The sequence below is a fragment of the Notamacropus eugenii genome, chromosome 5 (genome assembly GCF_028372415.1).
Source record: "Notamacropus eugenii isolate mMacEug1 chromosome 5, mMacEug1.pri_v2, whole genome shotgun sequence".
NCBI lineage: Eukaryota > Metazoa > Chordata > Mammalia > Diprotodontia > Macropodidae > Notamacropus > Notamacropus eugenii.
This window is the reverse complement of record NC_092876.1, coordinates 276,553,941-277,005,398: the sequence shown is the minus strand read 5'-3', so window position 1 is coordinate 277,005,398 and position 451,458 is coordinate 276,553,941. Positions and strand designations below refer to the sequence as shown.

At 39.1% G+C, this 451,458-nt stretch overlaps 2 protein-coding genes, 2 long non-coding RNA genes and 1 pseudogene across 9 annotated transcripts; 2 read left to right on the top strand and 3 right to left on the bottom strand.

Annotated features, from left to right (window-relative positions):
- The first annotated feature begins 2,531 nt into the window (after positions 1-2,531).
- Positions 2,532-153,268, top strand: LOC140506119 (tubulin-specific chaperone cofactor E-like protein). Of its 4 annotated transcripts, XM_072612921.1 has the most exons (32): positions 3,028-3,681; positions 4,638-4,685; positions 5,180-21,934; positions 26,513-26,662; positions 28,595-28,734; positions 33,764-33,945; positions 35,155-35,411; positions 38,291-38,417; positions 39,872-39,988; positions 72,159-72,223; positions 76,014-76,147; positions 79,022-79,309; positions 83,582-83,719; positions 84,083-84,248; positions 90,534-90,946; positions 95,918-96,488; positions 99,348-99,940; positions 101,596-102,169; positions 108,259-108,860; positions 117,200-117,761; positions 127,163-127,362; positions 131,593-131,976; positions 134,603-134,889; positions 137,132-137,412; positions 141,014-141,124; positions 142,871-143,073; positions 144,083-144,246; positions 144,472-144,720; positions 149,602-149,764; positions 151,227-151,314; positions 151,879-151,995; positions 153,082-153,268. In XM_072612921.1, exons 4-32 carry the CDS (start codon positions 26,530-26,532, stop codon positions 153,180-153,182), a joined length of 7,410 nt encoding a protein of 2,469 aa, XP_072469022.1. In that variant the 5' UTR covers positions 3,028-3,681; positions 4,638-4,685; positions 5,180-21,934; positions 26,513-26,529; the 3' UTR covers positions 153,183-153,268. The 4 variants fall into 4 exon arrangements, with proteins under 4 accessions (XP_072469024.1, XP_072469022.1, XP_072469023.1 ...); XM_072612923.1 differs by lacking the exons at positions 3,028-3,681; positions 4,638-4,685; positions 5,180-21,934; ... (21 more) ...; positions 151,879-151,995; positions 153,082-153,268 and adding exons at positions 2,532-2,757; positions 51,607-55,541; XM_072612922.1 differs by lacking the exons at positions 3,028-3,681; positions 4,638-4,685; positions 72,159-72,223; ... (20 more) ...; positions 151,879-151,995; positions 153,082-153,268 and adding an exon at positions 51,607-55,541 and having other exon boundaries at positions 13,582-21,934.
- On the bottom strand, positions 139,631-141,421 carry LOC140506122 (uncharacterized). Its single transcript, XR_011967787.1, has 2 exons — positions 140,901-141,421; positions 139,631-139,745 (listed from the first exon to the last, which is right to left on the bottom strand). It is a non-coding gene; the product is annotated as an uncharacterized lncRNA (long non-coding RNA).
- On the bottom strand, positions 141,439-269,434 carry LOC140506121 (uncharacterized). Its single transcript, XR_011967786.1, has 7 exons — positions 269,302-269,434; positions 268,634-268,831; positions 216,412-216,525; positions 178,122-178,233; positions 149,659-149,754; positions 142,877-143,054; positions 141,439-142,008 (listed from the first exon to the last, which is right to left on the bottom strand). It is a non-coding gene; the product is annotated as an uncharacterized lncRNA (long non-coding RNA).
- SC5D (sterol-C5-desaturase) lies at positions 268,823-285,370 on the top strand. Of its 3 annotated transcripts, none has more exons than XM_072612927.1 (5): positions 268,823-268,922; positions 278,896-279,113; positions 280,415-280,547; positions 283,209-283,309; positions 283,788-285,370. In XM_072612927.1, the coding sequence occupies exons 2-5, from the start codon at positions 278,904-278,906 to the stop codon at positions 284,241-284,243; spliced, it is 900 nt and encodes a 299-aa protein (XP_072469028.1). In that variant the 5' UTR covers positions 268,823-268,922; positions 278,896-278,903; the 3' UTR covers positions 284,244-285,370. The 3 variants fall into 3 exon arrangements, with proteins under 3 accessions (XP_072469028.1, XP_072469026.1, XP_072469027.1); XM_072612925.1 differs by lacking the exon at positions 268,823-268,922 and adding an exon at positions 269,503-269,641; XM_072612926.1 differs by lacking the exon at positions 268,823-268,922 and adding an exon at positions 269,536-269,655.
- A 33,317-nt stretch (positions 285,371-318,687) lies between these two features.
- On the bottom strand, positions 318,688-319,339 carry LOC140509185 (eukaryotic translation initiation factor 1 pseudogene; annotated as a pseudogene).
- Positions 319,340-451,458: the final 132,119 nt, after the last annotated feature.

Here is a 451,458-nt window from a genome sequence, read left to right as displayed (position 1 = left end):
CAACAATGAATTAGTGAACTCTCCCACATTTTTATCATCTTCCTGTTTTGTCATGTTAGCCAATCTGATAGGTGTGATGTGGTATCTCAGAGTTGTTTTGATTTGCATCTTTCTAATCAATAGTGATTTAGAGCATTTTTTCATATGACTATAGATATTTTTAACTTCTTCCTCTAAAAACTGCTTGTTCATATCCTTTGACCATTTATCAATGGGGGAATGACTTGCATTCTTGCACATTTGATTCAGTTCTCTACATATTTTAGAAATGAGGCCTTTATCACAGACACTAGCTGCAAAAAAATCTTTCCCAGTTTTCTGCTTCCCTCCTAATCTTGGCTGCATTGGGTTTGATTGTGCAAAAACTTTTCAGTTTAATATAATCAAAATTATCCATTTTGCACTTCCCAATGCTTTCTATCTCTTCTTTCTTTCCTTCTCCATAAATTTGATAAATACATTATTCCTTGGCCCACTAATTTGTTTATCGCATCAATCTTTATACCTAGATCATATATACCTATTTGGACTTTATTCTTGTGTACAGTGTCAGGCATTGGTCTATGCCTAGTTTCCATCACATTGTTATCCAGTTTTCCCAGCAATTTTTGTCGAACAGTGAGTTCTTATCCCAGAAGCTGGGGCCCTTGGGCTTATCAAACTGTAGATTGCTATATTCATTGCCTACTGTGACTTGAGTACCTAGCCTATTACACTTGTCTACCCTTCTGTTTCTTAACCAGTACTAAGTGGTTTTAATAATTGCTGCTTCATAATACAATTTGAGATCCGGTAGAGTTAGGTCACCTTCCCTAGCATTTCTTTTCGTTGGAAGAAGGTATTCTTTAGAGGGAATAGAAATCTACTTTTCTGTGACCTGCACCCAATGTGCACATTTTTGTGATTTGAGCAATTCAAAGTCGATCTATTTTGGCTTCCATAAATGTATGTCCCTGGGCAAGTCACTTAATCTCTCCCAGACTGGGTTTCCCCATTTGTAAAATTTCAGGGTTGAACCAGAGTTGGTGGTACAATGGTTAGCGTGCTGAAACTAGAATAAGGAAGACGAGATTATAATCTCCCTTGAAAACTGATTTAACTGTAGGACCTAGTAACTGTTGCTGTTTCCCTCCCAGCCTGACATCTTTCTTTTTCTTTGCCTCATTAAAGGGGCCATGCCCTGGCTACTTCCTAAACAGGCCTATTCAATGAATGGGCATTACCTCACCCCAAATGAGTACCTGAAAAGACCTTGGCCAAGCTCCCAGTGTATCCTGGGTCATCTTCAGTCATCCTGATGAATATCCGGTCACTAGATTCAGATGACTGGAGAAGTGAGACTGGTCACCTTGCACAGCCCTCCCTGACTCAAAACAAAGTCAAGTGCAAGTCATGTCATCATTTCTCTGAATGCATGGTCTTTTCTGGCAATGAAGGACCAACACAACTGTAGAACCCAGGACAAGTCACTTAATCTTGGTGATAGAATATGAAGTACAGTTATCCTTTCTACATCGCAACCTTCCTCATCATGGTTTCAATATATTGTGAATTGACCTAAGAAATTAAATGGGAATTTTGGGGGGAGTTTTGTGGAAACTGCAAACCTTTATCTACTTGAGTTTCCTCACTTTTAAAATAGAGATAATAATAATACGTGCTTCCCAGGGTTGTTGTGAAGATAAAATAATATTTGAAGGCAAAAGCACTATATAATTGCTGGAGAATATTATTAAGATCCCTTCCAGTTTTAAATCTACGATCCTGTGACAGTCCTTCAATATTTAATTTAATTCTAATTATCATCTAATTGGGGGAGGGAGGCAAGCAGAGACCAAACAAGAAAACAGAAAGATAAAGTATAGTGACATAATACACAGCAAACACGTTCCAGAATATAGTGCGTATATATCTAATTCCAAACAGAAAATATAGATGTTGGGGAATGCCGCACTCTCTGTGAACCACAACCTGGGTTGTAGAGGCCCCCTGGGAGATCATCCAGGACAGTGCCTTCAATTCAATAAACACTTATTAAGCGCCCCCCTTTGTGCCAAGGACTGTGCTACACAATGAGGATATAGAAAAGCAGCCAAAGGTAGTCAGTCAGTCCCTGCTCTCAAGGAGCTTACGCTCTACGGAGCGGGTGGGGGTAGGGAAGGGGGAGACAACATGCCAATACATACATGTAAAGCAAAAGAGGGAAAGCACTGAATTCAGGGGGGCGGGGGAAGGCTTCCGGCAGAAGGGGGGATTTTCATTTGGGAGTCAGATAAAGGCGGGAGGTCGGGGGGGTGGGGGCAGACTTGCCCCAAGGTCACGACCCACGTTATCTAGACCCATCCCGAGCTGGGACCCCATGCCTGTGACTTTCCGGTCCTTTCCGATGGGAGAAGGCTCCGATTCTGCACCAACCTCCACCCACCCGACCACGCCCCCACGCCCAATCAGAGGCCCGGCTCGGGCGGAGACCAGGGCTGGGAAAGCTTCCCCGTCACCATGGCGACCGGGAGGCGGCTACGTCACGCTCCCTCAGCATTTCTCCGCACTCCTCCCTCCCTCCCGCCCCCTCCCGCTCTCCCACAACCACCCTCTCCCCTCATCCCCTTCTTCTCACTCCTTCTGCCCCCCGCCCGCCCCTGGCTCACGCAGCGGACGTGACACGTGAGTCAAGGTCACGTGTTGTTGTCGGTCGGCGGAAGCTGCTTCCGGGTCAATGCAGGACACTGGGCTCCGGCGGCCCGATTGGGGAACGAGGTGAAGCGGAGCCGCCGTGGGGCCCGGCAGGGACCGGGCAGGAGGCTGAGCCTTGGCCGGGAGGAGGGCGGAGGTGGGGGGGAGGAGGAGGAGCGGCAGGAGGAGGAGTGGCAGCACGAGCTCCTCCGCCTCCCGGGCTAAGGGGTGAGTGGAGGCCGGCGGGCCTGCAGGCAGACTTGGGCCCGGGGCGCCCCCCTCTGGGGCTGGGGGTGGGGGGAAGGGGGACTGTCGGGGACCGCGGGAGGGCCTGCCCTGGGGGCCTCTGGGAGATGGGGGGTTGGGGGCTGCCCGAAGAAGAAGTATCTGGATCTTGTGTTGGGACTGCCAGAAGAAACGGGACCAGAGCGTGAGGAGGGGGGAGGTGTCTGTACCAGGGGCTTCTGGGAAGTGGGGTTTCTGCCCCCACCCCCAGTACCACGGAGAGTGCGGGAAGAGGTGCTATTTGTGCTGGAGCGCTCCCTTTGGTGCCCTTACGTGGAGGGCAGCAGGGAGGAGAGGCTAGAGGGGAGTACGGGGCTCAGGGGTTAGAGCCTGTGAAAGAAGCTTCTACCGGGAAGGGGAAATCAGTTGTTTCGGGGTCCTCGATGCTGTCACCTTGTAGAAACGGTGGCTCCCTAGAAGCTTCCGTAAACAAAGTTGGGGAGAAGGGTGGTGCTGCGCGCTAGAAGGGAGTGAGTGCCTCGTAGTAAACATGGCCAGGTTGTTGGGAACGTGCTTGCCTTTCAGATGTGAATGGGAGAGGTTGGAGATCCCCACCGAGCTTGAACCCTGCCTGCCAAGTACCCACCTGTAGGACCCTGAGCAGGGCCCCTCACATCCCTGGGCCTCAGTTTCTTTATCTGTCAAAGAAGGGGCTGGCCCTCAATGGCCCTCCGCCTTTGAGTAAATGGGCTAGTGTTCTCTAAGGACATGTCCTCAGTTTCTGTAAGCATGTTATATGTTGTTTTTTTAATTGATTCCCTCCCCATATTGGATGGCGAAGATGAATTTTTAACTTAGCCAGAAAATTTGCTGGGATTAGTCCCTAAGGAAACTGAGTACCTTTTGTAGCATTTTAACTAAAAATCAAAGTAGGGTCGAACTTTAGACCTTTGTTAATAATTATCTCTTAAGGAAAAAGGGAGAAATGTAGTTGATTAAGTCTGTACAACACACACATTTATACCTTAAAAGTGATATAGATATGTTTGCATTGCCACCTAAATTTAAAGCCCACGTTCCTGATTTAGCTGGTTGGCCACAACCTTCTTTTCGCAAGATTTAGATAGCATTTTGTTGGAGAGGTAGCATGATAATAAAAGAGCAAGCCCCAGAACCTAGATTGGGTTTGAATTCCACTCCTCTGTGTGTGTGATTGTAAACAAGCACCCATTTTTGACTTCAGCTTCTTCATCCTTCAGATGGGGATATAACACCCCAGCCCCCTACCTCGCAGGATTGTTGTGAGAATCAAAGGAGATAATATGTGTAAAATACTTTGCAAATCTTCAAGGTTTATAAATGTGTGTTATCTCTTGATACCGTGTGATATCAAGTATTCTAGATGGTTTGTGATCTGCACCAGTGGAAGGTGATGGTGAATAGATCTATTGAATTATATTATTTGTGTTGGCCCCTTACTAAGAGTGTAAGTAAGCTCCTTAAGGGCAGGGACCCAGTTGTAGCTACCTAAGCACTGAACCTACATTTTAACCCTCAGGACTTAGCACAGTGCTGTATGTACAGAGTGGGTGTTTAATAAATGTTTGTTGTTTTTTGAGATCAATGGTACCATGCATTATGTTTAATGTTTCTAAAGAACATGCCTTTGTGTTTAATATTTCAGTTTGTGTTTAATATTTCAGTTGTTAACTTGGATTTTGTCTGTTGAAATTCTTTAGACTCATAAAAAGTTTGTGAATCTTTGGACTTGACCGTTTCTGAGAAACGTGAGTGACCTTGTTCTACTTAGTGCACTGATTGCTACATTGTAGTTTAAACAAGGTTTTTGCAATGGTGCAGTGTTGCAAGGATAGACTGATTTGTTTTTTCTACTGTTTAAAAAATCTCAAGAGAACTGGTAACCAAATTAATTTTTATTGCAGTAATTAATCACATGGCATATTTATAACCTGGGGATTAGGACAAGGATTGGATACTTATCACTTGTAACATATGTTATTTGATTGACCACTGAGTTAGTAGCACTTTGAGGAAGTCACTTAACATAATATTTTCTTCCTGAACATGGGTGGTACTACCTTTGTAAAGCTGGTCCTTACAGAGATGAAAGATATTTATTACTCTAAGGTATTATTATAAAATAGAATTATAATAAAAAGTTAATGAGCTTTGGCAAGCAAAGCAAAACTTCATTCATGTTGCAATGTTTAAAGAAATTTTAAAAAGAAATAATGCATCATATATGTGTTTATTGTCCCAGGAAGTTGCAGAGTCAAGTGACATTGCTGGATTTCAAAAATGAGGTATATTTATGGCTAATAATAGTAGTGCTGGTTTGTGTCGAGCTGTAGTATCCTCTTTGGGGGAATAGATTTGATAGTCCCAACAATTGGAAAGAATTTCACAAAATAAAAACAAAACTTTTACAATTTCAAAAACTTTTAGCTTGCGATTATAGCTTTTTTTTAGTCCTCAAAAATGTATGTCTGTAATCCTGAGTCCATCACTACTCTGTTAGGACATGAGTACATGCTTCATTATGGTTGGCCAGTGCTGTATTCAGAGTTCTTAAATCTTTTAAAGTTGTTGTTTTAAAAGTGTTGTTACTGTATAAAATGGTTCTCTTTGTTTTGCTCACTTCACTCTGTGCATCGGTATCATACAGGTGTTCCCAGGATTCTCTGAATTTGTCTCTTTCGTCATTTCTTACATCACAGTATTGTTACGTTCATATACCATAATTTGTCCAGCTATTACTCAGTTAACGAATACCTCCCCCGCTTAATTTCCAGTTCTTTGCTAGAACAAAGAATGCTATTGTAAATATTTTTGCACATGTGTGTCCTTTCTCCTTTATCTAAGCCTATTAATGGTATCACTGGATCAAGGAGCATGCACATTTTATTAACTGGTTATAGTTCCCATTTTCTTTTCAGAATAACTAATCAATTCATAGCTCCATAGCCTGCCTTTATATTCCATCCATCAAAAAATTAACTCAATTGGTAATTGAAAGTTTTATCAAATTTAAGTTAAAAGGTAATAGACTTAAAACTGAAAGAAACGTAAAGATCATTTAGTCCAGTCAGCTTATTTGACAGATAAGGAAAATGAAGCCCATAGAGGGAAATAACTTGTTCATTTGCTCAATCAGTGGCAAAGCTGGAATTGAAACTTAAGTCTTTGACTCCAAATTTAACATTTTTCTACTGTTTCATCCTGGTTCCATATGGTTTTGCTCTCCAGCTCTCTTGTAGGATGTTTTTATTACTCAGGCAGGTGAATATTTTTAATTTCAGAATCTAAAATGACACTTTCTCCATCCACCCCTCTGATGAGGTTAACATTGAACAATAATGAATTAAACCATTCCATCCAACATGTACAAGGCATTATACGTGGCCTCTAGCCAAAATATTCTCACCCTCTGTCCTATTCTACCTCTATACCTATGCCTAGCCCCTAGGGATGATTCTGTTCTGTGACCAACTCAGTGATTGGTAAGTACCTACCTGGATTCTCCATATATAATTATAATAATAATAATAATAATAATAATAATAATGATAGCTAGCATTTATATAGTGCCTACTATGTGCCAGGTACTATGATAAAAACTTTAGAATTACTCATTTGATCCTCATAGCACCCATGGGAGATGGTTTCTATTGTCACCCTCATTTTACAGTTGGGGAAACTGAGGTAAACAAATTAAGTAACTTGCCCAGAGTCACATGGCTAGTAAGGCTTTGAGGCTGAATTTGAACTCAGGCCTTCCTGAATTCAGGCCCAGTGCTCTATCCACTGCTTCCCCTGACCCCACCTATATATCCAGATCCTGAGAAGGCCCAGCCATGCTTCTCTCACTCTCTACTTCAGGTTCACTCTCCAGTCTGTTCCACCTTCAGTAGCTACTCTCCTCCTCCAACACCCCCTTTCCTGTTTGTTTTGTCTTTCACTATTGAAATGTTAGTTTTTTGGGAGTAGAGGCGGTCTCGTTGTCTTTGTATCTGCTGTGCTTAGCATAGTGCCTAACGAGTAGTAAGGGCTTAATAAATACTTTATCAGAGGATATAAAGCAATATCTACCAACATGGTGTTTATATTCTTTTGAAAGGATGCAACAGTGCTGATGCAAAGCAGTTTTAAGAGCGAATCAATGCTGACAACTGGGAGGATCAGTAAAGGCCTCCTTTAAGAGATGGTACCTTATCTGTTCTTTGAAGGAATTACAAACGGTTATGATGAAGAGAGAGTACATTTTTCACACTGAGGGAGTACAAACCCATGTGAAAAAGAATGTTGTGTATTCTTAATGTTAGGTTTAAAAGATATTACATTTTTTAAAACAGCTTTTTTTTAAAAGAATTTCTTCTTTCTCATCCTAAAAATTAATGTTAAAAACATTTTTCACATACTTATTAAGAATTTCTGAACTGTGATAAAGCTCTGGTTATTCAGAAACTCTCAGGAAATAAAATATTTGAATTAAAGTTTAAATAACTGACTTTTAAAGTCATTTTAAATGAAAGCCTTTCTAAAGCTATCTGCCTAACACATAGTAGATAGGGGATTCACTATTACTGCAGATCTTTAAAATTGGCCAAATTTCCACTTGTCAGGTATATTAACTACAAAAGAACTTCCTCTTGAACTATAGATTGAATTACATGATTTTAAGGTTCCTACTACCTATGAAATGCTGTGCTGCTGTTTTGGTCTGGTCCAAAATATCTAGACCAGCAGTTCCATTCAGCACTTCAGATTGGCAACCACACTACATTTTCTCATCTTTGAGATTGCATAAAGAACTCAGAGGTCAAGTAACTTGCTCAGGGTCATACAGACAACATGAACTCTGAGTCAAGTTAAAAGTAGTGCTTGGATCCAAAGGTTCCTGAAGTTGACAGCTATCTACTAAATTGAAGTTTCTCTGTAAATAGAATAATTTAACTTTTCTTTGATGACTGAGGGTCTGTTGTCAAAATAACAGTTCTAAGTATACCTTTTCCATGTTTATTGAGTTATCAATATCAAAGAGTTTTGAGATGAAATGGAAGCTTCTTGAATTACTGTTGCTGCCCCCATCAACTCCCCTAATATGTCTGGTCTCTCCTGATGTCAGATCTGATATTAAACAGGGATATAGATGTGGGGAAAGTCTTATCTTAACGGGTTTCTAGTACCAAGAACATGTGGATATATTATGGATAACATGGCTGCTTGACTAAAAATTCAAATACCGCAGAACCTCTGCTATTTAGTTAGAGTTTTATTGGATAAGATGCATGACATGCCATTTTTATTGGTGAAAATCAAATTCAACTAAGATTATACACTAAACTGTATAGTTATTTTATAATGCATTTTTGCTGGATTTGATTTCCATTTTGTTGACACACTTTTAGAGAAGACTCATTTAAAAGGGCAACATTCCCGAATAGTATAACATACACACATGGTGAAAAAGGCCCATTATTTAAAATGGAATTGCTTTTACAGTGCTATTTTTGCTGTGACTTTTAAAAAACAGTGCCTCTTTTCCATTTTGGCTTGTCCCTTTTTGGGAGACCAATTTTCATTCTCTTTTCTTTAGATGACTTTTGTCTTAGGAACTAACTAGAAGATACAGCCTAATGCTTATATTCAGAGTCTAATTGACCAAGTCATGTAAAAGATAAAGCTTTAAATGGACTTACTTCTTGACCTCTTTGAAATGTTTCATTGAAATTTTGTTTGCTAAAACTGTTGTAGGTCAAAAAAGGTTGATTGTTCAGTAGAAGAAAGTGATCCTGGGGGAAGTCATATTACATATTCTTGAATATTGGCTTGCTTTCTACCATTGTACACATTTTCAAGGGATAGTGTTCAAGTACGTTTACTTAGCTTTTTGTAGCTGTCAACATGCCAACATTTATTAAGTGTCTATTATGTGCCATCCATACATTGCTGGGCTCTAGGGAAACAAAGATAACCTGAAATTGGCCCTGCCCTCAAGGGGCTTAAACTCCACATGGAGACCACATGTACATAATATAAGTATATACAAAATATATACAAGGTAATTGAAGGGAAGGTACTAGTAGTTAGGGGAATCAGTAGATCATATGAAAGAATGTGTTGGAGTTGAGTTTTGAAGGAAGCTGGGAATTCTCACAGGTAGACAAGAGGAGAGAGTGCATTCCAGTCATAGGGGACAACCTAGGTAAAGGAATAGAAATGGGAGATGCTATGTGTGAGGGATAGCAGGCACACCAGTTTGACTATAGTGAAGAGTATGTGAAAGGGGCTAATGTATAATAAAGCTGGAAAGGTATGTTGGAGTTATTCAGTACTCAGTAAGCATTTATTAGACATGTACAGTACTAGGCAGTGTGCTATACTGAATATAAAAAGAACAGCAAAAGACAATCCTTGCCTCAAGTATTTCACAATCTACAGGATACAACATGCAACAAGATATCTACATAAGTTAGATTAAGTTAGCACCTTCTCTCAAAAGAGAGAAAGTACTAGTGTTAAGGGGGAATTAGGAAAGACTTTGTATAAGGTGGGATTTTAGCTGGAACTTGAATGGAGCCAAGGAAACCAGAAGGAGTTGAGGAGGAAAAGAAATCAAGGCATGGGAGACAGTGAAAATGCCCAAAGTTGAAACATGAGTATCTTGTTCATGGAAAAGCAAGTTTACCAGTGTCACTTGATTACACAGTACATGGAAGTGAGTAAATATGAAAAGACTGGAAAGGTAGTAAGGAGCCAGGATATGAAATACTTTAAAAGCCAGTTGGGAGATTTTATATTTGATCTTGGAGGTGAAAAGGAGTTTATTAAAGAGGAGTGGCATGGTCAGATCTGGGTTTTAGGAATATCAGTGTGATAACGGAAGAGATTATAAATCCCACAAAGGTAGGGAGACGAAACAGTAGGCTATTGACAGTTGTCTAGGCATGAGAAGGTGAGGGTCTGAGCCAAAGTGGTTGCAGTGTCAGAGGAGAGAAGTGCCATATATGAGAGATATACCAGAGACAGAAATGGTGAAACTGGATAGATACGCTGAGAAGAGAGGGATTAGTTCAGGATAATACCTTGGTTGGGAGCCTGGGTGACCAAGAGGATGATGGTATGCTTAACAGTAGTAGGTTAATTAGGAAGAGGGGAATGTTTTGGAGGAAAGGTAATGCATTCAGTTTTCAGCATGGTGAGTTTAATATGTCTGGGTCATGTAGTTTGAGATGTTTAGTAAGCATTGGGAGATAGGAGGTTAGGAGAGATGTTGGGACTGAATAAGCAGATGAAGGAAAAACAATGTAGAGATGATAATTGAATCCATGTAAGCCAATGAGATCATCAAAAGAAATATTATGGAAGAAGAGAATAGGGCCCAGGACAGAATCTTGAGGAATACTCATGGTTAGCAGATATGACTTAGACGAATATCCCACAAAGCAGACTGAGGAGTAAATCAGGTAGGAGAACCTGTATAGGGTGGTGTCACAGAAACCTAGAGAGAAAAAATATCAAGAAGAGCATGACTACCAGTGTCAGAGGCTATAGAGGGGTCAAGCAGGATGAAGATTGGGGAAAAAAAAAATAGTTGTCAATTTAAGAAATCACTGGAAACTAGAAAGGCTTCAGTTAAGTGTTGAGGTCAAAAGCCAGGCTATAGGAGTGCAGAAGAGAGTAAGAGGAAGGGAAGTAGATGTATTTATGGTCTTCTCAGAGAGTTCAGCCTTGAAAAAATGAAAGAGTGATAATGAGACAGTAGCCAGTGGAGATGGATGGATCATGTGAGGGTTTTTGAGGATGGGGGAGACAGGAGTGTTTGTTGGCAGTAAGGAATTTTGTTGTTCAGTTTCAGTTGTGTGTAACTTTATGATCCTATTTGGGGTTATCTTGACAAAGATGTTGGAATGGTTTGCCATTTTCTTCATTTTACAGTATAGGAGACTGAGACAAACAGAGTTAAGTGACTTGCCCAGGGGTTACACAGGTAGTAAGTGTGTGAGACTCGATTTGAATTCAGGAAGTTGAGTAGTCAATAGATTAAAGATAAAAAGAGAGTGGGGATGAGAAAGGAGGCAGTCTGTCGGAGAAAACTAGATGGAATGAGATCACTTGTGCGTGTAGAGGGATTAACCTTAGCAAAGAGGACTCTCTTCCCCTGAGACAAGTAATGGGAAGAGATAATGGCAAAAGCAATCTGAGTGATGTGAGATGAGATAAGAGGAAATTCATCAAAACCCCTCAACTCATTCAGTGAAATGTGAGGCAAGACTCAACTGAGAGGATGAGTGAAGGAGTAGTTATGGGAGACTCAAAGAGGGATTAAAATGTTTAGAGAAGTAACTGATGAATGGGACAACGAATCAGGATATGTAAAAGGTTGCTTTGCTATAGTGCTATTATTTAACTACTTCATAGTGAATCCAGTCAGGGTGATGTCATTTCTCCAGCTTTTTCATTACGTGGAATGAGAGTAGAAGCAAAAGCAGCAGAAGATGGGAGTAATCCAATGCTGAGGCTTGACAGCACAAGATCTGTGATAGCCCAATGAAGCAGAGGACTAGAGAGAAGAGGACAGTGATGTAGAGTTGTAAGTGGTTCACTATGGGGTCAGGATGGGCAGGGGAGGAAAGAGCAGCCAGTGCTTTAAACCAAGGGTTTAAGGGATTGGAGATCACAGTAAGGAAGAAAAACAGTTTTTAAGGTAAGGCAGAGAGGGAATGATGGAATGACAGCAGATTGTGATCAAATAAGGGAATTTCAGATTTTATGAGCATAGAAGTGGTTCTTTTGTGGATGATGGCCAGATAAGAATATGACCACCTTTGTGTATAGTTGAGGTAGGGTGGAATAAGTCATAGGAAAAGAGGAAGTTGAAGATCTTTAGGTTGTTTGAGGGAGTATCTATATGCATATTGAAGTCCTCTAGTATGAAGGCAGATATTGAGGAGGAAAGACTGTGAGCCAGGCATTGAACTTATTAGGAAAAAAGGAAAGTGACCTGGGAGGTTGATTGACAGCAGCTACCAGAATTTTGACTGGGTCAGAGATATGGATTGAGAGAGCCTTAGAGGAGGAGAAATGTTAGGCATATTAGAGAGTTGGCTTGAAAATGATCAGTGGGGAGCAAAGAATATTTCAATTCCCCCTATCTGAGTGGGGAATGAGTGAAAGTGTAGTACTGGAAAGAGTGACCAGGGAGGCTGTGTTATCAGGATGGAGCCAGGTCTCAGTGAGAGACAGAAGATGGAGGGAATGAGAAAGGAAAAGATTTAAGGTGAAAATAAGTTTGTTATCTATGAAACAGGCATTCCGGAGAGCATAGTGGCAGATGTGGGTAACTTTAGAGTAGGATGTGGGGAGAGGGAGGGTAAAGATTGTGTTGAGAGAGGGTTGGGAATAGTAATGAAGGATGGACAATGGAGTATGAATAATGACTGTGGGCATTCAGAATCCCAGGAATGAGGAGACTATAACTCAGTGGGAGTTAATCTTTGACAAGTGAGTTCTGGTGGGTTATCAATATCCTTTGGAATTGGGCCACTGGGTGGAGTCTTCTGAGGGTATTAGGCAACTCAGGGAGGGCACCAGTGGGTAGAGCCAGTGGAATGATAATTGTCTGCTTTCCCTGCTGGCAGGCCAGGCCTGATCAATGGAAGAGGTGTAACAATGTCATTTCTCTGCATCCAGGCTGGGAGGGAGATAGGAGGGAGCAGAGTAGAGTGGTGTTTTTCTCTGTCACCTGCAATCAGAAAGAAGCCAACCAAGGGAGCAAGCTGGTAAAATTAGGTCTCTGTTCCCTACAAGCAGGAAGAGGCCATCTGAAAGATTGGCATGCAATGGAATGATATCTCCCTCTATTCTCTGTAAGCAGGAAGGGTCCCCTACAAGCAGGAAGAGGGAGCCAGGTCATGATGAAATTTGTTTTTGATGCCAGAGAATTCAGAGTTACTGGAGTTTATTGAGCCTTGAAGTGACATTAAATGCGTATTTTGGGATATCACTTTTGACAGTTGAGTGAAGGATGATTTGGAAAGTGAAGAGACTTGAAGAGGAGAGATAACAAATAGGAGACTATTGCAGTAGTCCAGACAAGAAGTTATAGCCAGAATGAGGGTATTGGTTTCATGAAAAGAGAGAAGGGGACAGATATAAGAAAATTTTCCGAGAATGGAATTCATCAGACTTGGCAAAATATTAGATATGTGGCTAGAGGCAGAATGAGGAGTTAAAGATTACTGGTTTTAAACCTGGGCAAGTAGAAGGATGGTAATATCTTTGACAAAAATGAGGAAATTTTGGAGTTTTTTGTGCTTCAGATATTCTTCAGTCATGTCCAACTCTTAATGACCTGATTTGGGAATTTCTTGGCAAAGATAGCTAGAGTGGTTTGCCGCTTCCTTCTCCAGCTCATTTCACAGATGAGACAACTGAGGCAAACAGGCTTAAGAGACATGTCCAGGCTCACATAGCTAGTAAATATCTGAGGCTGGATTTAGGGAAATAAGGTTTTGCTGGAATACGGTTTAGGGAAAACAGTAGTTTTGGACACAGGTGAGTTTGAGATGCATGTGGGATATTTAGTTTGAAATGTTCAATAGACACTTGGTAATGAACTAAAGTGTGTGGGTGGGTGTGGGGGTGTGGGTGTGGGTGTGTGTACAGACAACTAGGAATCATCATGTGAATGATGATTCCTAGGTGTGTGTACAGACAACTAGGAATCATCATGTGAATGATGAGAGAATAATTGGACCCTTGGAAGCTAATGAGTTTGACAAGAGAAGAGAAGAGAGTTGAGGATCAAGCCAAAATCTAAATTGATTTGGCAGTTTAGAGATCTTTGTTAACTTTCTAGAAAGCAGTTTCCATTGATTGATGTTGTTGGAAGCTGGGTTACAAGGGACTAACTACATCAGTATGGGAAGAGGAAGTTAATGGCTGCAGAGAGGATTCTAGGGTTTTGGATGAGAAAGGCGGGAGAGTGGTGAAATAGTAGAATCAAGTGGTTTTCTTTTTCCCCCAAAAGATTAGGGACACCTGGACATGTTTATGGGGATATAGGTATAGAGTTATAAGAATTGGTGGCTTTTTTTCAGGAATATCTGTGTCAGAGGAACTTGCTAGTCAAGTACTTACATTTGATTATTGTAATTTTACAAATAAGTTCATAAGTGAGTTTACCCAGATTGGAAAGCTCCAAATTAAAATAGAGTGGGTGAGTTCTGAAAAGAATACTATCTGTCATGAAATTGATGATAAGCTTTGGCAGTATACTTCACTTGATCTATAGGCACATGTAACCCTAGAGTTATGTTTCCCAGTTTTATGGCCACTTCATTGACTGTTTGATGTTGGACAGATTTTGTTCAAATTTTCTAATGTTAGGCTTTCCTCTTTTATGTAGAGGGAGGAAAAGAACTTTTTATTTACTAGGTAGCTTCTGTCTCCATCTATAATATTTTAAGCAAGACATTTCAATCCTTTGGGCTTGTTCTTCATATATGTGGAGTTTGGGGGTGGAGGAGAGTGAGGAACCACATGATAACTAAATTAGTAGTTTCCAACTTTTATGAAATTCCTTCCTCTTTACTTAGAAAATACATGTCCCCACATAAACACTTTTCATTTAGCTTTTTATATGATTTTCTTAGATCTTATTCAAATTTTCATTTTTATTAAAATTATAACTACGCAAACATCTTAAGCATACAACAAAAACAATGTAAATAATCGTTGCTGTGCTCATTATCATAGGATCTATAATTTAGAGATGGAAGGGAGCTTTGGACTCATCTACCCAGACCCCCCTCATTTTGCAGTTGAAATAACTGAGACCTAGAGAGGTTAAGTGACTTTCCCAGGGTAAATGTTTTAGCTGTAATTTGAAGCCAGGTCTTTCTGACTTCAATCCAGCACTCTTTCCCTGGGCCCATGCTGCTTATTGGTTCATTGATAAAAGAAAGATAAGAAAAATCTTATACAAACCAAAATATAGTAGCACTTTTTGTAGTGACAAAGAACTGGAAACAAAAAAAGATCCTACTTTAGGAAGAATGCCTAAATAAATTGTAGAACCTATATGCTCTGAAATATTACTGTACACCTAAGAAACAGTGAATATAGAGAAACCTAGGAATAGTTATATGAACTGTTGCAAAACGAAGTAAGCAGAAAACACTGCACACTGATTATAATAGTGTAACTGGAAAGAGCATCAAAACATTGAAACTGCATGCTGAAAAATTTTAATAATCAAACTTGACTCCAACAAAGAGTGTAAGAATGAGGCTCCCTCCCTTTGAAGAGATAGAAGACAATAAGTATGGAAGATTATAGTTAGTCTTTTCCATGTTAATTTTCCTGAGCTTGTTGTTGTTAAGGGATGGCATTCTGAGAGGAACATGGATACATTCCGAAATGTAGGTGCTGTGAAGACTAAACTATTAACAAAAATTTCTATTTAAAAAAAGATAATTATTAATTTTGGAGTAGTTTCAGCTAAGTGATGAGACTTAGAAGCCACATTGTAATGAATTAAGAAATTAGTGAGAGAAAAAAAAGTGAAGGCAAGGAGTATAATCAGCATTCTCTAAGAAATTAGCTGAGAAGGGCTAAGATTTAACATTGACAGATTAAGGGAGTTTCAATTGATAGTTTCATAGGGCTTCTTCAAGGCTCAGTTCTTGATGAAACCTTCTCTGATAGCTACAATTGAAGGTATTTTCTTCCTCCTCAAGTTTTCTTAGAGAATTTTGTCTGAATCAGTCCTTTGCTTCTTTTGTGTTCATATATGTGTGTGTGTATATATGTGTATGTGTCTACATGCATACACGTACATCTATACATATGCACACGTACATACATATATACGCATATGTATATATACAAATTTGTCATTCCTAGACATAATAGCTTTTATTGTTTTACTATTGACATGTTTAAGATTTCCTCTTGAGAAAGTTATGGAATGAAAAGCAGCATGGCTTAGCAGACAGCAGCCTTGGGAGTTCAGAAAATGTGGGCTTCTCCCAGTACTCCAAGAAACTCTACAACTCTTAAATGGCAGAGTAGGTGGTAAATGGTTTGGATAGTGTGGATAGTGGGAGTTTCCTCCATGGGAGATCCCTTATTACAACAATAAAATCCTAAGTTGGCTTTTCCGTATACAAGAGAAATTGCAGGAGTTTCAAACTTATCCCTGAGTGTTTCACTATTTTAGCATGCCATACATTCAGCAGAGAGCTGCTTTTTATTCTATCCAGCCTCCAGTTTCTCAATATCTGCCACATAAAACAGCCTTCCTGAGGGTGTTTTGGCTCCTTGACCTCTGTTTTAGTGACACTAATCTTGCCCACCCACTCTTTAACTTCCCCCCACCATCGAATCTTTCTTATTTCTTCTAGAATTAAGTTCAGGGGTGCATCCATGTGGAGAATAACAGAAGGTTATCTCTAAACCACTAAGATTTCTCCAAAATGCTTAGTAGAGGTAATTCAACCTTTTCTGGTAAGAAAAGAAGTTCCTCACAACTCTTTTTGTAAACCTCAGCTATATACTCTCCCTTACTGATTATCTTCATTGTTTCCAGTAGACTGGTGGAGTAGCAAGAACGTAGGCCAGGGAGTTAGGAGACCTGAATTGTTTATCTTCCTGGCTCTGCCAATTGCCGTGTTATTCAGTTTCTCTGAATCTTACTCTCCCCACTTACAAAAATAAGGTGATTGGAGTTCTCATATCCCTTCTAGCCCAAATGTTCCACAATATTAGGTATTGTATAGAGATACAGTGAAGTGAAAAATGCTTTCATTGCTCATAAAAATTTTGTACTTTAGTTGTAGAATGCAAAAAAAGCAGAGGAAGCGGGGATAAAATATTCTCAGACAGCAAGAGAAGAGATGATTAATTGCCAAATGAGTGGTTTGGACAAATCTAAGATTGCAAAGGAGAGGGAGAACTGAAGACTAGAATGGTCTGGGAAACCTTGGTATACAGAGATAGACCTTGAGTTAGAGTAGGAAAGGAGCTGTAGGATTTGAATTGCTCAAGAGAAGATGGTTTAAAATCTTCCTAAGAAAGGAAATGGAATACTATTTATGCCACATGTTAGGCATCTTATTGTGTTACTGCCATGCTAATTAGCAGAGCCCAAAATCTTAAAGGAAAAGAAAATTGGACTGATGCAATTGTAACCTATTAGGAATTTCTGCTTAGGCCCACCTATATTCACAAATAACAAGGACATCATTGCTCTGACATAATTCAGGTTGGACAGGAGTGGTTTATGTATTTAGGAGCTAAGTACTTTTTAAAAACTAGTCTGTGTAACTGCTGTAGTTTTAAAATTCTGGCAATACTTGATTAACAAGAATAATTTGTAAACTGCTGGAGAGTGCTGCCGTACGTAGAATGATGGCTAGTTGTTTGTCTCTAATGAGGCTTCACTTTACATGGCAGCTTCTGGAGCTACTCCTGAACGGAGATAATAGAGGTAATCTGTTCTCCAGAGAGTTGAGTAATGACCTTAAACATGTATATTCACAGCAGAGAGAAAACATACCTGCAAAATGTTCTGATGAAGTCTGATACATCAGGTTGGGGGTAGGGGTGGGGACCTCCCTTTATGGACCAGCTGTTAAAGAACCTTTTACTCTATAGTTGAGATCGATACCTCTATTTGGAAAAGTTTATTTGTTCAATTACTTTGATTTGGCTGCAATGTTTTCCTGTCATTTTAGTAAATAATGTGTCAGTCACATACTGCTCACAAACAACTAACTGGAGACAGCAAATATTTCTTTAATAAAGGTAGCAGACTGGTGAGATAGAAGATGTATTTGGTTTCAGTATGTTGTTTGTACCACAGAAACCTAAGCAAATTACCTTAGTTTCATGTCCTATAAAATAGAGACAAGTTTTAGCTTTCCTCAGAGATTATTGTGGGGAATTACTAAGAAAAAAAATTATTTATCAGTATAAGCACGCTTTTGCTTGAGCTGTTGGTTCCAAGAGTAAATAATTACTTTCAGAACCCAAATAAGAAAAAGCTTAAATATTTGGAGCTTTCCTCAAAAGGATACTGGACAACTAGAAATGTAGGATAGATGTATATTCATTTGTGAAGAAGACCATCTATCTAACTACAGACTGGAAAAAAGTCTCATTGGAAACTTGGAAAAAAGGGTAGTACATATTTCATCTTGCTTTGTGTTTGAGGATGTATGGAAAGTAGCTTTGCTCTTTATTGCAAGATGAACTATTTATGGAAGTATTCATTTGGTTAAGTCCATTAATTAATTAGTAAAAATTATCAAGTTGAATGAATGTTTTGGGTAGGAAACCAGGACTTGAAGGCTGAGAAAGGAATGTTTACAAAACAATGTCAAGAGAGATGTTTCCACACATTTTTAAAAATTATACTTTCAGTCTAACTAAAACTACCTTCTCATTTTAATTATTGCAACTCTTATTTAACCTTCCTGTGAAAATTTTTAGAGATTCAGAAGTTTTGTATGACACAATTGAATTGGCAGATTAAAGTGATGTGTCATATTTTATAATAAAATGGCAGGCATGGAGTGAACCGAATTTCCTTATGATTTGATTCTTGATTTGAGTATTTTGTCCTGTTGAACTTTACATATGAAATGAGATCATTTTGAGGTTGCATTTCCTTTAAAATTTAGCTTTTGATTGTAAATGTTGTGACTTCAAAATAGTAAATTATTTAACATCTTCCTTTAGGTTGAAGTAGGAATGAAGGATCTGTTTTATAATACTGAAAAAACTTTGTGAATGGGTTTTGTTTTTGTTGTTTCCTTTAGGAAGCATGTTAATTGTGAAATTATGAATCTTTTCTTATTAAGAGAAATAAATGGAACATCTAGATTTCCATTTCATTTGACAGCTTTATTATTTGTATTCTGGTTAGAAAAATTGACATACCACACTTCCAGACTTGTGTACAGTGTTTTGTTGCTCAGTGATCTTGAAAAGTGAAAGTATTTTAAATAGGGTGGTATATATTAGACTGTGAAATCTTGGTGGCTGGTATGCTATGATAATTTATCAGCACCACTCAGTTTCATCAGTTGAAATGCTTTTAGTAAAAAACTAGTAAATTGGTTAACAGTTCTTAAGACAACCATAAACAGTTTTTTATAATTGGTTTATTTCTTCTACTCATCTTTCTCCAAAGTTGGCGACTTTTCTATGTATGTTATTTGAACAATGTTCATGAGATCAGAACAGAATTAGAATGACAAGTATCCTCAATACATGGAATAATAATTGTCATATTCTAGTCAACTATTGTTCCTTCTAGCCCAAGTTTCTGACTGAAAACAAGGGGATTCACAGAAACACAGTATAGTGTAGTGGAAAAACAACTAGAACAAAAAATTGGAGTTCAGTTCCTAACCCCCAAAAGTGATTTATTTCTCTTAGCCTTTGTTCCATCATCTCTGAAATAGGGACACTAATACTTGTACTAGCTACTTTACAGTGTGGTGGTGTATTCGTTGGTGAAGAAGACCATGCCATTAGAGAAATGACTTGCACTTGACTTTGTTTTTGAGTGAGGGAGGGCTGTACAGGTCACCAGCCTCACTTCTTCTCCAGAGCCATCTGAATCCAGTGACCAGATATTCATCAGGATGACTGGAGAGGACCCAGGATGAGGCAATTGGGGTTAAGTGACTTACCCAAGGTCACGCAGTTAAGGAGTGTCGAGTGTCTGAGGTGATATTCGAGCTCAGGTCCTGCTGACTCCTACATTGGTTCTCTATCCACTGCATCACCTAGCTGCCCCACAGCGTGGTGGTGATAGTGTAAGGGAAGCATTTCTTTTTTTATACAAAGAGCTTTCTTTGTAAATGTAACTTGCTGGCCTTAGTGGATATTCATACATCATTCAGGAATTTATCTTAATTTTTTCTTATACTTAGATATATTTTTAACTTCTCTTGAAGGAGATAAAATACCTTATAAACTCAGATTAAATTTGTGTTGAGTGTCTGCATGATCCAGCTTTCAGAATAAATGAATAAATCTTACATTGCTAACTACAAAGTCCAAGGGGCTCTCATAGAAAAGATACCATTTTCAGAAAATGGAAAAGATTTCTGAGGAATTAGAAAATCCATAAACTAAACTTAGGCAAACCCAAAAAATGATTTGAAGAGATCCTTACTAAGATTCTCTAAAACCACTGAGAATAAAAGAGTCTTTAAATATTTAAAGGGAAAGAAAAGATGACTGAGAAAACTAGTGGAACTGTTTGCTGTTCATGGTAGAAAGGGACTATTTGTTGTTTGTCCTTCATTCTTGAAGAGGACCATGACATCAGGAAGATGATGCCATGATTTCTAAGAGAATTGAACTACAGCAGGGGAGGGCCGTGCACATTCACCAGCTTCAGTTTTTCCTCCAGAGCTGTCTGGGTCCAGTGGCCAGATATAGATCAGAAAGACTGGAGATGATCCAGGATGCAGTGGAAGACCTTGGCATATTTAAGCTAAGGTCTTTTTGAGTTCTTATTTTGACTGAAGCAATGCCCATACTGACCAGAAAGGGGCTAGCAGAGAGTTTAAGTAAATGAATTGCTTCCTGGACATGAATTAATTGCTCTGTGAATAATTCTAGTCCCAGACTGTCTTTTGAAGGTGACAGATTATAGAAATAGAACAGTGGTAAGGGTATCAGAGTTCACTATATTTAATTAGATGAAGAAAAATTGGTTTATTTCTTGGGAAATGAATGACAACTGGCCAAGAATTTTGAAAAGTACTTAAGGAAATATGGTGGAGCCATCAACCTCTCATTAAAAATAGATAGCTAAAGAATTTATCCAGCGCTTACTATCTGCCAGGCACTGGAAATACAAATGCAAACAAGCATGATATTCCCTGCTCTTAAGGAGCTTACATTCTAATGATGGGAGAAAAACAGGAGAGCTGGGTGCACTGACAGAGACATGGTTAGGAAATACCTGAGAAATACTATGGATCCTTATAGGAGCAGAGTCCAAAGTTATGGTGTGAGAGGAGAGATGACAGTGCTAATTAGAGTGCTAGCATAAGCAGTATTTTCAAAGTGAATCTTGAAAACTACAAGGGATTCTCAACCTGGATGCCATTAACTTAATATTTTGATAACTGTATTTTGATGTTAGTTGTTTTTCTTTGTAATCGTGTATTTTAAATGTATTTTAAAACATTCTAGTAAAATATATTCTGAGATGGGGTCCATAAACTTCACCAGACTGCCAAAGGGGTCCCTGACACAAAAAAGCTCCTACTCTAGAACAATGAATGGTGATCCACCTCCCAAACCAGACAAGTTATGGGTAGGCATGACATTAAGCTAGGATCCTGGAAAATTTGAATAACAAGCAAAGAAGTTTGAATTTTATTCAGTAGGCAGTGAAAATCCATTGAAGAAATTTAGAGGGTCATGGTTGAGTAAGAAAATAACGGCTATTTTATGGCAAGTCCTCAATTTCTAGAAATTGCTGATTACCCCTTGCTGTTATAATGTTGGATTTTATCCCTTTATGACAATTCATGTGTTATGTATATTGAGGGCTATCTATTGGAAGTGATAACAAGAATTTGTATCGAATGTATCATACTATGCGATGTAACAGAATTACTTTATGAAGTCAAAATTAATCTTGCAACCTGGTCAGTTCAGGACTTGCCCTTTGGTTGCAGGGCACTAATTATAAGTAGCTTGTTATTGGGGTATAATTTATTTGAAAGGATGTGCTGTTTTGACATTATTTCTTTAACTGGCTGGTTTCCATGTTCTATACTAGCAAGTATTATATCATTTGTATTATGCACTGAGGAACTTGAGGCACAAAGGGCTTGTGATTTTCACAGGGATCACTCGATGATTTGGTAATGGAACCAAAGAATAGTACCCAGGATGTCTGACTCCATCAACCACTAGTTCAGAACAGCCTCTTACAGATGCATTAGCACTCTGCCAACATTAGATGCTGTCAAAGGTAATTTGATACCTGTTATTTCCAGAAAGTCATCAGGTTTTTAAAAAATCCTTTTAAAAGACCTCACTATAGGGTCTCTTACCATACTGTATTTGCTCATTTTTCAAGCTGTTTTAGGTATGAGCCATTTTTTCCCACTCCCTGTTCCTTCTTAAGCTGCTACAGCTGATTTTGAATAGATCTATGTTACTGATCCATTCTACAATCTTAATTCAGTTTAAAACCCCTGTATTAATGTGTATGCCATCTGCATTCCTGGAAAGCAATTCCAGCACTGAACACTGGAAAGTGACCAGTAACGAGACCTGGAATTGCTTTTCAAACAGGATGGGGTGTGGGTAGGGAGTAAGAGGCAGAATGGGACATGAGAACAAAAGATAATTTGGTGAAATTGCTAGATTCCTTGGTTCCCAGGTCTATCAAGAGTTTCAGATTGAATTCAACATTTAATCTCTGTGTCCCTGGCTTTGTCTCTTTCCAGAATGAGGGTAAGAATGTTGCCTCCAAATTGTAAGGTTTCACCAGTGTCTAGAGATTTCTGAAACCTCCAGACCAAAGAGGCCAACATAGACAAGATAGGAGTTGTCAGAGGCTGTTTTGGCAGCTTTTCCTCTTTCTCTCTTCTCAACTATCAGTCTTATGATAGGGGTCATGCCATCTTACCCCTTAAAAACAGCAGCAACTCCTCTGCTAAACTATTCAGTATCTGTAAGTGTATAACTTAATGAGGGGTCACTATCTAGATCTAGTTATAAAACTATTGTTTTACACTGTCTACTGCCAGTAGGTGCTAAGATATGGTGCCCTTTGACCCAACTACTCCCCAAAGCCCAGATGAACCAAACATAGATCAATCTTTATATATAATCAGATATGGAATAGAGGGCAGGAGTTGTGCAGAAAATATAAATTATCTTAGACTAAAGCAAGCCAGATCTTTGCTCTTGTAAGAATATACTGAACAGATGGTGGTTTCATCTTTTTTCTCTTTACTTATGCAAGATCCATTAATGTTATTCTCCATAATCTAACCTTTCATTGAAAATGAAATTGATTGTCAGTCAGCATGATACTCAAGTACCCACTGTTTAGAGACTTGGTAAAGTTAGAAAAAATAAAAAGAAGATATGGTCCCTAAATTCAAGTAGCATAGACTGAGGATTTAAAGAATCTTAGAATCATGGAATCATAAGAGGTGGAAAGGAATTAAAGGTTATTTAGTTCAGCACTTATTTTAGGGTTCTCCCTGATGCTGGTTTAAGATTTCATGCTTAGTTTTTTTAAATCTCTTCTTTTGATGCAACTTAACAGGGATGTTTCTGAAAGTCATTAAGTCATACCAGAGAATGTTTGTCAGCTCAATATTACCTACCACGTGTAGTATACTATACCAGAGTTATGAGTAGATATAAAAGAAATAGACTACATCACCCCATATTTCCCTTTTGATTTAATGGAAGAGACAGCCATCAAATCAGAAAAAGATCTCATGTAAAGTAAAACAAAATGCAGATGAGTACAACGATAAGGAAGTAGTCAATTGACCATGTATTAAGGGCTTAAATTTGTCATACCTAATATACATTATAAATAAAATGTCTGGTGTGAGCATACCTTTTACTTCCTGATTGTATCTTTACGTATTTTGAGATTGACTTGGTATAAATATTTGTGTAGGCCATGGGCAAAAATTACCAGATAGGTTTAGTTGTCTTATAGTAGAAAATGTTTTGGAGTGAGAACATGGGTTTGAATCTTGTCTTTGCTATTTGAAAGCTGTGTGACCTTGAGCAATTCAGTTCACCTAAAAATTCATGTAAAAATATTCCCCCTTCAAGAAACTTGCAAGCAACGTGTAAATAGATGAAGGAAGTGAAAGGGAGCCTTTGAAGTTTACTGATTTGCGGGGAGAGGTAACTTAGTCAGACTTCAACCAGCAGACTGCTCCAGAGGTCTAAGCACAAGGATAGGGCAGTGATAGGAGAGAAGGGGACATTTAATAGAGAAACTACAAAGAAAGAAGTGACAGATGTGGAAAACTGCTTTAATGTTTCATTATGACATGTTGATGATCCTGGATTATCAGTGGCTATGCCAGTCTCTTTTCCTGAGGAGCAGCCTAGCTAAGTTCAGAGTGGTTCACCACCATGTTGGCCCTAAGGTGATGATTTTTTTCAGTCACAGCAACTACTAAAGACTATAAATACTTAGACATAGAGATGTTGTGACTTGTATCCATGGAGGAAGTACTGACAAAATCACAGACACTTAAAGAATTATTATTCCTCTGCTTTGTGTTCAAAGGCTTCGTAGCTTGGTCCTTTCCCATCTTTCCAGTCTTTTTTTTTTTTTTTTTTTTTTTTTTTACCTCCATGTAATCTGTAATCAAGTGACTTTGGCCTTTTTCTTGTCCCTCACACAGGGTACTCCATCTCCTGAACTTTGGGTAATTTCACTGGCTGTTCCTCATGTCTGGGTTCTCAGGGATTCTGTCAAGTCTCAGATACAATCTCACCTTCTGCCAGAAGCCTTTCCTGGTCTTCCTTAATCTTAGTGCTTTCACTCTAAGATTATCTCCAATTTATCTTTTTTGGGCCTAGGTATTTGCCATGTTTTCTCCTCCATTAAACTGTGAGCTTGAGAGCAGAAACTTTCTTGTATTCTCAACACTTAGCAAGCATTTAATAAATGTTTGTTGACTTGGCTTCAGGATACATGAAGCAGGCTAGTTTGACTGGAATGTACAATTCATGGAAAAGAGAAGTGTTGAAGATGTCTGGGAAGAGGCTGGGAGTTGGCATGGAGAGGGCTGGAGTTGTTGCATCAGGAAATAACTGGCATAAAAATTAAATAAAAGATATCAGTAAAAAACAGTTTTGTTTTTTTTTTAAGATTGACAGAAGCCAGATTGTGAAAACTTCATTTAACTTCTCTAAGTCTTTGTTTCTTCCGTAAAAAGTGAAGATAATACTATCTGCACTGGGAATTCTTGTAATGACCACATAAGACAAAGGGTATAAATAAAGCCTTGTAATAGTAGTACAAATACTAGAAACTTGATCTCACACCCAGTGGGTAGGAATGAGGGGAATAAGCAATTAGTTGCTTATGTTTTGTGTTAAATATTGAACATTACCAACCCCTCTAACCAAGGTTTATTAATCAGCCAATGTCAAACGGCCTGTACAGCATTATCTGCTTCAACATACGCATAAATGTTGAGGGTTTTCTGTACTTACTGATGACTAGACTCTTTCGAGGTTATTTAGGGAAGGCCTTACCTAGGCTTCAAATGGAAAGGAACAGAGCACTTTTCAGTTAAACAGTAAGTCTGATTTCCCTTTGAAAAGATGTGTGTGTGTGTGTGTGTGTGTGTGTTTAATGAATATGCTTGTTTTTTAAAGTATCATAGTTCTTTAATTTTCTTTCTTTTTTTGTAATTAACTTAATAGATGCCCTCACAACTGATGAGGGAATGGATGGCCAAATAAAAACATCTTTTATGTTGTTCTTGTCTTTCCTGGAGAGTAGAAATTGTCAGAATTCAAACGAAGTTTGGTATTTCTGTTAATGACATCTCATTCCTCCCTGTCATCCTAGTTGAAATTGAAAGCTCATGGAATTCTGACCATTTTTGCTTCCATACTTCACACAGACACATGATTCTGTGAATTTTCCTCTCATAGTGTCTGTACATTGTCTCCGGATTGATCTTTCTAGAAAATTATTTTTGTATTATGTTAATTAACTGCTCAAAAACTTTCAGTGGTTTCTCATTGCCTTACAAGACATAGTTCAAACTGCAGGTCCTGGCAGTGAAGGCCCTTTATCTATAATGTGTATTCTTTTGTCTGATTTTCAAGTTTTATCCACCACAACCCTCTGCTTTAGCTGTAGTTTGCTCACCAAATCCCAAACAAACAGCACTGTTCTGCCAAGTTACACCTTTGTTTACATTGTTCCCACTACCTGAAATGCCTTCTTTGCTTATTGAAATACTACTCATCCCTCAAGCTTCAGTTCAGACGCTCCTTGTTGCATGTAAGTGACCCCCCAGCTGGAAATGATCTCTTCATCTTTTGAATTTTTTATGGTACTTACAGTCTATACCAGTGAGACACTGGTCAGAAATTGTCTTGGTTTGATATTGATGTTTATTTGTGTATATGGCTTTCTTCCTTCCCTAAAATCCTACTCTGATGTTTCATTATGGCATATAGATGATCCTGAATTATCAGTGACTATGCTAATCTGTTTTCCTGAGGACCAGCCTAGCTAAGTTTAGAGTGGTTCACCACCATGTTGGCCCTAAGGTGATGAATTTTTTTTTTTAGCCATAGCATCTTTTAAAGACTATAAATACTAAATAAACTAAAGACTGTAAATACTAAGATATAGAGATGTTGTGACCTGTATCCATGGAGCAGGTACCAACAAAATCACAGATACTTAAAGAATTTTTTTCCCACTAGTTAATAAACTCTGGAAATGTTAGGCATTGCCATATATATTTGTGTGCAATAGAAACACAGATATATGCTAAATTAATTAATTAGATGATTTTTCTATTGCTTATAGAATTTTAGGAAGGGAAAATGGACCAACCAAGTGGAAGAAGCTTCATGCAAGTTTTATGTGAAAAGTACAGTCCTGAGAATTTCCCCTATCGCCGTGGTCCTGGGATGGGAGTTCATGTTCCAGCCACCCCTCAGGGTTCTCCAATGAAAGGTAATTAGAAAACAGAACCAAAAGATTGCTTTATTTTTGCAAATACTTTCCTCTGTGCCCAGTCACCTGAGCAGGATGATCTTTTGGAATTGCCAGTGAGTTTCCCTTTTAATGTGTTTCCACTTCCCCTGTAGACCTGACGATATTTTCAAATGGAACATGAAATAAAATGGCCTGAAGGTGCTCATGAATTTATTGTTGCACAAGAATAACCCTTTGAGCCAAATTTTTCTCTTCCCCCTGCCTTCCTCCTTTTGGTCAATATTTACTCAGTGTTTACTAGTCAGGGCACTAGTAGAGATAAGTATAAGATACAGTCTCTGCCCACAAGGGCCCCTTTCTAGTCTAGGAGAGCAAACCTACTTGCATAAAATAATTAGAGTGGAAGGACTCCATTAAAATGTAAGCTCTCTGCAAATAGAGATTTTTTTTTCATTCTTTATACTTGACTCCCCAAAACCTAGTAGAGTGTCTGACATATAAGTACTTGTTAGTTGATTGATAATTGACCACACAAGAAAATATATGTTGATTGCCCAGTGAGTTGTGTAGACACTGAATACACCATAGGAGTTCAGAAGAAGGCTGGATGATTGAGCTGCTCAGAGAAGGCTTCACACTAAAGATAGGGGAGAATTCGAAAGAGTAGGGAGAAAAAAGAAAAAGTATGATGTGAGGAGAATGCCACAAAGAAGGTTATCAAGAGAGTACACACAAAACATATATTCCTTACAGTAAGTATAATAATAATTCCAAAAAAATATTTCTACCTCCCTGTTAATGAAGAACAGTTATTAGTAATGTTTTAAGTTCTCATGTCCAAATGTTTAGTGGGTGCTTGGCTATAAATAATTAGAAATATGGTTATTCTGTATTTCAGCCAACCCAGGGAGTAGTAAAAAACTTTATCTTGACCCCAGAAAAGGAATTTATACAAATTGCATGTTATCTCCTGGTAGGGAAATCTTAACCCTTTGTGATGTTTCTCATGACAGAAAAGGGTGGAACCTTCTAGTTAGGGATTTACCAGAGATCATGTGAACACATACCAATTATGGTATTTTCTCTCAGTTTCATAATTAAAAAGTACCAAATTTACAATCTCAAGTCTATATCTATACACTGTGGAGTGGAGTACAGTACTTTACCATACCCACATCTCTACCTTCAAAAAGGGGAAGAGCCAATTAAAGATGGGTAATGAATGACTGATGAACTTTGCAAATATACCAAAAAAAAATGCAGGAGTTTGAATGGATCCCTTTAATTCAGGTAGACTTCCATTTTTGATGAGAAGAAAGATGATTCAACTGATGGATTAATGGCCTAGGTATAAGAGATGGCATGGAAGACTCTCCAAAGGCAGGAATTAGAGAAGGTAAAAATGAGGTAGGGGAACCTAAACAAGATACTTAATTGCTGTTTGCCTGTTTCTTCAGTTGTAAAATGAGGATAGTAAGTGCCTACCTTGATTAAAGGAGATAATAATTGTAAAGTATTTAAAACGTGTGGCATGTAGTGGGAGCTTAGTGAATGTGTATTCCTTTCCACTTCTTTAAATTCTCTGCTTCCCCCATAAAAGAAAAGCTTAAAGCTCATGAGGAGTCTGTAGTAATCTGGATATTAATTGGTATATATTTGGCTCTAAATGTGAATTAGTCATGAGTTTTTTCTTATATTTGAAATTTAGGGTCTTTCCAGAGGGTATAGATCAAATAGCTTCTAAAATTGCTTCTGATCTTATAATTTCCTTCTGGGCCTGGCTCGTTCCCCTGGGGACCCAACACTTTTTTATCCGTTCACTTCTTGAACCTTCTAGTACTTGTGTTAATTTCATGCAGTCTGATTTTTATTTCTTGAGGTCTCAGGGATGGGCACATGCTGACAGGGGTTAGGTTGATGTCAAAGGTGGTTTTTTCCCCTGTTATTCAGATCGGCTCAATCTCCCAAGCGTACTGGTGTTGAACAGCTGTGGAATTACCTGTGCAGGAGATGAAAATGAAATCGCTGCCTTCTGTGCTCATGTGTCTGAATTAGATCTTTCTGACAATAAACTTGAAGACTGGCATGAGGTAAAGTTATATAGCTACATGTTGGTGAAATGCATCTCCTACCATATACTCATTCTTTACAGAATGTTTGTCATATTTCTTTTGGTGACTTCAAAAGAGGTAAATGTGTGTGTTTTATTGAATTCTTCTGAATTCTAATTTTCACTTGAGGTTTGTATTTATTATTTTGTGTCCATCAGGAAAAATAACCACAATGACTCAGACATATTCAAGTTTCATCTTTCTGGCTGTGGTGATTCTTGAATTTTCCTTGTTAGTACAACTATGTTTTCTTTTAGTGTACAATACACCGAGTTTGTTAAGAGGTTAACCAAACTCCCAAGGTTTGAAGTAGTACTAAAATACTGAGCAATGCTAAACATTAAAATATCCCGTACCTCAACAGTTTGTACGTCCTACATTCAATCTCTGCTGTCTCTTCAATACATATTACAGTAAATTGACATGATAGTTGATGAATCTTGAAACTGTGGTTATTAAAAAGAATTATCCATTTTATTCACTTAATCCCTCTGTACTTGTCTCCTCTTTTGTGAACCATGGATGGACTCACTGTCTGGAGTGCTTATTGGATTAACTGTGAAACACTCTACTAGATCTCAGATGTACCTTATAGATCATATAGCTTAACCCCCTATTTTATAAATGAGGAAACTGAGACATAGAGGTTATTTAGTGTTATTCGTATTCCAAGTCAGCCTTGGTAGGAGATTCATGGGAATCTATCATTCTGCTTTATTATTTCCTGCCTTTCCCTGTCTTGCAGTCTCATTTAATTAAGCTCATGGTCTTTAGTGTTATGTATGTCATTTTATTAAAACTCTTACGTTTTTAAAGTCCCACCCTAAACTTTTTGAGATCTGTGTTATCTGGTTTGCTTGTGGTCTTTGACCTGTTGCCATTTTGAGTGAGCTAACGAATATCCTCTACTTAAGAAACACGTTTTCATTTTTCACCCATGTGGTTAACCTTCTCTGCCAAGTGAATTATGTGCCTGACTCTACGTGTGCCCAAGGGTTTTTGTTACTTTAATGCTCATCCATACTGCAGAACTTCAACAGTAACCTAACAGTTTTTTGCACGCCTGTAGTCCTCCTAATAACCCTACTTACTTAATTCTAGGACTTTCCCTGTGTTATTTTGTATACCTCTTCTTTATATGTGGTTGTTAGCAGGCTCTCTCCCCCATTCAAGCTTCTTGAGCACAGGTACTGTTTTATCCTTTTTTTTGAATCCCCAGTACTTAGCACACCGTCTGGCACTTAGTGGGTGCTTAGTGAATGTTTATTGACTAACTCACTATTTTCTAAGTTTTGTGATTGAATAGACAGGTCCCATCAGCTTTCTTCTCTAGATCAGTTCATCTGTTATGTACATATTTTGTTGTTCCTGAATATTTTTTTATTGGGTAAGAGATTCCTAAATTTTGAGTTAGTTGTTTTTTTGCCATGCATTGGTAAAAGCTGATAGGTAATAGAAATAACCCTAGTGATGAAGACATCTCATATGGAAAGTGGGACAGATATCTCTAGTTCTATACGGCCATACTGAAAATGGTTTTTGCTTAGAACTATAAGGGGTTATATGAAGTAATTTGCCTTTTTCTTCCACTGAAGCAGTGTGGTCTGACTGAGATTTTCTGAAAGCCAAATCAAAATGTGAAATTGCAGTTTCACATATTGTGAATATAAGCTGTATCTTCCCCAAGTTCCGGCCTGTAGAAAGCCTAAGAGCAACCTATAATTAGTATTATGTTTAAGTAAAAGCTTATTTAATGGTGTAGCCTATATTTGTTCCAGTAGAGTTTCTAGTTAGCATCTTTTCAGTTTTCAAATGTAGATTTGTTACCGTTTGCCTTAAAGTTGTTGTTTTCTAGTTCTTTTTCCCCCCTTCATTTATTCTCTTTACTCACCTATTATCATTTGCTCAAACCTCTTGACCTATATAGTACATGTACTACTTTAGTAAGTAGGCTAATGTGGAAGAGGGAATATACAGAGCCAGAAAATGATGACATAAGTTGGTTAGAATTAATAGAATCCATTGCCAGGCTGTTGATGACCACTAGTTTACAGTTTCAAACCACCATAGTTCAGATTTTGTCATAGTAAGAAATCTCTGTATGCCAGAAATCTATAGCCAGAGCTATTCAATAATAAATTTATTTTAGAAAAGTATTCAATGACAAATGTATCTTAAAGATAATTTGCCATCTTACTGTACTAAGTAAATAGGGCCCTGACTTCAGGGTAATAAATTTGGGGTGGATTTAAATAAATAAAATCACCTTTTAAATTTAGTGTTCCTAACTGGTGACTGCTGGCTGTCTTGAGGGTTAAGAGAATATGGCAGTGAGAGGAATTGTGAAATCCTATGGAGATAGAAAGACTTCCAAGAACAACCCCAAAGACTAGGCATTGCAGCTTAAAGAAATGCGTATTCTTTAGTCTTCAACTAAAAGTTGTGGCCAAGTAGATTTTTGTCTGACCTTTCCCAAGGTATCTCCTTTTTTTCTCTTTATCACAACTATTTTATGAAAGAAATTAAACCAGACCATTAAGGTAAGGGTGCAATTAACCACTCAGTCTGGATGTGAATAGCTTGGGTATAAGTTACAGATATTATCTTATAAAGGTTTCTTCCCACTTTTCTTAAAACTATAGTTTCATTCTTTGTTGAAACCAGAGTGGAGAGTCCTTATTAAATCATAGAATCATTGAGTCCTTGAAAAATGTCCTGGCCACCGTATGTGACCATGTCTAAGTCATGCTAGGTAGAAAAGAGTCCTGTTTTTAAGATCCTAAAGTAGGGGTAGCCATGTAAAGTGCTGGGTATGTATGGTGTCTGAGAAGGGACTGCGTCAGAGAGTGGGAAGAGTTCCAGTGTTGTGGTCGGAGACTATGAGGTCCAGGCCAGGTTTTGCCTGTTACTAGATCTGTGACCTCTGAAATGTCATTTACCTTCTCAGAACCTCAGTCTCCACACCTCTGATGGCCTATGATTCTATGCCAAGCTATCAGGAAATTCTTATACTTTCAAGCCCATATTCATCAGTATGCTCAGGGAAAAATAGCATATCCTGAAATTTCTTGTTTACTAAAAATTTAATCAGAAAATCCTTTTTGCTTCAGCTTTTGTTGAGTTTTCCAGAATACATTAGTGTATGATATATAGTAAATGTAGTATTTTCCAAAATATATTAGTATTAGTAGAGTTTAGTAAATTCAGTTTAATATGATTTGAGTGTATTGCAGTACATCAGGCTTATCATTCCTTTATTCTCATTGTGCTTCAGCAATATAGTATAATGGAAAGTTGAGACTAAATTTGTCTGCCCTTAGGATACTGCCTAAAAGTTGCTTTTCAGAAAGCAAACCCCCAATGCAATCAAACTTCTTTATTGTTTGCATTTCTTACAAAATAGTATGTAGGAAAATATTTTTGTTAAGAGAGTTATTATTAATTTGGTTCTTATTCATTGATGTTTTACCATAGCTAACAACTATGTTGTTGTAGTTTAATCTCATTTCTTTAGCTATTCACAGCTGAGAGAGAAAGAGAGTACCATTGGTCCCTATTTTCTCTTTGAAAATCCTTTATATACTGAAGGACCATTATTACTCATTCGGTTAAAACTTGAGGCTCATGAAACTAAGAGCATAGGTTTGATTTGCCTGTGGACCAGTTTGCTTTGCTGAACTCCATAACCATGTACTGAACCAGCTTGTTCATGGGTGCATGCCGCACATCACAATGGGGACTGCAGAATGCTGCCTGACAGTACAGTCCTGCCCTCATAGATAAAACAATTTAAATCCACACATTCTTCGTTGGTGGTTTGTTAGTAGGGTCACGTTGAAATCTCCTTAGTTTTCTCTTTTCCAGTTCCAGTAATACCAATTTATTTGTGCTTTCCTGATGGCAGTCCCCTGCCTCAATCACTTAAACAGCTTCATGCTCTCCTCTAAAACGCTCTGAAGTAGTCCACAATTCTTGGGACAGGGTACCCATAACTGGATAATTCATTATACGTCAGGTCTGAGTGGGAAGTGAAGATGACCTAATTTCTGGTATCCTGTACTGTGTATGAGTGTGTACATGTTGTATATTTGTATGGGTGTGTATGTCTTTCTATATTTGTGTATGTCTGTATTTGTGAATATGCATGGATGTGTATGTCTGGATATATGAGTGTATATTGGTATGTGTACATGTGTGTGGATGTCTGTCTGTGTATGTGTGTGTGTGGGTGCCACACTTTGGCAATGCAAGTACTTCTCCTCATACTTTACCTTTCCTAAGCATCTTGTTCTGCAGTTGTTTTCATTGAGATGACTCCTTAACACTTCTCCGGTTTGCTTCAGCCATTTACATCCTACCCCCCCAAGTAGCTATTTAAATTGTTAGATTGGTGAGCATGCCTTCTATGTCATTGTCAAGTTATAGATGATTTTTTTTAAATGGGTTAGCATTTGGAACAATTTGAGACCCTTCCCTTTTTTTTTTAAAAAAATCTCTCCAGATGACACTGAGTTATAAATAATTCTGTTTTACCTGCCAGCCAGTTGAGATCTCACAAACAGATCTCACAAACAGAAACCCTCTAATAAGCTTTTAATTTTACATTTTGTTTTTAAATATACAAATAGAATTGTATTCACCTGCTTCTTGCCCTCTAGGAGTTTATGTAAATGTTCTAAATTAGAATGTTCCTTTTTGTTGATTATTATTTACTGTTGTTATTATTTTGTTGATATTAAACAGGAGAATAAAAATTTTTTCTAAAGGCAAAATAAATAATTCTCCTTGCTTCTCCTCGATGAGTTGTGTTATTCTATTATAGGAAGAGATTAGTACCTTTTTGTGGTATTTAACAAAACTATACTTGTCCCTTGTTAGGGACCAGAGTGAAATGAGCCTCAGTAGAGCAAATAGCCCTTGCTTGCTTGATAATATACTCCCAGAAGCTGACTTAAGTATTTACGGGTTTGATTACCATCTGATGTGCTTCTCCTTTTTTTCTCCCTAGGTCAGTAAAATTGTGTCAAACGTTCCTCACTTGGAGTTTCTAAATCTGAGTTCCAACCCTCTGAATTTGTCAGTTTTAGAGAGAACATGTGCTGGGTCCTTCTCTGGGGTTAGAAAACTCGTCCTCAACAACAGCAAAGCTTCTTGGGAAACAGTCCATATGCTACTGCAGGAATTACCAGAGTAAGCCAAGAGCCCACAGCATAGAGGAGAGGGAGGTGGAGGGACCTCTTGTCATCTTTGCTAGTGCTTCTGGCTTGTTGCTCTCCTAATTTCCACACTCCCATTACTGTTTCTTGCTCTCTAGTGTCCACATTACTTTTACTGCATTTTGAATGGGGAATGAGCTTAAAATAATGAATTTCTAAGATTTGTTGGTAGGGTTAAGATGATGTAGCAGTACTTCCTTTGGAATTCTGTGTGGTATTTGTTGGTGCCAGGACATGAGATGCCATCATTTGAATGGAATTTACCAGTACTTTTAAGAGGAGTGTTTTTCACTACTGGATCACCATTTTCCTTGCAGAGTGGGAGTTGGTTGGTGACGACAGGGACAGGGGAGGATCAAGGAGGGATCATAGTTCCTTTAAGGCATGTTAAGATTATCTGGTGTGATAAAAATCTTTTTGCTGTTTTTATTGGAGGTGATATTTTCATGGTTCAAAGATGAACTTATTGATGCTGTTTATCAAAATGTAGCTAGTTAGTAAACTGTACATGAAAAATGTGTATGTATAGCTGTTCAGTTTCAGTCTTTTTAAATGTTTATGAAACTATGGTGTTTAAATTGTTTAAACACATCAAAATTATCATATACTTGTAATGACCTCCCTGACGCCCTGCCACTTGCCAAATTTGATTTCCTACTCTCCATTTTAGTTTGATTTTTTTCTGTCCTTTGCATGAATTATTCCTTCATCTTTGATATTGCTCATGCTCTCCAGATAATAGCCTCCCTTCTTGCCATTCCCTCTCCAAATTCTATTTATTTCTGCAAGGCATAGCTCACCTTCCTGAATCTGCCCTTGACTACTGCTGTCCTCACTGACCTCATACTTTTCTAAACTGCTGTTGCACTAATAGTTTGCATTGTACAATTTACTTTTGAATTTCATGTTTTATTGTATTGTTTACATGTGTTTCACATGGGTTAGGCTTGTCCTTTCAGATAGATTATAAGATCTTAGGGTAGAGGGACCATGTCTTATACATCTTGTATCTTGTGTAACTCTTAACAAAGTTCCTTGCTTGGAGTAGGCACTCCATCAGTATTTGATATAAAATAAGTACATGTTTCCATTTACATTTTTGCCCTATCTTACCTATATATGGTTTATTAGACTTTTAAAAAAAAAATGTGAAATGAGAATGTCTTTGTTTCTTTCTCTGCAGGTTGGAGGAGCTCTTCCTGTGCCTTAATGACTATGAAACAGTGTCTTGTTCTTCTATTTGCTGTCAGTCTCTTAAGCTACTCCATATCACAGATAATAACCTTCAGGACTGGACTGAAATTCGAAAGTTAGGAGTTATGTTTCCTTCACTGGATACTCTCATCCTGGCCAACAATCATTTGAATGCCATTGAGGAGCCTGATGATTCCTTGGCAAGGTTGTTTCCCAATCTGCGTTCCATCAGCCTTCACAAGTCAGGTGGGGATTGAAGCCACAAAATTTTTTCCATTCTCCATGCAAATTGATCTAAGCTTATACATAAATGTAAAAGAAAGTGTGTGTTTTTCAGTCATATTCATCTTTTCTTTTGGCATTAATTTTCAGCTGTGATGACTCATTCTGTAATGACAAGCTAATGTATTTATATTTAATGCATTCTTTTCTTTTCCAGAAGAGCTTTGGTGTTATATAAATATTAATAAGTATAACAGTGTATAGATATTAATTTATATTTTATGTTTAGAGTGACCATGCTATGAAAATTCTCCATGAAAGACCTCTTTCTAATGCCTTATTGTGGCATCCAGGGGACCCTAGATTCTAGAAACTCTTCACAGACCCTCCTAGGATGGAAAAACTAAATACTTGTCATTTGTCTGTGAACAAACCTAAGTTCAGGAAGGCTTACCACCAAGCAACCATAATGTGATGAATTTTTCAGCCACAATTACTTTAAAAAGACCATCTGTGAACTTGCAGAGGGCTTGTTAACTGCATCAGTAGTGGGAGGACCCCCACTGATAAAATCACAGATGATTGAAGAAGCTATGAACATGGGGAAACAAATGAATGAACTAACTAACAAAAGACAGAGATTAGTTAGAGCATAAGGAAATATTAGCTGGAAAATCCTATTTGGATTTGAGTTTTAGAAACCTGCTGCTGACTTTCATACCTCCCTTTTCATTCCTGTGGTGTTTTTTTCCTAGTATACATTGCCATGTATTTAGCTTCTTCTTAATCCTACCCTTCACTGGGTTAAAAATTTTTAGCATATTTATTGAAACAACCTTCACCAAAGTTTTTATTCATGCCTCATTGTGGTGTGGAAATGCCCATGGATTCTCAGCAATTAGATCAGTGGAATATAAGATCTGGAAAAATCTTACCATGCTAGAAAGACCTTAATTCTGTCTGATGATAGATTGTATGCCTTGTATCTAAGAACCATCCAGTTGAACTAAGTTCAGAGATGCTTGTCATCAGGTACGTTTGCAGGGTGAAGATTTTGTTGATCACAGCAATTCAGAAGGAGTTATCTGCTAAGTCATAGGAGGAGTTGCAATCTGTATCCATGGAGGAGTACCACAAAAATGTAATTATAGGTCCTTCATGTACTGAAACAACTGTAAAACTAAAAATGGCTTTCATATAGAACTGAGAGTTAAGGATTTGATTTACATAACAGTAGAGTTATGGAAAGAGAGATAAATAAGAAAAAGAAGATAAATTAGAAAAGAAAGATAAGCTGATTATTTTTCAGATACACATTTTTTGAGTTATTTTCTTTTCAAAAATAGTTTTCTGTTGATTCCATTGTCTATATTTCCCCTTGTTTTCATCCCCACACTCCTGTCTCAGAGAGCTATCCCCTAAAATCAGTAACTTTTTTGAAATAGAAAAAGAGAAAAAAATATAGCAAATGTGATCAGTACATCGGAAAAAGCCTGTGTGCCAACTTATGGGTTTAATTTATGTAAAAGTTTGGAGGTTGATAGATGAATTATACATACATATGTGTGTGTGTATGTATGTATATACATTTCACCTTAAGAAAGTTGATTACTTTTCAAATTTGTATCCCTTGAGTTAACTGTTTTCTTCCTCCTCCTAGATACAAAGACCATTCTGGAGCCAGGAGGACAGTTATGATTGGGTGTATTTATGAAGTAAATTACTTCCCTACCCTTAACCTTCCTGAAGGTTGACAGAAGCAGGAAGGGACTGAGGTCTTTGTCACATGGACCCTTGAGTAGCTCTGTTATATTACAGGAATGCTTTTCTGGCCTGAGCCAAATATTGACCAGGATGGGATATTTGATCTTAACAAAAGGCAGGATTTCATCTTGGGACTGAAAAGTCTATTCTTTAAACTTGCTGCATTGTAGTTAGGCATTTCAATTTATATCTATCAGATCACTTATTTTGAAAATACCACATATCTTCTGTCCCCAAAGGTAATGGTTTTGTGGTGTTTATTGAAACTCTTTGATTTTTATTTTAATTTGTTTTTATCCTTCCCACCACAATAGCAACAATAAATTTCTCGTATGGGTAATAGGATATCTGGTGAATAAAGACTCAAATGATCCAAATTATTATCTTTCCAATAAATAAGAAAAGTAATCGGTTTTGGCTGCATTGATCTCCCCATATTTCAGAATTCATCACCTACAGCTAAGTGAAAAATTGAATATGACTCAACACTTTTCAAAAATTGTATCATATGGCTCTGTAGGTAAAGAGAGTCAGTGACGCTTACTCTAGAGTATAGCGGAGAAATGTCTTTCCTCCAAATTGCCAGTAGAAATCTAAGCAGTGTCAATGAAGAATCACTGGATAAATGAACATTGTAGAATGAGACTGCTTCTCCATCTCCTGACAGCTTGTGGGTCAAAGTATAACTGCTGTTATAATATAAGGAGACTAATATTGTGACTTACTGCATTCTCATGCCTCTGGATAGCTCGTATTTCTGCAACACTTTAAAGTTTACAAAGTACTTTCTCCACAGCATCCCAGTGAAAGAGGTAATACATATAAGATCATTCTCTAGCCAGAAACAGAAGCTCTGAGCTGTGACGTGAGTTTCCTCTGGTCACCAAACTCCTAAGTGTGTGAGTCAGGATTCAAACTCAAGTCTCCTGACCCCAAGGCCAAAGCTCTTTCCATTACACCATGCTGACTTTCCATCGTTTGCTAAAGAGATTTTTAGGCTCTATAGCTAGTGTACAGGCCTTTGTTTCTTTTTTAAAAATCACATTATTTTAATTAATTTAATCCATTTTTTATCTTTTAATCTCGTAAATTCATTGTATGCTGTTGTTTTTACTTAAAGAAAATTTTTCTCAAAGCAGGTCTGCATTCCTGGGAAGACATTGACAAACTCAATTCATTCCCCAAACTTGAAGAAGTAAGATTGCTAGGGATACCTCTTCTGCAGCCATATACCACTGAAGAGCGCAGGAAACTGGTGATAGCCAGGTCTGTTTTGGTTGATTCTTCTCTCCTATCGTGAATGTGACGAGGCTTTCCTTGAGGCACAAGGCTACTGTTTGGGCAGGATGATGGAAAGAAACATCCTAGTGAGTGTACCTGCAACAGTACCAGTATGCAGTAGCTACTTCTGGAAGAAGCTCCCTCTGGAGCGCTAAGATTTTGAATGAAGGGAAAAATAGTTGAGAAGAAAAAGCAAAAAATTGTCAGCCCAGTAAGAGCCACAGAGTCAAAAGAATTTATTGTCTTGGAGGTGGGAGGGGAGAGGAAGGAGGGGAATATATAGATGACACAGTGGATAGAGCCACTGGGTCTAGTCAGGGAGACCTGAGTTCAAATCCAGCCTTACATACTTAACTGGCTGTGTGACCTTGGGTAAGTCACTTCACCTCTTTTTGCCTTAGTTTCTCAAATGTAAAATAGAGATAGTAACAATATTTACCTCCAAGAAATGTTGTAAGGATCAAATGAGATAATAATTATAAAGTGTTTAGTACAGTGCCTGGCACATAGCACTACAAATATGTTATTATTATTTTACCTGTTAATAATTGGAACATTTGGAATATTATTTTGGGGCATGCAGGAAAGTGGAATTTATTGAGAATTCTTGTTTAAATCAACCATATTTTCCATGCCAGTATAAATGGTCACTTGGAATATATTAGAAACAGCTTTTTTTTTTCCTTAAATCATAAATTGGTTTAGAGATGCTTATATTCCCCAGCTTTCTCTTCCCAAGTTTCCTGCCTCCTCTGCCCTTGACAGATCCTAAAGTAACTCGTTGCCATGTAATATGTTTCTTTAGCTGAAGATGAGATTCTGGAAGAGTCATCAGGAAAACTGTGGCTTTGATTTTTTTAGTACTAAGTAAAACATGTAGTACATAGTTTTGGAAGGCTTTAGATACAATGTGTGTCCTAAAAGGAACAGCCTCTCTAACAGTGAATCGATCTGAACTAAAATAACTCAGCAGCCACTTTGCTTCTTTAAAATTAGATTAACTTGCATATAATAACTTATTAAAAGAATCAGTCTCTGTGTACTTTCAAAGGAAGCACTTATTCTCTGCAGGTCATTTGATTTACATAGTTCTTCTCCAAGCATTATTATTTTCTAATATCTGAACTCTCAAGCTTATAAGTATTTATTCCTTTTCATAACCATTTCCGCAGAAGGTAAAACATGACAACAAAGGAATTCCTGTGACTAGAAAGTCAGCTTCAGAATACCTTACTTTTGCTTTTCCTTTCCTATCACATTGTTTATGTCTTCTTCACATCTTCATTTCATGTCAGTGTTACTCTTATTAGGATGACAAAGGATTTACTTTATTTCAGAGACGTTAAGTCTCAATCCTAAACCAGAGCATCTTCCATTTGGCAGACTGAATTAATACTTTAAGTTTTTCAAAGGGTCTTTATTTTGACTTTAACTTACAGATTGCCATCAGTTTCCAAACTTAATGGCAGTGTTGTTACTGATGGAGAGCGAGAAGACTCTGAGCGGTTTTTCATCCGTTATTATGTGGATGTCCCCCAGGAGGAAGTACCATTCAGGTAAAAATTCCTGAACAGTTAATCAAGACTATTTAGAAAGTGATTTGATTAAAAAATACTTGTATTTTAGGTCAACAATTTTAGTGATTCAGACAACTTGCTTTCTTAGATTATTTAGCTTTTTCAAAGCCCAGTTGTGCCTTTGTTACTGGCTTTCTCTGTAGTTGTTGATATTGTCTCAAGTTCAAAGACGAGAAGATTCAAAAGGCTACTTGCATAGTGGACAAAGAAAATAGGTAATGGGAGAGAGACACAAGAGCCAGACATGAGATGTAACAAAGAGCGTGAGCATACACGCCAGCCTACTTTCCTCTGCTCTAGGACAATATATTTGCTCGAACTTGTCTTATGTGAGAACCAGCATGGTAGAGAGAACTGAACTTGAAGTTAGGCAACCTGGGTTTGCATCCCAATTCTGACCTGATAGCTTTGTGTGACCCCTGGCAAGTCACAAGTCTTTTGTCTATAAAACAAGGATAATAATTCTTCCCTACCTGCCTCAAGGCTATTGAGAGGAGAGTGCTTTGTAAGCCCTGAGTGGCCACTTCTGCGCTGCTCTTTCCCAAACTTATGCCACTGATTCTTTCTGATCCTCTTCTTCAGTAGGTCATTTCTTTTTACACATATTCCGCAAGTTAACCTATCATTTCATATTGTAGACTCTTCAGAAATATCCTGGGCTTCACCAACATAAGAGAGGTGTAAAATATGGAGAGATCTGAGAGAGGAACAATGAAAACGACAAAGGGGGTGGAAAATAGGTCTCTGAGGAGTTGTTTAAGTTGGCATTGTTGAGCTTTCATAGAAGGCCAGGGTGGACATGATGAACAATTTTGGTTTCTAACGAGTTGCTGTCAGGAAATTTTGAGGTTCCTTTGAAATTTCTCTGAAGCCTTAGAGTCTGAAAGTTTTAAACACTATATAGTTTAAAAATAAACCTTAAAACAATTAGGTTTTGTTCTTGAAGCTTGTTGTGCAAGAAACATAAGTTTTCAGGGAAGTGATTATCATTGCATCTTTTGGCATGACTCTATGGTATTTTCACAGGAGATGGCAAGATTCTGGCTTTGAACATGCCAGATGATAGAACTGTCATTCAGCAGACATTTATTAAACATTTCTTATGTGCCAGGCACTGTGCTGCAAGCACTGGGCATACCAAGAAAGACAAGAGATAGTAGCCCTGCCTTCAAGGAAAGCTTACAGTCTATTGAGGGAGAGATAAACAAAAGAGGGAAGGCACTAGAACAATGGGGATCAGGAAAGTCTTCCTGGAGAAGGTAGGATTTTAGCTGGAATTTGAAGGAAGCCAGAAGGCAGAGCTGAGGAGGGAGAAGATTCTAGGGAATGCGGGGAGGAGAGATGGGAGTGGCAATAACCAGATAAAATGCCCGGAGTTAGAAATGGAGTATCTTGCTGAAGAAACAGCCAGGAAGATGTTCACAGGGTACCTGGGGGCTGACTTCTTGTCAGTGGGATGATAAAAGAAGATCATTCTCTGTCCTCATGAAAGTGGGGACATCTGTTACACTCTAGACCTTTCATCATGGAATATTTTAGCAGTATTGGAGCTAGCTATAGTTTCACTTAAGTGGTAGACAAATTTGCCCTTTTGTTTTGGCATTAAAAAGAGTCATGAATAAAGGAATAGAAAAGTATAAGTACAGTAAGATGTACTTATTAGTTAGAATATAATAATATAATAATAATAATTAGTTAATTATTAGAAAGAGGGACGTGATAGCGTGGTGTCATTATTTTCTTTGCTTTCCATGGATCTCTTTTACCAACTCCTTACTCATTTCCTCTCTAAAACAAAAACATTGTTGAGTAGGAAAATCATGATAAATATCAGAGTAAACAGTATTAGGTGAAATTATGTCTCAGTAAGAAAATGTGTATTCAAGAATGACATTTGATTGTTAATACCTTGTACTTGTTGGTTTTAAGGCAGCATTGTGCCTTAAAGAATGCTGAATTTGGAATTAATTTAACCTGGGTGTTCAAATCCCAGTTTTGACACCTCACTCTCAATGGAACCTTTAGTAATATCCTCACCTGGATATCAGCTTCCTCATCTGTAAAATGAGGAATATAAGGCCCCTTCCAGCTCTTAAGTTTATAGTTCTGTATCTTTCTTCATCTAGCCATAGAATTTATCTTCTCTAGATCCCAAGGATGAAAAGCTGACCTAATTTACATGTCATCTCTTACTTGGCTTAAAGAGTGCTGCTTGTACTTCCCCTTTGCTGTTTGGTTCACTGTACTGTCCATCCCCTTTCATTCTTCTGACCTTCTGCAAAATGCAAAATGGGTCTTCCTATGTAAGGCGTAACTTTTTTTAATTGTAAAAAAAATAACAGTAACTGTTATTATATAGCACTTTAAAGTTTGCACTAAGCCTCCCAACAACCCTATGGAATAGATACTAAAGGTGCTATTAACCTCAATTTACAGATGAAGAAATAGACTCACAGATGGTAAGTAACTTGCTTATGGTTTTAAACATCAGGGACAAGATTTAAGCTCAGGTTTTCTTGACTCTAAGGCCAGCAGCTTATTCATTGTTATCTAGAGGGAATATACATGTTTTTGATTATTTGAATGTCCTTTATGATAGCAAAATTTCTTTATAAACAAGCTAGATTATTTAGTGACATCTGTTTTCAAATATAGAGTTACTTAGCAACATATGAATTTACAGGTGACCCAGAGATTTTCATATGCTGTTTTTTCTGACCAAGAAAGGTGTGCAGATTCTAGTTATCTGCAACCTCTGAATTCATATGATGGAGCAGCATGAAATTTTTGATGGGCTGAGGGGAAAATGAACCAGGCAGGGAGTTTTTGTAACTTCTTACAGGTGACCAGTTAACTTTTTTTTCCTACTCTTTACTGGTAGAGGGAATTGGAAGTTCAGCCTTTATAACATAGCCAGTTCTGGCAGTAATGATCTTACACTCATGGTTTCAGGATAACTAAGCAATCTACCATCTGTTTTGTGTTGTCTGTTTACTGTGTAAGGCGGGAGAGGATGAGAAATCTCTATTCTCTGTTTCTTGGCCTTTCAACACTGTGGAATCCACCTTCTCAATCAATGAGCTCTTTATTTAAATGCATTCAGCTGTGCACTGTCTCTTAGAGACGGGTGCAGCCATGAAAGTCTGTTTTTTCCAGTCCAGAGAACTGTTAATACTCTTTCAGAATATGTTCAGCCTGTGCTTGCAGGTGACTGGAAAGGTGCTGCCTTTGGTCATATTTCAGTTACTGACTCATATTTTTAGTAGGAGAGCTTTCAGGAAATGTTAACTTTAGGCTGTAGCTGAGGTTCCAAAGACAACTAACAGAACTGATATTCATGTTGGAAACATTTTTGAAGTCTGCCGACACAATCTGATAAGGAGGTGTAGGGGTCTGTGAGGCAGCAAAGAGAGCATCCTCCTGGTATAGACATCACTTCCTACCAGTTCATAGAAGCCATGCAAGGGATGGCCTTTGCAGGAGAGCTGTGAAGAATCCCATATGCCAAATACTCTCTTGTTTTCTTTCAGGATTACTCATGATCTGCTGTAGTACTCATGGTATTAAATTATTTAGGAGATATTGAAATATGGGGAGTCATTCAGTTCTTTAATTGCTTTCTATTTCCATTCTTTTTTTTTTCCATTTTTTTCCTACATCTCATGTTAAGAATGGCTAAGATCCACCATCTACCAGTATGTTTTTCAGTTAATTACAGTAAATTGCTTTGAAACAGTTCTTAAAACTTTGATATTTGCTCCCTCCAGAGGCGTAGATCACAGTTCACCCACAACTTCTTGTCCCGTGCAACTCTTGTCCATGTCCTCCCATATATTCTCTGCTGGGGGGCACTTCCTCTGGACCTCTTGAGTTGTTCTTCAGTTATTCCTCATAATCACTGCCTGACCAGTCTACCTTAGTCAGATCTTTAAAAAGAGGAATACAGTCCCTTTTCTTGATGATGTGGTTGGGAAGATAACCCAGTCAGTAGCTAAGATACAAGATTCATTTGTAAGCTTTTGGTAAATGTGGGAATGTAAGTGAGAAAGGGACTTAGTGTTCTAAAGCATTATTACAGAAAGAGATGCAAGGAGTCAGGCAGACGTTCAAGCCTGGCCTCTGAGATAGACTTTCTGTGAACCTCGGCAAGTCCCTTTACTGCTCAGATCCCATGCAGTTTTCTAATCCTGGAAGTTGCAAAGTACTTTGCCAGACTACATTGGTTAAAAGGAATTTACTAAATGAATCACAGAAACAGAGTAAAAAAATAGAACTTTTAAAATTCAGGAACTGAAACATCACAGAATTTGAAGTAAAGCAAGTTGTGAGGTTTTCCCTTTTGATTGGACAGAATACAACTTTTGGTCTCTAAGATTATGCAATTTCTTTTAAGGAAAAATGATTCTGGCATGTGTATATGTATCATCTCTGTGTTTATTATTTTGGTCCCCCTTCATCAGTTGTCTGTAACCTGGCCTACATCACGTTGCCTGAGGTGACTCATTTTTTGTTTTATTTTCTATTTTTCACCTCCCTTTATCCTTTGACACTTAATGAGTGTGCATAGCTCTCTTCTTTCATGCAATTAAAACTTGTTTTCCTTTGGGGAAGTAATGTATCATGTGTTGTGTATTTTATGGGCTGATAGGTTTATTGACTTAAGGAGTCTTTAAAAAATTTTCCCCATTTTGCATCCCAGCAGGAATAAATAAAACCAAAAAAGGTAGGAGACAGTTGACTGATAGGCAGAGGAGGAGAGGGACATCAGTGAGAGATGTAAGTGCCAGAACTAGGTTGCTTTGAAGGCTTTTCTTTGCTATTATACTCCCCTTGGCCCCTTGGTTTCTTTGTGCCCCTTTAAGAATTCTTTAGATCCTGACTTGGGAAATCCTTAGGCCTGAAATCAAAATAGGTCATGGTTTTTCAGACATGTTAATTTTAATTGTTGATGGTAAAACTCCTTTGCAAAATATGAAGAATATTTCTTCTCATAAAACTAATGGTTGTCCAAATAGACTTATTGTTTCTCATATTATTTTGAGAGTAGGGTAGTGGCCTTTCTTTGGCCCCTCCTCCCTGATAAAGGCGCATTTTGTCTAGGATGCTAGAAAAATCCTAGTTTACTCTGCCCTTTCCTCCTTCTCCTTACAGACAGAGGGCCTGCTGTTGTCCATTTGACATGAGTCTCCTGGGTTTCTCCGCATGGCCAGACTCTGTCATCCCCAGACAGGGGCAGTAACACAGCACTGCTCACATTAAGCTGTGAGCTGGATGAGAAACAAAAGGGGCATTCTCCAAAGTGTACAGTGGAGAGCTTCTGAAATGCTAGCTCTTCCCTGAAGCTTAGGGTCTTTGTCATTTCAATTACCTCGTGCTTTGTTTTGACTTCTTGCCACTTTCCCAGCCTAGCAAAAAATGTGCTACCTCCCCTCTCTTGATCGGAGATGTATACATATGTCTGTATGTGCTGGTGAGGAAATCTCCAAGAGGACCAACCCTCCAGAATCATGATCTTGGGGTAATTATCTTTTGTGTCTGAACTTTATAACTTGGAAATTTTGAAATGCATTGCTTTACTGCTCATCTGACTGATAGCACATATTCTACCATCTTTAATGGGAAAGAGAAAAAGAATCAGATATTTAGCCCCACAAGGAATATTTTCTGGCCTTTTAGCTAAAGAGCTAGGTATTCTTGATAACTATCTTGAGGGGAAAAAAGAGGAAAAAAATTTTACTCCTTTAAAAAGTCTTTATTAGTCCACAAGCTATTGTTCCCAAGTTCTTTGTCCAACTTTGGGTGTCAGTGGTGTTTGATGATTGTAACCATCCTGAAGAGACATTAATGCTGTAAGACATACTCTCAATTTTTCTTAAAATTACGGCTTTCTTAGTACAATTATTCTTTAAATTGATTACAAATCCTTGGCCTGTAGGTTTGTGCTGACTTTTATGTAGCTTGTGAGTAGGGATTGTTTTCATTCTTTGTTCTTTTGTCCCCAGTGTCAAACATAGTGTTTAGCACGTGGTAGGTACTTAATAAATACTTGTCTATTGATTGACTGACTTGTTTTTGTACTGATAGTTGTTGAGGAATTCTCTGGAACCTATTAAATAGAGTCTTTTGATATGAACCTATGATTTCCTTAGTGTGGTGAACTCCCAATGTGAAAAATCCCTACACTGATGCAGCTTAACAGCTAGTTATAGAGAAGTGCTTCAGGCCCTGAGAAAATTGGTGGCGTGCTCATAGTCATACAACCAGTACATATCAGAGGCAGGAGCTGAACCCGTGTCTTCTTGACTTTTAATGGTCCTTTGTCCATTACACCATGCCGCCTCTCAAGTTGAGAGTGTTATTATCAGTTTTACCAAGTAAAGAATCTTAGGCACCAAGAGACTGTGATTTGCCCAAGAGCAATGGAAGTCTTTGCCCAAACTAGAAATAAAAGTCCTATGTCCTAATTCCTAGTCTATAATTTTGTACTTGGATGTCAAGCCATTAGTTCAGTCTCAGATTGTCCAAAACTTAACACCTTCCACCTCTCTCACAGTTTACCTGCTTCTTTCAGTGGAATCACCATGTTTCTAATCATCCAGGTTGGAGGAAATTCCAGTCCCCTTTAGCTTTTCTAGTCAGTCACCAAATCCTATAAGTGTGTTTCCTATCTGTCCCTTTCCTTCCACATTACCACCTTAGTCCTGACTCTAATCACTTTTTTCCTGGATTATCTATTACAACAGCATCCTGTTTGATTCTAGTCCTGTCTATCCTCTCCCAATCCCTCCAGCTCTGCCCCACCCTCCCACATACATATTAATCCATTTTATTACTGCCAGATTAAGTTTTTCTTAACATTTCATGTCACTCCTCTATTAAGAAGTCTGTAATGATTCCCTGTTTCCTATTCCTTCAACATCTAAGTATCTTTGCCTGGTTTTGAAGGCTCTATATAATCTGGACCACTCTGCCTGTCTAGCCTGTTTCTCCAACACATACCTTCTTTTATAATAAGACTGCAAACCTTATTTTCCTGAACAAATCAAGCCTATTTCAGTCTCTGTGCTTTTGCTCATGATGACCTCGACCTGTCCAAAATCTATCCATCTTTTCAAAGCCAGCTTCAGTTTTTTCATAAAGCCTTCGCTGACTACATCTGCCTTTGCATCAATATCCCTTCCAGTCAATTCACTGGTAGGTGTATACTGGGTAACTGCTGTATGCAAGGTAACCACATGAGGTAAGCACTGAGTCGGGATACAAAAAAAAAAAACCAAAAAAAAACCAGTTGTGAGACAGAATTCCTGCCTTCAAGGAATATTCATTCTAGTTGGGAAAATAAGTCTATGTGCCATGAACACATGTACACAATAAGTACCACATTAGTGATATAGATGGAGAGTAAGTTTTATAGGTATTTAAGAGAAAGGAGAGTTTACTTTTGACCTGGGTTGTCTAGAAAGGCTTCTGAAAACATGTGAAATAAGAGCAAGGTCATTGCCTTCATGGAGAATTGTATGAATAGAGGTGGGAAAGATCAGGTGTGTTTAGACGGTAGTGAGCCGCAACATAAATGAAAGTCATGGTCACTTGCTTTAGAAACTAAAAGGCGATTTAAAATTGATGTTGTTCTTTGCCAGAGAATAAAGTACTTTCCAAGTTATTTTTCTTAAGAATTACAGAGCAGAAAGAGGCAGTTACAAATACAATGAAAAGGGCCTAGAAATGAGGCCTTTTTAGTCCCACCTCTTTGGGCTTCTGTTACCTTTTTGATAAAGATAAAGGATTATACTGGATGGTGGAAGAAATGGGCAAAGCTCTCTGGTTCGGGAGGACCTGGATTCAAATCCCACCTCTGACACTCTATATGAACTTGGTCAAGTCACAACCCCTCCCCTCCCAACCTCAGTTTCCTCACTTGTGTAATGAGGGAGTTAGTCTTAGATGCTCCAGCTCTAACGTTTTATGACTGAATTAACCTTTGCTTTCTATGTATATGTTTTATTCAAGATTCATTTTCAGATTAAAATGTATGAAAAGGGAGGCTAACATTTTCAGGTTCTATGCGAAAGCTTCATTCATTCAACATCCACATACTAAAAAGGCTTAAGTAAGTCCATTGGTGGAGAGTTAGTTAGATCTCTGATACATATGGTACAGATCTCGGTGTTTTATATACATATATATATATATATATATATATATATATATATATATATATATATATATATAAATGTACTGCTCAGGTAGGAGTTAGGTGAGATTCCTTTGTGATCTCTTCTAACCCTGAGATTCTGTGAGTGTTGGAAGTATGGAGTTGGACAGCCAAGGAAAGGAAGATTTCTGTAATGCTGACTGCTTTGCCTAACAATCATGGGATAAGGAAGATAAGAGGACAGAATTTCTCCTTGGCATAGCCTCACTCTTCATATCCCTCGTTGGGTAAGTCCCACCTTCAGACCTACTGTACTCGTTTACACATATTTCAGCTGCTTGTGATGAAAACATCTTGCAGAACTGATATAAACTTTCCCCCCAAGTCATTGTCTTTAATTAATTACTTCATTAAGTTTAAAAAGAAGCCTAACAGCCTGCTCCCAGGTGTGTTTTCTTCACAAGGTTGCATCTGGCTTTTGGTTCCCTTTACCAGTCTCTGTGCCTTTTTTGCTCCTGCAGACTTTAGAAGGGTAGGTAGCAGTGTTTTGTTTCCCACTCAATAAAGTCAGTTACTGTTAGAGAACCACAATGGAAAGGGACAGTAAATTCTTAGACCACATTGTTCTGAACTATGTACATCCATTGCTACATGATACTACCTGATGTTTACCAAAAAGGCTATTTTTAGTAGTTCATTCTCAGCGTTATCCTCCGAACTCCACTTGTGACATATCCCCCATTTTAGAAGTCAGACATTAGAGGTGCAGAGAGATTGACTGGATTGCTGCTTATGGTTAGGTAACAAAGTTAATGAGAAGGATAAAATGAGAATTTAAGTGACAAGTTTCTGAGTATTACTTTAGAGGACAGAATCATGTTATCCTTTCAGAGATATTGGGATTATTGATATGTGATTTTGGAGATAATTGCAGTTCCATTTGAATTTAACTTTAATTGAAAACAGAATATCTGAACTAAAAAACTAAGAGATTGATTCTGAAATTTTCTGTTTGTATTTCTGAATAGCCTAGAAGATTTTGATTTCATTTATGTAAAGGTATGTCCTTTTTAAGAGAATCCAGTATACAAATTGTTTAATTTGCAGAATAAATAAAATAATAGTAATTGTCACAAAATGTCTTTGCTATTTTTAAGTTCCCTCTAAAATAGTAATTGTTCATAAAGTGTTTATGTAACACTTTGCTCGCAAGAACCCTTTATGGCAGGCAATATAATACTCTTCGTCTCTTTCCCAGATGAGGATGCTAAAACTCAGGAGGTTAAGTAAGCACCTTGCCTACTTTCACACAACTAATAAGTACTGGAACCACAGTTTGAACCCAGGTCTCTTCGCTCTATATCCAGGCCTTTTTGTTTTATCACATTGCCTCTTATAATAGGTTTGTCTCTTGCATTTAAAGCCTTTTACAATATGGGTCCAGCCTACCTTTTCAGACTTAATACATGTTATTCTCTTTCATGCATTTGACAAGCTAGCCAAAGTGGCTTGTTTGATGTCCCTTATTTCTGGAATGAACTCCTTCCTCTTCCTCAGTCTCCCATTTAGATTACCTAGCTTCCTTTAAAATTCACCTTGGGAATTACCTTCTACACAAGGCATTCCTTTTTCTTCCTTACCCTTCCCCAATTACCAACACTGACCTCCACTCTGAAATTACCTTAATTCTTTATAAGTTTCATATCTTCTTTTATGTGTTCATGTTGCTTTTCCTGTTACAATGTAAGCTGCTCCAGGGCACAGACTATTTCTGTTTTTGTATCTCCTAAGCATGCCACAGTGCCTGATATAAAATAGATACTTAGTAAATGCTCATTCCTTGCTTGCTTGATTAATGAAATGAATATGACATTTGCATGCCGCTTTTCTTGGAACACATCTGTTGTAGAAATTGAGACACAACTTCTTTTTTGCTAAAAATATATAATGAAGAATCAACATTGGTTCTGCCCATAGGCAGAAACTAGCCCAAATGAAGAGACTGGATTGTCTTCCCTGTACACTAGAAGATGAGAAGCAAGCAGTACAGTGCCCTAGAAAGAGCTCTGGGCTCTAAACTGGACTCTGCCACTTAGGCAGGTGACTCAAACTACCTGAGCCTCAGTTCCCTCTTCTGTAAAATAGAGTCAGTAGATACCTTCCTTAATGAAACCATGTATGTGAAAGTGCTGTTTAAAGTGAGTATTATAAGCAATGCTATAAATAAAGGTAAATAAAAAGTCGCTTATATTTGCTACTTAGTCCAAAAAAAGTTTCATTTAGTTTATTACCATTGAAAAATTATTCTTTAAATGTTTCTCAAGTTTTTAAAGCAGTGAGGCTTGCCTTAGTAACTTCTAAGAAACTGTTTTTAAAAAGTCATTTGTTAGAGGATGATTATAATATTGGGGGGTGGGCTCCACCTTCATTCTTGGTTCAAACAAGTCCTGCGTACCAACTTGTTAGTGGTCAACTCCATTTATAAACAGAACCTTTCCTTCATGTTATTTATGACACCGTGTATAATTCTAAATGGTTAGTTTACATCAGTTAGTATGTTGGAGGGCCAATTGACCTCTCGATCTCGTAACCACACACTGTATCCTTACTTCTGCCAGGCATCTTGCAAATGCATTGTTCCCAAAGGCACCACAGTAAGAGAACATAGCTGAATTAGCCAATTCATCCTTTACCCTAGTCAAGTCAACAAATATTAAGTACCTACAATGTGTCCAACACTGTGCTAAATTTTCTTAAGAAAAAACTACTCAAGCTACTTAGTCCATTAGATAATGGACAACTCATACTTTTGTGGTAAGGAAGTGATACTAAGCTCTACATAATAGTTGTGTATGCCATTAGCCTCAGAGGCATGAGAACTTTTTGTGTCCCCCACACATGTTGATCCTTCCCTGGAAGCATTCAGAACAGCCAGAATAAGAAACTGGCATCCAGCTAGAGAGGTTGTGACTCTTTAGTCTCTTATGTAACTTTAAACTCCATTCCACACGTCAGGAGTTTATCCCCACTCTGATGCTCACACATTCAGCCATTTGGAAAGAGCACTGGACCAGGAGCTAAGAAACTTGCGTTATTGTCATAACCTTGTTACTAGTTGGCTGTGTGAATTTGTTTAAGCCCTTCTATCTTTCTGAGCTTTGTTTTCTTCATCTCTAAAAACTGAGAGACTAAAACTAAATTGACTCCAAGGACCCTTCCAGCCCCAACACTGATTCTGTTATTTGAATGACCACAACTATTTAGGGAAAATTGCTCTTGCATGCTTAGTACCTTTAAGAAGTCTTAGTATAAGATGCAAACTTGCAATCAGGTATTTTGAGTGAAAGAAGTATTGACTACAGCACTGTTGCACACCAGCAGATCCTAAGAGTTCTTTAGTTTTAGTGGTTTTAGTTTAAACTTTGTATGTCTTTTCTTCTAGGTATCATGAACTGATTACAAAGTATGGGAAGTTGGAGCCCTTGGCTGAAGTGGATCTAAGACCCCAGAGCAGTGCCAGGGTAGAAATCCATTTCAAAGATCAGGTGGAAGAAATGAGTATTCGTCTGGATCAAACAGTAGCAGAACTAAAGAAACAATTAAAAACTCTAGTACAATTACCAACAAGCAACATGCTTCTCTACCACTTTGACCATGAAGCTCCCTTTGGCCCAGAGGAAATGAAGTACAGCTCCCGAGCACTGCACTCCTTTGGCATTAGGGATGGAGACAAAATTTATGTGGAGTCCAAAACAAAATAGCCTCTGCTACCGTTGTACAGACAGATAGACACATGTGTGCATGCACAAACATACACACACACACAAGGACTTATTTTCCTTTGAGAAGGAAAGGCTTGATTTTTATTTTGTTTTGAGGATTGAGTTGTGTGTGTGTGTGTGTGTGCCTGTGCATGTGAGCGTGTGTGTGTGTGTGTGTGTGTGTGTGTGTGTGTGTGTGTGTGTATGAATGAGTGGGTGTTCCCCAGGACAGGTAGGGGGGACCATTTGGGGTTTTCTTTTGTACACAGGTATCTTTGGCTCAGACATCATAATTGGCCCTGATCTCTAGTTTATATGTCCTCATGGGATAAGTAATGAAGAGATCACTGGATTCCTTTTGTGTTCCTTAGAAGATATGTGACCACTATGTACCACCACCGCCATGCCAGTGTACTTGTGAGAATAGCTCAGAGGGTTCATTCTTATCCCCCTTTCCCCCTGCACTAAGGTTAAATCAGGAAATAAGGAGGCATGGCAGAAATGGACAGCAGCTTGTCTCCTTGTTCCCTTCCTCCCCTTTCTCTCTGCCTTCCCCACCCCCACTCCCCCTGTTTCCCTTTCATTTTTAATTCAGGTCAATGCATTGACTTAATTTAATTCTGATTCTATTTTGACTTGCCATTTCCTGACAAGTGATTTTCCTGGTTTTTAAAATAAATGAAAGGATTTTATTGCTCATTCTCACCTGATTTGGACCTCAGGTATTCCATAAGATTAGATGAGAGTATTTAAAACTCTACTAGCAACACATGCTGCTGCTACAGGTGTGCATGCAGTTTTTGAGGTAATCTGTTACCTGGAACCTCCTCATATGTTAATCTTCCCATTTCAGCCATTGAAAGTGCTCATTGTGGCGCTTTGCATAGATGGTGGGAAAAGTGATCCCATCCAGCAGCTTCACCAAGAACAAGCTGAAGGGCAATTCCTTTTATTTTACGTTTCAGTAAGTTAAGTTACCTTAGTGAGAATGGCAGTACAAATGACACTTCTACCTAATCTGGGTTTCTCTCTTTAGGTAGGAAAACTATTTAAAATTGTCATAAAGAAGATTCTTGTCTGAATATTTTTTCTAAGCATAAAATGCTCTTTTTTTAAAGCACTTTTCCTTCAAATCTTGGTTCTTCACTTACTTTGAAATCTTTTTTGTTTGTTCCCATCTTTCCCTTTTCCATCAAATGTTTTCCCTACATAATGCGCCTCTTTCCTTGTCCATCTTATTGACAGGTTGAAGACTTTAGAAATACTTAACTCTGGGATTAAAGGTGTTCACATGAAGTATTTTTCAAAGAATGTCATTAGGTATCTGGTTGTACCTGAACTTTTAACCTGTGATAGATGACTCCACGCCATCTCACAAATAACTTTTGTTTCTATGAAGCTTTTGGATGAGTCTTAGAATGTCTTTTGGCTGTCGGATTTATTTTTCTTCATCTTTCTGTTTTTTCTATGCCATAAAGATGGGAGTTTCTTCTCTTAATGCACTTCGGGTTCAGTATCTGTTAAGCTTTTGACTCAGATTTGCTGAACTTCCAGATTCCCTGAAACATTCAAGGTAGAAACCAAAGGGTTCAAGGAAGATGAATGAAGCTCATTCTCCTTCTGCTGTTGCTGCAGGCTTTATCTTCCCAAAATCGTAGAGGTGAAAATAGGTGATCCAGGCTTTAGATAGAGTAGAATAAGTATTTTACAATCATCTTTTCCTGCAGTTCTTTGGAAGTGGGGGGATAAAGCATGGCGTCATGAAGACTAAAACACATGGTGCTCTGTGTGTGTATGTGTGTGCGCATATCTGTGCATGTGCATGGAGGTGAGAGACAAGCAACAGAATTGAGAATGTTGTTTCTGTCATCCCTGGGAACAAATTTTTTCTCACCCTTGAGACTATAAGAAAATCCCTCAGTAGAAGGCAGAGCAAGCACTTAACACTTTAACTGTACATGGAGTGGTCACATTTAATTAGATATTTTACTGTAAGTCAAAATTTCATGAAGTACATTTTTAATATTAAATGGCAACCTGTTTTCTTTTATTGTAAAATGCCCCATTCATCAGCTACAAGTTTATTCATTTTGTTGTAAAATTGTAGATAAAGGGAAAATTTCTGGTTTACAGAAGAGAGATCACACTTTGGTATGGTGCTGGCATTATAACTAGTGGTATTAACAGTGCTGTTTGATTATTGACTACAACAGCTTGAACAACACAATTACAGGTCTTTTTAGAGTTGCAGAGCAGAAAGAAGCAAATGAAAAAAGACATGAGGACTCGTGCTTCTAGATTCGCTCAGGTTGCGGCTGTGTGATATGTTGGTTTTGAAACATGATTGATTGGTGTATTTAAAACACTTATATAAAAATTATTTTTATCCTAGTCCCCAAATGCAGAACACTAGTAGGAGACAGTGAGCTTTTAAACATACAAATTAGGCATTTTTGATTTGCTTACAGCTCTCTTGGATTACTTAGAAACTTGACTTCTTCCAGGTTTACTGGCAGCACATCCCAGACATTTGCAAGAGAGAGAGCTCTCTTAGAATTGCACACTTCAAGTGTAGTGGATAGAATATTTTTTTTTCTAAAAGAGAAATTCTATTAGAATTCTTTATAAGAGCTTAAAATTATTAAAAATCAAAATTTTGAGACAAAAGCCACACTATAAACCTGAGAGAAACATCTGTAAATGTACATGCATGAGATTGAGAGAGAAAGCAATTTTGAGTGTTTGAATGTGGTGACAGAGATTCAGAGCTGTGTATTTTATAAGACTTGTACTGGCTTTGGCACCTTCTGCATTCTCTTAACCAAGTGCTACTTCCATAAGGATTTGTTTGTTGTTATTGCCACTTAATGCCACCATCTGCCACAAGTGCTTAACATGGCAGTAGATGTTTTAACCACCTAGTTTCTTAATAGTTTTTGGTGGAAATTAAAACCAAAATGAAATAAACCTGTATGTAAAGAAGTTGAATGGTATAACATTATGCTTTTTAATTTTATGTATGTTTACTTCTTTAAAAAAATTTTTTTTCAAGACTAAACAGATGTTACAACTGTGTTGCTAAAACAGCAGTGTTACAAGCATAGAACAGTTGTTTCACAGGCAGGAGGAGGGATCATCACCTTTTGATTCACATTGATAACTTATTACAGTATGTAGAAGTTAATGTGCTTGCTACATGAGAAGTGTTGGGATGCACGGTATCTCAAATGTGGGTCTTGAATGCTAGACTGTGGTGAGCAAAGCCATTTCTTCTTGTAAATTAGATTCCCTCCCTGCCCCCCTTCCCCTTCATGTTGGATGGGAAATGCAAGCAAACGAGACTGAAAACATCCAAAAGCTGTTCATGTTCTCAGATTGTGTTGTGAACACTCTCCTGTTCTCCATGGGTGCTTCATCAGAATATGTCCATTGTTGTGATGGAGAGGGACTGGACTCTCTCAGGCTCTTGACTCTGCCAGCTGTCTCCTGCAGTTAATGGAAATATATATTTTATTTTAGAGTATAATTTAAACATGAAGGTCTATTCTTTGCACTTTTTATTAATATATATATAGAGATAATCTTTAAAAAAAATTAAAGACCCAAGTCCATTTTCTCTTTTGTGTCTTGATTCTTTCTGGGGTTCTGGAGTCAAAATTTTGCATGTGCTTCTTTCTGTTGCCAGTAACACAGGGATTCTGTTGCTAAATTCTGTGGGGATTTACCTGCATCAAGTTGGCAGTTGATATGACTGGCCATTGCAACAAACTTAGTTGAAATTGTGTCCCCCTGCATTCCTTGCCCTCCTGAAAAATAAAAAACATGTTACACTTAGGAGTTTTAGCAAAAGTCCAGTCTTCGTTTGACAAGCTCAGTTTGCTTTTGAGGTTTTCAGCATCTTTATTTGAATGAACTTGAAAGTTTCACCTTTGTGCATTTCTTATGCAAAGCTTACGCTTTTTCCTTGAAATACAGGTATCTGTCAGTCCTAGAATTAGTTTTGAGCCATGTAAATGTGCCAGTGATCTGCTGTATCACTCATTCACTTAGTGTCTTACTTTTTGTCATAAAAGTATCAGGATCCAGGAGCTGTACTTGATATTTACTAAAACTCCAGGGTTAGTGCATGGAGTCTTAAGTAAAACTGATGACTTTAACACCTGCCTTGACCCTTTAGAAATGCAAAGGCAAAATTGACCATTTCTTGTTTCAATTGAAAATTGCCTCCTGTTCAGCTTTGGAAGGAGTGATGTATTTTCTGTTTCTGTACCACAATTCTAACATTGTTTATCTTCATCTCTAAGCACTTGCAAGGCAGACATGCACTGAGACACCCGGTATTCAGATCTGTAGTAGGGAAGGACAGTACGGTGAATGGCACAAAACTAGTCATTAAGGTGAAGGAGAGAACAAGTTAAGGACTGGTATTTACTGTTATTCACTGTTTTGTCGTCTGGCCAATTCTTTTCTTTATATATTCACTAGCTCTAAGTTTAAGGTTTATTAGTCCTGTCTCATTTATATATCATTTGAATAAAAATAAGCAATTTATATGTGTTAAGAAATAAGCAGGCATCCAACATGATTTTAAATAAGCCATTAGAGGAAGTGTAGTTTTCAAGAGTTAATTCACAAGAGGATACGTAAGACACGTTAAATATTCTTTAAAATATAATGAACATCTTACGTTGCCATATCCTTAAACAGTAAAATTAGAAACAACCTTTAAAATTGTTTGGGGAGAACTCTCAGGGGCAGAGCCACGATGGCAGAGTTGAAAAAGCACTTAGCTGAGTTCTCCCAACGTTCCCCTCCAAACAACTTTAAAATAACACTTCAAATCAAATTTTGGAGTGGCAGAGCCAACAAAAGGGCAAAATGCAATAGTCTTCCAGCCCAAGACAACATAGGTGGAAAAGAGATCTATGATACAGGGGAGGAGGTTGGCCTGGAGCTCATATGGATGAAATAGCAGTGGTGAGGACAAGGTAGTGGTGAGAGAAGCAGTAGCAGCAGCAGGAATTCTCAAACCAGAGACAGGGGACCTGGAACCTGGTACCTGGTCAGAGATTGTAGGGGACCCTTGGGCTAGCACTGGATACAGAAGCAGATGCTGTTTGATCCACTTCTGCATCATAAGTCAAGGGCAGGGAGAAGCACTTTTGGGCAAGAGACTGAGGGAGACCTGAGAGGTTACTGTTTGGCAACTCCATTGCCTATACACACTATTAAGTCATAGTTCAAGTGCAGGGAGGAGCACTTTCAGTCAAGTTGGAAGAGTTGAAGGACAGTATCACTTCTAGGCCCAAGGAAGTGGGCCCTGAGGAGAAGTATCAGTTGCAATCACAAGGGATCAGGGTTCTTCCTGGGTAAAGACCAGAGTGCAAACTAGGAGAGGAGTGGACATACCACTCTCCACATCACACTACCTTGGAAGCACTAAAAGCTTCCAAATCCCCAGAACTAGCTCTGAAAACTAAGTCACTGTTGGTGCTGGAGTATATTGCCTTGGTAATACACTTATTCATACAATGGAAGCAGATAGCGGAATGAATTAGAAACCAGAACGCAACAATATGTGGTTTACAAGAAATACACTTAGAACACAGAGGACATACACAGAATTAAAATAAAGGGCAGGAGCAGAATCTATTATGCATCAGCTAAAGTGAAAGGCGGGGGTGGCAATCATATCAGACAAAGCAAAAGCAAAAATAGACCCAATTAAAAGGGATAAACAGAAGCTACATCTTGCTAAAAGTAATAAAGTAATATTAAAAAAATACACTAAATGTCATAGCACCCAAATTCTTAAAGGAAAAAAATGAATTATGGGAGGAAGTAGTAAAACTATATAGTGGGGTGCATCACATTTCCTGTGTCAGAGCTAGAACAATCTAACACTAAAGCAAATAAGAAAGAAGTCAAGGAGATGAATAAAAACTTAGAAAAATTAAGTACCCTAGACCTCTGGAGAAAACTGAATGGTAATAGTATACCTTTTTCTCAGCTGTATGTGGCACCTTCACAAGAAATTGACCATGTATTATGGCATGAAAACCTCACAATCAAATGCAGAAGTATTAAATGTACCCTTCTCAGACCCTAATGCAATAAAAATTACATTTAATAAAGGGCTATGGAAGCATTGATTAAAAGTTGAATGGAAACTAAATAATCCTAAAGAATGAACGGGTCAAAGAACAAATCATAACAATAGCTTCATTAAAGAGAATAACAATGAAATAGCATTCCAAAATTTGTAGAATGCAGCCAAAGGAGTACTTAGAAGAAATTTTATATCTCTGAATGTGTATATTAATTTAAAAAGGGAAGGAACAGATCAATGAATTGGACATGAAATTTTAAAAAAATTAAAAAAAAAAACAAATTAAAAATTCCAATTAAACACCAAAAATAGGAATCTTGAAAATCAGAGGAAAATAATAAAAATAAAAGTTAAAAAAATTGAACAATAAAACTAGGAGCTGGTTTATTGGGAGGGAGCACAAGGAACAAAAATAGATAAATCATTAGTTTATTTGATTTTTTTAAAAAAAAGACAGAGGGAAACCAAACTATTAGTGTCAAAAATAAAGTGACTGCAGCACCAATAAAGATGAAATTAAGGTAATTATTAGAAGTTATTTCTTCCAATTATATGTCATAAAACTGACAATCTAAGTGAATAAGTATTTACAAAACTACAAATGGCCCAAATTAGCAGAAGAGGAAATAGAATACTTAAATAACCCTTTCTTAGAAAAAAGAAATTGAATAAGCCATCTATGAGTTGCCTGGGAAAAATCCCCAGGGTCAGATGAACTCATAAGTGAATTCTACCAAACATCTAAGGAACAATTAATCCCAATAGTGTATAAGCTGTTTGAAAAAAAAATAGGTAAAGACTGAGTCCTGCCAAATTCCTTTTATGACACAAATATGCTTTTTGATACCTAAACCAGGGAGATCCAAAACAGAAAAAGAAAACTATAGGCCAGTTCAAAAATTTTAAATAAATTTCTAGCAAGGATATTACAGCAATATATTGCAAAGATCATACACTAGGTGGGATTTATTTATACCAGCAATTCAGGACTGGTTCAGTATTAGGAAAACTATCAGCATAATTTCCCCTATCAATAACAAAAAACAACATAAGTCAAATGATCGTATCAATAGATAAAAGAAAAGCCTCTGAGAAAACACAACACCCATTCCTATTAAAAAACACCAGAAAGTGTAAGAATCAATGGAGTCTTTCTAAAAATAAGTATTATCTATTTAAAACCAAAAGCAAATAGAGTACCAGCCCTGGAAACAGGAGGACCTGAGTTCAAATCCAGCCTCAGACACTAACTGTGTGACCCTGGACAACTCACTTAACCCCAATTGCCTCCAAAACAAAACAAAAACAAAAGCAAGTATTGTCTGTAATGGGGATAAACTAGAAGCCTTCACAATCCCATCAGGAGTGAAGCAAGAATCTATTTTGTGGTGATACTAAAAACAGCAACAAAATTCATCCGGAAGGACAAAAGATCAAGAATATCAAGTGAATCAATGAAAAAAAACATAGAGGTGGCCTAGCAGTACCACATCTCAAACTTTATTGTCCAAACAATTTGGTGGTGGCTAAGAAGTAAAGTGGGACATCAGTGGAAATGACCATTGTCATCTAGTGTTTGATAAACCCAAACATCCAAGCTTTGGGGATAAAATCTCAATGTTTGATAAAAATTCCTGGGAAAACTGGAAAGAAATTTGGCAGAAACTAGGATTAGCCAACATCTCATGCCATGTACCAAGATAAGGTCAAAATGGGAAAGTGATTTAGACCAGGGAGGTGAAACCTGCAGCCTCAAGGCCACATATGACTCTCTAGGTCCTCAAGTGCAGTCCTTTCACTGAATCCAAACTTCTCAGGACAAATATTTTTGTTCTGTTTTGTTTTGTGAAGGTCCATGATGGTTCTGTGAAGTCTGGATTCAGTCAAAGGACTATACTTGAGGACCTAGAGGGACACATGTGGCCTTGAGGCCACAGATTCCCCACTCCTGATTTAGACATAAAGGGTCTTATTATAAGTAAAGTAGGGGAGCACGGAAAAATGTACCTGTCAGATTTATGGATAAGGGAAGAGTTTATGACCGGACAAGAGATAAAGAAGATTATAAAATTTAAAAGAGATCACTTTGATTAGATAAAATTAAAAATATTTCATATAAACAAAACTAATATAGCCAAAATTAGAAGGAAAACAGGAAACTGGTGGGTGGGAGGAGCAGAACTTACAACCAGTTTCTCTGATAAAGGCCTCATTTCTCAAATATCTAAGGGACTGAGCCACCTTTATAAAAAATAAGAAACATTCCCCTCTTCATTAATGGCCAAAGGATTGAATAGGCAGTTTTCAGAAGAAGAAATCAAAGCTATCATAGTCACACAAAAAATGCTCTAAATCACTATTGATTAGAAAAATGCAGATTAAAACAGCTCTGAGATACCACCTCACACTTATAAGATTAGCTAATATGACAGAAGAGGAAAAATGACAAATGCTGGAGGGCATGTAAGAAAACTGGGACATTAATGCACTGTTTATGACCTAGTCCAACCATTTGGGAGAATAATTTGGAACTATGCCCAAAGAGCTACAAAACTCTTCATACCCTTTGATTCAGCAATTCCATTACTAGTCTGAATCCCAAAGAGATTTTTAAAAAAAGGGAAAAGGACCTACATGGACAAAAACACTTATAGCAGCTTTTTATGGTGGTACAAAATTGGAAATTGAGAGGATGCCCATCAATTGGAGAATAGCTGAACAAGTTTTGATATATGATTGTGATGGAATGCTATTATACTATAAGAATGAGGAACAGCTTGGTTTCAGAGAAACCTAAGAAGACTTCTATGAACTCAGCAAAGTGAAGTGAAGACAACAATGAGAACATTATACACAGTAACTGCAGTATTTTAATGATCAATTGTAGCAGAATTAGCTACTCTGATTAAGACAATGATCCAAGACAATTCCAAGGGACCCATGATGAAAAATGCTATCCACCTCCAGAGAGAGAACTGATGAACTCTGTATGAAGATTAAAGGATACTTCTTAAAAACTTTTTTATTTTATTGTTTTATTTTGTTTGTGTTTTCTTTCACACCATGGCTAATCTGGAAATGTTTTGTTTGCATGACTTCACATATATAATCAATATCAAATTTTTTGCATTCTTAAGTAGGGGAAAAGAACAGGAGGGAGATAATTTGCAACTCAAAAAAATGTTAAGCTACTGTTAACATTTTTACATGTAATTTAGAAATATTTAATGAAATAAATAAAATTAATTTTAAAAAATTATATGTGGAGTTTCCCCTCAAACATTGGGGTTGTTAATATGAACTGCATATTTTTGAGGAAGATGGTATCATCTCCTTGGCTCCTACCTTATGATGAGTCTTCCTGTACACATCCCCAACCCTATGTACAATACTGATATTCTATCAGTCATTTCTTATACAGTTTAATCAGCTGATTCAGATAGCCTCTTTAGATATCTTGACCCTTAAGCATTATTACAGAACACTTAGAAGCAGCTGAAATTAGTTACCTAGACAAATTACCCTAAAAGGTAAGACAAATTTATGTATCCTTGGGTCTTTTACCAATGGTATAATTCATTTGTTGAAATAATTGTTGCTTTTTTGTTTTTGCTTTTAGACCAGCAATACCAGCAGCACAGAAAGTAGAGAAATTTTTTTTTGAAGTTCTCTTGGGGCCCCTACTCTTTTCTAATTCATCCTGTTAATACAAAAACACTTCCTTTGTAGTATAAAGAACATTGTGATTAAAATCCTGACCTAATCTGTGTCTAAAAATAAGTTGACTTTCTAAGCCTAGTAAATACAGGATAAATCTAGATTTAAAGAAAAGGTTTGTGGTACCAAGGCAAGGAAAAGGTAAATGCATAGAATTGTTTGAGATTTTTGTTTTGCTTTGGTTTAAGAAACTTAAAGAGCAGAGCTGGAGTTCCTTAACAACCTGCTTGAAAATCTGTTTTGTAGCTTCCCTATTAAGAATATCCTTATCAAAATACTCATTATTTAGATAGGATAAGTACAACCATATAGGTGACCTCTTTGATTGTGAATGAAATTCTCAGTTCTCAGGCTACTCTTGGTCCCTTACATTCCCCCACTCATTGCAGCATTATCCCTGTCATGGTTAACAATCTATAACTGACACAGTAGAATGATTTTCTGATTGACAACAAACTCAATTGATTCCCTGTACTGGGGGGAAAGAACCACCTGGTGTGAGTCATGGCTTTGAGTCAAACATTGAGTAAACTGAGTTCATTCCCCAAACTCAAGTTAGAATTTCTCCTCTGTGCCAGGTCCAGAAGTGTGAAATTGGCTGGTTTGCCTGTTTGTTTTTCTTTTCCTGTTAGTTTTCTGAAATGACCAAATGGACGCTGATGTAGGATGCTATGTACAACTAAAAAACATGTGAGCTGATGCCAGAAACCTAATATCAGCATGGTTTTTAACTGTCTTTTGGAAGTCTTTTGGAAAACTTGGTTCTAATAGGTAGTCAAAAAAAGGAAGAATTTGCTTAGTTCTCACTTAGATTTTTTTGTTGTCGTCATTGTTGCTCTTTCTTTTAATTACAGGCACATCAGTATTCCAACCGAACTTAAAATTAGTTTTTGTAGAAAGGGGAAATAAGTTTATAATCCAATGCAGCTTCTATCAGAGGTTCTGTTATGGGAAGGAATGAGGCTGTCACTGATCTTGTTCCTTTTAAGAGTCTACAAGGAGTTTTGTGAAGAATAGAAATATTGCTTACAAAACAGAGGAGACAGGCTATCTATTATGGACTATAAGGTCTAAATCTGCCAAAAAATTACAATGTTATTTCAGTTTGTTGAGTCTTTCACAGACTCTGCATCCCTGAATGCTTTGGTGGTGCTGTAAGTAATACAATTATGGTATTAAATAGCAAACAATGGAATAAGGGGAGGAAGATGTTAATGAATACAGACTCAGGAGTAAAGGTTTACAGGAGGAAACCATAACTTTTGAATGCAGATGGCTTATGAAAATCTGTATACTTTGCCCTGCTGCTAAGGGTTCAACTTTTACAACTTGAATTAAGCTTGAAAACTCTGTATGACTTGTTTTTCAAATTGTTTACAATATAACATCCCCCCCTCTCCACACCCACCCACTTACCCCCAACCACTGTCACAGCTCTCCTCTTTACATTACTTTTCACCTTCTCTGTAAAGTAGAATATATGGGGTGTCCAAGAAGGACCAGTACCTCTGTTAGGGCTTGCTGAGCCCTTTTCAGGGCTGCTCATCCATCTCTGGTGTCCACCTGGCACTCAACTCTCACCTGTGGCTCCAAGAAACTGTAGCACATGGAGCAGCCACACTCGAGTAAAACCATCTCAGCATACTGGCTAACTCAGATTAGGGGTAACTAATCGTCCTCAAACCCATTGGTGAGTTTGGGAGGGTGTCTATCCCAAGCATACGAAGACTTTCCCTGGTGTAATGACTGGATGAGAACCATTTATTCCAACGACGAAGAAGACAACTGACACAGGTTCTGTGGAGTGCTGAGAGCTTGGTCAGACATTGAAGATGCCAAGGTCATGCACTACATCCCAGGTAATAGCCAGTCATTTTTTACTTTTGTTCTACCACTGGGCTTCAAAGTCTTTGGAAGAGAGAGTGAAGCAGACAGCTTTGTGCAATTCTCCTTCACTTAAATCCAAGTCACCCACAAATCAAGACCTTACCCCATGATGTCCTCTTCAAAAATGAAGGACAAGCGACAACAACTCTATGAAGTGAGAAGCTTAGAGATCTTGGATATGAAGTATTCCTCCTTTTTTTTTTTTTTAACAAAGTTGTGTTCTTTCCCAATTAGGTACACACAAATTTAGATACTCATCTGATTCAAAGTATTATAGGTTTGGTGAGTCAAACACGATTATATTTTATGAAGCATCTAGCCTGCCTCTATTTCCTGTAACGTTTAACCATCAGTCAATGAAATTTCATCTCTGCAGAAGAAGGCATATATTATTTTTCCCTAACAGTATACAAACTCTTGTTTCAACTTAGTACCCTTGAAAAGTGATGGATTAATGGTCCTAAAACCACTGTTTATTATATGGAGCAAATTTTAATCTTAGCTGACTCCTGCCTACGAATGAAGCTTCTTCTTGAAAAACTACTTGGAAGTACATAGACCCCAATTCATTTGGAGTTTTACTAGCAACATTTTTTGACTAGAATGTTAGATGTGGGGCAGTTGTGAGTCGTTTGTATGTCTCTTCCCATAGAACTGGCCAATCTAAGCTCCTTGGCTTAGTAACTTTCCAGTCAATAGTTTTCAAAAATTAAGGTCTTTGAAACCTTAAATCACCTTTTAGAGATGAAACCTTTTTCTTGTTATTGATCTCCTAGAGTTATTGAGTCTCCTGTGTTGATTAATAAGCACTTACATGGCATTTAATGTTCTTTTCAAGGAACTACTCAGTAATTTTTCTTACAGTTTATCCAAATAATACCAGTCCACAACTCTAAGTCTAAGAGAAAGTGGGGTCAATAATGCAAAAGAAATCTGAATAATGAGCAGATAATTTTACTTAGTGAAAATATATGCATCTTGTAGCTTTAGTTTTAAGGTTCTAGCTATTGGTGATTGCCTGCCCCACCCCGGTTACCAGTACATCCCTCCAATTACTTTATATAGTCCCATATTGAAAGGGACCTCAGAGGTCACTTTAAGTGAGACCCATGGAGATTGAGACTTCTGCTAGGTCATATAAGTAGTAAGTATCAGAGGACAGATTTGAACCTAGATCCTCTGACTCCAAAGCTAATGCTTGTCCTATTGTCTTATGATGTCCCTACACAGACCACTACCTCCTTCTCTTCCTATCCTCCTATCCCCCAAAGCATAAGCTCTTTTAAAAACTTAGATTGCAATATTGACCTGCTTGCCAGTTCTTTAAGCATGACCCTTCATCTCTAGACTCCATGTATTTTCACTAACTGTCCCCCATGCCTGGGTTGTTCTGGCCTCTTTCCTCTGCTTCTTCATTTCATTCCTTCAAAAATTTAGCTCAGTTTACACATATTCCAGGAGTCCTTTCCTATTCCTTTCCCCACCTCCAGCTGCTCCACTCACAGTGCCTCCCAACTACTTTGTATGGGATGTCCAAGAAGGACTAGCATCTCTGATGTGAGGGCTGCTCAATCACCTTTGGTGTCCACCTTCATCCAACTCTAACCTGTGGCTCCAAGAGTTGTCTTGGAACCTTGCATTGCTGAGAAGAACCAAGCCTATCAAAGTTAGTCATCATACCGTGTTGCTGTTACTGTGTGTAATGTTCTCCTGGTTCTGTTCGTTTCACTCAGCATCAGTTCATAGAAGTCTTTCCAGGTTTTTCTGAAGTTAGCTTGCTCATCGTTTCTCATAGAACAGTAGTATTCCATTATATTCATATACCACAGCTTGGGTATGCCTTCAATTTCCAATTCTTTGCCACCATAAAAAAGAGTAGTTATGAATATTTTTGTACACGTGGTCAAATCCAATTTACCAACAAGTCAAGACATTACCCTGTAACTTCATTGGTTCTCTACTAAAATGAAGGATGAACATGTCCTTAATTGCTTGCCTGTTGTCTCCCCAAATGGAAGGCAAACTTTTTGATGGCAGGAATCCCCTTGTATTTTTTTTAACTTTCTTTGTATCCTCAGTGCCTAGTACAGAGTAAGTGCTTAAAAAATACTTTTTGGCCTTGATTGATTATTAACACATGGTTAGCTCATCTGAAAATTCAGATTTAATCTTAGTAAGTACCTGCTACATACAAGACACTTGCTAAGTGCTGAAGAGACAAAAATTTAAAATAGTGTGTGATGGATTCTTTAAAAGTTTTGTAGGTTGAAATTTTTTTCTTCATTTTGATCAACCTGAAAGGCTACAGAACCTGAAAGTCAAGGCTATATTCATCCCCATTTTTCAGATGAACATTAAGGCATAAATTCTCCAGGTTACAGGGTTGATACTACTAGTAGACTTATGAATTAGGATCTCTTGGGAATCTTTTCTCTTGGCTGTCTCATATACTGGCATCCCTGTTCTGATTCTACTGTCCATCAGAATCCATGTTTCATGGAGTCACTTAGTACAGCAGCTAGGTAGTGCAGTGGAGAGAGGACTGGCTTTGGAATCAGCAAAACTCATCTTAATGAGTTCAAATCAGGCCTCAGACACTTACTAGCTGTGTGAGCCTGGGCAAGTCACTTAGCCCTGTTTGCCACAGTGTCCTTGTCTGTAAAATAATCTGGAGAAGGAAATGTCTAACCACTCCAGTATCTTTACCAAGAAAACCCTGAATGGAGTCACAAAGAGCTGGACACAACTAAACAGCAACATAAAGTAGTGTTTGTTGTTATTGAGTTGTTTTAGGAATGTCGAACTCTTCATGGAGCTTTTTGAACAGTTTCTCCTGGCACCATACGTAGTGCTTTCCCCCACACTGTGCTATTAAATGTGTCCCAAGACCCTTCTCGTTTTATGTGGTTTTAGACATAGCATTAGTAATCACCCTTTTAACCAGATTTGATAGTCAGGCTTACAACTTTAGCGTAGATGTGTGAAACTTAAGAAACCCCAATGTGGAAGGATGCTCACCTTTAGGGTACACTCCACCTACATTTAGAAAGCTTTATGTGTCTTCTTAAGAAACAGAACAAACCTATCTCATCTACATGCAGCACTAATCAATCAATGAACAAGAAGTTAGTAAGCATTTACCATATGGTAGCATTGTGGATAATTAAAAGCAAAAAATAGCCCCTGTTCTCCAAGAGGTCACATTCTAATCGTGGGAGACAACATATATGTAAATAGGTACATACCAGATTCAGAGAGGATGGAAGGTAAGAGGAAGGCTCCAGCAGCTCAGAGTAGAGTGAAAAACCCAGAAAACCTTCCTGCAGAAAGTTTTTAGCTGTCTCGAAGGAAGCCAGGAATTCTAAGAGGCAGAAATAATGATAATAGCTAGTGATCTGAAGGTTTGAAAATCGCTTTACATATTATGAGTTATCTCATTTGTTCCTCACAACAATCTCGTGAGGTAGAGTGAGGTAGTAGTATTACTATCCCCATTTTACAGATAAGGAAACTGAGGCTGAGAGATTAAGCAACTTGCCCCTGGTCTCACGACTACATATGAGATAAAATTCAAACTCAGGTCTTTCTGACTCCAAATCACATACTATCCACTATGCTACCTAGCTGTCTCTGGCAAGGTGAAATGGAAAAGCAATCCAGGCATGGCATTTGCTAGTGGAAAGGCATGGAGATGGGAGATGGGGTGTGTAAGAAACAGCAAGTAAGCCAGCATGGCTTAATTGTAGAGGCAACTGCAGAGGTGAGTACTGTGTAAGAATATTAGAAAGGCAGAAAGCAACCAAGTTGTGAGGAGCTTTAAATGCCCAACAAAACAGTTTATACTTCATTCTGCAGGTAGTAGGGAGCCACAGCAGTTTATCGAGAGGAATGAGTATGACACTGGTCAGTCCTTAGCTTTAGGAAAATAATTTCACATTCGTGTGACAGACTGGGGAGAGATTTGAGGCAGAAATTACTTAAAGAGTTATTACAGTAGTCCAGGTAAGTGATAAGGGTCTTTACTAAAGTAGGGGCTCTGAGTAGAAAGAAAAGGAAATATATGAGATGCGGAGATTGATGTGACGAGATTTGGCAGTTGATTAGATATCTAGGCAGACAGTATGGAGTCAAGGATGACACCAAGTATGTGACCTCGGTGATCATAGGGATGTTCAAGAGAAAGGTGGGTTTAAGGGGAAAAATAATGAGGACACTCATTGCACTTAAGCTGTCTAGAGGATATCAGGGTTAAAATGTCCAATAGGCAGCTCGTGCTGTGGGACTGGAGCTCAGGAGAGAGATGAGAGTTAGCTCTACGCCTGTGTTTCTGCCCCTCTTTTCCCCCCTTTAAGTGCTACCAGAAATCTGTGCTTATATCACATCACCATTCAAATAGGATGTTTCTTCATTCTAAAGAGAAGAGATTTTGTCAGTTACCCTGGGCAGACAGATGATTTTATCTGCACCAGGAATTACTGACAGTTTTTTTTTAAGTTTATGAGAAGTATGCTATTTTCACTTTTTTTTAAAATCTGTCTTCTTTGACAACATGACTAATATAGAAATATGTTTTGCGTGATTGCACATGTATAACCTGTATCAAATGACTTACCATCTTAGGGAGGGGAGGAGGTGTTGGATGGAGAGAGAAAATTTGGAACTTGAAATTTTTTTAAATGAATGTTAAAAAAATATTCTTTACATGTAATTGGGCAAAAGTAAAATATTATTTTAAATTTATTTTTAAAAAAGAAAACTTAAAAAAGAAAGTCTAGGAGATAGTATGTTAGATCAGCCTCTTTCCAAACTCACTGCTTATATTGATCCCTAAAGAAATTCTGATTTGAGATTTCCATCCAATTTATTTCTCTGTTAAGGATAATGACTCACATCTCCATGGCATTTTAAGGTTTTCCAAAGCATATTCCTCACAACTCTGAGAGGTAGATGGGATTCTCCCTATCATATTGATGAAGAAATTGAGACTCAGAAAGTTTGTTGGCTTTTCTCTGGTCTTAAGACCAGCAAGCGTCAATAACAAAATTTAAAGCTCTACTAGGGATGGGGAACCTGCAGCCTTGAGGCTACATGTGGCCCTCTAGGTCCTCAAGTGCTGCCCTTTGACTAAATCCAAACTTCAAAAAACAAATCCCCTTACTAAAAGGATTTGTTTTGTAAAACCTGGACTCAGTGAAGAGGCTGCATCCAAGGACCTAGAAGGTCACACGTGGCCTCAAGGCTGCAGGTTCCACACCCCTGTGTCTAGTTTCATGTGTCCAAGCGCAGGCATCTATCCACTAGACTAGATCATATCCTATTGTGCCCAGTGGCACAGTGTATAGAATGCTGGGCCTGGAGTCAGGTTATGAGTTCAAATCTGGCCTTAGACAACTTAGTAGCTGTGTGACCCTGGACAAGTCACTTAACTCTGTTTGCTTTAGTCTCCTTATCTGTAAAATGATCTGGAGAAGGAGATGGCAAATCACTCCAGTCTCTTTGCCAAGAAAATCCCAAATGGGGTCACGTAGAGTCAGACACAACTAAAAAGACTGAACTACAACAACAGTGAAGTTAAGCTTCCTAAAGGTCAAGAATGTTTAATCTACTTTGAAGAAATAAGACTGTAGCAATAATTAAGCTACTCAGTGTTGTTACTGCAACTGTCATTTTTAATGGAACTAATTATTTTGCAGCAAGATGCTTCTGTTAACTACAGCCCTGAAAACTAAAGGTGAGGTATGGAGGAGTCCAACTGAGTTCAAGATTTTGGTTCAACTAAAGCATGAAAAATAAAAAACAAAACCCAACCCTTTAGCATCTGTGTGGTATGTGAGACCTTAAGGAAATGTCACCTGGGATTCACAAGCACACCTTGAACATCCTCAGCATTAAAGAGAATTAAATGAATCTGCCTTGGTACCACAATGTCCAGATATTCTAGAAGGAAAACCTAAAGTAAACTGTCATTTACAATTGCCATTTTCCCATCAAATTAAGCAAAATGGCAGTTTGCACCAAAGTATTATCCTTACACAATTGAAATAGAAATCTGATCCATAGAAGGACTTGGAATTCATAGTAAAATTTGTATTGATTTACAAAATAGCTTTTTGATGTTGATAGCCTGGCTCTCATTTTAAATCATGGACATTCAGAATGAAGAAAGAGTTCCTCGTTGTAACTGTGTGTCTAAAGAGTAACTCATCCCTCAATGTCTGGTGAATGGATCCCTTTCTAAATTTGAGTCTGCACGTTATCACTTTGTTGGCAATGCCCGTACCCACATATGCTCATGTGTGTGCTAACTCTAAACGTGATTCTGACATTCATCCAATAAACATTCATTAACTACCTATTGTGTGGCTAGAATGTAAATGCTGCCGTGTGTCTTTAGTTAATGACAAAAAAGGTACATTTTTTGGATGTACAAACCACGCAGTTGGTGGCTACCCTCACTTCACCTTGCCTATAAACTGTTCCCTCTTAGCAGAGTTGGTGGATCAGAGAAAAGGTATGAAATCAAACCTAGAAAAGTATGGGAAAGAACCATATTGATTTCTTTAACTACTTTACATATACCTGTGAAAAACAGCATGTTCTATATGTGGCAATAGTTCAGAGAACCAGAAAAAAAAGCTCAAAAATCAACTTCTTTTAAATTTGGGGGGCAACAACTAAGTTTTGTGTTTTCCTCCCATGCTCGTTGATGCTAATTCTGTAACTCTATCTAGTTGCCTTTTTTTGGGTACAAAGGTCTAGGGGCTGGAGAGGGAGGGGGTCTTTTGTGTTTTCCAGTGCAAAGTGATTCTGATCAAAAAAAGGCCAAGGTTTCAGCTCCAAGTACCTGACATTTCCATCTGAATCTACTTTAAAAAAAAAAAGGTTTAGTTTTTCAGGAAAAGAACCCCTTTACGCAATCCTGAAACTGATCTTTAGATTTACTTTTCCTTAATCAATAGAAAAAAAAAACGTGATTGCAATTCAACACTTATCTGCCTGTAGCACAAGACAAACTGAATTTTTGGTTTCGTGAGCAAGTCAGAGATTCAGACATCATTTGGGTAATCAGAAATAATTGACATCAAATAGGGGAGAGCTGACATGAATTCCTGTTTTACCTAATTTTTTCCTGGTTTACCAAGATTTGGTTTAATATTTCTGACTCAATTCCTCCAGCCTCGACAGAACAGGTTAGTGCCATTTCTTCTGTCTTGTTAACAATTTTACTCAGAAATGTGACTACGAACATGAATTGCGAATGATATTCTCTAAGCCTATGCCTCATCTCCCTTTGTTTTCGGGCTTGTATGTGCTCTCTGCTCAAGTCCTGGTACCAGTCGCAGCCAAAGTGACTGTTTAAAATGTGCTTATATTAGGAGTGTATGTGTGCTTGGTAGCTTTGGGAAATAGACTATATATAGGACTCTTCTTGCAGATTGGACTCACTGCTTGCCCATGAACACTAGGCTGGACTGGTACTATGAACTGCATGCTATGATGCCTCAAAATCCTAGTTTTCTTGCCAGGTTGTTTTGAACAGATTCCACTACATATGCACGTACTTAAATTCTTATAGATGTGTATGCATACAACTAAGGCTGGGCATCTGTGCTGGCACCACAATGTAGTGCAAACTCCCATAAACTCAGTATATCCTCACTATAATATAGATGAAATTTCTTGGCATTAAATGAATAGGAGCAAAAGTGAACACAAATGAGTTTGCTTTCCATTGATTGTCCTTGGGATTCATTTAGTATTAATTCTATCACAATAAAATGAAGATTTAGATCAGACTCCACTTTTTATTATATGTTATAAGGCAAGGTTTCGATGGTCCCCTCCATATGCATCTTCCCCACCCCACCCCCCATATGCACACACACATTATCACTACACAACATTGATTTTTCAATAGAAAAGAAATAGACATAGGTGTGTACTGGGCAAAAATTCTAAATGAGGGTTTGATTCCATGCTGCAGAGGAATTAAATGATAAACATACAATCTTTCCACCCAGAGAAGCTCATCTCATTTTAATTGTCTTTTAGTCTATCACAATGGAAAACCATTCATTCTAAAAACGGTGCGCGTTACAGAGGATCAGCAAAGAGTTTTTATTCTTGGGATTAAAGAAGGATGTGGGTCTCTCTCATCAGGTGCTATTTATTAATAATTTATTTGCATTGAAGATTCCTTTTCTGCCTTTCTTGGAGCATTCGTTGATTCTATAACCTACTTGACAATTTACTCTTAGGACTAGAATGATCTTATTACACTTTCAAATTAGTTTCTTGTCATGGGGGAAAGGGAGAGTAATTCATTAGCAAAGTGTTGAACTTACAGGGACCTGCCACCTTTCCTGAAATTTTAGCCTGATTCATAATGGTAGATGTGGTTATGTGAAGCTTTTACATGGTGGTTTTGCTGTGCCTAGGGATTTGCCAGTAAGTGCATCTGGTACTCTATTTACTGGGGCCCGATGGGTATTTTTTTTCTTTTTCTTTTTAAAATTCCAGGATGAATTATTCATCATTACTTAGAATTTGGGTCTCTTTCATCTTCACACTTGTACAGCACCAAGGTGAGTACTCCTGACTTTCTTAGTACTTTTGATTTGCATACTCTTAGACTCATAATAATGAAGCTCTTGAAGGAACCATATGTTTAAAGGCAGGTGTATGATCATGTGCCTACAGATATAACAGAGAACACTGGCATTAATTCTGAAAAGTGTATCATGGTATAAATTCTTCTTGGTATACTCAACACCCAGCACAGTGCCTGACACATAGTAAGTGCTTGATAAATGCTTGTTGATTAGTTAGTTGATAAATGAATTAATAATCTTATTAATTTTCCACTTTTTAAAAAAGCTTCAACATAATACCAGGCCAGGTTTCCCTATCAGCATGTCATAGAATACAAATTTAAAATAATTCAAATGGAATTAGTAGATCCCCCTTCATTGAAGGTCTCTGAACTGTGCCTAGATGACAATTTATTGGAGTTGCTATGGAGGAGAGTCTGGTTTAGATGGATATTGGACTAAATGAATGCTTGGGTCTTCTGGTTTCTGAAATTCAATACTTTATTTTTCTAAGTATATACAGAGTAACTGCGTGTTGGTACAAAGTAACATATAATATTATAGATATTAGACCTCTTTCATCAAATTTCTGGCATAAGGAACTTGAAGGTTTTCCTTGTAATGACCCAAAGAGAATTTTAAAGTACTCTGAGAGTTTCATAAATTCCTGTTACAGTCCACAGATAGGAAATTCCAGGTAGAAAAGAAAAATCCTGCATCTTAATGATCCTCAGCTTTTCTGTTATAAAACTGTCCATTAGATGGAAAATCATATCTGTTTCTCCCTTTTGCTATGTACTCTGTGACATTTCTTTAAATTTTAAGCTCAAATTAGAGAAAATTCTGCAGAAATTTTAAAGTCAATTTTCTGTTTTTTTATCTTATACCTTGTCTATAAAACATGATTATAGTAGGCCCAAGTGTTTAAACAGACAGGACACCTCATCATTTTTCTTATGTTGTTTTGGAAACTTCAAGCAGCATTGATGCTGTGACCAAAAAAAAAAGGTGAAATTATATTCAAATGCAAGACCTCTCCCCATCTCTCTGTACCTTTTTCTTTAGGAAGAGAGGTCCTGGGGAAATATAATTTTTATAGTGAAATATTCAGTCTTAATATCAGGGACCTGATGGTAGCCCAGAGAATTCTCGGGCTGGCTCTTCCATTAACTTCAGTGTCACTGATTTGCAGTGCTGCAAATTCCAGGGGTTTTTTCCTTTTCATAACCTGAAGAGAAGACAGAGTTAATTTCACATCTCTGAGGTGGCAATGATTGTATTTTAAGCCTGACCCACTTTGGATCGCTATTCATTCAACAAGTACCCAGACCGTGGCTAACTTTTCCAGATGTTCTTGTTAGAATTGTTATTAGGTTTGACATTGATTGATTGTCCATATTACATGGACTATTTCCCTTGTCCTCGTGGCAGAAAGTTATTACTCATTAGGACCAAAAAATCTCTCCACATATGAAGGAAGAGAATATCAGCCGCCATAAGAGATAAGTATGACTATTGGGAGTGGAGATGGAGAAAATCTCCATGGTCACAGTCTGCTATTTTTTCCAAGCAGAGGTTAGAGACAGGATGGGGGATAACATCCACCCCCACCCCCACCCTCATATAATACCTGAGCACTTTGTACTGTCTGAGGCACTGATCTCCTACCTGACTATCAAAGTGTTCAGTTTCCATGTTAACTGAGCATGGGAACTTACTTTGGACTTGGTTCCCAAGGAGTTTACCTGAAAGGATAAAAACGCAAAATGGTTCTAAAGATTTATTTTGAAGAGCTCCTTTATCATTAGCAGAATTTTCCCATCTATAAAATGGGGGCAACACTGCTAATTGTGCCTATCTCACAAAGTTGTTACGAGGAAAGTGCTTTGTAAGCTGTAAAATACTATATAAATGGCATTTATTACTTATTCCACTTTTGGTGGGCATGCTGGGTACTATGGACAGATTGTACCCTGTTCTCCAGAAGACTTAGGGAATTACTTCATCTAATCATTGAGCTTCTTAAATACATTTAAAAGAAAAAACCATTGAGGGATTCAGTTGTCTCCCAAATGGTAGAAGCTGGGAAGTCTTTCCATATTCAAGTATGTTAGCCCCATACTCCTATATTTGAACATTAGACTGAGCCTCCCAAAGTTTATAATGCTGGTTAACGTAGCAGAAATACCTAAGGTCAGAGAAATGGTGAATATAGTCTGTTGGTCGTGCTAGCTTTCCCTTTTTAACCACTGTCAGCCCATTGAAAGAGATTAGTCAAGTGTCTAGTCAGTTCCAGAACAGGGAAAGCTGGGAGTTTCCCAAGCTGCAGACCATTTACTTTCTGGCCTTTCCACGAGGCTCTTTTATGTGAACTCTTGTTCTTCTCAGCTAGAAGGTTCCTAAAGGAGCCAAGATAGTTCTGGCCAAATGTGACCGAACCTATCAGCACCCTCGGTGGGGAGCCAGGGACCTTTCCCAAGAAGGGGGGAACGGCATAAGAATGGGTTGTCAGCTTCAACAGCATGCCCAGGAAGTATCTCAAGAGCAGTGGCTAGAAGCCCAAAATAGGTTTGGACTCTAAAATGAAAAAGTGTGGGAGAAGATAATTTATTGTCAGAATTTAAGGGAAACAAGGATAAATGCTAAAGCAGGCAGAAGCTAAGGAGATGACTTCAAAGGAACATACTGTTCAGGTTTGGTGTTGGTAATCCATTAGTATTCCCCCAAGGGAAATGGTCTCATTTCCCCAGGTAAACAGGGCCACACCTGGCCAGAATTTAGATGGGAGACTTCCAGGAGAGATGCCAGATTGTCATAAAAGGTGCTATTACGGTTTCAGTAGGGGTGACTTTTTTGTAATGACTCTCACCTCTTGGCCAGAGAGATGCGCAGAGGCTCAATGCCACAGCCTCCTTTCCAGTGAATTCTAAAGTGAGTGACCAACATCCCTTGACCTCTGCAGAATTCTGTGTCTGCCTGCTGAAAGAGATGGGCAGAGAGCCCTCTTTTAGTATTAATTCTCAATCAGCGTCACTCACATTCCAGGTACTACTACAAACCTTCCACTCTCCTGCTGCTCCTGCTTAGGTTCCAGTTGACATTTATTTCTTGCTATGAACTGCTGCCTGATCCTTTTATGAAGGAAGTGAAAGTCCTCTCTCTAAAACACTTACATAATCATACGTACTCTTGGTTTAGAAGTGCCTTGCAAACCTAGAGGTCATGATATCCAGTCTCTAGCCTCCACGCTACTGGCTCTTAAACCGTCCTAGACAGACAATGTGTCAGGTACTGTCCTAGGTGCTGAGGAAATAGCACTTACCCTTAAGGACATACTCTTTCCTCGAGGAAAACAACATATATATATAGACAAATAAGTAGAAAGCATATCCAGTAGAAAACAAATCCAAAGTAATATTGAGGCGAGACAGAAGAGAAATGCCTTTCTTATCCTCAAAGATCTCTAAAAATATATAATTTCACAATGATCTATCAGTTAACACCTGTATTCCCAAGTCATATTGACCATCTGGGAAACATATGCCTTTTCCCTTGGAAGCTGACATCCCAAGGAGAAAAGATCGCTCTCACCCTCCATTCCCCAAGACTAGAAACCAGAGAGATGTGGGTTATTTTGGCTGGGATAGTTAGGAAAAGCAGTCTGATTTCTGTTGAGTAAACAAGACTTCCTGGAAGAGGAGGACTTTGGCAGACGAGAGGGGGTATCTTCTGTCAGATGTGCAAAGGGAGGTATCATCTATCTAACTACCGTCTCTTTTGACAGTACAACCCAGGGAACTCATGTACCCATTTTGGCAGAATGACACCAAGACCCCCAAAGTAGATGACGGAAGCTCATCGGAGATTAAGTTGACCATCCCAGTTTTCTTCTTTGGCGTTCCTTATCGGACTGTCTATGTAAGTGGAGAAACAACTCAGTTATTACACCGCTCCTCTTCTGCTCCATCACTGTGACATTAAGAAGAGTAGTTTAAACATACTCTTCCAATGCTCCAGGACCAGAGGATTTAGTAGCAGCCAGATGACAAGTTCTGAGATTTCATGAGCTGATAGGTTTTATGATTAAGAAAGTCAAAGGTATATTTAATGGCTAATGTTCATAGTGGAGGAGTATACAGGGCAATAAATTGCTTTTGTGGGTGATTAAACGCAGAAGGGAAGCAGCAGCCCCAATGCTGTGAGCATTATTTCTGCTACATGACAGGGGGGGATGATACAGTAAACCACAACAGGATTAATATCACTTTTCCTATTCTTCTGGGTGTGGGAAAACTCTGGGCAGCTGCTGTCTTGGACTTTCTTACTCTTTGGGGAGACACTGCTGTGGTGGGGTTTGTAACTGTAGAAACACAGACCACGGGGCTGCTCTGATTATACTTACAGAGAAGCCTAGGGAGCATACCTTCCAAACCTAGATGTTTGCACAGGCAAATGATGCCATTTATTATGAAGGGACCTCTGGACACCTGCTTTCCAGGTTATTTGCTTAGTATGAAAGCTTTTGGGTTAATGGGGTTGCTGCTTTCAGACAGAATGGTGTGATATATGATGAGGTGAGTACAGGTCAAAGAAATCCTATTTCTGCACCATCACAGCCCAGTGGCATTAGCCTTCTTGGCTTTAGCATGAGGCCTAGGCAAATCATATCATACCTTTGTACCCCTCCCTCCTTACCACCATTTAGAGAGAGTGGAGTGATTGGAAGGGGAGAAGCAGCTTAGAATCAAAATATGGAGTAAGACATTTACCTAGATGTGTGAGGCAGACCTCCGTCTGCCTGCATTTCCTCAACTGTGCAATGGGGATAACAATAGCACCTACCTACCAGTGTTGTTGGGAGAAATAATATTTGTAAAGTTCTTAGCATATTGCCTGGCATTTGGTAGTCACTTAATAAATGTTTGTTTCCTTCCTCCTTAAAGATTATCAAGGATCCCAAAGAGATTTTGTTTATATGAGTTATTTTTATTGATGTGCACCATAGTAGAAATTAAAACTAGTAAAACTTTAAAATTAATTCATTTAAAAAAACAATAGTATACCTTGTACATGTTAAATCAATTTTTAATTAAAAATAAGAATATTTTTCAAAACGAAAATGTCAGAGAGAAGAGTGACAGTGTTTTAAATATTTTTGCAAATCTCTGTAACATCTGGCTTACTAGAAGACAGATTCTCACATCTACTTCCATATTAGATCTGCTACTATTTATTGTTTTGGTTGATGTCTGTGAAGAAAATCCATCCTCACACAGATGTGAAAAAAAGAAGAGTATTTTCTAGGCAAATAACATCTTAAAATTGTTATGAAAATAGTTTTGGCCCCTCAAACCCCCTGAAAGGATCTCGGGCCACCCGTAGGGGTCAATGGACCACAATTTGAGAACTGCTGGATTAGATGATCTCTAAAGTCTAAATCTAGGGTCCTGTGATTTTTAGAACTTATTTTCATTGCCTATAAAATAAAGACATTTAACTAGATGACTTCTAAGGCCCATTCCAAATTTATTCAAATTTGTTAGTCTTGTTACTTCTAAGCACTCAGTGACTTTTTTATCTAAAGAAGATATGCACCCCTTCCCCCCAATCCAAATGAGTTTAGCGCATACTTGGCCTAGTTCTTTAGTAATTGCTATTAGAATCTTTCCCATTGTTCATGCCAATATGACAATGAATAAGAAACATTCAGTCAATCAACATGTACTTATCACGTGCCCACTGTGTGTCAAGCCCTATGTTAGGCAGGAAGATGCAAGGACAAAGTATTAACAACAATCCTTATTTGTAAGGAGTTTATATAATAGTGATTGGTTGATTGATAATAAGGGAGTAGGAAGGCAGTTCTCTACGTTTTCCCAAATGAGGACTCTCCACAAGTTCCTAGAACAAGACATCTCTCTAAGTAAAATTATACAAGCCACATGGTAACCATAAGGCTTTCCCCTATAAACATTTATATTAACAAATGCATGAGAAGATTGAGCTGTTTATGGGTGCTATGTAAACTGAATTTACTTATTGTCTTGTGCATTTGCAACAAGGCTTGGTAATGTAATAAATTGCCCATTTGCAAATCATGAAGAAATCACTGTAGAAAGTCATTTACATACCCTGCATAAACTGTTCATGGCTCAACATTTATGTTGTGACTGTAGAAAGGAGTCATCAGAACGCAAGAGCGATTCTAGAATCAGGCAACTGTAGGTTTCACCTTTGCCCTCAGTCTGAGTTCAGGACTCATTTTTGACATCAATAGGAGATACCTAAATGACTCATTTACAATGGGAGCTCATTCTGGGGTTGAGGTTTTGACAAGAGCAGGCATATCTGATTTATCTTTGACTGACAGTACTCTCTTGTGGCAAAATGAGAATCCAGTCTTACAGAGAGCTTCTCACTTTTTCCTCTCATTTTTTCCCTTTCCTTTGGCTTCTCTATTTTTGTCTCTGTTTGTCTCTCTCTTATGCACATACACAAGCTCAGTGATGTATGACGAGTTTAAACAAAGATGGGAAAGGGAACATAAAAATGAAACTGATTATTAATGAGAAATGAAATTGACTATAAATTGAAAGTGAAATGGAGCCATTGGAATTGCCTGAAAGTAAACAGACCGCCTGACATGAATGGTGGGAATTGGTGTTTTAGGGTGCCAAGTCTGTGATTTGAAAGCTACCTTGCATTCAATGACTAAGGAGATGTCTATCATAATGAGTGACTGCAATTGTCGGTTTTAGTTCCTTCACAGGAAACTCTTCTTCTCTTTTGTAGGTCAATAATAATGGGGTGGTTTCCTTCAATGTGCTGGTGAGCCAGTTTACTCCAGAGTCCTTTCCTCTCACGGATGGCCGGGCCTTCATTGCCCCATTTTGGGCAGATGTTCATAATGGAATTCGAGGAGAAATCTATTACAGAGAGACCATGGACCCTGTGATCCTGAGAAGAGCCACCAAAGATATCAGGAAATACTTCAAAGACATGGCCACCTTCTCTGCCATTTGGGTGTTCATTGTGACATGGGAGGAGGTCACATTTTATGGCGGGAGCAGCACCACTCCTGTAATAATCCAAAGTCTCCTTTTTGTTTTTTCATTCATATTCCAACAGTCAATCCATGCCATTTTAACAACAGTCAAAGAGAGTTTTATTGCTAGAGCACAGAAACTCAGTAAGGAGCTCAGATTACTTGTACAATAATGATTATCTTGCTATGCTCCCATTTTCTGGAGCAGAGACAGAAATACCACACTTAGTCAGTCCAGCTTGCTGCAATATTTAAGAAGATGTGTCATCCCAGACTCAAAATACTATGAAAGTCTAAATTAAGTCTTTCAATTGTCTTCTCTTAGATAGTATGTCCATTTTGCAGAAGAATATACTGAGACCCAGAGAACTATCTCAGGTCACATATTGATGAGTGATCAATCTAGAAACCTCAGAGTCTCTTCCTTTTATAGTTAAGGTACAAGTACCTCTTTCTAATTCTAAAACTAATCTTTTTAATTTCTTGCTTTCACAAAACCTAATAAGAGGTTGAGAAGAGACTGCTGGGTATGGAACACAAATAACCTAATTCATTTTCTGTCATGCCTTTTTACTTTTTATTGTGACCAAGACAGAAATTACTCCTATTTGATGTTAATTTGAGTGGGCAGGTAGAGTGTTTCAAGAATAAAGGTTGAACATCTGCTCCAAAATCCCAAATGAGCAGTTAGATAAAAGTTTGAATAAAATAGGTTATCTCCAGCATTATCTCAGAGATAATCAACTTTACCCATGAAGAAATGATGAAGCATAGTTTGTTAGGAGGGCCTGATGCTTATTTGGTTGTGTTGGAAATGGGTATGTTTGAAGGATCAGAAGAACTGTTAGGTTTGCCGTAAATCATCTGATGAGCAAAGGAACTCAAGAAAGCCCTTGCTTTCCTAGGAATATTTCCAACTCCATCTGTGTTCCAATTCCCTTAGCACTGCATTCCATTGGTTGGGGGTGAGGAATGGTAACCAGTGAGTTCGATACTGGGGTGACAAACTATGGGGCTTGCAAGTCACACCTACAATATAGTAAGCACACTGCATTTTAGCACCTTCCATTCTGAGTATCAAGAAGCACTTTATTGCTAAGAGGTTCTGTAGAACAGAAAGATACAAGTTTAAGAGAGGGATGCACTGGCTGGAAATAAGTTCTAAAGAAGTATACATTTCCCTCTGTCAGGTTATGGATTGCTAATGATTCTGTGGGTGATGTTTTATGCCTTTTATGTCTCATACCTTACAGCGTTAGGCTCCTGGATGCCAGGAATCGATAAATTTTAGTGTCAGTAGCAGAAAAAAAATGCCCATCAAATGCTGACCACTGTTTTTAAAAAAAAAAAAAAAACTTCCTTCAGCAATAAAAAAATGGCAATATAATTTAGATCCTTTCTCTTTTGTGCTTTGGAGTAAATTTCTAGACTAGGAAAAAACTCTTTCTAAAAGGATGAATGAGGTAATATTCCAAGTGCTTTAAGCTCCTTGGAGAAAAAGCCTAGCAAAATCTTCGATTCTGCAAAAAAAGGTTCATCAGTACCAAAAATCTTTAAGCCAGTCCCACCCAAATTAACTGATGATCCCTTTCCTTTTCCTACTGAGAGAGTTTTCCTCCTACAGTACCTCTCTCTACTTTAAGGAAACAACAAAGATCTTTGCTCAAGACATAAAAGCTCAGAGCTCTGCAGAAAGAGAATGTCCTGGAGCAACAATGGTAAAGAATGGTCTGAGTTTTCTGAATCTTCTTCTAGGCTCTGGACAAATGTGCAGACTTGTTTTCCCCAGAGGACTCTCTTGAAGATTAAAGAGGCTTATATGAACTTAATCCTCTTTTCTTTCCCAGATACTGAGGTAGTCTAGGGGGAGAGGAGGATTATCCCTTCTCTGTGCTGGGAGGAGAAAGTATATGCATTGTTGTTGAGTCATTTCAGTCATGTCCAAGTCATCATAACCCCATTTGGGGTTTTCTTGGCAAAGAGACTGGAGTGGTTTGTCATTTCCTTCTCCAACTTATTTTACAGGTGAGAAAACTGAGGCAAACAGGGTTAAGTGGCTTGCCCAGGGTCACATAGCTATTAAGTGCCTGAGGTCTTCAGTGACTCGGGTCTTCCTAACTCTGGTCAGATTCTCTATCAACTGTACCATCTAGCTGGCCCAAGTTTGTATATTTGAGATTATCTTTTGAAGTAAACATTCCTTTTGTAAAAGGTCTAGGGCTACAAAAATAAAATTGAATTTATAAAAAGAGGACCTTGGAGGAACTGAAACCATAGTTTAAAGGAACATATTCAAACTGCTGTGAACATGTCCACTCCCTTCAATTACCCCTCTAGTCAGTGTGGACCTGGCTGCATCTGTCCTTTACCGACTTCAGAAAAATAAAATAAAGTTAATAGGTTTGTTGATCACCCTCAGGAGCATTGATGGTAAATTAGCCCAAGCAGGTTGATTTTGAGCTGTCTCCTGTGATCAGCAATGAATCATTCTTGCAATATACTTTGGCAAAATATGTAATTAGACTTGGTTTTAAAGGAAGAAAACTGTTTCTTGGTAATGAATCCCAGCACAGGAAGTGGGAGTTAAGCTTATGTCATCTTTGTGTGGCCTTGATTGGGGTATCCATCTCTTGAGTCTGATACTTCCTTCACTCCACTACTGGACCCTGGTATAATCTGCATCCGCTCCTCTGTATTGCACTTTTCCCATTTTTTGAACAGAGGCAATGAAGGAAGGCAGATAAATATCTGTGTGACTATCAGGAATGCCATCTGCTATAACAAGAACAGACCTTTTGGTGAAGAGGTCAGCCTCAACAAAGCAAGCTCCTCTTCACCCACTGCACTCCACTCACCTGGAAATTCCTTCCCCCTAAGCCTTTCTAAGTGGCCAAAGATGAAACCAATGGCTTCAATATCTTCTAGTTCAGTTTGATTCCATGGGACATGGTTTCGGGTCTCTCAACTGTTATAGCAGAATGCCTACTGTGAAAATAACCCCTCACTTAGGAGCAAGGAAAGGGCTAAAAAGATGTAGATGCTGCTTCTCCTTTCAGTTCTGTTGATTATCCTGAAAATCTGGGTCTGGAAAGTAGAGGAACACGAAGGGGTCATTCTTAAGTGTGGGCAGAGCTGCAGATTGTACAGGTCTAACTGACTGTGAAAATTGTTTGAAAGGGGCATTGACCTTATTGCAGCACTCCTTTTCTTAAGAGTTTAAAACTGAGACAAAGGATCTGCAAAGATGGTTCACAAGACGAACTGAAATCATGTCCTATGTCATGCCATCCAGTCACTAGGGAAGAATTTCCAGGAAGTTTCTGGCCCTCCCTCTGCCCATTTTTCTTCTAATTCAAAGGGTTGTTCTGAGAATCAAAACAGATAAAAATTTGTAAAGTGCTCTGCAAATTTCAAAGGATAATACGGGGTGTCCCAAAAGTCTTAGTGCAGATTTTAAGCCATTAATTGAAGTCATTGTTATCTAGGAGCCAGGCATGGCTGGGCTGACTCCCTTTTCAGGACTGGTCTGAGAAACATGAGCATAAAGACTTTTGCAAATCTAAAGTGACGCTTCATAATAGTAGCAATTTTCCTCTACAAAGTGCTTTTTAAACATCACTTTCAAAATTCCATTTGAAGGAGGCAAGAAATCTAAAGATTAGCTATGTATTCCTGAAAGGGAAAAGGCAAACCCTGCATTATTACCACTTCAGTCATGATGAATTTATTTTTAAGAATAATTTTTTTTTTTGGTGAAATTGCAGCTACGGGGAAGCAAGGTACTATTCATTTAGGCTCCCTGTTGGGCAATTGTCTCTCATACTTTATTCTCATGGTGCCATCTATAGGTGATCTGATATATCACAAGCTATGTCTTTGCTTTGGCCTTTTCCGTCTTGTTAGAACTCAGAAATATAAGAGGGGCACCGAGTCAGTGCCCTGGGTACTCCTCAGGCAAATTCCCCTTTATATAGATATGGATTTTTTGTAGTCCCTTTTGGAGAGAGCCAGTTCAGAGAAGAGGCAGAGAGAGGCTCCAAAAAATGAGACTATTCAACAACAGGGTAGTTATTGGGATAGAGGACAGAATATAAGAGACATAGAGTTCATGAGATCATATATTTAGAACCTGAAAGGGACTTTAGGGACCATACAGTTTAAACCCTCCATTTTACAGATCAAGAAATGGACCTAGACAACTGGAGTGACTTGTCCAGAGTCACACTTGAAATTGAGTCTTCTTGCTAGCAAGGGAGCACATTAACCATCCTGTCTCCTGAGTCATGTGTGTGCATTCCCTTTTCTAGGTAAACACCTTCCAGGCTGTGCTAATCTCTGATGGTGCGTCCACATTCACCCTCTTCAATTATCATGAAATTAACTGGACCACTGGAACGGCAAGTGGAGGTGACCCCCTTACAGGTCTCGGTGGAGTGATGGCCCAGGTGGGTTCCCTTCCTCCATTTGTACTCTCTTAAATCAACTTGCATTATTGGGATTTACATTGTCCAGATCCTACGGGTCTCCAACTGCTAACTAAAGGCATCAGTTCTTGCCAATCTCAACTGAGCATGGGAAAAAACAGTAGTATTGTCCCCCTTACTTTGCATTTCTTTGACTGTTCTTGGGATGGACTGGATAAAGGACAGTTCAGGTCCTGGTCCTTCCTACCTGGAGTACTGATGATCTGTAAAGGGACATATCTTAAAAATAGATATAGCTTCTCCTGAAATTTAGGTTTCTGGATATGTTGGCTAAAGTTGTGTGGTCTACGTACTCATAAAACATCTCTTGCTTCTATATTCTAGGCAGGATTTAATGGGGGAAACCTCACCAATTTCTTCAGCCTCCCAGGGTCAAGAACCCCTGATATTGTGAACATCCAAGAGACCACAAACGTGAATGTCCCAGGTCGCTGGGCCTTTAAAGTCGATGGGAAGGAAATTGACCCAGCAAATGGTTGTACCTCCAGAGGTAAAAAGACTTTTCCCTTCTCTGGAAAAGTGAGTCTGTTTAGTCTAGAGTGACAGCCAGGCTTTTAGGCCGTGGGGGTGGACTTATTTCTGATGCTTTGCTCTTTTGGCATATCTCAGCTGGGTAAAAAAGATCAAGGTAATTTTAGCAAGTACAAGTCATCATGCAGGGAGCTGCAATCCTGTACTTGCTGCTCTGGGTTGTCAAGTCTTAGCCTGGGCCTCAACCCTGTACCTTCTCCTTTATGGTTCCCCAAGAAGACCAGTATCCTGAGTGATTTCCTAAACAGAGGGACAGAAAACAGCCCTCCTCCTCCTCCTCATTTCTGTATTTTTGACCATTTATCCTTATTTTTATTTGTTCTTTAATCCATAATTACTCCTCCTGCTCTGCCATCTGCTTTCTGTGGCTTAGCATCGCCAGACAAGTTTGGAATGTTGCCAGGACCTATTGAAGGTAAATAAGGGTTCCCCAGCACAACTAGAAAGAGAAATCATTAACACAGTCTTTGGGATTGCTTTCCTCCTAAATCCTCCCTGGCAGCAGCTTGAACAACCAGGAATTTAGAGAAAATCAAAGTCAGCTTCAGACCTTGCTGAATGAGCCAGAGAACAAACCTCAGTAGGTTTCCTTTAGGCCAGCATCAGAAGTTTTGAGCCTTCTCTGAACTATGAGAAAACTCTTTGGATGTACAAAAAAGCCTGGGACTTTCATAGGAACATTCACGTTTGTGAGGACCCTGCTTCTGGTTTTCCTAGTCACTCTTGGGAAACAGAAATTCTCTGTGTGCTGATTACAGACTAAAAGGGGATTGCTGAAGATATTGGGAGAAACAGGAAACGTGGGGCCAGCATCTCCACATTGCCTGGTTTGGGGGAGGAATGAAGGCTTCAGCTCCTTTTCCCAGACCAGGCCAATCTCTGGTCTCCCTGTAGTCAAAGGAGCTCTCAGTCAAGCCTTCTGTCACATATACAGAAAAGCCAGACTGAGATGGTCTAAGGCATAAGGGGTTAAACATGCAGTCCGCAGGTCACAACACTCCTGAATGCTGCCTCAACCAGATTAAAATGCAGTTACTTTCTGATTTTAATGTATTGATATATTAATAAAAAGGAAAGGAATATATAAATGTGTGGTTTCCTAAGTCAGTACATGACCCACAGGAAGTTTTACATAGTTTGACATGGTTTGACGTGGTTTAATAGACCTTGCTTCTATTTAATTAGACATGACTGGTCTAATGGGACCAGACCATGGTGCCTTCCTTTTCTATCCATCTCCCTCTAATATCTTACTCTGGCTTTTATGCTTGTAAATGAGTTTCTAATAGTTTAGAGAGAGCTCCAAACTTCTGATGTTGGCCTAAAAGAAACGTATTGAGGTCTGTTCTCCAACTCGTTCAGCAAGGTTTAAAGCTAGCTTTGATTCTCTCCAAATTTCTGTTGCTCGAGTTGCCGCTTGAAGAATTCTGGCTGAGACCATTTCCTGGTCCTATGAGAGAAGGGTTCTCGGGTGGCACCCTTTATGGACTCTGTAAACAGCAAGGTGTTAAGAATAGCAAATATGTATTTTGGAGGCAGGCTAGAATTAAGCTAGATTGAAAAGAATTTAGTCCCAAAGCTCACCAACATTTCAAAGACTGCCTACTCCATCCTGTGTAGATATATCACCAGTCTCACCATCCGTGGATAGAGGGCACAAACCAATGGCAAGTCGTTCTTCTTTTTGTTGACTAAGTGATGTCAAACTTAAATAGAAATAGAGGCTACCAAAGTGCACATCAGCATCCCTGTAGGCCACCTATTGACTCAGAAAACCACATATCAACATTATCTGTGTTCTATTTTTATTTAACTAATTAAATATTTCCCAATGACATTTTAATCTGGTTCAGGGAGCTCTCAGGAGTGTTGCATATGTTCGAAACCTAGAGACTAGACTAAGTACCTGCTAAGTTGCAGTCATCCCTTCCTACTTTCTCCAAGAGTCACAGAAGCAATGGATAGAAAGTACAAAGGCCCAGTGTTAGACTTCTGATCTCTCGGCATTAAGACTGAAATGCTATAATGATGGAAACTAGGATCCTGCAGAGCAGTAGAGTTGAACAGACCCCATTAGTGTGCAGAGCCCCACCTCTGACTTCATTCCCCGACTCCTGAATTATGGATTTGAGTTTTATATACAGGACAAATTCAATATCCACATACAAATGGCTACACATTCTTTTGTGTCACTGGGTGTATATCAGCCTAATGGGATTGGGATTGGGTCTGGGTAATAACAAGGGGAATGCTGCTGCATAGAATCAGCTTATTATGTTATCATTTTACAAATCAAAATATCTGGAAAGCCTACCTTCAGTCCAGAACTCTGGACAAACAAAGAGAGTTTTCTCTCCTTTATTGGAAACTTGAAAAAATCATTGACTTGAAATTGTCATAAATTGAGCTGTTGATAATATATTCTGCATTGAACAAGGGCCAAAAATTGACAGGGGGCCAGTTTTGAGGTCGATCTTTTATGAGCCACTAGGGATTAGATAAAATCTCTTATTCCATTTTGAGGTCCCTACACTTGGAAGGTAGGAAACATAATTGCTAATTTGCATTTTTTTTCCTATAGGACAGGTATAGAAAGGAGTTACAGAGGTAATCTGGCCTGCTGAGTGTATATCTGCTCAGTCTATTCTCTTTTCACTACTTCAAAAAAAATTTTAAAGGCTTTTAGAACCTCAACAAACCTTACCTTGAAACTTGAAATTACTCTCCATGGAAAGCACTGCTACTTTGTAATGCTGACATTATTAAATTACATTTACCTGTAAGGCTGTAAGGCTGTAAGCCTTGTAAGCAGAGATTCTCTCATGTCAGAAGGACCCAGGTCTACCCTGGAATATCTCCTTACTCTCTTGGATCATAGACCCCATGCAGCAAGCTTAGAAAGATGGATGCCACAATGGGGAAATAAGAAGTACAAGTAATGGGGTATAGAAATCTATCTTGCCCTACAAGAAGAGAGAAGATGGGGCTAAGGAAAAGGAGGGATGTGATAGAAGGGAGGACAGATTGGGGAAAGGGTAATCAGAATGCATGCCATTTTGGGGTTGGCAGAGGGAAGAGATGAGAAAATTTGGATCTTAAAATTCTGTGGAAATGAATGCTGAAAACTAAAAATAAATAAATAAACACAGTAAAAAAAGAAAAGAAAAGAAAAAGAAAGATGGATGCCCAGGCCACCCCCCCACCCCCACCAACAGGGAATCAGCTGATTCTCTACTTGTAGGCACACTAGCCTGAAACTGCAGAATCAAATTGTATTAAGAGAGGGAATCCTAACAAAAATCCTTGATTAAGCTACACTTGGATCTAAAGGGCCATATAAATCCTCAGAGTCACTTACAATCCTAGCAGAGATAGCAGAAGTCTTTTCTGAGACTTCTTCCTAGAATCACAGAATTTGGGAATTTGCAGCTAATTCAACCTACACACAGAAAGAATTCTCATGATAACATAATTGATAACTGATTGTCCATCCTCTACTTAAAGACCCCCCAAAGAGGAGGAACTCACCACTTCTCTAGGGAGCCCTTTCTACCCCAGGCGCTCTAATTGTTAGGGAGTTATTATGAACGTGAAGCCTAAATGCGCCTCTTTGTCATTTTCACCCATTGGCTCCTCTTGGACCAAAACAAAGAAATCCACTGTCTCCTGCATATGCAGACCTTCATATACTTAAAGCTAGATATCACTCCCCTACCCCCACCTATGTAGTCTTCTCTTTTCCAGCAAAATGAGCCCAGTTCCTTCAACTAAATATCATGTGCGACGGACTCAAAATGGTTCTGTTTTCTCCTTTTGTCCTGACTCCATTTCTCTCTCTCCTTCACTACCCCTCTCTCTACTTCATTATCTCTCTCCTTCACTCTCCTTCTCTTGTTCTCTTCTCTCTCCTTCTCTTGTTCACGTCTCTCTCCCTCTCTCCTTCTCTCCTTTTCTCTCTCTCTCTCCTCTCTCTCTCTCTCTGTCTCTGTCTCTCTCTCTGTCCCCTTCACTCCTCTCCTCTGTTCCCTTCTTCTCCTTCACTTTTACTTTCCCCCTCTCTCTTTTTCTTCATGGTTCCATAGCATACAGCTCAATCATTTTTTAGGAAATACCCTGTGATCCTTCTGTCCTTCAGTGCCTTCTTGCTAGTGCAAGATGAAGGCAACAAAACAAACCCCCAATTTTTCCCCTTTTTTTCTGATTCCTTCTGACCTCAACTCTCTCACCACTTCTCACCTCCCTTTTATTCTGTCTCTCCCTTGTTACCCATCACTCTGTGTGTGTGTGTGTGTGTGTGTATAAATATATGTAGACATTTTATTTTTTCCAAATAGAAAAGTAAGAGCACAAGGAAAAATGTTCTAGGACTGACTCAATACCTATTACCCTTATCTTTAAAATGCTATCATCTCTATTGCAGTAACCCAGGTAACAGCCAATGAGAGCATGTATCAGGGTGGATAGGGAAAGAAGGAGAAATAGAAAAGCAGCACTGAGGAAGAGGCAGCATATTGTAGTGGAAAGAACACTCTATCTGTATCCAGAGGCCCTGGGTTCAAGTCTCCACTCTGGCCCTTACTACCTTCATGACTTCAGGCAAGTCATTTCCATTGTCTCCTCTATAAAAGGAGTAGGTGGGTTTGACATTCCCTACAAGCTCTTCCAGCTCTACACCTGATGATCCTCCGATTTCATTTTATCCTCTAAACATCACTTGTTCTCTGAGTGATAGGAAAGGGCAAATCTAATATTATTACCTTTTTTATAGATAAGGGAAAGTGAGGTCTGGGGCATTCTCAGGCCTTTCTCATGGCAGAGGTAGGAGCTCACCTAGGATTCTTGAGTTCCAGCCATTATTTTAAGCACTGGGTCATAGTTCCTCCAGATATCCTTCCATTAAATGAGGTCACTTACAGCTATTGGCCATTGTATTTCAAAGGCTTTGGAGGTTGTTTAGGAGGAAATTTTGTTTATAAACTGAACTTGTACCAAAATAAGAAGATCAGATATTGGAAAGAAATAGTGCATCCCTCATGATACCTACATTACTGTTTTGCAGAAACCCCTAATTTCTCCTGTTTTTCTTTGGGCTTTTTACTCAGGGGGGTAAAGAGAGAGTGAGTACTAGCCTTGGGGGCTAACTCTTGGCCTTTGTAAAACTATTTCATAAGAAACTAATACAGTCCTTGGGGGTTCCACAAAAAGAAGGGAGTCCTAGGATACAAAAAGAAAATAGTACTTGTAGCATTAATCTCATGGCAAATGGAGAAGCTTTACAACATTTTGATTGAGGGCCCAAGGGGTTCTTAACCTCTTTCTGAGTCTTGGAGCCCTTAGACAGACTAATAAAGCCTATAGGCCCCTTCTCAGAAGAATATTTTTTCTCAGTTTCTCTTCTATTTTCTTTTTTTAATAGTATTTAATTTTTTCCAATTATATGTAAAGAAAATCTTCAATATTCACTTTTATAAGATTTTGAGTTCCAAACTTTTTTCTCCCTCCTCCCCTCCCCCTTCGCCAAGATGGCAAACAATTTGATATAGGCTATACATGTACAATAATATTAAATATATTTCCATATTAATCATGTTGTAAAAGAAGAATCAAAACAAAAGGGAAAAAACAGGAGGAAGGAAAAGCAACATCAACAAAAAAGATGAAAATAGTCTGCTTTGATCTGCATTCAGATACCATAGTTCTTTCTCTGGATGTGGATAGCATTTTCCATCATGAGTTTTTTGGAATTGTCTTAGAATATCATATTGAGAAGAGCCAAGTCTACCAAATCTGACCATTGCACAATGTTGCTGTTACTACATAAAATGTTCTCCTGGTACTGCTCACTTCACTCAGCCTCAATTTATGTAAATCTCTCCAGGTTTTTTCAGAAGAATATTTTAAATGCATAAAATAAACTATATAAGATTACAAAGGAGATCAGTTATTGAAATAAAGATTTCATATTTTTCATCCAAATCTATAGACCCCTTGAAATCTATTCATGGACAACTTGAGTCCCTAGTGCCCCAAGTTAAGAGCCCATGACCTAGAGAATAAACTCATGACAACAGCTCTTAAATCTCCTTCCGACTTTCTGTGTTACCTTGAGTAGGTCACTTTGTCTGTCTATATTTTGTCTTTCCCTTGCTCATCAAATAGAGACAATGATACTTCCAATGACTGCTTCTTGACAGATGAAGACAAGATAGGTTTTGGCTCATGAGGGGTGATTTTGTTTTTCTAGGGCAGTTCCTTCGACGAGGAGAGGTATTCTGGGATGATGTGAACTGTACCATCAAGTGCCGCTGCCTGGACTTTAATAATGAGATTTTCTGCCAGGATGCCTCCTGTAGCCCGTATGAGGTGTGTGAACCCAAGGGTAAATTCTTCCACTGTAATCCACTGGAGAGTAGCACTTGTGTAGTGTTTGGGGAGCCTCACTACCATACCTTCGATGGCTTCCTCTTCCACTTTCAAGGATCCTGTGCTTATTTGCTGGCTCGACAATGCTTGCATGTGTCCAGCCTCCCCTTTTTCAGTGTGGAGGCCAAGAATGAACACCGAGGGGGCTCGGCTGTCTCATGGGTGAAGGAGCTATCTGTGGAGGTTTATGGCCACAAAATTCTCATCCCCAAAGGAAGCTATGGACGAGTCAAGGTAAGATTTCTCTTTTATAGATAACTGTAGAGTTAAAGAATCTTAGGAGTAGAAGTTATTTCCACAAGCTATCTAGTATAGTCTCTCACCTTTAAGGAAGATAGAATCTAAACCAGGCTAAAAGACTGTCTAGTCCAGTCAGGCATATGGAGGGATGTATGTTTGTAATTGCTTGTTGTTGTATTTTTTTATTTTAAAAAATTTAATTAAGCATTTATTTTCCCCCAATCCAAACTAATTTAAAGGGGAAAAAAATCTACGTAGCCTAGTAAAACAAATTCTTCATTATCCATGTCCAAATGTCATTATGCAAATCTCATTCTATATCTTGAATCCATCACCTCCCTTTTAGGAAGTAGATAGCATGCTTCATTATCAGTCCTCTGGAAACATGGTGGTTCATTATATTGATTAGTTCTTAAGTATTTCAAGATTGTTTGTCTTTACTATGTTGTTGTTATTATATAAATTATTCTATTGACTTCATTCTACATGATTTTATACAAGTCTCTCCAGGTTTCCCTTCAGTTATTCCTTAGAGCACAATAGTATCCCATCACATTCATAGAATTTGTTTGGCCATTCCCCAGTTGATGGGCACCTCTTTGTCTCCCTCTTTCAGTTTACAATTCTTTGCCACTATAAAAAGAGTAGCTAAAATATTTTGGTACATATGGGTCCTTTTTCCTCTTTGATACCTTTAGGATATGGATCTAGCAGAAGTATTGCTGAGTCAAAGAGTGTATACAGTTTAGTAACTTTCTGGGCATACACGTAGACTATGAAAATTATCAGGCTATGAATATAATATTGACCCATAAAGTTTATTTTGGTCCTCTCTATCCACCCTATCTTCTACCTCCTCACCACTCCCCATTTCCTTAGCATTAACAACAAATCCTCCTTTCATTAGACTGAGGACACATTTCTCCATGTCATGCAGAGTCCCATCATAGACATAGATTCCTGAAAAAATAAAAGCAGAGAAACAAAAAGAAAGGAGAGAGAAGAGAAAGAAAGGAGAGAGGGGCAGAGATAGAAATGGGGAGGGGGAAGGAGAGGGAGAGAATTGAAAGGAAAGGCTAAAGAAGTTAAATTTTCTTACACCTATTCATTGGTTTCCGGGCATGTGGGTGTATGTAGCAGTCAGTAACATCACAAAGTACAAATTGTAAATTGGATCCTATCTCCTTCCTGTATAGTTCAGCTTCAAAGAAACCTCCTTGAACTGAATACCTCCTGCTCTTGTACTGAAAACTACTGTCTCATTCTAAGGAAAACCTTCAAAATGATTCATAATTCATGTTTCTCAAGATGCAGCCTTGGAAGCCTGAAGGGCTATGGTAACCTCTTTACTAAGGCTGGCAATAGCCTTTTGAAACTCATGTCTAAACATTCCTGAATTGAAATTCCCCACAAGGGCCTATAAAGAATGAGAAAATCTGAATTCAGGAGGGCCTGCTTAGCATATGCAAATCATCCCAGTCACTATCCAGTCTCATTTTGAGTCAGGGCACCACCAAAGGAAAGAAGGCTAAGAGCCATTGATAATTAGTGAATTCACAGGGGTACCAATTTTCATAATGTTAATGCAGACCTTGTCACAACCAGGTATTTATTCCGGCAATAATAACAGAGGCTGTGAAAGGTTGATTGCCTGAACTCAGCTCAAACATTAATCCCCAAGCACAGAGGTCGTTATGGTGATTACAAACCCAAAATGAAGCCAGAGGGAGGGTTTCCCTCTTCTCAGTTGTTGGACTGTTTTTCCTTTAACACTCATTGTCGTTTTAATTGATATAAACTGTCCAATCACAGGGAGGGCTGGGGATCAAAGAATCCCCGATTTCTTCAGCTCCTTGACTCATTGTGCCTAGGTAGCTTCTTAATTTCAAAATCAGGGAAGGGAGGCACTGTTCCAATGAATATGCTGATACAACCATCCATCACTCTTACTCTTGCTACTAGGGACATCTGCCCAATCAAAGCCAAGAATTAAGGTACAGAAGTTCTGAGGTTTTCTTCCTTTTGGAGTTTACAGAACCCTTTTTTAGTACTGCACTTATCTCATCCTTGCAGATAGATACAAAACTCTCAAGCCAGAAAAAGATTCACCCGCCTTTCCAATACTTACCAGTGTGTTGAGAGGGTGATGCATTTCCTAGTTGCAGTCTGGAGAAGGAAGCAGAGTTCTTCAAGTTCTATTTTTGATTTTTATGAACATTCTTTTTCTCATAGTCTGGTGGGATTTTTTTCTTGGCAGGATTGGGGGGTGGGAGTGGTGGTGGGCAAGGGGCAAGAAACGGAGAATGTTGCAGCCTCATTTTTTTCAGGCCCAGTGTCTATGCTAATTTTGCATGGCTCTGATCCAGTATAGGCCATAAGGGGCAAATTCACAATCTTCCACAGAGACTCTGATATGTGGATATGAATGTAAATGTTTTGGAAAGAGAAGTTTATAGGCATCCATCCACAGTCTAACAATGGTCCCCTTTTTTTTCTTTCTGCAAATGGTTTCCCCTGTCTCTAAGTGCACCTGTTTTCTCTGCTGGGGAGAATGACAGGCACATAGACTCCCCACCTAGGGTGAAACAGGGCCACTACAATGCAGCAGGTGATTGAACTGGGAGGCAGGAAAGAGATGGATATTCTTCGCAGGCAAGTGACTCCCAGAGATACTTTCTGCTGCTAGACTTGGAACAGCTGTGGTGATTTGCTTTCCTGAAAGCTGGTTCAGTTTTAGCTGCCATGCCTCCAGTCAAGGGGTTGGAGATAGGCTGAGGATTAGAAAGTCTGGTTTCTTTGTCTTCGTATATATACATGTACATATATATATATATAATTCTCCACTGTACCTATTCTTATATAAATAAATACTACTGAATTAGTCATGTTAAAGTGGGGCAGGGGGCAGAGAAAACCCAAATAACTGAAATTGATAGACATTCCAAACCTCATTTTAGCCCAATGATTCAATCCTCCCCCACCAAACCCTTTGCCAGAGCTATAGAAAACAGAAAGTCACAGGTGGAAACCCAGGCTGTTTTGAGGAGGTTTGTTTCTCCTCCTCTTTGCCTCTGCATAGCCCTTGGACAGAGCTAATGTATAAAGTTGTAACCAGGAAGAAAAACAGAGGCCCAGATCATCCACAAAGTGGATTTTCAACACTTGAATTATCAGGAATGGATTATATTAATAAAAGGCTAAGAAAGGATGTTGCAGGAAAAATCTGGTGAATTGAGAGTTCTTGGTGGGGAGGGTGCTCCTTACTATCTATTTAAATATCTACTTGTCTGTATGTAGAGCAATTATTTTCTTCAGTATATCTACTTATTCATACACAAACCCTGCCCTACCCACTGTTCCTTTAAATAAAGGTACTACTGTTTAAGGAAGGTGGTAAGGTTTACTTGGTATTCTTGGCATTTGGAGGAAGAGCTGGGTTTTTGTTAAACCTTAAAAGGTTGATGTTCACCATAATATGTGTTTACTTCTTAGGACCTGTGCTTTTGCCTGAGATAAGTTGCCTCCTTTCCCCTCCCCGTGCAAGTCCCCAGGCAATCCTTGTTTCCTTCTTCACCTCTTTGACGGTAGCAATGAGGGCAAATGCACCAACTCCTTGCCTTTTTTTTTCTCTCTCTAACTTTCTGTCATATGCCCCTTCTTTCTGCTATCTGTTCCCTGCACACCTCTGTGAAGGCACACATCTGCCCAGAGGTCATTAGTAAGAAAACACCTGGATTCTAGCAATGGGAGGGCAGATCAGGTGGGGGCAGGTGAGGATGGGGATCAGATCTGTGCTTTAGGAAAATTACTTGGATAGCTGAGTGAGGAGAAACTAGAGATGCAGAAATCAGTTAGAAGAATATTGCCATAGTCTAGGCAAGAGGGCCTGAACAAGGGAGAATGGAGAAAAGAGCATATATGCGAGAGAAGTTGTAAGGGCAGACAAATATGCAGTGAATACCTTCTCAATCCACTCAGAATACACGCTTGTCATATGCCACTGACTTCAAGAAACTTCCTGCCTATTTGGGGAGCTTAGGCTGAGAACTAAGAAAAAATTAAAGGCCAGCATAAAACAGTATGCAATTAAGTGTTAAATTAAACTGGAAGTGATGGAAGAGACTGGAAGTGTTAGAAGAGATTGGGAGAGAAAGGGAGTAGAGGGAGAGAGAAGAGAGAAGAAAAAAGGGAGAGAGAAGAAAGAAGAGAGGGGGAAAGGGAAAAAAGAATGAGAGAAAGAGAGAAAAGAGGGAGAATGAAGGAGAGGGAGGAAGAAGAGAAAGAAGGGGAAGAGGGAAAGAGAGAAGGATAGAGAAATTAATAAGGACTGAAGTAGTCAGGGAGGATGGTTTGCTAGAGAAGGGTGAAATTTAAAGAACTCACTTCACTTCATCTATAATAGTTGTTACAACTAGATGGTCTCTAAGGTCCATCTTAAGACTCTGTTCTAAGCTGGCTTGGAAAGGGTCAGTGAAGGCAAAAGAATAAATTCTAGGTGAAAAGAAAAACGTGAGGGAATATTTTGGAAAAAACCCCAAGGTTTGACCCAGGTACTCCAAAGCAAACCAGGGCTGTCCTCTAGACGGGGATGAATCCTTAGACCTGCATCATTCTAATCATGTAATGCCAAGGCTGTGCCAGAACAAAAGTAAAGCACCAGAGTTTGAAACTTGGAATATTTTTGGTGGATATCAGTCGCAAATTAGGTTTCCTTTTTCTCTGTAGTGAATAGGACATTGGACTTGGAATCAGAAGGACCTGGATTCACAGGCTACCTCAGATGCTTGCTAGCTATACAATACTGGGCAAGTCATTTAATGTCTCTGTGCCTCGGTTTCCCCATCTGTAAAATGAGAGAATTAGACTTGATGGCTCAAAGGTTCCTTCTAGATTCTATGCCTTCTGTTTGCAACATGTTCACTGGCTACTGTTGACCTGCCTCTAACTGTTACTGTCCTTTGGCAGGTTAATGACCTGGTGACATCTTTGCCTGTCAGCATAGACTTGGGGGCTGTGAAAATCTACCAGAGTGGCATGTCAACTGCTGTTGAAACTGATTTTGGGCTCTTAGTGACGTTTGATGGCCAGCACTATGCCTCCATTTCCGTCCCAGGCTCCTACATAAACTCTACCTGTGGACTCTGTGGAAACTACAACAAAAATCCACTGGATGACTTCCTCCGCCCAGATGGGAAGCCAGCCACATCGGTTCTGGATCTGGGAGAAAGCTGGCGAGTATACCACCCTGACTGGAAATGCACTTCTGGCTGTGTAGACAACTGTACCCAGTGTGATGCGGTCACAGAAGCCCTCTACTTTGGTACTGACTACTGCGGTTTTCTCAATAAGTCAGACGGTCCCCTCTGGGAGTGTGGGGCAATTGTGGACCCCACAGTCTTCATCCACAGCTGTGTCTATGACCTGTGCAGTGTCCAGGATAATGGCACACTCCTCTGCCAAGCTATCCAGGCCTATGCCCTCGTGTGCCAAGCCCTTGGCATTCCAATAGGGGACTGGAGAATTCAGACTGGTTGTGGTAAGCTGGCATCCCTATCCAAGTGAAAGAATCCCCTTGTATGGGTGAGGAGGTGCAGGGATAGAGTTTCAGGGACCTTCAAGAACATTTTTGTTGAGGACAAATTGCCCAGGAGTGAAGCTGGGGTTGAAGTATTCCACATAATAGAGGCCAGACTGTAAGTGGATCCTTCAATCTTTCCCCCTCCCTAGCCTCATAGCCTGAGAACAAGGGAATGCTTGATGAAATTAAGGAGCTTGAAACATAGAGTAAAGGGAAAGAGCTGCACAGGCTACAGCAAACATTGAGTTCAGGGACCACAGCGGTCATGGAGCTTGAATAACAAGGTGGAGTTTTCAGAGAGGAGATAGCTAACTCCCCCGACTGATGGGTGTGTGACTCTAATATGAATGCACATTTGCGAATGGGAGCTAATGTTCCAGTGCAAATCGGAGGTGTTGATTCCATCACCTTATTTTTCCTGCTACACAGCCAACATTTAGAAAGTTTTTATTTACATTTATTTATTATTTATGTATAATTATATTATAGAATATAGAATATATATTATTATTATTATACATGTTAAAGAGCATTACATCTTGGCTAGTGCTAGAGAGGACAGAATATCGGATCAGCTGATTGGGAAGGATAAATGAGGAATTTATCAGTACTTTGTTCTGAATCAATATTTTGGAATGTGACTTCCCCATTTATTTACTGAAATAGTGCTTAGTCAACAAAATCCTCAAATAACACGAGAAAACCTAGATTCTTCCCAGATCGCCTGTAGGCAATAGATATAGATAGATAAAGCATCTGTTAAGTGCTTACTATGTGTGGAGGCCTAGTTCCAGGCAAGATAAGGCAAAAGGTCACCCAAGACCATGATTCTAAGGGATTTAGCATTTTGACTTCCTAACATATTAAATCACGAGAAATATCAGTTCTTCTCCTTTTGCTCTGCCCAGTAATTGCCTAGTCTTTGCTAAAGCTATGCACGATGTCAACAAAAGGCTCTGTCAAAACATTTCCCTTCTCCAGGCTTTGCTTTTCTCCACTAAGCAATAATTACTATTAACCAGGCGTGTTATAATATTAAAAGTCATTTTGAGATCTCTTAGCAGAAGTATCCAGATGAATGGCAAGCTTTGAGATTTTTCTTCCTTGTATTATTTTGGGTTCTGGTTTCTAAAAGAGTCTCATTCTTTGAGACTCAGATTTGTGTTAGCTCCTAGAATATCAGTCAAACCAACAAGGGACAATTTGTTTTTCCAGCCCTATTGCTGGATAGTTTTGATTCTATCTTATACATTTCCCAGGACATCAAAGAATTTAGAGGGGAAGGCTTGTTGGTTTGACCTAAACTGAAATCAAACTTCTCTTCTTTTGTCTCACCCCACCCCCAAATGAGTGAAGTTGTGATCAAGTTTCTAATCAAAATTTCCGTCCAGCATTTCTCCAATTTGACAAGTTCAACAAATTTTTATGAAGCATCTATTTTGGGTAAAGTAGTGTGCTGGTCTCTTTGGATACAAAGGCAAAAACAAAAAGAGTTCCTGATCTCAAGGAGTTTATGTTCTCCTGGGAGATACTACATGGATACAGAAAAAAAACGCAAATGCAAAGAATGTACATAACCATGCAAAGAAATTTCAAGAGAGACATTGTGTTAGCAATTAGGAGAGTTTAAAAAAAAAAGTGTGGGAGTGGTATCTAGGCACTGCTTTGAAGGAAACTAGAGGTTCACAAGGCAGGGGTAAGGGAAAGAGTTCATCTGAGGCATGGGAGACAGACCACTTGTACATGGAAGGAAAAAATGGATTGTCATATATGGGCAACAGTGCACAGACCAATTTGACTGAGAGTGTTTAAAGGTGAATAAGGTCCTTGCCTCTCCCTGCTTCTCACTTTTTACTTTTCCTGATCCTCAATTAACCTATTCTCTACATAGGAAGCTTTAGAGTTTATCTCTGATATAATCTAGGCCTTCAAAGGATTCTGTTTATGAGATCCTACCAAGAATACCTGAAATGTACAGTTGGAGATAGACAAAAATCAAAATCACAGATTCCTAAGTCTTCAAAGGCTCCAAAGATAATACCTCACCCTCAGGTAGGATGAGCACCCAAACTATCCAAGGTAGAAAGGAATCTTTTCTACTTTTAATATCTCTAATAAAGTAGAGTCTTATCTTCCTTGGCTACCCATTTTAGTGTATAAGAATGTCACTATTATGAATTTCTTTCTTACATCTGACCTGAAGTTCCGCTTCTGTAATTTAAATCTTCTTCCATCCTGGATAATGAATCCAGTTCAATTCAATGAACATTTGTTAAATGCCTTTTACCAGGTACTGTTCTAGGCACTGAGGATAGAAGGGGGGAGGGCATGAAATGGTCCCTTTCTTTAAGGAGATTACAGTGTACTAGGTGAATTAATTTCCATTCAGACTTTGATTATAAGTCTTGGACATTGTGGATAATCACACTGACTCTTACCAGGGTTAATTTTAGACCTGGGCTCACCGTAACAGTTGTTCACCAAGTAGTAAATTGACTTATACAGTTAGTTCTGGTCAGGTAAATGAACCTCTTTTGTGGAGGTGATCAGAGTTGTTCACAATCTAATCATTTGTTTAGCATGTGGTCTATAAACACTTGAACTATCAACTGTTTACAACAATCGATACCTATTGATATGGCCCCTGGTTTGTTTTCCTTAGACGAGTAGCATTTGCATTCTTTTCCCCTCATAGCACCTAAATATTCTGTAATAGACAGGATTTTCCTCCAGGTCTAATTCTCTACTCAAATCCTGGCTTTGGAACTGGGTTGTGTTCACTTGTTAACCTGGTGTCTTCCTTCTTTCCCCTATCAGTGTCGACAATCCAATGCCCCAGCTTCAGTCATTACTCTGTGTGTACGAGTAGTTGTCCAGACACATGCTCTGACCTGACCGCCTCCCTTTCCTGTCTCACACCTTGCACGGAGGGCTGTGAATGTAATGAAGGCTTCGTCCTCAGCACAAGCCAGTGCGTCCCACTGCACAAGTGCGGCTGTGACTTTGATGGCCACTACTATACCATGGGGGAGTTCTTCTGGGCCACCGCCAACTGCACAGTGCAGTGTTTGTGTGAAGAGGGCGGAGACGTCTATTGCTTTAATAAGACCTGCCGTGAGGGGGAGGTCTGCTCTGTGGAGGATGGCTACCAGGGCTGCTTCCCCAAGAGGGAGACTGTGTGCCTTGTGAGTCAAAACCAGGTGCTACACACCTTTGATGGGGTTGCATATGCCTTCCCCATGGAGTTCTCCTATACCCTCCTGAAGACGTGCCCCGAGAGACCTGATTACTTGGAAATTGACATCAATAAGAAGAAGCCAGATGCAGGACCAACCTGGTTAAGGGGCATTCGGATACAGGTAGCTGACCAGGAGGTCAAGATTGGAGGGATTGGTGCATCTGAAATCAGGGTAAGACTTACTTCCAAGACAGAGCTTAAATAGGCTTACTGTGGTTCCACCCAGAATAGAAGGGTTTGCCAGTTTCTGAAGGTCATTGAATTGACATCAGTCCAAGGGGCACAGAGTGGGGTTTAGAGTGAGAGAATCTGGCTCTTCTACTTGAATCTTGGCTTTTCTACTTACTAGTGGTGTGACCTTAGATAAATCATAGAACTTCCCTGATTCTCAGTTTCCCCATCTGAAGAAAGGAGACAGTGATATTTGCCCTATGATCTCCACAGAGTTGCTGTGAGAATCATTCAAAGGACATAATGTTGCTAGTGCTTTGTAAACAGCAAAGCACTGTTTAAATGAAAGATATTGTATTACATTATGTTGCATTATATAATATTATGTTATGTTATATTCTATTATATCCTACTATATTATTATTTAATGACTTCCTGCCTCTGACCATGACTGCCTACAAATGAGGGGGCTCTGGGAAAAAAAAATGCCCTTCCCCACTTCTGCCTCTAGTAGAACACTATAAGACTGAACTTTCTTAAATGAAGCAGATGGAGGTTGGGCCAATAGTAGACACAAATGGAGAAGGTAACTGACTATGGCAAGTGATATGATGGCCACCAAAAGATTTTGCCTGCCTAAAAATATCTTTTCCATCAACCTATCCTGGTACCTATCCTCTTTTCTCTCCTCCTACTTGACCTGAATTCTCATCATTAAAGGCAAGCTTTTGAGTGAGCTGAAAGGGCTAGGTGAATAACTCTAGAAGATTTGTCTTGGACAAATCACATACCCTCCCTAGGCCTCAGCTTCCTTATCTTCAGAAGAAGAGAGTTAGATTCATTGCTCTCCAAAGTCCCTTCTACTACTAATATTCATAGAATACATAATATTCATAGCTAGTAAAATACACACATTGGAAAGAGAGGGAGGATCAGGATCCAGTACCCTCCTATTAGCACATTCCGTATGTAACTTAATTGAATTATAGATAATTATCATATTGTAAGGAAGAGAGGCCCTTGAGGAAAAGTAAGTTTTACTGAACAAAGCCAAAGTGAAGAAGATGGTGAAAGTGAATGAGGTTCCTCTCAAGGAAAGTAATTCCCAGGAGGGTAGGAAACACCCTCATAAAGGAACCAGGCATCTGAGAACCCAGCAGCGATTTATAGCTTCTCTTTTTCTTGGTCTAGGGAGATGGATGATTCAATGTTCTTGCAAAATTCCCCCCACTCCAGGTGAGGTTAGGGAAAGTAGACAAGGGAGGAAAGAAAAGACAGGGCACAGAAAGAAATGTGGGCTTTTACGTTTGTTCTCCTGAGAACGTCCTCTTCTAGGAAAAACAAGAGTAACTGCTTCGCTTGGGGTTAGAAGACTGGGGTTTCCGTATCAGCTCTACCACTTAATAGCCATGTGACTATAAGTAAATCATTTACACCTTCTCTGAGCCTCCACTTCCTCATCTGTGAAATGGAGATGCTTGCACTCCATACCTCCTGAGGTTGTGAGGAGAATGCTTTGCAAAGGCTACACACATTGCTGCTACTCTCAGATGGAGATGTTCAAGGAGGAGACCATGGCATTATTACATGAGCAGCTGGTACGTTGCTCAGTAAATGTCATCCCACTGACCGCGATGCTCTGATTTTTTTTGCCAGTTGAATAGTCAGGAAGTGGATTTACCTTTTTTCCACTCTTCGGGGAAGCTGGAAATTTTCCGGAACAAGAACAGCACCACTGTGGAGTCCAAGGGAATTGTCACTGTCCAGTACTCCGATGTGGGCGTGCTGCACATCCGTCTCTCCACTGTCTACTTCAACTGTACTGGGGGACTTTGTGGTTTCTACAACGGAAATGCCACTGATGAGCTCTGCTTCCCCAATGGCAAATGCACGGACAATGTAGCGGTGTTCCTGGAAAGCTGGACCACCTTCGAAGAGATCTGCAATGGGGAGTGTGGGGACCTGCTGAAGGCCTGCAACAACGATTCAGAGCTGCTCAAATTCTACAGGAGCCGCTCCCGGTGTGGCATCATCAATGACCCTTCCAACAGCTCCTTCCTGGAGTGCCACGGGGTTGTGAATGTCACTGCCTACTACCGGACCTGCCTCTTTCGCTTGTGCCAGAGTGGGGGCAATGAATCCGAGCTCTGTGACTCAGTAGCCCGCTACTCCAGCGCTTGTAAGAATGCTGAAGTCGAAGTGGGTCCCTGGCGGACGTACGACTTCTGCCGTAAGTCTTGGGGTGGGGGGTGGGGGGTGAGGGGGAAGATGGGAATGACCGAATCCTTGCTGCTTAGTACTTCCCTGTATCACTCAGTCAACTGCTTGGAGAAGAAGAATATTAGCTCACCTCTAGATAGTATTTTTCAATTTACAAAAGCCTTGTGAGTTACAGATCGAGCAAGCACGGTTATCCCTATTTTAGAAACGAGAAAAATGAGTTCAGAGAAAAATTAAGAACCTTACTGGTCACTTAGCTGATAGGTATCAGAATCAAGACCTAGAGAGATAGATGGATAGATAGATAGGGAGATACATAACTCTATATATGTATAGTCATTGTTATGTTCAGTTGTTTCAATTGTGTCTAATTCTGACCCCGTTCGAGGTTTTCTTGGCAAAGATACTGGAGTGGTTTGCCATTTCCTTCTCCAGCTCATTTTACAGATGAGGAAACTGAGGCAAATAGGGTTAGGTGACTTCCCCAGGGTCACACAGTTAGGAAGTGTCTGAAGCCAGATTTGAACTCAGAAATATGAGTCTTCCTGATTCCAGGCCCAGCACTCTATCCACTGCACCACTTTGGCTGCCATATATGTGTGTGATATACACACATCTATACACGTACATTTGTGTATATACACACATACACACACTCAATAACTTTCCTGTTGTAGCTTCCCTAAGTCACAGACTCTCATCACGATCCTTCATTTGATCATCTCACCTGTTGGGGAACAAGAGAGGAGTGAACTACTGCTGAGCTGAGATTAGCAGAAATTCATCAGAGCTATGATGGTACCAAACCCTGCTGAGGAAGTGAAAAAGAACCTTCATTTTACTTCAGAAGATGCGTCTGTTCCTGACCAACATTCGTTTTGCTAGGTGGTGACCAGTCAGGGTGTTTTTTTACTCTAGAAAGATAACACTAGTCCCTAGGGCAAACAGGACAGTAATCAGTAAGAGACCTGTGATCTTTGGCCAGGTTTTTGGTCCCCTGGCTCCTCTTCCCAGGGCCATGGTTGTACCAGGAGTAATCAGAGCAAGTGTTTAGAAGACAACACCCCAGGTTATCTGTGAGGCTGCAGGGAGCAGCAAAGCCCAGAGGGAATGAAACAGGGGCTGAAGTGCTAATGCACCTGGGCAGGGCCAAGACAGCAGCAAGAGAGCTTAGGTATCCCAGCTTCGGCAGCTCAAAACAGTCAAAACTTGCAGCTACTTTTCTTCTCCAAAGAGTATCTCTAAGAGGGAGACAGAGAGAGCCAGAGACAGAGAGACACAGGCAGAAAGAGGAAACAGAAACAGAGACACAGAGAAAGAGGAGAGAGAGGAGCACTTTATCTCTAAAATTTCCATCCAGTATAAATAACACTTTAACCATTCCCCTGCCCCTTGTTCTCACTCTATATGTGGCCCTATGAAGCCAGGGAGGAAACAGGGAAGTTGGACTGGGCTATTTAGAGACCTATAGTAGAAAAGAGGAGATTATATAATTAGAAGAGAGAATAACCTAAAGTTCTAGGAATGGAAGGGGCCTGGAAGGGCAAATCATTCCCTGGCTTCTGTGCAGATCTACATTCAACCCTAATTTCAAAGATAATGGTACCATTTGGGAGGTGGCATGATGTATATCAGAGAGGCCATTGGACCTTAAGTCAAGAGGCCTGGATTCACATCCCATTTCTGGTGTCCACTGGCTTGGGCAAGACACCTAACGTCTGTGAGTTATGAAGTGCCTACTCCATGCAAAGCACTGAGAATTTTTGTTGTTTAGTCATTTTTTAATCATGTCCAACTCTTTGTGCAGTTTTTTTGTCCAACTCTTTGTGAACAATGTGGGGTTTTCTTGGCAAAGATACTAGAGTGGTTTGTTGTTTCCTTTTCCACCTCATTTTACAGATGAAGAAACTGAGGCAAACAGGGTTAAAGTGACTTGCCCAGGATCACACAATGTCTGAGGTCAAATTTGAACTCAGGAAGATGAATTTTCCAGGCATAGCACTATATCTGCTGCTCCACCTAGCTGCCCTTACTGAGAATACAAAGATCTATATAATTAAGAGTGTAGAATAAATGCACTCTCAAGTAATTTATAATCTAATAGTATCCTATTGATTAGAAAAATAAATCTGATATAAAAGAGAGTGATATAATTGCAGTGGAGCAGTCAAGACAAATTGTAGTGAGGTATTTGGGAGAGGAGAGAGATTGCGGACGAAAAGAAGCCAGGGCCTTCAGTAAATGAAGAGTAGGTCAACAGCTATGCAAAGGCAGAAAATCAGGACAAAACAGAGTAAGAATGGGAGCATAGTGGAATGTTCCATTTGACCGAGACACAAAGTACATGAGGGAGAACAATATGAAACAAGGCCAGAAAGGTAGGGAGCCAAAATGCACATGGTCTTGAATTCCATAACCAAGAGTTACACTTTGTTAGGCGATAGGGAACCAGTGAAAGGTTTTGGGTAGAGAAGTGAAATCATCCGGAAGCATATTATAACAACAACTCAAGCAGTGGTGTGAAGAGTGGATTGGGGAGGACATAGACTAGACACAAGCAGGTTGGTTAGGAGTTTGTTACATTAACTTAATTGAGAAGAGATGAGGGCCTAGACAAGAAGAGGGAAGAGAATGCTGTAGAAGTTCGGAGGAAGTAAAGGTTAGCTACGTGGCTCAGTGGATAGCATGTCAGGACTGGAGTTAGGGGTTCAAATCTGGCCTCAGACTGCGTGACCCTGGGCAAGTTATTTAACCTTGTTTGCCTCAGTTTCCTTATCTGTAAAATGAGCAGGAGAAAGAAACAGCAAATCATTCCAATGTCTTTGTCAAGAAAACCCCAATTGGGATCATGAAGAATCAGACATGACTAATCAAACAAAAAACAACAGACAGGTGCAGAAGAAAAATTGCTTAGACTTGGCAATTGATTGAATGTAGGAGGTTGAGAGAAAAGAAAAAGTCAAAAATGACTCAATGGTTATGAGCTTCTGAGATATGTTCTTAGCAATTTCCATAGGAAAAAACTCCCCAACCTCCCTTGACTAGTTTCCCTTGTCTCATGCCACTATTCCAAGTTCCCTTCTATTCACCCTCTGGCATTCTCTTTTGTACCATAGCCCATTGAATTTAGCTCTTGTATATTCTGTCCACCCCTAGATTTCCAACTCTACTTCATTGGCTGAATCCAGTCACCTAATCTCCATGACACTTTGAGTCATTCCTTTGTGTTATTTGTCCTTTGCTTGTTATATGGCTTGCTCCCAGTGAATAGGGAATGTTTGTGACCTTGCATGGTACTAAGCAGAGGACTACTTATATTTGCATGTTCTATAAATACTGAACAGTACTGACAATTCTCTCTTTCCCTATGTGTTGTAGATGCCAAGAATAGCTTTTCACCATCTTGCATCCTACAAGTCTGTAGCGAGATATGGCTAAAAAACAATCACATTGACCATAGTTTCCTTGGAAGGAAGCTTCAAGCTGAGGCTACCTTATGAAGTGTCTAATTTAGACCGTGTATATTTAGTGGCTTAGAAAGTACATTAGGATCCAAAGAGTTAATCCCAATCCAGTCCTGGAGAGCGAGGTTCAGAATGGGCAGCAGCTGCGTATCAGCAACCTAATCGTGTTTGATGATAGAGAGACACAACCATTGCCTTTGTGTTTAGATATTTTTAACCAGCGCCGTTGCTGGCAGAGACAGGCTGCCCAATTAAGTAATTTCAAAGAGGCATTTTGGGAGCTAGGGGAAGTTTTATTACCCCACGTCTGTGTGTTCCAGACTTGCAGACGGATTCAGACAACACAATAAGTCATAAACTGAGAGTCATTTAAATAAGTCATGTTATTTGCTATCACCATAAACCTGCGGTTGATGTTATAACATTCATAATTCAGACAAATGTGAAAATCCCTCTGTACAGATGTACTTAATCAGCACTGAACTAGCCTTCAACTCAAAAGCTATATGCTATTGGAAGTCAATGGAGGGAAAGCAATGAAGTGGAGATAGTCCTCCAGCCCATAGAAGGGGAACTGCTTCCAGCTCACGCTACAGAGCTATGACATTGGGACTTGTGGACAAAACTATTATTGCTATAAAATTTATCTCTCTGTAGCGTCCTTCATGTTCTTGGGTTGTAAAATGTGTTTAAAAAGAGGCAATAAGTGTAAGAGCTAGGGAAGGCTTCTTAAAGACAAGGTCTCATCACCTCTGGAGTAGGCAGGGCCAAGTGGAGAGTCTTAGAGCGCAGGGCTGCCATGACTTAAAATTCCAGATTTGTTCTTGGGGCAACAAACAGTAAACACATTGGGAAAAGCAGCTAAAAATCCTGCCCCATATCACAGGGAAAGGGAATTCATTATTATAGTGACTTAGGGTTGTTGTAGGAAGGCGGCTTGGTAGAATAGTGGACAGAGTGCCAGACTTGGAATCAGGCAGAACTGAATTTGAAGCCTACTTGAGACACTTCCTAGAAGTATGACCCTAGGCAAGTCATTTAACCGCTACCTGCCCCACATTCCTCAACTGTAAAATGGGGATAATAATAGCACTTCTCTTCTAGGATTGTTGTGAGGATCAATGGAGATGATGCTTTTGCTTTGCTTTGAAGAGTTGTACAAATGTTACTTATGACTATTATTATGCTGAATGTTTGTGTCTTCTAAAATTTGATGCCCTGGTGAAAAGGTCAGATTATTCCACATAGGATGTAGCCCTTAGTGACAGAAAAACAGAGATCACAACAGATGGCACAAAGATGATTGTCTGGTAGGTGATTGATTGATAGAGGTATAATTGATAGATGATAGAAATTTAGACAGATAAATATGTAGATACACACAAATATGTGTATATATATATATATATGGAGAGAGAGAGAGAGAGAGAGAGAGAGAGAGATGATACCAGGGTTATTAGGTTCCCTGGGGTGAGTCCCTGCTTTGATTGCCAGGTCTAGAAAAGTGAAAACTTGTTCTATGAGGCCCTGTCCTAGTCTTTGTACAATCACTTGGGACTTACAAACCAGGATAAAAACCAGACTTGTGGGTAAAGAATAGAAAAGACAAAAGTTAATGACTAATCATTAAGTATATAGTGAAAGCTTGCTTTTTTCTGAGCATTATTCCAGGTACTCAGAGACAACACCAAAGAATCATAAGAAAGGGACTTTGTACCTACACTGAGATTTAAAAGTTAGAATCCAGTTGGGAGAAAAGACAAACACTCACCAAAAAGGGAATAAACAGTACCAGAAAGTACACAATGAAATGCAATAGTATATTTATCATAGGACCATAGATTTAGAGCTGGAAAGGACCTCAAAGTTCATCTGTTTCAACTATCTCATTTTGCAGATGAGCAAAAAGAGGCTCAGAGGGTTCAGATAACTTGCCCAGAGTATCCTAATGACTAAATAGCAGCCCTGGGCTGGCTAACTCTAAGTTCTTGCCTTCAGTCACTACATGATGCTACTACTCATGGATTCAAAGGTTTTAAGAAAGCAAAGGGATATCTCCACTGTGGTTGGAATGCGTAGGAAGTCTTCATGGAAGAGATCAGATGAGAAGTGGGCTTTGAAAGGGCAGGATACCTGGGAGAGCAACATGACTGAAGGAATGGAAAGAATGAATATGGAAGGTGCAGAGGATATATGCATGGACCCAGAAGATCAGAGGATACATGTTGGGGAGTAGTACAAAATTAAAATTGGATGTGTAGGGTGGGACCAGATTGTGAGAGGAAGGGAGGAATTCTAGGAGTTTTAACTTTATATTATGGTCAGTAGGGAGTTACTAGAGATTCTTGAGCATGGGAATGATATGATGAAAGAGAGGTATAAGATGACAGATGAAAAGATGTTGAACAAATGTACGAATAGAACATAAAAGCAGTGGTTGCGTATAGTGAGGACTTAAAAAAAGAAAAAAAAAAGAACCTAGGAACATTTCACCATAGGTCCCTTTCCTGGGGAGAGTCACATAGCACTGATTAAGGACTTCTATGCTCATTTTGTTATACAAATCAAGCCTTAAAAAACATGTTTCTGATCCCTGTTCTCTTCTTGAGTCTCCTTTCTCATTGGTTGCCTTCAGCTCTTGACTGCCCCGAGAACAGCCACTTTGAAGAGTGCATGACCTGTACGGAGACCTGCGAGACCCTGGCCATTGGCCCCATTTGTGTGGACAGCTGTGCTGAAGGGTGCCAGTGTGATGAGGGCTATGCCCTAAGGGGCACCCAGTGTGTTCCCCGGAGTGAGTGTGGCTGTATCTTTGAAGGGCACCAGCTCTCCACGAATGAGACCTTCTGGGTAGACCTAGACTGTCAACTCTTCTGTTATTGTAATGGGACAGACAACAGCGTGCACTGTGAGAGCATCCCCTGCAAAGATGACGAATACTGCATGGAGGAGGGTGGACTGTATTACTGCCAGGCTCGAACAGATGCCTCCTGCATTGTTTCTGGGTATGGCCACTACTTGACCTTTGATGGCTACCCCTTTGATTTCCAGAGCAGCTGCCCACTCATCTTGTGTACCACCATAAGTAGACAGAGCACAGATCTATTTCCCAAATTCACAGTCACTGCCAAGAATGAAGACCGGGACCCATCGCTGGCTTTGTGGGTCAAACAGGTGGATGTGGCTATTTTTGGCTACAGTATTGTGATTCACCGGGCCTACAAGCATACGGTGCTGGTAAGTTGATGGTAAGCTGGACCCCAGAGGAGGGGGCCTGGGAATAGAGGAAGGCTAACAAGCTTGGAGATCATCTTGTCCAATCACCTCATTTTACAAATGATCAAATTGAGGTTTGGGCCTGATTGAATCAGAAAAAAATGTGTATATTGGGGACTAATAAGGAAATAATGTTGGACATGAAGGATGGGCCATAAAACAGAGGTGTCTCCAACCCCTGGTAGAAGAATAGGAGGTCAGTAATGGCTTCATTTTGTTGAATTGAATTGAGAAAAATCAAGTGACCTGCCCAGCGTTGTTTGGTTAGCTAGAGACAAAACTGAATCTTGCACCCAGGCTTCCTGACTCATTCCAGCACAACAAACTACCATTTGTGCTTAGCTCTACTCAGGCTTGGAGATGTTAAGAATCATTGAATCTCAGAGTTAGAAGATATCTCAGAATTCAACTAGTACAACATGTACAGAACAGAAATATCCCTCCTACAACATCTCTGACAAATGATCGGGTCTCAAATCTTTAAAGAACTCCCATGAAAGGTAACCCACGACTTCCCAAGGCAGCCCATCCAACTTGGAAATAGCTCTGAAGGTTAGCATTTTTTCCCTTTACATTTATATCTGAATATTTATATCAATTTCTTCTACCCTCTGGGACCAGAAAGAAATCTAATCCCTTTTCTACATGGCAGTTTAGCAAGTATTTGAAAACCCTGTTTGGAGTCCTGGGAAGCTTTCTCGTCTCCTAGTTAAAAGCATCACACTAGCTCAGTTCTAGACCCACAGTCCATGTTCTATTTTATTATTTCCATCTTCTTGTGCATTCCTCTCCTCCTCCCCAATCCCCCTCCCCAGAATGGTTATCTTTGCCTCCTCAGCCACCACAGCACCGTGTTCCTTAATTCACTCATTTCACATGGGTTCATTTAGGTGGGTAAAAGCTAGTTGTTTTTAGTGACTTAATTGTACAGTATCTCAGGATGCAAAATACTAATTAAATAATAAGTAACATGGTACTAATTATGGCAGTGAACCTAATCTCTGATGGGAACAGTTTGCTTCTTTTATAGGAACTTCAGTAACTCTGTGGTCATGAAGGTTATATAAGGAAATCACCCAATATCTCTTTTAAAATCTTACTATATTTATTTAAATATGTATTTGGAAAGGTAAAGGAATAAAGGCATAGCTGCTTTAAGATCTAATTTGTAAGCCACAGAGAGTCTGCAGATAGTAGTAATAGTAGTAGTAGCAGTAGTAGTAGTTAAGTAGTAGTAGTGGTAGTAACAATGGGGACAGTGATGATGGTAGTGGTAGTAATATGGTTTGATCCATACCTGTGGTTTCACTGGTGTTGGGAGCTACATGTGAGTAGATTCCCTCTACCACAGCAAGTCAACAACAATCTATAATTTATAGACTTGGGAAATCTAATAGAGCATTAAGAGAGTAAGTGACTTACCCAGGGACCCCAGCCAGTATGGGTCAGAGGCAAGACTCAGGCCTTCCTGGCTCTCAGGTCAGCTCTCTGTCATGCCATACTGCTTGTTATACTGATGCTGATAGTAGCTGATGTTTGTATAACACAGTCTCCAGAGCATGCTACATTCATGACCTCACTTGGGAGTATTATACTTCTGAGAAGGATAAATGAGAGGGGCTGTGGTATTGTGACTAGAGACCAGATGCAGGAAGATCTTAATTTCCGGCCAGCCTGGGACACCTCCTAGCTGTGTGGCTCCAAACAAGTCCAGAAAACTTTCTCTGAAAAGTTTCCTACACCAATAAAATTGAAAGTCTAGGGCAAACAAATCCAGATCACGAATTGCATGTTAATGTGAAAGCTGGCTTCAGAAACACCAAACACCCAAGCAGGAGAGTTTCCTCAACAGAGACTGACTTATGGTAAGCACATAGTAGGTATGAGAAGGGCTTTCTTCCATGTGGAATAAAAACCTATTTCTCTCAAAGAAATTATGAAGGACTGGGTAATTCGACTGAGAGCACCTAGCATTGTCTACAGGACTAAAAATACCGTTAAGTAGAAATTTGGAGTTGTTTAGCTACCTCCAACTCTTCATGACTTCATTTAAGGTTTTCTTGGCAAAGATACTGGAGTGATTCACTGTTTCCTTCTTCAGCTTATTTTACAGATTGAGAAAACTGAGGCAAATGGAGTTAAGTGACTTGCCCAGGGTCACAAAGCTAGTAAGTGTCTGAGGCCAGATTTGAACTCAGGAAGATCTTCCTGACTCCAGGCCCAGTACTTTATCCATTGTGCCACCTAGCTGTACCCCCTAAAAGGCTTGTCTCACCAAACTGTGCTGAAGACTCCAAATACAAAAGCCAAACAGTGTGTGTGTGTGTGTGTGTGTGTGTGTGTGTGTGTGTGTGTGTGTGTGTGTGTGTGTAGCCCTCATTGATGTCCCTCTTCTTTCTTAGAAATATTACACACAGTTCTATGCTATCTGGTGGATGTATGGGAAAAAAAGAAGGAAAGGAGAGGGAAGGAGGAAGGAGAGAGGAAGGAAGGAAGAAAGGAAGGAAGGAAGGAAGGAGGAAGGGAGATAGGGAAGAAAGGAGAGGGGGAAAAGAAAGGAAGGAAGAAGGGGAAAGGAAAGGAGAAAGAGTAGGAAAGAAAAAAATGAGAGAGGGAGGAGAGGGAGAGAGAGAGAAAGCGCTATTAAGTTTGTGTGAATTTATCTAAATTTATTCAAATATCGTACACAAATTAGGGCAACATGGAAAAAATATCCATCAGATATATGGATAAGGGAAGAATTCATGACCAAACAAAAGATAGAGAGGATCACAGGAGGTAAAGTGGAACATTTTGACTACATAAAATTAAAGTTTTTGCGCATACAAAACCAATGCAGCCAAAATTAGAAGGAAAGAAGGAAGCTGAAGTGGGGGAAGGATTTTTTACAGCAGTTTTCTCTGACAAAATCTCATGTCTCAAATGTATAGGAGACTGAGTCAATTAAAAAAAGATCCATTCCATAACTGATAAATGGTTAAAGTAAATGAACAGGCAGTTTTCAAAAGAAGTCAAAGTTATCAATGGTCATGTAAAAATGCTCTAAGTCACTAATAATTAGAGAATTGCAAATTAAAGCAGCTCTGAGGTACTGCCTCACAATCATTAGATTGACTAATGTGACAGAAAAAGATATGACAAATGCTAGAGGGGATGTGGAAAAATGGAGACACCAATGTATCATTAGTGAAACTGTGAATTGGTCCGAGCATTCTCTAGAATAATTTGGAACTATGCCCAAAGAGCTATAAAATTTAACCCACCAATATCATTGTAGCCCAAAGAGACATATAAAAAAAAAGGAAAAGGACCCAAGTGTATGAAAATATTTATATTAGTTCTTTATGTGGTGGCAAAGAATTGGGAAGCTGAGGGGATATTCATCAATTAGGGAACAGCTGAACAAGTTTTAGTACCGGGGTGGGGAACCTGTGGCCTTCTAGGTCCTTGAGTGCGATCTTTTGACTTAGTCTGAGCTTTACAGAATAAATCTATTTACTAAGGGGATTTGTTCTATGAGGTTTGGATTGAGTCAAAGGGCCATACTTGAGGACCTAGAGGAGTCACATGTGGCCTCAAGGCTGCAGGTTCCTCACCCCTGTTCTAGTATATTGTGAAGGGATGTTGTTCAATTGTGCTATAAGAAATGATGAGGGATATGGTTTCAGAATAACCTGGGAAGACTTGTATAAGCTGATGCAAAGTGAAGTGAACAGAACCAGGAGAACATTGTACACGGTAACAGCAATATGATAATGAAAATCAAATATGAAAGGTCATTCTGATCAATACAATGATCCATGCCAATTCCAAAGGACACATGATGACTCCTCCACCTCCAGAGAGAGAACTAATGAACTCTTGAGTGAATACTGAAGTGTATTTCTTCACTTTCTTTTATTTTTCTTGCTTTTTTTAAAAAAATAGCATGGCTAATCTGAAAATATTTCACACATTTCTACATTCCAGATACTTGCATATTTTTCAGATGGCTATCTTCTTACCTTCTCAATGGAATAAGGATAGGGTTAGAGGGAGGAAGAGAATAGGGAACAGAAAATAAAAACTTTTTAAATTAAAGCAATAAAAAGGTTGGGCAGATCCCCCACAAAAAAAGATAAGGTCATTTAAGGCCACTGTCCTTTATAATGTTGTCATTGTATAAATGGTTTTCCTGCTTTTGCTGAGTTCAGCCATCCTCTGCACATAGAGATCTTATCAGTTTCCTTTGAAACTTGGCTTTTATCTTAAGTTTGACTGTGAAAGGAAAGAGAGAGACATGAGGAGATTGTAGGATCAAGTGTGCGTTGTTTGGTTTGGGGTTTGGGGTTTTTTTTGAAGATGAGGAGACCTGATTAAGTTTGTAGGCAGGAGGAAAGTAATCAATAGGTAAGGAAAGATTAAATATTAGAGAGATGATGGGGAATGATTAGGTAGGGGGAATAAAGGAAGGAGAATTCTTCTAGAGGACAAAAAAGGAACAGAATCGAGGGTACAAATAGGTACATTGATTTTGGCAAAAAGATTCACCTCTTCATCATAGACTGGAGTAAAGGAGAAGAGAATGGGGGATGATGTCCAAGGTTTTAAGATATAAGATGACAAAGGAGAGAGTTTGTTCATTAACTGAGTATTTATTAAACATTCACAACACCAACAACACAAGTACAATGTCAGAAATAATCCTTACTAGCAAGGAGTTGACATTTACAATCAATAGCCTCTATTCTCTTTATAAAAGATGAAGCTGAAGGTTTGGGCAGAGAGGAAAGTGAGAGAATTTCTTTGTAGTGTTTAAGAAGAGAAAGTTTAGAAGATTTGCTGAGAGGGTGAAATGGAGCCCCAGGGAAATCAAGTCAATTTGATTCGTAGTGGACTCCATCAGTGCTGGGCAGCTTGCTCCCATGCTCAGCAATGAGGATGTGAGAGTGCAAAGGGAGCCAGTGGGGATTCTCTGTCTGCTTCTCTTCCTGTCTCATCTTCAGCTCCAATTACTTTCTCCCCTCACACCCCTCTGTTACCTACCTCCATACCCCTCCCTATCATCCCCTCCATTCTTTACTAAAATGAAGTAACGTAGTCAGGGTAGAAGCAGGGATCCATGGGATTTGGGAATGAGTCAAATCAAACAGAATCTGAGTTTTCCAAAGTCAAAGCAGGATCGTGCTCTAAGGTTCCCCACAGAATAGACAGAGAAGATAAAAAGCAAACCCCCAAACTGACAAGCTCATTAGTTGCCTGATTTAATCCAACCCTTTTGGGTCCCCAAAGTGCTTCTCACTTCCTTCCCTGTTTCTCCAGGACCAACAGCCAATAAGAGACCATGAGCTGGGGAAGAAAACAGAGCTGAAAAACTCCTGTGCTCTTGGAAAAACTGGCTTTGGGTTTCCATAATAATGTAAGGGGTACCAGGGCCACAAGTTATATACCATTCCCGTTAGACTTCAAGTGTTAAAAGTCTCCTCCCCAACCTGTTCCTTTGCCGAGTAACTCTTTTCACTTTGCTTATCGAAAGGCTCATCTCACCCAGTATTCATTGCTTTGATTTTTTTTAAAACTATCCCTTGACTTCACTTCTTAATCTGATTCGTGGTTAAATAGGAAAATAATTTTACTTATTTGATTATTTTGTTTGGTTCTCTGGATGATTACATATCTCTTCTGTCCTGGATTTTGACTTTTTTCACAGAATTTTGTGCAAATTCTTCTAGGCTTGGTCTATATTCACTTCTTCTATTGTGCATCTCTTGAAGGTGATATACTTGTATGACATCAGGAATGGAAGCAGGGAATAAGCCCTTACCCTATTCCATGGCTGTCTGGATTCTGCCGATTTATTTTTTGAGGGGACTGGTGCCTGGCCATACCTTTGTACCATCTCTGGGCTTCCCTTAAAATTTATACTCTCTGACATAATACTGCATCATGGCTATTCTGGGAAGGTGTTCCCTTATTGTCTCATACTCTACCCAGAGTTTTTTAATCTTTTAAATGTATCTGTCGTACATCTCATTCCACTCCCAAGAGTTAAACTTTCGGTGTCTTCTAAAATAATTAATTTGTCTGACCAACAAGCTAATCTGTACTTGTGTAGGAAGGCTAGAAGAGAAAAGGCCCAATCCAGGGCTTTCCCTCCCTTTGTCTCTCACATTCATTTAAACAGTGACCTTCTTGAAACAAAGTCTTTATCTTTGTTGTCTGACCTAGAGAAGTGACTGCAATGAGTATTTGAGGCCTAGAGAGAGAGAGGGAAGTACCATAGTAGGCCAGTAAAAAGATATTTCTTATCAAGTGGCATCCAGTCACCTGCTTCATCTAGATTAGAAGGCTATCTCTGTTCCCAAGCTCTGTGCCTTTGAAAGCTGGGGCCATATAACCTACCAGGGTGTTTGGTGCTTTGTAAACTCTGAGCTCCCTAATATTAGGCCCATATTTAAAGATTAGCAGACTGTTCTTCAGAAAAAAATTTTTTTTTTTAGAGAGCAGAGTTTTATTCTGAAAAAAATTCAGCCTGTTAATCTGGCTTACATTGGAATGAGAGGTCCAGAGGCATGAAAAATGGAAGCAGACAACTAAGATGATGAAAACCCTAATGTAATATAACAGTAAGAAGCAGGTGACTTTTGTGATAAAATAACCAGACAAGCCAGGCCAATTCAGGCCTGCTGGCAACCCTATTCCCAATTCTTTATGATTAATAAATGCTGTCCATTCAGACTGATTGGCAGGATATCTGTCATCTGTCCTCCAGTCATGGCCCATGTAGCAAGTCTCAGCAGATAACAAACAAACCTCAGAGTCACAAAATCCAGGATTCAGATTCCACTTTGAAATACATAGGCTATGTGGCCCTCAGCAAATTACTTACTCTGTCAGAACTATAGGGAAATTCTTCAGACTGTAAATTGCACAGCAGTTAATGGTCTGCATTGGTAGATGGAATTTCTTCAGGGAAGTTCCCAATATCAATGAAATAAAATGTTCAAATCAAACCAAACAACAAAAAATAAAAACAAAACATTAAAAAAAAGAAACCAAAACCTAACTCAATCCATTGACAGAAGAGTCTTGCAATTGAAGTTACTGTCTCGAATGGGGTCTTAGATGTCATCTTTGGGCTAAACTATAAATGTTCTCGTTTCTGAAAGGATCTCCAAAGCATTTGTCCAGTAAACTTCATTACACAGGTGAGGAATTCATGAGTTCCTACTTACCAAAAATAAATTCAATTTAATGAATGTCTAATGGCATTAGACAACTTCACTTCTTGGTTCTGACTCGCATTCAGGAATCTTTAAATTGTATCCCCTCCCACAGTCAGCAAGAAACAATTTAAATGTTTTGAGAATAGGTGCTATATAAATCTAAAGAATCATCATTAATGTATTAACAGTTAATTATCTAAATCTATGACAAATCATAGTACAGGAGATTAGGCCACATCTAAAAATCAGATATGGTGGAAAATCCAAAAAGAAATAGTCAATTAAAGAATGAACAAATGAATGGCATTTGCAATGGGCAGAGCATTTTGCCATGTGCTGGGGAAAAAAACAGGAAGGCAGAGACAACCCCCACTCTGCAGGAGCTCATGTTCTTTTGGGGGAAACAAGCAGCAAGTTGGGTGGAAAGACCCCATTGTCCTTAGGGTACAGTGGCAAAGCAGATAACATTTCTTCTTTAATATAATTTCCACTGATAAAATCATTATCAGTTTCTGATGCTGAACTATGTTGTCCACTTTGAGCTTAAGTGCCAAAGATTTTGGTGTTAAAAATGTTTTTTTCTGGAACCAGAGCTGTGGCTGGAGCACCCACACAAGCATCCAGACTGTTTTCTTGGGATGATATCTGTAGGGCTAGGTTGGAAGCAGGGCTGGTGTCTGAGTTTCTATGACTCCTGGGACCCTTGAGTTTACCTACCAGTAGGTGGGAGCTAGTCAGCAGTTGGTGTTGGTGGTGGCAAAGAAGGTGAACTCCTTCTCCACAGTGATTGTTCCCCTCGATGATGGCTACAGAGCCAGGGCTGAAAGCAGGGCCACTGGTCTGGGGGGCACAACTATTTCCAAGGCTTTTGAATTCAGGGTTCAGGGTCCTGAGTTCTTTTCACCGAGGTCTGAAAGTGCGATGGTAGCAAGGTTTTGATTTGCCTGGCATATGCTATCTCCTATCTCTCCCTTAGGGTTTAACTTTCCTTTGCATATTTGCATAAGGCCCTTTAGTAATTGATCACTAGGATAGGATCTAGGACATTTTAGTGGAAACTGACTCTCTCTACCTCAACACTATTCCTTCTTGCAGGTCAATAATGAGCGTCTGTATCTACCTCTGAAGCTGGGTCAAGGAAAAATCAACATCTTTTCCTTTGGCTTCCATGTGGTGGTGGAAACTGACTTTGGGCTCAAGGTTGTCTATGACTGGAAAACTTTTCTATCAGTCACTGTGCCTCGGAGCATGCAGAATGGCACATTTGGCCTGTGTGGGCGCTACAACGGGAATCCTGATGATGACCTGGAGATGCCCATGGGCTTGATGGCCTCTAGTGTCAATGAATTTGGCCAGAGTTGGGTAAAGAGGGACACTTTTTGCCAGGTGGGCTGTGGAGACCGCTGCCCCTCCTGTGCCAAGGTAGAAGGCTTCTCCAAAGTCCAGCAGCTCTGCAGCCTGATACCCAACCAGAATGCAGGTTTTGCCAAGTGCCACAGTAAAGTCAACCCCAGTTTCTTCTACAAGAACTGCCTGTTTGATTCCTGTATTGATGGGGGAGCTGTGCAGACAGCATGCAGCTGGTTGCAGAATTATGCCAGCACCTGCCAAACCCAAGGCATTGCCGTGACCAGCTGGAGAAACTACACATCCTGCTGTGAGCCTACTCTCTTTCCATTTCCCCTCATTCTTCTCTCATTTTGGGGGGCAAAAGCTGTTTCTGTAGAACGTGAGAGTAAATAACCTGGGGTGAGAGTGTTGGGTGCTAACATGGAAAAGGCAGAAGAGAGCCATAGGAACATAGATTCATATTTTTAGAACCCCCTGGGCCTACGGATAATATAGGATGTTGTGTAACTTGTTTCAGTTTACATGGGGTAACGTTATTCTTAAATAGAGCGGTAAGACCATAGGCCTGGGAATTAGGAGACTAAGCCTGGGCTCAGCTCACACTCACTGTGTGGCATCAGTAATTCACCCAGCCTTCTTAAGCCTTGGTTTTCTTATCTGTAAAATGAGGATAATAATACTTGATTTACCGTTTTCTGCTTTAAAGAATCATAGGCATTAGTGGAAGCACTGCAGACTCAGAGCTGAGGAAATGTCCTGATTTTCAAAAAAGAGAAGACAGATAATTATAACTATGGACTAGTGATCTTGTCAATTCCTGATAAGATTCTAGAAGGGATTGAAAAAGGGACAGAAAAGAAAAATGTGATCAATACAACTTAGTAGAGATTCATCAAGAACAAGTCACTAGGGTAGTATTTAAGATGAGTATGGTGGGCATACTCACATCTAGATCTCTCTGGATAGCAATAGCTATATTTACAGATAAATATATCGATAGAGATATAGATACTCATATGTGCGTGTGTTCGTCCTTCATTGCCGAAGAAGACCATGCCATCAGAGAAATAATGACTTGACTTGCACTTGACTTTGCTTTGAGTGAGGGAGGGCTGTGCAGGTCACCAGCCTCACTTCTCCAGAGCCATCTGAATCCAGTGACCAGATATTCATCAGGATGACTGGAGATGACCCAGGATGAGGCAGTTGGGATTAAGTGACTTGCCCAAGGTCACACAGCTAGTGAGTGTCAAGTGTCTGAGGTGAGATTTGAACTCAGGTCCTCCTGACTCCTGCTCTATCCACTGTACCACTTAGATGCCAGATACCCATATCTATATTGATAGATAGATTTCTCTACCTACATAGATACATATATATGTATCTATGTATGTATATGTATTTCAGGAAGGTATTTGACAAAGCTTCAATTCACAACTGTTTGATTGATTGGACTCAATAAGTATTGATTAATGGAGGGAACTCCCTAGTGAAGGATCATAGGTCTTGGATTCTATTTGTCAGTAACTTGGGAAAAAACCCATTTGTACATCATTTGTAATCTGTATTTCATAAACCTTGTTAGGATACTTGGGTTTAAGTCCTGACTCTATTTATTTGACCCTGGACAATCCACTGAAACATTTATTAACCTCAATTTTCTCATCTACAAATGGGAATAATATTTATACGACCCATCCACAAGGCTTCAATGAAGAAAAGTGTTTTGTAAATTTTAAAGTACTATTCAGGGTGTTACGAAAGTCTTGGTACAGTTTTAAGATATTAAAACTTTAAGCACTAAGGTATTAAAAGCTTAAAACTACACTAAAACTTTTGAGATACCCTGTGTGAATTATTATTATTGGTTAGTGGATCTAGGGGCTTGGAATTAGGAAGACCCAGGTAGAAGTCTTGCCTTTGAACCTTTGGGTAAGCCACTTAGCTTCTCGATGCCCCAGCAAAAACTGTTTAAGATTAGAATTGACAGAAAAGTTGCCTATAGGTATCAGAAAAGAATGTTTCCACCTCATGAGTTCCATACACTGATAAAATAACAGGTCAGTCCCAACCACCCTCTCCCCTCCCACACCAAATTATAATTGTTATGAAGCTGTGAGAAGGTATGCTTATTAAATTTGGGATTGCCTTGAAGCTAAAAGGATAGGTAATTATCCTGGAAGACAGAATTAGCTGCCAGAAAGATCTTAGCAAGCAGTAATAGTTGGCTAAATCCAGTCAGATGACATTTAAAAGGAATAAATATAAATTCCTATACTCGCATTCAAAAAACCAATTGCAAAAGTAAGGAGGAGGGAGATATAATTAAAAAGCAGTTAATTTATATTAAAAAATCAGAGTAGTTTTAGTAGTCGGTAAGCTCACAAGCTCAGCACGATAGAAATGTAGCTTCCAGGGTGAGAGAAAGAGAATATCCTGTTGGACTCTGCCTTGGTCAAACCACATTTGAGTATTATGTCCTCTTCTGGATGCCATATTTTAGGAGAGCTGTTGGCAAATTGGAATTGGTCCAGAGCAGCCACTGTGGTGAGGGGGTGCAAAACCATATCACAGGAATTAGGGATATTTAGCCTGAAGAAAAGACATAGGTGGGGTACAACATCTGTCTACAAATACCGAAAAGGCTCTCCTGTTAACTTGTTTACGTGAACCCAGAGGATGGAACAGATGTGGTCTGTAAACTTCAAAGTGCTTTTGAAATACAAGCTGTTAGTTAGTATGAAGGCTGTCACAAAATGGCCTGCTCTGCTTCAGGAAGTGCCTGTTCTATGGAATTAGACGTCTTTGAGCAGAAGAAGCTGGATGACCACTTGGTGAGTATTTTGTAGCAAGGATTTCTATTCATGTATAAGTTAGGCTAGATGACATGAAGTCTCTTAATATTTGGCAATTTTATCACTTTTTAGCTCTCAGAGTTAGGAAGACCTGGGTTCAATGTTAGCCTCTGACACTTCTTATTTCTATCCTTTCCTCATACCCCAAGAGAACACAGGATTGTTGGAAGTTAAATAACTTACTTGAAAGTATTCTGAGAAAAAAAAAAAACCCACTACCTAAACAAGGTAGTATTATCTACCAAAGTAATTTAGTTATATCTAATGAGGCAGAATGTAAAGAAACAGATTCACTGATCTTGTAACTCCCTCAGCACCTAGCATGATGTGTGTATGAGAAATGAACAAAGTTATTTCTGGAAACCCTAACATATTAAAAGGCTATCTGCTGATACTCAGTGTATCCCACTGGGCCTGTCCCCAGCACTTCATGGCTACTTCCAGCACTTCACACCAATCAAGACAACATGCTACCCTCCTCATGACCTCACTGTGGTAGGTTGATACCCAGACCCCAATATTACACATTTGATCCCTTGTGAGAGTCAGACAATTGATATGTTTGATAGGAGCAAACTCAGGAAATATGATGTGTCAGCTTTATTACCCGAATTCTTCTGGTATCATTTTACTAAATGTTTTTTTCCCCAACTGGACACTACTTTATTGACAACCAACAGGGACAACTTCCTAACATATTAAAAGGTCATATACTGATACTCAATGCATGCAGGTGAAAGCAAATGATTTAAAAGGATCTCCAAAGGAAAGGTAGATGGAGAGCGGCTGAAGAAAGAGAGAGGAAGAGAAACCAACAAAACATTTTCCTGTCGTTAATGAACTTGGCTGCCTGTTGAGATCCCGGTGGCAGATCATGTAGAATTTAGCTAGTATTAATGTCTGTACAGAGTAATTGGGCTCTTCTGATTTAGCTTTAATTAGTTAATTGAACCAACATTTTTGAAGCACCTACTGTGTAGAGGAAAGATTTGGAGTTAGAGGAATTTAGTTCAAGTCTCACTTCTCCCATTGGCTCCCTGTATGGTCTGGGGAAATTTCTTTTCTGGGGTCAGTTTCTTCATTTGTTAAAATGAAGGAGTTAGACTAGATGAGCTCTAAAGTCCCCTCCAGTTCTAACTCTGTGACCCTGTGTAAAAAATGGTAGAATACTAAAGCAAAGGTTCTTCACCTTTTTTTGTGAGATGAGTCCCTTTGGCAGTCTGCTGAAGCCCATGGACCTTTTCTCAGAATAATGTTTTATAATGTGTAAAATAGTATCAGTAGGATTACAAATAAAACCAATTATTTATTGAATATAATTAAAATTCTTTAAATAAATTAAGTTTGGAGACCCTACATTAAGAACCAGCAGAGGTGCTAGGTGAAATAAAAGTATGGAAAAGACAGAGGTCCTGCCTTCATGGAGTTTATTGTCTATCAGGGGGATAAAACACAAGCAAAGAAAACTGTTAATATATCACATTACATGAGAAGCACTAACAGAGAGATGCAAAACACATGTTCTGTGAGGTCCAAAAGGGAAAATTGTTTCCACCTGGGAGAATGGAGGAAGGTTTTATGAATGAGATGCCTTTTGAGATGGCTTTATGGAGCAGTGAATAGGGTATAGGAAGAAAATGCACTCAAAGCAGTAAGGGCATGGAAGTAGAAAAGTACTGGGTTTATTATGGTAACAGTACAGTCCAATTTAATTGGCTAAGATTTTAAAAGGCAAAGGACTACCAGACTGTGGAAGAGCTTAAATGCCAGGTGAAGGTATTTGAATTTTATCTAATCAGTTTTATAGAACCTTTGAAGCTCTGGGGGCAGAGATGTGGCATAGCTAGGTCTATGCATAATGAAGGTGTTTCTATCAAGGTTAAAAAGGATGGCTCAGAAGGCCAAAGAGGTCCCATTAGGTAGCAAAGGAGAAATCAGCTAGGGCAAGTCCATTTACTTTTCTGAGACTCCATTTCCTCATTTGTTAAATGAAAGGTTGAACTAGGTGATGTCTGTCCTTGGGCATTGACCAGGTCAGGGCTGCCTTGGGAGGAAACAGATGGTAGAGAGTATGGAGGTATGATCAATATCACTTAACACCTGACTCTCCCTTCTCCCATATCTCTCAACCAAAGGTTTCAAATATGGGAGATGAGGTGAATGATGGCATCAGTGATAGAAACACTGAGGCCAAGAAGGTGAACGTGTTTCTGGAAAAAGTTAATGGTCACTCTCTATGGAAATATGCAGTGCGTCTACAGACCAATGTATTTGGCATCTGGTTCAACCCCTCATTTTATAGATGAGAAAACAGATGCTCAGAAAACTTAAGGGATTTGCCCTAGCTGCTTTCCCGTTTGAGGACTCCTCAACCCCAGGAATGAGGTTCCCCCACCTCTGTTTGCACCTTTGTACAAATAAAGGAATAGAAGGGAGGTGGAACTCTGTCCATGGTGAGAGCCCATGTCCTAGACGCCATGCTTATTCCTTCTCAGTCTACAATGACAATCCTATGGCCCTGCCCTTTGGTTCCCTTGTGGCTGTCCCCCTGTCCCTTTGTTCCTTCTGTCACATGGCTGACATCCATAAGTTTTCATAAGCCCTAGAGCTAGAAGGGACTGTAAAGGTCATCTTATTTTACAGGTGAGGAAGCTGAATGATGATGAAAGAATTTGTCTGAGGAGTCACAGTTAAATATCAACGGTGGGATTTGAACCCAGGTCTTTACTGACTCCAAAGGAGTATAATTTCCACTACAACACATCTGCTCTAACTTTGACTACTCCCCAAATGTTTGAAGAAAGAAGGAAATGGAGGAAGTGTGAGCCAGAGGCTCTTACCTGTCCTTTACATGACCCATCCTTGGCCTATTGTGCTCTGTTCCCTCCTTGAGCCCACCTACTAGTGATGTGATCTGACCAAAAAGTCCTTCCACTTCTCTGAATCCATTTCCTCATCTGTAAGTGAGGAAATTGAAGCCACTGGATGATTGCTTAGCCCCCCCCTCCCAACCCAGATCTTTCAGGCTCCTTTAGGTATATTCAAGTCTTAGTTCTATCACCCAGAATGCTTATTCCTTCCAGGTTTTTGTCAGATGCAAACTTTAGAAAACTCAAACACCATGTATTGGGGAAGAGCAAAAAATAGTATATCTCAAAGGCACAAATACAAGCTCACTTTGCTTTGACTAGAATAAGAGTACAACTCTAAGGCTAGGCCTGTAAGGACTTCCAGAGGATTCTGTCCTACCCTTCTGGAGATCTTTGGTAAACTCAGTTTGGATATAGACCTGAAGCTGGTAACCAGTGTACTGTAGCAATGCTAGTAATTTGTATAACATTTCATCTTTTATCAAAGAACTTGCTCCTACCTAGTTATACTTGATCATCCCAATTACCCTTACAGAGAGGTGGGGCAAGTATTGTTTCTATTATGTAGCTGACAAAGCTGAGGCCAAGAGAGGCTAACCAAATGGTCCAAGGTCACAAAACTAATTAGTAGAAGAGTTGGCCCAAGAACCCAGGTCTCCTGCTTCCTAATTCACTCTTCTTTCCATTATACAGGGTTGATCTTTCTTTAAGAAGAGAGTTAAAATACTAACATGGCATTCAACATTTTGGGCTCTACTTATACCAATTACTTAATCAATAAGTATTTATTCTGAACCCTCATTGTGCTAGGGAATAGGGGCTCTTGGAGAATATGGAAGGAGTGGATAGAGAAAATTAATAGAGTGTGGTATGGTCTCTGTCTTGAAGGAGCTTAGCCCCTACCTGTGGCTCCGAAAATTTTTTAGTTTTGTGTCCAAAAATGAGAACAACAGGGGCTCTTCTTTCTATAGACCAGGTGATCTTCTCCCAGGTAAGAAGGTCTTTCTTTACATAGCTGAGGCTCTGCCCAAACCAAGTTTGAAGGCCCAGCCTAGAGTTAGAGCAGCCAAGTGTGTCATAGAAGATTTGAATTCAATAGCAAGATTATTGGGTTAAGTAATTCCTGAATGATCCATCAGCACTGATGGTTGACTCAAAGCTATCATTCAAAGATAGGGTACATAAAAGAAACTGAGGGGATAGGAAAGAATGCCACAAAGGAAAGAACTGGCCCAAAGGAAATTACGAGGTATGGTCAGAACCAGCCCTGTCTCAACACTTACTACAGGAACAAGAGATAACTGAGAGAGAGTATCTATTTCACTAGCTCTGATTAAAGAAGATAATAAGATGGTATACCATGGCCTTGACTTCCAAAAAACAAGAATAGAAATATTTCCTGAACCTCTTTCTGCTAAGAAGCATTCAATAATCCCTTTTTGACAAATGGCGGAATACTGAGAAAGAGAGGTTAAGTAAGAATCCTCTATTATACTTGAGCCTTATTGGTAGCAAGGGAGAAATGCTTGTGCTTTCCAATTATTTCAGCTCTTCTTGTCAATAAGAAAACAATTTATTATCCAATTACCTTTCTCCTCTCTAAAAACCTCTTTAGGTTGGGGAGAGCAAGCAGTGTCTGCCAAGCTAAAGAGGAGGAATTCTCTGAAACACTGACTACATTTAAGATTACCACATAGGCCCATTCTATTTTCTGGCCCCTATATGGGTGGGGTCGGGGGGATTTGGGGCTTGAGGATGGGAGGAGACTTCATTTAGTCTAAAAGGTAGCCAGAAACCTATGGAGAGAATGATAGTAGGCAGACAATAGGGAACTTTGATTTCTATCCCTCATCTCCCCTAAGTGCTTATAGGAGGATGTGTTCCAAGGTCAAGTCCTTTGGGGAATTCTCATTAGCCCTTTTTCTTTCTGGGGAAAGACTTTGCCACTTCCAAATTCTGGGCCTGAATGAATACATAAAAAGTATTTCTTTAAGTACTTATCATGGGTCAGGTACTGTGTTAAGTACAAAATACAAAAAACAAGGGACTTCCATTCTAATAGTGGAAGACATGCAAGTGAGTGGTGACCCAGAGAGGGATGTTTTGGTCTTGGGAGTCGTAGCAGTGGTAAATGGACCCATAGGGGTATTATTTAATGTGTCCTTTCCAGAAACGACAGTGGTCATTGATTATTGTTTCCAGATTGTGGTTTCTACTTAAATTCCATTTTTTGCCAATCCCTTACCCATCAGCTGAGGGCACTCAATCCATCAATAAGTAGTAATTAAGTACCTGTTTTGTGCCAGGGACTGTGCTAAGTACAGCCAGGTAGCTAGGTGGATCAGTGGATAGAGTACTGGACCTAGAGTCAGGAAGACCTGATCTCAGATACTCACTAGCTGAGTGGCCCTGGGCAAGTCACTTGAACTCTGTTTCTGTTAATCCACTGGAGAAAGAAATGACAAGCTGCTCTAATATTTTTGCCAAGAAAACAAAGAGTGAGACAAAACTGAACGACAACAACTGTGCTAATACAAAATCCTGATCTCAAAAAGCTAAGAGTCTAATGGGATATACCCAGTAGTGTGCTGATAAATGTGGATCTCAACAAAAAGTATGCCCAATGTACTTTATTTACATTTTATTTATCACTTCTTAAGTCTAAGCAATAAATAAAATGATAAATCATTCCTGATTTGTAGGACTTGCTGATTTCCAAGGCATAAATGCTCACACAGAAAATAATCAGCTCTCTCTATAAGGTGGCTCCAGCACACCCCTGGTATATTTTATTTGGTCATATATTAGGGTCTTTTAGATGTTCAAAGTACACAGAAAGAACTACAGTAGTCAAAGGAGAAGATGAGACTTGAGATGCACCTTAAAACCAAGAAGCATTTAGATATAGAGAAAAGTTCTGGCAGGGAAATAACACCTACATAAAGGCTAAATTGACCTGTGATGGGGTAGGACAAGTATTCATTCATGACAGCAGAACGAGTTTGGAGGTCTGCAGTATAAAGCAGTACAAAGTAGAAATGAGTCCCCTCTTCTTAGCCCATCCATCTTTACAAGGGGGAGGTGAGGAAGGCTGAGTTTAGGGGGAAGGAAGGTGACTGCGAGGGAGTGCCAATTACATATTACCTAGGAATTGTGTTAGAAAATTTTAATTTTACTCTCTGGAGCCAATCAATAAGTATTCCTCAAAGATGAATCTTGCACTCAAATTGTGCTAGGCACCATTGGGAATACAGAAGAGAAAGATGCACTTCCTGCCCTTGAGAAGCTTACAGTATAATTGAAGAGATGAGATAAACATGAAACAATAATGAATACCACAAGTCGGCTTATGATTGAGCATTAAATTATGTGGCAGTAATACTAACCATTATTTATAGAGAGCTTTATTGAAATGTGCTAAGCACTTTACATACATTATCTCATTTGATAGTATACTGGGGTGCTTTAGAATTTCAAAGGATGGAGAGAACTTTGGAGTAATCATGCAAGGCTTTCTGGAGGAGTGGGGGATTGAGATGTTCCTTAAAACTGGAAAGCATTTGGATAGGGCTCTAACAAGGAGAAAAGTCTGAGTGAAGACATGGAAGTGAGAATGAATTATATAGCAAAGAGTGAAGAGACCTTCCTGAATGGAGTAGAGTATGATCATTGGTGAGTAATGGGATATAATATGGGATGGTCTGGAGGAGGGCAAATTATAGAGCACCTTAAAAGTCAGATAGAGAAGGGAATTACATGCATGAAAATCTATCACCAACCCACTTTTCCTTATGTATCCTCTGATTTAAATCCTCGTAGGTCCATGAAGCCTTCTTCTTGGCAGAGAGGGATCCAATTACTTGAGAGACAGTATGTCTGCATGTCTCCCTCAGATAATCCCCAAATAAGTGAGAAATGACATGCCTTTCTTTCCTGGCTCACCTTCCCTTGAGCAAGACCACTTTTCTTAAAAATTCTTTCAGCTGTCACCTGCCCTCCAAACAGCCATTACGAGAGTTGTGTGAGTGTCTGTCAGCCCCGATGTGCTGCTATCCGCCTGAAAAGTGACTGTAATCATTACTGCGTGGAGGGCTGTCAATGCGACACTGGTTACGTCCTAAATGGAAAGAGCTGCATCCTGCCTCACAGCTGTGGGTGTTACTCAGATGGCAAATACTATGAGGTATGGGAGTTGGGCTCTTTGTTTTCCTCTTTCCTTATTCATATTTCATTCCATTTGCAAAGAGGTTGGTCAATATTTGCTAATCTCTTGTATGATATTAGTTTTGCATGGAGGGGGATTTGGAACAGAAAGGGTCAGAGACCTCTTGAGAACCAAATTTAGAAGAAGTATCGTGGTTTCCATTTTCCTATGGACTCCATCTTCCTCCACAATCATAGTCTCTGCCTGTCTAGCTTTTCTCTGAGTCCTGATTTCCTTTCAACCGTGAATCTTCATTTGAAAGCTCCTGACATGGGTAGAGATTGAAAATATGGTGACCATGAATCTGTCATTTATGCCTCTTTTATCTGTGTATATTTCTAACCTGAAAATATAAAGCCTTGAGGTTGCATGGAGAGATGGGGAGGAGGGTTGTCCTTTCCTTAAATCAGTCTGGAGTTGAGAATAAACAGAGACTAGGATTTCTCCTTCTGCCTTGTGTTCTTCCAGTTTGGCTTTCATTTTTCGTGTCTGGAGAACCCTGGACTTTTGGATACCATGAAGGAAGGTTGCCCTTGATATTCTTCAAGAATGAAGGGTGAACAACACCTCCAACAATAACACACACACACACACACACACACACACACACACCTTCAAGCTTCTAATAGCTGTAAATCATCAATAAATATTAGAGATTGTACGATGAACAATTTAGAGGAAGAGATACAACATTGTGCAAGAGTCAGCTCGAACCAACTCTAGAAAATAAACTATTAAATTTTTAGTGTGATCATTTACAACTCAGAAATCAGAAGAAAACACTATTAACCACGCCTTGAGTTATTGTTTTGTTGAATATCTTGACTAAATAAAGTGAATGGAAAATATTAATAATGTAGATTAAACTTTAAAAATGCATTGTGGGAACATTTTTAAGAAAGTCAGTTATTAAACATTTACTAGTATATTACTGAGGAAAGGGATAATTTTAAAGCATGGTTTTTTTCTTCCCCAGCACTTTTAAGTCCATTTATGGGAGAGAAAAAGTATAATTAAAGTGATAGAATAGTTACCAAGCAGCCTTTTACCAAATGCAGAATGATACATTGCAGGGCCTGAGGTGAGTAGGATTGATCCAAGGAGGTCTCTTGGAAGAGGGAGATTTTTATCTATCTCCTGAAAGAGCTGATGCATATATTGTCAGAAGGGGGGAATAATATAATGTGTTTAATTTTCAAACAACCCTGCATAGATCACTGGGTTAGGAATGGAGACTGTAGCCTTCTAAAATCTGCCCAGATGATTTACTATGCTGTTCAATTGTGTCCAACTCTTCATGACCCTGTCTGCGTCAAAGATACTGGAGTGGTTTGCCATTTTCTTCTCCAGCTCAGTTTTTTAGATGAAGAAACTGAGGTAAACAGGGTTAAGTCACTTCCCCAGGGTCATACAGCTAGTAAGTGTCTGAGGTTGGATTTGAGCTCAGGTCTTCCTGATTCTAGGCCCAGCACTCTATGTACTATACCACCTAGATGGCCTGTATTTCAATGTATCCAGCTATAGAATGGGGATAACAACACCTGCCTCTTTCTATCTCACAGGGATATTCTTTATTTCTTCTGTGAGATCCTAAAAATATAATTAGATAATTCAGATGAATGTCAATCAGCCAACAAATATTTATTAAGCCGAGTATGTGCCAGGCACTGTGCCAAATGTTGGGGCCACCAAGAAAGGCAAAGCGTGCTCTCTGACATTCTAATGACATACAAACAGCTACGGACATACAAGATTTGTATATATAGTGGAAGTGGAAGGCAATCTCAGAGGGAAGGCACTAACAGTAAGGGAGATTGGGAAAGTGCCTCTAGGTACTGGTAAAAGCATTGTATAAATACCATTAAGCATTCGATAATCTGTAAGAAACATATTAATATAATAGTCAATATTAACATGTGTTTTTTATTACATTTCATACTCATTACAACCCAGTGAAGTAGGAGTGACAGTATTATTCTTACTTTGCAGATGAGTAAACTAAGGTTCATAAAAGTAAAATGACTTTCCCAAGGTCACAGGACTAGTCACTGGGTATTTCAAATCCAAGTCTTAGGGTTCCAAATTCTGTGCTTTTATGCTATATCTCAGATGCTTCTGTGATGATATGTTAATACTAATATCATCACTGTTTTATCAGTCACTGCACAAGGAAGTTCATGATTTTCCAGAGCTGTTAACTCTGGAGGGTAGTCAATTCATACAAACTTTAATAATCTAAATATTCCGTGTTTACTTTCATGATCCAAACATGTGTGGGAAGTTGCTTACAAACTACATGTGTGCATGCAGGCTCACATGCGCACACACATACGCATGCAGGCTAAAACCATTTCAGGCCATTAGCTCTTAGTGTAATCTCCTGACTGTCCTTGTCGTGTCTAATTAGGGCAAAGAGAGATATATCAGGGGCAGTCACTTTACTGTGAGGCTAGTTTTATGATCAAGCTCTCCTGCACGATGAGTTATTTACCCTTGATCCTATCCACCCAAGTGAGGTAATTTTTCTCCTTCCACCAATGTAATGTCTAACTTCTTATCAGAGAGAAACCAGACCATCCACTCAGTTATTCCATAAATCTGATAAGAAAAATGAAGTCGATTTGTGAGGTTGCCAGCACCCAGAATATTTTATAGCACTGGAGAGAGAAGAGAGGTGGTTCCGGGAACCACTCCCTCTTGGTGGATAAAAAGATCAACATGGAGTGTCTTGAGTTGTGAACAAATTCCCTAAAAGATCTTTTCAGTCATCTGTCTATCTCTGTATTTAAGGAGTATCAGTTGCCTAGTATCCAGGGCTTTGAAAAGGACACTGATTTAAGCAGTGAACTGTGAAATGGCCAAAGAGGGATATCTTCTTAGAGCCTTCAAGCATCTCTCCTTGGTGGAACTACTTTGGGGTCAATTTGATTTAATATTTATTGAGCGCCTGCTGAGTTGCAGAGCGTCACATGAGATGAGATTTTCTACTTACCTATTCTAGGCTAGGCAGAGATAACTACTTTTCAGCAGCCCTCATGAACTCTTAGATCCTATATAAAAGTGAATGTATTGGTTCATCATTGAATTATTCATTTAAATTTCCATATGGGGGTTTGTAAGATGATTTTGAAGAAGATGGGTGGATTGCTTTGACTTAACTCTCCTTAAAGGAGATGAAAGGTTATTCTTCAAATGAGTGAAGCCAGAAGTCCTCTCTAAGTCCCTAGAGGATAAAGAGGATAATCAGTCTTCTTTGAAGGTGGAGGCATTTAGTTGGACCCAAGAAAGAACTTAAAAATTTTCTTGGGAGTCAAAATAATGGCATTGCTTTCCTTGGCATCTTTAAGAGCAGAATAGACATCCATCTGTTTGGGACCAATTTAGATTTAGTCCTGGGGGAAAGACCAGATGTTATCAGAAGTTGTTCTTTGCCAAAGGTCTTAATACAAATGTTTGCCCTGTTCAGTCAGTTGGCTCTAGTGACAATTGTGGATTCAGGTTGGTTGTAATGCTGGACCCATTCCATCTCCCAACTCTGCCTTTTTGCTGGCTGTCCCCCATACTTGGAATGCTCTCTCTTACCAACTCTGCTTCCTGGCTTCCCTAAATTCTCCCAGATCAGCTCAAGTCCCATCTTCTGCAAGAGGACTTTCCCAGTCTCTTCCCACCTCTGACAGCTTTCCCCTCACTTCCAGTGCCTTCCCCCTGAGATCACTTCCCACTTATATTGTACATATCTTGTTTGTATAGTTCACACGTTGTCTCCCCCTCTTACAATGTAAGTTTCTTGGAGGCAAGGATTTCATGTTTTTTGCTTTTGATTATTAATGCTATTATTATTAGGTATTCCCAATACTTGGCATGGTGCCAAGCACATGGTGCGTGCTTTAAAAAAAAAAAATGTTCTTTGCTTGACTGACAAACAGGGCTACAAAGGAGGTCTGAATTCTTGCTCAAAAAAAAAAAAAAGGCATGTTCAACTTCATAGACTTTGCCTCCAGTCTGTTTGGAACTCATACTGTATGACTTCCAAGAACTCACCCTTTATTTCCTCACCACCGCTCCTCCTTCCTTTTCCCTATGTTCCAAGTCCCAGCTTTGTTAAAATAGATTGGTTCACACTGGCAAAATAACCAGTGGAGCAGGATTTTGGCATTCCCAACGCCAACCAGCTGAAGCCCTGGTTTATTCTTATCTTCTGCCTTCCAGCCCAAGCAGCTGTTCTGGAATAGTGACTGTACCCGCCGATGCCGCTGTTTCCGGCGGAATCTCATCCAATGTGACCCTCGGCAGTGCAAGTCGGATGAAGAATGTGCCCTTCGGAATGGGGTCCGGGGATGCTTTAGCACGAAGACCTCTTACTGCATTGCTGCAGGTGGTGGCGTCTTTCGCACCTTTGATGGAGCCTTCCTCCGCTTCCCTGCCAACTGTGCCTTTGTCCTCTCTACCATCTGCCAGAAATTACCCGATATCTCATTTCAGCTCATCATCAACTTTGACAAATGGTCCTCCCCCAACCTCACCATCATTTCTCCTGTCTACTTCTACATTAATGAAGAACAGATCCTCATCAATGACCGGAATACTGTCAAGGTACCATACTGGTTGCTAGAGCTTTCATGTGTAAGATCTGCTTTCACAACAATCCTAACTCATAAAAGGATATTTTTTTACAGGATACTTTATCTGACATGACTAAGGAATGGAGTATTTTGATTAATCGGATATTTAAATTAAAAAGGCATTGATACATAGAGGGGTGGGTGTCAAATCTTGATTTCATTGATGTAGAGAATTGCAGATACAAAGATACAAATTAGCAACTCATCCTGACTTACCTGTTTAAGAGAGTGGCTACATCACTATAAAAGATTTACCCATGGTCAAACATGCATACACATATCAAAGACAGGACTTGAACCATACCCTGACCATAAGATCAGTCCTCCTGAGCATCAGTCTCAAATTACTAACTGCTTTTTAGAAATTTTGCACTGGATGTCCCATAGTTATCCCCAACTCGACATATACAAAACAGTACTCGTGATCTTTCCCCCTAAACTATCCATCTCCCAAGATTCTCTATTACTGTCAAAGGTACGGCCACTTTCCCACTCCCACGGGCTCACAATCTTGTTGTCCACCTTGCCTCCACTTTTACACTTACTCTATTTATCCAATCTGCTGTAGTCACATTTTTTTTATCTTCACGACATTTCTCACACACATTTCCTCTCCATTCATGCAGCCTCTGTCCTGATGCAGGCCTTCATCACCTTACTCCTGGTTGGTTTCCCTTCCTCAGGTCTCACTGACCCACTCCACTCCATCATCTATTCAACTATCAGAATGATTTTCCTAAAGTGCAAGTCTGACCATGTCACTCTCCTACTCAATAAACTCTAGTGGCTCACTATTATCTCTAGGATCAAATGTAAAATCTCTTCAGCATTTAAGCCCTTCATCATCTGGACTTTTCCTAATCTTACTTGTCTTCTTTGTGCATCCTTCTTAAATTACAATCGACATAGCTGAGTTTATCTCTGATGTCTGGGAAGGCTCTTAAGGAGATTATCATACTTCCAGGTAATCCTTATGACCATCAGTTATCATGATACTGTAAAGGTGCCAAGGGCTGGCTAATAGGAAGTTCTAGTTTAAAGAAGAGTAGATAAATCAATCAGTACAGTAGATTTATTTCACAAAATCTTTTAGTCTGTGAACATTTTTGTGATTCTTTAAAAATAGCATTGGCCCATGTGTCCCCTTGGCTTCCCTTCCTTTTTCTTCTGTCCACCCTGATTACTCCCCTAAGCAAGAGGATCCATTCAGAAAAAGCATTCATCTAACTACAAAAACAAAAACCCAAGCAATATCTATCTATCTATCTATCTATCTATCTATCTATCTATCTATCTATCTGTCTGTCTGTCCGTCTGTCTGTCTGTCTATCTACCTATATATGAACTGATCCACTACCAGCGATCTCCATAAAAATCATATCAAATCCACTGAAACAAGAAACAAATCAAAATCAGTGTAGATTTCTTAGACCTACTGTTTGAATTCGTTGAAAACTTAGTTAGGTCTTTAGGCATGTAAACAAATTTCGATCCTCTAAAAGAAACTGCTTTAGGACTTTGGACTCCCACTAGGTCTAATTCTCAATTAGCTTCAATTGGATGATCCATTTTGCTGAATTATCCCCAGAAACCTAGAGGTTCCCTCAGTCAGATCTTGATAGTCAAGCTGAGCTGGTACAGAGAGAAAGCTGAGCAAAGAGCAGATTAGAATGTGTTTATATGTTCCTGGGTCTACATTTCAAAGCCAAACATAAATGATTTGGGAATTATAGGTTATTATGCATGGCTGCTTTCCTCTATTGGCAGAGATAGTCAGGCACTGAATGTATCTTGATTTTAAGAATCATCAAATAGCTCACAATCAAACGTGAGGCTTTTACAGTGTCAGGTTTTTCAAACACCTTATAGGAACAGTCAAGATTTCTGTGTTCGTTTTTAATTTTATTGCAAGTTACAGAGCCTTCTGACTGTCCCCCTTTCCTCTGTTCTCGGATCAATGTCAACATAAACACATTGGTCCAGTGTACAAGAGCTAGAGAGGAAAACTGACAATGGTGATTAAATCACAAACTGTGTTGAATGGAACACCCCGAGCCAACCAAAAATGAAAAAAAAAGTCATAGTTGTTTTTTTTTTAAATGCTTTTTTCGTTAAGGCTCTAAAGTGTTACTAACAACCAAGGAAAACAATTTCTTTTGTAAGGACAGTAAAACCTTGTTAGGCTGTTTCCCGAGGACTAAGAAAAGAGAATATTATAAGCAGGAGAATGACGAATGTAGGAAATACAGTGTGGCTCTCTGATCTCTGGGGGAAATTGTAGTTTGAACATTATACACAAGAAAACGGTAGATACAGCAATGATACCCAGTTTCATTTTGGTTGTGTTTGGCTCTCCCTTAATGTAGAGGTGGGATTTCATTTTTCAGTAACTGGCTTTTGCCAATGAAACTAACACAAAATTCAGTTGTTCATTGTGCTTTTCGGTGCACTTTTTCTCTCTCCACTACTATTTACCACCCCATTTCCTGCCACCATTAGGTAATCAGAAACAACAGGAACCAAAAGGTGATCCCCTTCCCCACACCCCACCCCTAGTTCTCAGTGAGTTTCTTTCTTGTTTTTTCCTTCCCAATTAGGTGAATGGAACCCAGGTGAATGTACCATTTATAACAGGATTGGCGACCAAAATTTACAGCAGTGAGGGCTTCCTGGTGATTGACACTAGCCCAGACATCCAGATTTATTATAATGGTTTCAACGTCATTAAGATCAGCATCAGTGAAAGACTGCAGAACAAAGTATGCGGTCTCTGCGGCAATTTCAATGGGGACCTGACCGACGACTACGTGACCCTGCGGGGAAAGCCAGTGGTGAGCAGCGTGGTGTTGGCCCAAAGCTGGAAAACCAATGGTATGCAGAAGAGGTGAGGGCAACCTGGAAGGATCCCACATCCAGACAGTGACAGCCTATCCTGTCACGTGAACAAGGGATGCTTTAATGGAGGACGCTCAGTGCATTGGGCCTAGGCCAATAATATGGTCTAGAAGAAGGAATATTCCATTCAATCCAACATTTATAAAGGCACCTTTGATGTTCATGAGGCTGTGCCGCTAGTGGCTCAGTGGATGGAGTCAGGGAGACCCGAGTTCAAAGCCAGCCTCAGACACTTACTAGCCATATGACCCTGGGCAAGTCATTTAACCTGTGTTTGCCTCAGTTTCCTCATCTATAAAATGGAGATAGTTATAGCGTCTGCGTCCCAAGGTTAATAACTGTGAAGCACTTAGCACAGTCCCTGGCACATAGTAAGGCTAGAGAAATGTTGTCTGCTATTCTTATTATTAGCTAGGTCCTGAAGATACAAAGAAAAAATGAAATATACCCTGGCCTCCAGCACTGATATTGTATTGTTCTATAACTTCCAAGGTATATTATTGTCCTACCAAGAGCTGATCCAGATTGCTCTAGTTTTACTAGTTTGTTTGTTTTAATGAGTCAATGGGGACACTGGATTTTGAGTCAGAAAGACCTAGATTTGGGTCCTGAGTCTGACATTTGCTGACTGTGACCCTCTGCAGGGCCCATATCTTCTCTAAGCTTCAGCTTCTACATCTGCACATGGAAGACAATGTTGCTTGTAATATTTGCCTTAGAGTTGTGAGATCAGATGAGATAATGTATATAAAATGCTCTGAAAACCTAGAAGTGCTATATAAATATCAGTTATAATGACTATTGCTTGTGATGTCCTGGATGGACCAGGCAGAGGCTCTTGGAATTGCCCACATGAGGGAGGAGCTGGCAGGCACCCAATAGAGGTTTGTTAGATTGAGTTGGTACGTTTCTGCTGTGTAGCACCAACCCAGAAAAGAGGGCACTTTCAGGTAGGGGGTAATTCTAGTTCTGGCTAAATGAAAAATGAGCAATATGTCTCTTACTGCAAAAAAGCTTTTCAGTCCAGTAGCTCTCTGGGCAGCTAAAATCACCATCTCCACTTGCATTTCAATACCTAACTTCCCATTCTTAATATTTATTTAGTCTTACAGCTGTATCTTGAGCACCTCAATCATTCTTCCTTATCCTCTAATATGTCAGTAATCAGACACTCTGAATTTTATCTGGGTCTTCCATATCCCTAGATGAACCAGATCTGTAGAACAGACTTTCTCATGAATCACAGAGGCATGGAATTCATGAGTAAAGAAAGACCTTTGAAATCATCTAGTGTGACTGTCTCAGTTTACTAGTAAGGAATCTGAGGACAAAAGAAGTTTAGTGACTTGCCCAGAGCCACACTACTAGCCTAGCTATTGGAGAGACAGCAACCTATAGTAAAAAGAGCCCTGGGTTAGAATCTGAAGAATTGGATCCTTCTTTACTATTTGTACCCATGTGATACTAGTTAAGTAACTTAACCTCCCTGTGCCCATTTCCTCATATGTAAAGTGAGACAAAGAATACCTTCCCAGCTTACCTTTCAGGGTCACAGAGAGCATCCAATGGGATGATGTATGTATAAGACCACTTTGTGAACAGAAAAATACTATAGAAATGTAGGTGATGGGGAGTTGAAGGGAGATGGATCGAAAGCTCCCGAGGCTGGCTTTGGGGCCTCTGGTTCTACCAGTGGGGAGGCAGAGAGCATGGTGCCATGGACAGAATGCTCCCTCTGGAGTTAGAGGACCTGAAGTCAAATCCACTTCTGCCACTTACTACCTGTGTAAGCCTGTTCAAGTTACGTGATGACTTGGGTACCACTTTCTTCCACCGTACTGTTCTCTACAATCCCTTCCAGCTCAAAAATCTGTGATAATTAACATCTCAAAATGATCATAATACCTTTCCTTGATATGACACTTATTGTCAACTCTGCTATTTCACCTTTATCTCAAAATATTCCAGGGAGGGAGGGAAGAATAGAGAATATCCCATCTTGCAGATGAAGAAAACCGTAGCTCAAAGAGGCTGGGACTTGGCCAAGGACACCCAGCTAGCTGGTGGGAAAATGACCTATCTGTACTAGTTACCTTACAGTGACAAACAGATCCGAGATATGTAGTCTTTGTCTTTCATTGAAGGAACTGAATTGAAACCAATGGTTTCCCAGTGTCCCTACCTCTTTTCTTTTGTATTGATTAAACTGACCACATCTCTTTGCCTCGCAGCTGTAATGAGCTTCAGTACTCCCAGTATGCATCCACCTGTGACAATGTGCATATCCAGAAGATGCAAGGTGATGGCTACTGCCTAAAACTCACGGACATGAAGGGATTTTTCCAGCCTTGCTATGGGCTGCTGGACCCCCTTCCCTTCTATGAGTCCTGCTTCTTAGACGGCTGTTATAACCACAAAAAGTTCCAGCTGTGTGGCTCCCTGGCTGCCTATGGAGAGGCCTGCCGCTCTTTTGGCATCCTCAGCACTGAGTGGATTGAGAAGGAGAATTGCTGTAAGAGTCCTTTTTACCTCTGTCTACTAAGGCTTTCTGAGTTAAATGGATAGGATTTAAGAGATGTGGCATTGCCTAGGGATGGACAGTGCCCTCCATCTAGGGTAACAAACTTTACTCACAGGATCACTTGCCCATGGATAGTGGCAGAGACTTGAGGGGAAAGGCATTAGTGAAATTTCACTCACACATAGCTCAAGTCCAGAGAAAGTAATTGGAAAGCAACCTTTGGAAGGTGAGGTTCTCCAGCTCAAAGCAGACAGTTTGGCAGCCGATAAAATTGAAAAGTCCAGGGTAATGATGCTGATGGATTTTAGCTGCAGACCTGAGTTGTGAATATCCTCCATCATGGGAAAAGCTTCTGGGCAGAGATCAGAAGGGAAAGTGGATATGGAGAGTGACAAGTAGATCACTGAAAGACATAGCTAGATATGTCCTGCCTGAGGAGCTGACAGGAGACATGAGTTTATAGGAGCCTGTTAGGTTACAGTTGGATTCATGAAAGTAAGTTAGGACAAAGACAGACACACAGACTCAGACACAGAGAAAGACAAGACAGAGACACGGGGCAGGGGAGAGAGAGAAAGAGAGAGAGAAAGAGAGAGACAGGGAGAGAGAGACAGGGAGAGAGAGAAGGAGGAAGAAATCGAACTCTAAATATATATATAGAGAGAGAGCAAGCACTGTGTTCTTTTATATATAGTAGTATAGTAAAAATGAGTGAATTCTATGTGAGCATTTGGTCATATTTTCACTTAGTATAAATCAAATATCATATAGAGAAAAGCATGTGTATGAATATATATATATATATATATGCGTGCATGTACATATATGTAGAGGGGGCCTGGCCTTCTGCACGCACGTACCCAAGTGTGAAGAACAGCTTGGCTCAGGGCACCACATATACCATGTTTACAATCTGGCCCATTTGGAGAATGACAAATCTGAAAATTAGCAATCAGGTCACATGCAGGAATAACTATGACTTGGGGCTTAGAAAACATGAAGTTAATGAAGAATGTGCCTTCAATGAGTTCAAAAACAGTCTCTAAACAAGTTAATAAGCACAGTTCTCTCTGTTGTTGGAATTCAGTGAAAGCGTTTAGTTTCTTAGCCTCAGTTTTTGTGACTCACTGTGCTAAGTCAATAGAAGTGGCTTTTAAAATTTTACTTAATTGTTTTATACTCGGTGAGTTTGTGCTGCATGTTTGCTTTGTTTGGAATGAATCTTATTGCTTGTTACATCCAAGTCAAGCTTCCCTCCGCACATGGGTGCGTTTGCCAGCTGGCAGATGGACCACCTTGTTTCTAAATAGGCTGTTTTTCTACTTGTGCTGCTGAGTATGTACTTTATATCTATTATGCCCTTTGATTGGTCATTCTCACACTGTATAAATCAGCCAATGTATATTTACCAAATGCCTGTTCTGTGCCCAGCACTTGCCTGAGTGGTGCCACATTGGGCATATACATAAAAGACTCACACATCCATGAAGAGGATCAAAGGAAAAGATTAACTGAGCTGTCTAGGTCTAGACTGAGTAAGTGAGGTGTATCATCATAGAACTGGGGGCCTCTTTTCTCCATGGTCTTATACACCAAGGCCCTCTATTCCATCTTCTAAAACAGATACTTGATCCCTCTCCTGGAAAGATGCTCTTCCAGTTTCCAGGAAGGGACTCTCTGTGATGAGATTTATACTAACTGGCTGCTTATTTGGACAGGGACACAGAAAGAAGCCACAATTTTCAGTGTCTGTTGCCTGTAAATCCAGCACTCACAGGGAAACTCCTGGGCAATATCTGCAATTACTCTTTGACTATCTCCCTGTGTGTGTGTGTGTGTGTGTGTGTGTGTGTGTGTGTGTGTATGTGTGTGTAGCCATTCAACCTGTAGTCCTTTAAATCTAACAGTAAGCTCTGTCTACCTCATGGCCCTCCTGGGACAATCTTCTTCCTGATCTCATCCAGTACACAATGAAAATCATCTTCCAGGCCCTTTTCTTGCCCAAATCTGTTCCCAAGAAAAGAAAATGGAGGAAAATGAGTATGAGGGATGGGGTGAAGTTAAAGACCTTTCAGAAAAAAAACAATGAATGGTCAGAATAGTAAGAGAACTATGAATGCCATAGATGCCAACAGAGGCAAAGTTGACCAAAAAAAGGAGGGAGTGATCGATGGTGTCAGATGCCACAGAAAGGATACAAACTATAGGGTCAAATGCAGAAATTTTATTTTTGCTCAACTGTATATGTTTCTTACAGGTTTTGTTTTTCTTGCTTTCTCATAGTTGTGAGGAGGAAGGAAGGGGGGGAAGGAAAGAAGCTAGACCTGAAAATAAAATAAAATTGAATTAAAAACAAAACAAAAAAGTCATTAGATTTGGCTCTAAAAAGATCGCTAATGACCTTGGAGAAAGCTGTTTTAGTTAGAGGAGTTGAGACAGAAGTCAGTCTCTAAGGAGTAGAGAATGTTTCAATAGTAAATGTAGACTACTCTTTCTAGAAGTTCAGTAGTGGAAGGGAATAAAGACAAGATGATAATCTGAGGGACTAGCAACATCCTGGGAAGGTTATTTTTATTAAAAGGGAGGATCAGATGTTCTCCTCCTTGTAATCAGGAGGATTACAATTGGCATGTGACTGACTGGCAGCAGAGGAAGGATCCATGATTGTGACAAAGCAAAATCTTCCCCTCTACAACTGGTTCATAGTGGGATTGAATCAGTTATTGTGGGCACTTTAACAGCAGGCTCTAATCATCATATGCCAAATCATATTTGTAGATCATGGAATCACAGAATATCAGCGCTAAATGTCAGTGCCAGCTGCTATATGTTGGGAAGGGGTATACCATGAGACATTGTGGAGAGCCTTCTCTAGAGGTCTTTGAAAACAGGAAATATTCTTATCAGCTAAGTGAAGCTCCATTTGCAGGTAGAGTGAATTTAATTCAGGAGGTGCTCCAAGTGGGCTGTGGGATGATTCCTTGAAGCAGTAATGCTTATAGCATGACCAAAATTCAATAGTTTGGATTCTTGCATGGACTGATGATTTGCTGACAGCCAGTATCAGTCAATAGGCATTTATTAAGTACCTACTATGTGCCAGCCACTGTGATAAGCACTGGAGATACAAAGAAAGGCAAAAGATAGTCCTTGCCTGTGAGGAGCTCACAATCTAACAGTCTCTCTTATTAATGAAATGGCATCATTGGTTTAATAAATTCAAGTAAGCATTTGCTATTTGTTTGGTTTCACTTTTAGACAATGGAAAGAGGTAGAGTAGGAGGCCTCCAAATCTTGATGACTGATCTCCATGATCCTATCATCCCTGAGGTTCTATCTAACTGTCCTTTGAGAGTCAAATGGTCATCTCTGCCTTCAGTGAAATGCCACCTTCAGATCATGATGGGAGTGACCAGGTAGCTGGTTTCCTCAATTGCTACCAGTCAATTGACTCACTGTTATTATCTTAGAATCTTTACCTTTCCAAAAAGCACAGGAACAGTAGATTCCAAGTCCAATTGGGAGCCAAAATTAACTGTTATTCGGTGTGAAAATAAAGTTCTTTGTGTTCTTGTTTTGTTTTCCCTTTTAGCAGGAGTGATTGAAGATCCCTGTGTGGGAGCCGACTGTCCCAACCGTAGCTGTGAGCTGGACAATGGTGGAGAACTGTGTGGTTGCATTGAACCCCCACCCTATGGAAACAGTGAGTGACAAATTCAATCAATCGTCCCCCCCAGAAAACAGCAACATGAAATGATAATAATAGTAATGTAAGGAAAGAAACCTTCCAGAGGCAGGATGGCTTAGTGGTCAAAGTGCTGGACTTGGAGTTGGGAAGTCCTATATACAAATACCACTTTGGGCACTGAATACCTTTGTGATTTAGAGATAAGTCACCCTCTCTGAGCCTTTCCTTACCTGCAATATGCAAATTAGAAATAATGACAATAACACTCAATCCCTATCTCACAGGGTTGTCATGAAGGTAAAATGAGATTTACAAACTTTAAAGTACTATTTACATGCCAGTTAGTATAGATAAGATTCTGTAGTTAAAAGTCAACTTACTGAGCCATGACCATCATTTAGGCAGAGCATGGAGGGCGTCAAATCACTTTCAAAGAGGTTCACATTCATCTCCACAAATCTAATTTCTTCTCTTGGCTAGATTATAACAGGTTAGATAAATCTGTGCATGCAGAGAATCAACTAATGCCAACTAGGGCTATTTTCAACAGGAGAGACATCAGAATCGATCTAAAATTTCACTTCATGGGAAAGTAAAGATGTTTCAAAAACTAACAGGCAAAAAGAAGTTAGTAGACAGGAGTTTCCAGTGTATTCATTAGACTTGTTTGAGCTTAGAGATTTTTGTTTCCCATTCCGAGCTCTGTAGCCCTGAAGACCCAACAGAAATTTCTGAAACCAACAGCAAATATCTGAGACTATATAGGTATGTTCATACTTGTATTTCCCTTAAGGGAGAAAAGAAATGATTTGCTGTCTGAACTCTCACCGGCAGTCATAGACTTGTGGTGGGCTCTCTCTGCTTCTATTTTCCATTGCTTCTCAGCACCACAGACTTTTCTGCAGGGAAAATATGGAGAGAAGCAGAATTCAGTGATCTGCAGGTTGACCTTTGCTTTCTGACTGGACTAAAAAAAAATGTGCTTAATTTAGCAACATTAGAGGATGGAAACCTAATTGACTCAAAGGCGCCATGGGAAGGGATGATATAGGCAGTTCCAGAGCTGGGTCTTTGCTGACAGAGACCTCTCTGTCTTTTTCTATGATGCCCATTAGTATAGGTTTGTGTACTTGGATAAAATGTCAACTGATACAATGATATGTTTTATTACCAACTCACAAAACAAGTGAAATTTCTCACATACATACACATACTTACCAGGTGATCTAGGGTTTGGGGTTTGGGTTTTTTGGATTGGGTTTGTTTGTTTTTATTTGGGGAGGGGGGGTCCTGCCAACCAAGCTCTTCTCAGACTGGAAGTTTGAATGAGCTCATGTTACCACTGCCAACAAACCAACCAGTTAGTGTGGTAATAGTTGCAGTAAGCAGGGTGTGATACACAGTACCCACAAAGGCAGCCTGCCCTAAGGAGGAAGGCTGTCAGGGATGTTTATCAGAAAGAGAAAAACAGGAAGGTTGCCAGTTTTTCACTTCTTCAAGGCATTGCCATTTGTTCTCTCAAGGCATAGGTGTCTGTGCATCTTAACATTGCTTTCGAATAAATTAGAGGGTGCATTCAGACCAAAAAATGGCTAGAGACACACTAAGCTTTGAATGAATGCCATGAGCCTCTGGAAGATCCAAGTTCCCGGCTGTCTTCTTTACCTCTCTCTCTCGCTCTCTCTCCTCATCACCCTCTCTCCCCACACAGCAGAACTCATTCCCAGGGACTTTTCCTTCCAAAACCCTTGTTTCCCACAGACTCACATGATATCATCGATGCCGAGGTAACTTGCAAGGCTGCTCAGATGGAGGTCTCCATATCCAAGTGCAAACTCTTTCAGCTTGGCTTTGAGAGAGAAGGGGTGAGGATCAATGATCGGCATTGCGCTGGCATTGAGGGCGAAGATTTCATCTCCTTTCAGATCAACAACACAAAGGGGAACTGTGGGAACATTGTGCAGGTGAGAAAATGGGACAGGAAGCACACCCTGTGTGGGCAGGGAAAGCTCCCATGGTGGTGGCAGGCCCAAGGTCCTCCCAAAGCTAACTTAAGAATGGGCTACTACTACAAAATGTCCTCCTTAGAAAACAACAGGACAGGAAACAAAGATACAAATGCAATGGAAAGCAGGAAAGGAAATAGTCATTTCAGGGATATGGACTTTGTAGGCACTGAAATGGCACAGAGCTTGACTCGTGTTTCTTTCTTTGATTTGTTTTGTCTGCCTTGCATTCTCCATGGACACGTTCTTCTGTCTCTCCGTTTTGGCCTCTTTTCCAATTTTGCCTAAAGGCAGCTTTAAACTTGGGCTTTGGGGGCTGAGTATTTCTCAAATGCCCTGGCCTAGTTCCAGCTCAGCTCTGTTACAGCTCCTAGATTCCCACTACTCATTCAAAAGGACAAAGAATTCATCTTCTCTATTTGTCCCAAACAGGGTTTGCCATTAAAAAGGGCTCTGCTGATGGAGGGTGGCCAACTGGTAGCTACTCAGGCCCACTTTATGGATTGGTACGACTCTCATCCATCTTTGGGGTACTTTGGCTCCTTAGCAGAGGGTGAGAAAAGAGAGGAGGAGAAACTCCAACAAGTTTCTCCTTGTGCTTAATAACAGCTCTGGTAGAAAATCTGGTAGAAGTTGAACATTTTGGCTGAAATTATCTCTTGATTTTTATTACCCATGCTCCCTCTCCTTGCCATAGACAATGGAAAGTTAGTCACAGTTGCAATTCAGTGGCGGATGAAAGGATCTCCCAGCCAGTACAAGGTTAGGAGAATGAAGGGTGCTCTCAAAATCTATTGTGATATATTTTCCAGTAAATGCTTGACATCATTCTGAGACTTGCTCCAGACTGATTTATAATGGCCTCTGAGTTACAGATGGAATGAAGCCATTCTGACACTTTCAGGGCTGCCAACTTGAAGGGCTCACTCCAGGGATTAATGATTTCTGACCTTCCTCTGCTCCACAGTCAAATGGTACCCATATCATGTACAAAAACACTATCTGGATTGAAAGTGCCAATAACACTGGTAACATCATCACCAGGGACCGCACGATCAATGTGGAGTTCTCTTGTGCTTATGAACTGGACATCAAGATCTCCTTGGATTCTGTCATCAGACCAATGCTAAGGTAGAAGCTCTTGGGTGCCATGCCCCTTCCATCAGGAGTCTGGGGGATACCATTACTTCAGTGGCCTCCTTAAGACTATGAGATCAAGACATCCTAATTACAAGTTGCCCAAGCATTCACCATTCCTTTGCCTTCTCTCTGTTTTCACCTTGAAAAATGGGTAAGAGTTGGTAATGAATATAGTATTTTTATGGCTTCCCTTCTCATTAATTGCTTACCTTATAGTGTGATTAACCTGACCATCCCAACCCAAGAAGGCAGCTTCACCACCAAGATGGCTCTATACAAGAATGCCTCCTACAAGCATCCTTACCGGCAGGGTGAGGTAGTGTTGACCACTCGAGACGTGTTGTATGTGGGAGTCTTCGTTGTTGGGGCGGATTCCACGCACCTGATCCTGACGCTGAACAAATGTTATGCAACCCCCTCCCGAGACAGCAATGATAAGCTCAGATACTTCATCATTGAAGGAGGGTGCGTAGTCTTCTTGGGATTCAGGGGTGCTCTTTGAGTCCTTACTGTGTTATTTACCAAGGTCATTTAGTAAGTGAGCAAAATAGAAATCCTATACTGCCTAATATAACAATAATAGTAGTAGCAGTAATAGTAGTGGTGGTAGTGGTAGTAGTACTGGTGGTGGTGGTGGTGGTGGTAGTAGTAGTAGTAGATGACAACTAGAATTTATATAGCACTTCAAGATTTGTACAACTATTACTGCATTTTATCTTCACAACAACCCTAGGAAATAGGTGGTGTTGTAATCCCATTTTACAAATGAGGAAACTGAGGGTAAGCGATTTGGCTTCTGCCACTAACAAGAGATGTGGGCTATCTCTAGATAGTCTTGAAAACAACTAAGGCTGAAAAGTGGGACTTACCCTTTTAGTATAAATGATTTAAGATTGTCCATCTTGGCAAGGACTGATCTGAATAAGGAGAAATGAATTGTATCAGCTGGGCTACAGGTTAGATAACAGGAGTGACACCCACTAGCATGGGTGACTGACCAAGATATAGGAACTTTTTTCTAGAGATCTTTCAGAAGGGGAGAGAGACATTATTTTTTTCCTGGAATGGTTTAACTCTCATCTTTCCTGGATGCAGGGAAGTAAGTTCTGACTCATTTCTCTTTGGTAACCCTAGGCTTTTGTGACTTGTGGCTGGACTTTCAAGGTAGTTGTTCTCCCTCCCCTCATGTCAACTAAAAATGCATTTCTCAGTACCTTTCTTTCCTTTCCTAAAATATAAGGACCACAATTTCTGTCTCCACATGAACCCACATGATATTACCTCTGTATCTTTTTTTTTTTTTTGAAGGAAATTGTGGTATTTTGCATTTTGGGCTAGAGTTGAATATTAAAAAAAAAAGTTCTCCTGCATCTCAACTTACCTCAAGGCTTGAATAAAGTCTCCCAGCTTAGATTTCTTTACGGGATTCATTGCATAAAGTAATGAGAGTAATTCACGTGCTTATTTCAAAAGTCATGATTTCTTCAGCATGGGTATTCCTTCCACCAACTCTGAGCATTTATAGACAAGTTTCACAATAGTAGAAATGATCACTGACCTCAGTGGGTACTGAGTTCCTCTCTATCTCTCCAACTGTAGCTGGAACAGTCTTCAAATGAGAGATAGTGCCACTGGGCTCAGACTCAAAATCTTTCCAGCCAGGTGGAGACCTACAAGACCTTGTACTGTGAAGGCATAGCCTCTGAGAACCTAGAGAGTCACCTAAGCCACAATGAGGCTTTGGAGTAGGATTTTCATACGAGTTTCTATGCTAACATCAATTCCTCAGCCCTCAGGCACGAGTTAACTCTGATCAGGGGACTTGTGGCAAGCAGTGAGTGGGATAGTGGCAGCATGGGACCCACCCCATTAACTCCACTGCTGCTCTCTAACACTCTGGTTAGCTATCACAATCTGTAATAGGATATAACTTTCTTGAAGGCTCAGAGGTCAGTGGACAAGCAGTTCCTCTTCCTTCTGCAGCTAACTAGTGCCAAGGTAACAATGATGGCTGAATGTGTGGGTGTCTCTGTGCCAGGTCAGGAAATGATGTCTCTGGGCTGCTCCCTTTGCTTACTCCAAGACAGGCATACAGAGAACCCTTGTGTGCAGAAAATGAGGTGATGGGGAAGTCTCCCCAGGGCCACAATCAGATTGCCACCTCTGAAAAGAGTGCTTTCTCCTGTTCCTGCTGGAAGCCACCATCACGCCTCCTTCTCCAAGGCCTAGACAACATTGCCTCTGTACTCCTTGGTTCCTTCTCCCACCCTCATCTGCTCTCCTAAGCACCCTTCTGCTACTGGGGTGCTGAGTTAATTAAAAGCAAATGTTTTCATTCAGTTCAGCAAGTAATCAATAAGTACTGAAGTCTTAGGGTCAGAAAGATCTTAATTCAAAACCTTCTTCATACACTTTCCAGAGCCTCATAATTCCAGGGCCTTCCCTCTGTTAATTACCTCCCATTCATCCTGCACATAGTTCTGTATATATTTGTTTGCATACTGTCTCCCCTTTTAGATTGTGAGCTTCTTGAGGGAAGGGACTGTCTTTTGTCTCTTTTTGTATCCCCAGCATTTAGCACGGTGCCTGGCACATGATAGGTACTTAATAAATATTGGTTAATTGATTGTGTGACCCTGGCCAAGTCATTTGGCCTCATTAAGCCTCAGTTTCTCCATCTCTAATATGGGGATAATAGCACTACTTAGGGTCGTTGTGAGCTTTAAATGAAATAATACATTATATATAATATATACATTTTGCATATATATGTATATATATTTATATTGCACTGTAAACCTTAAAGTTCTGTATAAATACTAGGTATCATCTTTTTTTTTTTTTAATCATTATCATATGCAAAAACTCTGCTAGACACTTAGAATAGAAAGACAAGTGAAAAAGCAGTCCCTTCCCTCAAGGCCTTTCTATTGTCCTGAAGGATACAGCATGAACGTAGATAGGGCTAACCAATGGGAGAATGGGGATTGGGCGGGGCGCTTAAGGAAAGGTGGATGGACTGGCAGAATTTAATGATGCCTGGGCCATCTTTAAAAAGTCCAAATGAATGTCAGGAAAAGAAAAAGTAGGGCTTCCAATGTTTGGTTTCCATGTTTTCTAGGGTAATATTTTTACTTTTCTTTCTTTATAATGAATTTAATAATCATCAGCAAAATGACCATTTCAACACACAAAGATAAGAAAGAGAATTCCATATAAAACAGTGAACGTTTCTTATATACGTTTTAAGAATGCATTACGTTTAACATGTTAGTAGCAAAATTGTGCCGTTTGTATCTTCTTCTGGATTTTCTGTTTTCTTCTATGCTTTAAAAAAATTAATTGATAATTCTTCCTTCCTTTCTTTTGAATCTCTATCACTAGCTCACCCTCCCCTCCTCCATATAAATAATATCCCTCTGGTAATAATTCAATAGAGCAAATGCATTTTCACGTGACCTTTTTTCTGAAAGGCAACTTTGGTTTTTCCTAATATGGTTAGAACAGTGAGCTGGGAGTCAGAGGACCCGTTCAAGTGTTTGCTCTGTTGTGTAACTTTGAGCAAATGACAGCCTATGCATGTCAGTTTCCCCATTTGTCAAATATGAGGATCAGACTAAATGATTTCTCCCAATTCTAGCACTTCTTGCTTCTAATTATTAAAACCAGTAAATACAACAGGTTCTGGAGATAAATTCAGTTCTAATTATCTCTGAACCATAAGTTGGGGGGGGGCGAAAATCATAAGGAGGAGAAAATAACTGTCTCCTGTTGATGGAGCATCAGTCCTTCACCACTTGGAAGAACCTCCCTGATGTCATGGCTTCCTGCTCAGGCAGGATGATGGTTGTTTTAAGGGATGCAAATGCCAAGCTTAAGGAAAGCTCACTGAAGCCATGCCAGTATTATAGGCTGTGAATGATGAGAACCTATGTCATGTCATTTCTGAGATCATCCTTAGCTCTTCCAGAAGGGCTGGATTTGTTGACCTCTAAACTCCCTTCCAGTTCTCCATCATTCCATGATCCCTGAATCCCTTCAAGAGTGGCCCTATAACATGTGGCAAACCCTGGCAATAAGTCTCAGTTCAAGAGCTTTTCCATGGCATAATATTCTGATTTAGATGGATCTGGGATCTCATCAATATGGACATTCCCTCCTCAGAAATGAATCACAAGCCAACCAATCTTACTCATGTTGTGTGATGCATGGCCTTATCCTTCCACAGAAGATGCACTTAATGCTCTGGTAGCCTTGTTTATAGTATTTTGGGAGTGCAAGGGTTAGGCTGTTGAGCTGTTCACCTTCATTCTTTCTTCATGACTGATCCAAATTCCTTTTCCAGTCATATAGAGTCACTGAATCATAGATTTGGAGTTGGAAGGGATTGCAGAAACCATTTTGTCCAAGGCCCTCATCTCAGAGTTGAGGAAACTGAGTCCTGGAGAATGAGTTAAGTAAATTACCTAAGGCCACACAGATAATTCACATCAGAGACAGGAAGGAACTGAATCCAGGTCCTCTAACTAGCCCAGCACTGCTCTGCTCTGCCTCTTTATCATGCCCTCGGTGACACCATCTGTCTCATTCCCACTGTTCACAAATCTTTGACAATATGCTGCAAGCTGCCATCACTCACCAGGTGTGTCTTCCATTGCTGTTTGGGCCACCTCCAATGGGAATCCATCAGAGATCATGGACTTCTGGGGAGTCTCATGGTGACTTGGGAAATGTGAAATTATAAAGAGTAATTAAACTCCCAGAGTGGGTAGAGAGCCCTCCTCAGGGTAAGGAAGAAATGGGTTCAAATTCTACCTTGGACACATATTGACTGTATGACTTTGGGCAAGCCTCACAGCTTTTCAGGGTGCTGGTCTACTCTAAACATATGATTTGCAGATCTGGGTCTGTCTGCCACCGTTTCCTCACCAGAAGGTCCCTATACCAATGAAATGACAGGTACAAACCCCCAAAAATTTTAACTGAAGAAACGTATTAAGTAGTGAATCATCTTCTGTTGATTAAAAATCAATCATGGGAAACTGAGGAAAGAGGGAATTTATTCTCTTTAAATCTTTATTTGCAGTTATTGTACTAATTAATAATATGTTCTTGATGTTTTAACAGAACATACCTATAATAATATATAACAGAGAAGAAGGCTTCCAAACCCTAATAGTCTCAAAGGTATTGCTTCAGTTACAAAGGCATTTTCTTTTTTTTAACAAGGTTGTTCCTGGTAGTTTTTTGGAAGGGAGGCAGTTTTAAAGTGAATATGGAAGGAATAAAGTATCAGAAGAGAAAACATGTTCCAGAAGCAAAGATAGCACTTTTGTGTCTGAGCAGGTGTCAGAATATTAAAGATAACACCATCGGCATTGAGGAGAATGGCGTGTCTCTCACCTGTCGCTTCCACGTCACAGTCTTCAAGTTCATCGGGGACTACGATGAAGTTCACCTTCACTGTGCAGTGTCACTCTGCGATTCAGAAAAATACTCCTGCAAAATTGTAAGTGAGCAGCAGAGAAATGAAATTCTTCATCTACTCTCTCCCTGCTGAGCTTTTCTCACATGGTAGGGTATGAGGGCCAAGATGTGTTCTAGCGAGCTCTCTGTGGCACGTGGCAAAGGCTGCCCTGAGAATCCTCTCCATACCTCTGGGAGGTGAAGAGTCAGCATCAATAGGAAAGGTTTGTTTTTACTGTCTCAACACCCAGTCTATACGGGAACGTACTATTACATGGTACCATTCTTGGTCTAAGCCAGGAGTTAAGTGCCAAGAACTACCCTAAACTCCAGCTTTTAACCAGACTTTGAAGACCTCAGTTCAATTCAAAAGCATTTCCTAAGTGCCTACTATGTGCAATGTCCTGTGGCAGACCCTGGGCAATAACAGCTGCCATTTATGCCACAACTTACCCTCACAGCAGCCTTGTCAAGCAGATGCTATAAGTACCCCATTATCCCATTTTACAATTAAGGAAAATGAGACTCAGGGAAATTAAGTGCTTTGTCCCTGGTCATACAGCTAGTGTCAGAAGCAAAATATAAAACCAGGTTTCCAGCGATTCCAAGTCCAGCTCTCTTTCTCCAAGTCATTTAACCTCTCTGGGACTCAGTTCCCTCATTTGTAAAATGAGGGAATTAGACGATCTCGATTGGGCAGCTCAGGTGACACACTGGATAAAGTGCGGGCTTAGTGATCTGAATTCCAATCTTGCCTCAAATATTGACCTGTGTGATCTGGGCAAGTCACTTTTTGTCTCAGTCTCAATTTCCTCATCTATAAAATAATGGCACCTACCTCCCAGGGTAACTGCGAGCATCAAATGAGATAAAATACATAAAATGCCTCACAAACCTTAAATCACAATGTCAATAAATGCTAACTATGATGAGTATGATGACAGTCTCTCACATCTCTCTGAGTTTTAACAAGCTCTGAAACTAATACGCTGAAGTCCCTTTGGCATCTGTTAGCACACCACACACTCATCTGGTACTTGGGTGGTTAATAGACATGAAGGTGTTTTCTTCTTCTCCTAGGCCAGATAGTTACCTCGCCACCATGCTTGTTAGATCTGACAGAATTTTCACCTGGTAGCTCACCTTCTATGTTTCATCATCAAGTTTGTCATGCAGCTGAACTCTAAGAAGGGATTGATAGGAACCATGCTTCCCTCCAGTTCTGCATACATTAGTGTCTAATGAGACAAACCCAGCCTTCATCACTGGACAGGCAGCCCTTTAGAATCTGACCCTGGTGCAGAAAATATCTCCATTTCTGTTCAACACAGAGCATCCATGCCCCTAGTGGGCTCGATGATCAAGAATGCATTGGTTCTAATTAATCTAAGCATCAGGCACGCTTGAGGCTGAAGCCATTGACTCTTTCGGAGGTGGGGATATGGGAAAGAATAAATGATCAGCCTGAAATGATGAGATGGGCCCCTTGGTGCTTTCTCTTTCAGAACTGCCCACAGAATTCCAGGATTGCTGCAGATTACACAAAAGAGCCCAAAGAACAGATCATTTCAGTGGGACCTATTAGGAGAAAAAGTATGTATGTTCCCCAAATACCATTAATTATTAAAGCAACACACTTGGAAAGCCCAAGTTAACTTTGGCGTGTGTGCTACTGGCATGTTATGAATCTGGTCAATGAATGTTTTCCTGTTTACGTGTGTGTGTGTGTGTGTGTGTGTGTGTGTGTGTGTGTGTAAGGGGGGATCATTTTCAGAAGAGTTGTTAACTTCCTCTCAAGTAACTACTTTTCTTGTATTGTTTTCAATCACAAAAGCACTTGCTATTTCTTTTTCATCTCCTCCTTTTAAATCATTAAGCTTAAGTTCCAAATGGGATACAGCTCTAGAAGCGATATTGCTGGGTCAATTTTTGTAGACCTTTAGGCATAGTTCCAAATTGCTATCCAGAATGGTTGGATCAGCTTACAGCTCCACCATCAATGAATTAGTGTTCCAACTCTCCCACATCTTCTCCAACATTTATCATCTTCCTGTTTTGTCATGTTGGCCAATCTGATAGGTGTGATGTGGTACTTCAGAGTTGCAAGTCTCTGTGTGCAGTTTGCTTCATTGCACATTGCTAATGCCTTCCTTTTAGGGTTAGACTGGTGTGAAGACAACGGCGGCTGTGAGCAGATTTGTACAAGTAGAGTGGATGGGCCTCTGTGCAGTTGTGTGACAGGTTCCTTGCAGGAAGACGGCAAGAGTTGCAGAGGTACCTGCTAAACCCTCACTCACAGGGTCCTCTCCTGGCCACCTTTGACCCAAAAAAGTCAATGCACTGAGCTTTCTGGCAACCACTTTAGGGAGAGGAATGAAAAGTTAAAGAAGTGATTTTACCCTTGTTAAAAATAGCTCCTATTTGAAGTCCAACCAAATCAGTAACATAACTATGAACTTAACTATCCCAGAGATGATGGAGGGAATGTGGAGACTGTTGAGTTTTTTTCTGGTCCATTTCTGACTCTGGGTCCCCATTTATTTTGCTGTAAGAGGGATGTGATTCAGTTCAATTTTTTTTGAAGTTCCCACTATGTGCCAAGTATTGAGCTAGGCAATAAGAATACAAAGCCAACGGGGAGATGTCCAGTGCCTTCAGTGAGCTTCTATTCTACAGGACCAAGGAGTAGGAAGCAACGGGTACCCACAGATGTAAATGCAAATATATACGTATATATATGTGTGTATATGTATATATGTACATATCTACATATATACATGTATGTATGTGTGTATGTATATATGTGTGTGCGTGTGTGTGTATATATATATATATATATATATATATATATATATATATATATATATATATACACACGCACATACATATATAAAAACTTAAATACAAAAGAGTGCCATTAGGATGGTGAGCTCCAGCACTTGGAGATGAGGTTTTATAGTTAGGTGTTAGAACTGCTTTGGGGAAACTTCCATGCCTGATGCTGAGAGGTAAAATCCTATGACCAAACAGCCTTATGCCTACAAAAATAAACTGGAGCAGGTGCCGAAGGAGTGAGCATAGGATGGAGCTGACCTTGCTCTATCAAATTGCTTCCTGGTTAAGCTCCAGAAAGCCTGAGAGGCCCCCACCCCAGGCATCACTTGAACTGGTCCTCAATATGAGGGTGGCTCTGAGTCTTCCCTGCCTTGCTTAGGATTAGCTGGTTAAGGAGTGTGGCTCCTGCTGTGAAGTTTTCCAACCTTTGGCAGAGAGCTGCTCCTGAGCCCCGGGATCCCTTCCAGACAGTTTTCTGCATCCTGATACTGTGTTTTATGGTAACGATTCTCTCTCTCTTCACAGCCTCTAATTCTTCCATCGAACTCCAAGTTTGGATGGCCCTCCTCATTCTGACCCAGATATCATTATGGCATTTGGTGTATAAATCAGGCACAACCTCATAATAAACTCAAGGTTTCTATTTAAAGTATTGTAAATTTACTTACTTCAGCTCTTTGTAGGATTAAAAGTGTGTGTCCCTAAGTCAAAACCCATCCAGAAGTATTCAGCCCCTCAAGGCTGAAAATGGAACAAAACGGACTGGCTGAAGCTAGGGAAATTCCGGGCTATTTGGATGAGCGAGCGTGCCCTGGTGCTACTAAAAGCTAAACGTGGAGAACTTCCATCTTGCCTGAAATTTCAACTTTCTCCAAAAACTTTGACTCCCCCAAAACAAGAAGCGTTGGGGGTGTGGAGGGGGGAAATGAAAGAAGCAAATGAAAAGAGTACCACTGTTTAGAGAAGGGCAGAAACCCATGCAATCACCCAGAACACAGTTTTATGGGGTGAAGGATTAAGACAAAGTCAGGAGGAAATAGCTGGAGAGCTTGCATGGCTCTAAGAAATCTGTAAGGTGTTTGGAAGTGGTCAGTCTGTGCACCATCGAGGGATGGTCATGTTCTCCTCCTCTCAAGTTCCTCTCCTCCCCTTGCCAGGGCAGCTTTGACCACTGGACTTAGCTTTTGCTGACCTGGGCATTCCTCCTCCACCACCCCAAACCCACTCTGTCCTCTTTTACAAAGCAACCAAATAATTTAATGTGTTTTATGCTTCAATAAACTTTTGTGTTCAAGTATTCTCACTCCTTGGTGGCTAGACTGTTTCTTACTCACTGATTTGATTCATTCCCTTCAGCAGCATTAAGTACCTCCTATGTGGCAGGTGCAGTGGAAACCAAAGAAAAAGCAAGGTGGGCTCTGCCTTCAAGGAATTACAGCAGGAAAACAGCACAGGCACAGTGAAGGAGATACCACACACGTGCGCGCGCGCGCACACACACACACACACACACACACACACACACACACACACACACCACATTAAAGAATTTGGAGTGGGGAAAAGCGTTAACATCCAGGGACCTCAGGGTAGATTTCCTGTAGGAGGTGACATTTGACCTGAGCCTTGAAGGTAGCTAGGAGGCAGAGAAAAGGATGGAGAACATTCCAGGCTTGAGGGACAGACTGCACATGACCCCAAGATGGGAGATGGACTGTCACGTTCAGCATAGAGAATGTGAAGATGAGAGATGTAAGATGTCATAAGCCTAGAAAGGTAGTCTGGAGCCAGACTGTAAAGGGCTTCTAATGCCAAACAGAAGCATTTATATTTTATCATAGGGAGGCAATAGAGAGTCACTGAAGCTTCTTGAGCTGAGGAGTAACAAACCAGCACTTAGCATCATGCATGGCACATAGTAGATAATTAATAAACATTTATCAACTGACTGATTTGAGAAGTGTTAGCTTGACAGTGTAATGTAGATTGGAAAGGGGAGAGACTGGAGGCAACAAAACCAACCAGGAAATTTAAACAGTCTGGGCGAGAGGTGGTAAGGGCCTGAACAAGTGTGGAGAACATATGAGTAGAGAGGAGAGAAGAGGAATGATGTAAGGGTCATCATTCATAGACTAAAACTGACAGATTTGGCAACTGATTGGAAATGGAGTAAGGGAAAGGGAAAAGGATGACTCGAAGATGATTGTAAACTGGGAAAATGGAAGGATGGGGAGAGAGAAGCCCAGACTCCTCTAGCATTTCATTCATTTCTACATTTCATAAACATTTGCTAAGTACCTGCTATGTACAACAGCACTCTGCAATCCAAAGAGGAAACATTCCCTGCCCTTAAGAAACTTCTGTTCGAATAAGGATGGAGACGGGACAATAAGTATATACACAAATAAGTCAGTAAAATACATTGCACGAGAAAAGGAAAGTGTAAGCAGAAGATGCGGGTGATGGCTGATCAGAATTTTCATATACTTTTAATGAGGGCCAGGAAATAACTCAGCTTTGAGAACACTCCCCCGATCAAGAAACTCCAGGGACTCCCTCTGGGTGACATTTGAAGCCCTTGTTTGGCCATAATGGGCAGAACTCAGAACAATGATAGAAGTTATAAAGAGGTGGATTTAGTCTTGATATCCGGAAAAAACTTGCTCATGATCAGAGTTATCCCTGAGTGGGATGGAGGACCTCAGAGAGCACTGGAAGCACCTCCATGCACCTCCACCCTCCCCACCATCACCTGAGCTTTTCCAGTGAAAGATGAGTAAAAACTTGTCAGGTAATGATGCAGTGGGGATTCTTAGTCCTGTAGATGTTGGACTCAGCAACCTCTAGGTCACCTTCCAACTCTGAGGCGCTGCAGTTCTGAATTGGCTACATTACTATTTGCACATCCTCATACATCATTAGCCCTTCATTGATGGGCTATATTATGAGGTACAATTGAACAGTCTTTTCCCCCGATAAATAGCATTTGTACACATTTTCTGTAGCTGGCAGCTACATGCGGACGCTGTTCAACACATGCATGCAGTGCCTCTCCTTTCAAGGTTAAAGGCAAGTCAAACTAGCCCCAAGGAAAGCTTTGAAATAATATCATCTGCCTTTCAGCTTCTTGGTGCTTTTATCTGTAGCTAGGAGTGCTGAGAAGCTAAGCACTGCTAAGTTGGGGGTAGGTGTGACCAACAGGGCTTCTCCCATATGTGAAAATCACCAGTCTCACAGCTCAAAGAACATGTTGAGCTGAAAATCTATGCTGTGGGACTGCAGCAAGTAGTTATATCTCTCCTTGGGTTCTAACTCATTCAATGTTTTTTTTTAAATCATCTTGTTTAGGCAGAGGGCTTTGCCAATGCCACTACAAAGGCACTGAGCCAGAAAATGAGGAGGAAATGACTCCTACTTTCACTTGGACATTGAAAATCTCATAGGTATATGCTGGGAGTTGAAGAAATAATCTTACATTAGATGAAGAATATATTAGGCACACACTCCTTCCTGATCTTGAAGGAAACAGCTCCTGTTGAACTAGGTAGAATAGAAAGAATGACAGTCGATTTAAAGACAAAGAACCTGAGTTCAGATTCTGTCTCTGCTGCTCACTATTTCTGTGATATCAGATAAGCTACTTAAATTTCCACTAAATCGTCCATTTTGAAAATTTCTGCTTAAGTTCCTTAGCACTTTCAGACCTTCCTTACCTATCTCTCCTGAACTATTTTTGTCCCTTTCCTCCCCTTTTCCCTCCCTCTTTTCTCAGTGGTAATAATTAAGAAAGTAGGGAAAGCACTGAGTGAGTTGAGTGACCAAGTCTTACCTTGGTTTGCAAAGCCTCAGTATGAATGAACTCCCTTCTCCCTCTGGAGCCAAGGGAGGCTTCAGATATACTGTGTGGAACCAGCTTCGGTCCTGTAAGGATTTCATTGAACAGTAAGGTGAACCAAGCAATTTGCCCTTGTTGTGTGTGTGTGTGTATGTGTGTGTGTGTGTGTGTGTGTGCGTGTGTGTGTGTGCGTGTGTCTGCCTTGCTGGTGTAATGTGCTTTCTCCTTCAAATTGCCATGTGGTCAGAAAGGGGAGAGACCAGCTTTTAAACTGCATAGACAAAATCCTTGACTTTGGAGGGGATCATGCATTGAGTAATACTGCTTCCTAATCTGTAAAATGATGACCCCTGAAGTCCCTTCCAACTCTAGATCTATGATTCCATGACCTGTTTTTGTGGGGGGGACTGTGGATGTATATATGTGTGTGTGGGTGTGAACTTCTGCCAGTATCTCACACTAAAGGGATGGTAAAAGCTAATGTATCATTTCTGTTAATGTAGGTTTCAGAATCTAAAGAGTTATGAAACTAGCATGTCAATGAACAAACTGCAAAGGTGACTTCCTTCAATGACTGTTAATTTTCTAACACTGACCTGGCAGGCAGCTTGGCAAACTAGATAAAAGGAAGGAAGTAGATCCCAAGTATCCTCTCTAGGACATGATTGCTTTGAGACAGCAGGCAGATCACTTACTCTCTTAGTGCCCCAGGAGGGAAAGCCAGGAGACTTTCTTAGAGAGTCACTTACACAAGGTTTGGAGATCTGCTTTGGGAGAAGGAGTTCCTCATTCAGGAAATACAAGTCCAGATTCAAGGCTGGAGCAGGGCAGTATCTTACCTATAATACTTAAGTTACCTAAAGCAAGTCATTTAACTTCTCTGGGCCTCAGTTTCTTCATGGACAAAAAAGGGGGTTTGAATTAGATGGTCTGTAGGGTCCCTTCTAATTCGAGATCTATGATGCTGTGATCTTACTGGTTTTCTTATTTAAAACGATTGTTGGACTGCTAGGATTCACGCCACCCTACCCCTATCCCTAACCCCAGTCTTTTTACCTCAGTTTATTATCCTCAGTAGCTTGAAATGTTCCTTCATCTTGTATTTAACTCAGATGGGTCAGATCTTTAGATAATTTGAGTTAATTACTCCAACCTGAAATAAGGATAGCTCCATAGTTTTTCCCACTCTCAAGATGAATAGAAGTCAGGAGACCTGTGGAGCCATTCCGAGTTCTTCTACAGACTCATTATTCAGACCATAAATCACTCGCTATATCTACATCTTTATTCCCTCTTCTACAATATGGGAATAATAAGCTATCTTTTCCAGTCATCTTGTGGAAATGCTTTTGAAAAAGACACCAGTGTCAGAACATGAGCTGTAAGCAAGAAAAGAAGTGACTTGTATGTCACCGACATTAAAAGAGGAATCTAACGGGAAGCCTTGTCAGCCCTTGATCTCTGTCCTACCAAAGGAAGAGCTCAGTCCCTCCAGGCCACATCTTTCTTCCAAGAGGGAATTCTATCTTTACTTGGTTCGTAACTCAGTGATGGGGAGGGCTGCAGACAAAGTGTTGGAAAATGCTAGTAGGAAAACTCAAGAGCACTAATTGTTTTACATTACTTAATTTCCTAGCTATTTTAAGAATCATTTGACATTTCGGGAAAGCTTGGAATCTAATAAATTTTCTTTCAGTCAAAGAAATTTAAAAATTATTACAAGATGACAATCGTGAAAGCCCATAGTAATAGAAAAGGACTTTTTAAAAATAATTCAGAATGTTTTAAATACCTACTCCATTCTGAACCTGGAGTGGGGGCGGGGTAGGGGGTGGGAAGAGTAAGGTCCTCGAACCCTATTCTTATTCCCATGTGGTTGATGTTAAAAGAACCCACTGATCATTTGCAATAGACAGATGCCTTACCGAGTGAAAAAGCAGATCAGACAGCGCCCTCTAGTGCCCTATTTCTGTTTTCCAGGGAAATTAAAGTACGCGTGGAAACAAACAAACCAAATCCGATCTTTTTTTCCTTTCTCTGAAATCTTAGATGCGGGATGCTGCTTAGAGAGTACACCAAATGCCAAGGACATTTTCTGGAGAGCAGTGCGAGATTTATTTTTATGCAAGTAGTGAGCAGCCTTCCAGGAAAATACCAGCTCTTGGCGCACCCCATGCAAATTTTGCCCTTAAAAATCTCTTTCCCCAGTGTACTGACAAAAATAGCTGCTGAGAAAAATTAAGTATCTTTTTTAAATGCCGAGAAATAAACAATCTGATGGAGAAAACTATATACAATATTTAGTGGCCCTTTTTCAAAACAATGTAAATGCGTTCTGTGTTCCTAAGGCACTGCTAGAATCACTCCATTCTGACTATTAGAAGTCCCTGCTTGAGAGAGTGTAATTCCGCTCCTGAAAAATAACTATCATTTAAGATCCTCTCATCATCATAAAGGAACACAGGCAGGAAGAAAACCCCAAAGACTCTCCGTTCCTTGATGAATTTGGCAGTTCAAAAATATTTGAGAGTTTAGGCTCTATGCTTTCCCATAGAATCATGAGCTCCATGTTAGTAAGGGTTTTAGCCCTTAAGCAGAAAACAAAGATTGTAAAATAATTTGGGAGCTATAATTTTTTTTCTCCTGTTAGATGAAATAATAATACCTTATGCTAATAGCACACCTTTCATATCAAATGCTTTACAACCTGCATTTAAAAATGTTCAACCCTGAATCATGCTGCTTTTTGACAGAGAAATCAGAAGAGAAGTATTCAAATTTTTATCATGTATGGTACAAATTATTCCCTACCAAAATCTACAAACCCACCCCTAGGGATATCTTTTTTTCAGCTCTATATTTTTAAAGTGATCATCATTAAGAACTCCCTCAAAACAACACATAGGTATGGCTATGGTCTGCTATTTGAAGCAAAGACTTTGTGCCCCTGGGATTAGTTTGCTAAGTAAAAAGAGGGTTCACCCATTTACCCTAGCTTACCAAGCTATAAGGGAAAAGAAATATGACATAGCTGATTGAGGGCTGCCCAGGGAGACCTGGGTTCAAATCCTCTCTCTGAGCCATCATATTGGCTATGGGACCAAGAGTGAATCATTTAACATCTCAAAGTCCATCGCAAGTTTTTAATACTAAATTACTGAGGGATTGCCTACTTGCCTGGATAACCAGAGTTCCATGACACTGATGAAGTCACAAGTTTGGGTCGGAAATAAATAAATAAAAGGAGTCTAAAATATCTTTTACAAATATAGACAAGATATCTAATTTGTTTTAGTCTATAATTCTTGCCTTGTTGCAAGGAATCATTAGAATAGGGCTTATTTCTCAATGTAAAACCTTCATATACAGAGAATTGCTACTGAATGAAATCAAGACTTCTAACATTTGCTAGCAGTTGGACAATGGACACTTCTAGGAGTCTCAGTTTCCTCATCTATAAAGGTGGGGGGAGTTAAAAATATCCATAGTACTTACTTACCTGGGTTGCTATGAGAATCAAAGGAGGTAGTATGTCTAAAACACTTGGCATACCATAAAGCGCTCTAAAAATGTTGGCTATTATTAAAACTAATAGGCAGCACCATCCTTGTAATTCCAGGATATTCCCCTTCCCTCATTTCTCTAAATTTAGTTGCTAAACACATCCCTAATGCCACAGTCCTGCCTGTTCCTTCGATGCCATTTGCATAACTACCTGGAACATTCAAATCAGAGAGTTACTGACTGTATATTCAATCATACTTTCCGTAAGTCATATTTCATGACAGCAAAATGCTACTGGGAATATCTGCATCCATGCAGAAGAGGAGGGGTTCTATGCTACTGAAGAACAACATGCAGAAAGCAATTTAGCAAACTAATTTGACACAGGGAAAGCAATTTAATATATAACGTAAAAGCTCCTGTGTCATATCAGAACACTCAAGGCACTGAGTGGGAAGAACAGTGGAGAGCTCTGAATAATTTCTACCCTAAAAGAACCCCAAACTCAAAGTGCTGATTTTGTAGACCCAAGTTAGAAGAAGAGTAGGCGTAATCTGCATATTCATTCAAGATGAACGGAAATTGGGGTGGGGAGACAGTCTTTGGGAGCTCAGTTGCCATAGTGTAGACTGTATCCAACAACAAGGCTCCCCTCCCTGAACACTTTCTGTTTTTAAAAATTGTTTTTCATAAATATTACTTTGCAGCTGTTTGCAATTAAAAGAAGTTCATCCCATCAAATGTCATAACAATATTATTTTACACTTTCTCCATTGACCACAGGATCTTTGTCTATCCATTCTCATCCTTTTTTTTTTCTTTAAATGATCATAGTGCTTATTCTGTCCTTCTGGCTCTGCTTTTTTCACTCTGCATTATTTAATAGTTTTCCCTTTCATATTTCCTTATATTCCTCAAACTCACCCATCTTAATTACATTACAATATTCTATTAAATTAATGCACCACAATTTGTTTATCTAACTGTTGGACATTTAGGTAACTAGTTTTTTGCAAAAAGAAATTGCCATTATGAATATCTTTGAAGAAATAACATATATATACATATATACACAACACTTTCAGGCTGTAATATTCCTTAGCTTTTTCTAAAAGATCTTTTGGATCAGGTTAATTTTCATAAGAAAATGACTGCCATTAAATAATCTTAAATGGGCACCTACAACTAAGCCTGGGGAGGGAAGGAGGGAAAGCATTGCCTGCCAAATCACGAGCTTCCATTCTTACCGCCCAGACCAGGGAAGGGAAAGCCCACTGAGTGAATGGCAAAACCCTGGGACTAGTTGAAGCACTCATTTAGGCAAATTGCCCTGAAATCACAGGTAGTTAGAATCTACTTAAACCAACATTGCATTACTGTGAACAGTCTAGAAACCACTGTTTGCACCTGATATGACACAAGATGACTTTCTTGGGTACAGATTAAGGAGTCACCATGCACACATGTCATAGAAATTGTTTCTTCTGACATGACACAAGAATGACTTCTCCCTCAGTCAAAACAGGACACTGGAGAGCATAGGATTTAGAATTGTAAAGGAGATGCAGAGATCATCTATACTAATACCCTCATATTACATGTGAGACAAGTGAGAATCGGATAAAGCCCCATAAGTAGTATGTAGCAGAGGTGAGATTTGAACACAATGCCTCTGGCTCCAAATCCAGGGTTCATCCTATTACCCCACACTCAGCACTCACTCATCCTCATTTTTCTCACCCTACATTTAAGTGGAATTTTCCAATATTTTGTTGAGGTGATGAATCCATAGCCCTGCAAAAATTACCAGTATGTCTTTGAGCATAACTAACAAAAACTCTAAAATCCATCTCTTTGGATGCTCCTGTCTTTTATGAAAACAGTGATTCTTTTTTACATAACCTTGTAAATGCAATTTTTAAAAGTCACCAATCCAAACAAGAACTGGAACTCCATCACCTCTAGGTTTTCCTGCTCCTTGTTGGGGCTCCTCCTAGGTCTATCTTAGTTACTAATGTATCAGGGGCACACAAGAGAACCTTGATCTGGCAGACTGAGCCTGTAGCACGTCCCAAAGGACTTAGAGTTTAGTATGACACAGCAATGCCTCATTGGCTCCCCCATCTCCATAAACAGCATGAAGAGAGGACTGAGGAGGTTGTGTCAAAGAAGATTGGCTACAGAGCCAAGAGGGGATGCCCAAAGATTGACTCTTGCTCTCCCTCCAGCATGTTAGGATTGTCCCTTAAATTTCTAATACTAGGTAGAGAGTATTTCTCTCTCTCTCCTCCCTCCTCTCCCCCAACAATAGTAACTTATTAACACACGGCAACAAGAAATAGATTTGAGGCCCCTAGTTGTCTCTTCTGATTTGTCTTTCCTTCCATGAGTACTAATGACCAAATTAGACTGCTACCAAATTGAAGGTCTACAGAACCATTGTGCTGACCTCATGTTACATGCTTGTGAAACATGGACAGTCTACCAGCACCATGCCAGGAAACTGAATCGCTTCCATTTGAACTGTCTTAGGAAGATTCTGAGAATACCTGGCAGGATAAGGTACCAGACACTGAAGTCCTTGCTCGAGCTGAATTGCCAAGGATTCAAATGATGCTTCAGAGAACACAACTCTGATGGACTGACCACGTTGTTCAAATGCAAAATGCATGCTTGCCAAAAAGACTTCTATGGAGAACTTGCATGGGACAGGTGATCACATGGTGGCAAGAAGAAATGATACAAGGACACTCTCAAGGTCTCTCTCAAGAACTTTGGAGTTGACTGTGCAACATGGAAGACACTGGCACAGGACCGCTCAACATGGAGTGTCCACATCAGAAAAGGTGTTGTGCTCTTTGAGCAAAGCAGAATGGAAACAGCACAAAGTAAATGCAGGATGTGAAAATTTGGGATATTCACCCAAAATATTCATACGGACTATCTGTGCCCAACCTGTGGTAGAGCATTCTGAGCTTGTATTGGTCTGATCAGCCACAGTTGGACACACTGAAATTTCACTTTGCAATGGTGATGTCATTTTGGTCCTCTTCGAAGATGAAGCACAACAACCAACCAACCAAATAATGACCAAACAGCGATACCGAAATATTGAGGTCAGGAGTTCCTGGGTATAGGTACTAGTTGCCCAGCAGGAAGTGATCTTTGCAACAACTTTTTAAAATATTTATTTATTTTAAACTTAAATACAAAAGAAGAAAAAAGCATTGCCATGTGCACAGCAGAATATGAGGATTCAAAATATACGGATTCAAAATATACAGTAATAAATTTCCATTTCAGGAAAGTCTATATAAAAAATACTACACATTGTGTTCAGAGCCATCCATCTCTGCTTCCTTCTCTGCTGTGCACTTTTTACTTTGTTCTTTTTTTCCCCTTACTCCCCCCACAAGAAGGCTATGATTAAGCATGGATATATATGTACATGTGTATATGTAAATACACACACATACATATGCATATACATGTCCATACATATACTTAGATATCTATAATCATACTTATATATAGACTATACATTCATATGCATCTGTGTAAGACCATACTACACTTGTCTGTCCTCTGTTTCTCTGAAGGTGGTTTGCAACAACTTTTTTTTTTTTATTTAACTTTTAACATTTATTTTTTGGGTTACAAATTTTCTCCCCTTTTATCCCCTCCCCCCCCAAACCCAAGCATTCTAATTGCCCCTATGACCAATCTGCTCTCTCTTCTATCCTCCCTCTCTGCCCTTGTCTCTGTCTTCTCTTTTGTCCTGTAGGGCCGGATAGCTTTCTTTACCCCTTAACCTGTATTTCTTATTTCCTAGTGGTAAGAACATTACAGTTGATCCTAACACTTTGAGTTCCAACTTCTTTAGCTCCCTCCCTCTCCACCCCTTCCCTTTGGAAGACAAGCAATTCAGTATAGGCCAAATCTGTGTAGTTTTGCAAATGATTTCCATACTAGTTGTGTTGTATAGGACTAACTATATTTCCCTCCATCCTTTCCTGTCCCCCATTACTTCTATTCTCTTATGATCCTTTCCCTCCCCATGAGTGTCGACCTCAGATTGCATTCTCCTCCCCATGCCCTCCCCTCTATCCTCCCCCCCACCCTGTTTGTGCCCTTGTCCCCCACTCTCCTGTATTGTGAGATAGGTTTTCCTATCAAAATGAGTGTGCATTTTATTCTTTCCTTTAGTGAAATGTGATGAGAGTAGACCTCATGTTTTTCTCTCGCCTCCCCTCTTTATCCCTCCACTAATAAGTCTTTTGCTTGCCTCTTTTATGAGAGATAATTTGCCCCATTCCATTTCTCCCTTTCTCCTCCCAATATTTCTCTCTCACTGCTTGATTTCATTTTTTTTAAGATATGATCCCATCCTCTTCAATTCACTCTGTGCACTCTGTCTCTATGTATGTGTGCATGTGTGCATGTGTGTGTGTGTACTCCCACCCAGTACCCAGATACTGAAATGTTTCAAGAGTTACAAATATTGTCTTTCCATGTAGGAATGTAAACAGTTCAACTTTAGTAAGTCCCTTATGACTTCTCTTTGCTGTTCACCTTTTCATGGTTCTCTTCATTCTTGTGTTTGAAAGTCAAATTTTCTTTTCAGCTCTGGTCTTTTCATCAAGAAAATTTGAAAATCCTCTATTTCATTGAAAGACCATTTTTTCTCCTGAAGTATTATACTCAATTTTGCTGGGTAGGTGATTCTTGGTTTTAGTCCTAGTTCCTTTGACTTCTGGAATATCCTATTCCATTCCCTTCGATCCCTTAATGTAGAGGGTGCTAGATCTTGCGTTATCCTGATTGTATTTCCACAATATTTGAATTGTTTCTTTCTAGCTGCTTGCAATATTTTCTCTTTCACCTGGGAATTCTGGAATTTGGCCACAATGTTCCTAGGAGTTTCTCTTTTTGGATCTCTTTCATGCGGTGTTCTGTGGATTCCTTGAATATTTATTTTGCCCTCTGGTTCTAGAATCTCAGGGCAGTTTTCCTTGATAATTTCATGAAAGATGATATCTAGGCTCTTCTTTTGATCATGGCTTTCAGGTAGTCCCATAATTTTTAAATTGTCTCTCCTGGATCTATTTTCCAGGTCAGTTGTTTTTCCAATAAGGTATTTCACATTATCTTCCATTTTTCCAATCTTCTCGCTATGTTCTGTGATATCTGTCTTTCTCACAAAGTCCTTAGCGTCCATCTGTGCCATTCTAGTTTTGAAAGAACTATTTTCTTCAGTGAGCTTTTGAATCTCCTTTTCCATTTGGCTGATTCTGCTTTTGAAAGCATTCTTCTCCTCATTGGCTTTTTGAACCTCTTTTGCCAATTGAGTTAGGCTAGTTGTCAAGGTGTTAATTTCTTCAACATTTTTTTGGTTCTCCTTTAGCAGGGAGCTGATCTGCTTTTCATGCTTCTCTTTCATCCCTCTCATTTCTCTTCCCAGTTTTTCCTCCACCTCTCTAACTTGATTTTCAAAATTCTTTTTGAGCTCTTCCATGGCCTGAGCCCATTGGGTGGGCTGGGACACAGAAGCCTTGATTTCTGTGTCTTTGCCTGATGGTAAGCATTGTTCTTCCTCATCAGAAAGGAAGGGAGGAAATGTCTGTTCTCCAAGAAAGTAGCCTTCAATAGTTTTATTTCTTTTCCCTTTTCTGGGCATTCTCCCCAGCCAGTGACTTGACCTCTGAATATTCTCCTCACACCCACCTCGCCTCCTGGTCCTCCCAGCCAGCGTTTGGGGACTGAGATTCAAATGCTGCTTCATGCCTTAGGGTTTTTGGTGGGGGCAGGGCTGCTATTCAGTGTGAGAATTAAGTTCAGGTGGTCAGGTCAGGGCAGGGCCGCCTCTCAGGCTCAGTTCCCTCAGGGGGTTTATGTACAGACCTTCCACAATGGATCCAGGCTCCTGCCCGCTTGGGGAGCCCCTATCTGCAGCCGCCTCTCAGCTGCTATCTCCCGGGGGGGCCCGAGCCATGGGGGCACCCCACTCCCCTCTCGACCCACCAAAGAGACTCTCTCACCGACCCCCGTCACCTGTGGGTGGAGGGGCTTGTGCCGCCACTGGAGATCCCGTCCCTGAAGCCTGCTCGGATCTGTACCTCTCAGAGCCGCGGCTGCCGCAGGTCTGGGCTGGGCTCCGCATCTGCAGCGTGACGGACCTTTTGCGAGAGGTTTGCAGGTCTCTCCGGAACAGAAATCTCCCTCGCTCCAATATTCCGTGGCCTCTCAGTGCAGAATTCACCATGAGTTGGTCCCCTCTAGCCGTTCTATGGGTTGTGGGTTCGGAGCTATGTGTATGTGGGTCTTTCTAATCCGCCATCTTGGCTCTGCCCCCCGCAAAAACTTTTTGAAGAAAAAGATGACAACTTCCAGGAGGATACTACATATGAAAGGACTAAAAAAGCTTAAACCTCAACAAGAAATTTGAAGTTGTGAGTTACTCAAACAGACCAAGGCAGTGGAGAAAGTGAAATATCTCTTCATCAAGACCATAAGCTTCTGGGAAAGTATAATAAGAATGGTAGGATCACTCTTTTATGTTCTGAGTATTTTGTCAACATGCACTCTGTGCACTTTATATTATATTATATTATATCATGGTGGAAGAAAAAAATAGCTGTCCTATATTTGGTATCTACTACTTTATATATTGAGTAACTTTCCAGAAAAAACTCTGTTCATCCTATTTAAGGGAGAATCTAGAAAGCAACCATTTCTAAACTTTGTTTAGACATTTCCTCCAGAGTTCCGCTCTGAAGTGGGAGTTATAAAGGGCTAGAAGAATGAGGAAAGACTGGTTCCAACTCTTTCAGAGGTTGAGTTTTCCCAGGACTTAGCCAGATTCACTTGGGCTCACAGGGCTCCTCTCCAGCCCCCATGTTGCAGCCAGGATACCAGTTTACTGCAAAGATCACTAAATATATAAGCTTATTAAACCAATTCTCACATTAACCATTCTTCCACCCCATTCCTATTATTTCTGTGTCTTGCCCCTACCCCTAGATAAATAGAAGAGGGAAGAGCAAAAGAGCTAGGAAAGGGGAGAATGTTGGAAGTTTTAGCTCTGTTGAGTCAAGATAAGAGTCTTTTCCTGGCAACCTATAGATGAAGTAAAAGAAGGGCTAAGGGTGATGTTTCTTGAAAGGAAAAAGGAAGTATACTTCTTCTGAAGTTCCCAAGGACACTGTTAAAAGGACAGAGATTCTGATTGAAACATTTATTAAAGGATGTTTGAAAGTGCAGTAAGAATAGGACTGTGCTAAAAGATCTGTACCTTCTGACTGAAAGAACCTAAAGCTACAACACTCAGCCAACATCATGAATCGGAAAAAGCAGACGAAAAGTGAAAAAACCGTAGAATCTTTCTATGGGGATAAGGACCAAAACACAAACACCAAAGAGGTTAGAGCTGAGACTGTACTTCCACCTGAAACCTCAGATGGGACTATGAATTTCTCGCAAGCACAACTAGATTACCTGGAACGTCTGAAGAAGGATATAAAAGAAAAACTGGCCAAGGATTTTAAAACTATAAAAAAAGAATTCACTGATGAGAACATCACCCTGAAAAAGAAAATTGAAGAAATGGAAAAGTAAGTTCAAAAATTAACTGGAGAGAATAATTCCCTAAAAGGAAGAGCTAATCAAATGGAAAAGGAAACCCAAAACCTAATTGGGAAAATTGATCAGATGGAAAAGGAAACCCAAAACCTAACTGGGAAAATTGGTCGAATGGAAAAAGAAGTACAAAAATTAAATGGAGAAAATAGCTCCTTAAAGGGAAAAATTGGTCAGATGGAAAAGGAGATGGAAAAGCTAACTGAAGAAAACACTACGATGAAGATTAGAATTGGGCAAGTAGAAACTAATGACTCAATGAGGCAACAAGAATCAGTCAAACAAAATCTAAAGAATGAAAAGATAGAAGAAAATGTAAAATATTTAATTGGAAAAACAACTGACCTGGAAAATAGATCCAGGAGAGAAAATCTAAGAATTATTGGCCTGCCAGAAACCCATGATGAAGAAGAGTCTGGACAATATCTTCCAGGAAATCATCAAGGAAAACTGCCCAGAAGTACTAGACTCAGAGGGCAAAATAGTCATCGAAAGAATCCACCGTTCCCCTCCCGAAAGGGATCCCAAACTCAAAACCCCAAGAAATATAGTTGCCAAATTCCAGAGCTATCAAGTGAAGGAGAAAATACTACAAGCAGCCAGAAAGAAACAATTCAAATATCAAGGACACACAGTCAGGATCACACAGGACCTTGCAGCTTCTACATTAAAAGATCGAAAGAATTGGAACCCAATATTCCGTAAGGCAAAGGAGTTGGGACTTCAACCAAGGATCAACTACCCAGCAAAGTTCAGCATAACATTTCAGGCAAGGAGAAAGTCATTCAACGAAATAAGGGATTTCCAGAGCTTCCTGACCAAAACACCAGAACTCAATAGACAATTTGATCTTCAAATGCAGGTCTCCAGAGAATCATAAAAAGGTAAACAGAGGGGAAAAAACAAAAACAAAAACTTGCTACTCAATTAGGGCAAACTGTTTACCTCCCTATAAGGGAAGATGATACCTGTTAATCTTGAGAACTGCGCAGCTATTATGATAAAAGGGATATATGTAGAGGGAACGGGCATAAAGTAAATGATGTCATGTCAAAAATATGATTTAAGTATGAGAAGGGAATGTAATAGGAGGTGTGGAAAGGGGGAAGCAGAAAATGGCAAATTATATCACAGGAAGAAGTACAAAACTATAGTAGAGGGAAGGAGGGAAGGGAGATGAGCATTGCTTGAGAGGTACTCTCATCTGATTTGTTCAAAGGAGGGAACAATAATCTTAAGTAGATAAGCCTAACTAGCTCTATAGGTAGTAGGAGGGGAAGGGGGAAGAAAGGGGAGGGTGGCTAAAAGGGAGGAAAGAAGCAGTAAGAGTAAAGGGGACTAAAAGGGAGGGGGGTCAAAAGAAGGAGGGGAAGGCTGCAGGAGGAGGGGGAGAAAAGTGAATACTATTGAGGAGGGGAAGGGAGATGGGAGAGCTAAAAGAACAAATGGTGGGAAAGAGGTTGGAGGGAAATACACAGATTGTAATCGTAACTGTGAATGTAAATGGAATGAACTCTCGCATAAAACGGAGACGGATAGCAGAATGGATTAAAAGCCATAATCCAACAATATGCTGCTTACAAGAAACACATTTGAAACGGGGGGATACACATAGGATAAAGGTCAAAGGATGGAGCAGAATATATTGTGCTTCAGCTCATGTAAGAAAGGCAGGAGTAGCAATCCTAATCTCAGACAAAGCAAAAGCAGAAATAGATCTAATCAAAAGGGATAAGGATGGAAACTATATCCTGCTAAAAGGCACCATAGACAATGAAGCAATATCATTACTAAACATGTATGCTCCAAGTGGTATAGCATCCAGATTCTTAGAGGAGAGGTTGGGGGAGTTGAAGGAAGAAATTGATAGCAAAACTATACTAGTGGGGGACCTCAACCTCCCCCTCTCTGAACTCGATAAATCCAACCTCAAAATAAACAAGAAAGAGGTTAAGGAGGTAAATAAAATTCTGGATAAGGTAGATATGACAGATCTTTGGAGAAAATTAAATGGGAATAGAAAGGAATATACTTTTTTCTCAGCGGTACATGGAACATTTAGAAAAATTGACCATGTACTAGGACATAAAAATCTCACAATCCAGTGCAGAAAGGTAGAGATAATCAATGCATCCTTTTCAGATCATAATGCATTAAAAATTACATGTAATAAAAGGCCATGGAAAGAGAAACCAAAAATCAATTGGAAACTAAATAATCTAATTCTAAAGAAGGGTTGGGTTAAAGAAGAAATCATAGAAACAATCAACAATTTCATTCGAGAGAATGACAATAGTGAGACAACATACCAAAACTTATGGGATACTGCAAAAGCAGTTATTAGGGGAAGTTTTATATCTCTGAATGCTTACATAAATAAAATAGAGAAAGAGGAGATCAATGACTTAGGCTTGCAGTTGAAAAAGCTAGAAAAAGAACAAATTGAAAATCCCCAAGTAAATACCAAATTAGAAATACTGAAAACCAAAGGAGAGATTAATAAAATTGAAATTAAGAAAACTATTGAATTAATAAATAAAACCAATAGTTGGTTTTATGAAAAAACTAATAAAATTGATAAACCTTTGGTCAATCTGATTAAAAAAAAGAAAGAAGAAAACCAAATTACTAATATTAAAAATGAAAGGGGTGAACTCACCTCCAATGAGGAGGAAGTTAAAACAATAATTAGAAACTACTTTGCCCAACTTTATGCCCACAAATTCGATAATCTAAATGAGATGGATGAATATTTTAAAAAATACAAATTGCCCAGATTAACAGAAGAGGAAGTTGAATACTTAAACAACCCCATCTCAGAAAAAGAAATTGAACAAGCCATCAATGAACTCCCTAGGAAAAAATCTCCAGGGCCAGATGGATTCACAAGTGAATTCTATCAAACATTTAAAGAACAGTTAATTCCAATACTACATACATTATTCTTGAAAATTGGGGAAGAAGGAGTCCTCCCAAATTCTTTCTATGATACAAATATGGTTTTGATACCCAAACCAGGAAGAGACAAAACAGAGAAAGAAAATGATAGACCAATTTCCCTAATGAATATAGATGCAAAAATTTTAAATAAGATTCTAGCAAAACGAATACAGCATCTTATCACGAGATTAATACATTATGATCAGGTAGGATTCATACCAGGACTACAGGGCTGGTTCAATATTAGGAAAACTATTAGCATTATCGATCACATCAACAACAAAGCTAACAAAAACCACATGATTATCTCAATAGATGCAGAAAAAGCTTTTGACAAAATACAACATCCATTCCTACTAAAAACATTGGAGAATGTAGGAATAAAGGGAACTTTCCATAAAATAATAAGCAGTATCTATCTAAAACCTTCAGCAAGCATTATATGCAATGGGGATAAGCTAGATGCATTCCCAATAAGATCAGGGGTGAAACAAGGTTGTCCATTATCACCACTATTATTTAATATGGTACTAGAAATGTTAGCTGTAGCAATTAGACAAGATAAAGATATCCAAGGAATTAAAATAGCCAAAGAAGAAACTAAGTTATCACTCTTTGCAGATGATATGATGATTTACCTAGAGAATCCCAGAGATTCAAGTAAAAAATTACTAGAATTAATAAACAACTTTGGCAAAGTTGCAGGGTACAAAATAAACCCACACAAATCTTCTGCATTCCTATATATTAGCAACAAAGTCCAACAGCAAGAGATAGAAAGAGAAATCCCATTTAAAGTTAGGGTAGACAGTATAAAATACTTAGGAGTCTACCTGCCAAAACAAACCCAGGGATTATATGAACACAATTACAAGACACTTTTTGCACAAATAAAGTCAGATTTAAGTAAGTGGAAAAACATTAGTTGCTCATGGGTAGGCCGTGCTAATATAATAAAAATGACAATTCTACCCAAATTAATATACTTATTTAGTGCCATACCAATTAAACTATCAGACAATTACTTTCTAGAGCTGGACAAAATAATATCAAAATTCATTTGGAAAAACAAAAGGTCCAGAATATCAAAGGGACTAATGAAAAGAAATGCTTGGGAAGGTGGCCTAGCGCTACCAGACCTCAAACTGTACTATAAAGCAGCAATTATCAAAACCACTTGGTATTGGCTAAGAAACAGAGAGGTAGACAAGTGGAATAGACTTGGCACTCAAGATGCAGTAGGCAAGGAATATAGTAACCTTCTGTTTGATAAACCCAAGGACCCCAGCTTCTGGGATAAGAACTCATTGTTTGACAAGAATTGCTGGGAAAACTGGATAACAGTGTGGCGGAAATTAGGCATAGACCCATACCTGACACTGTACACAAGAATAAAGTCCAAATGGGTACATGATTTAGGTATAAAGATTGATACCATGAATAAACTGGAGAAGCAAGGAATAGTGTATTTATCAGATCTATGGAGAAGGGAAGAATTCTTTACTAAAGGAGAGATAGAATGCATTATGAAATGCAAAATGGATAACTTTGATTACATTAAACTGAGAAGTTTTTGCACAACCAAACCCAATGCAACCAAAATCCGGAGGGATGTAGTAAATTGGGAAAGAATTTTTACAGCTAAGCTCGGGGATAAAGGCCTCATTTCTAGAATATATAGAGAACTGATCCAAATGTATAATCATACAAGTCATTCCCCAATTGATAAATGGTCAAAGGATATGAACAGGCAATTTTCAGAGGAAGAGGTTAAGGCTATCTATAATCATATGAAAAAATGCTCTAAATCACTATTGGTTAGAGAGATGCAAATCAAAACAACTCTGAGGTACCACATCACACCTATAAGATTGGCAAACATGACAGAACAAGAAAATGATAAATGCTGGAGAGGATGTGGGAAAGTTGGAACACTAATTCATTGTTGGTGGAGCTGCGAGTGCATCCAACCATTCTGGAGAGCAATTTGGAACTATGCCCAAAGGGCTACAAAAATGTGCATGCCCTTTGACCCAGCAATATCGCTATTAAGACTATATCCCCAAGAGATCATAAAAATGGGAAAGGGTCCCACATGTACAAAAATATTTATAGCAGCACTCTATGTAGTTGCCAAAAACTGGAAGTCAAGGGGATGTCCATCAATTGGAGAATGGCTGAATAAATTATGGTATATGAAAGTAATGGAGTACTATTGTGCCATAAGAAATGATGAACAAGAAGACTTCAGAGAGGCCTGGAAGGACTTATATGACCTGATGCTGAGTGAAAGGAGCAGAACCAGGAGAACTTTATGCACAGCAACAACCACAGTGTGTGAGAGTTTTTTCTGGTAGACTTAGATTTTTGTAATAACACAAGAACATCTTACCAAAAAAAAAAAAAAAATCCCAATGGAGGATCTCAAGACAAAATGCCTGCCACACTCAGAGAGAGAAATATGGAAGTCACTCACATATTGTAGCAGATCATGTTTGTGTATGTGTATGTGTTTGTGTATCATGTTCTGATTTGTTATACGATTTCTTTCATTTATCTTAGTCTGACTACATAGCATGACTATAGTGAAAATATACTCAATAGGAAAGTATATGTAGAATCTATACAGAATTGTATGCAGTCGTGGGGAGGGAGGGGGGGAGTGGGGGGTAGGTGGGGGGGATAAAATCACAATTGTATGGCAGTGATTGTTAAACATTACAAAATAAAAAAAAAAATATCCGAAAAAAAAAAAAAAGAATAGGACTGTGCTGCTAAATGTTTAACAATCAGCTCTCCAAGAAAAAAAAATGTTCTTACAGCACACTTTGACATTTAATCTACATTGTTAACATTTTCTGCAATCCTTTCTTAAGTCTAGGCCAGTGGTATCAAACTCAAGTAGAAATGGATCCTTACAGGCTGCATACTGGTTAGAAAACCACAAATCAACATTCTTTATGTTGTATTAGATTTTTATTTATTTTGTTAGAGTTTTCCCAACTATATTTTAATCTCATTCTGGCCCCACTGGGCCAAAAGACCATGAATTTGACATCTGTGGTCTACACAATCGACAAAACAATAAATCTAAATCTTAATTTTGCAGCATTTCCTGATTTCTAAGGTATAAATGCTTGCAATGAATATCTAACAATCCATCTCTCCAACCTGTGTGATCTGAGTCTGTCCGGAGTACTTGAAATTTATGAAATGACTTTCCAACATTTGCACAGCCTTGAAAGAGGAAGGGCTTGTACCTAGTTTTTCCTGACTTTCAGGACAGTTCTTGACCCCCTCTGCCATGTTGTATCCCCTCTTATCTGATAGGCCCCATACTTTCATGTCAATGTTATCTTTTCATACAGATATATATCATTTACTTCATGGGAGAAAACTGGTCTAATCATCTTTAACACTCAATAGATAACTAGTAAAGTCAAACCCTAAAGGTAGAAATAATTCTTATGTAGCCTGTTGTAAAGCTATGCCAACTATTTCCCCAGCAACTTCCAGACAGGAATATTTGCCCTTCTGTACTTTCCTTGACTTTTGATCACTGGCAGCGAAGTGTTGATTCCATTTTGGGGCTGTGGGTATGCACATTGGACAAGTCAGAGGCCCCAGCATAAGCTGAAGTGAAGCAATGTTATTTGGGTGAAGCTTGAAACTTACAGTGACGGAGGCTGCAAATTGCTTTCCTTTTCTAAAGTAGGGTTTGTTTAGTGAAGTTCGATTTAATTTACCCCTAAGTAAGAGGCACTGGCACTCCCCAAAATTCCTGTACAAAATTCATCCTTCTACAATTATTAGGTCTTTCTAGTCTAAAAGACCTCCCACGTCTTCTTTTGCCAGCTTATCTTCTTCTGTCAGATAACATTCAAAGCCGGAGATTCCAAATTTCATATGAAAGAAATATGGCCCCCACAAACTGATCTAGAAGAAAAATGGGGCCCCAGACTTTCATTAAAGCCCATGAAATGGAACACTCCTGGATAACAAAGCCCTCTGAGGCGAAAAAAAGTGAAGAAATTCATATCCCTGAAAATCAGTGTTTGTTTTTTCCTTTTTTGTTCCAGGCAGAATCAATGAAATGAATCAAACTTCCCTTAAAAACTAATTTTAAAAGGAGCACGCACAGAGCTGTGTTTTCCCAGCACAGAGGCAGGAGACGTGCCTCTGAGATGCAAGCCTAGCAGGCAAACACAGTTTTCAAAGGTGGAGAGCCCATGGCCATCACAGGGGCATGATATGGAATCAACAGAAAGAGAAAGTTCACTTTAGACCTTCATTTCCTAGGCCTTCCTGCCTTCCCAAGGATCTCTATGGTCCCCATGGCCCCATTTGCAAACATAGCCCTCCTGCTGGTTTTCCTCCCTCTCTCTGCAAGTGTTCAATAATCCAGCCCTTCCATCTTGCCAGCCTCGTAGGGATAATGGAACAACCTGAAAAGAAAGCAGCTGGTACCAGATAGGCTTTCAATCAAGTAATGGATAGGGATAGCAGTTAAAAGAACGGTTGTAAAGCTTCTTTCCTTCAACATTTTAGTTCACCAAAATAGCCAACTGAAACAATGGACTCTCTTGGGACACGGTAAGTGAATCGGGGAAACTGCCTAATCAAGTATTCTGTTCATAGAGAGTTATCATAGGGATCACTAGTTGTTTTTTTTTTCAAAAACTAGGAATATTAAGAAATAACACAAAAATACCCTACTCAAACTACTTTAATTTTTCTGTTTGAAATTCTTTTCTTTCTTCAAAATTTAACTCAGATGGTACTTGTGTGAAAACTTCCACCAGTTCAATTCATTTTACAAAGCGCCCACTATGTGCCAGGCACCATGCTAGATGTTGGGGGCACAAACTCAAAAATAAAAGCAGTGCTTGACCTCAACTGGCTTCCATTCAATCCTGGGGAATATATGTGCAAAAAAAATGCAAAGTAAACCCAAAGAAGTGGGAGAGACAATCTGGGGCAGTGAAGGATGGGGAAGTTGGTGCCAGTGAATCAGGAAGTCAGGTTCAAGACCTTCTTTTGCTGAATTCTTAGAATGCAACCTGGGAGAGTAATTTAACCTCTTGGTGCTTTAGCCAACTAAGTTACAGGAGAAGTGATTCTGATTCCCAGTCAGTAAAGATCTTCAGTGGGAGTTTCCTGCCTGGATGAAGTCACAACAAAACACACAAAAGGCAGCTGGTGGGGAAATGGTAACAAGGGGGAAGGTCAGGAAAGACCTTGAGGAGGAGGAGCTATCTGAACTGAACCTGGAAAGCAGCTAAGGATACCTAGAGGCAGAGGTGAGAAGGGAGAGCATCATAGGCAGGGGGGAAGACCTGAACAATATCATGGAAGCATGAGATGGAACGTTGCTGATTGGAACTAGAAAGTAGGTCAGTTTGATTGTAATATAGGGTGTTATGAAGGGAGTAATGGGAAAAGAGTGTGGAAAATTGATTGGAACCAGAACGTGAGTGATTTTATCTGCCAGCTAAGAAGTTTGGATCTTTATCCAGAAGATGATAGAGAGATCCTTTTTAAAGTTTATTAAGCTGGGAGTGACATTTCAGACCTGTGCTCTAGAAATACTAATTTTGCTGTCGGAGAATTAAAGAGAGATGTCTGTAGGATGACTCATAAGGAGTCTATCTCAACAGTATGGACAGGACGTAAGGGCCTGAATTTGAATGATGGCCGCGTGAGTGGAAGAGATGTCATGGAAATAGAATAGACTTGGAAATCAATTGATTATGGAAGGGGGATGAGGGAAAGGGAAGAATTAAGCATTTTTCTGAGTATGTGAACTGGGTGACTGAAGAAGTTAGGAAGCGGGAGGGTGTTAAGGAGGAAAGAGAATGAATTCTGTGTTGGACATGTTGAGTTTGAGTTAATGGGACATCCAGGTGGAAATGTCTGCAGCAAGAGATCACTTCTTCAGTTTCTCCCAGAGTGCTTTGTCTGGATCACATTTTCCCCTCTGTCACACTCTATCTTGTCCTTACTCCTGTTCTTATCACATCCCTCCTATTAGAATACAAGCCCTTTGAAGGTAAGGATTGTCATTTCTCATCTGTGAATCCCCAGGGCCTAGCACGTGGTAAGCGCTTAATAAATAGCATTATAGATTGAGCCAAAAGGAAACACAGAGGCCATCGAACCCAACTCCTTAAGAAGCCCAGGATAAATGGATAGGTGACTTGTCCTGGGTTTTCTCTGCCCTACACTATTACAACAGCCTTCTAACTGGTCTCTCTCTGCCTTTCTCAACTATCTCTTCACTTCAGTCTATCCTCCACTCAGCTGCTGTGGTCAAGGTGATTTCCTAAAGTGTATGTCTGACAGATATAGGAGGTACCCTGTCTAATGACCTGTGCTGGCTACCCAATATCTCCCAAAGTAAATATGAAGTCTTCCCTTTAACATTTAAAGTTCTTCTTAACTTGGTCCCTTCTTACTTCTGCAGGCTTCTGATCTCTTAACTCTCTTCCACATACTCTCTGATTCAACTTCAGTAGCTTACTCGCTGTTCTAGAACATCTTTTTCCAACTCCCATTTGCACCTTCATACTGGCTATCTGTGCTGTACTCACCTGAAATGCACAGCCCCCTCAAATCTCATTCAGTTTCCTTGTCTTCCTTGAAGACTAAGCTCAAAGCCTGCTTTCTGCAGGAGGTCTTTTCAAGATCTCCCAACTACTAATGCCTACCCTTCTTAGACTATCTATCTATCTACCTATCTATCATCTATCTATCTATCTATCTATCTATCTATCTATCTATCTATCTGTCTGTCTGTCTGTCTGTCTGTCTGTCTGTCTGTCTGTCTATCTATCTATCCATCTGTCTGTCCATCCATCCGTCCATCTATCTGTCTATCTATCTGTCTGTCTGTCTGTCCATCTGTCTGTCTGTCTTTCTATCCATCCACCCACCCATATATCTATCCATTGGTCTCTTGTGTGTGCCTAATGATTTACATATTGTCTCCACCATCAAAATGTGAGCTCCTCCAAGAAAGGAGCTGTTTTTGCTTTTATTTGTATTCCCAAGGCTTAGCACAATAACTGGTGCATAGAAAGCATTTGATAAAAGTTTGCTGACTGACTCACAAGTCCTAAGTGGAAGAGCCAGGATTTGAACCCAGATGTACAAGCACCAAATACAATACACTTTCTACTACAGTACTTGCCTCTTGCTATGTTTTTTTTTAATTGAATTGACTGCTTTATTGAAGGCAGACACTTCAGGACCTTCCTGTACCTAGAGGTTATTATCCTTCTGACCCTCAGCTGTTATTGTATTGCAGATTTGCAGAAGATGTGAATAACAGAGAATGTGTTAAATGAATGAGATTTTTAAAAACAACAAACTGTATCTTTACTTATTATTATTTCAAATCATTCAATGAGAATAACACTGATTTTCTTCATGTGGAAAAACATAACTTCTCCAGATCAGTGGGAAGGCGTGCTATAAATTATCATTGACGAGCACTTTGAGACCAGTTTTACTCATTTGTCATTGCTTAATACTATTTTTCCTGGCGGGTGAGGTGTATAGGTTTTTCTTTCATCAATCCTTCCCTCTGCCACCTGGGGAGGTACCAAATCAGAAAAAATTATTAATGTCTTAAAAATACAAGACCACTTACCAGGTCTATAAAAGCTTTCCTATGGAAATCTCCAATGGGAACTTTCTCCAAAGAAGCTTGTCTGAGTTTCTGAGGTCTGATGGACTGTTTGAAAGACTATCAAGCCAGCAGTCTGAGGGAAAAATAAACAGAAATGAAAAGCTATTTAAGAAACCAGTGAAGTAATTCTGAAAAGAAAATTAGGAGCTTTCACTTACTAAATATTGTGTAAACACACTCATTTAGAGTCCATTATTAACATACTTGGTTTTTTTGCTCAGAGCAATCAGCATGCAGAAGGAAAACATCCAAAATGATTTTCAGCTGCCATTCAGGATTGCAACCCTCTTTAGAAAGGTTAATCTTGATAAACACCCTTGTATTTCATGTACTTTTGTGGAACACCTGAAGGCTGGCAAAGCGCTGGCTGGAGAGACAACATTGATTTTACAAATAAGCAAAACCGAAGCAGTCAGGACACTATGGGGCTAAGGGTCCCAAGGGGAGCTGTGGCAGAATTCATTCTCAGGAATTCTGAACTTAACTAAGTAGCTCTAACAGTTAAGACATAGTTCCCCATCAGCCTCCGGAATGAACACTTGGGAGTTTCCCTAATTAATTGCAAACTTGTATCTCAAAGTCTCTTTTCTCCTACTATGCTAGTAATTAACATACAGTGGATAGAAGAGAGACCACTTTCCAAAGCAAAAGCCACATCTAATTCTCCATAAAAGACTTTAATAATCTAGTAGTATTTGTGAAGATAGACAATCTCAGAAATTCTCTGTCAAAGACTTATCTATGAAAGATAATTAGACTTGAATATCCAGTTGACAGTTAGAATCAGTCATTCAATATTTATTAAATGCCTACTAAGGGCCAGTACTGTACTACATATACACATGCATACACACACACACACATATATACATACATATATTACATATCTATATGTGCATATGTATATGGGGTGTAGAGTATGTTCAGGGAGGACCAATAACTTTGGTGTGATGGCTGCCAAGCCCTTTTGGGGGCTCTTTCCACTTTTGGTGTCCACCTGTTCCACCTAGCTCTCACCTATGGCTCCAAGAAGCTGCAGCATGCACAGCGGCCACACCCTGTAAACTGTTTCGGCAGACGGGCCAAACCAAGTTGAGGATGACCAACAGGTCTCAGACACATTGGTGAGTTAGGAGGGTGTCTACCCAAGCACATGAAGACTTCCTCTGGTGGAATGGGCAGATGAGAACAATTTGTTCCAATGGCCATGAAGGCAGCTGAAGCAGGTGATGTGGAGCACTTAGCGCTTGGTTAGATACCGAAGACGCCAAGGTCATCCACTGCATCCTGAGCCATTGCCAGCCATCTTGACTCTGTCCTGCCACTGGACCATGATGACTCTGGAGGACAGAGGGAGGCTGACAACTTCGTGTAACTCTGCCTCACTTAAATCCAATTTACACACACATACACTCACATCACCTATACCATTTTACTATTATACCTCAAAGTCCAGTGATGACAGGCAAGCAATGAAGTAGGAGGTATGGAAACACTGGGAGCTGTAGCCATGACCCTGCACACAGGCAGCCCAGGCCATAGGGTTGTTTCTCACTGGAAGCATCAGTGGGATCCAGTAGCCCCCTGGGTGTATGAGCAGCCTTTTAAGGATCACACTGCTCACCTCCATGGTGTGACATGGACCATCTGTGCCTGATCTGTGGTAGAGCATTCCGAGCTCTCATTGGTCTGATCAGCCACAGTTATGCACATTGAAACTTCACTTTATCATGGTGATATCATTCTGGTCCTCTTCGAGAACGAAGGACAACAACCAGTCAACCAACATATATGTATATAAAGGATGAAACAAACCTTGTTCTCCAGAAATTTATATTCTAAAGGAAGAGAGAGCGTGTACATCTAAAAGCACATACAGAATTAATATAAAGAGAATAAATACAAGGGAGTTACACATAAAGTAGATTTTACTTTTCTTGCTTTCTCAATTGATGGATGAGGGGGAACTGGGAAGGAAAGAATTTGCAACTGAAGATAAAATAGATTTTTTTTTTTAAAATAGAGAAGAATTTGACCTTATCCATGACTGCACCTTGGCTCTGGGTAGGTTTGTCTGATTCAAAAGAAATAGGATAGAAAGCTTTGCATTACAGTAAGAAGTCATGAGGACATCCAGGAGCCAAAGGGAAGGTGAGAAAGTATGACAGAAACATTTGGATGAAGGTCAACGGAAGGTGAAACAGAGGTGTTTTTATCATGGAATATACTACAGATCACCTGGCCAGAAAGAGGAATTAGATGAGGCTATTGGGGAAACGCACAGGGGCATGATATAATGAGGATGGGGGAGGTGTGTTTCAATTATCCAGACAGCTACTATAACTCCCCCTCTCTGCCAAAAACAGAATGGCTAATAGCTTCCTAACTTACAAAAAGCAGAGAAACCACTAAGGGGAAATTCTATCCTGGGTCTCACTAACAGAGAAGAGGTTGCAGGGGCAGAACGTTGGAAACTCTAGCAGACAGTGACCAGCTCCTGCCATACCTTGTTATAAAGATAAGAAATCTGACCAGAGGCTGATGTGCACCGTAGACTTTGGAAGAGTAGATCCTCGAGGGTTTTGAGCACAGGTAGGTGGGATCCTATAAGCTACAGCAATGCAGAGGGATCAGGCTGGGAGTCACACAGGGAAATCAGGCCAGTGAAGAAGAAAAAGGGAATCTATTTGAAGAAAGTGATGCTGATCCACAGGAATCCTCTCAGCCAACTCTTATTAAAAGGAACTGTTTAGAAGATGGAAGCAAGACCAGGTAACAAAAGCCTGTGAAAATGGTATGAGGGGCACTAAAACTCAGGGCATCCTGAGTCTGGGGCTGGGGCTGGGGCCGAGGGTAGCTAAGGACAGCAAGGATGATGTTTAAAGTTATATTGATAAGAGCATCAAAAGGAGGGTGGGATGGGGGGAGATAGGATGGAATGGGAGGTTAATAACATAACAGAGAAGGAAAAGATGCTAAAGACTTATTTTGCTTCTGGGTTTTGTTGGCATGCCAAGAAGAAGAATATTTGTACTGCAGTAAGAGAATAAAAATAAGAAGCAAGGAATTAGTTTATACTTAAGTAGAGGAATGAAGTCAATCAATAATCAATAAACATTTATTATTATCATGTGCCAGGCACTGTCCTAAGCACTGGGGATACAAACACGAATAAAAAACACTCAAAGAGCTTACAATCTACTGGAGGGAGGGGGAACAAAATACAAAAGGATGATAGAAAGCAGTGGGGGCAGGGTGGAGAGGCCTCAGCACCCCAGCATGCTGGAGAGTTCCAGAGAAGTAGGAAAGCAGTGAAGCTGGGGGGAAATGGGGAGGAAAAATTGTGTCAAACCCACTTTTAAAAATAGAGGCCATAGAGCCCATGGCCCTACCCTCTAGTCATAAGGTCCAATCAGAGGGGCAGGGGGTATAGATGAGATAGAAGTACCAGGTAGATTCAGTCTTACAGCACAGTAAAATTTCCCAGTGATGAGTTTCCTAGTGAAAAAAGGCAAGATAGAGCATATCTAATAATAGATACTATCTAATAATAATAATGAGAGTATCTAATTACCTTTAATGAATTCAAATTATCTGACTATATATATGTATATATATACATATACATATATATAATACACACAGACACATGTATGTGTGTATATATACATATATAGATATATATAGAGAGAGAGAGAGAGAGATCACAGAACACACACACACGTCTATACATGTGATTGTGGCACTACAGTCAGTGATACTAGAAAGATCATGAAAAATGGCGAGGTACCACAAAACTAGAGAAGGGTAAATGTCCCAGTTTTCAAAAAATGGAATAGAGTTAGAAAACTGTGGGCTCTAACATTTCTTGCAGGTGCCCTCTTGTCTCCCTTCCTCCAGCCTTTACTCAGTCAATGCCTTCATCACCTCCTTATTGAGACTATCACTATAGCTGCCTCATTGGTCTCCCTATCTCTCTTCCCTCCCCCTCTCCAACCCATCCTCCACACAGCTTCCCTAAACTCTGATTCTGACCATGTAACCCACTCTTTCCCTATACATACTCATATGTGTGCACACATGCCTAAAAATTCTTCCATAGTTCCCTATTGTCCCTCTGATAAAGTATTCAGCCTGAAATTCAAAGCACATCATCCCTCCATAACCTAATTTGCACCTACCTTTCCGGTCTTATTTCATTGCACTCCCCTTCATACACTCTCTTTTCCTGCCAAGCTTACCTGATAGCTGTTTCACATAATCTCATTTCCCATTCCTTGACTTTGCAAAGTCTTCTGCATTGGGAATATTCTCCCTCCTTACCTCTCTCTACCATAAGCACAGCTCTGGTGCCCCTCCCTACACAAAGCTTTTTCATATCTTACTCCCATTGTGATTCAAATTCTTTAATATTTGAAATTAGTTTTACTTTTTTACATACAGTATTTCTTTACATGTACTTACATGAGCATGCTGCATTCCCTAGTAAAGAGGCCAAGTATTCTTTCTAGTTTTTGTCTTATATTCCCAGTTCTTAGAATACTACATCCTCCACATTACTTACTTAAGAGATAGCTGATGGACTGAAGCTGATGGAGGAATATCAGTGGTGCTGTAGCACAACACTGTCAAACCCAAATAGAAATAGTCCCACTCGTATATGTATATGTAAAGATACCATATATAAGAATCCCTGCAGTTATGTATTGACTTAGAAAACCACAAATTAATATGTTTTGTTACGTTTTTATTTATTTTGTTAAATATTTCTCAATTACATTTGAATCTAGTTAGGGCTCCTCCCCACCTATTTTACACCTTTGCTAGAGAGAGCACACCTGCATTGAGAAGCGAGTTAGACTAGAAGATCTCAGATCCTCTCTAAAGCTAAAATCCTTTGATAACTCTGTTGGGAAGAAGCTAGCTGGTGGGTGCATATGTGTATGTGTATGTTATTTATAAGGCAGTGTTTCAGTATGTGGAAGGTAGAACTGGAAGCAGGTCCTCTCTCCTCCCAATTGCCTCTATTATAGTTCTCAGCAAACTCGATCTCATAAAGCCTTTCCTCATCCCTCCAACTACCATTCTTTTCTCTCTTTTTCTTTTCAAAAGCTGAAGCTTTCATCTGGCTCCTAGCATTCTGACCTAAGTCTCAGATCTAGAGCCAATTTGCTCAGACCTTTCCCTGCCTTCTCATTCCCAGGTGTAGGAGGCAAACAAATAGTTTGGTTTGAGTCGTGTTGAGTCTGAAGAGCCAGGGTAACATCTTGGTGCAGAGGTCTTCTGGGCCACTGGAGATGTGAGACTGCAGCTCAGAAAAGAGATCGATTCTGGCCAGACAGGTTTAGAAATCTTCTGCACAGATGTGGCAATGGAAGCCATACAAGTGAACAAGATTGCCAAGAGAAGGATTGTTGAGGGAGAAGAAGACCCAAGAAAGACCCTTGGAAAACACCTCTGTGAAGGGGTTGGAAGTGATAAGGACACAGGAGGGGAGAGAAAGGAGAAGCAGAGAAAGCCAAGAAAGGAGAAAGTATGAGGGGATGGGGGGGGGGGGGAATTTCAAGTATCAAAAGCTTCAAGAAAGTCAAGAGCTAGAGGAGGTAGTGCATAGTGGAAAGAGTTCTGGCTCAAGTCAGAGGCCTACATCCTATATCTGAAGCTTACTGCCTACCTAATCTTGGGTAAGCTATTTAAACTCCCTAGCCCTCAGTTTCCTTGACTGTAAAATAAAGAGGCTGAAAAATATAACTTTTGAGGTCTCTTATAATTATGTGATCTAACGAGGGATAGAATATACTAAAAGGCTTTTGTTGTTGAATGGTATCCAACTCTTCATGACCCAGTGGATTGTACTGTCCTGGGGGTTTTCTTGACAAAGATACAAGTTTGCCATTTCCTTCTCTGGTGGGTTAAGTGACTTGCCCAAGTTCACACAGCTACTAAGTATCTGAGACCAGATTTGAACTCAGGTGTTCCTGATTCTAGGCCCAGAGTTCTATCCACTCAGCCACCTAGCTCTCCCCTAAAAGGGTCTTTACATCTGTCAACTTAGATGGTCAATTGTGAACTTAGAGAAGTCTGTTTCAATAGAATGATGAGAGTAGATGATCGCGTGCAATTGGGTTGAGGAGAGAATGGATAATGCAAAAATAGAACAACTTTTTTCAAGAAGTTTAGCTAGGAAGGGGGAGGGAGGAGAGAGATGCGATATGAGTTAGATGGTAATGCTCAAACATGTCATTCTAGAAAATACTGGCTCATACATTTTGTTTGGTCCTATCAACTGTTTCAGAGGAAACACAGGAGGTGTTTACTAGTAGATGTTATAACCTGAAAGATAGACTAGTCATTCTAATTACGCTTCAAAAGAAATATAAATGGAAACCATTCTCTGGACGCTTCTCCTATAACTGTTTTTGCTACTCAAGCATAAGAACCAAGAACTCTCCTTTCAGGATCTGAACACATTGGCCTATAAAAAGAATCATGCTTCTATAGCTTGCCAGGAACTTATTTCTATAAGCTGGACTGTGGGGTTTTGTTTGTTTTTTTTTAAAGAAAATGTAAATATCTGCTTCCTATTTTTAAAGTTAATTTGTACGTACAGGGCAACTGCATCCACAGAAGATAACTGGTACATTATCTGTATTCATCAGAGCCCTAGTCCATTCTGTTGACTTCTGAAAAGCCCAGTTATTGGAATAGATGAGAAGGCCTAAAATAAACAACTCCAGTTCAGCACTTAAAATGTCCCACTAGTAACTACCATCCACACAGGAATCAGGCATTAATGGTCTGGCCCATACTCTAAAAGCATAAATGCATGGAAACAGAAACAAATTTGTTTCTAATAGTGTTTGGGAAGTAAAGATGCACATTGTAAATTACGTTATTTCTGCAGAATGTATAGGGGTACAAAGGCTAGGCTGAAGATGAGATGTTACTGTCCTCTAAGAATACAAAAGGAAGTTACCACAGAGATGCCCTAAAGATTCTTGGTGAAGGCAAATATTAACCACTTCACCAACAGCATCAGAAATCTCATCTCCAGGGAGTCATTCATTCCTTCTACAAACAATTATGAAATATCTACTGTGTGTCAAGTTTTGTGCCAGGCGCTAGAAGTGATGCAAAGTTTAGATAAGACAAAGTCCTTGTATTCTCTTGGAGTTTGCAACCTAGGGCTGTTACACTGAAGATCATTCATAAAAGAGTGTGAAATGGAGCCAAGAACTCTCTTACTAGAGTTATAGTTATAGGCATTCAGAAAACTGGGGATCTTAATATGCATAGAAGGCCAATACACTTATCCCTTCCATATCATGTGGGTTAAGGGCACAGTGCCCACAGCATCTGGAAAATTTGCATAAAATTTTTTGGCCCTCCCATCGTACAGAGAAGAAGGCTAAATTATTACAATATTAAAAGACAAAATATGTTGATATTATATAACATTATACATAGATTTTATGCATTTCTCAGTTTCCAAACTTTTTATGTGTCATTTGCTGGCTTTTGTGTGTTAACTCAGCTTCCACAAAACTCCCCCAAAATGACCACTTAATTTCTTATGCCACTTTACAATATATGGAAAACACTATGCAGAAAGTCATGATGTGGAAGGGATAACTGTATATGATTGGGTTTGCTCTAAGAATAATCTTAGGAAGATCTTAGTTTAAACCTAGAAGGACCTTAGAAGTCATCTAGTTCAACTACCTACTTTTATAGATAGGGTAACTGAGGCTAATGTGGCTTCTCCAAGGCCACATCAGTGACAGGATTTGAACTTGGGTCATCTGAGTCTAAGTCTAGCTCTTTTTCTATTGCACCAAGTTTTGGGGGAAGTAGTGATAGAAATAATTCAAGGAGAAAACTTAGTATGCCTTGTAAGTTGACATTGCAAGGTTAGTTTTCCAACAGAATTCCCCAACCATCCCTCACAGAGACATCTAGGCTACCCTTATTCATTTATTATTCATGTCCTTACACAAAATGAGATACTTTTCTTTTTTAATCTTGGAGAGAAACAAGGATGTTTCTCCCTACTTATACTGCATAAACAAATCTCTCTCTGAGCCGATGTTTATATAAGACTTCTTGCAATGCAGATGACTCTCACATACCTAGTACAGTTCACACTCATCTTTCAAATCCCCTCATTACTTAACTTACAACCATCTATTATTGTGGGCCACAATTCATAGTCACAATCGAATATTTATCAGAGCTTTTGTGTTTATCTGAATAGACAAGCCTAGAATTTTTGAAACTAGAAGGGACTTTAGAGAACATCTGGTACAACTTCCTCATTTTACAGATGAGGAAACTGATAATTTAAACAACTTGACAAAGTCACATGTTAGTCAGTGGCAGACCCAAGCCTGGATTACACCTTCTAAGTCCCAGTGGTTCATACCTTATCTATGCAACCTCCCTCTCTCTTGGCATGTAGCACAAACAGCACAAAAAGGAAATATATGCATTTTAGTCTAACCTCAAATGTTAGGAATTTCACTGCCAAATTATCGTTGGGTTGATTTACCCAGGGATGCCAGACAGATGTGAGTGACAGCAGATACTGTCATCTTTGTAAAATTCAGAGAAAGCTGGTATCATGATGTTAGAGGTGCTGCCCTTTGAGACACAAACGTAAAAAGGTGACCTTAGTAAAGTATTTCAAGCCTTGCAGAGCATTTTACATAGATTAACTTGTTTGATCCTCTCAGCAGCTCTGTTAGGGAGGTTTTACAGATGAGGAAATTGAGGCTTAGCGTTAACTTAAACAGGGTCACACAATAGTAAGTGAGACAGAATTTGAACCCATCTTCCTAATTTCAAGTCTGACACTCTACCCATTGTACCACACTGCTTCCAAGACAAGAGACTTTGAGTTCATCCATCCAATTACCCACATGTACCATATTTAAATCTCTTTATATTGCACGTCTCTCAGCCTTATGTAACAGCTTCAAGACAGTTGCTGACACCATCCCAATCGCAGATCCCTCCTCCATAGTTTGCTGGCATCTCTCACCTGGTTAAGGAATTTTACTCTTAATCACATCCTCTTCTTATCTATGCTGAAAGACTTTACCTGGATCTTTTCCAACCCTACCAACCAATGATCTTCAGAGATACAAGAAGTACGTTCTTATCATGAAAAAGTTGGGGATCCCCTAAGGTAGGTGGGCTGTAATTACTGAACTTGTTTACATGTCAACTTTGAAGTAAGTCTCCAGGGGAGTACCCCAGGGATTTTTATCACTGCCTTGAATAAAAGCATATAGCACATATTTATCAACTTCACAGGTGATGCAAAGTTAAGGCAGATCATAAACACACTAGATGACAGAGTCAGAAATCAAAAGAATGATGTCAGGAAAGAAAAACTCAGCTAAATCTAATAAGATGAAATTCAATAGGGACATATACAAAATCCTGTACTTGGGGATGTATATATATACACATATATACATGTGTGTGTGTATATCACCTTCACACATACAAGAGGTTCAGTTAGACATTAGTCTGTCTGGAAGGAAGAAGTTAGGAGAAAGAGTATTCCAGGCATGGGAAATGTGTAGTACAAAGGCAGAGCAGGGTACAGCAAGTTGGACTATGATGTAGTTAGGGAGGGATAAAAATAGGAAATAAGTCTAGAAAGATAATTTGAAATTGGATTGTGAAGGCTTTTAATTGACAGGAGGAGTTCGCACTTTATCTTAAAGGCAATAGGAAGCCACTGAAAGCTCTTGACCTGTCTAACTTTAGGAATATCAATTTGGGAGCTGTGTGGAGGATGAATGGGGAGAGGAGACACTGGAGACGAGTAGACCAATGAGAAGACTCTTGTAGGAGTTCAGAAGGAGTGTGTACATGTAAAATTTTCTACATGCATGTAGTTTTTCCCTAGTAGAATGTAAGTTTCTCAAAGGCTGGGATTGTTTTATTTTTGTCTTTGTATCCCCAATACCTTTTCCCCATCAGCTCTCTCTTAGATGATTATAAGAGCCTCTTAATTGGTTTCTTACCATTGCAGTATGCACTGCTGCATAGATCTGACCATGTTACTCTTTTACTCAACCAATTCCAGTCATGATAAGGGCTTGAACTAGAGTGGTAATTAGATGAGTGGAGAGATGGGAGTGCAAGTGAGAGATGTTGATAAGATTTGGCAGCTGAATGGATATGGGACATGGGAGCTGAGGACTGAGGAAAAATGACAAATCAGTATTGACTTAAAAGTTATAGATCTGAGTAATTGAGGATGATGGTGCCCTTGACATAAAGACATTGGAGAAGTAGGTGGATTTAGTGGAAAAGATAAGGAGTCCATTTTCTTCATGTTGAATCTCATAGACTACCAACCAAAAAGGTTTGTGTTTTATCCTAAAGGCAACAGAGAGCTGTTGAAGTTCATTGACTAGAAGAGTGGCATGGTCAGTCAGCCCCATGCTTTAGGAATATCAATTTGGCATCTATTCAGAGGATGGATTAGAAAGAAGAGAGGCTAAGAATGTTTTGCTAGAAGAGAAAAGTCTTGGGAGAAATAGAATTCCTGTTTTTAATTATTTGAGGAGTTGCCTCATGGAAGAGAGCTCAGAATTACTCTTTTTGACACCAAAAGAACAGAAGCAGGAGCAGCGGATAGCAGGTGAAGAGAGGGAAATGAAAGCTCAATGCAGGAAAACACTTTGTGACAAGGAATGTTATTTAATGGGACAGACTATTCATTTGTGTGAATCCAGGATCTTTTTCTATTCTGAATACACCATTTTAGGAAGAACACTGGTGACTTGGAGAGAATCTGGAAGAGGATCATCATGATGGTGAAGGACTTCAAGGTCATGTTGTATGAGGAACTGGGAACACCTAGGCTGCAGAAGAAAAGACTTAGTGGGGAAACAAGGTCTGCATTCAGGTGTTTGAAGGGCTGTCATGTGGAACAATAACAGTAATTATCATTTCTATAGTGGTTGAAAGTTTGCAAAGAGTTTTCTTCATGGAGTGGGGAGCTCCATCTTCAGAGCATGTGTAATGTGTTCCATCTGCTGCCCATCCATGTGAAAGAGATCAGGGAACCCATTTCCAGGAAGGTGTGAAATCATGGATAGGCCTTACTCCCTGATTTAGACAAGTACAGACATTCTATAACTGGCTCTTGTGTTCTGGCCATGAAAAAGAGAGGCTTTTGATTGGCTTCTAAGCCAGCCCTAGGGTTCATTCAAAGGGCTCTACTTAGTCAGGGTATTTTCTCTTTCTTGATAATCTGCTATGGGCCTCCAGGTGATGGAGCTGCCGTGGGTCCTCTCTTACCTAGGGTCCACATCAAAATAAGTGCATGCCCTGCTGTTGCCTCTGTTTCTGGCATGTCCATTCTTTCCTGAGTATTGGAGATAGCTATGACTTTGTACATTTCAAAAGATCAGGAGAGCAAGCTACCAGAAGTCCAAAAGCTGTGGCAGACACAGCCCAGAAGCCCTGAAGAGTGGCCTACTTGATGGAGCCTAATGGCAATAGAAATACAGACTGATCCACTTCCTTATGCTGAATTTGGAAGTGGATTTCATGTGGGTGGATGCTCTGTAACAGCCATGTTAAGTCTGAACCCTCTCTGCCCAGGGAGCAAGGTAGTATAGGGACTGAACCTCCAGATGTTGGGGGAAAATGTTTATACTTTAGTCCTTGATTTATCTTCTCAACAAATATCTCTTTGGAGAAGTTAATTCATGTCAATTCATTAAATAAAACCAGGGTGCTAATCTTTAACAGTTAACATTTAGGATAACTTCAGATTGGCAACTTGAACCAATAATAGCAGAGAAGGATACACTGCTTCCTCAGGAAGCACTCCTAGAGATTGACGTAGCCAATTTCACTCTGGGAGAGGGTGGTCAATGTCTTGGTACACGTACACTATCTCCATCTAACCTCACCACAACCCTAGAGGTAAATACTATCCATACTAATATCTTCAACTTACTGCTAAGGAAACAGTAGTTTGGAGAAGTTAGACCACATAGGTACTAGTCGGACACTAAAATAGAAAACTGCCTCTTCCTAACTCTCTGCCCAGCACTCTATCCACTGCATAACACCATATTGCTTCTCTCATAGAGATTAGAATTTATTCTGGAAGAGGGATTGGATTTATTATGTTTGTAATTAGTGGACAGAATGAGGAGCAATGGGTGGAAGCTGAAGAGAAGCAGTTTTAGACTTGATATAAGGAAAGCCCTCTAATAACTAAGACCATCCCAAAGGGCAGGTCCTCTCAGGTGAGAGACCTCACTGGGGATTCTGGAGTCAAGGCTGAATGTCCACTTGCCCAGGATCTTATAAAGGATCCCAAGTACAGGGTAGATTAGTTGACCTCTAAAGTCCTTGCTGACTGATATTTTGAGGTTAATGCCTAATTCTCCAACCCTCTCTTCTATTCACTTTATCATCAGAATCATTGAGCAAGAAGAGACCTACAACATCTGACTTCCTTCACAACATCTGTGAATACTTAATCAAGGGCACTTCTTCTCCTACATCCTGCTTTCCTTCTTGAAGGTCTTCACATGCATGCATGCACACATGCACAGATGGAGGAATGTCCTGATTAGTTCAGCTTTTAGACAACAGTACAAGAAAACAGTGATTCGAGCACCATTCAATAAGGAGTACAATTTATATCACTGAACATCTCTGTCATCTCTCACAAGAGGTGCCCAGCAGATTCCAACACACATAATCTCCACAATGACCAGGAAACAGTCCTTTCTAGATCGATGGGGCTAAGGATTGCATAGATAGACCGTAGCATATAGATTAGATATGCATTCCCCAAAGTGTGGCAAATTTGAAGGGCAAAGGGCAGTTACTCCCATTCTATATCTCAAGGTTATAGGAATAAATGTTTATTGATTGATTTGTTGTTGTGGTTCACTCGTTTCAGTTGTGTCTGACTCTTTATGACCCCATTTGGGGTTTTCTTGACAAATAAACTGGAGTGAGAGTTCACAGCATTCCACAGTTAATGTCCTTCCCTCATTTCTACCTGTTGAAATTCCAACCTTCTCTCAAGGCTTTGTCCAAATGTCCACGAAGTTTTCCCTGGTGCCTCAATCAAAAAAAAAAAAACAAAACGCTCACACTTTTTTTCCCAAAAGTTTTAAATTTACTTGTTTTCAGTTTTCAACATTTATTTTCATAAGTTTTAAATTTTCACCCCTTCCTCCCCAAGATGGCATGCAATATATGGTCTCTGCACATACATTCCCATTAAATACATTTACACACCACTCATGTTGCACAGAAGAATCATAATGAATGAGAGAAACCATGAGAAAAAAAAAAACCAAGAAAAACCACAAAGTAACATAACAAAAAAGAAAATAGTCTGCTTCATTCTGCATTCTGACTCCATAGTTCTTTCTCTGAATATGTATGGCCTTTTGAATCATGAGTGTTTTGGAAATGTTTTAGGTCCTTGCATTGCTGAGAAGGGCTAAGACTATCAAAATCAGTCCTCACACACTATGGCTGTTTCTGTGTATAATGTTCTCCTGGTTCTGCCCACTTCATTCAGCATCAGTTCATATAAATCTTTCCAGGTTTTCCTGAAGTCTACGTACACATCATTTCTTATAGCACAATAATATTCCATTATATTCATATACCACAACTTGTTCAGCCATTCCCCAATTGATGGGCACCCCCTCGATTTCCAGTTCTTGGCCACCACAAAAAGAGCTGCTATAAATATTTTTGTATATCTGGGTCCTTTTCCTATCTTTATGATCTCTTTGGTATCCTATGTCACCTAGAAGTGACATTGCTGGGTCAAAAGGTATATACATTTTTATAGCCCTTTGGGCATAGTTCCAAATTGCTCTCCAGAATGGTTGGATCAGCTCATAAGTCCACCAATAATGAATTAGTGTTCCAACTTTCCCACATCTTTTCCAACTTTTATCATCTTCCTGTTTTGTCATGTTAGCCAATCTTACAGGTGTGATGTGGTACCTCAGAATTGTTTTGATTTGCATCTCTCTAATCAATTGTGATTTACAGCATTTTTTCACATGACTATAGATAGCTTTCATTTCTTCCTCTGAAAACTGCTTGTTCATGTTCTTTGATCATTTATCAATTGGGGAATGACTTGTCTTCTTGTACATTTACCTTGGTTCCCTATATATTTTAGAAATGAGGCCTTTGTCAGAGACATTAGTTGTAAAAGGTCTTTCCCAGTTTTCTGCTTCCCTCCTAATCTTGGTTGCATTGACTTTGTGCAAAAACTTTTCAATTTAATATAATCAAAATTATCCATTTTGCATTTCATAATGTTCTTTATTTCTTGTTTGGTCACAAATTTCTCCACTGCCCATAAATTTGACAGAGAAATTATTCCTTGTTGCCCTTATTTGTTTATAGTATCAACCTTTATACCTAGTTCATGTATCCATTTGGACTTTATTCTGGTATACAGTGTCAGATGTTGGTCTATACCTAGTTTCTGCAATATTATTTTCCAGTTTTCCCAGCAGTTTTTGTCTGACAGTGAGTTTTTATCCCAGAAACTGGGGTCCTTGGGTTAATCAAACAGTAGTAGATTGCTATAATCATTGACTATTGTGCCTTGCGTATGTAACCTACTCCACTGATCTTCCCCTCTATTTCTTAGCCAGTACCAAGTGGTTTTGATGATAGCTGCTTTATAATACAATTTAAGATCTGGTAGGGTTAGGCCACCTTCCCTAGCATTTCTTTCATTAAGTCCCTTGATATTCTGTACCTTTTGTTCTTTCAGATGAATTTTGATATTATTTTTTCTACCTCTATAAAATAATTTTTAGTAGTTTGATTGATATAGCACTGAATAAGTAAATTAATTTAGGTAGAATTGTCATTTTTATTATATTAGCTTGACACTACCTATGAGCAATTGATGTTTTTCCAATTATTTAGATATGACTTTATTTGTGTGAAAAGTATTTTGTAATTGTGTTCATATAGTCCCCGGGCTTGTTTTGACAGGTAGACTCCCAGATATTTTATAGTGTCTACTGTAGCCTTAAATGGGATTTCTCTTTCTATCTCTTGCTGTTGGGCTTTGTTAGTTATATATAGAAATGCAGATGATTTATGTGGGTTTATTTTATATCCTGCAACTTTGCTAAAATTGTTTATTATTTCAAGTAGTTTTTTATTTGATTCTCTAGGATTCCCTAAATATATCATCATATCATCTGCAAAGGATAATAACTTAGTTTCTTTTTAATTTTATTTTTTAAATTATTTTGTTTGTTTTCACTGTTCTACAATCATTTCCATATATCTTAGATTTTTTTCCCCTCCTTCCCCTTCCTTCCCCCCTCCCTTGTTCCTCCCTCTCCAAGATGACATACAATCTTATACAGGTTCTACATGTACATTTTTATTAAATACATTTTCACCTTAGTCATGTTGCATAGAAGAATTAAAATTAATGGGAGAAACCATAAAACAAAACAAAAGAAAACATAACAAAAGAGAAAATAGCCTGCTTTATTCTGCAATCCAATTCCACAGTTCTTTCTCTGTATGTGGAAGGCGTTTTGCCTCAAGAGTCCATTGGGAATTTTTAGGTGCTTGTATTGCTGTGAAGGACTAAGTCTACCAGAAAAATTCCTTGCACACTGGTTGTTGCTGTGTACAAAGTTGTCCTGGTTCTGCTCCTTTCACTCAGCATCAGTTCATAAAAGTCCTTCCAGGCCTCTCTGAAGTCTTCCTGTTCATCATTTTTTATAGCACAATAGTATTCCACTACATTCATATACCACAACTTGTTCAGGAATTCCCCAATTGATGGGCATCCCCTTGATTTCCAGTTTTTGGCCACCACAAAAAGAGCTGCTATAAATATTTTTGTACATGTGGGACCCTTTCCCATTTTTATGATCTCTTTGGGATATAGTCCCAAAAACAATATTGCTGGGTAAAACGGTATGCACATTTTTGTAGCCCTTTGGGCATAGTTCCAAATTGCTCTCCAGAATGATTGGATCAGCTCACAGCTCCACCAACAATGAATTAGCGTTCCAATTCTCCCACATCTTTTCCAGCATTTGTCATCTTCCTGTTTTGTCATGTTAGCCAATCTGATAGGTGTGATATGGTACCCCAGAGATGTTTTGATTTGCATCTTTCTAACCAATTGTGATTAGAGCATTTTTTTCATATGACTATAGATAGCTTTAATTTCTTCCTCTGGAAACTGCCTCTTCATATCCTCTGCCTTGTATTCTTGTACATTTGTGTCAGTTCTCTATACATTTTAGAAATGAGGCCTTTATCACAAATGCTAGTTTCAAAAATTCTTTCCCAGTTTTCTACTTCCCTCCTAATCTTGGTTGCATTAGCTTTATTTGTGCAAAAGCTTTTCAATTTAATGTAATCAAAATTATCCATTTTGCACTTCATAATGTTCTCTATCACTTGTTTGGTCAAAAATTTCTCCATTCTCCATAAATCCAACAAATACACTATTCCTTATTCCCCTAATTTGTTTATAGTGTCAGTCTTTATACCTAGATCATGTATCCATTTGGACTTTATTCTTGTGTATGGTGTCAGGCATTGGTCTATGCCAAGTTTCCACCACACCGTTATCCAGTTTGCCCAGAAATTTTTGTCCAACAGTGAGGTCTTACCCCAGAAGCTGGGGCCCTTGGGTTTAATCAAACAGTAGATTGTTGTATTCATTGACTGCTGTGTCTTGTGTACCTAACCTATTACACTAGTTTACCCCTCTATTTCTTAGCCAGTCTTAGTTTCCTTTTTTTAAAAAAAATTATTTATTTTTAGTTTTCAACATTCACTTCCACAAGATTTTGAGTTACAAATTTTCTCCCTATCTCTTCCCTTCACCCACTCCAAGACATCATGCATTCTGATTTCCCCTTTCCCCAATCTGCCCTCCCTTCCATCACTTCCTTTTTTCTCATCCCCTCTATTTCCTTGTAGGGTAAGATAGATTTTTATACCCCATTGTCTGTACATTTTATTTCCCAGTTGCATGTAAAAACAATTTTTAACTTTCATTTTTAAAACTTTGAGTTCCAACTTCTCTCCTTTTCTCCCTCCACACCCATCCCTACCAAGAAGGCAAGCAATTCAATACATGTTATACTTGTGTAGTTATGCAAAACACTTCCATAAAAGTCATGTTGGGAAAGACTAGCTCTATTTCCCTCCATTCTATCCTGCCGCCCCCATTTATTCTATTCTCTCTTTGGTCCTACCCCTCCTCAAAAGTGTTTACATTTAATTACTCCCTCCTCCCATTTACCCTCCCTTCTGTCATTCCCCTCACATCCCCTTTACTCCTTTCCCCCCTACTTTCCTGTACTGTGAGATAGGTTTTCTTAGCAAATTGAGTGTGCATGTTATTCCTTCCTTAAGCCAAATGTGAAGAGAGTAAGCTTCACTTTTTCCCTCTCATATCCTCCCTTTTCTCCTCCATTGAAAAAGCTTTTTCTTGCCTCCTTTATGAGTGATAATTTGGCCCATTTCATTTCTCCCTTTCTCCTCCCAGTCTATTCCTCTCTCATCCCTTAATTTTATATTTTTAGATATCATCCCTTCTTATTCAACTAACCCTGTGTTCTCTGTCTATATATATATATATATATATATATATATATATATATATATGTATGTATATATGTATATATATATATAGATATGTGTGTGTGTGTGTGTGTGTGTGTGTGTGTGTGTGTGTAATCCCTCCAACTACCCAAATACTGAGAAAAGTCTCAAGAGTTACAAATATTATCTTTCCATGCAGGAAATGTAAACAGTTCAACTTTAGAAAGTCCTTTATGATTTCACTTTCCTGTTTACCTTTTCATGCTTCCCTTGATTCTTCTGTTTGAAAGTCAGATTTTCTATTCAGTTCTGATGTTTTCATCAAGAATGCTTGAAAGTCTTCTATTTCATTGAATGACCATTTTTTCCCCTGAATTATTATACTCAGTTTTGCTGGGTAGGTGATTCTTGGTTTTAAGCCCAGTTCCTTTGACTTCTGAAATGTCATATTACAAGCCCTTTGATCACTTAATGCAGAAGCTTCCAGATCCTGTGTTATCCTGATTGTATTTCCACAATACTAGGATTGTTTCTTTCTGGCTGCTTGCAATATTTTCTCCTTGACCTGGGAATTCTGAAATTTGGCTACAATATTCCTAGGAGTTTCTCTTTTCAGATCTCTTTCAGGAAGTGATGGGTGGATTTCATATTTATTTTACCCTCTAGTTCTGGAATATCAGGGCAGTTTTCCTTGATGATTTCATGAAAGATGATGTCTAGGCTCTTTTTTTGATCATGGCTTTCAGGTAGTCCCATAATTTTTAAATTGTCTCTCCTGGATTTATTTTCCAGGTCAGTTGTTTTTCCAGTGAGATATTTCACATTATCTTCCATTGTTTCATTCTTTTGGCTTTGTTTTGTAATTTCTTGGTTTCTTATAAAGTCATTAGCTTCCATCTGCTCCATTCTAATTTTGAAAGAACTATTTTCTTCATTGAACTTTTGAAACTCCTATTCCATTTCACTAATTCTGCTTTTTAAAGCATTCTTCTTTTCATTGGCTTTTTAAAATTCTTTTGCCAATTGAGTTAGCCTATTTTTAAAGCTGTTATTTTCCTCAGCATTTATTTGGGTCTCCTTTAGCAAGTTGTTGACTTGCTTTTCATAATTTTCTTGCATTGCTCTAATTTCTCTTCCCAATTTTTTCCCACCTCTCTCACTTGATTTTCAAAATCCTTTTTGAGCTCTTCCATGACCTGAGACCACTGCATATTTATTTTGGAGTCCTCTTATGGTAAGCACTGTTCTTCCTCATCTGAAAGAATGAAAGAAAATACCTGTTCACCAAAAAAGTAACCTTCTATGGTCTTATTTTTTTCCCTTTCTTGGGCCTTTTCTCAGCCAGTTACTTGACTTTTGAGTCCTTTGTCAAGAGCGGGGTATACTCTGGGGAACCTGTAAGTTCTCAGTTCCTCCAAGGTGACTCAATCAAGGGAGAGGAGTTCACTCCTCTCCTGTCCTGCACTCTGGTCTGGAAGCTACCAAAGCTTTTCTGTCTAGGATCTGCAAGTAGAATTCCCTTTCCAGAGCCTCCACCAGCTCCACCACACCATCCAGCACTCTTCCTCACCCTCAGACCACCACTCAGGACAGAGACTCAGATCAGTGACTCAATTCCCCCAGGGGCTTTAGGCTGAGGGCTCCAAAAATGGACGCTGCTGCTGCTGCCACCTCCACCACTTCCTGGGGCTGGGGATAGGGGAAGACCCTGCTCTCTTCTCACCCAGGAGGAAAATCTTTTTCACTGACCTTTGAAGTGTCTTTGGCATTTGTGGGTAAAGGGATCCGAGAACTGCCGCTGATGTTGAAGATTCTGCCCCAGAGGCCTGTTCCAGTACTGTCCCTGCTGTGCCATGCAGACAAGGCTGAGCTGTGCTCCATGGGCAGCACTCCACTCTGCTCTCTGTGCAATAGACTTTTCCTGTTGGCCTTCCAGGCCACTTTGGGCTGGAAATCTCTTTCACTCTGTCGTTTTGTGGCTTCTGCTGCTCTAGAATTTGTTTACAGTAATTTTTTACAGGTATTTTATGGGCTGTGTGGGAAGAGCTAGAGTATGTGCATCTTTCTACTCCACCAACTTGACTTTGCCCCCCTGGAATCTTTCAATATCTATTTTATCCTCTGGTTAAATTTCTTGAAAGATGATATCTAGGCTCTTTTTTTATCTTGGCTTTCAGGTAGTCCAATAATTTTTAAATTGTCTCTCCTGGATCTATTTTCCAGGTCAGTTGTTTTTCTAATGATATATTTCACACTGTCTGCTATTTTTTCATTCCTTTAGTTCTATTTTATAATTTCTTGATTTTTCATAAAGTTGTTAGCTTCCATCTGCCCCATTCTAATCCTTAAGGAATTATTTTCTTCAGTGAGCTTTTGGACCTCCTCTTCTATCTGGCCAATTCTGCTTTTTAGGGCATTCTTCTCCTCATTGGCTTTTTGGATCTCTTTTGTCATTTGGGTTAATATATTGTTTTCCTCAGCATTTTGGGGGGTCTCCTTTAGCAAGAAATGATTCATTTTTCATGATTTTCTTGCATTACTTTCATTTCTTTTCCCAATTTTTCCTCCACCTCTCTTACTTGATTTTCAGAATCCTTTTTGAGCTCTTCCATAGCTTGAGACCAATTCATACTTTTCTTAGAGGCTTTGGATGTAGGAGTTTTGACTTTGTTGTCTTCTGTTTGCATATTTTAGTCTTCCTATCACCAAAGTAAGATTCTATAGTCTGATTCTTTTTCTGGTTTTTGCTCATTTCCCCAGCCATTTACCTGGCTTTTGAGTTCTTTGTCAAGGTAGTTCTCTGCTTCCAGTGGAAGCAGGGGATGTACTGTCAGCCACTCAGTCTACCCACAATCTGTTGACCTAGAGCTCCAGAAACAGTGGCTGCAGCTGCCCCTGCTACTGCCATGGCTGCTGTAGGTTCCTCTGTCCCCTCCCCCCTCTGTCATCCTGGGGTCTGGGCCTGACCACTCTACTCTCTCACACAGGGCCCACTATCTGATTTTTTCCACAGATCTCCTAATTTGTCCCCAGCGTTTTGGGGTTGTGGAGTCTAAAAACCACCACAGGTGTGAAGAAAGATTCAGTCCCTGTAGATGTGCTCAAGTCTTATTTGTGCTGGTGTGGCCCACGCTGGACTCTGCTCCCAGCACAGTGTGATAAACACTTCCCATAGACCTTCCAAGCTGTCTCAGGCTGAAGAGTTGCTTCGTTCCATCATTCTGTGAATTTTGTGGCTCCAAAATTTGTTTAATTTTTTACAGGTATTTGGTTGGGTTTGTTGGGAGAGCTCTAGAAAGTCCATGCTGTTGCTCCACTATCTAAGCTCTACCCCCAATAACTTAGTTTTTTCTTTGCCTATTCTGATTCCTTTTATTTCTTTTTCTTCTTTTATTGCTAAAGCTAACATTTCTAGCACCATACTGAATAACAGTGGTGGTAGTGGACATCCTTGTTTCACCCCTGACCTTACTGGAAATGCAGCTAGCTTATCCTTATTACATATAATGCTTGCTGATGGTTTTAGGCAGATGCTCCTTGTCATTTTAAGGAAAGTTCCATTTATTCTTAAACACTCCAGTGTTTTCAGTAGGAATGGGTGTTGTACTTTGTCAAAAGCTTTTTCTTTATCTATTGAGTTAATCATAAGTTTTCTGTTAGTTTTGTTGTTGATATGATCAATTATGCTGATAGTTTTCATAATATTGAGCCAGCCCTTCATTCCTGGTATAAATCCTACCTGATCCAAGTGTATTATTCTATTTCCTGTAATCTTTTCACTAATATCATATTTAAATTTTTGCATCTATATTCATTAGGGAAATTGGTCTATAATTTTCTTTCTCTGTTTTGACTCTTCATAGTTTAGGTATCATTACCATATTTTTTTTCCTAAAAAGAATTTGGTAGGACTCCATCTTCACCTACCTTCCCAAATGGTCTATATATTATTGTAATTAATTGTCTTTAAATATTTGATCAAATTGGCTTGTAAATCCATCTGGCCCTGGAGATTTCCTCCTAGGGAGTTCATTGATGGCTTGTTCAATTTCCTCACATTTTTTATAGTAAAAGTGCTAACCTGCTTTGAAGGAGGGAGTGTTCTCACCAGAGAATTCCCAACATCAATAATATCACAGTTTCAGTCCCTGTCACTATTGAAACACAGGGAATAGGGAAAGGGAAGAGGAAAAGGCAGAAGCAGATAGATATATAGATATAGACACATACAGATATACATATACATACAAATATGTATGTTTATATATATAAAGGGTGGAGGTCAAATAGAGTATTTAGTAATATAAGTACAGGAGTAAAATTAATGTGGCTTCTAAAATGGTTGTACAGACTATAAACATGTATTAATATGGCACTTCCTCGTAACAATCCTGAAAGTAGGAAATGCAAAAATTAATAATTTCCATGTTACAGATGAAGAAATGGAGGCTTTGATGATGTGACCTGCCTATGATGACATACCCAGTAAGTGTCCAAAGTCAGATTTCCACCCCAATCTTCTGTTTCCAAGGCCAATATTTTATCTACAATGCCACAGAGATCACTCCACTATGAAGTCTCAAAACACTTTGTCTTAGTATGCTCTATTTTGCATTATGTTTGTCCACATGTCTTATCTTCCATACTAGATTCTCAGCAGGAAATAAGCCATCAGCTTTTTAAAAAATCATCCTCAGGGTCTACCACAATGGACTGCAAATAGAAGGGGTTCAGTCAATGCTTGCTGAATAAATAAACGCATACTACTTGGGTTTATAACCTCAGGCAATTGCTAACAATGCAAGTTGCTCCCAAGGTTATTTTTTTTTCCTCTTTTACTATCTGTTTCAATGGAATTCCTACCTTCCAACCTCTTAGTACCATGGTGAGGGTGAATGAGCTAATGGACCAAAATGCTTTGATCATTTACACTCCAATGTAAGCAGGGCAACTATTGATACTCCCTCCCTCTACGGTACTAAGCCAGCTTTTTTATTTTATAGATAAATTTTCTCACAATACAGGCCAAATAGCTACAGTCAAGGCAGCTAGCCAGGCTTATTTGCATCAGGATTCACTGCAGGATGCAATGAAAATGCTGCCTTGCAGATCTTAAAGCATTGATTGTTGGGTACAGATGGCTCTGCACCCCGAAGCCATTGGCAAGGCAAAATACTAATGTGGCTTAGTCAGAAGTATGGGTGTGATATGCCTTGTCTACATTACAGACATAATAATAACAACAACATTCATGTAGTGCTTCTTATGTGCCAGGAACTGTGCTAAGCACTTTGTAAATATTATCTCATTTTATCCTTACAATCACCATGAAAGGGAGGTGCTTATTATTATCCCCATTTTACAGATGTGGAATCTGAGGCAGAGATGAAGTAGATTGTCCAGGGTTACACAGCTAGGAAGGTCTGAGACCAGCTTTGAATTCCTATCCTTCTGACAGCCCAGTGTTTTATCCACTGTGCCACCAGCTACCCAGCTATATGTATAGACATGATTTGGGCTTCATATACAGAGAAGTCAGTGTTTTCCTATTAGCAATATTATCTTGAAATACATTAACTGTGGAGGTATAATGGACATTTGTTTAAATTTTAAATGTTATATTATAACCTGGGTGGTGATTTCCTTGGGGTTGGGAATTCTAGGTGTGGAAATGCCTTCTACAATGGAGATCAATACATATCGATGTAGAACAACTCATCTACAGCTTGATGTCTTGGAGAATTACTTAGGAACTTGGAAGATAACTGACTTGCCCATCATTGTTAGACAGCCAATGCCCCCAAGTTCCGGGTTTACATGGTCAAGGTCCAACCTTAGAAGCACGCAAAGGAACAAACATTTATTAAATTCCTAGTATGTGCCAGGTGCTTTGTAGATTATTACTTTATTTGATCTTCAAAACAATTCTGAAAGGTAAATGCTATTATTATCCCCATTTTACAGCTGAGGAAATATAGATGGAGGTTAAGTGATTTGCCCAGGGTCACACCACTACTAAAGAATCTGAGGATGGATTTGAACTCATATCATCCTGACCCACACACTCTTTGGCTCATCTTCCCACACACTCAGTTTACTGTGAAGAATCACTAAACATAACTGGGTCCTCACATATTTGGGTTGAAGGCGTCAACAGTTTTCTTTTGTTCCCCCCAATTACTTGTTTTTATTTATTTTTAATTTAAATTTATTTATTTAAGTTTTCAACATTCATTTCCACAAAATTTTGGGTTCCAAATTTTCTCCCCATTTCTCTCCTCCCCCACCCCAAAACACCGAGCATTCTAATTGTCCCTATCACCAATCTGTCCTCCCTTCTAACATCCCTCCCTTCTCTTATCCCCATCTTCTCTTTTGTCCTGAAGGGCAAGATAAATTTCTATACCCCATTACCTGTATTTCTTATTTCCTAGTTGCAAGAACAATACTCAACAGTTGTTCCTAAAACTGAGTTCTAGCTTCTCTTCATCCCTCCCTCCCCACCCATTCCCTTCGGGAAGACAAGCAATTCAGTATAGGCCATATTTGTGTAGTTTTGCAAATGACTTCCATAATAGTCATGTTGTATAAGACTAACTATAATTTCTTCCATCCTATCCTGTCCCCCGTTTCTTCTATTCTCTCTTTTGATTCTATTCTTCCCCAAGATTGCTCCCTCCTCCCATTGCCCTCCCTTTCATTATCCCCCCCACCCTACTTATCCCCTTCTCCCCCACTATCTTGTATTGTAAGATAGGTTTTCGTACCAAAATGAGTGTGCATTTTATTCCTTCTTTTAGTTAAATGTGATGAGGGTAAGCTTCATGTTTTTTTCTCTCACCTCCCCCTTTTCCCTCCACTGAAAAGTCTTTTACTTGCCTCTTTTATGAGAGACAATTTGCCCCATTCCATTTCTCCCTTTCTCCTCCCAATATATTTCTCTCTCACAGCTTAATTTCATTATTTTAAGATATTATCCTATGCTATTCAACTCACCCTGTGCTCTCTGTCTCTCTCTATCTGTGTGTGTGTGTGTGTGTGTGTGTGTGTGTGTGTGTGTGTGTGTGTAATCCCACCAACTACCCAGATACTGATAAAAGTTTCAAGAGTTACAAATATTGTCTTTCCATGTAGGAATGTAAACAGTTCAACTTTAGTAAGTCCCTTATGACTTCTGTTTGCTGTTTACCTTTTCATGCTTCTCTTCATTTCTGTGTTTGAAAGTCAGATTTTCTTTTCAGCTCTGGTCTTTTCATCAAGAATGCTTGAAAGTCCTATTTCATTGAATGACCATTTTTTCCCCTGAAGTATTATACTCAGTTTTGCTGGGTAGGTGATTCTTGGTTTTAGTCCTAGTTCCTTTGACTTCTGGAGTATCCTATTCCACGCCCTTTGATCCCTTAATGTAGAAGCTGCTAGATCTTGTGTTATTCTGATTGTATTTCCACAATATCTGAATTATTTCTTTCTAGCTGCTTGTAATATTTTCTCCTTGACCAGGGAACTCTGGAATTTGGTCACAATGTTCCTAGGAGTTTCTCTTTTAGGATCTCTTTCAGGAGGGGATTGGTGGATTCTTTCAATATTTGTTTTGCCCCCTGCTTCTAGAATATCAGGGCAATTTTCCTTGATAATTTCATGAAAGATGATGTCTAGGCTCTTTTTTTTGATAATGGCTTTCAGGTAGTTCCATAATCTTTAAATTGTCTCTCCTGGATCTATTTTCCAGGTCAGTTGTTTTTCCAATGAGATATTTCACATTATCTTCCATTGTTTCATTCTTTTGGTTTTGTTTTGTGATTTCTTGGTTTCTCATAAAGTCATTAGCCTCCATCTGTTCCATTCTAATTTTTGAAGAACTATTTTCTTCAGTGAGGTTTTAAACCTTCTTTTCCATTTGGTTAATTCTACTTTTGAAAGCATTCTTCTCCTCATTGGCTTTTTGAACCTCTTTTGCCAATTGAGTTAGCCTATTTTTAAAGTTATTATTTTCCTCAGCATTTTTTTGGTCTCCTTTAACAAGGTGTTGACCTGCTTTTCATGCTTTTCTTGCATCTCTCTCATTTCTCTTCCCAGTTTTTCCTCCACCTCTCTAACTTGATTTTCAAAATCCTTTTTGAGCTCTTCCATGGCCTGAGCCCATTGAATATTTATTTTGGATGTTTGGGATACAGAAGCCTTGACTTCTATGTCTTTCCCTGATGGTAAGCATTGTTCTTCCTTATCTGAAAGGATGGGAGGAGATATCTTTTCACCAAGAAAGTAACCTTCTACGGTCTTATTTTTTTTTCCCTTTTTTGGACATTTTCCCAACCAGTCATTTGACTTTTGGGTCCTTTGTCAAGAGCAGGGTATACTCTGGGAATATATGAGATCTCAGTTTCTCCAATGTGGCATGATCAAGCGTGTACTGGTCTGGATGCAGAGAGGGATTTTTGTGCCCAGAATCTTAGCAGATATCTCTCCACAGTCACCTGGCCTCCAGTTCCCAAGTCAGCACTGGGGGCTGATTTTCAGATAGGCTGGATGGGCAGGGCTGCCATTCAGTGTGAAACAAAGACCAGCTCGCCCAGGGCCTCCACACAGGGTGGAGGCAAGAATCAGTTCTTCAATGCCCCCAGGGTTTTTAGGCTCCAAAAATGTATGCCTCTGCTGCGCCTGCAATGTAGCCTCTGAGGCACTGCCTGCTGCCAGAGTTATGGGTAGGCCCTTCTCCCTTCCTGGCCAGCTGGAAAAACCCCGTCACTGACCTTTGGCACCTGTGGGTTAAGGGATCTTCGAACCTGCTGCTGCTGGGACTGGGGATTCTGTGACTGGAGATTCTGCCCCCAAGGGCTGATCAGGAGCCATGTGCCACCTGGCCAAGGCTGCGCTAGGCTGGGCTCCATGCTCCACTCCACATCCTGTGCAACCCATGTTTCCTGTGGACCTTTCAGGTCACCCTGGGCTGGAAATCTCCTCCACTCTGTTGTTCTCTATTTCTTCTGCTCCAAAATTTGTTGAGAGTCCCTCTCTACAGGTATTTTATGGGCTGTGGGGAAGAGCTAGTGTATGTGTGTCTTTCTACTCCACCATCTTGGCTCTGGCCCCCCCCCCCCCAGTTTTCTTTCAAGCACTCAAGTAATAAATGCAAATGTGGGGGACAAGACAGTCTTTATTCAGAAGTCACAAAAAGTATGGGAACCTATAAACAAATGAAGAAAATTTATCAAGGGACTTATAAGTAATTGGTATGATTCTCCTCCCTCTCTGGAGGGTCTCAATTTTTCATGGGGTCCTATATACTCTCTCTCCACACTCATAGTGCCACCCTATGATTTAGACTCCTGCAGGAAGGAAACATACTTTAGAACTGTTAGACAAGCAATCTCCTTCCCCTCAGATCTGCAATATCCAAACCACTCGTAGTAAGAGCAGAGAGCAAAGTCCTGTTCTTTTGGTTCTCCATGTTGTGGCTTTAATCCCTTTACTGTTCCTCCAGCTGGCAAGTTGGGGAGGAGAGGCATAGGTAATCTATTCTCTTTCTTCTTAGAGTCATGCTGCTCAGAAAATTACCCTTCTTTGAATAGAAAGTCAAATTTCTGACTCCTAATATTCTGATTTCTTACAAAGCAACCCCTGAGTCTGAGGCTATATAGCTCTTTTCTAGATAGAAGGCTAGATTCTAGAATCATGACACCTATGGAATCTGTTTCACTCAAAAGAATTTCAGATTCCAAAAGTCTTGAAATTGAAGTTTCTTACAAAGCAATCATAAATTGAGCATTGTCTAGGAATTGCTCTCCCTGGCTATGTGGGCAAGGACATGCTTGTCATGTGTTTTTGCTACAAGGTAATTAGCAGCTCCTGAAACATCATCCCCTTCATGCTGACCCAGGAGCCATAGCACTCTCATGGTCGCTCTAGAAAAGGGTAGAAGGAATAATATGGAGAAAACCTATCCCAAGTCCTCAATGAAGAGGGTCCATCCTCCCAAGAATCTGAACTAATTAATTTATCTTGGGTTAAGCTCCTATCAGTGAAGACCATCCTTCAGGAGGTGCCAAGGGTGACCTTAAAGTAACCAGTTCAACCTGAGTACAATTCCAGATCAGGATATGTCTTTAAAGAAATGCCAATGGGAATGTCCACCCTTTAAAGGGAAAAATAATCAAAAGTATTTCTCTGCTTCTGATAGACTCTTCAAATCCCCAGAAAGACTCTCTTTGTTGTGAGCTCATTGAGTTCTGGGGGGTGAAGTCTTTCTCTAATCAGCTGCTTACACTAGTTATGTCAGAGGCAAGCCTGGGACACAGGTCTTCCTAATTCTAAGACTGGTCCACAAGACATTATACCATGCTGCCTCTTAGCTATGGAAATGGAACTAAATAAATCTTTCCTCACACAAAACAGGTACCAATTTCAAATTCAAATTAGACTTAATCTCTCTTGATCTAGTGGCCCTGCCCTGTTCAATGAGCTCTGATCCTGGAGAAGAACAGATTTAAATTAGTGCAAGTATCTTCAACAAATAGAAAATTCCAGCTCCTTTTGTTGTCTTCTAATATATTCACCCTTAAAATTATATCCTTTATACAAGTATCTTCAATTGCTCTTCAACCTACTTCTTCCTTTCTGCTTTCAAACAAATACTCTTAAGTTTGACCAAAAAATCCCCCTGAATTTGATCATGTTCCCCCCTTAACATACTATTTAATTCCTCTCTTTTTTATACCAGTATTTCCAAATGAATGGTATATACCTACCACTTCCATTTTTCCACCACACATTTTGATCCTCAACTCAACAAATTCATATTAAAAACTTTTCAGCCACCTGAACTCCAGCTATCATCCTCATCCCCAACCCATAACTCAGAACTCTGGATAGCCCCTATGACACTGGGCCCTGATTAGTGAGCTTTCCTCCTATCTTGCCCCAAGCCAGGACTCTATGGTACTGCCCAGCCACCATTTCCAAACCATTCAGCCCCTTGCTATCCTCCTCTTCTGTTTTCCTTTGTGTGTTGTCTTCCTTTAGTAGAATGTAAGTTTCTTGAAGGCAGGGGCGATCTTGGTTGCTTATATCTGTATCTTCATCTACCTGTAGGATATGTATATCTATATGGCTTGTCTACAGGTTGCTCATGGGTGACTTGAATAACTATCTCTGTAGTCTGGTCCACCCCTCTGCAAGGGAGACTTCTGCTGTGGGGGAGGAGAAGAAGAGTTGTGACTATCTAAGCCCCCTTCTTTCCATATCTCTAGTCTAGGAGCACAAATCTGATTCAGATCTTCCTTGATCACTCTTAAGGGGCAGGGTAGCATCGAGCTTACACCTGCTTGCATGATCTGTTCTCACCAAACACTGGTTACACACACACACACACACACACACACACACACACACACACAACATCACAAATAAAGAACAGCATGAAGTACAGAGTTAAGAGACCATTCATTCAAAGGCTCATAGACAGGGGATGGATGGCATACACAGTGAACAGCTAGCAGGCCAGTTTGACTATTTTAGTCAACTCTAGAGAATGCTTACGAGAGAGAAATGTGAAATAAGACAGCAAAGGTACTCCCTGGTTTGTATACTAGACTGAAAATAGAATACTTTATCCTAGGGGCAATAAGAAGTCACTAAAGAATTTTTTAGTATGATGGTGACTTATTCATTATAGTGTTTTAGGAATATCAATGTGGCATCTCTGTGGAGAGAGCATTTGAATGGGGCAAGATTACAAGCAAGGAGATTAGTTAGGAGGAAAGAAAGAAAGAGAAAGGAAGGAAAGAAAGAAATAAGGAAGAAAGAGAAAGAAAGAAAGAAAGAAAGAAAGAAAGAAAGAAAGAAAGAAAAAATTGCTCAATTGAATAGAACACAACTCATTTGATACGTAATCATATCCTTCCCTGTGACATTTCTCATTTCTCCTGCTTCTTTCTCACTTTTCTGACTAGACTGTGAGCTCCCCAAAGCCATAGTCTTTTGTATGTGTATGTTTCTCTGTAAGGAAAGGAAGGAAGGAAGGAAGGAAGGAAGGAAGGAAGGAAGGAAGGAAGGAAGGAAGGAAGGAAGAAAGAAAGAAAGAAAGAAAGAAAGAAAGAAAGAAAGAAAGAAAGAAAGAAAGAAAGAAAGAAAGAAAGAAAGAAAGAAAGAAAGAAAGAAAGAAAGAAAGAAAGAAAAATTCTGCTCTCAGGGAACTTACATTCTGTCGTGGGGCAAAGGGTGAAGGAGAAAATAGGTGCACAAGATAAAGCCCATATTCTTATTCTGACAGTCAAGGCCCTCCAAAATCTTATCTCAAGTTTCCTTTCTAACAATGTCCCTACTAATCCCCTAGATGAATTTATTGTTCTAACCTTCTAGTCAGACTAGCCTAATTACTGTCTTCTGAAAAGAGCAAACACATTCCCATTTTATTACTACTATTCCTCAACATTTGAAAGCTTTATTATCCCCCTGCTTCCCTATCCAAATTGTATCTATCCTTCAGTGTGCCCAGGCCCAAGTCCCATCTCTTCCATGAAGACTTCTGTGACCATTCCCACCCACAGTGGTCTCTGTCTGCTCTGAGCTACTAGGGATTACTATGCATATTACCCCAATCTATATTCCAGTTAAACTACACTACTAACTTTTCCCCAAACTGAACATACCATCTCCCTCCTCCTTTTGAGCAGGCCATCCCCCTCACCAGTAACACACTCCCTCCTCTCAGAATTCTTCTTTATCATCAAAGTTCAGCTCAAGTTCCTCCTCCTCCAAGGAACATTCCTTGACTTACCTTCCCCTGTATCCCTCCTCATATTTTCCTACACCACACTGTCTAGCTTTATTCTTTATTCCTATCATACTCTATCTTATATTGTACTTATCTGTGTACATGTCATGTCACTCCCTAGCAATATACAAACTCCTCTTTCATTCTCATCTGTGTATCCACAGTGCCTCCTATGGTGTTTCCACTTATATCAACACGTCAAGGACCTGTGATTTCATCCTTGCTCGTAAAAACTACTTAATCAGTGTTTGCTCAATTGAAAGAACACAACTCATTTGATACTTAATCATATCCTTCCCTGGGACATTTCTCGTTTCTCCAGCTTCTTTCTCTCTTTCCAAACTAGACTGAGCTCCCCAAAGTCATAAACTTCTGTATGTGTATGTTTCTCTGTATACAGTAAAATCCTTAACAAAATGCTGTGTTGATAGTAGATACTCAGCAAGTATTGAATGAATGAGTGAGTGAAGGAGCCACTAGACTGCCTCACTGCTCGCTAGTGGTTTATTCATTTAGCACTTACTAGAATGCCTGCTGTGTGCAAGGTTCTATGCTAGGTATTACAGGGAATATAAGGATGAAGAAGATATAGTTCTTTGCTTATGGAGTTTCTAGTCTGCTCAGTTTGAGCAGACTATTATCTTTTAGGTGGAGAGATAAGAAAATAGCTATAATTCAAGGCAAAAGGTCAAAAGTTCAATGATGGGACAAATAGAGGGCTAGACAATCCAGAGAAGGAGAGATTCCCTCCCATTGAGCTGGGAGGAATTATGAGGAATAGTATGAAAGATCCTCAAGGGAGTATGATTTGAGAGGCGAGAAAGACATTCCAAGCAGAAGGAGCAGTGTGAGCAAAAGTAGAAAATCACAAGCTTCGTTGTGCAATAAGTTCAATTTTGATGCCTAAATGAATATGAAAAGAGTCTAAAAGAGCCTAGGAAAAATAGCCTCCAAGAATCTTCTTCATCCTCTGAATCTTTTGAAGATCTGAGCCTGAGAAAATAATTCAAAGAAAGAAGCTGGCAAAGTAAATTCAGATAGAAATAGTAGATTTCTTATTCTAATATTTGATCAATATTTCATTTAATCTCCTAAACTAAATCAGAACACAGCAAGGGGTTAAAAAAAAAGCCAATTTATAACCACCGTGGGGAAGACTCAAGCGTTTGTGAAATTTGAGTGACATCTGGTGGTTCAATCAGATATTGTGCTCTGAGCTAGTTTAAACTTCCTTGACTGGATAATTAGCCCAGGGACAATTATTTCCCTGAATGGAAAAAGGTAGGTGACCATGAGACAAGGTGTGACAGGAATGAGGAACCAAGGCTAGAGATGGAATGATCAAAAAGGGAAAATGAAAGTTATTGACTTAATTACTATGAAAATATTCTGCTTACTTCTATGATTACCTTTTTTCATTAGAAATTATTCATTAAAATTATGTAATTTGAAGGTGGAAAAAACTTTTGGAAAAAATTCTCGCCAACCTTCCACAGAGTATAGGAAACCCTTCTATAGTATTCCTGACAGGTATTCATCCACAATTTTGGGGAATGTCTATATTTTTAAGATAGCTCACTTAGAGAAAAAGGAGGAAGCTAAATATAGGGATGCTAAACATATAGAATAAAGTCGTATTTAGAGCAATTTATGCTGACCATTAGCAAACTTTTATTTCAGTATTTCATACTATAATGTTTTAGATATATTGAGCTAATTTTGTAATCTATTTTGTACTTCTCCATATATAACATCACAAATAAGTTTTCCCTTTAGTCAGTGTGCTGATGAATATTTTACTACTGGCTCTCTGAGAAAAAAACCAACTATATGCAACACACTTTTAAACCTAATTTGCATTATTAACATTTTCTCCATCACTTTCTTAATCTCAGACAATCAACAAAACTATTCATTCTTCCCTAATTTGTAGCATTTGCCAGTTTCCAAGGAACAACCCACCCCTGCCTTTAAGTGATCAAATACACCACAACTAACCAACATTTTCCTGAGTACTTTAAGATAAAGTAATAATGCAACATCCGTCACAAATTCATATTGTCTTAAGCAAGAAGATCCCTTAGAGATCATTCAGTCAGAGGATTATTATGGGATGGCAGATTTTGAAATGGAAGTGAACTTAGAGATCATCAGGTCCAACTCCCTCATTTTACAGATAAGGAAACTGAGGCCCAGAGACAGGAAGTGACTTGCCCAAGGTTATAAAAGTAATTGGTGTCAGACTGGAATTTAATTCCAAATCCAGTGCCACGCCTACTCTATCACGCTGCCTCTTGATATCCCTGCATACCAGAGAGGCGATGTCAGAAGACCGAAAGAAATTCAGTCTTTTCAGTCATGTCCTTCTCTTTGTGACCCCTTTTTGGGTTTTCTTGGCAGAGATACTGGTATGTTTTGTATTTCCTTCTCCAGCTCATTTTACAGATGAGGAAACTGAGGCAAACAGGATTAAGTGACTTGCCCAGGGTCATACAGTTAGTAAATGTCTGGAGCCACATGTGAACTCAAGATGGGGCTTCTGATCCTGGGCCCAGCACTCTGTGCACTATGGCGCCACCTAGCCTTTCTTTTATGTGCTAGATCATGCTAGATTTGCTAAAATTAGATAGGCTAGATTGGATTGGGCCGTTCATGCACACTTACTAGCTGTGCAACTCTGGGCAAATCACTTAACTGATGTTTGTTTCTATTTCCTCATCTGTAAAATGGGGACAATAATAGCACCTACCTCCCTGGGTTGTTGTGAGGATCAGATAAGATATATGTGAGTTGTTTAATAGAGTGCCTGACATATATTAGGTCTATATAAATGCTGTCCTCCTCCTTATCATCATCATTATTCTCATTATTATCATGCATCATCACAATAGTACAGACTTTCCTTAAGCCTCCCAGAGCACAGTAGGGTTAGTGCAAAGAGGACAGCAGTTTCATCTGAAGCTGGAGTAGGAGAGGGAGTTTAGCAGTGTAATAGGGTAGATGATACCTTCTTTTTTATTATTTTTTTCAATCAACAAGCTTTTTCTCCTCTTTCAGCTTCTCCCCAGATACAGGAAAAAAGAGGGGAGGGGGCAGAGCCTTGTGATAAATATGAATAATCAAACAAAACAAATTCCCACACTGTCTCCAAAAGCCTATGCGTCATTGTACGTATGGAATCCAAATCTCTCCATCCAGAGGGAAGCAAGCAGTATGCTTTATCAGTGGTGCTCTGGAAATTTAGTTGGCCATTCCATTGGCCAGAGTTCTTAAATCTTTCACAGTTGTTTGTTTTTACAATGTTGTCATTATATAATTTATTCTCCTGGTTCAGCTCACTTCACTCTGTACCAGTCCATTCAAGTCTTTCCAGGTCTTTTAAAATTTCTTTGTTATCATTTCTTATGGCATAACAATATTCCATTATATTCATGAACCATAAGTTGTTCACTCAAAATGATGGATACTTCCTTAGTTTCCTGTTCTTTGCTAGGACAAAAAGAAGTGCTGAACTATTGTTGTATAGAAGGGTCAGGGTTACATTCTGGGTACAGCCCAATTCCTAGTTATTTTCCTTATCTACCCCCTAGGTCTTCCTTTTTTTTTGCCCATCAGAACAAGTAAGCTAATTAATTGATCAACAAAGACTTATTACGTGCCTGCTAGGTCTTAAGCCCTGGATAAACAAAGTCAAAAGCAAAACATGCTCTGACCTGGAGGAGTTTACATTGTGACTGAAGAAAGTAGTGTACAAGTGTAAATAAATACTAATATATAAAATGAATACAGTGTAGTTAGGAGAAGGAGAATACATGCAGTTGGGGATTAAAGAAAGGCTTCTTACAGATGGCACCTGAACCGGATCTTGAAAAACAAATAGGGGTTACAAAACAATAGAGGTGAGGAGGTAATGCATTCTAGACAGTGCAAAGACATAGTGATGGGAAATGAAATAGTATGTGGGTGGAACAAGCAGGCAAGGATAACTGAATTATAGAGTGCATGGAGGGGAGTAACATGGCAGAGTATGAGGATAAGAAATAATCTAGGTGGTGAAAAAAGCTGTTTACGTTCAGTGTTTCCTCTTTTCCCACTCTCATCTAAAATATCACTCAATTCAAAATATTCTCTTCAAAGTTACCAAATGATCTTCTACTTGCCACATTTAATGTTGTCAATCCTTATCCTTCTTTGACCTTTGCAACATTGACCCTGTTGTTGGCCCCCTCTTCCCGGATGTTCTCCAAAATGAATTTTTCTGACACTGCTCTTTACTGGTTTTCCTCCTGTGTAACTGCTCCTCCTAAATTTTCTTTGTTGAATTATCATTCATTCCATTTTTCATTCACTGTGAGTGTATTCCAAGGTTCTGTCCTGGGTCTTCTTCTCTTTTCTCTCTATAATCTCTCACTTGGTGACTTCACTATCTCCCCTAGGTTCAATTATTATTTCTACCTAGACTACTCCCAGGATCCCTATATCCACCATGGTTTCTTTCCTCACCATGGAATGAGTACTGACTTTGGATTCAGAAGACCTGTGTTCAAATCCAGCATGTCCCCCTCCCCAACGCTTATTTCTTATGTGACTATGAGTGAGTCACTTAACTTCCCTGTTCCTCATTTTCTTAACCATTTGTTTAGATGATATCTGAGGTCTCTTCCATTTCTAGATCCATTTTCATGTGTGTCATAGTGAACATTTTAATAAGAGTGACCTGTAGGTATCTCACACTTAACACATTCAAAAGAGAACTCATCAGCCTCTCAAACCTACCAATCTTCTGAATTGCTCTATCACTGTCAAAATCACCACTATCCTTTCAGTTATCCAGGTTTGAAACCTGTGTCCATTGCGACTCTTCATTCTTACCTCACATATCCAATCCATTGCCAAGACTGACTTGTCATTTCTACCTCTACAACATCTCTCAAAAATTCTATCTCTCCAACATCTCCACTCACACACATAGCTACCACCCCAGTTCAGGTCCTTATCACCTTTATTATAATATTATTATCATTAATTACCCTCCTTGCCTCTAGTTTCTCTTCATGCTAATCCATCCTCTAGACATTTGCCAGAATAAATTTCCTAAATATAGGTCTGACCATATTATCTTAACCTCCAGTGGCTCTCTGTTACTGCTAGGATCAAACATAAACTCGTTTGTCATTCAGAACCTTTCACAACCTGACTACTTCTTTTGTAGTTTGTTGTTCAGTCACGTCTGACTCTTCAAGACCTCATTTGGGATTTTCAAAATATTCTCTTCAAAGTTACCAAATAATCTCCTACTTGCTGCATTTAATGTTGTCAGTCCTTATCGTTCTTTGACCTTTGCAGCATTTGACCCTCTAGTCAGCCCCCTCTTTCTGGATGCTCTCCAAAATGAGTTTTTTTGAGAATATTTTGAATTGAGTGATATTATAAAAGAGAGTGAGAAAAGAGGAAGCACTGAACGTAAAAACTTTTTTCAAGGAATTTGGCTGAGAAAAGGAAATAGAAGTATAGGATAATAGCCAGCAGAGATGGTAGGATCAAATGAGGGTTTTTTGAAGGGTAGGAGTGACTTGAGCATATCTGTAGGCAGCAGGGAAGCAGCCAACAGACAGGGAAAAATTGAAACAGTTGTGTTGTGGGGAGTGTGGGTAGCTTGGGACAATAATGGAGGCAATCATCTGGAGGAGGAATAAAGAGTATACAAAAGGGCTGCCATTGGCAAGGAAAAGGGCCACCTGTTCATCAGAGATTAGAGAAGGAAAGAGGTAGGGATGACTTTAAGGGTATATAAGAAAAGAAAAAATGAAAAAAAAAGTTTCTGGGAAATGGCCTTGATTTTCTTGGAAAAGTAGAAGATAAGGTCCTCAGCTGAAAATATGGGAGATAAAATGGTAAGGGATATTTGAGGAAGGAGTGGAAGTTTTAGAACAGACATTTTTATAGTAGAATAGAGAAATAATTAGGGAAGAATTTATTTCTGAGCCCTTACTGCAGGGAAGACTCAGTGGAGTTTAGATGACAAATTTGTAATGGATCCAATCCACTTTCTTGAGCTCTGTTCAGCAATGTATGAGTACAACTGGAGGAAAAGTATAGTGAGAGTAATCTAGGGCTGGGGTTGGGTAAGACCTGAAGTGCCAGCAGGACAATAGACCAAAGGATTTGAAAGTAGAAGATAGTATGGAGTTGAGTGGTCTACTAAGAGATTAAAATTAGGAAGGCAGGAGATTGTATTCAGAACAAGGGTGATGGTCTTTCATAGTAAGAGGTATTTCAGGTCACGGGGAGGATAAAGAATAAAGTTGAAGGGGTAAGACATAGGGAGATGAAATAACAGAAGATTATGATCAGGGAAAGGAATTCCAGTGTTCTTGATCTTAGAAGCAGAACACCTATGGGTAAAGGCTTCCCTTTATGGTCATAACAGAGATATGACCAGGCCTGAGTATAGCTGAGGTTGAGTAATGGATCATCAGAGTTGAATAGATTGAGGAATAGGGAAGTAAGGGTACCAGAAGGATCATCAACTTCTATGTTGAAGTTTCCTAGTATAAAAGCAAAAGTTGAGGTGGAGAGACCCTAAGCCAGGAACTGAACTCATTGAGAAAGGAGGGAGAATATCCTGAGGATCAGGAAAGAATGGCCATCTGGATCTTAATTAGAAGATAAAAAGGAGAGGTTGCTGAGAGACTACACAGTCGAGGCAGTTAGGAAGTAGTATTGGAGAACATGGAGTTTTCTTACTGTATCAATGAGTCAGGGAGATGAGAGGAATGAAAGGATAGTCTTGAACATGGGAGGAGTGAGATCTCGATGAGAACCATAAGATGTAGGGGACTCATGCTTATTTAGAGGTTTAAAATGAGGGGAAGATTGTTTATTACAGAGAGGGAATTCTTGATTTTCATAAAGCAAAAGAGATGCTTTTAGTAAATACCTCAAAAACAACTTCAAGTAACGTAGTACAGCTTTGAACTCCTGGGAAGACTGCTGGGGAAGTGGAGATAAGATGGCAAAGATAATGGGCAGACTGTGTGGCAGAGATCCTGTAAAGGGAGTCACATCTGTATAATCAAGAACAACCCGATGGCAAGTGTGGTGTGACAAATATATACCAACAAAAGTAAATGCACCATCCTGTTGCATGATCGTTAGATAAATTCTTTAAAAAACACTTTAGCCAAAATATGATTTTGGCCAAGGGAGGTCCAGGTATTCCATATTGTTTCTTTCTAGCAGTTATCTGGCATTGGCTCCAGCAATTATGTTTTCTTCTGCATTTCACAACACTAATTATCAGAAGAAGAAAAGTTTTCAAATTAAATTCATCCTTGAACTCTTCAAGAAAAACTTACCCTGCCCTGGTCCTAAAAGCAGCAGCAACAGTAGCAAGAGCCAGGTGAGCTCGGCAAACTAAAAGTGCTGGTAAACACTCGTGGCTCTACAAGGTGGAGAATGAGCTTTGGGGAATTAGCAACTATGTGATCTGCCTATGGTCCAGCATACTTAATAAATACTTAATCAAGTAGGAATTGATCAACACAGCCAGGTGGGGCAGTAAATAAAACATAAAAGCTGCAGCTGAGAAGAAGTGAGTCTGAATCCCTGCACACACATTTACAAGCTGGGTGACAGGCAGGTCACTCGACCTCAGCGTCAATTTGCTCATCTGTAAAATGTCAGAATGTCAATATGAATATAAAAGTGCTAGCTCCGAGGGTAATATGTATAAAGCGCTTTGCACACCTTTAAGTGTTAGCTGCTACACTATGTAAGTCTTTGTCAGGGAAGAGTTAGTAGGCAAAAGAAGTATGATATCTGAATATATCACACTTGTAGCACACTCACCGGTGGTGGAAGGAGAGTACCTCTCAGCCTTCGTTAATTCAGTGATAATTGCAGAACAGAGGTGTCACATGTGGCCTACAGTCATATATAGTCCACAACATTCCTGAGTGGTATCTGAAACAAAAGAAACAAAATGTACTTCCTATCTGATTTTAATGCCTTGATGTATTAATTTTATATATATATGTATGTATATGTACATACATATATGTGTGTGTATATATGTATTGTGTGTGTATGTGAAAAAATGTTTTTTTAAGTTAGTATGTGGCTCACAGAGATCTTTTTGTTGGATTAGTGGTCCCCATCTCTATTTGGGTCTGACACCACTGTAAAAAAAGTTCTCAGGTAGGTCCAGGTGAATTAGATGGGCCCTGCGCGTCCTCCCAACTCGGAGATTCTGTGACAAGAGCTAACATTTGTCTAACACTTCAAGGTTTGCACAGCACTTTGCAAACATATCTCATTTTGTGACTCCATGGTTCTTTGAAAATGGTAACTCTCATACTTCCCTGCATCAATGTGGCAGAGGCCTGTGATTTTATTCATTTGGGAATTTAAAGTGTGGGGACTTTTTCCACCAAGGGCAGATCACTGTCCATCTCTATAGTATCTTTTTAGAGTAGGGCTTGAGACTTTCAGGAAGTAGCAGAGGCAAATTTTGAATGCAGGCCTTCCTGACTCTGGCTCTACATTCTATCCACTGTACCATTGCTTCCTAACGAGAATCTGAAAAGATAACATTCTATGTATTTCAAAGACTACCAGAGTGTATAAAAAACCCTTATTTTCTGGGCCTCATTTTTCTTCCACAGGTTGTCTCTGCCATCATCATACCCCCTTCTCCTACCTGCCACCCTTTTCTTCTTCTGAAATATGCCATGCTGGAAATGTCCAATATCCCAGCCAATAGATGACACCACAGGGGCCTATGATGCCAGATGGGTGAATCTAACCAAACTTACTTGACACCCTGTCAAGAAGACCAGGCCTCTTCAGGCTTGGAATGGGGATGGATCCAAGAGGCCCAGCCCTCTGAACCCGGAAAGTGTCAAGAGCTAAGTGTAATAATACTCCAAGTTCTAACTGGGGGCAGCTTCTCTCAAGATCACTATGGGCTCCCTCCTCCACTCACAGTCTGAAGATCCTCTCTAGGTATCACCCCTGGTCTCATCCCTTCCCTGCCTTTTATTTTCTCCCCTTGCTGTCCCTGCTTCCCCTTCTGCATACCCCCTCTCAGTGACTCAAGATAAGTGCCTTCCCTTATGTGGGAGGAAATATGCTAAATGAAGGGCCCAGTGCTTTAAGCATTGACAGGCTCCTCTAACTCTCCTGAAAAGCCCCTTGAAGAACAAACAAAAACGACAAAGAGAGAAATCAATGTGATACAAGTAATTGCTGTGAGTTTAAATGCTCCTCCTCAGACCCAAGGCCACCCCAGATATCATCAGTGAGTCACTGTCACTAAGTGGCCAGTTTATGACTTTGGGTTGAAATTTACTGTCTGTATTTTGCATCTGACCATGAAATGTTACGTGCCAGTGACTGAGTTATGTTCCCAGCTCCACTACAGCCCCTGAGGGAACCCCTTCCAAAAATCATTTGTCCAGTTTCTCCATAAAACAAGATCAGGGCACTTCCATCATCTACCCTGGTGTGATAGAAGTTAAAATGATATGCTGTTTCTGAATTTCAAAACCTATAATTCAGCTTCCAAGTCAGGGTACAAATCCAGAATCATCACTACCATGTGCTTCTTTGCCTTTATTTAAGTTAAAACTTTAAAGCTTCTAAAGGATGTCAAGGTATCAACTCTTAATCAGAAATTAACATTTTTAGGGCTCTCCTTAAATTAATAAGGAGTCATTGACTGATTTTGCCTCTATATCTCAGATCAACAAATGTGTCATAAAGAGCCCCGAGAAAGACCAGTAGGTACAGCATAATTTTGACTGTACTCCAAGACGTGAAAAGAAAGATATAAAGTAGGGTGTGAGAAATATAAAACAAGGTACCTAGGTGGAACAGTGGGTAGAGCACTAGGCCTGGAGTCAGGAAGACCTAAATTTAAATGTGACCTTTCTGTGTGACCTTGGACAAGTCACTTAACCCTGCTTGCCTCACTTTCCTAATCTGTAAAATGGGCTATAGAAGGAAATGGAAAACCACTTCATCTTTGCCAAGAAAACTCCCAATGAGGTCACAAAGAGCTGGACATGACTGAAACAACTGAACAGCAACTATATAAACCATCTATTTGGTATGCCACATAGCATCCCCATACAGAATATCCTTTCTTTGGGAAGGACCTAGTAAGAGCCCAGGAAGCATATACATGCAGCCTTCTCTTTGCCCTGTCCTTGTCATATAGCTAGAAAGTGTTAAGAAAGGAATTATAATTTTTATGTTAATTGATATGATATGTGTAATGAATATACTAATAATTTAGTTTTCTCAGAAGCTGCCTCTCTGGTTCAAGAATCAGAGTTCACAAGGCAGCTTAAACTGATAAATCAAAACTCTGACAACGCTCACAATCGCTGGACCTTAAGTCAAGTGAGTCAAAGATTGTAGAACCTGGGGGAGGTGGTCACAACCCCCCAAAGCCTTGACTCCAGAATTGTTGCATTGTGGGATTTGTGGGTTTCTTGTGGGAAAGCACTAAATGTTTGAAATCTACCTTACCCCACTCCTTCCCCACTTGTGATTTAAGTATATAGCCTGCACTTTTACCTCAGCTAGGAAAACATTCCTCACTCTGAAATTGATTAATTAAGCTACTTAATTCCTGACACTCCTGTCCCTAGGCCTGCTTTGTGGGGCTCCAAGTATTCTCAGGTTAGAGACTGGCTCAGCAAAAGTCCTGTTCACAGTATCAGAGGAAGAATTTGTACTTGAGTATTTGTATGTCCAAAACTAGAAGCTAATCACTAAGTGGCACTGCCTCCTATCACTTGACTCAGAATCTGAAAGTCATAAAATATATTTCTCATCAGGGCATGCCTAGCAGCCCCACCTCAGAAAAAAAGAGTTAACCTGAGTTCACATTTAAGTTTTGGTCATTTTAACCCACTGTCACTAAGATATCAGATTCATCAATTAAGATTCTCTTTGCTTAATCTAATGGCATCCTTAGTGAACACATAAGCAGGAAACAGATGCTTTCAGAGATGATTTTCTACAGCAGATCACATCTTTACACGCAAACAAATGCATGAGATATATAGAGAATACAATGTCCTGATGTGCTGTTTATTGATTTTAAGAAAGTATTTTTCTCTACAGGACAAAAGAGAAGACGGAGACATGGACAGGGAGAGAGGATAGAGGAGAGAGCAGATTGGTCACAGGGGCAATTAGAATGCTTGGGTTTGGGTGGGGAGGGGATAAAAGGGGAGAAAATTTGTAAACCAAAAATTTTGTGAAAATAAATGTTAAAAGTTAAATAAAAAAAAAAAAAAGAAAGTATTTTTCTTGGTAAAAACAAAGTACAGCCTTGAAGGCTATCCTCAGATAAGGTGGCTCCAACATGTAGGTCCTTATATAACACTTCATGACATATATGATAACCTAGACATCTTTGTTAACAGTACACTGATCATTGACAGCTAGCAAAGTGTTAAAGACATAATGTACATGATCGTATCATAGAGGATAATCCTGACCATAGTACAAACAAAAGAGCTCCTATCAACACTACTGGACACAGATGACCTCTTGCCAATTGTTGGTTGCTGTCCTTTGTTCTTGAAAAGGACCGACATGACATCACTATGTTGGAGTCTAGTTACTGCGTGTCCAGCTGGGGCTGACCAGACCAATACAAACTTGGAATGCTGTACCACAGGTTGGGCACAAATAGTCCATATGAACATTTGGGTGGATTCTCTAAATTTGCATGGAAATTCAACAATACTTCCTCAGTTAAAGTTATAATAATGCAAAAAAGATTGTTCTATCTATATGCACTGGAAAAATAAAGTGAATGAGAAATGTTCAACATATGTCACAGACTTTAACAGGCAGCACATTGAATTAGGGCCATAGGATCATTAAATCACAAATTATTTAGAGCTAGAAAAGAGCTTAGTGACCATTTAATTTAACCCTCTGATTTTGCAGATGAGGACAATAATGCAGAGAGGTTAAGGTTAACTCAAAACTTTCCAATTCTACTATCATGGGAGGAATATAGGTGCTGTCTTTTCTGTATGCTTCGCAGTGGTAGTATCAAAACTCAAATAGAAAGGAATGCCTCTAAGACAGCGGAGAAAGAGGCAGCAATGCACCTGAGCTCTCCCAAACTCCCCTCCAAATATCTTTAAATAGTTCCATAAAACAATACCTGGAGTAGCAGAATCCACAAAAGGACAGGGTGAAATAATTTTCTAGCCAAAGATAACTTAGAAGTTCAGCAGGAAAAATTTGTCACCTCTGGGTAAGAGTGGTGCACAGTCCAGCACAGACATGGTGCCAACAAATCAGGAGTAAGTCTTGGGAGCCACTGAATCAGCAGTGGCAGTGGGGGTTTCCCACTAGCTAGCACTGAGGCAGGACTCTGTTGCTTGCCCATACTTGAGCAGTAGTGATGGGTGTCAATCCCAGGGTGAGGAAGAACACTAGCACACCAGACCTTGTGGGCACAGTGGAATGGGGACCTTCATCATAGTACCAGGGCAGAAAAGAGTGCTTGTGGCCACTCACAGACCAGAACACAGGCCAGGAGAGTAGGAACACACATCTCCTTAGATTATACAACCTTGGGGAGCTGAATACATACAGGTCCCTAGAAATATCTCTGAAAGTATCTCTGAAAACAGCAACATGAAGTCCCTGAAGCTTGGGACATTGTGCCCTCCACCCTGGAAGCAGAGTCACACTTTAACAAATAGTTAAAAGTCAAGAAATAAATAAATGGGAAAATGATCAAACAACAGAAAAAAATTCTGACCATAGAAAGCTATTATGAAAACAAGGAAGATCATACACACACTCAAAAGATAATAAAGTAAAAGCTTCTACATCCAAAGCCTCTAAGAAAAATAAGAATTGGTCTCCGACCATGAAGAACTCAAAAAGCATTTTGAAAATTAAGTAAGGGAAGCAGAGGAAAATTTGGGAAAAGAGATGAGATTGATGCAAGAAAACCATGAAAAAAGAGTCAACAGCTTGGTAAAGGAGACAGAAAAAATACTGAAGAAAATAACACTTTGAAAAACAGACTAGGCCAAATGGTAAAAGAGGTGTACAAAGCCAATGAGGAGGAAAATGTCTTAAAAAGGAGAATTTGCCAAATGGAAAAAGAGGAACAAAAATTCACTGAAGAAAAAAATCCCTTAAAAACTAGAATTGACGGGGGGCGGAGCTAAGATGGCGGAGTAGAAAGACGCACGTACACATAGCTCCGAACCCACAACCCATAGAACGGCTACAGGGAAGTAACTCACGGCGAATTCTGCACCCAGAGGCCACGGAACATGGGAGCGAGGGAGATTTCTGTTCCGGAGAGACCTGCAAACCTCTCACAAAAGGTCCTTTGCGCTGCGGACTGGGCGCCGGGACTGGGAGCTGAGTGCAGCCCTGCCGCGGCCACGGCACTGAAAGGAAAAGATCTGAGCGGGCTTCAGGGACAGGATCTCCAGTGGCGGCACAAGTCCCTCCACCCACAGGTGACGGGGGTCGGTGAGAGAGTCTCTTTGGCGGGTCGAGAGGGGAGTGGGGTGCCCCCATAACTCAGGCCCCCCCGGGAGGTAGAAGCTGAGAGGTGGCTGCAGACAGGGGCTCCCCAAGCCGGCGGGAGCCTGGATCCATTGTGGAAGGTCTGTACATAAACCCCCTGAGGGAACTGAGCCTGAGAGGCAGCCCTGCCCTGACCTGACCACCTGAACTTAATCTCACACTGAATAGCAGCCCTGCCCCTGCCAAAAGCCCTGAGGCAGGGAAGCAGCATTTGAATCTCAGCCCCTAAGCGCTAGCTAGGAGGACCTGGAGGAGAGGTGGGTGTGGAGAGGAAACTCAGAAGTCAGGTCACTGGCTGGGAAAATGCCCAGAAAAGGGAAAAAAAAGAAGACCATAGAAGGTTACTTTCTTGGTGAACAGATATCTCCTCCCATCCTTTCTGATGAGGAAGAACAATGCTTACCATAAGGGAAAGACATAGAAGTCAAGGCTTCTGTATTCCAAACATCCAAAATAAATATTCAATGGGCTCAGGCCATGGAAGAGCTCAAAAAGGATTTTGAAAATCAAGTTAGAGAAGTGGAGGAAAAACTGGGAAGAGAAATGAGAGAGATGCAAGAAAAGTATGAAAAGCAGGTCAACACCTTGCTAAAGGAGACCCCAAAAAAAATGCTGAAGAAAATAACACCTTTAAAAATAGGCTAACTCAATTGGCAAAAGAGGTTCAAAAAGCCGTTGAGGAGAAGAATGCTTTCAAAAGCAGAATTAGCCAAATGGAAAAGGAGGTTCAAAAGCTCACTGAAGAAAATAGTTCTTTCAAAACTAGAATGGAACAGATGGAAGATAATGACTTGATGAGAAACCAAGAAATTACAAAACAAAACCAAAAGAATGAAACAATGGAAGATATTGTGAAATATCTCATTGGAAAAACAACTGACCTGGACAATGGATCCGGGAGAGACAATTTAAAAATTATGGGACCACCAGAAAGCCATGATCAAAAAAAGAGCCTAGACATCATCTTTCATGAAATTATCAAGGAAAACTGCCCTGAGATTCTAGAACCAGAGGGCAAAATAAGTATTCAAGGAATCCACTGATCACTGCCTGAAAGAGATCCAAAAAGAGAAAGTCCTAGGAACATTGTGGCCAAATTCCGGAGTTCCCTGGTCAAGGAGAAAATATTGCAAGCAGCTAGAAAGAAACAATTCAAGTATTGTGGAAATACAATCAGGATAACACAAGATCTAGCAGCTTCTACACTAAGGGATCGAAGGTCATGGAATATGATATTCCAGAAGTCAAAGGAACTAGGACTAAAACCAAGAATCACCTACTCAGCAAAATTGAGTATAATACTTCAGGGGAAAAAAAATGGTCTTTCAATGAAATAGAGGACTTTCAAGCATTCTTGATGAAAAGACCAGAGCTGAAAAGAAAATTTGACTTTCAAACACAAGAATGAAGAGAAGCATGAAAAGGTAAACAGCAAAGAGAAGTCATAAGGGACTTACTAAAGTTGAACTGTTTACATTCCTACATGGAAAGACAATATTTGTAACTCTTGAAACTTTTATCAGTATCTGGGTAGTTGGTGGGATTACACACACACACACACACACACACACACACACACACACACACACATAGAGAGAGACAGAGAGCACAGGGTGAATTGAATAGCATAGGATAATATCTTAAAATAATGAAATTAAGCTGTGAGAGAGAAATATATTGGGAGGAGAAAGGGAGAAATGGAATGGGGCAAATTATCTCTCAGAAAAGAGGCAAGCAAAAGACTTTTTAGTAGAGGGAAAAAAAGGGGAGGTGAGAGAAAAACATAAAGTTTACTCTCATCACATTCAACTAAAGGAAGGAATAAAATGCACACTCATTTTGGTATGAAAACCTATCTTACAATACAGGAAAGTGGGGGAGAAGGGGATAAGCAGGGTGGGGGGGATGATGAAAGGGAGGGCAATGGGAGGAGGGAGCAATTTGAAGTCAACACTCTTGGGGAGGGACAGGATCAAAAGAGAGAATAGAAGCAATGGGGGGCAGGATAGGATGGAGGGAAATATAGTTAGTCTTACACAACATGACTATTATGGAAGTCATTTGCAAAACTACACAGATATGGCCTATACTGAATTGCTTGCCTTCCAAAGGGAATGGGTGGGGAGGGAGGGATGAAGAGAAGTTGGAACTCAAAGTTTTAGGAACAACTGTTGAGTACTGTTCTTGCTACTAGGAAACAAGAAATACAGGTAATGGGGTATAGAAAGTTATCTGGCCCTACAGGACAAAAGAGAAGATGGGGACAAGGGAAGGGAGGGATGATAGAAGAGAGGGCAGATTGGTGATAGGGACAATTAAAATGTTCGGTGTTTTGGGGTGGAGGAGGAGAGAAATGGGGAGAAAATTTGGAACCCAAAATTTTGTGAAAATGAATGTTAAAAGTTAAATAAATAAATTTTTTTTAAAAAAAGGAAAAGAAATAATTCAAAGTATTGTGGAGCCACAGTCAGGATAACACAAGATTTAACAGCCTCTACCTTAAAGGATCAGAGGGCTTGGAATATAATATTCCAGAGGTTGAAGAAACTAGGATTGCAACCACAAATCACCCACCCAGCAAAACTGAGTGTAATCCTTCAAGGGGAAAAATGGATATTCAATAAAAATAGAGGACTTCCAAGCATTCTTGATGAAAGGACCAGAGCTGAATAGAAAATCTGACTTTCAAAAACAAGACTAAAGAGAAGCATAAAAGGTTTAACAGGCAAAGGAAATCATAAGGGACTTAATAAGATTATCTATTTACATTCCTACATGAAAAAAAGATACTTGTAACTCATAAGTCCTTTCTCATTATTAGGGCAATTAGGAGACATATATATATATATAGACAGAGGTCACATTTGTGAGTTGAATATAAAGGGACAATATGCAAAAAAATAAAATTAAGGGGTGAGAGATGGATGTACTAGGAGAAAAGGGAAAGGAGAGGTAGAATGAGGTAAATTCTCTCACATAAAAGAGGCAAAAAAAGTATCAACTGGAGGGGAAGAGAGGAGAGGTAAGGGAGAATAAGTGAAACTTACTCTCATCAGAATTGTCACAAAGAGAGAATAACAAACACAATCAACTGGGTACAGAAATCTATTTTATCCTACAGGAAAACAGGAAGGGAAAGGGAAAAAAGAAGAGAAGGGATGATAAAAGGGAGGGCATGTTGGGGGAGGGGTAATCAGAAGCAAAACACCTTTGAGAAGGGACGAGATGAAAGGAGAGAGAGAGAACAGAATAAATGGGGAGAGGGGAAGAGTCAGGGAATAGGATGGAGGGAGATATAGTTAGCAATAGTAATTGCGACAAAAATTTTGAAGCAACATTCTCTGATAAAGGTCTCATTTCTCAAACATATAGAAAAATGAGTCAGATTTATAAAAGTAAGAACCATTCCTCAACTGATAAATGATCAAAAAATATGAAGTTTTTAGATGAGGTAATCAAAGCTATCTATAGCCATATGAAAAAAATTGTTCTAACTCACTATGGATTGGAGAAATGCAAATTAAAACAATTCTGAGGTACCACCTCATACCTATTATATTGACTGATAGGAAAGAAAAAGAAAATGACAAATGTTGGAGGGGATGTGGAAAAAATGAAACACGCACTGTGGGTGGAGTTGTGAAATTATTCAACCATTCTGCAGAGCAATTTGAAACTATGCCCAAAGGGCTGTAAAACCATAGGTACACTTTCACCTAGCAATACCACTACTAGGTCTGTATTCCAAAAGAGAGAAAAAACAAAAAGAAAAAAGGACCTATACATACAAAAATATTTATAGCAGCTCTTTTCTGATGGCAAGGAATTGGAAATTGAGGGGATGCAGATCAGTTGGGGAATGGCTGGACAAATTGTGGTGTGTGATTGTGGTGGAATACTATTGCACTACAAGAAATTATGAACAAGATGATCTCAGAAAAACCTGGAAACAGTTACATGAGTTGATGCAAAGTAAAATACACTATGTACAAAGTAACAGCAATATGGCAAGATGATCAGCTGTGAATGGCTTGGCTATTCTCAGCAATACAACGATCCAAGACAATTCTGAAGGACATATGATGAAAAATGCTATTCATCCCCAAAGAAAGAACTTATGATGTCTGAATAAAGATTGAAGCATACTTCTTTAACTTTTCTTGGGGGTTTTCTTTTTTAGTCTATGTTTTCTTTCACAGCTTGAGTAATACGAAAATGTTTTGCATGACTATACATGTATAACCTATATAGAACTGCTTGCTTTCTCAGTGAGGGGCAGGGGTGGAGAGGAAGGAGGAAGGAAGAGAATTTGGAACTCAAAATTTTAACAACAACTGTCAAAAATTGATTTTACGTGTAACTAGGAGAAAATAAAATACTGAATAAATTCAAATAACAAAGTAAAAACGCACACAGGAAAACAAAAGGAATAGATACTGACAAGTAGGGCACCTTATTATGCACTTTAAAAAATTTTTGTAGACCTTTCTGCAGCCTTTGACACTATTGATCAACCGCCTCTCCTATACAGTTTCCTTTCTAGGTTTTCATGACACTGCTCTCTCCTGGTTCTCCTCCTGCCCGTATGCCCATTCCTCAGTATCCTTTGCTAGACTTTCTTCCAGATCATGCCCACTAACTGAGTGTCCCCAAAGGCTCTGTCTGGGGAGCTCTTCTCTTCTCCCTCTACACTATTTTGCTTGGTGATCTCATCAGTTCCCTTGGGTTCAGTTATCATCTCTCTGCAAATGATTCCCAGATCTATTTATCTCTGGTCTCTCCTGAACTCCAGTCTTACCTCACCAACTGCTTCTTGGACTTCTCATACTATAAGGTCTGTAGGAATCTCTAACTCAACATGTCCAAAAGAGAACTCATTAATTTTATTCCTCTCTCCCAAATCCTTCCCTCTTCTGAATTTCTCTAATACTGTCAACAGGATCACCATCCTCAGAGTCACCTCTCTCCCACTCACTCCATACATTCAATCTGTTGTAAAATTCTGTTGTTTCTACCTTCACAAAATTTCTTATATATAATCCTCTTCTCTTCAATCACAACCACCACTCTGGTGTAGGCCCTCATCCCTTTATGCCTGGAATATTGCAACAGCCTGCTGGTGGTTCTCCCTGACCCAAGTCTCTTCCCATTCCAGTTCACTCTCCATTCGGCTGTCAACATGATTTCTGTAAGGTAAAGTCTGTTACTCCCTACACAGTGAAACTCCAGGGGCTTCCCATCACTTCCAGGGTCAAATATAAATTCTTCTGTATTTTAAAGTCCTTCAAAAACTAATCCCTTCCCATCTTTCTAGTTGTCTTAAATTTGACTCCTCTCCCATGCTTTTTGGTCCACAATACCTTCCTTCTTGCTGTTCCTTGTATACAACATTCAATTTGTTTCCAAACTCTGTGCCTTTTCAGTCGCTGTCCCTTAAACCTAGACTACTTTTTCTCTTCACCATGACCTCCAGGCTTCCTTTTAGACTCAGCACAAATCCTATCTTCTACAGGAAGACTTTTCCCATCTGCTCTTAAAAAATCTTCTATGTACAGAGTTATATGTGTGTTATCTCCCCCATTAGAATGTGAATTCCTTAAAGGTAGAGGCCATGCTTTAAGTTTTGGGGGTTTTTTGTCTCCCCAACACTTAACACAGTCACACTTAACGCTTATTTGACTGACTAAATTATCCTTCCTCATTATTTTTTTAAACAAGCATGACTGTGTGCTCTCCAGGAGATTTCTCTGAAGAAATCTGGAAAGCACTGTGAAAGAGTATTGTGTGAAAAAGATGGTGATGATTGTCTCCACAAAGGAATACTTTTTCTCTTTTCATTTTTACTTTATTCTATGTACAAAAACTCTATGTTATAGCATACATAAGTGATTGAAACTATCTGTGCTATGGTAAGGATCTGAGATAGTAGAATACTAAAGAATGGGAGCAACAAGTCTGACATATATAGATACATATATATACATATATGCATGCTCACATGCATGTACGCACATATATGTATACACATACATACACACATGTGTATGTATATGTGTATATAATTATGTTTCATGTTTTAATATTTGATTAATATTTCCTCTAATATCCTATATTTAACTGAAACTCTTCCACTTTCAGCAATTAAAAAAAGATCACTTCCAAGTCAAGTGGACTAAAGCATACAGACCTATTGGGAGTGGGGACTGTCACTGAGCTTATTTAGAGTATTAAGTCCTGCTAAGAACTGAGTAGCCAGAGTGCATGCCTTAACAACTGAAGTAGAGAACTACCCCACAACTAACTCGAATATTTCTCTTGGAGCTAACATAAACTCCCCTTGGGCTTATTAACTCAATAACAACTGTCTTGCTGTACAGATAAATGAGGCAACATGACCAAAGTCACATGTTCAAGGAACTGTTTTCAGTGCTAGGTAAAGACAAAAATGAAACAATCCAATGCTTGTTCACCACATGGTAATTCCTTAATAAATGCTTGGCTTGTCTTGTCCCCAAGAAGCTTAAACATTAAGGAAGAAAGACTGCCATCCAGCACTTTGGATTGATACTTTATGGAGAATTAGTGATAAAACACAGGTAAAAATTACATGGGCTGAAAATGTGTAGATACGAATTGGTGGAAGGAGTATCAATAGTGTGTTGGAGTTCACAAGAGTCAATTGTTAAATTTTCAACATAAGCATCTGCACCTCTGCAATCAGCAAAGTTTACAAATCAGGGCTTGATTTATATTGCTTGAGCTAGACTTAAGAAAGAGATGGAGAAAATGTCAATAATGCAAATTAAATTTAAAAGTATGTCAAGGGTCCATTTTGAGGGGAAAGGGAAAGAGCTACTTTTTAAACATTTCCCACCATACCCCTGGCTGAGAATCTACACCAGTGAAATTGCAATATCTACCAATATACCCAAAACAGTGAATTATGGCCCCTCTCATGACAACAGTGCCCAAAACTTATAGTTAGAAGAGAAGAATTCTCAAGATCCCAATCATTTGAAAGCTGAGCTATGATGTCACGTATTTATAGCATATTCCATACTAATAGTTCCCCAATTCTTGGCTAGGAAAGAGGAGGTCTATTTCTTTACTTCTTTTCTAGGACCCTCATTATTCAGAGGTCAACTTCATTTTAGTGACCTCATTTACATTGTTTTAGTCATAAAGTTTAGGGTTTGTTAGCTCTGTTAGTTTTAACTTTAGTGATGTATATAAAGTATTTTCTTAGCCCTTAAGCACTATGTAAATGTCAGGAGATATTGTGCGTTATCTAATTCCCCATCCTATTATTCTTTTATATTTTGTGTTCTGCAAACTTTTGTGAAGGTAGACAAAATAGTGGGTTTTTACAAATGAATAAGAGTTGGGAGATGTAATTTCATGTTTTGTAAGTTCACTGAAAGCATTTTCAGGACAACCCCAGTAGCAGATAAGACAATGGGGATGATAATATGCACCTTATCATGTACCCACACTGTTTTGATTTATTCTGTTAAATGTCTATATTTTGAAAATGTTTAATTTCACATAGCTTTGAAAATAAGAGAAATCAGCATGATGATGGCTATTAAAAATGTTGTTCTTAAATTTTAATTTTTCAACCACCACTTCCTTATATAATCTGCATTAACCAATAAGTCTGGGCCTCTCTATACCTTTTGGTAGCAGTCACGTAGTTTTGAATATCTATCATCAAGTTCTCTGTTTCTGTAAACAAATCAGCATAATTTCAGTTATTTTATTTTTATTTTTTGTCAACTTATTGGTGGTCTACTTAACATGGATGTAACCCAGAGAAGGTCATTTGATTTTATTATTTATCATTATTATTAATATTAATATTCATCTCATTCTACCTTTTTCAACAGATTCAGATAAAATTGGTCCAGGGATAAATCAATATTTATCTATTATTATTTTATGTTAAATATTCTATGAATTGTTGCACAAGTGGATAAAATAACACCTTTCTTTAATTGAATAAAAGCATTCAGTTGTAAGCTCATCTTCTGTAGGCTTATTATAAGCAATCTTCAAATGTAAGATATTATTAAACTTATTCTTATCTTTCCTATTGTTATATATTGCTGTCATTGTAATTATCTGCCTTCTCATCTTTTTTGATAGGGTTGTCAAAAGTAGATTTTTGAGAATTCCTTGTTGGCAGTTGACATAACTATCTCCATTTTGTTCTATATTTGCTGTTTTACCATGTGCTGCCTTAGCACATACTACAGGCTGACTTCCTTGAATGTCTCCTTTCTGCCTCTAATTGCTATAAAAGGTTTCATTTTGCAAAGAATATCTTTGATAGCTCAAGGAAATGTCTTGTCTGTCAGGTGATATATAGTTTTCTTTGATATGCTGTAAATGTCTGTGCTAACAAGGACACATTCCTTCTTTTGAAACAAATGACAGGTATCCTCTTCTGTATTAACAAATATTAATTCCCTCTGTACCTGGCCAAAGAACACATCTCCTCTTTGTCTCACTTAAGGAATAGTTAAGAAGAGACTGCCAAAAGGAAACAGAAACATGTTCATATTGTACTGATGGAGTATGTCACATTCTGAGTGAATAAACTACAGTTTTTCCTGTGTCTGTTTCCTGGGCTGGCTTACTGGCAATGGGGTCAATACTCAAAGAGAATTCTCTCAACAGGATTCAGATAGAAATGGTACTGGGACAAGTTGCTATCCTATTTCTCTATAATCAGTGTTCTATGGACTACTGAATAGGTGGGATAAAATAATGGCCTTTATTCTAGTAGAACAAAAGTGTCAAGATACAAGCTCATACTCTGAAGGTTCACTAAAACCATTTTAGGACAACAGGGATGACATATACCTCAACCTATATAGGCTCATTGCAAGTAGGGATTGCTTCATTTTTAAATTTATTTTTAATTTATGAAATAAAACAAGCATTTCCATATCATATTACAATAAAAAGATAATTGCACATGAAACTGCAAATCTACTATGTACATCCCTTTCAAATACAACAATTTTTTTTCTCCTTCCCTTTCCCCACCCTAGAAATGGCTATCATTAGACACAAGTATGTGTCTATGTGTGTGTGAGTGTGTAATTATTCCGTACATACTTCTCTTTACCAGTTCTTTCTCTGGATACAGACAACATTTTTCATCATATGTCCTTTATAATTAGTGTGTTTAGAACAGTCAAAATAATTTATTCCCTCAAAGTAGTTCTTAAAACAATATTACTGTTACTGTCTTCAGTGTTCTCTTTGTTGTGCCTATTTCGCTCTTCATTATTTCATGCAAGTTTTTCTATGTTTTTCTAACATCGAGTTCATCATTTCTTATAACACAGCAGTATTCCATCACAATTTTTAAAAATTAAATGTTAAGTTCTTATGGATCTTATGGATCAAAATTAACCTTAAAAAACTTTGAAATATCATTATTGCTCTTCAGCATAATATAATAATAATAAATAATACTGTTTTCTTGCGTTTATTTTTTACTTTTTTTTTTTTTTAGTAACACAAGCTATGAATGCCTTGTATAAAGTATACAAACATGGAATTGAGTCATATTTGGAAAAGTCACTTGTGTCATTATCCTGTAATAGATATGTTAAGAAAGGCAGAATCTGGATTGTAATGTACCTTCTTTAATCTTTAATCAGTGATATAGTGTTTGAACCAATAAAAAGGAATTTTGTCTGGTCCTGCCGCTTTCCATTTTCAAAGTTTTAGTCACCTACTTTGACATAGCTTTTGACATAACATAATTATGTATTAGTGGTCTGCAACCTTTTTGTTTCTCATTTCCATGTAACTTTAACTGTTTACTTTAGGTCTCTGACTAAGGAAGTTCAGAATTATTAATATGCTATTTTCCAGACTCTTTTCTACAAGTCTTTTTGCATTAACTTTAATTAGGCCTACACGAGTTATTAACATACTCTTGCAATGCCTTTCTGCAGATTTCCAATAGCTCTTTCAAATTATTTCTTCTATGATGGTTTTGACACTGGCCCTTAAGGGTATTCCTTGATAGCTCACCTCTCCTCCCATGCTTCCTTCTCAGAGATCAGTTAATTCAATGCCCTCCACTTTACAGAGGAGGAAATGGAGAGCTAGAAAAGATCTGATTTACTCAAGGTTACAGATCTCATAATAATCCAGTGTTCTTTCCACACACCTATGTTTTGTTTCTGTGTTTGTTTCTCAAAACAAATAACTAGAAGAAAAAAAGAGGTACAAATTACCCCCTTTCTGTTGTGCTCAGACTCTGTTATTAGAAAGAAAACAGTTCTTTATAACCAGGAGATTAAGGAAGAGTGCTTCAAGATTCAGTTGGATTCAATACAATTCAATCCATGTTAAGCACCTACCTTGTAAAGGCCCTATTCTGGATGCTGGGTATACAAAGACAAAAAGAAAAATAGTCTCTGTGCTCAAGAGCTTGTGTTTAACTGAGGGTGGGCAGGGAGAGAAACAATGTATACAAAATAAATATGATATAAAACCTGTAGCAAAGGGTAAGGAATTCTAATATACCAGTCCTCTTTACTTAATGATAAGCTTTGACTAAAATAGAAAGCCTGGAAATATATTTGCCCTCTCCATAGAACCCCCTGTTCATGAGTGACCAGCCATTAAGTTTTTCTCCATTTTGTGAGATATGATCATTGGAAATGATTAGAATTAGTTTTAAGGTTTGAATTCTAAATTGCAGGAGATTGAGGAAAACTATCTCCAGTATGCCAGAGGAAAGTGATAAAATGAAAAGGGAGACACTCCAAAACTAAAAATAGTAAAATCAAGGAGGGGACAAATGACATCATCGAATGACTTCAATCAAATCAAGAAAAGCCAAAAAAACCCATTTTGACATGAAAACCACAATTAGTCTGTGAGGACCATGGAGCTGTTCAAAAAGAATATGGCAATACTTCTATTACTGAAGAGGATGTCTTCCACTCTTGCTCTACTTAGACTCTTCATAACCTAAGCCAGAAGTAATAGAGGTATACTGACAAAGTTATAACTAGAAAGAAGAGCTCACCCCAGCTCACCATTTGGTAGCTTCCAATTTTGACTAATAACTCTTGCTAACTAGGAACTAAACTCTATTGTTTTGTGGAAGGATTGCAAGTGTTGTCAGGGTCCTGGGACAAAGCCTAAATGACCCTGTTCTAGTTACAGCTCTGCATACCAGGATATATTCCAAAATGTCAGCTAAATAAAGGTTACACTGTGAAAAGTCACTAGTCATGAAAATAACGTTGTTCCAGAAAACTAACATGAGTCTGGAAGTCTTGAGGAGAAGGATGAGAAGGAAAGGAACTGGGTTAAATTTAGAGAAGATCAGAAAGAGGGATTGATCTGTGCTTAGGCTTGGGAAAGGGCAGAGAAGAAGGGGCCAAATGAAGTCTCAACTGTGCTGGGGCAACAAAAGTTCCAAGTCCTAGAAGAAGAGACATAGTCTCCTGTGCCCGAGCAACTCTGAACTATCCATAGCATCTTTGAGTCAATTAGGTGTTGATCTTCTAAAGTGAAATTTGTCACATTTTTTAATTCAGTTGGAAAGCAAAGGTCAGCCTGAAGAGCAGTGGATCTAGCTCCATGCCATATTTTCCCTGCAGAGCAGTTTGTGGTTCTAGAAAGCAATGGAAAATAGAAGCAGAGAGAGCCCACCACAAGTCTATGACTGCCTGGGAGAGTTCAGACAGCAAATCATTTCTTTTCTCCCTTAAGGGAAATACAAATATGGACATAGCTATATAGTCTCAGATATTTGTTATTGGTTTCAGAAATTTCTCAGGGCTTCAGAGGTTAGGATAGGAGATTAAAATCTCTAAACTCAAAAAAGTCTAATGAATGTGCTAGAAACTGTTGCCCACTACCTTCTTTTTATCTGTTAGTTTTAAACCTCTTTACTTCCCTGTGAAATGAAATCTTATATTGATTCTGATTTCTCTCATGTTGAAGGCAGCACTACATGGAATGACTTGATGTATACACAGATTTATCTAATCTGTTATAATTTACCCAGGAGAACGATTCACATGTATGGAGATGAATGTCAGCCTCTTCTAAAGTGCTTTGACCCCATCTAAGCTCTGCCCAAATGGCTGTGATTTACCCTACCCCTTTTTTACACTTTAAAGTTAGGATTTGAATTGGGAAATGTTTATTTCTACCAAGTTGGAAGTAATTCGGATGTGACTCAATATATTATTATGGTCTGAATATGATGGCAAGGTCATCCACCACATTCTGGGCCATTGTCAATTGTCCTAACTTTTGTCTTGGCACTGGATTTCAATGACTCAGGAAGAGAGAGCCTAACAATTTCAATTCACAGACAAGACATCAGCCCCTTGATGTCATTGGCCCTCTTCACAAATGAAGGACGAACAACAGTAGCCTCGGAAGGGGAAGTAAGAGATGTCTCCAGAGGAGGATCTCTCAATCACTCAACCAAACTTAACTTCTGCCACAAAGGCCTGATATATCTTCAAAGATCCCTCTGTAATGCATTCCTCCTCCAACATCACCACTACAAATCTCTCCCTTTTCTCTTACTGACTAAAATCACTTTAAAAGGGAGTCCACAATTGAGGAGCAGAAAGAGAGAAACCTGGATGATCAATCAGAGAGATGTGAGTTGGAATCTGGCCTGACACTTAGTAGCTATGTGACCATGGGCAATTCATTTAAACTCTGAGCTTTAGTTTACTAATCAATAGGATATTCATTCCATTATTCTCTAATTTATAGGATCTTTGCAGGATCAAATGAGATAAAGTATGTTGTTTACTAACTGCAAACTCAACCCAGAGAGTTGATTATTAAATTTCAATGTGAGCATTGACACCTTGGAAATTAGCAAAAGCTACAAATCAGGGTTTGATTTATTGTTTTCTTCATTAGAATCAAGAAAATAATGGAAGAAATCTTAATAATGCAGATTAAACTTAAAAGTGTCAGAAGTGGGGGCAGAGCCAAGATGGTGGAGTAGAAAGATGCACATACTCTAGCTCTTCCCCCCACAGCCCATAAAATACCTGTAAAGAATGACTCTCAACAAATTCTAGAGCAGCAGAAACCACAGAACAACGGAGTGGAGGAGACTTCCAGCCCAAGGTGACCTGGAAGGATGACAGGAAAGGTCTGTGACACAGGACATGGAGTGGAGCACAGCCCAGTCTTGGCCCTGAAGCAACAAGAGGAGCAGGACTGGAGCAGGCCTCAGGGCAGAATCCCTAGCAGCAGGGAGGTTCTTAGATCCCTCTAACCACAAACACCAAAGGCAGCTTCAAAGTTCAGTGAGAGGGGAGCAGGGTCCTCCCCTAGCCCTGGAGGCAGCAACAACAGCAGTGGTCAGCATCCATTGTTGGAACCCTCCCCCTAAAGCCCCTGGAGGAATTGAGTAGCTGATCTGAATCTCAGCCTTGATAATGGTCCTGAGGTAAGAAAGAGTGCTGGGCAGGTGGAGCTGGAGGCCATTGAGGAGTAAACTCCTCTCCTTTGATTGTGCCACCTTGGAAAAACTGAGATCTTATAGGATCCCAGAGTGTACTCTACTCTTGACAAAGGACCCATAAGTCAAGTAACTGGTTGGGAAAATGCCCAAAAAAGGGGGAAAAATAAGACCATAGAAGGTTACTTTTTTGTTCTCTCATCCTTTCAGATGAGGAAGAACAATGCTTACCATCAGGCAAAGACATAAAAGTCAAGGCTTCTGTATCCCAAACATCCAAAATAAATATTCAATAGTCTCAGGCCATGGGAGAGCTCAAAAAGAATTTTGAAAATCAAGTAAGAGAGGTGGAGGAAAAATTGGAAAGAAAAACGAGAGTGATGCAAGAAAAGCATGAAAAGGGAGTCAACAGCTTGCTAAAGGAGACCCCAAAAAATGCTGAAGAAAATAACACCTTTAAAAATAGGCTAACTCAATTGGCAAAAGAGGTCCAAAAAGCCAATAAGGAGAAGAATGCTTTAAAAAGCAGAATTAGCCAAATGGAAAAGGAAGTTCAAAAGCTCACTGAAGAAAATAGTTCTTTAAAAATTAAAATGGAACAGATGGAAGTTAATGACTTTTTGAGAAACCAAGAAATTACAAAACAAAACCAAAAAAATGAAAAAATGGAAGATATTGTGAAATATCTCATTGGAAAAACAACTGACCTGGAAAATAGATCCAGGAGAGACAATTTAAAAATTATGGGACTACCTGAAAGCCATGATCAAAAAAAGAGCCTAGACATCATCTTTCATGAAATTATCAAGGAAAACTGCCCTGATATTCTAGAACCAGAGAGCAAAATAAATATTGAAAGAATCCACTGATTACCTCCTGAAAGAAATCCAAAAAGAGAAACTCCTGGGAGTATTGTAGCCAAATTCCAGAGTTCCCAGGTCAAGGAGAAAATATTGCAAGCAGCTAGAAAGAAATAATTCAAGTATTGTGGAAATACAATCAGGATAACACAAGATCTAGCAGCTTCTACATTAAGGGATCGAAGGGCTTGGAATATGATATTCCAGAAGTCAAAGGAATTAGGACTAAAACCAAGAATCACCTATCCAGCAAAACTGAGTATAATACTTCAGGGGGAAAAAATGGTCTTTAAATGAAATAGAGGACTTTCAAGCATTCTTGATGAAAAGACCAGAGCTGAAAAGAAAATTTGACTTTTAAATACAAGAATCAAGAGAAACATGGAAAAGTAAATAGAAAAGAGAAATCACAAGGAACTTACTAAAGTTGAAAGATAATGTTTGTAACTCTTGAAACTTTTCTCAGTATCTGGGTAGTTGGAGGGATTATACACACACACACACACACACACACAGAAGGCACAGGGTGAGTTGAATAGGAAGGGATCATATCTAAAAAAAATAAAATTAGTGGGTGAGAGAGGAATAGATTGGTAGGAGGAAGGGAGAAATGGAATGGGGCAAATTATCACTCATAAAAGAGGCAAGAAAAAGCTTTTTCAATGGAGGGGAAAAAAGGGGAGGGGAGAGGGAAAAAGTGAAGCTTACTCTCATCACATTTGGCTCAAGGAAGGAATAACATACACACTCAATTTGGTATGAAAATCTATCTTACACTACAGGAAAGAAGGGGAGAAGAGCATAAGTAGGGTGGGGGGATGATGGAACGGAGAGAAAATGGGAGGAGGGAGCAATTAGAAGTAAACACTCTTGGGGAGGAACAAGGTCAAAAGAGAGAATAGAATAAATGGGGGCAGGATAGGATGGAGGGAAATATAGTTAGTCTTACACAACATGACTATTATGGAAGTCATTTGCAAAACTACACATATATAGCCATTGAATTGCTTGCCTTCTCAGTGGGGATGGGTGGGGAGGGAGAAAGGAGGAGAAGTTGGAACTCAAAGTTCTAGAAACAAATGTTGAGAATTGTTTTTGCACACAACTGGGAAATAAGAAATACAGGTATGGGGTATAGAAATTTATCTTGCTCTACAGGACAACAGAGAAGATGGGGATACGGGAAGAGAGGGGTGTTAGAAGGGAGGGCAGAATGGTGGAAGGGGCAATCAGAATGCACTGTGTCTTGGGGCAGGGGTTGGGGAGAGATCGGGAGAAAATTTGGAACTCAAAACTATGTGGAAATAAATGTTGAAAACTTAAAATAAATAAAATTTTAAAAAATAAATGTTTATGGACTGACAAAAAAAAAAGTGTCAGGGGTACATTTTTTGAGAGTTAGTTGTTAACATTTACCAGAATATGCCTGCTTACAACTCACATAAATCTCAGCAATAAGGAGAAAATTTACCTTTTATTCCATAATAAAATACTCAAATGCAAATGCCTGATTGTAGTTTTATGGATAAAATTTTTTAGGGTGTTGATTAAACATAATTAATCCACAAGTGTAACTGACCACTTGCAGAATGTTAGAGGGAAGGAAACAAAGCTTTATAAAGGAACTATTATGTGCCAGGCACTGTCCAAATACAGTTTGATCCTTATAACCCTGGGAAGTAAGCAGTATTTTTGCCTCCACTTTATAGTAGAAGAAAGTGGGCCCAGGGTCACACAGCTAGTATTTGAGGCTAGATTTGAACTTGGGTCTCTCTGACTCCAAGCCCCATATCCTGTCCACTACAACCCCTAGTCTCCATTGGACTTTATTGGGTTCAGTATTGATTTCATAAGTGAATCAAAGAAATTTTATTCATTTCAACATCAAAAGATATCGAAGAAAATGTGAAGATTATCAGGCACTTAAGTTGGGAGAAATTTGCCACCAAGGGAGAGAAAAGACCTGTAACCCAAACAGTCTGCTTTGAACACCAGAGCTTTCCCTGGAGTTCTCCTGAACACCTTCAGTGGGTCAGAGACAACCAGAAGGGACACACTGGTGTTATTTTTATCGGACAGCTTCAGATGCAGACAACTCTGCTTTGTGGGATTAGTGAAGATGCCAGGGCTGGGTTTTATTGTTTTTTAAAACTCAGATTACCCAGAGGATTTAACAGAAGAGTGTGCTTCACTTCTTCACCACTAGATGGCCGTATTTGATATGTTGATGTCCAAGCACTAATTTATATTGCACACCCATACCATCCTCCTTGAAAACTTGTAAATCATTGACTCTAGGTCATGGCTCTTTTCTATTTCCAGTTAAAGTCAGATAAGAGCAATTTAAAATGTTAGTCTGTTGTAGACATAAATTTTACAAAATGTCTCTCAACTCAGTTTAAGGGTGGAGGCAGAAGAAGTAAATCCTTCTACAATTTGTTTCACTGCTTTTATTCTATCTCTTCATATGGGTTTTTTAAAGCCTTCTTGTTTAAATGTTGTATTGTAATTTTCTAGCTATTAAGTCATCCTTTTTTGCCTGGGGTAAACCCTGTTTGCTCATGATGAATATATTTTTATTTTTTAAAATATATTGCTGCATTCTGTTAACTAATATTTCATTATTAATAACAGCTAGCATTTATATAGTGTGTTAAGGCTTACAGAGCAAATAACTGTCAAAGGCTATTATCCCCATTTTAGAGATGAAAAACCTGAGGCTGAGGCACTGTTTTGCACCTAAACGTTCCCTTATGGAAAATGGTCTAAAATTTTTAATGTTCTTTGCTAGATTAAAAAACCAACAACATAGAAGATATTAATATTCCATATTTTTCTGTATTTATGAATTTGAAAAAATGTAACTGTGAATCTGTCTGTGACATCTGTGGTATTTCTTTTGTTATTTTTGATGATTTGCCTTATTTCTACTACAATATTGGCCTATTTAAATTATTTTGTGTAGGTTTGAGTCATTTTAGGAAACAAATTTTGTTGCTATCTTTTGCTTTTATATAGCCTTCTAATTGGTCTCTCTGCCTCAGCTTCACCCTACTCCAATCCATCCTATTCCACTCAACTGCCATGGCAATTTTCCTCAAGTATAGGTCAAGTCACTCCCTACGCTGTGTTCCAGTAGCTACTTATTACCTCCAAAATTAAGTGTAAATCCTCTGTTTGGCCTATTTTACTTTGTATCAGTTTATATATCTTCCCATGCGTTTCTGTATTCATTATAGTCATCATTTCTTACAGAACGGCAATACTCTATTACATAAGTTTCACAACTTATTTATCTATTGCCCCATCTGTGGGCATTTGTTTTTGTTTTTTTAACAATTCTTTGCTACTACAAAAGAAATGCTACTATAAGTATTTTGCTGTGGTGGAATTTGAATTCAGCTCCTGACTCCAGGACTGGCTCTCTATCCACTACCAGCTCCCCTTTGAGGCTTTACTGTGGTGGAATTTGAATTCAGCTTCTGACTCCAGGGCTGGCTCTCTATCCACTACCTGCTCCCCTTTGAGGTTTTACTGTGGTCTATGATGTTAAATGTTGATTTAAATCTAATTTCTGCCAGACAACTTCCAAGAAATTCTTAATAGGGAGTTTTTCTTTTCACCAGGTAACATGTTGTGAAGCTTATTAAACACTGGTTATCAAATTCAATTATGCCTGATTCTTAGTTATATTCTCTAATTAGCCTATAACTAACCATGTAGTATTCTCTAATTATATTCATAATTTCTCTTTATTATTCTGCATTTCCCATTTAAAATTTTGCTGCTGTGCCATTTTCTCTCCTTTTCTACCAATTTTACTAGGGGTTTTTTAAAGAAAATCTCCCTCCCCCATTTTGATTCTGTTCACACATGTATAAACAGAACTTCATAACTTTAATAATCCCTACTTTTTTCCTTTTTGTGTAGATTTTTTATTCATTTTAAACTTTTAAATGTTAAATATAAAACAAGAAAAGAATAAATATTTCCATGTATACAGCAGAACATGAGAGAATTCAACATAAAACAATATATTTCCATTTCAAGAAAACCTATGTAATCAATACTACTCATTGTTTTCAGAGCTCCTCAGCTTTTCTTTGCTTCTTCCTAGGTTTTTCTTTTGTTCCATGCGGTGCACTTTTTACTTTTTTTCTTCCTCTCTCTCCTGCTCCCCTAACCCCAAGAAGATTAAAATTAAATATGGTTTTATACACATTGTGCTGTTCATCCTTTGTTATGGAAGAGAGAACCAAGACCCAGGGAGATGATGACATGACTTGCAGATGACTTTGATTTGAATGAGGGAGGACTGTGCAAGGTCACCAGCTTCACTTTCTGCTCCAGTGGCCAGATATTCATCAGGAAGATACACACACCTATAAACATACATTCACACATATACATATATGTAAGGCCATACTATACATATTTTTGTCATTTCTTCATAGATCTGAGTTTTAAAGTAACTAACTCAACATTACTTATATCACAGTAATATTTCAACACAATCATATCCTATCTGAGAAATTGACTATGAAAGTTTTCCCCCAATTTTCTGCTTTCTTTCTATTCTTGGCTATATTGGTTTTATTCATAGAAGCAATTTTTAATTTAAAATAATCAAAATTATCCATTTTATACTTCATTTTATACTCTTGCCTTATAGTTTAAGGTCTCGTACTGGTGAATCTCCTTTGTTAGAGACAGGCTTGACACTAATGAGGTATCAAGGAAATTTATTGCAGCAAAGTTCAGAGGAACTGAATGCCTTGGTCAAAGCGGGTTCACACCCCTTTTTAGCAAGGAAAAGTACTGAGTACAGAAGCGAGATGAGGTATATACAGTTAATTCAAAACAAATGCTCCCATTAGAGAACAGATTGGTCTGTTCCCCTTTAGGTCACCACCTTCTTTACACACCCATTACATACCTTCTTAATAGTTTCCCCCCCTTTCTCTAACATATGAATTGTGCCTAATTTTGTGCTATCTCTCCCCTTTGGGTAGACTAGTTAATATGCAAGTAGCTTATTAAGCAAGCACAAAGAAGAAGAGCTTTCTCCTGGTTCCTGGTCATATTCCCTTATTGATTCAGGCCAGTTTTAGATTTGGTCCCCTTTATCAAGAACTTTGTGGTTTTCTGAAGGCTATTAACTGTCTCTTAATTGGTTGGCACACCTGCAGTCTGCCCACTTTCCTACTATCTGACTTACTCTCAATGACTCTGTGGAAACTTAATTCTTTGCTGCTATCTCTCACACCTTCCTTTGCATTTTACCCCCTTAGTTTCTTTTAAATTCTTGACCTTTTTTCCTTCCAATAATCTCTACTTCATAAAATTTCTTTTGTTTCTTTTCTAGTATCTTTTTTCACTGAAAGCCTAATTTTTTTTCTTTCATTTTATTAATGTAGCTACTCAGTGTTATAAATTTGTCTGTAAGAAGTGCTTTAGCTAAATCCCATAGATTTTTTTATGTAGTCTTTATGTCACTGGTTAAAAATCATGTTTATCATTATTTTTTCCAACTTAATCAAAAATTAAGTCTTTTTTGTTTTGTGTTGTTTTATAACATTTCCTCATATTTATTCAAATTTTATTAGAAAGAGCATGTATAATCTCCTGATTTATGAATTTATGGAGCTTTTCTATGATCTAGTGTAATAATAATCAATTTTTGTTAGTGTTACATGTATCCTCAGAAAGAATATCTATTCCCTGCATCTTTCATAAAGTTTCTAATTCCAACTTCTTTAATAAGCAGTTCTGATTTTTTTTATTTATTGTTAATATTTCATGAATCTAACTTTGGGATCATTGTATGTACATCAATTAAAATTTGCGGTACAACTAATTTTTTTTTTGTTTTCCTTTTACCATTATGAAATGCTAATTTATGTCTCTTTCAGTATTTTCTAATCTGAACACACCTTTATCAGCAGAGGGTAGAATGATGTAGGTTGATTAATGCCACCACTTAAAAAAAAACACCTTTCAGTTTATATACATAACATAAAATGTTTTAGACCATTGTTTTAATTAGGTCTTGGGTTCCAAGAAATAGAAATAACATTTCACACCCAACTATTGTTTCTGTGGAGTTTATGGTTAGCATACAAAGCACTAATTTATTCAAAAGGTGTATATGGGTATAAATTTGTATAAAGGGTATACATTTGTATCCCCAACTTTCTGCCATCAACGTCCTTGCTTTGGTCTGGTTTGGGGAAAAGGAGTTTAATGTTTAACTATAATTCAAACAACTGTCTCTATCCATGCAATAAACAAGTTCTGACTGCAATTTTATACTGAAGTAAACAAAGAGACCTAGAATCTCCTACAAATGCATCTATCAAGGGCAAACAAACTCAGATAATTCTGAGTATCATGAGTATGTCAGCTAAGACCTAGGAGTGTGAAGTCAATGAAGGCCCTCATGAAATTCATGAGTCATTTTAGCTATATATAAAATATCTACTATCTTCTCTCTCTCTTCACCGCTCTTCCTCTCTTCCTCATCCCCCACCCCACCCCCAAACCCTAGCAAGGACCTTGTCTTACCAGCTTGCATCACTGCATCCTTTCACATAGAGATGGCATAAGGTTGATAGAGACGGAGACTCCTTCTAGATACTGTCGATCTGAAACTTTGGTTAAAGGAGGCAAACAGACTAGGTGATATGTAGATTCATATTATTTATTACCTTAAAACTAGCAGATACATGCTACATGGAGTCAAAACATAAGTCCTTACTATCTGTTAAAAGAATGACCAGCCTTAAATATGTTCTAAAACAATCCCAACTCAAGGTCTCTATGTCACTCAAATTTATGATCTCCATATATGTTTAGCTACATTATGAGAAAGGAATTTTCTTAACTGAATAGGTGGTAAATACAATAAGAGGGTTGAAAAATTTTTAATGAAAATTGTGACCCAGGATTTCTTTACCATTAGCATGCCATAACATAGTATATGTCCATAAAAAATATTAAGATACGGAAAAGTCCCATTATTCAAGATAGTCTCAGGTTAAGGGTCTCATCCTTACTGATGAGAAAATGCTCTGAGTCAGCCCCATCTGGCCCTGTTGGCATAGCAAGAGGCATTCTCTGAGTTTACTCAGAGAACAAAGAAACTATTAGGTCCAAGCTTCAGGCTCTGGCCATTACTGAGATTACTAAATGGTTATGAATACACTGCAGTTTCACAAACTACCCATTCTATTATCAATCACAAATCCAAACAAAATAAGAAGGTCTAACAATATCCAAAGCACAGAATATGCTGGAGTCACTGGTAGTCATCTGTTGATCATCTTGTGGGAAATACAGGGGTGGTGGTGGGTGGAGTGATCTGGAAATTCTGCCAAGAGCAAGAGTTCAAAGCTATTGTCTAGTCCAATTAGTACTTAGCCAGTTTGGTTGCACATGACTCTCAGTTTCTGTCACAGGTTAAAGAAACTGACCTATGGCATCTTCAAGCAGGTAATGATACAATCCAGAAAGGAGAGCTGTATCAAACAGCCACCTCATCAGAAAATTGGTTGATGTGCTCTCTTTTTTTTTTTTTTTGCAATCTAGGTTTCAATCCCATATGGGAATTTCACCCTCCTCCTCCCCTCCAATACGCAGCACAAAAATAGACAGCAGCTATTTAAAATTGTATGGTTATTTCCCAGATGAGGGAGATAATAAAACTATTAATCAGATGCCAAATAACCTCACCTCTCCCTGCATTAGGAATCACAGCTTTGTTGCAACACATTCATCATTAAGTATCACTTCAGGGGGAGAGTAATCCATTCTTGATACAAGACCCTACTCCTGTAACATCACTGTCCATGTTTCCTTCTGAATAATGCTCTGGTGTAGTTGTTGGCCCTCTTATTGCCTGCATAAAAAGACAATTTGGGTCTATTCTAGGCATCCCAGGGAAGAAGTGTCAGGATCCAATAAAATAATCAGGGTGACCATCAAAACCACTACTGAGCTTTCTCTAGACAGGTAAAAGAGGCAGTAAATTTGTTAAACATCAGGTCATTTTGTGGAGCAGAGAAAAACTCAATTAGTAGCAAATCACATTGTGGGTCCCACTTCTTTTGTGGGGAGGTGTCTTGTCAGTCCAACATGTAAGACCTTTCTGTCCTGGTAGATCTGTTGTGTCTGTGCAAAGACGGTAGTAATATCCCCACTCTATAGACTATGACTAAACCCTTCTTGATGGCCCCCAAGATGTGATTACATTGTTTGGGAATGGCTTAACTAATATGGTCCACCCTGCTGACTGGGAGAAGTTTGGGCAGGCTAAGGTAGCCAGCAGTATCAAGTGACCATGTGGACAGAATCTTTGGCTTCTTGACTGCATTTCCTACCATAGACTGAGCTTCCCAATTGGGATCCTACATGTCAGTATTCCTTCTCCCTTCTCCCTATCATATCAAAAAGAGACAAGTTAGTGAGTTCAGGGGGAAAAGCTTCAGGTTTATTATTAGAATATCCTATCAAATTCATCTATGTGATTTTAGAAAAGTCTAAGTGGGCTCTACTACTACCACCCAGGGTTGTATTATCATACAAATGGGTCCTCCCTAAAACTTGCAGAATCACCCTAGTCTCTCTGTCAGTTGGGGTCAATGACCTCCCAGAGTAATGATCCCCTGGGGTGCTAGGCCAAGCCTCCTCATAATCTGTAGGCAATATTCTAATGGAATAGTGGCTTCCCAGTCTGTGCCTATTAGAATCTTTTCCTGGTTTTAGCAGTATATTATCCAGCAATCTAATCTTACTGATCCATCACTTTCTAGAGCTCATGGTTTATTCAAAAGGAGATTTTCACTTTGCTTTGAGAAAGGAGGGAAGGGGATTGGCTGAATCTTGTTTCCATTTTCCTCCATTTCCTTGCCTATCTCTTCATTCATTAACAAAACAAGCAGGGTAAGTAAGTACTGCTTTAACATCTTGTTCCATCTTTCTATTAGGTCTGCGATTTATGTTTGAAAGGGAGTATAGTGTTATCCAACTAATATTCAGGTTCTAGATCCAATCTCAGTACCTGGCTTTGAAAGAAAGTAGGAGAAGGAAGGTATTCCAGGAAGAGAGGAAATCCTCTATAGCACCCCATATAAAAATAATCTATTTTTATCCAAAGCCCTCAATAGTAAATGCTGTCCCACTTAGATAGCATTTAGTAAAGTCATAAGAATCAATATTATGTGAGAACATACTTCTAGTCACAAGAAGAGGAATGCTTAATATAGATAAATCAATCACAAAGTGCTGGGGATGCCCCCAGCCGAGGGATGAATACCCAACAGTGTATGAGAGGTTGCTGCTGTACTTAACACATTGGAACCTTATCCAAGTTAGCACTACTCCTCACTCCTCACTACCAATAGATTCAGGACCATTTCTTATATTCACCTAAGGAGCTGCAGGTTTTTCCAGGTCTAAACATAACACTTAAAATACAAAAACAATTACAGATCTACTAACTCTAAGGACTGTTTATATCAGTTACATTTTTGAGTTTTGTGAGTCAATGTCTTTTATGTATTTCTCATTTCCCCAGAATCAACAGTTCATCTTAAAAACCTGTAATAAAGCTTTCATAATTATACATGGTATCTTGCTATCCTATTTATTCTGGCCTACTTTTGTTTTTTTTATCTGTGCTAATCAGGCAATGAGCTAACTGTACACAAGGGGCAATTAATTTTGAAATAACAAGTTGGTAACCAATTTCTTTTTGTTTTTGTCTTTTAACATTTTGTCAGTTTGGGGATTTTTTTGTTATGTTGTCTAGCACTTACCAAACCCAATACCTTCCAGTTCTCTTTCTGGAACAAAGTATTAATGATATATAAGAATCTGACTTCTGAGTAGGATAAAAGTCTTTGATTTCTTTCATTTCTCAAATCCAAACCCCATTTTCTGATATGAAAGTGACTAGAAAAGGAATATTTACTTACTTCCTTAACAGCAACACCTATAACAATATGTAAAAATGAAGCTAAAAAGAGGTGTTGTCTAGATTCAATCATATTCCATCAATTCTCCACCCATCCCTCAACCCTACAAAATAGGAATAGCACTCTCTTACCATGTAAGAAAAAAAGGAACATCCACTTACTTCTTTAATAGCAATGGCTGACCCATTTCTCAAATACAGAGAGAGAACTGAGTCAAACTTATAATATGAGTCATTCCTCAATTGATAAATGGTCAAAGGATATGAAGAGGCAGTTTTCAGAAGAAAAAATCAAAGCTATGTATGTACATGAAGAAATGCTCTAAATCACTATTGATTAGAGAAATACAAATTAAAAAAACTCTGAAGTCCACTTCACACCTATCAGATTAGCTAAGATGACAGAAAAGGAAAATGACAATGTTGGAGGGGATGTGGAAAAACTGAGACAGTAATGCATGTTTGGTGAAGTTGTGAACTTGAAGAACATTAGTTTTAATGCTGTACCATTTTGTTATTAATATTAATTTGTAATATTTCCTTTTCTGGTTTTAAAATTCCACTTTTTAGCTTATCTTACACAGAAAAACCCTCTCCAGAGTCTGATCTGAATTTCTCTGTTTATCCCACAAACAAAAGCTAAACTGAGCTACCAAAAGTGACCAAAAGTTATTCGTGTGACCGTGCTCCCTTTAGTAGAGTTTTGGGTCCTGGCTCATGAAGGACAAGACAAAGAGATCCTGATGGGGCATCAGATTGCTAAAAGGGGCTTGAATCTCATGAATAGGCCATACTCTTAGCTGACCTCCCTTTACCCCCAAACAATGAGTAATCTGGAGTTGAGAGCTCTTAGGCTACCTCTTCATTTAATAACCACCAATCCGAGGTTACTTTTCTCTTGTCACAGGAGTTTCTTGTAAATTGCTGTCAAGAAGAGAGACCTAGCTTTATACTGGTTCAGGACTTTCCCTTAGTGAGAGAAACCACTAACCATCAATTTATTTATTATTGGATGGCCTAATTAATAAATTGATTTTAATACCCTGAAACTTTGTCTCTTGGAATTTTATTTGCAACAAACTGATGAAATCATTAGCAATTTGGAACTATGCCCAAAGGGCTCTAAAACTATGCATACCTTTGATTCAGCAATATCACTATTAGGTTTGTATCCCAAAGAGATTTTTTTAAAAGGGAGGGTGACTGGGGGCCAGTGCAGGCGAGCCTCTATGTACTATATGCTCTTTTTGTGGTGGCAAAAAATGGAAATTGAGGGGATGCTCATCAACTGGGGAATGGCTGAATCACTTGTGGTTTATGACTTGTAATAGAATACAACTGATCTATAAGAAATGAGAAACAGGATGGTTTTAGAAAAACCTGGGAACCTATATGAACTGATGCAAGATGAGCAGAACCAGGAAAACAATGTATGCAGTAATAGCAATATTGTAGGATGACAACTGTGAATGACTTACCTATTCTCAGCAATACAAAGATCCAAGACAATTATGAAGGACTTATGATGAAAAATGCTATCCACACCTCCAGAGAAAGAATTGATGGAGTCTGAATGTAAATCAAAGTATACTTTTTTACTTTATTTTTCTTGGGTTTGATTTTTTTTTTAATTTGTAACTTCTTTCACAACATAGCTACAATGGAAATGTTTTGCATGACTCCACATGTATAATCTATATCAAACTCTTTGCCTTCTGAAGAAGGGGAAAGGAGGGAGAGAATTTGAAACTCAGAATTTTAGAAAACAAAAGTTAAAAATTGTTTTTACATGTATTTGAAAAACAACCCAAGACTAAAAAATAGCAATGGCTGAAGCAATATAAAATAGTTTTAAAATGAAGGGGAAAAAAGGAAATTTCTCTCAGGAAGAATTAGGATAACAAATACTCCATTAACTATATCTAAAAAAACTTACTTTAAAAAATAACCCTTAATTTCATTTCTCTTAAAAAGAAATTCAATCCTCCCAATCTAACTAAATAATAAAATCTATATATAAAAATTATGCTTCAAGACATGAAAAAAAATCCATCTACTATGTTCCCCTCAATTCTCTTTGAATGTCCTTTTTCAATGACTATATGAAAACTGTAAATTACTTTAAAATGTAAATGATTGCAAAAAATTGTCCCCTCATAAAGTTGTGTAAAATCTTTCACATTTCTTTACTTAACCAGTATTTGTCCTTTTCATTCTCATTACATTAATATACCACAAATTGTTCCCCTATTCCCCAGTTACTTGACAGACAGGTTTTTTCCCAATCTCTTGCTGTCATAAACAGATTTGTTGATCAGTCATTGCAGTTGTGTCTGACTCTTTGTGGACCCATCTGGGATTTTCTTGGAAAAGATACTGGAGTGGTTTGCCATTTCCTTCTCCAGTTCATTTTACAGATGAGGCAATTAGGGCAAACAGGGTTAAAAGACTTGGGCAGGGTCACACAGTTAGTAAGTAGCTGAGGCCAAATTTGAATTCAAGAAGAAGAGTCTTCCTGACTTCAGGCCCAGCACTCTATCAATTAGGACGTCTAACTGCCGCAAAAACAAGGTCAAAAGGCACAAGAAGTTTGATAAGTGATACTGTATTAGCATATTGCTTTTCAAAAAGATAAGACCAATTCACAACTCCAAGAGCAAAATGATAGCTTGCCCATAGCCCCATCAAATCCTCTATTATTCTTTCACCTCCGTTGCTGACAATTTGAAGGACAAGAAGTACACTCTAGATCTCCTCCAGTTTGTGCCTCTTCAAGAGAAGTGGGGTAGCAACGGAAAGAGTGATCAAGTTGGAGTCAACAGATTTAAGTTCAAACCATAACTGTTTATTTGGGCAAGTCATTGTACTTCAGTTTCCTTAATCATAAAATGACATAGTTATACTAGATAGTCTTTGACAGTCCCCTTCTTCTCCAAATCTATGAATTATTAGAAAAGCTTACTAACTTTCTAAGTAAAAATTCCCATTTGATTGGCCATTCATATCCTCTAGCAATTCATTCACTTAGAATTACAAATTAGTTTCATTTCATTGCAGAGTCAAAAGTCAACTGTGAAAAGCAATATGAAGAACAAGGATAATAATATAACAGAACATAAAGAAAACCAGCCTTTAGAAAATCAAGAAAACTAAAGAAAACCAAAACTTTAGATCTGTGATTAATAAAATAATCATAATTCAGAGGACCAAAGACAAAATACACCATCCACTTCTTGCCAGAAAGGTGATGGGACTCAGAATGCAGAGGGAAACCCACAATGGCCAATGAATGAGTTCACTTTGCTTGTCTACGTATTGGTGATGAGAGTTTTACTTTTGTTTTTTTTGTTCAGTTGGGGGAAAGGGGTTGGAGGGGAGAAAATAAATGCTTGCTAACTGAAAAAATGAAAGAGAATTTTAAAATAAATTGTATCATTTTTATAGACTATGGATATTAGGCTCCATTTGACAAATACTAATATTTTTGGGTGAGATTAGTGATCTTCCTATATCCACCTATACTCTTATCAGTATAGATCATAATTCACGTGGATTATCCTATCTGGCCTCATAACTCATTTGGTAGACCAAAAGGCAGCAGAAGCATTTTTCCAACGGATATTTACTGAAAAAAAGTGGTCAAGTTGCTAATTTTCTTTTAATTACTTTTTGCTGTACAACATACATAACTGAACACACCTACTTTGTTCCCAATATATTTTTCCATTTGTGTGAAACACAAATTTTTCTATTCCAGTGGTTTTTTGTTTTTGTTTTTGTTTTGTTACAGGTAATTTGTTAATTTAGCTGAAAGAGCTCCAGTCCTGGACTCAAGGGAGCTCTGGGTTCAAATATTATGTCCAATATTAATGGACAATGCTAATTATATTAAATTGAAAGGGCTTTGCTTAGGAAGAAAAGCAAATGCATTAGAAGGAAAAGAGTTGACTGAAAAAAATCTTTGCAATGAATTACTCTGATAATGTCCAAGATATATTGGAAATTAATACAAATGTAAAAAAATGAGTCATTTGCCAATAGATAAATGGCCAGAGGATATGAACAGGCAGTTTTTAAAAGAAATGCAAGCTGTCAACAACTGTATGAATAAATATACCAAATAATAAGAGAAACACAAGTTAAAATATCTCTGAGGTTCCACATTATACAATCAGATTGGCAAAGGTGACCAAAAAACAAAATAGCAATTGTTGGAAGAGCTGTGGAAGGGCAGGCATACTAAAGTCCTCTTGGTATGCTTGTAAAATGTTTTAGCCATTCTAGTAAGCAATTTGGACCCATACCCAAAACTTCATTGAATTATGCATACTCTTTTATGCAATGATACTACTACTAGTCACATTTTCCCAAGGAATTCAAAGACAAAATGGAAGGACCCACATACACAAAAATGATTACACCAAAGAAGTGGAAACAAAGTGGATACCCATCAATTAGGGAATTGCTCAATAAATTGTGGCATATGTTTATAGTGGAATAAGGAAACCTGAGAAGAATTATACAAATACAGTAAATGAAAAGAACCAGGAGAACAATATCTCATCATTGTAATCATGTAAAAGATAACAACTTTGAAAATTTTCAGAATTCTGATCACTGCAAAGACTAACCAGGAATTAGGAAGACTGATAATGAAGCATGCTTCATACCTAATAGGCAGAGGGGGGAAGGATAAGAGATGCAGCAAGGCATTTATATTTATAGACACAGCTATTATGTTTGTTTTGCTTACTGCTTGCAAGGGAGGGCATCTAATGGATGAGGGAAATAAAGGGAGTTGGTGTGGAATGAGAATAATGCAAAAAGAAGAAGAAAGGAAAAGTATCAATGAAACATTTGTTAAGAAGACAACGAAGAGAGCAGAAGTTCAGAAGGGGATACAAACGAGCAAGACAGTTTCATTACTATCATGTTGAACTCAATATATTCCTTCCAAAACTACATACAACAGAAGTACATTTTCACATATAATCTTCTATTCTTTGCTTATTGAAATGCTGTTTGATGGTATTTATGTTTACAATTTTAAAATGAGTTAATAAATATATTTTTAAACCTCATAATAGTAATGGAAGTCAAAATTCAGGTTTTTTATCTCCACCTATAGTTCAGTCCCATGCTGTATCTCCAGCCCTGGTGCCATCTGCTTGATATTCAGTCTGAGAAGTCTTAACATGCCTTTCAATAAAGTTGGGGTTTAAGAATTCTTGCCACTCCTCCAGAAGCCTAGGGGTTAAAACTTTCACTGACTGCCACATGGTTGCCCTTTCAAAACTTAGCTGCTATCTTTCCCATGAGATTTCACCACTATCTTTTCACAACTTGAGCTAGAACCTGGGTTCTAGAATCCTTTATTTTAATACCAACCATTCCCTTTAGATGCCACCATGTCATAACTGAAACTGCCAACTATCTATGGAAAAATCAAAGATTCATTCTCTTTCTCTTCTCAGTAACCAAAGTCTACTTTCAGGTCTCTAGTTTTAATTCTCTCTGGATTTCATCAAATAGCTCCATTAAGTCTTTCTGCTTCCTTTATAGGCCTAGGACAAGTCAAGCTGCTCTGATTCACAATAGTCTGAGTCACTCAAATCATCCTCAATGCTGAGACTTAATCATTACCTGTGAAACTAAGAACTACTGAGCTGAAGAAATCTGTCAAGATAAACCGTAAGCATAGTTCAACTATTTCCTGAGTTTGTTTTGCTCTCTTAAATGCCCTTTGATCTTCTGCTATGCTCTTTGTTGACTGAAGTTATATTTTCACATATGTTATTTTTTATATTCTTTTTCACTATTTGCTTCCAAGGAGAAAGTAGTTTCATTCAACTCTTTCTCTAATTCCACCCAAGAACTGGTGTTTTTTTTTTTCTTTTGGCCACAGTCTTGAATTCTTTAATTCCTCTTAGGATTTATTTTTACAGATGAACTGGAATCTTGAGGATATCTATTATTTAAATTTATTTCTCCATTTTCTGAAGATTTTCCCATTCTCTTATTTTCTTCTGCTATTTCTCCTTCTTCCCCTTGCTCTTGTCAACCTGAAAGTTTGGTTAAAGTAGGCAAAGAAGCTATGTGATATGTCAATTCATATTGCTTATTTCCTTAAAGCTAGCTGAAGCTAGTCAACTTGGATGCACAAGGAGTCAGAATTCTATCTGATCAAAAGAATGACCAGCCTTCAGTACATTTTAGAACAATCTTTTCTCAGGTAACTATATCACTCAAATTTATGATCTCCATGTATGTTTAACCATATTATAAGAAAGGAATTTTCTTAATTGAATAGGTGGTAAATCAGTAAGATGAGAGAGTTGACAAAATGTCAATTGAAATTAAGACCCAGGATATCTGTGTTTTCTTTACCATTAACATACCATAGCATTAGTATATGTCCATAAAATATTAAGATATGATAAAGTTTCATTATTCAAGATAGTGTCTCAGGTTAAGGATCTCATCCTTAATGGCCAGAAACAGGAAAAAAAGTGCTCTTAAGTCAGCCCTATCTGGCCTTGTTGATATAGGAAGAGGTATTCTCTGAGTTTACTTAGAGAAGGATATATTTCTTAGCCCGAGGTGCTTCTTCTGGTTGGTTAGTTCAGACTCTGGCCCTTATTGAGGTTATCATTCTTAAAACTGTTATTTTTATTTTATTAGAACTTTTATTTAATTTTCTTATTATCTTTGTTTACACATTCAGAAGGTTGTTTTTTTTCTTTGTAGTATTTTTGTCACTGGGGGGAGATGTGAGGAGCCTAACCTCCTTGTGGTTTCTCTACCATCTTTCTTCAGGTCTTTGTATTTTACTTGTTACTTTGATCAGAAATCATTGTGATGAGGCCTGGAGAGATAAAGGTACAGGAACTTCAAGACTGTAGTTCCCTGCATGGGCCATTTGGAAAAGAATTCACGGACTCAAGCATCATTGAGGTCAAAGTGGTAAAGATTTTTAGTGGCAAGAGTTCTTAGGGAATCTGCAACCTTAGAGGGATACAGTTAAAGTTTATATAGGATATTCTATAGTAAAACATGTACCAAGTGTCATGACTAGGTGATTCAGGGTGGAACATGCACTTTTAGTACCAACTGTGCAGGTATTTTACCCAGAGTTCATCAGGAAATAGCCCAAGGAGGGGGCTACATAGAGGTGTGATTTTAGGCCTGAAACACCACTAACTCAACTAAGGGTCAGGACTGACTAAGGAATCCCAGGCTGCTCTCATCAATGTCTTGTTAGACAAGATAAATGTAAGGGAGTACACGTATGTCTAAGATACACATGATGGTCAGTGAGCAGTAAATGTCGTTATGACCCAGTACACAGTCAGGTCAGCCAGTACACAGCTGGTTCAAACTAATAAATTCTATAGGAGCAGCTGACTGCTGTAGCAGAAAGGTAGATAACTCACTTGTTGCTGGGACAGGCTGTGTCCTTGGGCTATGCAGAAACTGCCTGAAATAGTGTTTTGAGGCTAGGGAGAAATGTAATTTTTAGAGAGAAAAGTGATTTTAGAATTGAGGTCCAAGTACAGGCACCCAAGCACCCCATCAATTGTAATTTAGCTTGCTTTCACTTCCTTCATTTTACTTTTATTTTTATATATTATCTTAGAAACTCAGTACTTATGATTTCAAAAATCCCTCCTTTGCATAATACATTTACTTTCTCAGAACAGTGATGAGCAAAAACAACAACACAATGATTTCTCTCATGAAACATTACATAATCTTGTGCATTAACAAAAACAATAACCACATCAGCTCACCTCTGATTAGTGGACAGCATAAGATAAATGAAGCTTTGCTTCAGGGTACTATCATTCAAAGGAACAATCTATGTAGCTAAGTCTCACCTCACAGTCCTCAGCAGTCTGTGTCATCTGAACTATTACCAAGTTCTCCTGACAGTATTGCCCCTTTCCTGGGGTCTTCCTCCATTTTTAACTCACTGGGAAGTGAACCACTGATGGCACTCTTCCAGCATAAATGCATCTGTGTTCACAATGCTCTGTCCCACTTTAAAATATGCTTTGTGCTAATATAAACTTTTCTTCCTGGATGAAAGAATTTTTAATTCCTAGCCCTGGCTCACCTGCAGCAATGCTTCTCTGTGCCTCAGTGATAACAAGTAAGCCTATATGTACATACTTATGTTTAGTAATTAAAATATTCATTAAAATTGTTTTGCTCTCAGTAACATACCTGTTCTAAAGTCAAGGAACTATCATTGATAGAATGGGAATCAGTTTCAAGACTCTGTATATGTAATTCCAGATATGAAGAGCTAAAAAGATTAATAAACTCAACTAAGGCTCATTTATTAATATTCTACCCATATAGCCAAAAATGACCATTGACTATTCTCCTACTGATCAATTTCATGCCTGACTAGCTAGGCTTAAGAGAGAGACCTATAAAACTAGTCCCTAGCTTGAGAAAATGAAATGACTACATAATCAGATTTATGAGTTCCTGTTGCATTTAAAATACTATTTAAAACAAATCAGATACTTCATTCCTTGGATTTTGCATGGTTAGTGAAAATGTTGCCTACTTCACTTTAACACAACAATGATTTTGTCTGCATGTGAACTTTTTCTGTTGATGCTGATTGTGATCCATTTACTTAGTAGATGATTTTCCCAAAAGGCTTCAGCCCAAATATTCATCATCTGGTGATAGGCTGCTCCTCAGATGATAAACCATATGGAGGGTCTGTACCTTCCACCTTTCCAACTTAGCAATGTCAATCAATAAGTATTAAGCACTTACTATGTGCTAAGCATTGTACAAAGCTGTAGGGACACAAAGACAAAAATAATGAAAGTCCCTGACCTCAAGGAGGTTCAACAGGAGGATGCAACATGAACACAAGTTATAAATAAATACAGTATATACAAATAAAGAGGGTTACAAATAGTAAGTTGGGGGCAAAGGCTATAGAAGATAAGGGAATCAAGAAAGGCTTGATGTAGGATGTAGTCTTTCATCAGAGTTTTGGAAGAAACTTTTAAAAGACGAAGCAAAGAAAAGAGGACATTATGGGCATAGAGCAAGACTTCTTAAACTTTTTCCACTGGCAGCCCCTTTTCCACTTTCAGCAGTATTGCATTGCCTGAGGGCATGTGCAGTGCAAAGTGTGCATTCTTTGTGTTCAGAACCAAGGCTACAGTGAAGTTGCCCAATGCAATACAAGAAAGCATGACCAGAAACATCTCAGATTCATTACACTTTTGATTTTGAATTAATTTTTGGTTGTTGTGCGTTCAAAAACCTTTTACTGTTGCCAAATATATGGTGTCAAGACCCACAGTTTAAGAAGTGTTGCATAGAGGACAAGTGGTACAAAGACATGGAAACTTTCAGAATGTGGCAGGTAGGTGGTTAAGTGGATAGATTGTTGGATTGGGAGTCAGTGTGTGTGTGTGTGTGTGTGTGTGTGTGTGTGTGTGTGTGTGTGTGTGTGTGTGCGTGTGTGTGTGTGTTCCTCTTTCGTTGCCGAAGAAGACCACGCCATCAGAGAAATGATGACATGACTTGTACTTGACTTTGTTTTGAGTGAAGGAAGCTGTGCAGGTCACCAATCTCACTTCTTCTCCAGAGCCATCTGAATCCAGTCACCAGATATTCATCAGGATGACTGAAGATAACCCAGGATGAGGCAATTGGGGTTAAGTGACTTGTCCAAGGTCACACAGCCAGTGAGTGTCAAGTGTCTGAGGTGAGATCTGAACTCAGGTTCTCTTGACTCCTGCACTGGTGCTCTATCCACTACACCACTTAGCTGCCTATAGATTAGTAATCTATGAAAAGCATGTTTTTAAGAAGAAAGCAATAGAAAAGAGGAAATGCATTCTTCAACCTACAGGCCAGGCAGTTTGATCTAGCAAAATTCTAGATTGCAAAATTCAAGGAATGGTGTGTGAACAGCTAGAAAAGGAAATGCTGGTCACAAGCAAGGGCAGATCATAACAAATGCAAGGACAGGTCATACCAAACTAAACATTTTTTTATGAATTTACTCAATTCCAAGTAGATTAGTAATCTACATAGAGGTAGTTTAACCATTATATTCAGCAAGGCATCTCACAAAGCCTCTGGTGCTATTCTTGCAGATACAATGTGGCTAGACAGCAGATAATTGGATGGCCAAATAGACCTAAAGAGTAGTGATGATTCATTGTCAATTAAGAAGGTCTCCAAATTACCCTATTCCCTTTGAGGGTCTGATCATCCTTCCAGTCACCAAAGTTCCTAACCTTGGAGTCATCTTTGACTTTCTATCATCCTCACCTAAATCCTGTAAGTTGCCAAGGCTTGTAGATTCTAGTATCACATTACTCACATCCAACCCCTTCTTAACTTAGCCACCACCCTATCTCAAGTCCTCAACACTGCTCACTAGTTATAACATCCTAAAAGGAACACAGAAAGGGAGGCCTGTGGACACTTAAGGCAGAGGCTACCCAAGAGCACAGCAAATAAAGAGAATTATCACCAGGATATGATGGCACCTGGACTACGCAGAGCCCAGAGGTGGTAAGGAAACTAAACACTTGGACCCCTATATTAGTAGTAGGAGCAAATAAGTTCCATTCAGCAGTTCTTTTGCTTATAACCCAGTACCAGATAACAGTTTCAGAGTGAAAAGGAATAGTCACAGTCATGAGGGAGCAGGGTCCACAAGTGTATAAGGAGCAGAGCATAGGAGGGGGGACAGTGACCACAGATCTCTTCCTGGATGACACTGATATGGTTTGAGAGGTTCAGGGACCCCTTAGGGACCAGAGTACTGGACAGGGTAGTCTGGAATAAATTCATGGACTCAAGCTGTCTTTAAGTCAAATTGCAAAGATTTATTTTTACACTTTTCAGCAGACAAAAGTTCTTAAGGAACCTGTGACCTTAGAGAGGTACAGTTAAAGTTTATATAGGATAAAACATAGTAAAATGTGTGCCAAATATGCTAACTAGATGATGTGGGTCAGTATGAGGGAGTGGTTAAGGACTGATGGATTCTTAAAGGAATGTGCACTCTTTGTATCTACTGCACAGTCGTTTTACCCAGAGTTCACCAGGAAAAGCAGAAGGGGTGTGGGGAGGGATGGCCCCACTTGGAGGTGTGGTTTTTAAGTCAACTAGCAGTCAGGGCTGAGTGAGGAATGCCCAGTCTGCCACCCATCATTGTCTGTCTTGACAAGCTAGATACAGGGAGTATACATATATCTAAAGCCTAAAGGTATACAGAATGAGGACTCCAAGATGTGTAATGAGTAGGTAGCTGGTATACATAATCCAGTGGAATTCTTACAGGTGCAGCTTATTACTGTCCCAAGGAGAGAGATAAGTATTTGACTGGGGCCCACTCATGAATAATTGCTAGGCAATGTGTCCTTGGACTGGAGAGAAGCTTCCAAGAATAGTGTTTTGAGGCTAGAGAAAAATGTGATTTTGAAATTGGGGTCCAAGCATAGGCACCCTAGAAACCCATCAATACTACATCGGAAACACCCAAAACCTATAGAGCCCCCAGAACATGCTGTGAAAATACCTATTGTTCAGTCATATCAGACTCTTTGTGACTCCAAGGACCACAGCACATCAATACTCTCCATGAAACTTTCTTGGCAAGATACTGGAGTGGTGTGCCATTTCCTTCTCCAGTGGATTAATGCAAACAGAGATGATGTGAGTTGCACAGGGTCACAGAGCTAGTAAATGTCTGAAACCAATTTTGAACTCAGGTCTTTCTGACTCCAGGCCCAGAGCTCTGTTTACTGAGTCAACTAGCTGTCTCCAGAAGGACAAAAAAGATAGAGACTCAGGTCAATCATTCTTATTAGAGGTGAGCAGAACCCAACTTTAACATAAAACTCAAGAAGTCAAAATATAAGACTGGGAAAAATGAGCAAACAACAACAAAAAAGAACCTAACCATGAGGAAAACTCAAGAAAAACAGAAGAAAACAATGACTTGGAAAAATCTACAACCAAAAGCTCAGAGAGAAATGCAGATTGGGTATATGTCCAACTAAAATAAAAATAATCAGGGAAACTACATTTTGCCCAAAGATACTATAGAAAATGAGTTAATATCAGTATTGAACATTTATGCACCAAATGGCATAGCATCCAAATTACTGAAGGAAAAAAAATGAGTTAGAGGAAGAAACAGACAGTAAAACTGTCATAGTGGGGAATCCTCAATTTATCCCCTACCAGACCTAGGTAAAAATAACCATAAAGTTACAAATAAATTCTGGCAATTATTTGAAGATCAAAATTAAAAGATTTTTTAAAATAGGTAAAGAATTTTACACTGAATTCCTTCCATGACACAAATATTGTATTGATATCTTAATAAGGAAGAGCTAAAACAGAAAAGGGAAACTATAGGCCAATTTCCCTACTGAATATTGATGCAAAAATTATAAATATAATACTTACAGGGACAATACAACAACATATCACAAAAATTATATACTATTTCAGGCTGGGTTTATATCAGGAATGCAGGACTGATTCAATATTAGAAAAACTGTAAGCATAACTGAGCATATCAATGACAAAAAGTTCTTCAGAAAGACTTCGAGAGTGTTCTTGTGTTGCTTCTTCTGACCACCATGTGAGTGCCTGCCTTGAGTGAGTTCTCCATAAAACAGTCTTTTAGGTAAACCTACATTTGGCATTTGAACAATGTGGCCAGACCATCCACTGGAATTGTGATTATATTGGCTACCCATGAGCAATTAATATTTTTACAGTTGTTCAGATCTGACTTCATATGGAAGGTGTTCACATAGTTCTTGGGTTTTTTGGCAGGTAGACACCCCAATAATTTTCTATTTTCTGCAGTTTTTTTAATGGAATTTCTCTCTTTCTCCCTACTGGATTTTGTTGGCAATATATAGAATTCTGATGCTTTATATGGGTTTCTTTTATGTCCTGCAACTTTGCAGAAGTTGTTACTTCAACTAGTTTTTAGTTGATTCACTAGGATTTTCTAAATATCCCATCATATTGTCTGCAAAGAGTGATATTTTTGTTTCCTTACTACCTGTTCTAATTCCTTCAATGGTTTTTTTCTCGTCTTACTGCTACATCTAGCAGTTCTAGGACAATATTGAATAAAAGAGGCAATATTAGGCATTCATAGAGGCTTCAACCTTGATCTTGTTGGTGATAGAAATGATTATTAATAACCAATTATGGGGGAGATTTAGGGTTTTTCCCTGTCCTATTTCCTTGTTCAAAACTCAGTCTTTGAAGAACATCACTGATCTCTGCCAAAAATTTACCCCACCATACCAATTAAACTATCAGACAATTACTTTCTAGAGCTGGACAAAATAATATCAAAATTCATTTGGAAAAACAAAAGGTCCAGAATATCAAAGGGACTAATGAAAAGAAATGCTTGGGAAGGTGGCCTAGCGCTACCAGACCTCAAACTGTACTATAAAGCAGCAATTATCAAAACCACTTGGTATTGGCTAAGAAACAGAGAGGTAGACAAGTGGAATAGACTTGGCACTCAAGATGCAGTAGGCAAGGAATATAGCAACCTTCTGTTTGATAAACCCAAGGACCCCAGCTTCTGGGATAAGAACTCATTGTTTGACAAAAATTGCTGGGAAAACTAGATAACAGTGTGGCGGAAATTAGGCATAGACCCATACCTGACACCATACACAAGAGTAAAGTCCAAATGGGTACATGATTTAGGTATAAAGATTGATACCATGAATAAACTGGAGAAGCAAGGAATAGTGTATTTATCAGATCTATGGAGAAGGGAAGAATTCTTTACTAAAGGAGAGATAGAATGCATTATGAAATGCAAAATGGATAACTTTGATTACATTAAACTGAGAAGTTTTTGCACAACCAAACCCAATGCAACCAAAATCCGGAGGGATGTAGTAAATTGGGAAAGAATTTTTACAGCTAAGCTCGGGGATAAAGGCCTCATTTCTAGAATATATAGAGAACTGATCCAAATGTACAATCATACAAGTCATTCCCCAATTGATAAATGGTCAAAGGATATGAACAGGCAATTTTCAGAGGAAGAAATTAAAGCTATCTATAATCATATGAAAAAATGCTCTAAATCACTATTGGTTAGAGAGATGCAAATCAAAACAACTCTGAGGTACCACATCACACCTATAAGATTGGCAAACATGACAGAACAAGAAAATGATAAATGCTGGAGAGGATGTGGGAGAGTTGGAACACTAATTCATTGTTGGTGGAGCTGCGAGCGCATCCAACCATTCTGGAGAGCAATTTGGAACTATGCCCAAAGGGCTACAAAAATGTGCATACCCTTTGACCCAGCAATATCGCTACTAGGACTATATCCCCAAGAGATCATAAAAATGGGAAAGGGTCCCACATGTACAAAAATATTTATAGCAGCACTCTATGTAGTTGCCAAAAACTGGAAGTCAAGGGGATGTCCATCAATTGGGGAATGGCTGAATAAATTATGGTATATGAATGTAATGGAGTACTATTGTGCCATAAGAAATGATGAACAAGAAGACTTCAGAGAGGCCTGGAAGGACTTATATGACCTGATGCTGAGTGAAAGGAGCAGAACCAGGAGAACTTTATGCACAGCAACAACCACAGTGTGTGAGAGTTTTTTCTGGTAGACTTAGATTTTTGTAATAACACAAGAACTTCTTACCAAAAAAAAAAAAAAAAAATCCCAATGGAGGATCTCAAGGCAAAATGCCTGCCACACTCAGAGAGAGAAATATGGAAGTCACTCACATATTGTAGCAGATCATGTTTGTGTATGTGTATGTGTTTGTGTATCATGTTCTGATTTGTTATACGATTTCTTTCATTTATCTTAGTCTGACTACATAGCATGACTATAGTGAAAATATACTCAATAGGAAAGTATATGTAGAATCTATACAGAATTGTATGCAGTTGTGGGGAGGGAGGGGGGGAGTGGGGGGTAGATGGGGGGGATAAAATCACAATTGTATGGCAGTGATTGTTAAACATTACAAAATTAAAAAAGAAAAAAGAAAATAAATAAATAAATAAATTTGTTTAAAAAAAAAAAAAATTTACCCCACCTAGACCATCTTATCTAGGTGCATTCATAGACTCTAGCCCATTGTGTTTTACTCCAATGGAAAATGTGGATTCTCCCTTTTGTCAGATAGATGATAAGGATCTAGATAATTCTCTTTGATGAAAACTGAGTGATCAAAATCACATACCCCAGAACCTCATTAAAATAGGTCCACCTCTCATTATAATAGCCATTCTCTCACTGTTAACAAATCAGAGCTGATTTCCACCCTCAGGAACACCCACTCTTCCAAGGGTATTTAAGCTCTGAATGGGTCTCATGAGAGGTATTTGGTCTAAGAGAAACGGCCAAATGATCATTCTTTAATTAATAATATGCTAGCATTATTAATAAAATTATTATTAATTACTCAGAAACTTTGTCTCTTGAACTTTTTGTACATGTACAAAGATATTTATAGCAGCTCTTTTTGTGGTGGCCAAGAAGTGGAAATTGAGGGGATGCCCATCAACTGGGGAATGGCTGAACACATAGTGGCATATGAATGCAATGGAATACTATTGTTCCATAAGAAATGATGAGCAGGTGGACTTCAGAAAAACCTGGAAAGACTTATATGAACTGATACTGTGTGAAGTGAGCAGAAACAAGAGAACACTGTACACAGTAACAGCCACGTTGTGAAGTGGCTGACTTTGATGGACTTACCTCTTCTTAACAATGCAAGGATCTAAGACAACTCCAAAAGTCTCATGATGGAAAATGCTATCCACATCCACAAAAGAAACTTTGGAGTCTGAATGCAGATCGAGGCATACGATTTGCCCTTTTTTGTTTGTTTTTTCTTTCTCATGGTTCCTGTCATTCTTCTTTATAGCATGAGTAATGTAAAAATATGTCTAATGTGAAAGTACAGGTTTATAGGTGGGAGGAGGGGAAAGAAGGAGAGAAAATTAGGAACTCAAAATCTTACAGAAGTGAATGTTAAAAATTAAATAAAATATAAACAATAAAAAAGAAAATATTGACTGAGGTTAGGCTCCTAAGTAATACAAAAGTGCAATTCTTATATACTTATTTAAATTAAGTTCATCATTTTTTACCAACATGCAATAATATCTATAATTAACACGTCCATCTAAGGGGAAAAAATAACCTTCTGCCTCAAATGATGGAAACATACGATATAAACTTCTCCCTTCAATAAACAACTGAGTGCCTATTGTGTGCAGGCCCATTAATAGAAGCATAAATAAATATGATTTATGAATGGAAGAAAAAAAGTGACACAACCTCCCCACAGAGTCACACAATTGCTAGCTTGCAGAGAGAGGATCCAAGTCAAATTTGAGGTGTAACTGAAAGAGCACAGAAGTTGGAATCAGAAACAAAAGAAAAGTGAAGCAACCTCCCCACAGAGTCACACAATTGCTAACTTGCAGAGACAGGATCCAAGTCAAAGTTTTCTGATTCCAAGTTCTGTGCTCTTTCAACTTACACCTCAAATGCCCCCCAACTCTCACCACCACCCTCACAACAATAACAAATTGACACTAGTAACCACATTAGGGTGAGTACTTTATTTCCCTAACTTTGTTATATTCCAATATACATATATACCTCTATCTATCTATACCTGTATCTAAAATCCTAATAGGTTGCCTCCCTACACATATCCAAAATGTGACAAAGAACCTTCCTAGATTAGCTGGGTCAGCTAACTTTATTGTAAACACTCCAAAAGAGAACTACTAGCAAAAACAAACACTGAGGATTTTATTTCCAGCAAATATGGAGAGTATATTTTGCAGTAACCTGCATAGAATATGCAATTTTATATCTTTGCCTTGGCAGTAGGCCCTCTTCTTAGAAGACAAGGTAAAGGCCTAAGGAGCAATTTTCCAACATCCAGGTTAGTGGAAAAGTGTAAGTTCCTTAAAGAAAAAAAAAAACAGAATAATAGCTTAAAAAAAAAAGGAAAAAGGATTTTAAGATGCAAAACTATTTTGGCCTGTGTCAAAGAACTTGAATGCCCTGCATGAAGAGAAAGCTGCTGCTTATTTTCCAAAGAATGAAGATATAGATCTAGAAGGGCAATTATGTAATAAACCAGAGATGTGTGATGGTGGTTGTGCAATACCTGTTGAGGCACACTCAAACAGCTATTTATGGAAAGCAATATTAAAGAGATCTGTTGTCTTTCTAAATTATGTTTCTAAGATGTGACACATAAATTCTTTTTTTTAAAATTTCAATTAATTAATTAATTTATTTTCAGTTTTCAATGATCACTTCCATAGGTCTTAAATTTTCTCCCTCTCCTTCTCCCCTCACTTCCCTAGACGGCATACAATCTTATATGGGTTCTACACATACATTCTTATTAAACACATTTTCACATTAGTAATGTTGCAGAGAAGAATTAAAATGAATGGGAGAAACCATGAGAAAAACCAAACCAAACTAATTAAACCTTAACCAAATGGACAATTGCTGCCTACTTATGGTAATTTGTATGTGGAGAAATAATGCTGCTAGCAACAAAGATAAAGGCTGCAAGATCTTCAAAAAAAAATTGAAGGTCTTAGGGGCACAGGTGCTATTTTTATTGCTGTTGTCCATTAAAGGTAAAGGCTTCAGAAAAGAAATACAAACTTGGCAGCTGGTTAAAAAGATGTATCTTAGAATGGTATTTAGACTTCCAGACCATGACTTAAAATATAGGTATAACATGCACTTGATTATGGATGTAAAAATATATTTGTGTGAAGTCTTACAAATTTTACCAAGTTATTTTAACTGAGGAGGAATGGGAATGGAAAAATTGCCTACACCTATGTCCACCAAGCTAGACCTTAGGAACAATGTAGGAATGTACAATGTAGAAAGAAAAATAACAGCAAAGATGGCCAGAAAACAAATTCCAAGGAAAGAAGGAGCCATGACACCAGCAAATATCTACAAATGCACCCATGACTAGAATATAGTTCTGGAAAGATATACTTTAAAAAAACTAGATAAAAGTGTTTGCTGAGGAGGGAAATAAATGGGGTGGGGGGGTCCAGAGCAATACTGTACACTGAGACAGTATGCTCATGTGAGACAATTCCAGAAATAAAGGCAGGAAAATAAGGTAGGAAAATCAACAGAAATGGAAACCAAAGTCAGAATACACTATAGATCACCTGCACAAAAGAAAAAAATAAAGAAATAAATAGATCCCAAATCTGGCACAGAGGCCTCGTAGAATAGTATTGGGGTCTTCAACTAGCTTGACATCTGCTAGAGTTTGCAGAGCAGCTAATAATTTCACATGCTTTATGGTAACTTCATCCTTCAAAGGGTGGAGGAACCAAGAAAAGAAACTCCTATTCTAGATCACACCAAGATGAATAAACTAGTTGCTAGGATGGAAATGATGACAACTGTGAGGGAAAGTAACCATTCTACCTTAGATTTTGGGACAGGAGAGGAGGGGAGAGCAGGCAAATTTGAAATTGTTCAGAGAAATGTCACGTAGGATTGTCAAGGTATTTTGAAACATTCTCTTTCCCAGAGCTAAGGCCCAGCAAGGAGGCTGTGCCCCAAGCTTGGCATAGCAACATTCCTTTGCAATCTGGATGATCTCAGACACATCAAAATTCCAGGCCTACTTCCCAGCACCAGGTGCTCTCTGAGCTCAGACAAGCACCTGCTATATCCATGTTCTGGTCCTGAAGCCCTGCTATGAATCAAACTTGTCACATTGTTGCTGTTAACCCTCCTTGTCAGGGCTACAGCTCACTTGGTTGTCATAGGTCTAAGTACTGAGATCTCTCCACACTAAAGCAGGTCCCTCCCACTAGGGGCAGAACTCCAGCACATGTATCTTTGCTGGCAAGCTGTTTTCCTCACTTTGAAATGAATTCAACTTCAGTTTATGTCCTAACTCTCCTTTCTTTAGCCTGTTCTGCTCAGCTCTGGACATTCCCAGGTTAGAGGCCACTTCTAGTCCAGTTGACAGGACTCTCATGGTCTAAAATTCTACAGGAGATGTCTGTCAAATAATAAAATGGATCTGCAATCTCATCTATTCATTTGTTCTCTCCAGTAATCAGATGGCAACTACGTTTGTCTGGCCATCTTGTACGACTCTCATTTATGCTCATTGTAATGGTGCCCACAGGATGTCCACTCAACATGTTGACATCTTTCTTTGCTCCTTCACTCTTCCTTCATGCCACTTGAAACCTGATATCAACAGCATACCAGTGATGCACTCTGGCCATCAACCTGTCATCTTTTACTCCTTAATGACATTTTTTATTTCTCTTCTTTTTGGTTATATGTTGCAACCTGCTTATAGCTACAATGTACCTTTTCACTGCCCCTCCCTGTAATGCTTATCTTTAGTTCTTCAGAAGCAATAATATAGCAAGTCTTGCTGCCACACAGTAACACAGGTATAATGTTTGTTTTGAAAAAGGTGGGCCTCTGCTATTATGGGAAGCTTGGGTAAGTCATTCCAAAACGAATCAGCTCTCAGGAATGAAATTCTGAAAACACAAACAGAATCCTGATGAGAATGAAAATCGGGAGTTATCTAAATAGACTACTGTGAATGATCATGAAACTCATCAACTGACTTATATTTGCAAAAGATATTTGTAGAAGAAGGGCTGACAACAGAGGATTTATACAAAAGCATGTCAGAATCCTGCAAAGTTAGTACCAATAGGATTAAAGCTCAAAAAAAGCAAAAATGTCAAGATAAGAATAACAAACTGAGTTTATTGGTTTGCTTTTAGCTACATGAAGCAGGGGAAATAGGATCTAAGAAGGGAAAGGACTATTTCTTTGGCTGGAAAGAACAATAATGACCAATGATGGAGAGAAAATTAAGCTGCTCAGCTCCTGTTTGACTTCTGTTTTTTCAGCCAAGGACTAGAAAAAAATGGAAGGTGTGAGATATAAAGATTATGTTTTCACACAGATGAAGGAAAGGGTGTTTTTCTTTCACTCTTCTCTGCAAAAACAATTTTCAGAATAAGGGGGAAAACAGGAAACCAATCACCAGGAACCAGGTTTGAGATTAGGATAGTGTAACTGGGTAAGCCAAGATTTAAGCCGTGCTTAATTGCTTCATAAATATTAACTTCTCCTCTCTGGGAGGAGCTAACGTTCATTTTAACGTACATGTGATCTATGTGGATATAGGTGGAGGGGGGGAACATGTTAAGGGGGAAGCATGAAGTAGGTGGACCAGGAAGTTGTATACCTCAAAGTACTCAGCCAATGAGGAAATGAGGGAGGGACTTCGTGTTTCAGGACAGATTTAAACAGCTAGTTTCACTTTTCTGTTGTGTTGTTATTCAGGCAGTACCCTTACTTCTTCCAAGAAATGAGCTTGCCTCATCTACCTCAGGAGTCTTTTTCATTTCTTTGAGAAATTTTATTCCTAACAAAGGTAAATGCCTCATAGTGAGTTGAAACTCAAGACAGAGACAGGAAGACAAGTCTTACCCTCAATGAGTTCAAGACACAAGATCCAAAAGAGCATCTTTGAGAACTTTCAGAATTTGCAGGAATGATTACCGAGACAGCATGTGAGATCTCTGAAAGAGTATGAAGAATTGAAGAGCTACCTGGAGAACAGCTAGCCTAGAGCAGATTAAATGTTGCACGTTTTTAAAAAGAAAGCAGTAGAAAAGAGGAAATGCATTCTTCAACCTACAGGCCAGGCAGTTTGATCTAGCAAAATTCTAGATTGCAAAATTCAAGGAATGGTGTGTAAACAGCTAGAAAAGGAAATGCTGGTCACAAGCAAGGGCAGATCATAACAAATGCAAGGACAGGTCATACCAAACTAAACATTTTTTTATGAATTTACTCAATTCCAAGTAGATTAGTAATCTACATAGAGGTAGTTTAACCATTATATTCAGCAAGGCATCTCACAAAGCCTCTGGTGTTATTCTTGCAGATACAACGTAGTTAGACAGCAGATAATTGGATGGCCAAATAGACCCAAAGAGTAGTGATGATTCATTGTCAATTAAGAAGGTCTCCAAATTACCCTATTCCCTTCGAGGGTCTGATCATTCCAGTCACCAAAGTTTCTAACCTTGGAGTCATCTTTGACTTTCTATCCTCCTCACCTAAATTCTGTAAGTTGCCAAGGCTTGTAGATTCTAGTATCACATTACTCACATCCAACCCCTTCTTAACTTAGCCACCACCCTATCTCAAGTCCTCAACACTGCTCACTAGTTATAACATCCTAAAAGTTCTCCTAACCTTCAAGTTCTTCCCAAACCAATCCATCCATCACAAAAAGGCCAAAATAATCTTTACAAGGGAGTAGTTCTCACCATGTAAAAATCCTTCAGTGGCTCTTTATCATCCTTTTAAGGCCCTTTACAATCTACCTACAAGCTAACTTTCCAGTCTTTTATTTTTAAACAAAACATTAGTCTCCATAATTCAGCAAAAATGAACTGGGCATGGACATGCCAGCTCCTGCCCTGTATATTCCTGCTGGATGTACCCCATGCCTGAAATGAACATTCTTCTGATCTTTGCCTCTTACAACTGGACTTCCTTCAAAGCTCAACTCAAACTACACCTCCCACATTCTTTCCTCATGCCACTCTAAACTAAAAGTATTATGCAGGGTCACTCCCACTTGAAATTTTGTTTAAATCTCTTTTGCATGTCACTTCCTACGTATCTTGTTTTCATATCAGGAGTGCGCAGGTACTTTAAATTTAATCTATTATTTTCTTTACCACTTTAATTTCAGACAATCACTAATAAATAAAGCCCGTATTTGTAGTGTTTGCTCATTTCTGAGATGTAAAATGCTCACTCTGAAAAATTCAACAACTGGGCTCCAAGTTTTTTGAGGCCAGGGGCTTGGGAGGCCACTCGTCTTGGTATCCTCAGCAACCAGCAACCACAAAGTCAAGTGGCATTTACTTAGTACCCACTAGGTGCCAGGCATCGTGGCAAGGGCTGAAGCTACAAAGGCATCCTCCGCGTTCACAGAGCTCAGTCTAACCGGAGAGACAGTTCTCAAAAACAAATAAAAACAAAAATCCACGTACAAACAGGACAGAGGCTGGATAAACAGGGGGCAGTCTCAGGAGGAGGAGGGCTGGGACACATGTGCAGCAGAACGTAGAACCTTAGCTGAAATTTGAAGGCAAGCCAGGCAAGCCAGAGGGCAGGGATTGAGGCGGAGAGCTCAGGCGCGACACAGACGCCCTCACCAGCACCAAGAATCTCGCAGTTCGGTGTCGGTCCTGAGGAGGGAGAGAGAAGGGTTTTACTGGCCACAGCCCGGAGGCTTCTCTTTTCGACAGCCACGGGAGCTCACGGGCTGCCGGAGGGGAGGTCGGGACACACGCTCGCACCGAGGACCGATTAAAGCTTAACACTGCACTAAGAACGGGGGCGGGGGGCTCCCCGGGTGGACTTGGGTTAAACAAGAATCGTCCGTCCGTGGCTGCAGACCCCGGGGAGGGAGCCACACGCCCAGGACCGCCAAACGCCGGGATCAGACCCGGAGGACGGCTCTGGCACCCCCGCCCCTCCTCCAGGCAGCCGGGGTGGGGGTGGGGGCTCTGACCCTCTCTCGGGTCAAAGGTGTCCCGAGAGTGGCAGCTCTCCCAACCTGCCTACGTGGGTTCCAGCAGGTAGAGGACCGGGAGGATGGGGCAGGCGGGAGGCGGTAAGGGCGCAGACCCCAGGATTAGCATGAAATGCAACCTACGCTGAAACCCGCAGCGAGGCTCCGCCCCCTCCCTCCACCGGCAGCGCCAACGGCTGGAGGGCTCACCGACGGGTTCCAGGGGGCGGGCGTCACATGACGCCAATGGCCTCGCTCCCAGTAGTCGCGCGATTCGCCGTCATATCAGCCTATGCCCCCTGCCGCTGATTGGTCGGCGCCTCGCTCCCGCCCCCTCCTCGCCCTTCTCCCTTTTTCTCCGGTAACCCAGGCCGGAGAGCCGCCCAGCAGCGGGTCTCTGGAGCGCGGTGGTGGCTAGCGGCGCGAGGGCGGCGAGGCCAGGAGGCGGCGGAGGCGGCGGCCCGGGCCCCACTCGAGGGGAAAGGTGCAGGTTTCGCGGTGTGCATGAGAACAAGGGGGAGAGTCAGCTGGGCTTCGGGGGAGGGTGACCTTCAGAAAATCGGAGCCCGGGGAGGGAGGAATCTCTGCGAGCCGAGGAAGGAGCGGCGCCTCAGGGACTGGGGTGTTGCCGGGCGGGGGCTCCTCTGGTTTAAGGTCCCCCTCTGGAGCCGGTTGTGGGGGGGCAACCCCGGCGGCCCCCGCCCTCCCGGACCGATGCTCCGCTGGGGGTGCCGAGGACCGGAGCCGCCCCTGCTGCTCCTCGGGCCTGGCTCCCCCCAGAGCCGGCAGACCGACGTGTCAGCGCCGACGGCCTGGGGAAAGGAGGGTGGGGAGATGACAGCCCGATTACCGCGGCGTCGCGGCACCCGGAGGGCAGGGCCCTTTTGGAAAAGGGTTCCTTAGAAGCCCCCCTCCAGGCAGCTCCATCCGCCACGTGTGCCCAGGAAACACAGTCTGGGGAGTCTTGTGGGCTAGTTCCTGAGTTTTAAAAAATGAGTTAATACCGTAGTTCCATTTTTAAAGAAAGATTAAATACCCCATGTCCATTGTGTGATGTAGCTTAAGTGCCACACAAACTGTAGAACACCTGTGCATTCGATACCCAAAGCTTAGTACGATGTTTGGCACATAGTAGGCTTTTAAGGCTTATTAAATATATATATGGTGCATAGAAAAAGACCTGGAGCCAGGAAGAACTGGCTTTGGCACCCTGGGCAAGGCACTGAACTCCATTTGCTCCCGTTTCCACATCGGTAAAATGAGCTGGAGACGGAAATGGCAAATCACTGAAGTCTCTCTGCCAAGAAAATCCCCAAATGGGGTCTTGAAGAGTCTGAAAGGACGGAACAAGACACCTGCACGTTGAGAAAGTCAAATAGTGATTTTGTTTTTATACGTTTAGATTCCATTCTGCAATTTATTGTATTCTGTAGCCGCTTGTCCCCTGTTTCTTCCTCTTTGAGTTAAGTTCAGTTTTCCTTCTCTGCGTTTAAATTCAGTTATGGTATCATAAATCACCTTAACTCAAAGAAATAAGTTATATTTATACAGCTTTGCGTACCCATACGCCTTTTCGGGAAATCTGTTTTCTAACAAGCCTAACAGAATGCAGGTGGGTAACAAGAAGTCTATTATCTCTGTTCAATTTAAGAGCAGGACTCTTATTAATCAGCCTTTCCTGACAGCAGGATGGAAAGAGGGGGTTGTGGCCCAGCCAGTCCTATTGTTTTTACTTCTATTCTACTTGAGACTTTGTAACCAATCATATTGTTTTCCACCTGTACTTGTTCTCTTGTACTTCCCAAAACTGTATTAAGACTGCTAAGCCCTACCTCATGATCTTTTGGCTAAGGAATCAAGAGACTCCTTTGGTAATTTCTTGTCACAATAAATTGAATGTACTTGGAACTTTGTGCTTTGGGGTACCTTACTTTTCAGATGTAACAACATTCATTATTTCGTTTGAGCCTGGCTGGTAATCCCCAAGAGGTGGAAACTTGCAGGGATTATCCCCATTTTACAGGTGAAGACATTTTAAAACTTAAGATATTTTGGTTCCTGATTTGAGCCTTGAAGGAAGCTGTCCCCCAGATAGCCTTTCCCGTTAACCCTTGTTATTAATGTTTCCTCTCTTCCTCCTCAGTTTGCATTGTGTTATTATGTGTGTAATAATATACATTCTCTAAGTTCCTTGAGGGCAGGGATTCTATTCTCTCGCTTTGTGTGTGTATGTCCCCAGTACTTGATACATTATTTGTAGGGGTTTCATAGGCAAGTCAGAAGATAGGGACAACTCAAGATTTCAACCCAGGTGAATGACTAGATAGGACAGAAGCTTCATTTGCCTAATAAAAATAACCTGATGAATTTTTTCTTTCTCGATTGCTTATGTCTCTTCCTGTTTATTCTGTCTTTGATCTCTTGTCCCTCTTTTTGTTTCCTTTTCCTTTTTTTACTGTTCTCCTAATAAAATTTTAAAACAAGATCAGTTTATGCTAAAAAGTCATTCAGCATACACATTTACTATGTGCAAAGCTCAGGGAATACCTTATCAACTCACTATCCCTCTCTCCGTAGTGGTTCTTCCAAACCTTTCCATCCCTCTTGAAACTTTCCTTGGCTCCCTCTCAGCTGAGAACTTTGCCTCATCTTTTACTGAAAAATTTGAAGCCATTCTCAGAAAGCTCCTGATTCTTATATCACTCATATGTCTTCTGCTACTACCTCCTCCAACACCCATCTTACACAGAGGTGGCCCTACCTTTTTCCGAGGCAAACCCCTCCACCTACGCAAACAATCCAATTCCATCCTGTCTCCAACAGAGTACACCCACTGTGATCCCACTATCTCACTTGTCTTCTATCTCTCTGTTGGCTTCTTTCCTGTTGTCTACTAACATACCCATTTCTCTCTAACCTTCACTTGAATGAGCAAAACCAGGAGATCATTGTACACGGTAATAACAACGTTTTTCGATGACCACCTTTGATAGACTTACTTAACTCTTCCCAGCTATGCAGTGATCTAAGACAATTTCAAAAGACTCACTGATGCTATCCACAGCAAGAGAAAAAACTGTGGAGTCTGAATGCAGATCAAAACATACTATTTTCTCTTTTTTGTTTGTTTTTTCTTTCTTGTGGTTTTCCCTTTAGTTCTGATTCTTTTACACCATGACTGAAGTGGAAATATGTTTAATATGATTGTACATGTATAGCATGTATCAGATTGCTTGCTGTCTTGGGGGGGAAGGAGAAAAAAATTTGAAACTAAAAATCTTATAAATGTGGATGTTGAAAACTATCTTTACATTTAATTGGGAAAAAAATACTATTAAGTGTGTAAAAAAAAAAGAAACCTTTACTTGATCTTTCCATCTCCGCTGTCATCCTATATCTCTTGCCTTTTCTGGCCAAAATCCTTTAAAAATATCTAAAATAGGTACCTCCATTTCTTCTCACTCTTGACTCCCTACAGTCCAGCTTCTGACCTCTTCATTCAATTGAAACTTCCCTCTCCAAAGTTACCAATGATTAGATCACCTAATTGCTAAATCCAGTAGCCTTTCCTCAGTCTTCGTTTTCCTGACCTCTTTGAGAGTGTCAGTTATCCTTTCCTCCATGTTATTCTTTTCTCTCTAGGTTTTTGGGACTGTACTCTTTGTTCTCCTACCTCTCTGATTATTCTTCTCAGTCTATTTTGCTGGATCTCATCCAAGTCATGCCTACTTACCGTGAGTGTCCCACAGGATTCTTTCCTGTGCCCTCCTCTTTACTACTTCATTTGATAATGTCATCAGCTCGTATAGATATCTCCATGCTAATGATTCTCAGATCTCCTTATCCAGCCCTAACCTCTCTACTGATCTCCAGTTTGACATCTACAACTACCTTTCAGACATCTTGAACCGGATGTCTTAAACTCAACATATCCAAAACCAAACTCTGTCTTGTCCCCTAAACCCTTCTAAACTTCCCTGCTTTTCCTTTCTTCCTTCCGTTACCACCCTCCAGGGTATCTTCCTCCGTTCCTCACTATCTCTCATTCCATTGTCCAGTCTCTTGCCAGTGTATTTTGATTTCACCTTTTCAACTACAGTTCCTCTCTTTTGGTACTGCTACCATCCTGGTGCAGGCCCTCATCACCTCTACACCTAAACTGTTAGAAAAGCCTGCTCCAGTTCATCTTCCATTCAACTGCCAAAGTGATTTTCTTGAAGTGCCAGTCCAGTCATGTTACCGCCATACCTCACTCCCAGACGCCAGTGGTTTCCAGTCATCTACAGGATCAAATATAAAACCTTCTATTTGTCATTCAGTGCCATCATAACCTGGCTTCTTCTCTTCCAGTTTACTTATACCTTAGCTTTCTCCATGCCCCTTGTATTCTGATCTAGTGACATTGGTTTTCATGTTCATCAACAATACATAACATCTCTTGGCTCTAGGTATCTTCTCTGTGTCCCCCATGCCTGGAGTGCTCTTCCTCCTCATCTTTGCCTTGTGGCTTCCTTTAAGACCCAGCTAAAATGCCACCTTCTATAGGAAGTCTTTCCCAGTTCCTCTTAATTCTAGTGCTTCCTTCTTTTTTTCCTATTTATCCTGTATTTAGATTGTTTGTACATTTTTGTTTACTAATCTCCTCCATTAGATTGTAAACTTTACGTTTCCCACACTTAGCACCATATCCTTAAAAGTCTACAAGAGGACATAAAACATGTATGCAAATAAACTATGCTGTAAAGCAGAATGTGGTAAGGACAGGGAAGAGTTCCAAATAAGCTATTATGAGAAACGTGAGGGAGAGATCACTTTCAGCTAGGAGGAATCAATATCCTAAAAGAGTTAGAACAATTACCTGTCACTTTAAGGAAGAGAGAAATTTTAATATATCTCCAGGAAAAAAGGATATTTTCAAGTAGAGTCTTAGAATGTCAGGAAAAAAACTGGAAAAAGTATATTGGGCCCAGATTATATAGCAACTTGAATGTCAAAATGGGTTTATATTTTACTCGGTTATTAGTGAGAGGTCTCTGAAAGTTTCTTAGTGTATGTCCAGTGTAATCAGAGATGTTCATAGAAGGGTTGCATGAAGGATGGTTTGGAAAAAAGAAACACTGGATCTAGGATTGCCAGTTAGGAGACTGCTACAGCTTACGTGAAACGTGGTGATGGCCTGAACTTGGTGGTAGCAGGAGGAATGGAAAGAAAGGGAAAGGAAAGATAAAATTATTAGGACTTGGCAGATGATTGAGAAGCAGAAGGAAAAGTGAAAAATGATAACCAAGGTTTATTATTTGTTCTGAAAGCAGAAAATTGTGGATTCTGGATTCTGGCAAAGATCCTCAACTCCCTCTCCCCACTATCTGGTTCCCTGGTTGCCCGTACCTCCCCTAACACCACTCTCTACTCCAACAGGGACCAGACATGTTCCCCCCCGCCCCAACTCTTTAGTGGGAGAAGAGATAGGAGCGGGGCACGGCTTTATTCCCCTTCTTAGGCACTTAGAAGAGCCCCAAGTACCCATAATGGGCCCCACTCCTCCTTTCTGTTTTCTGCCACATTAAAAATCAAACATGACTAAAACTACAAGTTAATTATGAGGAGAAAAAGGTGGGGAATGGTTAGCTATTTCCTGAGTGACTGAGCCCAAATGGTAATACAGTCAAAAGAAATGTATTCATTAGTGGTAGGGTAGGTTTCATAGAATTAATTTTGGGCTGATAAAATTTGGAGTCCTGGCAAGAATATCAGGTAGCTATTCAACAGGCCGTTGGTGATAAAGGACTAGAATTCTGACAAGGACTTGGTGAAAGTACTGTGAGTTGAAAGGAGTGTCTACACACATAACTGAAGCTATAAGAGTGGATGAGGTGGGGCAGGGGAGTGGGTTATATTTTTAGAGAAAGTAGCTAAAGAGCAAACCTGAGAAGATACCCACATTTAAGAAATGGGAGAATGAAACAGCAAAGGAAACCAATCAAAGCATTAAGGAAATAATAGTCCAGTGTCAGTGAAGTCAAAGAAAGGGTTAGGTGTCCACATGTGGTCCACAAGATTCCTGAGTGCAGCCAAAGCTAGATTAAAATGTAACTAGGAAATATTTAACAAAATAAAAAAACACAAATAATTTTAACGTGGTTTTTCAAGTCAATATGCAGATCACAGGGATCCTTATATGTACCGTTTAGTGGTTCCTGTTTCTGTTTGAGATTGATACCATTTTTCTACAGTATCAAAAATCGAAGAAAATATATAAGAACATGAGAAATTTTTTAAATGCCATTGTTTTCAGTGGTAAAGAGGTCATGTATGATAATTAGGAGCAAAAGGAGATGTTGGGACAGAAACTAGATTGTAAGGTTGTGGAAGCAGTGAGTTATACAACTTTGGAAGGTTAAGTAATTAAGAGGAGAAAGAAAAGATGAGTTTGGTTGGGAGTGGACAATGTGTGTCAAAGAAAGGTTGCCAACCAGACAAGGAGGTATTAAAGGTGCTTGAGAAAGAGAGGATGATTGATGACACTAGGTTACTAAGAACTAGAAGGAGAAGCTATCAAAGGTATATGTAGAGGAGTCAGCTTTGGTCAAAACAGACTGAAATTGAAGGACTGTACATTCAAGGGAAGGGGAAAGGATAAAGGATGGCATGAATTTAAAGGTTTAACAGACTTCACATCAGATGGCTCAGTAAAGTAAGATACAGGGTCACCTGCTTAAAGTGAGAGGGGAAGGGTTGAATTTGGGGGCTTGAAAAGATGAGTAGAAAGTTTGCCATGCAGTAGCATGGCCTCAGTTAAGATCTGATATGAACATGTAGTGGATCCAGGCAGCACAGTTCTGACTTTCTTCTCTAGAAGTATAAAAAGTAGTAAGAGGTAGTTCCCCAGGATTAAGGATGGAAAGGATACGATTATAAGACAAGTGAATAGTAATGGGGGACAATATATAGTTGAGTTGGTTAGCTATAAGGTCAAGACAAAAAGGAAGGTAAGGTTAGAGCAGGGGAGATTGTCCAAAAGAACAAAGATGGAAGGACTAGAAGTCACAATGAGAATAGATTTAAGAAGTATAAAACAGGAAGATGCAATGAAGATGAATAAGTATAAGAGGTGGATCAGGAGACTATGAGCAGATATGAAATATTTGGTTCAAAATTATGAAAGGGAAACAGTTTGGACCAAAAAGTGACCCTTGTAGGTAGTTGAAGTGTAATAGAATTGTAATTAAAGGAGATTGATGAATAGGACACCATATTATTTAAGTTGATGGCTCCTTGACCAAAGAAATTGCTAAACCATATCAAGTAAGTATTTAAGGCCTAAGGACAGGTGATGGGATATAGAAAAAGATTGCTCAGGTCAAAAACCTCTGACCTGGGCCCAGTGATGACCTGTGTATCTGTTAAATCACCCAAGATCAAATTTGGAGAGAGTCATTACTAGATTGTTTGCTGGGTGATTAATTTTCCAGCAGAAGCAACTTGCAGAGACTATCTACTAGGACTAGAGGGGTTGCAATCTGCATCAGTTGAAGGAAAAAAAATGTATGCTGACAAAATTACAGATCCTTGAAGTACATTTATAAGGCATTGTGCCAGATGTTTGAGATTCCAGGACCAAAATGATAGTCCCTGCCCTTAATTAGTTTATATTCTACCTACAACACCAGATTTGTACTTAGTTAGGACAGCAGTGTGAGAGAGCTTTGAGATAGAGATACCAGTGGTAACTATAGTGCAGGCAAAAGGTAATGAGAGTTGAACCATGACTGGGTCATGGAAAGAAGGATATAGATTAGGAAGACATTTTACAAATAGAACGGGATGAGACTACTTAGCTGAATAAATTTGAAGGTAAAGGAAAGAAGCAAAAAGGACACAAGTTTTTGACCCTGGGTAAATGGGAGAACCAGTGGTGTTATCAGTAGAAATGAAGAGGAAGGAGTTGGGTCAGGTATGGGAGAGGGGGAGAAAGTGATGAATTAAGTTTTAAACATTTCTTTCCCCCCCCAAAAAAGAACAACTCACGAAGTAAATACTTCAAATTTAGGTTAGACTTCCTTGTGACTCTCAGATGATTTTTTTTTTTTTACCAGCTATTGCACCTTTTGGTCCTCATCAGAAAGCCTTTTTTACTACTGCTTTAAACAAATAAAATGAGCACTAATGCCCCTGTTTTGCATAGCAATAGGGGTTTACATTTAAACTTAATTTCAATTTAACAGCAATTTTCAGTTCTCAGCAGGATTGATGAAACATAAATTTACTTGCATTTGATTTTCCAATTCAGTATGAAGATTACCGTTATGTAATATTTGAATGACTTTTATGTATACTGCGCTATGTGGAGTTATTTTAAGGCCTTTCAGGTAGCATTGGGTGTTTGAAACCATTATGAAGATTTATATTAAAATTGTCATATTCGTGGAAATGTGAAGTTACAGGCAGCTTTTAAATAGTCCAGCAACCCTTCCCACATTTTGCCATAACAGTTGATGCATATAATGAGCAGGAGAGGAGTGTTTATAGCCTGAAATGCATTAGCAGTGCAATGGGATGTATATTCAATTTTGAATAAAATTTATCCTTTCTTAGAGTCTGATTGTATTTTATGCACAGAATCGATGTTTCTGTATTCATTTATATAGGACCAAGTAGAAAGTTCCTGAAGGGCTAAATCAAAACATGTTAGCAGTCACTAGCTTATAAAAAGGTTGTGTCCCAAAGTTCTTCTGTATGTTGCATGTTCAGGACTTAATGCATTTTCCTATTGTTGTGACTATGGTTAGGTGCCTGCAGTCTGTTGAAGCCTAAAAGCAATTTCCTATAATGACCTGAAAAGTAAATGGTGTTATAGAATTTAGACACCATTTGTAACATTAATTTTATTAGAAAACACAGGTGGCCTCTCTTTCTCTCTCTGTCTCTCTTTCTCTCTCTCTCTCTCTGTGTCTCTGTCTCTGTCTCTGTCTCTGTCTCTCTCTCTCTCTCTCTCTCTCTGTCTCTCTCTCTCTCTGTCTCTCTCTCTGTATTTTCAATACCACCACCTGTGCCTTCGGAGCTTGTGCTCCTAAAATTGCGGTGCCCCAGCAACAACCACAGTGTGCAGGACGTTTTTCTGGTACACTTGCATCTTCATAGCAATGCAAGGACATAAAACAAACAAATTTCCAATGGTCTTCTAAGGTGAAAATGCCTTCCACAGTGAGAGAAAGAATTATGGAATTCAATCGCAGAATGTAGTGGCTCATTTTGTGTGTTTCTGTGTGTGTATATATTATATTTTGCTTTGTTATATGATTTCTCCCATTTATTTTACTTCTTCTACACAGCATGACTATAGTGAAAATGTATTCAATAGGAATGTATGTGTAGATCCTATATAGAATTGTATCTCGTCTTGGGGAGGGAAGGGAGTAGTAGGGGGTAGGTAGGGGGAAAAACCATCTGAGTTTTATGGTAATGATTTTAGAACATTACAAATAAATAAGATGAATATATTAAAATAAAATCACACTGCCCACCACCAAACCTGCAGAGCTCACTGCTGGAACTCAGTCTTAGGAGTTTGACAGCTTAAGCAGGAAGGTCTCAGCGTGAATTTAAATTCAGTTACCTCAGCAGCAAAAGCTCTGGTACCAGTTCTGTTTTTTGAGGTATATATAAAAGTTATCAAGTATTCTATTGGTTCTTGTTGAAGGAAATATATAAGCCTTTTTTTATCTTTGTATCATTCAGGTGTCACGATGGATCTAGTACTGAATTTTGCAGATTATTATTTTTTCACACCATATGTATATCCAAGTACGTGGTCAGAGGATGACATCATCCGACAGTGCCTCAGTCTCCTGGTTGTAACAAATCTGGGTGCTTACATTTTATATTTCTTTTTTGCAACTCTGAGCTATTATTTTGTCTTTGATCACTCATTGATGAAACATCCACTTTTTTTAGAGGTAACCATTTCGTTTTTCCTGTATGCTATATGTATCAGTTAAAAGTATGGGGAGGGGTGGGATTATTGACTATTTCTGGCCTATGAATGAGTATTCTTTTTTTTTAACTAGGCTAAAACTACTAGGCTGACATTGCAGTGGGCATGGTCAAAGAATTCTAAAAGCCTAATTAATAAACTATAAACAAGTGTAGCTTTCATAGCTAATTGTTTTCTTTAGTGTGTATCCTTAAGCAGAACAGTGGAAATAGAATAGTTAGTTTTTATATTATTATTAATAGCCTTCATTTATAAGATGCTTTGACGTTTACAGAGTTTACAATTATTACCTCACTTAATCCTCACAGTAATCTTGGGAGTAGGTGCTATTATTATCCCCATTTACATGTGAAGGAAATAAGGAAGACAGAGGTTAAGTGACTTGTACTGGGACACACAGCTAGCAAGTGTCTGAGGCAGGATTTGAACTCCAGTCTCCCTGACTGGATCAGCTAGCTGGTGGTACTATGGATATTGTGCTGGGGTTGTATTCAAGAAGACCTGAATTCAAATCCAGTCTTAGATACTAGCACTGTTACCCTGGGCAAGTCACTTAACCCTGTTTGCCTCAATTTTCTCACCTGCAAAATGAGCTGGAGAAGGAAATGGCAAACTACTCCAGTATCTTTGCCAAAAAAAACCCAAATGGGGTCATGACAGTCAGACTCAACTGAAATGACAGAACAACTTTGTGACTCCAAGCCTGGGACTCAACCTACTCTGCCACCTAGCTGCTTATTGAATTTAGAATTTTTAGAATTATTTTTAATCAGTTTCGTATTTCAGTCCCCTTTGTTCTCAAAGATCGCAGAGTTAGAATTGCAAACATTATGGACTGGTACGGTGAATCTGGTCAAAGAAAAATTTTGGTTGTATTCATTGCATATTCCTGAAATGGCAGTGTCCAGTAGGGATTGTTTAAGGAAAAAAGTGTCTCTGTGAAATTAAAATTAGTCATATATGTTAAGGAAATGTCCTTTTCCTGGTATATCTCTCTCTTTTTCTTCCTTAGCCTCTGTCTCTCTCTGTCTCTCTGCTCCCCTCTATTCCTTCTCTTTTTCCCATCTCTTCTCTCTTACTTTCTCTCTCTCTCTTTCTAGCATAATAAGTTTATAATATAAAATCATTTCGGCTAAAAATAAATAAAATGATACTAATAAAAGGGGTCTTTAAACCACAATTAGAAGTAATTACATATTTGAGATTATGCACATTGAAAACAAATAATGGATCCAGTTTTAATACTTAAAATCTGAATTTCAGAATCAAGTATTTCGAGAGATTAAGTATACTGTCCAAGCACTGCCATGGATAAGTATTCCCACAGTTTCATTGTTTCTGGCAGAGGTCAGAGGTTACAGCAAACTGTATGACAACATTGAAGATTCAGCATATGGTGAGTAAACAGTTTGAGTGTCAAGAAAAGAGAATCTGAATATAGATGAATGTCTTTTAAAAGCTAAGTTGCCTTCTTCGCATAACAATTGTTAATTCCATTGAGGTTATCTTAAGAAAAAAGGTGAAGTCATCAAACCTGAAATAATTTAAATAGAAAATATACCCAAGGGTGCTGCAGACACCATATAGAATTCCTATTAAATTTTTATTTTCTTTCTGAATATTAAGGGTTAAGTTGCATAAAAAGTCCTGACACTTGGGTGAAAGGATCTAAAAAGCACTTCTGTATTGATTAGCTAAATTTGAGAGGCCTAGGTTAATCTAGATATTTTGCATACAAAATTATGAGAAATAAAAATATTTACACTTAACAATAGCAGTTGCAAGAAGCAAATTGCATGTGTATGATAATTGTATGAAAAATATTCAGAGGTGGTTTCTACCCATGAGGACTTTGTAATCTATGTAGTTAGTAAGGGGTACTTAAAAGACATGGCAAAAGTTGATCAAGGCAACACTTGGTTTAAGTACCAAAGTAGCGATATGGAAAATAGCCCCATTAGGAGTTCAGGGGATGGAGAGATCACAGGTAGGATGGAATGATATCAAAAGCTTTGAGCTACGCTTTGAAAAATGAATAGGATTTATATAGGTAGAGAAGAGAGGGCTTTTCATACAGATGAAAGAGTTATGAGCAAAGGTATGGAGACAGAACCACGAGCAAACTTGCCAGGCTATAGCAGAGGCTTAGTACCTAACGAGATAAAGTTGGAAACATAGAGGCCACTCTACATTTGTAGAGTGTCATGAATATTAGGCTGAAAAGTTTATATTTTTTCGATAGAATCTGAGTTGGAACATACCTCCAAAAGTTACCTAATTCAACCCTTTTCTGAATCTTGAATCCTCTCTAGAATATCCCTAACAAATGATTGTCCTGCCTTTGCTAGAATACCTCTAGTGATAAAACTTAAGTTTCTTGAGGGCAAGTACTGTTTCATTTTTGCCTTTGCATCCTCAGTACAAAAGTGCTTAATAAATGCAGTTGGTTGACTGATTGGTAGAGATCTTGCAGCTTTGCAAGGCAGCGCAATTCATTTTTGGATAGCCCAGTTGTTCAGAAGTTTTTTATATTGAACTAAAATTTGCCTCCCTTGTAACTTCTACCCTGTTAGTTAAGGTCTTATCTTTTGGAACCAAGCAGAATAAGTCTTCTTCCATTTCTACCACAAAACAACCCTGTAAAGATTGTAAGATAATAACTGTGTTCACCCTGATCCTCCTCTTCTTCACGCTAGAGTTCCGTTGATAACTTTTCTTTGTTCCTCATATGGGCAAAGCTATGGTTTTTTTTTTACAGTCTGGGTCAGCATTCTCTCTAGATCCCTTCTTTTGTCGGTGGTCCTATTGAAATGTAGCACCCAGAACTGATCACAGTACTCCAAATGTGTTCTGATTAGGGATTGTCATTTTGCCTATTTTGGACACACCACTTCTCTTAAGGAAGCCTAAAAATAAATTTACCATTTTGTCTGTCATATCATTAAGTTGACTTAGATGGAGCTTATACTCCATTGAATTCCCTGGGTCTTTTTCATACGAAAAATGGGGAACTAGAAGGGCCCCTGGGCTCCTGACTCCTGTTTTCTACTGGGCTTAAGCAGCAACATTCACTTCTTGGCTTCTGTGACCTCCTAGGCCTTTTCAGACCCACTCCAGCACAAGACTTCCTGCCTGTCACACCCCTCACTCCTTCTTCAGGGCCAACTCCTGAAGCTTTATAAGATGCAGCCCTCAATGGACCTCTCTCCAGTCATTGATACTCTGCATGTACTTACTCCTCAATGGTTCCCATACTTCTGTCCCTTTATATTGTGCACATCTTAGCAATTTTGAACTCCCAGCTACTTATGTACAAACCCCATTCTCTATACACAACTGTCCACACTCTTAGTCCCATTCACCGCAGCCCTACACCTTCAGTATCCCCTCCAGTACTCCAGATATGCCCACCCACTGTATTTCTTGGAACCCTGAGAAGTTTAGCCTATAAAGCTTTTTTTTTAATACATACAACTGTGTCATATAAAACATCACACCTTCCAACTTCAGTTTTTGTATAGATTTGATAATTATGTATGCATTCAAGTCTTCATCCAACTCACAGACAAAAATATTTTATGTATCCAAAGCTCTTCAGTGAAGTGGTTTTTAAAATATTAATCTGACAATATTAGAAGGCAAGATGACTAAGAAGTTATTATGATAATCTAGACATGAAGTGATAAGCTCATGGAAAGAAAAAGATAAATTTGAAAAACATTAAAGGATGGCATAAGGTAAGGGGGCACAAGGGAATAGATAATTAGTTATCCAAAAATGGATATCTAATATCTTTGGGTAGATTTGCATTAAAGTGTCATATATTTCAATTCCTTCAGAGAAAGAAAATAGAGAAATAAATGAAACTAAAATGAAGGGAGGGAATAATCATGAATTTCTAGAAAATTCTAAGGATGCTATTTTATATTATAGTTAGTTACCATATGAGACTTCAAGACTGTGTTTTGTTCTTAGAAAAACTCCTGAAAAGTGAGTTTTGATCTTGAACTATAAGCTTAAGTTTGATTCTGCTACTCTCTTTCTTTCCCTATGCTAGGTTGGCCTGGAGTCATTTTCAGCATGCTATCCTTCCTCTTCTTCACTGACATGCTAATCTACTGGATTCATCGGGGCCTTCATCATAAGCTTGTATATAAGGTAGAGTTTTTCTGGGCAAAGCAGAAAAATACTACTATATAACTTCTTTATTATATAAAAATATATACATAATTATTTTCAAAACTTTCCCTAGATCAGATTCTTTAGTGACCATTTATTTTTTTGTTTGAATGAATCTATGTGGTGCTAGAAAGGGGTATTTTTTTTTAAAGATCATTTTTAAGAGTTTACAAAATTAATTTTGTTTGACAGCAAGAGTTTGGATGTTAAATTTTAACAGTGATTTTGAGAGTTATTCTTCAGGTAGGCATCATTTTTACCTATACATCTAAATTCATATTATATGACTTTGGGCAAGTCATTTAACTCTGGGTTTCATTTTCTTCATCTGTAAAGTTAAGAGAGTTGAACTACGTGATCCCTGAGGTCATTTGTATCTATAAATCTGTTCTATATGAAAAATTGCATTTTGCAGAATAAAGTTGTTTTTTGATAATGATTTCTTTTCCTTCTGTAGCATTTACACAAGCCACATCATGTTTGGAAGATTACTACACCATTTGCAAGTCATGCTTTTCACCCAGTGGATGGCTTCCTTCAGAGTCTACCATATCATATCTACCCCTTCATCTTTCCATTACACAAAGTGGTTTATTTAGGCCTCTATGTCTGTGTGAATGTCTGGACAATTTCCATCCATGATGGTGACTTCCGAGTTCCAAAATTCTTAGAAGCAGTTATTAATGGCTCAGCCCATCACACAGATCACCACCTCTACTTTGACTATAACTATGGTCAATATTTCACATTGTGGGATAGAATTGGAGGCTCTTTCAAGTATCCTACTGCTTTTGAAGGCAAGGGACCGCTAAATTATATGAAGACAATAACTGAAGAAAAATTAAATGGCCATGCAGCAAACGGTTGCAAGAATGAACAGTTTTTCGATGGAGAGAGTTTAAAGACTAAGTAGGTTGTTGCCTAATCACTGCTAAATAACAACACCTAGTAAAGAAAAACCTATTCAACAGGTAGCCAAATGGTATTATCAAATTCAAGTCTTCTGATGTCACTTAAGAGTCAGCACTATGTGCAACTATGATGTGATCATGGTGATGGATTGCAGCAGGATGCTGTGAGCACCAGAATCTGGGCCCCACAGTTCCAACACCAGATATTGGACTAAGGTCTTCCTTAATTAGTTGTTTCCTTCTGGAAAAGCTGTGGTTCATAAGGCCTCAAAAAATGTACAGAAAGAAAATGAGGAATGGTAGCAGGGTAATTGTATGTAATATACCTTATACTCCTATTCATTGAGGAAGACTAATTTTGTTTAAAAACAAGATTTAGTATCATAACAAAGAGCTTTTAATCTGAGGGTGAAAAGCCTTATTGTGATAATGTTAAGTGGTCTGTTGAAGGTGGGGTGACTACATGCAGCACTTTATTTAAATGAGAATGTCTTTGTGAAGTTACATATTCTGGTGTATAAAATTAGCAGCTAAACAATGTAAGCTAACAAGATTAACAAGATTTGCCATCCTTCTATACCAAGAAAATTCATTTTGGGGACAGTGCCATATGTAAAGTTAATAGACGTATGCTGTCTTACAGTGAAGTGAATAAGTAGATTCTTCTTTCCCTAAATTGAAACTACCCTGGTTTTATTTATAATGACTTATCCAGACCTAAGATTACATAAATAAAACTTTCAGGTGTTTTTAAAAATTTAAAACAATAATAATCACTTTGGTTTAATGCTTGAATCTGAATGTACTTTAAAAAGTGAAATTTGATATCTGAATAAGAATATATTTGACAGTACTAATTTTATATTAAATTGATGCACTGCACTTTTGATACATGTCAAAGCTACATACCTACAATTTTCTATAAAGTGGAAAGGATTTCTAAATAAATAGTCAACATGAAAGATTAATTTTGCAATTAAGTCATTCCACCAAAAAAGATTTAGCTAAATACCGTGCATGGTAAAGTGAATATGATTTGCAAAAGCATTCTATGCAAGTATTTGTATAAATGTCAATAAATATAAAACATTGTCATCAAACTGATCCAATTAAATTTTCTCACAACATAGCAAGGTGGTTTTGTGTACAATTGAAACAAAAGCAGCATGAAATGTTAGAAATGTGCACAGATGCCAGTTGTTAAAAATGCCCTTGATAGTATTTGTTCAGTGTTTACTTGGCTATTGTCTGAGTAATAGACTTTAGGATGAATCATAAAATTTTGTGCTTGGGTATAGAAACTTTTTTTTGTTTTTAATCTTAATGAAATTTACATTACTTTCCTTCAGATTATAGTGGAGAGATGAGCTGTAGCTGCTCTGGTTTCTTCAATATTCTCTGACCAAATGTGAAAAGATCTCTTCACAGTCAAGGAAAGGAAGTCATTTCCTTTTGGCCTGGCATACTCCAAATTAATAAATGGAACAGTATTTTCCCCAATAAGTTGTGATAGTCCTTTTATATTAGTCAGTAAGCTTAATAGTCCCACCTGTGCATTCAGTAATTTGTGAGAGTTCCAATGTATGTACACTGCCTTTATTAGACTACATTTTGAGTGTGGGTTCAAATCTAGATACCAAGTTTTAAGAACAGTGATAAACTAGAGAATGTTCAGAGGCCGTCCAGGATGGTGGAGTACCTGGAGATCATACCCTCGGAGGATTATCAAACATTTATTAAGCATCTGCTGTGTACCAGACTAGGCAGTTAAGTGGTGTAGTGGAGAGAGTGCCAGGTCCAGAGTCAGGAAGACTGATCTTCTCACATTCAAATCTGACCTCTGACAATAGCTGTGTGACACATATCTCTGTGTGCTTCATTTTCCTCATCTGTACAATATGCTGGGGAAGGAAATAGCAAAAACACTCCAGTATCTTTGCCACGAAAGCCCCAAATGGAGTCGCTGAGAGTCAGACAAAACTGAAATGACTGAATGACAATGTACCAGACATTATACTATATGGTAAAGACAGAAAAATGAAACACCATCTGCCTTTAAGGACCTCATAGTCCCCTGATGGAATGTATGTAAGGATATACAAGATAAAATATAAAGCAAATATTTCTAAAGGGAAGGAAGCTAGGATCTGGGGGGTGGGGGAGGTCAGGAAAGGCTTTAATGTAAAAAGTGGCATTTGACCTGATCTTTATAGGAAATAGGATTCTAAGAGGTAGTGAGTGAATTTCAAATCTATGGAAAAGGGATTGAACTCAAAGAGTATAACTCAGAACAATGTTTTGTTTTGTTTTTAATGTTGCTGAATCCAGATCTGTAAGATGTAAAATCTTATTTAAAGATACAAAAAAAGTCACAATTTATAACAAATTTGGGAGTTAACAGTGGTGTTGGTAGGGGGTTCTCCACATAGGAGGTATTCAAGAAAAGTCTGAATGATCTCTTGTTAGCTATGTTATAGAGGGAGTAATTGTTCTGATATGTGTTGAACTTAGATGGTCTCTGAGGTTCCATGATTCTGTATGACTTGACCTCCCACCTCCATGAAGGTCTGACAAAGCATGAGACTTTGGAATATTAGATGAGCTCAGTTTAATCATCTTTCTCATCCACGGATAATAGATGTATGTGTGTATGTATATGTATGTATGTATGTGTGTTGTTGTATTCATCCATCGTTTTTGAAGAGGACCATGACATCAGAGAAAGATGACATCACTTGCACTTGACTGTTTTGAGGGAGGGAGGGCTGTGCAAAGTGTCACCAGCCTCACTTTCTCCCCCTGAGCCATCTGAATCCAGTGACCAGGTATTCATCAGGATGACTGGAGATGACCTAGGATGCAATGGGAGACTTTGGCCATTTAGGCCTTTTCAGATACTCACTTAAAGTGAGGTAATGGCCATTCAGTGAATAGGCCTCTTTAAAAAGTAGTCAGGGGATGGCCCCTTTAAGTAAAAAACAGGTAGATAGATAGACAGACAGACAGAGCTGGGACAAGCAGAAGCCTCTCCCAATAGTTAACTATTGACAATCACTCTAAGCAGGGAGGGTCCAAAAACAGCCATTGAATGAAGCTTGGGCAGGGCTTGTTCAATCTATGGTCTTCAGAGTGCACTGAGTCTAAGGTTTTAGGAAAGACAAGAAAGAAAGGAAGGAAGAAAAATTTAAACAGTGAATGAAACAACAGCCCTGAGCCTCCTGCCCCTCCCAGCATGATTTGTTTATACTTTTACCTATGTTATACCAATCAGATTACCAAGAGAATACTTTATGTAATTTGATGAAATAATAGCAAAATTCATTTGGAAAAATAATATATCTAGAATGTGATATTTTGAAGTGATAAAAGGAAATAGGAATGAAGAGGGGACTAGTACTTCCAGACCTCAAATTATAAAGAAGTAATCATTAAAAATCATCTGATATTGGCTAAAAAATAATATCAATGGGACAGAATGGATAAGGGAGAGTCAGAAATAATACAACTCAATAACCCAGTGTTGGATAAAAGAGAAAACAAATTACTTTTTAAAAAACCCTCCTTATTTGATAAAAACTGCTGGACTGGAAAGTCATGTGGCAGGAATTATACACAACCTTAATAAGATATAAAAAATTAGAGAAATCATATCAGCTAGGGATAGAAAATATATTTTTAATCAGGCAAAAGATAAAGACAATGTTCAGTCATTTTTTCAGTTGTGTAGACTCTTTGTGACCCCATTTAGGGTTTTCTTGGCAAAGATATTGGGGTGATTTGCTGTTTCCTTCTTCAGCTCATTTACAGATGAGGAAACTGAAGCAAACAGGGTTAAGTGACTTGCCCAGGGTCACACAGCTGATAAATGTTTCAGGCTGAATTTGAACTCCTGACTCCATCCACTCCACTATACCATCTAGTTGCCCACAGAGGCAATTACAAAAAATAAAATAGATAACTTTTGATTATTTGTGTAACCCATGTCCCAATGCCCACTGGTATGGGACTATACTTATTGGTGGAGATGAATGCCCTGCCGTGAGTGAGGGATAGAGTGGAGTTGGCAAGAGCAGGAAAGCTCCAGCTTTGAACTGCTTCAGGTGTTTCTGGCTTCCAGTTCCAAGAGGGAATATGGAAGAGGCCAACTCCACTTCAGACTGTTGGTGGAAAAGACACTGGGAAGACATGAGGAGAACAAGCAATCTCCATCATGTCACTATCCCGTTTCCCCTTGGGTTAGATCTAGAACTCTCTGGGTGAGCTGTTTTCTCTCTTCCAATAGGAGAACTTCACTCGGTATTTTTTGGTTATATTTTCCTTTGTATACCTTCTCTGATTTCTGGCTTGCTTTGATTGCAATTGTCATTATTATTTCGCTATCTGCTGTGTGTTCATTATGGAACTGGTGTTACTGTAGAAGGCAGCACCATCCTTCCAGTCTCTCAGGCTCCCAACCTAGGCATCATTTTGGATTCCTCACTATCTCTCCCCCCGTATCCAAGTTGTTGCCAAGTCCTGTCCATTTCACCTTTGCAACATCTCTCAAACATGCCTCCTACTCTCCTCTGACAGTACCATCACTCTGGCACAGACCCTCATCACTTCACACCTGTGCTGTTGCAAAAGCTGCTGGTGGGGTCAGCCTGCCTTAAATCTTTCCCCACTCTAATCCAGCCATTCTAATCTATTCAGCGACCAAAAGGGATTTGAACATAAGAGGAACTATTAACATAATTGATTACATCAATAATAAAAGTTAAAAATAATACAGTTATATCAATAGATGCAGAAAAAAGCTTTTGATAAAGTTCAACACTCGATTTCTGCTAAAAAACACTTGACCATAAAGATATAAATAGATTTTTTCTTAAACTGATAAAAAGTATTTATCTAAAACCATCAGCAAGCATTATTTGTAATGGGGATAAACAAGAATCCTTGCTAGTAAAATCAGGTGTGAAACAAGGATGCCCACTGTCACCAACATTATTCAATTTTGTATTAGAAATCCTAGCAATAGCAATAGGAGAAGAAAAAAGAAATTGAAGGAATGAGAATAGGGAATGAGGTGATAAATATCTTCTTGTAGATGATATGATCATATTCATGAAAAATCCCAAAGATTCAACTAAAAAGTTATTTGAAACAATACTTTTAGCAAAATAGCAGGATATAAAGTACATGCACTAAATCATTAGCATTCTTATATATCACAGACAAAACTCTGAAAGAAGAGATACTTTAAAAAATACCCCATTTAAAATAACTCTAGACAGTATAAAATGCCTAAGAGTATAATTACGAAGAAAAACCCAGGAAGTATATAAACAAAATTATAGAAAACTGTACAAATAAAATCATATTTCATTAATTGGAGAAATATTAATTGTGTTGGGCATAGTGGGCATGGCCAGTATAATAAAGATGATAAACTGATCCAAAGTAATTTGTTTATTCAATGCCATCCTGATTAAGTTACAAAAAAAAAAATTACTGAATTTAAAAAAATACTAAAAATTCATTTGGAAAAACAAAAAGTCAAGAATATCAAAGAAAATAATGAAAAACTGTAAAAGACAGCTTAGCAGTACGAGATCTTAAACTATATTATAAGACAGTAATTATCAAAACTGTCTGGTACTGGCTAAGAAAAGGAGATCAGTGGAATAGAGCAGACGTAATTTATAGCAGCAAATAAACATAATAACCTTGTATTTTACAAGTGTAAAGACAAAATTTTAGGGATAAGAATTCATTATTTGGTAAAAATTGTTGGGAAAACGAAAGAAATATAGCAGAAACTGGGCATGAACCAATATCTCACACCATTTATCAAGATAAGGTCAAAATGGATGCATTACCCAGATATAAAGAGAAATTTTATAAGAAAATTAGAAAAATATGAGACATATTACTTTTCAGACTTACAGATAGGTGAACAATTTATGAATAAACGAGAGAGAGAGAGAGCAAAGTTGGGTATAAAATTAATCATTTTGATTACATTAAATTTAAAAAAGGTTTTGTGCAAATAAATGTAGCCAAGATCAGAAGGAAAGCAGATTTGGGGGAAAATTTTATAGACAGCTTATCAGATAAAGGTCTCATATTTAAATATATAAAGAACTTTGTCAAATCTATGAGAACATGAGTCATTCCTCAATTGATAAGTGGTCAAAAGATATGAACAGTTTTCCAATGAAGAAATCAAAGCAACTGATATAAAAAATACTTTTAATCATTATTGATTAGAGAAATGCAGATTAAAACAACCTTGAGATATCATTTTACATCTACCAGATTGACTAAAATGATATGAGGAAAGTGACAAATATTGGAGAGAATATAGAAAAATTGGGACACTAATTCATTGTTGGTGGAATTGTGAACTGATCCAACCATCTTGGAGAGCAATCTGAAATTATGCCCAAACAGCTATTAAACTACCTATACCTTTACACCCAGCAATACCACTACTTGGTCTATTTCCAAAGATGATTTGGGAAAAAGGAAAAGAACCTACATGTTGTAAGATGTTTATAACAGCTCTTTTTGGTGGTGCAAAGAACTAGAAATTGCAGGTATGCCCATCGATTGGGGAATGGCTGAAAAAGTTGTAGTATATGATTGTGATGGAATACTGTGCTATAAGAAATTATGGGCAGAGCCAAGATGACAGAATAGAAAGACACAGATATGCTAGCTCTGAACCCACAACCCATAAAATATCTGTAAAAAAGATTCTGGAGCAACAAATTCTGGAGCAGCAGAAGCCACAGAACAACTGAGCGTAAGAGATTTCTGTTCCAGACAGACCTGACGCAAAACATCCGTCACACCCTGGACCCGGAGCCCAGCCCAGCCCTGCCATGGCCGCGGCACCGAGAGGAGCAGATCCGAGCAGGCTTCAGGGACAGAATCTCCAGCAGCCGCACGGGTCCATCCACCCACAGGTGACAAGGGTCAGTGAGAGAGTCTTTTTGGGTGGCCAACAGGGGAGTGGGGTGTCCCTGTGGCATGGGCCCCCTTGGGAGGCAGCAGCGGAGGCGGGAGCAGACTGGGGCTCCCCAAGCAGGCAGGAGCCCAGATCCATTGTTGAAGGTCTCTGCATAAACTCCCTGAGGGAACTTAGCCTGTGAGGCGGCCCTGCCCCCACCTGAACACCTGAACTTGATCTCACACTGACTAGCAGCACTGCCCCCGCCCAAAGCCCTGAGGCTGGGAAGCAGCATTTGAATCTCAGACCCCAAGCACTGGCTGGGCGGATCTGGAGGCTAAGTGGGTGTGAAGAGAATATTCAGAAGTCAAGTCACTGGCAGAGAAAATGCCCAGAAAAGGGAAAAGAAATAAAACTATAGAAGGTTACTTTCTTGGTGAACAGGCATTTCCTCCCTTCCTTTCTGATGAGGAAGAACAATGCTTACCATCAGGCAAAGACACAAAAGTCAAGGCTTCTGTATCCCAGCCCACCCAATGGGCTCAGGCCATGGAAGAGCTCAAAAAGGATTTTGAAAATCAAGTTAGAGAGGTAGAGGAAAAACTGGGAAGACAAATGAGAGACATGCAGGTAAAGCATGAACAGCAGGTCAGCACCCTGCTAAAGGAGACCCAAAAAAATGCTGAAGAAAAGAACACCTTGAAAAATAGTCTAACTCAATTGGCAAAAGAGGTTCAAAAAGCCAATGAGGAGAAGAATGCTTTCAAAAGCAGAATTAGCCAAGTGGAAAAGGAGATTCAAAAGCTCACTGAAGAAAATAGTTCTTTCAAAATTAGAATGGAGCAGATGGAGGCTAACGACTTTATGAGAAACCAAGAAATCACAAAACAAAACCAAAAGAATGAAAAAATGGAAGATAATGTGAAATATCTCATGGGAAAAACAACTGACCTGGAAAATAGATCCAGGAGAGACAATTTAAAAATTATGGGCCTACCTGAAAGCCATGATCAAAAAAAGAGCCTAGACATCATCTTTCATGAAATTATCAAGGAAAACTGCCCTGAGATTCTAGAACCAGAGGGCAAAATAAGTATTCAAGGAATCCACAGATCACCGCCTGAAAGAGATCCAAAAAGAGAAACTCCTAGGAACATTGTGGCAAAATTCCAGAGTTCCCACGTCAAGGAGAAAATATTGCAAGCAGCTAGAAAGAAACAATTCAAGTATTGTGGAAATACAATCAGGATAACACAAGATCTAGCAGCTTCTACATTAAGGGATCGAAGGGCGTGGAATAGGATATTCCAGAAGTCAAAGGAACTAAGACTAAAACCAAGAATCACCTACCCAGCAAAACTGAGTATAATACTTCAGGGGAAAAATTGGTCTTTAAATGAAATAGAGGACTTTCAAGCATTCTTGACGAAAAGACCAGAGCTGAGAAGAAAATTTGACTTTCGAACACAGGAATGAAGAGAAGCATGAAAAGGTAAACAGCAAAGAGAAGTCTTAAGGGACTTGCTGAAGTTGAACTGTTTACATTCCTACATGGAAAGACAATACTTGTAACTCTTGAAACTATTCAGTATCTGGGTACTAGGTGGGATTACACACACACACACATGCACACGCACATGCACACACACATAGAGACAGAGTGCACAGAATGAATTGAAGACGATGGGATCATATCTTAAAAAAATGAAATCAAGCAGTGAGAGAGAAATATATTGGGAGGAGAAAGGGAGAAATGGAATGGGGCAAACTATCTCTCATAAAAGAGGTAAGCAAAAGACTTATTAGTGGAGGGAAAAAGAGGGGAGGTGAGAGAAAAACATGAAGTTTACTCTCATCACATTCCACTAAAGGAAGGAATAAAATGCACACTCATTTTGGTATGAAAACCTATCTTACAATGCAGGAAAGTGGGGGTTAAGGGGATAAGCAGGGTGGGGGGGGAGGATGGAAGGGAGGGCATGGGGAGGAGGGAGCAACTTGAGGTCAACACTCTTGGGGAGGGACAGGATCAAAAGAGAGAATAGAAGTAATGGGGGACAGGATAGGAGGAGGGAAATATAGTTAGTCTTATACAACACGACTGTTATGAAAGTCATTTGCAAAACTACACAGATTTGGCCTATATTGAATTGCTTGCCTTCCAAAGAGAAGGGGTGGGGAGGGAGGGAGGAAGAGAAGTTGGAACTCAAAGTTTTAGGAACAGCTGTCGAGGGCTGCTCTTGCCACTAGGAAATAAGAAATACAGGTAAAGGGGTATAGAAAGTTATTTGGCCTTATAGGACAAAAGAGAAGATGGAGACAAGGGCAGAGAGGGATGATAGAAGAGAGAACAGATTGGTGATAAGGGTAATTAGAATGCTTGGTGTTTTGGGGTGGGGGGAGGGGACAAAAGGGGAGAAAATTTGTAACCCAAAATTTTGTGAAAATGAATGTTAAAAGTTAAATAAATAAATTTTAAAAAATTAAATTAAATTAAATTTAAAAAATTAACAAAAAGAAATTATGAGCTCAATGATTAAAAAAAAACATGGAAAGACTTGCACTAAATAATGAAGAGTAAATGGAGCAGAAGCAAGAGAACATTGTATACAGTAATAGCAATATGTTTTTAAGAATGACATTGAGTGACTAAGTTATTTTGTCATTAATGAATACCCAAGTTAACTATAAAAAACATATGAAGAATGATGCTATCTGCATCCAGAGAAGAAACTGACAGAAATATGTATAGAACAGTTTTACAGCTAGATAGATACACATACCTATTTGTGTCTAACAGTAGCCTTCTTTAGGACAGGAATGAGGGAGGGAAAGAAGAAAGGAAAAACATAAATTTACATGATAATTTTGTTGTATATTTGAAAGGAATAGCAAATTGTTCACAGTGGATTTGCAGTTTCATGTGCAATTTTTTTTGTGTTATGTAATGGAAATGCTTGTTTTATTCCATAAATTAAAAAGTAAAGAGAGTATGGGGTGTTCAGAGAGGACTAATGCCTCTGGTGTGAAGGCTTGCTGAGCCCTTTTCAGGGCTGCTCATCCACTTTTGGTGTCCACCTGTCACCTAACTCTCACCTATAACTCCAAGAAGCTGTTGCATGTAAGTGGCCACACTTCAGTAAAACTGTCTCAGCAGACAGGCTAAACCAGATTAAGGGTAACCAACAGGTCTCAAACCTGGGGTTTGAGTTAGGAGGATGTCTTCCCCAACCATGTGAAAATTTCCTCCAGTAGAATGGTCAGGTGGGAACACTACGTTCCAATGGCTGTGAAAGTGGTTGAAGCAGGCAGGCTCTGTGGAGCTGATGATTTTACACACCTCTGACTCACTTAAATCCAATTCTCGAGAAAGTTAAGATGGATGTCATTGGTCCTCTTTGAAAAGGAAGGACAAACAAAAAGTGGGGGCTCCCTCTGGGCCTCATTTTCTCTGTATTTCCAAAGAAGAAGAAAATGTCCTGCCTCTTTCTAGCTGTCAGAGAGGATTGTTTATAATCAGGAACTTGGAATAGTTTGAAAAAGGTGTTCTGTAATACACAGAGCATTGTCATGAAGAATAATTATAGAATTATTAGACAGTTACACATATGAAATCAGTGAATGATCATTTCACAAAGCTAGACAAAATAAACACAATACTTCCCTACTCCATTATTTCCAAGGTAAATATTTGGCTTCAACACTTATCAGGCATGACCTATAGGCGGAGCCGTTGAGCTTCGCTAAGGGCCGTTTCATGAAGGCCAGTAGGGAGCACAGTCTCGTCTAGACAGAGGACGTGCATAGAATAGTGAAATTCCCAGACCAGAAGAAGCCTGTAAAGATCACTTAGTCCATCTGCTTGTTTCCAGGCAGAATCCACACCTACACCGGTCTAGGTAGATAGCTGTTGCAGATTTCCAGAAATTGCGCAACCTTTCTGTTAACTCTGAGAAGCCCAGTTTGGAGTTTAACTGACCTTACATCTACTCAGTAGCTCTCTCCGTCTTCCACATCGTACTTGCAACCTGAGTCAGAGTGGGAGGAGAATATAGTGAGGAATAGGGAGAAGGGAGAAAGAGAGGAAAGAGAAAGATGGAGAGAGATAGAGAGGGGAAGACAGAAGGGGAAGAGAGGGAAGAAAAGGAAAGGAAGGAGGGGCTATGGAGGGAAAGGGAGCAGGTGGTAGGGGAGAGAAGAGGAGGAGACAAGAATGAGAGGAAAAAAGAAGAACCCTAACAATCTTTGTTAACATAAAGTCTCAAAAATAGTTCTCCAAACTCTAATGAGGGAGGGATAGGGAAGGAGTGAACAAGCATTTATCAGACACCTACTATGTGCCAGATACTAAGTAAGAGTTGACAAGGATTATCTCATTTGATCTAGTAAATGTCATTTTCAGTCCTTATGATTATTATGAAAAATTCTGGCTCAGGCTTCTCCAGGTTATTTCAGATCTTGGTTTGAAGATGAATACATGAATGCTTTTATGAATATGTGAAAGTATTTCATGTTTGGCTGGATAGCATGTCAGAATCTGCTCTTCTTTCCTTGCTCACACTCCTCTGCAGAAATAATCATCTTTCTCAGTCAGGCCTTTGGTCAACTAGCATTTAGCCTACTATGTTCCAGACACTGTGATAAACGTTAGAGATAAAAAGAGGGGGAGTATATTCTGAAGGTGCCAACAGTCTAATGAAGGAGACAGTCTGCAAACAACTAGGTACAAACAAGATATATATATAGAGAGAGATAAACTGAGGGCGATGCCGCAAGGAAAGCACTAAGATTAAGGAGGACTTGGAAAAGTTTCTTGCAGGTGGGCTTTTAGCTGAGACCTGAAGGGACCCAGGGAAGGCATGAGATAGAAATGAGGAAGGAGGGTTCCAGACATGGGAGACAGGTAGCAGAAAACACTCAGGAGTCGGAGATGGAGGGGCCTGAGGGAACAGAAAGGAGGCCAATGTTGCTGGATCACATGACATTTGTAGGTGAGTAAGGTGCAGCTCACAAAGAGCTTGAAAAGCCAAAGGGAGGATTTTATATTTTATATTTAATCCTGGAGGTTATAGGGAGCCACTGGGGTTTACTTAATAGGAGATGATGTGTTTGGGTCTGCATTAGGAAGATCAACCTGACAGGCTGAGCAGTCTTCATTCTTTCCTCCTGACTCATCTCCACAGGAGTTTGTAGACCATGTCATAGAAACGTCTGTCATTATCCATCACCACTCCATCCCTGGACAACTTCTCACATTGGAAGTACTCTCCCCCTTCTGAGACCTTCCTCACCTTCTGATTGTTTGCTCCTCACTGAGCCTCCTATTTAGGAAGGAGGTCCAGGCCAAAGACTGCTTTGTTCTTTTTCAGGAAGCAGTTGCAGACTCGTTACCATAGGACTTTCTCTGCCAAGCCCTGTGCCCAGAATCCTTCTCTTTCCACTTTTCAACTTTTCTTCACATTAGAATATAAACTCCCTGAGGGGAGAGACTATCTTTCTGTTTATATTTGTGTCCCCAGGGCTTAGCCCACTATCTGATACATCTGTTGCTGTCCAGTTGATTTTTGATTGTCAGATTCTCTGTAATCCCATTCGGGGTTTTCTTGACACTGTTTTTCTTGGACTGGTTTGTCATTTCCTTCTCCAACTTTTTTAACAGATGAAGAAATTGAAGCAAACAGGATTACGTAATTTGCCTAGGGTCACATAACTAATAAGCATCTGAGGCCAGATTTGAATTCAGGAAGATGAGTCTTCCTAACTCTAGGCTCAGTACATTGTCCACTACAGCACTTAGTTGTCACTAGTCTGACACAGTAAGCACCTAATGCTTGTTGACTGATAATTGGCCGATAGATTGAATTGGAATGGGGAGAGACCTGAGGCAGCTATTGTACTAGGCTAGGTACAAGGGCCCTCCCAGGACTGGTGGCAGTGTCTGAGGAGAGAATGGAGTATATGTGACAGATGCCATGAAAGTAGAAATGATAGGATTGGATGCCACTGATTGGACGGGGGTACGGGGAGAGTTAGGAGTGGTTACTCAACTTTGGGATCCCAACCCTACTAAAGCCATATTAAGACAGTCTTCCACCAACATCATTGTGATCAGCTTTGATAGACTTAGCTCTTCTCAGCAATACAATGATCCAAGGCAATCCCAAAAGACTTGGGATACTAACCACATCCAGAGAAAGAACTGTGGAGTCTAAATGTAGATAAAAGCATACTATTTTCCCTTTTTTTGTCTTTTCTTTCTTGAGGTTTTTCCTTTTGTTCTTTTTCTTCTTTCACAACATAACTAATGTGGAAATATGTTTAATATGATTGAATATTACCTATATCAGATTGTTTTCTGTCTTGGGAAGAAAGGGAGAAAAATTGGGACCTAAGATTTTCACAAAAATAAATGTTGAAAACTAAAAAAAAAAAAAAAAGACAGTTTGCCACATAATTCCCTGGGTTTGACTTGCTTCAGTATCCTCTGAGGTACTAGAAGTCCAGACTCAGCACTTCCATTCCTAAACTTATACCATACCCACTTAGCTAGGTGGCACAGTGGATAGAGCACTGGGACTGGAATCAGGAAAATTGATCTTCCTGAGTTCAAATCTGGCCTCAGACTTACTAGCTGTGTGACCCTAGGTGAGTCACTTAACCCTGCTTGCCTCAGTTCCTCATCTGTAAAATGAAGTGGAGAAGGAAGTGACCAATCATTCCAGTATCTTTGCCAAGAAAACCCCAAATAGGGTCACCAAGCATCTGACATGACTGTACAACCACAACAACAAATCTACTTATTACTATCCATGGTCTCAGCACAGGAGTAGTGTATTTCCTGCTTTTATTTGGGAGAAAAGCAATTTTTGAAAGAGATCTTCTAGACGTATAGCTTTGATGGTGAAGCCAATGAACTCATTTTTCAAACTATCCCAGATGTCCCGGAAACTAAAAGACTGAAGGTTCATGCTTCACTGCTAAATCTCATCTTGGGCAGAGCAATTCTTCACTGTACACCTCAGTGTAAATGCACACACACACACATGCACATACATACACGCACACATACATACACATGCACACACACACACACACACACACACACACACACCCTAAACACCCTTGCACCTTCCCTGACTGCCACAAGCACTCCAACCTTAAATCTTACTTCATGGAGTGACTTACAGGTTTACCTCATTGTTTGGAAAGGGAAGTTCCTGAAAGGTTACATGTAGAATGCATTTCTGCATCTCTAATTCTATATTTTCATTTTCTCATTATAAAATCAAAAATGTGTTCATCTAAAAAAAAGTTATCTCCAGCAAGTAATAAAAACACTCTTAGAAATACAGTAAACTTAAATGTATCTTTGTATGGGTATATATACATGTGTATATATATATGTATATATGTATATATTTGTATGCCTATATATATATGTATATATATACCAATGACTTTCTAGTTAAAAATTAATACTACTAAAACTAAGTAGCAAAATATAAATGTAAAATAGTCAATAATTCTAAAGCAGGGGTGGAGAACCTGTTGTCTCAAGACCACATGTGGCCCTCTAGGTCCTCAAGTGTGGCCCTCTGTCAGAAGGCCTCACTTGAGGACCTAGATGGCCTTGAATCCTCAGGTTCCACACCCCTAGGACCTAGTGTTTGTAGCTACCCCACCACACCACCCCTCCCAGTTCCCTTTTATGTGTTGTCTTAGTATAGTGCCTGGCACATAGTAGGCTCTTAACAAATACCTATGGACCGTCCCCTTCCATTAGAATGTAACCTCTCTGAGAGGAACTTCACATGTTGCCTGACACACGGTGTCAGGAACATAAATGTGAACAATAAATGCTCGTTCTATCCTGTTTTATTGTTTCGGTGTAGTAAAGCATGCCCCTATGTGAAATGCCTGAGAGGGTTTGGAGTAGGGCAAATGATTGCTCTGCTTCACAGTCCTTTGGATACAGAGGATAGAGGACTGAGCTAGAAATTAGGAGACTTTAGCTCTAGTCCTAACCACTCACTAACTCTGTGACCTTCAGCAAGTTACCAAACCTCTGTGATCTCAGTTTCCTCATTTGTAAATCTGGGGCTTTTCAGGAAAGATTACAGGTTGTAATACAAAGTACACTCAAGTTGGAGAATGGGAGGCAGCATGGTACGGTGGAGAGAGCCCTCGAGTTTTGTTTGTTTGTTTTATTGAGGCTCTTTTCTAAACTCACTATTGTTACCAATGACTCCCCCTCCATTGGAACCTCTCTTTTAACAAGTATGACCAAGCAAAACAAATCAATGCATTGTGGATGTCTGAAAATGTGTCCCCCTGCCAAGAGGTAGGAGGTAGGCTTCACAACCAGACCTCAGAAGTCACAGTGATTGAGTTGCGCGAAGCTCCAGTCTTTCTTTGTTGTATTCTTTTATATTAGTTTGGTCATTGAGTAAGTTGTTCTCCATCAATTCATTCAAGTCTTCCAAAGTTTCTTAGAATTCTCCATAGCTGTGATTTCTTATAGGTGCAATAATATGCAATCACATTCATATGTCAGTTTATGCAGCCATTCCCCTATCAATGGGCACCCAATTGCTTCTAATTCTTTGCTACTGCAAAAAAAATAATGTTGCTATAAATAATATGTAAGGGAGACTTCTGTCTTTAACATTCTTTGGTTATTTGTCAATGTCATTGCGTCAAAGGTTGTGTATTATTTAAAGTCTTTTAAAAGCATAACTCCAAATTATTTTTTAGAAAGGCTTGATGATGTCACCAAAAGTGCATTATCGGGTCTGTCTTTCCATGCACAATATATATCCCTTCCTCCTTTTGTCATCTTTGCCATTCAGACGGATAGGATGTGAATGCTACAGGCATTTTCTCTGTCTGCTGTCCCGCATGCCTGGAATGCTCTCCATCCTCATCTAGTCTCTGGGTTTTTTGGGCTTCCTTCGAGTCCCAACTAAGATTCCACCTTTTCTGATTCTTTTTATTAATTCCAATGCCTTCCCTCTGTTGATTATTTTTTATTCTATATATAGATTGTTTATAAATATTTGCTTGCATGTTGTCTTCCCCTTATCAGATTGAAAGCCCCTTGAGGTCAGGGACTGTCTTATGCCTTTCTTTGTGTCCCCAGAATTCAGCAGTATCTGGGACAGAGTAGGCCCTTAATAAATATTGACTGACTGAAACCTTAGATTTATTTTAAATTTTCACTGAACTGCTCTATGGTTATTGATAGTTTGCATTTCTTTTGCAAACTGCCTGTTCATCACCTTTGATAACTTTTCTACTAGAGAAGGGCTTTTGTTACTATATATTTATAAAAGCATTGGACTTGACGGAATTGAAGGAATCATGGCAATGGATGAAATCTCATCTGGTCCAACATCTGAACAAGAATCACCTTGTGTATCCAACAAGTTGGCATCTAGTCTTTGCTTGAAGACCTCTAATAAGAAGAAACCCATTACCTTCCCAAGGCAGCCCATTTTACTTCTGACTGCTATAATTATTAGGAAGTTTTCACTTACACCAATCCCCAAAGTCAGCCTTTCTATATATTCTCCCCATTGTTTCCATAAGCACAACAATGTTTAATCTATTCCACATGACAGCCTTTCTAATATTTGAAAATGAACATCATGTTCCCCCTTAATCTTTTTCTCTTCGTACTAAATTTTTCTAGTTCTTTCAACCAGTCCTCATATGGCATAATTGTGATTTGGACTCAAATTTCTTGTACCTGAAGCCCTTTTTAGCACTTAATATCTGATTGGAACATCTGGCCCGGGACACCTAGTCCCACTCAAGACTGTGCTCACGTACATTTGGGCAGATCCCCGGGACTGGGCTCTACAAAGTCGGTGTCTGTCTTCAGCTCATTGTCTCTATCCCAGAGTTTTACTCTGGGTAAATCTCCAAAATAAAGCTTTCATATAAGATGCATAAGACAAAAAGGACACACAGAAACCCAAAAACAAATACATAAATAGGAACCCTCTTAATAGCCCATGAGGTTTCTCCCAGAGGTAAGCAGACTTTTAGGGGGCTAATTCACCTGGAACCCACACAATTTGAGCTACTCAAAGTAGCAGGAGTTGGCTTTGATAAAATGCAGACCCTCACCTCCCTCCACCTCCCCAAGTCCCAACAGGACCTGGCTTCAGTAGCCACACTGATGACCTGATTCCTTCTGCTAGCAACACTTTCAAAGAAATGACCCTCAGCAAGCCAGGACCTAATCTCTCACATCTGGAAAAAAGAGGGGGCGGATCTTTTTGTTATGTTTATAGGGGTGAAAGCAAGACACGATTTACACTTACCAGAGAGTAGCCAATTCAGTTGATGTGGGCATAAATTTTCCCCTAAGAGTTCCAGAAGAATGACAAGAAGAAGGCCTTGGGAGGTGCCCATGGCTCCTCCCATTAGCAATGGGAGACCATTTAAAGGCCTAACTGAGGTGCCTTGGAATTCTACATATGAATGCAGATTTCTGAGGGGAGGGGAAACACTGATATTAAGAGAGAAGGGCCTCAGTAAGTAATAGAGTTACATATAAATTGTGTCTGACTGTGTATGTTCTATCTCAAGTACTTCATTTCATAGTTCATTTACCCTCTTCAGAATGTGCAAGGATAGCGCTTATAGTTGCAAAATTCTGAGAAGCAAACATATCCTTATGTATAGGATAAGAAAAGGTCACAGAAACCACACACTAGATGCTATGAAATGGTGTGAACAAGTTCTACAAAAGGAGGCGGTGAAGCTTCAGACAAAAGTCGCTTCCCCCTGGCTCTCTGTTATCAGTCATCTTAGAGGCATCAACAGTCACTCCCTACGAGCCAACTAGAGGAGCTCCTCATTCTCAAAGGAGAGTGCCAAGTCTAACTTTCCTACAAAGTCTCATTAAGTTAATCAACAGCACCACCTTATATGTATGACCTTTCTTTCTTTCTTTCTTTCTCTTTCTTTCTTTCTTTCTTTCTTTCTTTCTTTCTTTCTTTCTTTCTTTCTTTCTTTCTTTCTTTCTTTCTCTCTCTCTCTCTCTCTCTCTCTCTCTCTCTCTCTCTCTCTCTCTCTCTCTCTCTCTTTCTCTCTCTCTCTTTCCTTCTTTCCTTCCTTCCTTCCTTCCTTCCTTCCTTCCTTCCTTCCTTCCTTCCTTCCTTCCTTCCCTTCGGTCTCTGTTTGTACCTTGATTGGCTTAGAATGAATGTAAATAACAATTATTTCTGTTTTGACCAGAAACCCTGAGGGTCTTCCCCTTCCAGATCTTTTTTTTTTTTTTTAAAGAGGCCATTCTTTGCCTCATTTTTTAAAGCCTTAATCTCTGAATGGGGGCTGCCTCAGGCAAACTGAGACCTGTTAAAGAACTGAGTCCTGTTAAAGACCTTAGCTTGAAAAGGCCAAAGTGCCTCCAGGGCATCCTGGGCCATCTCCAGTCCTCCTGATCTACATCTTGCCACTGGGTCCATAAGGCTCTGGAGGAGAAAGTGGGACTGGTGACTTTGCAGAGCCCTCCCTCACATAAATTCAATTTACTTTATGTCATGGCATCACCTCCCTGATATAATGGTCCTCTTTGAGAATGAAGGATAAACAGCAATGACCTTGGGAAAGCCATTTTTATTTTTCTCTTGGAGATTTGGTAGATTCCTCATCTACAAAATGAGGTTCTTTCTCTAAGTTTCCTTCTATCCCAGTATCTCTAGAAATTGATATCCTTAAAGCTATTTAGTCTACTATAATATATGAAGGCAATAAAGCATGAAAATAAGAGGGTTGGTTGTGAAAATTTAGCCAATGAAGACATTACTCTCTCAAAGAAGTGTTATTTTTATGCTGAACTAACTAAAGTAACTTAAGCTGTACATCTTGGTACATCTGAATCCAATAAATATTTTATGACCATGTATAATGGTCAAACAAATTAAAACAATTCACCTTATACATTTGACTTAATTTTTTAAACTAAACAGCTGAATGCATGTGTGGTCTCTAATTGCAGTATAATTAGATTAAAATCAGATAACTTAATACGTGATACAACTGAGTGATAATTAGCATGAGGTAGCCTAAACCTAATCAGACACTTGTGTTGAACCTTAATAATAAATTAGTGTTTATACTGATATGAAATTAGATGCCTAAAGATGCTTAAGTGAATACTAAACACCAGTTTAGTCTAGTAGGAATTTACACGGGCAGATTTAAGGAGTTGAGAAGAAATTACAAAACATAATGTAAATCATGACTTAATAGGAACCCTGTCTTTTTTGCCCAGGCCTTTTAGAGATAACTTGCTATGTACTGGCTCTAAGCTTAGAAAAAGCTGGCTTTGAATTCTGATTCTGCCACTTTTTATTGATGTGATCTCAACAAGTTATTTTATTTCTCTAGGCCTTAGTTTCTTCCTCAGTAAGAGAGAGAGTTGGCCCCTTTCAGCTGTAAATGCTACGAGCCCTTAAAGTGCTAACAGCAGCATAAATTTGCTAGACTTTAAAGGCTCAGACCCTGAACTAAGTCCTCAAATTTTTTTTCCTAATGTTGCTAGGTCTCTGATCACTCAGAGAAGGCCTTGTTCAACTTTGCTATGTTTTTCAACAACAGGAGAAACTAGTTAGAAAACATAATCTTATTTGCTATAACCTAGCATTTTCTCCATGTCTAACCTAAGTAAAGAGATGAGTGATGGTGTAGCCAAAGGGCAATTTGCTGCCCAGGATACTTCATAAAACTCTTCAGCAATCATTAGGATGCTTTTCATTGACTTCAGCATCTCTTAGGCATCTTCATCACTTCACCTGACTTACTTGTTCACTATCCTCTGGCAAGGGTCTAGACCTGGAGACTGCAGAGCGGAGTTGTAGTGGCATTGGTCTTAGATCTAGAAGAGGTGAATTCACAAGCATTGATTCTGACACTGACTAACTGTATGTCCTCAAGAAAATAATTTTCTCTTTCTGAGCCTCAATTTCCCTGCCTGTCAAATGGGGATAGTGGTAGTCTACAACCTTCTTGTCAGGAGGGTTACAAAGAAAGACTTTGTGCAACTGAAAATGCTATACAAACATGAGTTCTCGGACAGCAACTTGAAACTGTTAGTTTTGACATGCATCAATGAGAGAATGGCTGAATAAATTATATTATGTTATGTTGTGTTGTGTTGTATTGTGTTCTATGTTATATTACATTAATATAATGGAATAAATTTGCCATAAGAAAATTTTTTTAAATGCACAATGACAATGACATTTTAAGAGCAATATTTTTGAATGATTTAGGACTCTAATCAAGCAGTGATCAGGTAGTATTCATGAGGACTGATGATGAAGCATGTAACCCACCTCCTTATCCAGAGGTGATAGGACTCAAAAAATGAAACCAACATGAGAGTTCATTTTGCTTGATTGTGCAAAGGCTTTGTTTTTATCCCTTCTCCCCATGAGGAGGAGGATGTGGGAGAGAAAGAAATATTTTTTTTAATTTTAAAAATATTTTTAAAAATTAAAAATCACAATATAGATCAGAAAGAATGCCACCCTCTATATTACCCTTCACTCACACAAACATGATCAATATTGAGAACTCAAACTCTTAGATACTTGTCCTCTCCAAAAAGATAGCAATCATCTAATAAGCATTTATTAAAGAACTTCCATATATAGGACACTGTGCCCGATACTGAGGAGTCAGAAAAACAAGCCTATTCTCTCCTTTATGTTTCTGTGATATTCTTTCAATCATTTGAAGACAGTTATATCTTTCCCTGCCTCCCCTTCCTGACATCCTCAGTCCAAGTCTTCTTATCTATAGGCTAAACATCTCCATTTCCCTCAACTGATTCTTCCTGGTTGCATTAGCTCAAAGCTCTTTAACATCTTGATTGCCCTCTTCTGGGCACTCTTCAGCTTACCCATTTCCTTCCTAAAATGTGGCAGTGGAGTCTGAACACAGTACTCCAGATGTAGCATGGCCCAATGGAAAGAGCATTGGCTCTGGAGTTGAGATCTTCAAATCCTGCATTTGATACCACTTACCTGTGTGACACTGGACAAGTCCCTTAAGTTCTTTGGCCTTCACTTTCATCATCTATAAAAGGATGTGATTCAACTAAATGACCTCTTAGGTTTCCTCTAGCTCTAAATCTATGATCCTATGAGTACAGTAGGACTTTCCTCTCCCTGATCTTGGACCCTATGCCTCCATGCTTCAGCCAAAGTTGGCACTGACTTTCTCAGTTGCCATATTTTCCTGTTGTCTATCTCATACTGAGCTTGCAATTCACTAAAATCTTCACCTTTTTTAGATGAGGTCTCTCATCATATACTCATGCAACTATGCAAAGTGTCTGTGATTTATTAAGTGTGCAGAACTTCTGATGCGGCAACTCCCTCTCCCAGAACCAGGAATTACAACCCATCTATGATTTAGCAGATAAGTCTTAGGGAGTGCCTGGAGCACAAAGTGGTTAGTTGACTTGCCCAATCATATAGCTAGCAGCAAAGGTAAGATTTGAATTTAGCTCTTCCTTACTCCAAGCTCAACATTCTATCTGCCTTCACTTACTGCCTCTATCTTATATTTATGAAATTGACTTTTTTGGACCCACAAATAAGACTTCATATTTGTTCCCAATAAATTTCATCTCATTAAATGTGGCCCAATGTTCTACCCTACCAGGATCTTTTTTACCTTTCATCCAGTTTGCTAGCTAAACCTCCCAGCTTTGAATCATTTGCAAATTTTCCATCTATACTTTTTTCAAGGCAATGATAAAAATGTTAAACAGCATATGGCCATGCACAGATCTCTAGGCTATTTCTTTGAAGAATTTATACCAGATGATTAATGACTTCTGTTTGATTTGGCTAATCAACTAGTTCAGAATGCACCTAATTGTACTCAGACTTAACTCATACATTGCCTTCTTTCCCACACAAGTAACATAACACATAATATCAAAAGCTTTGCTAAAATTTAGTATAGTGGGAAGTTGTGTCACTCAGGATAGTGACGAAGAATGCCAGGCTGTTGACAGACTTGGGATGGGAATCTAGAGTAACAGTCAGGTTGCACTCTTTCCCTCTGGGGAAAACAATCAGATTTTGTTCACATCTAGAGGTGAAAGGACAGTGATGTATCAACTGATGGGTGAACTGTTCCAAGGAGATGAGAAACAGAGATTCAGGTGGTGGAACTGATGCTGGCTATTTTCTCATTTGTACGACATCCTGAAGAATCACTGAGTTTCCATGTTGTCCCTATAATTATGAGCATGGTTAAACACAAATATGCTGGTTTGGGTGTGAATTTAATTTTTGCTTAGCTCCCAGCAGATCTAGGAGACAGAAGCTGGGAGTATCAGAGAACTGAATTTTTGGATTCTTGCTTCTTGGGGGTTGAACAGGAGTTAAATGCAAGTTGCAATCTTGTTAATGCTTGTTAATACTCTGACACTTATATGATGGTTCTTTTACTCCTTTGATTAAATGCTTTATAAAATTATATAAAATTATGACTTTGACAGAGACAATTTGGCAGAATACTCGCAAGGGACCAGGAAGAATGGAAGCTGTTGAATAGGTAGGGTTATGAACTAAGAAATTTAATTAATGAATGAACAGATACCTGTTGGTGATGGTGGTTGCTGAATCATGTCCAACTTTTTGTGATTCCATAAACCATAGCGTGTCAGATTCTTCTATCTTCCATTATCTTTCAAAGTCTGTCCAAGTTGATGTTTGTAGTTTCCCTGACACTATCCATCTCAACCTCTACCATCCCCTTTTTCTTTTGCCTTCAATGTTTCCAACATCTGGGTCTTGTCCAGGGAGTCCTGTCTTCTCACTATGTGGTCAAACAACTTAAATTGCAGCTTCAGTGTTTGATCTTCCAATGAATAGACTGAATTAATTTCTTTAAGTATTGACTGATTTGGTCGCCTTTCTTTCCAAGGGACTTTCAAAAATGTTCTCCAGCAACACAATTCAAAAGTATTGATTCTGTGGTGCTCAGCTTTCCTTATAATCCAAGCAGCCTGCTCTTCTGGTAATTCTTGGTTCATATATTGCTAAAGCCTGACTTGTAGAATCTTAAGTAGAACCTTGCTGCCATGTTAAATGAGTGCAATTGTTCAGTAATTTGAATATTTTTGGTATTACACTTCCTTAGGATTGAGACATAAACAGATCTTCTCCAATCCAGTGGTCACTATTGAGTTTTCCAAATTTGTTGGCATATTGAGTACAGCACTTTAACAGCATCATTTTTAGGATTTTAAATAGCTTTAGTGTCCACCTTTCACCCAATTCTAACCTGTAGTTCCAAGAAGTTGTAGCATGTACAGTGGCCACACCCTGGTAAAAGTATCTCAGCAGATGTGTTAAAAAAAGGTTGAAGGTTACTGACAGACCTCAAACGTGTCAGTGAGTTAGGGGGATGTCTACCCCATGCATGTGAAGACTTTTGTCAGAGGAATGGGCATATGAGAACAATTTGCTCCAATGGTCATGAAGGCAGTTAAGCAGGCACTGTGGAATGCTTAGAACTTGGTCAAACATCAAGGATACCAAGGTCATCCACTGCATCCCAGGCCAGCAAAAGTCATCTTGATGTCTTGCCACTGGACTTTGATGACTCTGGAAGAGAGAATGAGGCTGACAATTTTGTGCAACTCTGCCTCACTTAAATCCAGTTCACACTTGAGTCAAGACATCATTCCATGATGTCATTGGCCCTCTTAAAAATGAAGGACAAAACAATAACAAACAGTTCAGCTGGAGTTCCATTAACTCTACTAGCCTTATTATTAGCAATGCTTTCTAATGCACAACACTCCATTCTCCAGGATATTTGGCTCCAGATCAGTAACCACACCTGAGAGGTTATTATGGTTGTTGGTGGTGCTAAGATCTTTCTTGTATAGTTTTCCTGTGTATTCTTGTGTATCCGACTTCTATTAAGTTCCTACCATTTTTGTCTTTTATTATGCCCATTTTTTTCAGGAAATATTCGCTTGATATCTCTGATTTTCTTGAAGACATCTCATCTTTCCCATTTTATCGTTTCTTCTATTTCTTTGCATTGTTCATTTAAGAAAATCTTCTTATCTCTCCTTGCCATTCTCTGGAATTCTGCATTCAGTTGGATATAGCTTTCCCTTTCTCCCTTTCCTTTTCCTTTCCTTCTTTCCTCACTATTTGTAAAGTCTCATCAGATGATCAGTCAGACATGGAGGAACAACAAATACCCCTACCTTACAAAACAAAACTGGATAAGCCTAGCATGGGAGGCAAAGCTAGTGAGTAAATGACAACTAGTTGTCCCGAGAAATGTGACATGACAGAGAATAAGCAACTTGGTTAAATCCCATCATGCCATCTTGTGGCTAAATGAAGTAACACATAGCTAGCTACAGTATTTCCCTGATTTACAAAATGTCATAAAAGGAAATGTGAATCTAACAAGACCTAATCTTAATGATTTTATGATAACTCTTTATGATTGTTACTTCCTTAGAAAAAGAACAAAACTTTTTTCCCTTACATTGTGAACTTAATCATTGATAAATACAGACATTTCAATATCAAAAAAAAAAGAAGAATCAATTTTCTACTAGGTGGAGCTTATTTTTTAAGCAGTAGTTTTTGTTGGAATTGTGATTTCATTATATTGAGTACCCCCAAAAACGTACGCTCTGGTAATATGGACAAACATCTGTTCTGCAACTTTTAGTCTTGGCCTGAGAGAGTACAAGCTAAGTGACTGGCTTACAGTCACATACATAGCTTGTGTCAGAGGCTTGAATCAGGTTTTTCTGACTTCAGGGACAAGTCTTTATCCATTACATAATGCTGCCTCTCCTTTAAGAAGTGTATGTATGTGTGTATGCATGTATTTATACACACATATACATATATCCCTGATACATATATGTGTGTACGCATATACACACACATATACACATAGATTGATACATATAAATACACAAATATGGACATAGCAGCATATATGTATATATATGTGTGTATATGTATACATATTATATATGTACATACACATTTTAAAAAGGAGTAATAAAACTATTCTATTTTTATGACTCCTGAATTTTTTTTCTGTGCATTAAAAAATGTTTTATTCTTGTGTAATTATCACTGCCCACTATCCTACAGTCTCTACCCCCATCCCCAAGTAGAAGCCCTCCTTTGTAATCAATAAATATGCATACATACATGTATACTCATATACATATATACATGGGACAGCTAGGTGGTACAGTGGATAGAGCACCAGTGCAGAAGTCAGGAAGACCTGAGTTCAAATCTCACCTCAGACTCTTGACACTCACTAGCTATGTGACCTTGGGCAAGTCACAACCCCAATTACCTCATCCTGGGTCATCTCCTGATGGCTCTGGAGGAGAAGTGAGGCTGGTGACCTGCACAGCCCTCCCTCACTCAAAACAAAGTCAAGTGCAAGTCATGTCATTATTTCTCTGATGGTATGGTCTTCTTCAGCAACAAAGGACAAACACACACACACGTATACATACACACATATTCCAGCAAATTAAGTTAAACCATCAACCATGTCTGCAAATGAATAATTATTAATTGGCTAATTAATTGTATAATTCTAGCCTATTACCTTGTTTACAAATTGTAGGAGCTATGCATCACGAGCCTTTCGAAGTCATTGTTGTTTGTTGTTTTGATCCAGATTCTGAGGACTTTTGGCATTGTTTTTCTTTTCTTTCCTTCTTCCTTCCTTCCTTCCTTCCTTCCTTCCTTCCTTCCTTCCTTCCTTCCTTCCTTCCTTCCTTCCTTCCTTTCTTTCTCTCTTTTCTTTCTTCCCTTTTTGCATTTCAATAGTTTTATTGAAAGGTCACTTTCTTAGTACCAGAACATAATGGTACTTTGCTAGGTTACTTCAGCCAATTTAAGTTTGCACTGATGAATTAGAAAGGAAACTCTTCAATGAATCAGGTGTTTAGGAATAAGGGAGTAAGTGCATCTGCAAAATGCTTTACAAAATGAAGGGTGAGACATATGACACATACTGTGTGGTTCTTTGGTTTATCTTTAAAGGGATGTTTTTTCCCGCAACTTTATGTCAAAGGGAAATTTGAACTAGTTACAGCTATTGTGGAAGATAAGCTATCTATTGCACTGATTATCTATATGCTTTCCTAATCCTATATATCAATTGAGATTCATTAACCTACAAATAGCCTAAAGGGCTCCAACAACCACATAATTAGTCAATTAAACTGCTGTTTACTTGAATCTGGATAGACAGCTCGCTTTAATCTCTCTAAGTTGAATTGTTATGGGAGCATTATGACAAATTAGGACAATACCTCATATGTATTTCAGCGTTGCTTTTCTTCACATTATTATTATCATTACATAAATTGATCTCCTGGTTCTACTCAATTCACTCTTCATCAGATCATGTGATTTTTCCCCCATGTTTTTCTGAAAGTATCACATTCATCATTTCTTAGGCACAATAATACTCCATTACATTCATAAACCATAGTTTGTTCAGCTATTCCCTAGTCAATGGGAACCTATTTTCTTTCTTGTAGTTTGCTGCCATTAATTTATTAATCTTTATGTCTAATCTTGATCTTCTTGGAATAGATGGTATCACTGTATCAGAGGATATGTAAGATTTAGTGACTTATAGGATAGTTTCACATTATTTTTCAGAAAGATAGAACTGATTCATAGCTCTGCCAGAAGTGAAGCAGCAGTGGTCTGTTCTTCCACAACTCCTCCCAATTGCCTAAATATGAAAGATTATACATTATAAAAAAGAAATAGAGGAGAAAGGGCTAGATAAGTTGCAAAAGATAAACTGGGATAATTTCATTATGTAACATTGAGAAGCTTTTGCACAAGCAAAATAAATGTAGCTAGAATTAAAAAGGAAACAACTGGGAAAAAATTTTCACAGCAAATTTCTCTACTATACTAAGGTACATAAAGAATTAACACAACTATATAAGAATCAGTTTTTCTCCAGCAGATAAATAGAGCACATGAATAGGTAGTTCTAAAAAGAAGAAATACAAACTATTAACAACCATATAAAAATCCTCCAAATAACTAATAATAAGAGAAATACAAATTTCAACAACTCTGAGGTTTCACTACTTCCTTTTCCAGATACTTACTAACCATGCCTTTTTTTTTCTTCTAATATTCCAGGACTCTAACTTGAGTTCACTGTGTGTGAATCATGTATCCAAGGCTGCTCCAACCTCTGGTCAAAGCCCAGATCAAGTCAAGTGAGAGAGACGTTTCTGAGAAAAAGCTTCTTTTCTTCTTAATATAATTTTATTTTACATTGCCTATATTTTCCCCATGTACTTCCCTCTAATTCTTCCTAAAGAGTCATCCCACATAACATATAATTTTAAGAAAAACATTTTTAAAAAGATGAAAACAATCAGAAAAAACCCATAAATCCGTTAAAAAAAAAATAACAGTACTTGCAATATCCCAGAGCTGTGGACACCCTTCCTTCCTGGTATCTTCTCCTAACTTTTCTTGGGGCCTAAACTCGTTTGTAATTTCGCAGAACTCACTTTTGATCATTCTGTGGTTGTTCATTCTATTTTGTTGTTCTGTATATGTTGTTTTCTTGGCTTTGCCTACTTCAATTTGCTTTAGTTCACATAAATTTTTCCATGCTGCAGGTTCATTTCAACATGGAGAGAGGCAACAAAGATGGGAAAAGCAGAAAGATTGGACCAAATATGTTTAGGGAAGATGTTTCTGAAGCAGTACTATTGTGAAAATGTTGAGGGACTAATAAACAAGGTGTGTAAAATAGGAGAAGATTCCCAGAGGGCTGTAAAAAAAAACACCTTGAAATTTAATACTACGAAAAAGAATTGACTGAGAGAACATTAATAATTGTTGACCTATTTGCCTGGTGCTTACTGCACAATGCAATGTTGATCTGTATGAAGGCTTTAACCTGCCCTGCATGAGTTGATTTGCCCTTCTTTGACATCTGACTGACTCTTCATTTTCAGGGTCTCACCACATTTGTAACCAGAGAGTGAAGATCTCTGATTAACTTTTAGCTTTACTCCAGATCAGCTCCTCCATTCCAAGCAATCTACCAGCTTCAGTCTCCCTTAAGTAGCATAGATTATAGGCCTTTGACTACCACTGCCCCAAATATTTACCATTTCACAATTAACCGAAAGAGGTAAAGAATATAAGATTCCAGTATGTTTATTGTTTGTTGATTTAAAACAACAACAAAGTATTGACTAAATAAAGTTCCTTTTACAGCAAATTTTCTCTCATGCATGCATCAAAACCATTCAAGATTCCTTGAAACATGTAACAACAGAAATAACGCTGCTCCACGGACTCCTGATTCTAAACGTTGGGCAAAGCATAAAATAGGGATTTATATGCTCACTAAGGTTATTTGTCACTGTGATAAGAGTGATTCAGTATAGAGTCTAAACTGACTATCCTTGTGGATGGTGAAGTCCTCCAGATGCTCTTCTTTGCTGATAAAGGTAGGCTATTTAAATCAAGTGCCAGAACCTTGCAGAGTCCCCTGGAAAACATATGCAATCACTCAAAGAGTTTTGACCTATTCATCCACACAGAAAAGACCAAGTGGATGAAGACTATACATTGTTCAGATTTTAACACAGACATGGAGACCATCCAAGAATGTGCATATTTGGTCCACACAATCCAGATAGATAATAAGTTGGACCCAGAGTTATATAGGAAGAGGAGAGCAGACTGAATTGCTTTCAGGAAATTGAAAATCTCTTTTATTATCTCAAACTTCCCATGAAAAGTGAAGACCCATCGTGCTAATATTAATATGTTACTGGTGTGGCTATGAGACAGTTATACATGGACCACAACTGCCTCCAAAGAACTCAAGATGACTGTCATGGAAAGCAATGGAGAAAGGCATGGTAGGTATGAGTAGGCTGCCACATATATCCAACGAGGAACACTGAAGTAGAACAGTAAAGAATTTCATCAAGGAATTATGTGATGGGAAGAGATGATGGGCTGTTCATGTGACAAGAGTAAGGTGGAAAGCCAGTACCTCTAAGATGTAGGAGAAAGTGAGATAAGCCTCTAGCCCTTTGGATGGGATCCACTGGGTGAACTTTTGGGAGAACCTGAATGAGAATTATGCAAGATGGACAGGCAAGGATAGGCTGCAATCTGCATCCTTGGAGGGAACTTATGAATTGGGGAGGTCACAGATTCATCTGAGTATTTGAATTGAGAAATGTAATTTTAGTCCCCAGCCCTAAAATAAAGCTTGAGGAATACTTTGGTGACTTAGAGATCAAAGCTGAAAACCCCATGGTCACCTTTATAGTAAAGTCCTAGTCTAAGCATTTTGTTCTTCTTGGCTACCTATCCTGAACTATCCTTGGTGTTTCCCAAATTAAAATTCCTCTCTCTCTCTCTCTCTCTCTCTCTCTCTCTCTCTCTCTCTCTCTTGCTCCCTGTACCAGTTGATCTACATTTCTGCAGAGATAATGGGATCATGGAAAATTGAACCATATTGCCTGCTCCATCCCCATTTTGTCCCAAATGTCCTTGGAAGCCCAACCTGTCATCCTCGCATGGGGAGGGGCAGAAAAGAAGAGACTTATCTCATTGGGGGACCACTAAGTTTACTGGTCCTAGAAATGTTGCTCTTCCCTTCAGGACAAGTAATGGTTTTGATTTTTGTCAGCTATAAGCCCTGTCCTTATCATTGGTCTCACTACATTTACTTCTTTCTCTGTCCTGCTCTACTAGCTCTCGCTCATCAGAGTTAATACTATTTTTATTCCAGAATATGTATGGATCGAGACTGGATCTGTGATTTTACTGGCATAAGGAACCCGCAGATGAGGAAACTCTTTCCAGCAAAGAAGACTGGGACCTTCTCTGAAATTTATAGTCTAATCGAGAGGTAAAGTGATCTGCCTAGTGATGCAGCCAGTATGTGTCAGTGGCTGGACTTGAATCCAATTCTTCTTGGCTCTAAAGCCAGTTCTTATTTGCTGCTCCATAATGCATCTCCCTTCTCTCAATCTATAGAATTGAATAATAAATGCTTTATGAGGAAAGCACTACTACTTTTCAAAAGTCTTTAAACCAGGATTAGTTCTCTTTTGTCTGGTATTGTTTAAGAGTGGTTCGGTTAGGAGTCAAGGGAATTGATAAGATGACCTTAGGGTCCCCTAGGATTCCAGAATGAATTCAGTTTTTGTTTTTCCATTAAAAATTAAGTGATGTTGATAGGTGGGAAAATTTCAAAAGTTTCAATTGTTTTTTACAATGTATGACCAGTTTTGTTAAATTTTTGGCCTTTTCTTTTTTTTCCTTTTCAAAAATAAAATTCTTTGTTATCACTGGGAGAGAGAGAAATATTAGGGAAAATTTAGTTGATATACAAACCACTTATCAATAAAAATCCACTTAACAAATTTTATTTTAAAAAATGAAGTGTGTTGAAAGAATTATCAAAGAAAATTTGCTTCCTTAAAGTTTTACTGTGCCTGCAGTATCAGAGATGTGCTTCCATCATGAGGTTGTGCTGCACTTGAGTTACTCTTCTCATAATAATATCATATTTTCCGCTTCAGTACTCAAATGTTCAACCAAGAAAGGCTGGGGAGTCACTTCTTTGGGAGGTTATATAGATACAAAACAAGCAGGAGCTTTTCTGGGATGATTTTTCAATAGAGCTCTGTACAAAGACAGGGGTATATATTAGATAGATGACCACTCTCATTCTCTCTAACCCTGGGATTCGAGGATTTATGTCCCACTGAAAGTGTCAGACTTTCCTTCCATAAAATGATGTATGGTTATGTCTGAGTCTACCTTTCTTTCCCCTTCTCCCCACCCCCAGCTCCTTTTATCTGATTGAAGAATAAAGATTAAATCAGCAGTTGCTGTGAAGGGGAAAAATGTCACCCCAAATCTTCCTGAGACAACAGGTGATGGGAGCAGACTGAAAGGAGAGGGCAATACCTCAGCCTTAAAGCGTGAGCCACCAACAAATAGTTGGAGGAACTGAGAAAGAGGAAAAGGAGTTAAGTGGTCATAATGAAATGGGGAGTTGCCAAAGCATCAAACAAGTATTTGTGAATTCCTGTAATTGGTCAGGTACTATGAGGAAGGTAAAAATGAAATAGTGTAGACCCTTGCCATCAAGGTGCTTCTAATTTAGTTTGATAGAATCTCACCCCACCCTCCAAAATCTAGCACAAATGAAACAGAACAATTTCTTTTTAACCATGAAATAAGTAGTAAAATTTGACACAGATGAATAGCCCTTTAAAAGGACAGGAAACAAGAACTTCCGAGGGAAAAGAAGGAAGCACCAGCTAGCGTTTTGCCTCCACGTAATTTCTGCTTCATCTGGTCACAGAGCAAATCTACAATTAGACTACACAGAAGGCGAAATATTTGAAGGCGCTAATCCACTCTTCTAATTTGGTTGGCATTAGGATACAGTGCTAATGAGTACAAGGTCATGGATTCAAATCCCATACGGGCCAATTAGTCTCAGAAGAGAAAAAGCAATGTTCAATAAACATAGCAGCAGCTCTAATCCTGGTCAGTCATTTTATAAATACAGCTCATGGTCCGAAAAGGGACAAGGGAATAAGGGGATTGAAGATTCAACTCAATTTCATCAACATTACAGGAAGAAAAGTCAATATCCCTTAAAATCAATCAATCAATAAATTAATTATAAAAAAAGAAAATTCAATATCCCCACTCATAAATAAGTCTATGAATCAGCAGTTGTCCTTACTATAAACAATTCTAGAATGCTAATGCTGGAAGGAATTTTTGTGACTAACTTCTCATTAAACACATTTTCTGTTGATCACTACAGTCCAGGGCAGAGGGAAAATGAAAAGAACGTTGAACTAATCATTCCAGGTTTTAGGAGTCCTAGGCTATAGGCTCAATCTTGCCATTTACTAGCCAAGAGAGCTTAGATAAGCCCTTTCACTTCTCTGGTCTTCACTTTAGCTATATGCGGAATGGTTGCACAAGATTTCTTCCTGTCAAAGTTCCACAGAGCCTGGACATAAACATGCTTTGGGAGCAGAGGAGGATTTGAAAGGTGTTGTCGAGGATGCAGTTGTCACCGATGTAGTGACACAGAGTTATCATCCCTCAGTTCATGAGTGTACTTTTGTGGAAGAGCTGAGGTAACTTGTGTCAGTCTAGTGTGAAAGTCCTTCCCAGAGAATAATACAGGAGAATGAATGCAAACAGACATTCAGGGGAAAGCTAGCACATCCCAGACTCTCCAGACCATCAATTCTGCTGCCAGAAGAAGTCTTACCTGTCTCTCTTACTCTCTGCAAGTGCAATCAGCTTCACAATCAATACAAGACACAATTTCAGAACATCAGCCTCTAATGTCCTGATCTTTAGATATTGCCTACAGGCAGCCCAAGGGTAGAAAAGAGTCATATATTTTCTTCTAGGCTGTTGGGAACACCCACTTTGTTTCTGATCATACAGGTTAACTGCCCTACTATTGTGATACTGTAGCACTTTGGTCCTCATTTTCTAGGATTCTACATGAAGGACAGAGCTTCCTTTTTTGTATCTTCATTCCAATTCAATACTTGCAAATAATTAGATTTTCCTAAGGCTATACCCACTGTCATCATATATCCTAAAATAGAATTTTATGACTCCAGGTGATTAACAGACAAATGCAAGGGACCATCCTGTTATAGAAGCCAGTCTTTAAAACCTGATTTCCTGACTGTCCTGGATGATCTATAAATGTCCCCAAGAGAACAAGATCATTAGAACAATAGTGAACAATAAAAACAAGAGGCAGCACTTATTAAGATTTGCAAAGTGATTTATATGTTTTCTTACTTGATCCTTCCAACAACCCTGGGAGGTAGATACTATTACTATCCCCATTTTATAGATGAGGAAACTGAGGCTGCCCATGGTTACTAAGCTAGTAATCGTCTGAGGCAAGATCTGAATTCAGGTTTTCCTGACTGTAAGTGCCAGTGGAAAAAGTGATAAAACTTGGAAGCAATGACAGAAATGCTAGCTAAACTACTGGAGGTCATGAATCAAGGTTTCCTTTTATACCCCAAGTCGCCCCAGACTTATGTGCTTAATAACTCTGAGCTGATCGTCTGAACTCTAGATAGCCATGTTCCTGAGAACCACAGAACGCTAAAGCAGAAAGACCAATGCTCTCATTATACAGAGGAGGCCAAAGGCCCTATTAAAGGTGAGTTATTCAAAACACTCTACTAGAAGTTGCATTGATTGGACCTGATTTGTGGTGGTAACATTTAGAAGAATGGAAGAACTGAGGCTGGAGAAACCAGAAGAGTGTCGTTTGGGGAAAAGTCAGATCAGAAACCTGGGGCATCAGATCTTGGAAACATCAGAGGTCTTGTGACTTGTTTATTCACCCAGTCATGTGAGGCAAGCAACCTATATGAGACAATATGACATAAGTTAGACTGCTTAAATGTCAAACACCCAGAAGGGAGCAGGTCCTGAGCATCCAAAAACAAAATTCCCAAGTGCCTACCTGAATCAAATTAAAATATGATTAAAAAATGGTTAGCAAAATAAATAAAAATACAATACAACACAGATAATGTTAATTTGTTGTTTTCTCAGTCAACATGCTGCCCCTCAGGGATCCATTTTTATTTGAGTTTGATACTAGCTAAAGGATTTTTGAAATCACTTCCAACTCTGGGATTTTATGCTTCTAGGGGCTAGTGAGAAGAATGATGGGCTTGGGTCCTGAAGACTTGGGTTCTCTTTTGAATGGGCACAGTGAAGCAGATTGGACATGGGACATGGGATCAGAAGCCCTAAATGTGAATTACACTTCTTACTCTTGGTTTCTATGACTAGGCAAAACACTTAACCCCTCAGGGCGTCAGCTTCCTCATCTGTAAAATGAATGGAAAAATTCATGTTCTGCCTACCTTGAAAGGCTGATTGATCAATGAACTAGCTCATTTAGGGTTGGGGTTAGGGTTACTAAATCAGCCAGTTAATCAACATTTATTAAATGTTTATTATATGTCAAGCCCTTTGTCAAGTACTAGGGTTATGCATAAAGGAAAAAAAACATGCTTCAGACCATCAAGGAATTATTTTAACTGGGGAGATAACACACAAACAAATACAGATACAAGACACATACCACATAAATGGTAGAAAATCTCAGAGAGAAGGGAAGAAGTTGGATGTAGCCGCTGAGAGAGGAATAAGAAAGGCCTCTTGCAGAAGGCAGGATTTGAGCTGAATCTTGAAGGAAGCCAGGGAAGTTAGTTGGAAAGCATTTCAGACATGGGAAGCAGCCAGTGAAAAGACAAAGAGTCAAAGATGCAGTGTTGTATGTAAAAGCACAGCTAAAAGGTCAATCAATGTCTGAATTGTAGAATACAGAGAGGGAGGAAGGCATAAGAAGACTGGAAAGGTAGGGGAGGATTTTTTGCAAATCTTTTTTCTTTTTTTTTCAGCATGGCTCTTTTCAGTTTATTACATGAATGAGTTACACTAGTCCAAGTTAAACAGCGGACCCCAAATGGTTACATTATGTAAGCTGTGAGGTTTTTAAACTTGTGACAAGGGACGGAAGGGAATTTTTCTATTCATTGCAAGGAAATCCTCACTTAAGCTTCAGTGAGCCACAAGCACTTAAAACCCATGAACCTTCAGCTGGTGGTCTTTAGCCAGTCCAGTCTCGACGAGGACCTGGCATATGTTCCTGCGCTGGTCACCCTGGGGCTGAATTACTTCTCCATATTCTGGATGCTCAATTACAGTACCCTTGCAGGCAAATTTCTTCTTGAATGCCTTCACTAGTTTCTTTTTATCATAATCATCAGCGATCCCCTGGACAGTAGTGAGGGTCTTCCTGCCGTTTCTCTGTTGAATTCTTATATGGATATAATCCTCAGACCCAGCAGGAAGCAGGTCATCACCCTTACTTGCATCAGCAAAGGGGTCTAAAGAGTGGAGGTTCTGCATAGCGGACATAAGATACGATTCCTTTGGACGGAGCATAGGGAAGTGAGGGGGCTCGAGGGGGAGGCTGCTGAGTCCTCGGGGGCGGCTCAGTGACTGGGACCTTCTTTTGCAAATCTTAAGGCACTATGTAAATATGAATTATTGGTATCTCATTTCCAACATGTGACTTGGGGAAGTCACAACCGCCCTGAAGCTCAATTTTTTCTGTAAAATAGAGATGCCACCTGCCCTTGCTAGTCTTCCTGAGCTGTCATGGGGGTCAGATGAGATACTTTTTGTGAAAGTACTTTGTAAATTATGAAGCATAATAAAAATAAAATTCATTGGATTTAGAACTGGAAGAGATCAAGTTCATTTGGTCTAATCATCTCTTTTTACTAATGTGGAAACTGAAGGAAATTAAGTGTCTTTGCCAAAGGTCATCATCACCAGCATAATCACAGTATTAATATTAACTATGAATTAACATTTATTATTCATGATATTAACTCAATTTAATTAATATTAATTAAAATATTAACATTTTGACCCAGTCTGTGACTTTATCAGTATTGGATGCTTCCAGTAAGGAATTCCTTCTACTACTGTAGATGATACCTTCTTTTTCACTAAGGTTGCTTTTTAGTATTATTTCTTAATCTATTCATATAGAAGCTGCATTAACTTGATCTTTCCATCCCTTCCCTGAAAGAATGAAGAGAAAAATCCTCTTCAAATGGGGGAGTTGAACCTGATAACCTTTAAGACTACTTCTAGCTATAATATTACAGGATTCTGGATCTTCAAAAGCTTTCTAGGTTTTGGATGTCCCTTCCCTGCTCCCCACCCTGCTCCTAACACACTTAAAATGAAAACCAAAGAACAAGCCCTGGCACTCCTCATTATGGGGAGGTGGTTGAAGTTTAAACAGATTTCAGAATAAGGTCACTTTCTGGTTGGCCAGACACCACAGAAGAGAGAAACGAGTTCAAAAGCATTCCACGTGAAACAAGCTTCCATAAAACCCCACAGCCACATGGGGGCGATCGATCTCATGGCTCACCTAGATTCTGGGCATTTTTATGCTCAGCTGCAACTTAGGGCCACGCCAGGGAGGAAATAGCAATATTCTAGAATCAAAGGAGAGACCTCAAATTACTGAACAACCATGACCCAAAACTATGGATTAGGACCATGTTGGAGCTGGAAGGGACTTTAGAAATCTAATACAGCCCTCATCTATCAAACCGAGCGTTTAGCACAGTGGTGACACTTTGTTTAGTTGTTTCAGTCATGTCTGACTCTTCATGACCCCACTGATGATTTTCTTGGCAAAGATAATGAAGTGGTTTGCATTTCCTTTTCCAGCTCATTTTATAGATGAGGAACTGAAACAAACAGGGTTAAGCGCCTTTACACAGTAGGTATCTGAGGCTGATTTTGAACTCCAGGCCTAGGGCTATATCCACTGTGCTAACAAATGTTTATTAAATTTTTTGGAGCCCTATGGAATAGAAACTGACTGCCAACCCACTCTGACTGTTGCTTTTAAAAAGATCTCACTGCCACCAGCCAAAGATAAGGGAGCATGGCATAGTAGGGGGGCATTAGATTTGGAGTCGAAGGACCCAAATTTCACTACTTGATACTTGCATGATCTTGGGCAAGTCACTTAATGTCTTTGAGACTCAGTTTCTTTATCTGTAAAATGAGTTGGATTAGATGGCCTCTGAGGTCCCTTTCAACTCTCAAGCCATGATTTTATGATTACCTTAGCACCATTCATTTCTTTCTTGGGTTTAAAATTCTCAGAAGGAAAAAAAAATCAGAGGTCAGAGGGTCTCAGAAACAATCTTGCAATGATTCAGCCCTGTGCCTGATGCTGGAACTAGTGTCACTGGGCACCAAACATCCATTCTGTCAAAGATGTATCCTGAATTTAGGAGGACTTTGGTAGAGAAGAAATGCTAACACTGCTGCCTACATCTGTGGAGCAATTTGAAGCTTTTGTTTCGTCGTGTGTGTGTGTGTGTGTGTGTGTGTGTGTGTGTATGTTTGTACATGTGTGTGTGCACTGGGGAAATGGGAATGCTGATGATAAAGAGGTCTGGTTTGCCACCTGTGCTGGATGATAGATTATCATTATCCAGAACTCTATTATGGACAATAGCTGTGGCATAATTGATAACTGACCTCCAAAAGTAAAAACAAAAATGGAGATGGGGTTGGGGAGAAGAATAGGAATGTGGATACAAACTCACCAATAAATTGGGCAGGCTTGGCTGTCTACTCAAATCGATCTCATTCCTAGCAATTTCTGAGTCAATCATCCTTTGCTCTTAGCAACACAATCACTTCCTGCCTGAGTTAAACCATCTTCTCCAATCACTGTCAACAGTGTCGGGGGAGGAACATCTATCAGACTGCTTACACAGACTGGCTGCTTCCTGAGATCTGCAAGAATTAAATGCGTTGGGCTTGGGCCTTGGACAGGTTATCTCCCTGACTGACAAGATTGTACGTAGCGCAAGGGGAAAATGGCTATGACAGAATTTTAACCCCTCTTTGTCACAGATAGAAGTCTCCCAAGGGATTGTGGCAGAGAGAGAAGGGGTGGCAGAGACTCAAGCTGAACTACACATTTTTTTGTCTAAAAAAATGGGAATGGTTAGCCTGAAGTGGAAGAAACTGCGGGATGGGGTTGAGGTAAGGAAAGATTATGAGAGCTGTCTTCAAGCAGGTGAAGAGTCATCAAGTGGAAGAATGAGCCTTATTTTGTTCAGTCACAGAAGGCAGAAACAGAAAATAGACATTTCAGGGAGGCAAATTTTCACTGCAAGACAGGGTGGATTGGGGGAAAGAATGTTAACAATTACCACTGTTCTAAAGTGAAACAAGAGGCCTTGGAAAATGGTGAGGTGTTCAAGGGAAGTCTAGAAAACCACCTTTGGGGGATGTTGAGAAGGGGAGTCTGTCATTCAGGTACTGCTCAGACTGAATGTAATTCTGAGTGTTTTTGGTGACACAGGCACCTAGCATGGTCCTGTGAATGACAAGACTTTGAGGAAAACTGATATAATCAGTGGAAGAAGCATTGGTCAGAGGAGCAAGAGATATGAATATGAATCCTGGTTCTATCAGTAAGTATCTAACAAATCACTCTCTCTGTCTGAGCTAATTAATGCTTGTAAGTTGATGGGTGGGGCTTCATTTTCCTCAGCTGTAAAAAGAGAGCTGACCTAGAAGATCTAATTGGTGACTGAGCTTATGGAAAGCAATTTCAAAACTTTCCTTTCTAACCTTTAGTAAACAAACCTCCACAAATCTGAAAACTGTCACTGGGTCTTGATTTCCTTTAACTTTTTCTCCTTAGCTTGTTTTATTCCATAATCACTGTTAGGAAGCTCTGCCTAAAATGGCTTGTAAATGAATGGATGGCCTTATGATTTAACTGCATTTGAACATTAAATGGCCCCTGTGGCAGAGAGTCGTAGATGTAGATCTAGAATTGGAAGGGACCTCAGTTTAACCCTCTCATATGACAATTGAGGAAACTGAGGTCCAGCTAAGTGGCACACTGGATAGAGTGCTGGGCCTAGAGTCAGGAAGATTTAGGTTGAAATCCATCATCACTACCTATGTGACCCAAGCAAGTCACAACTTCTCTCAGTTTCCTCAACTGTAAAATGGGGATCAGAATCATACCTACCTGCAAGCGTGGTTGTGAGGATCAAATGAAGCGATCTTTCCTCTGTACCATGCAGCACCCTCAGGAAAGTACCAGCCTTAGATAATGCACAGTCTCTGCCCACACCATCATCATCACTAACATTAGAACCTTTCTTAATCCGTCTCGTTTATTTATCACAGCTGAAACCTACTAAGTGCTTAAAGTGCTTAATAAATACTTACTAACTTAATAATGCTTCATTTCCCCGGCCACTCTTCATCAATGCTTGAGGAATTCAATGGAATGAAATGGCATTTCCAAGGTCACACAGCTAGCAAGTACCCAGATGAGATTGGAACCTGTTTGCTTGATAGCACTTTGGATAGCATGCTGAACCTGGAGTCAGAAGAACCTCAGTTCAAATCTGGGCTCAGATACTGGGAAAGTCATTTAACCTCTGCTTGCCTTGGTTTCCTCACTTGTAAAAATGATGAGAATAATGGCACCTGACTCTTGGTGTTGTTGTGAGAATAAAATATATTTGTAAAGCACTTTCCAAAGTTAAGACACTATACAAATGTCTTTTGTTAGATTGTGAGCTCCTTGAGGGCAGGGACTGATCACCCTTTGCCTTTTTTTGTAACCCCGGTGCTTGGTACAGTGCCCAGCACACAGTAGGCACTTAATAAATGTTTATCAACTGACTTGATTCCCGGCTATTATTTTTATTACTATTGGTAGTAGTCATGAAAAGTCTAGTATCTTATTTATTATTATTATTACTAGTAGTAGTAGTAGTAGTAGTAGTAGTAGTAATGCAAAGACCAGCACCTTAGCCACTACACCACAATATTTCTCAAAGAACTTGCAGTGTAGTAGACATATTAGTAGACATTAATATATGTGTCTTATAGACACATGTATTACTTAAAATGTAAAATATACAAGATAGTAATGATGGCTGCCATTTATATGGTTCTCAAAGGTTTACAAAGCACTTTACATGCATGATTTCATTTGATTCTCATAACAATGCCATGAGATAGGTATTACAAATATTATTATCAAAAGGAAATACCTAATTCATATATGTGAAATTTTATATACTAACAGTGAATGAGGACAATTAAAAAAATCTCCAGAAAAATTATTCACCTGTTAGATAGGATCATAGAGCTAGAAGAGACCTCAGGATTTAGCTAGTCTATGACCACCATTTTATAGATGAGAAAACTGAAACCCAGAGATACCGAGTGATTTGAGCAAGGCCACAGAAGCTGTAAATGGCAGAGGCAGGTCCTCTGACTCTACAGCCAATATTTTTCCCACTGTACCACGTAGGCATCATCTAGCACATTTTACAGATGAGATAAATGATACTCAAAGAAATTAAATAACTTGTCCCTGGTCAAATAAGCACTGAACAGAAGAGAGACCTTGATTCAACTCCCAGTTGCAATTCCAGCATGTTATTACAATACCATTGAGGGTAGTAGGAGTAAAGAAATCAGGGCAAGCTTTCTGGAAGAGGTAGCATCGGCATTGGGCTTTGAAGAATGGGTAGGAATTCAGTGTATCAAAGGGGTGGGAAAAAAACTGCAGGCATAGAGAACATCATAAACAAAATACCCAGGGCACGTGTTGTCAGTGCTGAATAGCCAGTTAGCCTAGAGCATGGCGCATGTGTTGGGTATGTATGAGAGAAGGCTGGAAAGTAGGAACAATTCTGGATTCTGGAGACCTTTGAATGTGAGGCTAAGGACTTTGACTGATGAAGCTAGGATTTTCTGTTTTACAACATCATAGTTGTTTAGGGAATTCTTTTACAAAGTAAGTGTTTTACTGATGACAAAACGGTCTTCAGCTTGTGGTACATGAAGCCCCACAGCTCTTTTTTATGTCTGTTCACCCATCTCTCATCGGGTGTTTGGGTCAATGGGTTTGTCTTTCCAAAATGCTATCCTGTCTGGGTATCAATCTGTTGGTCTCCTGTCTGTGGATTCACTTTCTCATAAGAGCATTGAAACAACACATGCAGCCCCAATCAGCCGCAGCCTTGGATTTATAGATCTGCGGGGTTATTATCTCTAGAAAGTAATGAGAACTCATGTCTGCGGGGGCTGGGAAGTCAGGGTAATGATTTCAAAGCTGGGGATCAGCAGAAAAATTAATGAGATGATGTTAAAACTCTTGCTTCTGTGGGCTGGCTGCATGGGAAATTAATGATCCTGTGCTGGCTGAACCACAAACACTCTCTGGGGGTCAAAGTGGAAGTCATTTAAAGGACTGGCACTTTGTAACCATGTGTCACCCATTAATGTCACCCAGGGAGAGCTCAGATGCATCTTAGAATTGATATTCTCTATCAGCACTCCCCTCTATAACTGTAGGGGACTGTTTGGGATTGTTGTAGGGGGGATGTTTGGCACCTCGCAAACCTCACTCTTGGGCTATCACACCTCCTGCATGATTAGACGTTGCCCTTCTTCTCACTCATTTCTTCCCTCTCACTGGATTCTCATAAAGTGTCAGAAGCAACTTTCTGAGCAAAGCAGAGAGGACATTTCTTCAACAACAACAGCCAACAATTGACATTTTTGTGGCACTTTAAAAACTTGCAAATGACTTTACATAGTGGCTCCTATTTGACTTTCCTGACAACACTTGTGATGTAGCTACTAGAGCTATGTAGCTACCATTTTACAGATGAGGAAATGAAGGCACAGAGATCATAGAACCAGCAGAGGTGCTATGAAATTTTGGCCAAAGGCAATGGAATTTCCTGACTAACCAAGACAGCTCTGTTTTCTTGGCCTATGGGATTTGGTAACATCTGTATTTGTTCATGCAGGTCTACACCAAGTCTACTTCAGGCAGAGCACTCACTACCTGAGTTCATTGCTAGGATAGTACAGCATAGCATAATGGTTAGAATGATGGACTTGGAGTAAAAATAGACCCAGGTTCAAGTCCTGTCTCAGACACTCACTTGCTATATAACCCTAGGCAAGTCACATAAGTACTCTGTGACTCAGTTTTCTCATCTATAAAATGTGTGACTCAATGGCCACTATGTTTATGAGGCAATGAGCCTATGAGAAGCCAGAAAGGTAGAAATATGACTGTCAACCCTGCAACAAGCATTTATTAAACTGTTTCTATGTGTCAGGTACTGAATTAAGCACAGAAATACCAAGAAAAAAGTGTAAAAGTTTCTATCCTTAAGTATTTTACAATTTCCTTGTCTCCAGGGTAGACCTTCCAAAGGAAAAACTCTCTACCACCTAGTACTTTCTAGTATTTTAGGGCAGAGTGGAAACTACTGTGGCCAGAGCCTAAAGGCATGGCATCAGTAATGGGTAATAACCTAGCCTACTTTGGGGGAGCTGCCCCATAAATTTCCCCCACAAAATTCAATAAGGAACAACTCACTTTCCTTCCTAGACTAATATTATCCTGTGCAATCTCCCTGGAGAAGATGGTTAAGGAGGAATCTTCTGAGATAAATATGTTTCTCAGGAAGATCCAGAACTGAGTTTAGAACAGAAGCAGGGCCACTGGGAGAGAGACACTCCTTCCTTGGAGCCATGATCCTCCCAGAGCATGCTGAAAGCTTTTTCAGTTCTGTTAATGTCATCAAGAAACCAAACTCTACTCTTTAAGCGGGAAAGAGTCTGTCATTTGAAAGGAAGGAAATCTTTTGACCAGAAGTAAAATCCATCCTACCCCCCTGGGCCCTAGGGTAGAGTAGAAAAGCAAGAAGGAAAGGATAAAACAAAACAACCCAGCTATTCCTGGTTCTGCATTCCACTTTCACCCACAGGCACTTCTGGCCGACCTTTCAGTACAGCTGGAAATCTTACCACACACCCAGCAGGCAGAAAGACTACAGAAAGGATGCAGGCATCAGTGCCCTCCCAGCCACCCTCCCACTTGACCCCTAAACCTTGCATAACTCCCTTAGATTGCACTACCAGATCCCAAGTGAATGTCACTGTTTACTGCTTATAAGCTGGACTGGAGAAGGAGGGGGAGAGAAGAAGGAGATGGTGGTGGAGGAAGGTATAGGAGAAAGGTTCAGTGTGGATATGGTGGAAAAAGCCCTGGTTCTAGACTCAGAAAGCTTGAGTTCAAATCCTGCCTCTGGCACTTACAACATTCTGTAACTTTTACTAAATCATTTAAGTTCTCTGGTTGTCTTATCTGGAAAGTGAGAGGGCTAAACTCTAGATGGCTCCTAAAGTATCTTCTAGTTCTAGACCTAGGATCCCTAAAATTCTCATGGGTTCCTGAATAAAGTCTGTTGAGGTGGCAGGAGCATTGAGTATTAGGGGAGACAGATATAAAGACTCTGAGCCCAACAGACCAGCCACCCACGCAGAGGGAGGACAGGGGCGCTATGGAATGCTCAGATTCCCAGAAACCCAATGGCTTCTACCATCATTCATCAATGTCAGATCCCTGGGTAATGTTCTCAGGAATTCAGGCTTCTACCGTTCCCTCTGCTCTTTAACGTTCAGAAAATGCAAGTGATGCCTACACACCACCAGGCATATGCCCAATTATCCTCTGGGGTGTTTTCAAGAAAGACAAAGGCTCAAGCCCAGAGCCAGAGTATAACTCAGAATTGCTCTCTACCCTGGATACTCCCTGTTCCTAGAACATGCATTTCCTTTTGTTCTTATACTGTTGCTTATGCTTCTGTCTAGCACAGTGTGTGAAACTCCTGGTCTCTGAAATCAACCAGTGGTGATAGAAAAATGAGAGGGACATTAGGAGAAAGTGACTGTGTCAGCCTGGAATTCAAAGCAGCAAAGAAAGGGAATATTGGCATCCCCACCAAATGGGTACCATAGACTTTAAGAGATAAAGTCCAAAAGAAGAGGAGCAGGGTCAGAAAGGCAGTTTGATGTTAAAGGCAGACACTGGATTTAGAAAGGAATCCAAGAGAGAAGTTTGTATTCAAATCCTACCTAGACACTAGCTGTGTGACCATGGGTTTACAATGTCTGCAAGCCTAAGCTTCCTTGTATGAAATGGGGAATAATAATGCCTATAATGCCTAGTTTGTGAGGTAATTGCTAGAATCCATTGAGATACGAGTAAAGTGCTTTAGACTGATGTGGAACTTCATTGTTTATAAGTGTTGTGTACCTTACTCTTGCCCTCTAAGATGGGCAATGTAAAGGTTATCCCAGTTTTACAGACAGAGAGACTGAGACTCAGGTAAGAGGTTAAGTAATTCCTCCAAGTTGTTCTTGTCAGTGAGAATTTAAACCCAGGTCCTCTGATGACAAATTCAGGGTTCTATACTTTACCCCCTCCATACACACACACACACACACACACACACACACACACACACACTTTCACTTGACACTACTTGTCATCTCTTCCATGAGATTATAGTTCCATGGGGGCAAGGCTATGTCTTATTCTTTGTGCTTAGTAGAGATGTCCACAAGTTGGTGCTCAATAAAGGTTTGATGGAGTCAATCACATGTCATATCAAGAAAGAGTTAACTCTGATCAAGTCATCAAGTCAATGAGCAGCATGAAAAGATGGTCCATGAATAAGCTTCACTATGAATAATTTGTCTGGAGATAGTTGGCAGTTGAGAGTGAGACTGCATGGAAGAAGTCTTGTAGGAGGTGGGTATTGGCACTTCCAATGGTATAAGACATTTTTTTCAGGACAGTGAGGAGTGGGGGAGAGGTGGCACTGTTTGCCAAGTGCTTCTGTTCTGCTCCCTAGTCACCCTGGGCTCCGTGCCCATCACTGACTGGTCTCTCAGCAATCCCAGACACTCTCCTCCCTCTCTGCTCTACCGACCAGACATAACATCAATCACCAAATTCAGAAATAGCTCCATTTTAAAAATCAGATGCCCCCTTAAGGAAGGGTTTGTAGGTAAATAATTCTCTTCTTGTTTATCTTTTCCCATAAAGATAGATCTCCTAAGTCCTCAAAGTTCTTACCCCAACTGATATGCTTCCAAAAGGCAAAGAAAGAAAGCAAAATATTATCAGCACCAATAAATCAATCACAGACGGCCTTCAAAACTTAACTGAAAAGCAAAATGCTCATTTTCAGTGAGAGCCTGGTTTCTTGAAACAATTGGGAAATTTCCCAAGAACAGCCTCCTGTATAGGTGATCTAGGATTCACTGGCTTCAGCTGCAAATTTCATGGTTTAAAAAAAAAAAAATCCTTTTTTGTTTCTCTTCTCCCAGATGGAACCAGGAAGATAAACAGCTAGTTGAGGTATTGAGCATGGCTACATTGAATCAGAAGACCTGTGTCAAAGTTCCACCTCTTCCACTTACTAGTTACATGTCCTAGGCAAATCACTTTCCTTTATTGGGCGTCAGTTTCCTCAGACAACAATAAAATGCAACACTGTTGTTCACACGTTTCATTCAGGTCCGACATTTATTAGCTGATGTGGGGTTTTCTTGGCAAATATACTGGAACAGTTGGCCATTTTCTTCTCCAGAAAATGCAACATAGGACAAACATGTATTAAACACGGTCAGTGTGCATTGTGCGAGGTGCTACAGGAAGAGATACAAAATTTGGATATGACTTAGTCTCAGTTCCTGCCTTCACAGAGCTTGAAGTCTAAAAGGATTGTCTAGGTCTAGAGCAAGAAGGGACCAGAGAGTCCACCTAGTCCACTTCTCACATTTAGGAAACTGAGGCTTATGTAGTTTAAGTGGCTCACTCTAGATCACACAAATGTTAAGTGACAGAGATGGGATATGAACTCAGTTCTTCTGAATCCTGAGCCAGTGTTATTTCCTCTATATCAAGGCTAAACAGGACAAACACAGATCACAACAATGCACACTATTACATGATAGGTTCATTAGACAAGTACAAAACAAATATCTACAGATCCTCACCAGCTAGAAATCAGGGAAGACTTCCTGGAAGAGAGAGCATTTGAGTCGGGATCTATTAAATGAGGAGGTTCAACCAGACCTACAATGACAAGTTGGATGTAGACTTTCTGAGTTCTTTTATGATCTTCTGTGACTATGAGCCCTTATGTCCTGGGACTATGAGCCCTTATGTCCTGGATCCATGCATTGCAATATCACCTTTTAAAAGTTGTTGACATCTCTAGGAATGAGATGTCAGTCAATACAGTCTGTGTTTGTCCTTCATTTTTGAAGAAGACCATGACATCAGAGAAATGATGACATGACTTGCACTTGATTTTGTTCTGAGTGAGGAAGGATTGTGCAAGGTCACCAGCCTCACTTCTTCTCTGGAGTCATCTGGATCCAGTGACCAGATATTCATCAGAATGATTAGACAAAGCCCAGGATGCACTGGGAGACCTTGGCCTATTCAGGTACTCACTTAGAGTGAGATGATGCCCATTCAGTGAATAGGCCTCTTTAAGAAGTAAACAGGGAATGGCTCCTTTAATGAGCAAAAGAAAGAAAAAAAAATAAGTAAATGGAGCTGGGAGGGAAAGAGCAACAGTTACTCTTGATAATCATTCTGAAGGCAGGAGTGTCCTGAAAAGAGCCCTCAAGGGCTCTTCAAGTTCAATGAATTCAACCAGTATTAAGGAAGTGTCTCATCACACCAAGGGTTTTAGAGCTGGGAAGGGACCTTAGAGGTCACAGAATGATCCTTTAATTTAACTCCCTTCTTTTGCAAATAAGAAAACTGAGGCCTAGAGAGATGAGGTCTGAGATGACAAAGATAAAAAATAGCAAAGCATGTATTTGGCCTACCTGATTCCAGATTTAGAGCTCTTCCTGTCTCCTTCACAGACCAGATTCTTATAAAGATTATGTATAGATCACTGAGCTAGATTGAGGGAAAGATTCGACATGACATGGCCCCTACCTTTAGAAGTCTTACCTCTCATGGAGGGATTAACAAGGACAAAGTAGGCCAAGCATTTACAAGAGGCAATGAACTCTTTATTCAAGATAAAAGGAAGAAAACATCATTTTTGACCTGGGTGTGTGTGTGTGGAAAGACAGTTTTGGTCAAGTATAGTATCAAGAGGAAACTTCAAAGAAAAAGTGATATTTGTCTAGGACATGAAAGATAATAGGATTTCAATTCACAGAGATTGTCCAGAAGGGAAAGTGGTAAAGGCATAGGCGTTGAACAAAGGACCTATTGCTTTCTTAGACCCTAGGTGTGAACACCATATGGTAACAATAATAGCTAGCTAGAATTTATATAACACTTCAATGTTTGCAAAGCTCTTTATGTTTTAATCTCATTTTATCCTTACAATAGCCCTGGTTGCTAAGTTATACAACTCTGTGAGGTATATTATCCCCATTTTGTAGATGAGGAAACTGAGGCTGAGAGATTAAATTACTGGTTCAGGGGCACGGAGCTTCAAAGAGTCTAAGGCAGGATAAGAAGGTAGTTCTACTTCACTCAAGTCTCAGACTTTACCCACCGTGACACCTAGCTTGTCCCTGGACTGCATCCTAAAATGAAACCAGGAGTTTCTCTCCCCTGAAGATTTACTTTCAATTAATAACAAATCGTGTTATTAATTTTGGCTTGTTAGAATTTCATGTCAAGCTTTAAAACCCCCTACTCCCATTTTCCCTCTCCTGCCAATATTACTAATATCCCCAATCTTGTAGAAATTTTTTGTAAGTCATTTGGCCACAGGTTCTCAGTCAGTAATGTCTGCATTGGTACGTCCTCTCCTTGACCCTTTCTGATTTCTACACAAAGCAAACCCAGCGGGACTGGAAAGGAGAAAGGAAGCCATTGTTTTCTCTGAAGCCCACTTCTTTGGGTCTTCTAGCTTACATAATCTTTCCCTTGCCAGAAAAACTGCTAAGCCCAGCTTCTGCCCATCCCAACCACTCCAGCCTTCCATCTTTCTCCCCTACTCCCCAACCCCTCAGCCATGATATGGTTAAAAATCAAAGTAAATGCTTTATGGAGAAAAATATTTCAAAATCTTGCTTTCAGACCTGCCAGATGGCTACACTTCACACTCCCAACTGTGTCAGACTCCAAAACTCTCCAAGCCTTCCGTCTTGTAGTCAGGTATGTCATTCTCAAATAAGGTTTTGGGGTGGAAGGTCCAAGCAGATCTTTTTCAAACAATTCCCAATAGTTCGTTGGAACCAGCATAGCTCAGATCGTTGTGTCCAGAAATGATGCAGTTGCAAATGTTCTAACTAGACCACACCATTCTCAGTGATCTCTCCCACACTTTGGCTTTCTCAAATCCTAAATGGAGGAGACCTTCACTGTTGTAATTGGGTACACTTGCAAGGTCCCACTTCTACCCCTCTAAATTCCTACTGATCATTTAAAACCCACCTCAAATGTCATCTCCTCTAGAAAGCCATCCTTAGTCCTAAATTCAGCCATGATTTGTATCATCAGGATCCACAAACCTTTCTGATTGCATTTCTCTCATTCTCCTTTGTGTGATACTGTGTCAGTTATTCTGCATAAATCACAGAGCACACGTTTTAGAACAGGCCTATTATATTGCAGGGCAGCTAGGTGGTGCAGTGGATAGAGGACTGGCTTCGGAATCAGGAAGACTCATCTTCATGAGCCTGAATCTGGTCTCAGACACTTAGTAGATGTGCGATCCTGGGCAAGTCACTTAACCCTGTTTGCCTCAGTTTCCTCTTCTGTAAAATGAGCTGGAGAAGGAGATGGCAAACTGCTCTAGTATCTTTGGTGTGAAAACCCTAAAATGGGGTCATGCAGTCAGACTTGACTAAACAACAATTTATGTTGTAAACTCTAAGAGGGCAGATAACATTTTATCAAAGCCTTTTATCTCCTTAACAATTGGCGATTACTCTCTTCCTGAAGGAGGTGGCCACAATAAAAGAATGCTGAGTTGAACTGAGTAAAACAAAGGACGTAGGCCTCTACGAGCAGCCGGCCCATTTCTTTTGTCTTGGAGAGAAGCTGTGGAGAGACAGCTAAACTTGGGGGCCAGGCCCTCCTGTGTTTGGATCTTAGGTCTGCTACTTGGGACTTGGGGCAAGTTCCTCCTCAGCTAATGTCCTGGGGCCTCCACTTCTTCATCTGTTAAATTAGGGAGTTAGGTCAGGTGATCTCCAAGATCCCCTTCTAGTTCGAGTCTATGATCCTAAGAGCTCCCCAAATAAGAAGGAAACAATTATTCTTTTAAGTGCCTATTACATGCCAGGTATTGTGCTAGGTGCTTTATAAATGCAATCTCATGTGATCCTCATAACAACCCCAGGAGGAAGGTGCCATTATTATCCCTATTTTACAGTTGAGAAAACTGAGGGTCACATAGCTAGTAAGTGTCTAAGGTCAGATTTGAACTGTGGGCGAGGAAAGCAGCTTCTCTGGCAAGAGAAAAATGTTGTAAGCTACTTGACCCCTGGCCCAATGCTCTATCTACTATATCACCTAACTACCTCATAGCAGATCTATGTCCTTATAAAAAACAAATAAGGGGTATGTATGTGTGTGTGTGTGTGTGTGTGTTTTGTGTATGTGTGTGTGTGTGTTTGTAGAGTTTTATTGATTCCTGTTTTCTTGGGCAGGCCATATAAAAGATGCAAAGCATTATATATTTTTTTCATTTTGATAGGATCTTGCAAAGAATCAAAAGAAACAAGTTGTCTGTATTAAAGATACTTGAATAATGGGCATTTATTTTGAACATTTCTACCTCCTATACTATTATAAAAAAAAACAAAATAAATATGAATACATTAAAAATAAAAACAAGTAGTCTGAAAAATAAAAAACCAAACAAACTGACCCATTCTTACCACGATGTTTGTTTTGTCAAGTCTTAGGCAAGTTTAGGAATAGGGTCGCAGGATGAGGGACAGTTACAGAGGTAGCTTTCAGCTCAACCTAAGGAAAATATCCCAACAATTTGTTATTGTCGGTCAATCATTTCAGTCATGTCCAACTCTTCCTGATCCCATTTGGAGTTTTCTTGGCAAAGGTACTGGAGTGGTTTGCATTTCCTTCTCCAGCTCATTATATAGATGAGGAAATTGAGGCAAACAGGGTTAAGTGACTTGCCAAGGGCCACACAGCTGATAAGTGCCTGAGGCCAGATTTGAACACAGGAAAATGAATCTTCTGATGCCAGACTCAGAGCTGTAGTACCACCTAGCAGCCCCATCTTAACAATTAGAATTGTCCCAAAATGGAATAGAATGTCTTATGGCTGATGAGTCTCTCACAACTGCAAATATTTAAACAGAAGTTGGATGACCATTTGTCCAGGAAATTGTTCAGCTCTACAAACCATCTTCCACACAGCTTCCATAGTGATATTCCTAAAACACAAATCTGATCAGGCCATTCTTTGCTCAAAACTTTTCAGTGACTCCTTGTATTCTGGAGGATAAAATATAAGCTCCCCTGTTTATCATTTAAATCTATTAACGATATAGCCCCAGCCTCCCTTCCTAGACTTGTCACACATTCATCTCCTTGCATGCTATTGTCCAGCCAAAATGGTCTACTTGGTAAGGCCTTTGAACATGCTTGGAAGGTTTTCCTCCATCGCATCTATCTCGTAGAACCCCAGCTCCCTTCTGGTCCCTTTCAGCCGTACATCTATGATCCTAAGCCTGGGTTCATGTGTCACCACCTATCCCTTCACTGATTGGTTCAGTTGGTGCTGCCCACCTTCCACCCCCCAGTATTCTATGTACTGACTTTGTTCATAGTTCATATTTATTTTTTTTGTGTACATATTCTTTCTCCCAAATAGAATGTAGGCTCTGAGGGGGCAGGAATCATCTCATTTTGTAGCTGTGCACCCTGAGCATCTGGCACAATTCCTGGTACGTGATGGGTGCTTCATAAATGTCTAGTGAATGAATGAGTGAATATCATAGAGGGACACATGCTGTGAGTAAGAGTTGGATTAATGACTTCCCAGCTTTAAATCTCTGTATGATTCTGTGGGTTTTAGGATCAATATCTGGCCAGTTTCCGATATAAGCAATAGATTTCAAAGGGAAGAAAAGTGAGCCTGTGAGACTATTTACCAAGACAGAGTGATTAGGGACTGAGATTAGGAACTGATGTTGCATAGAGACTGGGCAGATTGTGGAGACAGATTCCAGGGGAAACCTCCTTATTTTTACCTACTGAGCAGGCAGAAGCGCAGACTCAGGAGCTCCATGGATACTCAGCACCTTCCTAATTAGCATGAGAAATGTCACGTCTTTGGCAGGGGCTCCTGCTTCCCTTCCGTGTGGCATGCAGCTAGTTGTTAGAGCACTAACAGAGTGGGAACTCTCTGCCAGCCTTGCCAGTGAGCCTCACATGAGACCCAGGAGGGTCTGCTACTATGCTCACACAAGGAGGCTGGCAAAGAAGCCACTTTTTGTCACTTCATATATGCAATACATACATGTACACATTCATATGTGCATACACACATGCATATACATGTTACACACATGTGTATAAGCACGCACACGCATGCATGTTGTGTGCACATACATTGTGTGCACATATGTATTATATACCTCTATACACATGCATGTACACACATATACACATATACTTATAAGTCTGTATATGCACACGTCCCTCCTGTATAACATGCATCCTGGATGGGATCTTAGAGACCATCTTTCTAGTACAGCCCATCTCTGCACGAGAATTCTTCATCATCCCCAACAGGTGGATAGACAGCCTTTCCTTGAAGATCAAGTGAGATAACTCATGTACAGTGCTTTGCAAGCTTTGGAGCACTATATAAATGCCAGTTGTTGTATTAATAATCTCCAGTGAAGGAGAACCTGTTGCCACTTGAGTCAACCAATCATACACTGGAAAACCTCTGCTTAGGGTCCTGCCTTTTCTTGGGACAGGCTGCATTCTTCTTGCTTGGTGCTTTCCTAACCCTCCCTACCTCCCTAAACACACACTTTGGCTTTTCTCTTCCTTCTTTGAAATATCCAACTTCGGAGTCATTGGTGCCTACCTGCTATGGCGCCAGAGGGAGTTTAAAAAAAAAGAGGTGAGGAACTCATCGGATTTGTCTGTACCCACCATTTCTCCAGGCAGCTCATTGTGTTTTGCTGTAGCTCTACTTGTTAGGAAGTTAGTTCTCACATCAAGTCTAAATCAGCATCTTTGAAGCTTCTACCTTTGCTATTGGCAAAGTCCCTCTGGGACTACACAGAACAAGTCCAATCCTTCTTTCAGATGACAAGGGCCAAGGACTATGTCTGTGCTTCATTTTATTCCAGATGAAGGAAGTCCAGCTCGTCATTCTCTGCATCTTAGAGTCTTAGAGCATTGCCTAGAACCCTGGGAGGTTAAGGAACTTGCCCAGGGTCAATCCCTGTGTGTTAGAGACATAGATCTGAATCCTTCAGACATATGAAGACAGCTGTTGTATTTGCCTTGATTTCTTTAGGCTAAACATCTTCATAGTCCTCCTGTGAATTGGACTCAAGGCTCTTAACTATCTTGGTCACCCTCTGCTCACTGTCTAGTTTGTTAATATCCACCATATACAGGGATGCCCAGAAGAGAACAGAATACTCCCGATGTAGTCTGCCCAGGGCAGAGCAGAGTGCAACAATCATCTCCCTGTGCTTGGAAATCATACCTTCCTTAAAGCAGCCCAAGGAGGCTTGATTTACTTGATTACTGTATTTTATGTTGAGGTTCACATTGTTGACCAGCCTTGAGCTTTTGTGCTGGTCAGTTATGAAGCATCTCGAGGACACCCTTTACTATCCACCACTATGCCTGCTTAGTAAACACATGTTTTTACCAGCTAAAGATACAAAGTTGTTCTGTCACTACACCAGGCTCATACAGCAGGAAATAGAACTCTGTGAGATTTGATTCTCTCTCTACCTGGGATTTTAACCTGCTTTCTTCAGTGGAATGTTAGAAACTTCCTGTTCCTCTCTAAGCACATGGAAAGATCACTGCTCTTGAATTCAGAAGATCTTCTGGGTTCAAACCTGGGGTCTGCCACCAAGTCATTATGAGACCTTTGGTAAGCTATTTCAAGTCTCTGAGCCTCAATTTCCTCATCTGCAAAATGGGAGCAAATATTTCCCCTACCCTACCTTGCCCTACTTTAAAGTATGCAAAGTACCCTATATACATCATCTCATTTAATCTTCACACAATGCTCTGAGTTAGGTTTTAATTATCATCCCAATTCTACAAATAAAGCAACTGAGTGTCAGAGGCTTGAGGTGACTTGCATAGCTTCAGAGATGGGACTTGAACCCTGGGAAGCCCCATTCTACAACGGAAAGGGCCCTAGCTCTATAGTGAAGCGACCTGGGTGTGAACCCTAGTTCTGCTACCAAATACCCATGTGATTCTGGGCAAACCATTGAACCTTTCTGGGCCTTAGCTTCCTTATCTGTAAAATGAGGAGTTGGGACTAGATGAGTTCTAAGGACCCTTCCGGTTCTAGATTTAGGATCTCATACTGTAACTGCCTTATAAAGGAGCAGGAAATCAGCCATTTATCACTATGCTCCTTGCAACATGGGACCACCGAGGTTTATTGAGTGGGGGTGCCATGTTCTGTCCTGTCGTTTAGTCATATCAGTTTGGCAGCTGTGTGGAAGATGCATTGGCATTAAGAGGAGCTTAATACAGGAAGACCAAATAAGAGGCTATTCTAATGGTTCAGACAAAAGGTGATGAGAGTTTGAGGTAGAGAGATGCTGTGTGAGTGATGAGGAAAAGACATATGTGAACAATACTACAGAGATGGAAAAGACAAGACTTGGTAACCAACTGTTTAGGTGAAGTGAGTGAAAATAAGAAGTCCACCTGGGTAGGAGAGCCAGGAAAGAGCAGGGTCACGAAAACTTGGAAAGGAGATGGTATCCAGAAGGGGAGGGCAGTCAATGGTGACATATGCTACAGAGAGGTCAAGGTGGACTAGGATTGAGGAAAGGTCATTTGATGAGCAAATAAGAGACCTCTGCTTATTTGAAGAGCAATTCCATTTGAGTGAGGAGTCCCAAGTCAGATTACATAGTGTTTGAAGAGAATGGCAGGAAAGGAAATGAGATCCGGAGTGTAAATGGCTTTTTTTTCATGGAGTTTGGTCAAGAAAGACAGGAGATACATAAGATGATAACTAGAAGAGACGGCTGGATCTAGTAAGGGCTTTTTGAGAATAAAGAAAACTTGGGTGTGTTTGTAGGTAACAGAGGAACCAGTAGATGAGGAGAGAAGGCAGGGAATGAGATAATGGGTACATGTAAAGGAAGCAAGCCTTAGTGAGAAGTATTATCAACTGTTAATAATAATAATAGCTAGCTAACTTTTATATAGTAACTACCTTGTGCCAGGCTCTATGCTAAGTATTTCACAAATACTGCCACGTTTGATCCTCACAACAACTCTCGGAGGTAGGTATTATTTTAGTCCCTGCTTTACAGGTGAGAAAAGTGAGGCAAAAACAGATTAAGTGACACCCATTGTCAAACAGCTAGTAAGAGGGGCTGGATTTGAATTTGGATCCATTAATTATAATCTCCTTGAGGACAACTTTCACCTTTTTTCTTTTTTTTTGATATCCTCAATACTTGTCACAATGTCTGGCACATAGTAGATACTTAATAAATTATTGATTATTGATTAGGTCTTTATTATACCAGGTCCAGTACTCTGTGCCACCTAGCCGGCCTCTTCATTATTGAGTGAGGTAAAGGAGGAAACAGTGGGGAATGACATCAAGGGATTGTGAGATCTTGGAGGAGTGGTTGTGAGATGAGGAGGAAGTATAAAATGGGAGCTCTGGGCAAATGATCTCAATTTTTTTTTTAGTAAAGTACAAATCAAGGACCTCAACTGCTGGTTAGGGGAAAGGGTGGGATGGGAAGCTTGAAGAGAGAAGGTTTGAAAAAATTGTGGAAGGCACAATGTAAAATCAATTAGGGAGGAGTGAAAGGACTGCCATGTAACAGTGAGGGCCCAGCTAGTGAATCCAGTGACTTCCTTCAATTTCATTCACATGAGTAGTAAAAGAGTCAGATGGCACCAGTAATTCAGGACTAAGGCTTTACCAAGGTGAGGGATGGGAAAAAGACAAACCTAATGTACTGTTGATCTGGTTCACTTTAAAATTGGGAAAGAGGAGAGGGTAGTCAGCAGTGAGGATGGCTTGGCAAATCTCTGAGTGATGGAGGGATTACAGGTCATTCCAGGAATAAAGAATAAGTTTAGGAATAGTAAGAGATAGGGAATATGGATGGAAGAAGATTATGATCTGATGAAGAAATGTAATTGTCTTGATCATGGAAGTTGAACACTTTATGAGTAATCGTAAGATCCCTGTCTATGACTGGGATAGAGTGAGTAGATTGGGGATCTATGACATTACATTAAACATTAAATGTAACGTTGAAGTCCCCTCATATGAGGGCAAGAGTTGAGGCAGAGAGTGTAGCTGAGCATTGAACTCATTAAGAAATATCCTAGGGTTCAGCAGAAAATGTCCACCAGAATCTGAATATATGGATAGAGTAAATTTCAAAATAGGAGAGTTTACTGAGATTTGGTGGGAAAGGGAGGGTCTGCTAGTGGCAATGGGGTCCAAGTAGTAGTCTGCTTCCTCCATCTTGACCAGTTGGGGGTGGGTGGCATGACATATGAGAAAAGCTGCAATCAGCAGTGAAAAGGAAGGCCCATGTTGCCTTATCATTGAAGGTTCAGGGTTCAACGTCTCAGGCAAGATTTGACTCCAGAACTTCCTAACTCCACGTCTGTCTCTCTCTGCTAGCAGGTAACACTCCCTCTTAGCTAGGAACCAAAGGCAACCAAAAAGAGAAAAAACCTCCAGGCTGAACTCCTCTAGAACTGATCAAAGAACAAGGATGATATGCATCGATGAAGTCATCTTAGGCCAGGTACAAGGTAAGGATCTAGAGGGATTGAGTCAAAGAGAAAGATTTTTTAAAAACCCTTTTTACTAAATAAACACACAGCAAGGATATAAATTGGCAGGTGCAGCTCTCCAGGATCCTACCCTTGATGGGTAATATCAGCCCTTAGGGGAATAAAGAGTCTGGTGCATTCAATTCTTCCTCAATATTGGTTTAGTCATCAAAAATTAGAATTTGGTCTATTGAACCAATCCTTCTTCTCTGTCTTTGTAACTGGGGGCCATGTATGCTCCATAAATAATCAACAACTGCCTTGTTAGTCCCTTAGGGCTCCAAACCTGAGCAGAATGAGTCAGACAGAAATTGCAATGTGGGGAAACGTTACATGAGATTTGTCAATATTTGCATAACCAAATTACAATTGGCATTGCCTACCAATGGATCTCACTCAAGCTTTACAAATAAACAAGGAAGCAACTACAGATCCAAAGAGCCATTTTCTTGGGTGCACTATGTAAAAAGTACTGCTGTCATGCAAGCCCACCAAAAGTGTTCACTCATCACAAATAGCCCTCTCTCTGATCCCCAAAGAACTATAGTGAGTGAAAGCTTTTAGCTCAGGAGAAGAATTGATGATGTGGTTCACATACAGCAGTGCTTCAGTTGGAGGTTTGGGAACTCAGGGAAAATTCAGTTGAGTGGGGGAAGATGGACTTGAGAAAGACAGCACATATGGTGTGGTTCAGGTTAAAGGCTCTGTAGGTAGTTCACCTTAGGTGCATCTATACCAGTGGACGGAGGTGGGTCCAGAGAGAGGGGTATATATCTTAAACTGGACTTTTCTTGACAGAAACTTACAAACAACCATTTCTACTCTGATTTCAAACTTCGCTGAGAGTATGCATAACAAAAATTACCAGGATGGTAGTTATGTACTAAGGGAAGACAACAAACTGAACACAAAGTTTCCTTAGTCAAAGTCTCTCTGGGGATATGCTCTTGAAAAATAAGACCAATTTTCTGTGTCTGTCAATATTCAGGTCCATGCTTTCCTTGAAGAGCAATAATTCACACAAATCAGCCAAAGTTTTGAAAGGTATATTGTTATGGGGTGGATCAAGAAATCTTTTAGGACCCGTGGTCGTTCCTGGTAATGGTAAGAAAGGTTTAAGTTTTAGGGGGGAAGCCTCTAAACAGCATCCTCCTCCTCACATATACCATAAAGGCAACTAACTGCTGATGCTACCCAGGATGTAGGCTTTCATCACAATCTGAAACACACAAGTTATCTCCACTTAGAGAACATAAACTCTTTGAAGGAAGACCATTTTCATTTTGTTCTTTGTAGGCTCAGTGCCTGATAAAATGTCTGGCATATATTGGGCACTTACTAAATTCTTGTTCATTCACTACCCCTTTTTATTTTTAAATTAAATTGTTGTCCCCATTGTACAGGTGAAAAATGTGAGGAAGAGAAAGCAGAAGAATGACAGTTAACATCTACATAGTACTCTAAAGTTTACAAAGTGATTTATATCTCTCATCTGATTTGATCTTTACATCCAGTCTGGGAGGTAAGTGTAATTATTGTTCTCTTTTTACAGATAAGGAAACTGAAGTTGAGTGGTGTTAAATAACTTGCCCAGGGTTATACAGAGAGTCAACGTCTGAGGAATGATATGAGCTGAGGTCCTGCCAATTCTTAGATCAGTGCTTCAGTTGCCACACTACCTCTGGAAATCACTCATCCATGCAAACAGTATGTCTCAGATTTCAGCACGTCTCTGGTTTCGAGCCAAATTGTCTTCATCTTGTAAGGAAAGTGACACCTGACATTTAGCTCAGAATCATACAACTGAATTGAGGGAAACCATCACAAACCATATCACAAATGGAGTATTACATTAAAAACACTACCCATTAGAGAAGTTTTGACCTTGGCAAGCCTTGCCCATCTGCAATAAGAGTGGAAAGCATTGATAAGGATAATGAAAATGAAATATCTACTGTCTCATAAAATCTTTCCTGATCCTTCCCCTAGCTTTTGGAATAAGAGTGGAGAACACTGACAGGGAAAATGAAAATGGTAATATCTCCATCTTATATCTCATAAAAGCTTTTCTAATCTCTTGAGTTTCTAATGTCCTATTTCTGAAAAATTTAGCTTCTATTTATTTACTTTGCATAAACTTAGTTATATACATGCTGTCTCTATTTATAAAATAAACTCTTTGAGGGCAGACCATTTTATTTTTGTTCTTTGTATGCTCAGCGCCTGGTAAAGTGTCTGGCACATATTAGAAGTAATAAATTCATGTTGATTGACTATCTCTTTTTATTTTTGAATTAAATTTTATTTTCAGATCCTCATTTTCTCCACCACTACCCCTTTGCCTCAATTGAGAAAGTAATAAAACAAAACAAAACAAGACCCCTGTTACAATCATGTAGAGTTAATCAGAACAAATTCCTATATTGGCCATGGCCAAAATAACCATATCTCAATCTGTACTCTGAGTCCACCAGCAGTTGGGTAGTATGTTTTTTCTTGAGTCCTCTGGAATTGTGGTTGGTCATTGTGTTGATCAATATGTAATAGACTTGAAATTTTTGTATATCCTTATTTACACAAAGAACTATAACCAGCACCAATAAATCAACAAGCATTTATTAAGCACCTACTATTTGCCAGGTGTGGAAGCTTCAAATACAAAAATGATAGTCCATGCTCTCAAGGAGCTTACATTTAATCAAGAATAATTTGTTCATCAACTATTCTGGAGAAGAAAGTCAGGCTGGTGACTTTGCATAGGCCTCCCTCTCTTAAATCCAATTCACTTGCATGTCATAGCATTGCCTCATGATGCCGTGGTCCTCTTCAGGAACAAGGGACAAATAGCAATATTCTAGTCACCATACATACTAGATTCAGAGAATGCAAAAACAAAATTTGTACTGGGGGATACAGTGTGTTCACCAGAAAAGTAAATATGTGATCTATCTCTCTGCATATATTGTAATTATACAAGGTGGGAGAGAGGCCCTAACAACTTCTATAATTCAGAATACTCATATTACAATCAAATGACTAAGCTTCAATTAAATAAACATTTATTAAGCCCCTAGTCATTTAATCAAGAGCTAAAAACAAAACCAAAAGCAAAGAATCCATAACCCATCTCCCTCATCCCCACCATGATACCAATGAAAATAAAAGCCAGAAAAAAGAGATTTGCTTGAGTTCATGGAGGGGATAAAGAACAGAGCCAGGATTCAAACTCTTTTCCTCTGACTCCAAATTCAATGCTTTCCCCCATATATCAGAGTACTGTAGTGCAGTGGAAAGACCTCTGTTCAACTCTGACCTCTGACATGAGCTAGGTATGTGATCATGGCTAAGTTGCTTATCTCTTCTTCGACTTAGTCTCCTCATCTGTAAAATGGGAATTAATGATACTTGCTGTGCTCAGGATCGTTTAGAGGCTCAAATGAGAGAAAGCATTTTGCAAATTTTAAGTAAACATCAAATATTAGCTAAATGTCAGTTATTTTTGTTACTACCATGTGACCAGGAAGAATCACTCTAGAAAACTAGCCAGGAAGACCTGGATTTATGTTCTGTCTCTGACACTTCCTGGCTGTGCCATTGTGAGCAAGTCACTTTTTTTCTTAGCACTCTAAGGAAGACTCTAAAACAACAAATTGCAGAGAAAGTGCAGAGCTCTCTTAATAGGATGCCCTCTTCTGAGAATTTCCCACACCAATGAAATCCTAGGTGTACTTCCTGCCCTGTGTGGTCTGCACTTGGCTATCCACTGTGGGAGAGCAAAAGAGACCATGGGACTCTGGCCTCTAAAAATGGATATGTTAGATATGGAGGCAAGATGGATACACCATGAAACAATGAGACCACACAGTATCAGCCCATGACTCCTCCTTTTCAACAATGCTCTCCCAAAGCTAGGGATGGAGAGGACATTGGATTCTGGAAAGGTATGCCAGGAGGGAATAAGCTCTGGCAGGGTTGACTATCTTAATAAAGTATTAGGAAGGTTTGAAAATACCAAAAGGAAACATGGAGCTCACACCAAGACAGCCATGGGAGCCAGCTCTATTGAGGGGAGATACAAAATGAAACAGTCAGAGAGAATGATGGAATAAGGCCAGAGAGGAAATGGGGTAGCCTCTCTCCAGCTAGTCTAGTCTTGAGGGTTTTTATAGAGTTCTTAACTAGCCCAGCAGGATGAAGAATTGGGGGCAGGACAGGAGGAGCCTGAGTATTGCCTGCTGATTCATGCTAGTTGGGGGAGGAAAGACTATGGAATTGAAGAGTGACTGATAATCCAATCCCTTTCTCTGAAGGAAAGTTGTTTTGGGACATGGTTGTTGTTGAGTTGTTTCAGGCTTGTCCAACTCCTTGAGGCAGGGTTTTTTTTTTGGTTTTCATGGCAAAAATACTGAGTGGTTTTTACAGCTCATTTTACAGAGGAAAACAGGCAAACAGGGTTAAGTGACTTGCCCAGGAGCACACAGCTAGTGTCTGAAGCCAGATTTGAACTCAGGAAGATGAGTCTCCGTTGTGCCACCTAGCTGCACTCTGAGTCATAACAATTGGTCTTACTCTGACAGGGTGGTCTGACTTCTTTCTCAGAAGGTTTTAAACTTTCCCAGGTTTCTTTCTTAAGTTGGTTGGGGAGACCACTATATTCCCTACACCAACCTCAAAATTACTTTGTATTTTTGGGTATTTTTTAATTTACTATTTTTGGTGTACACATAATTTCCTCACAACAGAATATGTGATCTTTGAAGTCAGAGACTGTTTAGTTTTGGGGTGTTTATATCCTAAAATCCTAGCACAGTATTAAGTACATAGTAGGCCCTTAATAAATTTTTTTTTAATGGAATGAAGGAATGACTAGGGAGAATTCTCTTTTTGAGAAATTTGCATTTTAAAAGAAGAGACCCATTGATCCAAATAAATCTTCTAATTCTCCAGTTTCAGGCTGTGAGACCAAAAGAAGTAAAACATTTCAGGCAGGAGAGGAAGATGCTTTGGTGATGGGGGTAGGGGTGCTTTTATTAGTTCCCTTAAATCATGTCACATGTTTTCCATTCACATAAGTAGTTTCTTCCTACATAGGACTGGTCTTGCCATATGAAAGGCTGATTGCTAACTGTACTGTTCTTCCATCATGCAAAGAAGAGTTGCCGTTATCTCTTACATATCATGACTTTGCCCATTGCAGAATTCCTGCATCTCTGGTAGGCATAAGAAATTAAATGGGAAATTTGGAGGAGTTTTGTGGAAGCCACAAATGACACGTGAAGGTCAGGAGATGAGATAGAAAAAGCTTAGAAACTCAAAAACGCATAAAATACATGTATTGTATTGTATAACATCATCATGTCATCTTTTAATACCCTAATAATTCAGACTTCTTCTTTGACACAAAGGGAGGACCAAAATATTTTTATGCAGATTTTTCAGACTGTGGGGGTACAGCACCCCTCACTCCTGTGACATGGAAGGGATAGCTGTATAATAATCTTTTGAAAGATTGGCAGCAAATTTCCTAGAAGTCACAGAACTCAGTCTCTCTTTAGAGATCAACATTTACTCAAGGTCAAAAAGGGGGAAATGTTATATTTTGAGACATTAGTAAATGCGGATATGAAACTTCATGGCTTGGAGAAATTAGAAAATTTCTCAAATTAATTCACCAGTGGTAGAATGTACAAACCAAAAAATTTACCAAGTTCTTCCCAACTGCATTACTAGAATTCCCACATAATACTTAACTAAGTACATCAAACATTATCCAGGTAAGGGACATAGTATAAAATATACATTGTGTGTTAATTTATTCAAAGAAGAAAGGAAAATCAGTAGGTTTTGTTAGATATCAGGAGCAGTGACAAGCACTCAACCAGACAAGATTTCAACACCAAGAAATCATACCTTAGTTCAGAAGCCTTCAACCTTTTCCTGATAGAGAGTTGTGGCTGGATTGACCAAAATTTTACTGTAAGCCAGCATAGACAAGGAGGAGCAGAAAGAAGAGAGTGGTCCACTTCTCTCCCTTGCCTACCTCTTGACAAGGCAGTTTGTGGTTCACTGACTCTCCCAGATTATGTTGGGGTGTTCTCTTAATCAGCAACAGAAGGAGAAAGGGAAAGGTAGAAGAATAGGAGAAAAGAAAGAAGGAGTAGGAGGAAAAGAGGGAGGCATAGGAAGAAAGGAAAGAGAAGATAGAGGAGGGAGAACATGATTTCCCCTCTCTCTCCTTTCCCCAGTCAATGTGGGAGCACTCCTGCAAATGACGCAACAATTCTTTGCCCAGACACAGGTCTGGGCAATGACCAGGGAGGGTTCTCCCCCAACTTCCAGACGATAAAATCCCACAGGTACAAGCAGTATCCCTCTCTCTGTCTTCATGCTGATAAGGATGCACTTCTTTGACATCCTAAAGAATGTCTTCAGTCTTTGTTCTTCCTCATTTACCATTAATGAGGAGACCTGATTTGGGCTTTTTACTTCTCTCTACTCCCTAACTTCCATCATGTCAAACTGCAGATTATGAAAGCTTAAACAAAATCTACTATTTCAAAATATTTGGAAATCTACACTCTAAGGTTTGGTGATTGATCTATGATTCCATCAGTAGGTTGGGGATATCTATCCTGGGCATACACTAAAAACATCCCCAGAAGGAAGTTTCTCAAGAGGTTATTTCAAGATATTTTGAGAATTTTAATTGTCAGGTGGTTAGGAAGCTGGTCTCATGGTTTAAAGCTCAGTACCCCAGGCTCCTAGCTCCATACCCTCTAGGGAAGCAGGGATTTAAAAATCAAAATGAAAGGAAATTTTACAATCTCCCTTCTTGGTACATTCTCCTATTTCAATATGTATACTCCCCAAAAGTTCCCCCTTATGTCTGATTTAAATCTCTTGTTACTACTATTTGACTTCCGTTCCCAACGTCTGCACAAAGCAGATGCAAAGCATAGGTGTTCACCACCATGGATGGATATAGTGCTTGAGTACTGAAGACTGGCAGTAGAGGGTAACTACAGCCTTGATTTTAGGTAGAGTCTTCAGTTAAAGTGATTCCTTTCTCCCCAGGGACTGAGGAGCAAAGCAATGAATGGGTTGTTTCAGTCAAAGGCCATGGATTCTAAGCCTGGATTCTGCTTGTTCAGTTCATGAGTCTCTTCATTTACAAAAAAGGGATGATCTCAATCTGTTGTTTTGTGGCTAGAAATCTAATGCACTGTTTGTATGTAAAATCTTCTCTCATATGAAAGTTTTTATTGGACCTCAATTCTTTAAGTCTGAAGAGATAAGACCATTTGAAAAAACAGACTAGTCTTTTTTTCCTCCTCAGGAAACCAGGGCATTATAAGTGGCACCAAAGTAATCATTTATTTTCCATAGATCTGTTTCAAGAATCAGTCAATGGACTAAGAAACTGGGCAGAATCGGTCACCTGAGTATAGGGAGACTCACCTTGAGTGTCCAAGTTCCCAGTGGATTGTTAGTGGTGTGGTCCATTTGGGATGCTACCTGGTCCCTTCTCAAGGCCTGAGGGAAGAAAGGTTTCATATCAGGGAAGGTAAATTTACAATCTATTGGGTAGAATTTCTTACCCCTTCAATCACTCCCCCATCTCCTTGTGCTTTTTACCTATCAGCATCTCTTTCTAGCTGTTTCCATTAGGATGGCTATGATCCCAATGCTGTTGTCTTCAGCAAATTACCAAAATAGGATATATGATTCATTGACCCAAATTACATTCCTACTGGCAGGATCTGTTTAAACTCTGCTCAGCACCAGCATTCTCTTTTCTGCAGAAAGCATGCCTCGCCTCTCTAGAATTCTCCAATTCTAACAAGCCCAGCTGAAGGACACATGAAAACTTATCTCCACGGAAGTCCTTGACCAGAGAACATCCCAGACTCGGCAATCCTCTGTATTCTTTTTCAAGCTTTGCAAAGGGAAAGTGATTTGAGTTTTCTGTGGGAGGTGATTAGATTGCTTGTTGCAGTAGAGAAAATTTTGATCGTAGAATCAGAAAGCCTGGATTTGAGTCCAAACTCTGCCTGGGTGATTCCTCTGAGCCAGTCCTCTTAGAGAATGAAGGACAAGCAGCAGCATTTCCTCATCTATAAGATGAGGATAATTAAGCATTGACCTGCTTCATTGGGTATTGTGAGGGAAAGCATTTGGTAAACCTTCAAGCAGCATGTGCTGTAAATGTGAGCAGCTGTAAGGATAACTCACTTTGGTGAAGGCACAAGGAGGCATATAGGAGACAGCGTTTTTGTAAAAAATATACCTTTCTTTTCAAAGTCACTGTCAAGAGTAACATTCTTTGCTTTTTGGTGCTGTCAGGGTTACAAATCTTTTCTACATCAGATTCGCTGTGATCACCCCGTATACTTGACTCTTTGTTACTGTGAATGTAAGCCAGAGTACCACCTGGGCACAGAAGATGAGGGGATGATCACCAGTAAGCACAGCCTTTGTGGCTCTCTCTATTTACTTTTCCTCTAAATGCCCTATTATTCTCTTGCCTCAGGATGGAATGAAATGAGAACCTTGAATCAAAGGCGTCATTTTACAATTCCTGGAAGCAAAGTTATTTGGCCTTTACAAAACAAGAAGGCCTTGTGGTGCAGCACAAGAACACTGGTTCTGAAATCAGAGGGCCTGGATTCAAATCCTGCCGAATTGGTCCAAATCACTTAACCTTTGTGGTCTCAGTCTCCTCCTTTCTAAATAGAAGGGGTTGAATTAGAAGGTTTTGGAGGTCCCCTCCAGCTCTGGAATCAATGATGTTATTAGATGAACAGAAAGCCTTATACTGATATAGGTAGTATGAACTACGTAATTTGGTGCAGTGAAAGGAAGGAAAGAAGCCTTTATTAATCACCTACTATGTGCCTGTCACTGTGCTAAGCATTTTACAAATATAATCTCATTAGATTTTCATAACAACTTTAAGAAGTAGGTGCTATTATTACCCCATTAGATAGATGAGAAAACTGAGGCAGAAAAAGTTAAGTGGCTTGCTCATTTGTACAGCTTAAGTATCTAGGGTCAGATTTAACTCAGATTTTCCTGACTCCAGGTTCAGTGCTCTATTTACTGAGTCATCTAATTGCCTCGATGTAGAGGAGCTGTCAGTGTTGATAAGGTTTAATCATGAAAGGCTTCTTAGAGAAGGTGTGTTTCAAGCATGGCTCCTTTCCTCAAGCATTATTCTTGAGTTCCTGAGAATACATAACACTAATAAAAATTACTATGGGTCCAATTCCTGCTTCCTGCTTCCAATTCCAGAGGTAGCACACTTTTGATGTGCAGGGAATTGTCCCAAGTAATCAAGACTCCAGTGGCTTGGGAAGGTTAAATCTCATCCATTTGATCACATCCATTTTCTATGTGATAATTCTGTATACATAACCATTTTACATCATTCAAAGCATAATGTAATTTTTTATTGCCCTGAATGATGCAAACCCATTGTTAGAGTCCATACCAATATAATGGATAAGCCCTAACTCTCTCCTTTACTCAGGGTCATTAGAGACTCTTTGGAATCTTTCCATCACCCTTGAGAGTTCTGTACACTAATGAGTGTTCTTGTTAGAGCATGATTTTACTTCAGTATGTGGACCATCCATCATTTATTTCACTGGTGATTCTTCTGTCCAAATGACAAATCTCACAAGCCCCCTATGTCTTAGTAGACATATCCACAACCACCACTGCAGCAATAATCATGATAATTAATCCCCTGGTGGCCAGTCCTGTGATAACAACCTCTCTGAAATTAGTTTGTTAGGTCCTCAGACAACAGTCAGAAAACCCATAATCCAGCAAGTCTTGGAAGTCTTTTTCACTTGATAAAGCCTGGCAAAGATGTGTTCTCTTGGAACATATACCCCTTGGGAACCCAAGGTCATCTCCATTTTGCCATCAGAGGAAGACTTAAGTGGAGGGGTCATTTTGATCAATTACTATCAATTAGGTGCCATTCTTTTAAAAGTTTCCCTAATGCTTTCTGTTTTTCTATTGCATCATTTCTGAATATACCTCTTTTCACACTCTATAAGAGTCTACTCTTATAACAAAGAAATTTCAAAAATGAGCAAAACAGACTGACAATGATTTTGTTATAGCCTATGCGATATTTCTGCACCCACAGTCCCACATCTTTACAACAAAAAGTGGGAGGTACATTTCCTCATCCCTTATCCAAGGTCGTGATTGGTTGTAACTGCACAGCAACTTCATTATGATCATTGAGTCTGGTTCTCAAGAGGCAGCTTGGTGGCACAGTGAATAGACTACTGGTCTTGGAGTCAGGAAGACCTAATTTCAAGTGCAACCTTAGACCCTTGTTAGCTATGAGACCTTGTGCCGTTCACTGAAGCCTTGTTTCAATTTCCTAATTTATAAAACGGGAATAATTATAGTGCCTCCCTTTTAGGCACTATTATTTGTTGAGGACAAAATGAGGTAATCTTTTTAGAGCATCTTGTAAACGTTAAAGTGCTTTACAAGTGCTAGTTATTATGATTATTAACTGTCATTATTTTACTCTCCATTAATTAATTCAAATCTTCCTAATTTTTTTTGGCATTCCTCACACTGTTTCTTATGGTGAAATAATATTCCACTACATTTGTATACCACAATTTGTTCATCCATTCCTTAATGCATGGATATATTCCTCATTGATGGAAAAGGTGAATGTCATTCTTCCCAGTGTGGTATAGCTGCCTCCCAAGGCCATTTTTGGGGACAGAAAACTGGCAGGAATGAAGAAGGGTAGGTTGGCTTAGATGAGCTATGAAGCAGTAAGGCACTATTAAATAAGCTGGCAATACCCCTTGGCGATTCTCACCAGCCACTTAAAAATGCCCCAATGTCCCACAGCCAATTATGCTCCTAATAACAATATTCCCCTCACTCCCCTTACTTCCCATATGTTTTCCTCTAGGGAGAGAAGATATGAGATATAAGGTTTGGAAAATGCTGGGCATGGGACCAACAGATTTGACCAATATTTTCACTTGAATAAACAGACATTTGGGTGCTTTATAGTCCTAACCTAAAGGCTATTTTTCTAGATGCATCACTCAGCTACCTAGAGTCCCCTCAGGATTTATGCTCACATAGCTACTAGATCTCAATTATTTGCACTGATGGAGGGTAGCACAGAAAACCCAAAATGGTGACTAAGCAAAATTTTAAAAATTATTTTACATGGTTTGGTTTTATATTTTTCCCTTCTCCCATCCCACAACAGATTTTCTTTCTTAATCATCCTTTTCAGAGGCCAGTACTAAAAGAACTCCGGGCAGTGGTGAGGGATAGCAGCTCAGAGACAGGTGCAGGGATGGTGGGTAAGGAGAGGACAAACAGAGTTAAAATATTTCCTGTGAGTAACCCTATTCAAAAAGAGATGGTCTGATTTAAATCTGGGAGGTGACCTATGTGTTGAGCTGGATGTTCCGATCTCTGAGGTAGGGAAGACACCGTAATTGTTCTATATTACTTTGGTTGTATTTTTGTATTTTCTCTTGGTCCATTAAATGAACATTAGTGAGCTCTGTGAAAAAAAAATGAGAATATGGGCAGAACTACCAAAAGCCCATCATGAAGCCAGAACATTTCTTGAGTGACTGAAAATGAATCTGGAATTGTAGGATAGTCCAGTGAGTATCACATCATTGCGGACAAATACTAAATTCAGATTGAGGATGTTTTGCGGGGGGAGGGAAGATATTCGTCTTGTTGGGAAACTATGATATAACTAGAGGAATTTAACCTACAGGGGAGGAAATATGGCACAGTGGAAAGAGTGATGGACTTGGAGTCAGAAGGCCTGGGTTCACATCCCAGCTTTCCCATTTACTATGCACGTAACCCTGGTCTTGTTATTTAATTTCTCTGGGCTTCAGTTTTATCATTTATAAAATGAAGTGGGAGAGGTGAAAAATAGATCATTTCTAAAGCTTCTTTCAGCTCCAAATCAAAAATCCTATGGGAGTTGTCTATTATTCTCCTAATAGACATGAAAGTTATGTTGGTGGTCAGTCCCATCTTTTAATTTCTCTTTACACTAAAAAGTTCTTCTTATTTCTAATCCAAATGTTTCTTGCTATAATTAAAGCCCCTAAAGTTCCATCTTATACAAAGATAAAGGATGGATAATTAAAAAAATCTTTATTACAATTATATTTTAGACTCCATTTCAACTTCCCACACCCCCTAGGCTAAATAAGACCACTTCAGTGACCTTGAGCTGATGATGCCTTAGTATTTACTTCTAGAGAACCATTTGAGACAACAATGGGAAACTGGTAAATATTAATACTTCTCTAAGGTCATTGGACTGAGTCAGGGGACCTATTTTTTTCCTTGCCTTTGCTATTGATGGACTTGGGCAGATGTCTGCTGGTCGATGTTTAACCACCAGCTCTCTGGGAGAAAAATGTATATAGGACAAACTTTTAAGTTCATACTACATTATTAAGATTTTCTTCATCACATTCTTAAATCTAGAAAATCAACAAAACCATAAATCCTGGCTCTAATTTGTAGCATTTCTGAGATGCAAATTCTCAAATGTAAAAAAATTAACAATTGGCTCCCTTTAGATGATTTGAGCTGGCTCCATCACACCCCTGAGTTTAGGCCTCTCTGCGAGGTTGGATTAGATAGTTTGCAATATAGGATCATAGATTAAGAGCTACAAAAGGGACCCCAGAGACCACCTACTGCCAGAGGTAGGGAACCTGGGGTCTTGAGGCCACATGCGGTCTTCTAGGCCATACCCAAGGATGTTGCCTTTTGACTAAGTTCAAATTTTACAGAACAAATCCTTTTAATAAGGGGATTTGTTCTGTGAAGTTCAGTCAAAGAGGCACACCCAAGGACCTAGAAGGCCATATGTGTGGCCTTGAGGTTGCAGATTCCCCACCCCTGGTCCAATTCCCTTGTTTTACAAATGAATAAATTGAGTCCCAGAGACATGATAGTGACTTGCCAGTGCCATCTTTACGTATTCTATATATTTTCTATGTGTATATAAATATATACATATCTAAATTCCCTGTATTATGTATATTATACATTTCATAATACTTTTTACTGATACTTTTTAAAATATCAAATAAACTTTGCCCTTATTCCTGGATAGGATATGTCAGACTATCTCTCTGCAGTCTCACTTACCAATCCCATAATTTTCCTGACCAAAGTGCTTCTCTGACTATCACTCCCATTTGTATTTTGTCTTTTCCCTTAGAATGTAAGCTTGTCTAGGGCAAGGATTATCTTGGCTTTTGGTTGTATATCCTCAGTGCTTAGCACAGTGCTTGGCACATAGTATAATACAAGCTTTTTCAGTCATTCAATAATATGCGTTTCTCAACTCTAAGGTACCACATCACACCTATCAGATTGGCTAACATGACAAAACAGGAAGATGATAAATGTTGGAGAAGATGTGGGAGAGTTGGAACACTAATTCATTGTTGGTGGAGCTGTGAGCTGATCCAACCATTCTGGAGAGCAATTTGGAACTATGCCCAAAGGGCTACAAAAATGTGCATACCCTTTGACCCAGCAATATCGCTTCTGGGACTGTATCCCAAAGAGATCATAGAAATGACAAAGGGTCCCATATATACAAAAATATTTATAGCAGCTCTCTTTGTGGTGGCCCAAAACTGGCAATCAAGGGGATGCTCATCAAATGGGGAATGGCTGAACACATTGTGGTATATGAATGTAATGGAATACTATTGTGTTATAAGAAATGATGAGCACGAGGACTTCAGAGAAAGACTTATATGAACTGATACTGAGTGAAAAGAGCAGAACCAGGAGAACTTTGTACACAGCAACAACCACAGTGTGTGAGGAATTTTTCTGGTAGACTTAGTCCTTCATCGCAATGCAAGGACCTAAAAAATTCCCAATGGACTCTTGAGGCAAAAAGCCTCATTCAGAGAAAGAACTATGAAATCAGATTGCAGAATGAAGCAGACCATTTTCTTTTGTATTATGTTATGTTTTGTTTCATGGCTTCTCCCATTCATTTTAATTCTTCTATGCAACATGACTGAGGTGAAAATGTATTTTATAGGAATGTATGGGTAGAACCTATATAAAATTGCAGGAACGTATATGAAATTGGGGAAGGAGTAGGGAAGGAGCAGGGGAAAGAGGGAGAGGGAGGGGGAAAAAATCTAAGATATATGGAAGTGATTGTAGGACACTGAAAATGAATAAAATAATTTAAAATAAAGTTAAAAAAAGAAAAGAAAAGAAAGCCAGGTATGGTGAGGCATGCTTATAATCCCTGCTCCCAGTCTAGTATATCCCAGGCTCAAATGTAGTATATCTCATGAGTTCTGAGTTGTAGTTAAGATGATTGATTATCTACACCAAATTTGGTATCAGTAGGGGAAGATCCTGGAATTGGGCAGCCAAGAGGTTGCCTAAGAAGGGATAAACTGAGGTTCAAGTTTAAAAAGGAGCAGTTCAAAGCTCATTAGTGGGATTGCTCCCTGTGAGTAGCCACTGTACTTCTGGCCTAGGTGAGATATGGAGCCCCAATCTTTTATTTTTAAATTAAATTTCATTTTTTCAAATAAAACAAATAATATGCATTTCTAAACATATTTCTCCCCACATTCCTCTACCCAACCTTCTCATGTAACAATAATTGAATAAAAGAAATGGAAAAAAAATTTCATCAAAATCAGATAACACATCAACTATATTTGAAAATATATGCCATATTCTGCACCTACTGTCCCTTCTACCTCTTCAATGGAGGGAGGGAGGTGCCTTTTCCCAATCTGCATCTGTTTATTTGTGAGGATGCCTGTATCTTTCTCATGTACCCACATCTTATGTCTCCCATAGGTTGAGGGGATCTCTGAAGGCAGGGGCTACATCTCTTCCTTCCAAAACAAAATGTCCCTCTATTATCACCTAAAGAGCTCTTCCTATTATGGCATTGAATTCATGACTCCAAAATAGTTTGATAGGGCTGGGCTACCAATAACTCTCAGATATAACAGGATGACATCAGGACAGAATATTTCCTTCAGAACGCAGGCCTTAGCTTGTTCTCACTAACACATCCCTTTGCTCCTTGGGAGTTCTCAGGGTATTCAGAAGGTTGGAAATGTCTGGGTTTGATGACACTATCTGCAAAGTAAAGAGTCTATTTATGAAGATAATAACAATGCCCAGGCCAAGCCTACTGTGAGAGAATCTTGATTCCTAATTAGCAAAAGCAGTGTGTTTTAACAAGGGAGCTCAGCTGACAGTTCGCTCCTGCTCTGAATGCCAAGGAATCTGGGACAGAGAGAGCTGGCTGAGAGAACATACAGCAGGTGAGGAGAACAATGTTGACAAATGCGTTCATCCGCTGGAAACATTAAACCCTGGAATCACTTGATTTGCCATTATCCTGGCTGGTATCCCAAAGTCCTTTTCCTCCTGAAATGAATGGGTCTGTGAAGAAAGGCTAGATTTTAGGTTAGCTAGGGTGAGCAGATGCCCCAGTTTTGGCAGAATTGGGGTCCTGCTGCTAACGAATGAGGGCAAAGGCCCAATGGGGACGGAACCTTGTGGACTTGTTTCTTTAATGTCACAGAATAAAATCTTGTCCTTGAGGGCAAGTAGGAATTTGTCTGTTTGCCAGAAAGGAAAATTTTCCTTTTTTTAATTTGAGGGGGTGGGGAATAGAAAGTGGGAGAATGTGGGACTGAACAACGGAGAGGGAGGTAGCAGTTTAAACTCATGTCTGAATGAATGAATGAAAATCATTTATTAAATGCTTGCTATGTGTCAAGCACTATGTTAAGATCTAGGGATGCAAGTAAAGCAAGACAGTCCCTGTCCTCAGAGAACTTAAATTCTAATAGAGGAAGAAAACACATACAGCTGTTTTGGAGAGAAAGGGGTGTTGTGAAAAGGGAAACCAGAGGAATGGTAAATGAAGTCATCATGGGAAAGTTTCAGGGCAGCCTTTTAAAAGATGTGTTAGTCTCTCTCTTTTACTGCTCTATCAGTCAACAAAATATTTGCCCAGTATCTCCCATAGGCAGGGCAGTTAGGTGGAGCAGGGACAGAGTGCTGGGCCTGGCATCAGGAAGATTCGAGTTCAAATCTGCTCTTAGACACTTATTAGTTGTGTGACCCTGGGCAAGTCATTTAACCCTGTTTGCCTCCTTTTTCTCACTGTAAAATGAGCTGGAGAAGGAAATGGTAAACTATTCCAGTATCTTTGCCAAGAAAACCCCAAATGGGGTCAGGGAGAGCTGGACACAACTGAAAAAACGCCTGAACAACAACATCTCCCACATACGCAGCTCAGTGCTAGGCACTGTGGTAATCCAGATCATAGAACAGAATAAAAGGATCACAGGATTTCTGAAATGGAAAGGGCTTCATTCCAACCCTTACTTGAACAGTAATCAGGTCACTGTCCCCAGTCTTTGTATCCCCAGCTGCTAGGAAAAAACTTTATACACAGTAAGCACTTTTAAACTGAATTCAATCTCCTTGGTGAGATGAGATATGCATAGAGAAAATTGCCAAAGAAATTTTAATAACAATGGAAAGCAGCTTATGAGAATAATTTACATTTGTGTGTGCTTCATAGTTTACCAATTACAAGAAAATAAAGCTAGCAAGTGGGGGAGTTGGAATTCAAACTAAATTCTTCTAACTTCAGTCCAAGGCTCAGTCTGATACATACACAGTGATTCTCTAAGTGACAACTAACTGACAAATGAATACAGACAATAAATGTTGTGTGTTCGTCTTTCGTTTTTGAAGAGAAATGATAACGTGACTTGCACTTGACTTTGTTTTGAGTGAGGGAGGGCTGGGCAAGGTCACCAGCCTCACTTTCTTCTCCTGAGTCATCTGGATTCAATGACCAGATATTCATCAGGATGACTGGAGATGACCCAGGATGCAATGGAAGACCATCGACTTTTAAGCTAAGGTACTCACTTAAGGTGAAGTAATATCCATTCAGTAAATAGGACTCTTTAAAAAGTAGTCAGGAGGATGACCCTTTTAATAGAAAAGAAAAAAAATAGATAAATCATGATGGAATGGGCAAGAGCCTCAGGGTTGTTGTTTGGAAGAGAAACTGTTACTACTCTCATTCACTGTAAGCCAGAAGAAAGAAAGAAAGAAACAAAGGAAGAAAGAAAGAAAGAAAGGAAAAAAGAAAGAAAGGAAGGAAGAAAGAAAGACAGACAGAAAGAAAGGAAGGAAGGAAGGAAGGAAGGAAGGAAGGAAGGAAGGAAGGAAGGAAGGAAAGAGAAAAGGAGAGAGAGAGAAAGGGAGAGAGAGAAAGAAAGAAGGAAAGAAAGAAGGAAGGAAGGAAATCTAGCCAGTGTACCCCAAGTTAACTGGGCAGCTTCTGGCTATAGGAATTCAGAGAAGAAAGAGATGAGTATGGGCCAGAGAAGTCAGGAAAGCCTTCAAGGTGGTAATGGGACAACTGAGCCTTGAAGGATAGATGAGATTTGGATAAACAGATGAGACCAATGGATTCAGAGTTTAAAGGTACCTTTAAAACACTGAGACCAACTCCCTCATTTTATAGATGAAGAAACTGAGGTTATGTGACTTGCCCAAGATCACACAGGAAATAAGCAGCAGAAAAAGTATTGGAACCCAGATTTTCTACCACTGTATCTAGTGATAATTATACTACGTTGGGCTTATAAAAGAGTTGGTTGACTGTTGGTTCCTGATCTTTAGTTACTGACATAGAACAATGCCTAGCATTTTCTTTCTTTCATTCATTCATCCTCATTCACTCATTCATTCAAAGATCTCATTATGCATAGGCAGAATGAGCTACCAAGGGAGGTTGTAGGTTCATCTTATAAATAGAAGCAATGCCATTTTTATGTTGTAGATTAGTAGCGATGTTACTCAGAGGCAGAGAATGAATGAGATGAATTCCATAGGTACTTTCTAGCTCAAGAAAACATATTTTTAAATAGTTTTAGGTGGCTTTGTACAATGTTTGCTTCAAATTAACATAGTGATACAGTCTAGAGGAGGTGAAGTTTAAGGGAGGAGCAAGTTTAAATCTAGTTGATAGATGTGAAATTGAGGTAGGAAGACTTTCACAACATAGCCTAAGCTAAATCCCTGGGTGGTTCTCCAGAGTTTCTGGGGTCAAAAAGCTACTGCTGTCCTCCCTTCCTCTCTTAAGAAAATATGACAATTTCACATTTCTTAATTAGGTTATTGGGGACCAACCTGATTGCTCTTTGGGTTTCCACAGGATCTACTTCCCAAACGATTTTAGTTTCACAGTAACTTCCTTTGTCCTTTAAAAATCCCCACCCTGACGACACTCTGCTACTCCTGTCACCTGAAACAGGTCTCTGTCTTTCTGCTTCATTAACTCCCCAACCTCTTTCTCTCCGCAGGTTCGGTACTTAGATCTCTAAAGTACTTGGGGATTGCAGCCTGTGAGAAGGGCTAGCTACTAAATGGTGCAATACTGGTTCAAAATAAATACCAATTAGAGACAATCAAAAAGTAATTTGCAGGCAGAAAGATGATAGAATCCACTTTGGTTCTTTGTTCATGGGGTGTTTGTTTGCTTATAGGAATTCAGGGACAAAGGATGGAATGGCCTATAGCGTCTTATTTGCAACTTGAACTTGGAGAAGTCTGTGCCAGAGACTGATGCTGAATTTGCAAGTTCCTCAGAACTGAGGGAACTCTCCAATCGAGTTGACATCTGGACATTTTATTGGGAAGCATTCAAAGGATTTTGAGGAAACTGTCACCAAACACAATCCTCTTGTTCCACAGACAGCCCAATGAGAAAAAGATGTGGAAAAGAGTTACTTTGAATTCAAATTTTGTTCATAAGCTGATTGCTCACCACTGGGTAAACTTTCTTCCCAGGAAACAAAGCTATCTGGGTGATAAGGTCCTTCGTCCAACTCCCAGAAGGTCATCTAACTCAAAAGGTACACCACTGTCTGTACTAGTAGAACTATAAAACTTATCTCCATGAGAAATAACATCGCTAAGGGAAAATGTATCCATAATCTTAACTTGGAAGGATAGAACCATGTCTCCTCTTCACCCTACCAAGTCATTAGTTATGGCTTCTGGGATCTAGGACCAGGACCCTAGAAATAATGTCCTTTTAAGGGTTGCAAAGCATTTTCCTCATGTAATCCTTCCCCAGATCAAGAACAGATGACAAATTCAGTTTGGGGCTGTCCTTCTAATCATAACTTCTTTGATCACTTTTTTTTCCTTATCAAGTTTTATTGGGCACATCAGGATTCAGTTCATATCTAGGTCTCTGCTAACGTGAATTACAAAATCTCCAATTCCTGTGGAATCACTCAGGATAACAATGCATAGCAAAGAATTTGAAAGTTTGAAAGGACTTTAGTTACCATCTGTCCAACCCATACGCAAAAGGAATCTCCCTGACACCATGCCCTATAAGTGGTCACTCAGCTCTGCTTGAAGGTTTCAAAGGAGGGAAATCCACCCCTTCTGCAGGGAGCCCATTGCACTTTGGAGTAACTCTAAACACTAGGAAGTTTCTTCTGACAACTAACCTAAATTTACCTCCTTGTAAATTCTATCCGTTGTTCTGTCCTCTTGTGCCAAGGAGTTTTCCATTAAATCTAGTAGTTTCTTGACTTGTCTTTCAGAATGTCCTCACTATAATCGCATCCTTGCCAGATATATATGTATAAAATGTGTTTAATATCTCTTCCACATGACAGTTCTTCAAATACTTGAAGACAATTATCTCTCCAGAGTTTTCTCTTTTCCAAGCTAAATGTGCCTTGTTCCTTCAACCAGTCCTCATATAACATGGACTCAAGGCCCTTCCCAATCCTGGCTGTCCTCCTCTAGAAACTCTCCAGTCTATAAGTGTGATGCCCCAAACTGGTCACATCCCTTCAGATGTGGTCTGACAAATGCAGAGTACAGTGGGAACCATCACTCTGAAAGCTGTTGGTGTCCACGCAGCCCAAGATTGCATTAGTGTTTTTTGTCTGCCATGGAAACAGTTTAACCAGATTTTTGTCACATTGATGTCTTATCTAAAGCTTGCAGCCCAATAAGACTCCCAAATCTTGTTCAGAACAACTGTTGTATAACCATACCTCCCCAATATTGTCCTTGTGAAGTTTATTTCTATTAAATATGAGTAAAACATTACACTTATTCTTATTGAATCTCATCTCATTAGATTTAGCCCAAATGTTTTAGCTTGTCAAAGCCTTTTTTGAATTTATCACCCAATGTGTTAGCTATCCTTCCCAGCTTTAAGCCATTTGCAAATTGATAAGCATTCCATTTATGAGTTTACCCAGGTCACTGATAAAATGCCAAACATAGAAAGGAAAAGCACAGATTCCTGGGGTGCTCTACTGGAGACTTCCTGCCATGCTGACGTTAAACCATCAACAATAAGTATCTGAGTCCAGCCATACAACCAGTTCTGAATCCAATTAAATGTATTATCATCTCTAAATCATCTTCACAAGAATAGCACAAGAAACTTTGTTAAAATCTAGTTAAAATATAGTCATTGCATTCCCTTTATCTACTAGTTGTTAATCCTTTTAAAAAAAAAATGAGGTTAACCTTGCATTATAATTCTTGATGAAGCCATGAAAGGTCTTTATAATCATCTCTTCAATGAAACATTCTAGAATTTTCCCTGGAATCAAAGTCAAGCTTATAGGTTAATAGCTTATAGGTTAGTAGTTCACTTTTTTGAAAATGGAGACATTTGCCTTTCTCCAATCATGTGCTATCTCCACAATGCTCTTAATCTTTCAAATATCACTGACAGTGGCTCAGCCATCACACCTGCCAGGTCTTTCAGTATCTGAGGATATATTTGATCTGCACCAAGTGACTTGAAATTGCCAAGGACACCTGTGTGCTCTCTTGCTCTCTCCTTACTTCTCTTGGTATGAAATCCTTATTAGTCATTTTTCTTATGGCATTCCCAAAGCAAATGTCATAGAGGATACAAAAGCAAAGTTATTAACATCCTGTCCACCCAGAACAGAAATCCTATCCTCCCTTTAATCTTCCTTTTCTCCCAATATGACTGAAAACAAACAATGTCTACTATACTCATCTTCCCTTGACACCTTTGACCCATTTTGAGCTTCAGCATGCCTATCAATTTTATAGGACCAAGATGTGGTCTAAATTCATCCTCTGTTTGCTTCCATCTTCCTCCTCTGATTACCTCTATCTCCTATACATTTATTTTTAAAGTCTAAGTTGATTAGTGGGTTTTCTGTGCATCCACGTCAGTCTCTTCAGATAAATCCTGTTTTTGTTCCTCACTGGAACTATTTCCTTTTGTGTCTCCTTCTTAAACATCCTCCACTCCTCTCAGGCTGGCTTCCCCTGTAGCAGTTTTGTCCATAGGATCATAACTCTTTTTCCTATAAATGCTTTGAAATTGACTTTCTTACAATCTAAAGTTCATGCTCAACATTGCCTAGACTTTCTCTTCCTCTCAATCAACAATAAATATTTAAGTTCCTACTATGTATCAGACACTGCATTAAAATCTAGAGCTATAAAAACAAAGAATAAGATAATTAACAAACTTACATTCTCTTGATGTAGGATAAGTACATGTACAGCACAGATAGAAACAAACACAAAATGATGCAAAGTAGATAAATAGAAGGTTTGGGAAACAGGGCATTAGCTGTTGGACCAGGAAAGGTTTCGTGGAGACTATTGTGGCTTATAGAACATACAGGGACTCTATGAAGGTGATAATAAGGATGGAGTACATTCTGGACATGTGAAACAGCCAGTGCAAAGATGCAGAAGTGCCATGCTGCATGTGAGGAACAGAGAGAAGGCCAGTTTGACTGGATCACAATGTTCAGGAGGAAGATAACAGGATCCAGTGAGTCTGGGAACATAGTTTAGGACCAGACTATAAAGGGCTTTAAAAGCTAAGCCCATGAGCTTATATTTTATCCTAGAGGCAATAGGAAGCCACTGGAGATGATCAAGCCAAACAGTCTGGTCTGAACTTAAGAAAAACTCCTTTGAAAGCAGTGTTTAAAATAGCTGGGACTAGGGAGAGACCTGAGACAGGGAGACTAGTCAGGAGGCTGTTGGAATAAATTGGACTGGAGATGATGAGCAGAGGTGGTAACTGTGCAAGGAGAGAAAAGGAGATGGACATGAAAGTCTGAATGACAACATCTGGCAACTGACTGGATATGTGAAGTGAAGAAAAGTGAGAAGTCAAAAGCAATGCTGAGATCTGGAACATGAAAGACTGGTACATGATAGCAATTTAATGAGAAATGCAATTTAATGAGAAATAGGAAAGTTTGGAAGAAGAGAGAATTTGAGGTGCAAAATAATTAGGACTGGTTTGGACATACTGAGTTTGAGATGTCTCTGGGACATCCAGTTGGTAATGTCTAATTGGATATGTGGGTCAGGAGAGACTGGGCATGTGTTATGAATGTGTGTATATATACACATATGTATTTTTATATACACACACAGATACCTTGTTGGTATTTCCATATTCTGATGAATAAAATTATCACTAAGAAAAATCACCAAGTTACTAGTTGATCTGTTTGTGATAGAGAGGAAACTCTAACAGAAGTCTGGATAAACAAAGTCTTGTAATGCTACAATAATATTTCTCTCTGTTCTTGTAAATCTGTTTCTCAAACTCCTCATCCATTTCTTCTTTCTGGTCAGGTAGTCTACAGTATATATAAATTATAAAAAAAAATAAAATTTCTCCTATTGATTTTTAGCAAATACTTTTCTTCATACTCCTCAATTTTGGTTTTTGGATTTCTTTACATTACTATACCTTCTTAATGTACAATGCTAGCCTACCCTTCAATCCACTTTTGCCTATCCTTTTAAATATGGTATATACATGCACAGCTATGCTTAATCATAGGTTTTACCCCACCAAATCTCAAAAATATCAGTGAGGTCAAATTTGTTTTTCACATTTGGCCCTATAGATACTATTATTTGTTACCTAAACTTCGGCATTTGTGCACACACATTGGAAGCATGCATTGTGTTTTGTTGTTGTTGGTTTTTTATCTGGTTTCTTTGTTGGATTTTATCTATGATAAATTTCTTAGTGTCTTAACCTTTGTTCTTTTTTTGTAGCAACTCTTTATGGTATCTAACTTGGGAAATAGATGTAGGCAATCTTGTCCCTCCCCTATCCTTTTTAGTCTAAATCCCTTTAGATTAGATTTGCAAGACACTAGGCAAATATTCTTACCAGTTTGTCTTTGGTTACATCATTGGTCAGAAATCTGTCCTCTATATTTTAAGCTATGGTCCAGAAGTCCAAATTCCATTCTCAGATATCACCTTCATAACCAACTGTTCATTTTCCAAATTAATTTTTCTCTTCTGCATCTTCTTCAATCAATGGGCAACAGTGAGGAAAAATACAGCTTGTATCCCTATAGTCTTCAATTGAATCCCCAAGCCTTCATAATCATGGGCAATATTTTTTTAGGATCTTTCTGCTTGTATTATTTTTGCCCCAGTGAATCACCAGAAGCAAGTCTCTGGCATCTATTTGGGTAGTCTCAGGAGATTTGCATATTTTCTCCAAGAATACAATAGACCTTTCTGTGGTTATTATCAGGTTGACAAATGGTGGCTTTAGAATCCCTAAACAGGGACTCACCAACTGCCTCTGCTTATCTTCCTCTGATCCCTACTGGATGAAGTCTCATCTGAGAAATTCTGTGGTTCTACTCTATCATTCTCTGGAGAACAAGAAGTTTCTTTCTCTTCTGAACATCCTGCTTCCACCTCTTTGGGAAGACCCTCAAAGCTGTTTTGATGCTCTAATTAAGCAACTATCCCTTTCCTTCCTTCTGTCTTCTGTGTGACACTTCTACTTCCTAATATTCTGACAAGGTCTAATCTCTCCATCTTAGACCTTCCACCAGCCCCGTCCCTCCCACAGTAAAGCCTTGCTTCTCTTTCTTTTAGGACTACTTCTCTTTCCCTAACAACCTGGATAGCAGAAAGGTGTTTTTAAGCTTTTACTTTCTCTTCCAGGAGAGAAATCAGATTACACTTGGACTACAGGTTACAATGATTCTACTATGGCAGAAATATAAACATGTCACCGGAAATACAAGCCACTACACAATTTCCCCAACTCTTCAAAGTGATTGAGATTTTCAACCTAATATGAGAAACAGGACAACTTTTATTTCCATTCTCAAATGTATCTGATCTCTTCAATTCAGGAATTCCCCTCGGCGTTGTGGATCCCAACTCATTCATGCCTGTCCATCCCATATAGCTTTTGTGCATGTCCTCCCAAAAGGCCACCAGAGGGATTTCACCCAATGTGCTAGCTATCTTTCCCACTTCCTCTCAATATCACAAGGTCACTAGTGGAGCCCTCTCACCATCTATCTGCTGCTCTTTGCTCTTGTCATATGACCAACCCTTCCCTGCTTCCTGTCATATAATTCTTTGATTTTTTTTTTTTACTCCTATTCTTTGAAATTTCTGTTTGGTTTTGTGTTACAGTTTACTCATACCCGCTATAACCCTCTATTACCCTCTATGTAACAAGTCATTTCTAGTTCTTTGGGTGAAGCTTTCATTTAGCTTAACAGAAAAATGCAGAGTAGCATACAGGATTCAGTAGCCCATAATGTGATTTTTCTCCTCTTTCTGCAGAGTACCACCCCGCCATTTCAAGGTTCTAAATTGACCTCTAGTCTTTTTTGACCCATCTCAGAAGGGAAATGATACTATAGAGACAACTCCTCACATTCCTGTGAATCTATCTTTCTATCCATGGTTCTCTGAAGGCTTCCAGGGTTAACCAAAGGGCTTGAACCCCCCTTGGAAGGAAAATCAATCATTCAATCAATCAATAAACATTTTTTAAGTACCTACTGTGTAGCAGGTTCCATGCTAAGTGTTAGAAATGAACTTCAGCTTCCTAGAAAGTCAAATTTTGGTGTCTTGCTTTCTATTTCAGACATTCCCATAGGCTTTCAGTCTTATTGTGCTATCCTAAGAGTTAGGACTCTTCTGGAAGCTAATAGATAATGGCTGAAAACCTTTGGTCAGGAAAGTGACACTTGGACCTGTGTCATAGGAATATTAATACAGAGAATGTATGGAGGATGTAGTGGAGAAAAGAGAAACTGAAAGTGAGGAGGCCGTTTAGGAAGCTAGAGCAATGGTCTAGGTGAGGAGTAATTAGGGCCTAACCCAGGGTAGTAATCCTTGAGTAGAGAGAAGGAAAGTTACAGAGAGATATTGTGTAGGTAGAATTGGCAAGATTTGGCATCTGATTGGGTATGGGGTTGAGAGTGAAAGGGAGAGAAGACAGTCAAAGGTAAACCCGAGTTTGTGGCCATAGGTAACTGGAAGAGTAGTGTTTTAAACAAAAATAGGAAAGTTTGTAGGAGTGGGGTTAGGAAAGAGAACACTGAATCTGGAATCAGAAAGTGGGTACAGTTTAAGTCATTCAATTCGACAAGCATTTACTAAATGCCTACTATGTGTAAGAAAAGCATTCCTCTAGGTACTGTTTGGAATTTCATTTCTGACATTTTCTTTAACTGTGGAATCTTGGGGAGTTTAATCTGATTTAACAAGTACTTATTGAATACCTCCAATATGCTAGGCACTATGCTAGGTATGAGGGATACAATGCAAAAAGTGAAACAAAAAAAAAATCCAACCTTAAGGAGATGACATGTTGTTGTAAAGTTATGTTTACACAGATCTTTTTACCTCTCGGGGATCATTTCCTCTCTCCCTTCTATTGCTTCTCTCCTTTATCTTTTCTTCTAGTTCCTTTAGTTTGCAGGGAAGTGGATATGGTTCTGTGGTTCAACCTTCATTCTCAAAGAGAACCAAAGACATTACAAGCAATCCCCAATCAGGGCCATGAGGGCTCAGGTAGAAAGTTATAGATGAAAGGGTACAAGGGTAAAGGGCAAAGCCTACAGCAGAGCATGGTTTATGGTTGGGGAGGAGAAGGCTGGGAGGCTGTCAGAATAAATAGCCTGGAGCCTAGGAGTGAAGTTACATATGGCTAAGATCTTCCTGAAATTATCGATCAGTTGAAGCAATCACCAGTGACTAAAACATCTACATCCTTTGACACAGAAATCTCATTCCTATGCATATACATCAATCAGATCAAAGATAAAAAGAAATGTCCCACATAAAGCTAAATATTTGTATCAGCACTTTTTGTAGTAGCAAAGAACTAGAAACAAAGGTGATTGGGGAATAGCTAAACAAATTACAGCACGAGAATGTAATGGAATATTATTGTCCTATATGAAATGATGAATGTAAAGACTATAGGGCAATGAAAAGAAGACAGTTGGTGTGGATGAAGCTTGCCTCAGGCTAGATATAGTGGGCCATGTGAGTTTGTGTTCATGTCTTTACCAATCAGGGTCAAAGTCCCAAGGTTCTGTATGGATACAGTACCTCAGGACACACGTAGAGCAATGGTCTAGGTGAGGGGTAATTAGGGTTTAAACTAGGGTAGTAATCCTTGAGTAGACAGAAGGGAAACTACTCAGAGATATTGTATAGGTAGAATTAGCAAGATTTGGCATCAGATGGGTTATGGGGTTGGGAGTGTAAGGGAGAGAGGACAGTCAAGGGTAAACCCAAGTTTGTGACCATAGGTAACTGAAAGAGTAGTATTTTGAACAAAAATAGGAAAGTTTAAAGGAGTGGCAGTGTTTGTTTCTATAGAGTGACTAGTAGTAGGACAGAAGGCAGAAAGATAGGCCAATCTGTTTAAGTGTCTAAGTATAAAACAGTTGTCTGACCTGGCACAAGTCACTTAGACTTCTCTACGATCCAGTGTCCTCATCTATAAAGTGAAGGATTTTGGTCTAGATGATCTATCTCTAGGTGTCTTGTAGCTCTAACACTTTATGATTCTTTAGATGCCATTACAGCTAAGAAGCAACGAATAAATGTCAGAGCTCTTTTAGCTTACGCAGAGTGTTCTCTCTGATATTATTAGCCCGTTCAATAAGAGCCGGCAAAGGTTTGGGAACAACAATTCATACCAGTCTAATCTATTTCTTTCTTTGACAGAATTGATAGAATGGTAGATGTAATACTATAGACACAAATTCTATAAGATTTCAGCAAGGTTTTTGATAGTCTCCTGATATCTTTGGGAGCAAAATAGAGAGATGTGAGCTGGATAACAATATAGATAGATGGAAGATAATTGAGATACAGCATGACATAACAGAGCCCTAAACTTTAGAGTAAGGAAACCTGGGTAAGTATTTCACTTCAGACATTTACAAACTGAGTGGTCATGGGTAAGTCACCCAACCTCTTTCATCCTCAGTTTTCTTATCTGTAAAATGAGAATAATTATACATATGGAACCTGCCTCACTAGGTTGTTGTAAGGAGCAAGTAAAAATAGATGTATTTTTCCTTAAAGCACTGTATAAATGCCCATAAATGGAGGTTTCCAGTAGGATATCCCAGAGATCTCATAGGGCCTATTCTGTTATCTATGTGTCTATGCTTGTTTATTTATTTAAATTTAAAAATATCTTGGGGAACATGGTGGTACATACCTGTAATCTTTGCTATTGGGGAGACTGAGGCTGGTGAATTGATTGAGTTTTAGAATTCTAAGCCACAGTAGGCTAAGTCTAGGCTGCACTATATCTGGTACAAATATGGTAAACCTCTGGGAAAGGGAGACCACTAGGTTGCCTAAGGAGGGTTGAGCCAACCAAGTATACAAAAGGTGAAGGTCAAAGCTCCTTCACTGATCAATGATGGATCAGGCCTGTGAATGGGGCAATGCATTCTGACCTGAACAAGAGAGGGAAATGTCTCTAAAAAACAAACAAAAACAAAAAACCCCCAGAGATTTGGCTGAAGGCACAGATGGCACCCTTATCAAATCTGCAATGGATATCAAATCAGAAGGACAAACCAACATGTTAGGTAACATATTTGGGATCCAAAGAGACCTCAATATATGGGAACTGTGGACTGAATTTTATGTTAATACATCACTTGTGATTTTATCAGTGTGTGGGAACTTATTTCACCTGAATGTCAAAATCAGTGTGTGACTTACAAGATAATTCTCAAGGAGCTGTCTGAGGTGCACTGAGATGAAGTGACTTGCCCAGGGTCAGAGTGGCAGACACCTGGATTTGAACCCAGGACTTCTTGCCTTCAGAATGAATGTTTTGTATGCTGTCTCATACTGTCTCTCTTTAAGTATATGAAATATATCAGTGTATTTAACATAATATGTGAAATTTAATAAAGATACATGTAATTCTTGAATTAAGAAAGAAATTGAATTGAATTAGGTAAGAAAGAAATCTATAACCGAAGTGCAAGATGGTTCAATGGCAATTCAGGTGAAAAGAGCCTAGTGATTTTCATTGTGCAAATCCAATAGACATCAAAAGTGTGAGTTTGATGCTAAAAAGCTAGTGTAATTAGCTACATTAATAAAAGTATATGATAATTATTAATATTGATATTAAATATTATCCAGATCACTTCTAGAGTACTATTGTTAGTTCTGCAGACCACATTTTATGAGACACTGATGTCCAGAGGAGGAAAAGCAGGATTGTCAGGGAAGTTCAGATTATGCCTTATGAAAAGTGGTTGAAGAATATTTAGCCTGGATCAAAGATCCTGGATCATTTAACCTCTCTGATCTTCATTTTCTCTATTATTAAAGGAAGGGTTGGACCAGACATTCTCTCTAAAACCACATCCAAATTTTGTGATTTTTGTAATTGTCATCCCGTTTTAGTGTCCAAACTCAAAGAATTGGCTGTTTCACAGAGTAAGTCCAGATCTCTTTGCCTGACTTGGGTCACAGTCATTCATGTTTGATTCCTAGGCATTAAATTGAATCCACCAATTCATATCACTTCGAATTTCAAGATTAAGAGATGGAAAATTGTTTGTTGTCATTAATAACATTTTTTTAGCCTTCAACTATTTCTTTATCCTGAATCCTTACACTTAATCTCTTCTCTCTGAAGCAGCTGGAATGGACATCCTTGAATGAGATTGGGTCTTGTCACTTGGTCTCCTTGAGGACAGGTACTGTTTTACTTTTGTGAGATATGCATGTCTACATGGGTTATCTAAATATGCAGAGGTGGCTTGTCGGTAATATACATATCTTGAGAATCTGACCTATGGCTCTCCTAGAGAAACTGTAGTTTACACCAGAGAAGTAGGAGAAATAGAGAAATGCATTGGCTGGGTATTTTCTCCCTCTTTTGCCTGTCTCTAAGGGTGGTCCAGGTAGAATTTATATATGTGTGTATATGTATACGTATGTATACATACATATACATACACACAGACACAGATACACAGAAACACACATGCAGACACACACACAGACACACAGAGACACACACACACATATATATGTATGTATGTATATGTATATTTGCCCCTACAAATATTTCTGGTCTAGTGCTATAGTGTTTGGAGATTCAATAGGAATGTCTCTTCTCCGGTAGTTTGTAAGGGGAATCATAGCCCTCAACTTACACTTATCAGCTTAGCTCCTTCCTACCAAAGGATTATACTATCACAAATAACAAGTAAACTTATCCATCCAGAAAGCAGAAGTTGAGAGAGTTATACAGATAACACCAAACCAAGGAATACACAAGATGGAATGAGCTCTTAACTGTGAGCAAAATGAGATCTCCTCATCAAGCCAAGTGAGAAGAACCAACTCACCCAAAGATGCCCACTCCAGCTGACTCGAGGGATGTGAACTGAAAATCAGGGACACAGTGAAGATCTAGCTTCCTCTATATATTTTCTGCTTTACTTTTCCTGTATCTTTCCCAGAGAGTCTTTGGACTCATAGGTATCTCTCACCCAGAATCTTTGGCATCAGATATATAAATCCTTCATGCCAGCACATAGCATTCTCATTCTCTGAATTCCCTCTGACACCATGTATGAGTGGCAACTGTGTTACATGAGTATTTCTATCTCCAGCACCTGTCACCTCGTAGGCATTTACTATGTGATTGAAAGATTAACCTTATCTTTTAAGGAGTCCCATGGGGAGACTAGAATCCAAATCTGGTGACCCATTCCCAATACCCCTAAGATATATTATACCATAGCTGCTATCTCAGAACTGACCACAAGATGAGAGAAGAAAACATTCCTTCAGCAGTATACTCTAGTATGCATTTCAGAGTCACAAAAAAGGTACTCTCAGTGCCTCTATCTTTCCATAACTCCAGAGAGAAGAACTTAACACACACTTAATCCTGCATTTTAGAGGTCAACTAGGACTAAGCTGAACAATTAACAGGCTTGATTTCTGAAAGGGTCAATCAACTCTCACAGTGTGATACAAAACTGGTCCTACAGGTCCATAATTCTTTTTTGATTCCTCCAGTGCCAAGATTCTTTGGCTAGGAATCAATTATAGTAAGGTACTTTCCACAGACTTTGGAAAGTACCCTCCGAAGAAAATTAGGAAAACTAGCCCAGATTCAAAAGGGGGAGAGTCTAGGAAGGTGAAAGGGAAAAGAAAGGTGTTAGAGATGGAATCTATTCAAGAATTGTCCCTATCAGCGCTGACTTCAGTTTGTCTAATGCCAGAAAGTGAAGACTGGAGCTCAATATGAGAGACTTTGAGCTTTTTTATTAAGTGAAATATGGAGTTTGGTCATACTTTAGGCTTATATCTCAAAATTTGTTTCAATCTGTTTCAGTTCTGGGGTTCTCCCTCCCATGTTACAGATATAAGCCCTTGAATAGACGGGTCCCATTTGCCCATGTGGAATGAAATTCCACCTAGAAACCCTGTACCTATATATCAAGTTGCAAAACTTCAGAGAAAAGCATCAGTCAATCCATCAGTCTGCAACCAGTGACTGAATGAGTGAATCTTGGGGACAGAAACTTATACATGGTATTGTGGAAAAATATCAAAGTTGAAGAGAACATGATTCTTTGGGGATTTCATAGACAAAGGAGAAAAACCCAAGAACATTATGTAATCTGTGGCCTAAAACTGCAGCTGGAGTATACACAAACTGGATTCAATCTTGTACTTAATCAATGCTTATTGATTGACTTGTCAATTGATTGGAAGTGTCCCTCAAAAATCTTTCTCTTTGACCACAAAGGTTATCTAATCTGGGTCCTTCACTTCACAGTTAATGAAACCAAGACCCAGAGGTTAAGAGCCTTGCTCAAGTTCCCAAAGGTGGTAAGTGACTGATGAAATCAATGCAATGTCAGTCACAAACAGTAGCATCTGGACGTCTCCTTTGGGTCTCCCCTTTAGAATAGAATCTCCTTGAGGGCAGGGACTATTTCTTTTTTGCCTTTCTTATTATTCCCATCTTTGACACTTAATAAATGCTTGTTGATTGACTGACTGACCCTGCATTGAACCTCCTCCATTCTAGCCTTTTACAAACATGTGTCTGCATGTTTTATGACTCACCTTTGCTTAATAATCAGAGGTTATATAACTTTGTGTCTATGGTTATATATTTTAAAGTGTTTTGGATAATTCTAATGTATTCATGAGACATACCTTATTGTAACAATCTTTCAAATGGCATTTTGTGCTACTAATTAAGTTTCCTGAAAAAAAAAATCTATCTCTTCCAAGAGTTTCCCTTGAGAACATAAGAATTTAGCTGGTTTGGCACCTCCTCAGAATATTCCCTGTAAACATCAGAATACTGGTCATGCCTAGTCCTCTGTAAGAAGAGCTGCTCCCATGCAAACACTCAGGCTAATATTATATAACATGTAGGACAAGATTTATTCTACCTGCCAGAAAATGCAGACCACAAAGGGCTCACAATCAAGTCCGCAAATAACTAAGAAAATTCTCCTGCCTACAGTGAGAACTCCACCTGAGGCATTCCACTTGAGGCATCTGAAGTCCTCTAGACTTTTGGTACTATCTTGTAGTTGAGTCACTCCCTCACCCTTCCAAAGTGGATCGGTGGCTATTCAGTTTCCAAAACTCACAATAGTAGTGGTGGGGGTAGGGGGAATTGTCCAAACGTACTTCTTCTTCTTGTGGCTTTGTTCCTTACTGTTCTTTCCTGACAAATTCTGCTTAGACTTGGAACTCTTCCTCTTGGTCCAGGAGCTTGGTGATAGAATCTTAGGACAGCTAAGTGGGGCAGTGGTTAGAGCCAGAAAGACTCATCTCCCTGAGTTCAAATCTGGCCTCAGACATTCACTAACTATGTGACTCTGGGGAAGTCACTTAACACTATTTGCCTCAGTTTCTCATTTGTAAAAGGAGGTGGGGAAGGATATGGCAAACCACTCTAGTATTTAGCCAAGAAAACCCCAAATGGGGTTATAAAGAGCTAGACATGATTGAAACAACTGAACAACAAAAATAGGATCTTGGGGGATGGGGGGCAGAGTCAAGATGACAGAGGAAAATGATTCAACAAATTTTAGAGCAGCAGAAACCACAAAACAACAGAGTGAAAGAAATTTCCAGCCCAAGGCAGCCTGGAAGGCTGACAGGAAGGGTCTGTAAAACTGGGCTTGGAGCAGAACACAGTCCATGGAACACAGCCCAGCCTTGGCTGCATGCCACAGGAACATAACTGGAGCAGGCTTCAGGGTGTAGAATCACTGGCAGTAGCTGCAATTCCCAGATTCCTCAACCCACAAATGCCAAAAACAGCTTCAAAAGTCAGTGAGAAAGCTCTTTCATCAGGGTGAGAAGGGAGCAGGGTCCACCCCTAGCCCCAGCCCCAAAGCAGCAGCAGCCATTGCAGCAGCAGGGCCCTCCACCTAAAGACCCTAGGGGAATTGAGCACAGATCTGAATCTCAGCCCTGAGTGATGGTCCTGGGGTGAGAAGAAGTACAGGTGTGGTGGAGTTTGTGGAGGCTTTGGAGAAGGAATTCTACTCACAGATGCTGGGCAGAAAAGCTTGTGGTTGCTTCCAGACCAAAGTGCAGGCCAGGAGAGGAGTAAATTTCTCTCCCTTGATTGTGATACCAAAAAAGGAACTGAGAACTTACAGGTCCCTGGAGTATACCCATCACTTGACAAAGAGCTCAAAAGCCAAGTAACTGGCTAGGAAAATGCCCCCAAATGGGAAAAAATAAAACTATGGAAGGTTACTTTCTTGGTGAACAGGTATTTTCTTCCATCCTTTTAGATGAGAAAGAACAAAGCATACCATCAGAGGAAGACACAAAAGACAAGGCTTCTGCATCCAAAACCTCCAAAAATATATATGCAATGGTCTCATGCCATGGAAGACCTCAAAAAGGATTTTGAAAATCAAGTAAGAGAGGTGCAGGAAAAATTGGAAAGAGAAATGAGAGTGATGCAAGAAAATCATGAAAAGCAAATCAACAGCTTGCTAAAGGAGAACCAAAAAAATGCTGAAGAAAATAGCACCTTTAAAAATAGGCTAACTCAATTGGTAAAAGAGGTCCAAAAAGCCAATGAGGAGAAGAATGATTTGAAAAGCAGAATTAGTCAAACAGAAGAGGAGGTTCAAAAGCTCACTGAAGAAAGCAGTTCTTTAAAAATTAGAATACAGCAGATGGAAGCTAATGACTTTATGAGAAACCAAGAAATTACAAAACAAAACCAAAAGAATGAAAAAATAGAAAACAACGTGAAATATCTCATTGGAAAAACAATTGACCTGGAAAATAGATCGAGGAGAGACAATTTAAAAATTATGGGACTACCTGAAAGCCAAGATTTAAAAAAAGAGCCTAGATATCATCTTTCATGAAATTATCAAGGAAAACTGCCCTGATATTCCAGAACCACAGGATAAAATAAATATTGAAAGAATCCACCAATCACCTCCTGAAAGATATCCAAAAAGGAAAACTCCTAGGGACATTTTAACCAAATTCCAGAGTTCCCAGGTCAAGGAGAGAATATTGCAAGCAGTGAGAAAGAAACAATTTGAGTACTGTGGAAATACGATCAGCATAACACAAGATCTAGCAGCTTCTACATTAAGGGATCACAGGACTTGGAATATGATATTCCAGAAGTCAAAGGAACTCAGATTAAAACAAAGAATCACCTACCCAGCAAAACTGAATATAATACTTCAGGGGAAATATGAAAATTCAATGAAATAGGACTTTCAAGCACTCTTGATGAAAAGACCAGAGCTGAAGAGAAAATTTGCCTTTCAAACACAAGAATCAAGAGAAGCATGAAAAGATAAACAGGAAAGAGAAATAACAGGGGACATACTAAAGTTGAACTGTTTACATTCCTACATGGAAAGATAAGATTTGTAACTCTTGAAACTTTTCTCATTATTTGGGTAGTTGGAGTGATTATGTTCATATATATAGACTATATATAGACTGAGGGCACAGGGTGAGTTGAATAGGAAGGGATGATATCTAAAAAAAAAAATTAATGGATAAGAGAGGAATATATTGGGAGGAGAAAGGAATAAATAGAATGAGGCAAATTATCTCTAATAAAAGGGGCAAGAAAAAGCTTTTTCAATGGAGGAGAAAAGGGAAGAGGTGAGAAGGAAAATGTGAAGCTTATTCTCATCACATTTGGCTTAAGGAGAGAATAACATGCTCACTCAATTTGGTATCAAAATCTGTCTTACACTACAGGAAAGTAGGGGAGAAGGGGATAAGTGGGGTGTGAGGGGATAGAAGGAGGGCAAATGGGAGAAAGGAGTAATTAGAAGTAAACACTTTTGAGGAGGGACAAGGTCAAAAGAGAGATAGAATAAATGGGGGGGGCAAGATAGTATGGAGGGAAATATAGTTAGTCTTTTACAGCATGACTATTACAGAAGTCTTTTGCATAACTGCACATGTATAGCCTATATTGAATTACTTGCCTTCTCAGTGGGGATGGGTGAGAAGGGAGGAAGGCAGAGAAGTTGGAACTCAAAGTTTTAGGAATGAATGCTGAGAGTTGTTTTTGCAAGCAACTGGGAAATAAGAAATACAGGTAATGGGGTATAGAAATCTATCTTACCCCACAAGAAAAGAGAAAAGATGGGGATAAGGGAAGGGAGCAGTGTGATAGAAGTAGGGTAGATTGGGGGAAAGGGTAATCAGAATGCACTGTGCCTCGGGGTGTGGGGAGGGGAGAGATGGGGAGAAAATTTGGAACTCAAAATCTTGTGGAAATGAATGTTGAAAACTAAAGATAACTAAATAATAATTTTAAAAGATAGAACCATAGACCACAATTGAAAAGTAACTAAAAAGCTATTTAGTCCAACTCCTCCATTTTACAAATTAGGAAAATGAGACCTTGGGGGTCAAGCAACTTGATGACATAGGCCAGTAAGTATACAGGTCTTCTGACTCCAGAGAATGATTGACCCACTTTGGAGGACAATTAATGGCATGACCAAGAGAAGCAGAGAGGCTATTAAGGGCAAGGGCAAACATATGAGAAAAGTCTTAGTAAGGGACAAAAATAGATGCACCTAACATTCTAGCTTCCTCTATCACCTTGAATGTGGAGCAGATGAGTCTAAGTAAGGAAAAGACAGACTAAGGAGTGACTATCATCTAAACTGAACCTCTTCCAATAAGACTGCAGAGTCAGCTTTCTTTTTCCTGTTCTTTCTTAGGAGAACAAGATTAAACAAACTCCTGGAGGAAAGGGACCATAAAGCTTGAGTATTGTGGACAATATTTGGGTTCTTATACAATGTAAGCAAGAATTCTTAATTCACAAGTGATGATCCCTGTGCTAAGTGTGGAACATCAAATAGTCTTTGCTAGAATTTATAAATTTCCTAGGAGGTTAGACTATGGTGTTCTGGTAAATATTTAATAATCAGTTCTCCACCAATATAATATATATGTATGTATACATATATAATATATAATGTATACTTGTACCTATACACATGTATTATATATACATGCATATACATATATAATACATATGTACACACACTCACACATACATATATATATATATATATATATATACACACATATAACACACTTTTAAATTTAATCTGCATCATTAACACTTTTTCTCCATCATTTTTTTAAGTCTAGAAAATCAGAGAGACAATAAAGCAAGCCCTGATTTATAGCCTTTGTTAACTTCTGAGGTATAAATGCTCACAATGAAAATTCAACATTTGGCTCTCTTGAACCAGTACAAGCTGACTTCAATACATTCTTGGATCTAGAACTATTCTACCATATCATCACTGAAAGGCCCTTAAAAGTAATTTATGGGTGGGGGTGGGGGAGGGAAGTAGAGCCAAGATGGCAGAGTAAAACGATGCACATACTTTAGCTCTTCCTCCACAGTCCAGAAAATACCTGTAAAGAAAGACTCTCAACAAATTCTAGAGCAGCAGAAGCCACAGAACAATGGAGTGGAGGAGATTTCTAGCCCAGGGTGAACTGGAAGGCTAATGGGAAAGGTCTGTCACACTGATCATAGATCATAGCCCAGCCCAGCCTTGGCTGTGTTGGACGAGGAGGTGAGTAAGACCAGAGCAGGCCTCAGGGGTGGAATTTGCAGCAGTGGAAGTTTGCAGATCCCTTAACTCACAGGCCCCAAAGGCCAGTGAAAGGGCTTTTTCAACCAGAGTGAGAAGGAAGCAGGGCCCTCCCCTATCCCTGACCCTAAGTGACTGTGGCAGCAGCAGAAGCCAGAGACCATTGTTGGAGCAGCTCAGCTTAAAGCCCCTGGGGGAACTGAGCAGCTGATCTGAATCTCAGCCTTGAGAATGGCCCTGGGGCATGGCAGAGCCAGAGGTCCTGAGGAGTAAACTCCTCTCCTTTGATTGTACCACCATGGAGGAACTGAGAACTTACAGGTCCCCGGAGTATACCCTACTCTAGACAAAGGACCCAAAGTGAAGTAACTGGTTGGGAAAATGCCCAAAAAAGGGAAAAAAATAAGACTATAGAAGGTTACTTTCTTGGTGAATAGGTATTCTCTCCCATCCTTTCAGGTGAGGAAGAACAATGTTTACCATCAGGGGAAGACATAAAAGTCATGGTTTCTGCTTTGCAAACATCCAAAATAAATATGCAATGGGCTCAGGCCATGGAAGAGCTCAAAAAGGATTTTGAAAATCAAGTAAGAGAGGTGGAGGAAAAATTGGGAAGAGAAATGAGAGTGATGCAAGAAAATCATGAAAAGCAAGTCAACAGCTTGCTAAAGGAGAACCAAAAAAATGCTGAAGAAAATAGCACCTTTAAAAATAGGCTAACTCAATTGGTAAAAGAGGTCCAAAAAGCCAATGAGGAGAAGAATGCTTTATAAAGCAGAATTAGCCAAATAGAAAAGGAGATTCAAAAGCTCACTGAAGAAAATAGTTCTTTGAAAATTAAAATGGAACAGATGGAAGCTAATGACTTTATGAGAAACCAAGAAATTACAAAACAAAACCAAAAGAATGAAAAAAATGGAAGATAATGTGAAATATCTCATTGGAAAAACAACTGACCTGGAAAATAGATCCAGGAGAGACAATTTAACAATTATGGGAATACCTGAAAGCCATGATCAAAAAAAAAGAGCCTAGACATCATCTTTCATGAAATTATCAAGGACAATTGCCCTAATATTCTAGAACCAGAGGACAAAATCAATATTGAAAGAATCCACCAATCACCTCCTAAAGATATCCAAAAAGAAAAACTCCTAGGAATATTTTAGCCAAATTCCAGAGTTCCCAGGTTAAGGAGAGAATATTGTAAGCAGCGAGAAAGAAACAATTCGAGTATTGTGGAAATACGATCAGCATAACACAAGATCTAGCAGCTTCTACATTAAAGGATCACAGGACTTGGAATATGATATTCCAGAAGTCAAAGGAACTCAGGTTAAAACCAAGAATCATCTACCCAGCAAAACTGAGTGTAATACTTCAGGAGAAATATGGTCATTCAATGAAATAGAGGACTTTCAAGCACTCTTGATGAAAAGACCAGAGCTGAATAGAAAATTTGCCTTTCAAACACAAGAATCAAGAGAAGCATGAAGGGGTAAATAGGAAAGAGAAATCATAGGGGACTTACAAAAGTTGAACTGTTTACATTCTTACATGGAAAGATAATATTTGTAACTCTTGAAACTTTTCTCGGTATCTGGGTAGTTGGAGGGATTACACACACACACACGCACACACACACACACACAGAGGGCACAGAGTGAATTGAATAGAAAGGAATCATATCTAAAAAAATAAATTTAATGGGTGATAGAGGAATCAATTGGGAAGAGTAAGAGAGAAATGGAATGAGGCAGATTATCTCTCATAGAAGAGGCAAGAAAAAACTTTTCCAATGGAGGGAAAAAGGGGGAAGATGAGAGGGAAAAAGTGAAACTTACTCTCTTCGTATTTGGCTCAAGGAAGGAATAATATGCACACTTAATTTGGTATGAAAATCTATCATACACTATAAGAAAGTAGGGGAGAAAAGGACAAGCAGGGTGGGGACAGTGATGGAAGGGAGGGCAAATGGGAGGAGGGAACAGTTAGAAGTAAACACTCTTGGGCAGGGACAAGGTCAAAAGAGAGAATTGAAGAAATGTGGGGCAGGGTAGGATGGAGGGAAATATAGTTAGTCTTACACAACATGACTATTATGGAAGTAATTTGCAAAACTACACATTTATAGCCTATATTGAATTGTTTGCCTTCTCAGTGGGGATGGGTGGAGAGGGAAGAAGGAAGAGAAGTTGGAACTCAAAGTTTTGGGAAAAAATATTCCTGAGGCCCCTATGTTAAAGTAGTGACCAGACCTCTGACCCCCAGCATAAGAAGCTTGGGACAGTGCTCCCTGCACACCAGAAGTAGAGCTCAACTGTAAAAGTCATGAAATAGGCTGAGAGATTAGTAAGAAATAGTAGAGCCATGAACTCAGAAAGCTACTATGGTGGTAGGAACAATCAAAACACAAACTCAGAAGAGGACAATGTCAAAATACCCATATACGAAGCCTCAGAGAGGAATATGAATTCACCTCAAGCCCAGAAAATCCTTTTGGAAGAGCTCAAAAAGGATTTAAAAAAACAAATAAGAGAGGTAGAAGAAAATGAGGAAAGAAATGAGAGTTATGTAAGCGAATTATGAAAAAAGAAACAGCTTGGAAAAGAAAGCATAAAATTGACTGAAGAAAACAAGTCCTTAAAAAATAGAATTAGCTAAATTGGAAAAAAAAATCCACTGAGGAAAACAACTCCTTTAAAAGTATAGTTGATGAAATGGAAAAGAAGGTATGAAAACTAAATGAACAAAATAATTCCTTAAAAATTAGAATTGGGCAAATGGAAGCTAATGACTTCTAAGATATTACACATCTGTCAAACAAAATCAAAAGAATAAAAAAATAGAAGAAAATGTAAAATGCCTCATTGGAAAAACAACTGGTCTGAAAAATAGATCCAGGAGAGATAAATAAGAATTATTGGACTATCTGAAGGCCATGATATAAAAAAAAGAGCCTGGTCAACATCTTTCAAGAAATTATCAAGGAAAACAGCCTTGATATCATAGAAGCAGAAGGTAAAATAGTCATTGAAAGAATGCACTGATCATCTCCTGAAAAAAATCTCAAAATGAAGGAATATTGTAGCTAAATTCCAAAATTATCAGGTCCAGGAGAAAATACTGCAATCATCCAGAAACACTTCAAATATCAAGGAGCCACATCAGAATTACATAGTACTTAGCAGCTTCTACATTAAAGGACCCTCCAGAGGGCTTGGAATATGATATTCCAGAAGTCAAAGAAGCTTATATTATAACCCAGAATCAACTATCCAACAAAACTGAGCATAATCTGTCAGGGGAAAAGATGGACATTCAGTAAAATACGGGACTTTCAAACTTTACTGATGAAAAGACTAGAGCTGAACAGAAAATTTGATCTTCAAATACAGGACTCAAAAGAAGTATTAAAAAGGTAAACAGGAAAGAAAAAACATGTTATTCAATAAGGTTAGACTGTTTCCTTCCCTACATGGGAAGGTGATACTTATAACTCTTGAGAACTGTATTTCTATTAGGGCAGTTAGGAGTATATATAGATGAAGGATATAGATGGAAATTGACTTTGATGTGATGATATAAAAAAATTAAGGGGTGAAAAAAAAACGATTATACTGGGAAAAGAGGAAAGGGGAGGCAGAATAGGATAAATCACACCACATGAAGAAGCACCAAAAAAACCTATTGCAGTAGAGGGAGAGAAGGAAAGGGGTGAGCATTGTTTAAACCTCATTCTCATTAGATTTTGGTGTGCACCTTCACCTAACTCTCACTTATGACTCCAAGAAACTAACTTGCCCAGTGGTCACACCCCAGTGAACCATCTGGGCAGAAGGACTAAACCAGGTTGAGGGTAACAGATAGATTTCAAACCCACCATTGAGCTAGGAGGATGTCTACCTCAAGCATGTAAGGACTTATGGCTAAATGGGAAGATGAGAACAATTTCTTCCAACGGCCATGAAGGTATCTGAATCAGGCACCATAGAGCTCTTAGAACTTGGTCAGGCATCGGAAATATTGATGGCATCTACTGCATCCTGGGCCATTGACAGATGTCCTGACTTTTGTCCTGCCACTGGACTTAGATGACTGGAAGACAGAGTGAAGCTGACAGCTCTGTGCAACTTTGCCTCACTTAAATCCAATCCACACTAAAGTCAAGACATCGTCCCATGATGTCATTGGTTCTTTTAGGACAGGGGTGGGGAACCTGCGGCCTTCACACCCCTGTCTTAGAAAATGAAGGACCAACAAAATGTTGATTGTATCAATTAATCAATCATCCTACCTCACTTAAAGTAACTAGCAAAATACCTTAGCCCTGATACCTTTACGAAGTGAGATTATCTCTTTGACATGTTGCATTCATAAGTGGATTTTCACTGTTGTGCTTCCACTCACTGAATATCAGCTCCCTTGTCTGAGCTGCCCACTGTGATCCTTGAAGAACACAGTACTCAGTACCTGAGAAAGTAGCAGCAAATTTTTAGCAGGCCTCAAGTGATCTGATTTGGGGCACAGATCCTCCTGGATTTCTAATCATTTTAGACTTTTCCCTGCGGAGTGTCCCAGTGTACAGGTGCTGGCCGTAACAACTGTCTGGGAGACACTGTAGATTCAGAGAGAAGGAGCTGTGTTTACTTAGCCCTAATTTAAGCTTAGGAGATGAATCCATAACCTCACAGATGATGTCATATCTATCAGAGTGACAGAGCTACAAGCTTGCCCCTGTGAGAGTCAGCAAAGAGTTAAGTTTCCACAGAGTTACTAGTTGCTGAAGTTACTAAAACAAGTCAGACAAGGAGGCTAGCAGACTGCAGGTGGACCCAATCAATCAGAAGATAGTTAGTAACCTTCACAAAACCACAAAGTTCTGAATAAAGGGTACCAAGTCTGAAACTAGCCTAAACCAGTTGGCTTCAATGATGAGGAGAAAGCTTTTCTTCACTGTGCTTGCTTAATAAACCTCATGTATATTAACTTCTCTGCCTGGGACGGGGGTGGGGGGTGGGGGGGAGGGGAGAGAGAGAGAGAGAGAAATAGCACAAAGTTAGGCACAATTCATATGTTAGAAGAGGGGGGAAACATATCAAGGAGATATGTAATGGACATGTAAAGAAGATTGTGACTCAAAGGAGAATGGACCAATCCATCCTCCGATGGGAGGATTTGTTCCGAACTAACAGTATAAATCTGATCTTGCTTCTGTATTCAGTACTCCCTCCTCCTCAAGAGGGGTGTAGTCTGCTTTTGGTCAGAAATGTTCAATTCCTCTGAACTCTGCTTAAATTTTCCTTGATACCTTCAAGTGTCAAGCATATTTCTAACACCCATGTTCCACAGTCTCTGTCCTGGTCACTTGGCTACGAGTCAAACTCATGATCCTGGTCTGGAAAAATGGCCCACGATGGTTTCTCCTTCAATTTCTCAATCACTGCTCATCTAGTACTCTTTTACAGATCCTTGTTGGAGCAGTTGTGGGATTATTGCTGTAATATGGCATCTTCCTCCTGCCATTTTGCCTGGTCCTGGCCCAGAACCTATAGAATCAAAATGTTTCTGGTACTCCTGCCTAAGAATTGCTTTTTGAACCAATTTCTTGAGCCCTACTAAGGAAGAATGGCATCACAAGTGATGATCACACTTTCTACATTAACTAAAAAGAATAAAGTTTACTATCTTATTCAAAGCACTATAATGATTTCTAAAAGGAAAATATTTTGGAGATTTCTTCAGTAGGGTTATGTCTCTTTGTCACTCACCTGACTCTCTTGGGTCCAAATGATCTGTGACTATGTCAAAAAATGAAACCTTCAAGGGATGAATAATTGCCATAACAGGGGATATTCAAAAGACCTAGCCATGGGTTTTGAAGGCAAATCCGGACACGTTTTAAACACAGATGGCATCAGTGGAGTGAATATTTGAGCTCATGAGGTGACTTCTTTGAAGCAGACAGCACTCATTTGGATGTGTGAACTCTAGTTTGTATGTCAAAGTGTCAAGTCACCCTCATTTCACAGATATAGAAACTGAGGCCTAGAGATTGTTCTATGTTCAAGATACAGTAATAGTGATGATGATGATGATAACCAGAACTTGTGTAGTGTCTACTATGTGCCAGGCTAGTAAGTATATAAGGAAGATCTTCCTGATTCCAAGTTCAATGTTCTATCTATTACACTATACTGCTTTATTTCTTAATTAATTAATTTTCACAGCATTTAAAGAGAAATACCCAAAGGGTCCAATGTTTAAACAGTTCTGATTCCATTTGGTGTAAACAACTGAGTTCTCTCAGTCAAGAGAACATGACAAGATATCTAAAGAACCCCAAATCCCTGCTCTTTCTCTCAGGCAGTTTTATTGATTTTCCTTTAATTATAGGCTCTAATTATATGCAGGGCTTTTTGGATTAGAAGAAGACAATATCCATGCTTAAGCAGTGTATCACTTGATGCTTTGGAGCATTCTGTCTCCATGAGAAACTGTCCCAGGAGGTGTTTTCTTCTGGCAAGCATTGGCTTCTTCCCTGCTGGCACATTTCTTAGAAGGTTGTTTGGCCTGACTCCAATAGATGCTATCTAACTTTCAGCTCTCTAACTGTGTTCCCCTCTAGCTAGCATGGTGTTGCTTTCTATCCTTCCATCCTGGTATTTTCCAAGGCTGTGTGGTTCAAGTGTGGGTTGCTAACTCAACTGACTGAAACCACAAGGAAACAAGAAATGCACTGTGGTTCCCTTTGCTGACATTTTAGTTGGCCAGTTGGTTTTGTGGGTCCACTAATGCATGCGTGTGTGGTCTGTGGGCTATAGGATAGCACTTGAGGAGTCAACCTTTAATTGGTCAAATGAAGTGTCTGCCATCAGATTTCCTAAAGTTTGAGGAACCAAGGGTATTAAAAATGCAGCCTAAGTGCCAGCCCACAACATTAGCCTGCCAAGCACCACTTCCTTCAAGGAAATTGCCAGGGACCAGGAGAAAAGCATTGAACTCTTACCCAGTCTTTGCTACCCTGACTTCACCCTCCACACTAAGTTCTAGGTAGATGGCTTCTTGGGCCCTTGCATTTGAATTGGGATTAAAACAAAACTTCTTACAGCATTTTCGTATTTCTTATTCCATCTGACCAGTAAAGGTCATTTTTGGTTGTATAAAAGGTATTGATGTTTAATAAATACACATGCTTGTGGTTCTTTCTTTTCCTATCACCAGATAGATTTGGTGATAGGAAAAGTTTCCATAAATATTGCATATCAATTCAATTAAATGGAATTTGTATTGTTTCCCTTCCCCTGATTTAAATTTCACTATTGGATGACTTGCCCCAATTATTGCTCTAGTTTGATGACTTTTTTTCTCTTAATAACATTCAACAAATTCCCTTTTTGTAACAATAGCTTGCTCATGCTATTCTATTCTTATAATCTTGACCATATCAGCTTCAGAAATTATTTACTGTCATGCATTGGGTGACTAAGGAGACTATATCGTCTTTTTCCCTTTCATACTTTACACCAAAGCAGATGGTGCTTTGTATTGATTAGTTTTAACCAATCATTGATTATGTAAAAGATTCTACATTATTTATCTGATTGCCCTAGCTCTCTGATCTTTGACATTTCAAATGATTGTTTTCATGTGCTCAAGACCTTCTGCTGAGGAAGGAAGCTAAAATCCAGAAGGGGGCTAGAAAAAGTATCCTGGGAAGACTGGGGACCTGGGGATTGCTAACCTGGAGAAGAAACAGCTTCCAGTAAGGTTGGAGGTGGAGGCAGCCATTAAAATTCTATTCAAATGCCATGGAGGGTAGAATGTAGGATTTGGAATCAAGAAAACCTGGATTCAAATACCTCTGGCACTTACTAGTGCTTAGGATAACAGTGGATAGATGAGTCAAGTTAAGCTTCGGAACCTGAGTTTTCATATCTGTAAAGTAGGAATTAATTTACAAACATTTATTAGATAACTTCTATGTGCCAGGCACGGTGCTAGATGTTGGACACATAAGGACAGATTTGAAAAAGTTCCAGCAATCAAAGAACATATATTCTATCTGGGGACACAATATGTGCATGTATAATTATGTATAAAATAAATGCAAAGCAATTTTTTTGATAGAGGGAAACACTAGTGGCTGGGGGATTAGGAAAGACTTCACATAAAAAAAGTGATACTTGAACTGAACTTGGAAGGTAATTAGAGATTCCAAAAACCAGAGGTGAGGAGAGAGAGCTAATACAAAGGCACAGGGACTGGAAATGGAAAGGGAAGAAGGGTAGGAAGAAGTATTTATGTGGTGCTACCATACATCAGGCACTGTACTAAGCTCTGTCAATACTATCTCATTTGAGCACTTGTAGAATACACTGGGTGAAGAGCCCAAGTAAGCCAGTTTGGATGGACCACAAAGTTGAGATGACAATACATATACTAACTCTCTCAACAGGGGTGTTGAGAGGTACAAATGAGATAATATACGTATAGTGTGTTTTACTAATCTTAAAGCACTAAATAAGCACCAGCTATTATCTTTATATGGGAAAAGTCAAAGACTTGCTTTGTGTTACTCCAAAGAAGCAATAGGTAGATATTAAAAGAAAGAGATTTGCCTCAAAATAAAGAGAAAGTTCTGATAACCAGAGCTGTCTGGTAATGTTAGTTAGGATTGATATAACACTTTAAGGTTTGTGAAGCACTTTGCAAATATTATCTCATTTGATCTTCACAACAATTCTGGGAGATAGATGTTATCTTATCACCATTTTACAGATGAGGAAAGTGAGGAAGATAGCAGTGAAATGACTTGCCCAGGATCAAAAGTATCTGAGGTAGGATTTGAATTTGTCTTCCTGACTCTGAGCCTATCACTCTATCCTTTCTGATTGGAGGGTGGAGAATAGAGCTTCTCCCCAAACCTCCATTTCAAGAGGGGCCCCAGCTATCAGCTCTTCATTTCCCACTTGGCAGCACTCCTTTGGATTTCTCCACCATGACCCCATGCCAAGTACTTTCCCCCCAACTTTTTTCTTTTTTTAATATATAATTTATTTTTCAGTTCTTAACATTCACTTCCACAAGAATTTGAATTCAAAATTTTCTCCCCATATCTTCCCACCCCCCATCCCAGGACAGCATGCACTCTGTTCACCCCTTCTTCCAGTCTGTCCTCTCTTCTATTACCCACCCTGATTCTATCTCCCTTCCCCTCTATTTTCCTGTAGAGCAAAATAAATTTCTATACTCCATTGCCTATGTAGTTTAATTTCCAGTTGCATACTAAAACAATTTTTAACATTCATTCTTAAAGCTTTGAGTTCCATATTCTCTCCTTCCCTCCTCACTCACCTTCACTGAGAAAACAAGCAATTCAATATAAGTCATACATGTGTAACAATGCAAAGCACTTCCATAACATTTATGTTGTAAAAGACTAACCATATTTCCCTCTGTCCTATCCTGCCCTTCGTTTATTCCATTCTCTCCCATGGCCTGTCCTTCCACAATACTGTTTGCTTCTGATAATCCTTTTCCCCAATTTGCTGTCTCTTCTATTATCTTCCCTCTCCTATCTCCTTCCCACTTTCCTTCCTGAAAGGTAAAACAGATTCCCATGTCCAATTGAGTGTGTGTTATTCCCTCCTTAAGTCAAATCCCATGAGAGTAAAGCTCAATTATTTCCCTTCATCTCCCCCCTCTTCACTACCATTGTAGAAGTTCGTTCTTCTCTCTTGTATGTGAGATGATTTGCTACATTCTACCACTCCCTTTCTCTTACTCAAAGTACATTCCATTCAACAGTAAATTTTATTTTTTTAGGTGTTCTTCCTTCATATTCAGCTCACTCTGTGCCCTCTGTCTGTATATGTATATACACACATACATATACACACATACACACATGTGTATACACACACATACATATATGGACACATACATATCTACACATATATAATATGCACATACATACATATCCATACATACCTATATATATCTATATATTCTCTCTAACCACCCTAATACTGAAAAAGATCTCATGAGTTACAAACAACATCTTTACATGTAGGAATGTAAACAGTTCAATTTTAATGAGGTCCTTAAGATTTCTCTTTCCTGTTCACCTTTTCATGTTTCTCTTGATTCTTGTATTTTAAAGTCAAATTTTCTATTCAGCTCTGGTCTTTTCAAAAAGAATGCCTGGAAGTCTTCTATTTCATTGAAATTCCATTTTTCCCATGAAGTATTATACTCAGTTTTGCTGAGTAAGTGAGTATTGGTTATAAGTCTAGCTCCTTTAACCTCTGGAGTATCATATTCCAAGCCCTTTGATCCCTTAGTGTAGAAGCTGCTAAATCTTGTGTTATCCTGATTGTATTTCCACAATACTTCAATTGTTTCTTTCTGGATTCTTGTAGTATTTTCTCCTTGACCTAGGAACTCTGGAATTTGGTTACAATATTCTTAGGAGTTTTCCTTTGGGGATCTCCTTCAGGAGGTGATCTGTGAATTCTTTTCATTTCAATTTTACCCTCTGGTTCTAGAATATCAGGGCAGTTATCCTTGATAATTTCTTGGAAGATGATGTCTAGGCTCTTTTTTTGATCATGGTTTTCAGGTAGACCAATAATTTTTAAATTATCTCTCCTGAATCTGCTGTCTTTCCAATGAGATATTTTCTATTGTCTTCTATTTTTTCATTCTTTTGGTTTTGTTTTATAATTTCTTGTTTTCTCATAAAGTCATTAGCTTCTTTGCTCCATCCTAATTTTTAGAGAACTATTTTCTTCAGTGAGCTTTTGAACCTCCTTTTCCATTTGGCTAATTCTGCCTTTTATGACATTCTTCTTCTCATTGGCTTTTTGAACCTCTTTTGCCTGTTGGGTTAGTCTATTTTTAAAAGTGCTATTTTCTTCAGCTTTTTGGGGGTCTCCTTTAGAAAGTTGTTGACTCATTTTTCATGATTTCCTTGCATCACTCTCATTTCTCTTCCCAATTTTTCCTCCACGTCCTTTATTTGACTTTCAAAATCCTTTTTGAGCTCTTCAATGGCATGAGACCACTGCATATATATTTTTGGAGTCTTTGGATGTAGAAGCCTTGTCTTTTATGTCTTCCTCTGGTGGTATGCTTTGTTCTTCCTCATCTGAAAGGATGGAAGGAAATACCTTTTCACATATGTGTGTGTGTGTGTGTGTGTGTGTGTGTGTGTATAGTCTTATTTTTTCCCCTATTTTGGGCATTTTCCCAGCCAGTTATTTGACTTTTGAGTCCTTTGTCAAGTGGAGGGTATACTTTAGGGACCTGTAGGTTCTCAGTTCCTCCAAGGTGGCACAATCAAGAGAGAGGAATTTGCTCCTCTCTTGGCCTGCACTCTGGTCTGCAAGCAACCACAAGCACTCTTTTATGCCCAGGATCTGCAAGTAGGATTCCCTCTCCAGAGCCTCCTCTAGTTCCACCATGCCAAGGCTCCTTCTCACCCCAGGAGCACCACGGAGGACTGAGACCTAGATCAGGTGCTCAATTCCTCCAGAGTCTTTAGGCCAAGGGATCCAAAAGTGGGTGCTGCTGCTGCAGTGACTGCTGTTACCCTGGGGCCAAGACTGGGACCAGACCATACACCCCCTCACCCAGGTGAAAGAGTTTTCTCACTGACCTTTGAAGATGTCTTTGGCGTTTGTGGGCCACAGCTGCTTCCCATGATTCATCAACTTGAAGCCTGCTCCAGTCCTGTCCCACACTGCTCTGAGACTGAAGTGATAGACCTTTCCTGTCAGCCTTCCAGGCTGTCTTGGGCTGGAAATCTCTTTCACTCTGACATTTTGTGGTTTCTGCTGCTCTAGAATTTGTTTAGAGTCATTTTTTACAGATATTTTATGGCCTATGGGGGCAGAGCTCAAGCAGGTTCGTCACTCTATTCTGCCATCTTGGCTCCCCCCCTCAAATTTTTTCAGACTCCTTTTGTGTACTGTGTTCTTCTATTAGATTATAAACCCTTGGAATAAAAGGACTGTTTCTTTTGTATTTGTATCCCCAGAGGTTAGTACAATGGCCAATATGTTTCATTTGTTTTTCAATTGTGTCAGACTCTTCATGACCCTATTTTGGATGTTCTTGTTAAAGATGCTAGAATATTATCATTCCTTCTCTAGCTCCTTTTACAGGTAAAGAAGCTGAAGCAAACAGGGTTAAGTGACTTACCCAGGGTCACACCACTCCTATGTATCAGAGAGATTTGATGATCATCTGTCAAGGATACTATACAAAAAATTCCTAGACCAGATAAGGCCAGATCTCTTGGAACTCTATAATTCTGTGATGTCAGAGTGAAAGTTACAAGGTCATTGAGAATCAGGAAAGGTGTAAAGTAGGGAGTTCTGGCCAGGCAAGGCAGGTTTCTGGGGATGGCCAGAGTGGGGATCATGGGCACCCGTGGGCAGTATGAGGGTAAGAGATACCTTACAGGAGGCTGGGAGGAAACACTGACAAAACTATTAGAAGGACAGGTAGAGAGAACACCCAAAACAAGACTCATTTTACTTCACAATTTCCCCTCAGAAAGAAGTACAGTCAATTTCCAACTGCTTATTTAACTTTGGCCACTTCAAGCATGTTTTTATAAGTTACCTCATTTTCACTTTCACATTGGCAACTCACACATTCACCATTATGTGCAATAGAGAAAAAATGACTATGCCACTCACAGTTTCCAAGTTTGAAAGGTGTCTTGGCATGACTGACCAGCTGGCTAGAGACATAGAGGTTGCCAATCCCCTCACTGATCACAGACTCAAAGTTAAATCTCACCTCACCTCTGTTATGTTCCCCTGTACCTTATACCTTATTCCTCTGTACCTTAAAGATCTCAAATAGTGCCTGAAGCAGATGTTGATGACAGATTATTTCAAGTTGATTTGTCTTTCATGATCTCTGACATTCACCAACTATGAAAGACAGAATGTTGGAGGTGATGCTGAGACCCCACCAGTCTCCATGTCTTCTGACAGCAGTGACTAAAGTCCTAGCAATTTCTCACTTGGTTTTTGGAGGTCAATCAAGGTACAGAGCTTTACAGCAGTATAGTATACAGTATAATGCCTTATTGGCACCATCTAACATAGTACAGAAGGTAAGATTCAGGTTAAAAAATGTTTGATTTTAAGAATTTTATTTGCCATACGGTATGTATAGTACTGTACATGTCATGTGTAACAAAAAGTGGATATTGTCTGACATTGCTGGGTTTTTTTTTTAATTTAGATGTTAGCTCAAAAAGTCACAGAATTCAAGGGAATTATTAGAGAGAGAAAATGTTTTGCACATTACCAATTTTATTTTGTGTACTGCATTTTAGGGGTTGCTAGATGTCACAGTGGATAGAGTGCTGGTTCTGAAGACAGGAAGACCTTTCTGCCTGAGTTCAAATTCGACCTCAAGATTCTTACTAGGTGTATGTCCCTGGGCAAGTCACTTAACCCTCTTTGTCACAGTTTCCTCATCTGTAAAATGTGCTGGAGAAGGAAATGGCAAATCATTCCAGTATCCTTGCCAAGAAAACCCCAAATGGGATCATAAAGAGTTGTGCATGACTGAATAACAAAAATTGCTAATAGATTATTTCATGGTTCCCATTTTAGAAAAAGAATGTTATCAGAACTAATATTTTGTTATAAAGAATTGTATGCAGAAAAGTATATTTCCAGCAATCTCTAGAGAAAGATTACAGTTTTTGGTGGCTAAGGGAACATAACACAGGCTCAATGTATCACCATTTGCATTTTGCACTTTTGCACTGTTTTCTCAGAATGTTACCACCACTAAAGTTGTGGATTGACTATATTAGAAGTATGTGGGAAGAACATCTAAAACAAGACTCACTTTGCTTTACAAATTTCCTGAGAAAGAAGCATTAGAGGTAGATATTTTCTTCTGCAATCACTTAGGATGGCCAAATTAAGTTTGCCTTCTGGATGGGGACAATGGTTCTGTGAGGGTAAAGGAAGAGGGGGATATTCTGTTTTTCATCAGTTTTTTTAAAGTTTCATACACCTACTCACTAACCACTATTGCATTTTAAAACAGGCATATTTAAATTTAAATAATTTATTTAATTTAATAAATTTAAAAAAAATAAAATAATTGTCTGTGGCAATTCAGTCATAGGTCTATGGGGGGAAGTAGAACTCTGGTATACCAGATTGAGAAGAGACATCCAGATGGGTGGGATACTGAGATTAGGCCTGGAAGAAATGGAACAGAAATGGACATGGAAAGGACCAACTTCACCTAAACTGTAACTATAAGTTGGTAGAGGAATTTATTTTTGCTAAGTAGATGCTTAATTATATTATTTATATTATATTATATTATTTATATGCTAAAGGAGTAGAAATGCAGTCAAACTTCTCTAAGTTTTAGCACCCACAGTCAAACCTCTAGGCCCCATTCTAATTATGGGACGAAGGCGAATTGTCCAGATGTTCTCCTTTGCTCATCTCCATTGAGTGGTCCATTCATTCTCTTGCTTATCTTCAATATGGGGACCATCTATAGTAGTCCTGATCTATATCTTACCACTGGATCCAGATGACTCCAGAGGAGAAAGTGAGACTGGTGACTTTGCACAACCCTCCTTCACTTGCATGTCATTGCATCATCTCCCTGATGTCATAGTCCTCTTCAAGAATGAAGGTCAAACAACAGCGACAAAAATAACTTCAATCCATTCTCTATAGGTAGTGTAACTTTTGTTCCTTGCTAATAAGACTTAGAAATGAGCCCTATTTATGTGCCTTAGATACTTGGGTATATTACAACTTGATCTAACCAGCTAAGGGAAGCCTAGTGTTAAATTTTAAGCATTTGCAGCTCAGAAATTAGCAAATGCTACAAATAAGACATTGCTTTATTGTTTTGTGGATTGCCCAGATTTAAGGAAGTACTGGAGAAAATATTGATGGAGATTGAACTGCCTCATCTATAGAGGATACGTTGGTTTCTGAGGCTATCTGCTTAACATAGATGCCATCTAGGCAGTTAGGTGGTGTAGTGGATAGGGTGCTGGACTTCAGTTCAAATCTTGCCTCTGACACTTACTGCACAAGTCATTTTGGCAAGTTATTTTGGCCCTAGTTTCCTCATCCATGAAATGGAGATAATGATAGCACCTCCCTCATAGGGTTGTTGTGAGGATCAAATGAGATTCATGTAAAGTGCTTTGCAAATCTTAAAGTGCCATATTAATACTAGCTATTATTTTAGTTTATCGTTTTGTAAATAAATGTGTGTTAGGTCCAAATATCAGTTAGAAGAGGCTTGCTTGCAAGTGAGCCAAACATTTAGGGGAAAGTGTGAAATAAGCTGAATTCAAATATTGAGAGACTGAAGAAAGGCAGAGAGACAGAGAGGACCTCTACCATTATAGCTTTTATAGTCTGTAGTGCTTACTTATTGTCTTAAGTTGTAAGGCGCCTAAAATAATGTCCTTCACAATTCTACTCTCAGTGAATCCTAGGGTCACAGAACAACAGTTGGGTGAGAACCTCTGAGTCCATCTTGTGTAATTCCCTCATTCTACAGATGGGAAAACTAAGACTGAGGGATGTTCTGTGATGCTTACCCTTGGTCTCACAGGTAAAAGTGTTAGACAAATTTGAACCCAGATCCTCTGACTTCAGAGCCTGTGTTCTTTTTATTGTATTTGTTATTGTTCAGTCATTTTCTACGTTGGGGTTTTCTTGGCAAAGGTACTGGAGTGGTTTGCCACTTCTTTCTCCAGTTCATTTTACAAATGAGGAAACTGTGGCAAACAAGGTTAAGAAATTTGTCCAAAGTCACATAGCTAGCAAGTATCTGAGGTCAGATTTGAATTCAGGTCTTCCTGACTCCAACTCCAGAATTCTATCCATTGCGTCACCGAGTTGCCCTACTATATATTACACTGCCTCAGACAGTTGTTGATGAAATCCTGAAAATTAAAGGTGAGATTAATAAAACTGAATGTAAGAGTACCATTGAATTTACAAACAAAACTAGCAGTTGACTTCATGAAAAAAAAAACAATAAAATAGCTAAGCTACTGCTTAATATAATAAGAAATACAGGTAATGAGGTATAGAAATTTATTTTGCCCTACAAGAAAAGAGAGAAGATGGGGATAAGGGAAGGGTGGGGTGTGATAGAAGGGAGGGCACATTGAGGGAAGGGGTAACCAGAATGCAAGGTGTTATGGGGTGGGGTGAGGGAGGAGATGGGAAGAAGAAAATCAAATCACTAGTATCAAAAATAAAAAGGGTGAATATAACACTAGTGAAAATGAAATTGAAGGAATTATTATGAGTTATTTTGCCCAATTATATACAATAAATTTAAAAATTTAATTAAAATAGAAGAATACTTACAAAAACATACTAACTGAAAAAGAAACAGAATATCTTAAGACCTAGTTCAGAAAAAGAAATTGAACAGGCCATAAATGAGCTTCCTAAGAAAAAAGCATTAGGACCAGCTGGATTTACAAATGAATTTACCAAACATTTAAAGATCAACTAATACCAATATTAAATAAATTATTTGGAAAACAGGCAAAGAAGTTCTATCAAACTCCTTTTATCAAACACCTATTATGGTGCTAAAACCTAAACCAGGCAGAGCAAAAACAGAGAAACAAAATTATAGACCAATTTCACTAATGAATATAGATGTAAAAATGCTAAAACAAAACAAAACAAAACAACTTGCTAGGAAACTATAACAATATATCACAAAGAATATACATTGTGACCAACTGAGATTTATACCAGTAATTCAGGAACAGTTTAACATATGGGAAACTATTCATGTAATTAAATATATCAATAACAAAAGTAAAAACAATCATATGATTATGTCAGTAGATGAAGAAAAAGCTTTTGACAAAATACGACACACATTGCTATTAAAAACACTTGAAAGCAATGGTTTTTCCTTAAAATGATAAGCATGTACCTAAAACCATCAGCAAGCATTATTTGTAATGGACATAAGTTAGAAGCTTTCCCATTAGGATCAGGAGTGGAACAAGGATGCCCATTACCACCAATATTATTCAATATTGTATTAGAAATGTAACAGCAACAAGAAAAGAAAAAGAAATTGAAGGAATCAGAATGGGCAATGAGGTAATTAAGCTATCTTTGTTTTTTGCAGACAATATGATGATATACCTGCAAAATCCTACAGATTCAACCAAAAAGCTTCTTGAAACAATGAATAATTTTAGGAAAGTAGCAGGATATCAAATCAACCCAGATAAATCATCAATATTTCTATGTATTACCAAAAAAAATCCTTTCAAGAAGAGGTTATAAGAGATACTCCATTTAAAATAATCATAGACAACATAAAATATGGGGAAGTCTACCTGCCAAGACAAACCCAGGAACTACTTGATCATAATTACAAAACACTTTTTATACAAATAAAGTCAGATTTAAATAATTGGATAAATACTAATTTTTCATGGGTGTGCAGAGCCAATATAATAAAAATGACAATTCTACTTAATCTACTTATTCAGTGTCATCTCATTAACCAAAAAATTATTTTACTGAGCTAGAAAAAATAATGACAAAATTCATTTGAAAGAAGCAAAGGTCAAGAATATCAAAGGAATCAATGGAAAAATGCAAAAAATCTGGCGCCAGATCTTAAACTGTATTATAAGCTAGTAATTATCAAAATTATCTACTCCTGGCTAAGAAATAGAAACATGGATCAGTGGAATAGAGTAGACCTACAATATACAATAGTAAATGACTATAGTAACCTTTTGTTTAACAAATATAAAGATTTAAGCTTTTAGGATAAGAATGCACTAATTGGTAAAAATTGTTGGGAAACTGGAAAGCATTCTGGCAGAAATTGAGTATAGGTCAATATCTCACACCATTTACCAAGATAAGGTCAAAATGGATACATGACCTAGATATAAAGGAAGGTATCATAAGTAAATTAGAAGAACAAGGAACACATTACCTATAAGACTTATGGATAGGAGAATAATTTATGAATAAGCAAGAGAGAGAGAGCATTAAGAAATATAAAATGAATAATTTTGATTACATTAAATTTAAAAGATTTTCTTCAAATAAAACCAATGTAGCCAAGACTAGAAGGAAAGCAAAAAAAAAAACGGAAACTTATCCCCACTATTCCTATGAGCCTGTTATCTTCTAAATCTGAAACTGGAAAAATTTTCTTTCTTTTTTAATAATTTTATTTATTTATTTTTAGATTTTGACATTCATTTCCACAAATTTAGTGAGCATGTTATTCCCTTCTTAAACCATATGTGAAGAGAGTAAGCTTCTTTTTCCCCTCTCACCTCCTCCATTTTCTCCTCCATTGAAAAATATTTTTCTTATCTCTTTTATGAGTGATAGTCTGCCCCATTCCATTTCTCCCTTTCTCCTCCCAATATTTTCCTCTTTCATCCCTTAATTTTATAATTTTTTTATGGATATCATCTTTTCTGATTCAACTCAACCTGTACTCTGCGTGTGTGTGTGTGTGTGTGTGTGTGTGTGTGTGTGAGTAATCCCTCCACCTAGCCAAATATAAAGAAAAGTCTCAAGAGTTACAAATATTTTCTTTCCATGTAGGAATGTAAACAGTTCAGGTTTAGAAAGTCCTTTATGATTTTTCTTTCCTGTTTACCTTTTCATACTTCTCTTGATTCTTGTGTTTGAAAGTCAAATTTTCTATTCAGTTCTGGTCTTTCATCACGAATGCTTGAAAGTCCTCTATATCATTGAATGACCATTTTTTCCCTTGAAGTATTATACTCAGTTTTGCTGGATAGGTGATTCTTGGTTTTAATCTCAGCTCCTTTGACTTCTGGAATATCCTATTCCAAGCCCTTCAATCCCTTAATGTAGAAGCTGCCAAATCCTATGTTATCCTGATTGCATTGCTACAATACTCGACTTATTTCTTTCTAGCTTCTTGCAATATTTTCTCTTTGACCTGGGAACTCTGAAATTTGGCCACAATATTCCTAGGAGTTTCTCTTTTCGAATCTCTTTCAGGAGGTGATTGGTGGATTCTTTCAATATTTATTTTACCTTCTGGTTCTAGAATATCAGGGAAGTTTTCCTTGATAATTTCATGAAAGATAATGTGTAGGCTCTTTTTTTGATCATGGCTTTCAGGTAGTCCCATAATTTTAAAATTGTCTCTCCTTGATCTATTTTCCAGGTCAGTTGTTTTTCCAATGAGATGTTGCATGTTATCTTCTATTTTTTCAATCTTTTAGTTTTGTTTTGTAACTTCTTGGTTTATCATATAGTCATTAGCTTCCCTGAATTCCACTCTCATTTTTAAAGAACTATTTTGTTCAGTGAGCTTTTGAACTTCCTTTTCCATTTGGCTAATTCTGCTTTTTAAAGCCTTTTTCTCCTCATTAGCTTTTTGGACCTCTTTTTCCAACTGAGTTAGCCTATTTTTAAAGGTGTTATTTTCCTCAGCATTTTTTGGTTCTACTTTAGCAAGCTGCCGACTCACTTTTCAAGCTCTTCTATGGGCTGAGTCCATTTCATATTCATTTTGGAGGTACTGGAGGAAAAAGCTTTAACTTCCTCTGACAATACACATTGTTCTTCCTCACCTGAAAGGATGGAAGGAGATACCTGTTCGCCAAGAAAGTAACCTTCTATGGTCTTATTTTTTTCCCTTTTTTGGGCATTTTCCCAGCAAGTCACTTGACCTCTGAATCCTTTGTCAAGAGGAGGGTCTCCTTCTCCCCCCAGGACCATGCTCAGGGCTGAGATTCTGATCAGCTGCTCAATTTCCCCAGGGGCTTTGAGTGGGGGTAGGCCACCACTAAGGGCTGAGGTTCAGATCCCCTGGTCAATTCCTCCAGAGGCTTTAAGCTGAGCTACTTGGACAATTGACCCAGGCTGCTTCTGTGGCCACCGTAGTCACCTGCCACCTGCTGCTGCTGCCTCTGCCACCTCCTGGGGCCAGTGCTGGGAGGACCCTGCTCCCCTCTCGCCCAGCTGGGAAAGCCCTCCCACACTGACCTTTTGAAGCTTTCTTTGTCACTTGTGGGTTGAGGGATCTGGGACCCTCCCTGCTGGGGATTCTGCTCTGGAGGCCTGTTCTGGTCCTGTTCCTCTCCATGTTGCATGGCCAGGGCTGGGCTCCGCTCTGCTCAGTGTCCCATGGGATAGACCTTTCCTGCCAGCCTTCCAGGTTACCTTTTGCTGGAAATCTCTTTCACTCGGTCATTCTGTGGCTTCTGCTGCTCTAGAATTTGTTGAGTGTTATTTTTTACAGGTATTTTGTGGACTGTGGGGGAAGCGCTAGAGTATATGAGTCTTTCTACTCTACCATCTTGGCTCTGAACCTGGAAGACATTTTCATAGAGAGTTTTTTCAGATAAAGATCTCATATCTTAAATATATAGAGAACTTTGTCTGTTGAGGGCCAGGGTAGAGTGCTGTTGACAAGATCAGGAAAGACCTTCGGGGAAACTGTTCTTTGAGACTGTGCTCATTATCATCTGGAATGGCTCTCCATGCCCCCCCAGATGTTGCTGTCTCTGTGAGACAAACGGGAGAATTAACAGAAAACAAGGGATATGTAAAATAGATGTCCTCTAGGCTAACAGTCTTTAAAGACAATAAGACTGGCCAAATCACTGGTACTGGAGATGAGCAGAATGTCACAGTAGGCTTGCAGTTTCTGTCTATAAGTACCTTGACCCTCAGATCAATAAACGGAACTGGCCTATCTTTTCCCATCTCCAGTGTCTCTTTTCTTCAACCACTTCACCAAGCCGTGTAGGGACGCGGGCTGTCCGCTACATTTGTCAAATTTATAAGAATATGAGTCATTCTCCAAATAATAAATAGACAAAAGATATGAACAGGCAGTTTTCAGATGAAGAAATTAAAGCTGTCTACTGTCATGAAAAGATACTCCAAGTCATTATTGACTAGAAAAATACAAGTCAAAACAACATCTCACACTTATCAGATTGGCAAAAATGATAGAAGGGGAAAATGACAAATATTGGTGAGGATGTGGAAAAATTGGTACACTAATGCACTGTTGGTGGAACTATGAACTGAGTCAACCATTCTGGAGAGCAACCTAGAATTATGCCTAAAGAGTTTTAAAACTGTGTATACCCTTTGATCCAGCAATACCACTATTACCTTTGTTTTCCAAGATGATGAGGGAGAAAAGAAAAGAATCTATATGGTCTCTTTTCCCCCACTTAATAGTATTTTATTTTTCCAGTTATATACATAGTTTTCAGCATTCATTTTGTAAGATTTTGAATTACAAATTTTTCTCCCTCCCTCCCTTACCTCCTCCCTCCCCAAGCAATCTGATATAGATGTACAGTCATGTTAAACATATTTTCACATTAGTCATGTTGTGAAAGAAGAATCAGAACAAAGGGGGAAAACCATAAGAAAACAACATACCAAAAAAAAAGGAAAATAGTATACTTCAATCTGCATTGAGACTCCATAGATCTTTTTCTGGATTTGGACAGCATTTTCCATTATGAGTCTTTTATCCTTGCGTTGCTAAGAAGAGGCATGTCTATCAAAGTTTGTTATTGCACAATGTTGCTGTTAACGGAGTACAATGTTCTCCTGATTCTGCTCACTTCATTCAGTATCAATTCATGTAAGTCTTCGCAGGTTTTTCTGAAATCTGCCTGTTCATAATTTCTTCTGGAACATTTCATTGCATTTATATACTACAAGTTTTTTAGTCATTACCTGTTAAGGTAAGCTCAGTTCTCACGTGAACGGTCTCAGGTCAGGTACGAGACCCCCCCCAGAGAACAGCTGGGAATTGAGGAGTGAGACACAAGTTATCTCGTTTTCCACCTCTTCTCAGTGGAAACTTGCTGGGGAGAGCATCCCACCCTTGAGATTGGTCCGTGGTCTGAGCACACCTTTTGTTAATCAGCTAAGGGGCTGAGAGCATGCACAGTGTCCATGAGTGAACTATGCAGCTGGGAGAGCTTAAATGGGAATAGGAAAGCCTGAAAGGTTGTTGTTGGTCTTTTTCCTTGCTCCTCGGGAAGGAAGGAGAGGGCTCCCACAGGGAGAACTCGCACTGCATGCTGACATGTAGCTTGTATCCAGAATAAAGCCTACACCTCTGTTTGACTCTGGAGGTCTCTTCTCTCATATGTTTATCCAGCTGGCCACCAAAGGCCTGAGATAGGTAAGAGGACCCAGGCAGCCCACAGCAGTTAGGCTAGTCAATTACCCAATTAATGTGCATCCCCTCAATTTTCAATTTTTGGCAACATGAAAAGAGCTGCTATAAATATTTTCGTACAGCTGGGTCCTTTTTCCTTTTCTATTTTGTCTTTAGGATATAGACCTAGTAGTGGTATTGCTAGATCAAAGCATGTGCATAGTTTTATAGCCCTTTGGACATAGTTCCAAATTGCTCTCCAGTATGGTTGGATCAGTTTACAATACTACCAACAATGTATCAGTCTTCTAATTCTCCCACAACTTCTCCAACATTTATCATTTTTCTTTTCTGTCATAATAGTCAATATGATAGGTGTGATGTGGTACCTGAGATTTTTAAAAATTTTCATTTCTCTAATCAACAGTGACTTAGAGCATTTTTGATATGACTATAGATTGCTTTAACTTCCTTCATCTGAAAACTGCCCATTCATATCCTATGACTATTTATGAATTGGGGAATGACTCATATTCTTATAAATTTGACTAAGTTCTCTGCATATTTGAGAAATGAGGCCTTCATCAGACATGCTGATGGTAAAAATTGTTTCTCAGTTTTTACTTTTCTTCTAATCTTGATTGAATTGGTTCTGTTTGTACAAAATCTTTTCTTTTTAATTTATCTATTTATTTTTAGTTTTAAACATTCATTTCCACAAGTTTTCAAGTTCCAAGTTTTCTCCTCATCTCTCTCCTCTCCCACTTTAAGACACCATACATTCTGATTACCCCATCCCCCAATCTGCCTTCTCTTCTATCATACCCCTTCCTTCCCTTATCCCCATCTTTTCTCTTTTCTTGTAGGGCAATATAGATTTCTGTACCCCATTACCTGCACTTCTTATTTCCCAGTTGCATATAAAAACAGTTTTTAACATTTGTTTTTAAAACTTTGAGTTCCAACTTCTCTCCCTTCCTCCCTCCTCACCCATCCCCACTGAGAAGGCAAACAACTCAACATAGGTTACACAAGTGTAGTTATGCAAAAGACTTCCATAAAAGTCATGTCATGAAAGTATTTTTCCCTCCATCCTGTTCTGCCCCCCATTTATTCTATTCCTTCTTTTGACCTTGTCCCTCCCCAAAAGTGCTTACTTCTAATTACCCCCTCCCCCCATTTGCCCTCCCTTCTGTCATCCCCCGACATCCCACTTTTCCCCTTCTCACCTACTTTCCTGCAGTGTAAGATAGATTTTCATATCAAAATGACTATGGATGTTACTTCCTCCCTAAGCCAAATGTGGTGATGAGAGTAGCTTCACTTTTTCCTTCTCGCCTCCCCTCTTTTTCCCCTAAAAAAGCTTTCTCTTGCCTCATTTATGAGAGTTAATTTGCCCCATTCCATTTCTTTCTTTCTCCTCTGAATATATTCCTCTCTCACCACTTAATTTTATTTTTTAGATATCATCTCTTCCTATTCAACTCACCCTGTGCCCTCTGCCTATATGTATATAATCCCTTCAACTATGCAAATACTGAGAAAACTCTTAAGAGTTACAAATATTATCTTTCTATGTAGGAATGTAAGCAGTTCAACTTTAGTAAGTCCCTTATGATTTCTCTTTCCTGTTTACCTTCTCATGTTTCTCTTGATTCTTGTGTTTGAAAGTCAAATTTTCTATTCAGCTCTAGTCTTTTCATCAAGAATATTTGAAAGTCCTATTTCATCAAATGACAATTTTTCCCCTTGAAGTATTATACTCAGTTTTGCTGGGTAGGTGATTCTTGGTTTTAATACTAGCTCTTTTGACTTCTGGAATATCATATTCCAACCCCTGTGATCCCTTAATGTAGAAGTTGCTAGATCTTGTGTTATCCTGATTGTATTTCCACAATACTTGAATTGTTGCTTTCTGGCTGTGTGCAATATTTTATCCTTAACCTGGGAACTCTGGAATTTGGTGACAATATTCCTAGGAGATTTTCTTTTCAGATCTCTTTCAGGTGATTGGTGGATTCTTTCAATATTTATTTTATCCTCTAGAATATCAGGGCAGCTTTCCTTGATAATTTCATGAAAGATGAGTGTAGGCTTTTTTTTTTGATCAGGGCTTTCAGGTAGTCCCATAATTTTTAAATTGTCTCTCCTGTATCTATTTTCCAGGTCAGTTGTTTTTCCAATGAGATATTTTACATTATCTGCTATTTTTTCATTCCTTTGCTTTTCTCTTACAATTTCTTGATTTTTCATAAAGTCATTAGCTTCCATCTCCTCCATTCTAATCTTTAAGGCATTATTTTCTTCAGTGAGCTTTTGCATCTCCTTTTCCACATGGACAATTCTGCTTTTTAGAGCATCCTTCTCCTCATTGGCTTTTTGGATCTCTTTTGCCATTTGGCTTAGTCTATTTTTTTAAAGTGCTATTTTCTTCAGCTTTTCTTTGGGTCTCTATTAGCAAGCTGTTGACTCGTTTTTCATGATTTTCTTGCATCATTCTCATTTCTCTTCCCAATTTTTGCTCTACTTCTCTTACTTGATTTTCAAAATCCTTTATGAGCTCTTCTGTGGCCTGAGACCAATTCATATTTTTCTTGAAGGCTTTGGATGGAGGAGTTTTGACTTTGTTTTTTTCTGTTTGCATGCTTTGGTCTCCCTTGTCACCAAAGTAAGATTCTATATTCTGATTCTTTTTCCAGTTTTTGCTCATTTCTCCAACCATTTACTTGACTTTTGAGCTTTGTCAAGGTACTTCTCTGTTTCTAGTGGGGTTGGGGGTGTACTGTCAGCTGCTCAATCCCCCCACAATCTGTAGGCCTAGAACTGTAGAACCAGGGGTTCCCACTGCCCCTGATGTTGCTGTGGCTGCTACGGGTTCCTCTGCCCCCAAACCCCTCAGCTGCCCTGGGGCTGAGGCAGGACCACTCCACTCTCGTGCACTGGTCCCACCAACTTTTCCCACTGACTTTCTAATTTATTCTCACAGTTTTGGGGTCATGAAGTCTGGAAACCACAACAAGTGCGAGAGATTCAGTATCCCGAAAGCCTGCTCAGGTACCCTCTTTGCACTTTTGGCCCACACTGTACTCTGCCCTGCCCCCTGTGTGGCATGATAGACTCTTCCTGGTGACCTTTCAGGCTGTCTTGGGCTGGAGATTTGCTTCACTCTGCAATTCTGTGGGTTCTGCAGCTCCAAAATTTGTTAACAACCATTTTTTACAGGTTTTTGGCTGGGTTTGGCAGTAATGCTCCAGAAAGTCCATGCTGTTACTCAACCATCTTGGCTCCACTCCCTGCAAAATCTTTTTAATTTAATGTAATCAAACTTATCAATTTTGTATTGCATAATGTTTTCTATCTCTTGTTTGGTGATAAATTGTTCCATTCTTAATACATCTGACAGGTAAACTATTCCTTGCTCTCTTAAGTTGCTTATGGTATCACCCTTTATATCTAAATCATTTACCCATTTTGAATATGGTTTAAGATTCTGGTCTATGCTTAGTTTCTGCCATACCATTTTCTAGTTTTCCCAGCAGTTTTTGTCAAATAGTGAGTTCTTATTCCAGAAGCTGGAGGCTTTGGGTTTATCAAATGGTAGGTTAGTCATTTATTACCATATCTTGTGTACCTAACCTATCCCACTGATCCACCACTTTGTTTTTCAGTCAGTACCAAGTAGCTTTGATGATTGTTGCTTTAGAATAGTTTTGGGGGGGGTGGAGCCAAGATGGCAGAGTAGAAAGACGCACATACACATAGCTCCAAACCCACAACCCATAGAACATCTACAAAGAAGTAACTCACGGCAAATTCTGCACCCAGAGGCCACAGAACATTGGAGCGAGGGAGATTTCTGTTCCGGAGAGACCTGAAAACCTCTCACAAAAGGTCCTTCACGCTGCGGACTGGGCGCCGGGACTGGAAGCTGAATACAGCCCTGCCGTGGCCGCAGCACCGAGAGGAAAAGATCCGAGCGGGCTTCAGGGACAGGATCTCCAGAGGCCACGCGGGTCCCTCCACCCACAGGTGACAGGGGTCGGTGAGAGGGTCTCTTTGGCGGGTCGAGAGGGGAGTGGGGTGCCTCCATACTCAGACCCCCTCAGAAGGCAACAGTGGAGGCGGGAGCAGATCGCGGCTCCCCAAGCAGGCAGAAGCCCGGATCCATTGTTGAAGGTCTCTGCATAAACCCCCTGAGGGAACTGAGCCCGTGACGTGGCCCTGCCCCGACCTGAGCACCTGAACTTAATCTCACACTGAATAGCAGCCCTGCCCCCGCCCAAAGCACTGAGGCTGGGAAGCAGCATTTGATTCTCAGACCCCAAGCGCAGGCTGGGAGGATCCGGAGGCGAAGTGGGTGTGAGGAGAATATTCAGAGCTCAAGTCACTGGCTGGGAAAATGCCCAGAAAAGGGAAAAAAACCAAGACTATTGAGGGTTACATTCTTGGTGAGCAGGTTTCTCCTCCTCTCCCTTCTGATGAGGAAGAGCAGTGCTCACCATCAGGGGAAGACACGGAAGTCAGTGCTTCTACATCCCAGCCCACTCAATGGGATAAGTTCTGGGAAAAGGTCTTAAAGAGCCCAAACAATTTTCAAAATCATGATAGAGAGGTGGAGGAAAAACTGGGAAGAGTAATAAAAGACTTGCAAGCAAAGTATGAACAACAAATCAGCATCCTGCTAAAGGAGACCCAAAAAAATGTGGAAGAAAATAACACCCCGAAAAATAGGCTAACTCAATTGGCAAAGGAGGTTCAAGAAGCCAAGGAGGAGAAGAATGCTTTCAAAAGCAGAATTAGCCAAATGGAAAAGGAGATTCAAAAGCTCACTGAAGAAAATAATTCTTTCAAAATTAGAATGGAACAGATGGAGGCTAATGACTTTATGAGAAACCAAGAAATCACAAAACAAAACCAAAAGAATGAAAAAAATGGAAGATAATGTGAAATATCTCATTGGAAAAACAACTGACCTGGAGAATAAATCCAGGAGAGACAATTTAAAAATTATGGGCCTACCTGTAAGCCAGGATCAAAAAAAGAGCCTAGACATCATCTTTCATGAAATTATCAAGGAAAACTGCCCTGAGATTCTAGAACCAGAGGGCAAAATAAGTATTCAAGGAATCCACAGATCACCGCCTGAAAGAGATCCAAAAAGAGAAACTCCTAGGAACATTGTGGCAAAATTCCAGAGTTCCCAGGTCAAGGAGAAAATATTGCAAGCAGCTAGAAAGAAACAATTCAAGTATTGTGGAAATACAATCAGGATAACACAAGATCTAGCAGCTTCCACATTAAGGGATCGAAGGGCGTGGAATAGGATATTCCAGAAGTCAAAGGAACTAGGACTAAAACCAAGAATCACCTACCCAGCAAAACTGAGTATAGTACTTCAGGGGAAAAAATGGTCTTTCAATGAAATAGAGGACTTTCAAGCATTCTTGATGAAAAGACCAGAGCTGAAAAGAAAATTTGACTTCCAAACACAAGAATGAAGGGAAGCATGTAAAAGTAAATAGCAAAGAGAAGTCATAAGGGACTTTACAAAAGTTGAACTGTTTACATTCCTACATGGAAAGACAATATTTGTAACTCTTGAAACTATTCAGCATCTGGGTACAGGGTGGGATAACACACACACACATGCACACGCACATGCACACACACATACAGACAGAGTGCACAGAGTGAACTGAAGAGGAGGGGATCATATCCAAAAAAAAAAAAATGAAATCAAGCAGTGAGAGAGAAATATATTGGGAGGAGAAAGGGAGAAATGGAATGGGGCAAATTATCTCTCATAAAAGAGGCAAGCAAAAGACTTTAGTGAAGGGAAAAAGAGGGGAGGTGAGAGAAAAACATGAAGTTTACTCTCATCACATTCCACTAAAGGAAGGAATAAAATGCACAGTCATTTAGGTATGAAAACCTATCTTATAATACAGGAAAGTGGGGGATAAGGGGATAAGCAGGGTGGGGGGGATGATGGAAGGGAGGGCACGGGGAGGAGGGAGCAATTTGAGGTCAGCACTCATGGGGAGAGACAGGATCAAAAGAGAGAACAAAAGTAATGGGGGACAGGATAGGATGGAGGGAAATATAATAAGTTCTTACACAACACTACTATTATGGAAGTCATTTGCAAAACTACACAGATCTGGCCTATATTGAATTGCTTGCCTTCCAAAGGGAAGGGGTGGGGAGGGAGGGAAGGCAGATTGGCGGACAGGGGCAATTAGAACGCTCGGTGTTTTGGGGTGGGGGGAGGGGACAAAAAGGGAGAAAATGTGGAACCCAAAATTTTGTGAAAATGAATGTTAAAAGTTAAATAAATTAATTAAAAAAAAAAAAAAGAATAGTTTTGGATCTGATATGGCTAGGCCATATTCCCTTGCATTTTTTTCAGTAATTCCTTTGATATTCTTGACCTTTTTTTTCTTCCGGATGAATTTTGTTATTTTTTCTAGCTCTATAAAATAAAGTTTTGATTGTTTGTGTGATACTGAATAAGTAAATTAATTTATGTGGAATTGTTATTGTTATTATATTAGCTCAGTCTACCCATGAGCAACTGATATTTTTCTAGTTGTTTAGATCTAGCTTCATTTGTGTGAAAAGTGTTTGTAATTGTGTTCATATAGTTCCTGGGTTTGTCTTGGCAGGTAGATGCCCAAATATTTTATATTGTCTACAATTATTTTAAATGAAATTTCTCTTTCTGTTGCTGCTGGGCTTTTTGGTAATATAAAAAAATGCTGATGATTTATGTGGGTTTATTTTATATCCTGAAATTTTGCTAAATTTGTTCATTGTATCAAGTAGTTTTTTAGTTGTTTCTCTAAATCACCATCATCTCATCTGCAAAGAGTGATAGTTTTGTTTCCTCATTACCTATTCTAATTTCCTCAATTTCTTTTTTTTCTCTTATTGCTAAAGCTAACATTTCTAGTATAATACTGAATAACAGTGGTGACAACAGACATTCTTGTTTCACCTCTCATTTTATTGGAAATATTTCTAATTTATCCCCATTATATATAATGCTCACTGATGTTTTTAGATAGATATTACTATTTTAAGGAAAACTCCATTATTCCTATTAGCCTATATCTTCTAAAATATTTATAGTAGCTTGGAACAGTTAAATGGAGCACGGGGCCTGGAGTCAGGAGAACCTGAGTTCAAATTTGACATCAGACACTAGAAGTGTGACCCTAGACAAGTCACTTAACCCTGTTTGTCTCTCTCTCTCTCTCTCTCTCCACACACACACACACACACACACACACACAGTAGCTCTCTTTGTGGTGCAAAGAACTGGAAATTGAGGATGCCTGTCCTTTGAGAAATGGCTAAATAAGTTGTGATATATGTGTTGTTAGAAATAATAAGCAGGTTGATTTTACAAAAACAAGGAAAGACTTGCATGAAATAATGAAGAGTGAAATAAGCAGAGCCAAGAGAACGTTGTATACAGTAATAGCAATATTATTCAAAGAATAACTGTGAATGACTAAGCTATTATGAATATTATAAATACCCAAATCAACTGCAAAGGACCTATGAAAGAAGATACTATTTACTTCCAGAGAAAGAACTGATAAATACACTCTCTCTCTCTCTCTCTCTGTCTTTCTGTCAAATGGTGGTGTTCTCTAATGTGGACTGTGGGGGAACAGATTTATATATATATATGTGTGTGTGTGTGTGTGTGTGTGTGTGTGTGTGTATAATTTATACATATATACACATATATTTATACATATATACAGATATATTTAGATATAAAATATAACAAAAAAATTAATAAAATTAAATTTAGAAAACAGTTGTTGACGCTTGTTTTCAAGCTATAAAAGTGAGGTCAGAAGCCAAACAATGCTAATGTGCCTCAGGGGACCTTCTGAGTATTCCTGGGTAGGTCCTTTCTAATACAGACTAATGGGGTCAGAGGCTATGGCTTTCCATAAGCCACTTCCTATGAACAGTTTTATTTGTCACTATTCCAGCCATAGTTGTTGTTACAGCCAGAGTATTAAGTGTTTCATATGCTGAAGTAATCTTCTACCATATTTTTCATGGCCAAACAGTGCCCAACATGTTAGGGCCATAACCCATCTCAAGCAGTTTCCCATTTTATTTGTTAAGGTGAGAAAAGTCCAAAAAGAACAAGCTGAAAAAGTCTTTAATCAGGTTAGGAGCCTGTGGTACAGCCTATGGATAAACACCTGATGAGGACAGAAGAGAGGAAGGGAGGAAGCAGACCACAATATTCTTGGCAGGGAATGTCTTCTCCTCAGAGGAAGTTGTGACAAATATTCTTTCCATCTGTTAATGCCTTCATGATCCTCAAACTGAAGCATGCAGGCAACAAACATTGATTATGTACTTACTTTGTTCGAAGCACTGTGCCAAGTTCTAGGGATAGAACACAAGGAGAAAAAAAGACAAGGAGCTTGCTTACATTCTAAGACAGTACATAAAAGACAGCAATGAATGGGGTAAGGGGTGAGGGATGATGGAGTCAAAGTTCGGAGACTAAGAAACACATTCACGAAGGTAAAGAAGCATGACTGGCATGACCTATTCCTAGAATGAGGGCCTCCCACAAAGGAATTCCAAAATGCCAGCATGTTAGAGGGATGTTCCTGGATGAGCAGGTGACTGAGTCATGGCAGTGATGAATGAGTTGAGGGACAAGGAAGTAGGGATGGGTGTGGGAGGAACATCTGTAGAGAAGGTTTTGAAGTAGTCAGACTTTGTCTCTGGCATTCTCCGGTCCCCTATTCATACTGTATTGCCTTTGCCTCCCTGTGTAGTGTACCCATGATCATCAGGAACCTATTTCTGGGGAAAGGGAAAGAACTCTGGTTTTAGACTCAAAGCTCTAACTGTTCATGATCATATGCAGTATAGGCATAACCAGGCATAGCACCTTTCCATTTGATTGACTGGCACTGGTATCAGTCTGTATCTCGACATCACCCTTCCTCTCTGGAGCTCCTAAATTCCTGGGCTTTTACCCCATCTGCCACAGTTTCTGTTTCCTACTGGTCCCTCCTTCCAGCTGGGAAAACAATGTCGATTCACTTACTAATATAAATCAATAAATATTTACTAAACACCTACTATGTTCTTGGACAGCTATGTGGTAAAGTGGATAATATGCTGGGCCTGGAGTGAAGAAGACCTGAATACAGATCTGGCTTTCAACACTTAGTAGCTATGTGACCCTGGACAAATCATGTAACCCTGTTTGCCTAAGTTTCATTATCTGTAAAATTATCTAGGGAAGGAAATGGCAAAATCACCCCAGTATCTTTGCCAAGAACCTCCAAATGAGGTCATAAAGATTCGGATATGACTGAAAAAATGACTATGTGTTGGGTGCTCTAGGTGTACTAAAATAGGTACTGTACTATTTTAACTCAAAAAAGTGGAGACAAGATTGAACTTCTGGGAGCCAAGATGGTGGAGCAATCTGTCATTGATATGTCCCTCCCCTTGTTGAACTTAAAGAGGCCAGAGAATATCTCCCCAGGAACAATATTGGAATAGTGGGAGCAGCAAAAGGGGTAAACAGTCTCTTATACTGTGAAGCTAGGAAAATCGGTAAGGAGGTTCCCTCTTGCTGTGACTGAAGGGGACCAGTGCAGGACCAGAGCTGTCCCAGACAGCCCCACATCAGCAAACTGGGAGAAGATCCCAGGGGGCTGAAACCCACAACTACCAACACCAGGACCCCAGGCATGCCTCAGCACCCCAGGGGAATCAGGAAGACACTAGCACAGATGGAATCACCAAACACTGAGCTTGCCTATGCTCTAGCTCAGCATAGGAGATCTCCTATGGCCAGACCACCACTCCATCACACTTAACACAGCTAGCTCCAGGGTAACTCCTGGGAAACTCAAAAAGACCTTCCCTGGCCTCTGCTTTCTAACACCAGCCAGATTAGCACCAGGTAAACTGTAGCATTTTAGCTTCTAGCTGAAAGAACCAGAGGCCACAACACACAAAGCCACAAGTTTTAGGCACAAGAACTGTGGGACAGAGTCCCCTGTGCCCCAGATGCAGAGATGTACTTTAAAAACCAGGAAAAGGGTGATCATCATGAGTAAGAAGCAAAGCAAAAAAGAAAAGACCATAGAATCTTCCTATAGGGACAAAGACCAAAACAGCAATAACAAAGAGGTCAGCATTGAGACTGTACACGCATCTGAATCTTCAGAAGGGAATATGAACTGGTCTGAAGCACAAAGAGCATTCTTGGAAGAGCTCAGGAAGGATTGAATTTTAAATGCCAATTTAGAGAAATAAGAAAAACTGGCCAATGACTTTAAAAAATATGAAAAAAGAAATCACAGAAGAATTTAAAAGGAAAATTGGACAAATGGAAAAGGAAGTATGAAACCTAACTGGAAAAAAATAACTCCTTAAAAGGAACAATTGGACGGATGGAAAAGGAGATGTAAAAGTTAACTGAAGAAAACAATTTGATGAAAATTGGAATCAGGCAAGTAGAAGCTAATGACTCTATGAGACATAAAGAATCAGTCAAACAGAATCTAAAGAATGAAAAGGTAGACAAAAATGTAAAATATCTAATTGGAAAAACAACTGATCTGGAAAATATATTCAGGAGGGAAAATCTAAGGATTATTGGTCTACCAGAAAGCCATGCTGAAAAAAATAACCTGGGCAATATTTTCCAAGAAATCATCAAGGAAAATTACCCAGAAGTCCTAGATCCAGAGGGCAAAATATTCATTGAAGGAATCCACTATTCAGGTCCTGAAAGTGATCCCAAACTAAAAACACCAAGGAACATTGTTGCCAAATTCCAGAACTATCAAGTGAAGGAGAAAATACTGCAGTCAGCCAGAAAGAAACAATTCAAATAAAAAGGAGCCACAGTCAGGATTACATAGGATCTTGAAGGTTCTACGTTAAAAGACTGGAGGGATTGGAATATGATATTCTGTAAGGCAAAGGAGCTGGTACTACAACCAAGGATCAATTACCCAGCAAAGCTCAGCATAATATTTCAGGCAAGGAGATGCACATTCATTGAAATAAGGGATTTCCAGACCTTTCTGATGAAATGACCAGAGCTCAATAGAAAATTTGATCTTCAAATGCAGGTCTCAAGAGAGGGATTAAAAGGTAAACGGGGGAAAAATTTGTTATTCAATAGGGGCAAACTGTTTACATCCCTATAAGGGAAGATGATACTTGTTAATCTTGAGAAATGCATATTTATTATGATATATAAAAGGGATATACATAGATAGAGGGAGCAGTATAAAGTAAATGATGACATGATAAAAATATGATTTAAGAGTGTGAAAGGACTGTAATAGGAGATGTTAAAAGGTAGAAAAAGGTAAATTATATCACAAGAAGAGGCACAAACATATATTACAGTAGAGGGAAATAGGGGAGGAAGATGAGCATTGTCTGAGAGTTACTCTCAGGGTGGAGTAAAGATGGCAGAGTAGAAGGATAGACCTGTAGAAGTTCTCCCTCCACAGCCCATAAAGTACTTGTAAAAAATTACTCTAAACAAATTCTAGAGCAATAGAAGCCACAAAATGAAAGAGTGAAAGAGATTTTCAGGCCAAGACAGCAAGAAACGCCAACAAGAAAGGTCTATTGCACTGGGCTAGGAGTGGAGCATAGCCCAGCCTTGGCCACACAGTGCAGCAGGGACAGGACTAGAGCAGGCTTCTGAGTGGTGGAATTACAGGTAGCAGCTGAGGTTCTGAGATTTCTCACCTCACAAATGCTGAAGACAGCTTCATAGGTCAGTGATAAAGCTCTTTCACCTGGGTAAGAAGGGAGCAGGTCTGGCCCTAGCGCTGGGCCCAGGGTAACAGCAGAGGCAGAGTCCACTTTTGGAGCCCTCAGTCTAAAGATGCTGGGGGAATAGAGTAGCTGATCTGGGTATCAGCCCTGAGTGGCTGCCCTAGGTTGAGGAGGAATGCTAACTGGTGGAGCCACTTTGGTGGAACTGAGAATTTACAAGTCCCTAGAGTATACCCTCCACATGACAAAGAACTCAAAAGTCAAGTAACTGACTGGGAAAATGCCCCAAAAAGGGGAACAAAGAGAAGACTACAGAAGGCTTACTTTCTTGGTGAATAGGCATTTTCTTGTATCCTTTCAGATGAGGAAGAACAATACATACCATCAGAGGAAGATGTAAAAATCAAAGCATCTGCATCCAAAACCTCCAAAATTAATATACAGTGGTCTCAGACCATGGAAGAGCTCAAAAAGTATTTTGAAAATCAAGTAGGAGAGGAGGAGGAAAAATTGGAAAGAGAAATGAGAGTGATGTAAGAAAATCATGAAAAGTGAGCCAACAGCTTTCTAAAGGAGAACCAAAAAAATGCTGAAGAAAATAGTACCTTTAAAAACGGACTAACTCAAATGGCAAAGGAAGTCCAAAATGTCAATGAGGAGAAGAATGTTTTAAATGCTGAATTAGCCAAATGGAGAAGGAGGTTCAAAAGCTCACTGAACAAAATAGTTCTTTAAAAATTAGAATGGAGCAGTTGGAAGCTAAAGACTTTATAAGAAACCAAGAAATTACAAAAACAAAACCAAAAGAATGAAAAAACAGAAGACAATGTGAAATATCTCATTGGAAAAACAACTGACCTGGAAAATAGATCCAGGAGAGACAATTTAAAAATTATGGGCCTACCTGAAATCCATGATCAAAAAAAAGAGCCTAGACATCATCTTTCATGAAATTATCAAGGAAAACTGCCCTGATATTCTAGAGCCAGAGGATAAAATAAATATTGAAAGACTTCACTGATCACCTACTGAAAGAGATCTGAAAAGAAAAACTCCTAGGAATATTGTAGCTAAATTCCAGATTTCCCAGGTCAAGGAGAAAATATTGCAAGCAGTCAGAAAGCAAAATTCAAGTATTGTGGAAATACAATCAGGATAACACAAGATGTAGCAGCTCGTATATTAAGGGATCGAAAGGTGTGGAATATGATATTCTAGAAGTCAAAGGAACTAGTATTAAAACCAAGAACCACCTCCCCAGAAAAACTGAGTATAATACTTCAGGGGATAAAATGGTCATTCAATGAAATAGAGGACTTTGAAGAATTCTTGATGAAAAGACCAGAGCTGAATAGAAAATTTGACTTTCAAACACAAGAATCAAGAGAAGCATGAAAAGGTAAACAGTAAAGAGAAATCATAAGGGACCTACTAAAGTTGAACTGTTTACGTTCCTGCATTGAAAGATAATATTTGTAACTCTTGAGACTTTTCTCAGTATTTGGGTATTGGGAGGGATTATACACATATATAAAGACAGAGGGCAAAGAGTGAGTTGAATAGGAAGGGATGATGTCTAATATATATATATATATATATATATATATATATATAAAATTAAGGGATGAGCAAGGAATATATTGGGAGGAGAAAGGGAGAAACGGAATGGGCAAATTATCTCTAATAAAAGAGGCAAGAAAAAGCTTTTCCAATGAAGGGAAAAAAGGGGAGGTGAGAGGGGGAAAAGTGAAGCTTTCTCTCATCACATTTGGCTTAAGGAGGGAATAACATGCACACTCAATTTGATATTAAAATCTGTCTTACACTACAGGAAAGTAAGGGAGAAGGGTACAAGTGGGGTGGAGGGGGATGATAGAAGAGAAGGCAAATGGGTGAAGGGAGCAATTAGAAGTAAAAACTCTTAGGGAGGGACAAGGTAAAAAGAGAGAATAGAATAAATGGGGCACAGGATAGGATGGAGAGAAATATAGTTAGTCTTTTACAACATCACTATTATGGAGGTCATTTGCAAAACTACATATATATATATAGCCTATATTGAATTGTTTGCCTTCTCAGTGGGGATGGGTGGGGAAAGGAGAAAGGAAGAGAAGTTGGAACTCCAGGTTTTAGAAATGAATGTTGAGAACTGTTTTTGCATGCAACTGGGAAATAAGAAATACAGGCACTAGGGTATAGAAATCTATCTTGCCATACGTGGAAAGTGAGATGGGGATAAGAGAAGGGAGAGGTGTGATAGAAGGGAAGCCAGATTGGGGGAAGGGATAATCTGAATGCACAGTATTTTGGGGTGGGAGAAGGGGAGAGATGGGGAGAGAATTTGAAACTCAAAATCTTGTGGAAATGAATGTTGAAAACTAAAAATAAATAAATAAATATTTTTAAAAAGAAAAAAACTAAAAAAATTTAAAAAAGGAAGAGTTACTCTCATTTGATTGGCTCCAAAGTGGGATCAACAAACTCAGTTAAGTGTAGAAATATAACTAGCTCTATAGGCAATAGGAGGGGAAGGGGAAAAGAAAAGGGCAGGGAGGCTAAAAGAGAAGGAAGAAGTACTAAGGGAAAAGGGAATTAAAAGAGAGGGGGACTAAAAGAAGGAAGGGAAGACTGAGGGAGGCAGTGGTCAAAAATTAAAACTCTATTGTGGAGGGGAAGGGAGAAGGGAAAACTAAAAGCATAAATGGGGGAGAAAAGGGGATGGAGGAAAAGACACAGATAGTAGTCATAACTGTCAATGTGAATAGGATGAACTCTTCCATAAAATGGAGACAAATAGCAGAATGGATTAAAAACCATAATCCAACAATATGTTGTTTACAAGAAACACATTTGAAATGGGGGTATACACACAGGATAAAGGTAAAAGTCTGGAGCAGAATATATTATGCTTCAGCTGAGATAAAAAAAGCAGGAGTAGCAATCCTAATCTCATACAAAGGAAAAGCAGAAATAGATCTAATCAAAAGAGATAAGGAAGAAAACTATGTGCTGTTAAAAGGCACCACAGACAATGAAGCAATATCATTACTAAACATATATGCTCCAAGTAGTGTAGCATCCAAATTCTTAGAAAAGTTAAGGGAGTTACAGGAAGAAACAGACATCAAAACTATACTAGTGGGGGACCTCAACCTTCCCCTCCTTGAACTTGATAAATTTAACCTCAAAATAAACAAAAGAGAAGTTAAAGAGGTGAATAAAACTCTGAATAAGGTAGATATGATAGACCTCTGGAGAAAATTGAATGGGGATAGAAAAGAATATACTTTTTCTCAGCAGTACATGACACATATACAAAAACTGACCATGTACTAGGCCATAAAAACCTCACACTCCAGTGCAGAAAGGCAGAGATAGTCAATGCATCATTTTCAGATCATGATGCAATAAAAATTATATGAATCAAAGACCATGGAAGTATAAACCAAAAATTAATTGGAAACTAAACATTCTAATCCTAAAGAATGAAGGGGTTAAACAACAAATTATAGAAACAATCAACAACTTCACTCAAGAGAATGACAATAATGAGATAACCTACCAAATCTTATGGGATACTGTAAAAGTAATTCTTAGGGGAAGTTTTATATCTCTGAATGGTTGCATGAATAAAATAGAGAAAGAGAAGATCAATGAATTGAGCATGCAGCTGAAAAAGCTAGAAAAAGAACAAAATGAAAATTCCCAAGTAAGTATCAAATTAGAAATACTGAAAACCAAAGGAGAGATTAATAAAGTTGAAATTAATAAAACTATAGAACTAATAAATAAAACTGAGTTAGTTTTATGAAAAAATCAATAAAATTGATAAACCACTTTGATTTAAAAAAAAGAAAGAAGAAAACCAAATTACCAATATCAAAAATGAAAAGGGTGAACTAATCTCCAATGAGGAGGAAATTAAAACAATACTTAGAAATTGCTTTGCCGAACTGTATGCCATAAATTTGACAATCTAAATGAAATGGATGATAATCTTAAAAAACATAAATTTCCAAGATTAACAGAAGAGGAATTTGAATACTTAAATAACCCTATCTCAGAAAAAGAAATTGAACAAGCCATCAATGAACTCCCTAGGAAAAAATCTCCAGGGCCAGATGGATTTGCAAGTGAATTCTATCAAACATAGAACAGTTAATTCCAATACTACACAGACTATTTGGGAAAATTGCTGAAGAAGAAGTACTAACAAATTCATTTTATGATACAAATATGATTCTGATACCTAAACCAGGAAGAGCCAAAACAGAGAAAGAAATTTATAGACCAATTTTTCTAATGAATAGAGATGCAAAAATTTTAATAAGATATTAGCAAAAAGAATACAGCAACTTATCACAAGAATAATACATTATTATCAGGTAGGATTTATACTAGGAATGTAGGGCTGGTTCAATACTAGGAAAACTTCGCATTACTGAACATATCAACAACAAAACTAACAGAAACCACATGATTATCTCAAGAGATGCAGAAAAAGCTTTTGACAAAATACAACACCCATTCCTATTGAAAGCAAAGGAATAAATGGAACTTTCCATAAAATAATAAGCAGTATCTACCTAAAGCCATCAGCAAGCATTATATGCAATGGGGATAAGCTAGATACATTTCCAGTAAGATCAGGGATAAAACAAGGATGTCCATTATCACCACAGTTATTTAATATGGTATTAGAAATGCTAGCTGTAGCAATAAGAGAAAAAAAAGAAATTGAAGGAATTAGAATAGGCAAAGAAAAAACTAAATTATCACTCTTTGCAGATGATATAATGATATCTTAGAGAATCCCAGAGAATCGAGTAAAAAACTACTTGAAATAATAAACAACTTTGGCAAAGTTGCAGGTTACAAAATAAACCCAGATAAATCATCTGCATTTCTATATATTACTAACAAAACCCAACAGCAAGAGATAGAAAGAGAAATTCCATTTAAAGCTATGGTAGGCACTATAAAATATCTGGGAGTCTACCTGCCAAAACAAACCCAGGGACTATATGAACACAATTACAAAACACTTTTCGCACAAATGAAGTCAGATCTAAGTAAGTGGAAAAACATCAGTTGCTTGTGGGCAGGCCGAGCTAATATAATAATGAAAATTCTACCTAAATTAATTTACTTATTCAGTGCCATATCAATCAAACTAGCAGATAATTATTTTCTAGAGCTAGAAAAAATAATATCAAAATTCATCTGGAAGAACAAAAGGTCCAGAATATCAAGGGAACTAATGAAAAGAAATGCTAGGGAAGGTAGCCTAACCCTACCAGATCTCAAATTGTATTATAAAGCAGCAATCCTCAAAGCCACTTGGTACTGGCTAAGAAACAGAGGGGTAGACCAGTGGAATAGGTTAGGTACTCAAGACACAGAAATCAATGAATATATCTGCCAGGCCTAGAGGCCTGAGGGCTACCTGAGTCTTACCTTACCTGTCCCAGGTCTTCGGTTGGCCAAACCGGATAAACGTATGAGAGAAGAGACTTTCCGGAGTCGAACAAGGGTTAAGCTTTATTCAGGGTCCTGGTTACGAGTGCAGGGGGAATTCTTCCTTAGGGGGGAGAGAGAAAATCTCCCAAGGAGGCAAAGATCTTACAATAAGAGATTGGAAGCAGAAGTGTAAGTGGGGAGAGAGGGGGAGGGAAGAGCGAAGAGAGGGAAAGGGAGGAGAGGCCTTCTGTCGGTCAGGGCCCCTCCCGAGCTAAGCGCCTTTCAGGCTTTCCTGATCCCAATTAAGCTCTCCGGCCGCATAGTTTGCATCTGGATACTGTGTCTGTTAGATAACAATAGGTGTGCCCAGACCCGGGACAGTCTCGAGGGGGATGCTCCTCCCATCACGTTTCTCACGGGAAGAGGCGGAAATACACGAGATAGCTCGGTTCACCTCGATTCCCAGCCGTTTCCTGGGGGGCCTCGTGAGAACTCTAAGATTTAGAAGTTCCCACCTTTACCCACCCGAGACTGTCCACATGGAATTGAGCTTCCATCCCCAGCATATATCAATCTACTGTTTCATAAACCCAAACACCCCAGCTTTTGGGATAAGAACTCACTGTTTGACAAAAAATCCTGGGAAAACTGCATAACACTGTGGCAGAAACTGGGCATAGACTAATGCTTGACACTGTACACAAGAATTAATTCCAAATGAACACATGATCTAGGTATAAAGACTGATACTATAAACATATTAGGGGAACAAGGATCAGTGTTTTTGTCAGATTTATGGAGAATGGAGAAATTTTTGATCAAATGAGATAGAGAACATTATGAAATGCAAAATGGATAATTTTGATTACATTAAATCGAAAATTTTTGCACAAGCAGACCCAATGCAACCAAGATTTGGAGGGAAGCAGAAAACTGGGAAATAATTTTTCCAACTAGTATCTGTGATAAAGGCCTCATTTCTAAAAAATATAGAGAACTAAGTCAAATGTACATGAATACGAGTCATTCCTCAATTGATAAATTGTCAAAGGATATGAACAGGAAGTTTTCAGAGGAAGAAATTAAAGCTATCTATAATCATATAAAAAATGCTCTAAATCACAATTGATTAGAGAGAGGCAAATCAAAACAACTCTGAGGTACCACATCACACCTATCATATTGGCTAACATGACAAAACAGGAAGATGATAAATATTGGAGAAGATGTGGGAGAGTTGGAACGCTAATTCATTGCTGGTGGAGCTGTGAGCTGATTCAACCATTCTGGAGAACAATTTGGAACTATGCCCAAAGGGCTACAAAAATGTGTATACCCTTTGACTCAGCAATATTGCTTCTGGGATTCTATCTCCAAGAGATTGTAGAAATGGGAAAGGGTCCCACATGTACAAAAACATTTATAGCAGCTCTCTTTGTGGTTTCCAAAAACTGGAAATCAAGGGGATGCCCATCAATTGGGGAGTGGATGAACAAATTGTGGTATATAAATGTAATGGAATACTATTGTGCTATAAAAAAATGATGAACAAGAAGACTTCAGAGAGACCTGGAAAGACTTACATGAACTGATGCTGAGTGAAAGTAGCAGAACCAGGAGAACTTTGTACATAGCAACAACCACAGTGTTCAAGGAATTTTTCTGGTAGACTTAGTACTGCATTGCAATGTAAGGACTTAAAAAATTTCCAGTGGACTCTTGAGGCAAACCGCCTTCCACATCCAGAGAAATAACTGTGGAATTGGATCTCAGAAAGAAGCAGACTATTTTCTTTTGTATTATGTTTTTTTTTGTTTTATGATTTCTCCCATTCATTTTAATTCTTGTATGCAACATGTATTTAATAGAAATGTACGTATAGAACCTATATAAGATTTTATGCTGTCTCAGGGAGGGAGTGGGTAGGGAGGGGAAGGAGGGGGAGAGAGGGGAAAAAAATCTAAGATATATGGAAGTGATTGTCTAACACTGAAAACAAAATAATTTATTTTTTTAAGAAGTGGAGACAAAAGCCTTAAGACAAAACACCAGGGGTAGGATTATGGATAAGATGGGCAATAAGGGAAAAAGGATATAGGGCAAAGAATTTAATTGGGTCTTAACATTAGGAAAACGTACAGAAAACTGGGTCTCAGTCACTGAAATGGGAGTGGATAGATACATATGGTCTCACTTGTCAGAGAGTCTGAGAGTTAAAGCCCCTAAAGGGATAGTTCAGGCCACAACAGGAGGAGAAAGGGAGTCAGGACAGTCTTTTGTATATATCACCCTTGGACTTGTCTCATCTAGTTCTGTCAAACCCTGACATTCGTCTCCATTGGTGCATAGATTCCTGTCTCACAATCATCACCTTTGTACCAAGGAATTTTCCTGAGAGAGGTAAAGGTCATGAGCTTCATAAGGAGGGTAGCATGTTTTCACTTAGGTGTGCCTGGTTGTTTCTCATCTCCAATTGTCATAGGCAGGAGATACTAGATATTGACAGGTAAGCTCAATATGGAATACAAGCAAGGAGCTCTCTTACTATCTCCTCACTTATGAACAACAATTCAATTCAGCAATTATTTCTTAAATGCCTAATACATACTGGGCAATATGCTGGGCATTGAATATACAAAGTAAAAAAATGGAAATAATCCCTTTCCCTTAAGAACTGCATTCCAGAGGAAGTCAGGAACTCTCCTGAACCCTCCCAAATTCACCTCTAAACAATTATAAAATAACTCCTCAAAATGAATTCTAGAGCAGCAGAACCAATAAAACCATGAGGTAAAACAATTGTCTGGTCCAAAACAACTTAAAAGGTTGGCAAGAAAGATCTGTCACACTGGGACAAAGGGGCAGCATAGTCCAGCACAGACAGTGTCCAGGCAAGCTAGCAGCAAAGCCCTGCTCTCCCAGTATAAGAAGCTTAGGACAGTTACCCCTCCATCACAGGAGGAAAGTTCAACTTTTATATAAAGTTAAAAGTTATAAAATAGGCTGAAAAATGAACACACACACACACACACCCCCAAGAAACAAACAAAAAGTTCCTGACCATAGAAAGTTAATATGGTGAGAAGGAAGAATAAAATAAAAACTCAGAAGAGGACAACAATGTCAAAATGGTTGCATGTGAAGCTTCAAAAAAAAAAAAAAGTGAATTGGTCTCGGGCCCAAAAAGAACTCCCAGAAGAGCTCAGAAATTTTAAAAAGGGCAAAGGACCTATTTGTACAAAAATATTTAAAGCTGCTCTTTTAGTGGTGACAAAGAATTGGAAATTGAGGCAATGTCCAATAATTAGAGATTGGCTGAACAAGTTATGGTATATGATTATAATGGAATACCACTGTGCCATAAGAAATGACGAGAAGACGGATTTCAGAAAAACGTGGAGATACTTACAAGAACTGATACAAAGTGAAATTAGCAGAATCAGGAGTGTACAGAGTAACTGCAGTACTATATGATGATCAGCTGTGAATGACTTGGCTAGTCTCAGCAACATGATGATCCAAGATAGTTCCAAAGGACTTATGGTGAAAAATACCATCTACCTCCAGAGAAAGAACTGATGGAGTCTGATTGCCAAACAAAGAATAACGTTTTTTATTTTCTTTCTTCCTTCCTTCCTTCCTTCCTTCCTTCCTTCCTTCCTTTCTTTCTTTCTTTCTTTCTTTCTTTCTTTCTTTCTTTCTTTCTTTCTTTCTTTCTTTCTTTCTTTCTTTCTTTCTTTCTTTCTTTCTTTCTTTTTCTTTCTTTCTTTCTTTCTTTCTTTCTTTCTCTCTCTCTCTCTCTCTCTCTCTCTCTCTCTCTTTCTTTCTTTCTTTCTTTCTTTCTTTCTTTCTTTCTTTCTTTCTTTCTTTCTTTCTTTCTTTCTTCCTTCCTCTTTCTTTTTTTCTTTTTTGTCTGTATTTTCTTTCGCAACATGACTGATATGGAAATAAGTTTGACATGATTGTATATATATAACCTATATCAAATTGCTTACCATCTTGGGGGAGGAGGCAGAGTAGGAGGGAGAGAATTTGGAATTCACTATATTTTTTAAAACACATGTTAAAAGTTATTTTTACATGTAACTGGGAATAAAATATTTAAAAAAGAAGTGGAGCAGAACCAGGAGAACATTATACACAGTAACAGCCACAGTGTGCAAGGACTGTTTTTGATAGACTTAGCCCTTCCCAGCCATGCAAAGAGCTAAAACATTTCTAAAGAACTCTTGATGCAAAATGCCATCCAGATCCAGAGAAAGAACTATGGATTTGGAAGCCAGAATGAAGCAGATTATTTTCTCTTTGTTGTTTTGTTTTATTTTGTCTTGTTTTTCTCATGGTTTCTCCCATTCATCATAATTCTTCTATGCAACATGACTAATGTGAAAATGTGTTTAATAAGCATGTATGTGCAGAATCCATATAAAATTGCATGTTGTCTTAGGAAAGAGGGGAAGGAAAAGGCAGAAAATTTGGAACTTATAGAAGTGATTGCTGATAACTGAAAATAAATGAATTAATAAATTTTTTGAGGGGGAAAGACATGCATTCTAGACAGGAGAGCTATCTAGTTCAAATGCATGTGGATAGAAAAATATGTGTGGGGTGAAGTAATAGGGAAAAAAACAGTTTGACTTGATGGCAGATTTCAAGGTAAAGGAAGGAAAAAATGAGCGTTCATTAAGTACCTATTCTGTGCCTGTATTAAATGCTTTAAGAATATTATTTCATTTGATTCTCACAACAACCCTGAGAGGAAGATGCTATTATTATCTCTATTTCATAGTTGAGTAAGGCAGACAGAGGTTAAATGACTTGCCCAGGGTCACACAGCTAGTAAGTGTCTGAGGCTGAATTTGAACTCAGGTTTTCCTGACTCCAGGTCCAACACTCTGTCCACTAGCTGCCCCGTAAGAGGGAGAACAGTGTCCAACAAGGCTGGTAAGATAGATTTAGACCGAGTTGTAAATGGCTTTAAAAATTAAACAGTTTATATATTATCCTAGAGGCAAGAGGGAGTTATTTGAGTTTATTGAAGAGGGGATTGTTTCCCTCTTCAATAATTACTTACATCTGTATTTATCTTGTATGTGCTCATTTTATATTTGTGTCCCACATGAGAATGTGAATTCCCTAAAATCAAGGTCTCTATTTGCCTCTTTTTGTATACCTGGTGCATATCACAATGCCTGAACACAGAAAACAATTAATAAATGCATTCTGACTTAATGAATTACACAGTCAGATTTGGCTTTAAAGAAAGTCACTTTGGAAGCAATAAGGAATATGGATTGCAGCACTGAAAAAGGGAAATAAATTAGGAGGCCATAATAATCTATGTGAGAAGTAATGAGGTCCTGATCCGATGCAGTGGTTTTCTGACTAGGGAGAAAGAATCAGATATGAGAGATATGAGAACAAAAATGGCAAGATTTGGCAACTGATGAACTCTATGGAGTGAGAAAGAGTGAGAAGTCATGGATAAGGCCATGGTGATGAACTCAGGAGAGTACTTTAAATATAGTGCTCTAGGAAGGTGTACAGGAGCCAGCTGGAACCAGCTCACTGATTGTTCAATTTTCAGCATAAGTATTTGCACCTTGGAAATCCACAAAAGCTATAAGTCAGGGCTTGATTTATTGTTTTGTTGATTATCTAGACTTAAGAAAGTGATGAAGAAAATGTTAATGATATAGATTAAACTGAAAAGTGTTTTGCTAAATAATTGCCAGCACCCTAGACATGGAGCACTTTTTATTAATCTCCCTGTTGAGGAAGTGCTTAGAAGTGACCACTCCTCTCTCTACCCGCTGAGGCTGGCCCAGGGCAAGATCTTCTCTCGAAAGTCTCTACTTATCTTCCCTATCTCTTACTTGGAGTGGTAGAGAAAAACCCAGAAATCCTTGGTACAAAGCAACTGGTCTGATTGAAGATAATGAAATAAGCACATGAAGATTTTAATCTAGTACAAAAATCCCAGTTCAATATGGTTTTTTTTGAAAAGCTTTTTTTTTTAAGCTTAAAAATACAGACTCTTTTCTTCCAGAGCTGAGAAGAAATATGGCCTCATCACAAAGCATGCATTCCAAGCTGTGTCAGAATGACTGTTACAAATGGAAAGTGTAGAAAAAGGGTGACTTTGGGGGTGGGGAGAGATAATGAGTATTGCTTTGTTCATGTGGAATTTGAGATGTCCTGTAACATTGACTTTGAAATGTCCAATAAGTGACTAGTGATGTAAGACTAAAGTTAAGGAGATAGACTGAGGCTGGACATAAAGATCTGTGGATCATTTGCATGGAGATGATAATCAAATCCATGGAACTTATGAGGTCACAAAGAAAGAAGGCCCTGAAAAAGTCTCAGGGAACACCTAGGGGGTATGATATGAGTGATGGGCTAACAAAGGAGGCTGAGAAAGAGCCATTAGACAGATAGGAGAACTAAGGGAGAGTAGTGTCAGAAAAACCAAGAGAGAAAAGAGTATCCAGAAGGAGAGGATGATCAACAATATCAAACATAATAGTCTGAAAAGGATGAGAACTGTGAAAAGAGTATCCAACTGGCAATTAAGAGATCACTGGTGACGTTGGAGAAAGTAATCTTACTTCAGTGATTAGGTTGGAAGCCAGATTACAAAAGGTTGAGGAGTGATTAAGGAGAGGCTGTAAAGTCACTGAATGTAGATGGCTATTTCTGGGAGGTTACCTAAGAAAGGGAGGAGAGAGATGGAATTATGGCTTAAGGGAGGTAGATTGCAGGCTTTTTAATGAATGAGAAGAGAGGCATGTTTGAAGGCAGTAGGGAAGGAACCAGTAAATAGGGAGAGATTGAAGATTTGAGAGGGGGAATGGATGATTGAGATTGCATTCTGTTGGAGAAGATAGAAGGCAATGGTATCAGTGTAGAGGAGGTTGGTCCTGGCAAGGAGAAGGACAACATCATTATCAGAGACTGAAGAAAGGAAGAGAAAATTGAGGGAGAGGTGATGGGAAATAGTATTGAGATGAAGGGAAGATGAGAGAAGAGGAAACTAACATCAAATGACCTCAATTTTCTCAGTGAAATAAGGGACAAGGCTCCTTTTCAATGGGAAAATCATACTCCTTGATACAGAAGAGGGACAAAGTAGGAGATGAAAGGTTAGTTCATTATCCTTGTCCACACTAAAGCAGTAGACTTCTTTTTCCCCTCTTCTTTTTCTTACTCTCAACATAATTAAAAGACACACACACACAGACACACACACACACCCACAACCTTCTCTGTTATCCTTTGCATTCTTTTCATCTCACTCTGAGCTTTAGCCTTTTTGATTTTATTCTTATGAGTCCATGACACATGTTTACATTCATTCTTGCCTACCTGCTCCTTTGTCCCAATCTGTCAGTAGCACTCTGGAGACTTAAATGAGATTTCACAAAAGAATCATAAGCCAGTAAATGGTTATATCAGTAGGTTTTTGTTATGGTACATTTCAACTTGTATAAAGGAAAGCTTAGGTTTGGGTTTTAGAAAGCACTCAAGGCTGGGGAATGAGAAGGAAAGGAGGCCACTAGCGTGACAACCAAAATCCTCCATCTCAGGACTTGGAAGCGGATGAAGGTCATGAGATCATACTTATGTTATTTTTTTAACTTTTTGAAATCTACATTCAAAAAAATGTAGGGTGCCTATCAGAGTCTACCTTATCTTTAACCTTAATATTCTTTACAAAGCTTTGCTCTTCAGGTTTATGAATTTTCACATATACTTAAGTCTTCTTGACTTAAAAGGATATCAATCAAACAACAAGCATTTATTAAAAGTTTACTAGGTGGGATGGCTGCCAACATTTGACAGCACTTCCCATTTTAAAAACAGAAGTGGGAATACACATTAACCTGGCATAAAAGGATGCTTAGGAGGAGTATGTGAACTGTCTGTCATTCAGCTGTCAGACTGGCTAAGAGATTCTTTAGTTTTTCCTTAGCTTTCTTGGAGGGGCCATCTCCAGTCATCCTGATCTATATCTTGCCACTGCACACAGATGGCTCCAGAGGAGAGAGAGAGGTTGGTGACCTTGCATAGCCCTCTCTCACTTAAATCCAATTCATTTGCATATCATGACATCATCTTCCTGATATCATGGTCCTCTTCAAGAACAAAGGACAAACAACAACAGCTTCCTTGACCCATTGGCTTGTCTTGACAATTCATTACTTCAGCATCTGCTTTGGATTCCTATTCCTGTATGTTGACTCAGACATTTCTATTCATTTTTCCTCTTTGTGTGATGTTTTTGTTTTTAATTCTTGTTTTTTTAAGGCTTTGTTTTGAACCTCAACTTGTTTCAGACAACTTTTTAATCTTCAAAGCTGATACTATAACCCAGCAACCCAGACAGGTTAATTCTTACCTTCCTGACAAAATCTGGAACACAAATTTGAATTGAAATCTCAACTTCATTTTGTTTATCACCTATCACTTTCCAGTGTCCTTAAAATTTTTGTTGTTCAGTCATTTTCAGTTGTGTCCAACACTTCATGACCCCATTTGGAGTTTTCTTCAGAAAGATATTGCAGTGGTTTGCCATTTTCTTCTCCGGCTCATTTTACAGATAAGGAAACTGAGGCAAACAAGTTTAAGTGACTTACACAAGAACACAGTTAGTTTGTATCTGAGGCCAGATTTGAACTTTGGTCTTCCTGATTTCAGACCTGCCATTCTATCCACTGAGCTACCTACATGTCTTCCCCTAAATGAGCTGCAGCTATATGGCTCCTTTCTGCTGCTGTTGCTACTACTCACTGCATTACTCTCTAAGCAAATAGTTTTCTCTAAGTAGCAATGGATGGCTATGTTGTTAAGCTGTTATATCTGGGCATTTTGCTCTTTTTTCCTCCATTTTCAGGTTAGAGCTCTTCAGATCTCTATCTAAACACATTTCTCCCTCCAACCCTGCCCCAATTCTTGTTTGATGTACTCCACCATTGAACAAGAGTCCATTCATTATTGTAACTTCTTAAGCCATAGTCTAAGAAATCAAATTCTATATTTTTTGATATCATCTTTTTTAGCTGAAGACATATTTTTCATACTTGTATGTAGGGTTAGCTAGATGGTGCAGTTGCTAAAATGCTAGACTTGGAGTCTGAATAGACCTGAATTCAAATCTTGTCTTACACTTACTAGCTCTGAGGGACAGAGAGAGAGAGAGAGAGAGAGAAAGAGAGAGAGAGAGAGAGAGAGAGAGAGAGAGGATATATTTCCTATATACGTGAACTGTTACATTGATATTGTATAATATTTAATATAATTTATATTTCATAATGTGTGATAATACATATATTAATACACATGTATAAAATTCATTGCCAGCTTTGAAGCACTATATAAATGTTTGTTGCTATTATTTTTATCTGTGAAAGTTCAAAAGTTTAATTGGGAAGAAAGAGAAAGTATGTTTTCTATACAGTTATATCCTTCAATTTTTTACCTAAGACTTCACAGTTCCTAGAGGGTCTTTCTAGATTTGATAACCCAGCTCAGCAGTTAGCTTCTTAAATCTTAGATATCATGTACATGCACTTGTGAGCACATCATTATAATTCTGGTATACCGACTTTCTACTCTGGTAGAATAGATTTTTGCTACACCAGGAGTTTTCATACTCTTTGGTCTCAGTACCCTTATATACTTTTCAAAACTGTTGAGGATCCAAAGAGCTTTTGTTTAAATGGGTTATGTCCATCAATATCTGCCACATTTGAAATTAAAACTAATAATATTTTAAGATATTTATTAATTCATTATACATAATAATAAATATGATACTTGTTAACACAACTACATTTTTTTCAAAAGAAGAAAATACAGAGAGAAGAGTAACATTGTTTTATAATTTTGTAAATCTCTTTAATGTCTAGCTTAAAAAAAGACAGCTGGATTCTCATATCTGCTTCTTCAGTCAATCTGTTATGATATGTTGTTTTGGTTGAAGTCTATGACACATAGCTAGAAAAGAAAGGAGTATTTTTAATAGCCTTTTCAGATAGTCAAGAATATTCTTCTTTGATATTACATCCAAGTTTGACAAGTGATAGGTGATAAAGGTTAGTTACAATGTGGAATCTTCGACCATGTCAATGAAGTTTTTCCTATCACATTAGATTAAAATCCACAGGTCTATCTTTGATATAGAATGGATCTTTTATTCATGCATGATTTTGTAGCATTGTGTACTGGTCATTTGGAAAATATTGGTTCACTGAGTTATGCAGATCTTCCAAATGTTGACACATTTCTGTAAGTTACTAAAAAAACAACACTGTTTCTGTCAACGTTGAGCTCAGCTCGTAGAGGACAATAATTCTATCCATTTGAATTGCTCTTTTGGGCTTAGCACAGACTTTGATGATGGCACTTAAGAAGTAGAATCAAGACAGTGATTATGTTGATTTTATGCATAAGCATTTGCATATGAGTTCATTTGAATCAGAGAAACTTTAATGCTGCTTCTCCCTCACACCCACTTGCAATCAATCACAATGATAGAAGCAACCAAGCAAACTGAAAATCCCAAACTTGTCATATAAGTTAGCCATTAAAAAAAAAATATTCCAATGAAACTAAACCATGGAGTATAGCTTTCATGTTGGTCACCTCTTTTCTAATTATCAGTAAAGCATGACTTTTCTAGATGAACCATTGCTCTAGCGGGAGCCCTAAAGCCTGAACCATTAAGTCTAGTATCTTCATAATGCCCCAAAGAGTGCTGAAGGGTATCTACAAAATTAAGTACTCACTAAAACTAGGCAAAGTTTTCTTTGACAATTGGGGTTGGGGGGATGGCTGAGTGGCACATGGTATTGTGAGTATGTGTGTGTATACAAAAGAGGTTAAAGTTCTGCCAACAGGTAAATGAAATGGGCCCATGTAAGCTTTATTTAAAAAATAAAACTGGGAGACCCAATTTCAAGTCATCCAGGGGCTGGTGCCAGAAGTCATCTAACCTCAGAAAGAGCAAATGACTCCCTCAAGAATTAGCTAGTAAGAAGTAAGATGCCAGAGCAGAGGATGCAGTTAAGCTCTCCTAACATCCCCTCCAAACAACTTGACAGTGATACCTCAAAGTGAATCCTGGAGTGGCAGGCTCAACCAAAGGTCCAAGTGAGACATTTTTCCAGTCCAATGCAATGTAGGAGGTTGGAAAAAGAAGTCCATGGAGGTGGGGGCTGGCCTAGAGACTATGTAGCAGCAAAGCCAGCTGTAGGCCTTGGAGGCAGCGACAGAAACAGCAGCTTCAGGAGCTCTTAAGTCAGAGATGGTATGGGAAGCTGGCATAGGTCACTAAGAGATTACAGGGGGCCCCCTGTGCTAACCCTGGGCACAGGACAGGGTGCTATTTGGCAACTCCATTGCCTATGCCCACTTCTTGGTCAGAGTTCAAGGGCTTACAGGAACACTTGCAGTCACAAGTGAACAGGGCCCTGAGAAGAGGTTCATTTTTCAGTTCCAAGGGAGCAGGGGACCTAAGGAGTAGCAATTAGTGGCTGAAAGGGATCTGGGGCTCCCCTAGGTAAGGACCAGAGAGCAGTGACCACACTTTACCCAGAATCATACCATCTTGGAAAAACAAAAAACTTCCAAACCCCTAGAATTAGCTCAGAAAACAACAGTGTAAAAAAACCTGAAACTTAAGACAGTTCTTCCCATTTCCACCCAACCCCCACATCCATTCCTATGTAAAAATATACATATTACAGATCATAGTAATAAATGGAACCTTTCTCAAAAATGGTAAGTAGATCTCTCTAAAACTAAGAGCAATCATTATCTATAATGGGGAGAAATTTTCCCAGTAAGATCCAGGGGTGAAGCAAGGATGTCCAATATCACCATTATTATTTAATATTATATTAGAAAAGCTAGCTATAGCAATAAGACAAGAAAAAGAAATTGAAGGAATAAAAACAGTCAATGAAGAAGTAAAACTATTTTTCTTTGGAGATGAAATGATGGTATACTTAGAGAAATGCTTCTTAAACTGTGGGTAGTGACAAATTTAGCAACAGTAAAAGATTTCTGAAAGTGCAACCAAAAATTAATTAAAAATCAAATGCATAATGAATCCAAGATGTTTCTGGCAGTGCTTACCAATGTTGCATTGTACAACTTCACTGTAGCCTTGATTCGCATCACAAAGCATGGGTACTTTGCACTGCATGTGCCTTCAGATTATGCAACACCAAGGAATGATGCCAAAACAAAGGGTCACAAGTGGAAAAAGTTTAAGAAGTCTTGACTTACAGAATCCTAGAGAATCAACTAAAAAACTACTTGAAACAACTAACAACTTTAGCAAAGTTGCAGGATATAAAATAAACCCACATAAATCATCAGCATTTCTATGTATTACCAACAAAGCCCAGCAAGGAGAGATAGAAAGAGAAATCCCATTTAGAATAACTGCAGACATTATAAAATACTTGGGAGTCTACCTGGCAAGACAAACTCGGGGACTATATGAACACAATTACAAAACAGTTTTCACACAAATAAAGACAGATCAAAACAACTGGAAAAATATTAATAGCTCATGGGTAGGCCAACCCAATATAAAATGTGATGGTTCAACCTAAATTAATTTACTTATTCAGTGCCATACTAATCAAACTACCAAAGAATTATTTTATCAAGCTAGAAAAAAAATTCATCTGTATGAACAAAAAAGGTCAAGAATATTAAGAGAATCGATGAAAAAAAATATGAAGGAAGGCAACCTAGCAGTAGCACATTTCAAACTGTATTATAAAGCAGTAATTATCAAAAACCATCTGGTACTAGCTAAGAAATAGAGTGGTAGATCAGTGAAAAATATTAGGCACATAATACACAAAAGTGAATGACCACAGTAATCTAGTCTTTAATAAACCCAAAGATACAAGTTTTGGGGGACAAGAATTCAACATTTGACAAAAATCGCTGGGAAAATCAGAAAGCTGATTAGCAGAAACCAAGCATAAACTGACATCTTGCACTGTATATCAAAATAAGGTCAAAATGGGCAAATGATTTAGCCTAAAATGGTGATATAAGTAAAATAGAGTATGGAAAAATTTATCAGTTAGATCTATGGAAAAAGTAAGTTTATGATCAAACAAAATATAGCTAGGAATAATTCTTCATTCTGTCCTTCCAGGAATCCTTCCTGTGTAGCTTAGCATTTTTGTAAGTAAGAGTGAGCTCTCAGAGTATTTCACTATTTGATTTAACCACCTCCTTTTCTGGTGTTACAATTTTTACTTACAACACCTACTCCACTTATGTCACAAGAACCATTAGTGGTAATATGTTGCAGTTTTCTTAGGTCTATCAAAACACCTCTCCATTGCCCTTTGAATTTCCCATTCTTTTATTTGTCAAAGATTGTGGGGTTTTGTGATTCAGAATCATATATACTATATATGTATATACTACATATGATATATGTATATATCATATATACTGATACTAAAAATACAGAATTTTGTGTCAGGGATCAACCTGCAAATAACTGAAAGCATTGTGGAATTTCCTAAGGGCAATGCAGCCTATTCTCTACTTCTTCTCTGATTCTGGGCCCAGATCACTATCTATCTGCAATGCCTGTCTGAGATCTATGCATTGATAGATTAACTCAATGGACCCCTTTATCCAACTGCATATCAAAGTCTTGTCTATAGGCATTCTTTATTCACATGGTTTTTCCTATGGGAATTATTAAGCTGATCTCTTCAGTGGTCTTATTGAGGAGGTCCTATAGTATATTAAACTTGATGCAGTCAGCACAGTGTCATCTACAAACAGCAGTACCAATAGATCAATTAATAAATATTTATGAAACACTCACTATGTTTCAGGTACTGTGCTAGAAGATGAGGGGGATAAAAGAAATAGTCCCTGTTTTCAAGAAGTTTCCACCATATAGGAGAAGACGTGTACACAAATGAATACATGCAAAATAAATACATACATACAAGATTATTTGAAGAAGGGTGAGGGCATTAACAACTAGGGGGATAAGGAAAGGTTTCACGTAGTAGGTGAGATATGAGCTGCGTTTCCAAAGAAACTAGAGATTCTGAAAGACAGAAGTGAAGAAAGAATATATTTCTGGAACAGGTACAGCCAGTGCAAAGATGTAAATATGGAACATGGAGTTTGTGTGTGAAGAATAACAAGAAACCGAGTTTGGCTGGATCACAAGATGTGTGAAAGGAAGTGATGTATAATAAGCCTGGAGAGGTAAATTGGAGTCAGATTGCAAAGGCTCTTAAATACCAAACAACAGAGTTTGTATTTAACAAGAGGTAATAGAGAATCACTTGAATTTATTGAAGGGAGTGACACGGTCTAACCCAAGAGTGGGAAACCTGAAGCCTCAAGGTCATATGTGGCCTTCTAGGTCCTCATGTGAAGCCCTTTGACTGAATCAAAACTTCACAGAACAAATTCCTGAAAATAATAAAATAATATAAATAAATAAAATTGAAGAATTAAAAAATCCCCTTTTATTAAGGAGATTTATTCTGTGATGTTTGGATTCAGTCAAGGAGTCACACTTGAGGACCTAGAGGGCCACTTGAGGACCTAGAGGGCCACATGTGGCCTTGAGACTACAGATTCCCCACCCCTGCTCCAACCTATGCTTTAGGAATATCACTTTGGCAATGATGTGAAGGATATACTGGAGAGGGCAAAACCTTGGACCAGTAAAACCATTTAAGAGGCTATTGCAAAGGTCTAGGCAAGAGATGATGAGGTCCTAACCTTATGTGGTAGCTGTGTGAATAGAAGAGAAACAGTCATGAGATATGCTGCAGAGTTAAAAATAATAAAGTATGATAACAAATTGGATATGTGCTTAGGGGTTAAAGGATAATTCAAGTTTTGCACTTGAAGGCCTAGACAGATGATGGTACCTTTGACAGAAATAGTAGTTTGAGGAGGGGTAGGTTTTGGGGGCAAGTTGCATTTTGATGCCACTTTTGTCAATCTAATAGGTATAATGCAGAACCACACAGTTTTTCAAACTTCCATTTCCTTTATTATTAATAATTTGAAGTCTTTTTCATGTGACTGTTGATGGCTGACATTTCTTCCTTTGAAAACTGCCTGTCTATATCCTTTGACCTTTTATCTATTAGAGAATGGTTTTTATTTTTATAAATTTTTAAATTTTAGTCCTTTCAGCAACTTGCTATGAAGATGTTTTCCCCCAAATAATTGTTTCCCTTCTAAATGTAACTACATTTTTGTGCAAAAATGTTTCAATTTTATATAATCAAAATTGTCCAATTTGGCTTTTTATGATCCTTTCTAACCATTCTTTAGCCAAGAACTATTCCCCTACCCACAGCTGTGATAGGTATACCCTTCCTCTCTTCTAATTTGTGTTTCATAACTTTTTGTATTTGAGTTGTTTATCCACTTAGAACTTATTTTTTCTATCTGGCATCAGATGCTTATCTAAACACAGTCTCTGCCAGACTATTTTCCAGTTTTCCCAGAAGTTCTTGTTAAATAGTTAAATATTTAACTGATGCCTTTGGGTTTATCAAACACTACACTGTTATGTTCATTTGCTTCTGTGTATTATGTACCTAATCTATTTCTGGGGCCATCTCCAGTCATCCTGATCTATATCTTTCCACTGGACCCAGACGACTCCAAAGGAGAGGGTGAGGTTGGTGACTTTGCACAGCCCTGCCTCACTTAAATCCAAATCAGTTGCCAGTCATCACATCACCTTCCCCATGTCATGGTCCTTTATGAGAATGAAGGACAAACAACCACCCACAATCTATGAGTAGTAGTAGCTATCCCACTGGGGACCCAATCTTCTCCCTCCCTCTCTCCCTCCCTCCCTCCCTCCCTCCCTTCCTTCTCTCTTTCTCTCTCTTCCTTTTCTCCCTCTTTCCACATAGGGAATCATACCCTTATCTGCAAGTGTTCTGAGCAAAAGAATACAAATTTTGATCCCTGAAACCTCACAAGACATCTTGGAGTTTGTGGGCTAGATTTCTTTTTAAGGCCCATACCTTAAACCCAAATCACTCTGGATCTCATTGATTGGCCAAGGATAAGTCCCAACCCAAGCCTCATTTGGGCTCAGAGCCAACATAAACAGCAATTGTTTCTGTTTTGGCCAGAAACCCTGAGGATCTTCCTCTCCCAGATTGATTTTTTTTTTTTTTGACTACATAAAAGAAGCCACTCTTTGCCTCACTGAGTGTTGCCTCAGACAAACTGAGACTTGGGAAAGACCTTAGCTTAAAATGATTAAGGTCCTTATCAGTTATCCTGATCTATATCCTTCCACTGGACGCAGATGACTCCAGAAGAGATAGTGAGGCTGGTGACTTTGCATAGTCCTGCCTCATTTAAATTCAATTCACTTGCAAGTCATGACATAACCTTCTGGATATCACCATCCTCTTCAAGAGCAAAGGACAACAGCTCCTAATCTATTTTGCTAACTGACCTCACTGTTCTTAAACTGGTACCAAATTTATTTTCATAATTACTGCTTTGCAATGTAGTTTGGTATATGGTACTAATAGAAGCTCTTCCTTTCCACTTCCTACCTCCATATTTCCCTTGAGATTCTTGACTTTTTTTTTGTTTTTTAAAATTTTTTAAATTTTGTTTTTTATGAAATTTTATGAATTTTGTTATTTTTTAGCTCTATGACTTAATCCTTTAGAATATTGATTGGTATAGCAATAAGAGGGGAAAATTACTTATTAAATACCTACTATGTGCCAGGCACTGGGCTAAGTATTTTACAAATATCATCTCCTCTGATGCTCACCAAAACCCTAGGAGGTAGGTGCTGTTGTGATCACCATTTTACAGTGGGGAGAACTGAAGTGGACAGAGGTTAAAGTGATTTGCCTAGAATTCACATAACTAGTAAATGTTTGGGAATACATTTAAATTCAGGTCTGCCTGATTCCTGGCCTGGCAGTCTATCCACTGTGCCACCTAGGCTTTGCCTACACTTGGGCAATTAATATTTGTCTGATTGTTTACATCTAACTTTGTTTCTTTTAAATAGTATTTTATAGCTGTATTCACATTGTAATAAGTACTTTTTGATGATGTTGATATTCATATGAGGAGAGGGTGATCATTTTTGCAAATGTGTCTTACAATTCATTCCCAGGACTCTAAACCTTTAGAACATCAGAGGAGACCCCCAATGCTTCCTTAAACCTGTCACAACCTCATGCTTTTTTCCCTTCTCTTCACAGTGACCTATTGATGGATTTTGAAAAAAACTCAGCTCTTTTAGAACCAAGAGAATGTTTGCTTCCTTTGCAAGGGAAAGCAAAGGATATCCTATCTAATCAATTTCAAAACAACAGGAGAAGGACAAAGTAGTGACATCTGAACATTGCATTCAGGCTGATTTTAATTTGTAATCTCATTTGTAATGAGATAAAACACTGGTCTATGAGTCAGGAAGACCTGAGTTTGAATCCTGCTTCAGACCCCTATTAGCTCTAAGTCACTTAACCTGTCAGCCTCAGTTTCCTAACCTACAAAATGAGGAATTATACATATATACATTTGAATGTGGATATAATATGATACTTTAAAAACCTTAAAGTGCTATCTAAATGTTCACTAGTTATAGTAAGAATTATAACTTGATTGTCAGATTGTGAGATTTGGTTAAGTTCCTTGAAAAACATTCCTGTTTTTGAAAAAGTGATGGAAGCAGGTGAGATACAATTGAATAAGAGCCTTCTTCATAACTGAGTAAACTTGGAAGTCATGTAATACCCTTTTGAAGATCCCTCTCATTGAAAGACTTGACTTCAAGCAAAAGCCAGTTACCCCTTTTGGGGTACATTGTAGAGTAGATTGCTATTCAGGATGACAGAGGTGGCAACTAGAATCCCTTCTAACTCTGAGGTCCTGTGAGTCTGAGTTATGAGAATGAATGGGACTACTTATGAAAAACTCTGAACTATATGAATTTCAGGTGATATTATCTTCTCCACATCTTTTATAGACTTCCAACCTTTTCCTAGTCCATTTATTTACCCAGTGCTAGACCTAGGTGATAAAGGAGGTGACCCTTAGTCACTTTATTTAGCTGCTCAGGTGTTACAATAGCATGAGAAATAAAGACATCCTGGGACCATTTTGGTTGGTGTTCTCTTCTTGGTTCAGGTAAAATTTTGCTTGTTACTACAATTCTTGTTATTATTGTAGCCTAGCTAAAATCAATTCACCCTGTGTCCTCAAAAGTATGGAACAGAGCAAGGAACTTAAGCTGGCACCATTCAAGGGGTACCCACTACGAGAATGACAATGGGGCAAATCCAGGACAGATAGTTTCTCTCTTACTCTCAATTAGCTGGTTCTTACACTGCATATTCTCACTTGCAAAAGAAGATGGGCATTAAAAGACTCAGTCCTAGCTGGCACATAATGATCAGCAGTGTTTTGGATACATTGATTTGGCTCCTACTTTTCTCTTGGACTTAACACTATTGAAAATGGAACCTGCCCTAGATCTGGCAACAATTAATGGGGGGAAAGAATAACCAATAGTTTTAGAAAAAACTTCTTGATACAGTCCTCTGCCACCAAGAAGTCCTAATAGACTAGCAATTGTCTACCTATGGCAAGTCTTAGATAAGAATCAGGGAATTATAAAATTTCAGAGTTAGAATTTACCTTACATACCACATAGCCCAATCCCTTTATTTCATATACCAGGGAACTCAGACCCAGAGGAGTTAAATCATTTGCTGAAAATGACACAGGTTGCAAGAAGTAAAATTTTGACTAGCACAACAGTTATCCTACCTTAAGGTTGTTCTCTTGAAACCCAGATTTAAGGATATTATATGTTTATTCCTAGCCCTAGGTATGTCTTTGCCTTTGAGCATGCATATATTACCTGTTGCGGGCAGTGGAAGAAGCTTATGAAATAGGTTGACTTTGTACCTGCCAGGGATCTTTCCTCAATCCTCCTTCCTTCAAGATTTTATCATAAGGAAATTTTGTTCTTTATCTGCTTGTCAAAATCTTTTCTTAGGAACAGACTGATTATTAGTTATGTATACTGCCATAGGACTGAACTTCTCTCTTTTTCAAATAACTGGCATTTGAATAGCCTGCAACATATTACCAACAGGTTTGTACAAAAGAAGTGACCTAAAAAATGGCATCAGATCTCTTTGACTAGCATCCTTGTGTTGTCTAGAGACGTAGAAGAATGTCTTTAGCGTGGTTGGGTGGACTCCCTGTGAAGGATTCATGTGGGGGTAGGAGGGGAGGAACAAGAGTCACACAGGATGAAAAGATGCAAATAGATTGTAATCTGAGTCTTTGGAGGAAATATTTACCCATAAGAATAAATTCACAGATGCATCAAATTAACAGAGTAAATGACTAAGTTTAAAGACAAAATCATTTCACTGTAGTATATGAACCTTAAAAAAATAAATTTTACTGATACATTTTGTTTTTGTGGTTGTTTAGTCATTTCAATCACGTCCAACTCTTTGTGTCCCCGTTTAGGGTTTTCTTAGCAAAAATACTGGAGTGGTTTACCATTTCCTTTTCCAGCTCATTTTACTGATGATAAAACTGAGGCAAACAGGATTAAGTGACTTGCCTAGGGTCACACAACTAGTATGTGTCTGAAGTCAAATTTGAACTCACGAAAAGGAATCTTTCTGCCTCCAGGCCCAACATTCTATCCACTGTGACATCCAGCTACCCTATTTTGTTTTTCACATCACCTAAATTTCCCCAATATATGTGCTTCCCTCAACCAACCCTTATAAGAAATAATTTTAAAAAGAGGATAAACAGTTCAGTAAAACTATACAATACATCAAAAAGTCTGACATTACAGACAGTGACCCATTTTTATAGTCTCCCACCTCTGAAAAGATGTGGAGAAAGGTACCTTCTCAAATTTCATCTTTGGAGTCAAAGAAGAGGCATTCTAGTACGTGTCATAATTTTGCAACAGCTTTTATTCTTTTCTAGTTGCTCTTTCCATTTGCATTGTTGTAGTCACTATGTTAATTTCCTGGTTCTAGACATTTCAATTTACATTATTTCACATAAGTCTTCCCAATCTTTGACTGAAACTACTTTATCTAAGTGATCTTTTCCTTGACAGATTTGATGGCCTTTTTAATTGACAAAGCTGATTGTCTTCATCTGCCATTGGCCACTCTCTGCTCCTGAGTAGTCTCTCCTCTCTGAGTTTTTGTGACTTTATTGTCATCTGATTTTCTTTTTACTTGTCTAATCATTTCTTTCTGTCTTCTTTGCTAGTTCATCATCCTGACCACATTCCCCTAATCAGAGATGCTTCACAAGTATTTGAACTAGATCCTCACTCTTCTCATCTCAATGCCAAGGACTTCCAGTTCTATGTAACCAGACCAAATACCTCTAGTGAACTTCAATCATAGATCATCAATTGCCTACTGGCATTTCAAACTAGATGCCCAAGAGAAATCTTAAATTCATCATATCTAAAGCAAAACTCAAAAGCTTTTCCCCAAAACCCTTCCCTCTTTTATGTTTCCCTATTTCTGTCAAAGAGACCATTGTTTTATTCCAGTCTCCTCTGTTTTATAACTTTAGCATTTTCCTCAACTCCACCCTCTTCCTCTCCCCACAAGTTGTCCTAATTTGCTATTTCTAGTTCCACAACATCTCTTACATTTGACCTTTCTCTTTGATCACACAGCTATACTTTATCTGAGACCTCATTACCTCTCACCTAGATGATTACAATGGTTTCCAAAACTATTTTCTTACCTCATCTGTCACCATTTGAGTCCATCCCACACACCACTGCTAAGTAATTTGCTTTATGTGCAAATATGTCCTTGCGATTCCTTTACTCAATAAACTCTAGTGGTTTTTATTGTTTTTTAAATTTCATTAAATATCACTTTATTAAAGCTAATTCAAGTACTTGGTTCACTAGATCTGGATTCTAATAATTTATGGTTTATAGGAAGGTAAACAGAGCAGAATGGGAGTTTGAGCTAGTAGCAATAAACAGATGTCCAGTCTCTTGGCAACATCCTTGAAATCTTGAGGAAATAGGGAGCCTTTCTTGGGAAGCCAAGACTCATGTGTGAAAGTAGAAGTTGGGATCAAAATCATCAGGTCCTAAGTAACCTACATGTGGGAATTTGTTCTGGATGGGAGTAACCAAGATGAATTCACAGTTCACTGGCCCCTCCTCATCTCTGGCAAACATTATTGCAGTTGGCAGGATCACAATCTAAATCAGTCAACGCTTGCGACTTAGTTACATACATATAGACCTTGAATTTTTCTGTGACATCTCACCTCAAATTCAGAAGCTTATCGATGAGGCAATGAGTCTCATTGTTGCTCAAGTTTCTGCAGGCCAATACAATGGGTTACATATTTCCATCCCTCTCTTGGTACAACACTGCCCCACCAGCCCCTTCCCCTTCAAGCTGGCATTTGTCCATGAGACAAAAGTTAGGCTTGGCTCCGGAGAGGACTACCATGATATTTGTGTGAGAAAGCTGACCAAGTCCTTGGAAACTTGTTTTTCTCTTACTCTTTAACAGTCACCTAAGGACTTGGTTGGTTTTCAATCATATATGCTCAAGTGAAGATATCCAGTGGTTTGGAAATGGAACCATAGTTCTTAAGAAACGGTGAAGCATAACTGCCGAATTGGAGAAATGGCCTTAGATCTCAAAGGGTCTTTGGGGGGTTCTTCTATCTACTCTGGACCATTGATCATGCCTCACTATGATACAATGTGGTCTATATACCAGATAGAGTCTTTGCACAACTCAAAATCTTAGGCCATTTACTAGAATGACACAACACTCTCATCAGTATTACCTCATGTTTGTTCCTCTAGAGTTTTCCCAAAGATTATGACATCAGTAAGGCAGCTAGGTGGTGCAATGGATAGAATGTGGGGCTTAGAGTCAGGAAGACTCATCTTCCCGAGTTCAAATCCAGCCCTCAGATACTTACTAGCTGTGTGATCCTGTGCAAGTCACTTAACCTTATTTGCTTCAGTTCCTCATCTGTAAAATGGGTTGGAGAAAAAAATGACAGCTATTCCAGTATCTTTGCCAAGAAAATCCAAATGGGATCATAGACAGACACAACTGAACCAACTGATCAACAACAAAATGATATCACTAATGGAGACCAACACTTGCCTTGAGTTCATGTTTCCAACTAATCTCTCCATCAGTTTTTGAAAGTTGATAGGTAGCTCCCAGATGACTTGGCACATGTGCAAACTAGTAAAATCCAGATGCACACTTGAAAGTAGTCTTGGCTTTATCCTCCTCTGTCAAAGGAAACTAGTAATACCATCATGTAAATGAATGAATGAAAAAACCAATTATAAGTGCTTACTATGTACAAAATGCAGCTATAGACTGAAGATGCAAATAGAAAACTAAGACAGTCTCCATTCTCAAGGTGCTCCCAGTCTCATGGAGGACACTATACACATACATGGAAGGTTTGACCTGACTAGCATATGCTGTCTCCTGTCTCTATTCCAGGGTGCCTTCAGCTAGATTGGCTTACCTGCCCCATGGGAAGCATTTGATGGCTAGTTACTGAGGGTATGTGGTCCTTTCTCCACAAGAATTACTTCCCTGGATGATGGCTGTGATGAATGAGCTGCAGATAGGACCTATGATGTGGGGAGTATTGCTACTCCTAGGATTTTTGTGCTTATTTGCCTTTTGGGTGTGATTGGTTAGAAGTTGTTGTTGGTGATATTGAAGAAAGTAGACCATTTCCTCAGAATGATTTTTCCTTTTAATAATGGCTAGGAGAGCTGAACTGGGTTTGTGGTAGAAGGGCACTGCTTTTCCTAAGAGCTTGGGTTCAGGGTGATAGGCTGTCTCCATGTAGTCCAAAAGGAAGTTCTCCAAGGTCTCTTGGGTAACAAGCTGGGAATAGGGACATAATGGAGACTGTCTGCTCCTCTCACATCTTTCCAATGTCTTTTCTTCCAGCAACCTGAAGTGGAGTTGACTTTGTCCAGGTTCTCTTTGAAACTGGAAGCCAGAAGCACCTCCTCCTATTATTTTTAGGATAAATTATTTATTTCTCTATTTAGATTTTCATCTTCACAACTTGGTTTCAAGCTATCTTCCCAGCCTCACTCAACATTGCTTCCCCCCTGTACTCCACCAGTCAGACTGGCCTACCCTCTGTTCTTTTGCACATGACACTCCATCTCCCATCTCCCTGCCTTTGGAATGACTGTCCACCATGCTTGAAACTAACTCCCTTCTTACCTCGTCCTCATAAGAGACATTTTCTTCCTTTAAAATTAAGCTTAGGCATCATCTTCTACACGAAGCCTTTCTTGATCTCCTCAAATTCTAGTGTCCTCCCTCCCAAAACACCTTTTTTATTATTCTTTGTGCATATCAGTATGTATTCTCTTTACATTCATTTTGTTCACATAAATATATTTCTTTATTTTCTCTGGTTTAGAATGCAACTTGAACCTCTGTTTTAAGGAAAGTTCTCAAGCCAAACAAATCATTCTTCTCTAGATTCCACTCTTGATCCCCTGGACTTTCTCTCCCAGGCCACAAAAGCCTCCTTACCCTGGGAGTTTACTCTACCACTGGACTATACACTCTGCTCCTGTAGTTGCTTCCTCCGATTGGCTGGTTCTTCCCAGAACCTCCATTTTAAGGAAAACTCTCAGAAACACAAGCATTTCCTCAAACACTTGGGGGTCATACTCTGCTCTGTGAATGTCACCTCAGTCTCTAGGGAAAATAGGCTCAGACTCAATACAATTTCTACATAGCCTTGGTCCTACAAATTTCTCTTCTAAATGTAGGATTATTTTCTGGAAGACTCCTTGTCTCAGGTACTAACAGGTTAGGACCTGAATGATGCCTCTAGGGCTGGGCTAGCTGTCGAACTCAACATAGGCTTAGTAATTAGTCACCTAGACTGCTGGACCTCGAGTCCTCATTCTTCTGATCTTGCCAAATTCACAAGGTCTTAACCTCCAACTACTCCACCTCCAACAAAAAAAAACAAACAATGAGGCAAATTGCTAAAGACTATATTCATAGATTACAAGAATTACTTGTTGGTCTCAGATGGAAGAGTCCAAAGGCACTCCTCTTACAGTATTGTCTCTCAATAGATTTCATCTAGCATGAAGATATCAGCCAAAGAGAAGAATTAAAACTGGGAAAAAGACCAAGGCTAACTAAAGTCTTTTGAATGCTCCAAGTTTTGAATCTGTAACTAGAGCCAGGCTACGGAATAGACCCCTACTTAATATGTAACTAGCAGATTGGAAACAGTAATAAAATGTCTATACTGTAATGGGAGAAAGGCCTTTGTCTCTAGAGACAGGGGACCTGGATTAAAATCCTACCTGTGATTGCTGGGAAAACTGGATAACAGTGTGGCAGAAATTAGGCATAGACCCATACCTGACACCATACACAAGAATAAAGTCCAAATGGGTACATGATTTAGGTATAAAGATTGATACCATGAATAAACTGGAGAAGCAAGGAATAGAGTATTTATCAGATCTATGGAGAAGGGAAGAATTTTTTACTAAAGGAGAGATAGAAAGCATTATGAAATGCAAAATGGATAACTTTGATTACATTAAACTGAGAAGTTTTTGCACAACCAAACCCAATGCAACCAAAATCCGGAGGGATGTAGTAAATTGGGAAAGAATTTTTACAGCTAAGCTCAGGGATAAAGGCCTCATTTCTAGAATATATAGAGAACTGACCCAAATGTATAATCATACAAGTCATTCCCCAATTGATAAATGGTCAAAGGATATGAACAGGCAATTTTCAGAGGAAGAAATTAAAGATATCTATAATCATATGAAAAAATGCTCTAAATCACTATTGATTAGAGAGATGCAAATCAAAACAACTCTGAGGTACCACATCACACCTATAAGATTGGCAAACATGACAGAACAAGAAAATGATAAATGCTGGAGAGGATGTGGGAGAGTTGGAACACTAATTCATTGTTGGTGGAGCTGCGAGCGCATCCAACCATTCTGGAGAGCAATTTGGAACTATGCCCAAAGGGCTACAAAAATGTGCATACCCTTTGACCCAGCAATATCGCTACTAGGACTATATCCCCAAGAGATCATAAAAATGGGAAAGGGTCTCACATGTACAAAAATATTTATAGCAGCACTCTATGTAGTTGCCAAAAACTGGAAGTCAAGGGGATGTCCATCAATTGGGGAATGGCTGAATAAATTATGGTATATGAATGTAATGGAGTACTATTGTGCCATAAGAAATGATGAACAAGAAGACTTCAGAGAGGCCTGGAAGGACTTATATGACCTGATGCTGAGTGAAAGGAGCAGAACCAGGAGAACTTTGTGCACAGCAACGACCACAGTGTGCGAGAGTTTTTTCTGGTAGACTTGGAATTTTGTAATAACACAAGAACTTCTTATAAAAAAAAAAAAAATCCCAATGGTGGTTCTCAAGGCAAAATGCCTTCCACACTCAGAGAAAGAAATATGGAAGTCATTCGCAAAATGTAGCAGATCATGTTTGTGTATGTGTATGTGTTTGTGTATCATGTTTTGATTTGTTATATGATTACTTTCATTTATTTTAGTCTGACTACATAGCATGACTATAGTGAAAATATACTCAATAGGAAAGTATATGTAGAACCTATACAGAATTGTATGCAGTCGTGGGGAGGGAGGGGGGTATTGGGGGGTAGGTGTGGGGGGGATAAAATCGCAATTGTATGGCAGTGATTGTTAAACATTAAAAAATAAAAAAAAATAAAAAATAAAAAATAAAAAATAAATCCTACCTGTGGCACTTATTGCCTTAGTCAGCCAACTAACATTTATTAAGCACCTACTATGTGCCAGGCACCAAGTTAAGTGTTGCAAATACAAAGAAAGGCAAAAAAAAAAAAAATAGTCCCTGCCGTCAGGAAGCTCACAATCTAATGGGGAAAACTGCAAACAACTATGTACAAACAGGAGATAGATAGGATAAATTTGGAGTAGTCTTAAAAGGAAGGTATTAAGTATAAGGTATTAATGGAAGATTAGGAAAGGCTTTTTTTTTTTTTTTTTGTTGCAGAAGGTGGGACTTTAGCTGAGACCTGAGACAAGACATAGAAGTTAGGAGGTACAGATGAGGAAGAAGAGTATTACAGGCATGAAGGCCAGAGTAAAAATGGTTGAAACTGGGAAGTGGAGCTTCATATAGAAAGAATAGCAAGGAGGCTAGTGTCATTGATGAAGTGTCACAGAATAAGGAATAGGGAGTAGAGTGTAAGAAGATTGGAAAGGTAGAAAGGGGCCAAGTTGTGAAGAGCTTTGAAAGCCAAATGGAGGATTTTATGTTTGATCCTGCAATTAACAGGAAACCACTGGAGTTTATTCAGTGGAGGATGTGTGTGTGTGTGTGTGTGTGTGTGTGTGTGTGTGTGTGTGAGTGTGTATGTGATGATCAAATCGACATTTTAGAAAGATCACTTTTACAACTGAATAGTGGATGGACTAGAGTAGGGAGATACTTGAGAGAAGGGGATCAACCAGTAAAGGATATTGCAGTAGCTGGCTGTACCAAGGTAGTGGCAGTATTGGAGGAGAGGAGAGGGCTTGCACAAGAGATGTTACAAAGGTGGAAAAGACAGGAATTGAGCACTTCATGATTTTGGGCAAATTATGTAACTTCCATGGGTCTCAATAAAATGAAGGCTAAAATGGTCCCTGGAGTCTCTTCCACCCCTAGATGTGCTTCTATGACTGATACCAAGACACTGCTTATTCTTCTACATAGTTTTTTATTTCTACTTTTGTTTTTCTTCTACTTTTGGTAGAGGGAATTCTCACACAAACAATTCCTGATGCAGATGAAATCAGAGGTCCCTTGCATACTGTACATAGCTAGCCAGCCTTCAAAAACAGTGTACCAATCTGCCATCCAACCAATGATACAACAGTATGAACAGAGAAGTGCAGGGTTTGGAACTTTACTGGGACACATAGAGGCACTGGACCCAGTCTTGAGGATGGCCATGGAACAAAGGAAGCCCAATGACCCAAAAAAGGATCAAAAACAGTGATTTGGCTGCCTGAGCACACTCATATAGAAACACATTTTCTAGGAATCCTAGGGCAACTTCTGACTATTGAATTGACTCTGTTTGCTTTAGCTAGCCAAAGAGTTCCTCTTGGGGAGATTTCATGGTCCCAACTGCCACTTTCCATACATCTGCCCTGGGCTACATTTAAATAGGTAGTGAGCTCCGTAGAAGAGCAGAAAACCTGACTTTGGCTCTAGGTTTCCAGCAAAGAACCAGTGCCTCATTGCCCAGGCAATGAGTGAAATGATATTATGAGTCCTGGCAGTTTACTTAGACCTTAAGAAGAGACCCTAGAAAACCCCAACATAGTCTTTCTCAGAATTATTTGCCCAAAAAACACTGGGGCTTGAAATATATGGACAGATCCCATAACTGCTAGTTCTAGGAATCTGGGTTTTATGGAATACCCCCAAAGCAAAGAGGAAGGGAGCAAAAATTTGGAGCAAAATAGAGAAAAATAAGTCATTTTTAAGAATTGAGACAGCAAGATGCAGTGGAAAGAATGCTGGATTAGAATTCAAAGGCCATGGGTTCAAATGACTCTTCCTCTTACTGCCTATATTACTTTGAAGAAGTCATTTAATTTCTCCAAGCTTCTCTGGCCTTATCTGTTAAATAAGAAGATTAAACTAGATTAAAGGTACCAAAAATGCTCCATGCTAAACCTGCAGGCAATCTATAACACTTCTGAATGTAGCCCAAAACAGATTAAAGTATAATTGAGAAATACTTAACAAAACAAATACAATAACAAAACAAAACAAAACAAACAGATAGATAATATTACATTTTAAAACTAAGTCAATATGTGGTCCAGAGGATTCCTGATGTATTGATTAGTGGCCCCTGTTTCTATATGAGTTTGACACTACTGATTTGCATACTGAACAACAACATTAACATTTTCTTCATCAGTTTCATGCTTTGTTGGTGAGTTGTTTCAGTCATTTCTGACTCAACATGATCACATTTGAGGTTTTCTTGGGAAAGATACTGGAGTGATTTGCCATTTCCTTCTCCAGCTCATTTTACAGATGAGGAAACTAAGGCAAACAAGATTAAGTGACTTGCCTAGGTCACATAGCCAGTAAGTATCTGAGATCGGATTTGAACTCAGGTCCTCCTGATTATAGGACCAAGGCTCTAGCCATTCATTTATTCATAGCCATCATTTTCTTAAGTCTAGACCAAGGGTGGGGAACCTGTGGCCTCAAGGCCATAGGCCACAGCTTTCCCACCCCTCTAGACAATGAACAGAACAGTAAGTCAAGTCTTGATAATAATCCATTTACGGATTTCTGTAGCATAAATGCTCATGTTTGAAAATTTAATAATCAGTCAAGTTATCTGCAGTCCATGATTATCTCCTATTGCTCCTAGTTCTACAGCCCTGCCTCTCCAATGCCTTATCTAGTCGTGCCCTTTTGGATTCATCTCACTGCTGCACTTCTCTGAACAAAAACTTGTCTGTCCTATATCTCATCCCTTTTTAGTGAGTTATGACACTGACACTGAAAAGGGATGCTGACTCTTAACTCTACTATTTCAACAGGAGATAATTATAATTTAAGCTAAAGACCACATTTATACACAGTATGAGAACCAGATATTTGTGGGAAATAAAAGCCATAGACCCTTCTGACAACAAAAAACTTTTATATTGGTGTGTTAAAGGTAAACCTTGAGGCAACCCCAGCAAAAGATGGGATCCCCTTCCTTGGGTAACAGATGTGGGAAACATGGGACATAGTGATCAGAAGTAGACAGTGGAAGGACTTGAAATTATGTCATATGAGGACTGGTTGACTTTAATGAGACTGTTTAGCATGGAGAAAAGATGACTCAAGGGTAGGTTTGGGGAGGGATACAATAACCGGTCTTCAAATTGATGGCCTGTCAAGTGGAAAAAAAATTTTCTTATTTCATATAGCTCCAGAAGGAACAGATAGAATCAATATGTAGAAGCTACAAGAAGGTAGATTTTGGTTCTTAAAACTCATTTCATAAGTTAGACCTGTCTGAACATGGATTAAGCTGATTTATAGGGTTACATGAATTTTCAAGCAGGTGTCAGATAACTCCTTATCAACATGCTTTAGTGGATATCTACACAGTGAACAGGGAGTGAATTAGGTGACCTAAACTCTAGAATTCTTTGAATTATTAAATTAGAGGAAATGTTCCAGGCCTCATGGGAAGGGAAATACCATAAAATAATGTTGACTCAAATGCCTCAGAGAAACAGAGAAATAAATGTATGATGAAAATTGAAGTTCCATAGGACATGATTATTAGAATGAATAGTAGGTTCTGGAGGAAGGGTCTGAACTCAAAGATAACCATGACTAAGTGATGAGAATTAGGGACTTTTGGCTTTTGGTTTTGGAAAGAGATAGGCAGAGTGAAACTCTAAAGGAGTAGAACTCAAGAAAAACAAATGAGTTGAAAACCCATGTTTTGAATGGGTATTAAGACCAGAGTGTTGAGATGGCTAGCCTAAAGAACAAGCCAGCTCCACCTCTTCAAAATTCCCTCCTGAGAGGATTACTATTTGTCTCTGAAAAACTGAAAAAAAAAAGGTGAAGTAGTTCATTTCTCTCTTCCTCCTTCTAGCTACAAATAAAAGGCATTTACTATGTTTCCTTGGTCTTTAAATTTATTTACAACAGCTTTGAAGAAGTCTGTTCTTCCTGATTTAAGTTATGTATTTGAAAGCTTCTTACCTTTGACATAAAAATATGATCAATCATAACTTCTTCATGATACATGTCTGTATATGAATTGTGGAGAGGGATAGCAGTGAGAAGGAAAGGATTCGAATGGAAGAAGCCAGTGACTAGTTTATATACACAGAACTAAATGGGGTCAGAGGTTTAAGCTTCCATCCAAAACATTAGAGTTTTTTTACCCTAACTGGGGTTAATTGTACTGTAATTGTGAAAGATACTTATAGGTTTCATTTTTATTAGCATGTTTTATAAGCTCTTGAATAGCAGAGATCAAAGCTTCACATGAATTAGGACCACTGATGGAGGATAAAAAAAATCACTGCTAAATCATATTCAGGTTTAGAATGAGATGAATGGGGAAACCCTAGCCTCTCAAGTGGGTGTGGGTGGAGAATGGGTATAGTCCAAGGTAAAGTCACACCTTTTGGACCTCCTAATGGGAAAAATATATGGCCTGAGAAGAATCTGCCCTGCCCACATTCCTACTATGGGAGGAAAAACCCTCACACATAGAAAACTTGCCTCACAGAGACACCTGCTGGTTATAATGGGATCAAAGGATTTAAATCTGCATTTCAGAGGTCATCTAGTTCAATCCTGTTATTTTACAGATGAGGAAACTAACTCAGAGAGAGGCAAAATGTCTTATCCATTAGAATGAGTTGGGGAGTCTTTTATATAGGGGCTGCCCTGGAAGCAGTCTTCCCACCGTCTTTGAGATATATAGGGCAGAGATCAATGTCTGGAAGGGAATGAAGTCTCTGACAGGTTCAATGACTTGCCTGAAGTTACATGATGGGGGACCCCAAAAGAGAACCCTCGTATCCTGATTCCTAGACTAGCAGTTTTTCACCTGGACCATCCAAGGACATTCTCTCTCCAGGTCACAGATATGAAATAATTCACCACTTAAGTTATAGAGTCACAGTTTTTTGGGTCAAAGTCTCATTATTGAGAAAGAGGGATCTGATTTCTAGGAACTCGCAGTATTTGCTTTAGAAACCTAGGATTATTTAACAATGAAACCAAAAACCCCAAGAGGAAGGAAGAAAGGGAAAGGAAAGATAGTCATCTTGAGTGCATAGTAGGCAAAAAGAGAATTGAATTCAGAATAAGAGAGAGCTTGGCTGTAAACCCAAGCTCTGCTGGTGACTACTGGATAGACCTTGGCAAGTCACTTTCCTTTTCTGTAGTCTGTTTCCTCATGTGTTGAATAATGATGTTGGACTAAATGGTCTTTTTTCCCCCTTCTAAACAATCTTTAAAATTCTTTTGAAATACAGGTTGTCCCAAAAGTCTTAGTGCAATTTTAAGCCTTAATAGCTTATTGTATTGATTTGACTAAATGGAGAAATTAGCATAGAGATTCATCATGGTATAGTGGAAAGAGCCTTACTAGGTGAATTGACACCTGGAAATGCTGACTCTGCAAAGAAGAGACCCAATTCCCATACCACCAACATTGAGAGTGCACCTCTTCTCTTAGGAATGAGGAAGTCATACTTGAGCCAAGATTCTTCCTTAATGCTGATAAATCCAAAGGAACTGAATGGGGGACAGTTTTGAAAGCCCAGCTTTCTTTTTTCTTCTTTCAAACAATTGTAAGCAAACAATCTCCAGTCAGACTGGAGATGCTCTCTTATAAATCTTTTTGCAGATTGGGGGAGGGGAAAATCAATTTTTTCTAATAGTCATTAACTACCTCAGATGCTCAGACACATTGCCACATCATTATTAGATTTTATTTACATTAGGTCTACTAGAAATTCTGAAATTCTCAGTGCCAAATGGATAACTTCAGCCTCATTCCACTGACAGACATGCCCTATTCTAATTCCCTACAAATCCAAAATTAGTGTTGAGTTTTTGGCCAGGATATATAACCTGGTCTCATTCTGATTCTGTCTTTTGCAGAAGAAACTGAATGAATGTACTACCTGGTTAGAATCAGACAGACAGAATGAGAAAATTGCAAAGCTGAAAAGGATCATCTGTCTTAGGAATCCTTCCTATACTAATAACCCTGACAAGTATTCTGTCACTCTTCGAACATCTCCAATGTATGAGACCTCACTATTTTATAAAGTAGCTTAGATCATTGTTGCACTCAACTGTTAACAAGTTCTTCTTCAGAGTGAACCAAAACTTGCCTTCCTGCAGTGTCTATCACTAAATGAAAGCTTTAGTTTTTTCCTCTAGATTCAAATCTAAACCTCCTTCCAGAATGATGGGTTTTCAAATATTTAGAAGCAGCAATTGTATTTCCTCTGAGCTTTCTCTTCTTTAATCTTAAGACCTCCAGGTTCTTCACTAATTCCTAATTTAACCTTCTTGTTCTCCCTATTGTGGATGCACTTCAGTCCCTCTCAGTCATTGCTACTAAACAAAGAATCACAGGCCACTTGATAGAAATTAAAGAGACGTTGAATTTGTCTCAGTAGAAGAATTTCCTAGCAATGACAGACAGACAGAGAGACAGAGAATGAGACAGAAACAGACAGAGAGATAGAGAGTCAGAGAGAGAGAGACAGATAGATAGAGAGTCAGAGAGAGACAGACAGATAGACAGAAATACAAAACTGATTTTTGTGCCTTGGTATTGGGAAAATGGTGACCTTCCAGTTGGTAGTGCACTTGCCACCCCAAAATCACTTTTCATCTACTTTATGTATGTTTTGTATTTACATATCTGTGTATGTGTGTTTCTCTCCAGTAGAATGTAATCATCTTGAGGTCAGAGATTGTTTTGTTTTTATTTTGCATCCTTAGCTCCTATGCAGATGTCTTCCACATGGGTGGCATTTTACCAATGCTTGTTGAATTGAATCGAATCGTATTGATGGTAGCATTAAGGAGGGAATGCTTTTGGAGGGATTATGATGAGTTCATTTGAGACACTAGGGTCTGAGATGTCAGTCCAGATATCTAGGTGGAGCTATCTAAGAAGCAGTTCAAAATTTGGGTCTGCGGGTAGGGAAAGTTAAGATTAGGAGCTGAGAGTCATCTGCATAGCCTGCATGTGCCTAAAATACATATTCATTCTCTTCCTTTGCTGAAGAAAGTTGTAGAATTTCTTCTCTTTCTCCCTACCCTTACCTTATCCCCAGGTCTCCAAGTACAGTAGAAAAAACAATAGCTTAGAGTCAGAAAATCTGCGTTCAAATCCTGGGTCTCCCATTTATTATTTGAATGGACTCAGGCAAATCACTTGAACTTTCTGGGCCTGTTTCCTCATCTGTAAATAAAGGTATTGGATTAGATGATTTCTGAGGTCCCTTCCACCTCTAAATCCATGATCTTATGATCACATTCACAAATTAAATAGGCTATCTTTTAAGGTAGTAAATGTTAAAGGTTGTCTGTTAAAGCTTGTGAACATGTTATAGAAGGAATTCATCTGTTGCATAAGGATTTGGATTAAATATTTCCTGAGTTCTACGTGATCTACTCTGGCTCTGCATATGCCTGGCTATGGACATTTCCCTCTATCGTTGGGAAATGTATCCCTATGCACTGAGGGAGAGGGTTTCCTCTCCCTAGATACAGCATTTAGTGAAACAGTTTCTGTTTTGAATTAATGTGTCTTCTGGTTTGGGCTAATAAAAGGGAAACATAATAGAAGAACGATGAAGTTTAGTTTTAAATAGATGTTGATTCTTGAATCTGGGTGATTCCCTTTCTAGTGAGTCCCTTTATCATCCAATTGTGTTCAGTTCTTAAGAAAGATGCTGATAAGCTAGAGAGTATCTGAAGAAGAATGCCTTAGACAGTAAAGGAACTCAGTATCATGCTGTAGGAAAAAAGGCTGTAGGAACTGGACATGCTTAACCTAGAGAAGAGAACATGATCATTCTCCTCAAGAATTCTCATGGAAGAGGATTCTGTTGGGTTCTAGAGGGCAGGAACAAGAGCAATGGGTAGAATTTACAAAAAAGGCATATTCAGAGAAAACTTCTTCAAAAATTAGAACTACCCAGAAGTTTAACAGCTGCCTTGAGAGGTCATGACTTTCTCTGACTGGAGGTCTTCAAACCAAGGCTCTATGGTCAGATATGTATATATATGCAGATATGTGATAGAAAGGGATCCTTTTTCAGTTACAGTTGGACTAGGTTGCCTTTGAGGTCACACTGAACTCTAGGACTCTAGGAATCTCTAGGATTGTAACAGTCAATAAACATTTATTAAGCACCTGCTAGGTGCTGAGCACTGTGCTAAGCTACTGGGGATACAAAGAAAGACAAAAGATAGTCACTGTCCACAAGGAACTCAGTCTAATGGGGGAAATAACATGCAAACAATCATGTACAGGATAAATTGTAGAAAATCAACAGAGGGAAGTCACTAGCATTACGGGGCATTTGAAGAAAAAAAAAGACTTTTTGTTGAAGGTGGGATTTTAGCTGGGACTTGAAGGAAGCCAGGGAAGCCAGGAGGAAGAAATGAGGAGGTCGAGCATATGGAGAGGGGAAGAGGAATTTCAGCACAAAGACCAGTGCCACTAGATCACAGTGTATGTAGAGGTAGGGAGTAGGTGGAGGAAGGTGTAAATGAGACTAGAATGGCCAGGGCAGGGGCAGGTTGTGAAGGGCTTTGAATGCCAAACAGAAGATTTTATATTTTATTATGGAAGTGATCGGAAGTCACTGGAGCTATTGGTGGGGGACTGGGAGGGCTGACTTGTTCATTCCTGCAAACCAGAAGGGAAGAAGGGCCAGCCAATAGCTTCACTCAGTGCCTGACAGATTCTAAAGTATTTCTTTGGAGTCATTCACACAAAATAACAATCTGATATAACTGAGAACTGTTTTAATTTGTATTTTGTTGGTTTTTTAAAGCTATTTAACATTGGAATGCAAAGGAAGTTCAAACATTGAATCTACTGCCAACCTAGGATGGAAGTTCTCATTTGAATAGCACAGAAGAAACTGCAATTTTTAGCTCTTCCTTCTGTGATTCGTTGGGTACAGAGTTCTTCCTTGCAGATCCCTGACCATAACTTGGTTCCTTGAACACACATTTACCTTTGAAATGGATCTATCGGTGCAATCCAAACCCTGATTGTCAGTTCAATAATGTATTTGATGGGAATGATTTGATGTGATTAGCTTAAAGACAGTGAGGAAATTCATTTCTTTAGAAGGGTCTCATTAGTAGCATTTGCATGTAAATCTGGTGGGAATATCATTTTAACAGAAGGTAATTCAGCTGATGACACCATGCTAAATTTCCAAGATGATGAATCTATAGATAGCTGAAAGGAAAGGGGAAGATCTCCAATACCTTGTAAAATCTGCATAATAAATATGTGGCCACCCAGAACTCTAGCAATGCCAAGGGGAAAACAATACATCAGTGCAGAACATGTTGGAAAGTGTCCTCACGAAATAATGAGACAAAGAAGCAAAACCTCCAGAGACCTTGGCATGGCATAGCTCAGATAAATCACATTGTGATATAGTGCTAAAACAGATCAGAACTCTACGCCAAGGCCGTGCGCAGCTCCCCATTCCCCAGGGGCTCTCCATAACCTTTCCAACAGCTTACACTTACATAGAACCATCCTTTGAGGTTGGTAGTAAAAATGTCATTATCTCTTCTTTGAGCTAAAGATACCGACACTTGGAGAGCTTAAATAAAATGTCCAAGT

Excerpts from the sequence above, each read along its gene's own strand:
- SC5D (XM_072612927.1), top strand. The coding sequence starts at position 278,904 with ATGGATCTAGTACTGAATTTTGCAGATTATTATTTTTTCACACCATAT. Across the intron at positions 280,548-283,208 it reads CATTGAAGATTCAGCATATG|GTTGGCCTGGAGTCATTTTC; the intron begins GTGAGTAAACAG and ends TCCCTATGCTAG. Across the intron at positions 283,310-283,787 it reads ATCATAAGCTTGTATATAAG|CATTTACACAAGCCACATCA; the intron begins GTAGAGTTTTTC and ends TTCCTTCTGTAG.
- LOC140506119 (XM_072612921.1), top strand. The coding sequence starts at position 26,530 with ATGGACCAACCAAGTGGAAGAAGCTTCATGCAAGTTTTATGTGAAAAG. Across the intron at positions 141,125-142,870 it reads ACCCCCACCCTATGGAAACA|ACTCACATGATATCATCGAT; the intron begins GTGAGTGACAAA and ends TGTTTCCCACAG. Across the intron at positions 151,315-151,878 it reads GGGACCTATTAGGAGAAAAA|GGTTAGACTGGTGTGAAGAC; the intron begins GTATGTATGTTC and ends CCTTCCTTTTAG.